Source organism: Gambusia affinis, linkage group LG04, assembly GCF_019740435.1.
Source record: "Gambusia affinis linkage group LG04, SWU_Gaff_1.0, whole genome shotgun sequence".
NCBI lineage: Eukaryota > Metazoa > Chordata > Actinopteri > Cyprinodontiformes > Poeciliidae > Gambusia > Gambusia affinis.
In genome coordinates this window covers 8,947,405-9,524,120 of record NC_057871.1, presented here as the reverse complement: position 1 = coordinate 9,524,120, position 576,716 = coordinate 8,947,405, and the positions used below count along the sequence as shown (strand labels likewise).

The 576,716-nt window shown below is 38.4% G+C and overlaps 20 protein-coding genes and 4 long non-coding RNA genes across 62 annotated transcripts; 14 read left to right on the top strand and 10 right to left on the bottom strand.

The window, feature by feature from the left end:
• The first annotated feature begins 134,010 nt into the window (after positions 1-134,010).
• pcdh7a (protocadherin 7a) lies at positions 134,011-189,875 on the top strand. Its single transcript, XM_044114704.1, has 6 exons — positions 134,011-134,325; positions 134,483-136,381; positions 138,076-139,252; positions 147,235-148,017; positions 180,406-180,607; positions 185,158-189,875. Exons 2-6 carry the CDS (start codon positions 134,985-134,987, stop codon positions 185,694-185,696), a joined length of 4,098 nt encoding a protein of 1,365 aa, XP_043970639.1. The 5' UTR covers positions 134,011-134,325; positions 134,483-134,984; the 3' UTR covers positions 185,697-189,875.
• An 8,888-nt stretch (positions 189,876-198,763) lies between these two features.
• crmp1 (collapsin response mediator protein 1) lies at positions 198,764-213,915 on the bottom strand. Of its 2 annotated transcripts, none has more exons than XM_044115100.1 (14): positions 213,524-213,915; positions 210,470-210,558; positions 209,743-209,927; positions 209,497-209,661; positions 208,659-208,720; positions 208,443-208,523; positions 207,654-207,722; positions 207,458-207,578; positions 206,588-206,744; positions 204,750-204,891; positions 204,479-204,649; positions 203,601-203,780; positions 203,028-203,193; positions 198,764-201,841 (listed from the first exon to the last, which is right to left on the bottom strand). In XM_044115100.1, the coding sequence occupies exons 1-14, from the start codon at positions 213,872-213,874 to the stop codon at positions 201,750-201,752; spliced, it is 2,031 nt and encodes a 676-aa protein (XP_043971035.1). In that variant the 5' UTR covers positions 213,875-213,915; the 3' UTR covers positions 198,764-201,749. The 2 variants fall into 2 exon arrangements, with proteins under 2 accessions (XP_043971035.1, XP_043971037.1); XM_044115102.1 differs by lacking the exon at positions 213,524-213,915 and adding an exon at positions 211,572-211,809.
• A 1,630-nt stretch (positions 213,916-215,545) lies between these two features.
• On the top strand, positions 215,546-223,807 carry wfs1a (Wolfram syndrome 1a (wolframin)). Of its 2 annotated transcripts, none has more exons than XM_044113311.1 (11): positions 215,546-215,680; positions 216,236-216,736; positions 218,080-218,159; positions 219,037-219,355; positions 219,536-219,613; positions 219,697-219,836; positions 219,923-220,042; positions 220,161-220,406; positions 220,497-220,775; positions 221,463-221,626; positions 221,737-223,807. In XM_044113311.1, the coding sequence occupies exons 2-11, from the start codon at positions 216,241-216,243 to the stop codon at positions 222,926-222,928; spliced, it is 3,114 nt and encodes a 1,037-aa protein (XP_043969246.1). In that variant the 5' UTR covers positions 215,546-215,680; positions 216,236-216,240; the 3' UTR covers positions 222,929-223,807. The 2 variants fall into 2 exon arrangements, with proteins under 2 accessions (XP_043969246.1, XP_043969245.1); XM_044113310.1 differs by having other exon boundaries at positions 219,533-219,613.
• Positions 223,808-224,233: 426 nt separating this feature from the next.
• ppp2r2ca (protein phosphatase 2, regulatory subunit B, gamma a) lies at positions 224,234-233,581 on the bottom strand. Of its 3 annotated transcripts, none has more exons than XM_044113313.1 (10): positions 233,336-233,581; positions 232,563-232,756; positions 230,968-231,065; positions 230,673-230,856; positions 230,193-230,305; positions 229,873-230,050; positions 228,345-228,509; positions 228,035-228,204; positions 227,815-227,906; positions 224,234-227,571 (listed from the first exon to the last, which is right to left on the bottom strand). In XM_044113313.1, the coding sequence occupies exons 2-10, from the start codon at positions 232,624-232,626 to the stop codon at positions 227,274-227,276; spliced, it is 1,362 nt and encodes a 453-aa protein (XP_043969248.1). In that variant the 5' UTR covers positions 232,627-232,756; positions 233,336-233,581; the 3' UTR covers positions 224,234-227,273. The 3 variants fall into 3 exon arrangements, with proteins under 3 accessions (XP_043969248.1, XP_043969249.1, XP_043969247.1); XM_044113314.1 differs by having other exon boundaries at positions 233,332-233,547; XM_044113312.1 differs by having other exon boundaries at positions 232,563-232,854; positions 233,336-233,547.
• Positions 233,582-234,691: 1,110 nt separating this feature from the next.
• Positions 234,692-246,115, top strand: pde5aa (phosphodiesterase 5A, cGMP-specific, a). Of its 2 annotated transcripts, XM_044113308.1 has the most exons (21): positions 234,692-234,957; positions 235,982-236,160; positions 236,260-236,576; positions 238,438-238,521; positions 238,615-238,692; positions 238,816-238,905; positions 238,987-239,142; positions 239,256-239,323; positions 239,421-239,569; positions 240,029-240,204; positions 241,172-241,222; positions 241,441-241,587; positions 241,696-241,824; positions 242,388-242,482; positions 243,958-244,045; positions 244,153-244,253; positions 244,349-244,426; positions 244,523-244,586; positions 244,672-244,746; positions 245,046-245,129; positions 245,778-246,115. In XM_044113308.1, the coding sequence occupies exons 1-21, from the start codon at positions 234,704-234,706 to the stop codon at positions 245,970-245,972; spliced, it is 2,658 nt and encodes an 885-aa protein (XP_043969243.1). In that variant the 5' UTR covers positions 234,692-234,703; the 3' UTR covers positions 245,973-246,115. The 2 variants fall into 2 exon arrangements, with proteins under 2 accessions (XP_043969243.1, XP_043969242.1); XM_044113307.1 differs by having other exon boundaries at positions 235,982-236,576.
• Positions 243,237-247,388, bottom strand: LOC122829077. The gene is made up of 3 exons (XR_006370322.1): positions 247,308-247,388; positions 245,744-245,820; positions 243,237-243,403 (listed from the first exon to the last, which is right to left on the bottom strand). It is a non-coding gene; the product is annotated as an uncharacterized LOC122829077 (long non-coding RNA).
• Positions 247,090-252,072, top strand: LOC122829076 (histone PARylation factor 1). Its single transcript, XM_044113309.1, has 8 exons — positions 247,090-247,448; positions 248,907-249,090; positions 249,801-249,987; positions 250,104-250,202; positions 250,312-250,465; positions 251,218-251,305; positions 251,392-251,564; positions 251,754-252,072. The coding sequence occupies exons 1-8, from the start codon at positions 247,410-247,412 to the stop codon at positions 251,886-251,888; spliced, it is 1,059 nt and encodes a 352-aa protein (XP_043969244.1). The 5' UTR covers positions 247,090-247,409; the 3' UTR covers positions 251,889-252,072.
• A 1,495-nt stretch (positions 252,073-253,567) lies between these two features.
• On the top strand, positions 253,568-325,222 carry ank2a (ankyrin 2a, neuronal). Of its 15 annotated transcripts, XM_044112924.1 has the most exons (51): positions 253,568-254,013; positions 270,609-270,710; positions 275,320-275,418; positions 277,218-277,316; positions 277,400-277,498; positions 277,625-277,810; positions 278,353-278,376; positions 278,872-278,880; positions 279,243-279,341; positions 280,049-280,147; positions 280,306-280,404; positions 280,497-280,694; positions 280,797-280,895; positions 281,003-281,101; positions 281,190-281,288; positions 281,989-282,186; positions 282,289-282,387; positions 282,601-282,699; positions 282,786-282,983; positions 283,089-283,187; positions 283,665-283,763; positions 283,909-284,007; positions 284,134-284,232; positions 284,327-284,399; positions 284,554-284,604; positions 285,302-285,428; positions 285,526-285,604; positions 285,692-285,795; positions 287,812-287,847; positions 289,518-289,742; positions 291,047-291,145; positions 291,615-291,769; positions 291,862-292,073; positions 292,454-292,661; positions 292,974-293,070; positions 293,172-293,400; positions 293,591-293,716; positions 293,807-293,929; positions 294,046-294,078; positions 294,159-294,180; positions 306,120-306,197; positions 307,231-307,362; positions 307,837-307,977; positions 308,062-308,272; positions 308,996-309,068; positions 319,448-321,007; positions 321,462-321,551; positions 321,924-322,007; positions 322,162-322,317; positions 322,733-322,888; positions 323,492-325,222. In XM_044112924.1, exons 1-51 carry the CDS (start codon positions 253,876-253,878, stop codon positions 323,504-323,506), a joined length of 7,233 nt encoding a protein of 2,410 aa, XP_043968859.1. In that variant the 5' UTR covers positions 253,568-253,875; the 3' UTR covers positions 323,507-325,222. The 15 variants fall into 15 exon arrangements, 13 of the variants coding, with proteins under 13 accessions (XP_043968859.1, XP_043968867.1, XP_043968860.1 ...); XM_044112932.1 differs by lacking the exon at positions 277,218-277,316; XM_044112925.1 differs by lacking the exon at positions 278,872-278,880.
• Positions 325,223-328,240: 3,018 nt separating this feature from the next.
• camk2d2 (calcium/calmodulin-dependent protein kinase (CaM kinase) II delta 2) lies at positions 328,241-379,528 on the bottom strand. Of its 12 annotated transcripts, none has more exons than XM_044112936.1 (22): positions 379,054-379,514; positions 373,101-373,195; positions 355,003-355,062; positions 354,852-354,906; positions 353,102-353,167; positions 352,446-352,518; positions 349,936-350,038; positions 348,846-348,929; positions 348,516-348,610; positions 341,097-341,219; positions 340,921-341,004; positions 340,633-340,675; positions 338,600-338,640; positions 335,931-335,990; positions 334,710-334,754; positions 334,082-334,130; positions 333,616-333,714; positions 333,117-333,137; positions 332,635-332,710; positions 332,441-332,535; positions 330,692-330,920; positions 328,241-329,769 (listed from the first exon to the last, which is right to left on the bottom strand). In XM_044112936.1, the coding sequence occupies exons 1-22, from the start codon at positions 379,113-379,115 to the stop codon at positions 329,766-329,768; spliced, it is 1,662 nt and encodes a 553-aa protein (XP_043968871.1). In that variant the 5' UTR covers positions 379,116-379,514; the 3' UTR covers positions 328,241-329,765. The 12 variants fall into 12 exon arrangements, with proteins under 12 accessions (XP_043968871.1, XP_043968873.1, XP_043968875.1 ...); XM_044112938.1 differs by having other exon boundaries at positions 338,600-338,637; XM_044112940.1 differs by lacking the exon at positions 335,931-335,990.
• A 3,899-nt stretch (positions 379,529-383,427) lies between these two features.
• Positions 383,428-384,357, bottom strand: LOC122829445 (C-X-C motif chemokine 10-like). The gene is made up of 4 exons (XM_044114002.1): positions 384,014-384,357; positions 383,777-383,900; positions 383,587-383,673; positions 383,428-383,470 (listed from the first exon to the last, which is right to left on the bottom strand). Exons 1-4 carry the CDS (start codon positions 384,078-384,080, stop codon positions 383,458-383,460), a joined length of 291 nt encoding a protein of 96 aa, XP_043969937.1. The 5' UTR covers positions 384,081-384,357; the 3' UTR covers positions 383,428-383,457.
• Positions 384,358-389,883: 5,526 nt separating this feature from the next.
• Positions 389,884-391,876, top strand: LOC122829434 (C-X-C motif chemokine 2-like). Its single transcript, XM_044113981.1, has 4 exons — positions 389,884-390,441; positions 390,534-390,666; positions 390,800-390,886; positions 391,624-391,876. The coding sequence occupies exons 1-4, from the start codon at positions 390,387-390,389 to the stop codon at positions 391,655-391,657; spliced, it is 309 nt and encodes a 102-aa protein (XP_043969916.1). The 5' UTR covers positions 389,884-390,386; the 3' UTR covers positions 391,658-391,876.
• Positions 391,877-393,979: 2,103 nt separating this feature from the next.
• Positions 393,980-404,912, top strand: fbxo10 (F-box protein 10). The gene is made up of 11 exons (XM_044115373.1): positions 393,980-394,310; positions 394,599-395,197; positions 395,734-396,540; positions 397,993-398,142; positions 398,333-398,469; positions 400,473-400,543; positions 400,627-400,779; positions 400,878-401,228; positions 401,949-402,259; positions 402,341-402,528; positions 403,812-404,912. The coding sequence occupies exons 2-11, from the start codon at positions 394,613-394,615 to the stop codon at positions 403,990-403,992; spliced, it is 2,934 nt and encodes a 977-aa protein (XP_043971308.1). The 5' UTR covers positions 393,980-394,310; positions 394,599-394,612; the 3' UTR covers positions 403,993-404,912.
• polr1e (RNA polymerase I subunit E) lies at positions 404,218-409,615 on the bottom strand. The gene is made up of 12 exons (XM_044115374.1): positions 409,531-409,615; positions 409,189-409,292; positions 408,988-409,064; positions 408,435-408,520; positions 408,271-408,323; positions 408,034-408,178; positions 407,805-407,915; positions 407,597-407,693; positions 407,378-407,508; positions 406,420-406,501; positions 406,115-406,246; positions 404,218-405,108 (listed from the first exon to the last, which is right to left on the bottom strand). Exons 1-12 carry the CDS (start codon positions 409,592-409,594, stop codon positions 404,943-404,945), a joined length of 1,248 nt encoding a protein of 415 aa, XP_043971309.1. The 5' UTR covers positions 409,595-409,615; the 3' UTR covers positions 404,218-404,942.
• A 3,362-nt stretch (positions 409,616-412,977) lies between these two features.
• On the bottom strand, positions 412,978-415,293 carry LOC122830203 (SUN domain-containing protein 3-like). The gene is made up of 8 exons (XM_044115372.1): positions 415,203-415,293; positions 414,883-415,040; positions 414,710-414,777; positions 414,492-414,627; positions 414,299-414,408; positions 414,002-414,175; positions 413,821-413,910; positions 412,978-413,146 (listed from the first exon to the last, which is right to left on the bottom strand). Exons 1-8 carry the CDS (start codon positions 415,289-415,291, stop codon positions 413,021-413,023), a joined length of 951 nt encoding a protein of 316 aa, XP_043971307.1. The 5' UTR covers positions 415,292-415,293; the 3' UTR covers positions 412,978-413,020.
• Positions 415,294-416,269: 976 nt separating this feature from the next.
• On the top strand, positions 416,270-420,438 carry LOC122830201 (zinc finger and BTB domain-containing protein 5). Of its 3 annotated transcripts, none has more exons than XM_044115369.1 (4): positions 416,270-416,357; positions 417,667-417,880; positions 417,950-418,759; positions 419,163-420,438. In XM_044115369.1, exons 2-4 carry the CDS (start codon positions 417,671-417,673, stop codon positions 420,324-420,326), a joined length of 2,184 nt encoding a protein of 727 aa, XP_043971304.1. In that variant the 5' UTR covers positions 416,270-416,357; positions 417,667-417,670; the 3' UTR covers positions 420,327-420,438. The 3 variants fall into 3 exon arrangements, with proteins under 3 accessions (XP_043971304.1, XP_043971302.1, XP_043971303.1); XM_044115367.1 differs by having other exon boundaries at positions 416,334-416,819; XM_044115368.1 differs by having other exon boundaries at positions 416,343-416,562.
• Positions 420,439-423,084: 2,646 nt separating this feature from the next.
• Positions 423,085-428,498, bottom strand: grhprb (glyoxylate reductase/hydroxypyruvate reductase b). The gene is made up of 9 exons (XM_044115370.1): positions 428,170-428,498; positions 427,752-427,885; positions 427,201-427,273; positions 426,974-427,090; positions 426,788-426,876; positions 426,603-426,707; positions 425,623-425,758; positions 425,331-425,461; positions 423,085-425,244 (listed from the first exon to the last, which is right to left on the bottom strand). The coding sequence occupies exons 1-9, from the start codon at positions 428,340-428,342 to the stop codon at positions 425,123-425,125; spliced, it is 1,080 nt and encodes a 359-aa protein (XP_043971305.1). The 5' UTR covers positions 428,343-428,498; the 3' UTR covers positions 423,085-425,122.
• A 1,379-nt stretch (positions 428,499-429,877) lies between these two features.
• uba6 (ubiquitin like modifier activating enzyme 6) lies at positions 429,878-440,689 on the top strand. The gene is made up of 32 exons (XM_044115365.1): positions 429,878-430,007; positions 430,451-430,544; positions 430,706-430,800; positions 430,918-430,946; positions 431,068-431,162; positions 432,065-432,176; positions 432,702-432,782; positions 432,874-432,996; positions 433,097-433,220; positions 433,448-433,551; positions 433,645-433,707; positions 434,318-434,394; positions 434,538-434,604; positions 434,697-434,840; positions 434,944-435,090; positions 435,174-435,254; positions 435,356-435,433; positions 435,523-435,704; positions 436,139-436,244; positions 436,322-436,411; positions 436,492-436,572; positions 436,649-436,777; positions 436,880-436,931; positions 437,022-437,085; positions 437,171-437,240; positions 437,327-437,398; positions 437,478-437,601; positions 437,702-437,895; positions 438,201-438,328; positions 438,500-438,587; positions 438,982-439,076; positions 439,153-440,689. The coding sequence occupies exons 2-32, from the start codon at positions 430,504-430,506 to the stop codon at positions 439,292-439,294; spliced, it is 3,078 nt and encodes a 1,025-aa protein (XP_043971300.1). The 5' UTR covers positions 429,878-430,007; positions 430,451-430,503; the 3' UTR covers positions 439,295-440,689.
• Positions 440,690-441,100: 411 nt separating this feature from the next.
• polq (polymerase (DNA directed), theta) lies at positions 441,101-459,076 on the bottom strand. Of its 5 annotated transcripts, XM_044115362.1 has the most exons (36): positions 458,825-459,076; positions 458,627-458,714; positions 458,072-458,538; positions 457,749-457,984; positions 456,458-456,634; positions 456,242-456,372; positions 455,995-456,151; positions 455,615-455,726; positions 455,519-455,547; positions 455,346-455,449; positions 454,850-454,991; positions 454,498-454,644; positions 454,211-454,423; positions 453,972-454,114; positions 453,141-453,330; positions 452,783-452,925; positions 452,439-452,632; positions 452,173-452,297; positions 451,003-451,246; positions 449,288-450,665; positions 447,491-448,847; positions 447,276-447,407; positions 446,989-447,191; positions 445,611-445,818; positions 445,334-445,527; positions 445,095-445,223; positions 444,377-444,551; positions 444,128-444,251; positions 443,036-443,130; positions 442,853-442,935; positions 442,673-442,774; positions 442,476-442,587; positions 441,744-441,868; positions 441,514-441,649; positions 441,309-441,415; positions 441,101-441,235 (listed from the first exon to the last, which is right to left on the bottom strand). In XM_044115362.1, the coding sequence occupies exons 1-36, from the start codon at positions 458,887-458,889 to the stop codon at positions 441,122-441,124; spliced, it is 7,881 nt and encodes a 2,626-aa protein (XP_043971297.1). In that variant the 5' UTR covers positions 458,890-459,076; the 3' UTR covers positions 441,101-441,121. The 5 variants fall into 5 exon arrangements, with proteins under 5 accessions (XP_043971297.1, XP_043971299.1, XP_043971294.1 ...); XM_044115364.1 differs by having other exon boundaries at positions 455,346-455,547; positions 458,627-458,735; XM_044115359.1 differs by having other exon boundaries at positions 455,346-455,547.
• Positions 459,077-459,929: 853 nt separating this feature from the next.
• On the top strand, positions 459,930-472,125 carry ptpn9b (protein tyrosine phosphatase non-receptor type 9b). Its single transcript, XM_044115366.1, has 13 exons — positions 459,930-460,071; positions 462,762-462,905; positions 464,062-464,151; positions 464,378-464,502; positions 465,782-465,887; positions 465,974-466,084; positions 466,164-467,041; positions 467,160-467,256; positions 468,418-468,487; positions 469,449-469,527; positions 469,634-469,784; positions 469,952-470,159; positions 470,508-472,125. The coding sequence occupies exons 1-13, from the start codon at positions 460,039-460,041 to the stop codon at positions 470,729-470,731; spliced, it is 2,316 nt and encodes a 771-aa protein (XP_043971301.1). The 5' UTR covers positions 459,930-460,038; the 3' UTR covers positions 470,732-472,125.
• Positions 472,126-475,265: 3,140 nt separating this feature from the next.
• Positions 475,266-484,364, top strand: melk (maternal embryonic leucine zipper kinase). Of its 3 annotated transcripts, none has more exons than XM_044115356.1 (18): positions 475,266-475,390; positions 475,691-475,803; positions 475,880-475,965; positions 476,667-476,783; positions 476,880-477,023; positions 477,100-477,168; positions 477,352-477,444; positions 477,670-477,768; positions 478,244-478,312; positions 478,817-478,915; positions 479,075-479,161; positions 479,314-479,439; positions 479,580-479,735; positions 480,781-481,048; positions 482,840-482,933; positions 483,025-483,181; positions 483,293-483,396; positions 483,482-484,364. In XM_044115356.1, exons 2-18 carry the CDS (start codon positions 475,725-475,727, stop codon positions 483,657-483,659), a joined length of 2,025 nt encoding a protein of 674 aa, XP_043971291.1. In that variant the 5' UTR covers positions 475,266-475,390; positions 475,691-475,724; the 3' UTR covers positions 483,660-484,364. The 3 variants fall into 3 exon arrangements, with proteins under 3 accessions (XP_043971291.1, XP_043971293.1, XP_043971292.1); XM_044115358.1 differs by lacking the exon at positions 475,266-475,390 and adding an exon at positions 475,420-475,444; XM_044115357.1 differs by lacking the exon at positions 475,266-475,390 and adding an exon at positions 475,507-475,605.
• Positions 484,365-484,702: 338 nt separating this feature from the next.
• On the top strand, positions 484,703-487,856 carry LOC122829485. Its single transcript, XR_006370372.1, has 4 exons — positions 484,703-485,135; positions 485,255-485,326; positions 485,420-485,466; positions 486,473-487,856. It is a non-coding gene; the product is annotated as an uncharacterized LOC122829485 (long non-coding RNA).
• Positions 487,857-506,280: 18,424 nt separating this feature from the next.
• Positions 506,281-508,140, bottom strand: LOC122830126 (SUN domain-containing protein 3-like). Its single transcript, XM_044115231.1, has 3 exons — positions 508,068-508,140; positions 507,887-507,976; positions 506,281-506,399 (listed from the first exon to the last, which is right to left on the bottom strand). The coding sequence occupies exons 1-3, from the start codon at positions 508,119-508,121 to the stop codon at positions 506,289-506,291; spliced, it is 255 nt and encodes an 84-aa protein (XP_043971166.1). The 5' UTR covers positions 508,122-508,140; the 3' UTR covers positions 506,281-506,288.
• Positions 508,141-511,863: 3,723 nt separating this feature from the next.
• LOC122829797 lies at positions 511,864-514,719 on the top strand. The gene is made up of 5 exons (XR_006370428.1): positions 511,864-511,939; positions 513,142-513,200; positions 513,283-513,373; positions 513,528-513,701; positions 514,621-514,719. It is a non-coding gene; the product is annotated as an uncharacterized LOC122829797 (long non-coding RNA).
• A 19,481-nt stretch (positions 514,720-534,200) lies between these two features.
• Positions 534,201-537,035, top strand: LOC122829538. Its single transcript, XR_006370390.1, has 5 exons — positions 534,201-534,253; positions 535,453-535,511; positions 535,594-535,684; positions 535,839-536,012; positions 536,932-537,035. It is a non-coding gene; the product is annotated as an uncharacterized LOC122829538 (long non-coding RNA).
• The last annotated feature ends 39,681 nt before the right edge of the window (positions 537,036-576,716 follow it).

Sequence of the window (576,716 nt, the reverse complement as noted above, 5' to 3'; positions counted from 1 at the left end):
GGGATTTCTGGTAGTTTTCTAGAGTGTGAAAAAAACATTGCTTTTGTCTTATCCACATTCAAAACCAACTTTGTAAGTGTGTTTCAACTACATTGAAAACAGACTGCAAATACTGTATTGCCTGTGATAGTGATGAAGAAAATCAGTAAAATACTAAATCATCTGCATAACAATTATAGAAAGCATTAGACAAATTGTCACACAAGTTATTAAATAAATAGAAAATAAAAGTGGACCAAGAACTGAACCCTGTGGTACACCATTTAAAATAGTAAGAATAGAAAAAGCAAAGCCAGCCAATTGAACTCTATGGGTTCTGTTTGACAAATGATCAGCTACCCACATGGTAGCTTGATGTGAGAGCCCAATCTTGTGTAGAATTTCAATTAAAAGAGTGTGATTTACTGTGTCAAATGCCTTTGATGGATCAATAAATAAAGAAGCAACACAATGTTTTTGTTATCAAGAGCCTGGTTAAGATCATTAAAAACGTTTATAGTGGCAGTAACAGTACTATGTTTTTTCTTAAAACCAGATAGCTTTTTAACAGAACTTAACAAAAGGGCTTTTCATGATGTTTTAAGAGTCTGTGCTATGTTAGATCATCTCTACCACAAAGTCCACAATACTGGTAACATCTGAACTTTATTTTTATGTGAAAACGGTTTGAGATTTATGAAACATTAATTTTAAATGGGGATACATATGGCATTTGGCATTTAAATTAAACAAGTATGAAAATCATAAATCCCTCACTGGTCTCCTAAGCAGTTTCATGTTTTTGTGAACTTTATACTCCTGTTCTAGCAGCTGTTCACTTTTACAAAAAAAAAAAAAAAAAAAAAAATTGTGTGTGGTTTTGGGTTTGATGGGACAATCAACCCCATTTCCCTGCAGTCTGACTGTGACTGACATTTGCCACACTCTTCTTCCTGGGTATTACTCTAAGACAGTGGGAGGGTTAAATGCACTGTGTTCAGTATGGAAGTAAATATGTGCCATCAGAATTTGAATTAAAAATGCCTCTGAAATTTGAATGCTGTATATTAGTGCTTACTTTTTCAGTATTAACATAAATTCAGAATATATTTTTAACCTAAAAAAAATTCGGTGTCATTATTTGTACATGAAAAAAAAAATTCAGTGTCATTTTTTGTACATGGTTGCAATTTTCATTTATTAAAAAATTCACATTCCTATTTCAAAGTCATCAAATTTTCAACATACATATTTTTCACAGTTTAAATTTTCAGTGTTAAAAAATTCAGCATATAAAAAATTCAACTTTTCAAAATTCAAATGCAATATTTTCAGTGTCCTCCAATTCAACTTGCTCAAATTCACCGTCTCAAATTCAGCGTCTAAAGATTCGCTGTAAAAATGGCCAAGTTCCACAGGAATGGACGCTGTCGCTACCTTCCTTCCTTCCAGTCTCATTTGCATCATAGATTTTTTTGTTCTTCAAATATTAGGTCTTAGGATTTTTCATAAATTTATTGCAAGTAATTTAATTACTTTGTAAAAAAATGAATTTGATAAAAAACTAATCATTTACTTGCTAAACAGTACAACTCGACCTATACCAAAAGATTAAAATTGGCACCAAAATAAGGAAATATGTGCTTTTGACTGGCTTCATTAATATTTCTTGTAAGTAAATTTGTTTATTTGAATTTAAATCACATCAAATTTGCAAGGAAAAGGTCTTTGTGAGATAAAGCGCACAGTTGAGAATGTAGGTTAAGCCCACGAGTAAGTTGTCAAATTCTTTCAGCTAATACAAAACATATTTGTTTCTGACTCTTGTTTGTTGTCATGTACTTGACTTGAATATTGAAGTTTGAAAAAACAAGACATAGGGATAGTTTAAAAATTTACTAGTTTCAGAAAAAGGGGTCTCTGCAGTGCACAAAGGAACTGAACAAAACAACAGCCTTACATTTCTTCCTCACGTTGATTATGCGTTTGGTCACATTCTGCTGTTGGATAGTGTCTCATTCTTCTATCAGCACTTGTTGCAAGTCAGCCAGTGTGGTTCTGTTGGTTACTCTGACACAAATAGCACACGCAAATCTTACCCACAAGTGTTCAATGGAGTTAAGGTCAGGACTTCAGGCAGGTTGTTATATCTTTTCCACTACATGTGGCACAATTTAAGGCTAAATAAACATACTCTCCAACAGTATAAGGTTTATTGCCAAGAAAAGAGTTTGCAAAAAAAGAAATATTGGACCAAACTAAATATTCTTACTTTTTTGTGCTAAACATGGGATTGCTGTTATTTATTTGTCAAAATTTACAGGTATTATCATTACAATAAAACTTAAGCCCAACATACATAACTCTCTTCCGACTTGTTAAATCAGTCTGCAAGTTGATTTTATTTTTACCTTTCCAAGATTTCTTTCACATAAATCTCACAACAGTAGAATTATATTTTAGCAATATTGTCTCTACTATCTGTGTGCTGGTTGCACAAAGTCCCAAGAGATCGTTTTTATTGCTACAGTTTTATTGTCTTCAACATTTTGCCTAATATTCAACAAGGATAAGAAACTATCGATTGTTGCTTCAGAGGCACAGATGGAAAAACTGACCTCCTTAGGGATACTTTGGGATTAGGTTTTCATTTCGAGGTTCATACTTGTTTTATTGTGTAATTTGAACAACATCACCAACATTTCTTCTTAGCAGTTTAAAGTGCTGTAACACTCTCTTGACCTGTTTACTCCAAAATACAATAAATCATCTTAAAATTTCTTTGGCATAGAAGCAAATAGTCTTTATACCAGTCACCATTATTTTTTATATTCTTTTAAATAACAGAAGAGAGAAAACCAGAAGCTCAAAGCACAGTTCATACTGTATTAAGATTCAAAGAGATAAACTGGAAAAGATGCTGAAATAGATAGGGGAGGAGAGGATTCAAATTATGTCACCTAAAAATTTATGTTAATTAGTCAGGCATGATGGCTCTTAAATATTCTATTATTTTATTTTTCTAATGTTATTCATTATTTCATGACTCCAGCTCTACTAGACATTAATCAAGAGCTTTTAAACTTACAGACATTCAATACTTCCACTTGACAAAATATTTCAATCAGATTTTTCAGAGATATTTAATTTGGTTCTACAATACTTTAGACATTTGTGCAGTGATTGTTGTGCTTTCTTTTTGTTCTTCTTTTTGTAGCTTTCCTCTGGCATCTCTAATTGAAATTCCTGTCTTTTGACCTCATGCATTTGTGACACTTTGATTAAAATGTACGCTTATTTGTTCAATTGTTTTTCTTGCCTCTTGTATTTGTTAGTTGCTAATTTGGTTTATGAATTTCTCTATTTTACATCTAGGACACAACTATCACTACAGCTCTGCTGTATCGAAAGGAGTCATTTAAGGTTGTTGGGACATATGATGATCATTCCTCCTAAGTGCCTCTCTTTGGAGGTTTTCTGGGCACATCCAATTGGAGGAAACCCAAAACTCACCAGAGGCACTGAACATATCGTCTAGCCTGGGAATGCTCCAGGATCCCCCTGAAAGAGCTGGATAGTATTGAGAGAGGGATGTTTTAGTTTCCTGACAGGCCTTTTCACATCCATAACCAAATCCTCAGTAAGTGGAAAACAATGACTGTGCAGTTTTTTTCTTTTCTTTTTCTTTTGATATCAACATTTAATGAATATTACAAAGTCAAATGTTTAGTCTTGTATTTTCTATTCTGAGGATAAGAATATTATTATTGTTTTCACAAATTATTTATTTTTGTACTTCAAATAACATCTGTTTAATTTGGTTAACTTCTGTCTGAATGTATGTTCTGTATTCTTAGTATTGTTTTCTCACAGAATAATTTTGTCAAATTTGCTGTGTAAATTTGCTAATTTTTAAAAGTCCATCTCAAGGTATGTTTTAACATAATGTTTGGATAATGTCTCTGCTGAACATAACATATTCATTATGTTTAAATTCTTTTCAAGTCCTAGCTGTTCTGACATTCTTTCTATTTTTTTCCCTTAATCTCCCTCGTTCACCTTTGTATCTCAGCAGGGCAACTTAATTAGTCCAAATCTTAAATCTTTCACTCACATTTTGCTCAAAGCTCATCATCTCTCTTTGCCTCCCTTTGTGGGGATCCCTGGCCTGTCTCTAGCCTCCTCCAGTGCAGACCAAAATTACAACCCATCCTGGATAAGGTCATGTTTTTGTCACTGTGACGGCAATGCCTGGTTTGGACTAATTATGTTGGAAGCAATCCTTGTCTCCACATTGGGGCTGAAGGTGCCAAAATTCATGGGGTTATGAACAAATTGGTTCCGGTGGGAGATGGAGGACAGGAAGTGGGCTTTGATGAATGTACCAATGAGATACAGCTGCTTGTGAAATAGATTTGAATTTGCTGTCTATGTGAGTTTGCCTTTTTATCTGACTGGTATACTGAATTAGATATTCTTGTTTGAGTACATGTCATTTAAAATAAATGGAATAATGTGTTAAGGGCATTGTATTTCTCTGTTATGAATGTGGTTATGATTTCCCAGAGATTTATCCATCTCTGATTCAAAATTGCAGGTGAAGGGATAAATTTGAATCGAGTGTGTTAAGATGAAAGAGTGCTCTGGCTGGCAAAGCTTCAGTCACAGCATTCATGCAGGAGGATCTTAAATGTTTTCTGTGTCGTTTTCTTTTGTTTTTCATTTTTACGTTAGAGGACTGCATCTTCAAAGAAGCCTTGGATCCAAAGTAAACATTCTGTCTGCGTTTTCCATTTTACTCAAGTGGTCACTGTTAAGCCTTCTATATTAACGTCTGTAGAAAGAATATCAAAATGATCAGTTCAACAGGAATGGACGCTGTCTCGGATCTCATCAACATAGGGCCCTTTTCCATGTCCTGAAAAAAAGACACCACATCCCAAAACATCTGCCCAAATACAAATAGAATGCTTTCCAACAGCTAGACCAAAAGCAGCCACTGCATCAACTTTTCCCCTGTTTATACAACGGGCAAAAGTGGTATATTTGCCAGTGCATGCCTTTCACAAGACCAGCTCAAGTAAGGTGTTAAGTCTGGGCAGAGGAAGTTAGTTGAGGAGAAAGACACAAAGTCGTCTTCTATCACTTGAACCCTTCCAGGATTAAAGGATTGATGTCCCAACAACATCTTGAGAAACCACCCATGCAACCATTCAACGCTCCTAAGAATGGTTATAAATGGCATAATAAAGAAGCATTGTTGTGATGATGTGCTGAAGGAGAAGTGTTGGAAAGAGTGCGATCTTCTTAAAGAGACAGATGCCCAACTTCAAGGTGTCAGATTTGTGCGAATGTCACATAGTTAATTGATTGTGCTATAAAATGACACTATGTGCCTGGAAAATACACACAACATTTTGATGTTTTTTATAGCTTCTTTTTTACATAGAAATGTCAGTCACTAGAAGAGGCGTTGTGTTAAACATGAGTCATTTTCAAAGAATAGGAATAAACATCATCTGATTATGATGCATAAAGTCAGTTTCTGACCAATTATGATTCATATCAGTCTGATATCTGCACTTCACTATATTAATAAGCCAAAAGTCAAGTAGACCAGGTGAAAGTATTGCACTACTCTTTTGTTAGTAAGGCAAAGCCATCTCTGAGTGGCTGGTGGCTAGATTTTAATTGCTAGTAATTAGCGAAGATGGTATCTGCAGAATAAAACTTTTATTGGTGACCTTACCTTGAGATAGTATCTTTTTCAACAAGCCCTCCAATCTCAACATCTTGATAGATTCCCTTAAGGGAATAAATTGTTTTTAAAAGTGACGTTCTGTGCTGAGATGCTGTCAATGTCTTACCTGCAAAATCCAAGCAATAAAGAATACTTTTCCATGGAATTTCAACCTTTTGTCGAATCAGAGACAAAGACCTAAATGTGTTCTGTCAAGTTAAAATCACTCCATTCTAGAAATTGTAATGTTTGTGCAAATCTAATTTATTCGACATTTAAACTGTCTCTAGTTTAGGTTAGGCAGTTGCAGTATCTACAAGAAAATCTATACACGCCTTATGTGGCTTAATAGGAATCCCATAACAAAAGCCTTCCATGCAAAACGCATGTTCTAAAAGGAATTGAGAAGTTTCAGCCCAGCGATAACATCTTTCAAAAATGTTAACTGTCCTTGAAAAATTTTTGAGGGGATTTTACAGCATAAAACATAGGATTGCTGGCTGGAGAAAGTCCAGTCCTTGTACAAAATACATGCTGTTTACTGAGGTATGGATTCAAGTTTTCACAGATACAACACGCTATCTTGGGCTGTGGTTTCCACTAAATATACTTTGCATTAATCAGTGGTATGTGCTTTGTTATTGTTATATATGCAGATGTAGTTTGCTGCTGTGGTTTATCAGCTTCTTATTTTTTCTCTCTTTCCACAGCTGTGCAGGCAGAGTCCAAATGTTTTTTTCTTGTAATCTCTCCACCCATCCTTCCCTCTTCTATTCCAATTTATCTTTCAACTGTTGAAAGAGAAATTCAACTGTTGAATCTCATTCTCTTGTTAGGCTTGTTAGTAAGATATACTTCTCTTTGATATTCAGACAGTTCTGACTGCGTCACTGCAAGACAAGACATTTCACAAAATAGGCTATATATACATATGCTTTCACAAATAATAGCCATGTAATAATGATACAATTTCCTCTCCATGGCTGCCTCAACCCAAGGAGCAACTTCATGGTATTCCAACATTTCACTTTCAAGTTTGTCTTAATCTGTTAAACTAAGTTTCAATGAATTGAATGGAGTTTGTTGTATGTATAATTTATACAGTTATGTTCATGAAACCTTTGTGAAAACTACATAAGCAATTTTCACCAGCACAAGGTTGCATGTTCTTTCAGCATGATAATTTTTAGTAACTAAAAACAGAGAACTGATTTGTTTTGTTATTGACTGTGTCTTACAGTTGTATACAGACAGAGAACAACATAGCACTCTCCATTATATTGGAACAACCGTTAAGAAAGGTTTCATTAAAGAGAGTCTAGGAAAACTATAAACCCATCATTCGTTCACCCCTCCCACTCCCCCCTTCAAAGAAAAAGAGATAATCTACAAAACACCCACTGAGGCTCAAATGAGATTCTGACTTCAATAGATTTTTTTTTGTTACTTCAGTGTGAGAGCATTAGAAAATTATTTTTGTATTATAGCTATTTTGATTCCACCTGAGGTAAGCTTTATTTAGTGCAGAAAAAAAAACAAAACTGCCTTTTGTGATCCATAGACTGTCAATATTAAGAGTAAACAAAACATTTCAGTCCAAGTTTAATCAATACTTGGACTTAAATGATCAATACTTTTCCAATACATCTACACATCAATAGCTATCAAGTTGATTTTGTCTAATCTTTTATTTTTCAACCACATTTTTACATTGTATAGAAGTCAAATGAACTACTAAATAAACCAAACCATCATTGACCCTCCAATATCAGTGGGTGAAATATTTCAATTGCAATAAAGCAAGTGTTTGCATCCAATATTAAGTATATTTTAGTGTCATTCATCCAGGCTCTGGATGTTGATAACATATTTGACCATTTTGATGGACTCTAATTGTTTTTTCGTTTCCCAGCCTGATTATAGTTTCAGTGACTGCTAAAGTTCTCAGGGAGTGGTTACAATGGTAAAGAACCAAAAATGTCAGAAAAATGTGGACTAATACAGCCTTTAACAATAATATTACTTTCTGTTCAGTATTTTTATACCTGATAAATTACTTTGCAAAGTTTTCTGTCTATTTCAGATTTGGAAGTTTATCACACTTGCACTGTCTGTATTCTTTGATAAATCAGAAACCAGGGTTTACTTTCACCTTGAAAACCTACTTATTGTCTTCTGTGTTTCTCTTACACAGATACAAGGAGCCAAGGCAAGGCAGTAAAGGAGACCTTGAAATATTGTTTTGGTCATTAAGCATAGGCATGTGCAGCTCTATGTACTGTGTGTGTTTTTTGGTTAAAGCAAGACAAACATTTTTATATCAGACCTCATAACATTTCCAAAGCCATTGTAACCACAGTAAGAAATCAAAGCAACACACCGATTAGCCAGTACATTAATGGAGCAGAGTAAATGGTGGAAATGTGCTCTTTGCTGAGATTTTCTATTTCTATCAACAAATTCAACAGTTTTTGGGCTCTGCAGTTGTATGCTGGGGCACTTTTGTCAGAGGTCCAACTAACCGCTGGTGGGAGTTACAAAAACTAACTCTACAACTTTCCAATTTTGAAATTAGAAAGGATTTAAAAGGGATAAATGATCCCATAGGGACCTTCACAATGACTGACAATGATTTAACATTGTAGGAGACAGAAATGTTTGTACTGTACGAAGAACTGCTATCTTAATAAGCAGTTAATTGCTAATGCTCCAAACACCCTATAGGTTTTTATCTGATGAAAAGGTTTAAGAGAATTAAAAGTTTTTTTTTCTGCATTTGGCTTCCCTCCCTGCACTTCCTGCCTCTACTCTAGCAGTGACCTATTCGCACTGACTTTCCAAGGCTTATGGGTAAGCAAATTCAGCAGATCTTAACACCTTCTCCGCATTGCACCTGATTGAGGACGTAGGAAAAAAATTCCCCTCACATGCACTTTTGCGTTCCTCGTGCACCTCGTCTAATCCGCCCTTCCCCCTCCTCTGCTTTCATCTATGCATCCTTCCCCTTAACTCTTTTCTGTCTTTCTTCCCTTCCTTTTCTTTCTCCTTCCCTCTCAGGAGGCTGCAGCAAGATTCATTTAGAGCAATCAGCGCGAGACATGAATACAGAGCAGACCTGTGTCACACACGTGTTCAAATGAAGACTCACACAAACATGCGCCAATACAGAATGTCTGTTCAACCTCTAAAAGCAATGATGAGCCAGCTGAGAGAGAGTTTGACACACAGATGCACACGGTCACAGGCATCCGCAAAGTAATGGACATTATCTTTAACCTTTGAAAGTGACGATGAGAAGGCTGCGCACAGAGAGCCTTATGACTCTCTGTGCTGCTAGGGCAAACTAATTTTTAATTTATTCTTTATACGTTTGTGCCATGTGTACAAACCTGCCTTTGCTCAGACAGCAAAAATGTGTGTGGTGCTGACAAATAGCCTCCTTCCCTTAAACTTCTGCCCTTAGAGCCTCTGAAAATACCATATAGAATGTATTTGTTTGTCTTGCCTCTATTGACCTTAGTAGTCATCGTACATTTAATTAACTTGTATATTTGCAAATATAATCAATGGGTCAAAGTGAGGCTGTAGGAAGATGTTTGAAAGGCTCAGAGCTTTAAAGGTCAAGGCTTTGATTGCTTTGCAGTGCTTTTGAGTCCAGAATATAGATTTCCTTTCTGGTAGGTGTCCCCACAGTTTATGAAGTAATGGGTTTTATGAGCATGTGTTTTAAGACAGTAAATTAATTCCTGATCCCAACTTGAGCTAAGTCTTAAAGTCAAGGTCAGTTTGGATGGCATTGGTAACAATGCGAGTCTGGGGATATTCAGTAAAGGACATTTCTCTGCTTGGTCAGTCCAGCTCTTTGCTTCAGGCCAAAGGTGCTTCAAAACTGTAATTCCTGCGTCTGAATAATACATATGTCTGATAGAATTTTAACTACATACATAAATACAGCAGAGAGAAGATGTTTTAGCCCCAACGAAAATTTCACCGAAAGTATGAAAGTATTTATCAAGTCCTGTAAACAGAGCAAAAAAAAAGTGTAGCCTGTGTAAGGGGTGCTAATGGAACCTCTCTGCCCAAGACACGATAATGTCATTACTCAGCTGTGCTGTGATCCTAGCTCCTCATGCAGGGAACCAATGTCTTTATTCAATATATAAACAAATCAGTGCAAGACTTTGTGGAATAGTACCATAGTACCAGTAAATGTGTGTAAAAATAGTAAAGATGTATTGTTATGTACCTACAGACACAAATGTTCATATTTTGACATACTAAAGCATCCAACCCAAAGCAGATGGCTTCCTAATTAGTTGAAGGCTAAATTTTAAGAATAATCATTTCTTTCATTTTCACAAAAAACATAACAGACAGATATACAATCACTGTCAAACTTCTTAACCATCACCGTTGGTTTTATCTTCACCAATAAAATTATGTTTTTATAGTCTGACTTCTGTGCAATTCATAAACTTTTAAATAAACAGCTCATTGATCATGTTTATGATTTCTTTGTCATATTAACTTGCAAATGGGCATCTGTTGTTCTGTCACACAGTGGTTTAATGAGGCACTTTGCCGTGAATCTCCCTGCAGGTGTTACAATGACCAAGACAAGGGACGTACAGCATGCTGTCACATTTTGTCATCATTGACTGCATTTATGACTCATGAGCATTAGTTATCTGGATTTGTGTGTGGGAGAAGATGATAAACTCACAAAATCACACACACACACATGCTGAAACAAGGAGCAGTCGTCGACACAGTACTTCATGTTCTATCAGAGATCAATATTTCATTTGCGCTCCTCCTCTGCTTAGATGCTGACTGGCATCCCTTCCTGAGGGGACAGCTCATGGACATGCACACACACACTTATTCAGCCAGCAGACACACACCCACACGCATGCAAGCACACACACACACACACACAGTGAAGCACTCTGAGCCGTTGTTTGCCTTGACTGACGTTTCAGCCGTGCTGTGCTGACATCTCGTTGACACTCTATCCCTTTCAGACGCACATCACTGTTTACCAACTACTCTGAGCAAAATGCTGCATGTTTCAGGGTGTACGCGCCTTTGTACAAGTGTGTTCTCGATGCTTCCGGTCTGTCATCATTACACACAAACCTTGTATTACTTTTAGATCACTGTTTACACATTTAATCAAAGCCAAGGAGTGTGTGTTCCCCTTTCCTTTGTGTTTGCAAGCATGCAAGTACACAACTCTGTAAAAAAAAAAAAAAAAAAAAAAAAAAAAAAAAAAAAACTCTTCCTTCTTTCTTTGCGGATGGTTGTGCTCAGACTAGATCAGGGGAGCCTTGGTGTCATTGTAACCAAGTGAATAAGCACAGTGTTCAAACGCCCCTGTGATAGGGGCAGGAAATAGAGAATTGGCAACTCAGAGAGGGTCCGACACAGGTAGAGGTGACAGTGAGAGAACGTGGGCTTCAGGAGGAGGGGCTGATGGTAGGAGGGATAGACTGAGGAGGAAGAAAGAAGACCAAAAGTATTCAAAGATGTGAGACAACAAAAGAAAGTTTTTTTTCTATACTATTTCACTACGGTACCTTGCAAAACTCTTCCTAACCCTTAAATGTTTTGTCCAACTATTTAATTCTTCAGCCATAAGGCTTAGAATAGAAATTCCTTTTAACTTCCTATATTTTCTTAGGCTTTTATCAAATAAACAGTACATAGAGTGCCATTGTAAAGGTGAAGGGAAAAAAAGAGTGCTGTGAAAAGCTATTTGCCCTTTATTAAATGTATTCTGCTATTTTTCACAGTTGTGTTTCAGATTACCAAAGTAATTGGAAAATCCAGGATAATCTGAGTGAATACAATAGCTGGGTTTCAAATGTCAAGAATGATCAAAGAGTGAAACACTTGTCACACTACTGCCTGGATACCAGAGCAATTGAGTCAACAAAACACTTCAATCAATCAAGTTTATTTGTATGGCACATTTCAGCAATATGGTAGTTTACAGTGCTTTACATTGTGAAAACATACGACGGTGCTGGTAACATTTCTTTAACATTTATGTTAAAACATCAACATTCAGTCCCAATGTTGCAATCCAATATGAAGACAATCCAAGCATTAGCTTTTCCACAAAATATCCTAGTGTTTATTATTTATTTATTAAAACATTTAATACAATTGGCTCTGGCCTTACAATACACCCAAAAATAGTGCTTTCTTTAAAGCTCTTTTCAGCTTTTGCACTCAAAAAACACTTTCTTTTAAATTACAGATGATTAAAATGTAATTACTTTATTATCTGCATGTGGCTTTATATTTATTTTTTGCGCACATTTTATGTGCCATCCAAAGGTCATAGATGATGTGTGAGACCTCTGCTGCCGCCGTGACTGTGCCATCACCCTACAGCTATGACAAATGGCACTGTGTTACCAACGCCTCTTTGCATAGACAAGTACACACATTTTCCACCTACACACCCTGTGATGTTATTGTCATTCGTCCCTCGAGCGGAGCTGTGACTTCTATCAAGCCTGCTATTGTCAGCCTTTCTTCAGGATGGAAAAAAGATGCTCTTTTTCTAATGCATGACCCATCTACAGTATACAGACACTTGACTGTACCCGTTCATATCAACAATCCTCGGAAATGGATTTGCTATGCATCACGTCCCGTATTATATATATTTATCTAATGACGAACGATATCATTGTATGAGTGAATCTAAGTGTCGCTGTCAGCACACTGGGAAATGAGACACTCATTTCCTAGTCCACACACACACAATGTAGAGATGTTCTAGTCATTGCAGTCCATGCAGCGCAGATTCATAAGCTTTGCTTTCATGCATACAGAAAACGTAGCCTTCCTATCTATCAGCTCTCTACCCTCTGTATAAATATCAGCTTATTTGTAGTTGAAGTAAAGCTTCTTTGACACAAGTGTGAGTGCTGTTGTGCTTTCACATGAAGTAGCTTGACTTATTTAATGTCCTTGGTTTATTTTTTGCTTGGGTTGGAGTAGTTAAATGTTTTCTGTCTGAACTGCTTCTGTATGCTGGTTTTGATGAACCTTTGAAATGTATTTAGAGTAGGATATTTTTCAGAAAAAAAATAATATCCATAGTTTAAAGCATAAGCATTTTTGTAGATTACTTACGCAGTTTATGAGTTCAGCTGTCTTCCTAATTGGCTACCAAGTTTATTTTTGTTTGATCTTTGCGATATATATATATATATATATATACATATACATACATATTTTAAAGGGGGTTACTATGTAATTTTAAAGAACATAGCGCCAATAAAATGCTGTACATATCAAAAACAGATTAAAAGAGATTTAACTTTGCATCACAGCCATATGACTAATTGAAATTTCTCAAAAATTCATGTGTTAAAGCAACGCTGTGGATCTGTTTGATGAGGAAACATTATAACATGATGTAATGCTTAAAAAGGTTGAATTTGCATAATGTCCCATCTTTGAAATAAGTTACAAAAAATCTTGTGTTACTTTATTTCACAATAGCAACCTGAATGATTACTTTATTCAACCCCTTTGCCATTGAGAAGACACTTATTCTTCTATAACATTTCATAGGTTTGAGTACACAGACATTTCTTTTTGTTTATCTATAATCCAGAGAGAGATCCCAGAAATCTGGAAGATCAAGGTCCATCCAAATTCCTGAGTACTCTCTTCAGTTCTTTTCTCTTCAATCAGGTTTTTCATTGGATTCAGGTGTTTTAATGATTTAATTTACTAGATCTTTTGGAGTTAGTGAGAGATCATTTCTAGTGTTAAGGCAGAGGCCAAAGGTTTTTTGTTTCAAAGGTATGTGTGTCTGAAACTTAGTGTTTAAGATCCACATTTCCACATAATCCTCCTTTGTTTTACACCAAAGAAGTCTCCAGTGTGTGTTGTGAAGCAGTTCAGTCTTAAGCTGCTGGCACATTTTCAATCTTGCTATTTATGCTGGTACTTTAAAAATCCCCTATTATCCGTCCATCCATTATCTTCTACTTATCCGAGATCAGATTGCGGGGACACCTCGGCTGCAAACTGCTCCAGTGACAGTTGTAGATCACTATCAGATGAAGCCAATAGGACCATATCATCTGCTAAAAAGCAGAGACATGATCCTGAGGCCACCAAAAGGGATCCCCTCAACATGTTGGTTGAGGGAAGATATTCTTTCAATACAAGTTGTGCATTGGTAAGCAAGCACACAATTTGGTGTCTCCTGCTCTGGAGTGGCTATACGGCTTGATCAGGGACTTGTTCCCCGTTAGAGGTTGGTGTTGACAACAGCTGCATTCAGAATCTCCTCCTCCCCTCAGTTCTTAAAAACAAATGCCACAGTTAGCATCATCTTTACATTACTAAGCAGACCAGCAAAGGATTTGCATTCAGCCTCCCCAATGTTACCCTCACAAGTGTCTGGCCATAAGAGTCAGTTTTGCCTTTTCCCTAAAAAGTTAAAGGTCTTATTACTTCACAGAGTTTCCTTTTGAAACTCTTCCTCCTTCTGCTTCTGGAACCAGGTTATATGTTGAATCAATAGTCATCATACCAGCTTTAAGTTATTTTCAGTTCTTCATGGCTGGAGGTCTTTTTCACCCATATCACAATTCTTAGCTTCTTGGTTTCTAGGCCAGGGATTTATTCAGACGTTTTTGGTGACTGAATTCTCAGCTTTGACCATAAAGTGTGGTCTTTTCCCAGACAGTAAACAACCATTTAGCTCATCAACATGGTGTTATAGTTACATTATACTTACTTTCCTTCTTTGAGAGTATTCCCTATGGTTGCTATTATGAAATAAAATCTTTTGTACAAAAACAAAATCTGCAGACTTTTATTCAAGCAAAATGTAAATACTTTTTGTCTTTTACACTAACTTGCTACCTATTGACATTTTGACTCCCATTTGTAAATCATGTGTTATGTTTTTTGTTGTATTTTATTTTTTTAAGTAGATGGCACAGTTAGTGACGTTTTCTTCTAGCGATTTAGAGTGTCATAGGTTTGATCAACTTTATAATATATCTGGATGACTATTATACTTAATTGTAATCCACTTGGTCATAATCATCCATTTTTTGTGTCACTGGTAATTTTACCTTCATCAAGATTATTTTATTTGTGATCAATGCCATGAAGGCATCTATTGTTTTAAAGGTGCAGCATGGTTCTATTTTCTAACTATATTTGTGGATTTGGCTTTTTTCAGCTACTACAAATTTGTAGTGTTTGTTTCTTAGCATTGTCAAAATTAATTTTATTACCTATTGAAAAGAATCTGGTCTAATAACCAGATTATTGCAGCTATTAAGAGATACTAAACATTTTATATATCTGAATGTTGCACTACAGTGATAAAGGTTTTTTAATTTCCTGTTGCAATTTTTTTTTTCTACATTTCTAAGGTCTTTGCTTCATGTTGATATATTGGCAAAAGGGATATAATGTCAATTGATTGATAACATTCATTAGAGAGCATATATCAATGTTTTTCAGTTGTGTTAAGCCATTCTTACCCATGATAAATGTATTCACTTATACACCCAAACTCATAAATATGTGAAAAACAATAAATATGAAAAAGAACACGTGAGAACAATGTTTCTTTAGCAACAAAAGTTGCTAAAGAAAATTTAGGTTGCATCTGAAAACACCCCCCAAAAAAACAAATATAGGCCCATCAGAGACCAATATTATCTTAAATTTGAGTTCTTAACCTAAATTTATGATTTCTAAAGTTTTGACATCGACACACTAAGTAAAAACAGCCATCCTGTGCCCCGTGTCATGGTGCTTATAGTGGGAGTTATTCTCCTCTGCCAAACATTTCTTTGTGCCTTAGCGCCTTCTCATACAATATTCTGCCATGTTGAAAAAGTAATCCAAATACTGAGCACTGAGTAAATTTCACTTACTGACTTTACTGATTACTTGATTTCAAAAGTAGCCAAGTTATAGTATGAGTATAGTATTACTGAAGATAACATAGTTACTTATTTGTGGTCAAAAATGGCACAATGTGCCTGAACAATACATTATACCCTCTCTTCAACAAGACAGCCTGTTCTGTGATCACCATACAGTATGAGGCTTATAGACTGTTTGTCTTTATACTGACTTTCTGTATCAGTGGGCATCACCAAAAGGCTCTTTTTGCTTCAAAAAAGTGTGGATTAAAATGACATCTCTGCTATACAAAAAACAAGACGGGTTGTGATTGTTTAACGTTGAATACATTCAGGAGTGTCAATTTCCTGACTTTTCCATGGCAGAAAAATATTAATATGTGAACAGTCCCCAGCCCTTTTTATACACTCTCATATTACAGACATTTATAACATTAATAATTAATATAATTCACTTTGTCTGTGTTCATATACATCAATTGTTATCTTACTATTGTCAAAATATTTTGTATTTGCTCCAGGTATCCAATGTATTTTTATGAGTTTATGGGTGTACAGTAGTGTTTAATTACTTCAGTCTGCACTTCTTTATATTATTTTATTTCCTTGGAGAGCACTGCAAAGGCAAGTAAAACATCTATTTTTAGTGCAGTCTGAAAGCTGTATGGTAGTGTGGCTGTATTTAATAAAAGTTATTCGAACTCCACACCAGTCTCCAGAGCTGTCCTGGTTTAACTGGCCATGTCTGTTCCAATGTAATGTGAAGTGGCATGTAGAAGATGTGTAATTCTTTTTCCCCACTCTGTCCTGGTGACATGGCAACAAGGAAGGAGAAAGAAGAGGGGCAGATCACAGTACATGAGAAGTGAATAAGATACGCTCAAAAATACATCAACTGCATTGAGCATTCTTATTAATCTTCATTATTTATCCTTTCTATATGAAAGCACGGAGCATAGACTTCATTTATTTGTTAAAAAAAGTTAGAATATATCTCTTTTTCCTCTCTTCTGATCTATTACACAACTTTTCCAATAAAGCAATACAGCAAGAATTTAAGAATTTGGCATACATTTATATTCCATCGACTTTACTCTGATACTCCTAAATAAAAGTCAATGCAGCCACTTGCTTTCAGAAGCCAACAAATTACTAAATAAAGGCCTCCAGTGTTTATTTGAGTCTTAATTTAAGTACAGCTGATCAGGCCCCACAGAAACCTCCAAGCCATGGTTGTTCAGCTAAACAGAGTCCGGGCATAGAAAAAAATATTCAGAGAATCAACTAAGAGATCCATGGTTTCTCTGGAGGAGCTGCTGAAGGCTGCAGCTCAGCTCAGAAAATAATCTAATCAACATAGAAAAGTATCACGAAGAAAACTATATAGGAAGCACAGCAAACATGTGAAATAAGTCACTGAGGCCAAATGTAAAATAAGATGGAATCATTCAAACCTACATAAACTCTGTGTGTAGCTGAAAAGTAACACTGCAATGATCTCAAAAAAAAACACTTTCAGATGGTGATAGTGGCATTGTGCTAGGACTTTCTTCAGCAATCACAGGGGAGCTGGTCATAGTTAATGGGAAAAATAACACAGGTTTTGTTCCCTAACTGCCCTGTATTTAACTGTCCTGAAAAATGACTTGAGAGTGCAGCACAATGATTCTAAACATACATAACATACAAACATACATAAATCATTGTCATGCGTTAGTTCACTCAGTGAAAGTGTAGAAATGAATACAATTTAGAATCTGTGGCAAAACTTGATACTTGGTGATCTTAGATGATCTCCATCCAATTTGAATAACTTTTAGCTGTGTGAGTGGATCACCTTTGAGCAGGATAATCCCAAACATACAGCCACAACTATAATGCAATGGTTTAGATCAAGCCATACTGATGTGTTGAAATGCCCCAGCATAAGAGCCATAAATAAATCATTTTTGTCAGTACTTGAAACTTGCAGTTATCAGATGATTTTTTTTTTTCAATTTGAACTCTTTGCAAAAAAATTGGTTGCTATTATTGTCTGTATAAGTGTGTGAATAATTTTGTAAGGCCTTTTTGAAAGAAAAGTGGCAGTTTCACACAGTTTTTTTTTTTTTAAATGACCAAAAGCAAAATTTAGTTGAAAATATGTGAAAATAAAAAATATCTTTCTACCAAATTAAATACAATTAAATGCATGTATAAATCTTGTAAATAATAACACAAAATGTTGTATCTCTTACATGTTTACAGTGCCAATATTACCTGAACAGAGCAGCTTTGCACTGCCTACCTACAGCTGTGCAGCCTGGTCCAATGCAGCTGTGTAGCATAAAAAATCCATGAGTAAGGTTGGGCATACAGATGCCTCTGTACCTGCTGAGCCCCTTAACGGGGGGAGGGGCGTGTACATGTATGACTCTGTTGTAGATGAGATGAGACAGACTGAGGGAGGAAGAGCGAGTGTTGGATGAAGGGGAAAGTACACCTGTCAACCTGAACCCCTGCAGAGCAGCATGGCAGTTTGTTTGGATGTGTGCACCACTCCTGTGTCCATGCTTGTGACTGTGTGTGCAAAAATGTAGTCGTGTATGTCATTAAGGTTGTACTCAGGTATCACAGCTACAGTATGGGGGGGGGAAAGAATCAACAAAGCAGCGTAGAAAGATGCTGGGACAGGTGGCAAGAGCAAGCAGTGCATCTGTCACACTAATGCTTTTGATGCATGTGTTGGTGTTTACGCGGTGAAATGTCAGGTGAAGATCATGGTAAAGAGAAATCGAGGACAGCAGAAGGATGAATGAGGAGAGGGAAGGAGGAGCAAGAAAAGAAAGCTGGCAGAGCAAGGAGGTGTACAGGAAGGGTAGAGAGAGTGGCAGGGGGAGTGCAGCAAGCCAGAAAGCTTCTTTGCAGGAAATGGAAGGAAAAAGGAGAGAGTCAGGACTCAAGAGGAAGGAGTGCAGGAGGGAAGGTTAGAGGGGAGAGCAGCAGGTACAGTGTGCATCTGTCACCTTCTGCTCCTTTGGGCCAAGAACGCCCAAGAAGAAACGCGGTGGAGGAAAAAAGAGAAAATGGAAGGAGGAAAGTCTTTAACCTGCCCTTTTTTATTTATTTTGAGGCTCTCCCTGAGAAATAAGTATTTTTAATAAAGATCAGTAATGCTTAGTAAGTTGGCATGTTGGTAGATTGCAATTTATTTCATGTGGTGCAGCAGAGATGTATTTGTAGTCTGTGTATTTGACTGCACAAAATGTTTATTTTATTCTGTTTAAAATTAATAAACAATTCATTAAATACATATATGAATACATAAACAGGCTTTTGAAGTAAATAATAACTTGAAGAGAGAAGGCGACACTACAGCAGAGAAGAGATGGCACCAGTAGCATTGGAAACTACATTGGAACTATGTCCCTAACTCTACTGAGGTTAACATCGTCCCAGAAACATATGAATACAGCTCCTGTGTGTCAGCTGATCTCCAAGTGTGTGTGAGTGTAATGAAGCATTAAGAATGCTCGAGGAGTCGAGGAGTGTCTTCTTTTTGCAACGTCCACTGAGATTGTGTGTGAAACTGAAATAACCCAGAAAGACAGAACAACCAACTGTACTGACATGAGAATATTTAGGGAGTGACTTGGTTCATTTCAATCTCTGTCAAGTTGCACACTGCAGTTTTTTAAAAATATTCATTACAATAAAAGCTTTAATAAATGCAAAGAAAGCATTTAATAATTGATTCATGTTTGCCATAGTAGCGATACATCTGAATGAAGAACTGGAGTTTAAGATCCTTGATCTAAACCATTCTGTCCTTGTCCAGTTGTATGTTTGAAGTTGTTTTTCTGTTACCCTAAACAGGTTTAGGTGATTTTGCAGCTGGACCATACAATTTCTATTTTTGTATGACGGATTGAAAAGCATTCTGTGAGATGTTCAAAGTATGGAATATTGTTTTACAACCTGTTATTGAGGTCTCATCAGGATTGATAAATTGTTCCTGAGGACAATGACCAAGAGGAAGATAGATTTCCCAAGTTCCACTTGCTTATAAATCACACCATTCTGGCACTTGAAAATGTCTTTCACTCACTGGCTTTAATGACTACAACACATTGTATAGGCCCCATGATGTCAGCACCTCACTTCTAGCTGATTATCCTGAATTACAGCCTACCAGCTATAGCATGTTTCCTTAAAACATTAAGGCAATGCTACACTTGCTCCAACAGATGGTCTCTTTTTTTTAAGCGTCATGTTACTTTTTATTTGATCTGTGTCGCATAATGCCTTTGCACTCGACAGGAAGTATTAATACAAAAATAATTAGCGTTGATTCAACATATTTCCACTCATTTACTGTAGAAATGTTCCCCCCTCAGCATTTTAATTGGGATGTGTGTTTCATAAAGTGAAACCCCATTGAAGTCTGTCGTTATGTAATCTTACTGAGGGGGAGATGCCCATACCATCTGTGTTCAAACCTGCAGAATCTGATGCCATGATAGTTTTAGAGAATTATTTGTTTTGGATATGTACAGTATGTGGGAATTATAAGATGATGTAGGGATGCAAATTTCAGTAAAGAAGCTAAAGTGAAAGTAAGGAAAAGTGATCTGACTGATGTACATCCACAACGCTCTAGCAGCATCATTAGCGCACTGATGGGTGCATTCCCATGTGGATTTATTTTGAGCAGAGAAAAACAGGAAAAGCATAAATTAAACATATATATAGAACTGTCTATGTCATCATCAACATTTCATCATACCTTTGCAGTTTCGCACAATTCTTTGTTGACTTCACAGAACATTGTGGAATAATTTCTTGGAGCAATATTTTTATGTAATGGGGGATTCCACATGATGCAAGGAAGTGCAATGTATTAGTTTCAGTCTCAGTGGAAAATAGATGAACCAATCAATATGCCAATTTGTTAGTTGATGACCAAGGCACAGTCTTATCCTGCAGTTTTAATAGCCACCCTAGTCAAGAGTTTTGAGTGATGCTGAAAACCACCATACAGCTGTGATGTAAGTTAACCAATTTACTGAATCTGGGAAATACATTTACCAAGGCATATTTGGCATCTGTACATCACACTGACATGAGTATTGATTTGGATATGGGATATGGAGGTCAGCACTAATTTCTAACACTCTTACTGCCCAGTCTTTGCACCACCTGCTTTGCAGTGCAAGGTTGTCCACCAAAATGCTTACAACCACACAATACCCACTGACACAGGCCTGAAAAAAAGACAAAGAAAATCTATCTCATGGTTAACTGGAAGTGTAATTGTGCACATGAGAGAAAATGAAATTTTTCACAGGATGAATATGATTCATTGACGGTTTTAGGTAGCTTGTGACAAACGTTTTGTAATGAGAGTCCATGTCAAAATTCAAGTAAGAGGTACTTAGTGATCCACTGTGAATCACTAAATGGGCCGAGTTAGTTTGTGTGTCACTGCTTGTATGTGAATGCAGGCATTGCTGCATAATAAGCTAAAAATGTGATTGTGCATAAAAAAAAAAAAAGTTTTCAAATAATTTGCCTGGAAACCTGTGTTTGCATGCAAGTCACAGTTGCACGTAATTGTTCAAGCCCTAGTATAAGTGAAGTCTAATAGCAAAATCAGCAAATTAGCACCCGTTTGCAATAAATAAAAAGAATTATAATTGAAATGACTCACTATTTGTTAATAGATGAATGTTTCGAGTAGTTTCTACACAGTAAAAGTGCCACTTCTATTGACTACAACAAGGGCTGAAAATATCCAATTCACAAGGTGTCCTGCAACTTTTAGATGTGTCACTGATCCAACACAACTCATCAAATAGCTGAATTACCTCCTCACTGTGCAATCAGGTTCTCTAGACTCCCTCTAATAACCTGCTTACTTAATTTAGATGTGATGAAGCAGAGACATCTAAAAGTTACAGGACATTAACCCTTGAGGCCTGGAATTGAGGTTCCCAGACTTAGACCCACCATTTTGCTGCTGCAATCTGCTACGAACATAATTATTTGTCTGATATGATGGGCAAAGGCCTCCGATCTACCAATATTCTTGGAATTACAAGCTGCAACCACCTAGACACATCCCATCAGATACTTTCAAAGAAGCTGAAGTCAGGCGACTATGATATCCAGGACATCTTTTGAAACTGAGCCGTGCTAAACTTTGAGAAATACTTGAGATCATTATTATATTAGAAAGATAAATAATGCCCTAGTGTCAGTTTTCTCACAAAGGGATGCCATTTTCTCCCAAGATTTTCTGCTTTCTGATTAAATCCAATTTACCTTCATATGATGTAGGGGCCCTGTGCCAGATGACGCTAAGCAGCCCCAGAGCTTCATGCTTTGCTCTTGCTCCTTCAATCACACCACTGACACATAACTCAATTAGTCTGCAGTAAATAAGTTGCAAATAAATTTTTATTTTTTTTGGAAGTGGGTTTAATACAGTTAGTATTGAGTATATATTGATTATAATACTACTTAGTAATGGTGACATCCGTTAATGATTGATTTATATGCTTAAAAAAATACTGAAGGGAGGATATATAGATTTTTAATCTGTTTGCAAATAGAAAGGTCTGCAATGTGGCATGCAGTTGAATTCTACCACATTTACTCCGATACCCTAAAATAAGTGCAGCCAGTTCCCTTTAGGGATCATCTGTTTTGTAAACAGTGTCTAGTTGTGAGCTGAAGAATCTCTGCATAGTTACTGTGGGGCTACAGACTGGGATGTGCTGTGCCAGTTGCATGGAAAGGACATCAATGCCATGACTGAGTGTGAATGTGACTGACCATAGAAACTTCAGAGTGGATCCCAGAGCAGTGAGAAGCTTCCCCAGTGACAAACATTGGATTCCAAGTGACCTAAACAAGAAAAAAAGAGCTTTCAGGGAAGGAGATAGAAAATATTTAGGAGTACATAGAAGCAACGTAAAGGTTGGAGACAATAAGGAGCCATATAGTAAGGAGCTGAAGAACAAGCTACAATAGAACAATGATAAAAAGTTGCTAAACATTATGCTTTTATGGTATTTTGCATCCCTACTCCAGAACACCGGGAATAAAAGAAAACAGTGTGGCAGTTGTTTTAACACTTGGTGATACTTGTCATGCAAGTTTGAGAACCAGTGCTTTGCATAATCTGTTTGATAAATGGTTTCTCTAAATTACAGTTCCAGTAGACACGGGCACTAAATGTAGACTCTGTACTGTATAAAAGTCTATTCATTTCTTGCAGGTATAGGGAATTAACTTTTGCCTAATAAAATGTAGCCACTGAATTCATAAATTTGTATAGATTTGTTCAATTTGTATAGACTTTTACTTTTACCCAGAATCCCAAAGGCTTGGTGCAGCCCGGTTGTTATAACTGTAAATAAACTCCCCCTTTCTGGAGCATAACTGTCACTGTAACATGATCAATTGATTTGGTGTCAACATCAGGAAAGGCAACTTACTTCAGCTCCAAATTAAGGATTCAAATGCAAGTGTTTTAAAAGTCTAGCTAAGCATGCAGCTTTTCTGAAGTCTTTAATTATCTAAGAACAAACAATTAATATCAAGTTTTCTTACAAGTTACATAAGGGGAACTTGCAAGAAAAGTTGCAAGTTGCCTTTGCAAATGCCCTTTTTTGTTCTTGCTTTATAGGGAAAACTAAAGTTTTGCTTCAGTATATGTCTCTTCCTATACATTTGCAAGTACTTTATCATTGTTTCCTGCTGTCTGCTACTACATATTACTGCAGCAACCCATTTTTCTTCTCCACTGTGTTCAGAAAAGATTAAAAAAATATTTTTTTTCCCATGTCATACCAGTGATCTCTAGCACTGACTGCTGATATGAGGGCAAGTTGTTCCTCAAAATGATGTTAGAATTTTTGCTAATTTGCTGATTGTATAATGCAACAGTTTAACTTTGGATTTATCTGATATTCCAAGAAAGTTTTTAGAGATTTATAATGAAAATATTTTTCAGTAAACATTGAAACAGTGAGAAAACTCCTGCTGAGCAGCCAAGGTAATGTGTAGCTAACTACCTACTGCCTGCAGCGATCACCTCTCTCCTGCTGTTTTCTGTCCTTGTCTCCAGCAACATAAATGTATGTGTGTGTGTTTGCGTGTGTGCTTGGGCGCGTGCGTGTGTGCGTGGGTGTGTGTGTGTGTGTGAGTGTGTGCTCGCATATCCACAGTTCATGAATCAGCATCACCTATTCCACTGCTACAAGGGAGGAGGCAAAAAAAGAAGGCAGAGAAGTAGGGAAAGTAGTATAACAGGCCGGGGTTAAAATCTGCTGAATCTTAAAATGGGATAAAAAGTGATAACCAGCCCTTACACATTTTTGTTGTGTGCCTGTGAGGAAAGAAACTGGGTATTAAAGAGATTTGATAATCACAATGAGTAATTCAGGACCTTTCCACTGTTTAAACATTGAGTCCCAACTGTTCTGGGAAGTCATTTTCAAATCCTGCAATCACTTTTTGGATTTATTAGACTTGAGCTGAAGCTAAAATCCAACCATACCAATCAGGGCAGTAATAATTGCTCAGTCTAATGTAATAATGCACAAAGCCATTATCATCAGGCCCATAACAACATGACTAAAGTCATTTTAATAGATATTGTAACATTTTTTTTTAAATAATGACTTTATGTGAACAGCAAGTATAATAATAATTTTCTGTTTTCAAATGCATAATTAAGGATCACCTTTTCACTTTCTGTTGAGTTTCATTATTTTATTTTCACTGCAGAGAAAAAAAAAATAGATTCAACAAGTCTACATGAAATCCCCACATCCCCAGTGTTTGGACCAACAGTATCCATTCACTTCCCATCAAATGAATTTCTATCACAAGTCATTACAGAGTTGCTCCTAACATAGAGACATGCATGACAGCAAAATTCCCATTGGTTGCTTGGTACTTGGCTTTCAGCACTTATGTAACCCCCTTTTTGCACTTTTTATCAATGCTGCATTGGAGTTTTAACCTGTAGTGCTTGCAGTCCTTAACCATGAAAAGAAATGTTCTAAAAATACACTACAGCATGACGGGTGGGCAAAGATAGTAGAAAAAGAAGACAAGTGGACAGATGAAGACAGAGTGGTGGGCAGGTCGTGTTTGGTGATTGATGAGATTGGGGGGTTGGACTTCTGACTGGGTGCGATTCCACTGATTTATATTTAAGGGAGTTCTCCATCAGTCTCAGAGGGGAAAGAAAGAAGGAGACAGAGAAATGAGGTGAAAGTGAGGACATTAGATCACCCTGGCTGAACCCATCTGTCAATCAGACCGGCTGTTCTTTAGTGACCAGGCTTGAATGCTGTATTTTTGTCTGCTTCTGACTTTTGCGTTTCCTTATATATGTTTGTTTGAGACAGATTAGCTTCTCAGTTATTATGCTAGCATTGTATGATAAGATCACCTAATGTTAAAATCCTCTGAGTATTCATTGTGTTGCAGGGCCAGAAGGACACATCCATCTCATGGGAAAAGGCAATGCATGATTTGACTCAACGTGATGAGAAATATGGTATTCACCCTAAAATCTAGATTAAAAAAAATTATAAAATGATCCAACTGCTTTTATTTAAAATAAAGAATTAACTATTCAATGTGGCAATATTATTTTTACAATGATAATGAATTAATTTATAGCACTTATCTTGCAGACATCAATACATATTCTTAAGAATGAAAGAAAATAAATGTATAAATTATTACAGCAAATTTTGTTGTATTGTGCTTATTGTGCAGAATATTAAACCTTTTATTTTTTACATGTTCAAGCTGTTTGCTCAGCTAATAGTCACTTGCTTAGATTGCAGACAGTATAGGTTTGAGACAGTTAGTGTATCATCAGATATGGAAAAAATTTCCTTATTCCCAAATTTGTGGTCCTTCTGTACATCAAAAACATTTGGGAGCCTTTTTTTCAGCCAACTGGAGTATTGGGTCACAATATGCTCCTTGCAGCCAGAATCTCAAATAAAACCAATAAAAAAAAAATAAAACCTCAAAGGTTTTGTATGTTTTCTATTTTAATGACTATTTTATGACTATTTTTAAATGAAAGTCTTAAACTAAATGCACTCTTTATTTTTTTTAAAAAAAGTCTTCTCTGTTTTGGCCTTGTACATGTTGAATCCCCTCTTACTGCTTGAATATGATCCATCCGCACAAATTGCAAATATTTAGGACTACCAGGCTTAAGATTTTTTTTCAGGTGTGTCCTTTTTATGTATTTTATTGTCAGTCAAAGCAGTTTGAAATAAACTAGATCAAATACAGTTCAGATTCATTAAGAAGCAGTGAAATTCATTGGTATTAGCACAAACATAATGCTTTGAAGTAAGTGCAAACTGCAGCATCTTTACTCACTTGATACATTTTTGAAGTTCTCACAAATTGTTATACGCGTTTCTATCTCCATTTTCCACTCTTTATTGTTTTTGTAACTGAGTTGTCAAGTTTTTTTTTTCTCAACATAATAGGGCAAACCAACAACTACAGCATTCCTACATCAAATTAAGTGTGTAAAACATGAGTAAAGGGTGTCAAGCGTAAAGTGCATTTTTTATCATTGCACAAACTGATGGATTTTGTAAAAACAAAATGCACTTTGATGAGAAATGTTGGAAGATTTTATTTTATGTTCTTTATTTCCCTATTTTTTATTGGGGGTTTTTCAGTATGTGGGTGTATTGCTATTAGTGCATGCACAGGCCATGTGGACTTAACAAAATGTTGATCTGTGTGTAAATCTAGGTACAGTAAATTAAGAAATTAATCTGAAATGGAGCTTTTTATAGACAGTTGTAGAGCAGCAGAGCACATACACGCATACGCGCACACAGGTGCCTCGAAAGTCTCTTGTGGCCATAAAGCATGTAAACTAAAGCCTTCAAGCAATTAAAGCATTTCAGCAATATCTCCATATCAAATCATAAGATTTAAGATTATAGCTGTGACCAATGAGGATAAAACGATTTGAACCTCTATATCTGTCACATATTTACACACTCATGTTTCTCTAACTGGGCATTAAAATCATAAATCTCCATAGCCAATCGCTAAGCTTTCAGGTAAATACAAATTAATGAATTCACAGAGACTAGGACAGACTCGAGGATTAGCTCATGTTTGAATCGATAATTCATTCATAGTCAAAACAGTTAAAATAACTGTGTGAATTAAATTCAGTAGGCAAAGGGAAATTGTAAACCTGAAGACAAAATGAATATCCACACAGCATTCCTTTCACCAAAGCAATAGATGCAATTAGTTAACAGCTACTGTCATCAATATTAATTATTGTTATTTGAGAAGTTCCAAATTCCCAGTCTCTTTAGGCATTTTGCTTGGAATAATTTAGCACACATTTTGATCTCATTATGGTGCCTTTGTTTGCCATTTTTTGACATCAAATCTAAGCTATATTTGTTTTTCCAACAATAATGTTTACTGAACAGTTCATGTGCTATCAGTCATATTTTCTGCAGAGAAAAATACATATAAATACAAATAATATAGATCAATACACATTCTAGACTGACATCAAACAACAAGAGACAGACAAAAGCATAGGCACATGAAGTGTTGCTCATGGGACCCAGTCTGTGATTCCAACCAGGGTAATAGCAAACCCTGTGAGGGGAGTTGCCCCAGGCGTAACTTAACATGTATGATGAGATCTGACAGAATTTATGCATGCTATTTACAAAAAGAACAACAACAACAACTTGAAAAGGAGGGCTTGCAACTCAAAGCCTGCACATACAAACCATGCATTTGTGAGGGTAAAGTACATATATCCAGATGTAATGCATTTAAGAGTGCCTGTGTGAATGCATTGTTTTTGTCTAGTAAGACTATAAGTGCTTCCTCTGCTGTATGGACAATGCAGGTCAATTAATAATGTAGCACTTTTAGAGGTTAAGTAAGCGTGTGTGTCTGTAAGAGGATGGAGACAGAGGGACACAAAGAGAATGAGAAAATGAGAAATTGCGTGTGCATGTGTGCGTGTTAGTGGTGCAAACAGGTAGGACATGTTAAGGGATGAGAAGAGGGCATCTTTGTAATCCTAAGATATTTGTCCAGTCATACATTTTCAAGATACTAGCTGAAAATTTAATTTCCATGTTTCTCACAACTTATTCTCCCCTAATACATACATTTTGCAGAACCAACATTTTCTGCTGTGGTTGCATCTCAAGTCCACATTTGAAGAATTGTGTTAGGAAGACTTACGATTTGTTTTGACTTTCAGTTATCAAAGTGGACATACAATAACAATAGACTGTTTGATGCATGAATACACAGAAAACAGGGTTTGTTTCCTATTTATTTCTATTTTAACATCTTAAGACCAGCAGGATTCCAAAAGTCAGAAAAGGTACAAGCTGTCAAAATGCCTTTTTTCTTTTATTTATACCTACATTTTTCGTAGAACTATGCTTGTTCAATTGGAAGTATATATTTTATTTTTAGAACAAGCGAAAAATATTAGTTTTAAAAACATTTAGGTTAAGCAGTGCAGGCCGTAAACTCCAAAATCTGTCAGTTATCTAATTGTTGCATAGCAAAAAATTGCATGCCCTATGTAGCTTTGAAAGAAAAAAAAAGACCAGCTGAATGTGTGGAAGACAGATGATGTCATATGTGTAACGCTAAAAGGGCATCAAGGCATAACAAAAGTAAAAATCGAAAAGTTGTTACTTTTTTACCACACATCTTTGTGGTCATAATGTGAAGATTTATATGACAATGTATCATGTGATGAGAGGGAAGTTATCAGAATTGTCTGAGTTGCAGCAGGTTTAAAACCTCACAAACCAGCAACCGATGCAGGCATTTAAAAGCGCTCTGCGGTAAAACCAGTCTGCCTAGAATTCACCACGTAGTGGATAACTACTTGAGAGAAAAACTTTAATTTGAAATACAAAAATTAATTTAATTTAAAAAAATCTATTCTTTATTGAGAATGTCTGAAATAATTCTCAATGTGCCATTTTTTAATCAAACATTAATAAAAACAAATTGTTTTTATTCCATTATCTCATTTATAATCAGCAACAAACATCTTTACTGAAAAAAATACAATTCAATTTAATTCTGCCAGATGTATAAGTAATTTTAAATTTAACTTTTCATTTGAGATGTTTTGATCCAATCCCAGGTATCAGCTTATGAACTCAATTTCAGCATTTTGAAAAATCATTAACACTCATCACTTACAATCTTTTATCACTCTGTGCTTTCTGTCAGTCGCAAAGTGAAAGAGCCTTCAGCATCTAGACGTTGATTTTTAAGAATTTTGTTTTATTGTTAAGTGTAATTAAAATCTGTGCTAATAAAAATAAAAGAGCCAGATTTATAATTGTGTCTATTCGTTTCTTTTAGAGACATTTGTGACAAACATGTTTACAGGAACTCCCCTAACTGTTCTTTTCATCACCAGAATTATAAAAAAAAAACTGATGCATTGTCAATGTGATGAGAATTTTTGTACAAAAACAAAGTTGGAAAGTTTGCCAAAAAGAAATTCATGTTACTTTTAGAACTCTCTTTGTACAAAAAGCAAGTAAATGAGTGGGTGTATTGATGAAAGAGAAGGGACAGCACAAAGTATAGAGATGTGTTCTCAGCCTCACAGTGATTGAGAAAAAAAATGTTGATTAAAAAAAATAAATTACCATTATCAATAGGTTTGTGAATTTGCCAAAGTACTGCCAGCATTTCTCCCCCTTTTAAATCTGTAGATGAACATATGTTATTAGACTGGACTGTGCTTAGGCTGATGAGGTTTGGTTGAGCTGGAAATGAAACAGTCATGGGTATAGACTGGATGGATTAGATTAAAGAGGCCATGAGAGAGACAAAAAACAAAGCAGAGGTGGGGGTGTAGTGTTTCTTTGAGGAGGTGCAAGAAAGGATGGGGGAAGTGGTCATGGAGTAAAACAGAGGAAAGAAGCATGGAAGTAGAAAAAAGTCTTCTGGGAGATAAGAATGAAGCAATGGAGGAGCTACATCAACACTTGGCTGCATCGCTACAGATGAAATGTGAGTGGTGGCCCCAGAAAAAGCATGAACTGGGTGCGCGTGTGTGTGTGAGCACATAAAGTAGATACCTGAATTTTAGAGGAGGCGTGTGAATCGAGGTGCAAAAGCAGAATGATGAGGATGAATGTGAGTGTGTGCACGCATGACAAGGGGTGGTGATGCAGAGTGAGAATAACAAGGTGTGTCCTTCTCTGCAGACAATGGGGTCAAGGGTGGGTGGGGATGGTCCACAAGGAGAGGTGGGGGTAGGGGACTGAGACTGGGGTGCAACGGTTCTAAGCGGCTTTACGAGACAGCTAGATTTCACGGTGAAAAAAAAGGCAGTAGAAAAGAGCCGGGGATGATAATAGAAGGAGAAGAAGGGACAGGGATATCTAGAGGTAGGGGGTTATGAAGCAGCGAAAGATAGAGGAGCAGGGTGCAGAAGATTTGGGTGTGTGAGACAAACAAGGATCGAGTCAGAAAAGTGTCACAAAGTGAATTGCTGCAGTGGAGCTCGTCACCCACAAAGACACCCCATGTAGTGTCAGCTACCGATCCAGAACCGCTACATCTGTGTCTGTAAATAAAAAGTTTATCTGTGTAAGTGCACATTTTTATACCAACTTAAAGTGTCTGTATGTGTGTTTCCCTTTATAGCTGTTGTTTATGGTGCCATGCAAAAGAAAAAAAAATGTGCCCTTGGAAATTTTAATATTTTATCATATTAGAAACACAAACTACTTTATAATGTACTCTCTGCTAGTACTGCGTTGCACCTACTTCTGCCTTCAAAGCTGCTTTATTTCTTTGTGGTAGAAATTAAGCAAAGTGCTTAGAAACATTCAGAAACTCGTAGATTTTGGCTTTTCCGAGCCATTAAACGTATCGACCTGATGCCATCATACATTACTGCACACTGGTCAGCTGCACATGCACAATGTATATCTTCTGTTCACCCAAAGCTTTTGTGAATTTAGTGGCGGTTGTGGAGGCTTGGGTTACAGTGAACATATTGCCATGTAATTTAAGAATGCATAATTTTACATTTTCATGTTGTTTACGTTTACATACAAATCCAGTTAATAGTCTAGAGCAAGACTAAAATTTAAATATTCCCAGATGCTCTACTTCCCATCTCACTGAGTTTTAACTGTTTTGAAAAGTATTGGCAAATATATTCTCTAAATGTGCAAATGTGGTACAGACAAACATTTCTTGGAATTTTAATTTTGAGAAATGTTGAAAACCTTGATCATGCACAAGATTCTGAACTGAAAATATACAACACACTGCCAAAGTGTGAGTTAGGAAGTATGAGCAAGAGAAAAAGAAGCATTGGATAGAAATGGTCAAAGAGAGACGGAAAATAGGCGACAAAAAGATTGAGAAAAACTCAGATTATACAAAGGAGAGATGAGGTCAAAAGGAGGAGGGAAACAGTGAAATATGGACATGGGAGTAGGCGGGTGGGAGGGTGGAAAGTGACTGAAGCAAGTCATGATGGAGACAAAGAGTTATAAAGGGTGAAAGTAGTGCATAGAAAGAGAGGGAGCAGCAATGAGTTCGAAAATGTAAAGTGAAAGGAGGAAATGGAGAGCGTGTGAGGAGGAAAAGGGATAGGAGAGTTGGATTAACGAAATAAATGCAGAGGAGGACTCTGGAGGAAAAAGGAGGCGATAGGAGTGGAGATGAGGCAGGAGGAGAAAGAGGGCACAGATAGAAAGAGGCGGCTGGGAGGGGAAGAGAGCGGGCAGAGGAAGAGATTAATAGTTTTGTAGATCTGCTCCTGTGTTGCCACCTCAAGAGTAATGCATTCTCTCCACAATCCTTTTTTCCATCCTCGTAGATTCTCTTTTAAAAAGGGCTTTCCGTAACAGACGCCGTCACACACTCTTGCATCGGCATGTGCACGTGTGTGTGACAACACATTTGCACAGATGTACACACAATGAATATCTGCTGTGATTCATGTAAGCTGTCTCCATTCCAGTGAGCATTTGCCAGCTCACTAATAGGAGAAATTCTTTAATACTGCGCCACTATGGATTTCAAAGCCACTTACTGGAGTCCACATGTCTGTGAGCACATTCAAAGGCCCAGGGCTTCAATCTGCTGCCATAAATATTCCACAATACAGAGCAGGTTGCTTTGTCCACAGGGAGTATTTCTGAGACTGTGTTCAAATGCCCGTCTGCAAACAGGTAGAGATGTGTGCATGCTTGCATGGTGAGAACTGCGTGGTCATGCATGCAAAACACTAAGTAGTCCCTACAGCAAGAGTTTCTAGAGAGGAACTTTGATCTTGGTGCTTATGATTAATTACCTCAGCGGCGTATCTGTCAGGGCCACTGAGGCTCCCAGGCCATTTAGCTCAATATTCACCATGTACAACATCAGCGTGTTCAAAGCTTATAGTGGAACCTATTGTCTGGGGCTTCCCTCCTCATGTGAAAAAAAAGTGCAGATATGAAATGCTCCAGCTTATAAAGATTATCAATGAAGCTTTCCTTATTTGCCCTGCCAAGATAATCCCTTAATCATGATTTGATATGTTGGGGACAAATTCTGAACGACTTTGAAAAGCTCTGATCTGCCGATATAGAATTTAGCTAGCAACAACTTGTCTTATGCTGTAAGGTTTTATATTTCATTAAATATTAGGGTGTGTCTCACCCTTCTGTGTAGATGGAAAATTGACTTGTCTATACAACCTAATATTTAATAAAATTAAACAACACCAATGCCAAAAACAGCCCATAGACTAAGACCTTTTTTCTTTGCTTTACTGACAATCTAAAAATTCTGCTAAAACTAATGATTCAGTCAAATCCCCCAGAATATAGGTGTGCAAAAACTGATGTAATGACTGGTTAAAAGTGTCATGTCAGAAGACATAAAAATAAATATATGTGTCTAACTAAATATTTGTGAGAAAAAATTGGATTGGCTATTTTGTTTTATTGTTTAATCATTCATTGTGAATATAAAACAGCCATGGTGCTTAGATATAATTTGGAGGGTGATTTAAGCCATGTTGTATCATCAAGTGATTTGAGAGCGAGTGACAGAAAAGGACACGGTCAATCTTAAGCTAAAATCCTTCATAAAATTATGCAAATGATAAATTTAAACATTTATGGGCAGTATTACTTAGTTCATCTCTGCTTTTTTTTTCTTCTTTAGCTCTGTCTGAAAGTATCAGTCTGCAGCAGCGGTGTTCCTGAGGCGGAAGTGGAGCTCTGTCGTCATTAATATTTAGCTCTCGAATTGCTAATGATCTCCCTGAATCATATCATCACACCACAACCTCCAATTAACCTCTCCACAACGTAATCATATCCCCACCCTTCTCTTATGTCCCCTCAACACACCGTCTCTCTTTCTCCCCAGCATATCTCATTCTTTAATTCTTCATCTCTCTCTGGTACTCTGCCTTCCCCTGCTTCACCTCGAACTCTCGTTGGCACATTTTGCCTCCCAAAGAGTGTGTGTTTTTCCCTTTTGTGTTTTTGTCATTTCCACGTGCGCATGAGCACCCTGGATCTGTGCTGTCCTAAGCTCAAAGGAAAGACGGCTTCTGGCTTTTGGAGTTCACATGGTCTCTGGAGAGATCAAACACCAATCCTCTATTTGTCCTTGGCACATTTTTAATAAAACTAATCTGAAATTGGTGAATGTATCTCATCACCTGCCTGTCACTCCTTTACTTTGAATTCTCTCCACAAAACTGCTAAGAAGCAAAAGGAGAACTCTCAATAGGGAAGGTGGTTCAATGAAGACGTTTTTTTTTTTTTTTTGTAGTTATGAGATCCGTGGTATGTCCTCATAAAGGTTAGTGCAGATAGCTTGTCTAGTGTGCATAGATATGAATGCACTTACATTTGCTATATCAGTCACAGTGAGTCATTCTTGTGTTTTGCAAGAAACAGCTGGGTTATTACCAGTAAAAGGCCATGAGATGACATTAACATTTTTATAAAGCCAGACCCTCTTTCACATTCTTAATATTTCCACTTGACATGGTCCTATCTTTTCAGAAGAAAACTTCCCATACCATATCCTTATGCAGACTATAGCACAGTTACAAAAGTCACCTTGAGAGTCGTGACGCTGTGGGGCTTTTCTTCTGGCGTAATCTGCAGGACAGAATTACTGCAGATCTCTGTTGTTTGGTAAAAGTAAAGAAAAACCTTGAACCCCCATTACTGTATCTGTAGTACAGGCTCTTATCTGGAAGATTTATGTAACCTCTCAAGCCAACAAGGAGCAACTCTTGCTGTTGGAAAAACAAATAAATAAAGGAAATATAAAAAGTGTTTCTTTCTGCTAATGAATAGCTACTTTTATTTTCATATATTGCATTGACCAAACACTAAATATGAATTAATTTGGAACAGTGCATTATGAGCTTTTTATTTTTGAAAAACAAAATAAAAAATACTGTTCTCATGGGGAGCTTTGTTCAGTAAAATTAGATTTATACAGTAATGGTTCATGACTTGAAAATTATACTGACCATCAATCGCACTGACTATTTAAGAAAATCTGAGAAAATATAACTTGCATAATAATTTGGAACACGGTATAATGTGAAAGAACAGACCTTGCTTTCACCCCAGGTAGCTCGTCAGTTAAATAAACTAACAAAATCCGTTTATTTAATTCTTTGGTAAGCAACAAAGAATTTACCAGTTATATGTAGTAACTTTGGCAGATTTGCTACAGGTTTTGGGAGGAGATAAAGCCTTACTAACATTTACACAGAGCCTACTTATCAAAGCAGGTGTCACACCAAATAAATCTGAAATCGCAGCTCTGGTGACTCATGTGTCTTCAGAATGATTCACGGTAAAATAAACAATTTTAAGAAAAGCAAGATAAAAACAATTTGGAGTTTTAAATTATAGCCTGATATGTTCAGGATGACTTATTTTATGTTTATTGTCTCTTTCATAATTTCAAGCTTGTAAGCAGCAACAGGCCATTTGATCCCTGGGAAAAGTGCAACACACCCTCTATTGAATTGAGTTGAAGGGTAAATAGAACAGCATAAGTAGCTACTGCCACTTGTTCCTGGCTCAGTGTTGTCCAATTCAGGTCTTAAAATGTTTTCCACTGCACTTCTCTTTTAAAACCTTCTGGATAAAGAAAATTAGTCTAAAATGGTGAGTTTAAAATGTATTGTTGCAAATTCTAAACTTGGAATGACATCAAAACCATCTTAACCACATTCTATTTCCCATTTCAAAAATATAGTGCGCTGTACTGATTAACTCTAACCATGCTATGCTTACCTAACATATTTGTAAGTATTACTCTTTAGTTGCAATATGTATTCCTTTTACTGCTTATTAAAATACAGAATAGTGATTAATACCAACAAACCTTAAAAACAGATGTAATTACCGTAAATATAATTTTGAATGTAAAGTGTCCACATTTTGAGAAATTTTAATTTTCACTGTTGAACTGAGAACAGCAGTTGCTGCTTAAGTCATTTTTATAACCTCTGTCAAAAGAACAAGTTGTTTTCATTCAGCATTTCTGCAAACTATGAATATGAATTCTGTTAAGCTTTTTAAACATGCACTGGCTCTTGTGCCATGCATACGCATATCTCAGTTTCTTTTATCTTCATCTCCTTCTTTTGTAGCAGTGATTTTGATGAATTGAGTCATCTTAAGTGTTTCCTCTGTGTGTGTATCCCAAGAGGACATCATTCCCCCTGTTTTTTCTTGCTGCTTCCCTTTTTTCTGCTCCCCCGTCTTCTTATCCTGTACCTTGCTGCAGTTGTTCACTGTCTTCCAGTAATATTTTCAGCCTCCATTCCTTCATTTTATTCTGAACTTATAATCATAATTATGCTCTCTGGCTCCTTCACTTCTTCATTTTGCAGTAAACAAATAATTTACAAAATAGAGGCTGAGAAGGGTATGAATAGTAGTAAGGTCTGAACACGACTGAAGATCAAATAATAACCATCACAGTCTGTAAAAACGCCTTTCAAGCATGTACCAAAAAAAGCTAATTGTGCCCAAGGTGGCCCACATTCACACACCCAGTCACTAGAACATTCGCCCTTGCCTCTGGTGATCTGCATCATAACAATAACAGCAACACTTTGAGTCATAGAGGCCAAGTGGTAATCGACACCCATGGTCTCTCAAAACTCATACTGATGTTTGGTCAAGAGCCCTTGGCTTCCCGTTTTAATCAACTGTTAACCATTTATCCTCATTTTTTGTACAGCAGACTGACTATAGCTGGGTGTCATCTCCTTTGTGCCAGCCTCTCATGCATTTTCTGGCACCACATTATTCAATTTATGCAGCCTCATAAGGCCTCCTGTTGCCCTCACGGTTGCAATTTAAAGCTATTTTATTGCCTTCTGCTGCTGAATCTGAACCTTGAAAATATTTAATGTGCATTCTAACTGCTTTAAATAAATCAGGCAGTAATAACCCTTATTCCTATCCCTCAAATGGAACATTAAACTTGACCTCTTCTCTCCGACTCTTCTCATGTAGTTGCTGCTGCAGAGTAAATTAGTAAAGGAGTGAGTTTAACAAATTTTCATTAATTTAAAGGCATGACAAGATGACATTATACATTTTCCAGGTACATAGGGCCATTTTGTAGCACAATAAAGTATCTATATTATCTTTAGCAGTATGTATCAAATATGACTTAAAAGAAATTTGTAATTCGACACTTTGAGATTAGGCCTGTGCCTCCTTAGAAAGCTTCTTCTTTTTCCAACACTCCACCTTAATTTTAAAGAATCAAGACCTGTGGAATGGTGAGTTGATTAGGGATTAAACTTTCAGCATAGGGAGAAATTTGGGGGAGGAGCTTAGAACTTCATAAAATAATACCCTTTAGTGTGGCTACTCTTATATTTTCACCACAAAAGGTGAAAATATAAGGCACCATATAAAGCCTAATGCCTTATATGGTGCATTAGGCCTTGCTTAATGCCTATTCTGCTGTACTTGGCATGGCACCAGCTGTTCTGCAGGAAAGATACTGTAGCATTTTGTACTCTTCTTACATGCAGCAGGATATGGTTGCAATGGAAAAAAAAAACAACAAATCAATAAGTTTGTTCAAGCTGCTTGAGAATCTCATGTTATATCCAAGTCCAAAAAGACAAATTTACACAAAGAAGATCCAGAGTTTGTTTCCATCTATCTCAGAGTATGAGCTGTTTACACCGTAGGACTCTGACAGACTTGACAGAAGCCCATGGTTCTGACTGAATAATGAATGAATGAAACAAATAACAGGAATATTCTTAGTAAAACTGATTGAAACAAGGGTGGATTTTCATTTTAAGAAAGTCAAAATTTTATGTAAATTATGTGACAAAGATTTTTATTTTTTCCCCCGACAAGCCTAGAGGATCAATCCCATCAAAAGACTATCATTACACTGTCAGAAAATGTGTATTTGAAAGGTTTTGGAAAACTGGCAGTTGTGAAGGAATGAAAATTTACACATCAAGGTAACTACATTTAAAAAGTGCATTTTTGGGGGTATTGGAGGGGAGAAATCAGTCACACCCCGTGGCCCTTTTGTAACATCTTTTTTTATTTCCTTGCCTTTATCTTTAAGAGAAGAGGACGTCAGCTTGGAACACATTTGCTGAACAACACTTGGCTGCAGATGCTTTTGATTTGCCAATCAAGATGGTGACTTTTGAACAACTGCCACTGTTTGGCAAATTCAGACAGTCTTAGGCATGTCAATGTTCAAAGCCGAGGACCTTCTTCATCTCATCAACCGCAATGCCCACCCTTTTAGAAATGGCTTAAAGCTGCTTAGTTATTTACCTCAGTCCACACCACAAAAGGTGATCATACACGCCATGGGCATCAGAGCAGATGAAACACACTTCTATTCATAGATACATAATGCAGTCCAACCAGATCTCATTCACAGACAAACACAAAACACATGCCACAACACAGCTGAAGGTGTTGGCAGGTGACACTGTTTAACACCGTCTCATCTGCTCTTTGCCTCACCAGCACTGTCACCAGAGAAAGCTGAAGGAAAGAAGGAGGAAGAGCTGAAGGAAAAGAGGACAATAAGTAGTGCCTCATGCAGTCACACCAGCGCTGAGAGGGGAAAGTGTCGGTGTTACTGGCAGGTGGCTACAAAAACACCAGAGTAGGAGTGAAAGGTAAAAAAAAAAAAAAAAAAAAAAAAAAAAATGGGCACTAACTAACTAAAGTGAGAAGAAATGCGAGAAAAAAAGTGAAGAGAAAGCCTTGGATCAAGTGACATACAAAGTCAAAAAGTGGAAGAAGAACTTGTGGTGCCGCTTGCATAGGGAAGTGTTGATGACTGTGAAATGCCTGCAACTGTTCAAAAGAAGTGGCTTCATCATTAGAGCTGTTTTAAATAAGCTATTACAGAACATGAGGAAGATGCACAAGGTAAAAAAAAAAAAAAAAAAAAAAAAAAAAAAAATCAAGAGTCCTCCTTTTTCATTCCCCCAACTACAATACAGTTTGACTGTTTGCAAAGTGTATTTTAGAGAATCTTTTTCAGGTGGAGAATCTTTTAGTCTGTTTCACTTCTGAATATATTGAATTTATGCTTATCAAATTCTCTGGTGGCTGTAATGTCAAAAAGGAAAAAAATATTCTTGAAATGCTTTTTTCTGTGCCTCTGCTTAACATATTCACAGACAATTCTGTGTATCATTTTTTTTCTTAACATAGAAACAAGTCAGTGAATGCAAATGCACAAAACCACTGATGAGTCAGAAAAGCTTCTTTACAAGTCACACCATTATTTTTTTAAGTTCTAAAGTTATGACCCTCAAAGTAGAAAGACAGAAAAGGAGATCAACAATGAAAAAAAGAGAAACAGTTTAAGAAAAGGTAAATCAACTTTCCTGGTGAGAACATGACCAATAGGATTTGTAGTCAGGGAAATTCAATTTTGTATTTGTTGCAAAGAATATTTTTAGAACGATGAAGCTTATGCAAAAAATTTTGACCACCACATAATAATGGATTTTTACTAAATTAATTAATTCACTCAGACTAAATCAGTGGATTTTAGCTGGATTTGAGCAGCTCGCATGAGTGTTTTGTCTTGATTAATGATGTAATGCTTGCCTGCATTGTTTCACAATTTTAAAAAAATGAAAACTGCCATTAACGGACAATACCAGCAGCACTATTAAGCTTTACATGCACCTTCCGGACAGCCTGCCTGAAGTTCTGAGAGCAGCTAGTAGCAAATCTGTTTGGCTCTACACCATTTCCTCCAACAAAGATGAGCTCTAGAAAATAAAAACATGGTGAGACTTACTTTATATTTTGTATCGAGTTACATTTCATCTAATGTATTTTATTTACTTTACTGTTCATTTCATTTTTGTACAGTCTGCTTTTTTTTATTTTATCTTTACATGTCTTACATGATTTTGTGATTTTCAGAATTTGGATGTTTTTTTTTTTATTATTGTTGGTACTTCCTAATATATGGCGGCAATTGTTTTGTCAGGTCTACATTGATGAAAATAGAAGGTCTTCACAATTATGGTTATGTTATTTACTGAGTTTTTTTATTTAATAGTCTGTTTATTGACTGTGAATATAAAAGCACTGTGTTCTGTGTTATAAAAAAAATTATCATTGGTTGATCATACGACGTACAGTGTTTCAATGTTTTCTTTACTCATAGAAACACAGCAAAATCTTGAAGGAAAAGAAAACGCTCCTAAACTTATCTTGACAAAAAGTTTGTATCTAATCAATCTTATACATCATATAACAAAATTAATCACTGCAGGTTGGAAGTCAAGCAGAAATATAATACACAGATCTTGCAATAATGCAATAAACATTTCAAGGACAAAATCAGAGCTATAAACACATCCACACTGTATTCTTGACATAACATAATCACTTATTGACAAATGTACTTTAGTGCTATGATATATGAACTCTGATATCTGCACAGTTTGGACAATAAATTCAGGAACCACTTAGTCAGAGACAAATTCACAAACAGTGATTTGTGGTTAATCCTCTTGTGTGCATCTTTTTTTCTTACCCAAAGCTGGCAGGGCTAGTTCACAACTGAAATGTCAGTCTGTAAGTCAGTCCACTTTTACCCAGACCGAGTTATCGCAAAAGCAATCCAGTGGAGGCACAGACATTACCTTTTGCCTGACAGCTGGATTCTATGAGATAACAATCATGAGAAAATGAATTGTCAAGTTTTGAGCTAGGTGCTGTGTCTTAGACAGAGAGGTGTTTTGGGTCCACACAACAGCCAGTAACAGATAGGTGACAAGACGGACAGTTCCCACAGACATTCACACACTGGAGGCTAGTATAAAGGTTGAATAAGAAGTGAAAAGCATTGTTCATTAAAATAGAGCAAAAAATAAAAATCTTAATAGATCTGTGCAATACCTTAGTCTAATATTAGAAGCATGCCATGGAGAGGGCTGATCCAACCTTCCCTTCTCAGATTTTCTGATCCAAGTCAGTTTAGAACCTCAGATTCAGAACCAAACATGGAGAAGCAGCATTCAGCATATGTTGATTAACATATCTGATGCAATTTTGATGATAATGATTCTTGATGTTTTTGAAGATTGCATTTGACAAAATGTAATGTTTGTTGCTTCTTCCATAATTGGTTGATGTGTTGTGTTTTCAATATTGTAAAGCAATTTGAACTGCTATGTTGCTGAAATATGCAATACAAATAAACTGCATTTGAACAGAAAGGGGCATATTTTACATAATTTACAAACATGGACTCTTGTGGAGTTCTGGACATCTACAAAAATGCTCAGAGCAAGAATATTTTTCAGATGAAAGGCAGTGTAGCTGATTGACTGTTTGATTCAATTCTCACCTGTACATCAACACATTTGTACAGTAAATCTTTAATTTCTCACTCACTAGTCATTTTTTTATGCTTTAAACCTGAAGTAATTCAACTAACAAAACCAACTCCCACATATTCAGCAAAGTGCCTCCAGTATGTCCTTGGGCAAACAAGTCCATTCTGTTTTGATTGCTTGTTATGGGTAAACCCATCCATCCATCTAGCACCTCTTTTAAATTCCCTTGCTTCAAGGCCAGGCAAGTGCATGGCGGTTTAAGAGAGAAGCAGCTGAATATCTCTGTGAATGGATAGCTGACATCCAGGCTCTGCGACACACACACACACAGTAATCTGTCCTCATGGACTGACACTTGGAGCTGACATTTCAAACTGTCAGAGAACTCTGCCAAACTGTCCATTGTACTTGGACATGACTGTTTATTCCATTTAGGTGTGTGCAAGTGCAGAATATTGCGTACGTGTTTGGTTGGAGTGTGTTGAATGTACATAATGCTCGTTTTGGATTGACGGTGGCAAATTTTTATCACATTTCATTTTAATGTTGATGCTTATTTTTTTCACGTTTTTCCATTTGTATAAATCGCCACACATACACGCAATTTTACCACATATTGTACATGTCAAAGCACACATGCAAAAACTCATGCTATGGACACATCTTCACCATTTCTCCTCCAAACACACATTAACCAAATTAAATAAAGTTGCCATTTTGAAGCCAGCTAGTTGCTGAGAAATACAATCCTATTCCATTTAGCCTTGATAGGATGAGGCCTCAATAAATAGTTATTTCCTACTTGGCTTTAATTAACTACTGCTAATGTCAGCTGTCAGAGAAGACAATTAGCAAGAAGACACATTTAGCAAACTAACCCTTTCCTGGTGTCTCTTTCAGTGTTTCCCTCTGTGGCTCTGTCATGGTGCTCCATGTGGTGTCTGTTTCAAAGCCAAACATCCCATCCTTCCCTATTATCCCCATTTCACTCTTTGCCTGTGTCTTTCTCTAAGCCAGTACTTCTCAATTCCAGTCATCAGGCCCCCCTGCTCTGCATGTTTTAGATGTGCCTCTATTCCAGGGCAGCTGATTCAAATGATTGCATGACCTCCTCTGCAACCATCAAGTACTGCAGAAGCCTGTTAATCACCCACAGATTCAACCCAGGTGTGTGGCAGAAGGGAAACACCTAAATCATGCAGGGCAGGGGAACGTGAGGACCGGAATTGAGAAACACTGCTCTAAGCTAATGTTGATGCTCCTGAGAGTGTTTACCTTGTTTTATTCTTCCTTATTTCTTTCTCTCATGGAAGCACCCTCCAAGAACATTTCGGATTAAAGGACTAATGTCTCAGCCAGATCTAGAGAAACTCATCCATGCGTTTATCTTCAGTCGTATTGATTATTGTAACGGCGTCTTCACAGGCCTGTCCAACATATCAATCAAACAGCTACAGCTGATCCAGAATGCTGCTGCTCGTGTTCTCACTAAAACCAGGAAGATAGAGCACATAACACCAGTTTTAAAGTCTCTCCACTGGCTCCCTGTAGCTCAAAGAATAGACTTTAAAATACTGTTAGTTTATAAATCACTGAATGGTTTAGCACCACAATACATTAAAGATCTGCTGCTGTTGTATCAACCTTCCAGAACTCTCAGGTCTTCTGGTTCTGGTCTGTTCTGCATCCCCAGAACCAGAACCAAACGAGGAGAAGCGGCATTTAGCATCTATGCACCAAAAATCTGGAACAAACTTCCAGAAAACTGTAAAACAGCTGAAACACTGACTTCCTTTAAATCTCAACTAAAAACCCACTTGTTTAGAGTTGTATTCGAAACGTAATCAATTGCAAATTTATTGACGGAATCTGACTATGTTGTGTTTTTATTGTTGATTCTATGTTGCATTGTATTTTTGTGTTTGATTTGATGTAAAGCACTTTGAAATGCCTTGCTGCTGAAATGTGCTATACAAATAAAGTTTGATTGATTGATTGATCCCCTGTTTACTTTGCCCATTTTCTGTTAATCTGTTACAAGTTTTATTTTCTAAAAGCTTTTCATCCATCTGCATTTTGAACTGGAATCCTATCTGTACTGCAGCTTTTTAGTAGTTTCTCTGCTTCTTTTTCTATGTTCACATGTAGCCCACCAAAACTTGTGCTACTACTTCTGTGTGAGCATGCAAATTCTGTTTTGTGGTTACGTGTGCATGACCGTCATTGCTGTGTTTACTTTAAGAGCTCTGTTGCAGTTACGACTGGAGCTGCACTTTCTGTCTCAATCTGAAAGCTCTGAAGCATGTTATTCCCCCAGTGCAGAAAGTTAGAGCCAAAGAGGGAGCAAGGAGAGGAAAGAAAGAGAGAGAAAAGGCGGGAGGGGGAGGGCGTGCGTGTGTGTGTGTGTGCAAGGCCAGGAGATGGAGACAGTAAGAGTGGAGAGAGAAGGACACTGCAAGGACAGTGCAGTGGAAAGAGTGGGGAGTAGGAGGAGAGAAATGCACTCAGGGATACGAAAAACGGAAGAAACACACTAGTACCCATGTACACACACATCAAAATCTGTGTACAGATTTCCGGGTGCCCTAGACTGAATATCAACTCGATTGAATAGTAGCGTGATCCCAGGTATTTTGATGGACAAACAGTTTCTATCACAAACCTTTCCTGGAACATCTTCGGCCCTCAATTTTATAGGCACTTAACACAGAATTTTTCTCTCACACGAATTCACAGAAAATAAAAGAAGAACATTGTTGACATTGTGTACTGTTCCAACAACCAGAGGGTTGATCAGGTCAGCTGTACCAGGCACAAGGTGAAGAGAGGTCTGCAACTGAAGGCCCTTCAACTATCAAATTAGGGTCAAAATATTTGTTATGCCAACTGATCAGAATCATTTTGTCTGCTTTTCTAATTAACAGTCTTCTTTCCATACCTTTTCCAAATTACATATAATATTGTTTTACAACCTCACCCTGTGTTAAATTTCTCCACAACTTTATTTCTGACCTGTCTACGCTTTCCTTTGATCTTCATGATGCTCTTTGTTCACTAATGTTCTAACTAATCTCTGACACGTTCACAAAGGAATGACAATTAATTTCTGTGAAAGTGCACTGGAGGACCAGCAACAAAAGTTTCCTTCAGCAAAAGGACATCAGATAAACACAACTGTGCGCTCAGGCCTAGAAAAGCACTTACAAAGTTATGCCACATCTTATAACTTAAGATGATGTGCCCACATGCACCCCGACATGAGTACCCGCACACACAGTCATGCACACACACACTGACATGAGAAAGTCCAATTATCAGCTGGCATTCCTCTCTCAGGGTAATTTAATACATTGGGTGAGAGCTTCTCATTTATGTTTGGTAATTACACTCTCTCTGCTTTACACTTTCTTTAATAAGCTCTAACTTTGCTGCATAAACCATTAGATTGCATTCATGAGCATACACTTTCAGATGCAAAGACCCACCAACGCGCAGAGATAAACATTTAAAAGAAATTTTGCTTAGCTTTTTTTTCTTTTATGCATTAAGGCAAAACTGTTGGGTGAATGCAAACATGCTCACACATGCATGCAAAATCTCGCTTATCTTTTGAGCATTGCTGCCCCTCAAAATGCTGACCTCCTCTCATTTTCCCTCACATTATTTTTCATTACAATATTGTGCTTGTTTTGGTGCTTCGCTGCCTCCCTCCTCCCCCTTCAATTCATTTCTGTGTGTTTGGCGTTGTGAAAATGTCTGTGATTACTATTCATTATATTGTTTCATGACTCTACATCGTTTAAATGTACATGTGTGTGTGTGTGTGTGTGTGTGTGCGTGTGTTTGTGACTGCGTGAGGGAATGATACGCCTGCATGCATGTGGAAGCTGTTTAATTCAGAAGGCCTAAGTAGATGCAGACAATACTGTGCATGTGTGAGGGTTTCTGTAAGTGCATGTGCACACTTTGGTGCTCTTGCATATTTCTTCAACTTGAGTCGTGACTTTCCATCAGTGACAGAGAGGCAGAGTGTGTGCTGAGACTGTCGATGGAGCATCTGAGAGACGAAATTATAGCTGTGTCATCTGCTTCACTTCCCATTTCAGAAACCTACTGCATAATCGTCCAACTCTCTCCAGTTTCTGACGGAAAAATATACACAATATTGGTCTTGAGTGACTTGGTTTCCAAAAAATAATGAAGCAAAAAAAAATAGCAAGTAATGACACAGCAAATTGCAGGCACTTAATATAGTAGCATTCGATGACCTCAGTGGGCTCTTCAAAGTGCACCATATGAATAAATTAGATTGGTTTTTGGGAGGAATTTCAGTTACTACGGTAGAGTCAGATACATTTGTAAAAACAAATGTAGCAACTAACAATATCTCCATCGCACCAAACTTTTGTCAACAAAAATGATTAGCTGGTATTTTTTATACTTAACATTTTGAGTAGATTAAGATTACCATGTCAATCAAATGAATACCATGGATATTTCCAGAGATTTTGTCCCATCAGAGGTTTTGAGGGACAGTCTGAATGTGGCGCCACTACTGCCAACTCCTCAGAAAAGAAAGCAAATACAGGCCCTGGTTGGCTGGGAAATACATAATACCACCCCTTAGACAAAAAGAGGTAAATCATCATAAATTATCACACACTTCTACTGTGCATACACACACAGACACACGTGTGCTTATCAAAACACACCACACTTCACACACCCACAATCAAGTACACATCCAGATGGCCAAATGTCATACCATATCTTCTGTTTTTATTTAATTGTTAATGTAGTTACAGCATATTTTCTCATTTTTATTTTGAGTTTCATTGTTAGTTATTTTAGTACATTTTTGATTGTACTAAACTATGTATTGGATGTTATATGTTTTTTATTTTATTTTATTTTATTGACATCATTAGACTTTTGTTATTATTGTGTTGTAGAATGTTTTAAGAAGGTGTATGGATGTCAAAGGAGTCTTTTGCAGCTTGCCAGATGTTTTTTTTTTTTTTTTTTTCAGTAACTTTTTGCTGCTCAGTTTAAATAGTGTTGCTGTGTGTTTCCATGTAAAATATTTAGGATCATCCTTTTTGGTTATGAGAAAAGCTCCTACTGCTATTCACCGTCTCTGACAGGGATATCCAAAAAATGCAAGTCATTGGGGGATTTACCTTTGAGATCAAAATATATCACATGCACTTAAGTATGTTTATAACGTATATCTCCTGTCCTTACTTTTCCTTCAAGGTTTACACTGGGTAAGTCGATCTGTATGGGTGAGTCAGAGTTCACCAGTCGTCATTTACAATCTTCTATTTGGACAGGTTTGGACACTAATCAGTCATGGTGCCAAATTTCTACTGCAGGGTTCCCAGCATAGGTGCCCTTGTAAGAATCAAATAGGTTGTATTTAATTAAAAGGAACTGGAGATATATATAACACAAACAACCTCAAAGTTCATGAAGTACATTGGCTTTATGGGTCAGGCAATGTACTTTTGACTGGTCCACAAAGGACCATAAAAGTCCATAAGGAGAGCAAAAAAATGGCTACTTTTGTAGAAAAAAACCAACCCTTTTAAATTCTAAGCTGTTATTAATTGATGTAAATGAGACTTTAATCATTTTAGAACTTGGCACATACAAAGCATGACCAGATCTAAACTCTAGAATTTAAAGAGACATATTTTATACCTTTGTTGTATGTGCAAGAGTCTTGCTTTATGTATCTTAACTTCTGCTGGAAGTGGAGACAATGTGAGAGAGTCAGAAAGACTTTGCTTTGTTTGTTTGGTGTTTAAAAAGGCTCATAATCAGACAGGCTCAAAGTGTAATTGACTATAAGTAATGGAGTGAAAAATTGCACAAATTAAAAGAAGATATAGGCCCATGTGGAAAAATGCAATTTCAAGCCCTAATAGATTCTTTGTATTACGGTTTAGTGTTCAATCATTAGCATTTATTATTTCAGACAATACAGAGTTTTCTACATTTCAAAGTCATCTAGTTTTCTTAGCTCTTTATATTGAAAAGTTAAGGCAAGAAGTCTTATGGAACATAATAAAGTTCCTATTAGCCAACATTGCTGGTGATACATAAATAAAGTGTGCCAGAGTTCTAAACATGTACTGTGATCTGAATGTCACAGCCTAATCTTTTATGGCTCATAAAAAAATAATGTCCTTGAGGAAGGATATTTTTTCAGCAAAATCTGTTGCATGTTTAACACCTTTGAAGTTGATTCATGCTTTAAGGTGGAATTCTATGATATACATCATCATAATGTAGAACATGTATTATATGAACACTTAGCTGAATATTTCATACTTGGAAAGCATCTTTTCAATTCAGAGAATTCAGAGATTATGAAAAAAAGGGAAACTTTATAAACCAGTAGAAAACATTATTGTAGCTATCAAAGTAACACCAATAATATTTTTTGTTATATTATATTATATTAGAGACACTGCTTGCTCGGCTGACTCGATGCAAACATTAAGAAGCATGTCTATAAATCAGCCTTCACTGTCGTCCTGCAGCAATCCCGCCTACAGTCAGAGCAGAGAGAAACCCGTTCCACTTTGTGTCCACATTGCAAATGAATCTCAAATGTGGATAGCTAAAAAAAAAAAAGAAAAAAAAAAGCTATTGATCAATGTTCCCAATGTTCACAGTTCCAACTCTTGACTCCACTAAGGGGGCATGTGTCTGAGTATGATAGTTTTATACTCAAATGTAGGGCTGTGATATAGACTTCAACCAAGATGAAGCAGTTGTAGCCAATAGGAGAATTCAACTGTAGTAGCCAGCCTTCAACACAAAGAGGGCAGCAATAAGACAGTTTTAGGCCAAATATTTCAGATTTAAAGTTTATATGAAAATGTCACAATTTGCACAGTAACAAAAGGCTCAATTGATACAATTTATCGGCGAAAAATAGTTGATTTGGGGATTAGTCACTTTTTAAAGTAATATTTGTCACGTTCATGGCTACTTTTTTGACACACATGCAAAGTATTCCTCAGAGAACATTGTTGTTTATTATTTTCTGCTTCAGCAAGGTCAGCACATCTGAGGGGAGGAGAGAGATAAATGTTGGTGGTGGACAGGCAGGTGAAAGGGCAGGAGAAGTTGAGAAGAGGTGCCGTCGCAGAAGGGCGGCAATCCTATTGGCTTCAGGCTGAGAGTGGTTTGTGATCCAGAAGAGAATGCATTTGTGCAAAAGTTTATTTACAGGTGGTATGTTAGAGAGTGGGTGAGCAGGAACTACAAAAAAAATGGAGATTATTTGATGAACAAGTGCTCATGGACGCAAGAGACTGATTAAGTAGGTTGTCCTCTAGGAAGACAAGAGACACGAAAGACTACTTGAAGGTAAAAGTTTAAATGTTTAGCTTGGGTTGTACTAGTTAGGTTTAAAGGCAAATAGTTGTTGTCAAGCAGCTCCTTATAAACCCAGGAGGCAGGAGAACCTTTTAGTATTATTGTTTTTAGTCTTGCTTGGACGATCAACAACCCTCCAATCACTAGGTGGCAGCTGTTCTCAACTAATCCACAAGATGCCTGTTCAAATCAGTAGAAAAAGTAACCTACACAGGCACACTGACGTACAGAGCTGAAAGAGGAGGAGAGATGTTGAAGTTTTTGATACCGAAAAGAAAAACAGCAGAGGCGCTAGAGGCAGACTAAATAAGAAACCGTAGCCAGTAGAGGAAGACCAGGAAATACGACAAAGCCTACGCAGCCCTTTGGCTTTTTTGTGAATTGTAATATGTTTTCATCCATTTGATAAGATAGGATCCAGGCTAAATTCTTCCAAATGCTGCACTTTTTTAATTAGTCATTTTTGAAATGGAATAGGATAATGAAGATGACAAGTAACCAATGCTTACTGTTTATAAAAGTTTGGAATGTTACTTTAAGTCTAAAATTACACACCCAAGTGTATCATTTATGCTTTTTCTCTTTTGAGAATCACAAAAACTGAATAGTTGTTATATAATGTTGTAAACTGAGTTAATAGAGTTGGAAATCTGTCTGCATTCTACATACAGGCAATTGTACGCAGAGTGCTGGTGCCAGTTTGTAGAGACAAATAAATATCAGATTCTCAATAGTATTTCAATTTGAAGAAAATTGAAATACTAGAAAAATGTTTTCTAGAGAGGACACACCTTAAAATAATTGAAAAACTTTGCTGTGACTGATCAAAAACTATCCCATCACACATGCATTTTTCTCCATCCTTGGTTTTAACAGCTTGCATTGTCCTTCTGTTACAACTAATAATAGAGTTTAAAAACTGGAGGGAACTGACAGTCTATTTTGGATTCTTTAGAAGTTGCCAGCATTCTTACTCACAGTGGCCACTTTTGGCACTCTGTGACGCAGTAAAGCAGGGAATCACCTCAATGGGTTTTAATGGCAACAATATTTTATCTCCTGCCACAGTGACTTTGGCTTTACGCCTTTTGCCACTTACTTTCTCACTGCTTCAGTTTCTCTCAACTGTTATCACTCTTTTCATCTTTCATATTTAAAATAGAGGTTTTGTGTATCTATCTCATATATTCTTTTTGCAGAAACACACAAAACCCATTTCAGCTTGTTTAGCTTTTGAATGTTTATTAGTCTTTAATATCTATATCAGTACCACCGGTGGCTAATTAGAAGTTATAGTATAATATTTATGATGACACCATGACAGACTCATACAGGCATATACAATGCAGGGTCCCCTTTGCACTCATCCATGCTCTCATGTGTTCTGTGTCTAAACGTGTACTCCTGTGGGAAAAGGTGGCTAATTCTGTCTAATAGCATGGCCACCCTTCATCTTCCCATTGGGATCTTGGTATTCAATTACCATCAGTTTATACCTCTCCCTGCTACATATTGCCAAGAGCACTGACAGACTAATGGAGCGTCTTATTACAGTCGTTCTAGCTGGAATAGCATACACTTTTTTAACTGAATACGAAAAACTGCAGAATTTGTTATTTAGAAATTTTAAGCAGCACTTTTTATTGCTGCTCATTTTTTGTAGCGAAATAATCATTTGAACTAATTGGGACAAAATCTTAGGCTGTAAAAGGGGAAGGCTTTTAGGTAAAAAGAGCCTTGTTCATTTTATAGTAGTTAATTTGAGGACTGTTCAGCTGAAAAATAGATTGAGACAAGTAGCACATAGAGCTGGAGCTTATTAGTTGCAACATTGGGCTTTGCTTTTTTATTTCTTCAGTCAGACTTTAGGTTCCATTCCCTATCGCTCGTTCTCACTTTCTCTCTCTTGGGAATCTTGTCTTGATGAATATCAAACACAGAGACAGACGCACATGCACACTGCAACCCTCAAACAAGCAAACTCTTTTTTTTTCTTGACTCTTCTCAGTTGACTGTATGAGAAGTTCAAGTGGACTTTCAAGTGTCTCTGAGGACATGTAAGGGTCCACAGCAGATCAGTGTTAAGTGTTTATATTTTACATGGGGGAAAACACTTTAAAAACGGTTTGGTTGTCAATGTGCTTTTCTTCACAAAGAAATAAAGAGCAAACTTTGATAATTCAGAAGATGAAACAGGCTTCATACCAACTCACTGTTCTGTCGATGCATTTTTGCTTCTTAAAGAGATAGTTTCAGATTTTGGATATAGCATGTTTATTTAGAATAAATCTAGATTAGTTGGGACCACAGACGTAAGTCTCTATTGCTAGACTGTGGGGATTAAAAACCAAAGAAGCTTTCTATCATCTATAACGATGTTAACTCAAAAAAAATGTTTGCACAAACAGTTGTGATGTTTTTTTCATTTAACTTGATTTAAAACCACCACCATTCATTTGCATTATACTAAATGAAGATGCTGTTATTATTATCTACTACAGGTAAGAAGCAAAATGTTTCATACCTTTTTAGCAAAATATCTTTCTATTTTTTGTTTTTGTTTGTTTGATTTTTTTTTGGATTTGTACATTCTATTCCAGATCAAATGACACCTCTTATAACTGTAACATCTAGTCCATAATGTATTGTTTACAAATAAGGACCTTTTGTTCCTTGATCTTTATGCAATAACAACAAATATTAAAATCTTATAAGGCAGATTTAATTTGGTTTTAAAAAGACAAGCAGCTGCAGAAACATGCAAATAACTCAAAATTGCTGTATTTTCTGGACTATACTCTACACGTTATACTCCTCCAAAGTTTAAACTGCACAGAGCAGATTGCATTTCATGGGTAAGCTTAGATCCTTTAAGGATTGCAGCTATATGCTTCTATATGTCTGTTGTTGAGAGTGTTATTTCTTCTGCTGTCATCTGTTGGGACAGCAGCATCAGAGCCAGGGACCTAAAAAGGCTCAACAACTTGACAGAGAAGGCTGGTTCTGTGGAATCCCTGAAGACGATTATGTGAAGACAGATTCTTCATAAAATCAAGACAATTATGGAAAACCCTGACCATCCTCTTCATGAGAAAAAAGAGCGTCTTCAGTCAGAGGGCTTTTCAAATTCAAAGCTGCTTTAATGCAGACTGGTACACGAGATTTTTCCTGTCCATCACCCTCACTTTCTACAATAACTCTGAAGAATTTGAATTAATATGAGTTATAACAACATCTAATTTGTTTTAAATTAAACAACAAATTTGGGCTCAATAAAGTGTTTGAATATGAAAATCAAAGTTCTAAATAGGGTTTTCTGAAATACCACACTTTACAACAGTTTACCAACACAAGGTGATCAAACTTCATAACAAAATAATGGGGAAGCAACAACAGATAAAGAAACTGTTTGCCGTCCTGCTCTGCTGTCCTTGTTTGGGCAGTATCAAATGAGTAAATGCACTTGGGGACAGCATAAATACTGCAAATCTAATCAGGCACACAATCTAAAGCACATTTTAACTCTCCTGGCAACAAAAGCTATTCAACCTTTACTTCCGAGATTAGAAAGGTTTTAGCTCAGAGTTCATTCAGAGTGTATTCCACTGCAGGGCACCCAGGTGCTCCGTTCTACTTCCTGTAGTGTCGTAATTACTAACACCAAGACAATTAAGTGCATGCAGTGAGGTGTGTTTGAGCCCATGAGTGTTTTTCAGCTTCATACTATGGTTTGGTTTTTTTTCTGCCATTTTCTTTCATCTTTGCATGGATGTTTTTACAGATAACAAATCAATGAGTTAGCCTGTGATGGAAGAAAAATCTAATTTCTTTTTTGAATGACAGGTAGTTTAATGACAAGTGGCTTGGATGTTAATTTTTCATCCAAGAAATGCATGGATTTTCATAAAATGCTTCAAAAATAACCATATTTTAAAAGTGGAATAATATTATTCAAAATATTTGTAAAAACGACTAAAACTTCCTAAAAAGACAATTTTAAGATCAGAATCACACACTCTATAGACAAGGACTTAAAAATAGTTTCTAGTGAAATGATTGCATTTTCCCACCATCCCCTTGAAGGCCTTTATAATTAAATGGATGCATGATGTACTTAATATAATATTTAATACGGAAAAATTAACATACAACTAGGAGATTAATTGATTTTTAAAAGCAACTGTGTGGACACGTTTGAATTTATCATTTACTTTCTTTAATCTTCACCAGCCTCATACATGGCCTCAGTTATTTATAGTCTTCTCTATTAATATCTGGATAAACACTGCTCAGTAAATTGCAGAGAGTTTATCTTACTGTACAAGTTTTACCAATCTCCCTATTTGTTTCATTTATTTTGGCTCTAATTCTTGTGTAAACCAGTTGACTCTTGGGAAATAAGACCAGTTAGAACCCCTAATTAAACCACAAGAAGTCTGAAATGTTTCCTTATGGTGGACTTTATTTATTGGACTCGGATTCACATTTTCTTCTAGCAGACTGTAGAGAATTAAATAGTAGAATGTAAAAAAGAACACCTCAAATTGTCGCTTGTCAAAGTATGTCCAACATGTTCCTTCAGCAGATCCAAATTTACCCACGGTCAGTCAGAAACAACCCATCTGTTTCTTTTTGTTCTAAAAAAATAGGCTATAAAATTACCAAACATGTGAAAAGCCAGAGGGAAGGAAATGGCCACTACCCACTAATATACATGGACTCTAATACTCTAATGGAACTTCATTATCTTGATATCACGCTATCACAAACGTAGGTGCATTGTCCATAAACGGATTCATACAGGTGTTTTGCCTTGAGGCCCTTCAGCAATTAGCTTAGCTTTTGATTCTCTTTTTCCTTCTGTTTAAGTTTTTTTCACCAATCAGGTTTTTTTTCTACTTTTAAATCCCTTTCACCTTCGTATGAAATTTGCGAGCATCAAGATTTGATGGTGATGGTGGTAAGAGTTCATCCTGCAATCAGTGGGTTGCCAGTTCAATTCCCGCTCTGTCCACCTCCTAATGCCCTCTGTAGATCCGCAACTGTTATTAGCTGTTTTCAGCCTTTTACCACTTTCATAAACAGACATTTGACTTTCAAGCTCTCTGAACACAGCAAGAATGAAACTGATCCCAAAGTCATGCAAAAAGACAATAGACACTATATTGTGTGAGACAAACTTCACCTTGATCACAGACGATATAGGACTGTTAAATAATACTAGATCCCCAGTTATTTGCATAAAATTAAGACATAAAATAAGTTATCTGCTCACAACCTTTTAATTGTACCCCAATTAAATATACAGGACCACCCCGTTTAGAAATAATGAAGTGCCCGCTATAAAAGAGATTTAACTCAATTTTAAATTAAGATTTATCTAAAATCAGTAATAGTGAAATTGTTCAGAGTCAATATTTCTTTAAATGGGTGGTTTATCTCTGTCCCTGCAGTTGAGAGTGTGTGCATGCTCAGGCACTTGAGTGGTGAGTGTGTAGATGAGGGCAGCGTGAAGGAAATGGAAGCGGGCAGCATAAAAGGAAATAACAGAGGTCAATCCTTTCGATGGTAAGTACACCTGCGGTGGTGTGCCAAGATAATAAAGTGTTTAAACTCCATTCTCTGGATATCCACTGAAACTCTACTGACCAAACCTCAAGAGTCCTCACTAGTTTCTCTCATGCAGTTTCCAGCCATCATAATAAGTAACATAATGCTGTACTGCAGGTAGGGAGACTGCTTACTGAAAGGAAAGCAGGTCATTAAAATGTGTCCCCCTCGACGAAAACCTCAGTATGGGAGAATTGTATTAACAAAGTGTTCCTTATTAGGAGAATGACTCTGCAGCTGAAGCAGTGTTGCACACGCTGGGCCATGGCTTGGAATTTAAAGTCAAGTCTTGAGCCATGGCATGACACAACAAATAAGTGCCGTTACCTCAGCCGCTTGCTGCTTTGAACCTTTTCTAAACCCACGCGTATATCTAAGTGCATTTAAAATGGGGAGGAAACGTATAGAATAAAGTTTTGAGTGCAATTGCAATAGATTTTAAATCTTAGCTATTCTACTATGCAAGTTATGCTCTTTGTAAAATTATCCAAAAAAGCACTTTTAAGAAGAGTCAGGTTTTTTTTTGTTTTTGTTTTTTACCTGACTAACACTCTTCTACAGAGTGAGATGGGAAGATAATCCACTTTATGCTCATTTTCATACCTGCAGTGTTTGCTAATTCATAGAGCTGTGTGTGCATGTGTTTTATGTAGGATTGTGGCCGTGTTTCAGGACTAAAAACGAGCAGCGCTTTGAGGAATGTCTCTAAAGGGGAGTTGAGCAAGTGGGCAGATGCAAACACCCCAGATAATTCAACTTTCTATGGCAGGGAAGGTGTCATAACAAATTAGCGTCAACGGAGGGAAATACTCCTGGACTCGAATTCAATTCAATCCCAAACCTGTAAAGGAATATGTAAATGTACCAAAAACAACAACAAAAAGAAACCCCCTACAATGTCACACTGAGCTATACATTTGCAAAAATATGCAGTGCCTTGTTCTGTCTGTCTGTCTGTCTGTCTGTCTTAGGCAGGACATTTTTTGAACACATAAGATATTGCACTCGCAAGCTGCGGATTTGCACCCATTTAGTAGGAATTGTACTGATCTCTAACCTTTGCAAATTTTACACTGTTCTTTAAACATTGGAAATAATAATTTTATACATACAACAAATTATGTCTGCTGGTGTTATGGTTACAGTTTCTGAAGATGATAGTAATGATTCAGATGAGAATAACTGTGACAGCTCTTATGAACTTTCAGACCAGTTTGGTGGGGGGTTTATGCACTTCTGATTTCAGTGTCTCTTTTAAATAAAGCTTTATGAGGAGAAATTAAAGTACTTGCATTTATTAGCAGAAAATGTATGCTCTCGACTTATGGCAATAAAACACCCCCATAACTTCCTACACTTTGAATCGTAATCTGATTAGTATTGTAGTGCTCAGAAGAATTCAAATTGTGATCTCATACCAGTCAAGTGGATTTATTTAATTATTTGATAAGTACAAATATAAACAATTAACATGTAATATACATTAGCATTTTAAGCCATAGCTAATTCGCAATACTTGACACTTGAAGGGCCTTTTAAAGTTATACTGATTTATTTATTGTAACTATTACTATCATTAGAAATAATTAGGGAAATAAACAGAATCCAAAATGACGTTTGGACAGTTGCTCAATAGTAAACAACTTAGAATAGATTATCTTGACATTATATTTTAATTAAGTGCTTTTGCTTTTAGACCACCAGTAGAGTGTAATTTCTCCCATTTTTTGCTTTTGTCATCTGGGATACGTGTGACTGATTGATAGGAGCAGGGTGGAGCTGCATGCTCATTTATGGTACAGCTCACTGTGCTTGTTACATTCAAATAAACATCTGCATCTTACTTTTTTTTTCCTCAACAAACTGCCTACTTCTCAATTTAGACTATAATAAGTAAATTAACACAACTTCATTGAGCATTCTCTTTTGGCTTTCTCTATGTGTGTATTGTAGGTTTATTAAATGAGCCACAGAGGTCTGACCTGAATATCACACAAGTAATTTTGGCTTGACCCAGCCCGACGTTTGGGTCTGGATGGGGCTATAGATACAAACTCTAGCGAAAAGTCAATTTTTTAACAGGTAATTTGATGAAGCATCTAAAGATTAAACATGTTCTTGTCATGTTCATAAACAGAACATGACAAGAATTCACGATTTGTTAAAACAGTCAGAGGGACTGTAGGCTTAAAAAGAAGAAGAGCCACCCTGTTTTAAATAAAACACATTTGTTTTCAAAATTTATTGTGTAAAGTCTAAGTACCAACTTGTTAAATACTCAGTATCGGTAACTACGTAAAATGGTATTGGGACACCCGTATTATGTACTGCTGTAACTGCTAATATGAATCCATGTTCTTTGACTTCATAGTTTGATGCTTCTCTGTGGTGGTCCTTCCTGTAAACCTTGAATAAAGTACTTTGACGTTTGAGGTGAAAAGGTGACAACATGTGAAAGAAGAATGAATACCTTTGCAACACAAAGTACTTGCATCGATTTTCAGACTTTTTTTGTTAATGCACTGACTAAATTTTGAGCTTCCCACTCCGAGCACAGACTGTTCCTACAACTTTGTTTATGCCTTTTTTTCCTCTTTTTAATTAAATGTCTAAATCCTAAGGTAATAAAATAGCTTTCCAATAAAAGAAACAAAAAGTTTCAAGGTAAATCTGTTAATTGGTTTGGAGAACACCACAGTCAGTGTAACACTCTTCAGATAATCGGAAAACTGTCAGTCCTCCCCTCCCCAAGTTTACCAGACAAGATGTAATGCCTTCTTCTAATTTTGTCGTGGCTGCACAGTTTGGCTTCTGAATGCATTAAGCACAAATGTGGTGAAGTCCTAAATCATTGGCATATCATGTTTTCTAATGACAGCGAGCTCTGTCCTCCCTCCCATCTCCATTAATGGGTCAGGCGTGTTCGGATAAAACGTGACAAGCGTTTACAATGCTAGAATGATAAATCTCCACAAAGGTGGAGAAACGCTACAATGCTGCACATCCAGTACAACTGATTAAGCCTGCACTCTGTCAGCATCTTTTAGTACACATTCAACAGAAATGCACACATGGAACAGTGAGTAATACTAGTGTGAAACAAAAATATCAACAGGAAGCAACATACCGGTAATCTAATTTAGACACATCCTTGTATCAGGCACAGTGTGTCTGCCCACATTTTTTATCTTCCACTTAAGTCAAATTGTGAAAAAACTCATTTGTTGTTAGAACATAAAAAGAACTATCCAGGAACTCAAAAAGATTGACTATTAACTAACAGATTTTTTTTGTTTCACTGTGGCCATGTTGTGGCAAATGGCATAACGCTTGCTGGAAAGTAACAAATGAAATTAGCTGTTTTCCAGTAGGTGAAAAGTATTGTACTCATTTGTGAATCTACCAATTTGCATATGGGATATTTTGAGGATTTGTAATGACTTTGCATAAAACCAGAAAAATGATCATAATCAGTGCTGCTGCCAAATGTTGACGCTCTTGGGCTAGAACAATCCTGCCACTTCTAACTCTAATTTGCACATATGAATGGAAAAAACCCTCAACTGTCATTGATTTTTGTTCTACGTTAAACTTTTTCACTACACCTATCCAATTTACAACATTCTTGAAAATGAATATTCATGAACAAAAATAAGTACAATACATAATACTTCATTATGTGATGCTCGTGAGCTAAGACAGTCATCCCAAGCTATGCAGCTGCTTCATATGTGATCTTCAGAAAATATTAAGCATATCTGGTCTATTTAATCTGCGACACATCCTGCTGCTTTCTGCACATCATTCACTGCTGCTGCTGTTGTCTGCCTGCTGCCAGGCAGCTGCAACTTTCTGCTTGGCTCCTTTCAGCCTCTTCATGACACCTACACTCCATTAGGGCACGGAGGGGAGCAATCCCTCCTCTATTTCTGACTTGGAGAAGATGTGATTATAAACAGAAATGTGCATATCGCTCATCATATAAAATGGTAAGCTTGTGAACACCAAATGCAAACTTATACTATAATATTACATCTAAAGCATTCGTTGACAGAACGTTTTTGTGTCCAATTACAAAAACAAATGTGTGGATAGCAAGGTTAGATACTTTTTTCAACTTTAATTGCTTAAGCAGGTATTAAGGATTTGAGAAATGATAAAATGCATGAACATTTTCTATTTATGGATAGGTCAAAGGTTAATACTGGCATTTAAGAAAATTGCAAACATGGAGTTATGTCCTTAACATAGAGTTAAGCACCAAAAGTAATACTGACTGTTAAAACTGACAGTATCAGTTGATTTTTTATTTAGCGCTAGCGATTATTCAACTTTGCCTGTCCATTGCCATTTTGTGCTATTTCATGCCAGACTGTGGAGTCTGAGCTTTCTCCTATTTACTTGGGTTCCCTCCAGTTGAATTTCTATTGGGCCAATCAGCAAACTGAAGGAGAAATTGTGATTAATGACATCAGTTTTCTGAGCTGTTTAAAATTGTAGTGTGCATGTACTTTTAGCAGTGGCATCAGACAAAGTGAACAAAGCCACTCAGTCTATGTTGGCCACACTTTAACAGCCGCCTTGTTCAGCTATCTTTGTAATGGAGAATACCCATTTACAGTGCAGACAATGTCCGGTAAGAGTCAAAGCGTTGGCGAATTACATATGTCACAGACAAACATTAACAACTGGGTAAAATTTTAAACATCAACACACCTCCTACAGTTCACACTTCCAGGAAGCAATTGTTTCTCAACAGCCAAAAGTCCAGAATCTCTGTACACTGCTAAGTGTAGCACAAAAGGCTGGTTTCTACCAGGGTACATTTAACATTTAACAGCAAAAAAAGAAACTTTATGCATTAGCTCTTATAGTTGACACAGACAGAAAAAAACATTAGAGCAAAAGATGTTATTTGATAACTCAAAGCAAGACTGGTGAAACATTTTGAAAATGTTCTAAGGGCTAACTTAAAATTAAAATAAGCGGTACAGAGAAGAATAAGAATGATAAAACACAGGTATTGAGCTGTTAAAAAGAACTAACAGAGAAAAGAACAGGACAAAAATAATTGACAAGAACAGAGCAAATGTTTTGGTTAAAAAGACAGCATTAATTTAAAAGCTAGATATCTAACTAAGTGGAAAATAAATTAAATAAGTTGTATTTTATCTGCTAATGTATTCAGGAAAGTTTAATGTATTTTTATGACACATCTTAATAGTATTGTGACATGTTTTATTTATTTAAAGAGGATGATGGTTCACTGTACATTTTTAGCAGCAATAAACAGAGTAGGTAATCACCCGCTGCAGTGAAGACAAACGGCTGAAAAGAAAAAATCCCAAGCAATATAATAACTGTGCTTTGTGACTGACAGGTGACTGGCACCGGCAGTGCGGAAAAAAAAGCAATAACTACTATCCCATCAAACGCTCTGCAGCTTGAAGACAGTTTGTCGCGGTTCAAAGTATTTCATCTTAAAGGAAGGAAACAACTGTGGTTTGAAAACCTAAGTAACCAGTGAGACTTTAACTGACCACAAAAAATGTGAGTTAAATGAGCTTTTTATTAGATAAGGTTAACTCTACCTTTACAGTCCTTTACAAAGCTATTCATCTTGCAAATTATGTTAATTTACATATACAAATGTTGATTTTATTGATATTTTTTGTGGTAGGCTAACCCAAAGTAGTGCTAAGAGGATGAAAATGTGAATTGTTTTCCGAATTAAAACCAAACGTGTGCGACCAATTGCCTTCACAAGGACCTTATTAAAAATTGAAATAAAATTTTCTGGAAAATCTGGAAAAAAATTAACACTGCATTTTACAGTAGGAGGAAAGCATGAAAGAAAACCGGACACACGTCCTGTTTGACTAGGACCTTTCTGCAGGATAGTAATGCTAAAGAATCAGAGAGAGCTACAATTGTTTGTATATATATATATATATATATATATATATATATATATATATATATATATATATATATATATATATATATATATATATATATATATATATATATACATATATATATATATATATATATGATCACTATTACATTAAACAATTGTTTGAACACATCCATTTGTTTAAAATGGTCGTGTTTAATGTTGTAAACTGTGAAAAAAGTTCAAGATGCATATTTACATGTACTGTCTTATTCAACAAATTTACTTGAGCCAGTAAATGAAACATGTAAAATACACACTGATTGATGTTTCAATCTGAAATAAGACTCATCAGAATAGCATATGACTGCATAGTATGGCCATTCAAACATAAATGATACAAAGCAGATGTTAGCTGGAAAGCAATAATATTCCTGCTCTAAACAGAATCCAATTCTGTTTAGTGCCGTATACAATCATGGACCAGATCTGTAAGCCTGACTAATCATTCAACCACCTGTCTGTGTGACAGTGCAATTAAAGTGAATGACTGAAACTCCCCTTGAAGTGCATTTATTACCGTGAAGATAAAGGAGCAGTTTATCAGTGTATAATTATGCGAGATGAGAAGCACAAAAAAGCAACTTTAAAATACAACAATTGAGCCAACACTGTTGCTATGAAACACTCACGTCCCGATACGAATTTATTTGTACAAAATCTGTTACTAATTGGACAGATACAGACACAAAGAGTGCCATCACTGCACACTCCACAGGAGACAATGAGGCTGTTAAATCGCACGAGAAAGGATCCCACTGATGAAGCAGTGAAGAGTCTGTGGTGGCACACTCCCGTTAAGTAGCTGACACCAAAACACACGCACAAAACTGCATACTCGCATGCACACACACTCTTGCATTTGCTCTTCTCCCCACACTCGTAACCCTCATCTGACACTCAGACGGAGCCAACTGACAGCAAAGGAACGATGCTCTGACAAATCAAACCTGATTTACAATGCAACATGGGCTTTGTGTGTGAGGGCGTGCCTTTTACCACATGGGTCTATGTGTCAATCTTGGGTGGGCAGAGACAAGCAGAGGGAGTAGGGGGCCAGACTTGTACATTTTTAAGTGTCACATGTCATGTCATTTATCTGTCCACTGCCCCCTCCTTGGACACGCACACACATGCCCTCGCCGACACACGCATACTTACTCAGCATTAACTTTCATCCCTCACACACAGTCATTCCATCCTCCAGAATAATCAATCTGCTCAGTCTGTCTAATTTTGAATTGTTATTTCAGTTCTTTTCATTTGTAGATTGCTTGACTGACATGTTTTCAATGCTATTTTTTCACTTGCTTGGCTGAGAGAAACGTCGTTTTTTGAGTATTTATGTACAGTTTAAATAATAATATGAAGACTGTTTAAAAAGCAACTTCCGTTTCAGCTTGTTTGAGGCGGTTTTTTGCTTGTACAACCTGTTTCAAGTTACCCTAAATCTGGGCTTTGACAGCCCTAAACTTTCAATATTTTAATTCTCTGCCACTTATTGGTGGATTTATTAGGATGTGTTGGGTCATATTTCTGTTGGAAATATGACCCAACACATTGGTTAGTTAGTTTGTTTTTTAATTTTTTTGACAGTTGGTGTCATGATCTTTTTTCCCCCACATGCCATCAGACTCTTTAACTAAGCTGCACCAAATGCAGCTTCACCTCATAGATTAGTAACACATGAACACATAATTATATATCACTTATATTACTTTATTGTTTATTTGTTTGCTAATTTATTTATTTTCAGTTGTGGTGGATTTCTTGATTTGGGATCTGAGACCTAATTTCATACCATGAGCTACGTAGGTGGTATGACAATAAAAAAATCCTTGAATCCTTGAATAAACAATAAAATTTATTGACGATTCCAATAACTCCTGCAAGTCGGCCAGGTCCTGCTGCTCCAAAATTATTTCTTCCTTTCACATCTCCCATCAGGGTTAAACTTATCCAGTCAGTTTCTGATTTTAGAGACATGTTCTTTTATATCAGCAGAAGAAAAAGGTTGCTTCTATTATCGCGATGACCTTTTAGGGTCATCACAACTACTGCAGCAGTGGGTTGTTGAGACCTGCGAGGCCTTCTCTACTGGCCTAAATGTTAGTTCCATTAGAATTTATTAATTTAAAAGTCTACTGTCTTTTTTCATAAAGTTTTTCTTGGTTGTGCTGCTTCCCATATTGTGTGGATTATTGGGGTTTTGTTCAATCAGATTCCAGTCTCTGTGCATCCAGAGGCAGCCTAGGCTGTCCAGGGCCTTCAGAATCAGTAGAACAGGTCTATGTTTAGAATGCAAACTGTTCTGGGATTGTTCTTTTAACCAATTAGGTTTTAAATTTGCCTCAGAGAGCCTGCTGGAAGGCCCATAATAATAGAAGTTTTATGCCCTTTGTAAGATGGTCAAAGCAAATCTGTCACGCCAAAGTTTTGCCAGCAAAACATGTCATTAATATGTTTAGATTTATTTTCATCTGACATACAATGGCTGATGGAAAAGGAGAAATTAATTTGGTCTCGGGAATAATCAAAACATCTATTTTCAGGACAAACATTTTTCAAGGAACTGGATATTGTAAAGAAGCAGAGCGGTCTTAGACTGTGTTTTCTGCCATTTTCAAACCCATAACTATGAGGATGGGTGGTAAGAGTGGTACCACTGACTTACCACGTCTTAAGACCAGTCCAAATTAAATCGCTGTGAATGCTGGCAATTTGTAAGTAATCAACTCTATGCAGAAAGACCTACAGCCACGTCCTTCTTGATGCAAGGCTACAGTGTTTTTTTTCCAGATATCAGTCTGGCTTTACAGATCCATGGGGAGGTTCAAACAGAGTAAAGTGTATAGCGCTGTCTCATAGAACAAAAGCTGATGTAATGTGTAATACCTTACAATTTGAAGTCTATTTTAAAGCATTATACCACTGAATAAAGATCCGTTCGATGTCCAGGCTCACAACACTACCTCTGAAATTATGTTAGTAAAACACAGCAGTGCAATGGTTCCTGCTGTGTTTTTGCCCTAAGTCTGTCATCACTAGATCAATGCTTGTACCTTAACCTTACATAAATCAAAACACCCATTGTCCTGACTCCTTTCAGAAAATACAGTGATGGTGAGACAATTTTCCTAATCATCGATTGCAAAAACAGAGCATAAAAACTAGTGCGACTTTGCAAGCAATTCATGTAAACATTTTAAGGCTACAAATGAGCTTTCAAACTATTCTAACCAATGATCATCTTTTTCACCAAAAATGAAACAGCACAAAAAAAGAGAAATGAAATAGTTTGCATTTGTTTAGTGTTTTATCAAGTCCAAAGTCTCTAAACCACAATTCAATACAATCAGTTATTTATCCATTCATACACACATTTGCATTAAGCTGCATTCTAACCACAGCTGCCCTACGGATGAATGTGGAAGCTGCCAGACAATCAGTGGCACTGGGCCCTCTGACCATGATCAGCAGACAAGGCAGGTAAAGTTTTTTGCCCAAGAACACAATGACACAACTGAGACAAATTAAAACTAGCAACCTGCCTGTTACAGGTCAAACCCCAAAGCCACTTTCAGCCCATTAAAGGAAAAGTATTATTTTTCTACATTCTTCCCTCTTTTCTGTCAAATGAGTCAAAAACAATATATTTTTAAACCAAGCCAGCAGTCATACAGGAAATGAGTCTCGCATCAGCATTTATTTTACTATAACCAGCTGGCTGCAAGTTTATACCCGCCCTGCAGTTTATAGCAGAACTGTCCCACTTGGTTTGGCTAAGGGTGCAATTGCTCCAAGGCCTGCACATGGAAACCTTTACTTCACGCCAAATGCAAAGTATGCTATGACATTTATACGTGTATTTTCACTAAGGTAGAGCGGTGTGAAAGTAAGATTTACTGAGGTCATTTCCTTAGAACAAATATTTGTTCTCCCTAGACGCTGCTGATTGCCCTGTCGGCCCCTCCATCATGTTTCATTGCCATGTTACCACTGTGGCTCAGAGGGTACTAAATAAACATTTGCTTTAAAGCAGGTCTTTTAGATTTGGCCAATTTGTGTTTTCTTTTTCTTTCAGCATGTATTCAATGTCTCTGTCTGGTTCTCCACCCAGCCCATTCCAGTAATTCAAAACAGATGGCTACCCTCCATAAATCTGCTGGTGGCCTCTTCTAGTATAAAAGGTGGTCTTCTTTTTAGTGTTATCCACTGCCAACTGTATGCTAAAATGGAAGTTGAATGAAAATAAAATTTTGTTTTCTTTCTTGGCTAGACTCCATTTTCTAAATCATAATTTGCATTATTATTACCTTTGTGTTTTGTACAGGATGTAATCACAACAGTTTTAGACTGAATATATAGCTTGAAAATGCTATGATTATAACTAATCATAAGGACGTCATACAGTTAGAATATCAAAAGCTGCTGCTGTGTACTGAGTCAGATGTCTTTCTAACCAAATAAAGCTGGAGTAGTTTTCGGTGAACTGAAGTCACTGTACTAAAGTAGCTCTTTTGACTAGGTGCTCCATTGTTGGAGCAGGGCATCATGGGTACTGTGTGGCATCTCTGGCTGAAGCGAAACATGAGGCACTGTTAAGAAAAATAAAATAAATGCATCTTCTGTAAAATAATTTCCCAGTGAGTTAAGTGGGACAGTTATTAGGCTTAACATGTAACATTGGTGAAATTTACATCACCACTATATAGTGGAAGTTTTAGTGTTTTACATTATTGTGGAGGAATTCTAGCTCACTTTTGTTTTTGCAGAATTGTTTTATTGTACTATGTACTGTTGTCATGGTACAGCATTTCAATTGGGTCTAGGTCCAGACTTTGACTACACCAGTTCAGGACCCTTTTTTGTTTATACTACCAGCTTTAAAGGTGTGTTTTAAACTACTGTCCTACTGCATCATCTAACTGGCTTAACCTTAAAACTACAGTATGTAACTCTTACAAAAAATGTGTTTTACATATTTGTTTAGACTGTCACCATATTGTGACAGTGCAATATGAGACAGATAATCAGCTCCTCCACCTCCTTCCTGAATTAATATTGCCCTCTGAAGAAATGCACCATTCCAAATTAAAAGCAACCAACCAACCTTGTGATTAACAGCGCTAACACTCTCTTTCTGTTTCTGATTGGCTGTTTTTTGATGGAGCTGTGTATTTGTTCAGAATGCAGCAGGTTCATAAGAAGGCGGCAGAGGAGCTAGTTGTTTTTTTTTGTTTGTTTGTTTTGTTTTTTGGGAAAAAAAAGCAAAACAGGATGCCTACTTATGAAGAACATAATAAACATAGTAATTAATTTCTTGTCCACATTACAACAGGAAAACAATCTTGAGCTCTTTACTGTTTGCACAAATAATGGAGCTGTCCATCATATTTGTCAATAATTGACAATGTGGCAAAGTAAGGATGCAACCATCCATCTTTAGTAGGATGTTCATCTGAACAATAAACTGGAGTGGACTCAAAACTCTGATGTTCTTTGCTGGGAGGATCAGAGCAAACTCTATCTGCTGAGAAGGCTGAGGTATTTTGGTATAGAAAGAACACTCCTAAAGACCTTAACTTATCTATGGTGTTGCCTGTTGGAGTAGTAGCTTATCTACAGCTAAGAGGAAGTGGTTGGGTAAGCTCACCAGGAACGTCAGCTCTGTGCTAAGGTGCTAGGTGGTGAGAGACAGAAAGATTCTGGCTTAAGTAACTTTACTGAAGGACAATGTTTCCCACCACATGCATGAAGCTGTTGCCAACCTGGAGAACTCCAGTGACAGACTGCTGCACAAAAAGGGGTTTTTAAGAGATCCCTCCTTCCAGCAGCTGTTGGACTCTTTAACCATGAGCGCTCACAACAAGCTGAATAGGTTTTTATGTTCCTGTTGGTATTTGCTCATGTCTGTTGTTTGCAGTTTTATTTTCATAAATTGTAAATAGTCTGGAATTTTTTAATGTACAAATTATATATATCCTGTTCAGTTGTAAATTCCCATGCTATTTTTGATAGCTGCACAGTACTTTATGTTGTAATTTTTGTTCTATATTTTCATGCTTTTATTTTTGTGTGAACCAACAAGCGTCATTGTCCTATCACATTGCTGCGGCTACACCTGAACCTCCCCACTGTGAGACAATTAAAGGTATTTCTATTAGATTTTTTTATTCCAAGTCTTTGGTCCTTCTGTGTTGCAGGATAGTTTTTAGGTACTCCATTGCTTCTTTTTCCATCTTTCTACTAAAGGTTACAAATAAAAGTGAGACACATAACCATATGTCTCGGCATCAATCTGCATTGCCAATAAAAGCTGTTAAACCGGCAATTGTTTCAACACAGTGTCATCATCAACACAGAAGGCTATGCTCATATTAAGTCAATTTTGTGGTTTAGATTTACATAGGACTTTTATCAAATAATATTAATTTGATGTGGCCAAGTTGATTCTCTCAAAATAGATGAAAAGCAGAACAATGTAAGTGGGAGAGCAGCAAAGCACTAGGTCTGGCAATATTAAAATTTCACAATATTTGATGTCAAAATGTAACCAGACTTGTCCCATCTCTCTGGTCACTTTCCACATACTGTCAAAATGTGACTTATTATAAAACAATCTTGTAAAGCAAAACTCTTAGGTCCTTCCCTGCCACATCTTGCTTAGCCTCTATAGGGCACTTAAGTTTGAATTACCTTTCAATCTAGATATAAATGTAAGTGCAATGGAAAAAATTGGGCTGTAGTGTCCCACTAAAAAATAAATGACTACCTAAACTTAGTACTGTTTGCGAGAAACAATAAAACTTTAGTATTTTACAAGCTGTTTGTGTAAAATACTGAACAAGTACAGAAAACAGTGCAAGATTGCTAAAACTTGAGTTTTCTTATTCTACGATAGATTTATATTCTTCAAAGCACTTCTTACGACTTGTGAAAGCTGCACTCTGTGAAAAGCATTGTTAAAATCTCAAATTGTTCCTACCAACCCAATGTCATGTATCATGTCTGCCCAGGGCAAATAACAGTTAATGTAGCATTTTAAATGATTTACATGCTGAGTGGGTCAACTGTCACAAAGGTCAGCTGTCAAATATTCTGAAATTTGACATCTGTTTCTCATACGTTTGATCCTAATTTGGGTTTTTGGAATATTATTAGGGTGTGGGTCATAAATGTGGTTTGCGATGCACTCTGTGATTCAAGATTCAGGACTCTGTTTATGTGTCTGTATTTGATATAAGCACTATGATGTGAGCATTTGTGGTATGATGGGTATGCGCGTGTGTGTAGACGTGCAGGTGCTTGTGTATGTGTGTGTAAAGTGGCCTCAGGGCTTCAGTGAGGGGTACTGCCAAGGGAATTTTCATAAAAGCAAAAATCCTCAGCCAAAAGGGAAACAAGCACTACCTCAGCCTCTCATCTTTGCCTTCTGTGCCAAAGACACACAAACACAAACATGCTCCACTCAGGCTAATGCATTCAACAAATGTATAATCATAAATTTTATTGAAACTTTCTCTACCATCCACGCTTTACAAAAACTGAAGACTAATGCATTGCTAGTATTGTTCTGGCAGGCATTAGACACAGAAAAGCAAAGTGGGTATTTGTAAATTCACCACAGCAGATCCGCACATATTTACTTTTTCATTTTAACATATTTGAACAAAAAATATTTGATTTTCTTTCACCCGTTTCAAATAGAAATTTAAAGTGGATTTTTATTTGGCTATTACCAACAGGCTCTCATTGTCTGATAATGGTGAGAAGAGACAGACGCATTTAAGGTGGAATGCAATTATGCCCCACCGAAAACTGAACAATAGAATTACAGTTTTGATATACTTATTATAAGTTGGGCATGTGTGCATATCCTTAGCCCCATGACCCTTTGGAAATGCTTTGACTGTTTCCTGTTTACAAATTCTTAACCACTGTGGCTGAGTGCAGTGGGTCCCCTCTCTTACTAAGAGACCTTTTTTTTTTTCTGCAGGGTAAATTTTTCTTCCCCAGAATATGAATATAGACCTCTTCTTCTGATGCTCTTTTTACTTTAGAAAATGGATCATCTCGCCATGGAAATCATAACCAAAAGCTTTTTCTTTGTTCAGCTGAGACTTTAAAAGGAACAAGCAACCATTTTGGTGCCTTTTTTTAAAGCATGGAAGCCCTTCTTGGCTAGTATCCATGGAGACCAGCCTTGTGAAAATATCTTCTTGTAAATATTTCCTGAAATGGAATGTGGTTGGCCTTACACCTTTTTAAAAACCAAATAAAAAAATCCAATAAGGGATTTATATCATCCATAATCAATAAAAACTATAAATGAAAAACAGTCATTAAAACCAGGGGTATTATGCAAAATCAACATTTTTGAGCCTTATATAACATTTTAATGTCATTCCTTCATCAAACATATATCCGAAGTGTTACTCATTTATGCATGTTTGAGCATTTGTTGAATCTCTTGTGGCAGTCGTTCAGGAGTGCCTTAATGCCTGCTCATACAATGTGTTTTTACTCAAATCTCTACTTTGGTAGCCAAAGTACTTCCAAAGTAGAAAGAGAACTCCTTCCCCACAAAAGCTCCAGCAGACTAGTTTTAGCAGCAGGCGGCAGGCATGAAGAAGCTTTGTTGTGGTGAAGTGCTAAAGGTGGGGTGACAGAAAAGGTAGGAGGAGGAGGATGTAAAATGCATATCATCACCTTTAAAGTTGCAAGACCTTTAAAATGGCATGTTGAAAGATAAAACAATTCAATTTACTTAGTTTTACTAAAGCACACACTGTATCATGCATGTATCCATTATCAAGCCATTCATGAGTGGTTGCTTTTTATCTGGTTAAAGTGGATTAAAAGTGGCTATCATCATTATGAAATGGTATTTTTGAGTGGCCGGCAGCTGTAAACAGTGATTTTTAGGACAAAACACAGCAAGTGGTGAAGTGAGTCACCAACATTTTAATCAAGTTTTACACAGAGTGAGCGCTCAGCACATATCTACTCCTGTTATTGATAGATCACACGCCTTTACTCATCCCTGCAAACATAATTGTAAAGGCTGAAGGTTCCCTCTTTTGCAATCAAACCTGAAAGCTCATGCAAAATTGTGTCACTATAATTAATTCTCTGTACACCTTGATGGAGGGCGTTCCGTCCAATGAGATCATCAGGATCTCCTGAGACAAAGGAATTGTCTTGCCATGATACTTTAAATTCTACCTGATAAAATCAAGAGTTTAGCCTTTAATTTATATCGATTGGGGTTTTGTTGAATAGTCATGTGCTATAAAAATAACACTGGAGATTAGTTTTTTTTCTAACAAACATATGACAATAAATGGAGCTGTATTGGTAATTAGGTGAGTTCACATGGGAAGGACAAAGGGAATTTCATTTACAATTTAGTTTTTAACTTTTAAATATTTGAGTTCTAAGCCATATGACAAAACTTTAAATTAGGTATTTTAGAGGTGGAATTTGAAGAACGGTTACTGTAGAATAAATACGCATTAACTCACGTCAGAGAAAGTAAGAGAACTGTCTCCTATTCACACAGTTAATTCTGTATCATTTTATTTTATAGGAGTAAAATCAGGTTGTTCAAAGTGATGTAATCTACTAATTATTGGGCTGCCAAGAGTACATATGCAAACTGTCAATCAGTAGCAATTTTTAACTTCTAGCTTCTGGCAAAGATGCAGATTTCTGTCCACATAATTACTTATTTAAAGTAAGCTATGTTGAAATATGTATTAGCAACTAACTCAGGAGAAGAATAAAATATATCAAACTGTATATAATATAGTGTTGAGATCAAACCCCAAAAATGGCTGCAAAGGACTACTGCTCAGGTCAGAGTTTTAATTAAGATGAGAGCCTGCAAAAGCACATCGTTAAAATGCACAAAGTCCGTCCCTTGACAATACTTCTGTCTGCTCTTAGAAATTCATTGCATTCAGAAGTAAGGCCTTCAACTTGTGTTGCACGAAAAGAACTAATTTCATTATTTAGGTACCATCTTTCACAAGAACTGTGCAGAAGATCTGGAGGTCATTGCTCCTCAGCTTCAGGTTTAATAATATAAATATTGTGAAATTTAAATAAATATAACAATTACAATTGCATAATGCCATTTTGTAATCTTCAAAATCCACTGTATCTACAATGCAACATAACTTAAAAGCATATTCAATTTTAAAAGGTATGAAAATAGGTATGAATATACTATAAATGTGGTTTAAAAACCTATGAGAAGTTGCAGAATAAACTTATCTGTTATAAAAGATAATCTAGAAAGCAGAAAAAACAATACACATGCAAATAAGACAAAGGACTGATGCATTTGTATTTTCCCATTAAAACAAGTAAACCATCTTGTTATAAACAGATGCAAAACTCATTAAAAACAGACAAGTTTCATATTTTGTCATAACAAGAAAATGCTCCTGATATACTGAGATTTTAACAAATATGTAAAAAAATAAATAAATAGATTTAAAAAAAAATGTTACAGCTTTAACTAATAAACAACACTAAGATAAACCATGAAACCATGACCTGTCATCTTTAAAGCAAATCTGTGCTGCTATAAACATGGATAACTCTCGTAATAGTTCTTATTGAAAGTTTTCTATTTTCAAATCAGTACAAGTGTCAAGGTGACAACCTCAAACTGTGGAGAAGATAAATCACATCTGAGCAAAAACTTCGACCTGTGATTTATCAACACATGAATTCTCTGACAGGCTGAATTGCAGCACTAAAGAGTTTTAGATGCGCTTGATAAAAACTGGGATGGAAATTGAAACCTAGGCGGACTGACAGTAAGTTAGTCATTACAGATTCTCTGGGCTTATGTAATTATTTTTTTCACATACCATTTAGTCTCACAGTTAATAAGAAAAACTAGAGAACCAAAGCAAAAATCCATTTTAGATTTCTAAAAGTGAAGGCCATAAACTAATCTACAACCTTTGCACTCAATGACGTGCAGACACTAAAATACACAGAGAAATCAATATTACTGACTAGAGCACTGGGAAATTATGCGAACACACCTGTTTTTTGGGGGATGGGAGGCAGAGGAGGGAATATGTTTGACAATCAATTCTAACTTTGCAAGTTTTTATAGTTTTGTAAAAACTAGATTCAAACTTTTAACGATGCAGAACAAAAACACAAGTAAGGTTTATTTAAAACTGTGTGTGTAATCTATCAGGTAAGTGGGCTTTTCAACCATCTCAATTTTGCAATTCCAAGCTGCAAAAATGGAGGTTCATATCCAAGCTGAATGCATTTGTTTATTGGATTTAAACATATCAGGTGATGTATATTGATGTAATGAGGGAGCATGTGGCCCAAGCAAATCGGCACCCTACATTAAAGTGTGTATAATTGTCAGGAAGCTTCTTTTCCTTATTCAAAATGGATCAGATTATTTTATTATGGCCTGGAGAGGTGCGGGATCAAGTACAGGTACAGGTACAGGTACAACCCCGAATTTAGACTGTCAAATGTAAAGATCAATGAAGTCAAATCTAGCATTTATATTAAAACATTTCTAATGTTGGAGTGTTAGTGAATGCAGCACCAAAAGGCAAAGGTACTGCACCCTTTGCTTAGGGTCTTTGGCTCATGGTGAGGCTCATCAATGTTGAGAGAACAGCATTAAATAATCGTGTATATCATTGAATCATCCTGGATAACATGTATACAATGCAAGCACAGTGAAACTGCATTTTGAGAGTAAACTTCACAGGTATTTTTATAATTTAAGCTAAAAATTCTTTGCAGTGACTTGAGACAACCTAACAAGACAAAAAAAAAAAAAAAAAAAAAAAAAAAAAAATTTTTGCCTTGCCTGGATTTGTGTTCTATTTCTGCAGGTTTTTAGTATTTTTCTACTCTAATTCTCTCTTTTGATTATAGATGTGTGTCACTCAGCCTGGGTGGAAGAGCATTTTAGGAAAAACACTTTTCACATACAGAATGTGAAGTCACATTTGCACTAAAATCCAGTAACTCTAAAGTGTGCGCTAAGTAAAAGGCTTTTATGCAAAGCGCTGTTTCATAAAATGTACCCGTAATTTCTTCACCAAACTGAAGAGAAAGATTGTCTTCCCAGGGACTGCCTATAGAGATAGAGGAATGAAATAAAAAAACTAAAAGGTTTTAAAATCTTAAGGGTTTATTTTGTCAAATGAAGGTTCGATTAATGGCAGGACCAAGTATTGTCAAATAGAGGAGGTGACAGGATCAGCATCATAAACATAAATAGTTATGCAGTGCATGTACATGTGAGAATGTAAGGCTGACACAGAGAGAAGGTGAATGTTTCTTAATGAACGACATGGTAGAAACTCTGTTTTGTAAAGTGAAGATATTTTCAAAATTTTTCCCAATTCAGTTGCATCATTTAGTGTATGGTGCATAAAAAGTTAGATTTTGAATATAATTGCGTCTTGGTCTGTATAATTGGCTGAAAGATAGCCAGAAGTAGCAGTGCATAGTTATGATGCAAACCGTATATCTATTCTTTCAAATTTGTTCAATTGAAAAAGATTTAACTGAATTAAATTATTTTTGCTGAATTTGTCATATGTTATTTGATAACATTGTTTAATTGAAATGGATGAATTGCAAAGTCTTTAATTAATTGACATATTTTTTCCACCACTAATTTATTTGTTAATTTGATTATTATTTAAATTTTCATGGATGAAAAGGAAACAAGAAAAATAGGAGATTGGGTTGGATAATATTTCTGCAAACAAAATGTTTCCTAATAATTGTGCTCACATAGATATTCTCCAAATACAATCAGAATGTCACATTTTCATTCTTAAATATTAGAATCAGGGTTTACTAAGAGAGTACTGTGATTGTTTAATTATAAAACTGATACTCAAAACTAGAGCTCAAATTTCAGTTATGGAATCCAAAAACGTAGTTATACATATAAAGAAAACAACCATTGAATTTAGAGGCAACTGTTTAGGAAAACAAGTATTTCATACTAAATTTACAAGATGAACGTCAGAATTGGCTATTCAGCTGGGACTTTTAGGGGTCGTCAAACATATGAATTTCTAAAGTGTCTGACCAGCACCCGACTTGAATTTTCTTTAACACCACCCACATGGACTCTTTATTAGCTACAATTAAACACAGCAGGATTTTTACCTCAATTTAAATGGACAGACAAGAATGATTATAACCTGGATATAGCAAGGTAATCTGAAAATAATCTCTCTCTTCCAATAAAAGAACGACTGAAGCAATCAATATGTTTCTGCAAAGGAGTCAATTTACTCTAATAGATACTGATCCCTAAATACTTTTCCTGGATATGAATACATTATCTTCACTTGAAAATAGTCTATGGGTTAGGTGAATGAAACCACTGTGGAAAATCACAAAGTTGGTGCAGTCCAGGGTATTACAACTTGGAAGGGTGGTACTAGACTACGGGTCGCGCCAATTAGTCAGCTAGTTGATTCAATTACGTTTTAAGTGGCTAAGCAACATCACAGGACAAAACTGATGAAAGTTGTGGAACTAGGTGAGTTCGTCCGATATTGTTAATTGCATAAATTTATAAAGTAATTTACCAAGGGGGTGCTGCAAACATGCCATAGTGGTTAGAGCGGATACTCTGTATACAGAGGCTGTAGACGGTGGCAGCACAGAGTTAAACTCCAGTCCTCGGTTCTTAAAAGCATGTTTTCCTCCCTTCTCTCTGCCCTCTTCCTGTCAAATCACTGAGAAATGAAGACCAGTAGTGCTGGAAATGTTATTTGAAAAACAAAGACTACTGGCATAATGTGTGGCAGTTGGGCTCCAACTGATCTGCATCACTCTGCATGTTGAAGCTTCACATCTGAAAGCTCAATGCTCTCATGAAAAAAAAAAAACCTGACATTTGGAGACAAGCTCAAGCTTCATTCTGAGGATCTGACAAAGTTTATTCTCGCCACAAAGTCAGAGACCCGCTGCCTGGGAGTCAGCAGCGCCTCCTGCTGCGCATTAGGACAGAGAAGCAGCGGGAGTTGCACTGCAATTAACTCTAATCAAACAGGATCCGTTCATAATAATTTTTGGTTATAATGTTCCAACATGCACAATTGTGGTCATCAGTACCAGCCAGTATTCTGAGAAAATAAAGTCAGACTCGACTTGGTCAAGGTATCTGACCACAGTGACAGAAGATCACCTCTCCGCTCAGCTGCTGCTGAAGAAGCTCAGGACAATTTTCTGTTTTTTATTGTTTTAATTCTTCACAATAGACTTTGGTCTAAATGGTATTTTGTCAATTTTTGCTGTGATCATAACTAATTAAGCATGAGTGAAATGTCAGGCTGGGTCAGACTTATAGTGGAGGATTTGGTTTGGTTTGAATTGGACAATATCAACATAAATTAACATTGTCCAAAAGAAAGCATTCAATTGTTGACATATTGATTGATGTGCTTCATTTCTAATCTTGCAGATACATTGCTATTTAAAAAAAAAACTGATTGAAAGCCTCTGAGCTGTACAGTGTGATAAATATGCCACATTTGTGATGAAAAAACAAAACAAAAAACAATCCACCCCAGCCCGGTCTGCCACTGGTTTCTCCCCCAATCCTCTCTCTGTCCCTTTGTGTCACCGGCCTGGACAGATCCACACCATCCAGCAGATGCAGACCAAAATACAATGTAAAAAAACAAAACATCTAAATACCACAAAATAAAAAGCCATGTTCCAACTACTACACGCCATGCCATTCTTTTGAATTAATTTGAACAATAGTTTTCTGATCACCTGGGGGTCACTGAGAGCAGAAGGCAGCTAAAGATGAAAAGGAGGGTGGTGACATCATGGCAAAAGAAACTAACCCCATATCCACAATGCAAAAAATGCAAACTCTGTATTCTTGATGCCAGAATACAAATGCTTGTTAGAACTGGAGCACATCACAAGCAACAAACAAACATAAAATACAAGACAAAACTTAATATCTTCCAAAATCCCTTCATTTCTTCACATTTAGAACTATATAACAATGTTTTCCGATTTGGTAGCAATCATGAAATGATAGTAAAAAGTGAAACAGTAGTTTTAGAAGAGCGCATACTCTACCGGAGAAGAACTAATTCATTTAGAAAAGGAAAAATTGAATTCTGGAGCAACCAGAAAAGGTAAATACTCCTATGAGTGGAGAATAAACATGTTCCAAACAGAGTAAGAGTTTACTATTCATGGAGAAACAACAAATGTCTAAACTGCTCTTATATGATCTGACTTCATTCAGGTACAAGGATTATTTATTTAGCTCTAGGTTCATGTGGTCAATAAAACTATGCCTGTCTACAACTTGATTTTACTAAATGACCATTTTTCCCCAACCATGGAATTTGTCCATGGCCTGATGGTATGAGCATATTTCAAACTAATCATGCCAAGATTTATTGGACTCAGATTGTGAAAGCATGACTGAGGGAGCATAAGACATGTTTTTCACATATGGAGTGGCCATCATCATGAAATTTAGATCTCAACACTGTACAGAATTTGTGGGACGTGTTGAAGAGTTTGTCCAGGTTTTCAACTCTTTTAGTCCTTCCTTTATATAAACTTAGTAAAAATGAAATCAAATGAGATTTTTCTGTGACCAAATAGTTTTGGTCAGCTGTGCCAAGTCCAGTTGAAAATTTAAATCGACATAAATTGAGGTTTGTGATCAGATGAAATCATAAATTATTCTATAATTGTTCTGGTTGATGGCTGTGTTGACCGTGAACCTCAGAAAGCACAGTGGACCGACACTGACCATGGATGCTTCACACTGGACTTTATGCAACAGGGATTATGTGCCTCTCCACTTCAAAGAGGTCCTTGAAGTGGAGAGCAACAGTCCAGTTTTTTTTTTTTTTCCCTTATTCTGCTGTAAGTTGTCTCTGGCGTTGTTTCTGGTTTAAAATATTATTTGTCTGTGTGTAATGGCTCTTGGTGCACAGACTCCAATATTAGCCTTATATACCTCAGATGAATTCTTTAGTGGATTTTATTTGACAGTCCTCTTAAGGCAGCAGTTACCTCTGTTGTTGGTGGAATTTTTCCTACCACATCATTTTCCTTCAATTCAACTTTCTAAGAGTATTCTTGGATACCACACACACACAGACACACACAAAACAGTCAGCTACTTTAGCAATGACCTTTTGTGGCTTACCCTTCTTGTGTAGGATCATAATCACATCTGGTAAGTCAGCAGTCTTCTCCATGATTGTGTGGTCAGCTGACCCAGACTGAGAGACTATTTAGAGGCTCAGGAAATCATTCCAGGTGTTTTGAGTTATTCAGCTAATAGGGTGTGACACCATGACTTTCCAGTATTTGACCGGTTTAACAATATTCTAATTTTGGAAGTACAGAATTTTGGGTTTTCCTGATCTGTAAGCTATAATGACCAAAATAAAAGCTTTAAGTATTTCTATCTATGTGTTATGAATCTACATAATATATGACCTTCAGTTTGTGAAATGAGTGACATGAAATATCAAACCCTTTCATGTTTTTCAGATCTTTGGGCTGTACCTGTAAAATTTAAAAAAGAAAATGGGGGAAAAAATTTAGTTTCTATGTAGCTGGTCATCAGTCACAGTCAATCAAGCTGAAAATTGATAAATTCCTTCCATCAGTCAATTATTTATTTAAACTTATGCATAACTGCTGTAATGTTGTGCCATCTTTTGCTGTTTGGAATTTTAATATAAATCTTGGCATAATTCAAGAAATTGTACTTGCCTAGGAAAAATGTATTTACACAATACCATAAATACTAAAAAATCCAGATAAGTATAATCAACTTTGTTCATAATCCTCTGAAATATATATATTTTTTCATTGGCCAAGACTGAGGCCATCACTATGATATGTTGGCAAATGCACTGATTCATCAAGAAGAATGAACAAAATCAGTCACTGTCTCAAATACTTAGCTTCACTGGGTTCAGTTAATGCAAAATGTTTGTTCAAATGGGAGAAAAACTAATTTAAGGTAAGTCAGAACTCCGTACATGATAATTAAGAGTCAGCACCATTGCTTACTAATTACTTGCGTGAATGGAAAATGGGAAACAAATGCAGACAACACAGACTGCAAATTGTGTTGACACAGAACAGAGAGACAAGTACTTGGTAGCTTTTGTCATGATTGTTAGAATATTCATCAGCATCCTCTGTACAGAAAAATAGCCCCTGTCCATGTTACTCATCCAGCCAAAGAGTTCAATATAACTTGTTTTTGGAACAAGGGAATTTGTTCACTCGCTTTTGTAAATACGTTTATTGTCGCTGTAGGATGTTAGATGTATTTGTGTATTTTCTTTCATACTACGGTAACCTAAAGAATTGAATTCAATTGGAAGTGCCGGGTTATTTTATATACCCTGTTGAAGTGTGATTTTGAGTTATACATCAGTATGTGTGTTTGGTCAGGTTGACAGATCACCCCATATTTATATCTTTGTAGATCCCATGAACCCTGAACAAAGATTGCTGGTAGCAGATAGCATCAATTTCTTTAGCCTGACATTTGATGTCTTCGCATGTGTATCTCTGCTTGTATCGGTTCCAGTTTGTGATCACGTCTTTGTGCGTACGTTTATATACGCACGTGGGTGTGCAAGGATGTCCGTGAATCTTGTGCCGTCATGCCTGCTTGCCTGACCAGACACGTTCTGCTCAGAATACATATTCAGCACTTTTTGCTCTCTTTTTGCTTCACTTTCCATCCTCCCCATTTTAGTGTAGTATTAGACAGGACATGCTTTGCTGCTGGCAGTTCTATCAAATTTCAACATCCAAAGGCATGTGAATTTTGGAAACCATTGTGTGTGTGTGAGAGAGAGACAGTGTATATATTAAAGAGAGAAAGAGAGAGCAAGGGCAGATACAATGGAGTGCTCTCTTTAAGGGGAGTAAAGTTTTAACCCTGCCTCTGCGCTATTGCTGTATCTATCTCTCAGTCTCTCTTTCTTGTTCTCTCTGAGACCATGTATTTGTCTGTGTCTCAGACCTAGCTGCAGCAAAAAACTGATGTTCTTCTTCGGGCTACATAAGGAGCAGTGGGTCTTCACAATGTAAGTGTTTGTTGGAAATTGGGCCTTACAAAGTGATAAATGCTAAAATACACACACAAATGCAGAGAATGCTTAAAATCAGCCCCAGACACACATATGTAAGAGCCCAGAGGCTCCATCTATTAAAAGATACATCCATCATCAGCTATAATTTTAAAATGGTAGGAATGAAAAAGATGCTGACATGGTTACATGAGGTTTTTCAAAAACCTTCATGGTGGGACTCGAAGCCCTCCAAAAACATGTAAAAGTACTAAATAAATGCAATCAAAAGCACTCTAAACAATGAGCTCTACAAAGTCATACATACATGTATAAAGATATAAGAGTGGTATATAAAATCATATTCAAGAAATTAACATTTTTACTTTAAAGTCCATTTATGTCAGTAACTCAATTCACTCAGTGAATCAAAAAGTACAGATCATTTACACACAAACTGATATTTTCAATACTTTATTTCTAACGTTCTAATAATTATGAGGAATATCCACTTACAGCTAATGGAAACATGACATTTAAGATTAGAAAATTAGAATAATAAAACTTAACACTGCAATGTAGCCTTATTGAAAAGTGTGATAAAAGAACCTTTTAAAAGACTGGGTCAAATCCTACTATACTTCACAAAAGACCTGGAATACTTCTACGTGGGAAAATGATTAAATTAAGTGTCAATCATTAATTTGTCTTACAACCCCTGGTTGTCTAAAAACCAGAAAATTGTGGGTTTAAACCATCCATTAAAGTTGGGCAAAACACTGGATCCTTAGTTGCTCAACAATCTGCATACAGATGTGTGTGTGTGTGTGCTGTGTGCTCTTTTGTGGGAAGAGGTAAATGAGACTTTTAACAGCACTTTGAGTGACCACTATGACCTGATATTGGTATAATATGTTAATATTTATAAGAGCAAACTTATAAAATTGGGAATTAAATGCCAGTCTTCCCACTCGACAGTTGTAAAACTGGGACTTTACTTTTATTGCTGGCGCTGCTTGCAACCTTCATTTTGCAAATGCCCAACATAAAGTCTTAAATTACAAGGGAGTGTAGCCTCACCACGCTGACCGGCTCATACGTTAAAAACTGACCCAATAATATTAGTTTATCTTATGCAACAGTTTGAAGATGCAACATTTGATAAACAGTCAGTTACCTCACCATACAGACCGTTTAAAAATGAAAATGATGCTTTAGGCTAGATCTACTTTCTACTTCCTAACCAAGAGGGAACAGTTAATCTTTTCAGGTTAATTCATTAGTTATGATTAATATGGCTTAGATAAGCAGCTATGCAGCAAAGAAATAGGCAAATTAAGTTCCCTCAAAAGAACTGGGCTAAAAAAATATAGAGATTACATGTATGTGTATCTGTGTGCTAATGTTTACTCATAATCAGAGCAGTGTGTCGTAGGATTACATGGGAGCTTTTAAGATTTCTTACAGGCTCCCTTGGGGGATGTACCATGATATATAGCTGATCTTACATTTATGCTCTCTGAGTTGGTTTTCTTGATTTTCTCATTGGGTTCTCTGCAGAACTTGAATCCCTTTGGAGCATAAACTGTTCAAACAGAGTTAATGTTTTGCAGCACAAGGGAAAGGATAGAGCAACACAGGGTCATGACTTATTTACGGTGTTTAGTTTGAATCAGCCCAGGTTAGGATTTCTAAAACATCCATCCATCCATCCATCCATCATAACATATTACATTAATAAATTAACCAAAAGGATAAACCTAATGAAGAATTAACTTAAATTATACTTTTTTTTCACATGAAAAAATATGTTAGTTTAATTTGAAGTACTGTACTTTAGTTTCAGGAGTGCTAGGGTCTTATTTCTATGTGTCTTTTAATTTATTGTTTTTTGACAGGGACAAATACAAGAAACATAGGTCAAGACAAGCTGATGCCTGCATTAGTTTTTCATAGCCATGGCTAATTTGCAACAGCCATTCCTAGAAGGACCTTTCACAGCTATTTTGAGTGAATTGTTAAGAGGAAATATAAAAAGAAGCTATTTAAAACTACTTAATCAGAACAATTTCAATTAGTACATTTCTAGTTCATTTCACTTTTAGATGTCAAGTATATTTTAAGTGTAATTTGTTTTATTAGAATGCATTATTATTAATTATTATTATGTTTTATTGCTACTATATTGCTCAAGAACAAACATTGTACTGGCCTTATCAAGAATTTAAAAATATTACAAATGTAGAATACACTCCCTTGCCAAAAACAGAATCAACTCTAGACACTGCTTTGCCAGTGGTGCTCTCATAAAGATTTATAAGTTGCTCCAGGTAGACTTTACTCAGCTTCTTTATGAAGCACAGTCACTCCTCTGACAACCTCTCTTCAGTTTTAGCCCTGGAAGCAGTGCTGAGCGCAGCATCATCAGCATACAGGACTTTTCATGAGGACACACTGAAGGTTCATTACAGGGACCTAATTTTCAGCTTATCCACTTTTTTCAAGAAAAGACTGTTTAAGTCAGACATGAACATCAAATTTTACTCTTGGCAGAAACATTCCGAAACACATTAAGAAATATAAAAAATTATTGACTCCTGAGGGTATTTGCCTCTTTGATTTAACAGTGTTTAAGCATCGTATTTTGCTTTAAACAGTAGTTTGACCTAACTTAGCAATTAAAGCTGGAGTCAGGATGAGCACAGAATGCATTGTGAAACACAGTAATACAGATCTACCATAAGCCGTATTGATCCATATCCAAAGACGGACAGCTCAGAGCGATATGTCGTGTTCCAGCTCTGCAGGCTGTAAATAGAATTTCCCAAGAGAACTTAAATGTAGTTAAGCCAGAAAAACTGTTTTTGTCAGCTTTAGGTTGTTGCTGATGATAAAATAGATGTCTCTGTAGTATGAGCCTGTGTTGTACAGCAATGCTTTCCCGTGAGTTTGTTTAATGGGGTAAGTTAAACAAGGTTATGATATTTATCACAGTACAAAGAAGCTGGAGTGGCTCCAGGAAATAAAATTATAGTCCCATATATGTGCAGCCATAAAAGTAGCACTTAAAGCAACATTTTTGATGATTTAGAAACAATCAGCATGAAAAAGAAGAAATGGTGGGTGCTGGATAAGATGCTAAAATTCCAAGGCAGTCAAGTGCGAATCATAGATAGATGCTGTGGCATGACCTTAAATAGGCCTGGTCACATTCATCCTTGAACATCTCCAATATGACAGAATTCAAAACAATTTTGCAGTTCCCCACACCAACAACCTATAATTAAGCAGCCCTACTTTGGTTCTGGTCTAATGTTTCCGGGTGCCTGATATTGCATAAGTGGGATGTGACTCATAACCCTATAATACTTAAGATTTTGTTATTAGTATAATTTGGAAATGACTTCAAACACTGGACTTTCCCTAGAACGGTTTTATTATTATTATTTACTTCACAGCATGATGAGCAGGATCTGAAGTCATTTTTCTAAAAGGAAGTGCCCAGATTGTACTGCTACTCCTCTGTGTGGCACTATCTCCCTAACACTTTGGCTCTAATTCTCATTACTTCAACCATAACCTTTTACTTTCTGATCAGACCTCCCTTCTCTACAGTATTCTTCTGCACACACTTTCAGTATCTCTGGCCGCTACTTATCGATTTTACATTTGTTTGCTAAAGAGTGTGCTTGAAGAAAAAGAAAAAAGAAACCTCCTTCACCCCTCTTTAACCCCCCCCCCCCCCCACACACACACACACACACACACACACATCTTCGAAGGATTTATTTATCCCATTAGGGCTCTTTAAAACCCCCCGGCAGGGAAGGGGGGATGCTCTGTGTGCACGCACAAAAGCAGGTGAAAGTGAGAAAGCAGAGAAATCATGACAGTAGACTGCCATAATCTCTCTCCCTCCCTCCCTCTCTCTATCTGTCTTAGAGTTGCTGAGTGGGAATTCTATAATGAGAGAATGGTGACGTTGACAGGGAGAAAAAGAGAAATCTAAGCAGAGTGGCTTGGATGGTGCTGGTGTGAGTCTGTGTGTGTGTGTTGTATGCGGGGCGAGGGGGTGAACAGGGGGGTGCGTACATGTGGAGAGATATGAGGGAAGGGGGCTGGGAAACTAGAAAAGAAGGGAAGAGGAGGAGCGGAGTCAGGAAATCAGGATGTTGAGAGGAAATTCTCGGTCAAGGTCCTTCCTAATGAACAAATTATCATGCATTGGTCTCTGTCTACATCCTTCCCCCCAAGCCCTCCCTTCTCTTGTTCCTTGCCATCTTCTCTTGTCACTTTTCTTCCCATCCATTCTTTCTTTCTTTCTTTCCTTCCTCACCTGTCTCTCTCTGCTTCACTGACTTTGACCTTGGTTCCCACCTCTCTCAAATCCCTTGCTTGTTGCCTCCCTCCCCGTTTCACTCTAACCTTGTTTATTTTCCACTGCATTCCTGTTTTCTTTATCTCGCTTGCTTCTCCTCCTTTGCTATGTTTGCACCCCACTCACTCCCACCCCCAGCCCTTCTTCTAGGCCTTAGGCAGTAGTCTGCTGCTCTAAAACCTTTCTATCAGCACATCCCTGCAATAGTCGACTCTGACAGTCACTTTCGCTTCTGAGCCGCTTGATTTGCCGTGCACAGAAAAACTTACTTACGCCCTATTGTGTCTCGAGCTAACATAGTGTTACCATCTGCAAGTGTTTGTGACTGCGTGGGAGTATCTTTTGTATCACTGATGATAACATTAGATCTTCATGCATGAATTGATTTTTGGATGTGAACATCCGCAGACACAACTGTTTTTGTCAGAGTCTGGCAGTTCAGTCTGCCCCAATTTCTTCCCTCCACCACTTTCTGCTCACTTTTCAATTTGGTTATTAGCCCACACGCGTCATAAAGGTCACACACTGCAGCAGCATTTGACTGCAGCTCTCTAAAATAATAGCACTGCTATTTACTGTTCTTGAGCTCGGCCTGACGTCCGCGTGTGTGGCCCAGGGGCTACATCAACTTCATAGCTTTGCTCCAGATGTACCCCTGCATTGGGTCAGTGGGCAGAGACATGGCCTGGTACATGTTTTAAACTTGTTCAGCTCCCCTAGGTACATAGTGTTTTAAGGAAACAAGGAGAGAATGTCTCAAGCACAAGAAAAAAAGAGAGGGAAGGAAGAAAACAAAGACAGAGAGCAAAATCACTCTCGGGGCAGGAAAGTTAATTTTTGACATTAAGCTGAGAAAAAAGAAATAGGTTTGGCTCTTTTGTATATTAATCAGTTTAAATACTGACTGTGGAGAATTGCACTGATGTTTTTGTTGATGTTAGCAGATGGCCAAGGCTGAGTTGTGACCCTTATCATTCCAATGCTTTCCTCTTTTCTTCCTTTTTGTCTTGTAAACAATGAAAAGGTCTTTCAAATTATTGTTTACCTACTTCCTTCTTGTGTATTAGGTGCAACAGGAAACAGAAGAAAGAGGAGTGATGTACTATTTGTTGTAGGCAACCCTCACCTTAGAAAAGAATACCCAATAATTAGATTGAATTAATTTGTTTTCCTTTGTGTGCATCTATTGCATAAAAGTAAATGCTCTGGAGGAGGCTCTGAGATGGCTGAGTGCTGCTATCAAACAAGAAAAACAGAAGAGAGCTGAAAAGAAAATGTCACATTTCTTGTGAAAAGAAAATCTTTGTTTTGGTGTAACAGCTTACTACTTTGAGAAAAGCAATGGAAATGAAAACAACAAATAAAAAAAGAATGTAATGCAAGGCAGATATTGACTAAATTAGAGATGGCAGGGGGAAAAAAATGCTGCATTTTCCTCTCTGATCAGTGTAAAGAGTCATCTCACAAACACATCATGATACGTTGTGTGAGATTCTTGATCATTGGCAGCTAATAAATCATTTTGACTGAATGAAAAAGTTTTAAAATTCACACCCCTTATTGTAAGGGAGGTAATACTCTTTTCAACTATGCTTATTTTCAATCTAACACTTCTCTCTCATGAAATTTCAACTAGATTGATCACTTAGTATTTTATTAAAACAAGTTTATCTCCCCCTAAGGCTGCATTTGATGCAATTTGCTCTTAGAAATTATTAAGTCTGGATTAAAAATGTGCAAGACGTAATAAAGTGTAATTTCTGACTAACAGACCATTGCACTAAAGAATTTAATACCACTTCACTGAATGTCAGTTATGCACATTTTTAATTAGATTACAGTTTCATTGATGGTAACTAGTAGTACATTTTCTCATTTTTGCTATGTTATGACCACATAAAATTGAGATGTCACAGAAAGTAGTTTGTTATGATCAGTGTAAAATGATGAAACACACCATCTTTGCTGTAGCCTTTCAGGTATCTATTAGAGCTGAGTTAGATTCCAATTTCACTTTCACTAAAGTTAGCAATGTCTTATATTTATTTATTTATTTTTATTGGCTCACTATGGTAACTTCTCCCTAAGACAGTTATACGCCAATCACTATGGCTATTTAAAGTTGTTATTTGTTTTTTTAATGATCTATGCAATGAGTCAAGATAAGCAGACATTTTTGAGGGCTTGCAGAAACTTGCACATACTTTAAGGAAAACAAGAAAAATATTAGGTTGCTTTGAGCTTAGCTTGTCTAGTCATCTTCTACTTGAATGTGAGTAATATTTTCACCTAGTCTGCTGTCACATTTTTGTGAAATTACTCACACAGTCCACAGACAGGGGAAAGTACCATTGGCTTCTGACAACAACTAGCTCACAGGCAGAATGCTCACAGGGCCATCTCGCATTATGCTTTGTAAGATGTTTGTTGTGCTTCCTGCTGTTACAAGCTTCTACACTTGTTTGTGAGTCTAACAAAACAGAATTTAAAAACAACAGAAAAATCTCAAGGGACCAACAATGCTCCATAAGTACAGGACATGTTTTTAATCCCTCGTTAAGTACATCATGGATGACCAAACAAGAAGCTTCATGTCATGTTTAAGCAACAAATATTAGTGCCAGGTTAGTATTTACCACACATTCCATAAGATTGATGCTTTAAAACTTCCTATTTGCCCTGCTGTTTTTGACATCTAATAAAAAAAATATATATACATCTTAATTGGGATTTGTATATATATATATATATATATATATATATATTTAAGAACCATGAAATGATGCATTTAAACACAACCTGCATCAAAGTGAAATTAATTTTGCATAGTATAACTCACTTTAACAATTACTTCATTAGTTTCTCGAAGTGAGATAAATGGATGGCCAATGAAAATTTGTCATTCTCATTTCTACTGCCAAAACTCTTAAAGTTCTCTGACCTTGTTTTTTCAAGTTTTGAAAGGTTTTAAAGGGTTTGCTGAAAGCTTACACATGCTTTCAATGTACTTACAGTATATAAATATACTGCACAATTATGCACAGTAGTCATGTTTTAAGAATCAGCATAACCTAGTTGCAAGTTGAGCTTCAAAATGTAAAACATTAAAAGAGGAGGAACAAGCAATACAAACGGATTTAGCAATTGATTTGAAACATTTAAACTCTAACAAGTTTTTCATTAATCAATGGCCCCAAAACCTAAAACACAACTAAAAGTGTAATAAAAGGATTTGGTGAGATCTAAGCAGACTCACTGCAAAGGCAGCGGTAATTTCTGTAGTATTTTCTTCTTGACTTTATCTCCCATAACACTCTGAATGATTTAATATTTTTCAAGAACGAAAGAAGCCTTTTTATAGAACTCAACAATCCTGCCATTTTTAAAAAACAAAAAGGCTTTTCAGCTGATAAACAACCTGTTTAAATGTAATTTTTAGTAGTTTGTTTAAGCTCTTTTTCAGTATGTTGCTTGCTTGCATTTTTAAGCCACATTTGACCTGCTTCTAATCCACTAACACTAAATATATTTATAAATATGTTTGTCTTCCTTGTCACAATTTTTATCTGCTATGTATTAAAAGGTTTTAGAGTTTTGGAGTCAAACCAAACAAAAAAAAATCAATTTCTGGAAAAATATCAAAAACTATATAAAAGTGAAACATTTTGAGCTGCAAATATATGCATTTGTAAATGTTTGCCTCAACATTACAGGTACATTGTGTCACAGCAGGAGTGCAACTATTTAAATTCCCTTTCCTGCCAACAGTGTCTGCCACATTTACTGGCACCTAAGGTAAAGATGTTTCAACAGCTTAAAAATAAGTTCATCATATTTCAGCAGTATAACTTCACAGTGAAAATATAAAATACTCAGTGGGAAAAATAAATTGGGTAGAGTTGGTGATCGGGTGACAGTAAGCTGTTGCAATGAATGATTAATTCATTTAAGACTTTCTACAGATCTTATCCACGTGTCCTAACAAATGTGGAGGTAAGCATCCACTTTAAAATGTACCTCCAATGCGATGAATTCTGGCAAAAGATTTGCTTTGATGAAGAGTAACACATTCTAATCATTTTCTTGTTAAAAGCAGGTGTTTTACCTCAGTTTCAGGGTGTACTAGTGAGGTCCCTGCTCCAGCATGTGTTGCTGCTATGTATGTTTTCTTAAGTGCATTTTTCCCCCGAGGCCTACAAAAAGGATGACTGAAAAAACTGAGCCCATTTCCCCTTCCAGCCTGAGAGGAAAGGTAAATAAATCAAGGTAAGTGCACCGCATGTATGAGCAAGGGAGATCATCTGGGTCAGTGTTTGCATTTTCGACATCTTGATGTTGGCGTGCTGTACATACTGTCAGTGTCAGAGCATGTGAAGTTGCACGGTAACCTGTCTGCATGCATAAAAAAAGTGTGTGTCTGTACCTTCTGTTACTTGGCTCGGATAACGGTGGTTAATTGCTCCTTATCTGGTGGCTTGTCAATTCTCATCATTGTGACTAAGGGAGGAGGGGGCTGCAGAAGTGATTTATACTGCCTACATTAACTATCCTCCTCAACCTCCCTTTAATGTTCATTATGAATGATTTATGCTGCCTTGTCATGCGTTTGTATTTGTATGCATGTCACTATAGAAAAAGATTAGGGTTTCCCTGCTGGCAGAGTGACTCACCAGTGAACAGACATGTAATTGCGGGGGACCATATACCTGCTAACCTTTCATTGTCCTTGGTTTATACTTCAACAGACAGTCTTTTATTTCAAACCTTTGGTAAGTGAGTGTAACAGTAAAACCTTTGGGACTTGCTGGAAACAGGAATGATGTTATGTTAGCTAAAAAAAAGGATAAAAAATAACAAACTATGAAAGTGAAGACTGAGGTGAAAGTTTGTGACAAATGAAAAAACTGAAAGAATGTATAAAACTCCAATGAGTCTACTGTGCATTTGCACCAAAGGGCCCCATTGCTAACTCAATTCGTTCAGTATCCTTACAATGTATATCGAATGGATACACACACCAAAACCTAAATTAAATTATATGTAAAGGGGCTGGATTATGATTTTTTTTTTTTTTTTTTTTTAGCTTTGGGTCATGTTATAATGCATTTTGCTCACAGAAAACAGATGTGAAGTATTGCTTTGGTTCTAATGCATTTTTGAGAAATCCTTTAATCTCCTGTGGCAGCCATTCAGCTGTGCAAAACACCTGGAAAAACTGAGCGTCACCTTTGATGACAAAGCTCCTCCTTGTAGTTTCCATGTTTCTGAAATTCAATCATACAGAGCACCCCCTCCCCATGACTCCCTCACTCAGCTCCTTCAAACTCACCAGCAGCAATTAGCAAACACTGGTGGACCTGCGCATCTTCTGAGTTCATTATAATTATTATGCAAGCTACTTCTCAGTGCAACACTGATAAAAATATTGTCAAGCGGTTAATAGAGGATTGATATTGCATAGATGCAGACCAGTGGGGGGTTCCCACGCTGTCCCTCTATCCAAAAGTACCAAGCACAGCAAGCACATCAAGTTTTAGAACTGGACCAAAAAAGTGGTCCAGTTTTAAAACCATTTTAAAGGTTTTAAAACCAAAAAAAAATAACGAAAGAGGACTTGGCCTTACCTAATGGAAATTTTCCTTTTTAAAAAATAGGGTAGATGCACAGGTTCATGTACATTTCCTACCTGGGGAAAGATGTGTCACCGGGATGGGCTGTGCAGGGTTCTCAAACTGTTCAGGCCAAGCAACCTATCAGAGGAACAGAATCTTCCAGGCCTTCTTACCCTAACAAGACAAAGTAAAACGTATGTGTACCGTATAATTTAGTTGAGATAAGAATAAAAAATGTCATATTTCACAAAAGGAAAATAATTTTCCTCACCTCATGCACACTTTATTTATATATGCATGTCTTTTAGAAGTAAACATAATTTAGATATGAATTTAGCTAAAGCAATAAAACAAAGTAGATCACTTCATTACTGTTTCTTTTTTTTAAGAGAAAATTTTTTAATAAATTTATGCATAATAATCCTCCCAAAATTATAAAAATGCTTAATGGCTGCAGTTACTTTCAGTTGGATAATGTGCTCAAAGATAAAACTGATCAGCAATATTTTGAGAAGTAGTTTTAGGTGCTGTCTTCGCCTCCAAATTCCCCAGATTTTTAATCTTTGGAATGTGTTGAACAAGCAAATCCAATTTATGGAGGCTCACATAACAGCTTTTAGTATTTAAAGTATTTGTTTCCTCAATCTTGGAAACAAATAGCACAATTTCATAGGTCTAGTCTTTGATAGGTCATAGATGTTCAGACTGTAAAAGTAATGTCATTGTAGGCAAGTGGTCATAATGTAATGCCTTATTGATGTACTGAGTGTGTACATTTAGCATTTTTGTGTGCAAGCACTGCATGTCCTGGTCCATTGTTTTCTTTGAACAAGCTTTTCATCCTTGGCTCAGCAATAGTTGTAATTGGTCTCTGATGGGAATGACCCACTGGGTACTGACTGAGGGAAACAAGCTTTGGATGGCTTCCTTAAATATTTCAGCCCAGCCAAACGTGAGGTCTCGCTGCTCTCGCCTTGGGCTGAGCCAGAACCACCACTTAGCTGGCTGCCCCACGCTCCCTGAGAGGGGGATAAAGAGGCAGCGCTTGATAGACATAAAAGACTGTGTCCACACAAGATCTGAGGAGTAAGAATGACAGCATCAGTGACACATATCTACAGAACGGAGCATATTCATGAGACGCTATTAAACTTCTGTACTCGAGAAAGTGGTAACCATGACTGAACGGCATCTTCATTTCGCAGCAAATTGAGTTGCCTGTTTGATGCATTGAACTCCTACCTCATTATGACATCGTCTGTCTGCACCTTATTAAGTGGACATCTTATTCCACACACGAGGCCAGCAGCTCTCTCCAATACACCAAATATTTGTCTTGGTTCAATGCTTTACCAGCGGCCCTTCTCCCCCTACAGCTCATTCATGCTTTCTCTCTACTGCACCTCATTTTCTAGTTTTAACTCGCTCCTGTCTTGCTGTCACTCTCCCTCTTCCTGTCATACAAACTCTCTCTTCTCCCCATCACTTTTTTCTCTTCATTCTCTTTCTCTCTCCTTCCCATTCATGCGACTGATCTGAGACGGGCTGAAAAAAAAAATGAGATAATTCCCTGGTTCTTTGTGGAGAGAGAGGGAGTAAAAATAGAGAAGGTTACCTTTCATGTTCAATTTTAAAGCCAAGTTTGAGATTTCCCTGGGATGATTAAATAGGAAACATTCCTGACAAGGTCACACAGACTTACATACTCAGACAAAGAGATACACAACATGCATGGAGACACACAGAGCTTGGTCACAGCACCTTTGGGAAGAACTGCTATCTCTTCCTCCCACAATGGACATGAAAAGTTTACACACCCTTGTAAAAATGGTGTGTTTTTCTGACAACCATGATGAACCTTTTCCATACTTGTTTAACCTTTTATGTGACATCATGTGCTGTGGAAAATTCATTTGCCCTCAAACAGATTTCCTCAAGTACATGCCAACTAATTATTTAAATAATCAAACTAAAAATAACTTGAATAAATACAAAATTCTGATTTGATATGAGCATTTAATTTATTAATGGAATAAGCTACAGAAGCCAATCTGTCTCAACTTGAAAAAGTATTTCTCTTTCAAACCTAATAAGTTATTGTACAATATTTGTTTATACTCTTCTGCGTATTTGTTTTTTATTGAGTCACAAAGGTGGGTTTGCAAGCTTGTTTAGAGCCATACACCAACACTTTTGTCTGTTTTAAGGCAGTAACTTTAACTAGGCCACAATAGAGACACTTTTTTATCCATCCATTTTGAAACTACATTCTTAAGTGCTCAACACAAACTATTGGCCAAACATTCTCAGAATCTTCTGCTTTCAACAAGTTATCTAGGTCCTGAGACAGCAAGACACCCCAGATTATCACACTACCTCCAACAAGTTAGACTCAGTAGGATGGTTTTTCTCAAAATTCTATTAGTTTTGTGGCAGAAGAAACTTATACGTCTTCAAAGAAGTGTTATTTTGGGAAGATTTACTCATATTCTAAAATCTCCATTTGTGAGGAGGTTTGTAGATGTCCTGTGCTTTGCAGGAGTCCCAAACCATTGGAAATTGTTTTTAAACCTTCCAAGACGATTCTGACTTTGCTTCAGATCTGCTCTTCATTTTCTTTAGATTGTGGAATCACACAAACTTTCTGTCAGAATAAATCCAGGACTGGCCAAAACTTACCAATATTTTTAAATGTTTCTGATTAAATAGAACTTGGCAAAAAGTGTAGTTCCATCTCAGGAATGTAACAATATTGCATAACCCTGAAACTTTCATATTTTACTTGTGATATTTTGTTCTTCTGGTGCTGTGTTGTTTTTATGCCTAGTCTACCTTCTGAGTAGTGAGTGGCCAAAATTTCAAATTCACTTTAATCAGGCCATAACATTCTCCTGTATGGAGTTGAAAGATTATAAGAAGGCTTAATTGTTGTAACTCAAAGTTCAGATGTATGGATAATAACAGCTCTGCTTTTTTCACTTTTATGATTATTTTATATATTTTGTATACTTTCATAGGAGCTTCTTTGAATTATAAGTAATTATTTAGTTTTTTTCTTTCTTTTGGTTGTGTTTTCTTGTGGGCGGAGTTCACGGCTATAATAGAGGGCTGTACACCAGAGGAAGTCAGTCTGAGTTTATACTCCAAAAAGGTCACACTGAAGGTGATGGGCTTATGAGATGTTGTGAAGGCACCACTGTTTGTCTGTTTCTTCTTCTTATTATTATTATTATTATTATTATTATTACACCTGAAATGAGCTGAGCTCTGGAATTGGCCTATCATTATTTGACCAACCCAAAACAGAACCCCTCCACACCCCTATTTTTGATTATTTTTTTTTCTCCTAACTAATACATTTATAAAAATATACAATTTTGATCCTCTCTGAATACTGAGGCTTTGGCTAAGAATGCAAATAAGCAACTGTCAAGAAAACTCTTGCTATGATATTTGAACTTTATTATCAGTAATTATATTTTCTGAAATTGATGGGAAATGTGTACACAGCAAAACTAGGTGCTGGAATTACCTATTAGGTTGTTAATCAAAGTAAAGGTGAATGCAGCATTTTTAGTTTTTCCTTCTAATTTTTTTTTTTTTTTTTCAGTTGTTGACATTAAGTGTAGCATATATTTTTTAGTTATTGAGATGTGTCATACACCTTTAGCATTTAAAAATGAGCATTAATCCTTTTATTTCTGTGGGATGAATTTCATTGCAACAAATAAGTGGAGAAAGTTAAAAAAAGGGACTTGTTGGAAAGCCATAGGATTTCCAGGACAGTTTGTTTGTGTTTACTCTGCTTTCTGCCGGAGAGGCTAAAAAAGCCAAGGCAGCAAAATTGATTGACTTGTTTTTTATTACTCTGGCATGTATCAGTTTTCATTAAATGTGAGAACACAAACTTCAATTATTTATATCTTCTGAGCATGTGCGCCTTTATCTGCTGTTCTTTGCTCCTGCATGCTTCTGTAACATTTATTTTAATGTTTGCGTGTGTATTTACAGCCTTATTAAGGTTTAACTTTTAGCTTTAAGCAGCACTGTTTCCCTGGAGACCAATTATCTGACAGGGTTAAGGAAACTCTCTTGTGCCAGAGAATGGAGAATGTGCATTTCTGACAACACTGCAGCATGTTTCCTTAGGCATTCGGGGTGTGTTTACGTGTGTCCTGTGCATGCGTGCCTACATGCATGTGTATTATTCATCATCAGAAAGCCCGTTGGCTTAGATATTAAGAGCAAGCATAGCTTTTCCAGAGTGTGTCTCTGATCATGTTTATTGCACCAAAAACCTTAACAGAAATGGATAACTGTGTGTTATCCATTTCAGGGGTGTGTGTGTGCATGTGTTAGGATGTGTATTCCATGGGTGGGTTTTAGATGCAGCAAATTGCTGTCAGTCATGGCATTAAGGTATTCTGGATGTGTCCCAGCCACTTGGTAACTGTAGCAGAGACTGACAGAGGTGTTGTGGGACAAAGTGGAGTTGGTGTTTTTGAATGAGTTATCCCGAATTCAGACTGCGTCCGTCTCCAGAGGCATGGATGAATGCCCCGATTCTCTCTTTACCTCCCTCCATGACTTTCCAGCCTCCTCCTCTCCCTCCCTTTCAAACTTTCTCACCCTCCTCTTCCCCAAAATCCTTATATTGTGTCTGTTTTTTTTAATCTCTCTCTCTTCCTTCCGCCCACTTCTTTAGCTTTCTCTTTCTCCTGTCTTCTCTACCCCTTCCTCTTTCTTTTCATCCTTGTTCTCTGCCCTTGCACACAACTCTCCATTTTCCAGTTCTCCTCTCCACTCTTTAAAGTTGGGGGCTGCAACAATGTGCTGCACTCCAGTTCTGTTTCCATAGTGAGCGGAGGTCCTCTTTTCCTCTTTGCTATCCAAGCACCCACAAGTGACAGTTTTCTTTAACAATGTTGCCCTGATCTTTTTAGGTTCTTCATTTCTTCATCATAGTTTCTTTCACAACTTTCTGATTAGATACACTAATAATTCAGTTTAGTTCAAAAGTAACAACATATCCAGCATTTATTATCATGACAAAAGAGCTAGGGTTTTAGCAACATCTTGAAGAAAACTATGCATCGATTTGTTCTTCTCACATGTAAAGGCTTTACAAATCACAGAATTTCAACTGTTATTAATGTTTTTATGTTGCATGGAGAACGTCTAATCTGCCAAAACACATGAATGCGTTATCCCTCTTCCTAATTTAAGATGTGAGTAGTTTTGTCTTTTTCAGAGTATTTATTGCAGAAAATAATAAATTGCTACATATTGCTGTCTTGAGTTAGGGATGCATTAGTCATTATTATCTTAAATAATAATAAGGAATACAATTTACTTGACTAGAAATATAAATATGCATTTCTATTTAAATGCAAAAAATAGGTTTACACCAGTTATACGTTTTTAAATGCTGAACCAAAGTTGTCTTTTTAATGATGTTAACTTAACAGTCAGATAATAAGATGGCTGAAAGGGAAGTTTATATCAAATAGCTTAGCTTAAGAGATGCTACAGCAAACACTTCCACAAAAGGTTAATAAGAACAATAAGAACATTTAAGATTTGAACACTATGTTTCACCTTTGTGAACTAAATAGAAGATTGTTACCAAGATGTTTAGAATGAGTAATGAAATAGATCTGCAGCAAAAATATCTCCAAGCAACGGATGTCGTCTTCTCTACCCTCTGGTCAAATTACTCTTCTTAGTTTTCATTTCAAGATAAAGGACTCAAATACAGGCACTTCAGAATCCAATGACTTGGTAGCACTTCATAAATGTTTGCCTTTTTTCTTTTTTTTTTTTTTTTTTTTTTTCCTAAGAAGTTAGATTTAGCGTTGTTCTGGGACCTCCCTGTGTTTGCATACTTTGGAAAAGCCAGAGGCAGAAAATGCACACCTCCCTTTCCTTAGATGTGCATACATGAAAAACCTAAGGCAAGAAAAGCAACAGCAAAGTAACCAGCATGAACAGAACAGAGCAATCCTCAGTGACAGACATGACAATGATTAAGTCATACATGGTATGAAAAGAAGGCACTGTGGCGCACGTCGTTTGTGATGTTCCTCACTGAAGAGATAGCTAGGTTATGCAGGCTGTTTGAAATTTGCCAAGATCATTCTTGGAGAGGTATTTGGAGAGCAATCAGTTGATGGGGAGCGATACAGAGCTAAGCTAAATAAACCAGTGGATGTTCTGGGATACTAAACTGGACTTGACTTTGTGGCTTCCCTTACCTAGTTGTTTATTCAGAACACAGTACTAAGAACTGTGAGATTTGATTTCAGAAGTGTGGAGGAATTCCAGTTACAGAGAAAAGTCAAATTGTCAAAGAAAATGAGTATTGAAGCTGACTGAATGCTTGACACAGATGAGTTAGATGGATACAAATGTTTGGGACACCATGAGAGGAAGTCAGATGGTCATAGCCAGACCAAATGGATACTCATAAAATTTTAGGACTGTCAGAGAAAAACTTTAAAATTGACAAAAAAAATCTTAACTTGACAAGAAGGACAATGTCAGTGTGCAGTGGTAATCAGTTCATTCAGCGGCAGGTTAAAGTAATTCAGCTGATGGGCCATTTCAGGATCAGGACAAGGCCAGATACGAGATTCAAATGGCTGTTCAAAGAGCTAATACTACACAAGTAGTTCAGTGGAAGTCTCTAAGGGAACTGGAAGGTCTGTGGAGGTGTAGCAGATTGGATATGTAGGACAAGGCTAAGTCATGACAAGCTTTTAAAGCAATTAAAATTGCTTTAAAATGAATCCTGAAACATGCAGCCAGTGCAGTGAAGCTAAAATAGGGAAATATGGTCAAACTTTCATGTGCTGATTAGATGGCATCTAACATTCTGTACCCTCTGAATCTGAGAGGTACAGGAAAGGCATTTCCATGGCTTCAAAACCAAAAAAAGAAACTTTTGACCAACGTACAAGAGACCGATGTATCAACAAAATCACTGCTTTTGGAATAAAGCCATATCAGAAATAATGTGGCTTGTTTAACATTGTCTTAGGAACTCCATAGCAACTGTCATGACAGTTAATTATGGATACCTAGCAAGATGACTGTCAGCTAAGGTACTGGAAGTGTGATATAACGTGAAAATTATGTATCACAACAAAGAGACAGGAAAGGAAGAGGTTAAGTCCAGAACTATAAAACATGATGTGCAGATTAAGGCAACCTGACCACCCTAGTACAGAACAGGAGGACCCCCAAGATTCTGGACAGTAGTTTGCCTAATGTGTCAGTAGGTGACAAGGTCCTAGGCTATAGGATTATAAAAATTATATAAAGGCACTTGAGAAAAGATAAAAAAGACAAGCAAGAGGACAGACATAAGAACAAAAAGATTTAAACAGCACCATGTTTGTGCAAGTCATGGTTTTGGCTGAAAGAGATGAGTGATGCAAAACAACTAACTTAAATAGAGTCTCCAGGTATTCCAGAAAAACAATAAACCAACAGCATTCTGGAATTAGCAGATTCTTCTTTGCATTTTTTTTTTATGTAGACAGAGAGATCAGATAGCTGTGTAACATGATACTTGCCTTTGTTTTGTTTTAGCAAAGAGTGAGTTGAATCAGTATTTGCATGAGTCCAGCTTTACTTTGCTCGTTGGTTTCTGTATTTAAGTGTCTAATTGTTTTCTAATCTTTTTTTGATGCAAACATGGTACAGTCTGAAACTAGACAGATGAAAGCTTTTGGTGACCAAGAGTTGAAATATACGCTAAAGTGGTGTGAGATACTAAGGTGTTATTTCAATGACGATAAAAGAAACCCTCAACAATTAACAGAAAGAGACACAACAGGGCAGTTTATACAACTTCTTAAAATGTCTAAAAGCAAAAATGTCAGAGTTGTTTCTTTCAAATGTTTAACTGGTGACCTTGCAAAATAGCAATGTCACAAGACGATACACAATGGTAATTACTAATACCAGCAGCAGGCTATGCACTTTGGTCCTAATGAAAGAGAAATTTGTTTTTGTGAAACTGTCATATGCTTAGGAAAAAGCTTCATATAAAGTTTTTGCACCCTTACAGATTTCTATTGTATTTAGTTTTTTAAGCACATCCAAATGTTTTAGCTCATGATGTTGATTTTTAGGGAATAAGTCACTTTTGACATTGAAAATTGAGTCCTGAAAGGAGGTCACTTGTAAAGGCAGTTTTCAAATGATCATTTTATTGATACAGGTAAAAAAGCTAAATCAGTCACAATCAGTCATTTATGATGATTGATCATAAATCATCAATACAGAAAATATCAAGTGAAACTAAATTAGTTCATTAAGATTATATTTATATGTTTCATAGATATTTCTTTTTCTGTTTTTGTCATTAGCAGCCATTTTAAGGATATTTCATCACTAAAAATTCACTCTAGCAGTTAGTGCTGTTGATGCAGAAATTTACTTAAATTTAATTATTTATTCATAAAATAATCTTATTTAATATTTTTGTAAGAAATAACATAAAATAGGGAGACATTTTTTCAATCAGGTTAGGCTAAGGCTTGATGAAGAATCTGTCTAGAAAACTGCGGTAGATTTGCTCTAGACTCTGTTCGAACTGCCAGGTAGTCTTTTGCTGTTTAATGAGATGGAGAAAATGATTTTTAAAAGGACCACCAGCATACTAATCAGAGGGAGGGAATCCAGCTAACAAGACTATAATGACTCATGGGAAAAATCTATCTTGTTAGCATTGTCATGAAAGGCCTTCATTTTTTTTTCTTTAGTCTAACAATTTAAGACCTTAGCTGTTGATAATTGTCTTGCACTTGACGGCACTTTACTGAATCAGATTCAGTCATATTATAAATAAATAAAAATTGTAATTGATTTTTTTTAAAATAAGGTAAATTAATGAAATCATTTGGAGTACAACATAGTGCAAGATAACAACAAAAAACACAATAAAAACAATAGATGATTTTTTTGGAATTTCTATTGTTTCCATTGTCATTTCACACTGCTACATTTAAACCAAATTTTTCCTTTGCTTTGAAACTCTACAGAACCCAACCAAATGCTTAAGCATAACAATGCATATCAAGTACAGCCATTTTATTCTGCCAATTGTACAAGGTGAGAAGCTAAAACACTACTTCAGCATTTTAGTGTGTAGATGCACAAGCTCAGAACAGAAACCTCATTGATAATTTATGCCTCCATATGAGTAGATGACTCAGTGAGGTTTGTTGTGTGTCAGTGCTTGTCTTAGTGCTTTTTTTTAGCCTTATTATTCAGAAAGTAGGGACTCATGGACGGTGTCTTGCATAAGTATTCATACCCTTTGAGATAATTCATATTTTGTCGCACTACAACCTCAAACTAACACAAAATACTACTACTGTTACCTCCTTTCAAGTCTTCAAAAGACTTGAAAAAGTTTTCAAAGTATCTCATTCTTTAATTAGCTGTATCCATCTTTTGTTAGCCACCCTGCCTGTGCTGAAGAAAGGCATAAGCAGAACATGATCTTGCCACCACCATGTTTTATTGTATGGATGATGGGTGATGTCCATCCATCCATCCATTTTCTGTTCACCCTTGTCCCTAATGGGGTCTGGAGGGTTGCTGGTGCCGATCTCCAGCTACGTTCCAGGCGAGAGGCGGGGTTCACCCTGGACAGGTCGCCAGTCTGTCGCAGGGCAACACAGAGACATACAGGACACACAACCACTAACACACACACTCACACCTAGGGAGAATTTAGAGAGACCAATTAACCTGACAGTCATGTTTTTGGACTGTGGGAGGAAGCCGGAGAACCCGGAGAGAACCCACGCATGCACAGGGAGAACATGGAAACTCCATGCAGAAAGACCCCGGACCGGGAATCGAACCCAGGATCTTCTTGCTGCAACTGCGCCACTGTGCAGCCCTGATGGGTGATGTGCCACTAGTAAAACATGGCATTTTGAATGTAGGTTAGAAAATGACATTTTGGTCTCATCTGACAAGAGCACCTATTTCCACTTCCAATAATTTGAAAGTGGAAGGTTTCTTAGACAACAGAACTCCCTCGTTGAAGTTTTTCAAAGGCTCTCTCGACTCTAGAGGCTTTTATTTGACAGTTGTCAGACACAAAAGAGGGTTGTGAGAGAGGGGGAAGACATGCAGCTGGGACTCAAACCTGTGATGGCCACATCAAGCACTAAGGCATGTGTCACCCTTTACCCTTCCACCTTCACCATGCCCAACTCATCACAATTTTATAAGAAAATTCCACTGTTATAAAGATAAAATTAATTAATGTTGTCTACATATAATTTGGTCATAAGGGAGTTAACCCTCCATGATGTTCTTCTTTAATAATTCCTCATTCTATTTAGGCGTATTAGCTGACAAAATTAGAATCATGTAAATTAAACACGTGTCCTTTCAGTTATTTAGCCACAGGATAGAACAGAAGAGATCAAAGCTGCAGCTATTCAGCACATCTCTGCTTCGTCTCCAGGCATTAAAACTAAACAACAAAATAATGGACAGCATTAAAGGCCCCAGTAAACTCTGCACTTTTAGGATTTGTTGTTGGGTCCTCCCAGAACTGAATTGTCTCTCCGCTGAACACGCATGCATACACAGAGACACTCAGACACTGAGCATGTGTCCTGGGGACAGATGCTATTTGACTGAGAAATATCAAACATCCCTCCCCCCACACACAAAAACCACTGTAAATCCTTCTGTTACCCATGAATATTGGGATGCAAAATGATGTCATGACAAGGTAGGTTGTTCCCACATTCCTTACTTAAAAACACAGCACCGTTCAGTTCAAAACTTTTTTTAAAAAGAATGAGCTTCCCTCATGAATGTGTTTATAGACTGTTATATGACATAAACCTGGTTTAGTTATATCGCTGAATCGCCTGCTGTATTTGTTGGCCTTGATAATGCAAATCTTTCAGATATTTACACAACTGCTGGATCTATACTGAGAATAAAGTACACACAACTGGACTCTAGTTTAGATTTTACTTAGAGGCATAAAAGTGAAGTAAATTTTATACAAATGTATACCAGATTTTCATGTTTTTAATTGTGAAAGATTTTAATACAATTTTATTTTTGTTCTTAATTCACAATCATTACTTACTTTATGTAGATCTATCAGGCTTCACCTGGGACCAATCTTTTGTAGATATATGTTTTATATTTTGAAATGTTTGAAGTTTTGGGTGAAATTTTGCTTTTGATAGCCACTCAAAACACTTCTCAGCAAGGCCATGATGAAAATGAAATCTCACAAGATCATTATGAGCTAAACCGATGCCTGAAGTCCCAGAAATGCAAACTACACAAGCAAAAGCACTTAAAATTATGATCTGAGACGTTTATCTGAAATGCGAAGCGTAGGCATTTTCAAGGAGGTTTAAGAGGACCTATTATGCAAAATTAGTTTTTGTACTTCCATTTGGGTCTCTCTTCTCTCTCCAAGCACGCAGACATTTTCTGACAAAAAGTTAAAGGGGCAGTATTATGTAAAATCAACTTAAAAACAAAAAAACAAAACAGCTTTATAAAGTTATTTCCTTATCAAAAACATACCTGGATCGCTGCCTTGATTGTTTTATGCATATTTGACATGTTTGATGAATCCCTTAAACTCTGTTAGCAACTATTCAGCTGTCCAAAATGCCTGGGCTGACTGAGCGCCGCCTTCGAGGCACAGTTCCTCCACAGAGATGCAGTTCGAAAGCATTCACCTGACCCCCACTCAGTTCCTTCACAGCTGAACTCATTACACGAGCTATTTCTTTGCACAATGCTGGTAAGCCCCTCACGTAGCAACCCAGGCATGGCTGGTCAGATGGTTTTACCACTGTATGCACTGTACAATGGCTGATGGAAAAGACAAGCGTTTTGCTGTTGACTGACTTACTACAAAGGGCATTGTCGTGTCTTTTTCTTAGACAATGATAGTGATACAATGAATTGTTTTTTAGGGGTTATTTGTGGATATTTTGTCAACTAGAGTTACATTTAGGAAATGTTCACATATGTCACAGAAGAAGTCCTGCATTGCCATGTATTGAGATGCTGTGTCATCTGAAGTAAATATTTCAACTGTTCTTTGAAAGTATTTACGCAATGATGCATTTTAACACACATTTTCCAATGCTGTTACTGAAGTAACCATGGTCACTGTGACTGTTAAATATTTGGCAAAACACTGACATGAAGTGATATTTGTTGATGTCTTGCATATTCCTCTTGACAGGTATTTCAGGCAAACTGAGAATCCTGGCGATTGTCTTCGATACTGTTTAGCGACATGAGGATTGTGGGCAGAATAGTCTTGCTTTCAACAAGTAAGCTGTTATGTTCGCTCTTGCGAAAATGCCTTTCTTTGCTGCCAAGAGCCTGGATTAAAGTCTCTTCCACAATTATGTAGTTCTTGGATAAGCAGACACAAATCACCTCTGACACTGCCTCACTTTTGTTTCTTCAGGCAAAGTAAGATAGACATAATGAAAGAAGGCCAGTCAACATTTTGTGTTTGTTCTTGCAATGTTTATCGGCTTGACAATGTGCACATTAGCTTGGAATTGTGCACACATTTCCTTTTTTTACGTAGAGGCTGCACAGGGAGAAAAAGCTTGAGACTGGAACTCCTTTGATGTATAAATAGTGGAAAAAGCTATTGATTATCAATAGAGTACTTACATGTCCAGAGGGTCTCCAAAACAACAAGGGCCTCAGTAAAATTGTGCTTCACATGCAGAGATAAACAAGCACACACTGTGAAAAAAGAGTTTTTAATTATTAAAGGAATCATATAGATGCAATATTGATGATTAGATGAAAAAAAATCATTAAGATTCAGTAAGAACAAAGTACTGCATTTTTAGAATACTCTACCTACAAAACTAAATCTAGATCTTAATTTTTCAGGCATAAATTTAACATGTAATTTCAGTGATGTTGGCTCATATTGACATGATAATATTCGACAGTGACTGCAGATCTCTTGCCTGCCCATTCTTGGCGCAAATCTGTTCTAGCATTTTCATTGGATTTAGTTCTAGTGAGTCTGATGGACTTTGTGGAATGCAATGACTATTTCAGATTATTTAAGCTTTGCATTGTGGTTCTGTCATGGTTACAGGTTTAATGTTGAACCGAAGATTCAGGCAAAGTCAGAAGCAGTAATATGATTTAGACACTTGAATGGAGATTAAAATAAACACAGGTGGGCACAGAGGTACACAGGACAAGGAACTGGCTGGGTACCACAAGTAAAGAACCAGGAGGTAACATGAAGCAATGAGAGTAAATGAGATGATGCAGCTGTGAGTGACAGAGAATGAGGAGCTTACTGTTAGGATCTGTGTTTTTTCTGTATTTATTTTGAGTTTCTGAGTCTCTGTGTTGTCCTGTCTCCCCTTGATTGTTCCCAGGTGTGTCTTGCTTCCTTGATTACCCTCAGTTTATTTAACCCCACCTGTACTCTTTGTTCCTTGTCTCATTTGGTGTCTTGTCTGTCGTTGTGTTTCCTCCATTGTCCTTTCTATTCACCAGTTGCTACCGGCATTGAGCCCTGGCTTCCGCTCAGCCGTACCGCCTGGGTGTAGGACTGTTTGTAGTTGGAGTTTTTGGATTTCTTCATTAAAACCATCATCATTTCCACTTTTACCTAGGTCTCAAGCTTCTGCCTCACCACCAACTCACCCGCATTTCATGACACTTACTGGGGAGCTTGATTACTTGACAAGTTACTGGTGGGTGATTGGAAACAGGGTGCAGTTGGGAGAGGAAACCAGGGAGAAAGGGCAAGGGAAGGAGACTGATGACCTGAGAAGAATGTAAACCTTAGCTAATCTGAAAAATTGATCTAAAAAAATAACTGAGTATAAAGAACTAGAGTTTAATTTAAATAAAGAAATCAAAACACAAACACTGAAAAAGCTGGAAACGGTCCAAACACAACATAAGTTCATTATCTGCAAGGTGAAGATGGTGCCACTGTCTATGGCTTGCCGTCTCTCCCTGACATCTATCTCTTTATTTGTCTTGATTTTGATATTTTTCATCACCGACATTAAGTCATTATTGGCATATTAACATCAGTCATTGATGGATTTTCTTGTATCCGTCATCAAGCTTGCCTTTACTAATCAAAATGAATGTAGGAACAAGTGACACATTCATTTTCATTACAAATAACATGTTCACTCATTTATGTTGATATGACAGATTTTACCGTCTTCCCACATTATATTCAAATTACTTTGGTACTGTTTTCTTCAAAATACATATGTGTAAAACTTTTTTTTTAGTTCAGACTCACTGGACTAGGTAAATATATTCAGAAATAAATGTTGATGAATTTGTTCAGATGATGGCAGTGGCAAGTGGTCTGGTCTTATACTGGTGTTGCTGATCTGCTTTGAAGTTGGCCGTATAATGGATTAGATGGCAGGGTTACTGCCATATAGTTGGGTGATTGGCTCTTGTCTGAAAAAGCAACTGCCAAGCGCAGTAAAAAAGATGGCGAGTAAGTGTAGGCTATATTGGTCCTCTAGAAAGTTGAAAAGATAGGGTGGAAGAAAATGCTTAACCTGCTCTAATGAGGCTAGTTTGAATAAAAAGATTTTAAAATGCACACTTCCCCTACAACAAATATTAGAATGTTCAACTTTTGTCCATGCTTTTGTAGCATGGACAACTCACCCAAAGAACCTATTTTTCTTCGTTATCGACATTGTTACCAGGCTCTAGACCTTATGGCGAAAGCTCACATACACACATAGTCGTAAAAGGAAAAAAGCAAACACTTAAACACTGGCAGAAACTCATGATACATTACCGCCACTCCACCTATACACTCAAGACACACATTTGTCCACAAACAATAGTGTACAATTACTCAGCAACAACTATCCAAACTGATCTTACACACTTTTGTGCTCTCCCACACACCGAGTCAATGCTCTGCCACCCACACTTGGGCAGCTTTGGCCAGGAGATTCTGTCATAACTCAAAGGCTGACCTTTCATAAGCCACTGCTCCAGACTGATGAATAGCCCTATAGCACTGTGTCTATGTGCTGTTGTGTAAATGTGTGCCATGCTGTAGTGTAAATGCCGGTGTGTGTATGCGTGTGTGTGTGTATATGAGAGAGGAGTGCTGGCAGACCTGTAATGACTGTATGGTGCTGTCATAAGACTAAGAAAGGTGGAGATGGAGCAATCAGCACCATGCTGAAGACTGGGCCTAAGAAACCACTTTAACTCAATGTGAATGATACAAAAAGGAGGAGAAAGTAGAGGGCTGCTGAAGATACTGAACAGGAGAGATTGACAGAGGTCAGCAAGGTGAACGAATGCCAACAGTGTCAGCAGCGAGGATGAATTGGCACAAGGAAGCAAGGGGCTAAGTGAGAGATTGTGAATTATGTAGAGTGTGTCATTACATATATGCTAATCTCTGTGAGTGTTGATGCAAAATTATGGACATGCCCATATGCGTGTGTGTGTGTGTGCGTGGAGATATGTTTGTGTGTATATCTTGGCAGCAGCAGAGGGGCAGATGCTGCTTGCGCTCTAGGCCTACTGCTTTACGGCCTTCAGCGGAAATGTTGCTGTGCCAACCTTTGCTCTCATCCGCAGCCAATCACACGCCTGGGACTGCGATGGAGCAGATTTAATGCATGCACACGGACACACAAGTGTACATATAGCACATCAACAATAACACTCACACGCACGCAAGGTTTCTTTTTTTCCCCTTTTTTTTTGCATGCACTGATGTTTAACCCATAATGAGAGACGAGAGTATTAAATGGGAGGTATGTGCATCACAGCCAGTTATCTTCATTAAGGAGCAGAGAACAGTGTGCACCTATAATCAGCAGGAGGGCTTTGGAATACTCTCTGTCTCACACACCCTTAAAAACACTCTGCCTCTTGAACGTCTGCCTAAAGAGATATTTAGTGCTACTTTATGTCAGCCACAGCAAAACTATTCTGACTTTAAAGACTTTGTGGTTTGAGTTGCGGCAGAACTTTACATATTAAATTGATCAACACTGTCTGTATGGCACCTTCCTCAGACAGCTGCCTAAAAGCCTGTCTTCTCTTGTTTCTCATGAAAGTTAAGTGAATCCTATGTCTTAATAGATTGAAATGTGGATTGGATCTGGTTGTTACCAGCAAAGTTGTTAAAAAAATTGGCTGTTAAATCAGATTTTCTGCGTTTTCCTTTAGATAAAAAGGTCTGAAAAAAAATATATACATACCTCTTCAACTATTTTTTTTACATCTTGTCATTTTACAAAGCCAAACTTTTATATTTTGTAGAAAAAAAACCCTACAAGTTTTTCATATTTGTGGTTGCAAATAAAATCTGTTCAAGTAAAACAAAGTTAGAAGTAAACAAAATAACACACCACATTATGGGTGGGATCCTCGTGTGTTTTATTCAAGCTTCTCTTGGTAAGTCCACAATCAACGTTGTCTACTCATGTACATAGTGTATGGATATGTTAAGGTTTGAGAATGAAACTGGGTGAGTGTGGCACCAGTATAGAGCAGTTTGCTGCATTTGTATATTATGTTTCAATGGACATATACAGTACAGACCAAAAGTTTGGACACACCTTGTAATTTAATTCAATTAGAAAGTGTGTCCAAACTTTTGATCTGTACTGTATTTGTACATAATATATTTTTCCATTTGTACAATTTCTTGAGGTACAAACTTAATATTGATTTAAGTCTACAAAATGCTTAAGCTCACAGAAAGTGAGCTCACATAAAATGTGATGATAAAAAATAAGAAACCAAGACAGGAAACTATTAGGGATTCAGTGATCAGTTGTATTTATCAACAGCAATACCCCAATCATTTAATTTCCTAATATGATGAACTGCCCTTGGTTAGAATGACTATGAAAGATGTGGGATAGTCTTTTGACAGAACCATTTGCTGTGCAATCCACAAATATAGCTTGTATAGCAGAGTTCAAGAAGAAAGCTATTGTTAAGATAAATCCACAAGAAATCTAAACTAAGGTTTGCAAAGTGCATGAGAGAGGCTATGCAAACATGTGGAAGAAGGTGCTCAGATGAATACAAAAATAAAGTTCTTTGCCTATATGCAAACACGCTATGTGATAGGAAGCTTATATTGCAAATCACCATGAATGTATAAGCCCCAAACCAAAACATAGCAGCATCTTACTTTGGATGCTTTTACATTCAAACTAGGGGGGATGTTCACCTTCCAATAGGACAATGCCTCTAAAGCAGGGTTCTCCATCCTGGTGCCCACATCCCATAAAGAGTACACATGAGTAGCCCAAGGATCTGTTTCAAAATTCAAAATTAGAAAAATCAATTATATAATTAAAAGTAAACTCTATATGTATTTTTTTTTATAGCCCTTCGTATTACTTAGCAACCATGAAGTAAATCTCAGTCCCAAAAGGATTGGTGACTCTAGCCCTAAGCATACAGCCAGGTGTAAAATAAAATGGTTTATATGACGCCATAGTCATGAGCCTCTTTATGGTGGTATTTAAAAAAAAACAAAACTCAAATAATAGTTTCTGGTTGTAATGAGACAACGTGTGAAAAACATTTGCAAGCCCGTCTTTCTATAATATCCATGACTTTGATTCACTTTGTTTTGAACTGTAAATAAAAAACATTAATTTTTTTAGACAACAACACTCTTATTTTCTGTTTTCTTTTAAGAAAACTCTGTTTTGCAAGAACCAAATGATTTCTGAAAACAGCTTATTTAAAGAAGGAACAGCTATAAAACCAAACCAAATTCTAAGGATGGAGCAAAAAAAAAGGGTTTTGTAAAAGCACAGAGGGACTGATCAAGAGGGCATGGAGGGGGGGGAGGCAGAATGCAGCTCAAGAGAAAAACAAAATCCAGTGAAGCAGAGGGGGGGGATGAATACATAGAGCAACAGAGGGGCTGCGGAATCAGACAGGCTGCAGATGAAAAACTCTGGAAACGAAGAAAGAGAGTGAAACAGAAGGAGAGGTTGAAGGTTGAGAGGTAGACAGAGAGATCACAACCAGGCTGAGACTGGCCGACAGCTGTGAGAGCAGAATTTGATACTGCGGCACAAACACACAAATACAGACACGCACGGCTCGCCTGCACATATGCCGACGCAAGCACACGGCACTGGCTCGCGGGGGCCACACACACCCACACACATGCTCGCACTATCCAAAAGAGCCACATTACACATGAAATATTAATGATGAAGAGCAATCAGCAAAAATGGAGATGGGGTGAAGGGAAAAGAAGAGGGAAGAGAGGGGAAGTAAAAAAAAGAGACAGATGAGAGCTATATAAAAGCTTGCATGCATGTGTGCGTGTGGGCGTGTGTGTGTGTGTCTTTATTGCCAGTCCTGCTGTGACATGAAAATCAGCAAAACGATACATGTTTTGAATCATCACTTTTTCACCACCAGCATGACTGGCCGTTCAGAAAATAACTTTTTTTCTGCTCTTGTTGGTGCTTCTGTTTCTACAAAGCAAGGTCATCTTGAGTGGCTGAAATGCCATCATGCTGATCCAAGCTGGGAACAACAAATATGCAAAAATTATGTATACAGGTGTATATGTGTGTGCCTGCCTGTTTATCTGAACTGAATGCAGTGTGTGAAATGCAAAGCTTAATTCAGCTTCTCAAGCCTGGGTAGCTTCTGAGGGTCTCAATAAATCATTAATGAATAATTTTCACAGGTGAGAGCACGTTTGCCAGAAAGACCCGATAACAAATTTTGGTGGGAACACACTGGCTGCTTTTTCTTTACTGCTAATAAGCTACAGTAGCTTTCATAGGTGTTCGCCGTCTTGAACTATTTTAAATTTTTTTTTTTACAACCACAAACTTTACTTTGTAGAACCACATTTTGCTTTCATAATAGTCGGATAGAGACTTTTATCACAAAATATTACTTGGCAACAATGTTTTGCTTTGTAACCATTAACATTTATGAAACATAATTAATTATTACCAAAATTATTGATAAAAGTAGTCACGCAAGTCAGGGCACCACCTGATCATTTGGGACCATGAGCCAAACAACGTTCAGTCTCTGAATACCAGCTTTATGTGGTGGTAATAACAGCAAACACTGCACACATACACAGAATGAGCACAAAGAGCTATCCAAAGCACAAGAATTTAACAACATGAGTTTAAAACTTACGCATGGGCTCACTAGAATTGCAGCGCTTCCTCACCAAATTATTGAAAACCTTGTGAGTGGTATTTCAGTGTTCCTTCCTTGTCCTTGATTGTCTCCTTATGCTAATTATTTCTGCCTTTCCTAGCCCATGACGGATTACTACTGCCATTTCCATGTTTCTCAGCCCTGGTCCTCATGGCACACTGCCTTTAATGTTTTAGGTGTTCCTCTATTTCAGTACACATGATGTCAAATGATGGCTGATTAGCAAGTTGTTACTGAACTACAGTAATCTGAATCAGGTGTGGTAGAGAAGGAACACATCTAAAACAAGCAGTGCAGTGTGCTTTGTTGGGAAACTCTGGACTTCCAACCCATGCCTCAAGCCTCCTTCTTCTCATTGTGAGTGACCAGTGCCTGCCTTTGGACTGGGTGGGTTTAGGATTGTTGGATTCTTTCTCAATCTCACATGACTTCATCATCATCAAGATTAGTGACATTCAAGTCACTAATCTGTTTCCTCTTTCTACAGAACTATGAGTGTTGACCTATGCTGTTAATCTTGTTCCAGAAAGTATTTCAATAAATTAATTCTTCAAAAGCTTCCCCCTGAATTTCTGGATCCCTCCAATGGTTCTTCACATTTGCTCTTTGCTGAAAGATGTAGAGTTCTTTGAGTACAGATTCCAGTAAGTCCAACAGTGTTATGTTAACACTTAACTGTTAACATCAGATTGTCATTTTGGTCAATTTAAAAACCTTTTCAAGGCTTTGTTTTGTCCACATTGCCCTCCCCCTAATCAATCATAAAATCTGGTGAAAGAGGATTATGGTGTGTTGCTTATTATCAGGACTTTGGCTCTGGTCCTTAGTACTGTTGGAACTGAATGCTTTTCAGCACATTAAGACAGTTTTTGCCAAGTACTGTAAGTGATTCCTTATGGGGAACATTTTTTTCAGAATTGCTTCTTCCTCCTCCAACATGAGTACAGGATGTACCAGTTCCTGGTCACCAATAAAATAGATGCGAAATATTTAATAAAATGATAGACTGAGTTTTGTTGAATAGGACTATGTAGACTAAAAAAGATCCAATGCATATGAGTCATTAAAAGAAAAGCCCACATGAAGATAAAATTGAAAAACAAGATTGTTTTTCCTACAATATCAATTAAAACATCACATTTTTGAAAATTTCTGCCTGCACAGCCTATTAGTGTCCATTTATGTCTACCTCTCAGCTAGTAAGACAGATTTGCACAACTTTGGAATGGTAGTCAAATTGCCCAAAATCATTCCAAGGGCCACAACAGGCTCCTGCCCCACATTTCGGACGCTTCTGCTTTTTCACAAAGCAGAAGTTTCCGAAGATTATTATCACAAATAATCCCAACAAAAATGCTAAAACCACAAAAAGTTTGTGGTTTCAGCATAAATGTAATAAAGGCAAAAGGGTCTAAATAATTTAGAATATGTGTATAAGAGTTGAATGTGTGTGTTCTGTACGTGTAGCATGTGTGAATCTTAATTTGTAATGATAAAGCACAAACAGTCAGATGTGTTTGTACTTTTAAGCACCTCTCTGCCCCTTAAAAGCTTTAGGTAATAACACCATCCATCAACCCAGTTTGTGTACATTCAAGAACCAGGAAATTGTGAGTACTGGATCAACAGGTCAGAAAGAGGGAGGGGGACACAAGGGCGAAGGTGTGGGCTGGTATCACTTAACCATAAGAGTTTATTTTGTGGTGACAAAAAAAAGCCAAAAAAAAACAAAAACATTCCAGTTCAGACTCACACAACCACACACACAGAGAGACCCAAACGCCCAGTACATGTGCATCTGCTGGGAACATGCATTAGTGCACAGCAGTAACACCCTTCCTAATGAAGGAAGGAAACATTAGGGTGCGGCACTGTCTAGGCAGGTGTATGGAGCAATAAACAACACGACCATGTTTACCTGACATTCATTAAATGCCTTAATCTGTACCCTTTAAGCACTGAGACTTTTGTTTCCAACTTCATCAGGCAAGATGATCTTTTTCAAGGACTTTGCCTTTCTTTCTACAGATTGTAAAGCTTATTCTTGCTGTTGCATCATCAGCGTCTGTGTCATATGTCACCCCAGCTCTCTTTTCTTTGTGCCAAGTTCGAACTGGAAGCACGATCAGACACTTAAGTGCGAAACGGAACTAAAATCTGACACTAAATCCTCTCCTCGTCAGAGCAGCTGTCCTTTACGCTGATTGACAAGTGCAAAGTTTTTTTTATATATATATATCAAGTAATGTCAAAGTGAAAAAAAAAAAATCAAAAGCATGCTCAACCGATTTAAGGCCAAGTTGGCAGTGCTGCAAGAAAATAAGAGCAAGAATTTCCATCACAATCTACATTCTTTGGCAGCGCTGCTATTCACTCTATTAGCCGCTTTTAGAATCTCAGTGATTTATGTACTCTGCGTAATAAATCCACCCCTTTATGCAGAATCATTGATATCCCTGGTAAAGGTGTGTCATAACCTTAAAGTAAATGTATTATCTCACCACAGAGGCCCCAGGACAGCCACAAGACATTGGAATTGCAAGTAAGAAAGATGAAGTTTTCTCATTAAATATCAACATTTCCATTAAGTAGCCTATCTCTGAAGACTGTCAAAATGTTGCTTGTACTAAAATTTCAGCCACATGGATCTAGATCAAAGTCTCCCCATTTCATTATTTATTTCACCTTAAAAAGCTCATTGAGATTAAAAACCTCTTTTTCAAGGGAGTCCTGGCTAAGAGACACCAACAAATAAAACACACACAAAACTACACAATTAAAAGAAAATGTCAATCCTGAAAACACAGGTACACGTCACTTAATCAACCTCTTATTTTTTTTTTTAGTTTGGATGTAAAAAGCACTAAACAAGATTAATTCAGTCAATCTAAAAGTTTCCTTTAGTAAGTTGCAAGAAAAGGGAACGAAAAACCTTCTTATCCAATTCAGTCCAAGAATTGAAACAGGAAATTGTGTGAGCAAAAAGTACGAGTCAAAATTTCTCAATGTAATTGCAATACAAATATAGGCCGGCAGGAGTCCATGCAGTTTCCTCAGGGACCACTGCCCTGCATATTTTAGATGTGTTTCTGTTCCAGAACACCTCCTTCCAAAGATTGCTTGACCTCCTCTGCAAGCCATCAAGTGCTGCAGAAGGCTGTTAATCACCCATTTGTTCAAGTCAGATGTGTGGCAGAAGGCAAACACCTAAAACATGCTGGGCAGTGGTCCTGTGGAATAGAACTGAGAAACACTTCTCTTGGTCATCTAATCCTTGTGTTACGGCCCCTGGCCTCTTGAGGCTGTGCAGGCTCTTTTCTTTGTTACACAGGTTCAGCTGTGAGAGCACATCTTCTGATTGGCTGCCTGGAAGCAGCTGGAGCTACACCTCTTTGGACCAGCAGAGGATTACAAGCCAATCAGATGTTGGTGAGCCTCACCTGCTCACTATAAAAGTCCTGGAACTCATTCCTCTTGCAGGGCAGCTTGTAGAAAGAAGTTTTGTTCAGATGTCCCCCTCCTTTTGTATTTTGTTACCGCTTTGGGCAGTTTAGGAACTTTTTGTTCCAAAATCTAAAGCATCTAAAGCAGTTTGACTTTGTTTGCTTTTTCAAGCTAGAATCTTGTTCAAGGGAGGTTTGGTGCTCCTTTTGTGTCTTTTCATTCGGGTTATTTGAGTTTACTTTGGCCTGACTTTTTTGGACACTCTGTAATTTCATTTACACGTAATATTCTTCAGTTTGTTAGTTCTCCTTGTTTTTGTTTTTTCTTCTTCTCTCCTGTATTATTTGGGTTGAATTTTATTGTGTCTTGGTTCTGTGAAATCTCCTTTTTTTGTAATAAATCATCTTTATATATAGTCCCATTTTCTCTGGACATTTTAATGTTACCGCCCCTGAATCCCTAGACCTTGGGGGCGTAACACCTTGATTCTTCCTTACCCTGCCCCTTTTATTTATTTTATTTTATTTTTATTTTTTTGGCAAAATTCTCACCCTGTAGTTAAAGTCCAAGTTTAGCAAATCTTACGCAATTTTTGTTAAGGTCGGACAGAAAAGACTTTCAAAAGACTTCGTGTGTACAATTTGAAAAATTACTACTTTTTTTTTTCCTATTGTGTAATTGTAATTAACAATGTAGATAATTAGGGAGTTTTACAAATCTTTATCAGGGGTGCCATATTAATCACATCTGTACATTTTCTACTTTGTGCTTCACAGCAGCTGGAAATTAAACAACGGTGGAGTTACAAATTAGGTGTCCAATAATTGTGTGAAATCGATTGCAGCATGTCATAATTGCACTTAAGCATAACCAGATTCTTGCCTCCTCGGAAGACTGCAGCAGCACTAAACCGTAATTTTCTGTTGCAAAGTTTCTCTGCACCCCAAGATTTAGACCCTGCTGAATCTTTAATGAGTTTGTTACGTCCAACAGGCTCGTTTGGTGTGGTAACATTAAAGGAGACCACACAAGGATTTTCTGATTAAATGAAAATTGAATTGATTAAATTATACTAAAGAAATAAAACCTGAAAAGGGAATACCTGAAATGAGAAACCAAAATAGATTAATGCAAAACAAACCTAAAAAAACCCAACCATAAGATACAAACCAGACCAAATGGGTTTCTGACGAGGAAAAGGGAAAAAACCTCCTCTCTGCTGCATGTATGGCAGCTCTTAAAGCAGCAGAGTACCAATCAGGGCAAAACACAACACCTGCAGATGGCCTGCTCCCAGAACCCTGCAAGGAAAAATAGCAGAGACCCACTGCAGCCATAACACCTCCCCCCCCTTTAAACAGAGGATCCCAACAAGGACCTCTGTAGCCATTTTTTTTCGTTAGTCTAGTCCAGTGTTTCTCAATTCAGGTCCTCAGGCCCCCCTGCCCTGCATGTTTTAGGTGTTCCCCTTCTGCCACACACCTGGATTGAATCTGTGGGTGATTAACAGGCTTCTGCAGTACTTGAGGACTGCAGAAGAGGACATGCAATCATTTGAGTCAGCTGTTCTGAAATAGAGACGCATCTAAAACCTGCAAAGCAGGTTTTAGATGTGTCTCTGTGCACTCCAACACAATCAAAGCAATCTTCCATCCGAGTAAGTGGATAGGAGTCAGGTTTTGTAATGCTGTTCAATTTCTTGTAATCAGTACAGAATCAATAAGTACTGTCAGGTTCTTTTAACCAACAAACATGGTGAAGCCCAACTGGAACAAGATGGTGTAGCCAGGCCATTGTCCAGCAAGTACTAAATTTCTGACTCCAAAAATTAACTTTTCTCGGGAGGAACATGATAAAAATGCTGACAGATGGGCTGTGTATCTTCCACATCAACGTCATGCTCAATTAAACTAGTACATGTTGGAATGTCACTGAACAAAGCATGGAAATCCAAAATGGACTGCTTCAACTGCTCACTTATTTCTGCAGACAAATTACTCAATGTTTGAAAGTTGGACAACATTTCAGAGTTCTTAAGTCTTGGCTAGAACACAGACACATCAGGAGTCTGCACATCCTCATGTAATCCTGCTGTACAGCGCAAGTCTACTTTCACAGAAGAGGCAACTGCCTTCATATCTTTTTCTTCCAGAGTACAACCAAAATAAGGCTTCAGTAAGTTTACATGACACGACTGAGTTGGTAGTTTACGGTCTGGGGTAGAAGCCATGTAGTCTTGTGCCGACACCTGTTTTAACACAGAATATGGACTGTAAAACTTTGCCTGAAATGGTAAACCCTGAATGGGAAGTAAGGCAAGCACCTTATCTACTGGATGAAACATTCTTCTTTCAGCCTTCTGGTCAAACCATTGTTTCATTTTTCTCTGAGCCTTTATTCTGGTTTCAGTAGCATGAAGCTTTCCAAGGAGATCCTTCATCTTCACCAGGTGCTGCTCCTCTGCTTTCTCTACAGCGGACTGCAGGGACTCTTCCAGTTGCTTCTTTTCCTCAGACAGAGACGACGGCTGTGCCTGCATCTCCTGGGTCAAAGCTGAGGCCTTGACTTCGTGTTTGGCTGCAGCCTCTTCTAAAGCCATTTCATGCTCCACCTTGAGCCTTTCCAGAGCACTTTTGGTTTCTGCAAGCTCTTCTATCTTAGCATCTGCACCATTGCTCAAAGATGCCTTCAGGTCTCCAATGGCAGACTCCATCTTTGAATGCCACAGTTCAACGGTATGAACAATTTCCTTCTCTGCTTGGCTTAAACACATCTGTAGATGTTCTTTGTCACTGGACAGCATTACAGATGTCGCCTGAAGCTGGGCGACCACCTCACTGTAAATTTTTTCCTGCGCTTCCAGCTTTTCTCAGTACGTCTCGACCTCTTCTTGGTGTTTAGCTTCTTCAGCTGAAAGCTAATCCATAAGAGAGTTTTCTTCCAGCATAGGGAACAGGGTGCCGCTCGGGTCCTCGGAGTTCGGCTGCATCTCAAGACGTAGCTTCAGGCCAGTCAATTCTCTGTTGCGCAATATAAGGTCTCACTCAAGTTCCATGATACGGTATCTTTCCAGCATTGTAGCAACCTCCAGGTCTCCTTTGGTAACACAAGCCTCATCTACTCAAAACTGAAGTAAGCAAATGCAAAACAAACCTAACAAAACCCAACCATAAGATACAAACAAAACCAAATGGGGTTCTGAGGAGGGAGAGGGAAAAAGCCTCCTCTCTGCTGTATGCATGGCAGCTGTTAAAGCAGCAGAGTACCAATCAGGGCAAAACACAACACCTGCAGAAGGCCTGCCCCCAGATCCCTGCAAGGAAAAAGGGCAGAGACCCATTGCAGCCGTAAAAAGTTCTTCACCAGATCTTCTCTAGTTTACTTTAATGGTCACTCTGCAGCCATCCAGAATGCTTTGACTCAACAACATTCCTACAAGATCCTGAACAATGCAAATCGCTCTGTGACACCCTTAAAACAGACAACCTGCTCTGACAAATAAAGACGAGGTGTAAAGAGGAATAAAAATGTGCTTCGGTCCTACATTTTATTTGTGGACAGTCTGTAAGTTTCTGACAGCTAACGCTTCAGCAGTGGATTTCCAGTGGGGGTAAAGTCTGTGCTGTCGCTGGCAGCTTGCTTGTTATTCTGACGAAGCATGAAGCAAAAAGGAGGAAAAGCTTCCTGATCTTCATTAAGAATGACTCAGCTGCTTTTTCCGTCTGTCAGCATTTTCAAAGTTGATGACGTTCCAGGGGCACTGCTGGGGGAATAATTCAGCACAGGGATTGAATGCTTAGGACTAAGGCTGCTGTTGCTTGAATTAAACTATTAAAGGGAAACAGAAAATATGTGGTATCTTGAGTTTGCAAACCCCAGAATATGGAGGGCATAAAGACATTCAGGAAAGTCAGAAAATAAGCATTTGTCGGAATTGCTTTAGTATTTTAAACTAATGATGTTGAGTCAAAAGCTGCTTCTCAACATTTCAAAAACAATATCTATGCAAGGTGAGCCACAACAATTAAGATCACAAAGCTTAGAGATAATAAAGCGATGTTCCTTCATAGACTGTACAAACCTTTCAAGGCTAAACTCAAAGTTCCTTGATGGTTTGTGAAAACATTAATTAAAACTATATTTTTAGAGTAGACTGCAGGTGCACGCCAGGCTATAATCTATTATGCAGCTGGGATTTAGTGTAGAGAAAAAAAAATGTGCAGTTTTGAAATATTTAGATTTAATTTTGTTTAAAACTTTCAGACAGGAGTGACAAAAGTCAGCAAATGTTTTGTAATTATATGACTGAAAAGCTGGAATAAAAAGCATACCAACATTTGATAGGAAAAGAGCAGGAAGCAAAAATCAGATTCTCTCAAATGAAAAGAATCTGAAGCAGTATTATTTTATTTACTTTTTTAGCAGGAGAAAAGCTCAAAAAAGAAACCCATTTAGAAATCCTTTGACACACACCTTTCATGAATGGAAATTTGTAGTGTGGCAATATATTTGGCTTGTAATGAGGCAAAGGATTAACAATATTTGTGGTAGAAAGAAGAATCATGGGGCGTGCTGTGGTGTCATAGGGTATAGTGCGACCCACGTTTTGAAGCCTTGAGTCCTCGATGCAGCCGTCATGGGTTAGATTCCTGGAAATTAAGCTTGAGGAGAGTTTTATAACATGGAGGTTTAAGATAAGATTCATGCACAACTGAGGGATACAGATTCCTTCACGACCAGAGAGATCACCAGGGTGATGTGTACCACAGATTAATACATGAGTGTGACAAGGTGTGAGAAAGTCAGACTTATTGTTGTTGACAAAACATTTAAATTGCACATTATTACGCACAAGTGTCACCATGCTGAGGATGCATTGATGTGTAGAATTGGCAATCTTGCAAATGAGAGAGTAAGGAAGGAAATACAAACTATTCAGGCCGGAAGCATTTTACACCCTCAGTTCCTGGCTGCTAAGCCCCAGAATGCAGAGGGGGCTGCCTTTAAGTCTGCTCACACCCATACATGTTCAGCTGTGCAGGGTGAACTCAACCTCCTAAAATGCAGGTGGTTGTGTGTTCTTTTTATTTATAACTTTGTTACTTTGTCTACTAAATGCATTTGTTTAACAAGAACACAATTTTATTTATTTTAGTTCAGATGAAACCTGAATTTTTTTTCTCTAATAAAATCTATTTTACAGGTAAGCCAAAAATTGTTCCTACTACTGGCTAATGTAGGTTCTGAATATTTTTATTCAATCACAAAGTTTGTTTCAGATAAGAATCATTTGAAACATGGTTTAACATGCCAAAGATCCACATGGAGCTCTACTGCCACAGGAGTATAATAAAGCTGAATAGATAATGGCATGAAGTAATATGCTGTATGGTGTTCACCTACAGTTATACTTTCAGGGTTTGATCCAACTTTACGATATGCGGTTTTAAAGATAATGGAGTTTTATTCAGAGACCATAAGTGATAAATCTTCTTTTATTGTAAGTAGTCTAATAGCTTTCGACATTCTGGAATAATTCTGAAGTAAAAAAAATCTGTTTTCTCAACAAATCAATAGCAATTTCTGTCCATTCATTTTCTAATTCATTACACTCTTTTAAAATTAGAACATATGCATTCATTTGACTATACACTTTACAAAAATAACCCTGAAACTTTTCTAAGGAGATATGACATCTCAATTATGTCCCATTTTAAGTTCCAAGAAGCAGTTCTTCTGAGCTTACTTTGAAAGTAGTTAATCTCTTGAGTATTCTTCGCTTGTTTTTGCTTCCTTTTACTGCCTTGCTGTAACTTCTACTCTTTACACTTCACCTTTGTTCCATCACATGTCATAACTTTCATCATATCTCCGGTTTCTGTTTGCCGTTGGCCAGAACTTCAACTTTACCTCCTGTTATCAACTTGTTTCGTTCATCTGTATTTCATGCCCAGTTTCTGCTTCTCACAATTCTTTGAATTTTTCTCCCAGTTATCCGAGGTTCTTTTTCCTCCACCAAGGTATGTTTAATTGCACCTACTGGATTCTTTGCCAATGCTCCTCTTGAGTCAGCATTTAGGTTCTCACCAAACTCAATTAGTGAAGGAGAAATTTGTGTGTGCATTTGCATGTGAATCTCACTGCTAGCACGTCAGGCGCGAGTGATGAAGGGAGACTGCTTGAGGAAATATCAATATAGCTGCACTTTATATGTTATATAAAATATTGCAATGAGTGTGTGTGTCTCTGCACACACCTGTGCTTTCAAATGTCTGACAGAGGGAAGAGCAATTACCTCTTTTTTGATTCATGAGAGTACTAAATGGTATTTTTTGCAATATGACTGTCACTAATCCATTAAGTTGCATCACAATTCCAATATAGCTGCTTTGCAAAGAAGAAGAAATATGTTTTGGAATTATTTAATGACCAGGCCTTATGGAATTAAAGACAAATTAATCAAAATCCAAGTGATATATGCTTATTGTGATTTTAGGACTATGGAGCAATTGTTTTACCATTTGATGTTTAAATTGCTCTGTCCCTGAGCAATGAAAACAAATACAATTTTACTTTATAATAGGTTAACTTATTTTTTCTGTCTAAATAAATATGGAAATATTACAAATAAGGAAGATAATAAAAGAGTTGAATTGTCTTTTGTAGATCCTTTGTATAAAGAAACTGTCACAAAAGGGTGAATTGCACAACCCAAAATTGAAGGAGGGGGGTGGAGGGGTCAGGCAGATAAAATTAAATGGTTTACTAGAAATTAAAGTCCATGGGTGAATCCAAAACAATACAGCATAAGGGAAACATACTGGTAGTATAATAGGAGGATTTGACAAAGCTTGACTAAGAGATATTTATGCTGGAGAGTTGATTGCTGAACAAGGAGCATGTTGGGTCTATTTTGGCTCCCAACCTGCAAGGAATCAATAAAAAACACAAGTTACTTTTCTGCAGAAGAGGGAAGAGAAGCCAGTCACGGAGAACTGAAGTCAAACACTGTCTGGGATCAACTTCGCTGGCTCTCAGTCCTCAACTACCTTTTATTGAAACAAAGTATAACCTAACCATATGAACATTGTTGCTCTAAACAGCTGCAACGTGGCCTAATTGATTACACAGCATTTAAATACAAGCTCTTTTCTTTAAATCTGAGCGTGATTATTGACGTGGCATTGTTTCCTGAGTCTCTCTGCGGATATTATCTCAGCGAGTCAGAAGCTTCTGGTCACCACTCTCCCCATGTCCTGGAACAGTTAATGTACCATGAAAGAAAAGGAACCTAGTAAAAACACACAAAAGAATAATAATATGAAAACATAACCTTTCAGATAAACTCATTTTCCCAATAGAGCAGGTGGTTGATTAGAAACTGGGTGGAGCTGCAAGGGAAGGCAAATAATTGAAGTTTAACTGAGTACTTGATTCATTTTAGGGAAACATTTCAATTGCAAAACGTGAATATTGTAGAGTTAATGAGACAATGGAGCCTATTGATTGTTTTCTGTATGTCTTGTCTGACTAGAGAACCCCACAAAAAAACCCTGAATAAAGATACATTATAGAGATCAACTAAAATAGTGAGTAGTATGCTGAACATAAATAATAAAATAACCAAAATACAAACACAGTTGAAAATCACTTTCTGTCAGGACTGTGTTGATTGGAGTTTTTCTGTGTGTTTATTTTGGATTTCTGTATCTTGAGTCTCCGTGTTGTCCTCTCTACCCCTTGATTGTTCCCAGGTGTGTCTCGTTCTGTGATTACCCTCTGTGTATTTAATGCTACCTGTGTTTCTGTGTTTTTGGTGGGTCCTGGTAGTATGTGTACTATCTTTCTGTCTAGCTGTCCATTTGCTGACCTGTTGCCACCAGTGTTGAGCCTTTGTCTTCAGCTCAGCTCACCTGTGCTGCCAGGAGTTTTGAATTGTGTTTTTGGATTACTTCACCATTAAATCATCTTCATTCGTTTCAACCTGGGTCTGCTGCGTCTGCCTCACACCGCACTTTGACACTTTCTAATTTGCCCTGAGGTATAGATGTGTGCATACATTATAGATATGTGGCTGTCTGTCCTGTGCGTCTCTGTCAGACTTTCTTATAATGGACTGGCAACCTGCCACGGTCTACCCCACTATTTGCCCAATAGAGAAAAGCACCACTACCTCCCAATAACTGAGCAAAGAGAGTTGAATAATATGTGACCTTATTTGTTGTAATGGACCAGTGAGAAAATAAGAGAAGAAATATTAATGATTAACAGTGAATGCAAACACAGATTATTTTGTCCTGCATTTTACATTTTCAATATCTACAGCCCACTGAGTAGATTTCCTGGGCATGAGGTGTTATTTCAGATTATGTAACATTTAAACATCCTCACCTATTATTGTGCTGGCAAGCGTTTAGTAGCCACTCAGAACACAATAGACCCTCTCCAAAGCTGAGGTCTGGTCGTTGTTTGAAGGGATTCTAACTGAAATGATCTGGATGTATCTCAGCAACCCCTGTATTAAGAGCTGGTCTGCTTTTTTTAACTGCAAATCAAGGGAGCCTTAGTGCTGCCTTCATTATCTAAGCTTAGCATGGGAATGTTGGACCACGCTCTCATGAAAGTTAAGGAGATGAGTAAATCCTCATTGTGTTTGCAACACTCATAGTAACTCTTGGTTATTTCTATTCCACAATGCAGAATGCAATTTGTGTCTATCAGTTTAGGTGCACAGCTTGGGATGACATTACTAATGTTTTTCACATTGTTAGGGCTGCATTTGGTATTTTGATGAACACCACTGCCTCAGGTTAACATCAACTTGGTTGTGTTTGGGTATTTTAGTTTATCTTTGTAAAATACATACAAGAAGAGGTGTAATGTGCGGACTACTTGAAAATGATCTTACTCATTCAATTTACACATGCAGTAAAAACCTAAGAACTGAAAAACAGCCTGCTTATATTTTGCCACAACTATGTAATAAATTTTGTGTTCATTGAATATTTTCAGCACATTTGGCAATGATTTGATTTGGAAAGATGTCGACAGAAAAATATGATTCATCACAGATACTTGATAGTTCTTTCTAACTGTGCCTACTTCAAGACAAATAAGTCTCTAGGTCCAATGCTATTCACATTTTAGGGATTTGAAAGATCAAAAAAAGCAGCTGAACATCCTCAAAAAGGATTTGTACACAGTCAAGTGAAGGTGGGTGCGTAGCAGTAGGCTGGACAGTAATTTTATATATAATTTTTTATTCTGACTCCCTGATTTGTTGCTGTCCTGCGGCCTTGCAGTTGGATGCTGTTCTGTTCGTTGGCCGTGTCTATCAGCTCAGTTCATGGATAGTTCTCCTGTGTGGAGAACTATCCACCCTCATCCTGAAACAGTCGTTTGACTCTCCTCCAAGTTCTCTGGGTGATCTTTCTGACAGACAGTCCTCTTGGCAGACCTCCAGAGCTGGACAGCTTGTTTGCCTTACCACCGAATCTTTCTACAATAGCTGTCCATTGTCCACTGTTTTCTTTGTGCTGACCTACCTACCTCAGGCTGCACGTTGTCTCAAATGCAATAGTTACCCAGTCGCTTAGGATTGCTGACTCTACCACTGACGAAGTTTCTTGCTTGACCTTTGCTTATTCTGACTGCTGCTTTTTTAACACATTGTTTTAACATAAAATGTAATAATTTATTACCTTATTAATGTGTCTCATGTATACTTAATATCCTGAAAAACTATTCTTTTCTTAAGAAAACACATTTTTGCAAGTTTAAAACTTGTTCTGAATGAGAATGAGAGCAATTCTCTACAGGATCTCAGGTGGCAAAATGAATGAAAACGAATAGTTGCAACCCGATTACTCCCTTTGAAGTTGATATGATGACTTTACAGAGTAATGAAACACTCAGTTTTGACAAAGCAATTTGCAAAATGATAACGCTGCTAATTTAAATGCCAGCGGTATCTATAAGATCTCAAAGACTCAATAAGTAATTAAGCTCCCACCTTCATAGCCCTTAATAATTAATGCCAATAATACCTAATATCCAGTCACACTGGTTTTATTGAGTTTCTATAAGTCCAGTCTGTTATTAAATGTTAAATAAATAGTTATTGAACAAAGTGGAACAACTGCCTAACCTTGGGTAACTGACACTGATTTTTACAATCAACTATGCTGTGATGAAGCATCTGCCTCAGTACAGATTTTTTCTGGTTTTTGTTCAAAGTTAAATGTTAAATGTGTTTCCAAAAATAGTATCAGATTTAACCTGAGAAGAAAAAATTGTGCTGTTTTAAAACAGTGTTTTAAAGTATTAATTGTTTAAACTATCCAAATCAGCCTGGGCCATTGTGAAAAAGTAAATGCTTAGAAATAAGAAATCACTCAACAGATCCTGGTTGACCACACAAATTAGCCCAAAATTCTTGCAGAGGAAGTTCAAGAGGGAATGAAAAAATTTATTTGATATGAGTTTAGAAATGGATGCAATTCCATTTCTATAGCCAAGATATTGCCAAATCAGTTCATCAAATCACAATGAGATCCATTATCTACAGTTGGAGAACATAAGCAACGGCAATGATTTCTAGGAGTAACCAAGCAACAACTCCCAGAGAATATCAACGGCTAAACCAGACGGTCACAAAAAAATCCAGAATAAGATATACAGCACTGCTGGCCTCACAGTTAAAGTTATTGTTTTTGATTTACCACAGAGAATAAGATTGTGCATTATGTGGCTTGGCAAGAGAAGAGAGGACAGTTTTAGAGGGGGTTATGATACATCTAGTATGAAACTAATACAGAATTTTAGAAATAGAAAAATATAGTTACCGTGGTGTGATAACCTGTTGCTGCTTTCTGTGTGTACGTGCGTGGATGGGTAACCCTGGATGTATGTGAGCGAGTTTTTTGTGGCAAGAAAGTTAAAAGGCCTGCAACCCAAGAGTAACAAAAGGCAGGCAGTCTTGGCTCTGGAAGGCCCCAGGCAGACAGGCACAAGACACCACCCAATGTACTCTGTACAGAAGTTAAAAAGCACAGGATGAGACACGGGGTGCTAAGCCCTCCAACCAAGCCACACAGGTATCTCCTGCACTGCAGGTCAAACTCAGGACCCAGCCTCCCAGCACCCCTGGATCCCCACAAAACCGTGGCAGCAATGTCGCCCAGCAGCAAGCAGGACGGACCTTCCCATTTTCCCCTCAGGGATCACAACGCTGGGCAGGTAACGTTATACAAGTTGCGCCCCATCGAAGAGGGCTGCACCTGCTGTCGTTTTTCCAGGCCATCAACGTACCTCCAGTCATCATACAAGAGCAAAAGAATTTTCACAGAGAGCCCTCCAAAGCCCAGCTCTTTCGTCCCATTGTGTTTTCATGTGTATTTATGAAAACATGAAGTTTAGATGTGTGTGTATAAGGTGTACTAAACATGGTGTTGTGCCTAGACTGTGAGAGACTCCACTGCCTACTGACAGTAGCATCCCCATCTTAAACCCCTCAATAAGACCCAGTACAGGACTGGACACCAGAGCAGGCAGGGGCAGAGCTTGCCTTGTTCTCCATCCATGCCTGCAAGTGTCCATCATCCAACACCCCTGAAGTGTGTGGTGTTGAATATGACAGGGAGGAGGGGCTGGGTGCCAAGGCCCCAGTACAAGTCTGTTTGGGGGAGAACTCCCCAGTAGGAAAAAATAAGAAGGTTAAAAGAGAGGTCCAAATTCTGTCCCAGGGAGACTCTGTTGCATGATGGTAAATAGGCTGTTTATGCCTTAAGCCATCTGATATGGCTGACTTTCACCAGTTCTGCGAAGAACAGTGAATCAGCAATACTCATTAGTGATATAAATGGCTTCATGTTAGTTTTTCCAAATGCTTGTTGGCAAATATGGCTGCCAAGAGTAGCGTAGCCAGTTTTTAGAATTTGGGGGATATTATGTTGTCACATAGGGCCAAGACTGTCTGAAAATCAGAAACATAAAGTGTGATTAGAATAAAGCGAAAACAGAATAAATTCATAGGGAGGAAAAAGCCTTATCCATACCACTATAAACACCAATTCTTTAGTAAAATCCAAGGAAATTCAATGAGGGGATGTTGGCGCATGGTAAAGACAATTCCTGAATGTATTATAAAAGGGTTATTGATAGCAAGTTTATCATTTGTTTTAGGGCTGAAACGATTCCTCGAGTAATTCGAGTGCCTCGTTTATTAAAATTCCTCGAGGAAAATTTATCTGCCTCGAAGCTTTGTTAAGTTATGTTTTATTATTTAAGGCACTGTGTCCTAGCCAGGTTGTTACTTGCTTTGCGCACCACCTCAGTTGTGTTGGCAGCAATTTTCAGGTTCGGCCTGGGAGGATTTTATCAATTCATGAAAATGTCTGAGTTTTTGTCATTTTTCGGGGGACCAATAAGCATCCTGAAAATGATGGGAGCGATGCTTGGAGTATGGCAACCTTTCTCCTCCGGGAGCTGCTGGTTCAGAGCCAACGGCGGGGACGAGCATGGCAAGATTATTTATACAGGTGAGCAGATAGACTGAACACTACGGGCAGCTGTGCTTTAGATGTGTAACTTTATGGACGAACCGGAAAATAAATTTTGTAACATTCCGGTCGCCACTAATGGATGGCGCTACATACTTGGTAGATGTGTTTCTGTGGGTGACAAACGAAGGTGCCAAATCCCGTCGCTATTATTGCTTAACACAAAGCTGTAAATATTTGAGCAAGGTGAGAGTTCATCTATTAAACTCATAAAAAAAATTATTTACTCCAGCTTTTGGTTTATGTATTTGTCTTCAATAAGTGTATCTGTGAAGCTGCCTCTTTATTATTAAATTGAGTATAATTTCAGATTTTTGTACAAATTTTCTTCAGGTTTCATTAGAAACCAGAAGAAAGTGAGCTATTAGTGTTACAAGTTTTTTTTCTGAACTACATAAAAGTTATCATTACGGATGATCAAATGTGAAAAATTAGACTGATGTTGATATGCAATAGTGATACTGCTGTTATGTTAGATTTACCAATGTTTTGTTTTTTTATCTGATTAATCATAAGAATAATCGATAGATTACTCGATTACTAAAATACCCGTTTACAACAGCCCTAATTTGTTTCATACTTCTTTTTAAGGTAGAAACAATATCAAGCATCTAATGGAACTGTGCTGAGTTTTTCACCAATAAAATAAATGACGTCTATCAAAGGGATCCGTTGGTTTCAATATTTGGGGTGCAATTTTAACTTTTGTTCTGTCAAATGCATCAGTATCCTTTGTACTTTTAAAAGCAAGTGAATATCGCAATGCAAAGAATGGTGTAGGAGCTCGGGCTCTGTAGATGAAAATTTACTAAATAAGTACTTACAGATTTTCTGGATATTGCGAAGAACCTGATTTGATTTTTAGTACTTGGACGTTCTTTAACAGGATAACTAAGAGGTAAAAATTCAGCTCACATTGTGGTCTTGATTTTGTATGATAAAAATATGAAGAGCAGTTTTGGTGGCCAGACTATTAAACCAGTTACTCAAACATGTGGGTCTCTACAGCTCAGAGTCTCTTGCTGCTTACAGAGGCGAGTTACTTTGGCAACCGGTCGAAGAAGTGCACAGGGAAATGTCAAGAAAGGTGAAGGCGCTCACTAAGTGTTAGCACTACAGCTGGTGTCATCAAACTCCACATAGGAGGCAATTTAGCTTTAGCAAGGTGGCTGTGAAACCCAACACAAAACTCACAGTGGAACTGAAGCTCAAACACACTACTAATACTGATTATAGTGGCAGCTTCTACTAACTTCAGTCCCAATTCCTAAACCTTGTTATCTGGGCCTGTTAAAAGCTTTCTTTTGTTATAACAAAGCAGACAAGACACAAGCCTGTACTTCTCAACACATTGCTTCAAATACTTGTTCTTTTACTGCCCAAGCCAATTCAGGGCTTGCCATTGGCTTTGAAGTGATTAATCGGGGTCGCAGTGTCATTAAAACACAACAGTAGAATGTCAAATTCTATTACAGACTTTATAAAAAGGACGAAATTGCAAGACTGGTTCCACTACATAAACAGTGTAAGTCAGAATTTTACACTCACTTACCAGCATGAACAATATTAATTGTGGGTTTTCAGTTAGGAACAGATTAGCCCAAAATTATTTATACCTCTGGCACATTATATTTAAAATTATTTTTCTTTCAACTAAAAAGTTGCTTCTGTCAGGATGTGAGTCAAGAATCTTTCAAAGATAATTAAAAATGAAACACAAGGATTCGTTTTCAATAAATTTAGTTGGTGCTTATTTGCATTTATTTAAAAATGGCATGTCAAAATTTGTTTATACCCTTTTCAATATTCAATGAAAATGATTTACTGGCATTGCAGCAATAAATACCTTCTAAGTTACTAACTGATTTTTCGCATGGTTCCATTAATATTTTGAAAATGTATGTAGAGCTCTGTGTCTTTTATGGTTGGAAGGTCTCTTTGCCATTACCTTAAATTGTAGCTCCTTCCATAGAGGCTCTGTTCAAACTCTAAAACCCCATTAGAGACTCAGCTTGAATATTGAAACATTTACCCTGGTTCACCCTTGTTTCATCATCATTCAGGTAGATGCCAGCAGATTGTTTTTTAAAAAAATATCTCTGTTCATTTTTCCATTCATCTGCCCTTCAATTATATGACGTTTGCCAGTACCACATGCAGAAAAACTGCTTCACAACATGATGTTCCCACCTCCAAACATCAGTGAGTATGAAGTTTGTGGGGGATGTGTAGTAAATTTCCAATGCAAAATGTTGGCTCAATGAAAAGAGTGTTTAATATCTGCTTAAAGGTTATTTTCAAAAGGTTCTTTTAGTATATAAAAAAAAGCCTAATCAGAATACATGTTTTCATTTATTAGTTATGACTGTAGATATTAGTATCTTCTGAGAATCTGGGAGTGCTTGATAAATCAAATTAATTTTATTATCGATCATTGTTTTCCACAATGCTTTAAGAGGATTCCCTCAACAATAAAATAAAGTGTATGTTCAAAACAACCAGTATTTGTTATCTCTGTGTTATGCAGTACTTCTGTTGTTGCAATTCATACATTATTGTGAAAAAATGGCATGCCCATATGTTTAGCTTTTCATTTGGTTGGAAGCACACAGTCTGTAGAATTACAGTTCCAAAAGCAGCAAAGGCCAGTTTTGATTTTTTTCTGTGACCAAAAGGCTAAACAGTGATGCCGGGCAAACCTCCGAACACCAAATGTCATTAGTAAAGCCAATAACACTCACATCAAATAACATACCCTCCAGGTAATGCCCATAACCACCACAGAGATGATTTGATCATCTATCAGTCCATCCATTGTTTAAATCCGTTCGTTCGTTCAGGGTCACTGGTGGGCTGGGACATGTCTCCTGCAGTCACTGGACAAAAGATAGACTTTTGACAGGTTGCTAGTCTATGACAGGGCAACCAGAGACAGACAGGACAATCAGGCCCCTTAACCCCCTCTCAGAGGAAGAGGTGATTTAGAGAGAACAATTAACCTAATGTGCATGGGTTTGGACTATGGGCGGTAGTAAAAGTACCATGCATGAATAACCCCCAGGCCAGGATTTGAGGTCAACACTGTTTTGCTGCTAGGAAAAAGTGCAAACAACTGCACCACCATGCTGGATTTACCACCCAGATATCGCCTATTTACAATCCTTTTTGTCCAGCCATTGTCCCTTGGAAATTAGTTTCTTCTCTTGACAATTTCCTTTGCAGTGTGGTGTTTCATCTTTGTTCAGAGTTAGCTGGATCATTCTTTGACTGCAATACTTTCACTTCTACCTTGAAAATAGTATTTGGGTTTTTTTTTGGCCATATTACTTCTGAATCATGTCTTGACTTAATCTGTCCAAATTAATCCTTCTGAGTAAGTCTGACTTTGCAAGAAGCAATTTATGTTTATGTGGCTCATCTGGCAGTGCATCCCCTGCAAAGAGGTTAAAAACTCCTCTACAGCAATGCCAGCTACTTTCTGCAACCCTCTATCTTGCTATATTTGTTCAATGTTTGCCACAATGTTCTCATGTTCATTTTCTCTTATTAAAGAGCTGTGTTTTATTTTCTTTGGCAAAAGCCCAATGTGTTTTTATGCATATGGTTTATTGTTCAACTGTACATAGTGAACCAGCATCTTTTTATATACCCAAAGCAATTATTCCATTAGTATTTTTTTCTCTTTTTTCCATTTGATCAAAAAACACATTCTTCACCTGGTCTGTGTTCAAAAGAGTATTCTTGAACTTTCTATTTCAGCTGTGGTTGGCAGGAAAAAAGGTCACCACCACCCAACACATCAAAGCCTGGTAAGCAATAAAAAAAATGTGCAAAGCTTCTGTTACACACAAACCTCATTTCCCCCAATTCAGGGAAGCTACACCTGTGTGGTGTTCCGATTTACTTCTTCATACAATTTCCTATAACATAGGAGATAATGCTTGTAACACGTAAACTTCTAAGTAAAGAATCTATTAAATGATTCTTCTGAGTTAAAGTGGAACTAATCCTACATCAACTTTTTTGCTAATAAACTCTCTAAATAAGTTATTTAGGGTTCTATCTTTATGTTTCTGTGTGAATTCTGACATGTACATCATAGCGCTGCGTTGGACTATAATACTGTCTCACTCAGACACACGCCCTAAGTCAGGAGTTAAAATAACTGGCGTGGACGTGGCAAACATTGATCAATAGCGCTGCTCAGCTTGGCAAATGTGTGATTTATTTCCATTGTGGACACTGAATAAAATAGGTCTCCTGCTTTGACAACTGGCACTGGTGTAATGTGGGATGGACGACTGTATCAGGCTGAGTGCAGTGCTTAGGAAGCGGGTGAGGTTCAGGGCAGCACTCACTGCTTGCTCAAAACAGAGAAGGTTTGCAGTGGGGCTGCTGGGCAGTATTGTCAAAAAATATCCAAAATCAACTTTGTCACTAGGTTGTTTTTTTGTTTGTTTTGTTTTTAACAAAAATCTCTAGAAGTGTCTTAAAAGTTGATAAATATAGGTAGAGAGTGGACAATTTTGCAACAGTGGTTCTTCCATCCTGATCACTGCCCATCTGCTCTCATTCCTACATTTGTCTGAACGTCTGTCCCACCAAAGTGGGCTCTGGTGGAATTTTTCACATTTTGTCTGTGGTGAGGTTATGCTTTCACTACAGGGTGGGATACTCTTTAAAGAAATTTGTTCAAACATGAAAGAATAGTGAAAAAAATCTAAAAATGTCAGAAGTAAAGGATCGTGCTATAACATTATTTGCTCTGTTCATCCAATCAAAACATTTTGGCCTTCCTTTTTGGAAGGTGGATAGCAAACAAACCTTAGTGTGAGGCAACCAAAAACCTGATTAATCGTTGCCAACCAAAATGGATCAATCAAGAATCTGCCTAGCAGTGAACTGTACCTATATTGTACCTAACTTTCAAAATGAATCAACTGTTGTACTGTTATAGCACTTATAGAGCCATTTTACCAGATAAAGGTCCCCTAAAAGCTGATATCTGTTCCTTATCTAGATCTTTGTTGTTCTTTTTTGTTGACTAAAAAACATTTTTGTTTGTAAGGATGGCAGCAATTCATCCTGTGACTGGTGGGGTTACTGTTTTGAACCCTGATTCAATTTGCTGACCACCAGGTGGTACGAAGACCTGGTGGTGGCGATTGAAGCACTCTGTCCCAAGGCAGCCATGGCTACAATATAGCTTACCACCATGTGAGTGTGAATGGGTGAATGGCTGGTTGTAGTGTACAGTGCTTTGGAGTTCTTGGACTTGATAAAGCACTATACAAGTGCAGGGCATTTACCATTCAAATTGTTTGGAGCGTATTTGCTCCCTTTTCCTCATTAAATAAATGAAAAACTAACAACATGCTAATTTAGCATTCCGTATATCTTGAGCCACCAGCAGATTACCCTGCAGGGTAGTCAGTGTCGTCTGCCAGCTTACTACCCAGATTAACCCCACTCTGTTTATTCTGTCTGCACCAGCTGCCTCACTACTAATCTATCACCATTCTGATACTGCAGTTGCAGTCACTGTTTGCCTTTTCTCATGGCTTACCATGTATTTTCATGCCATTCATTTCTCTTGAGCCATGTAAACTATATCTAAAGATTCAACCTCACATGGATTGGGTTCTCTTATGTTCTATGTAAAGCATGCCATTTCTCTGACTTTGCCTTTTCAAAATAGAAATCTGCACGTTGGTGGATTTTTGCAGTACCTCTTGAGTAACTACACAGTCCATGGACAGATTACATGGTAGAATTTGATATTTGTGTGAGGAGGCTTTGACAGTCTAAGAGATACTTTGTTTTATTAATATTGTATTTGGGTTTGATGTGACCAACACAGCTTGGTGCATAATTAATAAATGAAGGAAAAGCTATACATAATTTTCTAATTTGTCAAAAACAAAATCCTAAATGAGTGTAGTCAATTTGTATGCTACCCCATTTGCTTTGAACTAAATGAGATCAAGAGCAACCATTTGTTTCTATATAACTTTGGTCAAAAATATTAGATATTATTCCATAATCTCCTCGCAATATTGTGAGGTTTTTTTTATCCATTAATGCTGATAGAACACATTTCTCCTGCTGATTTGTTTAACTTGATTTGTTCAAATTTTTTTATAATGTCACTCAATGTAGCAGAGGATTTGCGGTGTTACGTTAAAATAAATCAGTTCGCTTGATCCAGTCTGACTGAGCTGGGGATATTTTTGCAAGAAAGAATAGAGAAAAACCTCCAGTCTCTGGATGTGCCCAGGCTGAAACATACAACAGCTCCAATTTTGACAGATCTTGTTGTACAGATAATTACATTTACAAAGCATAGAGACTGCTTATTTATGCAATCCTTTTCAGATTTTGTTGTTTTGTAAAATAAATAAATAAAACCCATGTGTCATGTGTTTTTCATTTTACAATTATGCAGTACTTTGTTTCAGTATACCAAATATAATCCCCATAAAACAAAATGCAGTCTGTGGTTGTAGCAGGACAAAGTATGAATAAAATTAGATATATAAATATTTTTGCACTGCTTTGTATTTATAATTTTCTGAATACAACAGTGCTTAAGATTACTGCTCAGGCATTCAAATGTGTCACAAATGCTCTGCAATCAGTCTTGTCTTTCTCGACGCGCAGAAGACTCTGAGACCATAAAATTGACCCAACCCAAACAGATGGCAGTTAAATTTTGTCTTTGCTCTGTCCAATTTGTTTTCAAAAGGGAAATGAATAAAATTCATTTTGAAAGAATAGTACACATTTGCTTAAAGATGGTTTATATAAGGGCTGCACAGTGGCGCAGTTGGTAGAGCTGTTGCCTTGCAGCAAGAAGGTCCTGGGTTCGATTCCCGGCCCGGGGTCTTTATGCATGGAGTTTGCATGTTCTCCCTGTGCATGCGTGGGTTCTCTCCGGGTTCTCCGGCTTCCTCCCACAGTCCAAACACATGACTGTCAGGTTAATTGGTCTCTCCAAATTCTCCCTCAGTGTTAGTGTGTGTGTGTGTGAATGGTTGTGTGTCCTGTATGTCTCTGTGCTGTCCTGCGACAGACTGGCGACCTGTCCAGGGTGAACCCGCCTCTCGCCCGGAACATAGCTGGAGATTGGCACCGGCAACCCTCCCGACCCCATTAGGGACAAGGGTGAACAGAAAATGGATGGATGGTTTGTATAATAATTGGGGATGATCATGATTTCTTGTGGTATCATTACTGTAATATTCTCAAAACTATTACAGTAATAATTTGTTGGTCGCTTTTTACTAATCTGTTTTTCTACAGGACAGCTATGTTTGTTCAGCATTTTTTCAAGTTTCTTTGTTTGCCTGTGCACATCCTACCACATAAAAAGTTTGTGATCGGCTATTGTGGTGGTACAAATAGAAGATTATGCCTGTAGGCTGAATAGGAGGTCAGCACAGGCTGTCTATCTCCAAAGAACATCCTGTCTTTAACTAGAGCTCTCACGAGCATGCCGTGCACGCACAAACACAGCACACTTCATTTTTAATTCAATATGCAAATTGAAACTGCAGTTCATTTGCTGATGAAAGGGGATTCATGCTCAATTATATCTTAATGGGTTGGATATAACAGCTTGCTCAGGCCAACAGATTTTCATTAGATGATTTTTTTTATTAGGTCAAATGTGTCTTAAATAACTTGAATTTACTAAAGTAAAAGTGAAATGATCTAACCTAAACCAAACGGCTGCCTTCCTACCTCGTTTCATCACTACGTCCATGTATCAGCTATGTTGTAAGCTGGAAATTTCACAATTGTTGCATAATTTTATGTTGCCCATAAATTCTGTAAGTGCAATATTAAAATGTGCACCATTACCTTTTTTGAGTCATATTTGTTACCAAAAAAATAACTATTTGAGGTAGATAATCTGATTTCACAAAAAGAGATGTTTTCAAGTGATGAGTTCATTGATTATGGGAAAAAAGCTACCCAAACCTGTGAAACTTAAATGCCCGAAACCTAATGGTTAGGATTGGCATGGCAACAGTTATGTGTGTGTTTGTGAGATTATTAACAATGACAATTTAAAATTATTGTGGAGGAATTTTTATCCCCTTTTTGCACAGTTTTTTTTTAATAAGTCAAAATGGTTTTCTTGGTGGTTTTTTTTTTTTTTTCAAGCATGAATGTCTGGTTTTTAATGATGCAACAGCTTCTCCATCAGACTTTAAGCCAAAACTGGAACATTAAAATCTCTTGTTTTTATTTGAGCTTTTTGGAAATGGACTTTCTGTTGTGCTTTGGATCATTGTCCTGCTGCTTAAGCCCTGGTCAAATTTAGGAAAAATGGCTGGACATTGTTGTTCAGGATTTTCAGGCTGTCAAAGTGATGTTTTTTTTTCCAAATTGCTGTGTGAGTTTCCCCATATTTTCCCCAAAATCTTAGTACACATAAAATGCCAATTACATACACTGACGTTTGGTGTTGTACCATAACAAAAAGATCAAGTGGTATGACTATTTTTTCAAGTCACAAAAATACATTAATTCAGACAAATCTAGATAACTTAAGTTTTCAGCAACACCATAATGACGGTGATACTATATGTAGTTGGACAAGGCTTCCTTAAATAATCACTTTATTCCTAAAATTTATTCCACTAATCTAAAATGTATAAATGCTTCTCATTGCTTAGAATGATAAACACAACCTTTAAAAATGAAGTGTTTAAATGTTCTAATGTCAAAAGTAATTAAAATGGCATGGATTTTGTGAAAAATAGCACAGAAAAATCGTGAGTTAAAAACACGATCTTTTAAATGTAGAGCATGCTAACCTTTTGGGTATTTAAAGAAAATGGGAGAGGGAAACAAGAATGTGCTACATCCTTTAGTCCTTGTTTATTCTCCGCCAGCCACTAACTGCTCACTGATGACTGGGCGCACATTACACTCTCCGTCAATACCATTATGTTGGAGGGGAACCCCCTGCTTTCAAGCTGGGCAGCTTGGTTGGCTCTTCTCACTATATGGCCTGAACAGCTTGAAAATTAGATATGCAGGAGGGTACGTGTGGGGGAGGGGGGCTTAGCAGCACCAGCGTGAAACACAGGTAGTGTTCAATAGCAGCAGACCAATGCTGCATTGCGCTCCTCCTGAGCAGGTCGGTCCGCCGAGGGACAACATCCACTCAGCAGTGTGTAGGAGGAGGTGGTGGATACTGCTGCTCACAAAGAAACAACAGAACAGAACGGTGTCTGAATACAAATCATTGCTGCTACAAAAACACATTGAAATTGTAGAAGGGTAATCTGAACTTCATAAAAGACCACAAAAATCAATCTTTTTGGTAATTTTTGTCACCCTTGAGCTGCTTTATTGTTCATACATATATTGTGTAAACAGTCCTTCATATACATCTTCCTGTTAACATAACCTGGGTATCAACAGGAAGATGAATACAAGCACAATAAAAAGTTGAATGGAAGAAAAAAGGGTGCTAGAAAAAGGTACATGAGCAAAGGGTGTTGATGTCAGTCTTGAAATGGTTGGGAAGCAAAGTTCATTCAAGAAAAAAAAAATCTAACAAGTTGTGGATTCCAGCAAGAGTCTGGGCTTCAAGATCTCTGACTTCATCAGACTCCATACTCCAGTGGAACATTCCTCACTGTTGCATATTTTTTCGATTTGTCTTAGAAATGTAATCCTTTGCAGACAGATCTCAGTCAACCTTTTTTTATTATTATTATTATTATTAATCTATTTGTGAGTCTCTATAGAAACAGTGCGCTTACATTTATTTTGCCCTTCGTGTGAATAAGATTCTATTTTGACATGTTTTTTTATTCTTTAAGTTTGTAGCAGCAGAACTAGTGTATGGCTATTGAAGCTAAGCAAAAAAAACCAAAAACAAATGTGTTTTATTTCTATGTACATAGAAATGACACAAGAAAAGCTTTTTCTTCATCTGAAACATTTCAACAATACAAAAAAGGGATGCCAGAAGAGATTCACAAAGGAGCAAGAGCACCCAACTGTGTTTCCCTTGATCTCCATGCTTCTGATCAGGAAAAGAAGAAAAAAAAATTTCAGCTTTATAAACAATATAGCCTACAGAACACGGTGGTGCATTTAAACACACCAATAGAGTATATTGTGGTCATGTGCTGCATTTGAGATCTTTTAATCTACCGTACTTCATGTTGCAAGAAGGTTCTGTTTAAGTGATATTTTTGATTGTATGCATCTAGTACTAATCAAACCTGGGAATACTGAATGATGTTCAACTCCAAAAGTCATTATGTCATAATTTAAGAGGGTAGGTCATGGAAGGAATGAACACTTTGTTAATTTGCATAACTTTTATTTATACAATTTAACAGAGGAGACAAGCTACATTTTTCAGTCTCTTGTAAAAACATTATTAATGTAATTATTATTATTATTATTTAAATTCTGTTAATTCTACGTATATAAATCACTGACTGTTACTCTCCTAAAAACTTTATTCTAGCTTTTGATTCGGCACCCACAAGAGTTTCAGTGAGACCCATTTGGCGAGCCCCTCATAAACCTTCTAGAAGCGTCCCTGTTTATAAGAAGGACCGGAGCTTTTCTGCACTTGCCCCGGCGAAAAAGAGCTGCACCAGCAGAAATCCTGCCTGAATCCTGCATGCACTGACTCGTCTTAGAGCCAGATCACTCCTTTTCTCCTCCGTCGCTCTTTGTCCCCCTGTATGAATATGTGAATAAAGATATTTCCCCACCAGGAGCTGTCAACGGCCGGGACAGCAAGCCATTTAATCTTCCTATGACAGGAGAGAGGGGCTGAAGTCTGTCCCCGGTAACCGACACACAGACACACACACACGCACGCACACACACGAATCCACAGAGAGAGAGGGAGAGAGCGAGCGACCCAACACCGCCTCTGCTGCCTCTCCTGTTACAGCTCGGCGATCGAGTTACGATGAAAATGTTGCAGTAGCGCAGAAGAGAGAGAGAGAGAGTGTGTGTAAGAGAGAGAGAGAGAAAGAGAGAGAGACTGCAGCATCACCGGAGACCGGAGGCAGCAGCAGTCCCGAGCAGTGCAGGTGAGAGGGAGGGGGGAAAAGACTTGGAGGAGGAGGAGTGAGCGAGTGAGAGAATGCGGGACTCTTGGAAGAAATACGCATCTGCTCTCGGTCCACCACCGCTGTATGTTTGCTACCATCTAGCCATCCATCCCTAGGACGGAATACTCTAATCTATGCCGAGTAACGGGGCAATCCCACCAAAATAGGGGGACACAACAGTTTTTTTTCTTTTATTTTGGTGGGGAGAAGCGATTTGAAGAAACTCGCTCTCGTCCTCTTCTAACTTGCGTAAAGGAATCTGAGTGCTTGGCACGTTGCTCCACTGCGGGAAACGCGGAGGGTTCAGAAGGTAAGAAAAAAGACTCAGCAGAAGCATCTTTTTTCGCAAGCAAAGCTTTGTGATAATTTTTGAGCGTCTGTTTTTACCCCGAAATGATTGGTGTTTCTTTTATATATATATATATAAAAAAAATTATTTCTTCTTTTTTCTCGCTTCTTTTGTGTAGTGGTGCTGCATTGCAGTTTCTATCTGAAAAGCCTCTGTCCCGAGTGTGACTGGAATCAAAAGAACTTCCAAATGGGCATTATAAATTGATAAGAGCCTCTTCAGGATAGCTCCTATGGCTTAAAGAAGAAAGTAAAGAGTGAAGTGGATTTAATCACAGGTTGATTTATAGAAAGCATGATGGACTTTTTTCTTTTTTTTCACATCCTCATGGCTTAAAGAAGCAAGTAAGAATGCAGAAATATTTTTATAGAAGTTGAAAACCCACTACTGAGCGTAGGAGGAGAGAATAAAAAAGAAAAGAAAGAAAGGATCTGCTGAAGTGAACTACACTGAAGCTTTTTCCCGGACCCCAGGCGGCAGTCCGCAGAGAGCGATAGAAAAGGTAAGAAAGGATAAATCAGACACCCACGCTGTGAAGCTGCACCAGACCACAAAACACCAATAAACTAAGAGAGGAGCCCACAGCTGGGGAGTGAGGAGGAAGGAAGCAAAAAGGAGCCATGCCGAGCCTTGGTGCAGTGCACTCTGTGGTGTTGCTGCTGCAGCTGCTGACTCAGCTACCGGCTGCCGACTCAGCTCTCCGGTACCGGGTGGCGGAGGAGGGCCCGCCGGATGTGAGGATAGGTAGCGTGGCCGCCGATCTGGGTCTAACGGCTGGCACAGGCAGCGGAGACGTCACCTTTGCCCTGGAGAGTGGCTCAGAGTACTTCAAGATCGACAACGTGACAGGTGAGCTGACCACAGGCCCAAGGCGCATAGACCGAGAGAAGCTCCCACAGTGCCAGATGATCTTCGATGAGAATGAGTGTTTCTTGGACTTTGAGGTGTCAGTCATAGGACCATTGCAGAGCTGGGTAGACCTCTTCGAAGGGCGAGTTGTCATCACAGACATCAATGACAACACGCCTTCCTTCCCCTCACCTGTCCTGCAGCTCTCAGTTGAGGAGAACCGCCCCATTGGGACTCTGTACCTGCTTCCCACAGCCACAGACAGGGATTTTGGGCGGAATGGCATTGACCGCTATGAACTTATCCAAGATAATGGAGCTGGGTCAAGTTCAACGAGGCGCACAGCAGGAGGAAACCCCATTACTAGAGTGGATGGACTAGACCGCAGGGGCAGAAGTGGTGATAGTGGAGGAGGAGCGAGGAGCAGTGTGTTTGAGCTGCAAGTAGCAGACATACCAGATGGTGAGAAGCAGCCTCAGCTCATTGTGAAGGGCACATTGGATCGAGAGCAGAAGGACTCATATGAACTTGTCCTCAAAGTTCGAGATGGAGGGAACCCACCACGTTCCTCCCAAGCTCTGCTCCGGGTTTCTATAACTGATGTGAATGATAACAGTCCACAATTTGAGAGGTCCACGTATGAAGCTGAGATGACTGAAAATGCTCCTCCAGGCACACCTGTTCTCCAGGTCAGAGCCTCTGACCGGGACATTGGAGTAAATGGGCAGGTGGAGTATGTCTTTGGAGCTGCTACGGAAAATGTCAGGCGACTCCTGCGGCTGGATGAGGCAACCGGTTGGTTGAGTGTTCTTCACAGGATTGACAGGGAAGAGGTGGCCCAGCTGAAGTTCACAGTGATGGCTAGGGACCGGGGTCAGCCTCCACGGACCGATCGCACCACGGTAGTTTTGGCCGTTCGGGATGAAAATGACAATGTTCCAGTTGTGGAGATCAGAAAGATCGGACGGATCCTTGTACGGGATGGGGCTGCATTGGTGCCAGAGAATGTTCTGGTGGACACGCCTGTCGCACTAGTTCAGGTGTCAGATCGAGACCAGGGAGAGAATGGGGCGGTGACCTGCACTGTGGTAGGAGATGTCCCATTCACTCTGAAACCAGCAGGCGAGACACTGCTCCCACCCCCACCTGCAGATGAAGCCTTTGACAGGTAAACTAAACTAAAGGTAACCCTTCAAATTAACACTCTGGACCAATCAAGCATAACATTATGTTCACAACACACACCCTGACCAAACAAATTGTGATGCTCTTTATATTGTGATTCCTTTGTTGCAGTACCTACATTGCTTTATTTAGCTATTTGAGCCACAGTAACTTGTGTGCTTGATTGGCCAATATTCATTTATGAGCCTTTTGCTGGTTCACAACATTGTACAATGCAGAGCAAGTTGCTGATGCAGTTGTCTATCGATCACAATTTTGCTCTAGTCAAGCTTGCAAAAATTCTTACAATTGTTCATTTTTCCAGCTTCTAATACATCTACTTTGAGAACACATAGCTCACCCCTGGTATAATCTATCCAAACCACTTACAGGTGCCACAATAATTCTTTAACTTTTGCCAGACGCTATGGCTGATCTGTGTATTTAGAATAGTTGCAAACAGCTTTATAAAACCCACACGGGGTTTCATTAATTTCTTCACCACATTTAATTAATAAGTTCGCAACTGATATTTAATCTTCTAGGAAGATGCTCAGATATCTCAAAGTACATGTGTCTGAAAATCTATACCTTTTGAAATATATGAAGCTTCAAAAAAGTTCAAAATGATTGGTTTAAAATTAAGGATGTAGAAACTTAAATAAAAAAAATAAGAGATTACACTTATTGTAATTGTACAAGTACCATTTAGTACCATATTGGATTTGCCAGCAAATGCTTTAAACAAGGTATTATAATATTTTTACACCCTTGCATCCTGCTATCTGTTTTTTTAAAGAGAGATGCCTCAAGAACTGTATGGGAATTACAGTCATGTCACTCTTCCGCTAATGCTACAGAGTGGTTAAGTTGTCATCCAGTCCGTAAACTTTGGTTAGAAATATCTATGGAGGTGAAGGATTTACATTTTTTAATGTCACTTTTGCTTCACAGACTCCAAATGTCAACACTCAGTCATTTGTGAGAAAGTTGCCTAAAGGCGTGAGGGTGAGAAGTCATGGCCCCTTTTGGGTTATTAACTGCCTCAAACACTTAAAGACCTGTACAATGAGACTTGTGATTTTCAATCCTGAGGTTTTTCTTCACTGAAGAAAATCACTAAAGCTTAAATCATGTGAGTGTTCTATCAAAATCAATAGGGTAATTTGATTAAAATGTCACAGTCACAGATTTTTTCTTTATTTTTATTTTTTACTAAAAATGTCTCAGGAGATTGCAGCAATCATTCAGTCTTTGAAATGATTGTATGCTAAAGAAAAACAAATTATTAAATAATTTGCTCAAATCAATATTTTTTGATTAATTGAAATAATTAACTGTAGTTTCTTAATTTATTAATATTTGTAGACAATTAGCAAGCAAAAACTCCATTCAAAACATTATTACCAAATTCAAGCAGTTAGAAATCTACTTTATAACAAGCATATCAGAAGGTGTTTTTTTTAAATTAGTTGGACATGTTTGAATACATTATGACCCAGAATTTAAAGAAATCAAACTCACTATTTTATGATGTATCATACCCTGTAAGAAAACACTAAACATCAAAAGAACAACCAAATAATCAAAGGCATAGCAATGACCTTGTTTAACCACATTAAGGAACAAAACGGATATTGTTTCCATTTAAAGCAGCTTCTGTACTGATGATATCTTGTCTTTCATCTGTCTCCACAGAAACAAGAAAAAATATTTCTTACATACTTCAGCCTTGCTGGACTATGAGGCCACTAAAGAGTACAGTGTAACCATTGTGGCAGTAGATTCTGGCAGCCCCAGTCTATCCAGTAACAGTTCCTTGATGGTGCGGGTGGTAGACATAAATGATCATGCTCCAATCTTTTCCCAGAGCAATGTGGAGGTCCACTTTGCCGAGAACAATGGACCTGGTGAAAGGGTGGTCACTGTAGTAGCCACAGATGCAGACAGTGGCAAAAATGCTGAAATTGCATATTCTTTGGATCCTACATCTAACGGACCTTTTTACATAGATGTAGATAATGGAGATATCCGAGCTACAGGGATTCTTGACCGTGAGCAAAGAGAGAGGTATGAGTTGCGAGTAATTGCAAAGGACAAAGGAACGCCCTCTCTGCAAGGCTCTGCAACCGTTGTTGTACAAGTGACTGATCGTAATGACAACGCACCAAAGTTTGTTCAAGAAATCTTCACGTTCTACGTAAAGGAGAACCTGCTCGCCAACAGTCCAGTCGGCATGGTTACAGTGACCGATGCAGACGAAGGTGAGAATGCAGAGCTCAGCCTTTTTGTAGAGGTAGACGGGGCAGATGGAAAGACGACGGGGGACAAGGTGGAGGGAGAAGATAGCAAGAATGAGCGAGAAGAGTTATTCTCCATTGAAAACAACACCGGAACAATCTTTTCTGCTGCATCCTTTGATCGTGAAAAGCTTTCCACATACACCTTCCGTGTTCGGGCTGTGGATGGAGGGGAACCCCGGAAAACTGCCACTGCCACAGTCTCGCTTTTTGTGACAGATGAAAATGACAATGCGCCTTCAATTACGTCTCCCGCCAATGAGTCCTACACCCTCCTACCTCCTGCCAGCAGTGCTCGCACCATTGTCAGGACTGTAACGGCCATAGACTCAGACACTGGACCAAATGCTGACCTTCGCTATGCATTAGTGGGGGGAAATCCATTCAGACTATTTGAGATTGGCCACACCAATGGAGTTATCACTCTAGCAGAGCCTCTGGAGCGGCGCCACAGAGGTCTTCATCGCCTGGTTGTACGAGTCAACGACAGTGGCATCCCTTCACTTTGTGCCACCGCACTAGTTCACGTCTTCATCAATGAGAGCTTGGCGAATGCCACCCTAGTGGATGCACAGGTAATTTTTATGCTTTAATATATGTTATTGCAAACAGATTTCTAAATACTTACGCATACATACAAGCTTTGAACAACTTGTAATATTCAAGAATGACTAGAGGTTTCTCTGTCATATCTATTTGCATACTGCTGAAGGGTGGTGATGATGGTTCCTGTGCAAATTATTTATTTGGTAACGTTATTTACATGGTAACATTACATCTTGTAGCCTTCACAGTGTTGTGGTTTTCAACAAAATCTGGACACATAATTTTGTATATTTGTTCAAGATTGAAAACACTGTTTCTTCTGGCAATCTGCTTTGTAGTTTAGACTGTTCCTGGAGCTTGTTCTTTGTCCGGTATGTATTATTGTAATGGCTGTGTGGTTCAAATAACTGTTATGACTGAAGTGGTTCTGTTTTATGGTACATTGAGCTCAAAGCTGAGCGCTTTAGGTGTGGTTGTGTGTATATGCATGCGTCAGAGCAAGAGAGAGTGTGAGAGAGCATTAGGGTTAAGTCTTTAGGAGAAGCAAGAGGGAGGAAAATGAGTCTGTCCCAGTTTTGGACTTGTAATAGAGCATGCTAAAGTATCTTTCAACATTTAAATAGAAGTTCAAGCTAAATAAGTTTCTCTTCACTATATTCCTTCTTATTGATTAGGTTTTGAGGTCAGTAACGTGTTAGATTCAGTTCTGAGCACAGCAGGGTCAGTATTTGTTTAGCGAAACAATTTTTTGCTAAAATGGAAAAGGGATCTCTAAAAGTATTTGCCATCATTACTGCATGAGTCTGTGTGGTCTCCTTGAGCAGAAGACTTTAACATAAAATTAGAACTGAATTGAAACAGCCACCCCATCTGCAGAGGTAATTGACAAGACTCAGAGACATTACTGAGATACTAGAAATAACTAGAACATTATGTGTTCCAATTCAGCCTATGCCTTGCTGGTTTAAATCTTTCCTTCTCCTCCGCTCTCGCATTAATTGAATCTGCCTCCAATTATGGTTTAAAAATGTTCAATTAAGCTATAAATGCTGGCAGGTTATAATTACTAAAGCTTAATCTCTGGTGTGAAAAACAGGTAATTTGTATTGACTTATAATTAAATTGTCTCAATGGCCTTGTAGTTCCTTTGTTTGTTCTGAAGCAAAACACTTGTGGTTTTGAGTCGCACTTAAGACTCGGTTTTTAACACATTTTGCTAATATTTCCTGCAAGTATACAAGGTCTTCATTTGTCATGTCTGTGCATGCAAAGACCTGACTTTAACTCTGTAGTAGCTTGGAGACGTTTATGAGGAAGGTGCAATTCAATGTAATTTGTGGAGGGGGGAGAGTTTATGTGGCCACCGCAAATAGAACATAAATGAAGAGGAAGTAAAATCACACCTATTTTTATTTTTTTAATTATTACTAAGAGTCTAAAAAGGGTGGCACACCTTTGCATTTAGCCTCTTTAATCTAAAAACCGGAGATATAATTAAGTGCTACCAACTTCCCACAGAAGTCGACCTGTCTGTGTATTAATCTCAGTATAAATCCAGCTGTTCCAGGAAGGGCTTTGAGGTTTGTAGAGAGCACGACCACAAAACACAGCAGACTGGGATAAAGTTGTGAAGGTTTAATGCAGGGTTTGGTTATTAAGCAGCATTCCAATCTTTGATTATTTTTGTAGAGTACCATTCAATCTGTCAGTTTAATATAGAAAAGGTGTTGCACAGGTACAATCCTTCCAGAATATGGCTTTTCACTGCAACTGCAGGAGAGCATTTTTTCTGAGAGATAGCCAAGTAGCCTTTGGTTACTGAAGGATTTGTGCGAGAGTAGTTATTAGTTCTGCACTTAACAAATCTGATATTAATAGAAGAGTGGCAACAATAACACAGTTGCTGAAAGAAAGGCATCAAAGTCCCATAGGTAGTTTGCCTCAAGAAAAAGACACTAGACGAAGCTCCCATTAGTTTTAGAAATCCGGTCAGAGTCATTTTATTTAAAGAGGCAGTATTATGTAAAATCCTCTTGTCGAGCTTCACATTATGTTACAACACATATGTCAGAGTCAAGGCCCGCGGGCCACATCCGGCCCGCGAGAAGATTTTCTACGGCCCCTGGGATGATATTAGAACCGGCCCGCAGCAAGCCGGCACCCCGTCTGAAAAAATGCGAGATGCACCCCTCCCCCGTTCGATCCTCACAACGCGCCCCCCACCCCCCCGTTCGATCCTCACAACGCGCGCACCCCCGGTCCGCTGCACTAGACCAAATGCGTCATTTAAAAAAATCTCAATGAACATTCGATCAGTCCGGCCCTCGGCTTGTAGCTAAATTTTTTATTTGGCCCTCCGTCCATTTGACTTTGACACCCCTGTGTTACAATATTATTCCTATCAAAAACAATACCTAGTGTAGATTTTTTTCATGCGTATTTGAGAAATCCTTTGATCTTCTGTGGCACCCATTAAGCTGCGCGAAACACTTAGTGGAAGCGAGGACCACCTTTGACAAAGCTCCTCCTGAGAGCTGCAAGTTTCCAATCTTCCAAGCCTCTGCCTCACAGTGCACCATGCCCCTGCATCTTCTTCACTTAGTTCCTTTAGACTATCCAGCAACAACTTGCAAATACCTCGTGGATCTGCACATCTGCTGAGTTCATTCTGAGCTTCTTCTTCTTGGTAAAAACATTGTTAAAGTGTTAATAGAGGAACAATGCTGTGATGACTTACTGAAGGCAGAGAGTCCGATAGAGCAGGAGTTTCTTTAAAGACTATTTTAAGACGTTGAATTACAAAGTCAAATTTCTTGTAAGTAATATTATATATATACAGTATTTTTTATATAAAATTAAAGGTAACATAGTTACTTGATTGTGGTATAACATAGGACTATGTGCCTGAAAATACATTATACTTCCCCTTTAAGAGCTCACAAGAAATAGAGGGTTATTTCCCTTTGTCTGGCCCACACAAATGACCATTAGAGTACAGTTCAAAAACATTTTTGAGTTAATTAAAATGTTTGTAGCATAGAATGTGACCACATGTTTGAAGTTGCTGGTTGCCTTATTTTATGCCCTGAGGTTCTCCTAAAGGCAGCGAAGATTACAATCTCCAGGAACTCACTCATTCAGTAAAAATCTGTTTGCTTCTTACACCCTGCAGAGTTTGTCAACTGACACAAAGCAAAACAGATAAAACTGCTTTCTGGGATTTATGAGAAACTATGATCCTTATTTTGAGTGAGACTACGTTTCACTTAAGAGTCTTTCAGATTTTTTCAAAGAAAGAGAAGCGAGTTAGTACAGATAGCAGTTGTAACATTTCATCACAGGTTATTGGGAAGAGCACCTCATGCGTGTGACACTGAAAAGTAGAAAAAAGAAAAATCAAGGATGTGAGGATTAGAAGAGAATACTGAGTAAGAGGTAGAATTATCTGCAGCGTGCCTAAATGGCTGCAGCTATTAAATCAAACAATAGGGTGTAATATGGCTAAGCTGGTCTGAAAGCCGCCATTGACTACAACATGCACAGTTGAGTTTGATTGTAGGGAGGAACTTTGTGGCGTAATTGAGTAGAAGTCATTTAAGACAGAATACCTCCATCTCATAATGAAGTCAAACTGGGTGGTGGACGGATGCCAGATGCAATTAGGGAATGAAAACGACTGCTACCGCTGCACCACGGCAGCAGAAAATTACTCTGCTCTTTTCTATCTGACCGTACTGGGCAAACCACATGTTTGGTAATTATCTGTAATATTATGCTGCTGGCTTTGAGCTTGAGGAAGTGGAAATTGACATTCTGGACCTTGTGTGTCATTGTTGTCATTTGAATACCTTTGAGGAACTCTACATATCAGAGCCGGGCTGCATGGATAAGGTGATTGGTGCTTTTCTATTTGTATTAAGGGATCCTGTGCAATTTGGAAAATCTGAAATTTAATTTACAAGTTTACATATCTGGATACGCAGGGTAGACAAAACAGAGTGGGGAACTTATCTCTATCTCCACTTTTTGTTTCCTGCTTCATTTTCTAAATCCACTTATCAGATTTTACACTCCATCCATCCATCCATCCATCCCTTAAAACCATGCCCTCTTTGAGGAAATATGAGGTATATTCATTGTGAACATTTGTATTTATCCTTCATACAAATAATGGCAAAAATGAACTAGGAGCTCTGGAATTTGGAGTCTTCGAACATATAGAATTTTGACAGAAATGTGTAGAAAATTGTTGTATTTGTTCTTGGATTAGAGTCTCTGTCTTAAGCTTTTTTCTATGTGTTTGATTAACTCCTCCTATGCTACTTTCATACAACAAAGAGCAGTTGTTTGAAAGAGAGAGCAGTACTGCATCAGTCATATTTCCAGAATCTGTGGTAACATATCAAAAACCTAGTCCTTGGAGAGTGGAGCAGAGAGACAGTCATGCTAAGTCCAGCGACAAGAAAGCACACACAGCAGAATTAAAGAATCCACTGGGATTTCAGAGTGCATCAGAAGCCCTGGAAACATATGGTTCCAAGACTTTACCTATAGACATATAGAAATTGTCTGAACTTGGCAGTTGATGTTGGACTACATTTTTTGCACACTGTCGCACATGCAAGAGTTTACTCACACGTACCCTCCAATACTGTTTATGCTTTATGTGTGTATGCACACTCAACTTGTTCTGAACTGTCACATAGTGTGTGTGCGGAAAAAAGCGACGCATACCCAGCAGAATGAGAATGGATAGGAATACTGCAGGCACCAAGAGGAGCAGAGGGGTTGTGATGGGAGGAGCAGAGCTTGGCAGAGAAGCACCTCTGCAGTGGAAGCAGAACAATGGACTAAAACAAACACAACTCACTAACAATTTAACTTTACTCAGAGATGGATGGGGTTGAAACAATGAACGTAACACAGTGTCACTCTTAGCTCGAGGGGGAACAAGGGGAAGAGAGGGCAATAATGTAGCTCCTCTATGTTTGTCTCAGATAATCTAATAAGCCAGTTCCACCGCGCAGTAATATAAGCAAATTCTCTGCTGTATTACTAATACTGCAGCTTGTGCAGAAGTTATTTTACTTGGCCACTTCAAAGCACGAAGTCTCAGTCACTCTTCTGTACATTCCTGAAAGCCTTATTACCACCAGTCTTATTTGCAGTAGGGATTAGAGTCTGTCATTCCTCACCTATCAGGGCCAAAGACTTTGTCGTTTGAGCTCCCAGACAAGGTGCAATGAGTCGTCTCGCTAACGGACAGCTTACACTTGGTGTAAATTTATATAGACCATGCACAGGCATCACTGTCTGAGTTAGTGTTTGGGTATACATAATGACTCCTACGAACAAAGTTTTCACGTTATCTTCTGAAATAAAACTCTACAGCCTTGATTTCTCCTGTGGAGAAGCACACAATAATGTTTAATTAGTGTGTTTGTATTTCAGCATAAACAACATTGTTTTAATGATCCTTTTACAAATGTACAAGCTTGTCTTTGTGTGCATATTTTTTTTATTTTTGACTTAAGAACCTTTTCATTGGCCTATCTTCTTAAAACCGTCGTGTTCAAAGCGCTGTTATAATCGAGTTTACCATCAGTTTTAGGGTCAAGGTTAAAGTCTGAATTAAGACTTATCTTTTAAGCCAAAATATATGGTTTATTATTTTCTGCAGGAGAGGGGTTTGGTTAAGTTCTAGATTCAAAAATAGTGTTGTTCGATTGAATGAACATCAATATTAAAGTCTGTGTTTTTGTGTTTGCATCTGCATAATGATTTCCACAACGTTCTTAATATTCCGAATATTTGTTTTATCAAGAACTCACAATACTATGTAATGGGTGCATTTTTGTTTTAGTATAACCCACAAACTCTGGAGCAATTAAAATTCCTTTTGACTACATATTTTTGAATTGACTTTTAGCACACATTGACCCAAATGGTTTTTTTGTATTTTTATGTCCTTTTACTTTACTAGCAGTCTTTGTTATTTTAGCAGCCTTTTACATTCTTTTCTCTGTCTGTCTCTGTGGTTTTTTTGTTTTGTCTTTTATGCCTTTTAAGTTGGTTTTTCTTTTAAAGCATTTTACATAGCTTGTAGAGTTGGAAAAAAAACGATATTCACTTTGAATTTCCTCTAATGAACCCAAGGACCATTCGGTCTTTTCTGGTACTGACTCAAATGTAGTTTTAGGGTTGTGGGTTATTTGTTAATACTGGTGTGGGATCTGAGTTGAGGCTTGGAAAATGAGCAGTTACTTTACTTGACAATGTATTAGCCTCCTTTCATCTTTCTTCTGTTTTTCCCTTTTTTGTTACTTTTAAAGCAGGGGTGCCCAAGTCCAGTCTGGCAGCCCACAGAAGCCCCTATCCTGCAACTCACAGGTGCATTCTTTGTCCAACACAGTGAAATCAAATGAATAGCTTGTTACCAGGCCTCTTCAGAACTGAATGACATGGTGATGAGAAAATCAAGCCATTTGATTCTGATGTGTTGGAGCAGAGATGCATCTAATTGTTGGAAGATAGAAGGTCTTTAGGCGTGCACTTGGGCACCCCTGCTTTAAAATGTCAAAACATCAGAGTAAGTTTGATCTCAAAAAGATAATGGTAGCAAAAACAAAAGCATTTTTCAAATTATTTAAATTTGTTAAGAGAAAAACGCTATATAAACCAATTTGGTCATCTGTCAAAAAGTAAAAGACCCATAAATATTATAACTAATCGTGTCACCAATGGTGATATCAACTCCCATAAAGCAATTGTGAAAACTTTCAATGAGTTGCTTACTTTTCTTGTGCAGAAACATTGCCCCACTCTTCTTTGTAGAATTGTTTGTGCTTTGGCTACATTGAAGATTTTAGAATCATGAATGACTTGTTTAAGATTATCACAATTTTATTTATTTGTGTAGTAATTTACCGTAATTACGGTAATATTTTTATGATTATTTTTATTTTACCTTTTCATTGATTGACATGCTTGTGTATTGAACCAGGTTAGTTTTGGATAACTTTATTTTTTTTCCTATGAGAAATTAAAGAAATGTTTAAAAATTAATTTTTGTGTTTACCCAGCTTGTGTTTATCTGATTTAAAGAAAAAAACAGGAGAAAAACCTCTTCACAGTAGAATATATTCTGATAATGGTTAATAAGTTAGACAAGTCAAACACATTTAAGTTACTGAAATGAATGGAATCACTACAATGTCCCAATCAGAAATGTGAGTGCCTGCGTCTGTGTGTGTGTATGCTAACTCAAACAAAAACAGTGAATATGTTCTTGTTATAGATATTGAAATGGATTTACAACAAAAAAGCTGTTTGCTTCAAAAGCAAACTGAAGACCCTGAGAAGGCCCTCCAAAAAAAGAGCTTAAAAATCATTATAGAGCATTACATGTTTTAAACATCCTCTTTTTACTCCATCCATTGAATTCTCGATGCAAAAATTGTGAAAACAAATCCTTAACCAATCCACGCCTACACTATCACTTACAAAAGGGATATTGTTTATTGATGAGACAGTAGATGTGTTTGAGCCTCAGGATGAAGTCGTAGTCTGCCTCTTGCCTTCATTTTCACATTTATTAACTGATTTTGCTTATTTAGCTTCTCTGGCTGCTCCTGACCGCAAGATCTAAAGTTTCCTCTGATTTTTTTTCAAATATGATTTAATGCAGTCTAATCCAATACATTCCTCATACTTGCTGTTAATGTGATATGATAAATTTGCAGAATTACGAGAGCAACCTGAAATGCTGCAATTCGAAGGCAAGAGCAATTACATATTTAGTGACACTGTTTCTGGGAATAACTGAGAAGCTCCCACACTAAACAGAATGATAAGTTTAATTACGATGAAGATGCTGTTTGATGTATCTCTGTGGCTCACACCAACTGTGCCATCTCTTCAGAATGATATTCAGGGATTTTCCTTTTCTTATGCTTTTATTAATATGCAATTTGTTTAATCTTGTTTATCTTATTTTTCTTTCCGTTCCAAGGTTGCCCGTAGCATGATGGCCCCACTGTCTTTAGACATTGCCGGGGACCCAGACAGTGAACGTGCGTTGGGAAAACAGCGCCTCAGCGTTGCCATTGGCGTCCTAGCGGGAGCAGCAGCCGTTATCTTGGTGATTCTTCTTGTGGTCACAGCCAGGCAGTGTGGCGCGCAGGGCAAGAATGGCTACGAGGCCGGAAAGAAGGAGCCAGAGGAAGACTTCTTCAGTCCGACAGGGGCTCAACCACAAGTCAGCCGAGGCAGTGGATCCGACCGTGGTCGCAAACCGCGGCGAGATAAACGTGGCGGAGGCGGTGGAGGCACAGCTGGAGGTGGAGGGAAATCGGACAGATCTCTATACAGTGGCATCGTCACAGTCAACGGCCTGCGTCGTCATGTCAACGATGATGATGAGGAGGAACTGAGCAGTGCTAGTGAGCGCCTAGCAGCCCGCTACTGTGCTGTGGATGGTGACCCTGGCAGCCCACGAATGGGCGGTGGGAGAAGACACCAGTCAAGCCCCGATCTGGCTAGGCACTACAAATCCAGCTCACCTCTCCCTGCAGTGAATCTCCAGCCTCACTCGCCCCCAGCAGAGGGAAAGAAGCACCAGGCGGTCCAGGAGCTGCCTCCCTCCAATACCTTTGTGGGCAGCGGTGGGTGTGTGGGAAGTGCCGGCTCCAGTAGCAGCAGTACTGGAGGAAGTGGCAACGCAGATGCCATGTCCCTGGGATCGGACCAGTGTTCTGATTACAGCTGCCAGGCTGCAAACAAGTACAGCAAACAGGTAGGACTTCTGGAGTGGGTTGATGTGGATGCAGTGCCCTGAAAAATTTCTTTTACAGTTGAGTACATTACAACCACATATTATAAGGTTTATCAATGAAATGTATTCTATACATTAACACAAAGTAGTGCATAATTGTGAACTGGAACAATTCTTCTCTATATTTTCTTACATATAAAGTTATAAAAAGTGTGGTATACTTTTATATTCAGCTTAAAGGTGTGATCCAGAGCTTTTAACCCCAGCTATGTACATATGTGTTGCATTCTGGGGATGATTTCTAGTATTAGTTTTCCATGACACAGTATTTTGGATGTAAGCCAAAAATTACAGCTCTTAGACTTCTGCTCTAAATATTGCTTTCTTTTACCAGCCTATTATTTTAGATGAACAGCCATGTCTTGGTCTGGCCCTGCTAATGAAAAGCATCCCCATGGCATGATCCTGCCACCACCGTGTTTTATTCTGTGTTTTGTTTTTTTTGTTAAAGATTAATTTAAATTCATGCTGCTTGGTCATGGAAAATGTAATACCATACCTCCAGAACAGAATATGATGTAACTAATAATTGAAAACAATATTTTTTAATATTATAATTTTAGGATAATTAATCCGTTAATATGATTATTTTGGTGCAAAATCAAAATTCAACAATAAATTGGATTTATCTCACAATGAAAAGACTGTCTTTGTGCCATATTTTTTGTTTTTGAATCATAGATTGAACAGATATCTGTTCTGTAAGAGGTTCTAGTGACGTGCTCTGGGGTGATGGTGGCAACATTGTTAGGAGTTTGTCCTATAACTGGGACACTTACCATTTATCCTACTGTGCTGCTGAAAAATTGCTCTACAACTTAATTCCTGACACTTCTGCTGTGTTGTTTGGAAGTCATGAGACTGTTCAATAAAACCTTCCAGCAAACATCCGAGGCCTTTACAGAACAGCTGTATTTCAACTGAAATTAAGTCACACACACAGCTGGGCACTAGATTTCATTTGATAGAGGTATTAGATGAACAGATAATTGAAGGAAAGTACTCAAACATTGTTTTTGTTAGAAGTTTTTATCATTTTACAATTATGTACTACTCTGTGTTGTTCCATCAAAAGATGACCAAAATCTGTTGAAGTTTGGTAGTTGCACAAAAAGTGAAAAAGTTCAGGGGGCATAAATTATTTTTCAAGGTAAAGTCCATCTCTCCTAAAAATCTCAGCAGGCTCTCTTTCTGACTCTTTACCCACTCTGCAGCTTCCATCATGGCTTCATCTTCTCTCACTCCCACGTCTGCTGACACTCGTCCTGCACACCCCATCACTAATGTCTAAAAACCATTTTATCTCCACAAAATAGCTGTCAGAAAGAATGTGTGCCCGCATGTGTTGGTGTCACCATCCTAGGCTTTTGAGCGACACTCTGCTGTCAGAGTTTGTGTGTGTTCTGTGTCAAACATTAGCCCCATTTTTTTTGTAAGATCCACTGCAGGGCACATGAGTCAATGTAGCCCAGGGATATGTGAATGTGGACTTCTGCATCCGTGCACAGTTCTGTGCATTCATGTGTTAGACTGTTAAAATGGACCCATGGTGAGCTAAGTTAGCGCAAAGACATTCAAAGGAGGAGGAAAGCACCTTATCCCAACAGAGTAATTGGCCATTCTGTGATTCTGTGTCCCTTTTCAAGCTGATGTTTTTTTTAAGTTAGCATATGCATTTGTTCCATAAAGAATATCAGTTGCACAGATAATGGATGCAGTGACTTTGGTGGAAGCCACAGGAGACTGCAGTTAAAAGCTGACAAATAAACGGTGCACAGAGATGGTCAGTCAGCCCACACGCAATAACACACAGACACAGGAACCATCTATCACTGAAGACATACCGACACAGCGGGGGTTTGTCTTGTCCATGGGGAGTCTTCACAAGAGTGATATTTGAGCGACAGCTAACCCTACTTAAAGGGGCGGCGTCTCATTTCCTTGACAGACAGCTCTACGTTTATCCAGCTTGTGCTTTGGCGGGCATGTGGGGGGGGGGGGTGCTGATGTGGTCATTAAAAGGGAAGGAGAAGAGCTTCTTAGGCTAATCAATTCATACAGGGGGTACTCTGATCCTGCTCAAACATACCGCGCACACATGCGGGGCTGGCCGCTTGTGCACGCACATATGCATACGCACACAAAACTCCGGAGGTTAATCCATTACGGAGTCAATCCTCTTAATCTGCCATTCCCTGGGAAAGAAACTGCTTACTGGGGGAGTTTTGGCACTCATGCTCTACGTGCTCTCAAAACATGCCTGCACACATAGAGAGGCACGCAGACACAAACTGACAGTGTAATGAATTATTGATCACATGGGGTAATTAACTACCCTCGGTGAAGTGAGGGTGCCCCCCGTTTCTCCGCTTCTACCACTCGAATCATCACAATCCAGGGGTTTCAGCCACAGCTCAATGCTTGTGTGTTAAGGAGCTTGTGCACTGAAGCGTGACCTTGCTCACCTACATTTCAGAATTGGTTAATTCGTACACTTTAGAGACACTTCCAGGTTTCTGGGTTCCTATCTCAGAGCTTGAGGGATTGCTTATTTTAAAAACTCATATGCATTTATATATAAATGAGTGTGGGTAACAGAAAGACCCAGGGAGTAAAAGGTGGCATAGATATGTGCCAAACGAAAGAATTGGGATGCCAACAGATTTGGAGGGGGTGAGAGGAGTGTGGATCAGGGAAAACAAGAGTTAGAGGAAGTTTCAAAGCTACTTTACTGGGTCGTTGGAAGCATTAAAATGTCTTCATCTGAAGTCAGCACATCAGGAGATGAACTAGGTTACTTGAAATGGTAACAGAAAAAGAAGAAAAAAGGGAAAAAGTCAAGTCATGAAAACACAGCGTCATGGAAAAAATGCAAGATTGCATCAGAGAGGCAATGAGATGACAAGATATCTTGCTTAATGACATTGGTTATGTTTTCAAATCTTAGCTGTTCACTGAACAGAGAGCAAAAGAGAGCAGGAGGGACCAGGGAGATTCATATCAATGGGAATAAATAAATCTGAAAATGAACAAGGGAAGTGGGTGGAATGGTAGACTGAGCAGACCAAGACTCCTACAGTTTAATATATGTGGTTCATTCAATGTCAACTCAACCACTTCACACCTTCAGCTCTTATAATTTTGATATTTTTATTTTAGTGAAAACACACATGATACCTCTCCATATATATGTATATATATATATATATATATATATATATATATATATATATATATATATATATATATATATATATATATATATATATATAACTTTGTGTTATGTTATGCAAATCAGTTCACATTTAATTAAAGTATCCTTTATTTGAAATCGTTAACCTAAAAAAAAAAAAAACTGAGGCAACAGAACAGAAGTTTTATTAGTATCAACTCTGGTGATTTCTAGCACTGGCAAGTTAACGATAATGCCCTACTTAATAAAATAATAATCTTTTGTGTTACACATTTTTATTTTCTTTTTTCTATTTCTTCAAAGTACTGCTCCAAACATCACTATTGTAACTTAATGCTACAAGCACAAATTTAAAAATGTAACCACATATCTAAAAAAAAAGTGGGATATGCATTTGTATTTAGCCCTCTTTCAATAAAATTTACTACAACCAATTGTTTTCAGAAGTCACATAAATACTAAAAACATGTTTCAGAAGCTTAATACTACACATCACTACACCCTAAAACACCCAGGGCAATATCATGTTGTGGCAATGCTTTTCTTCATAAGCTAAAGACATTGAAAGGAGGGGGGATGGGAACTAGCAATGGTGGGATGATAAATGGAGCTAAATTAACAAGAAGCCTTGAAGAAAACCTGTTAGAAGTTTCAACAGCCTGGGCCTGACGTTCACTTCCCAATTCAACAACTCGCCTAAGTACACAGCCAGATTAAGAATGAATGTTTTAGATCAAAAGTTTGCGAGGAACATTTCAGTCTTTAGATTACAAAAGCCCGTTGAGACATACTAAAACGACTTTACATTTGGTGGTTGAAAACTGAAGAACAGGGATCAGGCTCAAGGATTATAAAACTTTTACAAGGCACTATAAGGTGGTTTTTGAAGTATACTTACGTGGAAATGTGCTTTACATTAACCTGAAACCTGCAGACTAAGGATAAATGTTCCTACATAAGCAAAAATGTTATGTATGCAGCTTTTCTAGGAAGGTCCAAACTCCTAAATTGGCTCAATAATTTAAAAAACCTGTAAGTCAGAGCCAACATTTTCTAAAAGTACCTCATACCTGATAATTAATTCCCCCATTGCTGCCATGTAGATAGTTTTTCACCTTAAAAAAGATTCAAATTTTTTTGTAAATTTACATCAAAACTACATCTATTACCAGCTTTTAATCTAAAAAGATTCCAGTCATTAACAGAATAGGGTGCAGGCTGGTTGCTCTAATGTTGAAAGCGTACAGAGGAAGGTTAGAGCACTTGCATCCAAGTGGGGAGAGGACGAGAAACAGCATAAGATAGAGAAAGAGGAAGTGAGAGAGGTCTGTATTTGGGCAGGAGCCAGACAGTGAGAGTGGACTGCTGAGATGTGGGTCATCAGGATACCCGTTGGCATCAGGGCACGTTAATGATCATGGCAGTCACATGGCACTGCAGTCAATATAGGGAAAAATGGCCTGCTTCTCCGTTCAGTGTATTATTGCACATACGTAATGCACTCAACTTCAATATTCTCCTTATGGCTCCCCCATCAGTCAACTACAGCAAAAGCTGTTGAATATTTAAGTAATGATTTGTGTTCTAGTTGAGATTATAGTATTCATACTGAGCTCTTTGTCCTTTCCATGACTTTCAATGTCTCTTTGACCCTGACCTTTCGATCCTCTCTGTCAGTCTCCCGCTTTCTTTACTATATGTTTGATCATATATCCAGACCCCCAAGCCACTCCTCACATTGCGTCTTCCCTGCGCCACATTGACCTCTGAATGTATCAACTCAGCGATTTCACTAGTGCCACTTCTTTTACTGAAGTGTGCACTTTCCCTCCCTCTCCCTCTCTGGACTCAGCGGGCGTGTGAGGGGGTGGGTTAGATCGCGGTGCCACGAAGGCTGAATCGAACTAGACACACACCCACTTCCACACACACACTCAAACTAATTGAGTCCAAGTCTAATCAATGCCCCCTTTCTCCCTAACAAGTCCAAGACTGCAGTGAAAACAGGTGAGTTGACAGAGCATGTTTTTTGGTGCATCGCAAGCTTCTGCAGCATTTCGTGAAGGTCGGCGTTGGACACAGTTTGCTTGGGGTATGAGATTTGCGGTGAATAGGACTCATCCGGACAGACGTGTTGGACTAATTGGACTGTATGGGGGCAACGTGGCTGCAGAGATTAGGTCTACTGGATTATAAAATTGAAAAGCAGCTTTTCATTTCCACAAAATCCCCTCAGGATTAAATATGATGAGCGTCTGTCACCGGCTGACACTCAGCCCATTGATGCACTCATGCATCCAGACAAACAACTCTTTAGATAATGCGTGCCCTGCGTTTGGCTCACAGGAGTTGAGGCCATTGTTACCTTGAAACAAAGTTGACAGTGGCCGATTGTGCCGTTACCGACCCGTAACTCCGGTCATGATGATACCAGCTCTCCAAGTTCAGGCCGCGCAGTGCGCCATATGCTTAAGGGGTAAGTGTGTGGAGAGGTGAAGAGGTGCGGGGTAAACGGGAGGTGAGAAGGACGAGGTAACCAAAGTGGGGATCAGCCGCTGAGCCAGACTGAAAACTGATCCAGTGACCCTGCGACGGGGAGGGGACACGGGCACAGTGAACCAGTGGACATCAGAGAGGGAACCTGAGCCACAGAAAATGAAGTCAGAAGGACTTTGAGACATGACTATGTGAGCTGAAGAAAGGCTCAGACAATACAGAGAGAAAGAGACAGATGTGTGTTTCTGTTAGACGCCCGGCGCTGGAGGTGGAACACATGCTTACCCTGTAAACATTGATTTTCCACTTGAGCAGGATCATATGGATTTGGATGCACGGCATCAGAAGGTGCTTTCTTTTCTTCTGAAAAGAAAGCCTTAGAAGGAAAGAGTAAAGACTGTTTTTGCTTTTTTCAGATCTGCATCTTCATTCCAAATTAGTCTGAAAACACTGGATTCCAAAAACTGAGGACTAAATTTGTAATTTTGTTCCTTCAGCAATGCCATATGGACCTGCAACAGAAGCATTAAACATTGATTAGATTCCTTCAACACAAGTCTAGCTACATTTTAATTTGTTTCCTTACACTTCGCTTGTGCATTGTTCAGATGCAGCATTTAACCATGTATACTGTTTAGTTTGTGCAATTCAGATCTGGAAGGTAATAAATTCTGGGCCTTACTGTGCCCTGTTGTCTCTGCCACTGTGTTCCTGTGGGTTTTGAGGTGGAGGCACCATGAATCTGGCTTCCTCCAGCACATCTTTAGAATGCCTCATTAAGCTCAGTCCTTGGAGCTTAGTGGCAGGGTCAATACATTGGACTCTTTCTTCTTTAAGTTTCCAAAGCGGTTTTTATGGCCAGGAGCTACGGATAGGGTTATGATTTGACTATAATGTTTTGGGGGACTTTTTTGCAAAATTGATATAGGAATAAAATATATATTTTTAAAAATCATCATACTTTTTGGCATTAAACCTATAATTTTATGCAGTCAGAACACCACAAACCACAGTTGCAAAATGACAAGACATACCCATTAATTTAAAACTACCACAGCAGTGACATTAAAGGGACAGTACTGATTATTAGCATTAATAGTTCATGGAAATGTAACTTTCCATGAATGGTGAGAAATGTCTTCAATTACACAATGATGATGTTCGAAAGGTGTTGAAAAAGAGAAAATAGGTTAGAGGAGAAAATTTCCTAATTTCCTTTCCCACCAAAATTCTGAATAGCGGGAATTAGATTGGAAGTTCCTTTTCTGTTTCTTTCGTTTACGTGAGTTACTGGAAGACTGTTCATCTGATAATGTTACCATGTTAACAAGTCCTCCCTTCAGCTTTTGTTTCAACTTCTCGGTGAAATGGTAAGAATGTGGGAATGTCATTCCCACACATGTACGCACTCCCAGGCAAGCTGACGCAGACGCTGTCAGCCCTGTGATTCTAACACACTCAGACTGAAACGCGTTCTTGTGAGTCTGTAATAGCGCGTGATTATAATTACTCACCCTCCCAGATCTTTATGCGTATACATATTTCACTGAAGGCGAACGAAGGCTGATAAGAATATGATGGCACATGAGCTGATAGGAAAGTTTTCCGTCTCTTACATCACTTTCTCTTCTTCCCTCTGGATCGAGTCATGTTCACAAGCCCGAGTGCACTCCTTCTCCTGGAATCACTCACATCCGTGGAGGCTTTTACAAACACACCCTTTTTAACTCAGGCAGACGCAGTCTTGGGTGCATACAAAGGCCTACATAGCCAGCCCCTCACTGAGATGCTTCCTTTTATTTGCTTCTTGAAAACTCTGCTCCGTATTGTACAGTTCTGCATACGACTTATCTGCCTTCAAGCATTACCTTAATAGCTGTCTGAGGGTTGAGCAATTTCACCCGATATTGCAAAACAAAAGTGCTCTTCCTCAGACAAGGCACATATTTCAGACAGCTTAGAAGCCCTGTGACTGGTTTCACCCACCGACACAAAAGACCCTTTTGTGGTTTTGAGTTATTCTGAAGTAAATTGACTGGAATGAAATTGAAACTGAGTTTAGATCAACCTTGCTAAATTGAATTATTCACAGTATATTAAATCCAGCTGTATTAAATTATGTTAAAATTTGCTTTAGTTAGCTGTCTACCTGTAAATTTTGATCAGCTGTTTATAGATTTCATTTTTTTAGAGACTTGGTTATTAAACCTCAAAACATTTTTTTTTACTGTTACCTTAACTGGACAGCAAGTTGTGGTATTGGGAGTATAACTGGTAAATACGATGTTAAGCCCTCTTCATTCTTGTAGACAACAAATCAAAAATTGGATCTACAGATTTCAAAATCCAGGAACCAGATTTTCATGTTTTTGTTTCTAGTTCTATGTTCGACAAGCTTTTTTTTTTTTTCTCTCCAAAGAGTTAGTGGCTCATATTTTTGCAACAGTAGGCAGACACAAAGGACGGCAAGGAGAGGGGGGAAGACATGTGGCAACGGTCGTCGGGACCGGGAGTCGAACCCACAACGTCCCCGTCAAGGAGTAAGGCCTCCAAATGTGGGGTGTGCCAAACTCCTGCGCCACCACAGCACACCCTGTGTTTGACAACTTTCAAGAGAAAATCCTGAAGGATTCAAGCAAGGTTTCCTAGCAAAATGGTGACGACCAGCATAATTATTTCTCCACAAAACTAAAGAAAGTGGACAATGTATAAAGGTTACTACATATCTAAAATATTATTTAGATAAAGACAAAAGATAAAGCTTTTCAAAAAGCTACTTTTTCCATAGTTTTCAGAGAAAGATGTTCATGGATAGTAATGTAAAACTTAGAAACCAATAAAGATTAGTTTGATTTGTTTGTGTAGGAGAAAAATTTCTTTTTTCAATTAAAAAAAACTTAGTAGTGAAAAGTTGTAGGTATTCTAACATACACTATCCATTTTATCAAACTTTAGCAATTTCAATAAATCTTTATATTAGTCAGCTAAAACACTCTGCTAACAAAAATAAACAGTGTGCAATCTCACTGCAAATTGTAGTACTTTTTTGCATTAAGTTCAACTGAATAATATTCATATTTCTATGTGAATTTGACCGTTATCAAAATTCTACACTTATCAAAAATGACTTAAGAAAAATTTTACTTCAGATCATAGCCATATCTGATGCCTTGAAATTAGCTTCTGTCACTTTAAGAAGCACCTACTCTTTCTGGCACTCCCCCCCCTTTAGCACTTCATCACAACAATGCTTCTTTATGTTGCCATTTCCAACCATTTTTAGGAACATTGGACTGAGAAGTAGTTTGTATAATAAGCTTAGCAGATCTGCAGTTTCACCAGGTGTTTTTCTAATTGCTGCTGCTAGTCTGGCATATGGTGAAGATAAATAGGCGGTATATTTTATGAGTAAGCAGTTAGGCACCTTTGAATGTCTGTTACAGGAGATTCAATCATGAAATAATCAAAGCAACATTCCAGGCACCTCCCCACTCCCACCCTACTTCTTCCAAGATGGTGAGGCAACAGAACTTCTGTCTTCTTCATCTTCTTCATAAAAGGGTGTTAGCTCATCCAGTTGGATAGGGAACCCAGAGAAATTTGGTGGTCAAAAACAAACACACGGCCTTGCATTAATGCCAGGTGTACTTTGCATCTATTCATGTCAGTCTTATAAACATGCGAAAACAAAAAAGCAGTAAAAAGGCAGTAGTGGTGTAATAGTTTTATAGTTTGTATTTCTTTTGTGATAGGACTCTCCCTCACTGTTTTATTTGCTGGGCAGTTGACTTTAGGGTCTGTGTCCCCAGTGGAACATCGTACGTTTTCAGGATTCTTTGGATCATGTTCAAGTGCACTTACCTTTCAACAGCTGTTAGAGTAATATTCTAACATATTACCGTTTTCTTTAGTTTGGACACCCAATGTTTAAACTTTACAGCTACACAATGAGCTGCAATTATCTTGAGAACTCTTTCTTGTCTACAGTTTGATTTTTAGTCTGTTGTCGCTCTGTACTGGAGTTTTTAGCACTGTTTATTTGAAGGGTTTTATCCAAGCCAAGGCCTTGGGGCATACCGTTTGGATGTTCTTACTGTGCATGCATGAGTTTGTAGGTACTTTGGCTTTCTCCTACAGTCCAAAATCAGGCATGTTATTGTCCCTGCATGTTGCCTTTATTCTCAGTGCATGGTTGTTTGTCCTGCATGTCTCTCTGCGTTGCCCTGAGGTAATCTATCCAGGGTGCACCCTGCTGGTGAACATCCTCAGAACCCTTCCACCACTCCATATCCATTCATTTTTACTTTCTGCATGTGTTATCTTGTATTCCAGGTGTGTTTATAAAATGCAGCAATTAACAATTTTTTTTTTTCAGTTTTAACTTTCTTAGTTTTGTTTCGAGATGGAATAACTTCATTGCTGAATTTGAGGAATCAGTTATAAAACATCACTGTGTTAGATCAGTTTTCCATGTTTGCAAGCCTGTCATTGGCTTTAACAATTATTGAGACAGGTGTTTGTCTGCCACTCAGAAAGGTGGAACCACAAAGCAAATCATATCTAATTACAGCCTACATGATAGAACACAGGCATTATCTGTGGGCAATATTCAAAATGTTTCTGGGTGGCATAAGTAGCGGAAGACAAAATTTGGCCTTATAAGATGTATCAGTTATTTTAGATTGTTCTTTGAAAGAGAGTGACTTGTCTTGATGTGAATTTAAGATGCTGCTTACAAAAATCATCCGTTCACAAGAAGCTACATGGAGCAATTAAAAAAGAAGTGAAATAAAACCTTCAAAGGAAATAATTATTAATTAGTATTATCGTAATGTCTGTCTGTTATTGAGGTCAGTGGTGTGCAAATCACCCAGTAAAAAGCATCACTTTACAACCCTGTGTTCCCATTGTCTGAAGGCCACTTCCCCCCGGCACACCCACACACTCACGCATACACGCCGACACATGCACACACATAATAATGTCCTCCTCCTCCGTCTGTCTTCCTGCTGATTGATCTCACTGTTCCTGTTAAGTGGTTTCATCTCCTTTCATCACACTCCATCTGGATCTATCTTTTCAAATCGTGCTTTTAATGCTTCCCAACTTTTTTTTTTTGCACCACACTTAATAGTTTCTTTAAACTTTCCAAATGGCTCATAACACCCCCTTCCATTCTCCCACCCTTATCTCCCTCTGTTTTCAGATGGCTTTAATCTTTGTTTCTTTTTTTTTTTTTTTCCCCTTCTTGGTAGTAATTAAGCATGCAACCGAAGAACAACCGGAAGGTGTGACTATCTGCTCCACACAGTATGGTTTATGCATTTTTGCTTGTGGCAAATCGGGGCAGATTTCTCGCCGGGTATCTGCTCATTATATCTTGTGTGAATGCAAAACAGTGGTCCCGGTAGTGCTGCAGTCCAAAGCCAATGTTTTTGCCGGAGGCTAAATGTAACCATCTGTTTTGGAATTGTTGATAAAGGACAGATAAATCAGAAGATCAAGATTAAGATAGAGGAGAGAAAAAGAAGCAGGGAAAGAGGGTAAAAATGTGTGGAGAAAAGAGTAAAGAAATTCCTGGTTGGCAGCCACAGCTTAGAGTCGGGGGGCGAGGGGGAGAGTTGGGGGGACAGCTGGGAGATTTAGGTAGGTAGATGAAGAGGTGACCAGGATGACAGGGAATGCTTCAGTGAGTATTGAGTGAAGATGTGAAGCTACAAAATGAGAATGCATTCTTAGGTGTTGCCCGAGGGTGGCAAGCCGATGGAGGGGAGTACATGGAAGGAGGAGATGAAATGAAAAAGACAGAATTGAGGTATGTACGTCTGGGGTTAGAAGAAGAAGGAGCTTCTCTTCAAGAGTTAAACCAGCTCACCCTCTTCAGGCTATCCTGGTACGTGTGTGTGCATTTGTGCGTGCATGCGTATATGTGTGTCTGAGTGAGAGAGAGAAAGAGAGACAGAGAGAGAGAGAGAAAAATAAGAGCTTTCTACCTGCCCAGTTAAAGAAGTTACATAAATCTGAGTGGGCAGGCCACCGCCTGCAGCATTGCTCCAGATTACACCACTGACCCAAGCCTCTTCCAATATATGTGTAAGTGTTTACATGTGGATATGAGTATTTGCTCAATCTTTGTTGGGTCCCAATTGCCCAGTGATATCAGAAATAGACCTGATAAGAGATGCCCACCTAAATGTGAACAGACGTTCAAATATGAACAAGCATGCAGAGCGAGAGATGTATCAGAGATGAGATCAAGCCGACCCCCTCCAGCAGAGGCATTAAAATAGTTGAACTATCTGACCCTCACACATACTATGTGTCTGTGTAATCACATGTTTTATTCTCATGGCCATCACACGCGCACCACCTGCATGTATAGTGCTGTGGAAACTATTCACACCACTGACGTTTACTCACATTTTCTTGACATTACCACCACAAACTGTGTATTTTATTGGGGTTTTATGGTGAACCACACAAAGCAGTTGTGACACATGGGGTTTTCAAATTTTACAAATGAGAGTTTGAAAAGTCTGGTTTGCATTTGTATTTAGAGTTCATTCCTTGAAAAGTCAACATTTTGGTGACTTTATTCTCAGTATAAATGTGGCTGATGGCCTTTGAGGCTTTGTTTGAGAACATTGTAACTCTGCAGGAGCCCTGATGAGAGAATATGTTGACAGGATGACTATTAGTTGAGCATTCTTTGTTGCACAAAAAAAGCCATAAAGAGTTAGTTTTAAAGTTTGCCACAAGCTATGTAGGGTAAACTGGAAACAAGTGGAAACAACTTTTTGGCTGACATACAAAATTCTATATGTGGATAAAACTAAAACAGCTCATCATGCTGAGCATAACATCCCCATAGTTAAACATAGTGGTGCCAGTAACCTTTATGTTAAAGAGATAGGGAAGAGTTCATGTAAAGATGGCTTGACAATTCTGGAAGAAAAACTGTTGAGTGAATGTTACACATAAATCTTACTGGACAAAATTAACACATGAAAATTAACACATGACGTGTGTGTGGGTGTGTGCGTGTGTGTGTGTGTGTAGCCCAGTTACACACAGGTATGACTGGGCTACCTTTGAAGTAGCCCAGTCATAGTCTAGATCTGAATCAAATTGACAATCTTTTGCAAAAACTGAGACATGTTTTTCACAGATTCACTCCATCCAGTCTTCCCTATGACCTCAAGAACAAAGAAAACTGACCTCAAGAACAAAAACGGTATTTTCCGAAGAACGTGTAGAAAATTGTGTCTCAAAATTTGCAAAATTCATGAATACATTCTGCATCCCCCAAGACTCTCAGGTGTAATCACAGCCAAAAGTGTTTCTGCAAAGCATTGCCTCAATCTGACGTTTTCTTTTCTAAAAACTATCAAAAACCATGTGTAATTCCACTTCAAGGTCAGGCATTACCTTGTGCCAGTAAACCCCAGTAAAGATGTGGCTGTAATGTGAAATGATGTGAAAGTATGGCAGTTGTTTAAGTGCTTTTATAAGGCACTGTAAGCCAGGAGAATTTTCATATTTTTACTCATTCATATAGATGCTCACAAAGCCAAACAAACTTTGCTGTAATGATTCAAGCTACACTTGAAATCAATGGCTTGTTCCTAATATATCACAGTAATTGCACTGCATTACCATAAAGCTGGTTCTTAATATCCCAACAGTGCAGCGGCACAAATCAGACATACATTATTTAAGAGTCTCTCTCCTCTTTTTGAACAATAGAGTAGTATTATGAGAATGGCTACCAACAACACTCAAGGAAGAAAGGAAAACAAAAAACTCTTTTGTTGAACATCACCCACACTCTTAAACTTGAAAATAAGCACACAGCCCCCCAAAAACAAAAACAAAAAAACTGTAATCAAAGTAATGCAAATCTGCCTGCCAATTAAGGCCCCAAACGCCTTTCCATGAGGATGAAACGGCAACCTCTAATTGGCTGGATAAGTGAATGCTTACATCTGAGCCGAGAACCTGAGACGGCTTGGAAAAATATGCGCATCTCATGTGCCTTGCATGGGTCCGTGCACATAAACACACAGCTGTAGCGAGTGTAGTGTTGAGATCACAGACAATTCATGCACGGTCAAGGGGAGTCACACAAAGTATCGCCGGTAAGATGAGACGCAACGGCTGAGTGTGTCGACATAGATATGGCGTATTGTCTGGTGGTGGTGCACACTCACACACACACAACACATGCTCATTGACCGGTCAGTCCCTTTTAAAAGTATGAATAAAGCTTTGGTCGCAGTGTCGTGTTAACATGAAAGCTTTCACGGTTGTTAAAAAGAGCAGGCTTTGATTAGAATGTGATGTGTGAAAGTGTTTCTTAATGCCGGCCCGTGCTGACAGCGGCGCTTTTAAATCCAGCAGAGACGATGCAGGGAGCCTTCCGTCAAAAATATGTTGAATCGACGGTTTCACCTCAACAAACTCCCCCTGGGTTCTTTTACTTTTCTTTTTTTTTTTTTCCTGAATTTGTTAAAAGACAGGAGTCAAGCGTGTTCACCAAACGCGTCCACATTTAAGCAGATCTGAACCACAGTGGGGTTTCAAAGATGATCAAACACTGAATTTGAAATTGTTGACTAAAATACTAACTGAATGTAAAAAACCCACTGGTTTTATTTTCATTTGAGTTATCAGACACTGTTGCAAAAAGAAGGGTATTTGTAACTTTTGCTAAAGCAGTGCTGCTAAAAAACAGATTGATTATTGTGAGCAGCTCAATAAGTAATTTGTTTCCCACATGAGGATTTATTTAGAATATAATTAAATACATTTAAGGGCCTACATTTATGTAGGCCTGAAAGTTTACTCTTGTCTGTGCAAAGTTTCAAAGTTTGTCACAAATGACCGATATTAAGGCAGAATATTTTCCTAAAACTTTAGATTATATGTTTTTATTCATATTTTTGGCACACACCAAAAATTCTTTGAAGTCAGATAACATTAAGGTTGACTTCAGTTGTCATTTCAGGTAGAAGCAGCAGCAGCTTCACAACCAAGTCCACACATCTATGAGGCCAGCCTATTAAGGAAGCTCATTTCAGCTGCTTGTATTTTGTTCTTTGGTCATGAACTTTATTTGATAACCAAATGTGAGGATTAGAATGTAGATAGGTAATCTACATTCTGCTCTGTCAGTTCCTCCGTCACTATGACAGAGCAGCCCTGAGCCACTAATCCACTAATTCCTTTCTTGCTCCGTCTTGCTATTACTCATGAACAAGATACCAAGGTATGTGAACCTTTTAGTTGTGAAACACTTACCTCTGACCTGGACTTTTTAAAAATATAATTTTAACATTCATTTCTTTAAGCTGTTGTTTTTTGTTGTAGTTACACCACAGAGCAAAGTTACTTGAAGAGCTACAGAGTTGTGAAAAAGTATTCTCCTTTCATTAATTTCTCCAGATTTTGCTTCCTGGTAAATCTTAAGTGTTTCTGGTCACCATGCAATCGGAGAATGATGACCAGAGTCAAAACAAAATGGAATTTTCAAATTAGAGATTCATTGAAATATCTTTTTTCTTTTTGTCAATTTTACCTTTAATGCAGACAAATATCTTTGAGACACAAGGTCTCATTTTCAAGAGTGAGCAAAGTAACCTGACCCTATGTCAAAAAATAATCATTATAGAGAATGAACGAATATTTAGAATCAAATGTTTATGTTCTTGTTCCAATAACAAGAAATAGTCTGATATCTCAAAAAGACCAGATAATATTTTGATGTAAAGAAATTCAAAACAGAAACAGAGAACGTTTTTGACATCCATCTGTCTGGAAATAACTTCAAAGTGATTTCTAAGGTTTTGTGACTCCAGATAACATTAAAAGCTGTCATTTAGAGATAAGGAAATTATGGAACATTGGTGAACAACATTAAAGCATGAAAGCCTCACTTGCTTCTGTAAAGGTTAATATTCAAGCAATGCTTCTGCTTGTTTTTCCTTTGTGTGACTTGCTCCCTTCACCACATGACCACACAAAGAACAACTCAATAATAACTTTTCACAGGTTTTGGCTAAAGTAGCTACCCTCTCATTTTTATTCTTCACCCTGCTGTTTAATAACTTCATTGAATACTATTGCTATTGTAAATAGTCTTGTATAAGGCTTTACCATATGATCAACAACCATCTCATACAACTTCAGTCAAATGGACTGACAGTTAATTGACATTTCACCAGAACATTATACAGTGAATCTTCCATCAAAACATTCTGGATATGTATTTGCCAGACATTCCCTTGAAATAGCAACTGCTCAGCTCTAAGAGACTCAACTGAAAATGACTTCGCAGTAGCCCTTTTCTAACCTTGATACTTAAAAATAATTTTCAAAGTGGATTGCAAAAAGGATCCAATGTACACATATATTCTTGAAGTGTTGTGCAAGGTTATCGATGGAAAAGATTTGGATTCTGCCCCCGCTTTCCTCATTAACTCTGCTCCTTCCGCTCAATGGCCCAACTTTGCACTCTGTCTCTAGTGTATGAAGCACATACACACACTCAATGCACTCACATATATTCACACACTCACAAGCAAGAAGCCTGTTTGCATACCAAAAGCATACTTCATAGCTTGGAGAAAATGAAAGCCATATTAATTATACTGTCCACATTTGTGCGCGCACATTCACAGAGCAGACTTACAGAAAAAGACAGAGCAAAGGAGAGGTTATTTTATGTTTTTCCTCTGCGTCAAAGAAGACAGAGTGTGAATGATTGAGTCTCTCTGCGTCAGGGAAAGAGGGAATGAGAAATAGCGCAGAGGGAGAGAAAGAGTGCACTGTCTTCCTGCTTTAATGTGTGCATGTGCGTGCCCCTGCGTTGGTGTGTGTGTTTGCGTGCATGTTGTCTACCCAGCATAACGCCCCCTCTGTGTCCCCGAGCCACTCTCTGTCACTCACACACACTGAGCCTATTGTCAAGACATTGGGCGAGGTGCCCCAAGACATTTCGGTGGCACTGTGTCTGTCACAGGGGCGATAGGGCTGAGATAGGTTCACACAAATGCACATACATGCTTTCGTCACTCAGCAGGACATTCCACGATCAAATGCTCTTGATGCATCAATGTGAACAGTCAGCCCCTGAATCAATTAAAGGTCACTATGATGTTATATGGAATCAGAAAGAATAGCACATTCACCATGCCATTTATTATTTAAGCACATAAAAATTAAGTACATTCATAAAGTAATAGATTTTATGTGCTACATTTGAAAAGCAGTTTTCAACGAAGGTTCTGAAGGACCTATCTTTTGCAATTTTTTGATGTCTAAAAATTGTACCTGAATCAAATGGTTTAATTACCTCCTCAGTATGCAGTGAAGTTCTTTAGATTCCTGCTAATGACCTGACTATTTGACTCATGTGTGTCGAAGCAGAGACACATCTATAAGTTGCAGGATACTGGGAGTCAAGGATTCAGATTGAAGACTCTGGTGCATGGCTAAAACAATAACACAAAAGCAAAACAAAATTTTACCCCTTAGCTGTCATGAGGACTGGCTTCCTCGTGGACCCACTGACTTGCATGTAAGTGATTTGTGGGTGACACTTAAGGGGTTTTAGTAGTGTAACAACTAATCTAATCCAAAGGTGTGCATGTAGCATGAACAAGAGGCCTTATTAAATGTCCGTCATCCTAATTTATGCTGATCAGTCCATCTTTTTCGTGAACAGAAATACCTCATGACAGATTAATTTGTCAAGAAGCATTTCTTGTATGCTACTAGCTGACTGTCAGCAACAAAAGGGGATATGCAGCAGTTTCTCTGCTGGAAAATTGTGTTGATTTTGAAGCTTAATTTTTAAAACCTCTGTATACGTTGATAGCAAGGGTACCACACCCAATTTGTTTAATAACAGCAACAAAGACAAAATCACAAATGCAGAAACTACTGTAGGTGTTGTAGTTTTAGCACTCAAATTTTATTTATTTTATTATTTTTTTTATTTTTTAATCTTGTTACACACTGCTTAGTTGGAGCAATACATCACCTCAATTGTGTTTGCTAGGAATTAATTTCTTAAGAGGTGTTGTTTCTCTGTAGCAACTTTAGAACTTGAATAGTTTCTGCTAGCTCCTTGTTCAGACTGCAGTTAAATTTGATTTTATTTCTTCTCGGAACAGACTCTGTCAGAACTTATTTACAAGTGATCAGACCAAATGTGTGTTTAGACCTCACAACGCTACCGGCTCAGGTTGGAAGCAGCCAGGACTCCATAGCTGTAATGCAGCTTTCCAATGTTCGGCTCCTTCCAGATTTGCTTGTACAGGAACTGCTCCCGCCAAAGTGGCAGTAGCCAATTTATTTCGACGTCTGTCCATTGGCTATTGTTCTTTGTGGCTTTTCCTCAAACTGTAACAGTCTGCTGGCAATAGGATTGATTCGTTCTCAGCTCTGTCTGGCACAGTTGCACACAGAGCAGGAAATTGAACTGAGTGGCCAGATACAGCTCTAAATCTCTATTTTCTCAATGAAGTTTAAATATGTGTTTAAGAAAGACAATTTGACTTTCTGCGTTTAGGCATTTATACTGGAATGTAAGTAAATGGATGTGAACCGAATCTCTTAACAGTTGTTTCAAGCCGGCCCACGTTGACATGGATACGTTGCAAAAGAGACTTTTTGTTGTGTTTGTGTGTTTTGTTCAAACTCTAACATTTTGGTGTGATTCTTAAAAACCTTTTCAAGAGTGGAGATTTTTTTTAAACTCTTTTTTGACAGGATATTCAAAGATTATTACAATTGATAACTTTGAACATGGGCAGTGTAATTTTTTGTGATACAAATCATAACAATGTGGAGTTGCATTTCATACTTTTCTTTGCCTGAGTCAGTTGTGATCACATTTCAAATTTAAACTTAAAACGACTGAAAGGAGAAATTATGCAAAGAACACACAATTTATAATGGTTTTGAGGTGTTCAACCTGCAAAGTATTTAACCAAGTTCACATTTTAACCTCCAACATTTTTACAGGTGTCCCAACTTAGAAAAGTAGCAATTTGTTGTCATAGAAGTTAATTGAATTGATGTCAATCTCTCAATTTACATAATTTGGCAATGTCTACATGGAATGATTGCTAAATATAGCAACAAGGTCAATAAGCTGTTGTTAATATGAAAATTACCACTACCGTCTAGCTTGGTATAGGTATTACAACATTGTTTTCATTGGATTCTCAAAGAGCATGCAGAAGTTTTAAAAAAAGTTTCTCTTCTATAGTACTGGAACTAAGTTCAGTCTGGTCAACTTTAAAACTTATGCAACGTAATTTTGTTCATGTCTTTCTACACACTAGAGTCCATTATTCAGCCCAGATTGTGTGATTACACTGACTGCTCATACTGATAGTGGCAGTAATACTACCATTCAAAGAGTGGCACCAAACAAATAGCTCTAGCAAATAAAGAAAACTGTATCTTAGCACAAGTCGAAGAAGAAAAAACAATAAGTACTTTTCTTAAAAAGATATGCAGAGAAAAATGACCTCTGCTCTATTCCTTTTTTAGCTAGTCTGCTTCTGAATAAACAACTTATATGTCATCTGATAAACAAATAAATTGTACAAAAACAGACAGCTGTGTGTTCTCAGGCAAGCTCCTGATCTTTTTTTCATGGACACGAAGACGTTCTGCATGTTGAAGCCTTTAGGCTACGGGGAATATTGATCCTAAGCTTATTGCTGTAGTGCAAAAGAATTTACAAATATGCTGTATTTCCATGTTTTGGTCAAGTCAAAATGCAGATTTAATGCCGCCTTTTCCTGCAGTGTAACATGTGTGTACTTGTGTGTGACTGTGTTGGTGTTTTTGTTTGTTGTGGCCATTGTGGAGTTCATGTTTGTTTGTGTCTGACAGCACATTAAGCAAAGCTATCTTTAACCTTGCAAAAAGGAGTGACACTGATTCTAAACTGACAGGATGGATTTCAGTTTGACACAACAGAGCGCCATGGCAGCCCCTGTCAGCTTAGCCCATACGCCCATTTTTACGAAAGACAGGACGCCACAAAGCGGTGCGAGAATCTTTCCAAAACAGAGAAAGTCAAGAAAAAGGAGAGCTGAAAAGAATATGATAAAGAGGATAGTTTGGAAAAGGGCTTCAGTGGAGACTGAAGCAATATGGTGGAGAAAGAGGTCAAATGCTGAAAAAGAAAAGCCATGAGGGATGGTGGGTACATAGAGAGGGAGGGGACTGAGACCTTGCTCTTGTATCCAGATGTCTCCAAAGTCCCTTATTGACTCTGTCTATTGTTCACTGCAGCAATCCTAGTCACTCTCAACAGGGAGTTTGTTTTGCCGTTTGTGCCTGCTCATCTGTCGTCCCTGCGTCTGAGAGATCACGTATCTATAGTCACGTCGTCTCTTTTACTTTCCCATATTCTCACCCCCACAGAGAACTTATTGTCTGCTCCTCATCTGGTCACCCTAATGCACAATAGAAGTGGGTGGTGAAAAGACTATTGCTCACATTGCTCTAATGGTCCAAACAAACACACACACACATTTACACACAGAATGGTTCATAAATTCTGTCTAAATAGCACACATGCATATGCATGGTGTTCTCACTCACGCATGCACACAGAAGGCCAGTTGTACGCCACCATCATGTTTGCATCTTTCTTCACAATGACTCCTGTCAGTCATATTAAAGGAGATGACTGTTTTAAGGACAAGCAGTGGAAAGTGATGAGTATCACCATTACTCACACAAGCAGGCACGCCAACAAAGAAGCTAACCAGAATCACGAGTATTTGTCCGGAAAAGCCTAGCTCTATATCTCACTCTATTAGCTTTTGTTTTTTTGTTGTTTTTTTTTCCTCTAGCGCACAGGCAGCCAGAGCTACACAAAGGGGGATAAACATTCAAAGGTGCCGATACCATGAATAGAGACAGTGATTTCCAGCGTGTATCTGCAGGCTGGAGAGCCCAGATGGAGACAGGGAGAAGGGAGAGAGCGCATGGTGCCAGAGTGGACAGCTTGATGGTAACAAAGCCGATGCAGTAGATCCACACTCCCTCTATCTGTCTCCGTAGAAAAAAAATACCCATGACACCTGCAAGCAAACAAACAAAAACAAAGAACAAAAACAAAACTGAAACTCTTTAGGGCATCATAATGGACATTAGCTGCAAAATTTTAATAAGTGAGAGTTGTAGTCTAAGGGACAGGTGCGCCAGAAGGCAGTTGGGAGTACACTCCCATCGTTGGCCACAGGGTGGCCTGCAGAAGACTGCAGCAGTCTGAGGAGGAGCGCGAGGAGAGAGAGGGTCCGCATAGTGTCGATCAGATGACCTCGCTGCTGCAGTTAATGTTCTCTGGCGCTCAGACACAAGGCTGAAGCTCTGCCGTATACTGCAGGGCTGCTGTTCTACAAGCTGCCGTGACGGAGGGGATGGTGATTGTTTGGGTGTGTGCGAGTGTGTTTACAATGGAGCAGAGAGATTAGCAAGGTGGAAAAGTAAAAGAGGGAAAGCGAGAGCATGACACCAAGTAGGTGTGTGTTACCAAAGCAATTCTCCATTTCTGTTAGCAACTCTTTTTCCTTGCATCTCTCTTTGTCTACTTCATCCTCTTTTTCTCTTTGTCCCGTTCTGTTGCCCTCATCACAATCCCCCTCTCCTGCTGCCGCACTTGCCCCCCTTTTCCAGTACCTCATGCCCCTTTCCCTCCCTCTTTTCCTCCCTCTCTTCTTTCTCTCTCTGCAGTGCAGCACAGTGATTATCATTCCTCTCACAGAGTCAGGCCTGATAGTCAGATACTGCTGAGCGCCCTTCTACATCACCTGCTTCTGGAGGGAGAGACTGAGACAGAGGAAAGGATGGAACGGGTGGTGAAGGGAGGAGAAGACTACTAAGATAGAAGAAAAGAAAGCAGGGAGTGGGGAAATAAGAAGAAAGTGTGCAAAAGGTGAAGCAGTTGCAGAGATTTGTGGCAAGAGGGAAAGTATTGTGGGGGGCAGAAGTATGCGAGAGAAGTAGTGATCGTACTGCAGAGGTGGTCCCACTGCAACATACTGCTGCATAGTTATAAATGTGTGCAAGTGTGTATATGCACACCTGCACGTGTGAGAAGAAGGAAGCAGGTGTGCCTAAATCTGTGCGTTTATGGTATTTGCATGGAGAATGTTTGCGTGTGTTGTGGTAATAAGGCGCTTTCAGCATCTGGGAGTTAGACTCGCGGAGGAAACGCTCCTCATATTGCTTCATCCTTCCCAGAGCGTGGTTCCAACCTGCTGCGAAACAATTTTCCGCATTCTGAAAATACCACAAAAGACCACTGTTAAACACAGCTTTTTGTCTCTTACTTTATAAAAGCAGAATGTGGTCTTATTTTACTTTGTTGCCGTGTCTCTATTTTATTTGTTTTCATTCAGAGCTTAATAGGTAAATGTTTTCCTCTTTTCCTCTTTTTTTGCCTGCAGTTTTAAAACCTTCACGGTCCAAATTACTCCTCCATCACTGAAAAAGCTGAAGTTGAAAGTGACATTTTTAAAGCCTAAAACTTGTGTGGTTTTATTCTGATTTAAAACTTTTCCTTGGTCTGGTCATGTCAAAATGCACATGTCTTCTTCTTGTTAGGACTTCATTTCGATTCATTCACTGACTTGTTGCTCTTTTTCAGTCAATTCCCATATATTTATTTTTAATGCACATTTATTTTTTTAGGATTACGTTGTAACCAGTGGCAGTAAAGAATAAATAAACTGGATGAAGTCGTGTCCCTCTGACAAGGTGCTTGTATTATTGTACCCAAAGATCCAAGAAAAACACTTTTTAAAAGACCTTCGGAAAAGCTTAAAGAACAATTAAAGAAGGCCATTTTAAAATGATACAACAAAATTGAGCTCTTTGAGAATAAAAGATAAAGAAATTAGGTTAATTTAAAACCTTTGGCATTTGGATATATTTTTTAGGGACAGTATGATGTTTTCTCTTTTTTTCTCTTAACTGAAGTCACTGCTGAACCTTGAGGCACTTTAGGGACTTTAGATTTTCCCTTCCAGCCATACTTGAATTACTTTTTGCAGACAGGGACAATTTGTGTTGAGGAGACAATATCTTTGAGTTGGTCTTGCCTCTATTTTGTATACTTGTATACTATTCAGCCTAGTTAGTTCATGGTTTATCCGGGGCATTATTCTTTTTGATATAATATGTAGAAACTGCATTTTAACACCAGTGAATTCAACCCAGCCTTAAGACTACTACATATTAAAAAAAAAAGCCTATCACAAACATTTCTTCAAGATACTAGGTCATCAACAGCAAGATATTTTTATTTTTGATTCCACAGCTTTTTTCCTCCTGCTGCCTTTGATCCACAGCTTAACAGTTGACAAGGAAAATGTTTTAAAAGACTTTCTCACTCTTATCAGTAAATGCTGCAGAACAGCTGAGAAGTCTGACCTGTCCACTCAATCAGTGACTGAAAGTTTATTTCAGTCTTATTAATCTTCTTACTTGTCTTGCTGGTATGATGAAAAAAACCACATCAACAAAGAGAAGTGTTGATAATTGTTGAACTGTATTTCGATAGATGGGAATGAAACACCCTAGATAATCAGAAAAATTTCTCACCATTACACTTCACACTTAAAGCGCTGGTGTGAAAATCCCTAAGCAGACAAACAAGACACCTGGAATGGCTACAAAAATTTAGGTGGAGAATTAAATTGCAAGAAAGAGCAGTGAGAAATGGTATAAAAAATGAAAGTGAAGTCAAGTAAAAGGAAGTGTGAATTATACTGTGTATTATGTATTGTATGTACAGCATATAGCAATGTTCACTTCAATTCAGCTTTGTTCTATGGCACCAACTCATATCATCTCATGATACGATACAAGATGGGCAAGATCCGGTTAGTTCCAAATTCAATTCAAAATAATCCAACTCAGTCTAACATGATCCAATCGTATAGTAAGATTCAGACTAAATTACATATTACACTTCAACCCTAATCATAACAGCACACAGTCAAATTTAGTTTATTGTCCAGAACCAATTAGGGGAAAAAATAACCCTAACCCTAACAAAAGTCCAGTTGAATATATCGAGCCATTGACATTTTAATAAATCCCTCATCAAAAGCAAGAATGTGGCAACTGTGGAAAGGAATGGCTCTCTTTTAACAGAAAAAGACCTGCAGCACAGCCAGGCTCGGTGAGAGCAACCATCTGTGCAACTGACGGGGGTTGAAAGGACATAGGAAGGCAACAGAGCAAAAATTAGTACAGCAGTTGTTTATGGAAAGCAAAAAATTTGCTGCATAGAATATAAAGGAAAATATATTATCAGAATAATTCTGTTTGTCCAGGAATGAAACAAATTTAAATCAAGAATTACTGAATGATGAATACTTTTGATGGGAAAGAGTAGCAAAGAGAGTACACACAGCTCGTGGTAGCAATAACTCCATCAGTGGATTTGTCCAAAGAGACAGAGGTAAAAATATAACTAATGAGTCAGAAGATACTGCAGTCAATGCCAGTGGTAGCTCTGTTTTTAACTTCCTCCAGCAAAGAGACTCAGCAAAGCACACTGAAGAATCGTGTTATTGGGAGCATTAAAAGGTCTTTATACAGAAAGCATTTATTGTACCTCTTTCAAAATGACATCATACCTTCATAAGCGTGTCAATTAAACATGTCATTCTGTAAATATATTTAGATTCACGTGGACTTTATCTGCTCCACCTGACTTACTTTTTAGAACTCACAATATGGGAGTTCAGTTTCTGTACTCATATTTGCCATCAGCGTTAACGGAACATGATCTCTGAGCGGAGGCTAAACAAGAGAGTGGAAGTAAAGGTCATTTAAGCTGATCAACATTCCAGGTATGAACTCTGGACTGTGTCCATGTGGTGTCAACACAAACAGATTAGTTTTCATTGTTTGCTGTGGGAGCAAAGGGCTGTATCACCTTACATATTTTCGGAAAGCTAAAGCTGCAAAGTGTTTATGACTGACACTTTATCAGCAATGCTATTATTTAGGGGTATAAATGAGTGTGAATGTGTGTTATTAAGACAGAGTGTTGGGCTCTTGCACTAATTTGTGTCTGAAAATATCTGGTTGTTGGGAATCACATTATAAACACATTTTCACTCATTTCATTAGGTTTTCTGCAAAGTGGAAATTTGGTTTTTGGTTTTTTTTGGTTTTTTTTGCTTTTTTTTCACATTAAATTTGACTGGTGGTGTTATTGGATCCTTCTGTCCACTAGAACTGATGAAACTGTCACAGAATTCCTTCAGTCTGGCATTTTCATTATTTAATGAGGGTCACAAAATCCAATTTCTAGCTTACAGCAAAATCATATTTTAAAAGTAATGCTGATGCTTGGCATCAACATTATGATGTCCTCTCAAGCCCAAACCATTAGGGACAATTGACAAAGAAATCATGAAGCTAAGCTGCTCATTCAACATGAGGAAAATCTGAGATGTCTGCAGGGAGAGATTACCAAAAGGATCTCAGATATCTGCTTGATTTGTTTGGCTCATTGAATTGTGAGATTCAACATACACACACAAAACAATGCAGTGATAAAATACCTTTATTAATTCTGAATTTTTTGTGTTTTTTGGACAAAAACAAATGCAAACATGCTGCTACTGGTTGACTAAAGAAAGACTGATATTAGAGATTGACAGATCAGACATTTCCGTATCTTGTGATTTAGTAAGACCTTAATCTCCTAGGACTGATTTTAAACAATTCTTGAATCATTTTAAAACTGTATTCAGCAACATACTGAATCTTTTTTTTTCTAAATTACCTACCATGAAAGTCAGTAATTAATGTGACACAGCAGAGGCTTTAACCGAAGGGGTGTGTAAGAGAGCAGAGCATTTTACCGTTCTAAAGCAAGTCAGAATTATTTGGGGTTGACAACCTAAATAATTGATGTTTCATAAATCAGCTTATTTATCTCATGTATAGACCTGTATAACACTTTAAGCACTTCCGTATGTGGCAACATAAGAAACAGCGTAACAGCTTCTTAAATATGGAAAAAGCCCTGCATCTGGTTGTCCATTATGTTCACATCGAATAGGAAGTTACTGTTTCATATGACACCAACATCATATTGTATCCCAGCTCTAAGCTGCATCCTGGATAACACTAACTAGCTTAACAAAATATAAACAAGGTTATTTGTCCTAGAAGCAAAATTTTGAAGCAAATTCTGCATGACCTCCCTTGACCTCTGACATTGTGCTTTGGAGATCAGCCATAATATGAGCCTAAATTAACCTGACCAGTCAAAATTCTATGAGATTCATTGCAAAACCCTAAAATGTATTAGTTTATATGCTCTTGGAATTTGGAATTTGGACTAAAAAGAGTGTCTGGGTACGGTAAAGGTCAGAGTCCTTAGTTAGATATGAATTATACATCATATTCTCAGTATTTTTCTGCTTGTGCTAGAGGTAAGTTAATGACTTGTAACTTTAGTTTTGTTTCTATTCTGACCTGCAACCTGACCTCAGTTGGCATTGTTACAAGCAAGAAACATGCGAAGAATGAAATTTTTTTTAACTTAGTTTATTTGGTAGGGACAGACATACAGCGACATAGACAAACTGGAAGAAAACAGCAGTCCCATGTTTATGTCACAGTGCAATAGCAAAAGCTAATTTGCAGCACTTGTCCCTAGATGGGCTTTAAAAAAAATACCTCTAAAAGTAATAATCAAACAGACAGTAAAACATAAAACATCAAAACATCAAAAGTGGGCACAGTTGTGTTTGAGAGTTACAGCGTACTATATATTTCTAACTAACTATTAACGAATAAGATCAGTCACTATGGAGCAACTCTGTTCTGATATTTAGATGATGTGAGGCAGGAAAATGAGCCAAGATCCAAAGGGGGGAAACGTGGCTCTTGTCCTACAACCATGTTTGTAGTTCTGGTTTATGCATAAGCCGCATCCTGTCAATTCATTATGCAGACCAGAATGAAGCAGGGCACAGTCAAACAAACAGGCACTCAAGTCCAAATACACTAACATATGCACAAAAACCAATATGCACAGATCCCCCCCACACACAAATGCATTCAATATGCAGACACATGTAAGGAGAAGAGCGGGAGACTGTTAATTAACTAGAGCTCGTTAATTCTCTTTGAACCGACAGCGTGGAGGTTTACACACTAATTACCTTGATGGCAGAGCCAACCTGTGCATGCACACGCATATGCCGGTCTTCACACTACAAACACAAGCGCTCTCGCATTCTGACATAACACATCTTGCAGGCTTTTAGACTTTCACACTCATACATGGCCATAAAACACAAACATAAAGGTGTGAAGTCTCACTCATACACATGAACACACGCACACACTCATGTGTACTGCTGAAAGAGAAAAAAAAACTCTTGCCCTGAAATTAATTCTATATTAAGAACTGGTTTTTTTCTCCTCTTTTTGTTTCAGAGCAAGATTCAGATGGTTGGGTTTATTCTTAGCTCAGATCGTGCGTCTTTTTGATTCACACTGATTTAGCAGAATTACCTTCAAACTAGCTCCCATAGTGGAATGGTCCGCTAAAATGTTTGCACAATACTTGCACACATAATCATTTTTACATATTCATCATGTCAGAGAACTGAGGCTGTCATGTCAGCACCAAACTGTAATTGACCGTGTCAAATCAAGAGGAAGTATTTTTATGTCCGTCATCAAAGTCAATTAATATTCCATCAGTGATAGATTTATAGCCCATACTGGACCTCAGCCAGTTTATACATATGTTCTTGTGTGTTTATGTGCGTGCGTGATTTCTCATAGCTACAATATTTATGGACTAAGATTTGGCAGATATATGAAACTTTTAGCTTCCAGCCTTTATTGCACATTTTTAGTCAAGAAAAGGAAGCACACATTAAAATAGTTAAAATCCTTTGTAAGTGTAGCTGCAACTACGAATCCAATTTAAGAATTACAATAAAAGAAAGAAAACATCTGAAGAACATTGTTAAAAAAATGTTCCAGTCTTTTCTGTTGACATTCCTCATTATTACTCACATTGAGCTCTTACTATAAGAAAGATCAATATTACAACTTGTATTTTCACATTGACTTTTCTATTTGAAAACCAAAATACTCCTTAATTGTTATATTTCCTAAATATTTCACACTTTTCCAAATGCATTGTGTTCCAGGTGGTAAAAACTCAAAAGGATAAAACTATAGATTGCTGCTCTGCATTCAGCCATCCTGTTGTCTACATTGTCTTGCTCTCCCGCTATTGCAACCTGAATGACTCACAGACATCCATCTAAAAATGCAAAAAAAGAAAAAAAAACAGTTACTAAAAGTTTTAACTGGAGTTTTCACTTCATTTAAAATGCCTTACAAATGCTGAAAATAGCCAACTTAAAGTTTCCCCTGTCTAGAAACGTCCACAACAGAAATTATTTATGTAACCACAACTTGATAATGCTTGGTATGTTGAGGTTTGAGTTCTGCCCTTCACTCCATGACAAAAGCTGAGAAATGAATATCCTAAAGATATTATCCTAGAAGACAGAGTTCTAAAGAAACTCTAAAAACATTTAAACAGAAAAACATATGAATTGTATTAATGGAGTCAAATATGTGTTGACAAGTTAGCAGCAATGAGAACAAGCTAAAAGGACCAGGGCAGAAGGTCTACAGTGTGCAGCTGCTCAAATGTAATTAAACTAAAAGTAGCCAAAATATGGCATTTGGCAAAAGAAGAGAAGGTTGTCAAAGAGTTCAAGACTTTGAGATTGGAAGGAGAGCGGGAGAGAAAAAAAGAGGGGAAATGGGGTTTCTGACGGTGGAGGAGTTATGGGTCAATAAACCCTGCGGTGGGGGAAGCGGAGAGGGACCTATAACGAGGTCAAGGACTTATCATCGATCTGCACATCATAAAGCTGACTGGCAAGGAGAGAAAGGAGTGGAAGACGGGTAGAGGAAGTGAGCCAAAGGAACAGGGAACATGTGGATAGTTGTGAAAAACAGAAGTTCAGCTTTAGGGGGAAAAGTCATGGGGAGAATAAATTGAAAATAACATTATTATGATGAAGGAAGGAGAGGGGGCAGCTACGGCCAGTATGGAGGAAATTGAATTAGATGGATTTGTGGCAGAAGAGCTGAAATTTGCAACTGAGAGCAACCACATCCAGACTGCCAATACCAGTAACTCACCCTCGGTCGATCGAGGCCCGCCTTGTGTTGCAGGTTGGATCTCGCTGCAGATTTTTCTCCCATGCAACATCACAGACTAGTTATCAGCATTGAAGTTTCAGAACTTCATAGTTACTGTTACCGCTCAAGCTTAACGTATTACACAACTCTATAACTGCGAAAAAGTAAATATTTAAAACAATTTTTAAAAATCTGTAATGAACATCACTACTTGATGGATCCCAACAATAATCATAAGGATTGTCACAATATTTCACACCTCAACATCTCAGACGCCATTTATTTTCCCTTATGATTTTGAAAGTTAAGCCCGTTTGATGTTGCTTTTCAGTTGCTGTGACAATGTCACTTCCTCTGGTGTAGTAAGTGAAACCTGTGACCATGAGCCACGGATATAAGAGATTTTCACTCTGTTTCTATGTTTGCAACTCTTGTTCTACAGAAAGGAAGGAAGTGGTTCTTGAATTTCCCTGTTTTGTTGACGGAGTCAGAAAGATCCGTTTGCATTGAATAGGAAAGCATCACATTTACCATTTTATTGCAGTTTAATGCTTGTCTATTTGAACTTTCAATGCAAACAGAAAAGTATTTAAAGAATGGACTATGAAGTACTTTATATTGATGACAAATTATTTAAAAACACTGTGGGGAAAACCAAATTTGTTTGAGAAAAATTTTGCTTTAATCTTTTTCTAAATATTTGTCAGTAGCCCTTTCTTCCTTTTTAGCTCATATCTTGCAAATACATTTTTTCTGTACTTGATGCAATGCTAATTGGTAGATTAACAACTGTTACACCATAATCACTGAACGTTGGCAAACTTTGCAAACAGCTGCTGCTAACGTTGAATATTTTAGTTGCATCATAACAAGTTTTACTAAAATATAGCAGAACTATATTTTAGTTTTAGTTTTTAGTTTTGCAAAAACAACAGCTGACCCTGTTGTTCCTGAGCCTTTATGCATCTTTGTGGACCAGAATCAGTAACTTTGATAGTGAAAATTCAGTTTGCTACACAAAAGTATATTTCTTGCTGTGGATGATTCAGAAAGAAAAATTCCATATGCCCTTGCTCTTTTTTATACAGATAAAATAAATGTGTGTTTTGCAAAATGTGAAATGCTAATTTATTTTTATATTGAAGGCAGTGTCAAGTATATTTTATTTTGAATGGAGTACATTTTTATATCCAATTAGAGTTTTTTTAATTACCTTTACACGAGTCCCCATGGTTGGTGACAGCAGAGCATATTTGAAGAATTTCTATTGGGTGCTTTGAAAATCCAATGCCAAAGTCCTATTTTAATCATTTAATAATATGTGAGAAACACAAAAAAATGGGTTAATCATCTTTGATTATGCACATTACTCTTATTTAGAAATATAATTTTAAGTCCATACAAAGCTATGTTATGCAATGCTCTCACACCAAGAAAATGGTTTTGACAACCTTTTAAGTCAAGCAATAGTGAAAATATTTGTATTGACATTTCTTGTGTAAGAAATCCAACTGATTATGATGAGATCTCAGATTCACTTTCACTCAGAATCAAATTCTTTCATACACTTTCCATTTCATTGAGTCACATTCTTTTATGCATTTTCTATTTATTTACCAGAGGCTCTCCTCTGAAGAGATTCCACTACACTTGATGAAAGCTGGCGCACTAAAGTAAAAGTTTTATTCTTTGAAAGTCAAGATGAATCCATTGAGATGTTTTTTTCACAAGACTTTAATATTTTGCTCTCTATTACTGTTGTTGGAGTCACTTTTATCATCTAAATATTGTTAGCAAGTCACAGACGATAATAGTTCAGCATTAATCCCTTCTTTCTGACTTAATTCTGCTGTGTACCATCTTGTCTTTTTTTAGTATAAGCATTTCAAATGTTTAATTTTATTCTGTGCTTGTGGGAGAAAAAAAAAATTGGCACAGGTTTAGCTTTTTATACGAGCCGTCCATCAGCTTCCCAGCAGATTATCCAGAGGTGACATTCAAGGCTAAAGTTATTCCACAGTAATCTTTTTCTTGTCTCTGTAGCCTTCACTGCCTCACCATACACTGCATGTTTCAAAGCAGATCTAGATTTAAAAGCTTGTAATTTTGTAAGCAGATAAGTGAGTCTGAGAGGAGATAGGATGGGTGTCATATAGAGATGGGCTTCCTGGTGCAGAGCGATCCCTTCAGGCCAGACCGAGTCATTTAGCTCTATGATATTTTCTCAGCGTGAACTTACAGTCTTATTTTCCATCCAACCTCAAAGCCGCTGTGCTAACAAGACAGGGTTGATTTGTGTTTGAGCATCACAGTGGTTGTGCTGCTCACTTTGTGTGGATGATATACTGAAAATATTTACTGAAACCACCTCGGCTGTATACTGCCTAGTTTGTAGATGCAAACATCTAGATGTAGATGTTTCACAAATGTCAAAACACTCTTCATAATAAAAATAAAAAATATATATATATGAGACAAATCATCAAAAAAATCCAAATTAAAGCACAAAGTAAAAACAATGGAAATAAAACTATTGTATTTTTTAATGTTTTTTGTAAATGATTCAAAACAAAAAAATTATTGTGCTTTATATAGCAGCAAATGTACCCCATATAGTCTGGAACCATATCTTTTAAGATATCTCTCATATCAAAATTTCCAGATTCTCCTAATAGATCTGTGGAGTTTCTCCAGGTACTTTGGGTTTTGGAGATACTTTTTTAATCATAAAATCTTCACTGCCTGAGGAAATCAAATGTCACACAGACCTGTAAACTGCAGAGTTGCAGTATACGAAGAACTTAACTCTAAAGTGTCAATAACTTAAGACACGCATGATGTAACAATGGGGGAAAGTTAGAATCCACTCCCTCACCCATAATATGATTAAGCATTTACAGATTGATCTATAGATCTTTGAACACCTGAGTTTCAGAAACACAAACAAGGCTTTTTATTAACATCAGCACATTTTCCTGCATTCGCTGACCTAAGGGAGCTTAAATAGCATCAAAACGCTCATCGTTTATCTGTCTTCACTTATTCAGTAGAGCACAAATAAGTGTTTTTGAGAGTGGACTCCATATTACACAGCTGTCACAATTAGACACCAATCCAGATCAGATGTAAGAATCTTCTGGGCAGGCCAGTGGTTTGTAAACACCAGACATGTCCAGCAGCATTAATCCAAACTGGGATTAAAAGGCATCAGAAAACTTTGATAGACCCCTGTGATTGGTTGACGACTATTACACTGCATTGTAGCTGCTAAACCCATAATCAAGGAGAACATGATCAGATAATCTCAATATGTCTTTGCAGACCCTGCCCAACAGTCTAATCCTCAGATTTAGAATCTCAGATTAGGAATCCTAGATGATTAATCCCATATTGTGTTTGTACGTTGCCTGCAGGGGACCCTTCGCCGGGTGACCTTCTCGGTCGTGAGCCAACCTCAGGACGGTGGTTGCTATGACAGTGGCCTGGAAGACTCAGAGACACCAAGCAGCAAGAGTTCATCAGGACCACGCCTGGGAGCTCTGCCACTTCCTGAAGAAGGCTACGAGCGCACAACGCCGGAGGGCAGCGTGGGGGAGGAGGAGCATGTAGAGAACGGTATACTGGCATTCCGAACATAATTAACCATTCTGCCAAAGTAATTCATTGAGCTTAAGACGCTGCCAAACACATTCACTGAAATATTTCCCCTCTCAAGGCTATGTACTTTATGCCAAAAAAGGCTTAGAGATATTTTGATTACACACTCTCTTTCTATCACACACACAGAAACAACCCAGAGAAAGACTTTCATTGGAACCTTGACTTGCTGTCAAGGTCCCAGGAGTCTTTATTCTTTCTCTCTTGATGGAAATGTGTTTTACACTATAAAGCAGTTGTCCTTTGTGTGTCTGCAAGCACCGCACATCAGGATTTCTGTGTGAGCAAGGCCTCTGTGTATTATGTGAGGAGATTTTTTAGAAAAGCTAATGTGCGGCAGTGTCTTGAGTCTCATCCGTGGCCTTAAGCCTCTCTGTCAATGACAAAAAATTCCCTTTGTTCCTTTTTCCACTGCAAGTCTTAAAAAAGCTAGAGCTGTGGCAGCACAGCAAGGTCACCATGCCAGTGGAAGCTGACTAATTGTTGGAGGGAAGGGGGTCAGTGTTATTCCACTAAAATCATGTTTTTTGTGTGTTCTATAATCAAAATTTGAATTTCTTTTGGACTGTTTTTTTTTTCATGGTCAGAAGAAGACAGGAGTCATAAGGCAGAATAGTTGAATACTTAAAATGCCTTTCAGAAGAACTTTTTACAATTTGTCAATCTACAACCTCAAACTTCAATTTTTTTCTAGAGATTGGGGATTTTAGGAAAGTTCAACACAAAATATATTTTTTACACTAATGAAAACCTGAAAAATGTCCATGCATTGAATTCAGCCCCTCACCACCCATTCACCCTCCCTCTGCCCTGAGTAAACACTCCTTTTACCTAAACTGGCATTTTCCTTCAAATACGGCAGCAAATCTTTTAGGGGTAACTCTCTACTAGGACATTCAGAAGCTAAATGTTTTCCCCATTCTTTGAATAGCTCAAGGTCAGTCAGATTGCATGTAGTCTGCAAAACATCAATTTTGAAGCTTTGCTAAAAATTATTAAGTCAAGACCTTGGCTGGATCATTCTAACTCATGAATGTGCTTTGATCAGAGTCATTCGATTGTGGCTCTGGCTTTGTGTTAATGGTTGCTGTGGCGATGGAAGGTGAACCCAGTCTCAAACCTTTTGTAGCCTCTGATATTTTTAATTTTCCCAGGACTGTCTTGTATTTAATTCCCATCTGTCTGACTGGCTTGTTTGTCCCTGCTTAAAATAACATGATGTTGCCACCACTATGTTTGGTGGAAGGGACTACAGGCTGATGTCCAGTGTTTCCAGAAATAGAGCTTTAATAAACCACAAAGTTTTGTTTTGGTTTTCACCAGATGATCTTTTCCTACATATTAGTTCTGCTCACTGCACAGGTTCTGTTCAATCCTAAGCAATGTTCTGTTCTTTCAGCAATATCAAGCAGTGTAAATGTTTTGTTAGGTAACAGAATAAAGGGGACTTAATATAATGCTGACAAGACTTTTCAGATTTTAAATATAAAACCCCTGAAAACCGTAAAAAAAAAAATTATAACCCACTCCACAATTATGCACATGTTTGTGCCAATACATTGTCAGATGAAATGTTTACTTTGAAGTTCAAAGGGAGTGAATACTTTTGCAAGACACCATGTGCATTTGTTGAAAATTGTTAGTTATATTTAATGCGGGTGTCTCAGTCATAGTGCAAAAACTTAATTTAAATATTGCATCAAACTAAACATGTTTCTTGGCTGTCCTGGAAAAGCCTTGGGAATCTCATAGAGGAGCAGGCCCAGGTGCCTCAGGCTGCTCAGGCTGCAGCCCCTACAACCTCACCCCAGATAAGCAGTAATGGATCGTTGAAAGGTTAAATTAATTTAATTGTTTTTAAATGTTTTCCTTGCAGTCTCAATAAAGAAGAAATCCCAAGCTATGCAAATCCAATTTATAGTTTCAAAACACATCACAATATGTGTGCATCATTAAAGCTGCTGCCTGGGGAAAAACCAAACACAGAATTTGATGGCATTTATATCCATTTCTATACTGATGAGTCCTACACATTTTCAGCCAATCCATATAAAACAGCTACTACTTCAACACAAAATGACAGCCAGTGTCCGTATTGTGTGGTTCAATTTAGTAAACCATTGCTAAAATCACCCATAAATGTTTTGTTTAACTGCTTCTTTCTGACAGGGATAACCATACGCTAAGATTAACCAGCACTTCTCTTTTACTGTGAAATGAAGTGTTGTCCAGCACTTTCTTACCACTGGAGCCCTTTTTAGCTGCAACATTTAACATTTCTGCTGTTTTACCCAATAAAGTGGCTCACAAAAATGAAGAACCAGTTTGCTGCAAGAAGACAAGAGATTGCGTTATTGCATTACGTAATGATAAATATATAGGAGCGCTCCAAATATAGGTGCAGCTGAATCTACACTGTTAAAGTTGCAATGACTGCACTCTCTCTAGTGAGCGCAGCAGCTCAATAGCATATAGAGGATGGGAGGAAGATAGGAGACCTTTTGTTGCTTACATAATGATGAACCATCCAAATATGACGGAGAATATATAGCAATACAACCACAGTGCCACATAATTAACAGGTGAATTCACACTGCAGTCTTGAAAACCTATGTAATAATCAGAATTTATTGGTTTAAAAAATAATTTTTCTGTAATATTTTCATTTTAATTAATAATAGCCCTGTTAATGTAAAAAAACACCTTTGCTGGAGCATCTTTTTATTGTCACTAAAACCCTATACTTTAATTCCCAAACGTTCTGCCATTTCTGCCTTATTTAGCTAGAGTGGCTGGCTAAAAGGATGCCCACTATCTCATGATTAGTTTCAAGTGTGTTTTATTTAATTATGCAACAAATAAACAACAAAAAACCCTTCAAAATCAACAATCAGCTGTGAATGCCAAATGAGGAGGTTTTGTGTCCATGTTACTCAGTTTCTTTATACAAAATGAGTCTCAAAAGTACATACTCTTTAAAAATTCCTGGTGTAAAAGATGAAACATTTTTCCACCTTCAATGTGACTCACACTGTGGAACCAACTTGCTTCTTAGGGAAAAAAATGTCAAATAAAATACTTGCAAGAACCTGGTTGCAGCGATTCTCCAAATCAGTGGGATTGTGAGGACCTCTATTGTCCACAGACCTCTTAAGGTGCCTTCACAGTTTTCTCATATTTTGAAGTCATTTTTTGTTGATTTGGATGTTTGCTTTCACTTGGTGTGATGATGAAAAATAAAATCCCTCTTCATCTTCTGCTTTCTAGCACAACTGAAGGTTTGGGGTAAAACCTGTCTCATATTTGGAACTGCTCATGATTTTATCCACCTTAATAAAAACCTTCAGAAAAGTAAGCCCAGATCATGATGCTGTCCCCACTTTACTTCAGAGTCAGTATGGTGTTTTTCCACCAAAAATGCCTTTTAAAATTGTAGGCCAAACATTGCAATACATTTTTCTTGAGACGCTAGCACAGTCGCAATTTTAGAATACTATAGTTACACCCAGATATTTAATTTGGCAGAAATGTTTTCTGGGCCTTCTTCCATATAAATCAAGAATAAAGTCAAAGTTGGGTCAGTTGCATAAAACTAAGAATTAGTTTAAGGCAGTGGTCCCCAAGTCCAGTCCTCCAGGGCTACCATCCTGCAACTTTTAGATGCATATTTGTTGAAACACACCTGGCTCAAATAAATTGCTCATTACCAGCCTATTGCAGAGCTGATTGGATGCTGGAGAGGGAATTCAGATGCATAGATGCATCTAAAAGTAGTAGGACAGTAGCCCTTGAGGACTGGACTTGGGGACCCCTGGTTCAAGGGTTTATACCTTTTTTAAAATTTTCTATCTTTTGCCCTAATACTCAGTAGGATTATACTGGATGTCACATTAAAAGGTGAAATGATCTGTCATGAGCTAATTTTTTTACACCACAGAAGCTTCACATTTTGACACGGGTGTGAAGGACTACTGCAAAAATGTCTGGTTTAAAAATCCACAGCCTTTCATTCCTTTGAGAAAATCCGCGTCCAGTCACCGGTGTCCTCGTTGATCTTTTGTACAGGATGTGGGTTCACACGGGATTTGAAATATGTAACCTTCACATTACACGTATAGAAGTGTAGATTTTACCATTCAGAAAGCAGATAATTACATTCCCCTAAGGCTCTGATGGTTGCTTTGTCTGACCTCACCTTTCACCTTTCATGTAGTGCTGATCGCAGCTGCTTTCTCCCTTTTTTAACATTCCTCAGAAGTCAGCAATTTGCATTCTGCTTAGACAGCATATTTTCTTCCTTTCAGGCTCCCCTCCCTAATAGCTTCAGTCTAATCTTTTTCTTTGTTTTTATCAGTTGTTTTCTTTTATCTGTTTTTCAGTTGTAAACTCATTTTCTGCAGCAGTTTCTATTTGGTTGTCAACTTGTTTTGTTAATTTGGGTTAGCAAGGTGAAATATTTAATGTTTTGGGGTTTTTTTTACCCATTGTTATCCACTTCCTTTTTCCAGATGCTAGACAGCTTCCAGACGTAGCACTAACTGGAAAGTGCACCAGGGAGTGTGATGAGTTCGGCCACTCTGACACATGCTGGATGCCTGTCCGCCCTTCGCCACGGCAAAGGCAGCGACACGGTAGCGACCCTCCACGCCTCTCTACCTTTGCTCCAGGTGACGATAACAACAATCTCCGTGGCAACGACCGTGAAAGCGACAGCGAGAGTGCCGGCAGCGCAGGGAGCTCAGAGCCTGGCGTTCTGGTCGGAGGAGAAGGTCAAAGGTTACCCCTAGCCAACGGGGACCCCCTCGGCACCCTGGGCCGCGGAGACCGCAACAGAAACATGGGCGACCACAACCGGAATCTTCTTAACCGCAAAATGACTTCCGCATCCTACGACACGTTCAGCGGTGCGGGTCTTGGGAGGCGCCAGCCTGAGGAGGAGGCAGGCGAGGGCCAAAACCCACCTGAGGTCATACCACTGGCACGGACTGGAGGGGACTACAAGACAACCTCATGCCTCACGTTGTCACGCCGGGAAGTCTATCTGTAACAGCCTGTAGGGGGTGCAATCCTCATGAAACTCTTACATTTGTGTGTTAAAAAAAAATAAAAGAGGTTCCAAGCTGCACTGACAAGTCATCGGTGTGGTTGGTCTTTTCAACCTTTGAAGATGTGAAAAATGACAAATGGATGCTTTCAAAAAGCTAAAATCAAACTGTAATTTCAAGACTCGTACTAACAATTATCAGCACTTAAACTTAAGCAAGTGATTGATCAGGTCTCGAACTGGGAACTCTTTCCAAAAACACTTTTTTATAACTGCTGAAAGCTACCTAACAGGCAATGACTGTGTGTGTCTAAGCGGAGGAAAACAATCTTTTCTTGTGCTTTTTTTTTTCTTTTTTCTTTTTTTTTTTACTGAATCCAATGCATGCCTGACCCTTCGACCGTATATGTATTTATGTGAAGAAGCCTACGTGAACTCTGATCCTCTAAAAGTCTGGTGCATCTACACAAACTAAGACTTCATCAGGCCAGAAATGGACTCATCTGGTCTGACCCAGCTAAAAGACAACTGAAGTTTCCTCCTGTGGAAAAAAAAAAATAGACAAGAAGAAAATGTGTTTTCGCAATGACTTGATCTAATTCAGTAATCAAACTTTCCTATGCTTTACAGTGCCTTGCAAAATTGCTCATACTCCTTGATCTTTACTCCATTCTGTTACAACTCCATTGTTATATGTGTTTTATTGGATTTTCTTCTTTTTTTTTTTTTTGATGATGATGATGATAATTCATTATAAAGTAGCAGGTAAATGTAAAGTAGATGGATTGATGTACGATTTCAAAAATATAAATCTGATCAGACGTTTTGGTCTGCTTTAAAACACCCCATCTTCCTGAACACACCATTATGGAAGCATCATGCTCTGGGATGCATTTCTTCAGCAGAAACAGAGAAACTGGCTATAGCTGATAAAGATGGATTGAGCTGATAGAGTGAAATCCAGGAAGGAAACCTGTTATAGGTTGTAAGACACTTGATTTTGATGCTGAGGTTCACTTTCAAGTATAAAACCACAAATCTAAGCAGACAGTCAGAGTTACAATGGAATAGTTCTGACCAAACCATATTCCTATGCAGCCTGGGAAAAAAAACTGGAGTTTTATTATTGCTGCCACATCTGAGTAAAATGATAATTCATTTCAGCTAATTGAAGTTTCTCCAGATGAAAAAGAATGAATTCGCCCTTTGCCGTACTTCTAAGTAAGAACTGAGGCCAGTCATTGTCTAGACATAAATCCAATAGAGAATCTGCAAAATCGGCTTTTCACATCAATACCAGAACACTCTGCTAAGAGTGAATAACACACAAGTGACGTTTGAAGTCAATTGTTTGCACTAGATTTTATTTAGGGGCATTAGAAAAATGGATTCTACAAATGTGACACTTTTAGATTTTTATATGTAAAACTTTTTGAAAACAACATATTCTTCTGATTCACACCTATTCATTACTTTTGGTTGGTCTATAACATAACATTAAAAGAACCTATTGAGGTTTGAGGTTGTAACGTGATAAAATGTGGAAAGGTCCAGTGAGTATGAATAGGTTTGTAATGCACTGTAACTAAATGTATCATAACAGAGGTGTGGGGTATTAACCAGCCCCCTGAGATTCTTATAGTGTGAACAGAAAATCAGAGCAAGACAGGACTTTTTTTATACAGCAATCAAATGTAACTACTCACAGTACATGGTTCTCATTGCGTGTTTCTAGTGCCAGAGTATTCTGCCACGTGTGAAGACGTATGCTTATGATTTTCCCTTCACTCCCACTCTGTATGTATATACTGTATGTGTGCATTTGATGAAGCAGCAGTGTTCTCTTTCTGCTGCTCTCCGTAGTTTCAGAGTAGACATAGGTGCCAACTTCATTTTGCATCTACACATACACACACATATTTATATATGAATATATATATACACATGCAAGCATGCAGTTGCAAACACATAGTGTACACACATTAGCATGTACTCTCGAGCTCATGCAGAGCATTTGTAGAGCTCACATAGAGTGAAAAGTTTTAAGGTAAAGTCTATAATAACCTGCATTCACTTCCATGCAGTAAAATCATGTAAGAGACACAAACATACACAAATCAAGTTCATTCGAAAGAAACAAACTGAGATTTTATGAAACGCTCAGTTCATGTGTGTTTGTGCTTTCCTCTACGTCTTTTTCTTTTTTTTGTGCTTTGCCACATCAAACTAGCTGTAGCGTTTTGCCTGCTCCTCTCCAGCCAGTATTTAAACATGAAACATATTTAAATAATTACCCATCTCTCTCTTTCTCTGACTGATGCGCAAGCCAAGATTAAAGAGAATTGCAATGGCATCTACTCTTAAAGTAACGATAGAAACCGTTGGAGTATTCCGCATAGTGTAAGTAGAACTCGTGTAAAAGAACCACTTCTCTGTAATTCCTGTAAGGTATATTAAGGAAAGCAAAAGAAAACTGCATGACAGAAAATGTATTTTTTTCTCTTTCTTTTTTTTCTTTTAAGAAAAAGCTTGTGCTTATTATTTTTTGGCAGCACGACTGTTTGGATACATCTGTACTAAATGACTGTGCTTATAAAGGGGGTAGTGGAAATAATGATGGCGGACGGAGGAACTGAGCTGCAGTTGGGTAAATTTGTTTGGGCCTTTTTTCTCAGAGTTTTCAGAGTTGCGAGGAAGGGTGTGCCAGAGGGTGGAATAAGCATGTTGTGCGGCAGAAGAGCGAAGTTCTGACCTGAACACGCCCATGCTGCTGTGCCGATAACAGACTCCTTCATGTCCTGGCCAACCTGTCATCTACTGCGGCAGCCTCTCCGACACACTCTGCTGCGTAGTATAGAGGAGTGGGTGTGGATCGAGGCCAACGCTTCTTAATTCCCATCATCGGAGCGTGTGTGTGTGTGTGTGTGTGTGGCTCCATGGCGTGATAGGGATAATAGGGTTAGGTCGTCCCTGTGGTCTTAATGAGTTTCCTTTCTCCTCTCCTCTTCTCTCCTCTCCTCCCTCGATCTACACTGATCTCATTAATGTCTGAATGGGCGAATGTAACTCTGGTGGAAACTGCCAGTAAGTCTGTCTCCTATGTTTTTTTATCTGGTTGTTTTGGATCAGACTAGACAAAGAGACAAGATAAAAAAATGAACAGCAGCAAACTCAGGTGTGCAAAGACATCTTACCTTTTTAAGGGGGATTTTAGATGTTCTACTTAAACTCCTTGTAAAATTGTACATACTTCAGACTCTACTACTCTGTGCACAATCTGGAGTTTTGAGCCCAATGACGTAACTATTTAGTCCCCAGCCTTCATTACCTCCAACGCCCCTCCACCTCCAGTATTGCTGATTTAATGAGCTCTGTTCTTGATGGACTGTGCTAAAGAAGAACCAAAAAAAATTGTGAAAGCTTTGGAGACTCTGTTTGTAGAGACTTTACGTTGCAAAGTGGACTCCTGGAACGAGGTGTACGAGGGTCCCCACTGCAAAGTAAAACACTCGGGATACCTTTTAAGACAAAAAAAAAAACAACAACAACAAAAAAAAAAACAGGAGTTGTCTAAGAAGTGCTTTTGTCTTCAGACTACTGTTTTATGGCAGTTACATGATGATCCTTTTCAAACTCCATCCGATCTGAATTTCACAGAACTTGCTGTATATGGAACTGTGTGGGTGTGTCCATTTTCTTTTTATACTGCACGTTTAAACCTGAATATGTTTTAGACTACTGGAAAACAAAGAGGAAAAACAGAGTGGACTCAGATCTGTCATCCTCAAGCAAAGACTTTTATAAAAACTCTTTTATCTTGTCTTCTCCTGCTGTTTTATCCTCGCCTTGTACATAGAAAACCTACACTGTAGAAAGACTGAAAGTCTGGAAACCCCTAAGAGAAGATGGCATGCTTAAGGTTCAAATCTGCACTCAAGAAAAAGAAAAAAAATCAAATGAAAAACTGTTTTGGTTTTCTTTTGTATTGTTTTCTCATCTTAGGGGACTGTATCATTTTTCGCTTTTTTGACTGCTCCCTTCCTGTAAGTACATAATGAACTAATTGCATTTGCTATGATGATTAAGAAGAAGAGGAGGAGGAGGAGGAGCAAATTAATGGTTTGGTAATGAAGATGAATCATGTACAAGTTTGACTTTCGCATTAAAAATTTCAAACACTCATTTGGCTTACAGCTCTCTTACTCTTTTTTTCTCTCTTTTATTTCTTAGATGCTGTCAGTCAATCAGTTTTGAATTTTAATGACTACAATGAGAGAGTTGCTTCAAGACAAATCAGGTCTTGAGTCATTGACTTAGACTGGAATCTCAAATAAGATGAAAAAAAAAAGTCAGGCATATCTGCCTTTTGTTACAGTGATGTTGGAAGGCCGTGCCTAAAGGAAACAGGGCTTCAATATCACCTTATTATTCATCTCACATTATAGCGTACACAATTTGATCAACAGAAAAGGTACACTACAATAGATCTTTTAGACATATTGGAAAATTTCATCTTATATGAGCTACACATCCAATGCGGGTGTAACCCAATAACATTACTAAATCTTAGTATGCAAGCTCTTCCCTCACTTTGGTGTGCAGGATTCTAGAAACTGAAGGTAGAACTCATTGGATGCCCTGTTATTTTTTTTTTGTATTTATTCAACAAACAATTATCTAATCTTTTAGGGGCATTGGAAATTCCTTTTCAGATGATCGGTTGATCTTTATGTCCTTTCTGCCTAATTTTATTTACGTTTATTTAAAATCATTTGTGTTTTTGCTCTCTCACAGATTCTAAGTGAGTTGAGATTGTTAATTTGAACTTTCAAGGTTCAAAAGATATAAATGTTAGCTCAATATCTAAATTAGTTAAACTGGGCTTATTTAGAGGCCTGTCGACAATAAGCCAAAGGTATTCCAACATGGTTAGTTGATGAATATGTACATATCAACGAGCATTGGAGCTAAACATGCAACACATTTGCTGAGTGGTGGTTTGAAGTGAATAAGCAGCATAAGTCTAGCAGAGGTTAAAAATGATGGGGAAAAAACAATACACCCTCCAATGGCAAAGCCACACAATTCCAGCCTTCATCCCAAGACAACAGGCAGTATTCAAAACAGGAGTAAATCAAAAGCAAAACATATATCATCAGAGACTTGACACAACTTGATTTTCCAGGTAATCAGCTTAATTGTCTTGCTTGAAGCCATATAGCATGTGTTTCTCAAAACAATATACAGTCACAAGATAGGAAGCAGCAGCTTTAGATGTGCACTCCAGGAACTCATCTAGAACTCAGCATCTGGGGCTCAAGTTTCATATACAAACTTTACTTGGAGTAATCAACTGTGACAGTAAGCCGGTATTTGTAGATGATGTGAGTAAATGATTAATGTTTTCTCCTCTGAGTTATATATAATGGACTCTGTAAATGTGGATGTTTTTGGGTAAAGTCATGCACAGTATGTTGGGATTCTCTTTGATGTTTTTCAAAAGCATAATGAATTTAAGGCTGATTCTAAATTCCTTAAGTTTCTGTATTTTCTGTGCTACCTTTGAGCAAACATTTAAGTTGAGTCAAGGCATGGCTTTGACAGAGACCTGCATCTTTTCCTCTCAACTGGTCAGTTTAATATACAAACCAGAGATAATCAAGAGGCTGGTGATTACAATATGTGTCTTTAACTGAATCTTTTAATAAATGACTTTCACTTCTAATAAAGAACTAACAGAAATACAGAGCTGGTTCTTCATGATACAAAAACTGCCTGATAATTAATTCAGACATTGTACATTAACAGGTGTGCACTCTTAACTATTAGTTTTCTTTTAACGTATATGTATTTTTTCTTTTAATAGGGTACATGTTTATTAATTATTTATCAATAAATTATTAAATCATTTTCTCTTGCGCATAGCAGATTGTTTATACATATGGAATTGAAATTTCTGAAAAATATAGGGATTTTAAAAGAGTCTTTGTTAAATCAGGTTTTGAACTTACAACCTAAAGTATGTCCATGTTCTATGACTAGACAGCAAGCATCTGATGTGAAAATACAAAGTTGTGTCATCAGAGTCTCGAGGCTTGGCTTGGACTTGAAGAAAAGCACTTGTGAACATTGCTGCCTCAAGAAATATGATATTTACTTCAACCATCAGATGCAAGTGGGTCCATCAGTGTGGTTGTGTACTTCAATCTAAACACAAATTCATGTTACATGTGGCCAATTTGCATCTGCAGATGAAGGTCATTTGAAGTAACTAAGACTCGAGTCAGTTTTAGTCATCTTTTTCAGGGTTGTCAAGAGGCCAAGTAAAATTTCTGATTAGTAAAGAACTGATGCATTCCACAGCCCGACTCTTTATTTTAATGTAGATCTGTGATGTAATTCTGCAGCACACTGACATATCTGGGATAGAGTACTGAGATGTGGCGCTGTTCATCATTTTTAATCTTTGAAAGGTGAATATTCCTAAACTTGATGCTGCTCTGTGAAAGGTTTTCAAATGTAGAAGCAATTTGGACTTAAGACTTATCTTACAAAACGATTCACAGGTGTTAACAGCTGCAAAGATTACTGTGAAGGACTCTGAAATGTCAAAAAAATGGAAGAAAAAAAAAAGCCCGCAAGGTGTATTCTGTTTTTGCAAATATGCAATACTGACCCCATGTGGTCATAGCTGATATATTGGCATTATTATATTCCTCATTTTTGTACCACCCTCCAATAGTGGACAGGAATACTGCTATTACAATGAGACAAGTAAATTAGCTAAAATGATTTCTTTATCTGCAAGAAGAAAATTGCATCGCTGTTCGTGCCACATTCTTGTGTTGATACAATTCATTGCAAGTGTAAACACTGTGGAGTCATGTTACTGTTCAGGATGGAGACTGATTTTGTGTCCAGGTTTTGGTGTGAAATGTGCGAATCAACTCCAGAACTAAAGAGCTTGTGAAAAAGCTGGTAGCAGAGTGTCCTTATTCACAGTGAGAAATGAAAATAAAAAATGTGATGTGTTTTTTATATGCCGCATGTAAATTACTTTAACTGGATTTATATGCTAATTGTCAAGCTTTAAATTTGGCAAGAAGATTCATATTTGTTCTTCAGAATCGTAAGAAATCCATGTCTTGGCTTATTTCTTAGATTTGGAGTTCTTTGAAAATACTTCCTGTTTAATGTAAATGTTGTCAAGTTTAAGTAAATTGTGATTTTCTCTTGGCTGACCATTAAAGGTTTTTCAGGAAATGACCTTAAGTCAGAATAACTTCACAAGAATGACCAGCTCTTCTGCTGTCTTTGACATTTTATTTTATTTATTTATTTTTCTATTTTACAACACATGTTTATTGGTTATTTCTGCATTTTAATACAAACAAACAAGCAAAAAAGAAAGAGGCAGAACAAAATGCCATACAGTAACATCAACATTGACATTAACATTACCCCGGCTCAGAAAAAAAAGAAAATATAAAGAAAAAAAGGAATAAAATATATTATGTAAAGCTAAGTGAAAAAAATAACAGAAATATCCAGACCAGTAGACAGTATAAACGGATCCCTAATATTATGAAACATATGTTCTCTATTGTGTAATTTACTAGTTAGAAAGTCCAGCGACACATATTCAAGGACAGTCCATTGCCATTGTGTTTTGGATGGAACCTTATCTCTTATCCAGTTCAGAAGGACACATTTCCTGGCACAGAATGTATGCATCCTGTACAGGTGTTTTTCACAGTTCTTCTGAAGGCTGTTGTTTGTCACTCCCAGTAACAAATACATTGGATTACACTCAGTGCTAATGAAAAACTTTTGCCCAACTCTTCCATCATACTGAACCAGAATTGTTGAATTTTCCTACAGGACCAAAGATTGTGAGTTAGATTTTTTGACATTTGACATTTTAAAGAAATGGGCCTCATTGCCACACACACACACACACATATATACATTAAAACTACATTTAATATGGAGAAACAGTAGACTTTCTTTGATATTCCCACAGATGACAGAACCAATCAGCCTATATCTGAGTCTGAGTCCAACCACCCTCCAAATGACCTGTTGCAATCTATCGGTCAAGATCCCTGTCTCAGGTCCATAGGTAAGGGTTGGAATGTAGACAGACAGGTACATTGAGAGCTTTGCATTTGCACCATAAAGACATAAGGATTCCTTAGCACTGAGAAAAAAAAGATGTCAGCTATTTTTAACCATGGGTTAAATTGAAGAGGTGTTCTCAGCAAATGGGCATTTTATTGATTTTATAAACCTAACGTGATGTTACCAAGGCTCCTGGTAAAATATATCCTGGGCGTTAATCTACACATACATTGTCCAGCATATCAAATGGTCTCTTAAACTGTCGGAAGCAGCTCTCAACATGTTTAGCAGGCTTTTTTTATGTGAGTGACAAAAGCCTCAAGTGGATTGCCTTTGAAAAAAGAAAACCTTGGCCTGATGGCATAGAAATAAAACGATGTTATCTTGTGTTGCATTGAAATTTCCTCCTCTAATTCTTTTTGTGTTATCTGAATAGAGAAAAAAAAACTGCAGTTCTGTGGTCAGTTAACATCTGTAGTGGCAATTTTGAAAGACCAAAGGAATGAATTGGAGGCACTGCAGCCAAGCATAAAGCCTGCTGAATAAAAGATTCTGTCAGTGCTGTGTTCCTCTGTTCAGGAAAGACTCGTAGCAGAGCTGTAAGCACTCTCTCTCACAAACAAGCCATGACAGATGATGTGAGAGTTGATCCTCCATGTGTTTCTCCACAGCTCTTCATTTATGTCTTTTCATCTTTTCCTGGTTGAATCAGTTAGGGCTCATCAGAGCTGTGCCATCACCACGCATGATGCAGTAGCAGAAAATAAAACCTACACAACATGAATTTGCATAAATGTACATCCAGTCGATGTTTTTGAACGATTGCTTAATTGCTTATTTTTAAAAATCTAATAGTCTTCAGTAAAGCTCATAAACATTTCCATTGAATACTGAATTTCCACTCTCTAGTACAATAACAGCTTATTCTATTCTATTCTATTCTACGTTATCTCATTAACTCTTACCAGCTCCTTTGTCCAAGAGGACGCCTTTAATCATTCATTCAACAGCATATTTTTTTTATCACTTTTCCACAAAAGCCAAATTGATTGTGGTTTTGAACAAAAAAAATATGATTTCTTGAAATTTTTTACTATTCTTAATGAACTTAGCATTTTCCTGCACCATATGCTATATGGTGCCAATGTATGAAAATTAGCCTGACCTTATTGGATTGGCTTGATTTATTTATTTATTTACTATTTTATTTATGCACTAGGTCACTGAAACATTTTCATAGCCCTTAGGTGTCCTTCATGTCAGAGTTAACTCTCAGGAACAGAAACCAGGATTTGTTGCTGTCCATTTGTTTGCTGAGATAAATTGTCATTTTAAGCTCACTAACTCAGTGGACGTGCCTGCATTGAACCTGAATGGATTCTGATTTCATTGAATTTGACACTAAGGATCTGGAGTAAATGGGAAGGCATTAGACTGAAGAGGATTTAATTTGACTAATAATTGTGTTTGAATTGGATCTGTTTACTTTCTCTGCACAATCCTTCAGGATGACTTTGTGTTGAATTAATTTAAACAGAAAGTTAATGAAAACAGAGCAATTAATAAAACATTCATTTGAAAAAAGAAATTTGTTTTCTTCTGCCGGAGTAGTTGTTCCAGTAAACAGTATAAAGTTGATCCAAATGGGACTTTTGTTTTCTGACAAAGCTCAATGGGGACACCAACTGGATGAGATAGGGTGTTCCAACTTAGAAGATCTGTAAAGTCTTTTATGTTTGCATTTTTTTGATTGGAAATATTCTTTGTCTTGTGCCAAAGAAGTTCAAAGTAATTGTAAAACTAAGTGAATTATAACAACAGTTCAAGCTCTTTCAGATATATAACATAAAAATCTGTAAATGTAATTAAAAAAAAACGCAGACAAAAAGCCAATCTGCACCATCATTAGACACAAATCTATTGAGAGACACTAAATATGTGTTCTGACTGAGCAACAGACAGAAATATAGTTTCAATCATAGTTTTTGGATGGTTAATACTCACAGTTTGCTAAATTCAGAAGAGAAATAATTTTATTTCTAGCATATAACTACAAGCTGCTCAGATGTGCACAGATGCCCAAGTTGATGACATGACTGGGAAGAAAACAGCACAACAAACTCTATGATTTACCGGTAGGCAGTCATCCACTTGTTCTTTCTTTTTTGTTTTTTTTTAAAGCAGCATTTTCTCTTTGTTTCAAAGGGTAAAAAGGCATTCTATTATTCACAAGTCATTCTCTCCCTCTTCTCATTATTCCTCTACACAATGTTGTTTCACGTTCTGCTGCATAAGACGCCGCACATAATTTCACCTCAAAAGCTCCATGTTGTTTATTTTTTTATTTGCTCTCGGAGAAGATGGCAGGATGCAGATCTCTGCTGCTGCCTGTGGAGGTGGTGATGATATAGTTAGTTCATCTGCACCAGAAACCAGGAAAGAGCTTTTCCCATACAGTACAAAGGGAAAGTTAGGGAGAAATACACACCTAGTAATTACATCTTGTAATCATATGATAGTCTCAATAGAAAAAAATTACAAACCCGAGCATGCTTACCATATCTACAAATATGTTTTATATCTCAAGTCCATTGCACTAAAAGATATAAATATTCTTTGCTCACATAATCACCACCGACATTTTCTGTTAGAAATGCATATGTCCCTGTCAAGTCTTTGAATTTAAACAGATCAAATAAATTGCTACACTGTTTGCAGATATTCATGTGATTCCTTACATTTTTCAACATACAGTGAATGGCAAAAGTTTTCATAAACCTTAAACTTTCTCACATTTTGTAATGTGTTGATGAATGTAAAGTAATGCATAGTAAGTAAGCAAAATAATTACTTCCAAGTAGGGTGAATGATTTAACAATTCTGTTTCATTCTTTAGTTCCTTATTACCAGCATCTGAATGTTTAGGTTTAATTTGTTGTGTAAGAAATGGGTAGGGAATATTTTAATAAAATATGAACTGATTTGCATAAGATGACACAGAAAGTTTAAATATAAGGAGAAATAAGTTAATTTTCACAGAAAACAGATCAAATTAAAAAGCTTAATGTGAAAATGGCTGAGTCGACGTTGAATGAACTACATTCATTAAACACTAGGAGTGATCGGTCTACTATTCCACCCGCTTTTCTTGTTCATTTTCTGATTTATTCATTCCATTGATATCAATCGCTCTCCTCTCTCTCTTTCTGTCTCTCTCTTCATTGAGCAGTTTAGACTTGAAAACAGAACCAATGCCACTGAGTGGGTTGTCATATAATCTTGTTGTCTCTCTGATGACATCTTGCATTTCATTCATGATGCTGTGTTTTAAAGACTTGCCTTCTTTCAGACCTTTCTTTTTCATTTTTAATGTCACATAAAATCTTAATAAAAATACATTAACATTTGTGGTTATAGTGTGACACCATGTAGAAATTTAAAATGCTCATGAATACTTTTATAATACTCAAATTTACCAAAATAATCCTTTTTAGAAACGTAAAGCCTAAAAGCTGTCTGAATATCTGTGAGTGGTGACATTATCACCACTCACACTCCTCAGTTAAAACAGTTAAAAGAGTAAATTGTGCACACACAAAAAAAAAATAAAATTGTAATTACACTTTTATTAAAGGGACTTATATCCACGATAGTGTTAGAGGTGATTTTATAAGCAGTAGTTCTTTCAATTTTTACTTTTTTCTACTGAGTAAAAGCAGAAGTTGGAATTTCCTAAGTTTTTCAGAGGATTACGCCACTGCAATAAAAGATGAATTTCTCTGACATTTCTGTCCCATGGTAGCCAATAAATATGAAGTGCAGTCTGTGCCAAGGCCGTGCATCTTCCCCGAACCTCCAAAGCCTTGTAGGACTGAAAGACAATTTGGCAGTAATGCTTCAAGTCTGATGTTGATGTCCATACAATAACCTCATAGATGGATGCAGAGCGCAGACTAACCATGTGAGAGTTCTGGTAAAAGATGGATTACACTGGCATTGGAGTTGGGGGTGGGAGGATACAATAAAAAAATTAAAGAAACAAAACCTGATCATGAACTAGAATTGCTTTTACTATTAAAATGGTTTTCATATTTTGTTATTTCAGAGTACATCCTGTTTTCCCAATAGCCTTATTATAGCACAGATAAAGCAGAAACATGTTTAAGAGTTTTTTTTATTATTATTCTGTCTCTCCATTGCATCGCATTGCTGAACTATGGAGCTCATAAACAGGATTTGTCAACTGGAACCTGATTTAATTATTTAAGTAACCAGGAGACATACTTATGTAGTTGAGACAATTTCATCTGAATGTTCAAGAGGATACAAAAACCTTTTATAGTGATGGAAGTTGTTGAAGAGTCCAGCAGGCCTCTCATGGGGAAATAAGTTGAAACCTCCAACATATTTCTTAGATCTGGCAGCTCAGCCAACCTGAACAGGAGGATATAAGAGGCTTTGGCAAGCCAATAATGGCCATCATAAATGAGGTCCAGAGGTACTCTGCTGAGATGCCCATCAGGCCTTTATGGTACAGTGGCCAGACAGAAACCATTTTGCACTAAAAGGCACAAGAAAATCTTTCAGTCTAGCGCTCTCTTTTACAGCTTTAATTCAGCAAGCGCTAAAACAAAGAAAATAACAAATGAAAATGTGTTTTTGCCCCTAATAGAATAGAATAAGCCCTGTTTTATCAAAAAACATGTTTTGTTCTTCTGTTGTCTTAAACATGAACTAATCTGGAATTATGTTGAAAAGTTATATTTTCAAAACTATGGCTGACAGCAAAATAAAACCTCACAATTCAGTTTCTCAGAAAATTAGGCTACATAAGAAAATAGAACAAGCATTTATAAATATTACATTCTGACTTGCTGCTCCTACAAAATCAAGAGGAATACTGCAGTTGTCAATGTGAAGCAGGAGGATAAGCCACAGAGGTGGTTAGGACAATTTATTTGCAATTACTGCCACATGAAAATAGTTTAATACAGTGAACCCTCGTTTTTCGCAGGGGTTGGGTTCCAAAAAGAACCCGTGATAAGCAAAATCTGTGAAGTAGTTACCTTTTTTTTTTACAATTGTTATACAGCATAATTAAATACTCTACATTGAAACCACAGGAAAATAACCTGTTTTCAGGCCCAATACTTTTTTAACAAGTGGAATGTTTTCTTACAAATAACTACAGTAAAATAATCATTTTAATCATCAATATGAAGTACACTAGGACAAATTGTGACTCACGTATTTCACTGTGCCTCTGACTGTGACACTCTGTAGTGTCTTTTTCTTCTGAAGCCTGTGGTGCAGGTGTGCTTTTTCAAGAGAAGAACATACTTATCAGTAGTTGGTGTTGCTCTTTTTTTCTTCTGGGCAAAAATATTTGCCAAAATTTGCCAAGCTGTATTATGTATATTTAAATACCGTAATATTATTGGCACATTACGGTATATGGAGAAGAAGTACGGAGACTGTTTAGCCAATCAGGATGCAGAACACAATGCACTGTGAAAATAAAACTGCACAAAAAAATCAGCGAAACAGCAAGGCCGTGAAAGATTAACCACGTTACAGCCAGGGTTCACTGAAATCAAAAGTTGAGAGGAAGAAAAAATTTGAAAACGGTGAAAAGGCAACATGAATCATGGATCATGTTGATCCATGAAGGATTGTAAAACAAATTCCAGTCTGGAGTTGCTGGAGTCACTGCATACAACTAGTGATTTATTCTTAACCCGGTCCGCTAGGAAGAAAAATAACCTTACTGTTGTTCAGTTTACCAAAGTCTTCTTTTATGATAAAAGTAAAATTTGCTTTTCACTTAGAAAATCAAGAAGAGGCCTAGAACACAATAGGTAGAATTAATGCAGTGAAGTTTGCAAGAGATAAGAAAAGCCAGAATATCTACTATTCTGAACTGGAAATGTATGTTCCTCTACTTACATGGAATATAAAATTAATGCACTGAGCACAAACCTGTGATCTCTTAAAATGCCAAGTGGGTTGCTTGTCCTGAAAAAAACCTCCATATCTGAAGACAAGATGTCAGGAAAGTGTTCTCTCTCCAAGGTATTGTATTCTTGTCAACATGTGTGTATTTGATCAATTAACATAAACAAGGAATGTTTAAGTTAGAGTCGCCATATTACATCAGTTTTTGTTTTTTGTTGATGATACCATTTTTTTGGAATTGTTCACAAACTATTTCAGTCATTTCATTAAATACCATTTGGTAATATTTGTTCAATCTTAGCTGTTATTTACTGTGACAACAATCTATAATTAGCTTCACAGAGAAAAGGGGATCCATTTAAAGTATTGATGTTTTGCTGCCGTTAATGTTCACATACACATATTCATGCATCATTACCTGTGTATATTCTTGTATTTCTTTGTGACCATTTGTGGATGAGCTAAAGTCTGTCTCTGTTAGGATATTCTTGTAATAAGGCTTCTAATATAAAAGGATTATATCGAATGGTTTTAAAATAGCTGTGTGCTGATGTTTCCCAGCCAGTCTGCTGGAGCTTAAATGATTCTGGCAAGCAGAGTCTGAGAAACTTCCAAAGGAAAGGTGTGCCAAACATGTAGAGGAATTTCAGGAAGACGTTATACCACCTGCTGCCAGACGGAAAAAAAAAAAAATGAAGAATCGGATCTCTTACGCAAAGGCAAATGTGCATGTGAGAACATTTGAATAGCCCAAGGATATTGTGTTATTATATTATTATACACTTGTTTTGGGTTGCCATAATGGAATTTAAATGTTTTTATTTTATTTTATTTAATATTGCTCATAAGAATTTTTTCCCCAACTGAAAAAATGCTCTTAATTTTTTTTTTTTCACAACTGGTTTTGACAACAGTGCAGTCTTTATTTATAATAAGTGGTACCAACAGACACATTGGAGAACAACAAGAAAAATGGAGCAGTTCTGAAACACTGAATGTAACAAAACAAAGAAAACACCTAGAATTAATCAAAAGAAGTATAAACAGATCACAAAAATTGATTGAAAGAGCAAGAAAGGTTTCTGAAGCCCTTTTTACAGCTTTGAGCTCAGGGTTTATAACAATGATCCATTCCTGGCAACAGTGATTGGCAGGAAACTCACAAACAACATCAAGTATTTGCTGAGGAAGCTTGTTATGTTGGTACACAAGTCTGAAGCCGAACTCTACAGTTGCTTTCATTTAGCTACTGAGCTACTTTTACATTTTATTGGCGAACATTAACACATTTGCATAACGTATTTGGTGGAGGACGCTCACTTTGTTTTTATTGCAGTTGCAAGAACTTCCAAGTGAAGCCTATGTTTTGGATCTGGAAACAGCAACAGTGAATGTGGTTACATCATTAAAGCATCTACATTTTCCAGTATACAAATATATTTGTGCAGTTGAATACAAATGTGCTTCTAGTGCAGTTTCGTGTGTAATGTGTTGCCACAATTAACAAGTAGTGCAACATTTAAAGATTTGTCCATGCAACAACATATGTAAAGCTGATTTTTTTATTTTTTTTATGTTTTTTAGTTTAACTAAAATAAATTATCTAAATGTGTTCAAACTAAGAGCAGATAAAATACAAAATAAGTTAGGTCTTCTGCAGTCCACCTTGTGGTGGAAAAGTAGCACCATGTCAGAGCAGATTTGCTAATTAAGTTGTGGACAGTAAAGAAGTATAAAGAGAAAGTCATGCTTAAAAGGAAAAACAAAACAATATCATGACTAGTGTTACTAGTGTTATGATATTTAAAATGAAAAAGGATTTTAAATAGGGTATCTCATTGTGAATCATACACTCTTACATTTAGTGCAAAGCTGTAAAAGCAACAATTATGGAGTGGACAACAAAGTAATGTTTCGTGGCAGTCATACTTTCAAAAGGTGAAATCCCAAACCAGCAGTGGCTTATGTAGAGCCAAGCCTTTAGCCAAGGCTGGTGATATTCGAGCGACCACCAGGGGGTGCTACTATGCGGTGGCCAGACCTACGAGGGATGTTGTCGTCAATCTGAGCACCTATGGAAAAAACAGACAAATTAAAATATTTATATTAGCTACAAAAATCAAAAACTTAACAGTTTAGACAAGTTTTTTATTAAGTGGACTTCTGTCCAATAATTATCAATAACCTATCCATTAGCCCACAGTTTAAGTATGCAATCACAGTGAGTTGTGAGGAAAGTTAGCATTAAATAAATGTAGCTCTATAGATAGACTAAGACATCTCAAATTGCATTGCTGTTGGACAAATAAAAAACAACTTATAGGTCTGTTTTATTATATTTTGTTCTTTCATTTGAAAACCAACCCTATCAATCACCTTTCATGTCCGAATGTGGTTTCTCTAATGAATACACATCCACAACTTTCAATAACAGCATGTGACTTTGACCAGACATACATCTTTTTACATTTAGAGAAAAAACATGTTTTTTTGTTTACCAAAACATTCAACCTTTGAAGATACAAGTGTTTTTTCTGACAGTGACAAAATGTTTGTTTTGTTGTGCTGTTGTCTTTACCAGGACTCCAATACCAAGAAGATGCTGAATCTCAGTAAGGTTGCACTGTTTAAGAAAATATACATATTTTTCTACTATAATTAAAGAATTAACACTTATTATCCACTTACACAAGTGGATAATAAGTGTTACAAGAAACAGTTGATTTTGTCAGTCTACTCTTATTCAAACAATTGTCTGCTTCAGTTACTCTGACAAAGGGAATATCAATCTGCCTCATCAGCTGGGGCTCATCTGTCCACTTCGCTGGTGCTGAAATAATTTGGATTTTGCTTCAGAATTTTATTTGCGCAACAGCATCGAGTATTACCCTTTTTAATGCAACTTGTGTAATATTAAGTTCCTATTTTGTATAGAAACTGGCCAAAACAATTTGAAAAATTGGAAAAATAAAACTAATAGTCTGCATTATTTCTGTCGTTTCACTGAGAAAACATCTATAAATGGAGATAGTTAACATATTTTATCTCCCAAACATAAACATTTGAGTTGTTTTAAATAATTAAAATCAACTAAATCAGGGGTTCCATTTAATTAGCTGTTCGCTGCTTACAACTTCACTTACAAACCCACTGCAACATGACATCATTATACTGCAGGCAAAGGAACTAGAATTACTCATAATAACTTATAAAAAAAATGTTTCTATATAAAAGATATAGAATTGTTATTTATTGGACCTGAAAGGCTGAAGTTGGATTGGTGAAGGTTGCGTATCGGTGGTGGCTGGTGAGAAGTGGGTGAAGTCTTGGCAGACGGCGCGGGGGTGATGTATTTGGGTGTAGGAGCAACATCGTACACAGGGCCATCATATATCCCTCGGGTGACACCCTGTTTGCTCTTTACCTATTGGAGAAATATCCTCAAAAATTAGGAAATCTAGAAAAGGAAAAACTGTTAATTACTCAAAATCACTCTACAAGATACTGTTAATCTATACACTGTAGTGGAATATTTCTTTGCATTTATTTTATGTATTAATCTAAAGATCACTGAGTAAATCAAGGCATATTCTGACTACCATAAATATGCTAGTCTAAAATAATGCAAGAAGTTACTACTTCAAATTGCACAAACCAATTTCAGCAGATTTCATCATCTTAATGTTAGCATCTCTTAGTTCTTGTCTCATCCCTGCATAGCAAAGTACACTACTAAAACATTTTGAATGGAGATGTAATGCTGTGCTTACAGTGCTTAAGATACAACCAATGTATAATGGATGCTATTCATTTTAAAACTCTATATTTTACCTGATTCCTACACTTGACCCGCTGGTAAGCATAGTCAGGGAAGGGTTTGCGTGGCAGAAACCGGCCAGTGCCCTGCTGAGCCTGTAGTTTGCCCCCTTCGTAAACTATCCGACCTTGACTCATCACCAGGGCTGGGCCACCACGGCACTCCAGACCCTCAAAAATGTTGTATTCTGCAGCCTGTATTGGAAAGAAAAGGAATGTCTTCTGTCTTGCTTTACTTCATGCATTTTGACAAAGGGGTGACAGCAATGGGGGGAGGGGATATTGTGTTAATGCAGGGAACATTGAGGGGTGAATGGGGGATTATTCACCCTCATTCAGCCCTCAGGCTGGCTTCAGGATAAGAGGTCTTTTTAAGATCCAACATGCAGTCTGAATACATTAGAAACAGCATTTTGTTGCTCCACTCAAAGAAGATTTGCATGTTTAAAGGGGTTCTGGTGAAATATTTTAGGCAGCTTATCAAAAGTACATTTTCCACAGAATACGCATGCTTCATAGTTGTAGTGTATTGTTTTCTTCAGGCTTTTATATAGTTTTTGATTAAATATTTATTGCACCCCAATTTAAGTAGGAATAAACTGGACTTCCCTAGCTAAAGCTGTCACAACCACATTTTCTGATAACTTACTGTTCAGATGGTTTACATTTCTACTTCCCTTTTTTAAATAATGAAAAGGTACAGACATCTTTAATCAATTCAATTTGTTTTCCTTGAATGTATTTTAAAGCATCAGTGATGCATCAACTAAAAACATTTTCAACCCCACAAAAACATCTAAACTCTGCCTCTTACAACTGGATCAAACTTTGTTCAGTTAGAGACATGTAGGTATGTATTTTTTACATCTTCTGTTATTTATTCATATTCTTACTGATTGCTGCAGTTTGGCTGTGATGGTTTTCACATTGTCAGGGTCCCATATGACAATATCCGCATCAGAGCCTGCAGCTATGCGTCCCTTCCGTGGGTACAGATTGAAGATTTTTGCTGCATTGGTTGACGTGACTGCAACAAACTGGTTTTCATCCATTTTTCCCATGGCCTTAGTATGAAAATAGGTGAATTTAAAGAAGGTTACACACAAAATAAAAACCTTAGAGTTGTGAAGAATATACTGAAACACAAAGGGTGTTATTGCTCACCACAGCCTTATCCCAGACAAAACCCATTCTCTCCTCGACTCCATTGGTCCCCTCTGGGATCAGGGTGAAATCTTCTTTGCCAATTGCTTTCTGGGAAGTGCTGTACGCACAGTGAGCGCTCCCCACCACCTGAAGGTCCCCACTGTAACAGGGAGGCAAAGAGATCAATGGACAAAATCAGAAATGTAGTGTTCCTTCTGAAAGTATTAACAGCCCTAAACATTTAATTTAGCCACATTAGAGTCACAATCTTCAATATATTTTTGCTGGTAGTTTTGTGAACGACTAGGTGTCGATACATCCTATGTTTACTTTTCATTTTGTTGATGAATTGAATAGTAAAGAGATTAAAACTTAGGATATACTTTAGCTCTGCTTTAAATCACTCCACAACTGTTCACCAATGTTCAATACCTGAATTTATCCTGAGATTAAATATCCAGAACTGTAAGTAGAGAGGAAGCTGGTCGTAGTAGATTTTATTTAGGTGTGTTAGAGTAAAGAGGGCTGAATACAAATCAATGCCACATTTTGAGATTTGTATTTGTAAACATTTTTAAAACCATGAGTCACTTTCCAAGGATTTCTACAACTACACACCACTTTGTTTTGATATGTGGCATTAATTTCCAACAAAGTACATATTTGTCTGTATTTGTGATGGGACAAAATGAGAAAAACCTTAAGCAATTTGAATACTTTTGTTGTGCACTGAATGCACAAATTCAAGCTGATTCATCACATAAATTGAGAAATTTTTTTGCATGTTGGCCACCAGGTGTCCTCATAGAGCCTGTGATTTAAGTGAATGTCAGGAAGAGGTTTGCAACATAAAATCAGCCAGCTGAACAAGTCTGAATGATGCAATGTAGGTGCAGTGCCAACAACAAGAGTATCATTTAATGCATAAATACATATTATATCGGAACCAGCAGAACATAAACACTTACTTAATCTATTTTTTTGCACAAGATAGCAAACCCAGAGCACTTTGTTTAAAGTAAAGCTCTGATGACAGGCATATTACTTAACCCTAAATTACAGTGATTATTGTTTGATCAGCATACTAATGCCAAGAGAGTGCTTATTACAGCAATAATAGTCCTCATTGAGAAATGGCAAAAAGTATTCTCGTCTCTGATGAAGAAGATAAGAATATACTCTTTTCCCACTATCAGAGTGACAGCATGGAACTGCCTCGAGAAGCTGGAGATACACATGAAGGGCATAAGAGCAGTGTGGAAGAAAGCAGAAGAGGGAAAACAGGAGGAGGAAGGAGGCACTTGGTATCCAAGGCAACAGATGATGAGAGCTTCTAGGGCCTGTGCTATTTATGGTATTGGGGACAGACAAAAGTGTGCAGCTGGAAGTTGCTGGTGGGTGTGTGGATGTCTGGGGTGAGAGCAGAAGTGGATTTGGTCTCATGGACTTTTCCCCTTCCTATAGTGGGACTCTAACTTTATATAATATTATATTTAGTATTGTATTTCAGTTTGACCTATTTCTAAGCAAAATTAATGTTTAGAAGCAAGTCTTACTAACCTTGGTCATCCCTGCCCTTTGCCTCATCACATGTTTTCACCTTTCCGACATCTGTTTCTGTTTTTCACTGGCATTAAATATAACATTCATTATATTTAATGCATATTAAGTATAGTATTATATTTTCATATTAATTTGATAATATGCAAATAATAATGCCAGAATAATTTGATATCCCTTTTCCTGTCACCATGTTAGTGCATAGTTGGCATTGTGGTAAAGTCTTACATTAAAAAAAGAAAATGAAGCAGACCATTACTAACCAGACAAACTAAATAGAAGTGATTCCCTCTTACCAGGCCAGTAGTGTGTGAAGGTGGTCTGGAGTCGTGGGATCAGGACTCAGCGGGGGAGATGTCACATAAGCAGCTGCCTTGGCCCAATTCTTGCTCCAATAATGAGAGCCATCGGTTGCCAAGCTTGCTGTGATCGGCTCTCCAAAAACTACAGAACCTTTAAGGAATGATAAAAGCAGACACTTTTGAGAGCAACGAGTGGTATACTTTAAGACTACAGTGCCCTTATAAAGTGTATACATCTTTTGAACTTTTATCATTAAATTTCAGCAAAACACAGTTCCTTTTTTATTTCACTGAAAATGTATGTGACAGAGCAGCACAAAAAAGTGTGTAATTGTGAAGTGGATGGAAAATTACTAACAGAAATCTTTAAATAAAAATAGAGTACTTCCTCGGTTGCCTGGTCTTTGGCTAGGCCATTGTAACACATGCATTTATCTGAATTAGGAATGTCCAGTTCGAGTCTACAGGTGTGTTGGAACAAGAGTTGGAGAAATCTGATCTAAACCATTCAATTTAAACGCATTCCATGGCATGATGCTGTCATTAACATTTTTTCCATTTAGGGAGGATGTGTTCAGGAAGATATGCAGTATACTTTTCCAAAACGCATATCCTTCTAGATCTTTATTTTCATAATGCTGTCTGTTCACTAATGTCCTTTAAAGCCTTACTTAAAACATCCTGATTCCATCAAAGAACAAAAATGAACAGAAATTAAATTACACACCAGTGTTAGTCTATCACATCGAATTCTCATAGAATGTATAGACTTTTGTGGTTGTAATGAAAGAGGATGTGACAATTATTACTACCTGACTGCAATAACCTGAAAATAAGAATAAATGAAATAAAAGAAAAGTGTACCTTTCCTCCGGGCTTGAGTGATGGTGTCGGCTGCACTCTTGCTCATCACTTTGGTGATGTAGACGGGACAGTTCACTCGGTTTCCAAGAGTAATGGCACGAAATACTGCTTCAGCTTCCAGCTTTATGAAAAAAGAAATACTTTAGAGTTTTTTAGTGAGAGACTGTTCACTGAACTAATACTAGTAAAAAATTACCTCTTCAGGTCGACTCAGAGGATGGCCTTCAGGGCCAGTAATTCCCATTTCCAAGATTTTCTTTTGTTCCTTTAAGCACAAAATGTTTAATTATTCACATTCTCTCCTGCCACTCACAACATTGTACAGTGAGTACTAAGTTCTTTTTAATCAATTAATCAATCAAGTTTATTTGTACAGTACATTTCAGCAGAAAGGCAGTTCAAGGTGCTTTACATAACAAAAACACAAAACTGCAAAGTCATAATAAAACACCATGCAATCAACTATTGAACAAACATTAGATTTTGATGGCTGTCGTTACCAAAAAGTACCAATGACAGTTTTAATTGTATTACATAAGAAAGGCATTGAAGTTTGAGACAAAATCTTCGCTTCTGACAACACTATCTTCAAATAGTTTTTTCTCCACCTGCCACTTGTTTCATATAACATCTCAGTGACTTAGTTGACAAGCATGCAAATAATATTCATAATTGCTCTTTTATTCATTCAAAATACTGGTTTGTCCTGTTATAAATCACACTGCTAGCTACAACTCACTGCTGCATGCAGCATCAAAACCATCATCATTACTATCTTAATCACCATTGCATCATCATCATCATCATTAGTATATTAAAAGTCAGCACTAATGCTAGCCAAAGATAAAACCTGCCAGCCTCTGCAGCTGTAGTAACAGAAATAATCCTCTGATTCTCCTTTTGATAGATGGTGAGTTACATAACATGAATATTTCTCAGCTGTGAGGGGAAAGTGAGGCTGCAATCTAGAATCTGCAGTAGCTACCTGTGCAATCAGGTCTCCGTTTTCAGCATGAACCAACACCACAGCGCCCAGCTGCTTTAGGAAGGAGAAAGCCTCATACAACTGAAGATAGAGAAAAACAATATAAGGAGGTTATAACGTATTATAAACTCAGAGACCTACAAAATAAGAACATTTTATACATTACTGAACTTGTGAGTATTTAATTTGGGTTATGTCATTAATTAGAAATCCTACCTGACCATCTGTCAACTGGTACAAATCTTTATAAGCCATGTACAACTGGAAGGAGTTGATGCCTGTCAAGAAAGGAGATTGTTTGATAGTGACCAGGTGGGAACAACAACAATTATGACATACAGATAGATCACTAAATCATAATATCATCAAAAAGATAACTTAGTTCAGTAATTCACTTCAAAAAGTAAAATCCTTCCCTGCTGCTAACATACAAAAAGTGATATATATTGAGGGTTTATTCCTGATTATGGTTTACAAACAAATGAATAGTCAAAGTTTGTCAATATATTTGAATATTATGTATTGCTATTAAAACAAACTGGGCTTCTTTAACGCCTAAGGAGAGACACAAGCCTTAGGTAATGTTCCATAAATACAAATATGGCTAAAAAATACATAACAGATAACATTATTATTACTGCAATGATCAGCACGTCACATTATTTCAGCATTTTTTGTTATTTAACAAAAGTAATTTACTAACATATGGGCTTAATAATACAGCACAACTTCACTAAAAGTTGTTGTGTTGTGAATGCATTTACCATTTACAACACATTACTTTGGATGATTTGCTTTACAACTGTACGCAAAGTAAAACTTTGTCTTTGCAGAGTAAAAAAGGACTACGAGAAAAGCTGCACAGTGCCACTAAAGCAGCATTGTAATTAAAACCTTCAGATCTCAACTCTGTCTTGACTGTAAGAGGATTGAGCATTTGGCTGAATTGTTTCTAAATTGATCCCTGGTGTTAACGAGAAATCTCTCCTAACCAAGAATTATGTGAAGAATTGCAGTGACAGATCATAAAAAAGTAACAAAATCAGCTGAATACCTTTGTCCTGCACCAGCAGTTCCAGCTCATCCTTAACAGTCTCGTTCCACTGGGGGATGTCAACATGCAGAGAGTAGTCACAGCAAGCCTTTTTATCTGCAGCCTCCTGCCAGTGCTCAAACGCCTCCAGCAGACTGTCACCGGGCTGAGGGGTCACGTGATCCACTGAAAAGGAGGGAAATATTAATGGTTATGATGGGAATTAACCTCCTTGTGATATTCTGAGCTGAAAATGTCAACACTCACTGATCATGGTGGTGCCGCCAGCAAGTGCAGCTTTGGTGCCCTGAAGGAAATCATCAACAGGCTGCGTGCCAAGGTAGGACTTCATCAGGCATGTGTTAACGTCTATTCCCCCGGGTATTATCATACGACCATTGGCTTCTATCACCTTGACGCCACCTGGAACAGCCAGGTTCTCCCCCACCTGCCTGAAAAAAATGTATGAAGGGGAAAAAAAAGAATGAGGGCAAGGAAAGAGAAAAGCAGACATATGAAGACAGTACCGGTACATAAAAGTAATGAGCTTTAACGAGCCCATCACGGAAGCATATGAGCATTGAAAGTACGCATACTTCTTGATTTGTATTCAGGTTATAGTTAGGAAAAGGAAATACAGTGACACATGATGGAGGCGGCATCACGTTGTAGAGTTGCAGGGGCATGAAAGCTGGTCAGAATTGGTGGGTAATCTCACAGAGCACTCTTCAATCTACCTCTACACATTGGTAAGGCAGAACTGCAAATCTACCTATATGAATCTCCACCCAGCATGACAGGGAGACCATTAATCAGAAAAGCACAAAAAGGTCTCTGTGCATGCACTACAGAGATTCAAAGCTCTTGAGGGGAATATGAAGTTAAGCTGGTGATTATATTGTTATAACAAGAGGCGTAAATATTCTTAGACTCTCCATTAGTCTACACAGAAAATAAGCAGTGACAACTGAAGAAATTGTTCCTTCATACATACTTAATGATCCCATCCTCAACGTAAACATCGGCGTAGAAAGACTGGTCATCATTAACGACCCTACCCCCTTTGATCAGTAACTTTTCACCCTGCAGGAAGAGCAGATCAGAGAGACAGGGAGGAGGAGAGACAAAAGGTTCAAACAAGTGTTGAGATTTAGATATACTGTGTTGTGCAATCATTTATGTAACCTACAACTATGTATATAGGAAAATTGATGCAGTGCAACAAGACCAACAAAAGCATGCCCTAAATGAGATCTATACATGGATAAAATGCTTGGTTTGAACCATTTGAAGTCTGATGTAATAGTTGTAGAATTATTAAGCCTTTTATTGAATGCTCCGTAAAAAGAAAAAGAAAATAACTTTTCTTCTCCAAATATCACATGTGCTTCTATCTTTTTTGGATAACAACTGGTGCAATATTTATGTATGACTATGCATTTACCATTTATTCCCAAACCAAAAAATATATGTTCCATATGCATCTAAAACACAACACAATTTACAGGCTAAAACAGGCTTTACCATGGTGGAGCTAGAACCTTAGCTCTTTAAGAAAGAACTCATTATCAAGGTTTAAAATTTAAAATATGCAAGAGAAGCTTTTTTCTGGTCCTGTTCCACAATGGAGGGTGCCTGGCAACAGAGTATGAAAAGATGATGGGTCTCCATGGTAACCAGTGATTACCCATGGTTCCACAGGACGATACCCTCCATGAATGTCATCCTTTATCTTTTTTAAAGGAACAATAAATCCTCTCGCTAAATAATAACAGCCCATGTTTTTGATCAAATGTGTGACATATACAGTTACAGGACGATGCCTCACACCAGAGCTGCTTTACTTTATTCCATGGTTTCGGCTCTCGATCTCTCCCGTCACGTCAGCTGCTTTAATCCCACAAGCTACAGGATTATGCAACACTATCCAAGCTAGAGAGAGACTATGAAGTGTACTTTATTAGACAGAGGGGGGAACTGTCAGTTATCTTCAATTCCCAATGAAGCAACTACACAAAAAGCCCTGGTGTTCTTTGCCATTCACTAAGAGTTTAATCCCCTCTCTGCCTTGCAGCGGGGATTTGTAGGTCTCTTACCGTCTGATGGGGGATGCAGTTATTCCCCTGATAGCTGCTCTCAGACATGCTCCCTCCGTTTCCTCTGACCCCCTCAGGCGGCCCAACTCAGAAGCGGATCGGACTGAGTCCAGAAGCCCCGTATATGTCCTGGATGGATGCGTCTCCTTTGACTTTCTTTCACTATGACTTAGTTTAGGCTTAATTGCTTCGGTGGACGCAGAGACAGAGAGCCATGAAGCCACCGCCGTACGGCTGCGTCGGCTTGCGTTACGCACGTGAGTGACAGATCGAGTGACGAGATCGAGCGTGGTTTTGCGCGTGCGGGCAACGGAGCTACACGCAACAACTCACCTGACAGCAGAGCCTGACCAAGACTGAAAGAGGCTCTGGGCAGCGTTTCATTTTGGTGGCTCAAAATACTTCACCACACTCTCTCAATTTTCTTATAGTTATACTTGAGTTCTTTACATTCTGCATTTTACTGTCACCTAGTGAGCCAATGATAGATTATTGATTCCAAGACAAAATGTATTTTGCATGGCAAACCATTTGATAAACAGATGAATATCAACTGACTTACTTGTTTTTCCTCAAATCAATGGGGTATTTAGAGAACGTTTGGGTCTGGTAATACTCATTACAACTGCTAACACTGGTTTAATGAGTTTATTATAAATACTGCAGTGAAGTTATGATACTTTACTTCTTTCCAAAATGTAAGGTCTATTTAGCCATTAAATATTTAATTCATAATCCGTGCACAACATTGTAATAGCCTATTTGAAAACGTAAAAACCAAATTCAAGTATGAAAACCAAATGTGCTTACAATTTGTTTTGTAGTAGTTAAGGTTTTAAGCATCCATATTTTAAAAAAAAGCTTTGCACACTAATTTATTTATAAACAGTTAGGATAAATCCCAATGTGGAATTATAGTAAGACACACCCTTCACGTTGCAGTTACTAGCTAGGAAGTGTTTACTTTCAGAACTTTCTCTAAATGATAGCTAGAGAAAATCTGCAAATTTCCAGACTGTTCCCACTTAAAATTACAGAAGACTTACGGGTTGTTTTATTAGTGGTCTATTGAGTCACTGAATCCAGTATTGCATTAATAGCTGCTACTGTTTGCAAATAAATATGGAAAGCAATATATAACTATGTTATATAAAATGCTACATAATTCAGATTGTGCTGTTGCCACTTGCTGGGATGTAATTTAGAAAATGTAATCAAAAAAGTAGGTGAGCAAAGTGTCCGCCTTTATTTGTAGCGAAGGTTTTGAAGTTGGGTCAAAAAATATTTATACAACACTATATTTTTTCAGTTATTTTGTTAAGGGATTCAAAAAATATGTTTTAGGTTTTCCCTTGCTCTCCTCTACATGCATATTTTGAATTCCAGGTACAGATTCTGTTAAATTAACTTCAAATTGAGACCCTATCAGAATAACTTTCAAGATATGAAGATTTTTCTTATATGTATAACTTGCATGGTTTCTAACATGTCCTTTGACAACTTAATTTCACTGTCTTTTCTCGGGGCATTGACAAATTTCACGCATACCTCGAGTTACCCAGCCTGGCGACACGGAAACAGTACCGTGGGGGGTAATGTACCAGGTCGCTGTCCATTTCAGCACCACATATGTAGCACCTCTATCTGCAGCTTGCATCTTTCTAGGAGGGAGGAGGATTCTTAAAGCCACGCAGGCGTACACTAAAATAAACTGCAATGCAGAAAATAGTTTATTATTTATGCAGATTGAACCATAACCTCAAATATTAGGAGGATATACCTTTTTGAATAAAAGTGATTGAAATTTCTTCTTGCTTGAAAAAAAATGGCTTTTCTAAATAGGGTAAGGAGCCGATGGGTAACCAGGCACTTTAAGAGGCATTAAATGCTTCCGACCTATTTAATGTTGGTCAATTGTATTTGGTGAAAAGCAACAAAAATGATCGCCATACCTTTTCATTAGGGCTTTCCTTCTCAGATGTAAATCGTACTTCCACGCCGCTCCGAGCATCATCTGCTTCCCCGCTTGGGCTGCTCCTCGATCCCTCTGGAGCCTCCCTGGGTGTCTTCCCCACAGGGTCACCGGTCTCCAAGACCCTCTCCCGGCTCCCGCTTCTCGGGGTGCGGCTCCCCTTCCTGCCCACCGCGTAGTTATCGAAGTCAATGGTCTTGCTGTCGAACGCCCCTTCCACGGAACTGAACATCCCGAAGGATTTGCGCTGGTTCGGCCCGGTGGTGATCGGACCCGCGAAGTAGACCGGCAGCTCATCCTCCCGGTTCCACTGTCTCCTGCAGTCAGACATGATGGTGGCTTCTTCTGTCTGAAGCGACGGAGACGATTCTGCTTTTTTTTTTTCTTTTTTTTTTTTTTTTTTTTTTTACGTCTATAAGCGGGTCACGGTCCCGCCTCTTCAGGCAGGCGCACTCATTCAGTGCTGTGATGTGTGAAATTGTTAACTAGAATATTTTATTTTTATTTTTCCCACACACACCAGTGATAATGAAGCTCTCCAGTTTAAAAACAACTATTGGTTTCAGTACGTGAATTAACCAAATAGAGAAGATAAATAAAAGCACTAGAGGGCTCCTGTTCTCTTGGGTTGCGGATTAAAGAAGCATGTGTTTAACCCACATCTGCGGGCAAAATGGGGGATGCAAGTGATCCATGTGCTTTCTGGATGAGTACGCACTGTGCAGTTAGATTGCTTTAAGTGAGCATAGAGCAGGTCAAGTTCATTCAAGAGGATATTCCGCAGTGAATTAAAAATAGCTCTACTTCTTTGTTGACTCCAAATGATGTCATCTGTAATACCCTAAAACCCATAAGAATTTAGGATTGATAAATAATACCCTCCCTTCAAAAACAAATGTTTTAGTCTTTTAAATGTTACAAATACACTCCTCGGCCATTTTATTAGGTACGCCTTGCTAGTACTAGGTTGATAACCACACAGGTTCAGCAAATTTATTGGAAGCAGTCCTAGGATGCAAATCTCCAGTTCCACCACATTCCACAGCTTCTCTATTGGGATGATGGTTTGAACCTTGTGATATATTATCTTGTTGAATGCCATCAGAAAATGTGTACACTGTGGCTATAAAGGGACACCAACATGTCAAGAGAGTAGTTCCCACATCATGAGAACAATGCTACCAGCCTGAAGTATTGATTCAAGGCAAGATGAATCCATGACTTCAGGTTGTTTACTTTAAACTCCAACTCCAACCCTACCATCAGAGTAAATGATCTGTCAAGAAGAGATAGATCGGGCTTTACTACTTGAGAAAGACTAGATCCGTCACTGTTTTCACCAAGATGCTGCATACTATAAGTGTGGTTTCTGGTAGCTGTTATTTGAGCTACCAGATAAAATTTTGAAAATAATTTTTCCCCTGAAGTTACAGCGTTTTTTTTCCTCTACATGACTGCTTAGATAAATGTTATCTTTTGTCCTTTCCAAATTTGGGAAGGGTGAGTATGTATGTGGGTAAAGAGCTGTAAAAATTGTTGGGTTTTAATCTTCCAATATGCTTTAGATTGTTTAGCAACATTTATTCATGTGTCAGAATCAAATCTCCCCCCAACTTGTCAAGGATCAGTTTTTACCCACTGGTGCTTTGTGGGGCGGAGCTGCACTTGATTAAATTCACAGTTTGACCTTAAACCCTAAAATCTCCTTAAATAGTAACTGTTGCCAAGCTTTAAAGCACACAACTCTATCTGAATGTGGTGACAAAAAAATTACAAGGATTAATAGTTGCGGGTATATTTCTGGTTTGTCTCTTCAAAATGGTGGAAATTTTGTACAAATGTGGAGCTCAGACATTAAAATAATTCATGAGATTCCCCAAACTGCTTAGGACTTTCACAAATAGGTTCACATAACTTATTAATTATTTAATAAGTTGCAATTTTCTTCGCTGTTCATTGGACCTTCTAATATTGGAGAGCCTATTTTAGGAGTGGGCGGGTCATAAAGTTGTGGTGTTGTTTATAGACTAGTCTGACAGCAGCCTGTGAGTGTCTTCTTACTGGGATCCTTCTTGGACAGACGGAACATGGACTCAAACATATGAATCCAGGAGGGCAAATCATAAACATTTAGTTGGTAAGTACTGTTTTTAAAATAAAATTGTGAGAGCAGCGTTGGGGCAGAAATTGGTGGTTTACAGGCACTTTTATTGATTTGTGAAGTAGTGTATCTAATCTACTACAGACCTGTTCAACAAATTACAATATTATTGACAAGTTATTATTAATACTGAATTCACTAAGTGAGACATATTATACAGCTTAACTGCACACAGATTTCAGGCCTTTGTTTCCATTAATTATGACAAATGACATTTGATATTAGAATATTACACCAGATCACTAAATTCAATGAAATGTTAAAAATGTAGTCAAAAAATCCTTGTTTGGGTAATATTTCTTACCAAAACAAAAAATTCAGTAATTAAAAACAGAAGGTATTAGAGCTAAAAGGAAAATTTTATTCTCAAAAAATTATGTCAAAGACTCCACCTATTCCATATTTTAGCTGTTTCATGATTTTGTTTTTTTAAAACTAAAAACATTATTTCATTATCTCATAAAACCTTTTCACTCTCTGAATCTTCATGTATCTTCCTTACATGCTTTTGAATGTTCCTGAATCTTTTAGGAAAAATGGAGAAGGATTCTGAGTCTCCATCCTCGTCTGTCAGCACCACGGGTTTGTGCCCTGTCCTGAAGGGACCCTCACCACCTCCTAAACAGATTCCTTCTTCCCCTGCATCCAATAAACCTGCTTCACCTTCTCAGCCTGTCAAATCAACATCTCCATCAAGTCCCAGAAAATTATCTGATTTCTCTCCATCATCCACACAAGCTATTCATTTGGATAAATCAAAGCCAGTGTCTTTTGCTGAATCTGTGTCCTCAGAACATTTGTCTGATGAGATAACTAAAAAACCTCAACCACATTCTATCTCCAAAACAACAAGCATATCATCTTCTGCAAAGTTTGAATCTACCTGTCCTGGATCATCTTGCTCTGGCTCCAGCACTTCCCCCTCTGGAGCTACTTCCACAAAACGCAGCTTTGCCTCTGTGGCTAAGCAGGTGATAATGCAGGAGAGACTCAGGAAAGCAGAGGAAGAGGATGCAAATGATGAAGAAGATGGTGAGAATCCACTCAAATTAAGTTAGTGACGTGTTACCAAAGACAGATCATTATTAAGTTTATATAACAGAGAGGTGGATAAAAAAATCATAAAGAATCCATTCTACCAAGTTTACCGTAGTTATTCATTTAGATAAATGGGAAACTATTTGGGCTTTACAATTTTATTTTTTTTAAAAATCTCACACAAAAACTATTAATCTAAGTCAAAGTCATATTTGTTAATCTTTATACATTAGAATACAATAGAATATTAGAATATTAGAATAATAGAATTTGAATTGACCATGCCTCACCATTTGTCCAAAATTTGCACACACCGATATCAACATCAATGCCTATAGAGTGCCATTCATTTGATCAAATATAAGTCAAAACATTTCCCAGGGATGCATGAAGAACAAAAAATCTAACCATATTATGGTAAACTATGCAACTAGTAAAGATGATTATTACAAAGATGGAATTAAGTATGCACAAAATTCACAATTATAAAAAGACAAAATAAATATAGATTAAAACCAAAATTACATCTAATTTAAAATTACTTCAAAAATAGTGGTAAAATTAAGCAACATCGATGTAAAAGGACAGATTTCTTTGCTTTGCTTATGTAACCTCACTAATTGTGAGGTTAATGTTGTACCGTCTCCACCAGTCTCTGGGTGATAAGAAGTGACGTCTTTTTAGTCCAACACAGAAACACCTAATAGCAATTTACTTTGGTCAGTTTATCTAACACCCATGTGGGAGGAGGCTGGAGTACCTGTAGAGAACCATGCATGCTGAGAGAACACATGAACTGCACAAGAAGGCTCTGACCATAATTCTAATCTAGGACCAATTTCTTATTTAAAATAAGGTAATTCTTATAATGTGTTATAGTTGGAGACTTCTGGAGGTAAAACCTAAAATGTAGACCTGTGATACAGCTCATGGGCTTTATACATATGAATCTCTGGCATCTTAAGAAAAGACACCTTTGTGATGAAGCACATTCCAGAGACAGGACCGGTTCATTTAATAAACAAGTACTGATGTAATATTTTAGCTGTCTGGTCATCAAGTTGCTCGGGCTCTTAACTTTAATCACATTATAGATTCTCAGGCCAAACATGTTTAAAGTTTCACGGATTCACATCTACTCCACCTTTCAGGTTTTTTGATCTTGAGTTACAGGATGCAGATCTGACACAATTTGATTGTCACTTAAATGTGAGTCCAGAATAATCCATGCTTAGTAACACTGATACAAGGTCATACTAGCTATCAGCTAACTCATGAAGAAAGAGTTTCATAGAATTTACTTCAATGTCTAATAAACCTGTTTGTTGCCAATTAAGATGAAGAACTAGAAGAAGACCTGAGTGTGGCGCAGATGGAGGAGAAGGCCAACACTGGTGATGCCAGAGCTCAGACCCAGGTCTGCATACACACACACGCGTGCGCCTGTACACACACTGACTGACACTTTGCATTGTTGTCAGTCTCGCTGGATGACTCAGTTGTGGGGTGTTTCTATTTCTGCCACCCGCAAGATGATCTCTGGATTCCAGTTCACAACATAACTCTTTCCCTGCTGATAAATCATGAAAAAAAAACTTGTTTGCAGAATCTTCTAAATTTTTGCAAAGTGTCAAATGCTTAAATTGTGAGTCACAAAGAAAACTGAAAGGCTGCGGATTGCTTGCATTTTTCTGTGGGTAATTATCTTTCAGACACGTCTTTGCAGACATATTACAATAGGATAATAATTCTGTCAAAGTCTCATGTATTAAAGAGTTTGTCATACCCTGTAAAACACGTGAATCATTGTTTATTGATACTTAGGTAAATGTGGTCTGGTTTCGGTCATTTATCTACAAGACTTGGTAACACCATGTGAAATGATTTTTTTTTAAATCTGTTTCAGAACTCAGTGAAAGGCAGAGGACAGATTTGATGACAACTGTGTGAGAAGAAACTTATGTAAAGATGGTTAAGATTAGAAAACAGACACTTGATATGTCCTGGAGTGCTCAGCTGCCCCTGTTACTTAGCCGAGACAGAAAGACACACAGCAATGGGACTGCAGGATTCTGGGTTTTGAAGTCATTTCTTTATGAGGCTCTGACATTGGCAACATTGGAACAAAACAATTAACCATCAAAGTTCTCCCTTTACAGAACCTTTCACACACATTGTTAAGTATGCACATGAATAAACTTGTTTGTACGTGTTAACAATTGAAATCCTGTGGCGAAGCAAGAAACTGTAAACCCTCTTTAACAAAAGTAACCCTCTCCCCCTTTGCCTTCCAGTTGGGTCAGCACTTCTTGATGCTTGCTGAAGACAAAGAACCAGATCTCAACAACCGCCTGGCAGTTAACTGGCTAATCAAAGCAGCTAAACAGGGAAGAATGTCCGCAGCGAGACTTCTTCAGCGCTGTTGGATCCAGAAAAAAGGAGTAACTCCAGAAAATGAGGAAGACATGCGCAAGTTGTCAAAAGAGGGCAAGTTTGAACTGGCAGTACGCAAAGCAGCCATGATGATGTACTGGAGGCTCAACCCAGACAGGAAGAAAAAAGTGGCTGTCTCTGAGCTGCTCCAGAATGTCAGCCAGGTCAACGCAGTGCCAGGTAGGTGACAGAAACAATTGCAGAATATATAACAATGCAATATCACTTGTGTCTGCTGTACTGTACTCTTCTCCAAGTAATGTTTCATACTATTAGAAATTTTAGTTATTTCAATGTACATTTGAAATAACTAATGAAGTACATTCGTTCATTGGATTTGTGGGTATTTCTCACCAGCAGGGGGCACAGCAAGCAGAATCCCTGTTCCTACTTCGGGCCAGACCCAGAAAGTATTAGAGAGCATAGTCAGCACTGATGGTAAGTTTACAAATAAAACATAATCAAGAAGCTACAGAGTAGTATGTGTTCTTTTGTATAATTGCATATTATGGACTTCACAGCCAAACAGCTGGTGGACCTGGATGACTTTGTTGAAATGACGAAACAGTATGCACAAGGCATTGTCCCTACTGTCCCTCAAAATGGAGACCAGGCCTCATCAAAAATTGAAAGTACTGACCCCCTGGATAGAAAAGGGAAGGTAAAGCTGCCTTTTTCCTAACAAGCGCTTTTATATGTAGTATTTGTGTTATGATGACAGTGTGTTTGTGTGATTATGTGTCAAAGGCCATATCAGGGGTAGTTCCTAAAGAACATAAGAAGGTCCAGAAACATTCTTGGAGTTTTGGTTACAGTGGGATGCTGCCGGATGCCAAGCAAACAAATGCCATGAAGTCACACCTGATGGTAAAAAGACTGGGAGAATGTGTAGAGACTTTGTTTCTTTTAATGAATTTTACTTTCAAACTCTTCTTGGTTTGTACATGACACTTTCCCTCTTCTTTTTTCTCCCTGTCCACCTCAGATGCTACAATACCCACTTCATGCTGTTATTGAGATGAAGGAGCACCTCTTTGACTGGGCATCAAGAGCAGGCGTCCAGTGGTTGAGCACGCTCATCCCTACGCAGCATGTCAACGCCCTCATTTTCTTCTTTATCATCAGCAACCTGACTGTTGATCTGTTTGCTTTTGTTATACCCCTGCTTGTCTTTTACCTCTCCTTCATTGCCATGATTATCTGCACTCTAAGGATCTTCCAGAGTAGCAAGGTTAAACTAAGACTTTCCTCTTTCATGATGGTGTATGGAGTTCAAATCAGTTAAATCAAATAAATGGACAAACATACTTCTTCTTTCCAGACATGGGAGAACTTCAAAGCCTTGACATCCCTGCTGACTCGTTTTGAACCAGGTCTTGATGTGGAGCAGGCAGAGACCAACTTTGGTTGGAACAACCTGGAGCAATACCTTTACTTTATCTTTTCCGTATTTTTTGTGATTTTCTCCTTCCCTGTCGCTGACAAGAAATGGATCCCTTGTTCTGAGCTCTCCACCGTGGCAATTTTCTTCACAGTTCTCGGCTATTACAGCCTCAGCCCAGCTGCTGCAGCATATGCACGTCGTGCAATCTTCATAGAGGTATCTGATAGAAGGACTTAAATCACACTTTTTAGATTAATTGGAAGCGTATTTAATGTATATGAGGTGGCCTTCAAAGCAGGCATTTAGATTGAACATTTTGCTTAATTTCGGTTTTAAGTTAGATCGTGCTGTTTTTTAGAAGTTGAGAACTTATTCAGTTGATTGGCCACAAGATTAAAAATACTGCTGTACTCTTTCCATTCAGCCTTAAACCTATTCACATTTGGTCGTAATAGAACCATAAGCCATGTGTTCTAGTTGTGTTTTATGTGATACATGTATCGTTTTAAAGGCTCTAAGAGATTATTAGTGAATAATAAGTACCATAAAGACCAATTGAAAAGTCAGACAGGGCAGGGATCAATGGGCACTTCTCACAAAGTTCTATTCAGTCCATAATCAGAGCATTTAAAGTATAGAAAACAACTATGAACCTTTACATTGGTTCCTAGACTGAAAGGCATAGGAAAGAAGCAATGTAAGGGTAGATCGTAACCCAAGAGGAGCTGCAGAAATCCACAGTTTAAGTAGAATAATCTGTTGATATTTAGAACGTTAGAAAGGCCCAGTCCACGTCCACACCTAAATAAAGCAGAGAATCTAAGGCAAATGTTTCAAATTGAATATTGTGCTTTTATTTTCATAACAATGTATTACTAAAATATGATTGGGTGTTCATCTTAGGTAGCCTCAAATCTGTGTTGCCTGACACAATTACTGCCAAAGGACATGACAGGACTTCGTTTTCTTGGTCACACATTTACCACAGTGCCACTTGGGGAATCTGTAGTACTGAAACTCAGCATCCCCTGCCTTCTGTATATCTACCTTTTCTACCTTTTTTTCAGGTGAGTGGAGTTTGACCTGATAGACAAACCAATTATGTGTACTTAAAATTGCCCTGCGTGGTTTTCCATTACTAATTATTTGCATATTTCTTTCTTTCTTCTCACTGTAGCATGGCAAGAACCCGTGGATTTCGGGGTACCTATTGTTTCCTGATCCCATATCTTGTTTGCTTCATGTGGTGTGAGTTTTCAGTGGTCCTCCTACAAAATTCCTCTCCTGTTGGATTAATCCGCACCTGCGTGGCATACTTCCTTTTCCTGTTTGCACTCCCTGCTCTGGCGATTGGCCTTGCCATCATGCTCTTCATCCAGCTGTTTAAATGGTTCATAGAGCTAGAGTTGACAAAGATGATTGTGACCCTGGTGATATGTGCAATTCCCGTCACTCTGCGGCTCTGGACACGGTTCAGTATGTCTATTTTGGATGTTCTGCGCTCATTTACGCACTGGGGTCCGGTCAAATTCATCTTACTCTGCATTTCCATGGTGATCCTGTTGTTCTCGGTATATGTATACCATGCAGAGGGACAGAAGGTGTACAACTCCACTCTGACATGGAACCAGTACATCCAGGCTTGTGGGCCCCCAGCCTGGGAAAGCAAAGGCATGGCTCAGACTCAGATCTTCTGCAGCCACCTGCAAGGGCACAGAGTCACCTGGACTGGACGCTTTAGACACGTCCGGATTGCTGAGACAGAGAACGGTGCACAATCTGTCATTAATATGCTGCCATTGTTTATTGGGGACTGGATGCGCTGCTTGTATGGTGAGACATATCCCAAGTGTGATCCAAACAATACATCACTGGCAAACTCAATGTCAGCAGATATAGCAAACAGTTCTTTGTCAAGTCCAGTTTCTCTGGCCACACTGCTTAAAATTCAAGAAGAAGAGGAGTTGTGTCAAATTAAGGCTTTGGCCAAGCACACCTGCCACATCAAGCGTTTTGACAGTTATCGATTTGAAGTGACGGTGGGAATTATCCAAGATGAAAGCTCAAGAGCAGAGGATGCAGCCAGAGATATAATCCTTATGGCCAGCAATGAATTTAGACAAATTCTGCTCAATCTGAAACCAGGTAACATAGTAGAATTCAGTACTAAGCTGGAAGGGCGTTTAGGAGCAAAGGCTTCGGCCTTTGAGCTCAAAGCTATCCATTGCCTCGACTGTGCTTCTTCATGGCTGGCTGGAGGCAGGCAGGTGAAGATTGAGAGAGACTTCAGGCGTACAACAGTTAGAGCCTTCAAGTTTGCATTTGACTTTTTCTTTTCACCGTTCCTGTCAGCAGAAATCCGTACCTGAGATTAAACAGACAATAAGAAACCTGAATCTTTTCTTGCGAAAGGATTTTGAAATATAATTGAAAGTTGGTTTGTGATTAAGGCATAAGATGCTTTTGGAAAGAGTAACATTTTACAACTTAAGTCAAACCTTTATCATTTTTCCTAACAAGTTTGCATGCAAACTTGTTATGCGAGCAATCTTTTCATAAGCATTATTGCTGTAGCTAAGCTAATTAAAGCTGCTAGTTAAATCCTTCCTCCTTCTACAGAGAAACATTTGCAACCACTGGGACTTATGACAGCTGTTTACATTTATTAAGTAAATATAATTATTTAATGTACACTATATAAACATTTCAACCTTATCATTACCAAAGTGTAAAAAAAAAATAGTCAATTCATAATTACATTTAAAATCTTATACTTGTGATTAAAATGATAATATTTCAATTGGTTTTGATAACCCTCCAAATTTATTTTTTATTGTGTGGTGTAGTTGAGACCTATGGAGAGCCAGAGATGGTGGGTGGACATATGTTTACATTAAAACATTACCTTAGTTGAAGTCAAACTTGTTAGAGTAATGTTGATGATCCTGGGTCTTTATAAAGCAATATCTTTATAAACCATGGAGCAATGGTGGCGACCGAAGTAGGAGTTCACCTTGCAAATAGTTAGTAGGTTTCCGGTTTGAGACACTGCCCTTCTATCTTTCTTGTTGTGTCCTTAGGCAAGACACTTTACCCACCTTACCTGCTGCTGGTGGTCAGAAGGCCAGATGGTGCTGATATAGCAGCCTTGCCCCAGGGTGACTGTGGTTACAATCCAGTAGCTAGTCATCATCATCAGCATGTGAATGTGTGTGTGAATGGGAATGACTGATTAGATTGTAAAGAGCCTTTGACTTTCACAATAAAAAGTTAAATAAATCTGATGTCATTTCATTTAATTATTTACTATATCTGGAATCTGGAATGATGCTTAAGAACTTGTATTCAAATATTGAGGTGGTTATCTAGATAACAGGTGACAGACATATCTGAAGCTATAGTTTTAGTCTTGTGTTGATTAAAGAATATCCATAATGGAGTCACATGTGTACACCTGTATTTAAACTGCTGATTTTTTTTGTTGTTGAAATACCATTAAAAATAGTCCAAATGTTTACTTTCATAACAATGAACAATTTATTTAATCTTCTGGGCCAAGATTTAATTCTAATTGGCTCAACATTTACTAACAGCAAAGAGCCAAATTTGGAGTCTTGTTCTGTCTTAAAATAAAAATATGACTCATTTAAGATAAACAACCAGACAAAAATAGACATGTTTTCAGATAGTTTTATTAATGCACATTCCTTTCATCCATGAATAAGGTTTTTGTACATTTACATCTTTTTTTAGTATGATAGATATACACATAAAAAGCACTGAGTAATGGTAACATGCTGCTGCTGCTGATGGTGCTGCTGTGACCCTAAACTTAATGTCTCTCCCAGCTGAATGGCGGTGGGTATGACAGATTTACAAGTCACTCAATGACAACTTAAGCCATTTTGTGTGTGGTTTCTCACAATTGTGTTGAGCTGCTAGAAAAACAATAAATAAGCAAAACATTTAATGCACATTTGTGTCCTTAGAAACAGAAACACTAAATGTACTGACAGATGTGAGAAACTGTTGCCCAGTCAAAGCTCAGGTTTCGAAAAGATCCAAAATTGTTTACCATTTCTGCAATAATTTTGTTTCTCCTCCAAATATGGTCAACATGCTGACCGCTCAATAGTCCTATCAGGACCAAGGTCACTTGAGAACAATGTACTGCACCCTAGGAAATAAAACCATTCCACATCTAAACGCTGTGCACCAATAGCTTTTATTTGTCGCAACCCAGAGCAGCACGCGGCACTGTGAGGTATCAGCTATGACAACAATAATTCCTGTGATACACTATGATAAATTTACACTATAATAAGATTTTGGACAGTAAAGATCTTTCGATGATGCATACAATGAGCTATTGCACTGATGATGACCTCTGACCCTCGAGCACACTACAAATAAGAACAAAACTGTTCTCAGCTTGGATATAGCTGAGTCAGGTTTTTTTTTTCTTTTATAAACAATGTGCAAGTTTTCCATGATTGTGAAATCCCTTTTTAAATGTGCTTCTATGAACAAGGCTCATTTTGATTTTCACACATTATAACCGTTACATTTCTGTCTTATTCACAGTAGTTTGCCAAAGTAGTCATAATCCTTGAACTTTTTCATCAATTTGTCATCTTACATCCTCACACTTCTATGCATGTGAAGAAACAACACAACATAGTGCATGATTCTAAAATGAAAGGGATAAGATGCATGGTTTTCAAAAATATATACAATTAAAAATAATTAAAAGTCAGCTGTCCATTTATATCAAAACCATTTCCTTTTTTACTCTTAAGTGAAACAAAGTGCAGTCAAATGACTTCAGAACTTTTACAATCAATAATTACACTCCCTCTGTATGCAACGCAATCTCAGAAAAAATCCAATTGCTCTGTAAATTCAACAGAGTGTTGTTAGAGAGAATAAACAGCATCAGAAAGACCAAGAAAGAACTAGGAAACATACCAAAGATATCAGTGGTAAAGAAGTTTAAAGTAAGGTAATCCAAGCATTGGACATCCTATTGAGATATGAGGAGTATTATCTAAAACAAGATACAAGATATCTGACCAAGCCATAAGAAGTTCTGTTTGCACTTTGGCACAAACAATGTAGGGGACAAAACAAATGTGAAAAAATGGGGTTTTGTCACAAAAGGCTTACTTTTGAGACCAAAAGTAAGCCTTTTGGCCTTCGTGCAAAATGTTGGACACAAAAACAGGCAAGAGTTAAATACAGGGCAATCCTGTAAGAAAACTTAACAGGCTGTAAAAGACTTCAGGCTGAGGTGGAGGCCCACCTTACAGCAATAAAATTACCCTAAAAAACCAAACAGGGCCATCTGAGAATGGTTTAGTTGACAATAAATTTCTGCTAAAACAGATCTGTCAAAGAATTAAGTCCATTTGAATATCTGTGAGAGGACTTAAAAATCAAAGATCACAACCACTCTTTTCACTACCTGACTAAGTTGAAGCATAGAAAAATTGGCAAAAATGTAAGTTTGTTGATGTGCAAGGCTGGTATAGATATACTTACAGCTATAATTGAAGCAAAAATGCTTCTTCAAAGCATGGATTCAAAAGGGCTAAATTATTTTAAAACCATGTATCCCATGCCTTTCATTTTATAGACATGCATTGCTTTGTGATAACTTTTCACAAAACATTTGATTTAGCAGTTGTGACATGACAAAATATAAAAATGTTAAAGTACCTGAACAATTTTGCAGGGCACTATTTGTTTATTTATCTGGGCATAAGTAGGAAACACAACAAAATACTAAGAGTTGCATTATACTTGATTCACCAAGCCCTCTCCTCCATTCAAAACTTTGAATGTATTGCTACACACTAATAACCATGTTATAGATATTATAACCTTTCTGCATGAGATGCTCATTTACAGTGTATACAACAAAATCTGTTTGAAGCAAAGAGGTACTGTCTTTAAGAAATCAACACAAATATATACAGCTAACTGTAAAAAGTGTATATGTTACCTGTCTATGAAAAATTATTATGTTTTATAGCTGGAGTACCGCTGAACTATTGTTGGTGATACTATCTCAATGTGAACATTGAGATAGTATCAATTATCTCAATGTTGTTATCTCAATCATAATATGAATGTGTATAATCTCCAAGAGCACAGCTCTGAAGAAGAGTGTCAATAGCTGTTGTTACTCAGCAGAGATAATAAAGATATTGCAAAGAAAAATTCACTTACACCATTCCTAACATTCCACATTTAAAAAAAAAAAACATTGACTGCAATGTCTCGTAAAGTCATCCAGTTATATCAGGAGCATCACACATTTCTTTACCGAAGTGCTTTCCTTTCTTTCCGTGAAAAGAGTACATTAGTGAGTGGTGCAACACTGTGTGATTAACAGCACTGAGTCATTGCAGATGGAGAGGTGTCCCTGCACCTTCTTCACTGCTACTGCAGAAGGAAATTACACAAACATCTTGGAAAAGTGGGAGCAGAGTGCAGCAAAAAAAATGAAGTCCCAATTGCCACTAGAGACATGAGCACATGTCAGGGCTGAAAAAAACTATTAGATACCATTCCTCAGTTATTAACTTCTTTTAGATCAATAATCAGTCTGCTATTTACTCATTAAGAATAAATCCCAATTTTCAGAGGCTGCATCTCTCACATGCACTCCTTAAACACTGAAATTGTTTCAAGTTTGCGTTTGCATTCCTGTTACTCCGTCTGCGCGTCAGGATTGACACGATCCTGAAAGATGTATAGGTTGTTGGTGGCTGCAATAGCAATTATATTCTCCTCAGGGTGCCAGGCCATGTGCAGGATTTTCTTGGTAAAGTCCAGGCTGTCAACGCCTACGTCCCCACGGCGTCGCTTCCCGCCTGTATACACCCGGCGTGTCCGCAGCACAGCCCGAGGCTTGCTGTTCTCCCTCCAAGCCTCCAGGGTTACGCCCCGGCCTGTCTCCCGATCGAACATCCGGAAAAAGCTGTTGTATGCCCCCGTCATGATCACACTGGGTTATAGGAGAGCAGTGAGAAAGATTTGTCAAGGGCCAGAGAAGAGGAGGCAAGGAAACCAAACAGGGTGAGAAGATTGATCTGATGTCTCCAAAGACTGTCTTCAACATTGATTGAGATGTCAGATAACGTCAGAGCCAGGCGATTAGTAGAATCACAGTGATTAGCACTGACACATTCATCTAATTTGCTTTTAAATGTAATTATTCTGCAAACTGTCTCCACCAGTCAACACTTACCTGTCTGAGCTGTTCCAGACACATTCAAATTTATCAAAGATGCAATCATTCTCATAGAGGGAACACAGTTTACTCCTCAGGTATTCGTGGACCTGGGAATGATAAAGAGTCAGTCAGCCACCGCATTCAGAAATCAGCATACACAGAGCTATAAAACAGCATCATTCCTACATAATACGCCAGATGGTGGCCAACTGAAATCAAAGTAGTATTATCTTACTTGGTAGGTTTCAACTGGGCCTTTGTCCATATTCAGGTCCCACACCTTAGCAGTCAAATAATCTCTTGTTAGTAGGTAGCGCCCACTGTGGCTGAACTTAACATCCGACACAGACGAAATAATCTCTGAGAAGAATGAACGGCTTCCGAGATCTTCAGGCTCCTCAAAAACTTCAGAAACACAGTGCAGAGGTGTACACAGCTAATCAGTTACACATATACAGATTTTTTGGATTTTCTGCTTGGAATTCTTTATCCCCTCTTCCATTGTTTACTGCAATACATTTTTTTTATTTACAAAACATGCTCACGTTTGGTATGTCTGTCACAGAGAGCCGAGGCCCTCATATCACAGAGGCGCAGGGTCCCCTTGCTGCTGCTGTACACAAACAGATGGCAGTGGTGAGGGTGGAACTCCGCTGCTGTTATCACCTCTGTTAGGTCCTCCATGTTGGCAGGTTTGATGTCTACAATGTCTGAGAAGAAGTTCCGTCAAAAAAAATAAAAGCAACAAAAATAACAATAATGTTGTGCTATGACACGCATGTCATTTCTTTTTGCTCCAGACTTTTTTTATTGTATAATCGTTAACCGTAAACAACAACCAGATAACACATCCCATTCAACTCTAACATGGCTGCACAATCTGTTCCTCAGCAGAAAGTGTACTGCTGAGTGAATAATTCAAACTAGTCTTCCATAGATGTGTCTGAGATTTTCTAGGTCAGCTTCCATTTGAATGGGAAAACACCAAAGGCAGTTTGTATAACATGCTGCAACCTACAATGAAATCACAGTGTGTGTGGCACTCTTATCAAAACAAACACCACATCGTATTATTATTTTTAACATATAAATACAACTCTATGATGGGTTATTCTGATAAATGTGGCTATATTTATAATATAATGCGGTTATATTCTATACTAGAATAGAACAGAAACATAATTTATTGTTCCACTGTGGGAGAATTCAGGTGTCTGAGTAGCAGTGAATTACAAATGAAAATGTAGATTACAGAATTATTAAATTATAGCATAAATTACGGTATGAATGATTAAGTCTTTTCAAAATAAGCATTATGGCACATTCAGTAACAAAATTTGCTGTACATGTTGCCACACTTGTGGTTTTTCAAAATGTGACTAACAAGATTTAGTGCACACAGCTTGGTGCTTGTCCTTTGTGCTTTTATTTGGAGCTCAGAACAGTTCGTAGTGCTTAGTTTGCAGACCTCAATCATCTAGAGAGATCCTACCAGTTCAGACGTTCAGAAAAATACAAAAGTACTGCTAACCCTTGCAAAACTTTGAAAAATGAACTATTTATGCAAATAACAATCATGTTAAATTTAATTTTTATCATTATTTATAGTTTTTAATAATGTTTAATATAAATGCATATTAATTTAAGTGGAAATGTTACATTAATTAGGTTGATTAATACCCTCCTGTTGTCTTAAGAGACAGAGTCCTGACCCCAGGTGCACTTTTACAAGGATTTTTTTTTGTGTGTCGTTTCGTAAACTGACAGTCTGACAGGACACCCCCTCATCACTGTCCAACTGTAACTTTGGCTGTGGTTTTCCAGAGCTTCGCACGGGAGGGTTAAACAAAATTAATTTGTTACTGTGGTTTAAACACATCTGTTGCACTGATTTTGCTTGTCCAAATGGAAAAGAGATACACTGGTGAATTCTGAAGATTAATTTGAAATATTTATCTCTTTTTCAGTGAGAGATAAAGTGTCAAACAAAGATCAGAGATAATTTCCAAATTATACAATCATTTTGTAGTAATTTGGGTAAATCATAAAACAAATCAGAAGTGTAAAGGATACTGAAACTACGATCAGTGATGTCCAGATGCCACATATTGATGCGGAGGTCATCAGCAGACAAGTAGGTCTCCCCATCGCTGTTGACGGAGATGGAGTTGATGTGGTATGTGTGTCCATTTGCAAACACCCGCCTGGGCCGAACTTCTACCATCAGATCTGTTGGTCTCAGCACCGGCACCTTAAACAGAAAGTTAAAGACTCAAGATAGAAAAAATGTATGCAGATGACAGCAAACTGTTTTTGCACTGAATGTGAAGCTAATACAAAGCTACACATAACAGTAGGTTAGCGTGTGTGTAGATGTGTGTGTGCTTCGGTACCCTCAAAGAGGTAATGGTGGAAACATCCTTGATTCGTCCCTCCTCATCTTTCAGATTGTATCCTTCTGGTCTCTTGTCTCTCTCACTGACCTTCCACAGTTTGACGGTTTTATCTGCAAAAGGAACATAGCACATTCTGAGCAGTGATATAGGGTTTGTTTAAACAAAGCTGGCAAACCTACAGTGTCATAAAAAGTATTCACACAGAAGATTAATTTTAAATGTTTATCTCTTCTTCAGAGAGAGATAAAGTGTCAAACAAAGATCTTAGATAATTTCCTAAGTAACCAGTAGCAGTTCAGCCATGAAGATTTTATTTCAGTCACTACAGAACATTAAAATAGTTATGCCTTGTGGGAACAAAAGCTGTGAAGTTTGAGACCAATGCTGTGGTCTTTTCCCGTGACATTTTAAAAGCTTTCTGCGGAAAATCAAACACAATCAATCAGACTTCCTGTCAGAGTTTGATCTGTTTCTTACCATTGGTGGAAAGCAGGAAATGTGCGGCATTCTGCTGTGGCAACCATCGGATCTTGTTGATCTTCTCCTCTATCTCCAGACTCTTCAGGTAATCAAAGTCAGGTTCGTGACTCTGAAACGTGCTGTAGACGTTGTACTCTCCCGAGTCCCCCACCTCGCCTGCTTCCTCTGTCACGCCCTTGGACTAAAAGGAGCAGAAAAACACTTCAGAAACCATTTTTTCACCATTTGTATTGATGCATTATGAAGAGAGTCCTGCACGCAGAGAGTTAACATTACAATAAGGTGACCTAACCTCGGTTTCTCTTTGAAAGATGACCACTCGGCCACCTTTATCCCCTGTTGCCAGCAGGTCCCCTGTTTGGTTGAATTCCACTGTAGAGATGACATCGGCTGGAAAGGACACAAGGAAAATGGCACCAGCGACTCAGGATGGTGTTATGATAAACACATAATGACTAAGAAGGATACAAAGACAATTAAGTAATAAAGCGCAGACGTGCTAGGCATGGCAACACACACAGGTATGAGATTTTTATGGTGTAATACTCTCAACTAAAAATACCAGGCTATCATAAACATTACCATTTTTAAATAAAAATGTATGAAATTACTTAATAGTTGTAATCACTTCTTTTTCAACATAGTAACTTTTGCAACCAAGAGATATTTCCAAACATTATAATTTGACTATATTGTGAAGGAAAATTAGATGATGTTTCTTTCATTCAACTGACTCACTTTTGTGATTCAGCCAGCCAAATAAAACTCTAGTCATTTTACCGTATTCTCTGTCATCCCACTACCAGGAAATTAAATCATATGAAAGGTAAATACACATGATAATGTCAAAATGTATAATATAGTTTAAGTAAGTAGCACTCAATTAGCTTCCGTTCCATTAATCACTTGGTAATTTGTGAATTGAAATATTTTTAGCCGAGTTTGCTCCATCTCCATACAGCTAGAAAAGGTTTGCTCAGTCTTGCACTTCTCGACAGGAAATACAGGGAGCTACATTAGAAAATTTGAGGTATGTTGAAACTGTAGCTTTTTTAAGATATTTAGATGTTTTGATACTATTCCATGTCTAGTCCCAAAGGTCTGTGTTATTTGCACATGGAAAAATGTCCCAAAACAAGAATTTTGCTTTCCTTTAAAGAAGGACAGAACAGCAACAAGCCAAAAGTGGGAGAACAACAATAGTTACTCAATGCTCTGTAGTTTATACAGAATTCGGACATTCTATGACTTTTGTTGGCATTTAATTAAAAGAACTTTAAACCACAGGAAAAAAGGCATATAATTTAAGCAACTTTTCCTAAACATACTACTAAAAACTATAAAATACACTCACGCTGATAGCCCATGCCTGGTTTTTACACAGTGATTTCAAACAATCAATTAGATTTTTGTTGCAGGCAAGAGACGATACACTTTATCCATCTTACATGGAGCAACATGTGAGGACCAGAGAATAACATTTATCTGTGAAGCATTTTCTGGCGGTATCTCTTAAAAACCTAACTTATCTTATAAAAACTGTAAGATAGATTATTTTATGAATTTTGGCATTAATTTTCTCAAACTATTTTATACCTTAATACTGAGCCCTGAATAGTAGCTGCAATACAAATGAAAAGGAAAAAGAAAGTAGGTTTCAAAGGTAAAGACACATGAAAATAACGTGATCACTATGAATTCTCCAAGTCATAAAAGAATAATCGAATTTTTGCTAAAGATTACATCATAAATATCCACATGTAAATTGAGAATAAGTTTCAAAAGTAATATTTGAAATCTAACCACAAAGTGGTGCCACCATGTTCTCCCAGACAGTCCTATTAACATGATCAATCTGTAATCCTCACAGAAAGAGCACTGACCCACCTTCTGTGACGTAGTCTCTCAAGAAGGTGTGGTTGATTTTGGGGCTCTCAGCGTCCTCGCCCATCTGAAGAAGAGGGAGGGTGGTCCACCAGTTCGCCCGTCCTGAGGGGAAGGGTCCAATCTGTAATCTCTCTTCCCACCCAGACTCCGCCCATGCTGCTGGGGCCTACTGAAGCATCCTGAACCAAGGCATCCTGGGAAACCGGACAGCAAGACGGAGAAGAAGGGTGAGGAGGAGAAAAGAGGATGGAGAAAATGGGGGTTTAAGAGGAGGACAAAGTAAATGGAGAGCCTGAAGAGAAAGATGTTTTTGGAAAGAAAGGAAGAAGAAGAGTCCACATGTCAAAAAGTGTCAGAAATTTACTTCCCACATTAGATAAGTATAAATGTGTTGCCAAGGCCTAACTGGTGCTGGAGTAAACCCATGCACTGAGCAGAGGAGCCATGATAACAAACAGCTCGAGCACAGACACAGAATACGAGTCGTTGTGCTGGTTTCAGTATGCATGCAAAAATTAGCTCAGGATGAAGACTGGGCAAATATAAATGCATTCATCCACTCATTCACCCAGAAGCTATGTCAGGAGTAGGAAATAATCTCAGGGTGTGGTATCCCTTCCTCTCATATCCGAACACACACACACGCACACCCACACACTTTACAGCCAGATAGTCCTTGACGGAGATCAGAGGAGAATGCAATGTCTTGCCTGTGCTGCAGGAAGAGCGGTGGAGGATGGGGGGACAAGGGGATCAGGCCCCAGCTCACCTACCAGTCTGCCCGCTGCTACTGTTCCTGCTGGGGAGTGTGTGTACACGGCCTTCTGCTGCAGTGTGCTCCTGTCGAGGGAAGGGGAAAAGGAATAGATGGAGTAATGATGGTGGTATGAGGGGGAGAAGCAGATGAGGAGAAGAGAGAGAAAAGACGGAGGGATGGCAAGGTGGATGGAGGAGCGCTTGCTGCCGATGCTGTGGATGTGATCCTGTGCAGCATCCACCGATGTCATGGCAGCCTCCTCTTGGAGCAGCCTATCACAGCACAGCTGTCACCGGTGGATCCGCCCACTGCAGGTGGTGGGGAGCGCAGTTGGCCAGCAGGGGGAGCCATTCACTGGTGAGTGCTTTATATGTCCAGGTCCCTCTTGAAAATGAGATCTAGATCTCAATGGGGTTTACCTGGTTAAATAAAGGAAATAAATACTATGTAGTGTGTTGAATAAGATGAGGATTATTATGATAAGAGTTTGCTTTTATTTTCCATCATAGATTTAATTTACACAGTTGATGCATTCTGATTTTAAAGAGAATAAAAATTTACATTTGTTGGTTGGTTTTTAGGTCCCAAATGAGCAAATGCAGCTGAATGCTGAAAAAGATTAAAAGAGAGAAAGTTTGAAAAATGTATGTTAACCCTCCTGGGTCTGAAGACGCTTTTGTATTCAATTTAGTTTATTTTGCACACCATAGTCCTGATATATTTAGATGTATAATGCTTTCATTATCAGAGCTGGTTTCTGACAAGGCATCTCTTAATGTTTAATGAAACATTGTACAGGGAACCTCCATTTAGAAAAAAAAAAATCTGTTATATTTATACATTGATTTTTTTTTCTTCACGTAATATGGCAAATGTGTTATACTAGTGCAAACTAGTACCTACTTTCAGTATTTAAACTGTGCCAATAGAATTGGTCATAAAGCCAGTTATGAGTTGAGTAGGAAGATTATTGAATTGTTTGTCAATAGAGCTCTTCTTAGGCTATTATATATTTGTTCAATGTGATAATTTTTTCAGACTTAAGTCATACTTAAGGGAATGGTTATTTAGCATTCCGTTTATTAGCTTTCAAATTAGCTAGCAGAAGATTCGAAGCCTGTTCAGCGATTTCTGGCCAAAATAGAATTAGAATTCCTATTGAAGCAAAGCCATCAGCTCTAAATCCATTGATGATTTCTGTGCCGAGGTTTAAATTGGCTCCAAGTATCTAAGCCTATGGGGCCAGACCAGTTAAATTAAGGTCAGGGGATTACCTTCAGACATCACCCTGCTTCCTGACACGTCATTAATCTTATCACTTAACCGGTGTTTCCCATTTGTTTGTCTTTCATTAAGTGGGAGAAACCCTGAAGCGAAGGAGTCCATGGAGCCTGAGAGCGGGACTCCCGGTGCTTCTCTGCCGGCTTCGGAAGTTGTTGGTCCAGAAAGTTCTTTCAGCAGGAGAGAAGTGATACAGTCTATTTCCGTTCAAGGCGCAGGGTGGCTCTCTTCCCCCCTGTGGAGCCCCCGCTCCAAAGCGAGAAAAGCGAAATTAGAAGGTGAAATGTCAAGCGACGGAGCGTGGCTGGATGACCACTCGGATTTTACCAGCGCATACTTTTCACGCAGAGCATCAGTGTAAGTTTTTGCTACTTCTAACGGCTGATTGTAATTAACTTTTAAAATATGAAAAAAAAGGTCCCTTAACATTCACACGCGTATACAAAAATATGGATTTTACTTTATTGTTGAAAGCTGAACGTTTTCTCAAAAGAAAAGGGTGCAAAATCTGATATTCTTAAAAACATTGTTTTTCTCTCTGCCGGTGTCTGTTTTGGCTCAGCTGGTCTATGTAGAGCTCTTTCTGCTGCTCCAAACGGACGCACATTGACACCCATTCCGCTACTAATGACTATAGAAAAAGTTTTGTATTTTATCAGAAACAAAAAAAACCTGGGCATTTCTCCGTTGTACTTTCAAACTTGGTAAGGGCTTCCTTGGTAATATTAACACATTATAATACTGCGTTGGAAAGATTCAATGAGAAATTTAGCATAGTTGGAAATGTGAATAAAAAAAGGAAATAATTATGACTACAACTGTGAAAAAATTTAATTGCAAGTCAGCCATTATCCCTCCTGGAATGCAGACTTTAGGGGACCCTTGATTTAGTCTGTTTTGTTTTTTCAACCTTGAACATTTTTTTTTCTCGGTACAAATAGAACAAAATGAAACTATGTCCTTTAACCAATGCCAACAGAGAAAAATAGAAAAGGAAAGCTTTCGTGCGTTTATTTTGTGTTTATAACTGAAAACACCAGACAAATGCCATGTTCTGTTGTAATAATATTTTTGAAATGTCTGTTCAGACTGTAATATTTGGAAAACCCTACTTATTATAAAAAGTAGGGTTCCCCCTACTTTTATAGGGGAACCCCTACCTTGTTAGGGTTAATCAATTGATGATCAATTAATCAAATTAGTCTTGATTAATTGATTGATTATCTTTTTCTTAAACTATGCTCAGCACAAGAGGCTCCAACTTTCTTTTTATTTGCCAGTTTGATGTCCATCACCTGTGCAGCTCCTGAATCAGCCACTGTTTACTAGCAGCTGTGCTTCAGTTGTTTATCATTACTTGGCTTCCTGTGTTTGATTTCAGGATCAATGATCCTCAGGCAGATATGACACCAAGGTTTCTGAAGAGCATGGGAAACCTGGACATCATCTCCCACAAGGACAGATGTGACTGCCAAGATTCTCATGACCTCCATGACCCACTAATGAAGGCTCTTCACCGCAGAACGTCTGTTCCCGTTACTCCAATCCTTAGTGCTCCTGGTAAGACGGATTGCTCCTTACGGCCTTCAGTTTCTCCCTGTCCTCCCATTTGTCTTTGCTCCAACAAGTTGCCCTTTGCTCCTTATGTTCGGCCTTCAGTGGATCCAAACAGTGTACCCTGTGGCCTCGGAGAAGGTTGCCCATGGATGAGAGGGCTCCTGGGAGGAGGGCTGAGATGGATGGGATCTGTGGCAGAGCTCTGCCAGGGAGCTCTCAACCATGCCGGGGAGCTGCTGGCTGCTGAGGGTTGTGCCCTTTCCCTTGTGAGAAAGATCTACAGTGGAGAAAGTGATTTAGAGGAAGTGATATCCTTGACAGCAAATGGGTGCAGCCAGGCACATCAGAAAATACTGCAGGGTGTCATGGAGCTGGTTTTGGCTACAGTATCACCAATAAACCTAAGAGATGCTCAGAAGGTATTTTATTTTACATAGTACCTTGAAAAGGTTTCTGTACCTCCAAACGTTGTCAGATTTGGTCATGTTACACTATAAAAACATAGCAGTTTACCATAAGGAAAACATGTGGTTTTTCAGATAAGACCAAAAACTTTACTTTTTCAATTACTGTGTGGTGGAAAACTGACTCTGACTGTAACCCTTAACACAGTACCACCTCTAAATATCAAAAATAGGATAATGGGATAAAGAATACTTTATTGATCCAATGAATGTTAATGATTTAGTCAAAGTTTGGATTTTTAATTAACTTAATTGTTCATAGACTGAGTTTAAACTTTTTTCTGTGTAACAATGGTAAAAACATACTATATACATTTTGATATATATATAAGCATTTCATTTCCTTACACTCTCTAATTATACACCACTTTGGGTTGATCTATCACACAAAATTTTATTGAAGTTTGTGTTGTTATGTTTTCCATGTGACATAAAGTGGAATATTCAAGTTTGGAGTGAAAGACTTAAATCTGAATTCACCCTATTTAACCTCATGTGTTCTCTAGTTTAGTGTCATGTTTGACAACATGGTTGTCTCATGGCTAGTGGGAAGCAAGTCACAAAGTCCCAGATGGAGTAGCTGCTTTTAATCCTTTCAGAATTAGTCTACTGATAAAGTGGTTTGCTAAGCTGAAGTAATTAGCAATTATGCTGTGCTTTCAGTGTGGCACCTTTTGGCTTTAACCAGGTTTATTCACCCAAACATTCACTTAAAGCTGTTCCCAGTAAATATGTGAACAAAACAGATGCTGCACTTTCATTTTCTGTAATGTTGGCATACATTTCAAGTTCAGTATAATAATTACACATGAAGAGGGTTTAGGAACCAAACTGAGTCTTCCTTTTTCCCCAAAAACCTGCAATGGTGGAGTAAAATGCATGATTTACTTGATGACATTTGCACAGGCACTGACCTGCACCATGAGGAAAGGTGGCAGAGGCCACTAAAAGGCTTACAGCTGATGCCCTCTCCAGCCCTCGTCTTTATGGCCAGTGTCATTAGGGATGAGAGTTATTTCCTGGTACAGTGAGAACACAGGTAATCCTTGGTCGGGACGATATGGAAAGGTATTCTAGCAATTCCAGCTATTCCAGTTATTGATCAGTCACAAGCATTCAAATTGTTGAAGTCTTTTCACATTTTGTTATTTTGCAACTACAAACTTCAGTGTTTATATGATTGATGGTTTTCATATATTTTGTTTTAGATAAAACAGGGAAAGCAGAGTGTGCATTTGTATTAATTCCTTTTGACTCAATATTTGTTTGTGCTTATTTTTACCAAAGTATCTCAATCTCAGCCAGATGGCTTAGAGTATATGTAAAAAATCGATTTTTAAGCTTTGCCAATTGTTTTCAATTATATTTAGGTTTGTACTTTGACACTGTTCTATTCTATTGGAAGAATATGGTTTAATAAACCATATTTAGGTTTACTTCAAGGTTTGCCCAGTAATTACCACTCCCTGTCCACTATGTACAGCTTCTCTGTATAGAGCTGTAAAGAGAAGTTGTACAACTCCCAAAAGCACAATTCTTTGTGTTTGTGTCCCAGATAAAATTCAAGTCAAATCCATCAAGGCATCTGGTTGTTAAGGGTTCAAAGTGAACAAATTCCTTTGCAAGGCTCAATGTGGCTGCATACTATCAAAACGTTTCTGCATGGAGGTTGGTTAATAAGTAATATATGCTGTTGCCAAATTGCACAAACATCTAACAGTTTTTTGGTACCTGTCTTACATGCGTATGTTTTTAAAATAAGTGAGGCCCTCGGAAATAATATTGTAAGACCTGTTTTATTTGTTTGCTTCTGCAGGATCCCAAGTTCAAAGTAGACAGCAAACAGTGCCTAAAGATTAGGACAGTTTTGAGTGTTCCTATCAAGAACCACAGGCGAGAGGTAACATTCATCACAGTTCTATTTGTGTATTGATTTTGCACCTGATGTTTTATCAATACTACATAACAATGAGATATGTGATTTGTTTTTTAGGTGTTGGGTGTGGTGGTAATGATCAACAAAAGAAAAGGCTGTGATTCCCATCCTGCTTTTACCTCCATGGATGAAAAGGTGAGAAATGAAACCAGTGGATGAGAGTCTTTGTTAGAATATATATCAATAGCTCCAGATTCTGGGAGCTACTGACCAAATTTTTGTTCAGTAACAGTAAATTTATTAAATGTTATTAATCAGGTGCTATCCAATCATATGGATGTGTTGGGGATGGTCCTGGAAAACATCCAGCTGTATGAGAGTTCAAGACAAGAGGCTAAGCGCAGCCAGGTAGCAACATGACGTCTTTTGTGTGTCCACATCATAAATCCCTCAATGTGCATGCATACTTTATATCTGTGTGTCTGTAAGGCTCTGATAGAAATGGCACAGGTGTTATCAAGGGAACATCATTCTTTTGAGGTTCTGCTGAGCAAGATGGCTGCCACAATCATGCCTTTCACGCATGCTCAATACTGCACTATCTTCATCCCCAGTGACCAAACCTCAGTCACAGAGGATGATCAGGTTGATCTTCTAATTAACATCATAGTTTGCATTTTATTAGTTGTATCACATTTCAGGTTTGTATTACATCATACAACATTGTATTTTCTGCTGCTTTTTGGATTTTACTGTAGATCATATTCTCATGTGTGATACACTTGGAGTGTGAAGAGCTTGGATCAACTTGCCAGATCTACAGAAGGTATGTCCTACAGAAAATGAGACCTTTTGACAATTTAATGTCTTTCATTTTTAGATTTTTGGGGAAAAAAAAAATCTTATATGTATATTATTTTTAGGGAGCATAACATCAGTGATATAGATCTGTCACATGCTTGTGAAACAATGAGGACTACAGAAACTGTTAATATGGCAAAGAGCTCTATTGAATCAGAGAGGAGTACCATCTGCTGCCCTGTGAGAAATGAAAGGTCAGAAAACGTTATTGGTAAGTTTCTTGATTGTATGTATTTATCACTTACTTTTATCAAAAATGATTGTTGAGTGATTATCAAACTTTAAAGTATAGTTTGATCAAAAAATGAACAGAAAACAGACATAAAAATATATGTCTGTTTTAAAAAAAAAAATTTTTTTTAGAAGTCACTAATCTGAAGTCCAAAAGAAGAGTTCCAGGTTCTGGGAGCTACTGAACAGAAGGCTTTCCATTTTGATAACATGGAGTTTCATGGCTTCTTTTACACCTTTACAGATTTATTCCCAAAAAAATGATATTCACTGAAATATTGAGGTTTTTTAACAATTCAAATTAAAAATTAGACTCATATTTGATGTGGATTCATCACAAAGAGAGTGACATATAATTGGAGCAGCATGATTTTTTTGCTAAAGACTGAACACTATTAAACATTCTGAGTTGCTCAATGTCTGTTTTTCTCTCATTTAGCTGTATGCCAGCTCATGAACAAACGGACCAGAGACTCAGATGAACTGGAACCCTTTAATCGATATGATGAGCGACTCCTGGAGGATCTGGCTGTGTACTGTGGTCTGGCCCTGCAGTATGCTCAAGCTGTCCAGATGACTGAAGTGAGAAGGGCCAGCATAGAGGTTACAGAAGAGGTAGGAGACTGTTGTATGTTGTCCTCTTAGTCACAGTTTTCAGGTTGCTCCTAATGACATCATTCTATTTATAAAACAAATATAATCCTAAAAGTTGTTTTTCAGGTCTGGTTTATATCAGTCTGGAACATTAAGCCTGGAAACTGATTTTAATATTTTTCAAGTCTAATGGGTCTGTGAAAAGAAATTACAGTATGTAATTTCCTTGTTTCTGTCTCTACTTATTTTTGCCCTTCTTTTCCTCTTTCCTACCTCGTATTATTATCTGCCCTTCCTGTATTGTGTCCTATCTCCCTTCTTTTCAGGAAAGATACACAGAAATATGTTCTTTCCTCCTTCTTACATCCTTCTCTCTTTCCTTCCTACTTATTGTTCTGCTTTCTATGTGTCTATGTACCCTTCACTGCTTTCCTTTTTCATACCAATCTTCCTTTTGACCTTCCCTCCATCATTAGATCTTTACATCTTGCCTTCCTTCTTTGCTTCCATCTTACCTTATTTAATTTCTTGTTTCTACATTACTTCCTTGTTCTTCCTTGTTTTATTCCTTTTTATTTTCCTGATGTTCTTCATTGTTTTCTCCCTTGTTTCCTTTCTTCTTTCATCTTTTGTTTCTCTGTATAGTTTTCTTCATTAAGTCTGAGATATGCAAGAAGATTGTTTTGTGTCTGGTCAGTGATTTCTGTGTATGTTTGGCTATAATGTCACAAATGACCTATGCCTTAATAGAATGTTCTGACAGCTTTTAAAGGAATCCCTAACCCTTTAACCCTGGAGAGCACAGTAAATGTGCTCAGATTATTCCATAAATTTGCCATACAAAGGTGTAGTTTTTGGCATTGTTGCCTCTCTTCATGATGTGAAATATGAGAATGTTTATTAATTGTGGTTCTGAGTATTAGAAAAATATGTTTCTTACTTTGTTTATAAATTTTTAAATGCACTTATGTGGATGTTAATCTTGCAGATTCTTGCCTACCACCTCACTGCAACAGAAGAGGACATTAAGGCACTGCAGGTAATTTCTTTTTTTTTTTTTTTGCTCTATCCTTTCTTTCTTTCAAAGTAGAATCTACATCTTGACTGATGTGATACTTACAACAAAAAAAAATAAATAAATAATACACCTGACAAAAACACTTCCCTTTGGCTATTAAACAATGTTTTTTGATTACAAAAATAATATGCACATTTGTTTGTTTGTGTGTGGTGATGATGATGGTGTTGGTTTTGCAGGAGACCACAATCTCATCAGCAGAATCACTGAATATTTTGGACTTCCATTTCACTGATTTTGGCCTACCAGAAGATGCCACCACTCAGGCCACAGTTCGAATGTTTCTGGACCTGAATTTAGTGCAGGACTTCAACATTGATTACAAGGTGTCTGATCTGCTTTGTTTCTATTAAAGCAAGCTTAATTTGTAAATCAGATTTCCTTCTCTCTAAACCATAATACCAATATGTCCATTATCTTTCTTTCCTGCATAGAGCCTTTGTCAATGGGTCCTCACAGTGAGACGTGGCTACAGGAGCCACGTTCCTTATCACAACTGGAGCCATGCACTGAGCACTGCTCAAAGTATGTTTGCTATGTTAATGGCAACAGATCAGCTACAGGTGAGTGAATGTATGAGTCACAGACTAATAAATATGGAGGGTATTTTTATATGTACAATAGTGCGTGTACAAGTGAAGTATTCCTTTGAATGACAGTATCAACTTTTGACTAATTGTAAACTTTGACTGTCAGAGTTTACCGTCAGGTAAACATAAATCTGGGTGAATAACTGATGCGGCTTTGTCTGATTTTTTTTTTCTTCTTCTTTATTTCTATTGTTTGAAGAGCATCTAAATATTCAAATGTATTTTTGGGTCATTTCTTCAATAAACAAAGATTTAATGCAGTTATTATTGAGTTACAATAATAAGAAGCAGATTTAGACAGCTGGAAATGGCAGGGAGTTTCTGGGGAGGGGACCGTGTATATAAAATAAAAAAAAACAACAGCATATATGTTTTTGCTCATCTCATTTGATCAAAATGTATACAAACTATACACAGAGATTGGCTCAAACATAAAAAAGAAAGTATTTTCTTATACATGCGACAAGAAAAATGAAGCTGATTATACTCATTTATTTTGATCTTCAAACCTTCCTTTTAATGTCTTTGTGTCTCAGAAAAATTTTTCTCGGCTGGAGATCTTAGCATTGATGATAGCCACCCTCAACCATGACATTGACCACAGAGGAGTTAGCAACTCCTACATAGAAAGGTGAACTTTTTTTCATTCAACTCATAATTTATTTTTCAAATAAGCATTTATATGTCATAAAGACTAGTACTTCTTGAACACTTTCACATTTTGTTACATTATTTCTACAAAATTTCATGTATTTTACTGGAATTTGATGTGATGATGAGCAACACAAATTACAGCAAAATTGTGGAAGAGAAATGATTGCTGGTTTCCCTATCACAAAGATCTACATACATCTATATATTCTAAATCATAAATGCAAATCTGAAAATCATTTGCATTGATCACCATGTTCCCTGATAGCCATAAATAAGATATTGTACAGTCAATGAAGTTTGCTTGGTGAGAAACATCATGGAGACCAAGGAACATAACGGACAACTCAGAGAAAAAGTTGTTAGAAGCTTAGAAACATTTTCCAAAGTTTAACCTTCTATAGATGACTGTTCAGTCCATCATCTAAAGCCAAGACATGGAAGATAGTCTGCAAATGGAAGACATACAAAACAACTGTCAACATGCTCTGGTCTGGCTGTGAAGGCCAGAGTTTATGTAGTTTGGTACATGTTAACCTTGTATCACACTCCATGATTCTAAAGTAAATCAAAGAAAAACTCCAAAATATTTTCATGAAACCTAGTACAGTACACTAATGCTTGCTATTAATGATATGGAAGTGTATGAAATCCAAAGAATGTAGACGAAGATCAATATTTGCGGAATTACGTTCTCTCTTATTGGACACCAGATTAAACAAAAATCAGCATGCCACAAAAAGAACTGCATAACAACATTGAAGAAAACGCCACCATAGAAGTGGTGGTGTCATGATATGGGAATGCTCTGCTGCAGCAGGACTTGATCAGCTCAACATAATGGAATTCATCATGAATTCTGCCACATATCAGATGGTGCCAAAGATAAATGTGAGAAGATCTGTAGAAAAATTAAAGGTGTGACTGATTCTGGTCATACAACATGACAATTACAGAAAACATACCTGAACATGGAAATTTATGGTCTAAGATTAACTCCAGGTCTTGATTTAATTGAAATGTTGGGAGATGTAAAACAGACTGTACATGCAAGAAATCTCTCAAGCATCTCAGCTGAAAATGAAGAATAGAATAAGCTGACCTCAGACCACTGTCAAACACTTGTTGACACCTATAAGAAGCCTCTCATTGAAGTTTGTTTAATTAAAGTGGTAAAACTAGCAATTAGGGAGATGGGCGTCCTAGTTTTTTTCTCAGCCTCAGCTAAGAAATGCATTTTTGAGAAAACTTCTTGGACCCTGCAAAAGATTTAAGACTGGTCCAGAGGATCACCTTCCATCAATACTGAATTGCCAAAACCATGTGTACCCTTTCTCTCCACTTCACCATTATGCACTACTTTGTGTTGGCTCAAAATTGACAAAATGTGAAAACATTTAAAGAATCTGGATACTTTTGCAAAGCAGTTTACGCTGTGTTCTTTCTGTCTTGTAGGTCTCAGCAGCCTTTAGCTCAGTTGTACGGTCACTCCTCTTTAGAGAACCACCACTACAACCTGTGCATCTTCATTCTGAATAACACCGTAAGAGCTGATCTCCTTGTCTTTTTATTATTATTTCTTCAACCTTTTCTGTTGTCTCTTTTTAAATTATGTCTTCCTCTCTTACTCTATCTATAATTTTCTTTTAGGGGAGCCAGATCCTCAGCAACTTATCAGATGAGGACCACAGAGCTGTACTGCACATGATCAAAAGGGCAATCCTTGCTACTAATCTTAACATCTACATGCAGTATGTTTGGAAAAAAATAGTCAAAGTAGGAAGATCCGGCTTTGCATAAGAATAATTCTAACCCCTCATAAATTCCTTTACTGTGCTATTTGTAGAAGAAGAGGAGAATTTTTTTCCCTTGCTGAGAAAAGCCGGGTGAACTGGAGGAGTGAGAAACAAAGAGATTTGCTGAGGTGAGAGTGAAGATGATACTTTTGAGAGTAATTTATAACTATGTGTATAGTAAGAGAGTGAAGAGTTGTTTTTTATGTTATTAATTTATCTGACAGATCAATGCTGATGACAGCTAGTGACCTATCTGCTATCACAAAGCCTTGGCCCGAGCAAAAAAGGGTAGGCCTCAGAAAATTCTGATTGCATGAACAAACAGTCTTTTTGATTTATTACTTGCATTTACCTTCATTTCTTCTCCTTTGAGATTGCTAACCTTGTTGCCATGGAGTTCTTTGCACAAGGGGACAAAGAGAGAGAGGAGTTTAAAACCAAACCTATCGTAAGTTGCACTTCGTCAGGAGTTTCTAGTACAGTAATACTGTAATACAGATATTGCTAACAAAGCTTGGCCATTTTTTTTGCCTTGTTTTGTGATACAGTCTGTTAAACAGTTATTTATGAGATAGTATAGTAAACTGACAACATGGTGACTGCACTTTGGGCAAAACTGAATTAAAAGGATTTTTATTGTATTTTGATTTTGTTTTTCTAATAGAATATGAATGTATTTTTAAATTACATCTATATTCTAAATGAATACATCCATATTAGAAGCTGGTTTAACTTCTTCCTCATCAGGACGTAATGGACAGAGAAAACAGTACCCGTCTGCCATACATGCAGGTTGAATACATCGATGAGATCTGCCTCCCTCTGTACAAGGTCTGACATTGCAATTGATGTTTTAGGTACTGTGCTTTGCTCAAGTATGGCCCAAACTAAACATCTTTTTAGTTTGGGTCATATTGTAACTATAAATTTCAATTGATTTTATTAGAAGTTGATGTAGTAGATCAAAACAAAGTAGCAAGTTTAATGAAATTGTAGCTCTGGATGTGTGTTTTTTAGTTGGATGGAAGGGAAACCTCTGGCCTGGTCTGAAGTTTTTTGCAACCTTTGACATTTTTCCCCCAAGAATATGCTGTATCTAGCGCCATCCTTACTGAATCTAGCTCCATCAGCCTTCATGCCTCTATGTGCAAAAGCATCCCCACAACGTGCTCCTGCAACAGTAATGTCTTAAAGTGGGGACTGAATGTTTAGGGGACGTGTAGCATTAGCTTCCCTTTACAAAATGCTTTGCATGCCAGGCACAAAGTTTGAGCTAATTGGTTGATAAAACATTGTTGGTCTGTCACAGAAAATTCTGATAAAGATTATGGTTGCATTATGACAAAATGTAGAATAGTTCAATAAGTATGAAAACTTTTGTGAGGAACTACATGTAAGTAACATATAGACTCTTGTTACTTCACTCTAATTGAATCTTTACTTACCCATCCATCCTCTCTCTCTCTGTGTTCAACTCAGGCTGTGTCAAAATTATTTGACAGCTGCTCTCCATTGGTGAATGCTTGTAAGAAGAACAGAAAAAACTGGTTGCATCTTGCTGAAGGCACACGGGAAGAAAATCTTGAAGACAACTGCAGTTTATACTTTGAAACTGAAATAAGTGAAGAGGAAGAAAGAGGAGCAGAACATTTGGCAAAAGAACAAAACACATGATATTTTGAAGCCTTTTTGGACACATCAGAACTGAAAATTAATCTGGAATCCATTGTCAGTAGGCTTATTCCTCTACATACAACTGAATTTTGAGCAACAGGAATCTATAAACTTACTTTTGTTTGCACTAGACTTGACTTTTTTAGTCAGTTGGGATTATAAAACCCATCTATATGCCTAATGTTACAATGAGGAGAATGTTGGGTTTTTTTTTTTTGTTTTTTTTTTTAAAACACTTTAAAATTATGAAAGCTCAGATGACTATTAAACTGACTAAATTAATTCACAACATTTGAAGTAACGCGGGGGATGTTTCTGGATGTATTTTAAGGCACAGCCTGGCAAATTGTGAGTTCTTGTGTGAAATTATGTAGAAATAAGAAGATATCATGAACAGAATTGAAGACTTGTTCACACATTGGTACAATTTCCAATGGCTCAAGGTGTCACATTATTGTGGCAACCACTTTATGCAAGGACAAACACCATATGAATTTGCAGCCACCATACTATTTTGGAGTGAAACAGATTATTTGTCCCAGACACAAATGTGTTTTGGTGTGAAATGATCAAATCAATCCCAGAATAAAAGCAGAAGACATGGTAGAGATGCAAACTGAAGTTGGTGAGAGAGTGTCATTAATCAGTTCACAAAGAGCTATCTACAAACATAGCAAACTCTTCAAAACATAAGGATGTTGAGAAAAAGCTACAAATGTTTTGTCTCCTATTTTAGAAAGTGAGGTTTATTGTAGAGATTCATTTCAAGCCTTTATTTCTGGTCAGTTTTATTATTAGAATTTGAGTGTTGCATAATATCAATTTTAAAAAAGCCTTTTTAATATATATATGTTAGGTATTGGTGAATCATAGGGAAGACTGCTAACTTTACACAGAAGACAGTCATTGACACCCTCCACAATGAGGGTAAATTGTGAAAGGTCTTTGCTAAAGAAGTGTTTTTTTCAAACAATGTTGTACCCAAGCGTATTGACAAAAAATTGAACAGAAGTAAAAGTGTGATAGAAGACAATGCACTAGCAATGGGGATAGTTGCAGCGTTGAGAGGATTATCAAACAAAATCTATTTAACAATTTGGAGGAGCTTCGCAAAGACGGCACTGAGGCTGGAGTCAGTCCATCAAGCTACTACCCAAACAAACACCGGACAGAAAAATATTGGACTTTTTAGAAATATCCTTTATTATTTTATTTTATTTTTGTTGATGTACTAAAATATATATAATTATAAAATATTCATGAAATCGCTCACTGCTGCTGCGGCATTATTACAATCCATCCAAGTGCAATATATTTTGAGAAAAAAGTACCTACCCGAGCCAATCTGTTGGGGGCGCTGCATTTACTTAACTTAGATTGCTGCTCCTTCGGTAAACCTGGTGAAGAAGACGACGATAGAGAGACAAGAGGAAGAAAATGACAGGGCGCGCAAAAAGAAAAGCCAAACCAAATCAGGTAATTTTAGCCTCCTTTAAGCACATTTGACTGCTATCTTAACTATCCATGTAGAAGATGGACTTACGAAGTTAAGACGCGTATTGGTTATGAATACAAAAATACTGAAACTGCATCTATTAAACGCAAATGGCAGAAGTGTATGATGCGCTGAGTGAGCATCAGCAGTGGGGACCCAACATGGCAGCAGCTACACTGCTCAGTGCTGCTGGAGCACTGGTCACGTCATTTTAATGGTGGGGGGATGTTGCCATGATTTATGTTATTTATCAAAGACTACTAATGGTCTGTTACGAGCTAAGACTTAAATAATTTTATTAATACGTGTTCATAGGCTTCCCTCTTTCTAAGAAGTTCACATATCTGGTATATCAGAGTTTACTACTCTGAGCGCAAAGAGGCTACAGAGTTTTACCTGTAGTGTCTGGTATTTGGTTAGATTATTGTGTGAAAGACGAAACAAAGTGGCAAGTAATAAAGTGGAAGGAAATAATGAGTGGTTTTACAAATAGAACACGTTTGTGTTGATACTTATTAAAATCCGGTGCGTCCCGCTGTCTTTAAACATCACTTAACTAGTAAACAGAGTCCACCTGTATGTAATTCAGGCTGAATGTTAGAATGGCCTTTGACGGCTGGAGGTAGAGAAATGATGCAGACCAACCAGGTGTTTACTCATAACACTGTACAGATGACAGGATATGCAAAAGAACCTGTGTTCAGTAGGTAATCACGGAAGCTGAAAATGATCTGGACCACCAGCCTTCTATAGTCTGCTAAACTCTAAACCAGGGGTGTCAAAGTCAAATGGACGGAGGGCCAAATAAAAAATTTAGCTACAAGCCTGCGTGCGCGTTGTGAGGATCGAACGGGGGGGGGGTGCGTGCGTGCGCGTTGTGAGGATCGAACGGGGGGGGCGTGCGTTGTGAGGATCGAACGGGGGGGGTGGGGGGGGGTGCGTGCATCTCGCATTTTTTCAGACGGGGTGCCGGCTTGCTGCGGTCTGCGGGCCGGTTCTAATAATAAATCAAGATCATCCCAGGGGCCGTAGAAAATCTTCTCGCGGGCCGGATGTGGCCCGCGGGCCTTGACTCTGACATATGTGCTCTAAACATTCAGAAATGACAAAAACAATATCCAAACAATCTAATTTATAAATATTTTTCTAATATTGGAAAAATACCAATATTAAGAAAAAATTATTTCAGATTCTTCAAATGCACACCTCCATTTTCTTTGTTTTGTAAAAGGAGAGAGTCATCAAACCTTTTTCATCAACTTTACACTTTTGTCCTACTGTGAGTTAATCTGATGCCTGAAACCCTCCAAAGTTCATTGAATGTTGTGGTTGAATTGTGAAAAAGTTTTCTAAAGTTCTGGATGCCATATGGCAACAAAACACATCCAACTAATTTAACTGAACGCATGTCATTGTGGATTTCTCTGCTTCTTCATTAGGAGTCACGCTCAGCCAATGGACAGGTGAAGAAAGCCCTAACTGATAAATCTAAAGCTATGCTTTCATCAAGAGTCGACGCAGAGCAACGTGATGAGTTGGCTCAGCTGTATGGTTTTCACATGCCAGAGGATCTGTACCACTTCTGGGACTTCTGCAAGGAGCTCAGTCCTGACAACCCCTGTGGTATATACAGTGATTAAATGCAATAGTTTATACTTGTGCTAAACCATTATTTTGCTTCTCCGTTGTCTCTGGATGTTTTCAGAGACTCTGTCTTTCTCCACAGGTTTTGTGGAATTAGGAGTACTGCTGTACTACCATAGCTATCATTATTTTATGATGACTTAGACGACTCAAGGCCCATAGCTTTTTACGTGGTCATCTTGATACTAGACTAAACATTAAGTGTGCTTAAATATCATGTTATTAATCAAATCAACGCAGTTTTTATCTAATGCCAAATTACATCAATCATTTCCTCCAGTTTCTTGAGAATTATTGTTGAAATTCACACAAAATCAACAAATTGCCACAACTGGCCCTTTAAGAGCATTCATGTTATTAATTTGGCCCCAAACCAAAATGGGTTTGACACCCCTGACTATGTAGAAGCAAAATGATTTTAAAGATCCCTGTTCAGGTCATATTTTTAATGCATGAACTAGATCTGTTCTTTACTCCTTGCAATCAGCTGAAAGGCTCAACAAACAATTGAAAGCATAACACAGATCTGAAAAGAGGCTCATTCCTGAGCATATTTATTTTGGGGTGGGGAGGAAATCAGTATGCTGTTTTATGCATGTCTAAATTAAAAAAATCAGAACTAGAAATTATCTTAGCTTCTCTGTTTGTTTGTGATCTTATGCTGATTGTCTCAATATGCTTTCAATTAGGTGCCGTGAAAGACACGCTGGGTCTGCAGCTGGTCGGCCCTTTCGACATCCTGGCAGGAGCTAACAGAAACACCAAGAATCCTCAACCCAACTTTCATCTGCATTGGAGGTATTTTTATGACCCGCCAGAGTTTCAGACAGTTCTCAAAGGGAGTGAGGATACCCAGCATCACATGGGATACTACAGGTATACAGTTGCATTAATAAAGTCTCGTAGCTTTGTAGAAATTAATATGTTGGCTAAAGTGAGACCTATGAGCAGAATAAGTTGTAATTTTAATTGTTCAACTGTCAAAACATCAGAGATAGCCCAGACTCTCTGCCTTCGTTTGTTGGGGAAAATCATGCCAAGAAGGGCTGCAACATAACACAGATGGGAGATAACGTCTTTGCAGCTGTTTAGTAAGTAAACCACACTGTTCTCCATATAATCAGCTGAGAAAAAGCTGTGATTTCATACTGTTTGTTTTTCATATCTATTTCTGTCTTACATCTTACATCTCTTCTCTAGCCTGTATTTGCTGAGGAAGAAGAAAGAGAGAAATAGTAAAAGAGCAGGAGACGAGGCTTTGGAAAGCCTGGAGTCGAAGCTGAGAGACAAGGCTGAGACGTTAGGCTTTTCTTTAGAGCAGAAGACCAAAGTCATGAAACAGCGGGACAGAAAGGTGATTCTCAAACCAGGTTCTTTCATAGTCTAAAAAGTATGGAAGACTATTTTTTTCCAAACTTTTGTCCTTATATTGTCTAGATACTGCATCCATCAACCTTTTTTTACACTATCTATCCATTCTTTCAGATCTCATTCATTCCTTCCCTTTTCATGCCTTCTTTTTCCTTTGCCTTGTTACTCCAAACTTTCCAAACCTTACCTGTGCTTTTTTTTTACTTATTCACTCATTCGTGGTTGTCATTTTCCTTCATTCATCTGTTTTCTTTCCTTCCTATTTTTTACTTTGTTTCAATTTCTTCTTTCTTATTTTGCCCCTTTCCTTCTTGCTTCTTGTCCTTGCTTTGTTTATCTTCAGCTTTGTGTTCTTTCTTTGTTTCCTCCTGTGTTGTTGACCACAACTTCCTGTTTTTTCTCTTTCCTTTTTTGTTGTACCTTTTCTATTTGTTTTTTGTCTCTCCTTGCTTTTTACCTAAGGATATTAAAATGCTGTCATAGAAATAACAGAGGAAAAGATATAAATATCAGTTAAAATTCTAACAATGCTATTAATTTTTGGTTCTGCAAGCATAAACTGGTTTCATTGTCACATTAAATCAGAATTCTTATAAAGGAAATAAATATCACAACGATAAATAATATGATAATAATTATTCCCAATCATTAAAAGCCATATGTGTACAACCTATATGGAGCTGGTTTTAAAATAGAGCTCAGATGTTGATCTCCTTCTTCTCTGTAACACTGCAGGTCGTTACCAAGACCTTCCATGGTGCTGGTATTGTTGTGCCTGTGGACAAGAATGATGTAGGATACAGAGAACTGCCAGAAACAGACGGTGACCTTTTTTTCTAAAATTCTTCCTTTGATATTTTCTTTTTATGTGAACTTTTAAATGTATTTCTTTACATATCTTTCTACTAGCTGGTCTCAAGAAGATCTGTAAAGCCATTGCAGAAGCTCGGAATGATGAGGAACGTGTCAAAGCCTTTGGACCGATCCAGGAGATGATGACATTTGTTCAGTTTGCTAATGACGAATGCGACTATGGAATGGGCTACGAACTTGGAATTGACCTCTTTTGTTATGGATCACATGTGAGTTGAGTAACAGCAACCCCATTACAACCTTGGAGTAATAATTTACTTACAGTTTTGATAATTGTTAACCTCATGCAGCAATAAAGTATTGTATTATGTCTCTGACATAAGATAGTAGCTTGAATTTCACTAAGCCATTACACCTGGAGTGCAAACAGTTGTTAATCTTCATCTTTCATCCTCCAGTACTTTCATAAGGTGGTCAAGCAACTTCTACCAATGGCCTACAGCTTGCTGAAAAGGAATTTGTTTGGGGAAATTTTGGAGAGCCATCTCAGCAGTCGCAGCCATGACAACTTGGACCAACTCTCTGCACACTAAAATAAGACTCAGCAGTCCATTAGAAGTTCTCATTCTGGTTCTTATAAGCTTTCCTGCCATGTATATTTGATTACTGGTGTTTGTCATGGTTATTGCTTTTTAGTGATTCTGTTGCTGCTGTCGTTTATGGAATCATTTCAGTGATATATTGTTAAATGTGTAATAAAGCCTTTTTATATTTTTAGATGTTTGTTGTCTCTTGGTATCTTATGTTCGCTTGGTGAATACTTCATCTAATCGGGTAGGAAAATTTTATTTTAATACATTGTAATGGAAACGGAGGGCAGTGTTGTGAGTGGCCACATCTAAAATGAGCGTCATGATATCTGCCATCAGAATTACTGACTGCAGATGTAGTGTCCCACAGTCTGAACAGATCTGCCTGCTCTTTATAGCAGTCAGTATTATGTTAATGGGTTTACTGTTTGCTTTGGTGCACAATGTCAAAATTTTTAAATTTACTTCAAACAATTATAAACTAACCATAAAATAAATGTTTGGCTGATTTTACTGTATTGATTTTGAATTCAAGTAAGTTTATTCCCGATCTGCATGAAAATGTACCTTTTCCCACCAAAAGTGGCAGTTTAGTTTTCATACATTTATTAGACTAGAAAAAAAATCACTTTGTGGAGTGCAATCAATCACTGGTACCTCAATACATTTTTATGCTCTATTGTAAAATTTTCAGTTAAAAAAGAACCAAATATTTCCAACTGGGGAAAAAAAAGGCTTCCTAATGTAGCCCAACTGCACAATCCACCATGATTGCCCAAAACTATTGATGGCTGCCGTACAGAAAAGGTCTTAGTAAAAACTAGACTGCAAGTTCATTGTGTTTTGATGGAAAATGTCTGAAAACAAGCTTATTACAAAGGATAATGTTTATAATTGTGCCGTCTTCAGTTTAATATTGTTTCAAAAACTTTATAAATTGAACAACCTGAAATGACCCATAAGTTATGACATTCTTACTAAATTCTAGGTTACTTAAAAACTTAAAGATAAAGTTACAACCATTTTCAACATTTTTTCCTTTCTCATCAGATGTATCCATTAAGAACACACTAAAAGATGAAATAAAAATCACACTTTATTAGATTTTATTTACCAACTCCACTTTAAAAATTTTCTAACAGCAACATTGTATAATTATCGTTTTAAATGACGTCATACCTCCTTGAAGGCACGTTTTGTTCTATGCTTTCAAGATCTTTGTATTGATCTAGTCAACCTTCATTAAATATGTAGCTTGGTGAAGAATCCCAGGCTCAGTTAGAAGTTGAAAAATACTAGGATTGCATAGGCTAAGCAACTCCAACTCCAATTACAGTTTGAAAAGTGAACTCGTAAACATTTTGTAATTATACAATTACAAACTTCACTGCACAGTAAGCGGCAGTCTAACACCTGAACAGAGAAAATAGAAAAACACGCTTAAACAAGGATGCCATCTTGCTAAATTTAAGCAGCTGTTAATTATTTTATTATAAATCCAATTGTTTTACGATATGCAAAGCTCTAATTTGTGTAAAAACCTTAGTTTCAAACAAATAGGCCAAATAAAAGAAAGTCAACTACTACATAAAAATTCTAGGTTCCTTGTCAATCGAAGGGCGTTAACGAAATGTCCGATTGTCTTGGAAGGTAACACGGATCCTGCGGAGTTTCGGGAAAGCGCATCAGAAGGAAGCGCGTTCACGTGCGCACACAAGTACATGCGCAGGCTCCAGCTGCACACCCGGAGCATCCCTGCGCAGAGAGAGCGCTCTCCTTGCTCTCACAGTCTAGAGCAATCGGTTCATTTGTTTTTTATTTTTTTGTTTTTCACATTTTGTCATCACAGACTTTCACTGACGACGCAGAATGATGCGGGACCCCGTCGTGCTCTGTGCATGCTGAGGCCCGCACACATCCACCTTGCACCGGCATAAAGACCCTCACTGACCGCACCGAGATTTTTCACTGGCAGTCAGCCCAAGACGGAATGTCAAGCAGCCCTGAAGGAAGTCGCTCCGGGGGCGGCGGCTGCGGCTCCGACCGAGACTCCAAACGGGCCTCCTCGAGCAACACGTCCCCGGAGGGTGGACCTCCACCGCCGCTGCACCAGAACCGCATACGGCAGGTGGGTGTCTGTCCGTGGTCTGCTCTCCGCACTGACCGGCCCAGTCAGCCGTGTAAACATCTCTGTCGATGCTCTGCGCTTAGGCAGGGCTCTCCAAGGCGTTGCCGTGTGAGAAAACACCCTGATCATCCTCGAACTCACTTTGCTACATGTAATTAGCTGCTAATAAAACGGCGGATTTGTTTTGGAGAAAACGTAATTTCTTTTCACTAAAGACTTAAATTCAGCTGCTTTAGTGCTGCTTAAGCAAATTAAAATGGGCTGTAGTTTAGAGCCGTGGAAATAAACACCTGCACATCTGCAAAAGTCTTTTTTTTTTTTTTTTAAATTACGGTAGTTTAACAGGGTTCAGAACGCGGTTTACTGTATAGCTACATGTAGTTATCTCACACTTGTCTCTTATCCGGACAGTCAGAATTTGTGTTATTTACTTTTCTGTCTTCATAAAGCATATTGTAGGCTAATCCTGTCTGGGGACTGAACTGGAATAATTTTATACAATTTTTGTTTACATGTTGCCCTCTGTCCTTGTTGGGATGCACAGTCTGTTTCGGCATGATACATTATTTGTGTGTTTGTCCAATGGTGGTTCTTGTTCGCTGCCAGAAGGGGCACCTTCTACGCCCCAGCCAGAATCCAAGGTGGTCCTAATGCAAAAAATAAAAACTCTAAAATTGTTGATTGTTTTCGCAAATAGAATAAAAGTTTCATAAAACTCAAATTACATTTTTCATGCTATCTGTGCAGTGTAAAAAAGTAATATTTCAGATTTAGTGCCATAGTAAACTGATGTAAACCCAGTTGCTGTATAAGAAGTGTAATAGTGCTTTACAGAAGCACCAAATCAGAAGCTGCAAATCTGATAACTTTCATCAGAACAGATTCATCATTCAAGGTGTACAGTCATATTTTCTTTCGACGCTTACATTGTACAGAACACTGGTGGGGAACACTACTCCGCACCAGCAAGACATGCAAATAAACAATTGATAACTTGTTTGGGTTTGGGACACAACTGAAAGATAACATTTACACCAGAAAAAAAATACCTTCATAAAAAGTCCTCAGCTGAACCCAAGGCTTTCTTCCCTCGTCAATGAACCATATTGCCCAAATCAAAACTACTGTATGGATAAACGTGTTGGATCATGAGCTGAACAGCTTTGCTTTTGCTGAACGTTTAATGATCATTGTCAAGACCCATGTTATAGGTTAGCAAGTAATAGATCCATACATTCATTTATAATAAAGGTCAGATTTCAGTCAAAACAGAACTTAAATGGAGGTCTTTCCATTAGGTATCAATTATGATGGCACAAAAGGAGGCAAAGTGTGCAAAGAAAACCTGACCCATACTATTCACCAAAACCACCAGTCAGAAACATTGACCAAAGAATGATTCATCAGTTTTTCCTTGGCCTTTACACCTGATTGTGATACTAACATCTGAATGTTGCAGCTGAAACCAAGTGTAATCTGTCTAGTCAACATTTTTCCAATCTGTTATTATCCAGTTTAAATGAGCCCTTGCTCAGCTTGAACTTCAGCAAATTGTCTTCACCTCCTTCAGACACTTGATCTGCTGCCATGAGATTGGCTGAGTTGCTGTATCAATCATTTAAACAGGCATACCTAATAAAGTGGCTGGTAAGTGCATGTTGTTTGCACATTTGTAAGTCCAGTAAAAAATTAATTCTCCCCAAGGGTTAGGGTACAGAAAGATTCTTTTGGACCGTGACTAGTTCTCATCCACTCTTGATTGTGTAAACTGCATGTTTGGCTGGTGAATGTGAGCCAGGAGATGGTGAAGGTTTGCTTCCTCCCTCAGTGCACTCTCTGAAGCTAATATGATTTCAGTAATGGACTCCAGTGCTACACTCACAGACACACTTTTGGCTCTCCTTACAGGGTGGGGTTCTTAAGACACATAGATGGATTGCAATATCAGAAAAGAAAAAGCATAGTCATCTCTACCTTGACAAGTTCTGGTGAACACCTGGGAAGCGGCAACTGGGGCATTTAGTTTTTGTTTCTTTCGTAGTAAAAGAAACTAACTCAACATATAAAATCCTTTATCCAAAGTTGCTTTTTTATGTTAATGTCAAGTGGAAGAGCATCTCTGGAGGTTGAATACATTAAAGGAGTCAGACAAAGTAAAAATATCAAAACAGTTAAACATCTCGGTTTGCAACTTGGAATGGTGATGTTTGGAATAAAGTAAGTCGTAAGCTGAGTCTGCCATGTAACCATGTAACATATAGGAACATGTAGTGAAATATTTAGATAACTTTGTAGGAATCTAAGGTTATTCAAAAGCACTAAGATCACATTTGTGTCATTTTTCTCTCTATCTTTTGTATAGACAAATTTGTTCTCCCTCTATTAACTTTGATATTACCTGGTTTGCCTGCAGATTTTATTTGGGACAGAAGAATCTTGAGGAATTTGATTCTTTTCAGGTGAAAATCCAATTTTGGCAGCTGATTATATGTTTTTTTAGCACATGAAAACTGGGCTTTATATGTGGGCAGATTATATGCATTAAAAGAACTATATCCACTATATACACCCCTTTTACATATGGTCATGTGACAATGACCGTATGTATATGTCGTATGTGTTGAACTAACAGAAAATAGCATATTGCAATGTGGAAGGAAATCTGTCAAAAATATAAATAACATTACACAACTGCACATCTGCCTCGGCATAACGGACCACCTAAACTGTCTGATCTGGTAACTCTGGAGGAGCAGCAGAGATTCACAGCTTGTATGGGAGAGTCTACCAATAGAATACTTATTAGTTGTATGCTTCCCATTTGTAGTTTCTCACTAACTATGTAGGTGACGCAGGGGTGGGCTATCCTGGTGCTCGAGGGCCAGTGTCCTGCAACTCTTGGATGTCTCCTTAGTCCAACACACTTCAATGAAATAGCTGAATCACCTCCTAAGAGCAGTCAGGTTCTACACAGTCCTGCTAATGACCTCATTATTCAACTCAGGTGTGTTGAATTAGTTCCATCTAAACGTTACAGGACACCGGCCCTTTAGGCCTAGAGTTGCTCACCCCTGTGCTGGAGACTTTAAACTTGGATGGAAGTTAGAGACTTTAAACTTGGATGAAAATTTGCCTTCCATCCTGACATTTACCCTAAATACACAGCCAGAGAAACAAAATTCAAAAATGTAATTCTCCAGAAATTCAAACCTGGTGGAGACATGCCCTCATAAACCTCCACATGTAATTACTGCAAATAGTATTGTTTCAGGGGGTGCTACAATCAACTGTATCCTGCCCTTCCAATACAAAGGATCAGTGCAATTCTTTTGTATTGGTCATTGACATAAAATTACAAAATAATAGGTTCATATTTTATGGTTATAAAAAGACAAAATGCGAAAAACTTTCAAGAGTGTGAATATATTTGCAAACCACTGCACCTGGGCAAGCTGCAGATGAGAGGAGGTTCACCAAAACCGTACTTTCTGTGGTTCTCTCTGTACAGTTTATCCACCCTCAGCATAAAGAGGTGTTCATTTTGACTCAATGACCTCCATTGTTGCAATTCATTGGTGACCACGCGAGAGATGTTCACATTTTCTTCAGAAAATTGTTCAGCAACACCTTTAAATTCACCTTGTCATGTCTTGAATTTGAAATGAGTATTTTTAAGAAGAAACAACAGTTAAAATATTCTTTAGCTTTAGCATTTTGGTTTTGAGTTATTTAGGTGAGACATGATTAGATATGTTTTTACAGTGCAAGCCAGCATGTGAAGTTTCTCTAACAGAAAAAGGAAGGATACTAAAATAGAGATTTCATTAAAGCGTAATCTTGACAGGAGGTCTGCTGCAGCTATAACAGCTCTAGCATAGGTGAGACAAAAAGAGAAAACGACAAAAGAACACGTGACCCGATGATCTTACTCGTAGGTCTAAAAATACTGCCTGTCTCCAGTGTGGCATTGGAGAAAAATAGCCTCTTTCTATCTGAATGTATGCACATCTCTGAATGGTTCTGCATTACTGGGGCTTCTTCAGTTTTTTTCAGTTATTCTGATGAAAAGCTATTTTATCTACTCTGCCCTATCTAAACAAATGTGTTATGATTCATCACTTCCTCTCACTGTGTGAATGTGACAACATGCTCATTGAGAACTAACTACCCCCGTGGTCGCAGCTCATCTTGCACTACATTCCCTCTACTATTTCTGGCCACTGTACCATTCATCTTTTCTCCACCAGAGCTGTAGATGTTCTCTCACTGCCCAAACACATGACACTTTACCCCAGATTTCTCCTTGTCGTCTTGACCATCATTCCTACCCATCTCCTGTTTCCCTGCAATGTATCCGCCCCAACATAGAGGTCCCGGCGCGCCAGTGGGTTGGCTTACGCTGCAACCTTTGACATTTTCATTCCCCTCTTTTTTCTGCCTCCCTGTCTGTAAAATGTTCTATTTTTCTGTATCTGCGTGCTTATCTGTCTGCCCGTCTTTTTCCACTGGGAGTGGTAGGATGGGGCTGTGCAGGAAGGGAGTACTAATGGAGTCATGGCCTTCATTACATTACTTATGGACAACTACATCAATACACCCCCACATTGGACTGCATCTGTCTTCCTGTATAGTGCCTAATAGAAATGTTGGGCTGTAGGCTGCATCTTCAGGTGCAGTTTGAAAGAGCTCATCTTTAACCGTCGTCCAGCATCATACATTGTATTAATCTGCAGCTCTCAGAGCTGCAGATTAATGCAGCTCTTAGAGCACTTTCCTGGTCATAAATGCTTACATAGACACCTTCAATGAACCGCATTCACCCAACCCTTCTCCACCCCCCACCTCTGCATCTGCAGATGTTTACCAAATGCATCATAAATGCTTCCTGTAAAATCTTGCTATGGTGCAGCAATGTCTGCATTCAGACATGATCCGTGTGTCCATTTAGTTTCGGTTTTAATTTCTACATATATTCTACATCTTAAAAGTAGTCCTCCTTTTAATCAGTTATAGTCATGTACATTTCTTGAAAGCAGAAAACTCCCAGAGATTCACTAGTCTTGAGTTTTTACATCTGGTTTTGGTCCATATTGACATATCACATGTTTGCTGCACATTCATTATGTGGAACTCCATCAGATCCCAAAGGTGTTCTGTTGGTTTCAGGTCTTGTTGCTATGGAAGCCTCTGGTGTACAGTGAAGTTGACATGGACAACAAATCAGTTTGTGTAGCTGCCTTCTGACTATGTCAGGGTAGACTGTGGTCAGAAAGGAGTGAACTTAGAGTTGCACAATATTTGGAAAATTCTTGATATCTGATAATGTTGGTCAATTTTAACAATATTACTTGGCATAAATAAGCAAATACTTTACTCTAAGTCTTTCTATGCTCATTGCAAACAACCATGTGACCTCACTCCTACCCTGTCCCCATTCTGAAACAGTTGCAGCTTCATCAAGTAATTTTCACCACAGTTTTGCTCCTAAATGCAGTTGCTGCTATATGTTTGGTGGATTCACTGTGTTAATAAGCAATTAAAAAGGTGGATGTAATTACGTGATTGTTGAGTGCATGCCAAAAAATAGTGTTCTGCTGTATCGTTATTAGTTTACCAAAGTTGTTCCTGCTATTATCATGTGCCTTTAGTTATTATACTGCTGCAGACAAAGCTAAAACAAAGCACTAATATATTCTGTAAATAACCATATTTGGTTCTGAAAGCATGCCCTCATGCAACAGTCACATGGTGTTTTCTGGAGTTTCATATGTGTGTTTACATGCAATGTTATACATGAGGTGTGTATTGGTGATAAGATTAAAAAAAGAGCACTAGAATTTGTGCCCCAATTCCAGATGTACATACAGTCCATCAGCAGATCTATGTTTGGATACAAACAGTGTCCCGACTCTTCCTTTTGGTCACTGTGGTACTGCTTATCTGGCTGATCTGTCCTACTTTTAAATCGACAGTCTCTTCCTGGTTCACTTTAAGGATAGACAGAGCATCTTTTGAAGAGTCATGATTCAGTGCTGGGTGCCTCGGGAAAGATGTGATTCTTAAAAAATCAGCTTTTATCTGAGCACCACAGTCTCATACTGAAAAGCAAGAAAGACCTTTTGGGTTAGGGTTAGATGGTACCATTGCCAGCAACCCATCAGTTAATACTCAATTTTGTCAATAACGGCACTTAAGCAGTAGTGAGAGTAGATTGTTTATGCTTTTACCAATCAGGCAAAACTGTTTAGAAACTCTTGTCAGAAACAGGGTCATAATTTAGGGTGCATTAATGCTGACCTCATATAAAATGAAATATCTATGTGATTTCAAATGACTGTTAGCTTTCTTAAGTAGTTAGCTTAGCACACACTGAGATTACACGGTAACTATTTGTGTTCACATCTGGGTACCACCTTTTATATCTTTGCAAATTTTTTAGCTGTATTTTTTCTAAATTACAGTGAATGAGAAAGATGCAGCTAAATTATAACACTTAAAAAGCTGATTTTCTTCTTGATATCCAGTCCAGCCCTGTTTGGTATACACGTAAAAATGTGTTTTTTATACTTGAACATAATCAGTATGTCAATGAGAAGAATGACATTCTCAATGTAACGTACGCTTTTAAAAAGTGACACCAAAACAAAACAGGGCTCACAGTCGTCTACACACTCTGGTATGTGGAAGCATGGCTCTGGAATGGAGAAAACATAGTGAACCAAATCAAAACTTTATTTCAGCGTACGCACTATATAAACAACAAGATATTTAGCTAGCTAAATTTCTGACCTGAAAAAATGTTTGTGTAACATTATATGTATTGGAAAAAAATCAGACAAATCCAGCTTTTTGTAGCATTTAACCAGTACAAAATGCTGCACCCCATTTGGGATGCAACAACTCAATGGCTGCTGCATGATCAACTGTCACGATGAGTCCCTCTGACCAGAGAGAGGATTTAGTGACAGTTGCACTGCTAGTGCATTCAAGTATATCTGGATTGTTTAAATATTGTAAATAATATTTATTCTCAAATGCCTGTACAGTCTGATAAAACAAATCCAAAACAACATTAAACATTTTGAAATGAGTTCATTGTTGTATCATCCATCCATCCATCCATCCATCCATCCATCCATCCATCCATCCATCCATCCATCCATCCATCCATCCATCCATCCATCCATCCATCCATCCATCCATCCATCCATCCATCCATCCATCCATCCATCCATCCATCCATGAAATTAGCTTTGACTTTATCTGTACCCTCTGTCCTGCAGGGGACAGCTGTTGTTGCATGGGGGCAGTAAGAGGCATTTAGAGGTTAATTATTCATCAGGCCCTGATGACGCTGCTTCCAGTTAGAGAGAAGTAGAAAGGGGAGAGTGAGTACTGGGCGTGGCTGGTGATCAATGTATTTCTCAGAAGCTTGAGCCCAAAAACCTTCCATGTAAAAATCTCTCTTTAGCTCCTTTCCATGTTTTCCTTCTCTGCATTTTTTTTGACATCAGTTTTAAATTTGTGAAGGTAATGTCTTTTTCTAAGAAAATCTCTTTGTCTGTTTTTTTAAGAGCTTGAGGCATAAATGCAGATGAACACATGGCAGCTGAACATCAACCTGCCTTTTTCAGATGAAAATGACGTAACCGAGGACCTTGGCTGTTGGAGAATGGTTTTTGCAGTGTATCTGCTTTAGATTATTTTTATTCCCAAGCTCTTGCTGTATATTTATAGATGGATAGATGGGTTCCATTATATATGATGCACTAGCATCTGCTAATTAAAAAAAAATACACATCCTTTTCCCTTTCTGAGACAGTTATATTCAATGCATCTCCTTGTTTTATTTATTTTTTTCTCATCGGTCTGAATGTGCTCTGCATTAAATTTCAGGTCACACGCTTTGTTCTTCATAATACATTCAACTTGGAGTGAAATCATTTTTGCTTCAATACCCTCTGTGATATGATGCTTTACAGGAGCAGCCATAAAAGCGAAACAGATGCACCCCACAACATAATTTGTTGTGCTGTCTGTTGAAAATGTATGTTTAAAAATAACTTGGCCACACATTTGACCAAAAACTCAGATTTTTATACAGAGTACTAGATCTTATTTTACACTAGACAGTTATGTATTGTGTAGTGAAGTGTGTTTTCACTCAGCTACAAAAACACAACTTGATGATGAGTGAATCTTTACTGCAGAATTTCACAAGGATTGCACTGATTGTTTTTGCGCATATTCTACTGTCCCAAAATGAGTAGATGCCAAAATAAAAACACATAATCTCAAAGGAATTGTGATCAGTTGCTTTAATCCTTATGTGATGTCATCAGTGGGATGTGTGTAAAAGCTTGTTATTGAGAGAATAAATTAGATCTTTTTTAAATAATAACTTAAAATAAAATGGCAAAAAAGTGAAACTCATCATTCACTAGTTGTAAAACTATAACTAGTGAGCTTTTTTAGTTTACCAAAAATTCCTGGCTGCAGCTTTAAAGCTGCAGAGGGTAACTTTTACAAAAACATGTTTTTTACTTTTTTGTTGGAACTGTTACTAATCAAGCTTCTCTGGTTTTACTGTTATCTGTAAAAACACACTGCTCAGTTAGAAACAATAATGCTCATGTACATGCTGTTCATCCACCATTAGCAGAGCTGCAGAAAACCAGCAATCTTGATTTTGTATTTGCTTTGCAGAGGAGAGTGAGGAGTGGTTTTATGAAAGAGACTGACAATGCCAAGACCAGACTCCAGACTCCAACTGATTGTTTCTGACTGGGAGCGGTTTATTTCTGCAGATGGGAGTCGGATCAGAAAGGAGGCAGAGGAACTCTGGTTTTTAAGAAATTATCTGTTTCATATTATACTATCAATACAGTTTTAACATGTCAATTAACAGTGACAGTTTTAACAAATATGTGGAAAACATGTTTTTGTAGAAAGTTACCTACTGCTGCTTCAAAACAATTGCTGCATAATAGACTTACGACGGACTACAAGAATTAAATCAGTTCTTTTATATACGACCTGTCTTTTTTTCTTCTTGCACCGGTTTCTAGCATATTGAACCGTGATGTCATTATTTTATGCAATGTTTGGCTTTCATGAGAATGGATTTTTCTGAAGGCCTCTTTCTCATCTAATTACGAGGAATGGCAAGCTAACATCATCTGTTCCCAGTAGACATCCTGCACTTCAAAGAGTATAAAATAGGAGTTGCCATGAATTTGAGCCTGAGTGGGAAATAATTCATGACTTCATGTTGCTAAGCATTTGCATTTTAAGATGCCGTTGAGAGTATTTATTGTTATGTATATTACTAGCAATTAGTTAATGTAGCTGTTTTCTTGTGTGTCTACCTATCTGGTTGTTTATGGTTGCTGCAGTGAACAACAAACGGAGCTGGTTTTGTTGCTGTTAACTACATCAGATTTTTTTTATCTGGTTATTTGACTTTAGACATTGCAATTTTTCAGTTACAATGATAAAAAGGGTCTTGAATTTCTCCTCCTGTGGTTCACTTTCTCTGGGCATATTTTGTTACACTGTCAAGATTACATATCCCCATCTCAACTAAACCCCTCCCCAACCATCCTACCTCTCACTGTCCTTACTGGCTTTGTTTGGGTGTGGTCTGGTCTGGATTCTTGATTGCCTGCTCTTTGTACTTGCTATTGAATTTGACTTTGCGTGATTTTGTTTAGTGAGGAGCCAGAAGGGGAAAGAGAAGACATGTGTGATCCGGTTTATAGCTCTGACCTTTCTAAAGCAGTAAAAATGCTAGAAGATGACTTGACGTTACTCTATCCATAACTCACTCTGTATTTTGTCCATTTGGTCTTCCAGCAGCAATTAGTTTTGAAGCTACCAAATTTATTCACTGAGGACATAACATCAGAAGCTTCTGAAAGATTGATCAAAAGTCATAAAAAACACTGAAGCCTTGTCGAAAGCTTTCCTAGAAGAGTTGCACCTGCAAACAGTTGTCTAGCATTATATTGAACTTTGAATATATAGATTAGGATGTCACTTCGGTTTGTGTGTAAAGGCAGTTACCAGTCATGACACTTACTTAATTGGTTTTTCAGTGTGATTACATTTTACATTAGCGGTTATACCAGGATTGACTTCAGCATAGATCTTCTTTCTCCTTTTCTTGTAAATTTTCCTCTTTTGATTCTTTTCCTTTAACACTTAACTCTAAAAAGGAGCCTGGGTGCCTTTCTAGAAAAGCTGAGGTGTATGCAATGAGTATTAATATTTTCTGTGGGTCAGAATAACTATCTTTTCTCTGGACCTTTTGCCACTGGAGAGGTTTCATATTCCCCAAAGTGAGTGAAAAAAATCAAAAGAAAAACAAACAAACAAAACATTGTGATGTCACTTTCTTAAAGGAAAAAGACTGTGGTCTGTTTTTATGTTTTACCAACATAAGTAACAGCAGATCTTACTCAGTTTAAACAATTAGATTTAGAAATAAAAAACACAACAATATTTTTAAGGAAGGAACAGTTTGCACATGACTTGAAGTTAAGGTCAAATAAAAATATTTAATCATTAAATAACTTTTTTAATAAAGAAAGATAATCAGTGCATCCATCCATTGCATGTGGCTCAGCACTGTTAGCAAGGAAAATCTCTCGTCAGCACTGCAGCTCCATTTGCAGACAGACAAATAAACAGCTGCCTTCAAAACATTCTGAACACTCTGAAAACAAAGGCAAACAAAATCTTGTAGTAGCACATAGACTTGTACCTTTTATTACTCATTTATGGCTGGTTGGGAATCATTTTCTTCGCACTGTTTTTGTGGAATTCTTTAGATTATGATAAATTAGTTTTTATAACTGAGAGACAAACATAAACAGCAGCAAAGTTTATGCACAATCGATCAAACTGTGCAGAGACTTATTTAACTGCTACCAAAGCTCATGAAATAATGTTAAGAGACAACAACCAAAATTTTAAACCTGTAACTTAATATTTAAGATATATAAATCTATATAAAAAGAACATATTAGTTTCTTCCTTCCTTTTGGTAAATAACCTGAATCTGCAGGTGTGATAAAGCCCTTGGTTGCATAGATTTACAGTTTGAAACACTTGTAAAATACAGGCTTGGTTGAACATGCTGGTTCTTGCGTTTCCCATGAAACGCAAGAACCTATCAGTCGAGTCTAATGGACCAAATAAAAGCCTCTGGATCTATAAACTGAACAGCAGAGCATTAACTTACTTCCCTAAACCAAGAGAAACAGAAGCGCATCTTAGCTTTCACTTAGAATCTCCTGTCAGTGTAATCTGACTCCTAAATGGACAAAAACACATGCACATAAAACACACACACCCTATTTGTATTATATAATATAGTTTGTAATCGAAGGGAATTATCAGTTTGTATTTAGTTATATAGCCAAATCATTGAAGGTTTTGCATTGAACATGAAGCAAAAGCTTATATTGATCTATGTGTAATCCGCTAAAACACAGCTTTAGTGGTTAATTTAGACATAGTTTTTCTGACCAATGAAACCTTCTAGAAGAAGAGTTACAACAGTTTTTTAAGTCAGTTTAACAGAACAGTTCGAAACAGGATTCCACTGTACCATATTTTAATATGTTTTATAGTTTTACACTTGACAGCTTGATTACATTTTAAATCAACATATTGCATTAACCCCTCTCACCAGCAGAGGGTGCTACAGGAAAAGTGTGCATCAAGAAGTTAAACATGATTACAGTGCCACTCCTTATGAGCGCACTAGAATAAGATATTTCTAGCAGTGGTGCTACACTGAGGTATGATTCAGCATGTCTGTCTCATGTGTTGATTGCCAGGTGAAAAAATTTTTGCTGCTGCTGTAATTACTGTTCAAGTTGATGATAGAAAATGTGAACAAAAATAGATGTGTGAGAAGGTGTCCCTGTCCTTTGTGCTGTAATTTTAGACTTCTACCATCAGCTGCATTAATGGAGAGAAACCTTTGAAGCAAGCTGCTTCAAAGGTACATACAGTTCATACACATGCATGAACTGTAATACTGTGTTTTATTAACTGCTAATATGAAATGTGCCAGGAGCTAATATGGAAGGCTGTGTCTTGGTGTAGTTGGAACTGCAGCAGTGAGCTGGCTGTTCTCATGCACATCTCCGTTGACTGTAGGTCACATATTCACTAACATTCGCATTAAATGCTCAAATGTTCATGCTTGATGTTCTCACACACACACACACCAACACACACACGCACACACACCGGAGTGGATTTACAGCTAAAGCTGTTCATACAGACTGAGATTTTCATGCACATCTGGTCAGGATCATTTCTCTGTGTGTGTATGCGTGTCTGTGTCAGAGTGTGTGTTGTGGTATAAGGACGGGTCTTTCTTTCATCATTCATCAGCCCTCACAGTTGCTGTCCTCTTGGTTGTTCTCTTTTGAATAGTTCATTTTCATTTGGTTGTTTCACTCTTTGGTTCTCCTTCAGCTGGAGAATAATTTTTTTTTTGTTTAGCAAAGTCTCATTTTGGATCTTGTGTAAAGACAACTGAGAAAGGAAAAAAAGAGCAAGAATGTACATGTAATCTTTTAAATTAAAAGTAAAGTTTTTTGTTAGTTTTTTTTGGCAATAATTTAATTCGGAGTTAATTTTTTTTCTAATCAGAGTGAGGCTTTTTATGGAGGAAAGCCCTATTTTAATTGTAGGTTAATAATTGGGAATTTTAATAACACCTACAAAGAGAGACTTTAGAAACATAACATTTCTTGTGGCAAAATCCTTTTTACTTGGGACGACAAAAAGTCATAAGGGAGAAGTCATGGCACATGCTGCTGCTCATCTGAAGAAAGCTCGTGAGCTTGAGCAACATCCAGAATATAGAGCGTTACAAAAAGCCAGGGAAAGGCGGAGAAGGAGGCGGGAAAAGGCTAAACGTCAGGTAAAATCTTTGCAGTTGAATGTCTTTTTCATTGTTGAGTTCATGTTCAGATTGGCTGCTCTTTAGCTTGGTCTTGTTCTACAGGTCAGTACATACAGTTCATGAGCTCTGGGTGTTTGACCATAGGCTAATTCCTGTTTATCCAGAGTATTGTAGCTAGACTGGCCAATATGGGATTTCAATGGTGTGATAAACTTTAATATAAATACCATGGTTTATGTGGTACAATTTTAACAGAAATATTTAAAACTAAATTCTGTAATGTAATAAGATTTGTCCCATTTAAGACATAGGTAAAAATCATTCTTTTGTTTATGTAATATATAAAACACAAATCATGTCTAGCATGCAGCTCACTGGTCTTTTGCAGCCTTCATAATGCTTTTGTTTGTGTTGAAGAGTCAGGGGTAATATTGGACTCTGTACAAAGTGCTTTGTCTTGTACTTTCTTTGAAGTACAAGACAAAGAAAGCTGCAACACAGTCTGTGTCTGTGTACATGATGGAAATTAAATCATCCTCTGGTCTCCATCTGATCTGAGATCTATGTTGATCAGTTGAATTTTATGAATATATCCTCCCTTACTGTATCACTGTTCAATAGCACAGTCAAAAAGCAACACTTAGACACACTATTTGGGGAAATATTACAAATACATTCTTTAATGTCAACAAACAAAATATTGCATATCTTTCGGGGCTGAGATATCAAAACTCACACAAGACGGTGGGAATATTGTGTAATGGCAAAGAAAGAAAAGTACCAAGAAAATGTTGATTATTCTTTGCAATAATATTCAACATATCATTGCAATTTTTACCACAAGTGTTACCACTCAATATTTTCTTGATATTGTGCAGCCTAAATGCTGAGGATTTTGCCCAACAACTTTGCTTGGATTTAAGTAGCAAATTAATTTAAATTGGTGAGGTCTTTGTGTTGTTGTAACCTATCGAGTTCTTTACTGTATTTAGTGCTGTGAAGGTGTTTACTATGTGTGAGGTGTGCAAATTGTTTTCCTGTCTAGTTATTCCAAAGTCTGAAAACTTTGCTATGTAACATCTATTGAGACATGCAATTTGCACATGTACCGGCACAGTTGAAGGCCCCTTTAGTGCAAACTTGTACATTGAAGACTAAATAATCCAAATTAAATACAATTAACCTTCTTTTAGTGACAAGCTCATGTCTGCCTACACAATTCTTGTGTGTAGGGAACACCACAGACCTTGCAGTCCACATTCTGATTCAAACCCCAGCTGTCACACCATCCCCCAACCCATCCAAACCCTCCCATCCCCAGAAGCTAACAGCAAGGGGCTGGAGACGTGGTAGAATTGATGATCTAAAATGATAAAAATAGCAAAAGCAAGAGTGACTGTGACGGTTAAACGTTTACGTGAGGAGTTGTTAACCTGCAAAGAGAGAAACGTAGAGGAAGACCAGGCAAGACGAGCCTTGGATGCATGCAAGACGCATAATAGACAGAACTAAGTTGAGGAATATATTTACAATATGGAAAAGATTGAATGATGTCATTACTAAGAAGAAAGGATGATTTTGACTGATCACAGCGTTTGGACCAACAATCTAAGTTGTTTCTGGCAGACTCATGCTGGGAAGCAAAACAAAAATGATTCTACCAAAGGATGTAAAGTGAGCAATTTCAGAACTAGACTTCCATGGACTGTTTCAGCAGCATGCTGTGTTGACGTTAGTGAGGGGGATTAATCTGTATGTGAAAAATTTGATCATAATGGGTAATTCAGCATCATGTAAAGCCTGTGGATCAGATAAAACTTTAAAAAGTGATGGGAGTGAAAGTGACTCAAACCAACAATCTGAATACTACAAATATGCTGACTCTCTACCTGAAGAGGTTGATTTCCAGGTAAGAGAGACAAATTTAGGCTTCTGCTGGTGTAGATAATGTTTTTTTCTAATCTGTACTGACAAAAGTTCTGCCTACTTTTACCTGACTGCTGCTGGTGTATTTATCTGTGTGTTATGACCTCGGTGGTTAGAGGTTTGACTTCTGAACTTACACAAGGACCTGGCCTCATCTCCCTTGTGCTCTGGGCATACATCTTCCTTCTTAGCATCCAGCAGAGCCTAAGTGGCACCACCATCCCATAACAACTGAAACAAGTTGTAGTTTGCAAGTAGCAATGTTTGAGACACAAGAAAGCATATGGAGGGAGGTGCTCTGTTCAGATTTGTTTAAAATCAAATGTTTTGGCCTGGTGGACATTACCTAAATTCTCTATTCCCAGCATAAAATATTTTAGTTAGTGCTATAGAGATGCTTTTCCTTGAGAGTAAGGCAGATGTTCCAGCAGGACGATGATGGTAAATGTACAACCACATATACAATGAAATGATGTAGACATAAAACATAGCTAAAAGTTTCAATGGTCCAGATAAAGTCTGAACCAAATCCTAGTTGAGAATCTGAGGTAATATGGAAAAATTATTATTGACAGACGTTCTCCCTCCAGCTTGATCTATTTTGTGCAGAAGAATCTAAAAAATTTATAATCTGATGTGAAACGCTTGACAAAACGTAGCCCAAGAGATTTGCAACAGCAGTTATAGCAAAAGGTGTTCCTGAAGTATTGACTCAGTGTCTCAATAGAAATGCTTTATTTCAGAATTCTAAATTTTGCATATTTGCAAAATGTAGAAAACCATCTTCCCTTTTGCTCCCACTTCACAAATGCAACTGTATATTGTTGTAATTTCGCACAAAATCTCAATGTAATACATTGAAGTTTGTGGTTGTTGCCTGGCAGAATATGAATATGAAAAAGCTCAGAAAGTAAGACTTTTTCAAATTGCTGCAAGTAAAAATTTTTATATGTCCAGGTTGTGTAAGTTCACACTTCTTGTGTAAGTTGTGTAAGTTCACACTTCAAGATAATAGGAAGTTAAGCGAATACTCCAAGTCTTCAAGAGTCTTGAACTTTAATGTGAGAAGAAAATATGTGTGTGTTTGGGGATGATGGGGTTGTGTGTGTTGGTGTCTGTGTGTTGCTCATTAGAGCAGATGTCTCATGGTTAAATTTAGAATGGCCTACTCAGACTTATCTTATGGATCTCTAACTTCTCCAAAACCACACAACCTCCTCATTTAAAGCAATGGTATAATGTAGGCATATGTAAATGAAAATGGAAGAAAAACAGAAATGTCGCATCAAATCAATACAAGTGTATATAAAACTGTTATTGCAAAAGAACTGCCTGGATCTGTTATCTCCTAGGAATAACATTTAAAGTGCCAACCAATCATATGTCAGTGTTAGCAGCATATTTAGTCAGTTGTATGAACTTTCAATATCTTTGAGGACTACTACTGATATTATGATAATGGATGAGATGCTAAAACTCACAGGAGGGATTTTAATGTTGTATGAAAATAAGGAAGAACATGTGGGTTAACCTTGAAATTTATTGCATTTGGCAACAATAATGGAGACACATTTTCCTAATATTATGCAGCCCTTAATAAAAATCCATTTCATTCTTTATTGTATCTCCCTGCAAGTGTTTTTTTTTCTTTTACACCATAAAATAACATATAAAAGCAAAAGTAAAGATAGTTGTTTGCTCGTTGATGTTAATTAAAACAACTCTGTATTTGTCTCTACAGTCTGACAGTAACACAAGTTTTCTCCGGGCGGCCCGAGCCGGAAACACTGACAAAGTCCTTGAATTCCTCAAAAATGGAGTAGACATCTGCACCTGCAACCAGGTAAGAAAACTTTAAACAACTGTTTCACAACAATATATTGTGTTGCTTTGTTTGCGGTGCATAATTTTACTTTTTCTTAATGTAGCCATAACTAAAACCTGTTGATGCATATTGCTCTCATAGCATGTGAGAAATACTTTGTCACCACCTATTGGTCAGAGATATATTAAATTATGCCTCATTTTGCTAATTTTCATACTAAATAATTACATTCCTATTATACTATATTCAGTGAAAAAATCTGTTCATTTATCTTTAATTTATCAACAAAACCAAAAGCATCTTTTGAAAATAACCTTTAAGAAGGTGTTATTGTTCTGATGTATTATTCTAATCATAAATCCTATGTTTTCATTGGTGAATATTTTATATGGTATGCTTAAAGCAGGCTAAGATTATAAAGCAATATCTCAAGTGTTGAACATCTCATAGAGCACTGCTCAATCTTACAAATACTGACACAACATGGTGGAACTACACATCTACCAATCAGAGAAAAAGTGAAAAGGCTCATGGTAGCTCTGAAAGAACTGCGGAGATCAGGTGGGATAATACATCAACAGGGCAACTATTACTTATGCACAAGTCATGTAGAGGACACCGCAGATATATGTACAGATAAGAACAAACTTTTTGTCCTACATATCAAATACTATGTGCAATAGAAAACAGATATTGCACATGATCCAGAACTCACCATTTGAAAATAAAACAGAGGTGGACTGCTCCAATGTAAAACAAAAATATACAGTTTTTGACAGCTACTGCACATTCATAAAACTTGGAAAGCTGACTTTTTTGCTGCTGCTTCATAATTTCATCAGAGAAGCTACCTTTGTTAATACACACCCAAACAAACTGTGCCATTGTTCCCAAACACATATCTAAAATTGCATCCCTCAACACACCCATTCCCCCCACCAATCCGAGCAGTAAGGTTCTGACAGCTGCTCTCACCCCTACTGCCCATCCTTATTCGGATTCCACTGAGGAGGGGGAGCGATCCAAAGGGGTCAAATAGCTCCGAATACAGCTCTGTCAACCCCTCTGTCATTGTGATTTGCAGCAGTCACAAGGCATCTCACAGAGGGATGTCGCCTGATCTTACGTGAGCATGTGTGTTGTGCATGGGAGTTACTGCCTTATGTTCCACCTTCATGTTGCTTTTGGCCTTTTATAATTATATTGTGAATTAACTCCAATTATTTATAAATTGGATTGTAATTGGCTGGTAGCAAGAAAGTACAGATGCCCATCCATCGTTTGTTGCCATGGGCAGCATGGGGTTACTTTGCACATTAGGAGGGATGGTCGACTACACACAAACACAAGACCCTGCAACACGAGAGTCATGCCTTTAAAATTATTCCCTTGTGTCTGATGACCAAGTGTTAGATGTTGTCAGGTGACTAAAAGTATGACTTCCACATCTATCATCTTTTTTGATATGTTTTATGTTTGTTAATCTATGTATTTATTTACTTTAAAAGGACAACTTTTGTATCACATTACCATTAAATTTTAAATCAATACTTAACATTGGATTAGGGCTTTAACCCTGATTCTTAAAGTGGCTTTAATAAGTCACCATAGAAAAAGACAGCAAATATTTGTATTGTCTGACATAAAATTACATAACTTTTCATATTTTAAGTCATATAGGATTCAAAACATTATTTGTATTTGCTAAATATCTTTGAATTTATTTAAACTGAAAAGCTTACCTACATTGTTTTAAATAAAACATTTTAGAAATTTGTTTTAAACATTTGTTGCACCTTCTCACGGTAGTGAGCTTGAATCTTTGCCCACTCCTCCTGACAGAACTGGTGTAACTGAGTCACCAGTTACCAGATGGATGTCTGCTTTGCTGACATCCATCTTTACAGTTTTGTCTATTTGTGTTGAAAATAGAAATTAGTAGAGTAATCCTAACTGATGTAAATAATTAATCTTACTGAGAAAAAAAACTTACATATAAATGTAGTGCATGGTAATATCTGGTTTCAGCCACGGCTATGTATTAATATGATATTAAATACCACTGTGGTGCGTCATATTTTTAATTAAATTGAATTCTTTTTGTTTGCTTAGTTGTTTTTTTGTATTTTATCTGATAAAATTATTTTGTCTAATGTTAAAGACAGTTATGAATTCCCAATCATGTAGTTTAAAAAAATTATTTTACTCATTCTGTACAATTGCTAGATGCTCATAGAAGCAGGAACCTCAGCAATAGTTCATTAGCAACCGAAGTATCCGGTCCTAGAAAGCAGCATCCCTACATGAACCTACAGTCTTGTGCCAAACGTAGGGGACTTTCCAACTTAGTAAAAGAGAAGAGATTTATTCCTAGCCTGCTGAAGCTACAGTCACCCTAGGATGCCTCTTACACTGATTGGATGAATGAGGCAAACAAATGCAACCATTTTTTTTGAGAGAGGTAAATTCATTCTCCTTTTTTTAAACAAATTTAACATTGCTAGAATATTTGTGGGCAACCGAATCTATATGAATCAGCTTTATTTGCTTGAGCTCTTTTGTTCTACATTCTCACTGTCAAATTGAACAGACTTTCCCTCTAATCCACTCCAGCGTTAATCCCCTGTGAGTGATATTGCTCTTTAATCTGTATTTCCTCTTTTTACCGCCATAATTTTATCCCCATGTGACACTCGAGTGCCTAAAGCAACCCCAATTAACTGGGACCACTTAAGTGTGATCATAACAAAGGTCAGCGGTCAGAAGACAGATAAATATTAATCTGTACTGGACGGAGTTCGTCCAAACTGGTGATGCTGACTGTCCATTAGCTAAATGAAGCTTTCACTTACAGCTCAATGCAGTGAGGAAAGGGGGCTTTAGATCAGTCTGCGTGACAGAGGGTGCACATATGTGTGTTTGCTGGTGGACTTGCACTTTTCTCCTTGAATACATAATGGCTTAAATGTGATTGAAAGACTATAATGAGGTTGCAGTCTTTTATTTATTTTTTTTAGCTGAGTCATGGTCCGCCATTTTACTACTGACACACAATGATTAAACCTCTTTTGTCATCTCCAATATTACCAAAGTGTATCTGAACTCACAAGTGTTCACTCTCAAAAGATATGAACTGGATAAACAAAGACAATGTAACATAAGGAAATCTTATGTGTGGACAACTGCATTTATGTTTTGCTTTACGAAGAGTACAGCTCGAGCTTTAAAGGTTTTTTTTACTTATTAAGGAAACCTTTTCCTCTAATGAATGCCCCACTTTTTCTGTTGAAATGTTGGTATAATTTTAGTCACTGCTAAAAATTGCTACATTCTATGTTTGTGTGTGCCCCACATGCTCCCTGTGACTGTGCAGAAACTTGACTCTCCTGTTGGCTGTTTGGCATTTGGCAACTTGGGTAGCTAGAGTGAGACGCGTGTCTATTTTTTTTATTTGCCAGTGTATATTTGTAAACACCAAAGTTGTGTAAGACATACGCCCTTAGCAACATAACAGTTCCTCCTCTACATCAGATCCACCAAAGACTGACTAGGAAGCACCTCCTCCTTCTGTGATCTATCCGACATAACCTGCAGTGGTGAGGAGAGTGGATGCAGAAAAACTTAAAGAAAAATGAAACTCCATCGCATTTAAATCCTTGTTGGAGTTCCAAATAATACAGAAGATCAAAAGGACAATCTGGTAAAAAAGGAATATTGAACCTGAGAAGACTGATGATTTAATGAAGCACGGAATCTGAAGTGTGAACTGCTACTTTGCCATTCTGTCTCAGATTGAAAGGAACACCAAAGATAATGGAGGAAAAGCAGGATGAGGTGCATTCTTCTCTTGGTTTACAAGTCTCAAAGAAGATATGTGTTTATGTGTGACTCTTGTGCAGAGTCGGTAGATTAGCTTTAAATTCTTTTATGAAATATCCAATTATTGTATGTCTGTTTGTTATAGAAAGTAGATCTTTACCTTGACTAAGAGATTTAATCTAGTCATAACTTTCCAGAGAGTTAATCCTTAATGGCTTAGAATGTTTTTAGACAATTGAATGTCTTGGTTCTGTAGAGGATGAAAATAGAACAAATTCTTCTGCGGGTTTTATGTTGTCATTTATATATTTTGCATGTCTAAAATTGACTTAGAGGACTGTTAATAGTCACATAACATAATGGAATTTATTACTGCCCTGTAGAGTACAAGTTAGTTTGCCTTATTTTGCAGAAATGTTGAGTCAACGAATAGCAGCATCCTTTGCTAAAATGAAACTCTAATAATCCAGTCCAAAATTTAATATCTGCAGCTGCATTCTGCAATTTCAGTATTGGTAAATCAAACCTTAGCAAAAAATAAAAATCCAATATCATTCCCAAAATTCTGATCAAGATATCTGTGGATGAAACATTAAGAAATTTTACAATGATTTCCAATCCTGATTTCTATATCAGAAATATGATATAAAAAGTTTAAAAAACAAAATTGAAAACATGTTTTGATCCTTCCTACTCTCAGCGGCTATTGCAAAGGAGACGTCACACTGCATATAGCATGTTTTTACTGTAACACAATGTTTCTGTATTTATAACAACATGAATGTTTTGTTTGGTTTTTTTACTGCAGAATGGTCTGAATGCATTACACCTGGCAGCTAAGGAAGGACACAAAGATTTAGTAGAAGAACTGCTGCAAAGAGGAGCCTCTGTTGACTCATCTACCAAGGTACGCTCACAAGCTAAGATCTTATGTTATTCAGTGTTGATTCGACAGATATATAGCACATGTTGACTGCTAATTAGTAATCACATATGTGAAATTTAAAAATGGAATGCGTGAAGGGAATATCCTTTCCTTTCTGCACTTACTTCAAGTCCTCAACTTCAAAAAGATCAAGTGAGTCTTTACTTGGATTGTAGTTCATATTTCACATTCAGTGAAACAGTGTAAGTGGGATAACCTTAGCTGTTTACTATGCTGCTTGGCAATCTGTTCACTATGAGCCACTGAGTAGCCAACGTGAAATCTGTCACTATGCTGCTTGTGTCTTTGAACTGGCATGTATATCTGTGTGGAGTTATTCACATGTTCTTGTATGTAAATGAATAAATAAGGGTTGATTACTGAAAAGGATACATTTAGGAATCATGTTTTCCATGTCCAAAGAATCTGACTTTTAACTTTTTAATATATAATTCATTTTTCTCTGTCTTTGATATTTACGTTTGTAGAGCTGTAGCCTTTATAAGTATTAACTCTCTCAGTCTGTTGTTTAGTTCCCCCAATTTACTACTCAATGACATCAACTATGACTGGGTGTTGCCTTGTGAAGTTATATATAGGGCTGGTCTGTTTATAATATTATTTGCTTTAATTTAAGTAGAAATATAACAATCAGCATAGTTATCTGTGAAATAAGAAAAAATACCAATAAAATCTGAATATTTAATCTTTATAGTGTTATATGATAATGTTCATTTCATATAAATTATAGTTTTAAAAAAAATAACAATACTAATTGTTTTTTCATAGAAATTGTATTAACCAAGACAATCAGGATTATTCTGAAATTATGATTATTTCAAATGATTAATCACTGAGTTTGGAAAGATATCCATATATGGTTTCTGGTTAACAGAGAATTGCCTTCTGTTTACCAGCAAGGACTACAATTGTAAAAGCTAAATAATAATAATTACTTCTCCTCACAAAAGAGCATCAGTTCTTGCACATCATAAGTTTAAAAAAATAAAATAAAATTATGACATCTGTGTCTTTCAATTCAAGTGTTCCCACAGTGATGAACTGACTACTTTTGTATTCCACATTTTGTGATTTCCTGATCCTTTTGTGTTTCGGTTGTTTCATACCCAATTTATTTGAGGTATACAGTCTACGGTGAGAGATTATAATATTTCCAATGTTGACGCTGCTGCAGCTCTTTTGCCTTTTTTTGTCGTGCTGTGCTCACTTTTCAGAATCCAATAGCCCTAAGCACATGGGTTCAGTCTATGAAAGAGGTGGAAGTGCTTAAACCTACAAAATATCTACTTAGCTCACTCACCAATAACATTGAAGTACAACCTTTTTTTAGAACAAGAGATACTTTGTGTCTGCTGGAAGTGTTATGTAGGTTTTTATTTTTGTAAATATGTATATGAATAAATAAAGCTACACTGGTCTATAAACACGTTTTTGTTTTTTTCATGTTATGCACATTCCAGAAACTTTTGGCTGATTCTACCATGTGTACAATGTATTTTGATTTGTTCATAAGGCCCCTGTAAAATTGTGTTACATATTTATTCTTTTCAGGTATTCCCTCAAAAATATTTAATTCCTGTTAATTGGTTATGGAAACAATACAAAAAACATACAAAAAGTTTGGGTAAATAAGACTTCTATTTTTAAGAATCCTGAATCATTATATCAACAAAATAATATGCGATGCTGCCCAAATTCTTAGGCAGATTTTTTATAATTTAATTACTGAAAGAAATTGAGATCACCTATTGTGATTGCAGAAAGGAAACACTGCCCTCCATATCGCCTCATTGGCGGGGCAAAAAGAAGTAGTAAGGTTGCTGGTGAACAGAGGGGCAGATATCAATGCTCAGTCACAGGTGAGAGTTACTAGAGGTTAAATATTACTAATGAACAAGTGGGCGATGTCAACGCTAATGTCTACTTATATCTGTCTGAGCAGAATGGCTTCACTCCTCTCTACATGGCAGCCCAGGAAAATCATTTGGAGGTGGTGCGGTACTTGCTGGAAAATGAAGGAAACCAAAGCATTGCAACAGAAGTGTGTATATGCTGGAAATTTATTTTTGTTTTCAGCTATTCACATCAAATATTTAGTTGTAGTTAATTCAGCTTTTTTCTAAATTAGTTTCACCAATATTTTTTCCACTTTTTATTGCTTTTGCAGGATGGCTTTACCCCTCTTGCGATCGCCCTCCAGCAGGGTCACAACTCGGTGGTCTCGCTTCTTTTGGAGCATGACACCAAGGGTAAGGTCCGCCTACCTGCCCTGCACATAGCGGCCCGCAAAGATGACACCAAGTCTGCTGCCCTCCTGCTTCAGAATGACCACAACGCTGATGTGCAATCGAAGGTATGTTGTAGAAAACAGGTAGATTTTGGTCATGGAATGGTAAGATGAGTATATTTACAAAACGAACTAACAGAAGCAGTCAGGGTGGAGTGAGCAGTTCTTTACAACAGGACTTTTCAAAGAGTGGGATGTAGCCACCTGGAGGAGTGTCCAACATGAGAAAAAAAAACAAACAAATAAATAAATAACTCTGAACATTTAGCCAATTTCACTAAGCCTATGGCTGATAGATTTTTAGGGCCTAAATGCTATGGTGAGTAAGGACAGAGTCTGGGCCAGGCAAAATAAAAACAGTATGACTAAGATTATTTGAAGTTGTAAGTTTGTTCTCTATGGGGGGTGGGAAGGGTGGCTCTTCCACTCTTTAAAAGCCCCTGATATACAAAAACATATGCCGGTTTAATTCTTAAGACCCCTTGTCCTCCTCTATGCCTTCTTGTCTTTGAGTGTCTTGAGCTTGTGTTTTATATTACAGTCTGAAGTCCGTTCCCTAACATTCCTACACCCTATTCCTCCTTTCTTTTTTGATGCCTCCTAACCAGATGATGGTCAATAGAACCACAGAGGTATACAGACTCGCCACCTCTTCATTTGATTTTGTTTTTGTCACCTATGGCCATCTCTTTCAGCTCTCTTATCCTGAAACGTCCCCCAAATTTAATGGAGCTTTTGTGACTTTCAGAATTCCTGCACGTCACATTTATGTACCAATAATATGGATGCATGAAGGTCACACACTGCATGGCTAATAGAGAAACACTTGGTGTTTTACTTGATCCAAGAGAATGTTTGTTGATGAAACTTTACAGGGGCTTACATCACATTTTATTTTTTACCTTTAAAGAGGTTGAAAATTTTTAAATGCCATTCTTTATTTTATAAATTTTTAATTGAACACGTAGCGGTAGCTGTATTTTTTCATTGTTCATGCTTGTTTTTATCAGGAAAAAACTTATGGCATGTGTACTTTTAGCATGTTATTATTGATTTTATTCTCTGAAATACTTGGTTTATCTTTAAGTTAACTGTGTTTCTTAATTAAATTGCACCATGTCTATCAGAACGGGAAGGTAAGGAGCCAAACATACTTTTAGTGTGTTTTGTAGATATGTTGGAGCTTTTTAATAGGATTCATTTGTCTGTCCCTGCGGAAATGCAAAGTTACTTTTTGTTGATTTTTTAGAAGTTCAGAAATAACAGTTGTAATTGTTGAATCTTTTTAGCTTGCATGTTTTATGTCCAAGGGCTTAGCATGCAGAAAGCATTGCATGAGGTATTTTGGCATATGCTCCTTTATTGCGCTTCTTTGTATTTTGACAGCATGCATATTTGTCATTACATGCTTCAGCTGTGAGGGTTCTTTTCTTTACCTACTTATGATAACTACACTCATTCCGTTCTTCTCTGCGTTCTACCTGTCTGTTGTGAACAGAGTGGTTTCACTCCCCTGCACATCGCCGCTCACTACGGTAATGTGAACGTCTCCACTTTGCTGCTGAACAGAGGAGCTGCCGTTGACTTCACAGCGCGGGTACAGTCTCAGCTTCTTTTCCTGAGCATCCTGTCTGTTAAGCTCTAGAACAGCATGTTTAAAGCAAACCATTAACTTTTTTAGAAACCAATGAGTGTATTTCAGACAGGAAATGGGTTGAGAAAGAGAGGATGTAGGGGAGATGCACCAAAGGTTCTGCGGTCAGAAATCAAGCCTTCAATAGCTGCAATGAGGACTAATAGTCCATATGGACGACCCACTAAATTGCTTCACCAAGCGCCACACCATTTTAGATGGATTGTTTTTATTCCTATTTGAACTTTTATCATGAGTAGACCCTAAATGACCAGTGGTCCAAGCTGCAGAGATATATGTTGATTTAGATTCATCTCATGCAAAATGCCATATTGGAAGTACTTGTTGACATCTAGTAGTCAGAATGTGAATATGCAAGCACACCTAAATTATTATTAAAATTTATGTGTTGTATGTGATATATTTTACACAGCAATGTTTTACTCAATTTAGCTTTTACTTGAAAGCAAAAACAAATATTTATGTTTATTATGTAGTTGAAAGTAAATTAAGACAGCAATGGGTTAAACGATAATTTTCTTAAACTGTGGCATACATCGGTGTCTATGTCCTGCTTCTTGTAGAATGCATTTAAAAGAATGAGTTCTATTTTTGACAGTCTTATTATTTTTGGTAAAATCTTATTTCTGTTTCCTCCTTTTTCTTGTTAGAATGAGATAACGCCTCTTCATGTGGCCTCCAAGAGAGGAAACACCAACATGGTGGCTTTGCTGTTGGATCGAGGGGCTCAAATAGATGCTAAAACAAGGGTAAGAAGTTTATGAATTTTTTTCGACAACAGATTTTATTGAATAAAGCCTTATATTTTTGATACTAGCTTATAGAGATCATTGTTTCCACAACATGCTTCTCAAATTTTCATTTGCTGATTCATTATTCATGTGGGTTTTATGTGATTGTCCAACAGGATGGTCTGACGCCTCTACACTGTGCTGCCAGGAGTGGACACGACACGGCCCTGGAGCTTCTGCTGGAAAGAGAAGCACCCATTTTAGCTAGAACCAAGGTAAAATACTGCTGTTCCTTTACTGTGTCCGTATATGTATTTTCTTTGCCTTCTTCTTAGTTACTTTTTGCATATACTCTTGCACCATACAGAATGGACTGTCCCCACTGCACATGTCAGCTCAGGGAGACCACATAGAGTGTGTGAAACTGTTGCTGCAACACAAAGCGCCTGTTGACGACGTTACACTGGATTACCTCACGGCGCTGCATGTTGCTGCTCACTGTGGCCACTACAGAGTCACCAAGCTCCTCCTAGACAAGAAGGCTAATCCAAACGCCAGAGCGCTGGTGAGACATCAAATCAATATGGAGGAGCTGTCTTAGATTTTATGCAAGCAAGAACTGCAGAGGAATAACAAATCTATTGTCTATTAATTCTCTTTCTGCCAGAATGGATTTACTCCTCTCCATATTGCTTGCAAGAAAAATCGAGTGAAAGTGATGGAGCTCCTTATTAAATATGGTGCTTCCATCCAGGCCATTACTGAGGTAAGTTTCTGCACAATTATTTGAAAAAAAAAGTGCTTGTTGACAACTCTGCACTTTCACCTGATGCCAGTCTTTGCTCTTTTACCTCTCTGTCTTTCACATCCCAGTCTGGATTGACACCCATCCATGTAGCAGCTTTCATGGGTCACCTCAACATTGTTCTGCTCCTGCTGCAGAACGGAGCCTCTCCTGATGTCCGCAACATTGTGAGTTGTAGTTTTTACAAGTTAGTGGTCGGTTTTTCCTTCCTCTTAGTGTTTTAATGTTACTAAATGTTGTGATTTTGCTCGACAGCGTGGTGAGACAGCGCTCCACATGGCAGCACGGGCAGGTCAGATGGAAGTGGTTCGCTGCTTGTTGAGAAATGGAGCCCTGGTGGATGCCATGGCCAGGGTGAGCCATCTCCCAATTTCATCACTTTACTTTGCTGTAAAAGTGTTATAGTGTTTCAAACTCTTTTCTTGACATACTCCATATTTTTGATATTTTAAAGACAAGCCCTATTTTGTTTTATTTGTTTGTATGTGACAGACATGCACAATGTAGAATTTCATTGTGGAGAGAATAAAAACTAAAACAGTGTTTTAATTTTTTTACTAATAGAAATCTAAACAAAACTGAGTGAGCATTTGCATTTTCCCACTGAAGAAAAACATCCCCATAATATGATGCTGCCATGCATGGTATGGTAGTGATGATGTGCAGCTTTAGTTTGTGGTCACAGATGGCATTTTACATGTATCTGACCAGAGTACCTCCCTCCATACGTTGCAGTGTCCCTGCATGGCTTTTAGCAAACTGTTAATGGGACTTTCTATGGCTTTTTTTCTGTTACATCTTTTTTCTTGCTGCTTTTCTCAAAACACTAGATTAATAGAAAAGCAGATGGCCTCTTGGTTGTTTAATTAATTGATTAGCAAGCATTGAATATTTATTGCAATTTACAATTACACACTATTTAGTACTGGTTTATTACATATAATCCCAACAAAATACAATATCATTACGACCTTTAAATGTGAAAGAATGTTTTGCTTCTAATATTCTGACTTTGCTGAAACACATTTCTTTCTCTTTCTCCATCTACCAACAGGAGGACCAAACACCTCTCCACATTGCCTCTCGTTTGGGTGAAACCGATATTGTCCAACTGCTCCTGCAGCACATGGCCCACCCGGACGCTGCCACCACCAACGGCTACACCCCTCTCCACATTTCAGCCAGGGAGGGTCAGGTAGAGACAGCGGCTGTGCTGCTGGAGGCTGGAGCCTCGCACTCGCTAGCCACCAAGGTGGGTGGAAGGTGGAGGGTGATGTCTGCCTACTGAGACGGTACTGAGGATGACGAAAAAACAATCTGGAAATAAGGATTTTCTCCAATTCAATTTCCACAGAAAGGATTCACTCCCTTACATGTAGCAGCCAAATATGGAAGCCTTGATGTAACTAACCTTCTCCTTCAGCGGAAAGCACTTCCAGATGATGCTGGGAAGGTGAGCTTTAAATTTATAGCTGCAATTCAGTAATTAGTTTGCATCTCTAAAATACAGTGGATTATTTTGCAAAGTATTACTCATTATGAATAAAGCTAAATAAATTTAGTTGTATTATCTACATTTAAAAAATTTAGATAATAAAGATAATAAAACTGCATTGGTAAGTTAAGCTGTTTTAAACATAATTTACTAGAATGCCTTTTTTCACAGAACGGCCTGACTCCATTACATGTAGCAGCTCATTATGACAACCAGGAGGTGGCTCTGCTGCTGCTGGATAAAGGGGCATCACCGCATGCCACTGCAAAGGTTAGTAAAAGTCACATGGTTTTCAAATGTAAATATTCTGCAGCAGTTTATTTCATCATGAATTGTCGATCTTCCATCTTGTCTAGAACGGCTACACTCCACTTCACATTGCAGCTAAAAAGAACCAGACCAACATTGCTTTAGCATTGCTGCAGTACGGAGCAGAGACCAATGTTCTGACAAAGCAGGGAGTCAGTCCCCTGCACCTGGCAGCCCAGGAAGGACATGCTGAGATGGTCAGCCTGCTGCTTCGCAAAGGAGCTCACGTCAATACAGCAACCAAGGTCCCATGCATAATAAGCTGATCGTGTTTGTTTTATTTACTGTTTGACTCATCCATTTTGATTACTGTTACTCACTGTGAGAATCTTGTGCTTTATATGTTGCAGAGCGGACTCACTGCTTTGCATCTCACAGCCCAGGAGGACAGAGTGAATGCAGCGGAGGTTCTGGCCAAACATGATGCGAACCTGGACCAGCAAACTAAAGTACGGACACACTCTTTGATGCACTCAAACACACAGTAGCAAACAAACTAGGGGATGTGATCATATAGAGTTACACATAAGCTTATGTGTTGTCCACACGTTCTTTATGTGTATTTCCACTGCCTTGATTTAAATGTAGCTGATGTTCTTAATTAAACTCAATTTCCTTAATGGAAAAAGTAATTGAACCTTAAACCTAACAATTGTAACAGATAAAGTAGAAGACTTTTAAGGCTTAGTGGTGTTTATAAGGTCAAACCACAATATTTCAATTGCATCCTTGTGTAACAAGACACACAACTTCCAAAATGTTCCACTTTGGTCTCTGTTGGTCCACAGAATAGCTTCCCAGAATTTTGAGATATAGGTATCAACATTTTTAAGAGTTTCTACTTTTTACTTGGTTTAGTACCCAAGCAGAATAATCAGCTATGTCTGGAAATCATTTTGTCCTGTTCGTTCTCCTTCCCATTGCAGCTTGGATACACTCCTCTGATAGTGGCATGTCATTACGGAAATGTCAAAATGGTTAACTTCCTGCTACAGCAAGGTGCCAGCGTCAATGCCAAAACCAAGGTAGAAATTGTTTGGGGTTTTTACATATGAAGAATAAAAACTTAGCTTAAAACAAAATACACTGACTTTATATTCATTTTTGCTTCATTGTGACAGTAAAGCCTTTGAATGTAATTGTCCTTTGTGTTTTTGTTGTGGTTTACAGAATGGTTACACACCACTTCACCAGGCAGCCCAACAAGGGAACACACACATAATTAATGTTTTGCTGCAACATGGGGCCAAACCCAACACAACCACAGTAGTAAGACTGAAATTTATGCCTTTCATTGAATATTTGGTATTACACTGATAATCCCACATACTACTGCTTACTGATAATATCAATCATGATTCTGTTTTTTAATATTCCTGTTCCTTGCTCTGGCAGAATGGGAACACTGCTCTGTCCATTGCCAAACGCCTGGGTTACATCTCTGTGGTTGACACACTGAAAGTTGTTACAGAAGAGATCATTACCACCACAACTGTGAGTTTGTGCTATCATTACACATCTGAAGCAAATCTTTAGTAATCTAAAATTTGTTTGATGTACCATACCTTCTTTGTGTGTGCCATGGCAGACGGTGACGGAGAAACATAAACTCAACGTTCCAGAGACCATGACAGAGATTCTAGATGTATCAGATGAGGAAGGTTAGTTACATCAAAAGTCCATGTAACGATTGAAACCTAAAAATGAATTTAATTAACCAAGGCTACAGAGAAGATACAATCTGTGTTAATTTGGGCAGAGAGGGAGGAATTATGTATTTATCAAGACATGCATTTAGAAATATATGTCCCATAGTTTTGAAGGTGGAAGATGAAGCATTTTCTGAGATGACAGTGGCACTGGAAGGTACTATATGCTCTGTCAGCATGGTGTGCAGTGTTACATCAATTTTTTGAAGATAAACAAACTGGATTTTAGATTGCTAGGCCCTGTAATACCTGGGTGTGTTTGGTTTTTAAGTTCTTTAAATATTCACTTTTTGTCTGTGTTTATGACCATAATTCCACAGTACTAACTGCGTGTGAATTTACTATTGAATTCCATTTAACTATGAAGTTGATAACAACAGATTATGGATTGTTTTCTTGTAAATTGGAGCATGAACTAATTTATACCAGTTATATCTTTCCATGAGGTTTGTGTGATTTGAAATCAAATTTGTGGTGACCACTAAACATTTTGGAATGCTCATAACTTAGAAGAAATGTTTGGCATTTGAAGAATAAGGACTTAAAACTGTGGGGGCATGCTGATGAAACTGGTTTGAGCTTTGCAAGAAAAGCTTTATTTTAACAGCAAATAATTTACCCTTTGTAGCATCCATTAGGTTTTTTTGCACTACAGCAACATCAAATTTGTCATCATTACCAGTTTAAACTGTCATTGAATAAACAGTCAATAAAAACAACAGTGTTAAATATTGATAAAAGTAATAGTCCCAATCATATTTTTGTTGCTTTAGATCCTGAAAGATTGCGCATTAGAGTTCATGAATATTTCAATGGTTAGTAATAGGATAACTAGTAATTCACATTTTTTCCAGGTGAGGACACAATGACGGGGGATGGTGGGGAGTACCTGAGAGCAGAGGACATATGGAAACTGCAGGACGACTCTCTGCCTGACCATTATCTGGACAGCTTCAGCTATATGAGCCACAACTTCGACAGGTGATAAAAACTGTACATGCAGAATGAGAAGAAATGCATGGGATGCTATGTCACCTACATTTCCCAACTATAGTCAAAAGTTTTGGCTTTCCAACAGATCCCAGCACACTCCTATTCACCAAAGCTTTCATCAGAGGGAGGACGTTCTCTTCGAAGACATATTGACGAGCCACCAGGTGGGGGAACATGGAGGAACATCCTGCAAGCCTCTATTAGACTGTCTTTTTAAAAATCCAGTTGATCAGCAGATGTTTGTGTTTTAGGTATCAACATTGTCTAGAGAGAACAACAAGGACACTTTCCGTATGAGCTGGGGTGCTGAACATCTCGATAATGTGATGCTGTCTTCCAGTCTGCTGCACTCAGGGTATAGGAACACATTACTTCACATCTAGAGATTCCCATAACTTACTGAATTTATGAAACTTTATATTGTTTTGATGTAGTTTTACAAAATTCCTGTTCATTTTGTCAAAGTGATTGTAGCATTTTATCAGCCAAGCCATACACTAAAATTTATATTTTAGCTTACTTTGCATCATGCTAACATTAGATCAATACACTTAAATACATAAAGGTATTTGTTAACTACAAAAAACAAGCTTCAAATACCAGCACCATAAGAACATTTGACCTAAAATGACCTAATGAAATAGTTCTAATTTTTAATTTAAATGCTCCCAAAGCAATACATGTCTCTACATTTAACCCATGCATTATCTAACAACATTACAACCTTTAAGTAATAGAGAGGATACTACTTTCTATTAAAACATTCATTTAGCAGTTATATGTCCAGAGAGAAAACATTTAGATCTAATATAACATTAGGGTTCTGGTGTTGTATCTAGTTACAAATGTTTGCTTTATTTTTGTACGTACAGCAACATGGGCAAAGGCCCGTCCAAAAGCAGCGTCTCAAACTGTGAACATTACAAAGCTATGTTCCCTACCAACCGGTCAGGTCACCCAGTGCTCTGATGATACTGTAGGGAATCACAGCTTTACAATTAATGTGCATGCAGTTTTAAAAGCATTTCTGCTGTTGACCGATGAATATCAAACTGGGTCTCAAGTTTTGACCCAATCTTTGGTGAAAACACCCCAACTTCTGTCCTAACAACATGTCCCCAGCAATTGGATTATGAAATAGCCAAGCAGTTTAGATTTTTGGTGTGCTCTCTTTTTTTCTTCATGTACTAGTACATCTCAAAAAATGTTGATATTGCAATATTTCCTATCAGTCACCTCAGAAAGCAAAAGAATCATTTTATAAAGATTTATTACACAGAGTAAAATATTTCAAGCTTTTGTATTTTGCAATTGTACTAATTGCAAGTTATGGCTTACATGTAAAGAAAATTCAGTGTCTTGCAAACTCAGAATATTGCATTAGACCAATCAAAAACAGATGTTTTAAGCACAAATGTTAGGCTTATGAAAAGTGTGCACATCTCAGACAAAACTTGGTTGGGTCTCCTCTTGCAGTGTAGCACAGAGGCAATTGGATTTTGACACTGGAGGTGTGATGGAAGCCCAGATTGCTTTAATAACTTTCTGCAGATCATCTGCCTCGTTGGGTCTGATGTCTCATCTTCCTCTTAAAAGTTCATGTAAGTCAGGGGAGTTTGAAGGTCAATTAAGAACAGGAACACCATGGCTGCCTAGCTTTTCCTGGTATACGACTGCATTGACTGTGGACTTCAGAAAACACAGTGTACCAACACCAGCAGATGAAATGGCACCCCAAACTATCACTTACTGTGGAGAATTCACACTGGACTTCAAACGACATGGACTGTGTGCCGCTCCACTGTTTCACCAGACCCTACAACTTTGATTTTCAATTGAAATGCAGAATTTATTTTGAAAACTAGGCTCTGGACCTTTCCGCTGACTGTGTTCTGCATATGTCACAATCAGTAGAGTATGTCAATTATATTTGACACAGTCTACCAGAGTGAGAAACCGTTTAGAGGCTCAGGAAACCTTTGCAGGTATATTGAGCTAATTTTCTGATTAGGGTGGGACTTCATGTGTTTCTATAATTTTTTTTCATGTTATTCTAATTTTCTTAGACAGTAAATATTGGGTTTTCATTATCTGTAAGTCATAATCATCAAAATTACAAGAAACGAATGCTTGGACTGTTTTATTCTATGTGTGATGATTTTATATACAGGCTTCACTTTCTGAGATGACTGGCAAGAAATATTGCACTTTTTGATGTGTACTAGTATGCTTGTGTGTATTATTGTGTCTGGTTGGGTTTATTTCCACTTTTACTCATTCTTTATTCTCTTTTTCTCTTGTTACTCTTTTCCATTGTCCTCTTGTGATTCTGTTTGGGTGTCTGTGTGTCACTGCTGTGTTCTGCTTCTAGCCGTTCCTCTCCATGCCTAGACCATGACAACAGCAGGTGATACTCTTGATTTTGTGCTTGTATCTGATTACTTCCGTCCAGTTTTAATTACACTCTCACTCCCTTCCTATTTTTGCATGGTTTATCAATGCATGGGTTTATATGACCTGGATTTAGGTTTAAAAAAAAAAAATTATAACTGTGGGTTTTTTTTATTGAGTTTTTTAATCTCTTAATCTCTGGATATATGGTTGAAAAATACTATTTATATTTGTTGTACCTATAAAAAATTATTTCTGCCTTAAGGTTTTTTACAAAGTTCTCATACATGAGCAGTTATCAGTCATTTTCAAGTATAAAAATATTCAGAATTTAAAAATGTCGTGCAAGAGTTTTCCAGTTTTTGAAGTTAGAAATATACAACTTTAACATTTTACATAGACTGCATAAAAAATATGCATGTCCTGTCTTTCGTCAGTGATTTTTGTGTCTTTTTCTTCAAGGGCAGAAGTGTTTCATACACTTAAACTGCTATACCTTCAAATTTGGAATAGCCCAGAAGGTTTCTGATAGGCTAACTCACAGAATATTACTTAATCCAAAGACCACCAGGATTTTAAGACACCTGTTCTTCCTCAAGTGACATCATGAAACTATTTAGGAAGGGTATTTTAAGATGCTGTGTTAACTGGTAAAACAATTTTATTACCCACAGTGAAACAAGTCTTCTATCGACAGAGGCTGAAGAGTTACTTGAAGTAAAAGCTATTTTGCCAAAAGCAACATCAAACAGTTTTGACATACATTCCAGGGACAGATCTTAATTCTTGAAGACTTGTCTTGTGCTCTCATGAATCTAATATTAAAGTTTTTGGCCCTAATCACCATACATACATTTAGAAGACAAAAAATGGACAAAAACCTTAATCATACATAACCATTTAGTTATGTCTTGTTTCCTTTGAGCTGCATGACATGGGTCGGTGTGGTCAGGTCCACTATTTTATGTTCAGGTTTATTCAGGAGAGCATTTCCACCACCGGTTGGTCTCTCACTGGGCAGGTAGGGCCAAACTCAAACACATGACGTTGTGACTTGGTGCAATGAAAAACATGACACACTGGCATGTCTCATGTTTGTCACAAACAAGGATGCTTTTCTATCCCCCAATCAATGGACTGTGTTGTGTGATACACCTATCCATTCTGTTCCATTTAGTGGAAATTGGACATAGATGACAACAAAACCAATGCTACAGAATGGCCATTAGAAAGTCTTGATAAATCAGTAAATTCAGAGCTGAAAAGGTGTGTGTAAGCAAGGCAGCCTACAAACTTGGCAGGGCAGTTTTGTCGGCATAAAACTTTCCCCCAAACTACTGAAAGAACCTTGTTTGAGGATTTCAGAAATGTCTCAGAAAGTCCACACAGTTTGAAAGAGAATTATGCCAAATACAAAAGAAAATATTTGTAACTTCTGATTTTTACCTAAAACAGGACACATGTAGTCTCCTGTAATTTAAGATGGTAGGACAAATAAGGTCATGTGACTTTTATTCAGTAGATATGTGAATTTGAGCTGAAAATCTTTGTTTTTCCATTTGCTGTAAATGTCTCTATTTCTCCTCCATTCAATTTGTTTGCATGGAGATTTACCAACACACTAAACAACTGATGGAAATCTTATATATAAATCAGTTTGCTCTTTCCTGGGCCCTCTATCTCTAGCTTCCTGGTTAGCTTCATGGTAGATGCCAGAGGCGGAGCTATGCGTGGTTGTCGTCATAATGGCCTACGGATCATTGTGCCACCAAGGAAGTGTTCGGCACCCACCCGCGTAACATGCAGACTGGTTAAGAGACATCGCTTGGCTTCCATGCCCCCCATGGTGGAGGGCGAGGGGCTTGCTGGTCGCATCATAGAGGTCGGACCAACTGGAGCTCAGTTCCTGGGGTAGGTGAATGTTGAAGTATGTAACGACCACAAACACTCAGATTTGACCTTTCACAAAACTTTTGCTCCTTTTGTTGAATACCTCCAAAGTATAGTTGACAGACCTACCGCATTGCTCTCCACCTCAACAAGGTGGAGAGCAATGCTCCTGGGTTTTTCATTGGTTTTTTGCTTAATTTTTTTGTGAAGTTGGAGAAACTGTGCTGTTTTTCGTCCTCTTGTTGGTTGGAAGGATATAGCTAGTATTTTACTAATTAACCTCCTGTCGTGTCTTTAAAATGTTGTTTTTTGTTTTATGTTTTTTTTGGCAATGTTATGCTCAAAAAGGTGAAAAGCAGGTTTGTAATTTAATTCAGTTGAATTCTTTGAATGGGAAGTCACTCCAGGCATCCCATTCAGCTGCTCTTACTTCCAGAACAGCTGAGTTTTGACTCAGAAGAAGACAAAGAAACAGAACCAGATAGATGCTTTTGCCTGGCCCAAGCCTGATATACTAGATCTGGGTTGTGAAAAATATTTTTATGTTTGCTTTGTCACTTATGTATATTACTGCATAACTTCTCTACAAAGTCTTATGTGTTTTCCTCTAAATCCATTAAATGCCATGGAGCAATCAGTGACTTTCTTAAAGCACTTCAAATGATTCCAGATTCATAACGAGCAACGTATGGAGTTTCCATAGCCAGTAACAGCAGATTCAAATTATAACTCAAAATTATCCTGAGAAATTGTTTCTTTAACACCAGAGACCTATTAAACCTTTGACGAAAGTGGAATACTTATGAAGCTAAGATACACTGTTTGTGTAAATGTTGTCAACATTATGCTGTGGTATTTAGTGATTATTACTTCAATTTTTACTCATTTTAAGATCTGTTGTTTAAGAGCCCATCTAGAGACAAATGCTGCTAATTATCTCTTGCTAATGCACAATGAGGCAAGCATGTTATGTTCAGTTTGTTTGTCGTTATGTGTATGTCCTTATCAGATAAGAGATTATTTATAATTATTTTCCTGGGCATATGAATCATTATTGTGGTAAACATCAAGAAACCTTTCACTTATTTGATGGAATTTTTTTCCTTGGATAGGTTCTTTAATTCATCCTTCAGAACTGATTTTTAAAGATCATGAACCTGAATTAGACTCATAACTTATGCAAATCGTTGCAAATTAATCCACTACATGTACATACGTGTGTGTTTGTTAGAATTTGTGTATTTGGTTGCATGAGTATTCTCAGTGGTGTGGTGTGTTCAAACTTTTCTTCTTCACTCCTTCCTCTGTGCTGCGTTTGGAATCAGTAAGCTCCATCTTCCCACTGCTCCTCCCCCTCTGAATGAGGGCGAGAGCCTGGTCAGTCGCATCCTGCAGCTGGGTCCTCCAGGAACAAAGTTCCTCGGGTAGGATCATGGGACGAGGGGCATCCTGCCACCTTGGAATCCTGGTCACATAAGCACTCATTCTTTCCCGCTATGATTACTTTAAGATCATCCTTTTTTATTTACAAAGTGTTCAAGTTTTTACTGTTTCTTGATTTTCATTATTTTTTTTTTTTTCTCAAAAAAGTTTTTTTGTTGCAAGAGGATCCTGGGTTGCTCAGTTATTTCCATGTCTTTCTTGGTTACATTTGCTTATCTCACATGGAGTTGACGCGGCCCTTAATCTTTTTTTATTATTATTTCTTATGGTCATTTTAGCATGAAATCAAAATTCCTCAAACCTACATTATGAATTCCTTTTTTTTATGTGATTGTTCATAAGATGGCTTATTTAACATTAATTGTATCCACATCCAAAAAGCCCTGTCAGACCTCTATATTTTCTAATTATAATTTTTCTCTTTTGTTTCACCTCCTGATTCCACACCAGGCCTGTGATTGTGGAGATTCCCCATTTTGCCGCTCTTCGGGGCACTGAGAGGGAACTTGTGATCTTGCGTAGTGAAACCGGAGACAACTGGAAAGAACACCACTGTGACTTCACTGAGGAAGAGCTGAACCAGATCCTTAATGGCATGGATGAAAGTAAGAAACAATGACAATAATCCACATATCCTTTAATGAATGGGTAAAGAAAGTAAATACTAAGGAGCATCATTTGTCTCCACCATTCATAGAGCTTGATTCTCCTGAAGAGCTTGAAAAGAAGAGAATTTGCCGAATCATCACCAGAGACTTCCCTCAGTATTTTGCGGTGGTATCGAGAATAAAGCAGGACAGCCATCTGATTGGTCCAGAGGGTGGCGTGCTCAGTAGTACCCTTGTGCCCCAGGTTCAGGCTGTCTTCCCTGAAGGTGCCCTCACTAAGAAGATCAGAGTCGGGCTACAGGTGCATTTATTTAAAGAGCAATTGTCTGGTCACTATATGATTTATAGCTACTTTGTGTTATCCTCAAGGAAGTATAGGGTAGTATTTTTTAGCTTACTTTATAGCACTATGAAATTCAGAATATACAGGCAAAAATACCTATCAAATGTAGTTAAAGATTGAAGACAAATTAACTTTTCAGATCCTATAAAATGCTAAATTTCTTTATGATGATGCTTGTCTATGGTGATCACAATATTTACCTGCTTATATGCACACATTTGCATAATGCCTCCATATGCTTTGTTACCATCGGTTTCTACAGTTTACACTGTGGAGCAGTAGTAAACCATTTCATGTTTACAGAACACTATTGACACATTTTGCGTCTCTATTTCTAGGCTCAGCCTATTGATGTGGAGTTGGTGAAAAAGAGTCTTGGCAACAAAGCCACTTTTAGCCCAATTGTTACATTAGAACCCAGACGGAGAAAATTTCACAAACCGATCACCATGACGATTCCAATCCCCGAGAGCTCCAACACCGATGGGCCAAATGCCATGTTCAGTGGGGAGACCCCCACTTTACGTTTGCTCTGCAGTATAACAGGTAACATGGCAAATAATCGGAGCTGTTATAGTAAAGTTCTTGAAATTATAACAAGATATATTGCACACTTATTTAACCTGTCACAATGTCACAAGACATCCTGGAAGATGTTTTATACCTGTTCTAAAACATCAGTTTTGTATTTTGTCAACCACAATCTAAGCTAAAATCACAGCTTAAATTGTTTTTATTGATGTATGAACTGTTGTCTTTGCTTTAATTCATTAAAGCAAATTCTTTTTATATATCCATTCTATTATTAGTAGCATCAAATATGATGTAAAACCTCATGTAACTTGTTGTATGTTTTAGGTGGAACCACACCTGCCCAGTGGGAAGATATCACTGGCTCCACACCACTCACCTTTGTTAACCAGTGTGTTTCCTTCACCACCAATGTTTCAGCAAGGTAAATTGGTGTCTCTTTTGAGAAGTTGTTGTGTAAGCTCGGTATGCTTCCTTATTTAGTCTTCTGGTTACTAAATGCTGGTTACTGACTGAAATTTACAGGTTCTGGCTTATAGACTGCAGACAGACACAGGAGTCTGTTAATTTTGGGACACAGCTGTATAGAGAAATCATCTGTGTACCCTACATGGCTAAGTTTGTCATCTTTGCCAAAACGCTGGACCCCATTGAGGCACGATTGCGGTGCTTCTGCATGACAGATGACAAGATGGACAAAACCTTGGAACAGCAAGAGAACTTCACCGAAGTAGCTCGCAGCCGAGATGTTGAGGTGCGGTTAATGAATACATAAAATGAGGGAAATGTTTGAGAAAAGAAATTATAGAAGCCAATTTTTATGGACAATTAAATACAACAAAGATTTTTTTTCCTAATTTTGTACTAAAAGGTGATCATGCAATTGAATAGAGCAAAGATGTTTTTATATCATTTTCACATATTATCATATTATCTACATACAGGTGCTGGAGGGAAAACCCATATATGCAGACTGCTTCGGAAACCTTGTACCTCTTACCAAGAGTGGACAGCACCATGTATTCAGTTTCTTTGCTTTTAAAGAGAACAGACTGGCACTCTTTATTAAAGTATGATCATACAACAAGCAAACATTTCTGAAATGCCTGTTTGGATCGCTATGAATGAGCTCTAAATTCAATTATGTCTTCATTGATCAGATTCGTGACACTGCCCAGGAGCCCTGTGGACGATTGTCCTTCACTAAAGAACCACGCACATACCGAAGTCTTCATCACAATGCCATCTGCAACCTTAACATCACTCTTCCAACATACTCAAAAGTGAGTGTAAATATCTAAAGTGAAACAATTATTTTTGGTCTCTATTCTATGAATACATAACTAGAAACTTTGCATTCTTATAGAGACTTAAATGTTGTTTTTTTTACTCTCCTTAGGAGTCTGACTCAGATCAAGATGGGGAAGATGAGGTAAATTAAATGTTTTGTGTGCTTTTTAAAATTAAAAATTACAGAGCTATAACATTGACTGTTTAATCCTTTCTTTTCAGAGTGAGAAGAGTGAGAAGAAATGTAAGTTTTTATTCAGTGATATTTATTCCAAATTGGAAAAATGTACACATTAAATTTTTAGACAAAAACATAAATATTAGATACATGCCTTTAATTGAGACCAAATTTTGTTCAGTTATTTGGTGTAAAGAAATCTATTAAACATTAAATCTAAGATTAGTCCATTAATTGACATTTCATTAACTGTTGATAGCTAAATGTGATAGAATAGTGTGAGAACCGTGCTTCTTGTGTGGCTCCACTAACACAGTGTGTAGTAACATGTTTTTTGATGGCAGCTATGCTATGGCTGTGTTCCTTCACTGCAGACTTTACTAATTCTCTCCATCTTTTAACATTTTTCATTTTTCACTGGTTAGATTTTTCTATCAGCCAATCATTGATTAAGGTCAAAACAATACTTTTTCATTTGGCTTAAAATGATTTTGATTTATTTAATGTAAGAGCACACTTATTTTGTGCTAACAAAATATAAAAAGTATTCATTTTGACCTCTTTTTGTTTGTTTGCATCCATTTATCTGTTTTATTAGCAGCATGTCAAAAATATGTATTTGCCCTACCCAGAAATACAACCCAAAAATGAAAAAAGCTTTAAAATAAACTCAGAAAATAAGATTAAACCAATATAACAATATATAAAAAAATAATGTTACATTTACTTTAAAGGATTTTACTGCACACTTAATTAACCTGTCACAATGTCACAAGACATCCTGGAAGATACTTGAATGGCCTTTAGTAACTGAATTACATTGAAATTCCCAGGTTGGACTTGCAAAACGCAGTGGCAATACTCAAATCTAAGGATATTAGTAAAGTGGAGTTCTTTGTCCGTAAGCAGTGGGCTAAGATTCCCACTTCCAGAAGCTAGTGTCTGACTTTGCATTACGTTTGCAGCAGACCATGATGAACAAATGGTACTCTAATAAATATGCTTTTTATAAAGGAATTGAATAATTTTGAAACTATGGCAGTCTTTCAAAGTTGCTAATAATGAAACTTTCTTTATTAGCTATGCTGAGCTGTTTAAATTATTATTTGACCTTTTTATTGTAAACAGCTGCTAGGTTGTATAGTTTGGCTAAAAAATAAATAACTGACCATTTTAATTTGTAAAAACACTTTTATGTTTCAATTTTCTCTAATTTTGGGTTGCATTTAATAAACAATACCATCTTGTTTGTTCTCTAATTCCAACAATGTACAAAAACTGTATTCCAGCTAACATCACACATTTTATCTAATCTTCCTTGCACTAAATGCTAGCTGCAAGTGAACATTTCCCCACTTTCATTTGTTTTATTTTACATTGCAATCATTTCTTTGTATGGATCATAAAGTCACAAAATCGTAACCTTTTTCAAATTACCTATTGTATAATATGAATCTGCAGTTTTTCTAAATAAAAATATAATTATACTTTTTTCAATAGGTATGAATCTGTGATACTACTTTTGTCTTGAGCTGAGATGGATATTTTAAAACAGCAAATTACCAATGACTTAAGATTGCTTGGTGTATACAGCACATCCTTTTTCAGTTGCACTGTAATGCTCTTCAATTCATACCTAATAATGTAATGTTGTAGTCATACATGACTATTTCAAAAGTAGGCTTAACGATGTTGGTTATTCTGTTGTGTCTGTTCATTTCACATGTAGGTTTCTTTGTTACATTCTGTGCTTTTTGTTTTGTTCATGTTAGATTCCAAAACGTGTAGAAAATTGTCATTGTTCTTGTCCACATTTTTTCTGCCTTATTTTTTTTCTCCTGTTGGCTTTTGCTTATGCTGTTGCTCCTCTTTTTTATTTCAAACCTTTCGGGACTACTACCCGGTTGGGCCTTTTTTCCAAGATTTTCTTATCTTCTGCCCTGTCAGACTTCTTCTTTCACTGTGAACTGAAGATGGATATTTAATGGCATTGTCTTGATGACGATTTTCTAATGTCTCTCTTTCCCAATTGATTTGTCCCATATGTTATCTTCCCTTTTTGGTTATGAAACTTTTTGTCTTTGAAGATGATGAATCTGAGTCTACTGAGACATTCTCGCTGAGAACTAATCAACCGCTTGATCCTGCAACTCTTGCAAGTCCAGATATTCTATCAGACATATCAGATGTCAGAATATCTGCAGTATTTCCAATAGATGTCTATGAGGAGAGAGCTAGAGCTGTAGTGTTGGTTGAAAAAGAGTCATTTGCTGCAGTGGAACACTTTAAAGATAGATCTGAAAAGAATGGAGAGATTCAAAAAGAGAACCTTATTTATAGCACTATGTCAGTGAAAGAAAGAACAGCCATGGTCTCAAAAGTCAACACAGATATGGAAGAAAACTTTGAACCTTCTGTGAGACATAGTTCACAAGAAGACCTTGTCCAAGACACATCTGGTCAAGGTACTACATTGCAAACAGCACTACATAGCAAACAGCGTCCCCCAAATATCAAAAAACCTATAAGAAAAAAGCTTAGAGAACGAGAGCTGTCCAGGTGCAGCAGCTCTGAGGGGGAGCTGGAAAGGGTGAGCTCTGAAGAATCTTTGGATAGTGAATTTATTCTTGAAGAAAACTTTTCAGCTAGCTCAGTTGTTCAGCCCCCTGTTTCTCCTTTAATTATTGAGACACCTATAGGGTCCATAAAAGACAAGGTTAAAGCTTTACAAACCAAAGTTGAACAGCAGGACATGCAAAAAGCTAAGCAAGGTGTAGCATGTGCAGAAAAATCTTCCATCATTCCAATGAAACAAGACAATGTCATGCCAGAACTTCCACAAGTTCCCAAATCCCCTAAATCTCCTCGATCTCAGACAGAAAGATTAGAGGAGATTATGTCAGTGAAGGATCTAATGAAAGCCTTTCAGACTGGACAGGACCCATCAAAATGTAAATCTGGGCTTTTTGAGCATAAGGCACCACTTTCTTCTCATAGTGAAACATCGAAATACAAGCTTACAGATACTGAAGAGACACTTGGAACAGAGCAGAGTCCAACCTATGAGATTCCTGTCATTTTCAGTCAACATGAGGATGTGAATAAAATGGAAAAGATGGACATGAGAGATGAACAAGTTAGTTCAATCACAAAAACTACTGAGAAAACCCTGTTGATATCAGAAAGACCTTCAAATGGTAAAACAGTAAAGTTTGCTGATACCGTTCAATATGACTTTGGAAATGATAGCCCACTGGTAGAGTGCAGAAACAGAGAGCTGCAAGAGAAAGAGACACTGTCTGTGAAGGATCGGATGAAAATATTCCAAACAGAACAGGATTTTCCACAAAATACTACAGGACTTTCACAACACAAAGGCATAGCTTCTTCTAGCACACATTTTGTGTCTGAATCTGAATCCCAGGACCATGCTCAGAGTCTCATGGTTCTTAGTCCACAAGGTGACCCCATCATACATGACAGCACAGAAGATCAGACAGCAAATTTTGTGCGACGTGAAGCTGAGGAAGTAGTAGTTTCAGGCGGTTCTCTTTTTGGAAAAACAGTTCCACATCCTGATTCTGTTAAAAGTGAGACAGTACGTATCTGTTCCCCAGGTGAGGGGCAAGGTAAGCCCACTGTGTCTGTGAAAGAACTAATGAAAACATTCCAGGACCCTTCAGTTGAACATGGACGCATTAAAACCAATGATGTTGCAGCTCCTCAAACACAAAAGGATATTCCAACCCTTACTTCAGTTCACCAAACAGTAAACAAAGAGAACAAGTCTAAAAATGAATCTCAACAAAGTTCTGATGTGACCTATTTTAGAAATACTGATGAAAATATGGAGAGGATTGATTCCAATGATAAAAATATTAGCCTTAAGAAAGAAGCCTCAGATTTGTCAGAGAAAAGCCCAGGGAAAATGCAGTTAGATGGATCCTTTTTAAGCACTTTTGGTGATTTATCTGAGGAAACTCAAATCAGCCCAGATCGCAGAACCTCTGAGGACTTCAGTGCTGACATAAAGGCTGAACTGGAAGAAAATTCCGAATATCAACTATTTAGGCAGACTCAAACAGTTTCAGATGTCAAATATCAACAGTTGGTCCTTGAAGGGGACGAATCACCTGGCGACTTTGACAGTCCTTGTTTTGTGGGAGACATCAGCTCAGGCCTTGCTGGGAGATCCAAGTATGAAAACTTGACTGAATCTTCAGAGAAGAGTGTTGATTCCTCTTGTTCTAGCTCAGGAGAAATGCAAACTTCTGACACACACCAAAGAAGAGATGAAAAGACTTTTAGTCGTTCAATAAGTGAAACCAAAGAAGAAAAGAATATTTTGGGGGCAGATGAGGCCGATATATTGGCAGACTACGAAAGCAAAATGCTTTATAGACAAATTGACATGGAAGAAAAAGAAGCCATCATCAGGGAACCAGGACTTCCAGATATCCAGACAGAGAAGAAAACATCTTACCAGGCATCTGCAGCAGAAAAGGACATGCAAGGGACGCTGTTGTTAATGGGAAAGGATTTCCATCAGTGCCCACAGATTAAGTCTTTTGAAACACATAAAATTGATCAGGAGTGTCAAGAAACAGATGTACATAAAGAAATAGATGAAGACACTTTAGCATCAATAGCTAATGGAAACAAAAAAACATTGATGGGTGAAAGAGCACAGGTTTTAGAAAATGACAATATAATTATGGGGGCAGGTGACAAAAGAAAAAGTGAACTGGAAAAAGACAGAACATCTGAAACATTAAAAGATTTATCAACCAACTTTTCAGTCAGTGATGGTAAATTTTTCCCATACAAGGACAAGAAAACATGTCAAATAAAAGAAGACCAAGATGGTGAAAGTAGTGCATCTGAAAGCACAACACAGGCAAAAGGCCATTCAACATTGATACGGGAATACAAAAGAGAAGGAGCAAGGTTACAGCAATCTGACACCACAAAGAATGTGTCAGGTATGTTTTCACATCTCAGTTCTGATGTTCATGAATACATTAAAGAGCCAGTGGAAAGAAAAAGCCATCTGGAAGATGTTCTTCATGAGAACGTCAAAGAAGTAAAACTGTCTAGAGATCATTCAGAAGAACAAATTGAGAAAAAGAAAAACTCTGAGACTGCTGTAATTTCACCCAAAGAAGAAAGAATGATTTCAGTTTTGGAGACTCCTTGCCAACAAATTCATACTGAAAGAACGATATATCCAGAACATTCTGTATCAGAGAAGAATATGACAGGCATGCTATCACATCTCAGCAGTGACCTAGAAGATTATCTCAAAGAAAAGCCAGTGATGAGACAAAGTCATTCTGAGGAAGATCTAATAAATGATCAATGCAAAGAAAAAAAGCTGGTAAGAGATTTTTCAAACGACAAGCTATGCAGAGAGGAAAACTTGGAGACTCATGTAGTTCAAGTCAAAGAGCAGATAGTTTTTGAGACTCAGTTTGAAGAAGTTTGTGATAAAAGAAAAGGAAGCCCAGAAAAGCCAGTAATTGAGAAAGATATGTCAGGGATGTTGTCACATCTGAGTAGTGACCTGGATGAATATGTCAGAGAAATACCAGTGACAAGACAAAGTCTACCTGAGGAAGATTTGGATCTGGTAAGTGAGAGCTGCAAAGAAATAAAACTTGCAAGAGATGATTTAGAGGACAAGACTGAGGAAAACGTAAATGTTCAGACTGACCAGGTTGTAGTCAATGAAGAGACAAAAACATCTGACCTGGAGGCCAAAATTGAACAAGTTTATATGGAGAGAAGAGGAAGCCCAATAAAGCCAGCAATAGAGAAAGAAATGTCAGGCATGTTGTCACATCTCAGTAGTGACATGAATGAATATATAATCCAAAAACCATTGACAAGTCAAAGTCATCTTGAGGAAGATCTGATAAATGAGACATGCAAAGAAATAAAACTTGCAAGAGGTGATTCAGAAGACAAGACTGAGAAAATAGAGAACCTTGAGACTGAACCAGATGTAATCAAAGAACAAACACAAACGTCTGTATTTGAGAATGAATTTAAACAGGTTTATGTTGAAAGAAAAGGAAGCCCACAAAATCCGACAATCATAAAAAATATGACAGGCATGTTGTCACATCTCAGTAGTGACCTGGATGAACATTTCAAACAAATACCAGTGACAAGACAAAGTCATCCAGAGGAAGATCTGGTCAGTGAGAGCTGCAAAGAAATAAAACTTTCAAGAGATGATTCAAAGGACAGGACTCAGAAAATGGAAAATGCTCAGTTTGACACAGCTGTAGTCAAAGAACAAACAAAAACATCTGTTTCAGAGGCCCAATTTGAAAAGATTTATTTGGAGAACAAAGAAAGTCCACAAAAGCAAATAATCATGAAAGACATGTCAGGCATGTTGTCCCATCTTAGTAGTGACCTGGATGAACATGTCAAACAAATTCCATTGACAAGACAAAGTCTACCTGAAGAATATCTGGTCAGTGAGAGTTTCAAAGAAATAAAACTTGCAAGAGATTATTCAGAGGACAATTCTGAGAAAATGGAAAATGCTCAGACAGACCCAGCTGTAGTCAATGAACAAACAAAACCATCTGTTTCGGATGCCCAATTTGAACAGGTTTATTTTGAGAGATATGGAAGATCACAGAAGTCAGTTATTGAAAGAGATATGTCAGGCATGTTGTCACATCTCAGTAGTGACCTGGATGAACATTTCAAACAAATACCAGTGACAAGACAAAGTCATCCAGAGGAAGATCTGGTAAATGAGAGCTGCAATGAAACGAAACTGGCAAAAGATAATTCAGAAGACAAGCCTGGGGAAGAGGAAAATGTTAAGGTTGACCCAGCTGTAATCAAAGAACAAACAAAACCATCTGTTTCAGAGGCCCAATTTGAACAACTTTATGTCAAGAAAAAAGAAAGTCCACAAAAACCAGTAATCATGAAAGACATGTCAAGCATGTTGTCCCATCTCAGTAGTGACTTAGATGAATATGTTAAACAAATACCAGTGTCTCTACAAAATCTCCCTGAAGAAGGTGTGGTCAATGAGAGTTGCACAGAAATAAAACTCTCAAGAGATGATTCAGAAGACAAGATTGAGAAAATGGAAAATGGTCAGATTGGCCCAGCCATAGTCAAAGAACAAACAAAACCATCTGCTTCAGAACCCCAGTTTGAACAAGTTTATATGGAGAGAAAAGGAAGATCACAAAAGCCAGTAATTGAGAAAGATATATCAGGCATGTTGTCACATCTCAGCTGTGACCTGGATGAATATTTCAAACAAATACCAGTGACAAGACCAAGTCATCCAGAGGAAGATCTGGTAAATGAGAGCTGCAAAGAAACAAAAGTGGCAAAGCATGACTCAGAAAACAAGCCTGGGGAAGAGGAAATTGTCCAGGCTGACCCAAATGTAGTCAAAGAACAAACAGAAACATCTGTTTCAGAGGCCCAATTTGAACAAGTTTATATGGAGAGAAAAGGAAGATCACAAAAACCAGTAATTGAGAAAGATATGTCAGGCATGTTATCACATCTCAGTTGTGACCTGGATGAATATTTCAAACAAATACCAGTGACAAGACAAAGTCTACCAGAGGAAGATCTGGTAAATGAGAGCTGCAAAGAAACAAAACTTGCAAAAGATGATTCAGAGGACAAGCCTGGGGAAGAGGAAAATGTTAAGGTTGACCCAGCTGTAATCAAAAAACAAATAAAACCATCTGTTTCAGAGGCCCAATTTGAACAAGTTTATATGGAGAGAAAAGGTATCTCACAAAAGCCACTAATTGAGAAAGATATGTCAGGCATGTTGTCACATCTCAGTTGTGACCTGGATGAACATTTCAAGCAAATACCAGTGACAAGACAAAGTCATCCAGAGGAAGATCTAGTAAGTGAGAGCTGCAAAGAAACAAAACTGGTAAAAGATGATTCAGAAGACAAGCCTAGGGAAGAGGAAAATGTTCAGGCTGACCCAGCTGTAGTGCAAGAACTAACACAATCTTCTGTTTCAGAGGTCCAATTTGAACAAGTTTCTATGGAGAGAAAAGGAAGCCAGAAGAAGCCAGTAATTGTGAAAGATATGTCAGGCATGTTGTCCCATCTCAGTTGTGACCTGGACGAACATTTCAAGCAAATACCAGTGACAAGACAAAGTCATCCAGAGGAAGATCTAGTAAGTGAGAGCTGCAAAGAAACAAAACTGGTAAAAGATGATTCAGAAGACAAGCCTGGGGAAGAGGAAAAGGTTCAGGCTGACCCAGCTGTAGTGCAAGAACTAACACAATCTTCTGTTTCAGAGGCCCAATTTGAACAAGTTTCTATGGAGAGAAAAGGAAGCCAGAAGAAGCCAGTAATTGAGAAAGATATGTCAGGCATGTTGTCCCATCTCATTTGTAACCTGGATGAATATTTCAAACATAAACCAGTGATAAGTCAAAGTCAACTTGAGGAAGACCTGGTAAGCGAAAGCTGTAAGGAAGTAAAACTTGCGAGAGATGTTTCAGAAGACAAGGTTTCAGTTGACCAAAACTTGCAGACTCATGTAGTTGGTGACAAAGAACACACACAAGCCTCAGTTTTGGAAACTCATTTTGACCAGGTTGATGTAGTGAGAAAAGGAACCCCAAAAAAGCCAGTGACTGAAAAAGACATGTCAGCAATGTTGTCACATCTGAGAACTGATATAGATGAATATGTCTCAAAAGGTCCAGTGATAAAAAGTATTTCTGATGAGGACCTGGTCAGTGAGAGCTGCAAAGAAATTAAATTGGCAAGGGATAATTTAGAAGAACAGATTAGGGAAAGGAAAAACATTCAGCTGGCTGCATTTGGAGTCAAACAAAAACAACAATCATCAGATTTAGAGAGTGAATTTGAACAGGTTTGCATTGAGAGAAAAGGAAGCCCACAAAAGCAAGTAACTGAGAAAGATATGTCAAGCATCTTGTCCGTTCTCAGTAGTGACCTGGATGAAAATGACAAACAAATGCCATTGACAAGACAAAGTAATTCTGAGGAAGATCTGGTCAGTGAGAGCTGCAAAGAAATAAAGCTGCCCAGGGATAATTTAGAAGATAATTTAAGTTTTGCTGCTTCCTCACATCTCAACATACAGGGGTCTTTTCAGCTTTCAAGTACTCATAGCACACTAAAACGACCATCTGATTTAGACACCCTTCAGACTCAGGGGTTTGATGACTCAGATCAGGAACCATGCCATCAAGATTCATTAGAGGCCAGTCCTCTTATGGAAGACAGATCATCAAAGAAGTCTCCTGATTCCATTGAGCCAAGCCCCACTAAAGAATCTCCATGTCAAGACTCTCTTGAAGGAAGTCCTACTCAACCAAAGGAGCAACAATTTCAAATGCCAGTACAGACAGCTGTATATGAAGATTACGCTTCCCAGCTCAAAGCATGTTTTGCTTCTGATAAAGCCATTCATACAGATGAATCTGGCAACACCACACAAGAAAGCATAACCGCAATCCCACAAGTGGATGGTAAAGTGAGGATTGATCAGTCTCCTAAGTCTACACATGAAGTAACTGGGTTTAGTGTGTGGTCAAACGAGGGTGTTCACACACTCATTAGGCAAGACTCTCTTGGTAGTAATGACAGTGAGAATGACACCACCAATAAACAACACACTCCAGAAGAGGAGATGTTTAAAATAGCTGTAAAGATCAAAACATTTGATGAAATGGAACATGAATCCAAAATGAAGAAAGACAAATTGGTAAATGCCCCTTCTCTATCTGATGAAAGTGCAGTGGATCTCAAATATGACCCAGCTACAAAGGCTTCCTTAACAGATGTGCTACACCAAAGCTCTGAAAAACAAGTAGCAGAAAGCTCTAATCAGCCAGTTGAAGATTCACTGTGTGTAATCACAAGTCAGAAAGAGGAACCTGAGAGAAGTGTCTCTATGCTCCAAGTAGCAGAAATACACAAAGACATGACAGAAGGTGTGAGTTCTCAAGAAGCAAAAGCACATTTTCCTTGCACTGTGAGAAATGAACATACCTTAGCCAGTGGGTTTGCAAATGAATCGGTATTGACACATGATTCGGAGTTTAACAATAAACCCCAGGACTATGGAACTATTGAAGTAGAAGATGTCACATTATGTTGTAGTTATGATAATGTGACCTTAAAGGAACATACTGAGGGTGAGCAACAAGTGCCTCTTGACGCTTTGGAGGACACAAAAAAACCTGAAAAAATATTTGTCCAGACACCAGGTGGGGAGAAAAGCCCCAGTCCATTTCAGTTTCAGGAAGGAAAGCTTTTTGAAATGACTCGGGGTGGAGCTATTGATATGACAAGAAGAACTTTTGATGAGGAAGAGGAATCATATTTATTCTTTCATGTCGGAGAACATCCAGTTGAAGAGGCTGTTTTGGAAACAACTGTTTCAGACACAACCCTTCAAAGGAGCCCAAAATCCCAGGTAACTCCAGATGTCTGTGGTGTAAATTCCAGTCCTGAATCCAAAAGTACCACAAAACCCTCTCTTGAAAAGTCAAAGCTTGAGAAATCACTTCAAAATGTTGATCTGTGCAGCTTTACGGACACCAAGCTTGCTTCTCCAAATGCTTCTAAGACTTTTACAGATATTTCAACAGAGGCTGAAAGTCTCAAAAACCTTGGGCTGGTCTATCTGGACAGCACAATAGCTGACCTTCAGCTAGATACATCTGCTGAATCTGAAAAGAATTCTTTAGATTCCTCATCATCTGATGATGATGAGCTTGATGAAGATGAAGACCAATGCTCAGTCATAGAAATGAGATATCATCAACACTCACCCCGACCCCTGGATTTCAAAGAAACCCCCAAAGATAGAAAGGACATATCAGTGAGAGAACCACAGCTTTCAGAGCTTGTTCAAGTTCGAGAAGCAGGAGAAATCCTAACTTTTAGTCGTAGAACTAGATCTGAGGATAACACAACTAAGGCCTTTGGTAAAGAAGGTAGGAGTTATTCTGAGAGTAGTCAACCCTCTAATATATTAACTATTCATTCTTCCAAACCTACTACCATTATCCAAGAGAAAGCTTTGGCTGATTGGATTTCTTCAAGTTCTCCTCCAATAAATGAAACATCTGTGAGGTCTTCTTTAGAGACCGATGAAATGAGCAGCACTAGTCACATGAGTTCAGATTCTGTTATATTTACATATGACATCCCAGCCTCCCAAAGTTCAGATTCTGATAGCAGTCAGTTGCCGGTTGTACATCCATCCTGCGGAACAGAGGATGTGTTTGAGTCCAGGCCTGCCTGGGATGACACAGTGGAAACTCAGATGCAGAGAATCGGTGATGATCAGACTCCAGAATTTACCTCAGGTATGGTTTGAGATGAATTAGGCTTTTGGTCTATCTTCTCTCTTCAGCAGCGAGATCCTTTTTTCTCTTTCAGAGAAGATTCTCTCCATTACCCATTTACTGTTATTTTTTAACATTGGGATTTGTTTCCTCCCATTTTATATTGTTGCCATATTTTGTTTATGTGCACGTGGGTAGTAGTGTATTACATTTGATAAGTTATTGCTGTGTCTGAGGACAAAGCAATTCTAAGACTGAAATTAGACATTTTTGATACAAGTTTATTGCAATGTTGTGATTATGTACTAACCACTTTTACTAATGTTAATCAACTCAGTGAATCATTTGCATATATTGATTGACACATTAACAACACTGCTTACACTAATGACTGAAAAGCATGTTTTGTTTATGTGATTAGGTAGTAACTGTGCATAAGCAAACCAAGTTTTGTGTTATCATCCATATAGACATCACATGTCCTCATTGACTTTACAGCCTATAGCATAGGTTCCTCAGGAAATCACATTTCGTATTTATCCAGAATGACATTTTATGTAATGTGTTCATGCTGCATATTCTGTTAAAAACAGTTGGTGTCTTCAATAGCTGGACATCCCCATTTATGTTTTTGGCTATGATTGAATCTTGTAGCTGACTGGCAGGATGACACTGACCGGAAAGAAGAAACATTAGCAATTATTGCAGATCTTCTTGGCTTCAGCTGGACTGGTAAGCCATTCATTTTCTTCAGCTATTTACTGCTTCAAAGAAGTGTTGTCAATGCATTGATAGCAAACACAATAGTTTCTTTTTATAAAGAATGGATTCAGTCAGTTCAAATTGACTGCCGTCTGTTGGCCTCCAAATTGAGGCACCGTGCCGTTTGGCAGCTGTACTGCTTTAATTCTTCATAGACATTCACAAAACACCAGAGTTTTTGGTTCATATTCAATCAAAGCAAGTTGTTATCACAGATTTATTAACTATACAATTACTGTGATATTCTTGTTCCATCACATCACAAAGAAAACTCTATTGGATTGACAGCTAGTGATTGTGGGTCTATTGGATTACTGTAAACTCACTGCCATGTTTAAGAAACTGGGTTGGGAAGATTATAGCTTTGTTAAATTGTATATTATCCTACTGGGAGTAGCCATGTTGTAGATGAGTACATGATGTTTATAAGGAATGGAAAGGGTTTGCAACAACATACTGCATACTGTCCATTTGCACCAAGGGACCCAAAGTTGGTCAAAAAAATCTTTGCACCATTACATCACTACCAACAGCTGGAGCCTTTGTTTTGTGTCCTTTTGTCCATGTTTCAGCTTTTCTTTCTATTGTCTTGAACCAGTGTGCTCTTTCTTCTTTAACATTTGATATCAATAAAGCAAAAACAACTGTTTCTACAATGCACAGATAAAATGTCTGGCAACAACAACCATACCAGCTTTAAAGCCCGTTAATTCCCCTTTCATACACATTCTGATCCTCAGTTTGAACTTTCCTAAACAGCCTTCGACCTGTGTAGAGACTGAAATCCATTAGGTTGCTTCCATCTAATCTGTTGATTCATTATTAGTGTCAACATACAATAGTCAGTGAGTGAAAATGTTTCTTTTCATACAGTGTATTTCAATGTCTACTTTTAAAACAATGTCATGTCTATGTCCACATTACCAAACCAAAACTCATTGTATTTACAACAGGTATGTTTTTTCAACCTTTTTGTCTGTTCCTTTGTTTTTAATAACATTAGAGCTAGCAAGGGAACTGGAATTCAGTGAGGATGATGTTCAGCAAGTCAGAACAGAGAATCCTAATTCCTTGCAAGAGCAGAGCCATGCCTTGTTGCAACGATGGGTTGAACGGGAAGGCAAACATGCTACAGGTATTTGCCTTTAAAAATTGTATTATATGTTTTAATTTGAATATTTCTAGTTGTTGTTTTTTTACAAACTTTAAGCACTGCACATTTAAGACACCAGAAGCCAGATTTGTTAATTGGATGGATCTTGTTGCTTTACTGGTCAAAAAGTTATTTTTTCTTTAGTTATTTTTTAAGTCAATCTTGCCATGTGATGGCATAATTAACAATGTTCTTTCTAATGTGAAAGAACATGTAATGTTTCTTTGTCAGTGAGAATACTGTAAATAAAATTGCTAAACGTCAATGTGCACCATGCAACAAAAGCACTGCAAAGGCTTATTGGAGATGGTCAATCATTATTATTTCCTGGCACCTTGTGAACACATACAGGAATGTTGTTTCTGTTGTATTCCTGCTGGGAGATTGTCAAAAAGGATTTCTTAATTCATTATCCACAATTTTTTATATTTAAACAAAATTTCTGTTTTTCTGCAGAGGATAGCCTGATAAAAAGGCTAACGAAGATCAATCGCATGGACATCGTCCATCTTATTGAAACCCAGATGAACAAGTCAGTTCAAGAGCAAACATCAAGGACATATGCAGAGATAGAAAAGACACTTGACCACAGTGAAGGTAACAAAACCTTTAAGTCATTTCAAACACCAAGCTCTACATGTGTGTTAACATGTATTCTAATCCAGGGTCTATTTTTTCCAGTCTCAGTAGCTCTATCTTCAGTTCAAGAGGATACAGACAGCCCAAGAATTGTCAGGAGGGTAGAGTCAGACCGCAGGCCACCCCCAGCTGTATCTGAAGAAGATCTCTCTGTTGCCTCCTTATTGGATATTCCTTCATGGGCAGAACCTGCAGGACAAACTCACTCAGAAAGCATGCACGGAGACCTATTGGAGGAGCCCGAAATCCCACAGTAAATCAATAATTAGAATTATTGACTCAGCAAAATTGGTTGAAATTTAAATATGAACTGTTTCTACAGACCTATAGTATATCATTTAAGAAATCCAATCAGACCCAAATATACAATTATTCATAGAAATTCAGTGGAGTGACCACATTGATGGGAGTACTATAAAACATATTTTTGTTCAGGTACTGATGCAGAATGATCTTATTGCTATGATCGTATGATCATAGCATATTAGTTCACTAAGCCTAGGTGGGTAGTATACTATATATAAGTACTACTCAAAAAATTTGAATTTTTTTGAGTAGTACAAACATTTTTCTACTTTTGTACAAAACATTTTCTGTTGATAGTGTTGACTAGGAAACATTTGCTTTGGACTTGTGTGTCACAGAATTGTGGATTCTGGAAAATAAATCAGCCTAATAGTGACAATGGATAATTTCTAAGCTCTGTTAGAACATGCTCAACTAACTAACTGTTAGCATCTTAAAACTTTAGAACCCTTAAGTTTGCAAGACAAACCAAAGTGTTGTCTTGCAAACATTAAATTAAATGTAAAGTTTTCCAACTTAAAGTAATATTGTATTGTTATGATAAGCCTATTGTGGTCCATCCCCTCTCAAGATCTGAATTTTTCATTACATTCCTAGTTCTTTTCTTTTAATGACTTTTGAATCTTGCAATCAAAACCATGTTGTTTAGCCTCTTCTTTTCTCCCAACAGTGAACTGAACCCTAATCTGTGGACCTCAGAGGATGTGATTACACAAGAATCCACTAGTCACTCAGATGAGCAAGTAAGTACACAAGTTGGTACAAAAGAAGCAACACTGAAGAGCCAAGCATCTCAGGTGAAACATCAGCAAGTTTCAAGTTGTAATGAAGGTGATTGGCTCAGATCTGGCCAAACCGGCCTCTCACTCAAAGGTGACTGTTGTCAAACCTCACTGTTGATCCAGTGTGTTTGTAAGGATATGGAAAGCAAGTCACCAGAAGTTATGAAGGTACCATTTTCCATATCTATCAGAGACTTCAGTTTGAGCCTGTCTGAGTCAGACAAAGCCGAAAGTGACTTTACTGAGCTTTCTGATGAGTTCAACTGCACTCCCCTGCTTGGTAATACAGAAGTGGCTAGAACTAGCCTAAGAAGACTCTATGAACCAGTGTCACAAACCATGGTAACACAGTCAACTCTGGCTCAAGATGACACAGATGTAGCACAAAAAAGTAGGGCATCTCAGAAGGAACCTGATGATGTACTATGTAGTAATTACAAGATTCCACACGTTTCAAGTTTGGATTTGGAAGCTAAAGCTGTCAAGTCACGCAAGAACAAAAATCCAAAAGACCAAGTACAAATGGATGATATACCCTTCATTGATGAAGATGACCTTAAGTCAAGTGAATCTGTCTTCAGTTCAGTGAAGTACAGCATGGTGAAATCTGACAAAAAGCTGGAAATTCAAACTATTATACCATACAATCATCGAAAGAGTAATTGCACTCATTTGACATGTGACTCAACTGATAAATATACTAATTTATGTCCTTTTCCAGAATATAAAGATACTGACATTAAGTCTAAAACATCCCACACTCCTGAGCTGAATATTACTCCTTCAGGTTTTTTCTCACACATTGAATCTGAAAATGATAGAATAACTGAGACTTCACAATCTGTTGTTTTAGATTTCTGCCCTTTGACTCCTAATTATTTTGTGTCAGAGGAACAGCATGACTCATTTTCACCAATTAATGAAGCAGACCTTTTCAAAGCTGATATGTGGATGACAAACACAAGTGTATCCAGGCTGTCATCTCCTGAATCTGTCATGTCAGTTAGTGATTACAGAGCACTGTCACCTGATTCTCCAATAGGTACTAAATGGTTTTTACCTGCAGACTTTTCCTCCACATGGGAAGGTTGTCGAGAACTTTCTGCAATGTCTGACAGATGTAGCTCAACAGATATTAATCAGATTTATAACGAGAACACATTGCACACACAAACATCTGAAGATAAACAAAGGATTTGTCCAGATGAGTTCACAGTGCCTGTGATTTCAACTTCCTATTTTTCAGAGTCTTTTGAGTCATGGAAATCCTGTTGGCCACTGTCCTCAAACTCTCAAGCAGCTGAGCTTTGTGAAGCCGTTTCAGATGTTTCACATAAGAGGGTAGAAAGAAAAGCTCTGTCACCTGTGTCTTTAGAAATTGAAAGTGATGATACTTTAGTACAGTTTAAATTACTTGATAGAAAAGCATTTTTACCAGAATTATTAACCTCTAATCAAGGAGAACAGACAGATTGTAGACCATTTTCACCAGAATCTCAATCCTCTCAGTGCAGCTTCTCATTTCTTGATATCATGTTCTCAGAACCAACTCGCTCCCAACTGAGGAGCCAATACTGTGATTACTTCTTACATTATTCAGGAGAGAGCCATGCATCCCCACCGACGATAAAAGGTTTTCATGCTATTATGCCCATTGAGGAGGAGTATCCTGATATATTCTTGACAAAACACTTAGAGAATTCAGATATTCAAGCTCCAACAAACTGGACCATGTCAAATGACAATCTTCCATCAAATTTTCCATGTGTACAATACAATGTTCAGAGATGTGTAAATACAAAATCCTCTAGAACTGCTCCTATGCCATATCTTAATGATTGGACTGGAGATCAGATAGAAGAGGAAAAACAAAGAGCACCTGAGGTTCATGACAACATAAGTCAAAAAGCGTTTTGTGAAAGTGAAAAGTTAAAAGCCTCATATTTAAGAAGTGAAAAAATAAAATACCAAACACAAAAGAATAGAAAAGAGTCTAACCTGTGTTTCTCAAATTCTGTTATTGAGCCACAGTCCTCTAAAACTTTATTAGTACTAGGTCAAGAAGAAAATGATGTGGCAAATATATGGCAAACAGAAAGTATGGATGCAGATTTGGAGGGTGACTCTGCAGAAAAGAAAGCTAAAAAGAAAGACACAATAGCAGAAAAAAATAATAATTCTATTGAAGAAGCAGCAATGCAAAAACAAATAAAAGTCTTTGAGCTGGTAACAAAACCAAAATATGTCTTACATTTTCAGAATACACCCGAAACACTATCCAACAAAAGATTATCCTTACTTGAGGAAAATGAGGCTGAAGAAAGTGTCACCAATTTTAATCATACAAAGACGATTGAAGAAATTGAGAACAAACTGCTTTCAACACTTTCTTGTTCTCCAGATTTAGTTTCCAAATACTCGAGTAAATTGGTAACTATCCCTCAACAAAATACAAATGCCACGCTTTTGACACATGGACAGTCCAAAATTTCAGGTGAAACAGTACTTTCTTCTCCACTGCTCTCTACACTGAGACCTCTGACATATGCAGAGGTTGTTCGAGGTATTTCCTTTAAATCACAATCAGAACCTTTGTTGGATCTTGGGGAGTTGGATTCAGAAGATGTTTCACCTAGTTTCCAAGCAGAGGAGCTATCCAGCCCTCTAATTGAGGATGATTTGGTATCTGAGTTAAGCAGACATTCTCCTGAATCAATGGGGTCTTGCAGTGACTTTAGGCTGGTGTCTTCAGATTCGCCAATTCCTGATTTCACATGTTCTAATGTTGAATGCAGTGGGCAGTTTACAGGACGCAGGTCATTTATGCCATTATCTACCTTATCAGATTGGGAAGGCACTGATTTGTTTCTGGAAAGTCTTTTTGAGGACAACAGACGAGAATCAATTCATTCATTTGGGTCAGACGTTGAACTGCATAAGTTATTCAGCAGAAATTTGTCCCCAGACTCTTTGTCTTCTGATTTGGATTTGTTGCAGCTAAATGACTGGTCGGAAGATTTCAGAGCCTGCTCACCAGAACCTGTAGCAGCTGGTGAAGCTCAGACTTACTCTCGTGTTTTTACATTCCTTCGGTCCAATGATCAGCACTGTAACTATTACCTACAATACCCAGAAAATAAGCCAGTGTCACCTCTTTCTGTACTGTCTGACGTGGAAGACTCTGACATTTGCCTTTATGACATGTTTGGTGACAACCGAACAGATTCACCAGACTCACTTCCTACACAGTCTAAACAGTCAGATATAGTTGTTTCTCCACGGATCTCTCCATTGAGACCTCTGACATATGCAGAGGTTGTTCGAGGTATTTCCTTTAAATCACAATCAAAACCATTTTCAAATATTGGGGTGTTGGAATCAGAAGATGTTTCATTTACTTTCCAAGCAGAGGAGCTATCCAGCCCTCTAATTGAGGACGATTTGGTATCTGAGTTAAGCAGACATTCTCCTGAATCAATGGGGTCTTGCAGTGACTTTAGGCTGGTGTCTTCAGATTCGCCAATTCCTGATTTCACAATTTCTAATGTTGAATGCAGTGTGCAGTTTACAGGACGCAGGTCATTTACGACATTATCTACATCATCAGATTGGGAGGGCACTGATTTGTTTCTGGAAAGTCTTTTTGAGGACAACAGACGAGAATCAACTCATTCATTTGGGTCAGACGTTGAACTGGATAGGTTATTCAGCAGAAATTTGTCCCCAGACTCTTTGTCTTCTAATTTGGATTTTACACAGTTAAATGCCTGGTTAGAAGATTTCAGAGCATCCTCACCAGAATCTGTAGCAGCTGGTGAAACTCAGACTTGGGCTCATGTGCTTACATTTTGTCACTCAGATGATCAGCACTGTAACTATTACCTACAATACCCAGGAAATAGGCCACTGTCACCACTTTCTGTACCGTCCGACGTGGAAGACTCTGACTTTTGTCTTTATGACATGTTTGGTGACAACCGAACAGATTCACCAGATTCACTTCCTACACTGTCTAAACAATCAGGTGTAGTTGCTTTTCCATTCATCTCTACACTGAGACCTCTGACATATGCAGAGATTGTTCGAGGTATTTCCTTTAAATCACAATCAGAACCTTTGTCGGATCTTGGGGAGTTGGATTCAGAAGATGTTTCATTTACTTTCCAAGCAGAGGAGCTATCCAGCCCTCTAATTGAGGATGATTTGGTATCTGAGTTAAGCAGACATTCTCCTGAATCAATGGGGTCTTGCAGTGACTTTAGGCTTGTGTCTTCAGATTCGCCAATTCCTGATTTCACAATTTCTAATGTTGAATGCAGTGTGCAGTTTACAGGACGCAGGTCATTTACGCCATTATCTACATTATCAGATTGGGAAGGCACTGATTTGTTTCTGGAAAGTCTTTTTGAGGACAACAGACGAGAATCAACTCATTCATTTGGGTCAGACTTTGAACTGGATCAGTTATTCAGCAGAAATTTGTCCCCAGACTCTTTGTCTTCTGATTTGGATTTGTTGCAGCTAAATGACTGGTTGGAAGATTTCAGAGCCTGCTCACCAGAACCTGTAGCAGCTGGTGAAGCTCAGACTTACTCTCGTGTTTTTACATTCCTTCGGTCCAATGGTCAGCACTGTAACTATTACCTACAATACCCAGAAAATAAGCCAGTGTCACCTCTTTCTGTACTGTCTGACGTGGAAGACTCTGACATTTGCCTTTATGACATGTTTGGTGACAACCGAACAGATTCACCAGACTCACTTCCTACACAGTCTAAACAGTCAGATATAGTTGTTTCTCCACGGATCTCTCCATTGAGACCTCTGACATATGCAGAGGTTGTTCGAGGTATTTCCTTTAAATCACAATCAAAACCTTTTTCAAATATTGGGGTGTTGGATTCAGAAGATGTTTCATTTACTTTCCAAGCAGAGGAGCTATCCAGCCCTCTCATTGAGGATGATTTATTATCTGAGTTAAGCAGACATTCTCCTGAATCAATGGGGTCTTGCAGTGACTTTAGGCTGGTGTCTTCAGATTCGCCAATTCCTGATTTCACATGTTCTAATGTTGAATGCAGTGGGCAGTTTACAGGACGCAGGTCATTTACGCCATTATCTACATCATCAGATTGGGAGGGCACTGATTTGTTTCTGGAAAGTCTTTTTGAGGACAACAGACGAGAATCAACTCATTCATTTGGGTCAGAGTTTGAACTGGATCAGTTATTCAGCAGAAATTTGTCCCCAGACTCTTTGTCTTCTGATTTGGATTTGTTGCAGCTAAATGACTGGTTGGAAGATTTCAGAGCCTGCTCACCAGAACCTGTAGCAGCTGGTGAAGCTCAGACTTACTCTCGTGTTTTTACATTCCTTCGGTCCAATGGTCAGCACTGTAACTATTACCTACAATACCCAGAAAATAAGCCAGTGTCACCTCTTTCTGTACTGTCTGACGTGGAAGACTCTGACATTTGCCTTTATGACATGTTTGGTGACAACCGAACAGATTCACCAGACTCACTTCCTACACAGTCTAAACAATCAGTTGTAGTTGCTTTTCCATTCATCTCTACACTGAGACCTCTGACATATGCAGAGATTGTTCGAGGTATTTCCTTTAAATCACAATCAGAACCTTTGTCGGATCTTGGGGAGTTGGATTCAGAAGATGTTTCATTTACTTTCCAAGCAGAGGAGCTATCCAGCCCTCTAATTGAGGATGATTTGGTATCTGAGTTAAGCAGACATTCTCCTGAATCAATGGGGTCTTGCAGTGACTTTAGGCTGGTGTCTTCAGATTCGCCAATTCCTGATTTCACATGTTCTAATGTTGAATGCAGTGGGCAGTTTACAGGATGCAGGTCATTTACGACATTATCTACATTATCAGATTGGGAGGGCACTGATTTGTTTCTGGAAAGTCTTTTTGAGGACAACAGACGAGAATCAACTCATTCATTTGGGTCAGACTTTGAACTGGATAAGGTATTCAGCAGAAATTTGTCCCCAGACTCTTTGTGTTCTGATTTGGATTTTACACAGTTAAATGCCTGGTTAGAAGATTTCAGAGCATCCTCACCAGAATCTGTAGCAGCTGGTGAAACTCAGACTTGGTCTCAAGTGCTTACATTTTGTCACTCAGATCATCAGCACTGTAACTATTACCTACAGTACCCAGGAAATAGGCCACTGTCACCTCTTTCTGTACTGTCCGACGTGGAAGACTCTGACTTTTGTCTTTATGACATGTTTACTGACAATCGAACAGATTCACCAGATTCACTTCCTACACAGTCTAAACAATCAGATGTAGTTGTTTCTCCACAGATCTCTATACTGAGACCTCTGACATATGCAGAGGTTGTTCGAGGTATTTCCTTTAAATCACAATCAGAATCTTTGTCGAATCTTGGGGAGTTTGAGTCAGAAGATGTTTCATATACTTTTCAAGGAGAGGGGCTATCAGCAGAGGGACTCAGATACCAAATTGAGGACAATTTGGTATCTGAGTTAAGCAGACATTCTCCTGAATCAATGGGGTCTTGCAGTGACTTTAGGGTAATTTCTTCAGATTCACCAATTCCTGATTTCAGATGTTCTGATGTTGAATGCAGTGGGCAGTTAACAGGATGCAGGTCGTTCTCACTAGAATCTCCATTATCAGATTGGGAAGGCACTGATTTGTGTCTGGAAAGTCTTTTTGAGGACAACAGACGAGGGTCCCCTCAGTCAGATGTTGAACTAGATAGCATTTGTAAAAGCAGGACTGATTCATGTTCCCCATCACTGACATATTCAGCTGTTTCTTTGACTTTTTCTTCACTGGTTAATTCTACTAAACCTCAGGCATTTCCTTTGGATTTTCATGACAACCAAATTGAGAAGCCAGCACACTCCTTTCCTGACCAACATCCATTCGTTGACAATGCCGCCTCCACCTCAACTTTTCAACTCTACGATAAGTACTTTTCTTTCCAACAATCCCATTTAAAAAGCAACATTCTACTTATTTCAAAGTTACATGATCCTTTCTATAAGGGACCATGCTCTCACTGTACCTTCATGCCTCCCAGTTCTCTGTAGTTTTTCATTGTTTAGCTAAATGAATATAGTCATTTTCATCTTCTAAACAACTACATTGCTTCCAATAAATTGGTGCAAGTTTTTAATATATGTTTTTCTTGCCGTTTTCTTTGTGCCACCAAATTTAGTGTGTACAGTTACCAACCTGTATGGAGAGGTATGCTGTTCCAAGCACATATATCAATATGAATAGACCGTCATTTGAGCAGTCTGCATTAAGTCTCACACAAGCTCTTTCAATAGTATTTTGTCATGCTCTCAACTTTGACCACTTCTTTTTTACCTGTTCTCGGCTAACTGGCATGGTCCTGTGTCTGCTTTTTTGCATCTCTTTCTTTGCTCACTTTTCATAGTTTCTGTGAAAATCCAGAGTTCACTGGAATTAAGAGCAATCAATCACAAAAGCAAGTCAAAATACTGCTACAAATTGAAGAAAATATAATAAAATAAACACTTGAATTTTGTAATCTAGAAATATTTAGTATAGTACTTTAGACTTTTTTTATAGTATTGAACAATTTTTAGATTTTACTGTAGATTTTTGGAAATTTTCAGACTTGATGAAAAACATCTACTTGTATTATCAGATGCGTTTTTCTCTAAAAGTTAACAGTAAAATTATAAAATATTTATCGTAGGTATTATTTATTTGTGTTTCTTAATAAAAATACAAACAGTTTTCAGGAGCTAGAAAAAATACACTCCTTAATAAGAAAAATATTTTTACATATTACATAATTGCTAAAAAAAAACAAAACCTTGAAAATATGGCCTAATTCCCCATATTTGTATGCTTAGCTAAATATTCCCAGCGTGCCAAATTCAAGTGTTTCTTTTACTTTGGCTATTTGGTATTTTGATTTTTTGATTGTTTTTGGTATTTTTCATTCAAGCAAATAGAGCATTTTCAAGGAATAATCGGATTTGATGTAAAGGACAACACTGGTGATGTGATTTGTATACTTACACCTGACGTTGTGAAAGCATTCTCTGGGTCTAACGTGAGCAAAGGGCATGCAAACTAGAGTTGTCAGAGGTTATTGTGTGCCACAACACGTTTGAATGAGCTTGAATGGAGACACCTCAAATTACTGTTCATTTACATAGATATATACTCTCAGATCAGCCTCACCGTGTGCTTGGATTGGTGACTACATGCTCATGTTGGTGGCACAAAAAGTAGCTCTATTTTGGTATGTTTAATCTTTCATCCTATAATTTTTAAGTCCCCAAATAAGATCACCAAAAGTTACTATGTCCATTTTTGAAACTTAAGAAACAAATCCTTCCCTAAATTTGATACATGCAGTCTGATGTTCATTTGGACTCCACTAGAGCTCTCAGAGCATTGCACAGTTTATAAAAATTTGTGTCATTTGAATGTGTTACCCAAAATGCAGCCACTCCCAAGTATATGTGGCTCATCACTCCAACACCTGAATAGTATGCCAGCATCTCCTCTGATAGCCGATCGATGATGAAGACCATGGCTGAATTATGAATATAATCTCATGTTACTGTTATGTTTGTTGCCACCATCGTTTTCAATGATTTCTCGTGTGAACAATCTTATTCAATTGCTAAATAGTGGGAAATAGCAATACAGTGAGACAAAAATCCATTAAATTGGAAGTGAGACTAATATGAAGACTTATGTGAAAATAAACATGTGAAACATTTACATATTTACTATTTTTTAATGTGTGGCAATTAATTATTCAACATTAACCTCATAATAACATAAATCCAAAAAATTGTAGGAATTCTGTGATGGAAAGTGTCAAGTGATCATTATAATTTCTTGCGAGTTATACTAATAGTTACTACTACTTTTTGGTGGCAGCGACCACCAAGCCATGTAGTGGCCATCAATAGCAACATGCTGCAGGGGTGGGCTGTTCTAACGGTAATAATCAGTCTACTTTTCAATGTGCTGTAAGAACTCTTATCTTGACACAAGTTATTTCACTGACATCACTTGTTAGTGGTTGCTGTAGTTTCAAGTTGAATCACATGCCATCTGTAAAAGCAAGAGAGTTTCCTCATGCTGGCTTTGATGTACACTGTCAAGCAAAAAAAAGACTGAGTGAAAAACCGTCCTTGTGTGGAGAGTGCCTGAATCTAGAGTGCTTATTAGGACAACCTCTCCCTCAAGATTTCTCCTCAAAGGAAATCCATGTTCAAAGGCAACAAAAAGATCCCTTGGTGTTGGTAAGAAAGCACAAGCACTTGTTTGTTCATGAGTGCAGTGTTGGTTTCAATTTTTTTAAATTAGTGGCACTATAAAAAGTCATATTGTTGATGCTTCTTGGGCATTTAACAAGTAAAGGCTTTATTGTCTTAGTGTCGCATGTTTGCTTTTCAACCATCAAGACGATTCTTCAATGTAGCAAAACTAATCTAAATCCCTATGACTCCATAATAATTGAGATGAGCTTCAGTTCTTTCATTCTATTCTTTAACTGCAAAAAGAGTTTTAAGTGGCAAAAGGTGAAAGCATGTGTTGAATGACATTAGCTCCTGACTGAAATGGGTATGTTTACATTACATTTAAACTATAGATCCACACAGTATTATCTAGGCATACCTCTCCACTGACACAAATGATAACTGCCTTGCTTTTTCTATCCGATCTCAAAAAGCATCTTTTGTCAATACAGAAAAATACTAAATTTGCTTGTTAATTATTCTGATTTCGCATAATGCAATTTGGGTAAAATATGTTTGTGTGTTAGTGAAGGGGTATAAAGCTCTGCTGAAAAGGAGCTTTTTTTTCTATCTTTCAGATAAGTATAAGAACTGCAACAGAATATCTTGATGTTATGAAACTGTTTTTTTATTGTACATGTTTTGCTTCTTGGAAACAACTTCATATAAAAGTTATGTAAACTCAACGGCCCCGTCACTGCTAGTCATTCTAATTATAGTATAAATTTATTTGTGCCCTTCTGTAATGTGGAAAGCCATGGTATTATGCAACCATTTATAGAGTCTGCTTAAACTACTGTGTGACCATCTATCACACTGGAACAGATCTCTCCAATCTGAGAGAAAAATGCTGTAAAAAAAATCTCTCCTGCTCAAAGGTACAATCTTAATACTCATGCATGTTGGGCTACAAATACATTTTTAACATAGGCTTAACTCTTGCGCTTACAACTACAAAAAGCATTGTGGCTTGAGTGTTGATTCCCAAAGGCACTTCAAAATGTATTTATGCATTTTTCCCCATTCCATTGTATTATTTCTTTCAGGTATCATCTTCAACTTTCAAGACAAATATTGCTCAAGCCCCAAAACACAATGTTGATATGGGACAAATTCAGGGCATGCAAACAGAAACACTTTTGTTGACACATGATTCAAACACAGCAATGATAACATCCCACAATGAACCTGTGTTGGACATAGTGAACACTGAATGTGACATTACATCAACCAGCCAAAGTAGCTTTCCACAGGGAAAATATAATGAGTCAGACTCTGAGACTCTAGAATCACAAGAAAACTTAGATTCTGTACTTACCATCAAGTCCTTAAACTCTAGCCCAACATCACAGAAAAGTGGATCTCCTCAGTTTGATCAGATGTTTTCTGATTTGAAGGAAATTAAACTCAAGTTAGCACCAGAAAAACATGATTCACATGCATCAGAGTCCTCTGACAGCAGCCCCGATGAGAAAGAAGCTTACATATATACAGAACTTTCACCTGAAGAGGAATACCCTACTGAAAAAGTAGATGAAGTCAGTGTGTTTCCTGTTCCACAACTTACAGAAGGTATTGTAAATGTAGGACAATGTCTTGATACAAAACATGCGCCTGAGTCAGACTCTGACATTCATCAAGAATCGAATTCATCAACTGAAGCTCCATCAATCCCTGAAGTTCATCAAAGATTTGGTGAGGAAATTCAAGAGCAAAGCTTTGGACACTTTCAGTACTGCCAAAGTATTCAGAGTCTTACTGACACATTTGCTTCATCGAGAGACATACTTGAGAAAAATCAGAATAACTTTAACAGGAAAAACCTTATGACAAACACCTATTCAAATTGCGAAGGACAATGCCTACCTACACAATCTTTAGAGCCAAGGGGCACAACAGAAGAAACCTCTGCTGAGGGTAACCAAGATCAATGTTTATGGGAGGGAACCTCCACTAAAACCATATCTACCTACCCTGTGTCTGATTTTACTCCTGACATAGCTACATCTTCGAGACATTTCAGCTTTGATGAGCTGATACCTTACCCCTCTTCCAGGAGTGTAGAAAAACTTTCTGATGAGAATGGGTATGAATATTTTGCCCCTGAATCTCCTATATTCAAACTCAAAACTGAAACCTCCTCATCAGGTTCTGATGAGGAGTACACCAACCAACTAGAAGCTGCAGACATCTCCTCTGCTTCAGGGACCCATACCAGGACCCCTCTCAGAATTGCTGATGGATCACAGTGCAGAAAAGACAGTCCAAACCTGGAATACTCTGACATGGAGTCTTTTTTTGACTGCAAACAAGTAGTGTCGGATTTGTCAGAGAATGAACTTGATGCACCTGAGACAATTGGTAGTGCAGGTCCAGCTCAGTCTCAGGTCGACACAGAGACACAAGAAAAGGCAAAGCAAAAAATTATCCCGTCTTCTGGAAGTGAAGATTATGAAGATGCTCTTTTGGTTCATGAGTCGTACAATCAGGAACTTGAAGAGAGCAGAGAATCACTACATCACTCAGAGACATCAGATGAAGAATTCACTCTATGCAAAACTTCTCTACCTTCTGGAACTTACTATACTGATAAGTCTCTGCAAAGGGTAAGACGAGTGTAAAAAAGATCATCCAAGTTTTTTTTTTGTTGTTTTTTTTGCCAGAGCCAAGTAATAATGTTCATTAGATTTGCCTCATGAAGAAATTACTGCTAACCCTCTGGCTGGAAAATTTTAATCTACATTTTGTTATGTATCACATTTATTTTATTTCCAATTTAACAAACCCTAACTCAGCATGTGTCACTGCAGCTTTACTTAGCAATATCACCTGGTGATGATTTGTTCTTTCAAAATTTCAAGCATGACATTTTTCCAAATGTTTTTTTTGTTTGTTTGTTGTTTTTTTTCCGAGTGCTACGTTATATCTTCCAGTGTAACATCCAACACATTGGAAAGTGCATTATTCGACTCCGCTCCCAGCTTGCTTTGCTACAAACAAAATCTTTATATAGGGGGACTCAACAAATTGATTCTGAACAGATTTGTATTGCTTGGTCAGGAGATCTCTGCAGAATTTGGATCAATATCAGAAAGTTCAGATGAGGAGTTTCTGACTACCAGAATAATACGAAGGAGAATTTTCATCAAGGTATCCGATTAGGCATGGCTGATGATGCGCTGATTTAGCATGGAAACCTTGACTTTACGTTTTTTTTCTACCAAATAAAATGAATGAACATGTGTGTTTCAGGACTTTAACTTCCACTTTGTTTGCACAGATGGGTGAAGGTCTTGGAGGGGTTTTATCCTGCTGTGAGCACGTCTTTGCCGATTTCTTTTGACAGAATAACCCTTGTTGTTTTGTTGCTGTTTCCCTAATTTCCCAAACTTTTCTTATGAATCTGAAATGCAAGTACTATGTTTCTGCCCCATGTGTTGCCGAGTGCAGTGATAAACATAAAAGCTCATTTTGAACCAAAACCGTCCTTTCTGATTGACAATTGTTTTGTTTCTCAAACAGGTTGATGAAGGAGCTCACCTCCCTACTCAGTCCGTGACTGAAGAAAAGTACAGAGATGAAAATGGGCATTTAGTTGTCAAAAGGGTAAAGCTGTTTTTCATTTGCACTAATTTCTGTTGCTTTCTTTTATTTAACCTTTTAATCCTCTACAGGGTTTTGTACAGCTGTATCTATGTGTAGTGTTGATTAGATGTCATCCTGTTGTCTTTTTTGATATGCAAACAATTTTCTCACTCAGGTTACACGAAAAGTAGTCCGCAAGTGCGCTTCTGTGAATGGTGAAGAGATACCGTCAGAAGGAGCTTCTCAGGACTCTTTGACTGTAGCAGACGAAGATGGTTATTCCAGGATGGGAAAGCGGACAGTACTGAAAAGTGTTGGAGACCACACAGAGGTGCATGTACTCTCAATATCTGTAAAGTACACTAAAAAAGTATTTTTCCCCTTTTACATTTCTTGTTTATTTGATTTGTTTTCACATTTAAATATTTCTGAACTTAAACAAACTTTGCCCCATGAGAGAGGGTAGTTACTTATTCAAATGAGGAACAGTTTATTTTAATAAATTAAATTAGAATTTTAAAATGCTGGTTGTGTTTACTAAGGTTATCTTTGTCCTGTATGGAAATTTGTTTGATGATCTGAAACATTTAAGTGTGACAACAACAAAAAAACAATAGAATAAATATGTAAGGGGTCAAATAATTTTTCTCAGCACAGTATGCAATAATTATATTAATATGACATTTGCATTGATAGTATTTTGCAAAGGATTGTAAATATACTAATAACATTTTATGCTGACTTAGGTCACATTTTTAAAAAGTGAAGGCTTCCTGTCATCCAGGCAAGAAAAAGTTGATTCAGAAAAGAAAACTGTGGTTGAGGCGGAAAAAACAACAACTTCCCAGGGAGATCCGTCTTTGGCCTCAAAGCTCCCATCAGCCCAAAATTATTCCAAACAGGTTTGTAAAAAACTTCTTTATGTCCCAGAAATTAGATCTTGCCAACTATATTGACAAACATGAAAAAATGACAAATTCTTAAGCTCAACTTGAAAAAACAATCAGAAAACATTGACTTCCCTCCTGTAGTAGAGAGAGATTGTCCTATGTTCATTTGAAGCGATTTACTATTTTAAGTGATTTGGCATTTGCAGAACTTTGTTCTCAAGTTTTGGCCTCAACTATATCATATCATAACATCTTAACAACAGCATGTAAGACTATTTTGAGTTAATCTACTCTCAGCAGTTATTAATTATTGGTAGTAGGAGCAGATAGAGGCAAGGTCACACCATGAGTGTGACACCAGTGTTACACTCATGGTGTAACTGATATATCTGATATTGGTATATCAAGCAGTTGCAGATATATCCAAATTCACATTGTTTTTGTACAGAAGAAGGATTAGAAACTGAAAGGCATTAGACAGAAACATTTTTACATTTCTCTGGTTCTTTAAATTTTATCTTTAAACACCTCACTGATGCTGAAAATATCAAAATTTGAGTCCCATAATAACTAAATGTAGCACTGACATTTAGTATCTTCTTATTCTGTCTTAAGGGCCCACATGTGTAAAGATTCAACCCACAAACAGTGGTGGAAGGATCAGGGCAGCACGAAGACGTCCTCATCTCGCAATTGGAGGACCCAGGAAAAGATCAGTTGCCTGTGATCAATAGTAGCAACTCCACCAGGTTTTTCACTGCTGCCATGAAAATGAGGACAACAATAAAGACAAAACAGAGGTGGAAGAGCAACTGAATGACTAACTCTCTCCCCAGATCCCCAGCTCTGTCCACGCTAAAGTCCCTGCTAATCCTATGCATTAGCCACATGCAATCCCAGTGTGCACCTCAGAGATACCACAGTCTTCCCATTTTAGTCCAGGAAGTTTAATTTTTGTTTTCCAATTTTTTTTATTTTTTTTTTTATTTTTATTTTTTTGACAATATCAAACCATGATTTTTAAAATTATTTTCTGAAGTTGCTTTGCCTTTTTATGACCAAAGAAAGCCTTCTGTTGTTTTCTTATTGAATTATTCTGAATGTCCAGGTTGTTGTAGTTTTGCTTTGAATATGTGGAAGAGCAACAAGAAAACAGATGATAAAAACAGGCGAACACAGTCCAAGGTAAAGAACAACTTACCTTAAAATAATTTCAGCTACTGATGTCTTCATAGGGGTTCAGAATTAAACAAAAAAATATATAATATACATCACTCTGGCTGTAACATGCTTCTTTCACCAACAGTTTGAGTCCTTTTCATTTTTTTTTCTTGACTCAGGTGGTCAGGATGTCACAAACAGAAAAACGGACTGTGCTGACACAAAATGTAACTGCTGCTGTCGTGTTTCGTGTAGACTATGTGTACTCTTGTCTTTAGTAGCCAGAAACATATATTATCTATTATATGAAAATAGCTGACATCTGTAGCCTAGGAATTAATAATCACTCACATGAAGTAAAACTGGCATGGCTAATCAACACGTGTCAGTGAGATCCCGGCTTTGACTGCTTTGCCGCTCTGTGGACTGTCTTTCAGACTTATTTTTATTTCCTCAGTGTGTCTTTTTATGTGTTATTACATTTGCTCCTTGGCTTTCTGATCGTGACTCATGAGCTATGGATGATGAACGTGTGCTGATCAAGCTGCAGCAGTGGTGACTGGTTTCACTAGAGTTTTGCAAGCATCACCACTTCAAAAGCTATTTAAATTTCAGGTATCCATCAGCAAAAGAAAAACATTTACACGTCTGTGGAGCATAACCAGGTATTTGCTGAACTATTTAATGTAAAAGCTTTATTAGCTCTTTTATTTCATTGAGAAAAGATTTAATTGAGTGGATGAGTGTGTGCTTGTTTATTTTACGTAAATTGCTTTTGCACTCCTGAATGTCAGGTGGGAACCCCTCCACGCTTTTTGTGCACAGGCCATAAGGGAACAGTAAATGGGCAGTTTCATTGCGGAGGGTTGCGGGGTGTGGAGGATGATGAAATGACACAAGATGGCTGAACGGTGTCACTGTGCTTACCTGGGACATGTATATCACTCTCACTGTTTACGTTGTGATTTAAAGAAAACATGCAAAATAGTGGAAGTTCACTGTGACAGGTTTGCTTTTAGTTTACTGAAACAGCATTGTTTTTTGATGACAGTTATGTGCATATACAGCTCATAATTATATAATTATCTACAAGGGCATGAATTATTGTATTAAATTTCAAATGGACTAAAAGTAAATGGCTGCAGTGTATCTATGACTGGTAGAAAATAAAAACCTACAAACATACGGTGTTGGAACTTGATCATACATTTTTGCACAATCTCTCTAATTTGCCCAGAGTCCTGATACAATCTTCACTTCACTTCGCCCCACAGCTTTTCTATAGACTTGAGTAGGAGGACGGCTCTGTGAAGAAAAAGTGTGAAATGTTGCTGCACGATTTGACGGGGAAAAGAATAGAGCTATCTGCTGTACAAACATAATAATTTTAAAAAAATGATAGAAGATTGCCCTGAAAGAAATCTTAACTGAAAATAATGTATTATAGTACCTCGAGAAACTGAAACCGATTTGCAAAATAAACATCATCAAGGCAAATTCAAGCAATATACTGTACATTTTACATAGTCAAAATTGGTTGAAAATTACATATTAAATGGCACAAATGATAATGGTAAAGTATGGATTATAGATGTTTTAGTTATAGAAGGTAACTACTTTACCTCTGTGATTTCTTTCCCCCCCTCAAAGTACATGTGCATAAAATAAATGGATAGAATTTTTTTAAAAATCATAGATTGTTCTATCTGCAATAGAAATTAATGTATTTTTAAGTTTTTTACACATTTATTTGGAAATTGCCAACAAAGTTGTTTGCATCTTACAGAAAGGTACAGATGCCTTTTTTAGTATCTATACTACATCATATTATATTATAGACATATTTTAAGACTAATAATTGCAAAGTGATTTTTCATCTAGAATGGGTTCTGTGGGATTTTTGAAGGACTAAATGTAGAATAAAAGTTACACTGCCCTCTGGTGGCCATTAAACGAGTTTCAGCATCAGGTTCATAAAGTCTAGATATGGCTTTAAGGTTTGGCAATTGAATAAAATTTGATTGGCCACCTGTTTGGGGTGTTCCACACCTTTGAATCTCTACAGATAGACCCCACTTCACAGACAGAAAATACTGAAGTTCACCATAAATTTATGACAAATTTTTCTATGGCAGGTGCATTTTAAAAGTAGAATCTGCAAAAATTGTAAAGGAATGAGAAACTAGAACACAAGAAAAATGTTGCCATAGCACATAAGTTGTTCCATGTTCACAGCATGTTGCAGTTCGAGCATTTGTCAACAATGTGAGGCTTTTATTTCATGAGAAAGGATTTGCATCAAAAGACCCAGAAAAGTGTGTTTTTTAATGAGTTAGAGCCAAATTTGACAAGAAAAGGTGAGTGAACTGCACTGCATTTCTGGCTAAGAACGCGGCCATGAATAAGGAGTAGAATCAAAACATATTTCAAGAGCTACTCCTTCTAACATCCCAGACTCAGTTTGAAAATTAAATTTTTGCAGGTTGACTGAATAACAAAGTTTATCAAGAATTCTAGGTCTATAGCACATCCTCAGATCTTAACTATGTTTAAAATCTGTGGTAAATTATAAAAAGGGAGAAAAGGAGAAGCTAACAAACTTATTAACTAGAATAAGAAAAGAACAGGTAGCCATCAGTTAGGATTTAGCCCAAAAGTTAAGAGTTTCAGAGAGAAATGTAGAACAGATGTAAATACATTTGTGACTATGCAATAAATGTCTTAATAACTATAATTTTATAAAATGTTAAGATGCAACTCAGAAATATTTACAATTAATGACATTAAAGACCAATCTTTTATTACAAAAGAGCCAACTGGCAGTTTGGGAAAAAAAATTTATTATCATGACAATATTTCAAACTAAAGCCGGTTTTCTCATAATAATGGTTACATTACCGTACCAATCTGGAGTTTACAGACACTTATCTGAAAGCAAGCTCAACTATGTAAACATTTAGATCTCCCAAATCAAATAATTTTACCTGTTCTATTTTAAAGGGGGAATGATTATACAGAGTACACCTTCAATAGATTTTAAAAAGTCAGGTGCACCAGTTCCAATTTGTTGTCTCTCTGATTCACAAAGAGGCAAAAATTACAGATACAGGCTCAAGTAAGTTAATATTTGGGTAAATAGCCCCATGACCACATGATTTTTTGTAATTAGGCTTTAACATAATTCTGGCTGTGCAACATTTTCTGGTAAAACTTTAAATAAATGGCTTTTATGGGATGGGCCTGCATAATAAGCCTAGACCACTAGAGTTCAATAGAGTTGAGGTCAGGGCTTTGGGGAAGATTCTCTAATTGGAGCACCCAATTTTTGATTCAAAATGAATATGAGTTGAATTTTGAAGACACCATGATGCTACCACCATGCATGACAGTAAAGCGTTATTCAGTTTTAAAACCCACAATCCTCTTGCAACCAAATAGTTCTATTATTTTCTTCCCCGATCATAACACTTTTCTCCTGCTGAAAATTTGCATGTTTATTTTGAAGAAAGGAATTCTTTCTTAGCTCTCACAAATCTATGGTGATATTAACATCACTTAATCATGAACACCAGCATGGTTTACGATGGGCATAATCCTTGGTGATTCCTGGGTTGTTGCTGAACATCCTAACCAGCTTCCAGAAGCTTGTTGTTGACTACAAAAACCACCTGTATAAGACAAAGCTTATTAACTAACCAAGTATTAACAAAGGTGCATGTATATATAATTGAGCCTGCATCTATTGATTTGACACTTTGTTAATTAGAGAAAAGCCACAAATTAAATACTGGCAACAAAATTCTTCTTTACAAAATTCACTGTTGTTTGAGACAATAACACCTTTAAAACGGAAGAGCTTAAATAATTTAATTTGGAAGATCAGAAAGGTTTAAATGCAACATTAAAAGGCCCAAATCAATGACATCTATGCCAATGAGGAGTGTAAATCAACTTTTGACGGGCAATGTTGCTTGATTACCATATATCGAGATAAATAAAGAATATCAAGGTAAACTCAGTTTTAACAGATACACAGCTGTTCTCATTCTCAACACCTGTATATTGAAAATTCAAGGGAATACAAAGATCTAAATCAAAGAACGCACGCATTTTCCACACTAAGGTCATACACAACAGCAGCTCTACAGCAGAAAAGCCAATCAACCAGCCACACAGACATGAGTTAAAACCCATTTATCATCACACTTTTTAACTGATATATTTATTTCTTAAACATGTTAAGCCATCCATTGCCATGCTGGCAACAGGTACACACCATGGAAGGAGTAGTGCAATGCACTGACATCATACTTTTTGTCAAATGAAACACTCATCTTTTCCTTTTCGAAAAAGAAAAGAAACCAGTTGGAAATAACAAACAATGTGGGCAACAAAGACACTGTCATTGTTCTGCCATGGTGACACAGATAGCCAGCAGAAGCACTGCTCAACATAGAAGACATCCCAGCTTCCAAGGCCATCCAACTATTCACCCCACATTTTCCCTTCAGTGTCATCTGGTTGTCACTTGATGTGACTGAAGTTAGATGCCAGGGTCTTTTCTTTGTCTTTATCATATGAATCCTCTCTCTGCAGCTGGCAAAGCAACACGCAGGTATGACAGTAGAATGACAACAGAACGCCGACACACAGGCACACAATACAAGTACAAACTGTGAAAAATTGTCTTGTGTTCCTTTCTGTTAATTTTTTCATACAAAATGTAAGGGGTGCTTCGGCAGCCAACATTTTATTTCCCTCCTGTTCGACATGAGGTTTAGATAAGATGTTTTTTTTTTAATTATTATTATTATTATTATTATTATTATTATTTTACAACACTTTCGTGACACTGGAGGACATTAGAAACAGTTTGGGACAGGACTGATGCACAACAATAACAAATGCGAACAAGTCAGTGACTGACAAATTAAACAGCAGATATTTTTAGTTTCATATCTTACTCATGGTAACACTCCCCTCCCCCACCATGCACTACACAATAAATCTTGGATTTTCATATGTTACATATATGCTACATTCTCTTATTTCTTATTTCACTGATATAAAGGCAAACATATCTCAATGCAAAGTGTAAGCTACTCTGCTTTTCTTTACATTTAAATTAGCACTATAGATTGAAATCTGACAATTTAAACAGTATGACAGCTCATAGCAAACAGAAACGTAGCTCATAAACTTGATTTTACAGAAATTCTCAAGTCTTCTGGTAGCAAGAATAGCAGATTCAGTGTTTGTTTCTGTTTGTTTTCTTTTCATCAACAACCACGTTGTATATACATCACCAGAACTAAAGCAAGCTCAATTTTTGAACATTCTGATCTCCCAAATGGTCGTCGAGTTGCACACACAGAAATACACGTAAAAATACAGAACTAATTTTCAGGAGAGGTTACAATAGAGGAATTTTTAAACATCTCGTTTTATATTTAAAATGCATACCAAAAACGTTTAAAAAACAAACCAAAAAGGAAAAACAAAATGTTCTCAATATGTTTGTTTCATTATGTCCAAATACAGTGTGCTGCCACCCAGTGGTGGGTTTGGATATTGTCTGTTCAGAAAATACCATAACAGTAAAATGTAATAATGCTTGTATCTTGTGCGACGTCACGTCCTTATGGAAGGGTCAAAGGTCTAAAGAGCTGTCAGGAGGGTTGGCTAGTTGACTGCTCCACTAGATTATTTTTCACACACTGATATTCCATTAACTGTAAGAAAAGACAAAAAATATATTTTCTTTTTTTTACAATGACATGGTTATATAAATATGTTACCATTTCTATACTTCTGTCAAGTCATGTCATGTTTTTTGAGTGCTTCATGCAACATTGCTAAAAGTCACAACTTTAATGAATTTAGTGTTTTACAATTAGTGCTGTCACTGACAGTGGAAGTGATCATGTTGGCCTTTTGTGTCCTTCAATACAAAATCAAAGGTTTCTTGGAGACAAACTGGAAGACCAAAATGAGATTTTGAAGATATGATAACCTTTAGCAAAACTAATAGTTGCATGGTGTCGTTATATTTTTAGAAATTTTTAAAAACAAAATACAATATCTAACTTTAGAATAGCAACAATTATTCTGACTGCTGATTAATATAACATCCATATTAATATTGTTACATTTATTCATAACATGTCTGATTACATCCAAACATCAATAAAACAACCCCGACTAAATTTATTATGCAACTAGAATTGCATTCGAATGCCTCTTTCCAATTTGTGAGGAAAATGTGCTTAGCCTACTTTTAGCCAGCAGAGTTCAGTGTACAGCAACACGAGGCAAAGCGGCGACTCTGCACCACTCTATGCTCCAAACTGGTTATCCTGACTTAAAGTCCTACGTGCCCTTGGAATGTGACAGATAATTTTAGCGGCTCAGCTAAATTTTTATTCATTATGATTTAAGTGCAAATATGCCAGTCAATGAAAAAGTTTACTACAGAACCTTAACACATTTCTAAAATGAAATATTTGCTAAAATATACACTGTTTATACATACATCCACCCTTTATAGGATGAATTAGGATTATCATTTGTTGCACGAATTCTATTCTTTGAATTGGTATGTGTGTCTTTAGCTAAAGTAAGAGTCTTGTTTATTGATTTCTTATGGCCTCTTACTGAGAGGGGATGCTGGGTGAGCCTGAGCGATGGAAGTGAATGTTCTGCCACTTTCCGTCACGACGTTGCCACACACGGGTCTCCTCGGACTGCATGGTACGCGGCATGCCACTCCCGTCCATGTACTGGGTCAGCCGGATATAAGCAATGCATGCAGCGTTTTCCCCAATGAGATGCACGTGTGGGTTCAGGAGGATAGTGTGCACCGGCTTATTTCCTTTAGACAGCGCTGTGAATGAGAGATTACAAAAAAAACACAGTGAGTAAGTAATGTGGAAATCCACTTTTTCTCCGTCACTTACAGGTAATCCATTATAATGATCTAAAACCAATTTGAATTACACCAAAAGCAATACACTGTTTCTTCATTGTAGTACAAGCTAATAGTGTGTGAGAAGCCCAAGTCTCCATATGTTGATGTTGGAGGGCGGACAAACAGGGGCTTGCCAAGTGATTGAGGTTTCTGGGACATATCTGGTTTATCTGAACTATTTTTACCCGGGCTGAGAACATTCTGCCATTTACGGCAGTCATTATTCATGAGTGAGTTTTTGCTCCAAGGTTAGTTCATGCCCTTGCAGAGTGGGAGCAAACACAAATAGCAAAATGATCAGACTAAATATTGATATTGAACACTCGACTGAAGCCATACAAACATCCTGAATTCATACTTTGTCAGTTGCATCCTCTCCTACACATTTTGTAGTGGAACACCTTAACTAATAAGTTAAAGTAAAATGGAAAGATGTATTATAAGTGTTAGTTGCTTGGCTATTTTCAGGTAATCTGCTTGCTTTTGCAAAAACTATCAGTAGCTCCTTCATGCTGCTCCAGTTTGAGCAGCAAAACTGGGCAATCGAGGAACCTATTTACAGCTAACCTGAATTACTTTCTTTAAAAGCGTGAAGCAGGACACTGGGAGGGAATTTTTAGCACAGTTGGCACTTCAAATGAATTCTCCCTAAGCATTATGCACTTATTTTTTTATTATGTTAACTTAATTAAAATGCAGCAAAAATCTGATTGTATGCTTATAGAGGCTAAAGGTTTGGGAGCAAGATAAAAGAAATTCAAACAGAACAACCTCACGTTTTAGTTTCCTTAAAAACATCATGAGTTCTAAGAACATTGGGATGTATTTACTGCACGATCCCATTGCTTTCACTGATGTGTACCATTTTACACAGTTTACATTAGGTATACACTTAAGTACCAGAAAGTAAAAAGAAAATCCAATTTTTCTTTAGTTTTTGTTTGCAGACTTCTTGTCATCTTTTGGTACTTATTGTTTCTTTCTATATCTGTTATGTTTACAAGACTAATTCAAACCAGTGCTTTGAGTATGTAACTTTTTTTCAGTTCCCTGGCTTTAGTTTCATCCCAATAAAAACAAAGAAAGCTTTCCACATTCGGATTTGTTACGAGAACTTGTGCAATAGCTTACATCTCACTAAAGTAAGCCATCACAATAATTTATCTTTTTTGTTTGAAAATCCAATAAAAACTATTAGTAGCATAAGTCCAATAATTTGATGGAAACAAAACTGCCTTCTAATATTTCTCCTTTGTTCATGTTAGATGCAGAAACTTGGTGTTCTGTACTGTAATGGAGGTCATTGGTGACAAAGAAAAGCATTGCAACTTTTACAAATTACATTTAATTTGTAGTACAAGCCACCAATTTGTGTTCTGTAGAAAAATGTTAATAATTACAGCTAATGTTTTTTTTCTTAATTGCCTTGAACACACCATTCTCAAAGTAGAAGCGATGGAAGTCATGTCCTTCCACCAGATTACCCAGGGCCTCAGGCTCAAAGGACGTCAAACCAGGATCACAAATCTTCCTGTTGTGTATAAAAAGGGAGTCCGTCATCAGAAAATGGAGGAGGCAGCTGATTACGAAAGGTCAAATATTACGGTGCATATGCAAAATGTGAACTTACGCATAGGCTTCAAAGTCTCCATTATTTATAGACTCAATCAGCTGTTCAGTAACTTTTATAATTTCCTGTTTACGAGCTACAACAAGAAAAAAGAATAGAATGTTTAAAAAAAAGATGAACAAGTAATTTTTTTAAAGCAAGTAATCTCTTAATGCAGATAGACAATTTGGCGTCAAATAGCATTAAATGAGTTCTAGTCTACACGTTTGCAAGATTCCAAAACAGGTATTAGAAATGGAAGGCGCTCAAAAAAAAACTAAAATGTTTCAGTATTTATCTTATTTAGAATAATTTATGTTTTATATCTGAAGAGAGAAGAGAAGAAAGCCTCCCATGACTAATAGTGACATCAGGCAGGAAAAAAATGCAGGATGACGGGATTTCTTTCACCCAACAAAGCTCAAAATAGACATACAAACCAATGCTCAGATGCAATGTAATTACTACAAAACTAGCTGTAACTAAGTAATATTAACAATTACCTTTATTGTTATTGGTGCAGGCTGGGGGATATTGAAAAAAATACTTAAATTGTGCAACAAAAGAGACATGTTACAACAAAAAGTGCATGTAGGTTAGTCCTCAAGCTTCATTTCCGTCACACATGAACAACAATACTGGATGTATGAGTGCATAATTAAGTGAGCAATGTACACGAAACTAAAGTTAAATGAAGGCAAAACATGAAGTACAAGGCACAATTTTAAGAGTTTTAAATTAAGAGCAAAAAAATAGAATAAAGAATTTATTTCATTAAACTGGATTCAAGGAGGAAATATTTAGGAGCAAGAAGAGGATCTTATTTAAAGTGATGGGGTATGAGAAGTACTTATGTATTTATTTATGCAAAACTACAGACTATGAAACTTGAAATGATCTGGATGTCACGATGACAGGATCTGAGACACTTCAAACAGAGAGGTCATGATCCTACAAAGAGAAATGAAACAGGGCATCTCCCCTTTTGCAGAGGGGACTTACTCTGAACTGAGGAGGTGGGAGTCTGTCCCGAGTCAGACATCTGTGAGGAGCGACTCTTTGAACTCAAGACCCCGCTCACTAAGCTGCCCAAACGGAGGGCTGACAAGATTGCATGAGTGAGGAGAGTGCGATTTTGTGTCCAGTGTTTGTGTGTTTGAGTAGTGGGTGTGATGAAGACAAACATGTTTGATCAGGAAAGGAATTTACAGAGGAGATAAAATGACAAGAAAGAAGAAAAAAAGGTGGGGGGGAGGGGGGGTTAAATAATACTAAAAACATAAATGTTAAAAAGAGATGCATCCAATTTTAAAAGAACAACATTTCCTGTTTCCAAATACCCAATTGCATTTGTTACCTTTCCGCTAACTGTGTGGCAACACAATTAGAAACCCCAACTGAGGATTGATCAGACTGAAATGATGGGCACCGACTGTTAGAACTGGTGTGTGGTGAGAGTCTTTCCTACCTTTTACATCTTCATCCTCAATGGTGGTGTTGGCACTTTCAATGGATTCCTGAAAAAAATTTAAAAAAAAGGTATCTGTTCTAACTGAATAGGTCAGAATGCCTTTGGTAAAGGAGAAAGCAGTTAACAGAGAGAGAGAAAAAAACTGCTGGTTGTTTTTTTAACCCAAATGTTGGGTTCATTCTGTTCAAGACTTCCTCTGTAAGTAAGCAGCGCTGAATACAATTAAAGCCTGTCACCTTCGCTTTACTAAGTAAATGTGGCTGATTGAAATTTTTTATTGTTATTCTAGTGTCAAATTAAGACACTTAAATTCACTGCTGTAGTAATTTGGAACCCAATGGAGACTAATCTAGTTTTTGTTCGCAAAATACAATCACTTTAGATATAATATAGTAAATATAGCTCACAAAAATCTTGCTATTTAATTATTACTCTGAGATAAGTCACTTATGTGTTGCATCCCTTTACCATCTGTGTTGCCCCACATAATATTTGTGGACATATCAGGTGGACTGAACCACTCCATCCAATGAAAGTCCTTCTTTTCTAAGCTGTTTGGTTGTAATGCCTCAGTCACCCTGAAATTTAAAACTGTAGCCTGTTTTTGTACATTTTATTGTTATACCTTATTTCCATCTACAGGGTTGTGGATCACAGTTGTCTGTGGCTCCTAAGGAGAACAAGAAAATAAAGAGCATGAGCAAACAGGTAACAATAAATGGCACAGAAATTGACCATGAAATGTTTTGTGTGTATTTTCTTTTGGGTATAATTTTGAAATTTAAAACTATAGCCTGTGTTAAAAATCACTGTCTGTCTGCCTGCCCTGCCGATGACATCAATGTCTTTTTTGTGTCTGGCAGGGTCCTGTGGGAGTAATCAGATGTCTGAGCTTCTGTAAAATAGATCCTGATGACCCCCTTTAGTCCCTCTAATCACTCACCCAGATACATCAGCAGCTTTTACTGTATTTGTGTGAGTGTGCTCTGTGTGTGTGCTTGATAATGAAGACGGACTGGAGGATAGAGAGAAAAAAAAGACCAATGTCATGTGCCTCATGTACATGCGTAATCAAACCGTCAATAAATGAGGGAAGAGAAAATCTTTCACATCATGCAAAGCGCTGGTCACATGGCCAGACAGAAAGCTTATAAGCAGGCGCTACGCAAAAGCCACTAAATAGACGGCCAAGGAGCAAATATCATCATACTCCTCACAGCCATGCACAGGCAAACTATGTCAGCAACAAATCCTCAGAAATGCAGATCTGGATTCTAGTTTTATATGCACAACTGGTAGGAGTAAAGAGACATGGACGTTAGCTGGAGAACAGTATGAGGGAAGAATGCGGGGACAAGGAGAAGAGGGATAGGCTGGAGACTTGAGGTAAAGGTCGCCCTAATTAGAAATTTAGGATGGTATGTCTAAAGGATTATTGCTAAAACCCATCTCAGTTTTAGACCAACTAAGGTCTATACACAACATGCATGCTCTGCCAATCAATATAAGTGAAAAATACGTCAATGTGAAAAGTCTTCACCTTTCATTGCTTGTTGTGTCAGAGATTCTGGACATACTGTGCACTCAAATTATTTAACATACTTTATAATTCAGGAAAAACTGGCTACTTGGCATGACTGCTGTTTCATCTTGTATTTACTACCCTTGAATTTGTCTATATTTTTGCACACCCCATTAAGAATTTTAATCTAGTCAAGCTGTGTAGAGATCAAGCAACATAGATTGTGAACCTGTACCTCCTCCAATTTGGAAAATGAGCTTTACACCTTTTAGTAAAAGAAAAAAAAAAGGTGTGGATGTTGATGAGACTGATGTGTGTATATACCAGTGCAGAGGCAGGGCCAGTGTCTTTAGGACTGGTCACTGTGTTGGCTTTGTTGTTGACCTGCAGGGGGTAGTGTAGAGGGGACATGACACATGTACGCACTTTTTGAACTAGCACACCATATTTTTCAGCCATTTCGAAGAGATAAACCCAGCTCCTCTACCCCAAAACATGTCACACCTTACTATTACGTTAATCACACAGACTATACCTTAATAAAATGACTTCATCATGTTTTCACCATGTTAGGCAGTCAGATACAAGGTTGCATTCTTATGTTTTGAAATCTCTGACAACCACTGGCATGGATAAGGATTTGCTTTGACTAAACCTGCAGCCCTGCAAAACGACAATAATGAAGATTCTATGAGTTTAATGTGCTGCACTCAGTGAACTTGTTGCCACCAGTGGATGTGTAAAATCTGGAAACATAACTTTCTATTTCCCTTATAGTGATTAGAAATTATCATTAAGCACAGTAGTTAGTAAATCCCAAAGGTTTTTTCTGCTTTAAAATGAACACTGTAATCTGGGTTGGACATGATTGTAAGGTACAAGTTCAGATTTTCAAGGAAAATAAAGCACAGCACCTAATAGAGTATTGGGATGCAAAGTAAGGGGGGGAAATAAAATTAAACATCAGATGTTAACAGTAAAAAAAATAAGTCAGCTTAAGTGACTGCTATGGAAGTATTACTAAAACAAATTGTGTTGCAATCTAAGAACTTTCTTTATAAATCTGGGATTGTGGAAGGCCAAAAAGGAAGTTGATTTATTTTTACTGTATTGTATTTAGTATTTATTAATTTATTTGAAACAAAAAAAGCAACAAGTAGGACAAAACAGAAAACTTGCATATATAACTGAGAAAAAAAATAATAAGTTTACCAAAACTTATCTCACCCATGCTTCATTAAAGAGAATTTTAAATTTCGCAATCACATTAACAATGAACTAAAATGTTTTATTGAAGTCTGTCACTGAAAAACATACTTTCTTTTGGGGTTTTTTTCTAAGTACTGCACAAGTTTAAATTCAAATATATATATATTTCCCCCCTCTTCAAGCTGCCCAGTTAAACAAAAACATCAATACAATGTTACACACATTAAATTTGGATCTTTAGTCCACTCCAGATATTCCTATAAAGACTCGAAGAAAGGTTTTAGATTGGAGTTAAGGATGTGTGAGGAAAAGGAAACACATTTTAAGTGGTAAACTTTAGTGATTCTTCAATGTCATCACTCCACAGACACAACCACTTGAAAACTAATAGTCAATGAAAAGGAAAAGGACAATGGATGACAACTACAGGGTGATAATAATGACTCAATTCTCTTTAAGCCCTTAGCTATTTCATGTAAAAACTAAAATAAAAAAACATGAGTACGTGCAGAATTTCCTCATAAATGTCTGGGTGTTGAGGAAATCTATTTTTGTCTTTCCTTCAGAATACAGCATACTGACTTGTGGTAGATTCAATGCTGTAGAAGCTTTTGACCAACGTACAGTTAAAATGACACCTGAAGTGTTCACTTTCATGTCTAAAAATTGATCTGTCAGGAAATATTTTGGAGGATATTCAATACTGATATTTAATATTTTCTAAAATATGGAAACATCACATCAAAGGAATAAAAACATAGTATATGAGTAATATTATTTTATTTTATGAATAAAATTGAAAAGAAATGTAACAAAAAACTAAATTTCAAGCATGTTTTGCTGGGAAAAATGAACTTGAGTAATTGATCCTAATTGATCTGAGAACCGTTAAACTAGTCAGCAAAAATCAAGCGTTCATCACTAATGTTTTCCCAAAGAAGGATGGATTTCCAATGAAGTACTAAAAGTCAGATTTATTTGGAAGTAGAAACAGTTCCAAATAACCTCAAGCTGCCTTTCTAGTTTAAGGCAACATATTCCCACTCCTGACTCGTCATATATTGACAAGTTGGGACGCTTTCTACCCAGGTCGTCAAGTATTGACGCAAATGGTACTCCCTTCGCGTCAATACTTTACGACTTGGGCAGGTTCCTTCAGCGTCACATGTTGACAATTTGGGATTTGCACATTTCCTGGGGACGCCAGCTGATAATCTTCCAATAAGAATACATCTCACTATATATAAACTTGAGGTTAATCAAGTTAAGATTGGGTCATCTCAGAATGCCAAACATTTGAAGTAGCTCCAGCAGCCAACCAGCCCAGCCTATGCCATTTTCAGATTAATTCAGCTCAGACTGTAAATTGTTAAACATTTAAACTGTGCACAGACTTTTCATCTGCCAACTTTCACCCTGAGATGTTCAATAACTAAGTATGCAAGAACACAGTAAAACCACTGTAAATTTTGCAACCTTAAACCCACAGACAGCAACAGAGGCCCTATTCTTTATATTATAAGAACTACCAAACACATGCAACATAATAAATTTAGAAAACATACATAGGAGAAAATAAATAGACAGTTAAGTGGACTAAAATTAAATACTGTATGTGCTCTAGAACCAGTCTTAAAAACAAGCATTTTTCATAGCTTATACTGACTGTCCCATAGATTTGTAATCAAGTGCATAATTAAAACTATAAGGGCCAGGCACAATTCAACATTCCATTCAAAACAATGCAAAGGGAAAGAAAAGGGCCGCCGGCCTCTTTAACTCACCTTAACGCCGTCTGTTTTTTTGTTGAGCAAACTTTTGGCTGCTGCATGTGCCAAGAAAGAAAGAAAAGTTCAGAATGAGGATTCATAAACATAGTCCTGTGCCTGAGCCTCACTAACATGCAGCAGGCATATTTAACCATCAGCGCTTATCTTTAATTTACATGTGCAAGAACTATAAAGTTATACTACAAATGGTTCAAATGCCATTATCACTTATGCAAGGCAGTTATTCTACTAGAGTTCCATTCATAAGTAAGGGACTGAAGGGAAGGTTGTAGCTGAGTGATTATAGTTCAGATGAAAAGATGACTTAACATCAGTAAAAGACTTAAATTCTTAAAGTGACATACACATGCACCAGAACCCCAAACGTTTAACTCTATGCACCAAGACATTGGCTGGAAAACTGAATTAGACAAATCAGCTTGATAGGCCCTGGCTGGTGACTGGGTTGTAGTAAAGCAAGAAAAATTAAAAAAAATCTATAATTTTCCATTTAGATACCACATAATATAATAGGGTAATCAGATTGCAGTGACCAATTTTATCGGTTCATTGGACTAAATCCAACGAACCGGGTCAGAACCAGTTCAAACCCTTTAAAAAGGAAACCCTGGCATTGCTGTTGCTATGGATGTAGAAATATCATAAAGAAAAACTAGTAGAAGCAAAACAGTATGCTATGGAGAACTAAACTTTTGAGAGTACCGGTCATTTAACTGCTTTGCAATTTTAAGTGCATTCTTTTGCACTTAACTTTTGTAACAAAGTAAAGCAGCTGCTTGCAGCTGGACTTCTATCAAATTAACATAGACCCAAACAGAGCTTAAGCAGTTAGCATACTTTAGCAACATTCAACAAAGTTATGTTTTATTCTTTTCAGCTCCTCAACTTCTCTCTGTTAAGGAACATGCCAATTTTAGCAATGTTGTTAGCTATTTGGGGATATCCGAGTTATGGTAAGGGTCCACATTTTCAAGAGAAAGTAGGGACTTATGACTTTGGCTAGTTATGCTAATGGTGCTAATCGTTCAAATATTGCTAGTCGCTATCAAGTAAAATTGTCAACTCCATAATCAAATTTTGTTTGTTGTAAATTATTACTAAAACATTATAAACCAGTACACACTCACTGCAGGAACACTAAAAAATAATTTATTGAAAAATATTAATTATGGCCCTCTAAGAGGAATCATTCTTATCAGGATTTCAGATATTTACAAAACTAAAGATTATAAACTGGCCCCAAGTCTCTGACAGGCGCACTTCTATTCAGTACCATCTCTCTGCTTTAAATATACTTTTGTTTATACTGTGTTTTTAACTATTAGTAGCATTTTAAAATTTATGCCGTATGCTGTTCTTTGTGAAGTACCTCTTTTTAAATGGTCATGGTGCAATACTGCTTTTCTTAAAAGAATAAATGCAACAACAAAAAAATAAATAAAATAAAGAAATTGTCTCCTTGCATGCTTCACAGGCTGTTAGGACAGAAGGAGAGCCTTAAGATAAAAAAAAATTGGTTGGATCCATCCCCACACATTTCCTCATCATCCCAAACATCTTACCTCAAATGGATACCACAATCCAAACACAGAAACGGAAATAAAAATTGAAAAAGGGAGGAAAATTGTGAATATTAAGAGAGACACAAATGTGTTGATGCAATTTACTGTAAAAAGTGGAAAGTGAAAGTGGGTCAACAAAACCCAGAATATTAGTGACACGTCAAAAGAAATACATGCAAGAGAGAATATGAAAAAGCAGAAGAAGAGTGACTGAGCAACAGCTGGAGAGATAAAGTGAGATGAATCTGTTTACCACTGGCCAAAACTCATCCCAGCTCCATACAGAAACATTTTAAATTCCATCTCCAGCATGCATTGAAGTAAATCAATCAAATGGAGTTTTTATAGAAAAATTCCCATCATGAGTATAAAAGGCCAACTTTCTCTAACAACCATCCAATATGTTTAATGTCCAAGATACATTTCAGAAGCCAGTCATGGGGCACTAGGCTGTGAAAAACATACCTGAGAAGTTTCTTGTGACCAGCAAAGTGGTCAGTATTGCTCCCTGCAGTTACAGAAGAGGACAGAAGGAGGAAATGGCAATGGTCAAAAAGAAGATAGGAAGGAAGATTGATTAGGAGGTTTCAGCAAGAAGAGAAATGCTTAGTAGCAGTGCAGCATTAGGGATTTGGAGACATGTCATCATTTTGAGGTTACTGTGAGATATCTTGGGAGAGACTGGGGAGGAATGGGCAGATGAATTACCCAGCATAAATAGAAACATCACCAATTGTTTGACTGCAGTATCACCTTGAGTTTCCTCCTTGCATTAAATTTCTTCAGGCACTCCACAGTCTCCTGCCTGTGCATCATGGAGGCTACAGTGGACCGTTGCTGCAAGGAGGAGAGTTAGAAAAGGGTGCACACAATAACGCAACTGAATCAAGATCTGTATAATTATTCATCTATGTTTTATTGAAACATACGCAGATCCAGGGGTGTTTGAGGGCCTCTGCAGCGGTGATGCGCTTACTGGGGTTGATAGTTAGCATCTTGTTAATGAGATCTTTGGCCTCGGGAGTTACAGTGTCCCACTCTGGGGATGGAAACTGTTAATAAAAACACAAGAGCGTTCAAAGCTCTAGTATCCAACACAAAAAGTAATATATTTTTGACACTTTTGAAAAAAATAGAAAGATCTAGATGAAATGGAGAACTTGTTTCTTTGACTAAGTTGCTGTTTGTGAAGATCTGGTTGCATACGCAAAATCTTTGCACAATGATCTGTTTATATTCAAAAACCACAATATATGCAACAAAAGCAAACTATCAAAGTTGTCTCAGCCAACTCTCAAGGCCTGATAAATTTTAAAGTTTTGATCTGAATAAGATTCAGATTGTAATTCTTTTTTCTAAAGAATTACAACAACTAAAATCAACAACTCAGTGAGAGTTGGGATTTCTAAGACTCCCTGAGTGTTGAAAATACCAAAATCCATCCATTTCAGTTCCTGAGTAAACAACGGGTCATTACTGGGCCATTGCACTTCTATTGCTTTAAAGCATCTATCAGAAATGACAGTAAATTCCACCAACTGTCATTCCTGTGAGTGGGAAAGATTTGTAATCGCAGTTCATGAGAAGTACCAGTCATCCAGCTGTTTAGTACAATCAATTCCTGTTCCTAAATTCTGACTGGTAAACTAACCCAGTAAAAAAGAAAAACAGAACTTGTAGGAGATCATCAAAAGGAGAAATACGTTTCCATTGTTGCGTATGTCAAAGAGTAATGTTCCTGTGTGACATTGATCTTATGTTTTTATGTGAGGAACTTGAAGTGTATATACATAGGGACAATGAACACTAAATATCTTTCTGTAAATGCAACAGTGTTAGTAAAAAGATTCATTTTCATCTGTTAAAGCTGAAGCATCTGGAGAGAACCCTATAAGCTCAGCATGAAAATTAAGAAAAGCCCTGGTTCTATTTGAACCCAGAACCTCCTTGCAGAAAGGCAGTAGGGCAAACAACTGAACTAGCTTGCAGCCTGGCTCAAGATTTAGCAAGTAAAACTAAAAGCTTATGTGGAGCTGTGCCCACATGATCAGTCCTGCAATTCAGTTCACCTTGGATAATGTTACCTTTCGGAAAGCTTGGAAAGAAAGGCAAAGTGTGGGAGGTGTCATGGTGTGATCAAGTCTCTGAACCCACATGTGCAGAACACACTCCGGAGACAGATCAGGTTAAGGAGATTTATTAAACACAATGTGCAAATATGTACAGGTGATGACAGGAGGTCTCTCTCTCAGAAACGCTGGATCTCTGGAATCTAGGAGAATGGGAATAGAGTGATTACAGGGGTTGTGGAAGTCTTCAGTCCCTTTTCACGGCTATGGTCTTACTTATGGGTTGAACTGGGGAAAGGCTCGACTGTGGATCCGGGGCTGGTGGATCTGAGAGGCCGGGGTTCGATTGGAGGGCGGACAGGTGAGTGAAGGAGCTGGGGTCCAGGATGGAATAACTTTCCAAAAACTCAGGTCAGGCTGCTAAGGCGTCACGGAGGAGAAACCTGAGAAGAGGCGACACAGAATTAGTTACTTTCACAAAACAGGTGGTCAGAGGATGGCTAATAACCACAGATACCATTACTGGCTAACACTCTGGCACTGGAGTGTCGGCAGCTCCGTCCAGATATACTCCTCCAAATGAGTCAAATCTGCGTCAGGTGTGCAGCCACAATCCACGCCCTCCAGAGAACCCCTGGATGCCCCCTGGTGGAGAAAATGGAGAAAGAAACCCCAACCAGCCTTCCCCAGATCCCAACAGTTCCCCCCCCTCAACGACCGCCACTTGGCGGTCCACCAGAACCAGACGGGAGAGATGACCAGTAGGTAGAGATGAGGGAAGGGTCCACAATAAATGACCCAGGAACCCATTGGCGATCCTCAGGGCCATACCCCTCCCAATCCACCAAATATTGCCAGCCTCTCCCCCGTTTACGGGAGTCGACAATGCGGCGGACAGAATAAACGGGGCCCCCCTCAAATTCACGGGCGGGAGGAGGGGGTTCCGGAGGTGGGCACAAGGGACTAGTGAAAACGGGCTTGATCTGGGACACATGAAAGGTGGGGTGAACTCTGAGGGAAGGGGGTAGCTGCAGACGAACAGCAGATGGACTGATGACCGACCCAATCTTGTAAGGGCCAATGAAACGGGGGGAGAGCTTTTTTGACATGGACTTCAAAGGGATGTCCTTGGTAGACAGCCAAACCTGTTGGCCAGCAGTATAAACAGGGGCAGGTCTCCTCTTGCGATCAGCAAATCTACGGTTCTGTTCCAGAGTGCGATTGAGAGCGGAAACTGTGTTCCGCCAGATAGCCCTGCATCGACGGATGTGGTGCCTCACCGAGGTAACTGCAATGTCTGTCTCTTCCAAGGGAAACAATGGGGGTTGGTAGCCTAAAGTGATTTCGAATGGGGATAAACCGGTGGCAGAGGAAACGAGGGAGTTGTGTGCATACTCTACCCAGGTAAGATACTGGCTCCAGTCAGTAGAATTAGTACAGGTGAGACATCTGAGCATAGCCTCCAGCTCCTGGTTCATACGTTCCGTCTGGCCGTTAGTCTGTGGATGGTAACCAGAAGACAAACATGCTTTAGCACCTAGCGCCGTACAGAAATGTCTCCATACCTGTGCTGAGAATTGGGGGCCACGGTCAGACAGTATCTCCTGTGGGATGCCATGGAGCCGAAACACATGCTTGACTAGGAGCTGAGCTGTCTGAAAAGCTGATGGAAGTTTCTTTAAGGGAATCAGATGACAGGCCTTTGAAAACCGGTCAATAACTGTGAGGATTGTGGTCATACCACCAGATACGGGGAGCCCAGTAACGAAATCCAACGCAATGTGGGACCATGGTCTCGTAGGCGTGGGAAGAGGTTGGAGCTGACCAGACGGAAGCTGATGGGATGGTTTATTTCGAGCACAGACCGCACAGGCCAACACATACTCTTTAATGTCTTTATGACTGGACGGCCACCAAAAACGACGGGAAATGAGTGAAATAGTTCTACTCACTCCAGGGTGGGCAGAGAATTTAGTAGAGTGCATCCAACTGATGAGTCTGGATCTGACAGAAGTGGGCACAAAAATCTTATTGGGAGGCCCGGTGCCAGGATCAGGTTCAGATAACTGAGCTTGTTTGATTAGATCCTCCATCTCCCAAGTGACTGACGCAATGGAGCAACTGGGGGGCAAAATGGAGACCGGAGAGCTATCAGAGTCATCAGGGGAATAAAGCCGGGACAATGCATCAGGTTTGATATTCCTAGAACCAGGGCGATATGAAATGGAAAGGTTAAACCGAGAGAAAAATAATGACCAACGTGACTGTCGGGGTTTGAGTCTTTTAGCAGTCTTCAGATAAGAGAGATTTTTATGGTCAGTCCAAACCAGGACAGGGTGTTGTGCGCCCTCCAGCCAATGTCTCCATTCCTCCAGAGCCATTTTAATGGCGAGGAGTTCCCGATCTCCCACATCATAGTTCCTCTCAGCCGGAGACAGTCTGCGGGAATAGAATGCACATGGATGAGTCTTATGATCTGAATCTGAGAATTGTGAAAGGATTGCTCCTACACCAGAGTCTGAGGCATCTACCTCCAGAACGAACTGTTTGGTTGGGTCAGGTTGAATGAGAATGGGTGCATTAGAAAACAGGGATTTTAACTTTAAGAATGCAGCATCTGCTTCGGGAGTCCAGGAAAAGGTGGTTTTCACTGAGGTCAGGGCAGTTAATGGCAGAGCAGTTTGACTGTAGTTTCTTATGAAACGTCGGTAAAAGTTAGCAAAACCAAGAAATCTCTGAAGCTGTTTTCTAGTTTCAGGAATTGGCCATTCCAAAACAGCTTTAATCTTATCCTCCGAAGGTCTCACCTGTCCAGCCTCAAGAACATGCCCAAGGAAGGTAACAGAAGACTGGTGAAACTCACATTTCTCAGCCTTGACAAACAATCTGTTCTCCAGCAGACGTTGAAGAACAAGCCGGACGTGTCTTTGATGTTCTGGAAGACTCTTGGAATAAATCAAAATGTCGTCAAGGTAGACAAAAATGAAAATGTTCAGATAATCCCTCAGGACGTCATTAATCAAAGCTTGAAAACAGGCCGGTGCATTACATAATCCAAAAGGCATGACGAGGTACTCGAAATGACCTAGCGGGGTTTTGAACGCCGTCTTCCACTCATCTCCTTCCCTTATGCGAAGGAGATGGTACGCATTTCTTAAATCCAGCTTGGAAAAGATGGTGGCTCCTTGGACAGGTTCGAAAGCAGATGATAGGAGGGGTAAGGGATACTTATTCTTTATCGTTATCTGGTTTAAACCACGATAATCAATGCAGGGTCTGAGGGTACCGTCCTTCTTTTCAACAAAGAAAAATCCTGCGCCTACCGGAGAGGAAGAGGTGCGAATAATTCCTGCATCAAGGGATTCTTTAATGTACTTCTCCATCGTTTCTCTTTCGGTTTTAGAGATGTTATATAGGCGGCTATTAGGCAGGGGGGCTCCAGGTAAAAGATCTATAGCACAATCGTATGGTCGATGTGGAGGAAGTGAAAGTGCTTTTACCTTACTGAATACAGCGGCTAAATCATGGTACTCCACCGGAACGGCTGAGAGATCCGGGGGATCCGCTTCATGAAGATTTGCCGGTGGTTGACCTGGCGGAACGGCTGAACGGAGACAGGAGGCGTGACAGTTAATGGACCAGGAAATGATGTGTCGCTCAGACCAATCGATGTGGGGATTATGATGTTCTAGCCAATCAAATCCTAGAATTATTGCTGAGCTGGCTGCTGGAAACACAAAAAATGAAATTATTTCATGATGGTTACCAGAGGTAAGTAGATTTAATGGAACAGTTTGATGAGTTATCGGATGTAGAGCCTTGCCGTCCAAAGCCGAGACTTTCAGCGGGTTCTTTAATGGAACGGTTTCGATCGCCATTTGTTGAACAAAACTGGAGTCGATTAAATTTCGCTCACAACCAGAATCGACCAAGGCTGACAAGGTTATGGACTGATCTTGAATGAAAAGAGTGACGGGTAGAAGTAAGCGAGGAGAATTTTCTTTAATTTGATGGTCCGCCAGCCTCCTCATGTCTACTGGCGGACCCTGGCTTTTGCGGGACATGCGGAAATGAAGTGACCAGCTGCACCACAGTAAAGACAGAGTTTGGCTCTGATTCGTCTCTGTCTTTCTTCAGGAGTGAGACGAGTATTCCCAATCTGCATGGGTTCGGGTTCGGCTATCGCTGGAGAAACTGAGGCTGAAAAGTGACTGGGCTCGCCCTCCACGGACCAACTGACAGGTGGATCTCTCTTAATCTTATTCTTAGCTCGGGTGCGGGTTCTGTTATCTAAACGGATAGCCAAACTAATTAAATCCTCCAGAGTTTTAGGTTCATCCAATGTAGCGAGTAAATCCTTGATCTTGTCATTTAGGGCGTTATAAAATGCACTTTTAAGGGCTGGAGGATTCCATCCAGATGCAGCTGCTTTTATACGGAACTCAATGGCAAAGTCAGCCACAGATTGATGACCCTGCCTCATTTCCAGCAGTTCTCGAGCGTCTAAACTTCTGTCTGGATCTAGGTTAAATGCTTGCTTGAACTCTTTCAAAAACTCGTCAAACGTGCAGCCATAATTTGTAGAGGAAGAAAATCGGGATTCTGCCCAATCTAAAGCCTTGCCTGATAAATGGGAAATGATAAATGAGATCTTGGCACCGTCATGGGGAAACCAGTGCGGTGAGTGATTAAATAGTATCATGCATTGGAACAGGAACCCTCTGCATTTACTCACGTCACCGGAGAACCTTTCAGGATTAGGTGGCCGACATTCGGAAAACGTGGGACGGAGTAAACCTTCGGCACTGGAACTGGGCACTGGCGCTGGACTTGGTTCTGGATTCTGCTGGCGGGAAGGCTGTAAAAAATTTGCTATTTCTTCCAGACGGGTGTTGGTCTCGACCTGACGTCTATTTAGTTCCTGCAAAGCTGCGTCGTGATTTTGAATTAGAGAGTTCTGTTCTTGCAAAGCTCTCCGAAGTGCGTCTGCTGGGGTTTGTTGTTGGCCAGAGTGTTCTGTCATGGTGTGATCAAGTCTGGAGACAGATCAGGTTAAGGAGATTTATTAAACACAATGTGCAAATATGTACAGGTGATGACAGGAGGTCTCTCTCTCAGAAACGCTGGATCTCTGGAATCTAGGAGAATGGGAATAGAGTGATTACAGGGGTTGTGGAAGTCTTCAGTCCCTTTTCACGGCTATGGTCTTACTTATGGGTTGAACTGGGGAAAGGCTCGACTGTGGATCCGGGGCTGGTGGATCTGAGAGGCCGGGGTTCGATTGGAGGGCGGACAGGTGAGTGAAGGAGCTGGGGTCCAGGATGGAATAACTTTCCAAAAACTCAGGTCAGGCTGCTAAGGCGTCACGGAGGAGAAACCTGAGAAGAGGCGACACAGAATTAGTTACTTTCACAAAACAGGTGGTCAGAGGATGGCTAATAACCACAGATACCATTACTGGCTAACACTCTGGCACTGGAGTGTCGGCAGCTCCGTCCAGATATACTCCTCCAAATGAGTCAAATCTGCGTCAGGTGTGCAGCCACAATCCACGCCCTCCAGAGAACCCCTGGATGCCCCCTGGTGGAGAAAATGGAGAAAGAAACCCCAACCAGCCTTCCCCAGATCCCAACAGGAGGGAGCTTGACGATAACCTCTGAGACACTATGATATTTTTAACCTCTCTCCCTGACTAAAGTAACATAGATTTTACTTGGTGGATATTTTATCAGAAGACATTTTGATCTTACAAAAACACTGGATTTTTCCACAGTAGAGCATTATTCTCAGAATATTTTTAGTAGGAATTGCAATGTAGTTTTAATGTGCTGCCTTTCTGTAATATTTTCAGGCTTTATTACTTGCTAACAAAAACATAAATAGGTGAATGGGAGTTGTCTGATGGAGAATCTGGCAATGTGTGATATAGGACATGTGACTGCCACGAACATAAATATGGTAAACAATTTACAAATCAAACACATATGTTTTTGGGGTTTTTTTTTATTACATTATGCATGATAAATAGACATTTTTTTAAAGATATTTTGTTATTGCAAGACATAGTGTTTATTTGCTTTGAGGTTCTGAATATTGCAGCAAAGTAATTTTAATTTTACCTGTGTGAATCTCTCAAATACTATGTTTTAACTTGAAAAAATCTTTTTTGAATCTCGGTTGTGTATGATGAGAACATCAGTATGTCCAAAAAAATGTCTACAGATAATTGGTGTTTATGTTGTATTTTCATGTAAGGTACATATATTTGTGGACACTCACATCATAGGCCCCTGCCTTGATTTGTTGGTAGAGGCGATGTTGATCTTCATCCCAAAAAGGAGGGTAGCCCACAAGCAGGATGTACAAAATCACACCTAAAAGGAGATCAGCTATAAATAAATAAGTAAATAAAGGCAATAAGATAGCTATAGCCATAGCAGCCAGTATTGATTCAAAAAAATGTACAAACACAATTTACACTGCGACAAAATCTAGAAAAAATATGAAGTTGTAGAGTTGCACCACAACAGAAAGCCGCTGACAATGATTTAGCTATTTCATCAACTGTATTCTACATGTAAAAAGTGAAAACATCTGAAACTTGTTTACCACAGGCCCACATATCAACTGGTTTCCCATAAGGGTCTTTCCTCAGGACCTCTGGGGATAAATACCCAGGGGTGCCGGCAAAACCTGCAGAGGTTAAAAGTAGAGAGGGGGAGATGTAGAAGGAATGATATATTAAGTATATTTCTTATTTACTTTGGAAACCATCATGACGATGATTTGTTTATTCACATTGTGTTGAAAGGAACTGTGATAAAACACATCTGCTGTGGAAAGCTTACTTTGGCTGATGTGTTGTTTTAGTTGAATACTGGACTGAATATGCAGTAGGGTTCATTTGGGGAAGTGGGTGTGGATTCCTAGGAAACTAAGGTTGGCTGTGTTCTCACAGGGACAACTGGCTCTAATTTTAGAATTCCTCAGAACCCATTTTAAGGATAGCTAGTACTATGACAGAGTGAGTGAATAAGAAATACATATTTCAGAAAATGCTTTTGTTTTGATTAACTTTTGCAAAGAGAATAATTTCATAGCAATTAAATCAGATTGGAGGCAAGTTCTTTTTTGTACTAGAATAGAATGACAGGGAAGCATTAATCACTCAGCTTACTTCAGTTTGATAAAACTGATTTTATCAAAGCTACAGTTACTAACTATTAGCAATTATTAGCTCATATTTTAAATTGGCAAATTTCACTGGCTAATAAACCAAAAACCCCTTTTCACAGTAGAATATCCATATCTTTGTCAGAGCTGTGGTTTGTGGATTATATGCAGCATCACTTTTGCTCCTGATCACAGGAGATAAACAATGTTTGTGAAACCAGTCTCTGACTTTGAGTTTTGTTCAAGTTTTGAGTCTTTGGAGCATAAGTCTAGGACAAATCACAAGATTTGTTTTTGTGACTTGTGAAACTAATTCGAAACCAAGTCCTTGTCTCATGTCCACACCTGTATCTTTATATGACACTGAGTTATGTTTCCCATGGACTTAAACCCTTTTCCTGATTCAGAGTCTGGCTTGTTAGTAGCTTGGGGAGTTTTGTGAGCTATTAATGTAAAAAAAATGATTGACAATATATTTGAATCATTCATCAACTAAAAGTGGAGAAACATATGAATGGATACTCACCAAACCATGCCTGTTGGTCCCCCTGTACCTCGATAGCCAGCCCAAAGTCAGCCAACTTGACTGCCGCCCCCTTCAGCTTACTGGCCAACAGAAGGTTCTCAGGCTGGGGGGGGCGGAGTCAAACAGGTTAGAGGTGAGAGGTCAGACGCTCAGGGATTATGCTGCCCACAGACACAGATCTAAAATCAGATTAGCCAAACCAACACCTAATCAAAGCTATTAGGTCTTAGTGACACTAAACTGCTCTTAAATCAGTGTCTGAGGCAACTCCCTTTCTGTCACACAGATGACAGAGACACAAAACGTGCACAGGACTGACTCTCAAGGTGACCACAGACATTTTGTGTGCTGGGACTATGGACTTGTCTCCTGAGCCTCATGGATTGAGAAAGAGAGGCTTGGTGAAGAACGAGTGTTCTTTCTATAATGCCATAAATAAATATACTGATAAAATCCATGAGTGGGAGCAAAGCCCACAGCAAGGAAAGATAGATACAGGGGAAGGAGTGGGGTAACAAGAGGCGTAAAAACATGACTCAGCCACATATATATAACTACAAACACGTTGGAGACTGGCACAGTTTAGTAAAATCAAAGATTTTTATGAGCCCACAGCACCCACACACACACACACGCATGCACGCCTTTTCCTCAAAAACACACCCTTGCACACATACGGTGGAGCAGAAAGGTCTTTGCTAACCTAAGGCCAGTGAGACTGTGTGCTCTAATGAATAATACATTTGTTAACATTTACAGACTCCAAACACAGACAGCCTGCAAAGCTGGCGGTTTATGGAAGACATACAGCTCACCGAGCACAGACACTCACATCAACACATAGATTTACATGACAGTGAAAGAAATCTTGATATTAAGAGGCACATATAAGCTTCACCATTTCAGCAAAGGACATTTTTCCCCAACAAATTCAGCAAATTTAAAATCTTACAAGAGTTAATAACTTTAGAGTTTTCTTTCCCCCTGGATCTAATTGTCATCACATCCTACTTCTAATTATGCTGATCCCTGATTACTTCTGTTCCCATCAATACCGTGCAACACAATTGCAGATAATCATTTTTTAAAAATCCAACGACAATGCTCAAGACAATATCAGTTTTCAGCAAGAAGACAATTCTTGACCTTGGCATTAACAGAAAAAGGTATGACCATTGTTTTCTTTAAGGAACAAGAGGAAAAAACGGTAGCAAATGAAAATGCGTAAACTTTCAAATGTAAGCTTGATTGACCCTGACTGGTGATTGGACCATCTGAAACTTACAAATACAATCACTTTTCAATGAGTGAATCTGACATGTTTAGGCACTACAGGGTCCTTCTTACAACAACAGATTTTCTGGAAGACAATGCTGACAAGTGAAGAAGACTCAAAGCTCTTCAGGGTAACAGATATAAGAAATAAATGTGTAATAAGATCCTGTGGCATAGACCACTTGTTTGAGACTCTTATTTTGAAGTGCAAAAGAATTTTCTGGAGTTGTTACCCTGTTGGATTGACAGGCTTGGCTACCAAAGATGTCTTTAGCTGAACAACACTTGGTTACAAAATTTTGAGGAAGCCCCCAACATATGTGGAGGTATTTTAGGTACTCAGAACAAAAAAGATAGACTATGACAATCACTATCATCTTTACTAATCTTGTGCAAAACTCACAACCATATGCTTCAAGGTTTGCTGTCTCAGCTAAACAAAATAGCTTATTTAAAGTTTTTCAATTAGTCTGGATTTCCTTTTATCATCTGAAGTCCAAAATAGAAAATAACTAGAGTGATTAAAACTGAACCAGATTAATCAAATATATATTTTACAGCCACTGTTCTTTGATAATACCTCTGTTCCCAGCATGTGCTATGATATGTTAATAATGATTTGCTTAGGGGATGAATGATATTAGGAAACCTTGCAATGTGTGATTTTAAAGGTGAATGGTGCAGTAACATGACTTGCGATGAGTGAACAAATATTAAAAAGTGTCACTGACTTTCTGCCTTGGGTTCATAGCAAGCAGAGAACAAATGATGAGTAGTCCAGCATCCAGCTTCTAAAAAAGTAATTATTTCCACATCGGCAACAAGGTTTTGCTGGACAAGTGACTTCTGGCCAACATCTCCTGTTTTGGCACGGAAACAACCTGGATGCAATTTCTCAATGACTTGGTCACCTCACCACTTCATTGCCATTAAAAAAACTTTAATTGTCAAATATACTACAAAAAACATATTGTGCAACCCCTAATCTACTCAGCAAGGAAGGCTAGGGAAAAAAGTATTCTGAATGCTGCTTTTAAAAGGTTATGCCTTATAGGTCTTAAAGAGAAACAGCAATTGGCTAAAACAACAGCAGCGAGATTAAAGTCTTAGAAAAACCAACAGATTGGAAATAGATCCCAAAATGATGCATGGTTAGAAAAAATACAGGAGTTTCTAAATCTTGTCCTCTGCTTCATATTGTCTGAGTTTGCAGCAATGCCTTTGGTCATACAAACCTTCAAATCCCTGTGAACAATCCCATTAACATGGCAGTGATGGACACTCTCCAGGATCTGCTGTATGCAGTGGCTGAGGAAAGAGAGATGAAAAGAATTGTGAATGGAAGGATAAACCACAGAGAAAGATGGAATTAGGGAATTACAGGAGGAGGGAAAGTAATGAAAACAGGAGAGTGAAAAGATAATTTCATAAAACTCTGCTTTGTCCTCATACAGGACAAATGACAAGAAGACCTTGCACACCACATTCAGTCTATGATACCGCATTATAAGGCCAAAGCCTTATGGCCTGTACGGCAAGAAAGCTAAGACAAAACACATGCACACTCTTTCTGTGCATTTCTCTGGGGAGGCCATCTTCCAGCACAAAGCTGGCACTATAAGTTAGGTTGGTCATGATGAATACTGCAGGCTTTGTGTCATTAATCATTTGTATAAATAACTCAAAGATACCTCAGAGAGAGAGAAGGCAGCTGTACCAGACCTCTGAGACGGCCATATGTGAACACACAAACACGGCCTCATACACACAATATTCCCAACTGTAGCAGACAAAGATGCATTATGATTGCTATGCTCAGCAGAGTGTGTCTGTTGGAAAGCATGTGTGTGTGTGCGTGTGGGTGTGTGTGTTGGGGGGATGTGGGTGCTACCTGGCATCAGCTTCACTGTAGTACTCCCTGGCTACGATGTCCTCAAACAGCTCTCCACCTGTCACCCTGCAGGGACACAATGACAACATGAGTTTGTCGTGATCTCGTCCTTCTCGTTATAAACTGACGGAGAGCGTTTACTTGTCCCTTATTTGTGCTTATTTGGCATGAATAGTACTTATAGCTAAAGTTAAACACGAGCAGGCAGCACAGTTTCTCAGAAGTACTAAGAGGAGAATAAAAGTACCCCAATTGATTAAAGTCTCATATGTATAAAGTAAATGTATTGGCTTTTTGCTAAAGTTACCAGCAGCAGTTCATTGTTGCTGTGTGAGATCGAAACAACCCCCAAAGAAAGCCCAGATGATGCAGCCTGATTCATTATGTTTCAAGTATTTATTTAAGCTAACATTTTCTGCTTCGATATTCAGGTTAGCTTCTTTTTCTGTTTATTAATAACATAGTATTACAACTTGACATCTGGAGATAAAATAGATAAATGAAAAGGAGGATCTCTCTGCAATTTCTCAACTTAACGTAAACAAACCTTTGAGCTTTTATCCTCTGAATATCCTGCACTCTCAAATACCCATTAGGATGTTGGATACAAATACTTATCCAAGTTATACAGTTGTCTACAAAAATCTGCAAAGAAGTTAGAAATACTTTTTTGTTGTCACTTTAATCCTTACACCAAAATATCATGATAACTTTTTAAGTCCATATCACTCATCTCTACATGCACCTTGTAGCTCTAGTCTCTGGTTTTTCTAAATGAAAAAACAATACTGCAAATTAGAGCGAAAATTAGAGTTACAATAAAAAACAATCATAGCAAATAATTTTCAAGAAGTATTATCAAACAAAATGGTCATACCTAATATTCAACTTATTCTGCCTCTCACCAGCCTGTCATAAATGCATCTGTGGAATCCAGTATTGCCCTCCAGTTAGACTGTTCTGGAATAAAATTACTGATAAACTCTCCTTTATATATGACCGCCACATTCCATTCTTTCCATTGTGCTCTGTTAGATAATTCCCTCATTTTCCCCGGCAACAGCATCAAATGTCACAAGTAAAATTGCTCGTGACAGAAATAAATAAATAAAAACATCTTGTGAAAAGCTTATCATAATTAGCATAAGCTTTCTTCAATGAACACTTAGGTAGAATTAAGGTTGTTCTTTGCAACCTCTGTGTGTTTTGTAAAAGAGCTCCAAAAGGTGTGTTTAAAGAGAAAATAACACTGGACAACACAATAGGAACAAATCCACAGAGTCATGCACTGAGTTTACTTGTTTCAGATGCAGTTTGGTATTAGTGTAAATGTATGTTTACTTCTAAAGCATGTTTTTTTCAAAACACTTTTCAAATGCCCTCCCTACAAGAATGTCTGATTTTTGGTTAAAATATACAGGAAATACCCCAGGATGGAAAAAGTTTCCAAAACCTTAATGTGGTTATCAAAGAGCAAACCATATCAAAATAAATATCAAAGTAAAAAAGAAAAACTTAACATCTGTAATTATTGCAGATCCAAGTCTGACGAGTTTATTCTATGTTGTATGAAAACCATTGGATCATTTGGCAGAAACCAATTCATTTAGTCTCAAGGTGTTTATAAATAACAAAATCCCTAACAGCATCTCTGAAGTATTGTTTAATCTCATTCAAGCAACGAAAGGTGCAAAATGGGACTGTGCTGGTGGGTGTGTGAACAGATAGGCAGGAGGAGTTTGTTACTCACAGATCAAACACCAGATAGTGGAAACCCTCTTCTGATATGCTGTCATGGAGTCTTACTGTGGAGGAGATTTCACAAAAACATAGTCAACTCACGTAGGAAATCAAACAGTGAAAGGCAAACCGGGTGTGTCCCGGTGAATTTTAGCACTCACCGATATTCGGGTGCTTTAGTAAACGACAAATCCTTGCCTCTCTCTCCAGCTTTTGATGATCTAAAAGAAAAGCAGAGCAGACACAAACAAACAGACATTAACAGTATTTCTCATGCTCCATGATGACTGGCTGCAAAAATTATCCAACATGAAGCTGGCTCCAGCTCATGTTTGCCTCAGTGGAGGACAGAGGACAGTGTTAATGTCACTGTCAGCGTGTTTATGTTGAGTCCGTCTGCGCGTGTTGGCTTTGCATCAGGCTGCTCTTTTGCTTACCAGAACTGAGAGGCTTGACAGAAATAATGTGACCTGATATGTGCTTGGTTACATGCCACACACAGCAACATAACAGCACAGTAAGGGGCACAGTAAGCTCAAAATGACTTCTGGAGTGTAAGTTGACAAATAGCTGAGAAAAAAAGTGAAATATACCCAAAATGGCAGGTAATGTAAGCATGTCAAGGTTGTTTTAAACAAATGACATGGAAAGACATTTCTGGACAGTTCTATTTTGATCAGTATTTTCAGATTCATTTATTGTTCTGGTAATTTATGTAGAGTGAGTGATGATTCAGTTTTAATTTAATCTTAACAGTTTTATTTCCATTAGCTGCAAGCAGAAATGCATTATATTTACAGAAATAAAAGCTTGTAAACATTACTCTGTGTGCAATGAATCTATATAATGTGTGAATAACTGAGTGAATAGAGTTTCTGAAATAAATTAACTTTTCAAATTTATTGAATGCAACTGTACTGTGACGCCGTTTGAAAATCAGTATTCATAGTCGCTGGTTGCTAATTTTCTGAACCGTCAATCAGATGATTGCAGAGACAGAGCATCATCTTGATATTTCGCACACTTAAAGGGGTCAATTTGTCTCTAATTGGCTTTCAGAGTTGTCTTCCACATTCCTGCTGCGTTGAACTGAGGTCTCCTAAGTTTTCTGTTCTTGGCTGATGTTGGTGTGGTTTTCTGCTGCTTCATCTCAGTTGACTGCTAAAGTTAAAACCGTACATTCAGAAATTGTACTCAGCATAACGGGTGGCTATTTGAGTTAGCTTTTTCATTTCTATAATTGAATACAACTCTGGTCATTCTCTTTTGATCTCCCTTATTAACAAGACATTTTTATCCACACTGACACGAACAGCCATGCAATAATATGCAATAACTTCCCTTTCTTCCCTCATACTCGTGTAATTTGAACTTCAACAAGTCGTCTCTAGAAGTGAAAGTATATTGACTTCCTGCTATCTGTAAGACCTGACCAGATGTGCTTACTAAAGCGTTTGATGAACATATACTCTATATGTGTCAGTACATCATCCAAAACTTTACACTGGAGCTGTGAAGTAGGGTAATTAAAGACTGGAGACAACAAGGTTGAAGATGAAGAGAAAAAAAAACAGGAATATCACAGATAAGAAAATAAAAATATAATGGAAGGTTTTTCAATTATTTATCTAAGTATTAAAGATTAGAATAGGATAGAAATTCTGTGCAACCTAGTAAAATTATTAGTGCCCCAGAAATGTGCATTTGGGTATCCATGCAATATTCTGTCCATCCTTTTCAGCCTTTATGCCAACCCACAAACCATTTTCACACAGCACCACTAGTTTTGTGTACTGCACATTTCTCTTTAATTTCCAACAAGAGTATTTAGTGAAAATTATTTTCCAAAATAAGATAGTCCTAAACAGTAAACATTATATCTTGTTCGTAGCACGTGTCAAAGAAAACTTTTGAAAAGTTAACACATTATGCCATGCCAAGAGGAAAACACTAAAAAGTACAGAGGTGACTGTGTGGCTGCTTGGATGCAGCACTGCCCCAAACAAGATATGGCAACCCAAGCACATCTCTCTGCAGGGTGATTACACTGATTTCATCTGACTTTATGAACATAGAGCGACATACAAATGTGTCTGTCAGAGAATACCCCAGTCTACTGACTGGACTGTGAGTCAGAACAGCAGTTGTCATAATGAGTAACATGCTACGGTTTTAGAAGTGACCCATTTCAACTTTCCCCCAGGAAACAAAAACCAAGGAAAGAAAAATATAGCAGCAGGTGAACACATCCATACTCCCAACATGTAAGACAAGTAGGAAGCATTTTGTTTCTGTTGTTTTGTCAACACATTCAAATCTCAACCAGAAGAGGAGATAGTGGTTTGTTTTTACATTCCTTACCATGAGTGAACAATTGTGTTGTGACACACAGAAAAAGCACCAAATCACAAAAACATTATTTTAGAAATATTTTTTTCATCTCTATTTAAAAGCATATAAACCACAAAACAATGTTAACCCAATCAACCTAAAAACTGTTGCTTCAGACCACAGTGGACACATAAAATAGGGGTTAAAACGGACACATTACCAATTTTGCTTTCTTGATGTTGGCTCTACAAGTTTAATGTTCAACACTAAACACTGCAGCATAACACTGCACTAGGCATCCTGGTAGAACATTAAAGCTTGTAAATAGATCCTGAAGTGGAGGTCTCTCTTGACTGCTTAATTTGATACGACTCCAAATTAGTGGGTTTTGAAAACTGAAGCGAACAACTGCTAACACCCAAGAGACAACAAGGTCAAAGCAGACTTCTGCCTCTAATCTTGAAGACATCAGTCATTCGTCCCATTTTATGAACCTTTAAACAAACATCACATTGTAAATATTACTCTGACAAACAGTTTCCATGTTCTGCTTTCCAATGCACATTTCAAACAGGGAGATTGTTGGTGACGCACTGCCTCCTACCTCCATTTACTGTGTTAACAACCAGTGGCTTCAGTGCTAATGCTGACCAAATGCTAACATGATGAGGCTTAATAGGTTCATAAAATAGAGTTTCCATAAACCACAAGGACATTCTTGAATTTTGAGTTTTTTGCATGAAGGTAAAAAAAAAAGTCGACCGTTTTCTAGTCTCCTTTCGGACTAGCTAGTACCTTTATGTTCCAGGACAAACTAATTTGGACTTATACCTAATAGGCTTAAAACAAATTCTAACTGCTTTCACTGCTTTTAACACAATCTGACTTAAATATCCTAAACTACATAATGCCTTAGAAAAATCATCTTGTGAAAAGAAGCATAATATATCTATTCTGTAAAGGCTTGCTCTCACTCCTGCACATAGAGCCTAATACAGCTACTTTGTTGTGCTGCAGATTTTCCATATTGCCTGTGAGGACATGTCCATTTAAATAATATTTCACTGTACTGCCAAATGTAGACAAAAACAGACGAGCACAGAGCCGCAGACAGAGCCTGAAACAAGGACAGCTCAGTTGACGCTGTTTTATTAACATGACCCTCAGAGCAAGGTCACTAATTGCTCTCTCAGTCTCACTATGTTACTGAAAAATACTTATTTAGCATCTCTCCTATTCTATCTTTCTCAACCTTATTTTTGCCTGTAAATTTCCAAAAGTCACCTGGATTGACCCTAACTTCAGGTTTTCTTACATGAGTGAGTTATTTTCTCTGTTACGTGAAGATCTGTACCTTTGGTTATTTTTATGTGCTGTAATGATTTTAAGCTGCCTTTGGTTGTAAGAATATAAAACAAATTACCTATATTTTTATCAAAAGCTGTTATCTGTTGGTCTGAGGCGCTTTGTGGAAAACACATTCCCCACATTGAGGATTTATCAGACATTTCGGGGGGGATTTTTCTCTAACTTGGAGAGTTAACACACATGGCATTTGCTGCTGTGCTCACCAACAAACTGCACACTGCAAATGCCTGTCACATGAAAGCCACACTCCTCCTCAGCATTTTCCAACCTTTACTTTCACTCTGCTTTCCCTTCTCTCTCACCCACTCTTTCCTTTCTCCACAGGTAGTACACCTCCTAGCTGGCTGGACATCTGTTGTCTAGCAACTCCTGCACCAATCAGAGCGCCAGGCCTCTCGTTCTCCTCTGCAGTGGAACCAGCCTTGCATGCAAATGGCAGACATCCCGAGAGTTTTTGTGCAACTATAAAACTCTAAAGAACATTGGGCAGAAAAATAGTTCTATAGGTGTCATCATCATGCAAGCTTTTAGTTTGAATTCATCTGTTTTTGAAATGAGATAAAGAACTCAAACTGTCACAAATAATGCAAAAAAATGTTCAGCTCAATTCTGAAGGCTATGTGAGATAGAAGTGCTAGTCTGTCCATCCAGTCTGTTGTTAAAGTTGTTTATCTATGCAACTTGCCTTTTCACTGAGAATGCCCTTATTCAAAAAACAGCAAAGAAGTATTGGGTAACTTGGATTAGAGTGTATGAATGCATGTGAAGATTTTTGGTTGACCCAACATTTTCTTTTATATTTTACTCTAGTAAATCCCCTTTAATATAAACATTGCTACTGTAAGCAAGTCTGAAATCTGCTTGACACTGAAACCGCCTAAACTTGATAATGTGTTGCAAGTCAATGACAGAAAAGCTTTAAAATATTTAGGTGTCAGTGCAAATGTGCAAGCTTGATCCTCAATGCGGCGGAAGCTTTGAGAGGCACTTTGCTTACGTTTGTTAAAATTGACTGCTGGCTTTATAATTGCAGTGCCTTGCAAAAGTATAAAACTTTTGTTTTACTTTTTATTTTTTATGGGGTTTTTTTATGTTGTCACTGCAAACTTTAACCCTTTAACTGTCACCCCAAATACTGTCACATGCAGGTCAATGGGTCACTGGGGACACCGGCGTCCTCCTGGCAGTTCTGTCCTGGATTAAAAAATTTTTATGTGAAACCCAAGAAGTCTATGGTAACTCTGAAGAGTGACAAAGATCCAAAGCTCAGATGGAAAATTCAATTGACATAAGACATTTCAGCCATGTTCTTATGTAGTCACCCTTTGTGGAGTCAATAATAAAACAGTCATTGATAGAAAGTTGTAATAAATCCTGTGTCAGTTTTCCACAATCCATGTGGGGAAACAGCAAGCATTTGAAAGTAAGTACTTTGGCCAGATGAGACTAAAACTAAGCTTTTTGGACTGCATGCAAAAGCTGTGAAAACCTGACATCATAAAAAAACTGAACACAACATACCCACTGTGTTAGATGGTAGTGGCCATATCATGTAAGATTGATGAAGCTAAATTTATAGTAATCCTGTAAGAAAACCTTACTTGTGACTGAGTTTGAGGTAAAAATAAAGGGTCAACATTTATTTTTCTAGATAGCTGGAAGATATGAACCTTACAAGACCTACAGTTGTAAATGCACCAATCAGGGGTTCTAAAATACTTTTTACAAAGTACACACTACTAGAGGATAGGACTGAATACAGATGCAGGTCCTATTTTTTTCAGATGTTTTATTTGCTAAACATTTTGGAAACCTTGCACTGTCATGTGTTCTTCCATCACATAAAATCCCAATAAAATGCATTGAAGTATGAGGCTGTAATATGAAAAGATGTGAACAATTCAAGGGTTATGAATACTTTTCAATGCACTACATAAGGTCCAGATGTTAATCTAATCCATTCAGCTGCAATCACTTGGTAAGACTTTGAAACTTCAGTCTATTTAAGCCTAACTCAATTTCTGCGTATTCATATTTTTAGTTTGCAGTGGGAATGGCTACTTAACACTTTTCTCTTCAATATCAAATTTAAAAATCCGCTATGATGTACAACACTCGAGTACTATAACAAAGAAAATATTTTTGGAGAGTTTTGTGTCACACTCACTGCAATCCTCTGAAGAAACTCGTATCATCTTGTTCTCAGGAATACATTTTTGTGTTTTGCTTTTTCTTAAGGTCATGAAACTGAGACGCTCATAGTGAATTATTTACTAAGAGAATTGAAAAGGAGTCATTTGAGTCTTTGTAAACTTTGCATACTTCCTCCCTGACACCACAGATATTTGAGGACTCCAAAAGCAAAACTTTAAAGACTGTTCAACATTATGAAGTGGGCTCATTTCTATTAACTCATTTAATCAGTAATGATGATGAGGAGGCGAAGGCCACAATGCTTATGGCAGCCAGAAAAAGAAAAATAGTAAAAATTTTAAAGAGGGAAGTAAAGGAAGTGATCATGGAAAAAATATTAAAAAGTAAAAGGAGTTTCCCCTGATGAATTGTCACTCTTAGTTCCCACGCAGCGATCAATGATTTTCACTCAAACTATACTTTATTAATTATTGCAAAAATGAGAACAGCAAGTTCATGTCATGACATGTGCAGTGTCCATTCAGTCTGACCCGTTCTGTCTAGACAGAGTCATTACCTTCTATACCTGGGTTATCAGGTTTCTCACAGGTAGTCTGGGAACCAACACTTCTAACTCAGCATTAGGCCATTAATAAAGATCTTTAAAACCTTGAAAATGGAGGAGCTTTCCATTCTTATTTAAATTCTTCCTAAGTTACAGGGTAGAAATACACCAAGCCTCATGAATGTAATTGTTGCTGCAAAAGGAGGTTAATATTTTTCCAAAGATTATACAAAGTACCAAAAAAAATAATTCTCTAAACTTTCACTAACATAAAGTAACCTTTTCGTCTCTCTATAATTGGCATAGTGAAAGTGTTCAAAATGAATAATTTTCCTCTGTATACAGTGGGATAATTTCTTTGAACCTGCAGCTTTTCCCTTTGTTTATTCTGAAAGAGCAGAGGAGTTTGAAGTATTAGACCAAGCAAATTTGTTTATTATCTTACTTTCTTTGGATATTTAAAAAGATATCCATAAAAATCTCCAAATAAAGTCTTTGGAGTTCACTAACTAACTCCAAAGTGTTGCAATGACACTGTTTCAAAACTGACTGCCCCCCTCAAAACAATCATTGCACCATCATATCCATCATGAGACAATTTGAGAATTTCCCATGCAGACCCAACCAGCTGGCCTCTTCCTCTTTTAGTTTCCTGAAGGCTCACATGTGCAACTGTTGTGCAGGAATGTATTATACTGAAGAGTTTGACTTCACAACCTTTATATCCAATAATGCCAAATTAGGGAACAGAAAGAGAGAGTTTAAGGATAAAACGTGAATGGAAAAATAAAGAAATAAAAAAAGCAAAGCAGGTCAGTGACACATCATTTAGAATATGAATAAAATAGAGGTTTCATAACAGGTAAGTGTAGCAGATACTGTTATACCAGTATGAGTATGGGCACACTGGTCAGCAATGATAGAAGGGGAAGACAATTAAAGCAACCACTCATTACAGCTATGAATGCTGAATCTCATAGAGGAAATGTATGGAAAAATATTAATGCGGGAGCAACCCGGGGCAGAGGGGTAAAATACGGTTGTTTCCCAGTCAAAACGGGAGACTTGACAGGTATGGATTTCTTGAAAAGTACAGTGAGCTCCTCATCTGTCCATAAGGTGAGGAAACTAAACTAGAGATCACAAAAGCAGTCCCATTTTACTTTGGATGCATGTTTAACACAACCACTGAAGTCACAAGCTAATCTTCTGCCATTTATAGGCATAGCTGCAAACAGCGCAACAAATAATTCAACTTTTATGTCACTTGATTGACTTTCTGTTATCCTAATTTAAAAAAAACAGCCAGTTTTCAGAGAAACACCACCAGGACTATGATGGATACCAAACAGGTCCAGGTTAAATTCCAAGATTTGACAGTTTTTGATACTTTGGATTGCTGATCTATATGAGTTTACTTTGTATGATTTCTTGGTGTGACATGTCAAACAGGCTGTAGACACTCTCTGGGTTGGCCTCAGTCAAAGTATACTTTTAAACAATAAATCATATCCTTAGTCTTAACTGTTACACTAAGGCAAATCCCAGCCACGTGTAGCACAGCAGGTTAACAGAAATGCTGTCCTCTAAATTAATTAAGAGTTTTAATTAAAAAGATTAAGTAAGGCAAATGTAACATCCTTATTGGGCAGCAGCGGCACAATCTTCCTCCACACAGTTATATTCTTCAGCTTACAGAACACAGGGGCCTAATAAAACCATTCAAAAAGCAGAGACACCGTCACCCTCGGCTGGTTACCAACAGAGGAAGAGTTATGAAACCAATAACTCCCAAGCTTCTCCCCGAAGGAGAAACAAAGGCAGCTGGTGTCAAAGATAAAACTGCTCCAAGAGTATGCCTGTGAGTACATCATGGGAATGTTTTGTTATCGTGTTCAAGTTTAAAGCAGACACAGTCAAATATGTGAAATAATTTTAATCTGAAGAGGATAGTTTGAAGACATCCCGACAGAATGACCAAGAAAAACAAGCAGGTACACAAACACTTCTGTAATTAAATACAGAGATTTGCATGCATAAATCAGGCCATACTGTGCCTTGTTAATATTTATGAGCCCAACATTAAGCTAACTTTTGTAGGCTGCAGGTGAGGAGCATCTGCAGCACAGAGGTAATAATACAAGCATCAGAGTATTACAGGTTCACTTTGAGAATATTGTCTTTTAATGTTACAGAAAGGATAAAAAATATTAAACAAGGTAAAACTGAAAGAATAAATGCTGAAGCTCCTGTATATAGATGCCCTACTTTAGTCAAGGTTCAAGTCAAACTATAATGATAATTAAAATAAACCATTTGTCCAAAGTGTAATTTCAAAGAAAAAAACATTATTATTATAATTGTAATTATTTCAAAAATATTCTCACAGTGCCAGAGATTTTTATGTTATCTTAACAGAACTTCGTAGTTTAGCACATGTAACACATGCGTGTTGATATTTAAAATTTCTTCATAAGTTCAGACAAGATGCGCTATTCTCAATGTATACATTTTTTCATGTTGGTTCATATTAGTTTCAAGCTTATTTCTGGTCAGAGTGAAAATTCTATAAAAGCGCACTTTTCATTGTCCCATGATTTCCTTTTTTAGAGATGATACAAGATGTGAAGTTTTCATATTGCAGCTTGCTTTTCCAAAAGTTAATAGATAATTTGTTTATATTTCCACTGTACCCAAAAAGCTACTTCAGATTTTACCTGCTGCAGATAAAATTTTCCATCATCTGCAAAAAAAAAAACAGAAATAAGCGTTTCACATTTTTACAAAATAGAAGCAATTATGGACAAATCAGTAGATCTTGTGGCAGAATCATTATTATTTACAGGCAGATATCCATATCTACAATCCAACTAACAATGCAGAAATTCATGAAGAAACATCTGGTTACAGATGTAATTATCTGTCAAAAATATTTTGAACATCTGTTTAAAAACATCCAGCTATATGTCCTTTATCCTGTATCAGAAAATTAACACTAAGTTACAAGGTTTGCATCCATCACTTTGACAGCGAGATGAATGTCCCACAAAAACAGAAAACACTGATTTTACCCATTTCTTGAAATGCACATCTCAATAATTACGACTACATAGGTGCTGTAAGTGAGCAAAACTGTGTTCGCATAGGAGGCGGTACTGAAAATAATCTCTCACCTTCTGAATGTAAATGTAATACATCTGAGAGGTGTAATATCTCTAACTCCAATTTGTGGTTGTGTGTCATTAGAGAAAAATAATATTAAAAAAATAAATAATGCCTAATGATTTTTATGTAAAAACTGGCACATGCAGAGGGGGGGAATGGGGGCTTGAGCCCCTGCCCCTTTTATCCTTGATGCGCTAGTGCCCTTTTTGAGTTTTTTGGTTTTTTTCAATTTTCTATTTTTTTGTATGTCAGAAGGCCTGCTTGTGTCCCTCAGCAATTATATTTAGCTGAATATAATAATTTAGCAAAATAAACTAGTCTGGCTGCCCTCAGTCTAATAATGACTCAGTTTCTCTGCCTCCATGTTTTTCAGTTACCGGGTCCAAAAGGTGACGAGGAGGGGGGCGGATCTGCGCCTCTAACTATGAAATTATGGGCAAGAAGATTTTTTTTTTATACACTGGTTTGTGAATAAAAACGTAGGTCTGATGTTGACGTTATAAAAATTGTTTCTATTTATATTTTTGCAATTGTCCTTGCAATAGCGGAAAAAAAACCCGCCTCGCCCCTAAACACAGAAATGATTCGGCTGCAGAGAAAACTTCTGACTTTAACTTAATCAGGCTGCTAAATGCCGGATTCGCTACAGGCAGCCTGAGTCGCTCCCACTGACAGATATAAGAATGTCTGTCTTTATATCAGACATCCTGATATAAGACACGGTACTGCGATTGTCACGCAATGCAGCTCAAAGCCCCGGTATCACCCGGTACCAAAATTTACCCTTTAAATGAACATCACATTAGAATAATTATTTTATTAATAGCACTGTAAGAACATTACACAGTGGCAGAACAACAGAATAGTTTATTTTTTGTTGAGGTCTTTTACAAAATCCACATACAGCAGCACTTAAAGAACAGATTAATTGCCATGGGGCCAGACAAGGAGAAAACCTAGAGGGAGGACAAACAACATACAAAGAGACATTGGGAGCACATGCTGTATAATTAAGAAAGCTGTTTTTGAAGTCTATTAGGCTTATTTATCATGCTCTAGGTTCTTTCCTTACAGAGTGAGTCACCGAAAGGCAATTTTAAATCCAACAGCTGCAATTTTCATTTCCAGCTTATACAAGACTCTGTTTTACTAAAGATGAAATTATCCTTTGAAGTCAGGCTTAATTTTCCGGTTGCGTCTGTCCTCTAAAATCTACCAGAATGGGAACTCAATATTAATCTTTCATTAAGACTTTAGATTTAGGTTTGTAATTTATGTTGGTTAACAACCATAGATTTGGTATCTCTACCACTGAAGCCACAAGATAATCCACAGCAACTGCAACAAATAACGCAAAAATGAATCTGTAACAAGACAGTTCAATCGACTGATTTTTCGCTATCTTACTCAATATCAAAAACGATTTTAAAGCAATACCACCAGGTCTAAGGTGGATACCAAATTGCTTATGCATTAGATTTACAGGTGTACCAGAAACAAGCAAATAGTTTCCAATTTGAGACAGCTGTATGTAAAAATTAAAAAAAATTACTAATTGCATTAAAATTGTTACATTCTGTGTAATTAATAAATCAAAATTAACATGTTGAAATACAGTCCCTAAATAAAAGCAATTAGATGATATGCTATAAATTTTACACATTAATGTCATGGTACAGTGAGACCATGATTTACGCAAAAGTATACAGTGAGAATCTCATAGCAGCCAATGCCTGGTGTTATTATTTTATCATTTGTATGTACTTCAATGTCTCAAGCTAGCAACAGGAAATGTCTAAAAAGTAAATATCCATATCCACATTTCAAACATGAATTCTTCTGTCCAAAAAAGTACATCTCATCTCAATAAAATTTTTGGCCTTTTGCATAGCAATAAATTAAGAAGCAATTGAAGTGATAAACTGTCAACAAATTGCACGCAAAATACATTGGATACAATTTGCTGGTAACTGACATATTGTATATTTTTACAGATTTACAGATTGTGCAGAGGCACATTTGCCAATGAAAGGCTTTTACTGAAACCAAAAACCGTGGTGTCGTTCAAAAGATGGAATACTTTCAAAGCCGTGTGCACTCACATGTGTGTGTCAGATAGAGACAGACAGCATGAGAGCACGACCAGCATTTATTTTTAGCCTTCAAGTACCCAGTGAGTCATGTGATTCCCCTTCCCTCCTGTTTCTCCAATCTCCATCTCGTTCATATCGTCATGTCTCTGCAATCTCTCATTTTACCTCTCAACAAAGCAAGGTGAGTCAGACCAACAGTGACTTAATACAAATTTAAAAAATAAAAATGAGGAGAAAAATAAAAAATCTCTTGCTAACAAAAGTCTATTCTGACTGAGGGTTAGTTTGAAAAGAAAGATGACCGTGAAAAGGAGGAACGTTTAAGACAAATTAAAAAATTATTTTGTTTGAATAAAATTCAGGGATTTTTCAAACAAACAAGGCTTTGCCCCATTTCTGTTATACAATAACTATAAAAATGAAATGAACAAGCTTTGTCTTTTATATATTCTAGACACTTAAGAACAGATGAGGGTTTACAGGCATGCACAAGCGACAGCATGGCAGCACACACCCACACATGCACAGCACACCATCAGCAAATATAAAGTGACAAGAGATGGCAAGCAGAGAAGCAGTGACAGGACACCAACACAAGCATGAAGGAAGAGTACAAATCAACTGCTGTGGGAGAGCGTCTCAATGCATGAACACAAAAACTCAAGTACTGACTTGCCATCCTTTCTCTTATTATCTCCCTTTTTTGCTGCTTCCTATCATTTTCTTCCCCTCTTGCCATATTCTCTTGCCCCCTCTTGTTCTCTGACTCATCTACTGCTCCTAATGAAATGCTGAGCAATCGGGATTGTAGATTGCAAGCGAGTGATCGGCCCCAGCAGGACCACCGCATATGCGTGCCCACACGACAGGAAATGCACACAGAGCTTTGATCTGCCCACATTCCAGCCATCAGTCCTATCTTAAACCTCTGTCAATTCCAGATACTGACACACACCGCCTGCAAATGCATATGGGTTGGTGATGGGGGGGGTTGGGGCAATGGCTTATGATCCTGCCAAAGAGACTGGAATCAGAGTTGCAATTCTGAAGCTTATCATGTAAAGCGGCTAAGACTGTATCTGACGCCAGCATGTCCTGTATGTAAACCTTAAAATATACACACACAATCAGACAGTGTGTGTTTTTAGAGACAGACCCACATGCACAAGGAGTGAGATTATTCTTCACAGTATTTTTGGAAAATCTGTCTATGCAAGTGGTGAGACACCGATCCGTCTGGTGAGGTGTCTGTTACCGACTGAGCAAGCGAGGGTCAACACGGATAGAACAGAGAAATAGCGAGAGGAGTCTTCACACAAAAAACAGGACAGCAGAGCAGTAAGAGAGAAGACAGAATGGAAGAGATGAAAAATGCAACACAAAGAATACAAAAAGGTACAAAGAAAGTTTCTGCTGCTATGGTCAAAAAATTTATCATAGCACTCTTTTAAGTATTGGAGAGTTTAAACAATTATCATAAACTGCATCAAACAAAAAAAAAGTATAGTCTTTAAGATGGCGTCTGTTTACTGGGGCATGGCGATGGTGCCCCATATACGGCGGCCTTTGACTTCGACGCAGCCATCACAGGTTCCAGTCCCGGCCTGTTGACCTTTGCCACATGTCTTCCCCCTCTCGCAACAGCAGCTTTCCTGTCTCACCACTATCAAATAAAGGCCACTAGAAAAGGAAACAACCTTAAAAATAAAAAATAAAGAAGATAATGTGTTTATAGAATATTAACAGAGCACAACCAGAACCTAATGCAATAATAGTTCAAACTATTGATTTCCATCTGTTTTCCAAATTGCAAAAATCCTGAAATAACGGTGGCCTCACATACCACTCGTTAAGCCACATGCACTGTCTGTCCTACCAAACTTTAAAGCCTACCTTTATTATTATTATCAATATTTTCTGACTTTTGATAAGTAATTGAAGTTGCTTTATTACTCAGCACTATACTGGGTTCCATTTGTTAAATCAGCAAAAGGATAAGTGGTCTGTACCTTTTGGTATAAACAACATGGAAGCATAAATTAAGACTACTGCTGGTGGTCTAACACTATGAGGCCATTCCTTTGGGATTACAGTGTACCCATCTTCATGTCCTTCCAGCACAATAATGCACAATGCAATACAGCTCAAACCATCTCTAATGACAACAGTGAGTTCTCTGTACCCCAGAGGTCTCTACCGTCACCAGCTCTGAATCTACTAGAGCACCTTTGGGATGTACTGGAACAGGAGATTTTCTGTGCAGCTGACAACATACCTTAACTGGGTGATGCTATAACTTAAAATGATTTAAAGGACTCAAGAAGTGTTTGGGGCACATCTATGCAATGAAGGCAGTACTGACAGCAAAAAAACCAGCCCAACCCAGTATTAGGATGGCATGCCAATCAAAGTGAGAATTCAGTAAACATAAATATTTGAATTATTCCAGTTATTTATTTTTGAAAATGATCTTTAAAATCCCTATGCTTTTGACTGAACAAGTATAAGCACGTTTCCATAGTTAGCAATAAAATGCAAAGCAAGAGTTGTGAAAATGTACCTTACGGCTTATTATGTACAGCCATTTAAAAAGTTAACAACTTTAAAATCACGCTGCTGCACTGACAAAACCACAAGTCTAACATTCATCACAAAAAATAACAAGAGGATGACAAAAATACAAATCTTAAAAGAAAGAATGAAAAACATGTAATACCCAAATTAGAAAATCAGCAAAATTCCAGCACAAAACCAATATTTACCTTTTGTCATTTTTTTCAGCAGAACTACACTTCTGGATGTACAGCAATGGTTTTGACACTTTTACATTGTAAATCCACCAAGTTTAGAATGAAATTTATTGTCTCGTTAATTTCAATTCATATATTCCTTAGACTGCTCTCTATTGGTAGCAACATGCAATAATTAAAGATTTAAAAAAATTAGAAGGAACGCCGCTGCAAAACAAATCAAAATCCTGTTGAAGCCTCAAGTTGTTGCGGTTTACCTAAAGAGTGCGCTCCATGTTTGAACATTAATGGCAAAGAGCACAAATGAAACAACTCCTTATAGTTTTTGTATTTTCTTGCACTGTTTGTTTTTGCTTTTTTGGTCTCCCCTAGAGCATGTTTTCTCAATTCCGGTCTTCAGAGACCACTTCTTTTCATGTTTTATGTGATTTTCTTCTGCCACACACCTGACTTGATTTACAAGCTTCTGCAGAACTTGATGGTATGCAGAGGGGGTCATGCAATCATTTGAATCAAGTGTTCTGAAACAGAGACACATCTAGGGCTCTGCATCTAAAACATGCAGGGCCCTAGTCTGCCCTGAAGCTGTCCAGTGGAAATATTGTAAGAAGGTGTTAACATTTCTACACATAACTATCTAATACATCAACAGAATGCAGAAAAGTTATAGGTTGTAAACAAAACTTTCAGAGCATGCAGTGCCACTGGCATGTCAAGGCAGCTTGGGGAATTAGATGCCAGTGAGCCATCAAGAGACAAATTAATCAATCATTCATCAGAATGCTAATGTGTTTTACAGATAACATTTTTAGGTATACAAGCTCTACCTGCTAACAATAAATAAAAAATTTAAAGACATTCAAAGATCCTGGTCCAAATTTATTTGTAAGGGCCCTTCAGGCACCAGAACATTGCAATGCATTTTCCTAAGAAAATAAAATCCTTTTTATGTGGAGAGAACTGATTATAGCTTTATGGGGAGGCGTATTACGCAACATCGATTTTTTTTTTTTTTTTTTTTGCACTTTATGCCAAGTAATACTGTTATTTCCTCCTCAAACACATACCTGGAGAGCTGCTTCGACTCATTAATACATCTTGGAGAAAGCCTTGAATCTCTCATGGCAGCTATTCAATGTGTATTTACCCAACCCTCCTCCTTGGAGCTTCAGTCTCCAACTGAGCCCCCGCCTTCAGAGCATCCCTCCTCTGCTTCTCCACCAGACTAGTGGCAGAAGCAATTAGCAAACACCTGGAGGAACTGTGCATCTGTTAAGCTTATCATTCAAACTACATTGCTCCTAAGAACAGATGTAAAATGTGTCAATGGTTGGAATGGAGTAGCATTGCTAGGATGACCTGGTGAAGTGGGAGAGTCAGAAAAGGAGGTAATAAAAGAGATGTGGGGGACCAGTTGCAGGGGACTTTATATCAAGAAACCCCCACCCCTTCCATTAAAATATGATTCTATTCTCTTTCCAACAAAAAGGTTTTTTTTGGGGGGGGGAGTTATTAAAAAGCACAGTGTTTCATTGTCAATGTTAAGCTGAACATTCATACATACTGTATGTTGGTAACTATTCTGGCTGAGAGTGAAATGTGTCTAGAAAGGGATTAGTTTTTAACAGGCACTTAGGGCAGCTTTGGGCCCTAAGGTTCTGTGTTGAAGAACGTAAGCTCAGTAGAACATAGCAGCCATAGTGTGACGCACATCGGATTTATGAATGTTGTTTTGTATTTTCAGAAAAAGGAAAGTAAAGAAAATTTACAAACACTGCATGTCTTGACATCACTATTGTTTAAGTGTGCAGCAGAGACAGGCCAATTTCAAGACATCGGAAAGAGATAAGATGTGAAGCAAAAAATTCTTTAGAATTGCTTTTGATATACACAGCATTTTAATAACTGAAGGTAACAGTTACGGTTACTGTTATACTATAATGAAGTAACATTAACACCTCATCTTAATGATAACTCCAGCATGAGTTTTAATAACAATTTAATATTTCCCATTATCGTGACATAAAATCTCAGGCTGACTGTCATAATACTGTGTAATATAACCATGAGGCACAATTGCCTTGAGCTTTGATGTTGAGATAAACTATTATCCCTAGGAAGTCATTTGTTTAGCAGCCAACAGAATTAATGGAAATTATCATTGAGGCTGACACTATCATGGACAAAAAAACATTTGTATCTTTTTATTACATTTTATTTGTACCTGTTCTTAGGATGTCATTGTCTCATTATTGAGAAAATTAAATCTTAAACTTGTTTTTCTTGTCACACGTTTCACTATCTCGTCAGGTCAATAAGATTCTCAATCATTGATAGTTCTAATTGAGACTTCAAACTTCATTACATTAGAAAACAATAATTCAAACTTTTTTATAGTCTAATACATATCTAAGCACAAATTCATGAGCTCATGGGTGACATAAATGTATTCCTGCTTCAGATTATTCTGTGTTGTAATGAACAATGAAACTGGGTGTAACACTCATCTTTGGACTGAAATTGCTATCTAGTCGAAAAGAAAATTGGATTTTTCTAGATTGTGAGTGAAAATAGAACACAGATAAAGATATAAACCACAAATGATTCAACATCCTCAATGTTGCATTCTTCAAAAATGTGTAGAAATCCTGGGGTTAAGAGTAAAATAGAAATCTCTGGTTATTAACCGATATTATTATCATCATTCCAAGTCGATGGCTTTCAGCTTCATCTTTCTTTTCTGGCCTCTCTGCTCTCTGTCACTCTCAATGACAACACCCGGTAGTTCACACAAAATCCTCATTTAAATGGGAACATCTGCATTCCTTTTGCATGTGCCATTTTTGTTGACTGCGTGCAACGCACTCACATGCTGCGCGTCCAATTTGTTGTTTGCTCATGCAATTTAGTGTTCTGCACTCGGAATCGTTCGAGATCAGGCCCAAAGCGTGGTCAAATACTTTGACCACACTTTGACTACAAAGTGGTCAGCTTCTTCCATCATTCAACCTTAGGAAAAAGCTAGGAAGAAAAGAGTCTTAGTTGTCTGAGTGCTCTGGTACCAGTCCCTGTTTTGCACAAAAAACCAAGTGTTGGCAAAAGTGGACTCTGACAGAAGAAAGGAAACCTTAGAGGCACAACAATCCACCGGTTAGTATTCACAAATAGGTTGGGTCATGGCTGTGCTTGTGCGTGCACATGTTTGAGAGTGTGTCTTTATGAGCTTGAGTATGAATATGGGTGCGTGTGTGGGCGTGTGTGTGCGTGTGTGTGTGTGTGTGTGTGTCCCAAGCTTGAGGCAACCAGGCCAGCGGCTACAATTACAATGACGGATGTGAAAGAACTGGGTCGGCTTCGCAAGAGATCTGCCCCTGGGACGACAAGACCAGCTAGAGCCCTGAATCAATACAGAACACATACACACATCCAAGGCTGTGTGTGACTAAATTTTGCATAGAAACTAAAGGACAAATAGGAATAACACAAATAGGAAGGAAACCAGTGCACCAAAAGTGTAAAGGAGCAAATAGAGGATGACATATTACTGTTCATTGCTGTTCATTGTTTCCTTCTGCAAACCAGGAAAAAAAACTACCATCATTCAAACTCAAGGTAGATGTTTTCCTCACTGCCTACATGTTTGATTGTCTGTCTGTCTGTCTGTCTGTCAGTGACATTAACAATACCTGTGCACACACTCATGTGGCGCCACTCTAACCTCAAGCCCACTCTGAGAGGCAGCATCATTCAGAGTCTATTAACACTTCACTGAGTGACAAGCAGAGAGTGTTTCTGGTATTCATGCAAAGTGTGTCCTTATTTATTTTACTTACATAAATGTTTGTTTTCCTTACCTCTGGCAGAAAGCTTCTTGGTGTTGATGATTTTAGCAGCATACTCCTGTCCAGATGAAATCTTCACGCACCTCCTGACCACAGAGAATGCTCCCCTTTAATTAAACACAAACAAAATAAAATACGTCAGCGATGAGTCTTCGATGAAAAAAAAAAAACTGCCCACTTGCCAATCTGACTCTCTAGGCTGAATGAAGTTTCTGTTACAGATTTTTTCAATAAGTGTTTGATGGCAGAATCAAACAGTTACGGGAAAGAATGTCAAAGGAGTTCAAAGAAGAATTTGTTGCAACCGACCCAAGCAGAGAGCTAGTTGTGAATTAGACGACCAAAAATAAACTATTCCAGTTAGCTTTTCTTTGAACCTTTGGAAAGAGGGAAAATGTTACAATTGGGGTCTAAAAGTTACATTTTGAAGAACAGAAACAATGAAAACATGCAAAAAAAAAGAAAAGAAAATTAAACAATATAAAAATATACAGCGAGAGAAAACAGCTGGTGAATGAAACTGGTGTGGTATGGATGCATCTCAGCCTCAAAAGCCTTACAACTCCCCAGTAGTTCTCAAACTAAAAAGAACAGGTTTCTTCCAGTCAGTGAACACATTATACCCAAGCAGAAATACTGTACAAATAGCAACATCTTTCAGGAAGCAACTGAGCAACCTAGCAACTGAGGTTGGAAAATTAAAAATCATATTTTTACAGCATAGCAAGGTGTTTCATGATTCTACCAGAAAAAGTACAGAAGGCCTAAAAAGCTACTAGTTTTCTGTGGAGACATGTCTGCCATGTCTGCTGTTCATTCAGGCTGCTACTTTTCAACTATTTTGGAGTTAGACTTTCTAGATAAAAGAAGAGCTGAATGCATTACAAAGCCTTTAAAGTTTGCCATAAAACATTCTGGATTTGGAAACACTGGCAGAGTTAAGCTAAGGATCTTTATTTTTTTAAGGGAACATTAAAGGGACTAATGCTAACAGCAGTAATTACTCATTTAAAAGTGTACCTAAGAAAGCTTATAATGACAGATCCTTTGTCATTTTCTCTTAGTTTAAAAAAGTAGGGAAAACCTTTTTTACACTGACTAAATAAATCTTTTATGACTGCTTATGGCAGAAAAGCCAGTAGCAATATTTTGAAAGCAGTTACGTATACACCGTGTTCCAAATTATTATGCATATTGGATGGAAGTGTCAAAAATATATTTTTTTTTTTTTGCTGTGCTATTAAATTTATAGATGGCATTGTGTGTCAGGGCTCTTTGAATCACTATAATTAATTTCAGAGAGCTGGGTTGATTAGTTTGTCTGGTGAGTTCAATTAAAGAAAATCTACTTGAAAAGGATGTTCCACAATATTAAGCAGGCCACAGGCTTCAAGCAATATGGGAAAGAGAAAGAATCTCTCTGCTGACAAAAATCATCAGATAGTGTAGTGCCGCATGACAAGGTATGAAAACATTAGCTATTTAACAAAAACTGAAGCGTTATCGTACTGTGAAGAGATTTGTGGCTGATTCAGAACAAGGATGGGTTTGTACAGATAAAGGCATAATGAGGAAGGGTTCTGTTAGACAAATTAATCGTATTAAGAGAGCAGCTGTTAAAATACCCTTACAAATCAGCAAACAGTCATTTGAAGCTGCTGGTGCCTCTGGAACCTCAAGGTGGAGGATCCTCCAGAGGCTTGAGGTGCATGAACCTATTATTCAGCCAACCTAACCAGAGCTCACAAGCAGAAACATTCGCAGTGATTACATGACATCCATGAAGATTAATTTTCAAACAGACTTGTTCACTGATAACTGCTGTGCAACCCTGGATGGTCCAGATGGACGCAGTAGTGGATTGGTGCTGGATGGCCACAATGTTCCAACACGGCTGTGACGTCAGCAAGGAGGTGGTGGAGTCATGCTTTGGGCCAAAATCATTGGGAGAGAATCATTGGTTGGCCTCTTCAGAGTCCCTGAAGGTGTGAAAATGACCTCAGCAAAGTATTTGGACTTTCTGACTGATCACTTTCTTTCAAGGTTCAAAAAGAAGAGCTGTACCTTCCATAGCAAAATCATCTTTATGCATGACAATGCACCATCTCCTGCTGCAAGGAATACCACTGTGTCATTGGCTGCTATAGGCATGAAAGGGGAGAAACTCATGGTGTGGTCACCATCCTCTTCTGACCTCAACCATATTGAGAAACTTTGGAGTTTCCTCAAGCAGAAGATCTGAGGGTGGGATGCAGTTCATATCAAACAGCAGCTCTGGGAAGGTTTTCTGACATCCTGCAAAGAAATTCAAGCAGAAACTTTCCACAAACTCACAAGTTCAATGGATGCAAGAATTGTGCTGTGATATCAAAGAAGGGGTTCTATGTTAACATGTAATTCAGTCTGTTAAGATATTTTTGATTTAAATAGGTTTTGATTTTGGTACATGTGACCACTTAATGTTCTTTATACAGTTCTTTATAATCCTTAAATGTTTAGAAAATCTGCTGTGCATAATAATTTGGAACAGTGTATTTTGAGTTTTTTATTTCTGAAAAAAATACTGTTCCCATGTGGAGCTTTGTTCAGTAAAATTTGATTTCTACTGTAATAGTTCATGACTTGAAAATTATACTGACCATCATTTGCAATGACCATTTAAGAAAATCTGAGAAAATATCACTTGCATAATAATTTGGAAGACGGTGTAATCAAATTGGCTAAAAGTGTTATCAGCATGGCAAAGTTTTGCACAACTGGAGGTTGAAACACTCATCAGTACATTTTACTGACTTAAATATTATGCCAGACAAGAGAAACAATTATATGATGAAGCAGTTAGTCATCGATTTTCAAAGTTAGAAGGAAACAACCTTTACAAAGTTAAGGGACAACAGCTACAGACAGGCTGAGGTAATAAACCTTATAGCCTGTCTGAGGTTTGTAACCTGAGGTTTGTTCACTTCATTATTCTTCCATTACACTGTTGAAATCAGTAAATAGAAGTGTTGTCATGCTGTTGCTTAACTTGTCTGCAATTAGAATAAAGCAACTGCAGCAATTACTAACCAGATATTAATCTACATAAAGTTGGATCTTCAGCTAACAGTAGGCATTTTGGGGATTGCCTTTGACATTAGTCAGCACAGTAACAGATGAAAAGTGATATGTTTGTCTATCAAGTGCAGAGGAGAGTGCTGTATTTCATCTCCCAAAAAACCTTCTGTACACTTTTTTTAAAATAAATCTCTGTATTGTTTCAGTCCTTTTTTGTTTTGGTGTCAAGGTCATTAATGAAGATCAAAAAACTAGGTCAGCTATATTTGAGGAATAGAAAGAGCACAGAGCTGCATCTGATGCAGCCTTGGAAAGATTCATCCATCTTAAGACTGCTAGGTTCTGCAGTCATGGAGACACCATTAGCAACCAATATTCCTCATGACCGGAAATCAATCCTGACCTATGATTTATTCATTTTCTGGAATCTGATAACTGAGTTTATTACAGACATTATTTTATTTAGTGAAAGGTGTGTAACAAACTAAATCAATAATTGTTTGTGCAATGACTTGTTGATAAAAGGTGATTTTAACCATTGTTTTATCTAACATAAATGAAAATTTTACCACAAAACAACCTCTTTTTTAGCACTTATTAAAGAAAAAACCGCAGCGTAACCAGTTGCATGAGATTTCAAGTGAACAGATTGTTATAGGTGGATCGATAAATGGTCTGTGCTTGTATAGCACTTTATCAAGTTCAAAGGAGCCCAAAGTGCTTCTTTCACAGTCGCAAGTCTGACAGATCCTCTGATCAGCGTCAGCAGGCAAGACAGATGATGAGTCTAACTCAAGGGGCAGACAGAGAGGGACTTGAACAAGCAACCCACTGATTGTGGAGGTGAACATCTACTACTGTCTCCACCATATGAATCAGAAACTACAAATATACTGTCAAATGCAGCAACTTGAAAATCGATTAATGCACACCAAGCAATACTGATTGCTTGGTGATAAATGTTAAATTTATCCCACAAAATATTAGATTTTGTGGGATAAAAAAGTATAGAATTAATTTTATTGACTTTTATTGAATTGGACTCAGTGTTGGCAAATACCTAATATTAACTTACTAGTATTCTCAACTCTTGATCTGGACATCCTGAGTGCATAACTATCATATTATTATAAGACTTGAAAATATTGATTTCCTTCAAGGTTTTAGTATGTTTTCAGCAGTACATCAATTTTATTTAGACAACAATGGCTCTTTGGATTGTAAATGTTGCTGACCCTTTTTACAAGGGGAAAATTTCCTGCAACATTGAAGAAATTAGGATGATGAGCTGCAGACAGTTTTGAGAGATCAGTTCCTCAAACAGTGAAACAGAGACTGCATTATTTTGTGTCCCTCTATTTTGGCTGGGAGGCAACTAGCTGCAGACACGTAGGACTCAAGACTGCAGGTCAAGAAGCACATGACAACAATACATAGAGGCCCACACCTTTCAAGGAGTAAGCAAGACTTTTAAAAGTGTGTACAACACATACCTGCTGTGCACAAAAGAATCAGGCAAAATTTTGTGACTACTAGCCAAATAATGTGCTGTGTCTCATTTTGCTCCTAAAACAGCCTGGTAGAATCCTGAAGTTGTGTTGTGGTAAATGGCACCAAGATGTTCTTTAAGTTGGGGGAGATGTGAAGTGTGGCCTTCCAGAATCCAGACTTGTTTGTCCCACACATCCCATACATGCTTTAGATTTGATTGGGAGCTGGAGAATTTGAAGGCCACATGAAAACCTAAAAGTTGTTGTTCCTTAAACCAATCCTGGACCATTTTTGCTTCTTGTCTAGAGTATTATGCTGGTGATAAAGGTGATACTCATGATGGCCCTGGTTCCCTGAAAGGATGACTTGCTTTTCCATTGCTCCTTTGGTAGGTCAAGTCAAAGTTGAATCCAAGGGCAGGGCCCAAGGATTTCCAGCCAAACCATCGACTTCCCCTCCACTGGCCTGTTCTCTTCTCCATGCCCCCCTGATAACATTTGATAGATACTGACCTGTGGAGTCCTAGAACACCTTACAAGAGATGCAGTTTTGAAGACATATGAACCAACTCATCTAGCTTTCACAATATGGTGCTTGCCAAACTCACTCAAATCCTCAAGTAGGCCTTTTTTCTTCTTCTAACAACGTTAAGTACAAAGTGTTTGCTTGCTACTTAGTATATTATACTAACTATCTGGTGTAATTGGCGGGTAATCACTGCTATGCACCTCACCTTTTAAAAGTCATGATGTTTTGTCTGATCAGTGTATGCTGGTATGTGCGGATGGTGGCCTGTAGCTCTGTCAGAGAAAAGGTGAGAGTTCCCCTGCCGGCCTCTGATAATTGGCCGCGGATCTATCTTGGCTAGGGAGTGTGTCATCCTCAACTACATGAGAGCTGTCGCATTCAGTGTGTGTATTTCTGTCACGCAGGAGGGGTGATGGAGGTAGAGAAGGAGGAGTGAGTTACCATATCTCCTTGCACACACACGCGCGCGCGCACACACGCCGAAGGACTTGTCATCCTGGTTAAGCTTTTTAGCAAAGGAGTCCCGCAAAAATCCAACTGCAGCATCAGCGGCTATCCAAGAGGAAGGAAAATGACGCCACCCGGCCGAACCACATGAGCACAGAGCGCAAGCAGGGCTTCGGATGCTGGGATTAAAGCAAATAGAAAGCAATTACACTGGCCTGCGTGACGCACGCGCGCACACACACGAGGGCGCATTTAGCCTCTGCATCTGCATATTGGATGAACTGTCAGCGGCGCGCACACGCACGCTCACGCTCAGCACACAGACTCTCCAGCGTAGAAATCCGCGCGTCCCTAAAGCAGAGCGGCCTATTGCGTAACAAGCTGACATCTCGCTGAGGGAGAGAATGACAGATGATAAAAACAAAGGAACATGCGTGCTTACTTCCCCAGCTCCTCGAACAGCTGATATTCGTCGGTGAATCGCGTGCAGATCGTTAAGGCCATCCTGAAGCAGGTGCCACGGAGGAGTGTAGAGGGGGGGTGTAGGTGTACAGAGAGGCGGATACGGTGCACTCACAGGCTCCACAGAGTCGTCAATACCGCTCGGTTTTGTACTGAACGTGCAAACCAAACAGAGGGATTCATGCACAGCGAAAGCGCATCAGCAGGATCTATGTCTACAGGAATCTGCGGCAAGAACGCTGCCAGCGTGCGCGCTTCAAAGGTTCTATTCCCCCGGTGTTTGGTTATTTTCTTCACATCCAGCGGCTGGTCACAGCTCGTGGACGCAGCATTTTGTGTGCATTTCGGTGTCTTCCGAGCGTGTTCGTCCTGCTGCTGAGTGTTGTCTTTATGCACACATCAGACGCCGCACTACCGCACCTACCTCCAACTGTGCGCTCGGTCCCGCCCCTTTGCCTGCATCCTCTCTCAGGCCAATGGCAACGAGCAGTCTGACAAAAATAACACACGAGGAATATGGAGGGAGTCATTTTATTTACAGCTAAATAAAATGACTCAAATCATAAATAATCAAAGCTACAAATCAGAAATAATAAAAGGCATTTATTGCTGCTTTTAAAAATCAATTATTCAGAAAAGCTTTTGCCAGATTATTGCAACTAATTATGAAATAAGCGTATGCAAAATGGATTTGGAGTGTCTGCATTTATCACCCAAGCCCGGCTGTATGTTTATTATAATCCTTTAGAGGACGGACATCTGCCACTCTTTGCTCTTTTGTAGTTTAAAACACGTTTTCTTCCAGGATTGCTTGTTATTTAGCTCCATCCATCTCATCAACACTGATGCTTCCACAACCCTGCTGTAGAAAAGCATTTTCACAGATTCTCTTCAGGATGGATTTCATCAGTTGAGTTCATCTTGTTTAATCTTACGATGAGGCAAAAAAAAAAAAAAATGTGTTTATACAGTGTGTAACTATTCAGTTTCAACTATGTGAGACTGACTGATTTAATAAGCCAATAGTATATTTTACATAGCACTAAGTTCAGTACAGGGTTTTGCATGATGAAGTATCCCTGCTTCACCACACCTAACTTAAATTGCTAATTTTTATTTAATTGTTGAGTTTGCCTATCATTTCATCATTTTAATCAGCTGTGTTCATTTTCTTTTCAGACAATAACTTTGCAGCTCTGAAAAACCCTGGGAAAATCGATTTTGATTAATGGCACACTATTACTAATATTTATAGAATAGCAGCAAAACCCGGTGAAATCTAAATGTTTAATTCAGTAGTTATATGATCTGTTCATCTTTTTGGATGACCAACTTTGATATGCTATCTGACACTAGTTATATTTGCACAAGCACGTTTTTGAACCCTTTTTGTAATCACAACTTCTGGTCTGTTTGTGTTTGCATCTACAAGTTAATGTCGCAGACTAACTTTAAAAGAGCAACCGAAATGCATAATTAAAATAGTCAACCTCTCAGTATTGTTTTTGTGCCATTGAACCAAAAAATAAGACACAAAGCTAAAATCTGAAACCTTGAAATCACAAAAACATTTAGGCATCTGTGAGAGGTTTTGTACATTTTGTAGTCCTGTTTTTAAGGATATCTCTCTGTAGGGAACCCATAAAAAATTGCCTGAAGGAGTACATTTTTTTAGGACTACCTCAAATGTTTCTGTTATAAGCAGGTTGTTTTTGAGACAAAAATGAGCACAACACCATACAGATGTCATAAGTTAGTTTGCCCAGCTTTGGAGAACTACATTACATTACTACTATACATCAGCTAAAGCTAAACTTCACCATAAAAGAAAATCAATAATGCTCTGTCAACACAACTATACCTCAATTTCTGCTGGAGTTTGAAAATAGCTTAAAAAATAGCAAAAGAACATAGATTTCATCAAATAAAATTAAAAAACGATACATTTTGAACAATTCTTATTGCTGGACTAGGAAACAAAACCACAAATAAGTTTAAAATTTATAATGTTATTTCATAGAGTAAAGAACAGAAAATATTTAAGGAAAATAAAATACAAAAACTTACAAAACCACAAGTACCAGAGAAAAATACAAAATAATAAATCCATAGCTATCCAGAAGGAGCGAACAGGGAAGGGAGGGGGGCAACAAAAGGAACCTGCAAGGATTGGCTGAAAAAGAGAAGCTTATGTACTAGGAGGTTGATTACTGAAACAAAGGACCGGGCTGATTGGTGAACTGAACGCAGGTGTGAGGGGAGAGAGGAGAAAGGCAGACTGAGGAGAAAGCGAGAGAGAGAAGCACAGGGGACTAGAAAATAAATCTAGCACTAAAGTATAATAGACACAAGATATAATTAAACTAGAGCAACTAAGAATAAATAGAAGTAAACATGACTAAAACCACTAAGAAGAACTGAGCTGAAGTGAAGCTGAAACAAGACTAATCTAATAAAAATAATGAATAACACAGAATAACGATGAAACTAAAATAACTAGGAAAGGACTAAACTGAATTAAAACAAAAACATAGTTGATTAAATAAAAGAGGAACTAAGAAACACAGAAACAAACAAAACCCAACTAAACAGCCTGAGATCATGATATTTTGATTAGATTTGTCATTTATGGTGCTCTATGTATCCTTTATTCTTATTTTTTTATATTGCTAGGATGATTATTACAAAGTTTATTTCTGTTTACCCATTCTAGCTATTTTTCCACAGTCGCTCTAGTTAGAACATGTCGTCTCTCTCACCAGTATAACTGGTGGACATTCCCATGAAGGTTTTTGTTGTATTTATTATTAAATAGATGAAAAATGTGCCTATTGGGAGTTGAACCCAAGGATGAACTTGACTTGTGGAGGTCCACAGTTCTCTTCCTTATGTCATGCCTGGTGGATTTATTTTTATTTTTCCTTGCTGTCAGACAAAAATGCATTCTGTTTGTTGTATGCCCTTAAAACATTCACAGTTGGGCCTTCATTTAATTCAAATTAGTTATACATGAACTTATAAGAAAAGCCATGTAAATTTCTGAATTTCAGAGAAAAATATATATTTAGGCGATTTCATCCATTTAGCAAATTAGTTTGTTAAACCCAACTGTCCTAAAACAGAAAAAGTTTAGTCTGGATTAATTTCAAATGTTGAGAATAAAGCAGTTATGCATCTTTTGTATAGTCTTTGCAAATATCTGGTTTCAATTGTCCACCATGGATGAATATGTGGGAAACCACATAGTTCATGAACTTTTTAAATCTTACTTTGACATGATCCTCTGAATTACTTTCTTCACCCATAGAGCCTCAGGGTCCAGCCAAACTTCTTGGCAGTTCAAAGTTCATGAACTGTGACGTACAGTTCATGAACTGTGATTTTGTTCTACTTCTCCAAATATGGGAATCTTGGTGGAGTATGCAGTTGGAGATTTTAAATGAAAATCTGTCAGCGTGTTTTAGAAAACCAAAAACAAAGGGTTAGCAGTGTGGCTTTTGACAGGATAATAACCCCAAAGTTTTAGCCAACTCAAAAAAAAAAAAAAAAAAAAAACAATTGTTTGTCAGCCAGAACAACTGAAAAGAATATGTTTATGCTCGTTCTTGGTGGTGAGTTGGAGTGAAAAGAGCATCAGGACTCTGGAGAATTGAGACTCCCGGTTCTCTGTTTCTGTTCTCCAACTTTGAAATGCAAAATGAGAAAACTAAGTGCTGGCAAAACAGGGTTGCACAGTACATATTAACAGATTGGTCACCAATATGTAGTATATACAATTCAGCATAAAATAAATACACGTACTGCTAGAAACAGTTTTTCTTTTTTTTTTTTTTTTTACTTTACATAAGAGTATTTACTTATCCTCTCTAGGGATAGCTATGATATCTTGGATATTTTCAACATGTAGGAAAATACAAAGAGAAATAACTTCTATTCTTACTAAACGTTAGAATTTGTTTTGGATGCAAGATTCTGACAAGCCCACAACTAAGACAGAATGCAATAACTCATGCATACTGCAGGTGGCACACATGTTAGATATTTGCCACACAGCTTCACACTGAAGGATATTCGAAAGAAAAACATGGAAAGTATTTCAATTTAAGTTATTTATTTAAAATTTGAAATAACATTTACATATTATAAATACATAGATAAATAAATAGAAATAAAAACAATAGTGCAATTTTCCAAACTGTTTCTGTATATGTATAGCATGAAGCATACAAAGAGGGGGTGGTAAGTTAATAAACAGTGTGTTTGATGCAAACAATTTGAGGACAAAGATGCTCTCAGCATCAGGCAAATCAAAGTTTAGTGATCCATTGTCAGACCAAGCCAAGCCTTTTGATTCTTTGAAGTCGTTGTCTTTATTCATTTCTCCTCATCGTTTCTTGCTGCAGAGAAGAAGAATCAGAGAAAAAAAATTATAAATATTTTGTGGTTTGAACTCTAGGCTTCAAAATTGTACATCTGTATATTATATTTCGGAAAGGTTCAAGCTAAATCTTACTTTGACATGATCCTCCGAATTACTTTCTTCACCCATAGAGCCTCAGGGTCCAGGCAAACTTCTTGGCCGTCCTTTTTTAGAGTGGCACTGCAACACAAAGTGAAAACAATGAGTTTTCATATACCAATGCAATTACAACAATAAGATCTTCATCAACATCATCAGAATGAGGCAGGAAATTGGATCTTACATGATCTCAGTCTTCTCGCAGTGAGAGTTGGCAGGAATCAGCTCCACTTTCTCTATGTGGCGTCCTATGGGACTGCTCTCAGTCTGGATGCAGCGGCAGTGCAGCTCCACTCCTAAGCTCATTCCTGTGTGGAGATTAAAAATTTATATGGTCACAAAGTCCAGATAAATCCCAGTCCACATAAGCAAAACTGCCAAAGGAGTTATAGTTTTATAAACCAAACAAACTGAGTCTTACCTTCACTGATGGTGAGGTAGGTCAAGAAGACTAAGACAGAGAGGGTAATAATTTTGTTTATCTTCATTTTTGCTTCAAAAAAGTCTATAACTAACTTGTGAGAAGAGATAAGAACTTTCTAATAAATATTTCTTGACAGCAAAAAGATTTCTTCTATTCTTCAACAGACTTCTTTCTCTCGGTTCCTCTTTTCCTCGGCTCCTCCAGGTTTTGCTGCTTTCTCCAGCTGCTGTTTGAATCTGGCGGAGAGAAGTCCCAGCTTTTATTCTCAATCGTGGAAGTGACTCACTTCCCCATGTCAGTGTGTTGTGCAAGACAGGAATCACGGAGTGGGAATTTACGCGGCTTCACTTCACTGTCGCTCATTCAGACCTGTCATAAGGAAAAGCACAGACTTTAATAACCGAGCAATGCATAACTGCTTTTTTTCACATGTTTATTGTTTTAAACTTTAAGCAAATTGTACCTGTGGACTGACAAATTGTGTGTATTAGAGTACAAATTATAATTGTTTGGTAGATGATAGGTAATAAAAAGAATTATACTTATAGCATGTGGATTAATGGGGGTGAATGATAACTATCTGAATATCTGCTGGCCTGCTGGCATATCTATTCCTTCTACTATCATATCACATACTGTAAATCTTCAGACTGTATAAACACGTCTTCTACCAAGCACCTGCATTACCTGTATACCAAAGAGAATATGGAGAGGGAAATCATTTTGGTCGTTATAAACCGTTGACATTTTTGTGTCCTTACAAGCATGAATTTGCAAGAAGATTAACAGACTTATCATCAGTGAATTCATCAAACTTTGAATTCCTTGTGCTTGACAGTTCTAAAACACCACCAGGCTGTAAGCCAGAAATTTTCATGTGAACAAAGCCTGAGACTAATTCAACATGCTCCGACCTGTCTGTCCCGACGTCACTGCATCTACTTACTAAACAGTCTTGAGTAACTTGGGGTCAAGGGATCATGTCTTGTGGTTTTGACACAATAATTTATCATTTATTACTGTACTCTGAGTTATTTCTAAGGTATAATATGCTTATGTTTGTGACTTCAGTGCCTTTCCACTATATTCCGTCCACAGCTTTTTCTTATTTTGCTACATTGCAACCACAATCCTCGGTCCACTTCACGGTGCCATAAACCTACAAAAACTAAGGGAAAACTGGGAAGAGTGCATTTTAAAAATACATATTAAAATTGTTGCCCTATATTCAGCTCTCTTTGATCTAATGTCCCTTAATAAAATTCAATGTGACCATCTGCTTTGAAAAACAACAAGTTGTGGAGAAGTTCAAAGTGTGGTTTATTCTTATAAATCAATATACAACACAGAGGCCTGTTCAATGAATCCAAAAATGAAAATGGCATGGTCCCTTACTTATCTATGCTTTAACCAAATTAAGAATCTGCAACAAAACTTTAACATTGCTTTTTAAAGACCCTCTCCAATCTTTCTGAACTTGAGCTATCTTACAAAGAAAAACCTCAGTCTCAAAAAAGACATATAGGTATAATCATAATAAAGGGTTGTCTTCTGCATTGTACTGTGTAAGGGACTGCCACTCTTTTCAGATTTTATTAGTAAAAGATGAAAACCACAATCATGTCCTACTCTGCGTAGTATTGGTTCGTTATATAAAATATAGATAGACTACAAATAATACTTGTAGAGTGATAAACTGTGAAAAAGGCAACTTTTTTACAGAGTGAATATTCACACTCAATTGTGATTGTTTGCATTTTAATTTCAAACTATTTTTACTAATTTTAACATGTGTTGTTTATATTTAAATTTCTTGTAAATGGGAATTAAATATATCTGAAACAGAAAGGAAAATTAATTTTCATCCCACATCTTTCTTTGGTCAGCTTTGACTTTATTACACGAAAATGAAAAAGGGATATGGTTAAAACATATGGTGAAAAGTGAAAGTAATATGGTTAAAGGTGAAAAATGTGATAGACACTGGAAAGTTATTTGATTTTCAACATTTTGTCCGTTGCAGTCGACACTACATCACGTTCATCAGATGAGATAAAAGCGGCATGTGACCAGCATGAGACGGAATGAAACACATGTACATTTTCACTGCTTTCTTTAAAATCAGCTCCATTTTTGGTAAATTTTCCAAAATCAGGTTATTATTAAAGTGTATGTGTAAAATTTTTCAGGGTGATAGCAAGTTTCTTTAGCACAAAACATTTTTTTAAATTATACTAACAATATTTGTTGTTGCGTCATCATTCAAGATTTACACACACACACATGCACACCCACACACACACACGCAAACACATGCCAAATGGGGAAAATAGATTTGACGTCCACATGTGATCACACAGGAAGTAAGAAAAAATTTATCTTCAAGCGCTGTTTGCAAAAAGGGGATATTCCTAAATTAGTCCTCAACAAAACCCCTTAATAGGTCAATAACTTATTGTACTGCTAATGGAAGTGATAAAGATGTGTTGGAAGAAATACTTTGAAAAAAATACACAATAAGAATAATTTTTTTCACTTTGCATCCAGTATTATGAAACAAGTTTTTCATATTTTTATAATTAGACCTTCTGGGAGACATCAATGATGCTTCATTCCTCTTGAAACTAATATGTAAATACAGCTTCATATTTGAATGACTCTTTTGCCAAGTCCCTTTAAATCATGAACTCTGACCTTAACTGAGGAAAGTGAGAGCTTTTTGTGGCTTCCTGGAGGAGTTGATGATGCATTTATGGAGTAATTCTGGTAGAGCTTTCATGGTAGACATTTTCTGTACTCTCACTGTAATTGTGAATAATATTGTGGTTCATGGCAGTCACTGTGCTTTAGAAATTTCATTGTGAGTCAGTGACTTTTTCTCGTCTGTTCTTGTACAAGTAAGTGATTTCTTAATTTTTCTAGTATAGCAGGAATCAAATGTGGATGTGGTAAGTGGGATTCAACACAGCTTTCCAAAAGCATGTTTAATCAAAGTTATTTTAGCAAGGGGTGAATGATTTAATTGAACAACTAAATCTGTTGGGTAGAAACAGATTATACAGGAAGTATTTATGTTGAAACCAAAACTTTGTAAAAAGCCTAGAAACTTTACATCTTTAGAAAACAGAGAACAAAAACACCAGTCTCTTCCAAAATAACATTTATTACAAACTAAGTTACAACAGAACAGAGACAACTTTCACTATATTTTTTAAACTTGCCAATATTTCATCCATGTATTTAGTTTATTTAACTAAATCAAGATAGCCCTCTGTAAAAATCTTTCCCAGGCCTCTTCCAGAGAAAAACTTTTTTTCTGACACAGGATCCCAGAGGACTATGGTTTGCAGATTTGCTTTCATTTTCAACTTAGTCAAGGAGCTTCTTTGTATGCTTGTTTAGCAAGATTTGAAGATAGAACCTTATACTAAAACGTATTCATGTTGTATTTTTTATTCTTCTTCTGCTTAATATAGACTTGGCACACCTAATCTAAAATGCACATTTATTCTTACTAAAGCTGTGAGATTTATTTACTTATTTATTATGTTATAAAAATTGATACATGCAGAAGAAATCTGACTGGTGCCAGACATTTTTGTAATCAGACTAACATTATAGAAAGACAACAAATGCTGCAAAGTCTTCCTTGACATGGCAAAAAAAATAGTATTAGTAACATAGCCAAAATATCAATGCATCTTGACTTTTTACACATTTTGACAATGATATATCATAAACTATAATTTATCTCATAAGGGCTTAACGAGTGCGAAACGAGTAAATATGAATTTATGCATAGTTTTACACTTTCTATTAGAATATTGTGAAAAGTACAGTATGTTTTGGTAAACAGCTGAGAAGCAGTAAAGAGAACAGGTCAGCACAGCGTCTTGCTCTGCTCTGAAGGCACACAGAGTCAAGCTGCAGACACATCTTATCCCTCCCCCTACAGGAAAACATTAATTTCTCTCACAGATGTGGATGTACCATCTATTCTTCTAGTCTGCATTGTGCTGATACAAGCTTTTCCAGAAAGGATTTCCTTACCCTCAGATCTTCTACAGAACACAGGTCACTAAAGGGACAGACGTCCAAGATAAAGAGTGCACATAATCTCACATTCATCATCCTGTTTTCCTATTATTCTTTTCCTTAGAATCCGTTTCCTGGTCATACAAAGGTGTGGACACTTTTCCATAAGCATGTAACATAAAATCATAAAACTTCACTATCAATCAATGATTCAAGTATCTTTGCAAGCACATTTCAGCAACAAGACAGTTCTACGTACTTTACTCCATAAAAACACAAATAAAAAGTCATAAAAACATTATATAGTCTCCAACTGAGAAACCAGTAACAATCAATATGTTGATCAATGTTCCAGTGATTATAGGTAGAAGGCAACTCTAAAAAGGCAGGAGTTTAGTCTTGATTTAAAGGAACTTAATGTTTCAGCAGTTTTGCAGTTTTTCTGGAAGTTTGTTACAGATTAGCGGTGCAGAGAAGCTGAATGCTGCATTTCTGTGTTTGGTTCTGTGTTTGGGGATTCAGAACAGGGCAGAACCAGAAGACCTGAGAGGTCTGGAAGGTTGAAACAACCACAGCAGATCAATGATTTATTAACTAAAAACAGAATTTTATGGTCAATTTGTCCTTCAAATTCTCACAACAGGTCTGAATTTGCATTAAGAAGCCTTTACATTCATTCACCTGAATAAAATTTGGTGCAACTAGTTCAGCCAAATCAAAAGTGCACTACTTCATCACATTGACTCCCATTGCCCTGGCCTTGGTGTTTTCTTAGAGAATATTTATTTAAAAACAAAATGCATCATGAAGACCAGGGCACACACAGGTCAGGGATGTGGAGAAGTTAAAAGCAGCATTAGATCAAGAAAACGAGATCTGCACCTTTGACCATGTCACATATAAATGCTCAATCCAACGTCCCACTGGGGCGAAATATAAAATTATGTCACTCTTTTCAGCTTTTTTCTACAAAAATGTTACAAACCACTTATTATTGTTCTTCCACTCAACACTATTGCACTACTTTGTTTTGGTCTATCACTTCAAATACCAGTACAACACAAAGAAGTTTGTATTAATTTGATAAAATGTTAAAAGGTTTGCAAGAAAATGCGTGAGTATAGTGGATATACCTCATACACTTACATGTCTCTATCTTATTAGGCAGACTGGGGTTTTTACGCCATACCCTTGCCTTGTCACATAAATTTGCAAATGAATGCAAAGCCTAATATAAAATGTGCACAAATAAGAGCTGGGAAAATCAGGAATGAATCATCAGCTTATCATCACGTCTTGTTTTCTCTCCCTTTATTTCCATGTGTGTGCAATGTTGTAAGTATGTTTGTTCTTCACGTTTCAGTTTATTGCAGGATGTTTACAATAGCTTCAATTCAGCTGTAGCACAGGAGTGACTGGGGTTAATATAAATCCTTTAAGCGCGAGGAAGTGATACTCGACTGAAAGCAGAAGAGCATGTGGGAATTCCTGGAAATCTGGAGGAATTTATGAAATAACCCACGGCAGACTAAGAGCAAAAAAGGAGATAAAACATGGAGTTTACTGACCCGTGTTCCTCAAATGGACAAATCAAGGATTCAGGTCAAATTTCTGTGGGTGGGAGACCAAGCAGCATGCATACCATGTGCTTGAATGTTAATTGTCAAGTCTGGACAAGCATGCTGTCTTATTGTGACATAGCACTGTTAAGATAAAGAGACAACATGTGCAAAATTTAGATAGATGTCTGCACAATAGCTTTGGTTCATGTGTAGTTTAACCAAAGCAACATTTATATGATCATAAATATCCAGCACCTCCTGAATCCAAACAATCTAGGATGTTGCAATACAGCTGCAGGGGAACAGTTGTTTCAGAGCTGATCTGTTCCAGATAGTTTACCACTAAGTACTCATACATGCAACAGTACTGTTTAAATTGGGAAATTTAAACCAAGTTTAAATTTGGTTTAAATTTAAACCAAACTGTAAATGAATAATTTACAGCAGGAACATTTAAAAGTGTTCCTGCTGTGCTAAACTTTGCTGTCAAAATCTCAAAACCAAACACAGACTGTCTGCCACACAGCTTGAGCTCATTTCCAAGGAACCAAACAATACTGAAAACGTATTCCCGACAACTCTTGTTTGAAACACCCCTCTTCTCTTAAAGGAGCAGAGGAGGCACTTATAAAAATTAATCAAGTGTCTGCAGAGCAGTCTTGCAACACACTTCCACACTACTGCAGGAAAGGGAACAGGCAGTTTGGCGTTTGAACAGGCAAGCCACATTAAGGATTAGATTTGGAACTTTTAAATTCACTCTCAAGGCAAATATGTCTCTGAGCACTGTTGTTGTGGCCATCCTGGTTTTCCTGACCATACATGAAGGTAAGTTCATCTGTCAAATACATGTTAGTATTCATCTACGTTTTTCTTGTGTGAAGATATTGACTTGCTGACTTTAACTTCTAAAACCTCAGGTTGTGCTGTGGGAGATCAAGTGATGAATTTGCGCTGTCGTTGCATTACCAAGGAAAGAAAACCCATTGGCCGTCGCATAGTGGCATTGGAGGTGCATCCTGTGCGCTCCCACTGTGCAGAAACTGAAATCATGTGAGTCGTTCAGGGAAAGTTGTTCTGCACCCTTGCTGAAGCAATTGGCAGTATTTTTATGTCTTTTTGTAGGAAAAAGTCCTCTCAAGGTACTTTAGTTTTTGATGTCTTGGATCTGTCTTTGATTGCACAGAGCAACTCTTAAGAATGAAAAGCGAAAGGTTTGCCTGGATCCAAATGCTCCATGGGTCCAAAAGGTGCTAGCGATCAGGCGTGCAAGGTAAATGAGCTCTCTCTGAAGAGAAACAATAGTCCTCTGAAGTGTTTATACCACTGGTTTTTGATTTAAAAAGAGTAGACCATGACAAATCAATTCAAATAAATCTTCCATCTTGAATGTGATATTTATTGCATAGTTTAATTGGAAAACAATTTCAGTAACTCGATTCGATGAGTTAAATACATCATATTTAATTAAATATATGCATCATGATTTCATACCTATAGGATTTATGATGACTTTCCATTTACAGACAATGAAAATATGACAAATATTTGAAATGATTTATCATGAGCCCATAATGTTTTTTTCTTCTTTTTTAACATCACAGAAACATGGGCTTTAACAGGAACGAGTAAAGTTTTGAGATACATACTTTGAGAACCAAGTTGTTGTTTTAAGGCAATCATTAAACAAGAGTGAGTGGAGAATACTGCCATATGAGAAACATGCTACAATAGAACAGTTATATGACACCTTAATCTTAGCTGCATGGCAGCGCCAGTTTTTTATGAGTTACCTATTCATGCTTAGTCACAACATGTATGTCAACAGAGAAAATGTAGTTTGTAACTTTAACATTTCCGGTACGTTGCAATCACTGCCAGATGAGTAAAGCTTGAGCCACATTCCTACATAATTATCACTACGGTACAAATTATTTGTAATGTGTGTGTCACGTGGATAGTTTTTCAGGTAACAATACTTATAAAATATAATAATTCCTTTCTTTATAGGCAGAGAGTCCAAGAACAAGCCTCCAAAGCATAGATTTTCATCATGGAAGCTTTGGATGTGAACAGGAACAAAGTTTGCTGTTTGCAAGAACGGACAGGCAAGAGAATGGATACCGGGAGAAGAAAATCTTTTCCAAGAAAGTTTTACATGTTATTAACAGTGTCTTGTAACTTTAGAAAGCTATTTTTGTAAATAATTAAAATCATAATTCTAATATGAGTCATGTATAAAGAATGAATTTCAAAAATCAAACTTGTTCATGTCTAAAATTATTTTCCTCTTCACAAGCAAACTGGCAGATTCCTGACCCGGAGTTTGCATGTTCTCCCTGTGCATGCATGGGTTCTTTCTGGGTTCTCCAGCTTCTTCCCACAGACCAAAAACATGCCTGTCAGGTTAATTGGTCTCTCTAAATTCTCCCTAGGTGTGAGTTTGTGTGTGTGCATGATTGTTTGTCTCGTCTGTCTCTGTGTTGCCCGGCAACAGACTGGTGACCTGTCCAGGGTGTACCCGCCTCCCACCCAAAACGTTCGCTGGAGTTAGGCACCAGCAGCCCTCCCGAATTCACTAGGGAGAATGGTGTGCAGAAAATGGATGGATAGAAACACCTTTGTTTTGATCAAACAACGCCATATGATGGCAAAACGTGGGCACTACAAGCAATTTGGAGAATTTTAAGCAAAACGCTCTCTGCTTCACAGTTTTTCAGTGATCCTAAGGACAAAACCAGATGTATCTGCTAATGCTGATGTAGGTTTCTCTGCTCTAGGGGGGAAAATATAAGCAAACTGCATGTTTTCAGTCCAAAATGTGGTATGCTTCTGCAAAAACTAATGGTTTAGCTTTGAAATAGAAACTAATACATTTTATTAAAAAGGAAATAAAGTATACATTTCTTATTTCATTTACTTTCATAGGACTGGTTGGCGTTATAAAATCAATCCACCCATTGTGTTCCATTTATCCCCGACTGATACATTGGGTCACCTCTCCGCAGCTATCTACTCCTGAGGTATCCCATGGAGTTTCCAAGTCAAAGAATACACCAAACATTATACTGAAGCAAAAAAAAATCCTGTTTTTATGTGAATTTTGATCAACAACATTTATATTATACTAACCTTCCATTGACCTAAATAGGTGATAAAATATTGTGACAAAACATTTCCTAAAAGTGAAATGTAGCCAACGCTTACAATGTAATCAACCGCCAGTGCAACAGTAGAGAAAAAAATAGTCTACCACTCATTCAGAAAATCACCCCTATATATTCAGTAAAATTATAAATCCATCTGACCTACTGTTTAGCAAATATAGGTAATTTTAACAGTTTTCGTGACACTTCCGGTTAAATAAGAGAAAAAAGAAACATGCAACTGATCCTTTCAGTGCAGTTCAGCTCAAGTTTACTGCAAATAAATGACTGCAGATTAAGAGTAAATAAGTCTTTATTATTCCCATGTGCAGAAGAAGGGCACGTGGAATGAAGAAGTCAAACAAGAGTTCATGAGCAGAAGAAACAAAGGGCAACACTGTCCCCTACTGGTCACACCAAATATAACCGAGTTCGTCATTTTCTCTCTCCCCTCACCTGGAATTTACCATTTCCATAAGTAATTCCCACAATTCCTTCAAATAAATAATATTTTCTAAAAAGAAAACCATAGACACAAAATGTGATCAAATTTTTTGAGAGTCACATCTGATTAACCAACAATATGTGTATATCTATTGTCTGTGTTCATGTTCATGTATGTTTATTTCTGTTGTTGTTGTTGTTGTGCTGCCCCGGAAGATTATATAATTTCTTAAATTTACATCAAAGAATCAAAGCAATTCAGGTATGTTTTTGATGAGGGAAAATCATTACAACATGATGTAAAGATCAAAAAGTCTATTTTAAATAATACCCTATAATTTCTCTGCTGCAGTGATTTTTTTATATATATATTTTTTTGTCTTGCAATTATTCGTAACATAAAATTGAAATCAAACCATTTTGTATGAAACTCATACATTTTTAAGGCTTGTTTTGATATATTTTGTAGTTTAAAACAAAATTTAATAATCTTGCTTGCTTTTGATTTTTTTTTGCGTGTTGGTGAAAAAAAACATTGTCTTTCTAAATCGACCTTATGTGCGTCGTGCATAGTTGTTTTTCGTGTGTCTCTGTTGCTGTTTTGAGGATGTAGTCTGACGTTTGTTCAATGATTGATGGAGACAGGAACCAGTTCCCCCTGCAAACTCCCAATAATAAACTGACAACTGATGGATCAAAACATCCTTACATGACAGACAGATGGACTGGCAACGGCCAACATTCATAAAAGAACTGTCTCTGACTGCAGCTTCCTTGCCTTGAAATTGCGCGTGCGCTCGTGTGCGTGTGTGGAGTGGATGAGGAAGAAGGGAAGGGGAGGTCGTAAAGGTAAACGCCCACTTTAAGAAGGCGGAAGATGGAGATTTGTGTTCGCCTGCTGCCGTAAACTGGAAACCTATTTGGTCTGAGCTCCATATTTCGGTGGCACATCTGCAGTCATGATAGGCTGCAGTGAACTACTGCAGCGGCGGCGGCTGTGAGGAGACTCTCCCCCCGGCATGCAGACATGGAGCGCTCGGTAAACAGCTGTTGGAAACGTCGAGCCGACATGTGTTGATCCGTCGAACTATGGCGAACTGTTGAAAGGTAAGGTTTTAAATTTTTCATCATTTGTAGCTAACTGCAGTTGCGCAATAACTAGCGGTATGTTTGCATGCTAGCTACTCATCATTATTTTTATTTTATTGATAGAACTATTAAACTTTAAAGAAAACAGGATCTGGATGTTTGTTCTCAAGCAAGCATAAAGGATACAGAGTTTGCACTATTGTTTCCTCTCTAAAATAACACAGTGATGGTATAACCTTACTAATCAAGTATGTTTGTTTTTATTGTTTAAATAGGTGCTTTAATTGCATGTGCCCCTGTCTCCAGGTGTCTCTGCTGCCATGGAGGTGGGTAGTCTCCCCGTGGAGCTGTGGAGGGTTATCTTGGCTTACCTCCCCCTCCCTGACTTGGGCCGCTGTTGCCAGGTGTGCCGTGCCTGGAGGGAGCTCATCTTCTCACTTGATAACACCCGCTGGAGGCAGCTATGCCTGGGCTGTCCCGAGTGCCGGCATCCCAACTGGCCCAGTCAGCCCCACCTGGAGCCCCCGTCCTGGAGGGAGGCCCTGAAACAGCACGCTCTCGCCACCCGAACCTGGACCAGAAACGGACAGGAGCTCCAGTCTTCCGCCTGCCTGCTCTTTTTCCGCAGACGAAAGGATCGCAGGATTTGGCATGTGGGCCCTGGGTGTGAGTTTGAGACCCTTCGAGGGGCTCTTGGTGTGGTGGGGCCCTACGACCGTGTGGTCCTCCATCCAGGGGTGTATGAAGAGCAGGCGGAAGTGGCCCTGAAAGTGCCTGTGGAGCTGGTCGGTGTGGGGCGACTGGGTGAAGTGGCCCTCCTGGTTTGCATTGAGCAGCAGTGCCCGACTGCCAGGCTGTGTAACCTGGTGTTTATGCCACCCTGGTTCTCCACTGTTGTCTACAAGGTGTTGTCACACAGCTTGTCACACTGCGTCTTAAAAAAGTATTCACACCACTTAAAATTTTTCACAGTTTGTAACTTTTCAGCCACAAACCTTTCTGTTTCTTTGGGAATCCATCTGATAGAGTAACATAAAGTTGTGCATGATTGTAGAACTTTGGTGAAAGGAAAAGGATACATGGCTTTATATTGTTTTCTTTACAAAAATAATTGTTCAATTCATAGATATTAACTTCTTTTAGATGCGTATATCTGCTATTAAATAAAATTCAGTTCAATCAGTTGCCTTCAGAAGTCACCAAATAGTAAATAATCCAAGACTTGAGAATTGGGAGGGAACACAATTGATTGCATCACTTTCTCTTTTCTTTAGACTTTTATCTGTAAATAAAATAGAAAATAATTTATTAGCCTTTCACCACAAAATTGTAGTGTGAATTATTTTTGCAAGTATTTGAGACACTAATAATCTTCACAATTATACTTTAATCTGTCTTGCTGAGTGTGTCTGACTCTACCCAATTTGTCCTTGTCCTCTAGACATCATGGGGTCATGTTCAACTCGATAACTGCAATTTTGAGGGAGCCCAGCTGCAAATCCGTGGTCCTGGGACGTGCCAGGCTCGATTTTGCTCCTTCTCCCAGGGTAGCTCTGCCCACTTGCTGGGTGTTGTCCTAAGTTTGTTGGACAGCTGTGATTTCTCTGGAAGTGACACGGCTTCTGTGACTGTGGAGGGTCCTCCGGCATCAGAAAGGAACTGGGCTTGCAAACACTTGGCTGCTCTGGCTAGGTCATTCCCGTCTCAGTACAGCAGCACTCCCAGAGGTCATGAAGGCAGCTCCAACAACAAGCCTGAACCTCCTGGTGGTAATGTAAAAAAGGAGAACATAAGCATGGAGGACTGGAAGAGACGGACTGGTGGAGATGCAGTGTGTCGGGGCACAGTTATTGAAGATCCCTGGAGTGACGGTGAGCACAGCGATGGGGAGGAGAACCAGGAAGGAACTGACAACACCAAGAAGCTCTTTACGCTGGATTACAAAATCCTTTATGACCACCATGGGCTATCCCATTTACTGAAGCCTCGGGCGGATGGCTCTCTGCCTCTTGCCTCCTCACCCGACCCTCCATCTGTGACCCCTGAACCTCTCACCCTGCAGCAGGAGCTAGACAGGGACCCTGAGGCTCAGATGCTGGCATCATCGATCCTCGGCTGCATCGTGAGGCGCTGCGTGTTTAGGGACGGGAAGGGCGGTGTACATCTGTCAAACTATGGACAAGCTCGACTGGAGGAAAACTTATTCCGCAGCCTCAACTACGCCGTCCGGTGCATCCAGCATTCCACAGTAAATAAAATCTTTTTCTTTCCTCTAATAGATCTGTAAAATGCAGTGTCTCTCAAAAAAACCTACACATTCCTGTTACAACGCCAGGGTCTTTCTGATGTAAAGAAATTATAAAAATAACATAAAATGTTTATTCTGTGCAATCCAACTGAAAAATCTCATTTGTTTTAGGTGGGGTTGTAGAAAAGGTGCAATAACCTTTAATAATTTTTGCACAATTAAAGCTGGAAACTGATTATTGAGTGCCAGCCAACATTGTAGGCACAGTAGTCTGGTTGCATAACTGTTCAAGCCCTTAATTTAATACTTTCTGATTCAATTTCCTCATTTACTCTTATGAAGTTTGCATCATGTATATTGATTCTGTTTAATCTAAGTTAAAGTTCAGCTGCCCTAGTTTGTTCTCGTGACTTTACATTTGCCTGCTTTAGCTAAAGTTATATTTTGCAGGCAAGTTACAAAGTAACAATGGGAACCTGTACAAAAATATTTGTCACAATAGCAATCTTCAACCTGAAAAAATTTGGAGCAACAGCAACATTAGAAATGTGGATACTTTTAAAACAAATGTTTATAAAGACAATAACCATCTGTATTCTTTGTGTAAATGAACCCAGGAGTCGTGATAAATGAAGCATTTTTCTCCTAATCACATCCGGCCTGCCAGATTGGAGCCATATGGGGATGTTTTTGTGAGAGGCGTTATTAGAGTCTAAAGGAACAAAACCTTTAAGTATTTGGGCAACATTTTCAAAAATGTTTTTCATAAAAAAACTTACTGGGCATCAACATCCAATTCCCAATGTGAAGCACAATGGTGGCATGATCATGCTCTGGAATTACTGTTATACAAGGAAAACCTTGTTCTATCGCTAAAGTTATGACCAGTTCCAAATACTAGTATTTTTTGACCCAAAACCTTGAACTGTCTGCTAAAAAGCATCTCCTTGAGTTTATGCACTTGTATGCATCAAATCTGCATAAAAGTGACTTCCATGATGGGAAAATTTAAGCTTTGGTCTGACCAGAAGAGGGCAAGAAGAAGAGATTTCCTCACAAACTTCTAGATCTGGGGAACTTTTTCATGTCAAAGTGGGCAAATGTTGCCAAATGAAGATGCAGAGTGCTGATGATGAGAAAATTAAATCACAAGTTGCTTCAGCAAGGTGTTAGGTAAAGGATGTCACACTGTTTTTTGAAACGGTCTAATTGTACCAACGTTTTGAAATTAAAATTTTGATGTCATGATCTAAGTTTTTTACATCATAAAACCAAAGCATTTTACCAAAGGTGTGTACACTTTTGAGAGCCACTATATTTCTTTACACATTTAGATTTCACAAGTTATTTCCAGGAACATATCAAGTTAAGGCGCTTGTATCATTAGTAATTTAGGTTAGTTTCCTTCTCAGGCTGTTACTTGAGCTGCCGCTTTGCGCTCTCTTTCCTTAGATTGTGATGCTAAGAAACGAGGTGTGCGAGTGCCGTGCTTCCGGTGTGTTTCTGCGCCTTTCTGCTCAGGGCCTCATCGCAGAAAACAACATCCACTCGAACGGGGAGGCTGGGCTAGACATCCGAAAGGGAGCTAACCCCATCATTCTGGTAATTCTGATACCACCTTCTATTAAAGTTAAACTTTTTATTGACAGAAACATTTGCCAATTGAAAAAGAGTCTCCCTGGTGTCACCTCCTTTATTTATTAGTACTGAATCTCCACTAAATTAAATTGAGATTGCTGGCAAAAACTGAGCTTCTGAATTTCAGACTGAAGTTCTGTCTTTTCTTCCACAGTGCAATAAGATACACAGCGGTTTACGTTCTGGTGTTGTTGTTCTTGGCAATGGGAAAGGTTCAGTTCGGAGCAACCTGATCTATAATAACAAAGAAGCCGGTGTGTACATTCTTTTCAGCGGGAATCCAGTGGTGAGGTATGTCAGACTCTATAAACATCCATCTTACCCAGAATTGTTTGGATCTTATTCCCAATGTTTGGACATGGTTGTGTAATTACTAGCCTTCTCTTGCATAATGATTCCTTCACTCTGGATTTTGTTCCCAAGTGTTTTCATTCATCTTCAGTCATGAAAAAAGATTTATGCTTCCACTTTTTTAGGCATGTAATTTTCAAAAAGTTATTAACACTATTGGATTATTTGACTACACACGTGGACTTGAAATTCCATTTTAATTCCATTTTAACTTTAAGAAGATGTTTTGCAGCTATAACTGCTTCAACTCATATTGGAAGGAGTCTGTTTATGGAAATGTTCAACATTCTTTCATGAGAGCATTTGTGAGGTTTGACACTGATGTTGGACAAGAAGGCCTGGCTCACAATCTCTTCTCAGATTCTCTGTTAGATAAAGGTCACCCCTGTTCATAGCCCTGACTATCCAATGGGAAAGACGTTGCTTTGTTAAGGGCTTCCCTTTATGTGGTGAAGCCCATGACACAAACAGCTGCTCAGATTTGTGAAAACCGGCTGTTTTCTCCACATAGAGAGCTCTGCATTGCACCAACCCTCAAATGCACGCCATTTTCCCTCATGATACGAGCTGAGACTGTTCTTGCGCTCTGAATTGTCAATGACGTTCTGGGGAAGCCCATTGACTGCCAAACTCACCCTCTCACAGGCCAGGCTCATAGAGCCAGGCACTCTGGATAAGGATGAAATATTTCTCTGCATGCCTGTGTTAGGAGATCTCTGGGGAGAGGGTGCCCTCATGGCTCACCCTGCAGTGACTAGAAAATCTAACAAGTGCTTCCCCAGCCTGTGGGGAGCTAACAGGATGCATGAATGTTTCCTCTCTCGCACCCTGGCGAGGGTAGGAATAATAAGTTCCAGCGGTGGAAAAGCATACAGTTCTCCTGTATGCTTTTCCACTCGTGGCCACTCGTGTGCTAAAGCATCCAGTGAAGCGCCCTCCTTGGTCAGGGAGAAAAACCTCGGGCATTGAGTGTTCTCCTCTGATTTAAAGAGGTCTACTTCCGCCTGACCGTACCGCTGCCATATTTGGGCTACCACCCCGCTGTGGAGTTTCCACTCCTTGTAGCGGGGATTGCCTCTGGACAGCAGGTTTGCACACCTGTTCATCACCTCTGGCACATGAGTGGCTCTCAGTGACAGAAGGTGTGAACTGGTGCAGACTATCAGTCTGTGTGCCAGCATGTGTAAATGATGTGAGCACAGGCCTCCCTGCCTGTTGATGTATGCAACCACTGTTGTATTGTCTGTTCTGACCAAAACATGGTGCCCTCTGATAAAAGGCAGAAAATGTCTGAAAGCCATTGTAACAGCCAGGATTTCCAGACAGTTTATGTGAGCTGTCCCATGTTTGCGAGCTCCACACACTGTCTGTCGTCATGCCCTCGTCATGCTCCCAGCCAATTAACGAGTGTTAGGATGGTTCCCATGGCAACGCCGGTGTTGTGAAATGCGATGCGTTTCCACGCACTTAGAGCATGTGTCCCAGAAACGACCACTTTCCGGTGGGTATGGCGTGTTGGGCTCAAATTGAGCGATGCTACCCACCGCTGAAACGGTCGCTTGTACAAGCGGCTGAATGTGATGACTGACAGTGCTGACGCCATCAGACCAAGCAGCCTGTGGCATAGCCTGAATTTCACGAGTGCACCTCTGTGAAAAACTGCCAAGCAAGCATGGAAGGCTTTCAATCATTCTGCTGAGAGGTGAGCTCTGAACTCATCTGAATTCAGGGACTTACCGATGAAGGTGATTCCTTGCACTGGGGTTAGGATGCTGTTCTCCCAGTTTATTGTGAAACCCACACTTATTGTTGCTAAAGTTTCTGCAAGACATTAAATCATGGGATCTACTTACTTTCTACCTTTACAGTAGCTTGATAATCAAGTCTACTTTAAAATTTGTAAAGCTGCAGCATAAGAGACTGTTTGTTCTGTCTGCTTGTAGTGGAAATTGCATCTTCCAAGGCCAGGCAGCAGGAATTGCTATAAACGAGAATGGCAGAGGGCTGATAACAGGTCTGTGTGGGTGGCTTTGCACCATTTCTTTACTCACATCAGCAAAACTGGACTCTCACAGATATTATGTCATTCCTTTCCAGAAAATGTGATAAGAGAGAACCAGTGGGGAGGAGTTGACATCCGCAGAGGAGGTGACCCAATACTGAAGAACAACTACATCTGTTTTGGCTACTCCGACGGCGTGGTGGTGGGAGAGAGAGGGCGTGGACTTATTGAGGGAAATCATGTATATTGTACGTCCTTTCTTGCCTGAAAATGGTTGCATTATATGGAGAGCATATCATTTTAGACCAGTTTGCTTTCAAACACTTTCCTCCTTTGATTTGTTTAGGTAATAAAGGTTGTGGCGTGTGGGTTATGTCCTCCAGCCTCCCCCAGCTTTTGGGGAACTACATCATTCATAACTGCATGTACGGACTGGCGGTGTTCTGCAGGAAGGATCCGGACAACATTGAAGCCAGGGAGGGGAACTGGCCTGGTCAGGAAGGGATGGGTGGAGATGTGGGCAATGCGGAAAGGAGAGGAGTTGAAGGAGAGGCCAGGGAAGGGCAGGAGAACTTCAATGAAGAGGGGGAACTGTTCGCTTGGGAGAGTGATCTGGACAGCGAGGATGAGCGGCACTCTGCTCGGCGCTCTATCAGTGTGGCGCTAATGGAGGGCAACTGTGTGAGCTACAATGGAGGTACTAAGCTATGTCACATAAACATGTATACAGTGCATGGCTAAAGTAGAAATGACATCTAAACTTTTCTACGTTTTGGCAGGTGACAAACACAACCGTGAACATATTTTATTGGGATTTCATGTAATGGCCAACACAAGATTGTGCAGAACTATGAATTTGAGCTATTTTTCATTGTCTGATTTGATTGAGGTTGTCTGTGAAGACAAATTTTGAAGTCTTTCACAAACTCTCAATTTGGTATACGACTGGACTTTGTCAGGGTCATTCTAACAAATCTGTGTTGATCTAAACTATTCTGGCTGTATATGTGGAGTCTAGGTCCAGTTGGACTCCTGCAGTGTGAGGCAGGTTTTTTTTTTTTACAAGATTGGCCCCTATTTAGTTCCAGCCTACTAATAACTGACAACCTTCACTGTCTCTGTTACAGAAAAGCATCTACACAATATGAAGATGCCACCACTGTGTTTCAAAATAGGGATGGTGTGTTTAGGTTTATGCATAATGTAGTTTTATGCCATAGTATTTTGCATGTAGGCCAAGCCTAATCAGAAGGTTAGGTTCTTAGTTATGCACAACTATGCATTGGTCAATCACATAAAAACTAATTAACTTTGTTGTAACGTGATAAAATGTTGAAAACAACTTCAGGTTCGGAATGCTTTCTTGCAGCACAGTAAAGTCAGCCTTCATAATTCTCCTGTTTCTGCCTTTCTGTAGCGGTTGGCCTGTATGTGAAGAGCAGCGAGGCCCTGAATGTTTTTGCAAACCTTATGAACAGAAACTGCGGCCCGGGCGTTGCTGTGCTGCAGAGCACCCAGCTGACCCGGCTCGTCACTAACTGCATTGTCGAAAATGACCGGGGTGGCGTAACAGTGGAGAAGGACTGCAGAGTGGAGCTCCGCGGTAACGGCATCTATGAAAACAGTGGCCACGGTGTCAGGTTTAGTGGCAGCGGTCAGATAGTGGAGAATGATGTGGTCAGTAACTGTGGATACGGCATCCAGGTTTCTGCAAGCACCGATATTAAGGTGAGTTGATCTGTTGAGACTTATTTCAGAAACACTTTGTCTTTGTGCATATAATGTGAGTTTTATGATTCTCGTCTCCAGGTGGTTCGTAATCGTGTCCAACCAGCACAGGGTTGTGGTATTGCACTGCTGGGCCCAGTAAAAGGTGTTGTCCATGACAACATCCTGTTTCAGGGTCATCCAGAAAACAAGAAACCACTCCTACACACAGATCCTGGAAATGAAACCTGCGTGTTGCGTAACAACAGTATTCTAAGGTTTAATAGCAGGTAACCAAGCAACTGAGTGAAAAGCAACTGTCTTGTTATTTTCTTCCCATGTAAAAATAAGCAGCTCCTGCTGGTCTTTCATAACAGTGATATTTCAGTTGTACAATTTTCTAGAAATTGAACACTGTAGTATGAGTTTTCTGGTAATTTATACCCACAACTCTTCCTTTGTTCCTGAGAGATGGTATGTGGTAGCTGGCTTAAAAATGTCAGGATATTACTGTAAAGCTAAAGAGACAAAGGAAAAATGCAACTTTCAGGTGAAATTTAGTCAGTGTAATAATGTTCCCAATTCAAACAAAGGACTTGAGTTCTTTTAAATATAAGTAATTTCTTGAAAGGCTGTTCATGGCATAACCTCTAAAAGAAAAACTCTCCTCTTTATTAACTGTTGATGCATTAATAACTATGTGTGGGTTTGAACAGCAGTTTTAAAAAAAAAAAAAAAAAGCTTGTAAAATGCTAAAATCTAAAGGCTTTGACCCAAATTATTTGGCAGTCAGAAGTGCCTCGCTAAATATTATACAAGTATATCTATAATATTTTTTTATTATTATTTTAATGGTCAACTTTTTGGGTTTAGGTAATAAATTAAAAGATGTAAACCAATATTCACATTTGAACTTTATTGAAAAGATAATCCCAAACAAAAATCACACCAATCAAATATTATGTTTATACTGTGGGAATGCTTTTATTGACCAGGAAAATCTAAGCTGTCTGAGTTCATCATTGAGCCAACTGCTGGGCAATCCTGAAGCAAAACTTTAATTTGAGGAAGCAAATATTCTGAGATTGGGGCAGATCTTTGCCATCCAGCAAGATGACATGCAACCAGTAATGCAATCGAATTGTTAGAGCACTTTAGCTCTCCGTTCAGCCTGAGCTTGGGCTATTTTATAAAAACAGTAAGGACAAAAACATTAGTCTCTTGTAGAGACACCCCTTCAAATACTTCCAGCAGTATGGTGACTTCAACAAAGTATTGACTGAAAGGGTCTGAATGAAAATGCATGGCACACTTTTGAATATTGAACCCATGAATCATTTTCCTTCCACTTCACAAGTATTTACTACATTATGTTCTGTCACATAACTCCAAATAAAACAATGACATTTATGGTTGTACTTTAGAAAAATGTGAATTTAAATCATTCGCTCAACGACTACAGCTAAAATAGAGATGTTTTCCCAAATAGCAAATGTCTAAAAACAAGAACTAACATCACCTTCATAAATTCCCTGTAATTTATGATTCTTATTTCTCTCTTTATACTTTTCAGTGGTGCATCTTCCCCACCATGGGTTCTAGAAAACCCACCCCCTCGCCCTCTGGCCAGCTCCCCTACAGGGCTCTCATCCTCCCAGTATCCTTCGCGGCTTGGGATTTCTATGACGACCAGAGTTGGCACTGCCGTAGAAAGCGGATGTCACAGCGGCAGCATGTTCTGCTCCATCCTGTGAATTAACGGCCAAGCATGCAAAAACTGAAGTGTGTTGCTATGAGGTCCCAAACTGGTCACTTTTTACCTGCTGATAATCCAAAAGACGTACTGGCTTTTTCTTCCAGGATTCATGAGATCACCTTTGGCTCTGTATGTAAATGTGATGGGGTTTTTTTTATAAATTAGGGGAAATTTTACAATAAAATGCCTGCACACAAGAATTGAACAAAAACTCATCCAAATATCAACTGCATGTTTCACTGAAGCTTTATTTTAATGGTTTTTACACCACAGACATTTTATCATCATTCTGCTTTTAATAGTTTCTGTTAAGGATGTGCTCTTCAATAGATCCCAGCAGCAGGGGAAGGCTTTAGAAATAACTCATCTGGTACAAATCTGTGCCTTTTTTGATATTTAAAAAAAAAATCTACAATTGTAGCAGGGGGGTTTGGAAAGATGATCGTATGAAGTGAATATGCAACAACAAGCCAAAATTAAGCTTCTGCCTCTTGCACAGTGTGTTGTTTTAAGGTGAGTTTCTGGCTTCAATGCCAACACTCATTTTCTTGCAACCAAACAGAAATATGGCTATGGAAATATGTGCAATATGGCTACGTTCACACTGCAGTCTGAAGTGACCCAATTCCGATTTTTTTTTTTTTTTTTTTCCCCCCTTAATGTGACCTATGTCTGGGTCACATTAAGGAAAAAAACTTGAGTTGGGTCACTTCAAGCAGCAATGTGAATATAGCCTAAGTGAACTCTACAAATGTGCCTATAGAGTAAAGCTGGATGTTAGGTAATCTAGAGGTTGTTTACAGCTTGTTAGTTTTTACATCCTCAACAGTAATCGTAAAAAATAAGGTTTCAAAGTGTCCTCTTTTCTCTTTTGTCTACAAAACATAATAAACGGCTCTTCTTTGTGATGTTTCCATTTCCTGCAGTCCTTTCATCTTTTCTTATATTTTAATGCATCTTCTTCCGTTTCCGTTGCTCGACAAACTTCTCATACTTGACTAGTGGTAGGACAACAGTGGCCTGCCGGTGGTCGTCACTCAGTGCAGCTTCGTCCCTTTTGGCTCTTGCTGGTTTAATCAAAGACAGTCCCATTGACTTTGCAATCTCGATCACCCTGTACATAATATGTGGGTCAGAGATTTTATTTAGGAAAAAGAAACATCTTATACTAATACTGTCATAGTTTAAATAACACTTTTTAAAATTTTATGATTATGTTGACTTAAATAAACAGTGTTGTTAAATGTATTGCCCCCTTAATGATTTCTTCTAGTCTTGCTGTTTTGTCAGAGTTAAATGACTCAGACCATCAGACAAAGACAACCAGAGTAAATAGAAAGTGCAGATTGTTTACTAAGGGAAAAACTATCAAAAACAAATTTGCCTTTTGTTAGAAAGTAATTGCCCCCTAATAATTGACTGTTTCACCCCTGGCCACAAAAACTGAAACATTTGTGAAAGCTGCTAATGAGTCAATTATATATCTGAGGAGGAATCACTTGTTTTATTTCTGCCACACTTCTGTTTGTGAGCATAGAAGGTCATGCAACAGGATCTCACAATCTGATATGATGCCATATTTTGACTGGAAAACATCGCAGATGTTTGACTGTCTGTATGATGTTATTTTTTCACATTTTACTTCAGATTTAATGGATGCACTTTTCAATAGGCTCCACTTTTGTCTAATGAGCTTTAAGATCTTGGGGATTATCAAAGTGCTTTTAGGCAAATGTGAGGTAGGCTTTGGTGTTCTTGGTATCAGTGGTTTTAGTCATGGAGCTCTCCCATAGCTTACATATATGCCTATTTCCTTTTTCGTTGGTGAATCACAATCAACAAAAAAGATATTCTGGATCTTCTGTGATCTCCTCAATGAGTTCAATATTCTGTTGGAACAATCTTTGTTTATACATGGCTTTCTAACCCCTTTCAATTACTTTAAATCCATATGGGATAGCTTATTTTCCCTTAGTAAATTAAATCATTTGAAAATGCACTCTAGTGCTGATAACAAAATCTGTTCCATCTGAAACATGAGTGTGGCAAAAAAAAAAAAAAAAAAAGCCAAATCTGGGTGCAAATACTTTTTTCCAGCACTGAAAATAAAATCAACTCACTTGGCTTTGGTGATTCCCAGATCACGATGCAGTAATGAGAGGTCAACAGTCATGTGACCCATGTGCAACAACAGAGCCAAGCTGTACGCTGCTAATTTGGCACGCATTGATGTTGAAACTATCTTCTGCACCCTAAACACAGGAGGGGAAAAAATAAAGATAAAAGATGTGATTAGGTTATTTGTTTAAAACAACAAATTTTAAAGTCAATCTGAAGTTGTTTTTTTTTACAGGACGAACTTTCTGGTCAAAGAATTGGTGCAAAACGACGACAAGTCAAGCTAACCGTCACTTCATCATCATACCTCCCATTGTCGAAACTCTCTACAGTGAAAGTTCTGAACAGCTTGTTCTGAATGATGCGAGGGCAGCCTTCATCATGTCCAACTGTACACATAAAGAACAGAGAGCAAAGAATGTTCTAACTTTTCCCTCTGATGATTCAGCACACACAGGTAAAATGTTCTGGGTAGTTTTTGTGACTCAACTTCGGGAGGAAAAGAACATGTTTTATTTTTCAGAGTTTGAACATTCAGTCAGAATCAGGTAGGAGGATTAGACAATCCTGCTGCTGAGTCACAGTAACATTTCAGCTGAGTTTTTTTAAAGAGTACTCCAGTGATTTTGTGCTAAATTGCCAAAACATCTTCACACCAGCTTAAGATCTTGAGTGGTTTGCTAAATGTTTACTTCAACAACGTCCTATTTTTCTGTTTCCCCTTCAACTTTGTTGAAAATGTTCCAGGCTCAGCCACAGAAAAACATCCTGGAAAATAATGCCGCCATTACCATATTTTTACCTTAAATGTGAATTTTACATTTCCTTTGCCAGAAAAATATTTCTGAAAGGAGTGACAAGAAATATTAAATGTTTTCACGCTATATTAATTTTTTTAAATGTACCTTGTCAGTTGCTCCAGCTACCAAATATCAGATAAGTGGCTGAAAGGTAATTTTCTTTTATTGACTTATTTACTTAATACCCATTCCTATAATGATTTTACACTTTGTTAATAAATGGACAGTTTAAATTGTCATTTTCATCTAAAATATTTGTCATTTTTATTAGCTTCATTGGAAACCAATGAAGTGCCCACATTTGTTGACATTTTGTAAATAGATATAGATATATATTTTTAAACATCCATCTCTCTTGACAGGTCTGTGCAATCCCTACCTACCTTTATAAATGCCTGCTTCACAAAGATCAGAGAAACCTTCCATTGTACAGTGCAAAAGAAGAGTAAAAGCAGACATACTCACACTTGCGTTGGACGTTCTTCTGATTTGCCAGTTTGAAGAGCAGAGAGAGGTAAAAGGCGCAGCGTGCTATTCTCTCTCTGGCTTCACCTTCAGGTGGCAGGCTCTCTAAATGCTTCACAACACTCAGTGACCTTCAATCAAGGAGTAAAAGTAAAATTCATCATGCAGAGAAACACTGCTAAAGAAATGTCAGGCATTGTGAGCAACTTGTTGCCCTACCCTCCTTCATCTCTCATCTTCTGCAGCTCCTCCTTGGTGAGTGCTGCCATCTTGGATCCAGGCTGCTCCAAAGCAGCGAGCTCGACTGGACTCAAGACTGAGGAGATCGATTAAGGATGGAGAAAACCTCCACTGTAACTCCAAACATAAAGCTATGGTTACATTCCTAAGGATTTACACACAATGATAGGAAGCAAATAAAAGATACGCTCATCAAATGGGTATACGTCTTCTCGTTTGCCTGCGTTTGGATTGCAAGGAGGCAGGTGGGACCCCAGGGTCTCTTGGGACTCTGTCTCAACCACTTCCTGTTGGAGGGCTGAGGAAAAAAAAGAAAAAAGTTTCCAGTAACATAGCCACAATGAGAAATGAGGGTCAAAGCTTTTTTTTCCCCTTTTACTGATTTTTTTAAGACAGAGGAGCTGTTAGAACCTCACCTTCCAGACCTTTCTTTTCAATAACAGAGGTGGCAGCTTTATCCACTGCAGCCTGCAGGGCATTGCTACCCACCTGGTTTAGCTTGCGGGAAGCCAGGGCTCGTTTCTGCTTGTTGGTGCCAAATGCCTCAATCAACATATCAACCTGAAGACAAAAGGAATCAGATTTAAACATGATTTCTGCCTATTAAGTCATTATGGTTTAATTAAGTGGGAGAAGAAAATAAATCTGTGTACTTTGTCTCTGTAGGATTGAGAAGTATCCTGAGATTTGGTAGTTGATGTCTCCCCTGGTGTAGATGCCACAATAATTAAGCTTTTTGAACAGTTCTCAATGATTTTCAAAGGAAATGAGAGGCACTGATGTTACAATCAGTACCAATGTGTGTTGTTGTTTTTACCCGGGATAACAGGCTGCATGTTGAACAGCACAGCGTTATGCACCTCCATTTGCATGGTCTGTTTGTTCAGCACTCCAACATAATATCTGGGAAAACACCAAACATCATGTTTAAAGTTCCTAACCCAACTTTACAACAAAATCACTCAGAACTATGAATCATAGACAGTTTTCTAACCACAAATGTGGTTGATGGAAAAAGATTAAGAGTTTTCAAAAATCCTTAAAAATTAAAATCTGGAATATGTCGAATGATTCTGTATTAAAACCGCCAAATCAAATTCTTTGTAGCCCCATTTACTCTTGTTTGCTCTTCCACCATATTAATGTCAGGTTACCATTTTGATTGGTATACCTTCTATGATGTCATCAACAAAAATAGATCCAAAGTTTGTTTCTAAGTGGAAATCTATTCTACTTTTCCCAGCTCATGATTATTCTGTGTACATTTGTTAGTGGAGAAAATACACCACAGGATAGCATCTTTAAAAGTGACATCTGCAGCAGAAAAACCTCCAACACATTTCTTTTAGAACAAACATAATTGTTCTTACTTGCAGAGGGTGTTGCATTTCAGAGCTCCCGCTCCAAAATTCTGACCAACATAACTCAGTCTGTTTGATTCAGCAACCTCAGCAGAAGAAAAACATGATACGCATAAAAATCCAAACAGCATAACCTGTTTGGTTATGCTGTTATAACCAAACAGGGTATACAGAAATAAGAAACGCATCATGCACCAACATCTTCCTCACCAGTATCCGCCTGCTCTTCTTCCTCGGGTTGTTCTCATCTCTGTTCTTGTACATGCTGAAATCGAGGCTCTCTGCATTGGTGACGCAGCCATTGGAAAAGCGGACTGTGTGAGAGAAACATTCAGAGACTAGTTGTTAACCTCTGATGCAACACATTTGAGGAGAATAATGCATTTATTCATGGGTTTGAAGTCAAACTGCAGCGAGCGAGCTGCAGTTTGCCCACGTGTGCGCGCACTATTCCCTAAAAACGGTCTTTAAATCTCACACAACACTAAGCGACGATGTCGTAGTTAAAATTCAGGTTCAACGATTTTATATGTAATAATGATATGTATTCACCAATAGCTGCTTTGTCGGATTCAGTCTCTTCCCCACAGCACACTAAAGAGCAGGAGGCAGCCATGACAGTTGTTGTGGGGTTTCTTTTTTTTTTTTTTTTTTTTTTTTTATATAAGGCGGTGTTAAATGTGTTATACTGCCATCTAGAGGCGAGGATGTGTTACTATCCGGTCACCGCACTTGAGAATTAATATGTGTTTTTCTTTTTAAATCGTTATTACACTGTCAAAGAGCAGCTAAGCTATTCAGTCCGTAAAAATTTGCCAAACTCCAATAAAAAAAGCAGAGTGGAAAACACCCTGACTGTACAGAGCCGACCTAAGGCATAATTAAATAAAGCAACTGCTTAGGGTCCTCGGATCTTCAGGGGCACATAAATGCTTCAATTTAACACATATCTAGATTTTTAACATTTTATTTTCTTGAGAATGAGAATGACAATTCGAATAAATTTTATTTAATTGTTTCAGCACAGCTAAATTAAAATATTAAATTTATTTTAATATTCCTAGTTTGACTGTTGTGTTACCAAAACCACAATCTCATGCTTTGTTATCTTTGTGTTTCAGTTCAGTTACTTCACAAATATTTCTCAGTGAATAATAACCAATTATCAGTGAATGCTTTTAAGTTCAGCCAATTAAATTTGGCTTATGGAGATCATAGCTAGCTGGCTAATTTCCGTCTCTAGTTACACTCCTGATAATGATGGGGATGTTCTTAACACAAAGAGGGGTTCGTAAATCACAACCTTGGGCCAGTCCTGTGAATGTAGATTTAGTTCTCAATTTACTGATGTATCATGAATTCACAACAAAATCAGTTATGTGTTACTTGTAACAAACTCAAAGGTTTTCATCAAATCTTCACTTCCTCTGTCCTGGATCTGCGTAAATAAACAGCCATCTCCATGAAGAACCTAATCCATTTGGGGAAAAGTCACAAAGTTTTGAATCGCTCTTAGTCTGACCCCTACCCTAAGACCATTTTGCCGTTGGAGTCCCAACTGGGAGTGGAATTCCATGGCAACTAAGGAATCAGGATCATTGGGGTACTCAAACCCCTCTACCACGTTAAGGTGGCGATTCACCAGAGGGGAGCGAGTCCCATCAAATGTAATTTGATGAGACCCCCCATCCTGAGCAAGCACACGGCGCCAGTGGAGAGGAAATCTCCCTTTAAAAAGGAAGAAACCTCCAGCAGAACCAGAATCAGGATGGGCAGCCATCTGCCTTGGCTGGCCGAAAAACAAGATGACAGGAAAGAGACACAAACACACAGCTGGATCCAAATGGGCTGAGAAAACACAAACCACAAAGTTATTTGCAGTATTAATGCACATGTACATCATAATAAAGGGGAAAATCCACAAATTACAGAGAAATCCTGCAAACTTTACACAAAAAGGAATGGAGGTTAAAATTACAATTTAATCCTAGTTACAATAAAATGCATTGACCTAATAAATTCAGTTTATTACGTCAATAGGGAATATTGTAATAATACAAGTTAAACCACCATATTTTCCTAAATGTGAAGGTGAATCAAACTGAACATTTGTTCAAGCAATAATTATATTATAATTGTTAATAATTATTTTTGCAATTTTGTACAGCATATTAAGTTGTTTATCCATTATCTAACACACATATTTTCGTGGGGTTGCTGGTGACAGTCTCTAGCAGTCAACAGGTAGGAGGGATATACTTCAACACAGAGACAAACACACACACTCATGTGTGTGATGTGGGAATTTAAAAAGAATCAATGAGAATTTAGAGGACTGTGGGAGGAAGCCGGAGCACCCGGAGAGAACCCACACAGAAACCCTGAACCTGGATTTCAACTCAGAATCATATTGCTGCAAAACCACAGTGCCATCAACTGTGGCACAACACAGCCATACTCTGAGTTTCTCTTTTTATATATTGTTAATACTTTTATCTTTATCTGAACCTACCAAAACTACTACTTAATGTCCTGCCACTTTGATGTTTTTACAGCTGAATTTCCCCACTGAAATAATTTTCTATTCTAGTTTATTCTATTTATAAACCTGTATCTCATAATTATGAGTTATCTCATGATAATGATAAGATTAGGCGCTTTATATCATTATTATTATGAGTTAATGAGTTAATATCTCATTACATACATTTGTAATGAGATTTTCATACTAAACAGCTAAATAGCTTTCCCACTGACGTTAATTATTTCCTAAAACTTCCTTTTGTTTTTTAAAAACCAGAGCACCTGGAGAAAAATGCAAATCTAAAACAACCCAAAGATAGAAAGACTAAAATTCAATTACAAATATTCAATTTGACCACAGTTACAAGGCAATGCAGCTAAATGCAGTTCAGAATTATAAAATGCACAAATAAAATATAAGTTTTCCCTGTTACCAAATGAAACAACTATTTTATATCCTAGTGTTAAAAATTCTCTTCTAAATGCTTCTAATTATTCACCTGTAAACATCCATACATTTTCTTACACCCTCATCCCATTGGGGTCAGGAGGGGCGCTGGTGCTTATCTCCAGTGGTAAACAGGCGATGTCTCCAAGTATACCCTGGACAGGTCGCCAGTCCTTCACAGGGCAACACAAAGACAAGCAGGACAAACGATAATACACAAACCTAGGGAGAATTTAGAGAGACCAATCTACCTAACAATCATGTTTTTGGAGTGTGGGAGGAAGCCGGAGCACCCGGAGAGAACCCACGCATACACAGGGAGAACATGCAAACTCCATGTAGAAAGACCCCGGGCCGGGAATCGAACTACAAGGCAACAGAGCTATCCACTGTTCCACTATGCAGCCCTACTCTTAATTTTCTATCCATCCTTTTTCTGTACACCCTTGTCCCTAATAGGGTTAGGAAGGGTGCTGGTGCCCATCTCCAGTGAACATGTAGGGCGAGAGGCGGGGTTCACCTTGGACAGGTCGCCTGTCTGTCGCAGGGCAACACAGAGACAAACAGGACAGACAATCATTCATACACACACACACACACACACACACACACACACTCACACCTAGGGAGAATTTAGAGAGACCAATTAACCTAACAGTCAAGTTTTTGGAGTGTGGGAGGAAGCCGGAGAACCCGGAGAGAACCCACGCATGCACAGGGAGAACATGCAAACTCCATGTAGAAAGACTCCAGGCCGGGAATCGAACTACAAGGCAACAGTGCTACCAACTGTGCCACTATGCAGCCCTATTTTTAATTTTCCTTTTAATATATTTTTAGTGCTTTTATTTTTGTCTGAATCTACACAAACTGCATGCCTCGATGTCCTGCTAAAATCATTTAAATATTAAATTCTATTTATTTAATTAAATGTGTTTATGCTGTTTAAATTGCATCAGATTTTTACTATATGAATTATATATAGTAAATATAGTTTAATCAAGTTAATTTGAAATTTCATTCTGATGTTTTCAGTCTGATTCCACTGCACCTGTCTATACTTACTACCCTTTATTTGTTATCTTCTTGGGCGATCTTTCCATGAACTCTGAAATTATACAGACAGGTATACTGCCGATGGCCCCAGTTGCTGCTGATCTGTAACTTTATGGACCTAAAAGCCGCTCCTCTGTGGCTCTGTAATGACAAAATGATATATTAGCTGAATATCAAATCAGTAAACCTAAATAGGAAGTTTAATTACATTCACTCATTGTTTTGATATTGCAAAGCCAGCAAGATTTCTAATAATGCTTGAATATTTTCCGTTTTGTCATTTAACAACCACAAATTTCAACGTATTTGATATTTTATGTGACACACCAACAGAACATAACACGTAATTGTGAAGCTGACGGTGATGATGTGAGGGTGGTTTTCATTAGCAGATGGACAGAGCTATAAATACAGATCAGTCCTTGAAGGTATGCAGAAGACTTAAAAACTGGGTGGACAGTATGACAACAACCCTACACAGCCAGCAATACAATAGGAAGGTATAAATTCAGCACCACATATGACAGGTATAGTCAAAGTCCAGACATACATCCAAAACAGAATCTGGGAAGACTGAAAAAATTCAATTTTAGATGCTGCATCCAAATTGACTGAGCTTTTGTTTTCATGTATAATTTTCTATCTGATTCACAAAGATGAGCTACTTTCTGTTGGCATGTTTCTGTTATCAAGTCCTAATAGGATACAATAATGTTTGTATTTTAAACATTAAAACACTGAAAGGTTCAATGGCTATAAATATCTTGCAAACTGATTAAGCAAAGTAGTTAAGAAAGTACTTGAGATAAATGTACCTGTAGCGCAAAGGTCTGAAGCGGATTTTGGTCATTTTCATACAGAAAGGTTCCCAGGTGAGTCCATTCCTGTTCGGGCTCCCTCATTCCCTGTAAACCAAAATTAGACAAATATTCTTAGAAATATGTCTGAAAGTTAGACTGTGTGTTTCTGTTTAATATTCAGATACTTGTGGCTTACATAAACAGAAAACTCCTTGGGAGCACTCCAGATGTTACCAGTCGGGGACAACATTTTAGGAATGTGTCCCAAGGTGACTTGACTGATAACAACTTTGTGGGACAGGGCGATGACTAAATGTCCCTCAGAACCTTCAAAGGCCCAGCACTCTCCTGGGTGTAGGCGAGTCCTCCCCTGAAGAAAAAGAGTTCAAAGTTTGTTAAAAAAATAAACAAAAGTCTTCTAACTATTGCATCATATAGAAATACCATTCTGCTTCATTTTCATGTTACATTATGATTGCAGTTCAGTTCATACCTGAATGACAATGCTTGGGTGGATCGATGGCTGTTGAATTCCAAACCCACTGCATCTTCGTATTTGGCCAGGATGTATGGCCGATGGCATCCAGTGTATAACCTTTGCTCCTGTTTTCAAACACACACAGAAAGTGAATTAAAACAATCTAAGCTTAAAACATTCAGTTAGATTTATGATGGTAATGACTTACCTTGTGATTTCAGTGCAAAGTTGGGCAACAAATCTACCGATGGAAGAAGGTAGTCCATCTTATTCTGCAGGCCAACCAGCACATCCTTCATTTCCTGTTTTTGTTTTCCCTCATTTTCAGATCCTGGGACAGAAACCTAAACACAATTGAAGTTAGCAGTTTGGTCATATCACTAAAGAGGACATTCAAATATGGGTTATTATTAATAAAAAGCTTACTGTGTTTATGGTGGGGGGTGAAGAAACCGGAGGTTCCATCGTCAGAGGAGCAAGAATTCTGGCAAATCCTAAAAGAGAAGGGGGAAAGTGACAGGGTCAGTAACACTGCTTCCAGACAAAAGACTTTCTACAAAATATTGGTGGTTGGCTGTTTGTAGAAGAAAATCATTTACCATAAATCAAGGCGAAAAATAAGATGCTGAAAAAACAATGTTTCAGCTTGTATTTCACCATGTCCCCATTGCTGCTACTGCTCCTGCAGTAGCTGATGTCCATTTCTGAAACGGAGTTGTTTCCCTTGCGGCCATAACGGCGGCGGTATGTCCACTTCCTGTTCAGCCAAGGTAGAACAAATACAAATATGTAAACAGATGCATGGATTAGAAGACTTTTGAGTTAAATATGCAAAGTTTATTTTGCAAAAGTTTTCACTCAAAGAGTAGGAATACTTTCGCCACGTTTTCCATTGAATGTATTTGATGACTGATCTCACCTGACTCTGGTCTCTTTATAACACACATTCGGTGTTCCATCAGGGTTGTAATATCCAGATGATTGCAAACGAACACTTCGTCTTGACATCTCTAAACTGAAGCAGAGACATGGAAAGTTGGTCAGTGACTCTAAAACAACACATGTCAAATATGTAACATAACTGCATAGTTTTTGGTCTGTTTCAACACCTGCAAATCATTTGTGAAATATAAACTGATTTATTTAATATTTAAAGCCATTCCAGTCATAGTATTATTTCTGGCGATAAATAGCAGTCACTGATCTTTACATTTTCATATGAACTAACTTTAAACACAGAACTTTAAATCAACTGCTAGAGCCAATTTTTTCAGATTTGCTCTTTTTCACCATTGTCAAATATGCAAAAAAAAAATATTTTTCATCTTTTCATAAAACAAGAAATATACTATTTCATCTTAAACTAAAAAAACGTATTTCTAACTGGCTATCTTTCTTAACTTATCACTAGCAATTCTTCCAAATAATTGTAGTATATCTTTTCAAAAGTGTAGTTAGTTATTCCTACTTGATAAATATAAAAAAAAAATACTTACGCTGACTGTATGTTAAATATAATCACTGAATTTAGTGAAAATAAGTAAGTCTCTCTTCAATATTTTTTGTGTCACTTCTCTGAGATCTGCAACAACAAATGAGAGAATTCTGACAAAAAAATCCTCCTTTGTTGACAAAATTCTAGAATCTCATGATGTTTTGTTACCATGGAATCCGGTGTCATCAAAAGCACATTAAGTAATGGCATTTATGTGTTAATTTAGCACAGTTTTAAGCAGATAAATTTATTCAAACCTCTCTTAGTTGATGTGTTTCACTATAGGCTATGCAAAAGTGAGTGACAAGTGTTTATTTTTTATGAACACTATTTTTACGTCAATAAACTAAATTTATGATGTTCAAACTAAAATAAAATAAAAACCTTCTGATTCAATTGGGAAATTAGAAAATGGTCAATAAATTCAAACTTAATTCATTATCGTTTGAATTTATTGTGTTATTATTCCACCTTGGGAAAAATGCATGACATCAGCGACACTTTGTGGTAAAACTGTGAAGGTGCAGCACTACGCCGTGGTGAGGTCGCAGCCTCGGAAGTGAAGCACAGCTCCATCTTGTGAGTCTGGCTGGTAAAACCGTCTGAGTAACGAGGAAATTGTTAGAAATCATTGTACACACATCCTTCCGCCAATAGAGCGGATGGCTATTAGGATGAAGATCATGGCCTCCGGCGAGTGAAACAATATGTCCCCCTCGGTTTGAAACCAACGGTCAACGTGACACCGCTCAGCCAAGCCAGCCGGATGCAGAGTAAAAATCCGGTAGGAAGTGGACCACCGCAAGGAAAGCGTGTTGTTGCACGCAGCAGTGAAAATGCTTGCTGGCGGTAGATATATTTGAGGGGACATTTTGTTGGGGAAAGGTCTCGGCACAGAGTAACGGGTCTTCCCGGAGAACAGAATGCTTCTGTGGCTAGCAAGGCACTTGATTGGTTTGCTGTTAGCTAAATTTAGCATCTCCAACTCCTGAACCGGACTATTTTCTTCCCATTGAAACCTCATTTTTAAAGACAAAACCGGTAATGTATTTCTCAGAATCCCCTTTTTGTCTTTTAAAATTAAGAATATTCGTTTACATCGCTTTAATGAAGTTATTTAAGTGGTAATGCACTTGCTAACTGCTCTGTAGCCCATCTGTTATCGGTGTTATCAGTCGGCTAGTAAACTACATCAGCTTTGCTCTAATTTTCTGATTTTTGTATTATTTTACCCATTAAAGCATACATGTATATTGTCGCTTAAATGTTTAAGGTTGATACAGAAGAACATATCTATTAGTCATTAATGTCAGATTTTTCGATACCATTCTGGCTTTCATGCATGCAAACCCTTACTGAAATATGTATTTACATCTCTATAATTAAGTGTTAATGCATTTGCTAACTGTTCTGTAGCTGATTATTGTATTATTTTACACATTAACCCATAGATGTATATTGTCGCTTATTAAATGAAAGTTTTGAATGTTTAAGGTTGATATAGAAGAACATTAGTCGTTCATATCTCAAACTCCAGATTTGTAGTGCTTAGATAGGTATTTTAAGACAGACCCACTAAAAGCAGGGCAAAATTGTTAATTGGAAGTGCAATGGCAGTATTTCTTTTAACAATTAAAAGTCTGTGAAATGTGCTTTTGTATTACTTTTCAACCCTTCTGGGTCGTTTTTTTTGTTTGTTTGTTTTTTCTTTGATACAATTAGGGCTGCTTGCAATATATATGTATTTTTGTATTCTACCAGCGCTGTACGTCAATAAACTAAATTAAATTTTACAAATTCATGACAAGTGCATCTTCTTCCACATGTTTTGTGGTATTCCCCGTTTGACTCAATACCAACTACTGCTGGTTTACCTTCAAATCTGCAGGGCAATGGATTTTCCCGGCCACTTTGAGCAGATCTTCCAGCAGCTCAACTATCAGCGCATTCATGGCCAGCTGTGTGATTGTGTCATTGTGGTGGGCAGCCGACACTTTAAGGCTCATCGCTCGGTGCTGGCGGCCTGCAGCACCCACTTCAGAGCACTCTTCACGGTTGCGGAGGGAGACGCCAGCATGAACATGATCCAGCTGGACAGCGAGGTTTGAACTAAATCTGTGACAGTGTAGCAGATTATTATTGCATCATAATGAAACCGCGTTTGATTGCAGGTGGTGACAGCAGAAGCATTCGCTGCTCTGGTGGACATGATGTACACATCGACACTAATGCTGGGAGAGAGCAATGTCATGGATATTCTTCTTGCTGCTTCGCACTTGCACCTGAACAATGTGGTGAAGGCCTGCAAACACTACCTGACCACACGGACGCTGCCCCTGTCCCCCTCGTCAGACAGGCCCTCCCATCACCACCCTCAACAGGAGCAGCAGAGACACCGGCAGCAGCAGCAGGTGGGGGATTTGGGGGCTAACGCTAATCTCACAGCTTCATCTGCGAATTCCAAGCTGCAGCGCTCCTTCCTGCTGCAGCAGCTTGGACTCAGCCTGGTGAGCTCTGCTCTGGGAGGCATGGAGGAAGATGGCGTGGGCAGCAGAGTGGTTGATCAGAGAGCCTCCTTCCCTACACGGCGCTTCCACAAACGCAAACCTCCTCTAGGGATGGGGCTTTCAGAGGAAAGACCCAGACAGAGGCAGCGGCCCTCGGCCCCCAACCGGGGTCTGTTGGTAGAGAGTGGGGTTAACGCAGAGAGAGAGGACGGAGTGCTTCTGTCACCTGACTCCCACAAGATGGGGGTTGAATCCAAGTTAGACGATGCGATCACAGGGATAGTGTCAACGCCTCAGGATGACCCCCAGATGCCAAGTCAGTCAGACAGCGGGCACTGTGAGGAAGAGAGGATGCAGGGAAGAGTGGGCAAGGAGGAGGACATCAGTGATCATGACCATCAGGATGATGAAAGAGTTGGGATGAAGATAAAATCAGGAACAGGGGATGAAGAGGCTGAAGAAGATGAGCAGAAGGTAAAGAGATGATATCAAGCAATAATAAGTTATGGTGTATTCTGTGTGATTATTCTTGTTTCATTTTGTTTAGATACACTAGTCATCAGCATGAATTCCATTTAATTTAAGCTATGGACATAACTTGGTGTTCTGACAGGACATTAATCTAAACACACAAAAATAGCTCTTATTGGGTAAAGTAGAATAATGTTAACTTGCTAGAAACCTCATCTCTGCTCAAAATCTGTAAACTGTGCTTTTAAGCACGGTCTCTGTCTGGACAAAATCCGGCCCTCCATGGGGGGATGTATATGATTAAGGTTGTATGTATAATGTACATTTTTAACTTGTAAGTCCTTACAACTTACAGTTGTAAGTCATTTTTTAAGTTGTAAGGTTACATATTTTTTTCATTATCCAGGTGGTTGTCAAGCGTGAGCCGCTAAGTTCGCCTGAGCCAGCAGATGAAAACAGTGACGTGACATCACAGGCAGAATGCAGCGACCCAACTGAGCCTGGATGCCGGGAGGAAGAGGAAAAGGTGGAGCTGAGCCCAGAGAGCAGCGACCGCAGCTTTACCTCTGACCCCCAGGCCAGTTCCGAGCCTCTCCTGCAGTCCAGCTCGCAGCTGCTGCTCAAGAGCAGCATGGCTGGAGGAGCCGGCGTCTCTGCAGGTTACGGCTCCAGCACCGCTCTGAAAAACAAACCCGGTTTTAGCATCCCTAGCTTCCTTGGACCAAAGGATTTCAGGAGTGGCAGGTCGGGGTTGGTGGCTGGAGAAGATGGCCTTCCCAACACAACGACTGGAGGTGCACATCATTTCCTTCTGAGACAGGAAACTGCCACACCTTCAGGCTCTGCCTCATCCTCTGCTCTGCAGTCTGGAACATCGGGCGCTGAGAGCAGAAACAGTTTTGGAGATAACCTGCAGCCGGACTCTCTGTTCCTCCGACCACTGCATGACAGTTTAGGAAACAGTAGAGCCAGTGGAGGGGGAGCCGGCGGGAGTCGGGGAGGTGTAGACCCCTTTGCCTTGGACTTCCAGCGGTCCAGTCTGGGCTTTCACTCACTGGGCCGACTCTCAACTGGAGCAGGAGGAGCAACAGCAAACAGTCTGGGTTATCCAAGTTACAGGCGCATCGCTCCAAAAATGACTCCAGGGATGGACGGAGAAGAAGCTGTAGCAGGGATTCTTCAGGATGCCTCTTCCTCCTCCTCCAGCCTGGCTGGTCCTCTGCTTCTTAATGAAAGCGGCGGGTATGAGATGAACAGCGGACGGCCCACCTCCCTTCCACCACACCTCACACGGGCGTCAGCCGACGTCCTGTCGAAATGCAAGAAGGCGCTGTCGGAGCACAACGTCCTGGTGGTGGAAGGGGCTCGGAAATATGCTTGCAAGATCTGCTGCAAAACTTTTCTCACCCTGACTGACTGCAAGAAACACATCCGAGTCCACACAGGAGAGAAGCCCTACGCGTGTCTGAAATGTGGGAAACGTTTCAGCCAATCCTCGCACTTGTACAAGCATTCCAAGACCACATGTCTGCGCTGGCAGAACAGTAACATGTCCAGTGCGCTGCTGTAGAACGACTTCAGGGGGGAGAAACAAGGTGTTGAAATCAGCAACGGGCTCAGTTTTAACTCTTATAGTCTCACTTATGTTTTTGTCAGAATTGTTGGATCATCTGCCTTTTTTTTTTTAATAAATCAGTCCTGATCTCTGATCAAAGATAAGGATCATTTTGTTATCATACATATTGTTTCTGCTCTTCTAGCTCTCAACTTGTGTTTAAGGCTTTATTCTTAAAAATATCTATAAATAGGTTTGATCCCTGGCAGATTACTGTGCATACTCTCCTGTATAAATATCAGGAGAGTATGATAAAAATGTCTTTTTCGTAGGTTTAGATATCAGAACTTAAAACGCCTTAAAACTATTTAGTTTAAAAAAAATACTGATCCGCTTTGATGTTTCCTAGATGTTAAGGAGGACTTTGAATTACAGCCTTCACCTCTGATCAACTCTTCCCATACTCTAAGTCCATACTTACTGAGTCTTGTTGCATTCACAGCAGTCTGTACGCTTCCATAGAGCATTTTGCAAAAACTTTATACCTCCTGAACCTTTTGCATCTTGTAAATCTACAGCCACTCTCCTTATTTTATTGGGATTTTGTGTGGTAGAAACAAAGAAGTCATATTTGTGAAAGAGAAGTTAAATAACTTTTTAACATGTTTTAGTAATGAAAGTCTTTGTTGCGTGCATTAATATATGTTAAGCATTTTTTAGAGTTTTGTTTTGTCCCTTTTTCTGTATAGTGATATTTATGAAGTGCAGTAGTAATTGTTGTACAGTCAAAAGCTTGACCTGTCTGAACTGTTGAGTGCTACAGCTCATATACAATCAGCATGGACCTCCAGTTCTCTTTGTTTCCATTTGCAGAAGATGGATTGAACAAAGCTCTAAGATATCCAAAGCCTCGGTTATTGTTTTATGACCAAACTGCTTTAGACTTCACCACAGATTTCTCCCTGACCGGTCTTCTATAGCTGGTCATGATTTTATTTCTTCACTAATGTTCTCTAACAAAACCTCTGAAGCCTTCACAGAACAGCTGCTTTTATCTGGACATTAAATTACACCCAGATGAACTCTATTTAATAATAAGATTCAAAAGGCAAATTGGCTGCATTGCATTTATTTAGGAGTATCAAAATGAAGTGTACTGAATACAGTTGCACCCAACACTTCAAAGTTTATCACCACTTGGTGTTAATTTGTCACATAAATCCCAATAAATATGTTGAAGTTTGTGGCTCTAAGGTTTAAATGTTGGGATCTTCAAGGGGTATGAATACTTTTTGAAGGCGCTGTACACTTTGGAGAAAGTACATGTGCTCTGTGTGCCAGATATTTATGTGAACATGAAGGTGGGATATATGAAACAGATGAATTTACGTGTTGAATGTTTCAACAACAGAAGAAAATTATATAGTCAACAACTAATATGAGTGGATTTTAGTGGCTTGATTATCTTTTGATAATCGCTAATAGATTATGTAGTCATTATCCATTTCTAAAACTGAGTTAATACCCAACTTTGCTTTTATATTTAAAGATTCTTTTGCTTTTATTAGGATTTGCAGTTCAGTGCCAATCATTGATTGGTTTGAGAAATGAAAAACGTTCCATTTCTCTGTCAAATCTCAGCAGTTTGTGTTGGACAGATTTACTTTAGAGTAAAGTTACGCTGTAAAACAAGTACTAACTAATATAAATTATTAATGGTGCCATTTTTATGAGTTTCTCTGGAAGCCCCACTGTAAATAGATTCTTTTAGTGTAAAAATTTCCAGTTTATTTATATTGTTGTTTATGACTAATGTACAAAAGTTGAGCTGAGATCCCAAAAAAACATCACTACATGATGCTGTGATGTAATTCTGTTTTTACTGATTTAAATGTCTTTTTTGATGGATCGGAGTTTAACGCGTCTTTTAATAGATACTTTGAAAAAGAAGTACACTTCTCACTCAACTGATTATCAGTTTGTTTGCTTCCACCTCAGAGTTGGCTCAAATCATTTACATGATATCTCTGTTACCTTTACTAGAAGTCATTTTTAAAACACTCATCTCTTTTTTCAGTTCTTGAAATGTAATCAAAGCGCTTAGACAAATCAATAAAATCTTTGTTATGTATAACTAATATGTTTTCTGGAGTGCTAAGATATGTATAATTTATTGATCCAACTTGTCCAAATGTATTGTGAGGCAGTTAGGGGTTGGTATGAGGTTCTCATGGTATAAATATTTCCAGTAGAAAAACAGGTTCAAGGTTTCAACTCCACCCAGCTCATTACTGTACAGCTGTAGCTGTAAAACATTGTTACCTTAATCAGAGTGATGTAGATTTCATGCATTCTCTATTTTGTTTTTTTTAGGTTTTTATGTAATAACTGGGGCTGCACAGTGGCGCAGTTGGTAGAGCTGTTGCCTTGCAGCAAGAAGGTCCTGGGTTCGATTCCCGGCCAGGGGTCTTTCTGCATGGAGTTTGCATGTTCTCCCTGTGCATGCGTGGGTTCTCTCCGGGTTCTCCGGCTTCCTCCCACAGTCCAAAAACATGACTGTCAGGTTAATTGGTCTCTCTAAATTCTCCCTAGGTGTGAGTGTGTGTGTGCATGGTTGTTTGTCTTGTATGTCTTTGTGTTGCCCTGCGACAGACTGGCGACCTGTCCAGGGTGAACCCCGCCTCTCGCCCGGGACGCAGCTGGAGATAGGCACCAGCAACCCTCCCGACCCCATTAGGGAAGAAGGGTGTAAAGAAAATGGATGGATGGATGGATGTAATAACTGGAGTTATTTAGATTGTTTAATAACAGCTGGTTATGTTTTCTGCGTTGGCCAGGACAAAGTGTTGCTATCTCTTTTCAGCCAGCTGATCAGCAGTACTCAGCAGCAGCCAGAGAAAACTCTGCTCACTTCAACACTTTCTTTCTGAGTTTGCATCATAGAAACTATAAAAAGGATTTGTGGATACATTGCCACTGTTTAAAGCCTCAGTTTACCTCATTAACAGGAAACTGCTCCATCACTACGTTTATGCTAGGCATCTTACCCAAATGTTCAGCATTACGTTGTTTTTTGGGGCCTGGGGATTTTCCAGCAGGCAGGCAATTATACAGGTTGTCAACTCATCCACAAAAGTTAAATTAGTGAAGTACTATTTCACAGTTAATATTTTTGAGACAAGTATATTTCTTCATTAGATTTCTTTTAAAATACATTTACATCCAACTTGCTTAGATCTAATATTTTATATTTTCTGTTATTTACATTAACAATTTAAAAGAAACAAACTTCCTGAGAAAAACTCTGACTATCATAGATTGATTTATATCAGTTTGGCTTCTTCTGTTGGTTTTAAATAAGAGTAATGTCATTGGACTAGACTGTTTATTGTACAGTTCTGTTTTAGTGAATTAAAAAAACAAAAACGAACATGTCTGTCTGTCTGTCTGTCTATATTCTTAATCACTGGATATATTGTGATATTGGTCATTGACTTTAAGTTGGTCGGCATCTTATCATAAAGTTGTTACACTGTCAGCTTGTATAGTTAAACATTTTTATTTAATTTCATGAGACATATTGGCACCTTGTTACAGAAGATAAACCTTGTTTTAAAAAATGAAATTAACACAAATTGTCAGATTAAATGTTCCTGAGATATAATCCAGTGGTGACGTTGCTGTTTGGTGTGTGAGTTTTAAGTGGCAAGTGATGGTTAAATGTATGATGTAACTCAGTCACATTCTTGGGAAAAAAATGTGTTCTTGTAAGAAATAAAGAGGTGATGAAGTGAAGATCTTCTAAACTACTTTCACTAGTTATTAATCCTACTGGTGTGGGGTTTTTTGTCCTAGCAGTTGAATTAATGGTTTATAAGCTTTCAAAATAAAGCACTTACCGTATTTCCTCTAGTTTTAATATTGCAAATTTAAATAGTAAATGCCTTACGCTCTCCAGCTTTAAAAGCTGAGTAATTGTTTGTTTTCCTAAATGTGAAAGCAATTATTTTTAAATGATTTTAAATGCTGTGGTTAAAATCATTGTCTCTGGTGTGAGAAAGTTGTAAAATATGTTGATTTGTTGTACAGACTGAATAAAACAATGGAGCTCTGTTGGGCCTTTCTTTGTGAAATTCTTATTTAATATTCTACAGTTAAACTCAACAGATGTGAACTAATTCCAGAAATTCTGAGCAAACCTGAAAAAGTCTCATTTGGATTCAAAAAATAAACAATGAATTTCTGAAACAGACTTTTTATATTTATTTGTTTAAACATCCACTTTCTTAATCACATCACAGTATTTGTATTTGTCTAATTTTAGCAATTATTTGTATTTTGTAGATACTGAAAGATAAATCCACACTCATTTCACTGCTTTTCTGGCATTTATACCCTCTAATATCAAGATTTTAAACCTGCTTGTTTTTTTTTTAGCTTTGCACAAAACTGGAAATTTATGTTTACAATTCTTTGCAAGGCGTTTTGTTACACGATCTCTTTGGCTCCAGACGTATTGATTCACAACCCTAAGTGGGGTCCCGATCCCCACTTTGGGAGAGCTAAAGGAGAACGGATCCAAGTTGATGTAAATAAACAAAGATCCAGTGCATTTATGCGGACAATTGCGTAGTCGAATGGGAAGCCATACTCTGGGTTGTGTTGTTTCATGATTTATGACATTTGAGTTAAATATTTCTTACACAAAAGAGAAGAATACAATAAAACAAACTGAGTTTAAAACAGAGGAAATATTTCAATGGAAAAATTGAAGTTCTCCAAAACTGAGATCCTGTGGAGCAAGTCTGTCCTCACAGCTTCAGCTCTTTGATCATTGGCTGCCTCCGCAGGCCAAGCAGCAGGTTGTTCGCTGCCAGGGCAGACATGGCGTTACGGGTGCTGTAGGACGCACTTGCAATGTGTGGAAGAATCACTGCAGAAGAAAGTTAAGACATATGATTGACAGTAAGTAATGAGAGCAATGAGAGTAATCAAAGTTGACTGCTTTGACAAACTCACCGCAGTTTTTGAGAGTAAAGAGTGGGTGGCTGGTGGGCAGGGGCTCAGGGACAGTGACGTCTAATCCAGCTCCAGCTATCTGCCCAGTGGACAGAGCTTCATACAAGTCCTCTTGATTTACAACCCCTCCTCTAATGTAGCAAAAATGCAGTATTTACTGACAGAAACAACATGGACAATTGATTCAATTATAAAAAGCTTTCGAACGCCATTGTATACATTATATTTAGGGATTGTTGTGTACTGCCTGTTCTGAGGTCACTCGGTGTGTTAATGATTAACATTGGGGTACCTGCTGGTGTTGATGAAGATGGAGGTATTTTTCATTTTTGAGAAAAGGTTCTTGTTGCAGATCTCTTTGGTCTCCGGTGTTAGAGCACAGCATACCAACAGGAAATCTGACTGCTTTGCCAGCTCATCCAGTGTGACTTGAAGAATAAATAGCATGAAAATCACAATACTGTATATCATACAATTGTCTCATGTAGATGCAAATTAATACAATCCCATCTATGTATTTCTATTAGTATGTTTAGATAGAGAAAACTTATGGGAAAGTGGGACTACAAAGGGTGGACACACAACCACCAGATGAAAATGTATTGCCTTGAACAAGTTTTCTATTGCTTTTATACATCTATACTCAATGAAGAGTTGTCATCTAGGCTTGCTACTAAGCTTTGGGAGAGAATTCTACATGTTTTGTGTCGCATCGGAAACACAGATTTTCTGCATGTTGATTTTCTTGAACATAATTATCTGGGACTGGATCTCTCCTGGCCTGTTTGTTGTTTGCATTTGGCCTGCAGGTTCTGGTTGTGCAATTTACAGGAAGGTCACATAGTTTTACCTCCACTTAGGGAATTAGCGATGTTGGAGAGTGAAAAAAGGCAAAACAGATGATTCTAATGAAACTGAAAAGCTGCAACTTTTGCATTTAAGCAGAAGCCAGTGCTTCTTTTACACAGGCGTTATTCATAAGCTTATGTGGCAACACTCTAGGCACGGCTCCAAATGAATTCAATTTGAAATGCATTGCACAGAACCAGACCTCTACCTTCACAGCACTCTAAATTCAATCATATTCAAAGTACAGGGAAAATATGAACTGTGAGCTTAATTTACTATTCTTTGTAATGCTTAGCTTCCTCTCTTTTTTTTTCTTTTCTTTGTAAAACTCCACTCCAAAGGCTTGAGGTATTATCAAGAATATACTTTGAAAAAATCCCTAAAGTGAAAAGAGGCCACAAGTGCCAATGAACCACATATTACCATATTCAGCATTGATGGCCTTGGCCAACTCAGGTCTCGGACCCACATCTGCGTAGATGAACTTATTCACTTTGAAAGGCGCCAGCCGCTCTGCAATAGCCACGCCTGAACAGCAAACAGAAAAAAACATCAACATGATGAGTATGGTGATAGTGAGACGATCTTATGTAAATTCATTGTGTTACCTATTCTTCCAAGACCAAGAATTCCCACAGTGCTGTTGGCCAGCTCGTATCCACACAGCCACAGAGTTCTCCATGTGCCCCAGCCGCCGCTGACACAAGTTGCAGTTGAAGATGGTTGTTTAAATTTGACTGAAATGAATTTGGGAATATTTTCTAAAAAGATGCGTGCTGTGTGGATGAGCTTACGTCTTAGCTTCATGAGTTGCCTCTATGAGTCTCCTGGATGTTGCAAGCAGCAGAGCTACCGTTAACTCTGCAACTGCATCTGTCAGGACCTCAGGGGTGTAACCTACACGGATTCCTCTGTTGAGGGACACAACCACATGAGCATGTTTCAGTAAAATAAATCCCATTAAATGTATACATATAAGGACCTAACAATTAAATGTATTATAGAAAAAAAAACAGATCACCTTTTCTTCAGCTCCTCCAAAGATAGATGATCAAACCCCACTGACATAGTACTAATGACCTTCAGGTTTGAACCTACAGGAAAAACACCATTGACACATAACCACCATGCTTTTGTTTATGGATTCTGTAGTGCCTGTAGTGATTCAGCCCAAGATCAGAGATAAAGATGCAAGGAACTTCGAGTTAAATTGTTTTATAAAGCAGTGCTGTTATAAAACAATCCATCCAACCATCCATCCATCCATTTTCTGTTCACCCTTGCCCCTAATGGGGTCGGGAAGGTTGCTGGTGATTATCTCCAGCTGCGTTCCGGGCGAGAGGCGGGGTACACCCTGGACAGGTCGCCAGTCTGTCGCAGTGTTATAAAACAATATCTAACAATTTGAGCAACTTGTGTAGCACTGTTCAATTTTTCAACACAAAATAGAAAGAGGAGTGCACAGCTCCAAACCAACCAAAATATGGTTCTCAATCTCTGATGACAGGGCAATCAAGTTTGTGACATGGAAATTTGGGAAAAAGTTTGATGGATTTGAATGTTTTTGCATACCTGCAGCATCCAACAATTCTGCATCGATCTTTTCAGTCAGCACGCAGAGGAGACCATCCACACCTTTCACTTTCTGAAGCAGCTCTTTCCTCGGCACAGGGACGTCATCTGAGTCCCACAGTTCAAACTGCACCCTGTGTGAAGAGAACGCAAAGCAGAGCAGCTATTCGACAACTACTGAGGTTCTCAGAGTGGTGCCTCAAACACCAACCTGAGATTTTACTGATAATCTCCTATTTAGATGTACCGGTAAATAAGATGCAACTGAGGTATATTAGTTATGAAATACATTGAAACACATTTATTCAGAAATGCTGTTTGGAAATATATTATTTTAGGTATCATATCTTTATCTTATTAGTCTTAAGGTGACCAATAGAAGTCCTTCATTCTGTTACAGAACTCCTTCCTGACTTACTGTCCAGAATCCTGGAGGATCTTCAGGCCTTCAGGTGGGATCTGCCTAGTAACATAAACCCGTGGAAGGGTTGACATGTCCCTCAGTACTTTAGTTGTTGCACCACTGGTGAAACTCAAAGGAGCAACAGCAATCCTCTGTAGCCGACGTAGTGCCATGCGGCTGCTCAACATTGCCAGTAGCTTGCAGATCTCTGTAAGGCAAGGAGTTTCTTTTGGAGTTGAGTCTTATTGCAGGGAGGCGTTAATTTCTGGCTGCAGTTTAGGAGGAGGTTTCCATGTGTGTTTGACCAATGTGATCAAAGGGAGGATGCCTCAGAGGTTTTGAGGTGAAGGGTAATTTTCTTTTTCCAGACCAAAAGAACACAATATTTGTCCAGATTTCAGTGGAAATGAAATCTATTTGCACTGCAATGGGAATGGAAATCAAAACAGACACAAAAAGATCCGACAATTACACATGTTCAAGCAATTATTTGGGTTTGTTTTTTGTTTTTTCCAAAAAAAACTCTCCACCAATTTGAAGTTAGTCAGATGTAAATGTTTCACTTGGCTGTTGACCTTTGTTTCTTTACACAGGAGAGCACCCAAACACATTCTGTTCTTCTGTCCAGCTCACCCTGGATCAGTTATGTCCTCCAAGTCTCCCAAGAGCGGTCTGGAAAACATATGGTTTGTTTAGAAAATAGAAACAAACCTATTGAAATAAAAAGAAAACCTGTTATTATAGTGCATTAAGAAAAATAGAAACAATCAAGATGAGGGGACAAAATCCACATTAAAAATTGATATTGATAAAACTTGTAACAAAGGTGTATCATTATAAAAAAAAACATCCGCCTGTTCATTTTATTTGAGTTTTATTTGAGTTCAGAACATAACATATTCTGAGCTCAAACATAGCATGTTCTACAGACATGCTTACATGCTAATTACATAGCATGTAATTACTATGCAAGTAGTATAAACATAAATGGGATACATGGGAAAAGCTTTCATATCAGGGGTAATGTGTTGCTATTAAACTGTTGTATTTTATAGTGATTTTATAAGAAAGACCAAGGCAAAATTTTACATATTTGGGTAGTAAATAAAAAATATTTGAAATAAAGTTTTATTGAAATAATTTCATTTTTTGTGATTAAATACTTCATTAAGGACATAGTTAATTAAAATTTTATGGTAAATATAGTTACTTTGGTATTAATATAAGCATTTCACTTTGCTGTGATACAAGCTGCGCACCATGAATTAGTTTGATCTGTCAGCCACTATCAGCTGTATGTCAGTGTTACACAGATGAGGAAACTGGCCTATTAATGTGCAGTTTAGCCAACACAGAGATCAGCCATAGAGACAGTTCACGATGCACTGTTGCAAACAGGGAATGATTTAATCAGGGGCGTCAACTGCAACTTTTAGATGTGCCTCTGCTGCACCACACCTGAATAGAATAATTAGGTCATTTGCCAGGCTCTGGAGAACTTATCTACACAAGGAGGTGGATACTGGCCCTTGATTGGAGTTTCACACCTGTGATTTAAATAATATTTTAGCAATTCTATTTCAGTATACAATATATGTTTGCGTTATTTAAGCTCTATTTAAATCATGAATTATGGACATGTTTATACAAAAAACAATGATGTTTTATTAAATTTGCGTGTTAATCGTTTTGAGAAACATCAAAACTTTCTCCTCCTCCAAAAACAGTCAGAAATAATCTACTAGGAAATCATTGGATTTCTGAGTCACGTGATCAGCGTAACCCGGAAGCACTTCTCGTTTTTAACCAGTCACAGCAATTCATTCGAAGCTACCTATCGCGCATACTGTCAGGTACAAGCTTATGCTTTTAAATTCTTATCATAACAATTTTAGTAACATATTTGACACACTGCATGACGGAGGTTTTGTTTTCTTAAACAGTCGAATAATTTGGACAGTTTTGTGTTGCCTGGTATTTCTGTTCCCACTTTTAACGAGTTTATGACAAGTCCTGTTCACCGGTACCTCACCGGGAGTGACACTCAGTGCTAATGGAGGAGCTAACGTTGAGTTTCAACCAGCAGTTATCTGTGTATTTTAATAAAGTACCGGTTTACTTTGTTTTAATGCTTCACGATTAAAGGGCCCTGGAGCCGAACACGTTGTTCTGACTCGAGGCTCAGAGCCGCGGCTACTGACAACCAGTTAGCCACGTAGCTAACCTGCAGTTGGGCGTTGGTTTAAAAACAGAACTGCAAAATGCCACAAATGTCACGTTGTGTCTTCCCGTTTAGGAAGAGTCGAGATTTTTGAAACGAACAAATCGCTACCCCCTTCCCCTCTGAGCATGGCTGCAGACCTGATGGAAATTGACGACTCACTGTACAGGCAAGTGCAGTATGGTGATTCTCTCATTAATTAACCCGAAATCACAGATAACATGGCGTGGCAGTCGGGTCAGGATATGACAGCTCACTTCACCACACAGCAGTCCGTGATCCTCACCTTTTCTCACACTTTCTCCTTCTTCACGATCTCTTCCTGTTCAGCCGGCAGCGGTATGTGCTCGGAGACAGTGCTATGCACCAGATGGCCCAGTCCTCAGTCTTTCTCAGTGGAATGGGAGCACTGGGAGTAGAGATAGGTGGGCAGGCAAACATTTATTTATTTATTTATTTTTTTGTTAATCCTTCCTGATACTATTTTAATACGAACATAACCATCACTAACTGCATTTGATTTTACTTTTGTGTTTCCTCAGCAAAGAACATAGTTCTGGCTGGTGTGAAGGTAGGTAGGATATTGAAATTGTACTGTCTACTGCTTAACAAAACTGTACCATTATTGAGCACCAGAGTCAGATCTGAACCTTCCTAAGTCTCAGATTTTTGTGCATGTGTGTTTTGTTCAGTCTGTTACTCTTCACGACACCAAGAATTGTGAAACATGGGATCTGGGTTGCAACTTCTTTATCCACAATGAGGATGTTCTGAGCCATAGAAGCAGGTAATGTGGACAGTAGTGATATGCAGTTCCAGTCACAAGTTTATATCCACTCATTACCTTGAATTTAATATTATATTTTGTTTCTTTAAATATACATTAAAGCTGTTCATTTTTGGATTTAAGTTTATACATCAACAACTTAAATTAAAATTAAAGAGAACACTGATATTTGACCACTAATCATATTAGAAAAGGCAGCAATTCATGAGTTTTCAGAAGGTTTCAGTGCAGGGATACTCCAGATGCCTAATGTTAGCATCTAGTGTTTTGTATCCATGTCCTATTGTGAAACCCAGTTATGACCATTTTTTCAATTATTCAATTAATAATGACTGGAACATCATAAGTTTTAATGGGTTTTTTTTTCATCCTGTCATCATTTTTCCATTTCAATGTATTATTTTGTTTTTTAGTTGTTTTATCTTCTTTGTATGATTTAAAACACTTTGAATACCCCTGTTGCTGAAATGTGCTATACAAACAAAATCGACCTGCGTTGGCTTTGATTCAAAAAGTTTAATTTGGACTAGAAAGCGTCAGCATTTAAAAATATCTTCTTGGTTAATGTTTTGACTTGGTGCATCATTTCAAGAGAATTGTTTGACGTATTTCAAGTAAATGTTTAAAATACCACGTTATAGAAAATATGTTAAGTCAGTATTATGAGCCTTTTAAATACATAAATAAAATTTAGTTTTGTTGTTTGGAACTTAGTAGGAAGGCTTTTACTACCCACAGAAAGTCCTAACCATAAAAGCAAACCAAAATATTTGTTTCAGTGGTTGCCATGATTTTTTTATTCAGAAGCATGACTGATTGGCCAAGTAACTGGAAAAAGATCATAATATGAGGCAAGAGTCTAATATTACACGTGTTAACTAAAATTAATTCTTCTGTTTCAGGGTGGAGGCAGTGTGTCCTCGGGTTGCTGACTTAAACCCATATGTCCAAGTTGACATGTCCTCATTGCCCGTGGATGACAACACCGATCTAAGTTTTCTCAGAAAGTATCAGGTAAGTTAGTATTTAAGAATCTTGTCTCTAAAAACATAACCATTTGAATATGTTTCAGAAATCTAGTCTCAGAAAATAGCTGTTAAACACTTCTGCCTGAGATGAAGGAGGTGATTTGTAAATGCATGTGTGTGAACACTCATCCCACCTCCAGTAGTTGAGATTTTTCCTTACTTTTTATGTTTTCTGGTTAAATTCACAATAGTTTCTTATGGAAGAAAGAAAAACAAATAAATTGCTGTACACTTTGTATTTGTAAGGTAACAAAATGTTTGAATAGTTTTGAAAGGAACTGTCAAATTTAAGTCAAATCTGACAGTACAAGATATTACCATAAAGGTTTAATCAAAGTATGTGGGAAATTATCTATTTCGACTCGTAATTAGTTAGTACTGTCAGTTTCCTTGTCCTTCAGTTTAAAAATTCCAGGTCTTGACTCATTTAAATTAAATCAATATTGTCGTCATCTGCCTGCTGCAGACAGGTTCCTACGTTCAGTTCCTTACTGTTCTCTGTCCACTGCAGTGTGTGATTTTGACAGAGGCCAATTTGAACCTACAGAAGAGAATAAATACATTCTGCCACTCACAGCAACCTCCCATCAGAGTAAGTTTTAACCCAATCCTTATAACTTTGTTTGCTTTATATGTATTCTGCTGCATTTTAACTAAACCCTGTTGCCTTCTGTTTTCACCAGTTCATCAGCTGTGACACTTACGGCATCGGTGCACGCATTTTTTGTGACTTTGGGGAAACGTTCGAGGTGTCTGATCCCACAGGAGAAGAGCCCAAAGAAATTTTCATCCAAAGTATCACTCAGGTAGCATTCATGCTGTTATATTCTGTTCACACAAGAGGAAGTCTGGCTGATTCTGAACTTTATCCAGGAAAAAAAATAAATAAATCTCATTGTAACTCAGAACAATCCTGGGATTGTAACCTGTATGGACAACCGCCCCCATGGCTTACAGACAGGCCACAGTGTTATCTTCAGAGAGGTCCATGGGATGGTAGCGCTCAACGGGACTGTACGGCAGGTCACAGGTATCGTCTTTCCTGAGTGGAACAGTTTTGGTGTTGAAATATTTAAAATAGGAAACAAAAAAAAACTGAACACACTTGTAGTTTGAGTGTTGGCGTTGCTGTAGCTATGTCTACTGTGTGATGTTGTATAACAGTAAACTAATCAAAGCTTTGTCTTTTTTGTGTTATTTATTTTTTATTTGCTTGTTGTTTTTATTTTTGTTTTTTTTGGTTGTGTGTGGTATCAGTACTTTCCCCTCACAGCTTTGAAATAGGAGATACATCACAACTTCAGCCCTATGCACATGGAGGTTTCTTTGTAATGGTGAAAACCCCCAAGACATATTCTTTTGTGAGTAAATATTGTACTCTCTAAATATTAATTTTGCACAAAAAATGCGAACGGTAATTAAAAAACAACCTATTTATTCTATCCCTTTTATAGGAAACATTAGAGCGACAGCTTTGTGATCCTCAGGTTCTGATTCCAGACTTCAGTAAACCAGAGGTAAGAATGGAAAGGAAGCTGGGAAGCGTATATCTCATATTGACTGAATTTAATGCCATTTAAAGATAGTGTGCACTTCTGTGTTAAATTAAATCATGTTCAGTTAAACAGTAACTAAGGTGATGCAGACCTGGATGAGCTGGAAATGAATATGACTGTGATTCATATGCTGATGAGTCAGTCTCTGTCCAGTTGGTTTACAAAAATGTTGGAAAGTATAGACTTGGATTTATCTGGATAAGTACAGCAGAATAAATCAGAATATTAAAAAATATGAAATTTGTTGCTAAAATCGTGAAAGAAAAGTGATGCATATATGAACTCTAGGGTTATGCTTCTATGATATGTAGCCAATGTGCCAAATGAACTTATGCAATTTAGATTAGATGGAAAAAGAAATGCCATACATCCTCATCCATCTTGATGCACTGGTTAAACAGGTCTTGTCCAATAATCTTAGTTCACATTTTTAAAAACCTCACTGACAATCGACGGAAACAATGTCCACTCGTCCATTGAACATCCTTTCCTCAACCTGCAAAATAAGCTAAATCAAGCTAAGTTGAGCCTGGTGTTTGTGCTTTAATTCATTCTTGTTTTCTACCATCAGGCTCCGCTACAAATCCATGCTGCCATGCTGGCTCTGGATAACTTCCAGGTCAAGCACTGTAGACTTCCTAACATTGGGTAAACAAACTTTCTCTGTTTTATTTCTACCTCCACTGTGATTTCCTGCTTTACATTCTGTAATTCAGGTTTGTGATAAAAAAAATGAATGCAAAAAATGCACAAAGAGAGATAATAAATTGTTATGCTTTTATCATCATCAGGTGCTTACAGGATGCCGAGGTTTTACTAAACCTGACTGAGGAAGTGAATACGACACTTTTGAACAAAGTGAGCATTTAGTTCTCTATTTAAATTCTCAATAATACGTTCTGATTCATTATCAGCTATCTTTCTTCTTGTTTCGACCTCCTTCATCGTAGGTTCCTGTAAATGCTGAGGTGGTGCGCTGTTTGTCTCGGACGGCCAGGGGAACCCTTCCTCCGTTAGCTGCAGCTGTGGGAGGAATAGCGAGTCAGGAAGTTCTCAAGGCCATTACAGGGAAATTTGCTCCACTGCAACAATGGGTAGGAGATTATTTCAGAGGCTGAAAGGATCTTACTGACAACTCGCCCTGAAGGTATGCTCAAATTCTTTGTTAATTTGACCCCTTCCTCTCCATGTGTTCAGTTTTACCTTGATGCCATCGAGCTGGTCAGGCCTCTTCAGTCTCTTGCTGTTGAGGAGTTTTTCCCTCGAGGTGACCGCTATGATGGATTACGAGCCTGCATTGGTGAATCATTGTGTCTTGAACTACACAAGCTCAGGGTTTTTATGGTAGGCACTGGAGTTCATCAGTATTATTGCATTAATTGCAGGATGCTTGTGCCAAATAAACCTTAATTGTTTCTCTTTCTAAGGTTGGCTGTGGTGCCATAGGCTGTGAAATGCTGAAAAACTTTGCTCTCCTTGGCGTCGGATTGGCAAAAAGCTCTGGAGAGGTGGGTGTCTTCACATCACCACTCTTCTTTCTGAATGTATTTCCTTCATCTGCTTATGTAATACAGCTTTGGTGAATATATATTTTTGTGTGTCATCCCAGGTTTGCGTCACAGACCCAGACCTCATAGAAAAGTCTAACCTGAACAGGCAGTTCCTCTTCAGACCCCATCACATACAGGTTAACGGATGTCACCTTTATAGTTTCTGCATGAACCAATATCAGAAGCTAAATTAATTTAACTCCTTGCCCCGCCTTTGCTGTTTCAGAAGCCAAAAAGTACCACAGCAGCAGACGCCACTCTTGACATCAACCCAGAGCTGCAGGTGGATGCTCACCTAAACAAGGTGTGTCCAGCTTCTGAAAACATCTACAGCGACTCCTTCTACTCCTCCATGAACGTAGTGGTTACTGCGCTGGACAACGTGGAGGCCAGGAGATACGTGGACAGGTTGGTTTGAATTAGAATTGATTTTAAAGGATCATCATCCAAATGGTTTGTATATAGCAGCTAATATCCACCATACTTTTGTCCGCTTATGTCTTGAATATTACTAGACACACACCGCTAAGACAGTTTCAAGGTTTTTGGGGGATATTATGTAATGACTTTTAAGTCATATTTGATATATACAGTATGTTTATATGTCAAATCTAAAACAGGCTGATTCCTTTCTCCAGCCAGTGTCTCTCTGTACGTTTACTGATGAGCGAATGAAGCCTCTCTGTCTTTGAACTTGATCGTATTCATCCAAGTTGGATTTCTTTTCATCTGAGCTCTTGCAGCTCATTAATGCTAGACCTTGAAAAACTGTTTAAATAAAAACTTTAGAGTTGAAATTATTCCATTTTAAATGTAATATTTTTTCCATGTTCCATTTCCAGCCGCTGTGTGTCCAATCAGAGACCTCTCTTGGACTCAGGCACCATGGGAACTAAAGGACACACGGAGATCATTGTTCCAAGCTTAACAGAGTCATACAATAGCCATGTGAGTATTATTTCCTGGTCATGTTTGTTTTGTACTTTTGTGTTTTTATGTTCTGAACCACTTGTTTTTCCTCTCAGAGGGACCCCCCTGAGGAGGAGATCCCGTTCTGCACCCTCAAGTCTTTCCCTTCGGTTATAGAGCACACCATCCAGTGGGCCAGAGACAAGGTCTCACCTCACTGAATCTGATCGTTATTTTGCTACTGAGACTATTGTCTAATGCTTTTTGTTGTGATTTTCTGGTCTAGTTTGAGAGCTCCTTTTTCCATAAACCCTCCATTTACGACTCATTCTGGCAGACACACCCTTCACCTGATGTTGTGCTGCAGGTGAGATTTAATGCTGCACCTGTTGTTTTCGTGGTCGTTTAGCATCACTGTAAATCTCTGTTCTGTGTGTGTGTAGAGGATGCAGGCGGGGGAAAGTCTGGAGGGATCCTTTCAGGTCATTAAGCTGCTGAGCAGACGTCCTGGTCAGTGGCAGCAGTGTATCCACATTGCCCGTCTCAAGTTTGAAAAGTATTTCAAAAGAAAGGTATCTGGTCTCGACTTACAGATGCATATGAATATTTATAAAGAGATTAAAATGGAGAGACATTCCAACCCTAATGTTGTTTCTGTGCTGCTTACTATCCAGGCCCTACAGCTCTTGCACTCATTTCCCCTGGAAACGAGATTAAAAGATGGAAGTGAGTTTATGTGGCGTTTCTCTCTTTGTTAAAACCTAATTATTAAATGCATCTACAGAATAACACATCTCACACGTTGTGCTTTAATAGGTTTGTTTTGGCAGTCCCCAAAAAGACCCCCCACACCTATTGATTTTGACTTGAAAGACCCATTGTGAGTAGACTTTTGTGTGTTTTCTTGATATTTTTCATTCCTGTCATCAAAGCCTCACTCTTTTTTTTTTTTTCTTCTCCATCAGGCACTTTACCTTCATCGTCAGCACGGCCCGTCTCTATGCTGAGGTTTATAATATCTCCTACTCAGAAAATGTAAGTCACATACATTTGTGCTTGTATTGTCAAACAAATTTAATTTAAATTTAATCGCTGACTGACTGGACTTTTTTGGTCACCAGGATCTTTCTGAGGACACTGTGACCAGGATTCTTTCTGATATCAAAATTCCTGAGTACAGACCCTCAGAGAAAGTAGGTTATGCTTCTCAGTTAGCTTCTCCATTTCTGTCTGTTAAAAAAAAACAATAATTTATCTTTGCTCTGTTGTTAGTGTATAGAGACGGATGAGACTGCTAGGAAGCCCAACGCGACAAAGATGCCTCTAAGCAGCGAAGAGGAGAGGGAAGCCATCACACAGCTTGAGCAGGCCATCGTCACAAACAAGGTCACACCAGGTGTGCAGACAAACTTCATTTAATTGATGTGCAAAAAAGAAAGATGCTTCCTTGGATGTTATTTTGATCACATCTGGGTTTTTTGGGGGGTTTTTTGCAGAAGGATTACAGATGAGGCCCCTTCAGTTTGAGAAAGACGACGACAACAACGGTCACATAGACTTTGTAACGTCGGCCTCCTCCATCCGAGCCCGGATGTACTCCATCGAGCCGGCAGACAGACTGAAGACAAAACGCATCGCTGGGAAGATCATCCCCGCCATCGCTACAGCAACCGCTGCCGTGGCAGGACTGGTGAGAACTGCCATCGAATATTTATAAGAATAGACTTGATTACACATTATTCGACTTCCATGCGATAAACCAAGTTGTGCAAAACTGTGAAGTAAGCTGAAATGTATTCAAAGTAAAACTGAAGAGTATATGTGTTTAAAGCTACTGAAGCAATTTAATTATTTGAGAAAACTTGAATTTGAGTTGAGTTCTTGTTTGCTCTGATAAACACTTAACCTTCATGCCTTGGATCTGAATTGAGTAGTTTTCATAAATTAAAATTTGGCTGAATGCTAAAATATAGTTCTATTTTTTTAATAATATAGGTGGCACTGGAGTTGATCAAGGTCGTCGGTGGATACGGATTTGAATCTTTCAAGAACTGCTTCTTTAACTTGGCCATTCCAGTTGTGGTGCTCACGGAGCCCGCCCCAGTTAAACGGACTCCCATCAGGTAGAAACATCAGGAGATTTCCTCCATCATGCACACATTATCACCATGGTGATAAACTCTGAAATCACAACATAAGCATTTTTGCTAATATAGCATGTTACCCTTAAATGAATTTCACTTCTTCCTTCAAACCAGCTTTTGCTAAGGTACTGAATGTGACATCTTTTCCAGGAACAACATCTACTTTTCTATTTGGGACTGTTGGACTATCTTCGGCCATGAGGATTTCACTCTCTCTGACTTTATGAATGCAGTGAGGGTGAGACATCGTTTTGCATAATTCAGCTCTATTTCAGTTTTTGCAACTTTACTTTTTAAGCCCAACAAATATTTGCAAACTCGACATGCAGCCATTGTCCTTCTCCTGACTGATACAAAGTTTAAGATTTTGACCCATCCTGATTTTTTTTTTTTTTTTCCTTATTCAAAGGAATACTGGACAGAAAAGAAAGTAATATCTGTTAAGTGATGTGTTTATAAACTAAATCTGGAGGCATTTCTTAGTTTTCATGCATTATTGAATGGAGAAGATGGAAAATCAATATAGGAAAAATTGTTTGAGATCTCTGGCTGGCTGGCTGATTTAGTGTTTCCATACTTTGCAGTTACTCATTTTCAAACATATTAAATTTGACGATTTCATGTTTTTGCAGGAAAAGTACGGGATTGAACCGAGCATGGTTGTCCATGGTGTAAAGATGCTCTACGTTCCTGTGATGCCTGGACATTCAAAGAGACTCAAGCTGACGTAAAAACTTCACTCCTAAAATGTTTCTATTTTAAAATATTCTTTCTTCAAAGCTTTTATCCTCCGTCTCCCGCAGGATGCAGAAGCTTATCAAGCCATCGGCGGCCCGTCGCTATGTCGACCTCACCGTATCATTCGCTCCAGAATCAGACGGAGACGAGGACCTCCCTGGTCCTCCTGTCAGGTACCACTTCAGCCCGGAGAGCAAGGCACCCTGACGGCTCCAGAGACGTCGCCCTCAAGAACCTATGGTGTCCTTATTTCTCTTACTTCAAGCACTCTGTTATACTCCACCTCCCTTCCTCTGCTCCATCAAAAACAGAAGCCTGGTGGGGACAAGAGTTTTCCCTTCAGGTTTTGATTTGACTACAGCAAAACTCCCGGCCCCAGCACAACCCCACTACCGCCTCCCCTCCCATCTCCAGAGCTCCATGCAGCAAGAAAGACAGACAGGCATTCTTGCTGCACAAATAGCCAGGAAGTTAAAGCTGCTTAAGTAGCACTTGTTATTGTACCTCTTTGTACATATATTCTGGTTTTTACTCTGAAATGCACAGCTCTGCCTGTGTGGATGCCTTAAATATTTTTTTTTTTCTTCTGATAGCCAATTTCTTCATTTGCCTGGCTCGGTTAATTCTTCCCTTTGGCACTCATCACTTCACTTTACTCTTTAGAAATCAACTGTTGGCCTCTCTTGTGTTCATAGAAACAGATCAAGCTGTTGTATAGTTAAAGGGGTCCAATAGGCCAGTGACAAAATGACCAAAGATGCTGATTATAAATGTGTCTCCAGATGATTGTTCATAAAAACAATGGGTGATATCACAACAGTGTTTAAGAAAAATGACCATCATCTACCCCCCCAGGCCACCATGTGCTTTGTCACTGGAAGATAATTTTACCACACTGCACTTCAATCAAATGATGCAACTGATGTGAGGAGCCAGTAACGCTCAAATGTAGCTGCTGGTCATGCCAATTTCATTGTTTTCTTTTCTAATGACAGCACTGACAGTGTCCTCCATGTTGGAAAGTAAAGTCCTTTGGGTAAAGATGAGCAGATGTTTTCATACTTTGTTTTAAACACATTTTTCTGGAATATATCGTTCCTCTTTATCATTGTTCATAGATGTTTTCATGAGACATGTATTTATTTACTTGTTACTAATTTTTTGTGTCAAACTGAGCCTCATGTTGATGAGCTCTGTTGAGTCATGGTGCACTGGTTAATTGTTGGTGATGAGCTGAAACCATTGGTGTATTTACTCCTGTTTTGTTCCAGTTGGAGGCTGCATCAAAAGACTTTGAAATTATCTATACTGGCTTATATTTGAAGGCATATCTTAGTGGTTCTGAATGGAGTTCCAACTTGATTAAAAACTTGGGAGGATGAAGTCAAAGGTTGTCTGCTTTTTAATGAAAATACTGACCTGAAAACAGTTCGGAGATTGGCTGCGTTCTTATTCATCCATTTAACGTTTTTTGTTTTAAACAAGAAATGTCTATTGGACTTTATAAGTATAAGACGAATCTGTTTTGTTGAGAAATAAATGATGTATGTTGTGAAAGCCAGCTCAACCTATGGTCCAATAAAATGTGACTTCAGGATAAAATCAAGAATAAACCTGGTGAGTCTTTATGATCATCCAACTCAAATAGCAAACATTTCCAGTTCATTACATCAGACATCCTCCTTATTAGTGTCAAAGATGTACCAATCAAGCCCTTTCCTGGTCAAATACCAGTTTTAGTGATTCTTTTGATTTTTAAATCCAATTTAGTGTAAATAAGTGTAGGCTGAAAATGAGAAATATTTTTGTGTATATACAGCCAAATGATTGGTGCATCTCTGTCAGCTTATAAAGCATGTACAAAATTAATGTAGATTTCATGTACAAAATTAATGTAGATTTCATGTACAAAATCAGATTAGTCAGATGTCGCATCTCATCGTCGATATGTTTAAAAAATCTTTTGTGCAGATGAAAGTATATACAAAAGTTATAAAGCAGCATTACAGTTAATTTCATCATTTAGGATTCAGTTTATATATCGAGGTCCTGCAGGTTTCCCCAACTGGGTCCAACTTTGACTTTGGCTTTGAGCTTCACATACAGCTTCACTGCTGACTCCATCTCCCTTTTGACTATCTGTGCAACCTGGTGAGAAAATGTCAGAAAATAAAGCATCATTCTGCTCTCCATGTCACAACACAAACAGTGCTTCTAGTACCTGTATGAGATCCTGTTCTGTGGTTTCGTAGATGAGCTCATCATGCAGCTGGAGGATAAAATAGGCTCCCCTGAGCCGAGACGTCCCAATCCTGCGGCGACCGTGAGCTGGAGGGGGAATTACAAATTGAGGTTGATGATGTTAAAGGTCACAGTCTGAAAGTGTAAATACAAAAAAGCGAGAGGAGGAACTGTGTGAAGCTTACCTGAGTGTGTGTGTTGGTGAGACAATGGGGCTGCAGGATACGTTTTTCGTAACCGTTTCTGGATGTTGATGGTAGCCAGTTTGACGATGTCAGCTGCCGAACCCTGCACCGTCGTGTTCACCGCCTGGCGCTCTGCCTGAATGAATGGCAGAAGAGTCGAGAGGCAAAGAAACAGAAGTAAGCTTTTTGTGTCATTTTACCACTAAACCTTAATTGTCAGGTTTGCTCACATGAGCTTTGACGTGTGGATTTGTGCTGGAGATCCCAGCTAAATATCTCCGGCGGCCCATCAGCGTCTGAACATAGCCGTCCTTTAAGCACTTCTTTACAGTCTGTTTAAGAAAAGTGTTGATCCCTGAAAGACGAGACAGAATGCTGGTAAGAGGAATTTGAATTTATTTTCATTCAACCAGGAAGTCTTTTGATATGAAAAGAGGCAGGCATTTATCGAAAGAAACAAATTATAGGCAGACTCAGTCTTGAAAATGTTTTATGTTTGACATCTAACAATCAAACTCCTCTTATAATCAGTGACCAACAGGTTTCCACTGTCATTTTGATTATTTATCTTTGTTGGTGAGCTCTTAAGTCTCCTCATCATCACCTTAATCATAAACTTTCTCCTCAGATTATCATCTATCAGATTTAAGGTTTTTTTTAAGGTCAAACAAGAAAAATACAATTTTACCTCAATATGTCTGAGTCGAGGTGAAACTTTCAGGTAAAAACACAACAAACTCATCATGCTGTGAGGCTGGTTAACTACTGAAGGTACTGGTGGATTTTACATGTATGGAATAATGAGGATTACAACCAATCTTATTAAACTTCTCAATACAAAACCTATATGGGGCATAGTTGAATCCTGCAACAATACAATATCAGAAAAACTTCAGCGTACAGTCAACGTATCCTGTTTATTTCTGCTATGCAGCTCAGTAGTGTTGCAGATGTCTCCATACCTTTGTATCTTGCTTTGAAACTCTCGATGTAACAGGCAGCGTCGTCCTCCTCTACTCCCATTTGCTCCCCAAGTGACTTTGCTCCCATTCCGTAGATGATGCCGTAGCAAATCTTTTAGCAAAGAAGAATGTACGATCATCAGAGGTCATAAAATAAATCATCACATCCCCAAATCTGCTGTTCTCCGTATCCCAACCTGTTTTGCCTGTTGTCTGAGGCTGTCCTGCACAGACTCTGGGTCAACATTTTTCCACTCGGCAGCAATGCAACGAAACACATCAGCTCCTCCATTCAGCACCTTGGGAGCACACAGTGTGTCAGTAAGTCATTTCTGTTAACAATGTTATCTATTATGTTGTCTTGTTACACTACTGACCTGCAGGAGGCGCTGATCCTTCGAGAGGTGAGCCAGCACTCTCAGTTCCAGTTGAGAGTAATCAGCTGCCAGTATCATTCCTCCTTCAGTTTTATACATGAAAACATGAATAGTTAGGTTTGAAACAAAGCCACTGGGAAAATCTCTACATATGCCATAAGAATACAGCATGCTGATTTCAACCTGAGAAGGGAATAAATGCATGTCTCATGCTGACAGAGAAGGCCGGGCCTTGTTCTGCAGCTGCAGGAAAAGGAGCAGCAGAGTTTCTCCTCTTTCTGTGAAAACAGAAACAGATCAGTCATCTTCCTTCCTTCTGTCAATGTCAAATAAAACCCATTAAATCTGGTTTAATCCGTTTTCTTAGGCAGCAGATGGAACTCCCAGGAAGTTCTTGTTCATAATTGTGAACATAAAAAACATGACAATGTCGTTTTAATTAATGGAGACAGACTCCTATCTAAAGAGAGAAAGTTTTGCATGATTTAAAATTATGTGAAAGGTTAAAATAACAAAAACACAGGAAGAGAACTAATGGGTATAACAGGCACATTATGCCTTTTCCCCCTAGATTACTACTTACAAAACAGAATAAATCCTGGATACAAACGTTTAAGGCTTTTACCTTTAGCTTGGTGCTAACTAGCCGCCACAGAGACAGTTTCTCTCCCCAGGCTCTTAACAGAGCGCCAGAATTAATGCCATGCATATTAGCAACAATTCAGTCTTGTAAACCTCATTTATAAAAACACTGTATGCATATATATTTGCAAGAAAGAAAAAAAAAACTTTCACTTTTTATTTTCTATTTTTTAATATTTTAAATATCTTCACTGAGAGCAAAGTGAAGCTGAAGTCAATTTTCTTGCTTCATAAATAAGACTGATAGTGTTTCTAAATTGCTTTCATAAGCAACTGCAGCACTTGGGTCAAAAGTGGGTGTCTCAAAGTGATATAGGTCTGGGCTTTGACTAGGCCATTATGCATTGATGAAATCAATCTTTTGTAGCTCCGACTCTGCTGCATTTTAACTGATTCTCTCCCCAGATTTTCACCACAGTGCAGAGCCCTTTGTTCCCCACTTTGCTACACATAACCTGTGGCAAAATGAAAATGAGATGTCGTGACTTTTCCTCAACAAGAGACCTTTACGTAACAGCTGTATACAGCTGTATACGTATATAGCTGTATATGTACAGCAAACCTGTGGCAGCAAACCAGCTGCCACAGGTTTGCCACACACAAGCCAGGAAATTCGACCAAGAGTTTACCTACCCTAGTTTGTTGGGCATCTGGAAGCCACCCTGAGAAGGAGGGCTTTCTCCGACCTCTGTAGGCATGCAAATCTCAAAATCTTTGGGGACGTTCTGGATGTTTGGCTCAGTGAAGCTCACTCTGCCTGAACATAGGAATCTGGTTAAATCCATTGGTTAGATTTACCTCAAATGAGAATGATTCATAATAACCAGATTGAACAGCCTGGTTTCAGTGAATCCTTGTAAACACAGACACTCTGTGTTGCACCTGTTGCCGTGTGTGTTTGTGCGATGGGATATATCCTGTCCATATCCAAGGTAGGATGATACTGCTTCTCCCTCTGCAGGGGAAACACCACTTTAGTCAAGGCGTTGGTGATTCTCCGCCACTCCAGGACCACAGCTGGCAAAGGGTGCAGGGGGCGAAGTTTTTCTAAAACATCCTGAAGAAGGAAGTCTATATTTTAGAACAAAGACTTCTTTGCTTCAAGTAAAATTTAGTGAATTTGATTTAATGAGGTTGCCTAACATGATTCAGGCAGTCAAACAAGATATTTTATACATCTTAAGAGAAACAAAATACGCAGGTTTCTAGTCTATATAAAAGATCATTCTTTTTTCTCACTGTCTCAAGTTGAATCAGACCAAACTTCTCTTGTTTTAGATCAGTTAAAATCACAAAATGAATGGACTTGAACTTCAGTAAACTATACAAACTACTAAGTTTGTGTGAGCAAACTCAAAACATCTGACCCAATTCACAGTACAAAAGCTACCAAATACTTTAGAAACCTATGTAAACTTAATAAATAGTAATAATAAATAATATTGAGTCTGATTCAACATTGCTATAATCTGTCTCTTTAGATTAATACTTCTACATAAGACAATTAAAACAGTAAACCTTAATTTACTTTTAGTTTAGTTTAGTTTAGTTTAAAAGACAAAAAGGATTACTAAATAGTTTCGTAGCTAATTGGCTGCACCTTGGTGGTGCTGAACTGCTTCCCAAGTCGCACTCTGCTGCCGCCTCTCCTGGTGTAACCCAGAGTCTTCTTATTTCTTGGTCCATTTATATCTCCGTTTGGAGGCAGATGAAGCTCCAAAAACAACACCTATCGTGACAAGGTAAGAAAATACGTCATTAAATCCTCTGGGGGTTTTTTTCTTTCTTGATCTATTTGCATTTTACTCAGTCAGCTGGGGAAGATGAGAAGAGTTGGACCTGTGCTATATCGTCAACACTTGTGAGGGAGAAGGTGTGTCCAGCCAAGCTGTAAGCCTCAGCTTCCAGCGCCGACAGTTTGGCCTGCATCACATGTTTTTGTCTCTCACACTCCTCCACGCTGAAGCCAACTCCGTTCAGTTCTAACAGAGCCAGACAAACCTGGGAAGGCATCTCTATCCTCCTAAACACATCTGACAGAGTCATAAAGGATTACTGAAAACCGTCACTGAACACCTCATTTTCACCACTGGCTTTATAGACGCAGCATTTCTACCCAGTGTGCCATCTTGCTCTAGCAGACCGGAGAGATGGTTCATCACAGCATGTATGAGGACACTCTTGGTTGCAGCCCTGACTCGAGGACAGTGGGAAAGTGCGTTCCCGAGACCATCCAGCAGGGGTAATTCTTCGGGACAATAGACAGTCACCATGTTGGGAAGAGTTCTTTCCTCACTGCCAGGATCCAGCAGCCAGCAGGCAACCTGGGATGGACAGATGCATGATTATTTACATTCCTTACAATTTCCCTCTCAGTTTGATCCCAATTTTTAAATACTAATAATAATTCCAAAGATGAAAAAAAATGATAAAGTCCAGAAGAAGACTAGGACATCACAGTGGGAAAGTTATTGGTTAATGAAAACACTCTTAGGCCTCCTAGCAAGGTCTATTCAGGGATCCTGGAGAGGAGGGTCTGTCAGATAGTCGAACATCAGATTCAGGGAGAGCAGAGTGGGATTTGTCCTGGTCGTGGAACACTGGACCAGCCCTACACCCTCAGCAGGGTGCTGGAGGATGCATGGGAGTTCGCTCTACCAATCTACTACATGTGTTTTGTGGACTTGGAGAAAGCGTTCAACCATGTCCCTTGGGAAACCCTGTGGGGGGTTCTCTGGGAGTATGAGGTACTGGGCCCTTTGATAAAGGCTGTTAGTCCCTGTATGACCGGTGTCAGAGTCTGGTCCACATTGCCAGCAGTAAGTCGGGCAAGAGTAAGAGTTGGACTCTGCCAAGGTTGCCCTTTGTTACCAATTCTGTTCATTGCTTTTATGGATGGAATTAATGGACACAGCCAAGGTGTTTAGGAGATCTGTTTTGGTGGCCTTAGGACGGCATCTCTGCTTTTTGTAGATAATGTCGTCCTGTTAGGTTCATCAGGTTGCAATCTACAACTTTCACTGGATGCTTAACAGCCGAGTGTGAAGGGCCCGAGATGAGGATCAGTTTAGTTTAGTTTCTATTCGTTAAATAAAAACAGTATCTCCATATTTCAAGAATCTAATGTTCTCCTAATGTCAAATTCTTGTCAAAATTAGTTTCTCATGCTTTCATGCAAAATCTCTGGGGTTTCTTCCCCCCAGATTTCCTCTCCTCATTTCAGCTTTCAGGCACTTGCTAAATATACTCTTAAAAGTTTTCAGTAGTAACCCAAATCATAACACTTCCATCATGAAGACCAAGGGCAAGATTGTTGTTTGGGTTTAACCAAGTATTGACACAGGCAGGCTCAATACAAATGCATGACACACTTCTGAGAGTCTCATTTGTATAAACATGTGACATTTTCTTTTCACTTTACAATTGCTCCCTATATAGTGCATCACAAACAATTCTAATAAAAACAGCTGTTTCTAACTTTTTACTTCTCCCACCTTTGGATCCTCACAATTTCCCTCCAGGCTGATGCCACAGCTCTGTACCAGCCTCTTGTACACCTTGATGATGTTATACACGACAGCCACACGGCCCTTGAGACGGGTCAACTGTCCGCTCAGACAGACCTTCACCTGTTCCAGCCTTTCCCTTACCGGCAGAGCATCATCGAGTGGAGGAGGAGCCAGACTGGAGCTCAGACCTGATGGGGATCAGACAGCTTCAGCTACGGACACATATTTATAAAGTGGTAACACTGAGTCAGTGTGCCTGTTTTTATCAATACCTTTTCTCTGCTCCTGCTGTAGAGAAATATAGTATGCATCTCGGGCTCCCCAGCAGACAGAAAGTCCAGTCAAAGTAAGGCCTTCTGTGTCTCTTACTGGAAAACCATCAAGTGTTAGATGAGCTTCTGATGCTGCACAAAAAATAAAATGCAAAAAAAATCATCAATCAAAAAACTATGAGAAGATCAAACATTTTCTTGAACTTTTTCCTCACCTTTCTTATGTTTCCCTCCCATTTCATCCTCAGGGTGCTGCCCGCACTCTGTCTTCTCGCAAGCCAAAGCAATAGAGAACCGCGCTTTTGTTTTCCACTCTTTAATGAAAGTATCAAAAAGCCGTCTGTCGCTCGCCACGTCTATGATGGAAAAGCTCCCAGAGTTGCTGCAACAGATGGAGGCCTCCTGGGACAGCTGGAGAGAGAAACCCTCGGGGCTCAAAGAGGACTCGGTGTCAGATGGAGGTTTGGGCTGGGGGGACGGTGGAGAGGCGACACTTTCTGGGGGGAGGCAGAGTCTTTCCTGCGGTCTGCTGTCAAAAAACGAAACAGCTGCCTTCTTCAAGTGACTGTTCGCAGCGTGGGATGTGGCGCGTTTTTCTTGAAGACGGTTTGAAGGCGTCGACTGTTTGAGAGGCTGAGCGACGACAGGTGTGTGGACAGAGGAGGTGGTTAGTTTCAGTCTTGGTGTGACAGGGGGCGTGGCCTGCGTTGGGGGAATAAGGTCACCGGCAGAGCCTGGTCTTTCTGTGACCTGTACCGTTTGAGCAGCGTCAAGATGTTGGGATTTTTTCCTCTTTCTGTCCAGATGTGTCTCTGGACGGGGTAACTCTGAAGCATCTGCTGTGGTTGAAGCAGCAGCACCTGGCTGGTCAGACATACTAGGCCAGCGGTCAAAGATGTCCTGTAACCCAGGGCTGCAATAAAAAGCATTTTCAAGTGAATTTTGGAAATGCAGCTGTTTGACAACTAAATTTTCCCCATTATTTTCTTTTTCTTTATTGGTTTTCTCTTCAACCTGCTGTGCAGTTTTGCCCTCATCTAAACCTTTATCAGTAAATTGTTGATCATTTTGATTGCAAGGCTGATCATTGCCTTGTTTCTCCTCGTCAGACTCATTTTGGGATTTTAAAATCAGATCTTCATCTTCGTTTGGTCGCTGCAGCTCTTGGTTTTCTTCAGTTCTCTCTGCGTGTCTCAGTAAACTCTGCCTCTCCAGAAAGTGTTCACCCACCAAGAGCGAGTCCCCCCACTCGGACAGATTGAAGAAGGACTCGCCCCACTGGACCGCCTCCTGCTCCTCCGCCTCCTGATTGGCGAGACACTCACTGCGTCGCCTCTGCTGGGCTGATGGAGCGGGACGTGGGCTAGGAGATTCTTCTTCACCTGCTGGCTCAAGTAACTGGTTTGGTTGCAGAGCATCCAGGAGAAGACTGTCGTACATGCTGTCAAACAGGAAGCTGCTGCTTCTGTTTGGACTCTCTGCTGCAGCCTCGTTATTGTTAGGGGGCAGATAGTCGCGTGTGTTTTCGTCTTTATCTTGGTCGTTTCTTCTTCCAGCTGGACTGGGAGATATCTGAAAGATACCAATGTCATTGATTTAATGATGCTCAAAATGCATCCAGGCGTTTTTATCACACAGAGCCTTGCAAAAGTATTCGCACCGCTTCATATTTTCCGCATTGTTTCATTACTGTCCACAAACTTTAATGTATTTCTTGGGGTTAAATTATATTTGAATTGGTTTTGTAAAAACATATATTTGTAAGTAATTGAATTAGATGGGCGTATCATATCACATCAGATTGGTCACTGACTTGTGATTTGAATCAAGCTCATATAATGACAGACTTTTTGATTTCAGAAAACATTGCATCGTCATCCAAACAAACCAAAATGATAATGTATCATAATAAAGCTGCTGATTTAGACTTCTAGTACATAAAAAACATTTTTTAAAAGGTTTAAGAGGTGTGAATACTTCTGGAGGTCATTGGAAATGATGCCGTTACTTACTTTGTGGTCTGTGTTAAGGATGAGCTCCAGCTGGCTCTCTGTCACAGAAATATTGAATCTGGGAGACACTGTCTGAAGGCCTTCAGCTTCATTTCTTCTGTCATGTTCAGCTCCCTCTACTGAATCCTCCTGTTGTACCCTCAGCGGTTCTACTCCCTCATCTGTTTCTGCAGCTAGGCCACTGAACTCATGTTGAACTATGATTCTTTCTGTCTGAGTGTCCAAGTCAAAGCTTTTGCTGAAACTTTCTTCTGCCACACCATCCTGCCCCATTTCCTCAGTCCTGCTGCCTGTGTACAGCTCAGGAGATGAAAACGAATCTACCCCTCCGGCTTCGGTTCGTCTTCGTTTGGCCTCAGGAGTGAACAGGGGAGCGGAGGCAGGAGAAGATGTTGACAAATCTGCATGCGAAGGTGTAGAAATATCCTCTGACTTTTCTTGAGAGGTTACAGGCCTTCTGTCTTGGGCTTTTGAGTGTAATCTGTCAGCAGGCTGCAACTGATCCTGCAGAGCCCGATCAGGTTGTATTGACTGGAGGATTTTGCTTAATGCGATCGAGTGTTTAAGTCTCCCTGGCTGCAGAGGGGATGAAGAAAAGTCTGCTTTTGCTGTGCTTTGTCGTGGCTCTAAGCGAGAAATCGGGGGTCTGAACCGTGGGGCCGGGGTTGGAGAGGATAGGGGCTGAGCATGAGGGGGCAGCTGAGGGAGAGGGCTGGAAATAATGTCAGCCAGCTCTTGTGTTAGGCTCCTTTCAGGATTGAAATGGGGAATATTTGCTTCTCCAATTTGTTTGTTTTCTTTACTCATCTCTTCTTCTTGTATTTTGTTTTTTTCCAACATTTCCCCTTTGTTTTCCTGTTTTTTCTCTGCATGTTCAGCATCATTTTGGCCTGATGTCTTTGGTTTTGCTTTCATTCTTTCTAGTAGAACTTCACAGAATTCAGATTTTGTCACATCTTGCTTCGTTGTTTTTCCTTCTAACACATCTTTCCCATTGTCGATTTCTGCATCTCGCCTAACCTCCTCTCCATGATTCTCACTGACTTTCCTCTTGTCCCTGCGCTTTCTCGCTTGATGCTCTTTAGTCCAATCTGTTGGTGATTGGTGCGGGCTGATGTAAGAGGCAGACGAAGCATCTGAATCCCCACTGGTGTAATCGTCAGAGCTACTTTCAGAGGACGACTGTGGAGGAAGTACTGATGGATCCCAGTGAACTCCAAGCTGAGCCAGGTCCTCTCGAAGGAGGAGCCTCGCTTCAGAGACGATCTCAGCAGCTGCTTCCTGCTCTGTCAGAGCCCGTCCACCGGTGACCCACACACAGCGCAGGTTCCGCCTCTCCGCCGCCTCCATCTCGCTCTCATCCACCGCTCGCTTAGAACTGATAAATTAAAGCTTTCTATTAATGATTGTTAGATTAAACATAAATTTGTTTATTTTTTTTATTATGTGCTTAAATTTACTTTATGACTCTGGGATTAATAATGTTTTCTGAATCTTTGATTGTGCTTGTTGATGAAGCTGTAATTAATTTCAAGTATTGGGATGGATCAAGCAAAACTGGTCTGTTCTCAGAAAAGAAATTCTAATTCACAGATGGACAATGTGAACTTTGTGTATACAATGTGAACCAATTAAATCTCAACATTTGTCCTTCTTGGAAAAATACCATCATTCTAAGATTTTTTTAGAAAATACATAATCCAGTTCCTGTCTACCTCTTGAATGGGATGGCATTCCTTAACGCTTTCTCCACGTCGGGAACTGTGGCCCGGGCTACTTCAGCTACAGTGCAGAGCCCCTGGGCGTAGAGCGCTCTGGCTCGCGTTGCGTTCAGAAGGGAAATCCGAACCAGATCGACGAGCTCTCTCTGGACTCCAAAGCTCAGCCTGGTCTGGTACTGAGACAACAGCAGCTCCATGTTATGCCAGCCCAGACGCTTGCAGAACACCGTCACCATTCCTGAAAGACGACAGCAGCAGGTCTGAGAGTATCACACTGAGATAAATGTCAAGAATCCTGACAGCAAAATTGTTCAGTTTTTCAGTGTTCAGGCAGTTTTGACATAGCAAGAAACCACAAATGGTCAATACATTAGAATAGTCCAGAGTCAGATTACGAAATACCTTTTGAAAATAGTCTTTACTATGAAACAAAGTGTTTATTTTTGCTGTTCTGATTATTCTAATCTTCAGCATCATAGTTTTCATTAACTGTAAGCAGAAAGTCATTATAATGACCATGAATTCACACAATGAACTGGTGGGTTTGTTTCTCATCAAGGGACTGGGTTTATTCCCAAACCTGCCCAAGAATACTACAGTGAACAACAAATCATTCTACAGTGATGATCTATACTTTTTTATGTTTTCATTATGTAAAGGGTTCTGAATTGTCTTGTTGCTGAAATGTGCTGAAATGTCGCCTTGGTTTATTAAGCACTGCAAATATTTAATCTTTGTAATGTTGGGCCTATAAGTAAGGATCTCCTCAGCCCATTATGAAACCGTGGGCAGTTCTCATAAATCAGAAGTAAGAGCAGAAACCAACAACCTTTGAGCAACTTAAAGCAGAAATTCAACAAGATTGATGCTGAAGTCAAAAAACCTGTCAAACAAAACACCTCTATAAGAACACTGAACATTTAGATATACTGTTTCACGTGCACCTGATATATCTGCAAATGAAAGTAATTAAAAGATCACAAAACAACATTTAATTGGCTTCCCAAAACATTTGGCTGTAGCTGGAGGTAGCACATGTGGAAAAGTGTTTCTGATCCATGTTGCTCCTCTCTAAACTAAACCCTTGTGTAGAGTTTAAAGTGATATATTTACATAGTGATCACGAGGTTTACAAAAGGCACATGACAATACTCAAGTATGCACCTGCATATGTGGAAGCAGATTGCTGGAGAGACTGCAGCTGTCCTCGATTGCAGTTGTACTTAGAAGCAACAGTTCCCAGAGGCACTTCGCTGACCAGATCCTGGAGAACAAGAGTTGTGAAAAACCTGAGAAAAGAACAGAAAGTTAGGTTCAGCAGAATTTTTATAAGTTATCACCCATTAACCTGGCTGCAGTTTATTTTATCATAAATATTCTTACATTTACCTTTCTTCTCTACAAAAACAGCTTTTAAATCAGCGCTTTACCGTTTATGAATGGCCATCTGTCTGAGCTGCTTTTCAGTCTTGGCAACAAGTTTGCCACTGACAGATCGTGCAAGAAAGCCTTCCTGGACACCAACCAGCTCCGCCACTCTCTTCATCGAGGAAGGCATCTGCTCCCACAGGCAGAAAAACTGATACCAATCTATTGTAGTCCACTCTGCATACAGTGGGGTAATCTGAAAATTTAGAAACAGGACTTTGATGACTTTACAAAGAACTGCTTTTTGTTGCCTTACAAGAAATAAAAACAAGTCTAAAACAAGTCTAAAATTTTACCACAATTAGCAGAATGTGATTTATTTGCTGCTAGATTACTTCATGCATACCAGATACAGAATGTGCAAATCATTTTCAAGTACGAATCCCTTCATTGCCCGTTGGAGATCTGCAAATATTCCCAAGGCCTCTGGAGGAGAGAGGGATGAAGAAAGAGTGGCAGCCCCCAGTTGGGTTGGACAATACTGCTCATCTGGAGGTGAAAAACCAGAACAGAAAATAAATAGAAAATATAAGAAAACTCAAAACAATAAGGCTAAATAAAATATGCGAATATATTTCATACTTTCAACTCAAATTTGAGTTTTCCTAGAGTAAATTAAAAATTACTAGAAGCTTTCTAAACATTTTGTGATAAATCTAAAGGATAAATCTAAATTTAATAACATTGGTAAACCTTAGCATTACCTTGCCCATCCTGTTGAATACTAATAAATTCATTTCCCATCAGCCATTCAACGCAAGACTCAATAGCTCCTTTGCTGGTCTGCTTGTTAGATTCGGTCTTGTTGTCACTTTTCATGCTGGCAGCTAAAAGGGAGCATGAGGCGTACAGCCTCACATCCTGTGGAGAGCTGGCCACACCTCCAACAATAATCTGAAAGAAGGTGGTTTCATAAAATTAAGCAAAGAAATTTAAATATTTTTTCAGACATTACAAGCATAAGTTTTAGTGTATTTTTTAAATTATGTAATAGATGATTTACAAAGCAGAGCATTATTGTGAAGTGTAAATAAACACCACATTTTTAGTACTAAAAATCTGAAAGTTACGGTGTGTAGAAAAGCTTGAAACTGAGGTGGAGATTCAACAACACTAAACATACAACCAGAACTATAATTTGGTTATCAAAGAATATTCATTTGTGAGAGTGGTCTAGTCAAAGTCCAGACCTAAATTTTACTGAACCTACAGCAAGAGTCAAGAATGGATGTTCTGCAACCAATTTGGCTCAGCTTAACCAATTTTGTTAAAATAATGGGACAAAATTTCCCACAGGGCAGAGCTGGTAGAGACATATCTTTCTCACTGCTTCCCTTTCACTTTACAATAACCATAACTTTGTATTGATAGATCAAAATTCAAATTAAATGCACTGAAGGTTGTGGTTATAGCGTAACAAAAATAAGAGAAATGCAATGTAACATCAATTAATTTCACAAGTTTGCTGTGTTGTTACACAAAAGGGAGAAAATGCTTGAGTCATCCATTGTTTTCTTTATTAATATTAATCCCACCTCCAGGATCGCTCTCAGCATGCTGGTGGTTACACCCTCGCCTTCCCGTCTCACCAGGCAGCTGCTGATTGGCTGAAGAACTCCCGTAAGGAGACTAATACCCTTTTGACGCTCGTTCTGCTTACACACAAGCACACTTTCACCTAGAGGAAAAGAATAAAAACATTACTATAAAAGATACTTCAAATCTCCACAGTGTCAAATTACTAGGCACAGTGAACTTCTCCCTGTTGCCCTACCTGTGGTGTCCACTCCTTTTCTCCCTGCTCGTCCAGCCATCTGTTTGTATGTAAGCGGGTCCAGCAAGCGTCCGTTAAAAGTTGGAGTTCGAATGATGACCCTGCGAGCCGGAAGATTGACTCCCGATGAAAGGGTGGAGGTGGCAGCCAGAACTCTGATCAATCCCTGACGGAAAGCTCCCTCCAGCACATCCCGCTCATCAAACGTCAACCCTGCACAGTGAAACGTTCTCAATCACAAACTAGACAGGTTACATTTTAGCGTTGATGAAGGACTGAGTGTTCACCGGCATGGTGGAAGGCCACCCCCCATGGAACAGTGCACTGTAGGATGGGATCAAGACCAGCTGGAGTTCGCCTCAGCTGAGCTATAACATCATCTAAGCCCTCTGTATCTAGACACACAGGCTGAGGCACACCTTCTCCCTGAAGATCTGGAAGAAATAAAACACCACTCAGAAATATTGACACTTGTCATTTAAGTAGAATACCAATCTCAAATAATAAAAGAGAAAAAACGGGTTAAACATCCACACTACAACTTAAACACTCCTTCATTATCTAAGCTTGTTTTATCTAAAAAACAAACAAACACAGTAACTGGTAATATAGAGTGATAGTTGTTGTATTTTTAAATACCTGCATGTCTGAGGTTAAAGAATGCTCTGGCGATGGTATCAGCCAGCTTTTCACACCAGTTCTTCGAGGGACAGAACAGCAGCACAGAGTGGCCTTCGTTCACAGTTTCATAACACAAGCTCACAATATGATCGTCGTCGCCCTTTAACAGAGTCATACGTGCACAGGCATGTAATGGCTAGTCAAAAACAACCAAGTAATGCTATTACTAAAACAATTGGTATGTATCGTGACATATAGATCATTTGAATTTTGATTTGACATTTTTATTTTAACTGTAATAGTTAAAGAATGAAATGCCTGCAGAAGAGTCGTATCATATGATAATTGTGATTAGTTACAAAGATGTAATGTGACTAGGTGCAAAAGTTGCTAGTCATTCAGTAGAGGCTAACTTTGCATCAAGGAAGAGGGTCAAAGGAACATCGCTCTGAAAAAGACTGAATGAAAAATGACTCAAAACATTCTATTGTGTCGTCCACCCCACCCATGTTACCTTAATATTAAGAGCAGGGGCAAACTGTCGAACCACGGAAAGGCTCTTGTCGTATATGTTGCATCCCACTTTGAGATGTTCTTGCAGGGGTACGGGCCTGTAATCTGTTTGGTACAAATCTGCACTCAACCAGCTAGCCAGCAGAGAGAGATTTGGCAAAGTGGCACTCATACCGATGATCTGTACGCCCTCTGAAAGAGACCTGTAGGACTGGTTAGCATTAAAGTTTTATAAAGAAATGCTAAAAAGATAAAGTGGGAGACACATACCCTGATGTGTTCTGCTTCTGTGCGATGTAGCGGATTTTGGTTAAGAGCAGTTCCAGTAGGTATCCCCTTCCAGAATCTCCAACCATGTGTAACTCATCAACCACCACCATGCCTTGCAAAATAAAAATCATTCAATATGTCATTTTTATGATGCAGTGATGATGAATACATACAATAAAACCTGCAAAAAGAAAACGTTGTACTTTATTTCAGCATGTAACTGTTTTATTAAATATATGAGTTCTTATGTCTTTATACACTGTAAAGCAGAAAATGTGTGCTTAATTCAGCATGTGTAAAGTAATCTAAGTAAGATGGGTCAAACCCTGCAGTTTTCTTGACTTTTAACCATTCAAAATGATCTGTGACAGGTATATTACCTAGTAGACCCATGCTATTTTCTTCAATCAGTCTGTTAATTAAAGAATTGGCTTTTTCTATGGTGCAAACAGCCACATCCAAGGTAGCGAACCCTCCTGCAGCTGAAGTACTCCCCATGTAGCCCTCCACACGAATCCCAGCCTCTTCAAACACGCTCTGCAGAGTAACAGAAACAAAAGCAGAGTTAGCTCTGAAAACATACTGAATATAAAAATAATATGCACACATTTTTCCCCTCTCCATCACCTGAAGGTAGTGCATCTTTTCTTTGGCCACAGACACAAATGGCAAAATGAAAAGCGCTTTTCTTTTGGTCTCCAGCACGCGCTTCAGGATCAGCAACTCCGACACCAAAGTTTTGCCAGCACTAGTGGGGGCTTAAATTAAAAACACATTGTAAGGTAAAATGAGGAAAGTGCCCTGTGCTGGGGTTATACTGCAGATAAATATTGCTGCCCTCACCAGAGTACACAAGGTTCCCTCCACGCAAAACCTGTCCAACAGTGAGGCACTGAGCCTGCCATTCAAACATCTGAATGACTCCGTGTTTCTGGTAGCGCTCTAGAACAGGCTTTGGTAAGCCCCAGCTGGATAACAGCAGCTTTTCAGCCTGCTGCTCAGGAGCACACAAGGCCACGCCTGTGATGGAGATCAAAATTGTCACGGCATGATACTTTTCAAAGAGGTTTTAAAGATTTTATCTGTAAAGTAGTCCTCTTCTCTAAAAGCTCCTGATTTACAGAGTTCTCCACTCTTTTGGTTCAGTAAATAAAGTTTCAGAGGTAATTTGGTCCGTCTGTCAACAGAATCTGCTTTAAGACTGTCTTAATGTTGCCTTTTTGGGCAACATGTGGCAACATAAAGTGCCTTGAATTCATATACTTTATACTTTTTCACTTATTGTCATAGTACAACTACAGTAAATTGAAAGTATTTATTGTGATACCAAAAGAAGTGATAAAAAAGTATTTGACCATTGACATTTGATCATTTTTGTCAATAGATTGGCAGTGATAAAACATCACTGTCATCAAAGTTAAAAAAAAAAAAAATCGCAAATACTGCTCTAAAAAGAACAAAAGAAAACCCAGTAAAACATCTGACAAAAAAACTTTGCAGTTGTTTACTAGGCTACTTCAGGACACAAAATTCCTTACATAGTTCAATTTTATTACTACACAGCACTCATTAACTGCAATTATTAATATTTTTAAAGATATTCATAATTACTACTGTTCTCATAGAAACAGTGCAGAGAAATTAAAATGAGAAAACGAACAATAATTTCAGTCTTGGGCTCAATTAGAATTAAGACTGGACTTTGACTGGGCCATTCTTACACACATATGTGCTTTAACCGAGTATCTCGGGCTGTATGCTTATGCTTGTTATTCTAACAGAAAGTGAATCCAATCCATTTTCATGCAGCCTCTAATAGGTTTTCCTATATTATTCTCCTGTATTTGTGCTCTAAATACAGGCCAATGGCATCTAACTGTGTTCAGATCTAATCTGGTCAGCTTCTCGTTCTCTGCCTGACAGAAATATACGCATATGAAGTGTGCAGATGTAATGTGACATAATGTGGAAAAATTTAAGTGAATACTTTTTCAAGGCACTGTGTTATAGCACAGTATCTCATTCATTTTCTGCATTTTAATGATTAATATAGCCTTGTTCAATGCAAAAAAAAAAGATCAAAACAAATGAATGAGAACAAGAATTAAGTAAAACATAGAATTCAACACTGCACCTGGTGGAGGAAGTGTGTCGCTGAGCATGCTGAGCTCCAGGCCGCTGGGCACTGTGAGTACAGATGCAGACTGATTCTGTAATGACTGCTGAAGTTTGGCCCTTTGCCTGGCTGCTGCGAGGCGGGTAGGACTGAATAAAATGTATTTTGTAGATACATCCAGAGGTGGACTGATGTTCTCACTCGAGTTAGCGTTCTTATCACTGGGAGGAGAGTTTCTTCTTCTGAGTTTCTGCCTATATTTAAACAAAGAGAGCAGGAAATGTCAGTGAGACGTCTAAAATAAATGTAAAGAAGAATGGTATACCTCAGCTAAGACTTACTTGCCGGAGCCGTCTGCTTTTCGACTGTTACTTGTTTCTATACAAGGCAGAGTGCAGACAGAGGCAGAGAGACGATCTGAATGGTTATTCTGCTGGTCTCTCTGAGGATGGTCTACTTCACCAGAGTCCTCACTGAAAAGAAGCTTCTGAGCCAGGTCTTTGCAGTCAGCGCTCCATCCTGGTCTGTTAGAATCCCCTCTAGATCTACAGCCTCTCTGCTGAGGATCACCCGCCCCATTTGTGTAAGGAATAGTTTCCCGGTCCTTCATCATTCCAGAGTTTCTCTCCATTTTGCTGAGTGCGTTCGATGTAGTGGGTTGTGGAGGAAGAAATGGATCTGAAATTTGTTTTTCCTTAACACCCCTTTTAACTTCATCCTTAGAAAGATCAACAGCATCCATAACTTGTAGCATTTCTTCATCAAGAGCTAAAGTGGAATCGCCCAATGGAAGATAAACTGCTCCACCCTGGTAAAAAGAAACATTATGTCTTCCTCATCTAGTTTACCATAAACACATAAAGGAATGGGAGAGAAAATAAGGTCATGTCACTTACCATGAGGCTATATTTAGGTCTATTTGTTTTCCCTGATGTTGTCTGCAACAGCATTTCTCCGTCCGGTGGCTCATTGTTGCCTAGGATGCTGTGTTCACAATAAGTTCATCTTAACAGACATAATCAGATATTAAACTATTGGCTGTTTTCAGGTATCAATAACAATCAGGACTCAAGATTTCAGCGATCTGCACGTACCTCGTCTTCTTCTTGATCTGGTGCTGTCCCAGGTAACTTTTCTTTTTCAGAGCACCCGAGGTCATTCTGAAGTTTATCTAACTTCAAAATAACTGATCTGACAAGAAGCTCTGCAGCTCTTTACATTGAATTATAAACTGTGACTCATGTTGTTGAAAGAGACAACAACAAGTCTTGTTTGTTTTGGTTGCTAAGTATAAACGCTCCGCTAGGCAGAGCTAAACAAACAAACAATCAAAAATACCGCCGGAGTCCCACCCCTGTGTTCTACTAAAACTGTCCGACTGAATCTTGGCTTCTCTTTGCAAAGGTTCCGTATACAGTCCTGCTTTTTATGAATATTAACAATGACGCATATGTGCTAATATAATAAATACGGATAATGTATAAAAAAAATTACAAACTCAACCGGGGTATTAAAAGAGATTAATACTTTACAATTGATATTTTATTATATTAAATTATATCATATCATATATCATATTATATCATATTATATTATGCTAATGCAGGGTAGGACCAAAGAGCAGAGAGAGAAGGAGGAAGTTTTAATCATTCACTATCTCTAAGCCTGGCTTTCTAAACTTAAAGCCAGTCAGAGCAGCAAAAGCAAATGAGGTGGATTAGCAGTACTTGCTAATAACTGATGGTGTTATCTAGGACATGTTACTGTGGAATACCATCTCTGCTGACAGAATATTGAGCTGTTAGCATATTGTGATTATCATGAGACTGTAATACACCAACAGTCTTCTGTCATCTTCTGATTTGTTGCAAGACCGACTGCTACAGCAGACCCTTCCCACCCACAGTCATCATTGCTACGGAGTACTCATTGAATGCACTACAACATTTGACTTCAATTTGTAAGAAATGTGAGGAATTTTTTTGGTTTTAAAAACATCATTTTTCGCAATGACCTATAAGAGGGTATGTTCTGACATTCTGATTCTGGGAACTATTTGAACTACTTATACAGTGTTATTTCTATGAAGCAACACTGTCGACTTGTTTCATAGAAGTCAATACAAGATATTAATTGTATCTCGCTGTTTTTCATAACTTCTAATCGACTCAATGCTCTGTTGGAAAATGGTCAGACTGGAGCGGCTGCCAGTAATCCACACAGTCCAGGCGGAGCCTTGTTCGTCTAACTCTGGGCGTGAACGAGCGGCCAGTGGGCGCGCCCGCTGCGACGTTGGTCAGGCTTCAAGATGGCGGAAGCCTTGACAACTCAGGAGCAGCTGGTAAGGGTTTCTTCGCAATTTTTTTCCTTCGTTCCCTTCTAATTTTTGTTGTGTGTACATGTCATCGTCCGTTTCATCTACGGCTGACCTCATTTAAGAATATATCTTATAAAATAATTGGTTCAAGGAATAATAGCGAGGTAAACAGCCGTGGGCCGTTCGTTCGCTCGCTCGCTCTTCTACACTACTGACTCCTGTGTGACTGACAGGAGTTAGCATGTGTGTTAGCCCGATGGCGTTTTGTAGTAACGGGGAGAAATTAGCCGGCACTGTGTCAGTATGCTTAATAACCCTAAATTAGCGTGGCCCAATTACACATGTTCGAGATGCGTATACTAACGTAACAGTTAGGCTTGTACCATTATCTCTGAACTGGTGTAGGGGTGTTTTTTGTTGGTTAACGTTAGAGATCCATCTACCACATGTAACCTAGCCTTTAGCTAATGCTAACAGCTATTGTTGACTTGCCTGGAATCACCTCAACAGCTGCTTTGGTGGAGTTTAAACATTTACGTAGGCTAAATTCTACAATTTGTAATAATATATTAGTGTTAGCTTTACTTTAATTCTACACAGTCAGGCTAGAAATAGACCCACATCCACCTTAACAAGCGGCGGTTTGTGTGTCGGATGTACTATCATGAATTCGCCGAAATGATACTGGGGTTCCTAGAGTTGTTGTTGCTGTCGCTTTCTATTAAAGTTCTTGGTTTTGACATTGACGCCGCATATCAGAAGTCTCGTTGCGTTTGAGACAACAGTGTTGTTTTTGTGATTGCTTGCTTTGCTCGTCATCTATTATTACTTGATGCTCACTCTCCCGAAGCTTCCCAGATTTGCAGATAACGTTTTTATGAGTAGCATCATCTCTCATTACCTGTGGCATGAATTCGCTTAATGATAGCTGAGTTATTTCTGGAGTGCATATGACTTGTTGGCCTCTTTGATCATCCTGGAGAGCATTTTAATACAGATGTTCACAGTAGGAAGTTAAACGGGTTAGCTCTTTTTCAACTCTGATGATGGTTATTCTTTCAGAAAGCTGAAGAATATCGCAGCTTGTGCTAGTGGGCACAAGCAGCGAGGCCCCTAAGCTGGCTTTATGTGTGGCTGTATTCAAACAGTATTTTAAACTGTGTCAACTAGAATAGATCCTCAAAATGTTATACATCCGAAAATCAATATGGCACAGGGAGATTTTCCTACAAAACAATATTTAGAGCAGGTCCTCACTCACTCTAAAGACATGGTTTAGTAATTACATCAGTCTATATTTTCAGGGAATATATTTACCTTTTTCTCCAACTAATGAAATAATAAATACAATATTTAGCTTTAAATAGTTTGCTCTTGAATGGCCTTAATTTTTCAGAAAGTTGAGCATAAATATATTTCTAGTGTTTTTTCATTGACAGCCTGTGGGTAATGTAAGTTTAAGTGACTTCAATAATAATAATAATTTACATGCTTGCTGGTTTTGGTTGTCTTTTTTAAAAATTTGTTCACAAATAAAAATTGGATGAGGGAAATTAACACTGACATCAAAATAACCTGAGACTATGTTTGAAATTATACTTACACACACATATTATGCAAACGTTATATAGTCTTTTTATCCTTTCCGAATCCAGAGGCCACAAAATGCAAATTCGAACAGTTTGTTTTAGAATGAATAGACATTTATAATTGCATTTTAAATATGGGTGCATTGATAAATCTGCCCCGATTTCCTTAATTTTGGGACATTGGTGAGCAGCTGATACTTGCATGTGAAGCCAATCTTATCTACTTGGCAAAGGTCTAAAAGTCAACCACTGTCCTCTTTTGAATAATCAGTAGGCAGGATGGGAGCTTGACTCCACAATTAAATTTGCACCATTAAATGTGTACACAATTTTTTTTATGTGTTTTTAGGTAAAGCATTGTGATTTTGACAAATTAAATGTTGTCTTAAATTCACTTGAATTAAATAACAAAGTCTGCAAAAACAAATGTTTTTAAAGCACTGCATAGTTCTCTATATTGTATTTTATTTTATCTTGTTGTATTACTGCATAGATGAAAATTGTACATTATGATCATCTGCTACTTGTTGTCAGGGCTAAATCTGAGAATCTGAGCCATTTGGTGGTCTGCCAATACTGTTTTTCTTTTTTTGCTTTGAGTAATCCAACAAGTTTACCAAATGTTGAATATCTGTTACTGTGTCAGCTTTGGTTTTTTGCAGTATAATCTTCTAGAGTAACCATCTTCCCATCCTGAATGTAGAATTAAACTTGACAAGACAAGAAGATCTGGAATATGAGATGATTTTGACTTTTGCTATTTAAGCCAGAATGTACCATCAATATCCAATGGTTTTATGAAAGCATTCTTTATTTGTTTTGCATGTGGAAAAAACTGTGCTCAGCGCAACTCTTTCTGCCTTCACATCTGAAGAATCAATACATCCTACTCTATAAATGGCAAACTGAGTGTTATCATTCATACAAGCTGCTATCTGTATCATACACGTTACTTTAGCTCGAGATGTAGAAGGCTGATCTGTTTGCCACCCATTATTTTTCTCTGTGTGCTTCCTCCAGCTTTGCTTCAATTGATATCTGTAATTTATTCCCAAACCTAATGGATAATGTATCATCTATTGATGATGTCTTCCATCAGATAGTTGATCTCTTGTTGTTTGTCAGGCTGTGGAGGAGTTCCTGAGAGAAGTGAGGAGCAGGGAGCTCCCCCACAGCGCTGGGCTCGTCTCCCAGCCTACAGCTGTTAAGTTTCTTATGGCCCGCAAGTTTGACGTCTCCAGGGCCATCGATCTATTCCAAGCATATAAGGTATGCTTTGTTTCATTCCCTGTTTTTTACTTAATTATACTTTCTTATAAAGTTTTTTAAAACATAGTAAGCTATGTTTTAAAAATACTTCCATTCAAGGTGTGCCATTTTCTCAACAACAAATCCTAGTCTTTCTAAGTGTTCAGCAAAAATATTTCTAAAACATTCCACTGACAAATAAATGTTTGTCAGTGGAACAGATTGAATGTTATGGTGAAAAACTGATGTGTACTGCTATTAGACCAGAACTTTTTGGTCATTAAAGATTGTAGGAAGTTTGTTTTTGATTATATACTGAGAAACTATTGATCTGTGGCGGTAGTCCATTATGGAAGGACTGGCCTGTGCTCCAATAAACTATAGTTTGTCATTTTAGACATTGATTGGCCTTGCACTCATGAACTCCACTAAACAATCTAGTTTTAATCAGGTCAGACTACATTGATGTGAGGCTCTCTGCAGATGAATCTAAATATTTATTTTCCTCCTATTCACCAACATTCTCCATTCTCTAAATCTGTGGTTCTCCCCCAAATCGGTCCATGAATCATTTGGTGACTGTAGTTAGCCCTTTTCTTTCTACTTCCATTAGTTTCTGCACACTTTCTTAAACCTCCACTGTGGGATGTTAGTCAATCTTTTCTGTGTAACCCTAACTACATGCAGATGCTGTCTTTTAAATACCAAAGTGCTATGTCATTCAGTCCATAGATGTCCAGTTTCAGAGCTGATATAAATCCCTCTGATGTGTAGAGTGACATTTGCACAACAATCTAGTTTTTCTACATCTATGTTCCTTCTTTTTTTTTACCGAAAGCAGTCAAAATGTTTGCAACCATAGAAAAATCCTTTCCTATGAAAAAGAAAACGTGCGACTGCTGCCCTGTTAGTTTGAGTCTGATATGTGGCAGCAGACCTATTAATAGCGTTGTAGTGTTTGTGCTGTGAATAGCGTTTGCTTGCCTTTAAATATTTACTATCTTCCTTTTGAATCCCTCATGTCTTCCCCTAATTTTCAGGAGTACGTCTTTTTTCATGTTTTAATCTTCTGTCATTCAACACATCTTTACCTGCTTTTCTAGAGCTTTAAAAAATTGCTGTAAAAAAATACAAGGATGAAAATGATTCTCCTCTGTCTATCCTTTGTTTTGATTAGAATACCCGGATCAAAGAGGGTATCATCAATATAAACCCAGACGAGGAGCCCCTCCGCTCTGAGCTGCTGAGTGGCAAATTTACAGTCCTGGTTAGTATTAATGCAGTTGTTGGCGCATAGTACAAAGGAACAACATGTGTTTTGCAGTTACACACCAGTCTAAAGGAGAAGAACAAGCTTTTAGAGGACTTTTATTATGACGTTCTCTGCAGGCCTGACTGATTAACATGTGTAGAGCAATAGCATCATTTTATTTAATGTGCATTGTTTTTGTTTGGATTTTTCTTTTTTTTTTTTATGACCTGGATCACACCAGCCTGGCCGAGATGCTAATGGTGCTGCCCTAGCACTCTTCACTGCTCGCCTCCATCGGCCAGACATCACCACCCACAAAGCTGTTCTGCAGGCCATCATCTATCAGCTGGATAAAGCCATAGAGAGGTGAGGCATCAATATTCAGTTCTGTGATCAAACTTGGTTGTTGTTGTTGAGCTGCTCTTTCAGTTTTTTTGTCAGCTACTTATTTATAAAGTATTAAAATTTTCTGTTTATAATGTTAAATATTTTTAACATACTAAAAGTATCTAAATGCATCAGAAAAACTAAATGCAGCCATTTTCTGACATTTTTGCAAACTTGTCTTAGCAAAATAGCTCAACTTCAGTCAGACTTGAGGCTGTGTGTGAATATCAATTTTCCAAGTCAAGCTTCAGATTTTGAATTGGTTTTATGGGTTTCTGTTGTATATTTGTAACACAAGCATATGCTTTGATGTAAACCTACAAAGCTCTGGCTGTGTGTTGAGGGTCATTGTCCTGCTGGAAGATGAACCTCTACTGTCAAGTCTTTTGTGGCCTCTAATGGGCTTTTTGCTGCCATCCCTTTGTGAACAGAATTTCACTGCTAATTCATCACATTGAAGTTTAACATTAAATTGTTCTGTTGGATACTCTTACCAACCAGTGCCAGTAAGAAGCTGTTTCCAATCTTCTTTCTGCATCTTTCACTTTTTCAAACATGATCTCATGAAGCATGTTGATGCAGTGGTAAAGGAGGTAGAAGCAACAATCGGTCATTAAATATTATAAAATGAAAGTGTAGATGCGAATCAGAATATGCTAAAACAGTAATTTAAATAATTTTTTTGTTTTTTTTGTTGTGTGTTTTTTTTTTTTTTTTGCTTTTTTTTAGCCATTATTCTGTCAAATTTAAAGTTAAACTACTTCAGTCCTATGCTCTTCTTGTGTGATCTTTGTATATGACAAGATTAAATAACATGCATCTCTGTTTGACTGACTAAGTGACGTCTATATGCAGTTTGTTACAGGTACAGGTCTAAAAGTTATTCCTTTAATATAGTGACCACCTGCTCCACTGCTACACTATATCCTGCCAAATAGTTTTATATAGGAGTGTCAGGAGCTGGATATAAATGCATTCCATATCTTTTTACTTCTACTGGAGTTATGTGGTACTTTATGTTGGTCCATTTTACAAAATGACAAAATAAATTGAAGTTTGTGTACAGTGAGGAAAGATGAAAAGAGAAAAAAAATCATTGCGTGTGAATACTTTTGCAAGGTGCTATGAACACATGTACTTCATTTGAAGCTAAACAACAAAAGCTTAACAGAATTACATAATTTTTTTCAGTCATGTCTAGGTGATCTTTTCGATCTTGCTCTTTTTTTATGTGGCCATCTTATTCATTTGTCTGCAGTTTGGAAACTCAAAGAGACGGACTCATATTTATTTATGACATGACAAACTCAAGTTATGGAAATTTTGACTACGAACTCTGTGTCAAGATTCTGAATTTGCTCAAGGTAAATATACATATTTATTTATACATTTGTGTGTTTTCTGTAATGAAGAGCCCTTTTTATTTTGTGCGTCTCCTTCCATTCCTCAGGGGGCATTTCCTGCCCGATTAAAATGCGTCTTCATTGTGTCCTCTCCACTTTGGTTCCGAGCGCCGTTCGCAGTTCTTCGACTTTTTGTCAGAGAAAAGCTGAGGGAAAGGGTGGGTACATAAAATTTCCTGGGTGCACATTTATTAAGTCAGGTAATAGACTTTTGTAAAGTATTTTTCTTCCTCCCAGGTATCTACAGTGAGAGCTCACGAGTTAGTCAGTCATATTCCAGTCTCCTCCCTCCCTGAGCATCTTGGTGGAACATCCCAGTACAGCCACGTGGCCTGGATCCAGTCCTGTGTTAACATGCAGTCCAACACCGCTCTGGGTGACACACAAGAACACGACACACATGACTGCGTGGGAAGCCTGTTGCGCTCCTACAGCTTGGACAATAGCAACGCAAGCATCGGTACTGTGCCTTCCCACACCCTCCAGGGTACTGAGCGAGCCGTGGCTAATGCCAACTGCTACGATGACAACAATGCTAACCCTCAGAACCACATTGTTGGTGTGGAGGGCAGGACTCAAGGCCCAGGCCAGTACCAACAGGGCTCCAACTCCAGTGCAGACAAGTCGCAGGGGAACCACCAGCACTGGAACGGTACGGCCTTGAGCGGAGCCAACACAGGCGTTGGTCCCAACTCAAACGTGAACGGCCAAGCCCCTACCCAGTCAGACACTCCCCCCAACACACCGCTGTCACAGAAAACCAGTGACGGCCCAGCAGCTGGCATCACAACAAACCCTGCCAGCCGGTTTCAGAACGAAGCTGTGAAGGAGGAGGATGAGGACGAAGAACAGGAAGGGGTTCCTCCGCTGCCTCAGAAAGCTCTGCCCCGCCCACCCAACCAGGCTGCATCGCAGTCCCCACCCCTGTCTTCGTCATGGGGTCCGGATGACGATGAGAATCGTTACACGGAGGTATCGGTTCACATGCCGGACCAGGGAGGAATGACGGTCCATCAGCTGGTGGAGTATGTCAAGAGGAAAAAGAAGAAAGGGATTTACCAGGAGTATGAGGACATTCGCAAGGAGCCTCCAGCCGGCACCTTCGACTATTCTAAGTAAGTCTCAGTCTGTTTCACTGTGTTTCCATCTCTGCTGGTTTAGGAAAACTATCCAGACAGGAAGATTCACACCAGTCCATATTACCTCAGACTGAACTCCTAACTGTCTTTACAGGAAAATGTCAAATCAGATTAAAAACCGGTACAGTGATGTTCTGTGCCTGGACCAATCACGGGTCAGACTCTGTCAACTCTGTGATGATGAAGATGAGGTAATAATTGTATTAGTTTTTGTTATCTCTGGCCTAATTGTTTCTTTTATTTTCAGATGAATATGCACGTGAATTAAGACTCACTTGGCAAAATCTGCAGATATTTAAAATTCTGTTTTCTGTTGCTGTTCAACACATTTTGCCACATTACCACCACAAACTTTAGTGAATTATTTATTTAGTTGTTTTTTTAATAATAATATGATGCTCTGAAAAGCATATATTGCCTGAAATTATATTTATGTTTTTGGGTATCTCTTCCAGTTTTGCTCTTTTATAGACTGACATTCTTGCCCATTTACCATTGCAAAATATTCTAAGTTCAGTCAAAATGGATGGAGCGTTTGTAGAGATCAGGTTTTGCCATAGGTTTTGGTTTTGCTTTCGCCTTGAGATTGATCAGATTAGTCTGATGCATAGACATGCTTTATTCCAAACGCTGTTTATTCTAAAAGCTGTTTTAGATTCTCCTGCAGAAATCACTTTTGGCGAGGAAATAAAAATGAAGAATTAGGCCATTATTTTAGGAAGGTGCTGATGATTTCTTTATTATTTCCATTGCCATTAGTGAACCACTGATGGCAATACTGTTAACGGCTTCTCCCATCTCTGCTGTGGACTTCTGCAGTTCCTCCAGAGTTACTTCTGTCCTCTTGTCTGATTAATTCTTTCCTTTCTTGTCATATGATGTTTGTTTGTAGTCGTTGAATTTCTTAAAAAATTGTTTACTGTTCAAACCTTGCCAAGAATTAAGCTAAATACAAATATGAATCTCTTCAAGTTATTTTTATTTGATAACAATATATAGTTTTTCTTCTGCTTCACAAGTACAATCTACTTTGTGGTGTCTGGTCACATAAAATCCCAATGAAATGCATTGAAGCCGGATTTTGTAACTTGACAAAATATGTGAAAAGTAGAAGGGATATTAAATAGTTTTGTACTACACTGTAACTACCTTAATCTTTTCATCAGAATCCACTATAGCTGTTTGTCACGTCATCTATGAATCCATTTTTGTACTTTGTATAATAAAATATTTATAAAATGTTCATAAATAATAATAATATTAAACATAAATAATATTTTGCTGTTCTCCTGCCAGAGGATGTTGGGTTTTTACCTGAATCTGCCTTTTGTTTTGTTTTTGTTGTTTTTCAGACATCAGATTACATAAATGCCAGTTTCATGGATGGGTACAAGAGAAGCAATGCCTACATCGCTACCCAAGGTTCAAAACTCTTTTTGTTTTTCTTTATGCAAGCTTTGTCAAACTGTAGACCAACACATTGGTCCTGAGATCTATGTGATACAAGTCTATTTAGATTACTTTTTTAATACTTACCACTGCTGGAAACTAACACTCAATGTTTTCAGTATCAAATGAACAGTAGAGATAAACAGTACAGAAGAACAATTTGCCCCATCATGTCTTGGTTCTGAATTTACTTGGCTCATGTTTTGCTCAGGTAAACAAACTGATTTGTTTGTTTTTTTACTGCATTTGATATTACTCACTTAGATAAATGTGAAATAATTTGTTGGTTAAAGTGGTGAGGAGAGGGAACTTTAAAACGTGGCTCTGCTAGTTTTAGTGTGTTTTAAAAGCTGCCACGTGATGAGTTAGGGTTAGGATAACGTGTGGTGAACACACAATGCCTGCCTTTTGTGTGATTCTTGTGAACTGCAAATGGAGTTGCACGTCTTGCCGTTTATGTCTCACGTATCTGAATACAAGCTGCTCTGTTGTTTTCCTCTTGCTAGTTTAGGGTTATCAAATCTTTCCAGAAATGTGAGCAGTTCCTGTTTGTAGCAAAGTGAGATGAGAAATGCTGTTGGCCTTTCAATATCGGTCACAAACATTGTTTCAAATGGTGTTTATTAATTCTGAGAAATTTAGACATCTGTTTGTCACATAAAGACATATTCAGTGATTTGTGGAGTTAACCCATCTGTCCTGTGATATTCTACATAAACTAAGCACAACAGAGGATAAAACATTTACTTGTATTTTTTGTGTGAGTTCTGTTTTATATATAAAAAAATAATTTATTTTAAAAATTTTTTAATCCATTTTAAGAGCCACTGTGTAAAGGTTAAAGAGCAACTTAAGGCTTTGGAGCTGCAGGTTTCAGGGCTCATTCCTCAGCAACATAAAGATTTTTTTATTACTATGACTTTCTGTCCTTCAGGTCCGTTGCCAAAAACATTTGTTGACTTTTGGCGAATGTTATGGGAGCAGATGGTACTTATCATTGTCATGACCACCAGGTGAGATTTTACAATGTCTTGTCTTGATTTTTCATTAAAACATTTTGGCAACATGCATTGAAACTCTGAATTGATGGTTAAATATTAAGTAACATGGTTTTCTTAGGGTTGTAGAGCGTGGACGGGTCAAATGTGGTCAGTACTGGCCGCTGGAGGAGGGTAGAACTGAACAGCATGGATACTTTATGGTTAAAAACACACACATCCAGGTGTTTCAGGATTTCAAGCTCTCCTATCTTGAACTATACAACACACAGGTAGGCTCATACACAGGCTTGTATAAATTTAAACCCGTTTAAAATTTATAAAAGATTTAAAAAATGTAACATCGATTACAATTATTTTTTGTATGCGCAACCAGTTTGTAAGATTTATTTATTTAAAAAAAATTTTTTTTTTTTTTTTTTTTTACTTGTGTTTGTAGTCTGGAGAGAAACGTGAAGTTTGTCACTACCTCTATGTCAGCTGGCCAGACTTTGGGGTGCCCAAAAGTGCTTCAGCTATGTTGGACTTTCGTGAGCATGTTCTTGAAAGAAGGAAGGCAGCAGTGCAAAGCTTGGGGTCCAGCTGGAGGGGCCCTCCAGGGGGCCCTCCAGTAGTTGTGCATTGCAGTGCTGGCATCGGTCGCACAGGTAAACATAACTATTGTCAAGTCATCTGACCCAATAACACCTGTAGTTACAGTAAATTGAATTTGATGTCATGATAAATTTCACTTGACTGGCTTAATTGACGCAGCTAAGCTGTGATGCAGCTTAATTTTAACACTGCATTATTTTCATTCAAGTCTGCATACTTTATGTTTTTAAAATGTTCAGCTTAAGTAAAAAATACATTTACCCAGTATATGATTTTATTTTTTTATATCTATTATACATTTTCATGTTAGTATTTGCCTCTGTGTTCTGTTGAGTGTTGCTCAGTTATCTATCTCTTCTTCCTTCCTTCCTTCCTCCATTCTTTCCTTCCTTCCTTTTAAGGCACATTCTGTACACTCGACATCTGCCTGTCACAGCTGGAGGACGTAGGCACAGTAAACGTTCAACAGACGGTGCGGAGGATGCGCACGCAGAGGGCTTTCAGCATCCAGACCTGGGACCAGTACTATTTTTGCTACACTGCCGTCATAGAGTACGCCCAGCGACATGGGAGACTGAGCCCAGTGCAGTGGTCCGACTCAGAATTAGAAACAGACAGCGAGTGAGACACTCTTGCACGGATGGTTAGTTGAACATAAACAGAAGTTATAGGAATAAATATGAGAGGAGCAGCATTTCTTAGTAAAGGATGGAGGAGATCCTTTGACCATAAAAGAGAGAGAGACGATAGTGGACTCCAACCGTTGCTCTTCCCTCACACAAGATGCAGCTGAAGAGCCGGAGCAGAAAAGGCAGTGCATTAGAAACTATGCACTGCAGCAGCGATAAGCAAGCTGGCCTGCCAATATCCGAGCCCCTTTTTTTATAAAGCAAACTACAGAGGGGAGGGGCTTGGCCTGCCCTTACACGCCACGTTGACAAAAGCGATGTACGACTTGTAGCATTTTTATATTGACTTGCACATGAGGAATGATGAACTTGAACCTTTATCCCTTCAAGCCCTCCGAATCCAAGTATCAGTTCCTTTTTATAGTTCTTGTTCCTTTTCAAACAAGTCTGGTTACAGATGAAATGCGAGATGTGTGAAAAGGTGAAACTTGAAAACATTTCTTGTTTTTTATTTGTTTTTTGCTCATTTAGGAAGAAATGGTTTTTGGTGAGACATTTTGTGACTGACTATTTGCGAGCCATTTTTGTTCATTTCCATTTTATTCAACTATTTCATATCCATTTTTATTTGATGACATAAGATTTATATGCGCTTCATATTTGTGCATATTTAGACTAACTTTTTAAAGCCAAAGTCTTCACCCTGGATGCTTGGATGTACTCCTTCCTGTGATCTTATAGCAGGGGTCCCCAAAGTTGGTCCTCGAGGGCCGGCATCCTGCATGTTTTAGTTCTCTGCCTGGTTTAACGCACCTGGATCAAATGATGGCACATTAGAGGCCTAAGAAGAAAAGGTTGTTGCCACCAGGGAGAGAACTAAAACATGCAGGTTACCGGCTCTCGAGGACCGACTTTGGGGACCCCTGTCTTATAGACTGAAACCCACATATATTCCTCTAACATACATGTATATTTTATTGCGCATAATAACATCCTCTGAAATACAAGCTTACAATGCCTAGCAGAGTATAATTGACTTAACCTTGAGAGAGAAGTTCTATGTAGCAAACCAGACTGAGAAGAACTAGAGGTCTGGTCTTTAAATGTATCTTTTTTTGGCAAATTTCTGAGTCAGGTTCTAACATCATATTGCTGATATATGCTGTACATGCATTAAGCCTGGACGTTCTTGAGTAATTTGGCCTTAATCTGATTCACTGCCTCAAACAGAGCCTTGGAGAGGTATTTATACCCCTTGAACTGTTTCACATTTTTCTTGTATCACAACTGCAGACATCCTTGTATTTTAGTGGGATTTTTATGTTATAGACCAAGATAAAGTATTTTATAATGTGAAGTTAGGACATGGCTTATAAAAAGTTTGTGCAAATGAAAATCTGTGGTGTGAATTTTTATTTCATTTAAAAAATTAAAAAATTTCTTGCTACTTGTCCACGCAGGACAGATTTGTGAATTGCTAATGGTTGTTTGTCAGCAGGTTCTCTCACCTAACCTGCGGCTCTAAGGGCGTTTAAAACAGTGTATCATTTTTCTTCCATCTCACAATTATAAACTACTGTGTTGATCAATCACATAAAATTTTATTAAATCCAATGTGGGTTGCTGTTGTGGTACAAGATGTGATATAGTTCAGTGAGATTGAGTTCTTCAGCAAAGCACTGCACTTGTCAAAACAAAATCACCTTTTGAACTTATAATTCTCCTCTTTTTTTATTTAATCTTCCTCTCTTGACACAATAGTTGTTTGATTCTAGAGGTGTTTGTGCCTCGGATAACGGTGCCTTCATGTTTTCCTTAGTGTCATATCTTGCTAGTGTGTTGTAACGCCCAAACTAGTGCACTTGCTTACTGCACATTATGTGTGTCACAAAGGATGTCCAGTTTAGAGCACACTACTTAAAAAAAACAAAGTAGTGTAGTATTTAGTAGTAAACTCTGGTTTGAGACATGGCTATAGTTTCATCTTTTGACCTCAGGGGGTAACTCTAGTTTTCTTCTTTTTTTTTTTTTTTTTTTTTTTTTTTTGTGTCAAGGATCAGTTTCTGGGTTTGTATCTGATAAATTATCATTTAAGAAAAACATCCTTTTTTGTATTTTTTTAACTGTATTTTATCCTACTGTATTTGTCTTTATACTTCTTCAATATCAAAGTCCGTGAATGTTGGTACGATGCTACAAAGAAAACAGACCAGTTATTACATATAATAAGCTGAACAAATCTCAAGAGGAGTGAAATGTATATTTTTTTTGTTGTAGACGGATACATTTTGTTAAAAATTGTAGCTTGTCATATTTTCAGAACTAACATGTAAAAGTCGTGTTTGTCCAATTTTGTCAGCTTTTCTTTGGGGTGGGGGACTGTAACTCTTGTTTTTTTGGGGGGTTTTCTTGAGGTTTTATTACAGAACCCTTTAGTAAGGGTTATCTCATACCCTAAGCCAAGGACAAAGCCAAAAAAAGCTAACACAAGGAATAATTAGCAAAAAAAAAAAAAAAAAACTATCTTAAACATGACCACCTGTCATTTCTGTTGTATGTATAAAAGGAGTTAATCAGCATGGAAAGAGCCTTGAATGTTTTTTGGGGTAATGGTGTCAGAAGATAGTCAAATGTACACAGATATTTTCTTGTGAATGTGGACCCTGCAACCCTTAATGCCAAAGGCCCAGGCTCACCTTATTTTTATTTTATTATTTTTAACATTCTCAATAGCCTTCTTGCATGGACACTACCAGTACAGCCTTTCATTCATAGAGCAATTCCCCCAGTGTTCCCCAGAGCACATGGAGAACATTGCTAACTTTTATGTAAAGCCATCTTTATATGAGAAAGTGTATGGGGGAGTGCTGGTCCCTGTGCTTTTAATTTTAATTTTATATGGAAAAAATGGAGCGCAATTTGGACTGGTCTTTGTTTTTCACATTTCAGTGCTTTAAGTTAATGTGATTGAATTATGGCCTTTTACATGCTGTCAACCCATTAAAGCAATGATCTTACTATCTTGAATGAATGCAGACCTGGTGTTATATCCACTTGACCAAATAGATGTGAACATTTAAAGCATATTTTCACTTCACTGCTGACTTTTAAGTTGTTTACAGATAATTATGGCAGTAGCTTAAATTTTTGAACCTTCAGTTTGGGCAAATATTTATTTTACAACTAACATTAAACTCGTACTTAATGAAACAGAATATCATTGATATAGTTCAGTAAAATAAAGGCAGTTCACAAAGTGAAACGGTAATATATCTCTGAATTTTCCTTAAAACCCAACATTTGTTACATTCTTGGAAAAATACTGTATTAAGATCAATAAGCATAACTTTGAAAGCAAAAATGTTATGGCCTGCACACAATCATTGGGAACATTGATGACTTGGTGACAGCATAGACAATGAATTCCTTAACAAGGATGATCAGCCACAAAAGGTTATTGCTCAAGATGTTGGCTGTTCAATTTGCAAAACGTGTGCAAAGCTCCTTGAAGTTCAATTTCTACAGCCAGTGATAATTTGTAGACTATGATTATCTCCTGGTGTTGATCTGCTGTATTTTATTAAATTTAAAGTCAGAGCAGCCATCTAACGTGATGTTTCATTGCACTTCGCTGTTGACCAGCTTTATAGACGTGGTAATTTAATTATCCAATTGGACATGATGTCTTCCCACATTGCCAAAACTAGATCAGCAACAGCAACCATGGTATCACTTTTGTAAGCAAACCGGCCGTGCCAAACCAAAACTCCACAGAGAATCCATGGAGACACAGGATGAGAGACACCAGAACCAACAGTGCAGATGAAATTAAGTAGTAGTCGCAGTAGTTAATGCAAAAGTAACTCCAACTAAGAATGGAGTGCAAATACTGCATTTTACACAGTCATGCTTTTCAGAAGTTTGTCTGTACATTGAAGTTCTTCTTTTTCTAACAACCTAATTATATATTTACATTTTCAGAGAACTGAAATTTGGGGTTTCATTAGCTGTAAGCCACAATCATCAGAAATAAAAAGGAAATAAAAGTATGAAAATTATTCTATGTATTTTTAATATAAACTTCACTTTTTGAATGAAGTGATTAAAATAGATGTTTTTGATGATATTATGCTCCCTTTATTGTTTAATGCACTACACAACTAACTTGAATTTATGTACAGGTATCCCTGATCTGTTTTGCACTATGTTGTTGAAGCTGTAAAATGTACGTTAACGCGACAATGTTCACAAATTTGATAACAATTCTGTTCTGTTGATAGTTACTTTATAATATGCAAGTTTTATATAAAATCAAATCAAATTTGCATACATTTGTAATAGGAAGTAAAACATTTTAGATCCTTCTTAGTTTTCTTCAACCCGTAGAGAAAGCCTGAAAAGCATGTCTCCGTTTATCAGTGCTTTTTTAAAACATTTTTCTCTTTGGAAAGCACTACAAAGTTCAAAGGCAAAATTATTTCTAAAAAAATTTTATAAGGGGTTTTGATGGAAGAATTTTAGTTGAATCAAGCTTTTTGTGGGTCGTTTTCTAATGTAGTACCACATTTTACCACAAGGAGGCGAACAAACCGGAAACAGGAAATGTCGTCAATTGACGGGCGAAATTCAAACTCCTATAACCAAACATCCTTGAGGTAAGTGTTTCTTCATTCAACTTTACGGTTTACGTCTTTTTCTAACAAAATAAGGTAATTTTAAAACATAGAGAGGAGTTATAGAGAGGAGTTAATCGTCTGTATTGAATGACATTGTAGCACTGTAACTTTACTTAATTTCAACAATAGATTTCTGGTTGCGCAAACGCAAGCTAGCAGCCAGAAAACGTTAGCTGCATGGCACTGAAAAGAAGGTTAAAACCAAAATAAAAGTGTTTTGAAGGTTTGTGTTATACGTTGATGTCGATAGTGAGGTGATAAGTGAATCTGTTTCCGCAGTGAGGATTATCTTTAGGTCGCTGGAACAAGGAGGATGCCTGTGGAGAGGACGGAACACCGCGGAGCCGCAGAGCTCCACAAATATTATGAGGTCTATGAGACTATCGGCTCAGGTGCTGTGTTGAAGTGTTTTATGTTTGTATCGATTCGTCCCGAATTTGGGGGTTCTAAACCTTGTTTATTTTGCAGGCGGCTTTGCTAAAGTTAAACTGGGCCGACACCTGCTGACAGGAGAAAAGGTTGCCATCAAGATCATGAATAAAAAAGATCTCGGGGTGAGACACAAATAGACCTTTTCGTTAAAACTTTCCAGACATGAATTTGGATTTGGTACGAAAATGTTCACTTAAAAAAAACAGCATAATTATTTTTACAACACTAGTGAGACTTCATAATGCTGTTCTCCCTCCTGAATGATGAGAAAATGAGAGCCAATAGTAATAAAGATGGTGATTATTATCGGGTTCACTTTTGGCACAGCGTTAAATGTGACTTAGACGAAACACAGTTTGACTTCGTGGTGTTCCTGCTTTGTTTGAAGGATACACACAACTTTTCTTTGACACGCCTGTGTTAAATTAGTCAGGTCACGTGATGCACAATAAACCAATAGGAAAACAACAATAAACAAATGAGAGCATTAAAACATTCATCATGTCAACAGTGATAAATAAAAACAATAAGAAAATGCAGAACTGGAGTCCAGATAAATAAATGATGCATGAAAAAGAGGAAGAATGTTTTTGGTGCCAAGATCTGTTTAACTGTTAATCAGACCAGTCTCTCTTCCAGCCGAAAAAACTAGGCTGTGGTAACAATAATATATATTTTTGATGGTTCATGATAAGTTTATTCTCAAGGAATGTATTTTAATGGACTTTCAAACAGTCAAAACTAAATTAAATATTATTGGTTGTTCTGTAAAGAAATACAAATTCATGCATCCAAAAAGCCTAATGATCATCGTTCCGCTCAGGATGACTTGCCGCGTGTAAAGGTGGAGATAGAAGCCATGAAGAACCTCAGTCATCAACATGTCTGCAGACTCTACCATGTCATAGAAACTTCAACACAGATCTTCATGGTGCTTGAGGTAACTCCCCTCAGACTTTACACTCACTGTAAATGGTAGAGATTATGACATGAGTTTTTTTAATGTAATTATCTCTTTTGTTGGGTCTTGGGTCAGTACTGCCCTGGTGGGGAGCTGTTTGATTACATCATAGCCAAGGACCGACTGTCAGAGCAAGAGACCAGGGTGTTCTTCAGACAGATTGTCTCAGCAATGGCCTACGTCCACAGCCAAGGATATGCTCATAGGGACCTTAAACCGGTACTAACTGCAGTCACGTACCTGAATGTGAAGTAATGCAACTAAAGCTAAATCAAGTTGTTTCTCTTCCCTGTAGGAAAATTTGCTGATTGATGAGGACCGTAACTTGAAGCTCATAGACTTTGGCCTATGCGCCAAACCAAAGGTACATATGCTGCTGCATCCTCTGAATCATTCTTTGTGTTGAAGGCAATTAGAAATTAATTTGAATTATTATTAATCATTCTATGGCATCTTGTTTTTCCTAATTTGCAACAATAGCCACTATGTTTTTGTTTTTTTTCTTATTTACATATCTTGTTTTTTTGTTGTTGTTTTTTTCTTTCAGGGGGGTTTAGGTTATGAGCTAATGACTTGTTGTGGGAGCCCTGCATATGCTGCTCCGGAGCTCATTCAGGGAAAAGCATATATTGGTTCAGAGGTAAGACATTTGCAAAGCTCTAACTTTAAAATGTTGGACTTTGGTTTTTGTTAAGATCCATTTGACCCAGCTCGACTTGCCCTATGTAAGAATGATTTCACAGTTCTGCTCTTTGATGTTTGTCCTGATCATATTTTCTGGTGCATAACTCATAGCAGCTGAGCTGTGAAATCCTGTCTGTTACACTTGGTGCTGACATGCTGCTGTGTGATGTCTAATGTCCAGGCTGATGTATGGAGTATGGGAGTGCTGCTGTTTGCTCTACTCTGTGGATATCTTCCCTTTGATGATGACAACTGCATGATCCTTTACAGAAAGATTATGGTATGTGATGTACAATTTCTGTTGACTACAAAGCAGTTCCAGTCTAATTTACTACATGACTAGCATTGCAGTTAAAACCACCTGACCTGAACAAGACGAGACCAAGTCTATAGAGAGGTTAGAGTGAGATAAATAAACTATTAGATAATTGCTGCAGTCTTAACAAGATAGGGAAGTACAGTTGTTGCACTTTTGTTCTTTCTTTCCGTGTTGTTGAAAGAACAGCGAAAGATAGATGTATTTCACTGGAAATTGTTTTTCCCATTTGTTTTTTATCCTCATTTTCACACCATTTGTACGTAGATACATCAAGGAGCACTTTTTACATTTTCACAATAAAGCACTTGGTTGCATTTGAATAGATGGTGATTATTTATTTGCTATTTAACCTTATTATTCTCAACATTTTAGTTATAACCATTAGGTTAATTTTAATTAACTTTTAACCCTGGGCTTTTTCTTCTTCTTTTTCCAGAGGGGTAAATATGACAACCCACAGTGGCTCTCACCAGGCAGCATCCTCCTTCTCAACCAAATGATGCAGGTGTGTATTTAGTATGGCTGCTTCATACTTGTTTTTATTTTTAATTTTCTGTTTTCTCTTCTAGTGTTAACTCATGTCTGTCATATACAGAACTGGATTCCTTGAACCTTTTCACAGTTTGTCACATTTAAACACAAATCTCAGGATATTCTGAGATTTATGAAGCCAATAAATGCATAATAATGATGAAAAGGAAATAAATGTGATTTTGAAACATATGCCTAGAAAAAACAATCAGCAACACACATTTTGTTTTGTTTTACTGGTCTAATGCATGAATAAAATGGTTAAATTATGTCTTCAGCGTGTAGTCAAGTTCTTCAGAGTTACCAATGACCTAATTATGAAACAGAAACATCTAAAAGCTGAAGGACGCCAGCCCTCGAGGACTTACTAAATGATTGTAAAATCGAAACACGCATGTTCACATAAAACATCATGCTGCCTTTAGACCAGGGTGTTTTTTTGCCTTACTGAGGTGTTGTTTCTGCTCATGCCCTCTAGGTGGACCCCAAGCGTCGCCTGACAGTCAGACAGCTTCTGGATCACCAATGGGTGATGAAGGACTACAACAGCCCTGTAGAGTGGCTCAGCAGGCAGCCGGTACAAGCAGCCAGAAAGCAGAGAATCTCTGTTCTGAACTCGTCACTCGGACTTTCATGAAGCTGACTTTAAATAAGGACACTTAATTTGGTCCAGAACGAGCAGTCTCTCACACAACCACCGATCCACTCAGATTTTAATTATTTTTTTTTTTTGTAGGTTGCCCACATAGATGAGGACTGTATCACTGAGATGGCGGTAAACATGAAGCGATCACGAGAAAGCACCGCAGCACTGGTGAAGGAGGTGTGTGTGTGTGTTTGTTACTAATATTTGTGCCTCCCAGCTTGTTGCTGTTTGTTTGCTTCATGATTGCGTTGGTGGCTCATATAATTTGTGAGAGCAGACTCTCGCAGCTTCCTTCAGATGTGTATCTTAATAGATTTGACCTCCCACAGTGGAAGTACGATCAGGTCACAGCCACCTACCTGCTGCTGCTGTCCAAGAAGCAGAAGGGGAAGCCTGTTCGCCTTCGCCCTGAGGCGCGCCTCTGTGAGGACTCTCCTCTGCACCAAGGACTGCAGGTAACATGCAGGACCCGACCAGCTATGATATTTTCAGAACATCACAAAGTTGGATATTTAGTTTAGAAAAAAAACTAATTTTATTTACTTAATTGTTCAAAATTAAAATGTGATCTATGGATTTTTTTCCCTTCTTTCAGAAAAGAGAAGCTCTTCACTTCAGTGAAGACGAAGACGCTGTCATTATCGGGTCTTTGGACTTTTACTCAGAATATATTGATGATTCTCCCTGGGTGTCAGATCGGCACCACAAAACGCCGGCAGGCAGAGGTCGGCAAGATGAAAACAAAGTTATGGTATGAGATATGCTTAGTTTTCTTTACATGTGCAGTGATGCACAATAAAAAACCTGATGATGAAAAGGTGGCAAAAGAGCCTTTCCGATTGCCCTTCAGTAATGATCATGTAACCACAAACCCCACTCCGTTGATAAGTTTGTCACTCACATCTTCCAAGGTCAGATCCTGAAACTCACAGCCTTTACCTGAGCAAAATGAGTAGGAGGAATTTTCATTGTATTTTGGAAAATGGAAAATGGACTGAACTTATATACAGTAGCGCTTTTCCAGTCATTTTGACCACTCAAAGCGCTTTACCCTGGAGTCACATTCACCCATTTGCACTCACAAACACACACACATTTATACGCAGATCTGTAGGCAATTTGAGGTTAAGTGCCTTGCCCAGAGGCACATTGACATGTGGCGGGAGGAAGCTGGAATCAAGACGACTACACTACCATAGAGCCACAGTCGCTCATGAAGTTTGTCCAAATGCATTCAGTCCTTTAAATGCAAGAAAATATATATTTTATGTATAATTCAGACAATGACACACCTGGCAGTTACCTCGGTAACCATTTTTGTTATTGCTACTATAAACTTTTTATTAAGTAGTTTAAAAAGCACAAAAATGTCAAAATTTCAGAAAGCATGGCATCAACACACACAATAAAGATGTTGGCCCATAAAATACAGCAATAAAGCAGCGAATTGCTCGCTGGCTAATCCATGTGCCGTTATTGGCCAGTGCTGCTTCTATTGCATAAAAGTGATTGGACAGTGTACACAAAGACTGTATGTCAGTACAGGAGCCTTTTTCAAACATAATCGCCTTTTTAAAGTGCGTTTTTATTATTCATTTATTTTTTCAAAGCTAAAACAGAAAAAATCTCCAGTGGAAATAATTCTTCTTGGTACTAAAACCATGTAAAAGTGGTCTATAGTGTCAAAATGTGGAAAAGGCACCTTTGTGTCTCCATGAGACAACACCACATGTTCACATATTGACTCCTTAACATGAACATGCTATCATAAAAACATTCTGTTTGTGATTCTGAAGAAACTCACATCACCATTAGCGGAAAAGAGAGACGCGTTCACCCTGACCCCAGGGAGCGCGGTGACGCCACAACACCGCGAGAGGAAGGAGAGGGACCAGGAGAACAAGGAGAACATTGCTGAAGAGAAAGGAGTCGATGTATTTGCTCTGCCTCACCCTCGGACCCCTGCGTCCAGTAAGAAGAACCGACCCAACAAGAACGTGCTGAACACACCCAATCAGAACACAAACTGCAATGGCACCAAAGCCAGTGTGGCCACACCTAAAGGCAAGTGGAGTTTTATTGTTTGTAAACCAGCGAAAGTAATTGAGTACAGACAATGCAGAACCTAAGAAAATGTATTTGTACAGTAATTGTTTGTTCAGCCTAACAAGGGGTTGAAGTAAACTCCACATTAGATTAAATGTACATTAATGAACTGCCCTCTCCACATCCCCCTCTTTCATTTATCCTATTCCCTCGGCCTCTCGCTGCTCTCATAATCGCAAGTGCCACAACCACATGCTACACATTTGCAAGTAAATTGTCTTCTGGTAATAAAATCATTTATTGGCCCTGTTTTTTTTTTGTTTTTTTTCTTATTCAAAAGCCACTCATATTTCAATAATTTAGCTGTCATTACGGCCACTGAAAAACGGACCCACACATCCACTTATCACTGTCAACTCAAAGGTGAGGTTATTATCAGGAAGCTAATTATTTGTCACTTATCTGTAAATGAGGGGCACTAATATGAATGGAGAATCCTAATTATTTGTCACAGTGTCTTCTCTGCTCAGACCTCCAGCCTCATTAGTTCTTCAGAAATTCAGCCGGCTAACTTGCTGTATTTTGACCCAGTTGATGTTAAATCCTCTGTGCTGCCTCTTGTTTTGCTGGCAGAGTATGGACATGCCGCTGGTGACATCCTTGTCCACACACACACTCGGTGGTCTGTGTATGTCTGTCCCCAGGCGTGTGCTGTGACAGGTGTAGCCGTCTCCTCCCTTTGCTTACTGTCCCACATGGGCTGTAGTGACATGTGTTCTCTTGCCACTAAAGCCCAGTGCTCCATGTTTCTCATTTTTAAGCTTTGTTTTCAAATTCAAAGTCAGAGACACATTGGTTTTTACCATAAGCGTAAAAGTTTTTCTCCTGAACATTTTCACATGTAATGCAATACTTAAGTGTCATTATTTCACAGTGTTTGATCATTTTATCTACAGTTTTATTAAAGTTTGTACTGGGTGAAAGAGTAAAAACAATTTGACTCACAACTTCATTTTATTATCTGGCATAAATTATTAATTTGGAGTTGTGCAAAGAAGAAAGTTGTTTTTAAAATCCTGTTTATTTCCTCTTAAATGGTGCCATAGTGGTAAGAAAAATGCAACAACCTTCAGTTACAACTTTGAACAACTGACTTTTTGTTGAAACTTTTGCTGTTTTAACTAGAATTTTAGTCGTTTTTCATATGATCAGTCATCAACATGAAAAAACAAAACATGGCACTTAGTTTATTCTTTCAAGAACAGCTGAGAATGCTTTTCTAAGACCATGCTTTATTGTTCTGAGAAAACTGCTTACCGGTAGTCTTTTGGAAAATTCACATTGCATGGCAAAAATTGGTAAACAATTCCCCAAAGCAACAAAGAAGGATGATTCCCTTAGTGGCTAATGCCACTCTGCAGGAGGTCCTGTAATTTACTAACCTGGTACAATTGTTTCTATTAGCCAACCTCCCTGTTTATTATAAAAACTTAAAATATTGAAGAACTATTTTGTCTAATAATTAAAGAAAATATTTTTGTTCCAAATTTGATTTTTCAAAATGAAACCATTTCCTTTTCAGTAAGGTCATCATTTTCCCAATCATTGTTCATTCAGCTTTAAGATTTCTTCCTGGGTTCATTACAGATGGGTTTGGCTTCTAGTTTACAGGCATACAGAATAGTCTGAAATTAGTTTGGGGTTTTTCCCCCCACACTTCAGTTTATAAAATAACTGACCATGCTGGTGGATAGCTTGCCTTTGAATTTTATTTACCTGTCTTGCCCTATTTTCTTTGGCTGTCAATAGGTTGTGAGATTGGATCCAAGGAGCAGAACAAGAACAGGGTTGCTGAGAATGATTCTGCAAACCTGGAAGTATTGGCGTTCAGTCCAGAGCGAAGGTGAGTTCATCACACAGTAACTGTAGCTTAAAAATCCCCGACTCACACAGGTGGAGGGTCAGTGTTAAGTGATTCCATGGTTGCTGCCCAGGTCCAGGTCTTTGGACATGGCTGCTTCAGGAGACAGTGGGAAGAAAAAGCGAGGAGGGAAGGTGTTTGGCTCCTTGGAAAGGGGCCTAGACAAGGTTATCACAATGCTCACGCCAAGCAAAAGACGAGCTCTGCGAGACACGCCAAGGAAGATTAAGGTATGCAAAACAATAACAGTACAGGTATACAGAAGTAGCAGAGCTCTGTAGAAATTTGCATCAACATTCAGATGGGAAATTTAAATTTCCATAACTTTTATTTTCTTCAAGGCTCAATATAACGTCACCCTAACCAGTCAGACCAATCCCGATCAGGTGTTAAACCAGATCCTCTCCATCCTGCCAGAGAAAAATGTCGACTTCACGCAGAAGGGGTAAGAAGATGCATTTTCTGTTGCTGCTCCTCTTTAAACTGATTCTTCTGTTTTCACACTGATGTTTTCTCTGCTTGTTTTTTAGATATGTCCTGAAGTGTCAGACCTGGAATGATTCTGGAAAGGTAGCCATGGCGTTTGAGCTGGAAGTGTGCCTACTGCAGAGGCCGGAGGTCGTTGGCGTGCGGCGGCAGAGGCTGAAGGGAGACGCGTGGGTTTACAAACATCTGGTGGAGGACATCCTGTCAACATCCAGCATCTAAGCAGCGTTTTAGCTGTACTGCTGTCTGTTAGTGACACAAAATACCCTTTTTCTTTGTCTGTTGAAAAATTTGAAATAATTGATCAGTGTTGGATATTTTAATTCAATGATGTGCGCATTAATATCTGTAGGTCAGCCATGTAAGGATTGTGTAATACATTAGTTTATGTAGAACATCTTAATCCATGCTTTCTCTAATAATTAAGATTAAAGTTATTTCTTTTAATTGTCTTAATGTATGAAATACAGCAGAACTTTGGTTTCCATACCTCTCAGCTGCTTTTGAACATATTTATTTTTCCACCCTTGACGGAGCAACACTTCAGTAAACGAGCATTATTAATTTACCATCATTAATTTACATGTGTTTGCAGTTGTCTCTCTCTGTTCCACAGTGTTATAAATGTCTTGTTTTATTTCCGTGTTTGTCTTTCATTTTCTCTGTCATTTTTATTGTTAATGAAGCTAAATAAATACACTTCCTTTACTGAGATAAATGACTGAGATCATTAGTCTGTCCACGGGTTTTTCTATTTGTTGTTTAGAAGTCAGGGGAGCAGTGGTTTCTGTACGGTGGTATTCTGCTCGTTCATTTTTTGTGTAACAAGTAATATCTCTGATGTCCTCCATTTTTGTTCAAGTCCCCCCAACTTAGCTTCTCAACCCTTTCTGCTTTTAGTTATTCTAATAAATATTTTTAACACTTTGCTGTGCTACATCAGTAAATCATTGGTGGGTGTGGTTGCTGGAGGACAGTAAGTGGGTCAGATGTTTGGGGGTAAAACAGAAGGAGCTGTGAATGTATTTTCTGCTGGAGCATCGCTTTTTAATCAATACCTAACAAATACAAACTTATTTATTCATGATGATACAGAAAATAAGGTGTTCAAAAAATATTTGGTTTTGTTTAAAGCATCAGTTTTATTTTTCAAAATAAGAATTTTATGACTATTTTTATGTATTAGACTTTAAAAAGTTTAATTGACTCCAAAGAAACTGATTCTGGTTCAATACAGTGGAAATGTAAACCTCCCTCCCCGGTTTTTGAAGGGAAAGTGCCATGCAGTCATGACAGTGATGCAGGTGATCAGTATTCATTTGTGGCAGGTTCTCCTTGAAGTATCAGCAGGGGGCAGAAGGGTAATTGTGAGTTGAGATGCTAATGAGAGAAAAATTAACCTTAATGAGAGACTGGTGGGTGTGAGGTGAAGGTTTCCTACAATTCTGGCCTGATTTTGAGTTTTAGTTTATGCAGTGTTGAGCTTTTTTTCTTGGAAATCTTGTAAGAGGATGGAATGAAATGAGTCCTATTCTAGTACCGCCCCTTCAACAGGTGGTGCTCACAATCCCAAACTCTTGAGTGCAGAACAAAAGAGCCTGTGTCCCTCAGAAAGAGGATTATTTGAATAAACGCAGACTATAGACCAGCGTTGTGGGAGTCAGCTTAGAAGTATCCACATTTTTGCAGCAGTGTTGGGTGAATAGTTTATATAAATTTCATCTCATTTTAAACTGAAGTCCATGATGCTGTCAGGTGTTAAAGCTGGAGGAAATTAATTCAGCTTTGTGTTTGACTTTTTGTTTGCTCTTTTACAGGTTTGCACCTCTGAGGACTCGTATGCAAAATGAGGCTTTTTCTGGGAGTTTCTCTCGTTATTCTCTTCCTGTGTATGTTTATAAATATATTTGTTCAGAGGCAAGACAATTTGTTAGCTATTTCTACTTCCTGACGGCGGTTCTTCACATTGCTGATTTTTGCAGGGCTACAGTCGGCTCAGAAGTCCAGCAACAGCAGAAATGTTTGTGAGGTAGGTTAAAGTTTCTCTTTAAAGACTTGAGATAAATAAAGGATGAGATTATGGAAACTCAAGACTTTATCTCACAAAATTAATCTATTATTTTAATTCCCCTGTAATTTCCTGGTGGTGTTTGGCACTTAAATGAAGGGTAGTTGCATATTTATGTTTGATGTTGAATGAATTAAATGTTACATTATGATTTTCATATTAGTCTGCAGAGGTGTATTGCAGACTAATGGAAAATGGGGTTACTAGGAAAATTAAAAATTTTTTTTGGTGGAACAAGTTACACAAAAACAGTTTTTAAATAGTCAAAACGAGCATTGGTAGGATTTTATTCTGTCTAAGCACTAAATCCAAATTTCAGTGACTACTATAGTCTAAAAATTGGTTTCTTCTTTGGGGCTTAAAAATTTAGGTGTGATCTCAGCCAATCAAGAGCTTCATCACTTGCATCTGTTCTTGTAATTGAACGTCCTCAGAGACCCGACTGTAGATGGACTGCATGTTTGAAATGTAGCTCAATAATTTTCAACAAAGCTCAGAAGAGATCAATGCCTTGTGCAATCATGGAAAAAGGTGGCAAAGGCCTTGAATGTTACGTGAGATCCAATCTCAATATACTTGTGATCCAGAAGTCACAAGTATGGGAGGAAAAAGAGACAGTAGCTACACCAACTGGTGGCAGAATAAGGTAGTTATGAACCACAGATGTTGGTCATTTGCTGCTCTTATCTCGTCCCTCTAGCTTTTTTCTCCACTCTCTTTTTGTTTAATAAACTCTTATACCACACAACTTGCATTCACATTCAGGTATATCCTGTCTGGAATTGAAAACGGGTATCTGAAGAGCAAAGAAATATTTTGGAAGACCTTAAAAAAAGTATCTGTCTTGGAATCAGACTAAAACTTTCAGGCTGTACTCTAAAAGAATTGCAGACACAATCCTACTTTTCCTCTATACATGAATATTAATTTCTTATCACGTCTGCTTGTTGCACTTTTTATCTTGCAGGCAGCATCTATGAGCGAAGCGGTGGTGTCTTTCCTGTTATCGCCTCTGTCTCTGTATTCGTGGATGGCCTCTACGCTGCTCAGATTCGTCGTCTCCCTACCGGCTCTCGTGTCCAGCGCTCTTCATCACTCCCTGCTGCTGCTCCTGGCTGGACCTTGGTGTGTTGCCACAATCTGCACCTCCTTTCTGCTTACATGCCTCCATGTTGGCCTGTACCTACTTCACATGGCACTGGTTGTAGGCGCAATGGCCTTTTTAACTCTAAATCAGCACAAAAAGCCTGACAGCGGTAATATTGATGAGTCAAAGGAAAATGACATGAAGGCGTGGATCCAACAGAAGAGACTTGAAGGCCGTCTGAGAAGAAGTGGCTGCAGAATTGTTCAGCAGGGCTGATTTCTGTGATGAAAATCATGCTATAGTGGATTTATTTGAGTGAAAAACACCACTTCAGTTGCTTTGAACCTCGCTTCACCTTCATTTACTTAATGAATGGGAAACCGGTAAATTTTTAAGATGTTTTCTGTGGTTAAATTGGCTTTGAGACATTTCATAAAGAAGGAAAAAATAAAAATTAAAGGAAACTAGAATGAGTCCTTGTGATCTAAATGAGGGTGAAAATATATATACCAGTTGCTACTGTAACAAACGCCCACCCTTTGTCCACTTATCTATCCCCCTCATTTTCGCTCTCGTCATCCTTAAATGTGGCCTCCCAATTATCTGCGGATTGTTGTGCGGTTTGCCCGCTGCCTCTCTCCCCCCCGAGATGTTATCATTAGGCATGTCTGTCAAATGGAGATGAGAGGATAAAGGAAGAAGAGGGAGGAAAACGACTACATCTTGAGCATTCACTGTGTCAGTGCTTTTTAATGTTTGCGTGTTTACATGGTGGAGTCCAGCAATGCAGGACGTGCAAACCAGAGTCCTGAAAAACACTAATAAAGGGAGTTAACAGGGAGGGAAACTACATGTGGTGGAGGCCCTGAACCGAGGCACTGGGTGCCTGCCCAACCGCTAAACAGCAGACCAACTGGGGCTCTCAGGGCAGCAATGAAGGGAAGTTCAACTATTTAATGCAAGCTGTTGGAATTACTGGTAAACATGTAGGCACTGAAAGCAAAAGGAAGTTTGTGGTTTGAGGTCTGAGCGCCTGAGTGAGACGGAAAGACAGGGGCGAAATGAGGCTGGATCATAGAGATTTATTACATGGCCGTGGCGTCCTAATTAGCATAAAGACTGGCCTGGCCTGCTCAAGCAGAGAATTAAAAACCCTAATTGTGCTGTCAGCCTCCCTCTGTCTTTGCCACTGCTGGCTCTACTTCATTCCACTCAGATTTGTTTCCTTCCACTCTAGCCGCCGTCTCCTCTTCTGCCTCTCGGTGCATCCATGCCGTTTAATTGTTGGTGATAAACGGGGTGTTTGTAATTGTCTCACAGATGAGAAATTGAGAACGCAGATTGTCTGGAAGAACAAGAGAATGAGTGGTCCTTTCTTCTGGAAGAGGATGTAGGGGAGAGTATTCATCAAATGTTTGTGTGAGATGCATCGGGGTGTTCTGTTTTAACACCGGCTGTGCAAGAGTTGGACTGTTTTCCAAAACCCCATGACATGTAGATTGAAAAGTTGATGTTTTAAACTTCTAAGATCCTTTATTGCATACACCTAAAACCAGATATTTCATACTTGTATTTTATGTACAGTCTACTTTTAAATGGACCAGAAGTAACTTGACAGTTGATCCAAAAGCTATTTCAGGAAAAGGTGTGACCAGTTCCTTTATTTCAAATTCAGTCTTGATTCAAAATGTGCTGTTGAAACAAATTTGGTCAAAGGTGCTCAACATGAAAAACATATATGGCTTTAGGCTGTGAAAACAGAAGAAATAATGGGAGAAAATGTAAGAATCATGGTGGAGCAATCTGTTTGAAATGTTCTGAGAAAAAAAATGCACTTGTGAACTCAACAGTGCAGAAACAAAAATTCCTGGTTGTTGATGAGTGATGTATAACCACAGGACCATGGGGAAGACAAACCATGTCCCAACATCCAGTCAAGAGAATAAATGTTTGACCCAAGCCAGAAAGTTTAAAAACAATTAAAGCTTAAAGCTGCACTTTTCCAAAAATGTTTTTTTTTTTTTTTTTCATATTTGTTAAAGCTGTTGTGATGGTATTTGAGACAACACATAATCTGTGAGAAGATGGAGCTCCTCCTTGAGCTACTACTGCTGTCTGAAGAAATGTACTTCTCTCAGTTGAAAGCAGGTAATCGGATCCAGAAGAAGTATCTTAGCGCTGCCAATCAATGTGCAAACTGTTTATCTGCAGTCATCAGTGGGTACTCTACAAATATTTCAAAAATTGTTCTGATTTATTTTACATTACCACGGAGGCGCCACAAACGTTATTCAACCAAAGTCCAAAAGGTAGATGTTTCAGGGTCTGGTTAGTGAGAGCTTGAAATGTCCTCTGACCAGTTTTCACACTTCGCAAAGGTTCGTGTTCCCGTAAAGGAAAATTCCTTAAAATTTCCACTGTACGAAGCCTTCCAGGGGACATGGGGATTTTTTTTTGTTTTGCGCTGCCCCTGGAAGGCTCCGTATTACGGTACAATTTTTTTTTTTGTTACGGTGCACAGTGCTTCGTGTTCTCATGGCAGTGATGTGACTTTGACACCCTCTTCAAGAATGTGTTTGAATCTCATGGTAAATGGTCAATCACCCATTCACGCACTGATGGTTATGAGCTACTATGACATTGTAACTATAGTACACAATATGTACTGTACACATGTGTATTTTCTTTTTGTGACATAATTATAGCTATTGCTTATTTTATTTAAAATTGTTTGTTTTACATATTTTTTTTTAATTAACATTATGTTGTGACAGTATAAGACAATCTGTGAAATAAATTGTGCGCCGTTTGTGTGAACTGTTCATTACAAACCCTAAAAAATGTCAGTAATTTAATGTGTCAGTTATGTTTATCAGTTTGTCAGTTATGTTTCAGTTATGTTTGTCAGTTTGTCAGTTATGTTTGCCAGTCTGTCAGTTTGTTTATCTGTTTCCATGACGACGACATAGCCAGCTTTGGAGGGGACATGACCGTTAGACTAGGCTAAGTACTCTGAATCCAATTGCCAGTCTTTTTTTGATGAATTTCAGGAATATGTTGAAAAAATTAATCTTGATTAAAACCTTATGGAAGATTACTTAAAAATCGAAGAGCTTGGCGTAGCAATACAACAAATGGCAAAGTGAATTTTATGCAGAAAAACTATTATTTGAGGCCCTCCTGGAATGCATTTTAAACAATAATCTCTATAGCACCATGAAACAAGCTGATTACTCTGATCCCCAAAGCCAACAAAGATCCTTTATCACTAGACAGTTGGAGTCCTGTCACTCTTTTATGTACAAATTACAAAATTTTAGCACTTGTTTATGCCAATTGCTTAAACAGTGGATTAGGAACGACTATTAATGAATGCCAATCAGCCTTTTAAAGGGAAGAAAATTCTATCATCCTACTAGAAAGAGTTTTTATATCTTTCTAGTTTTGTTGACAGTGATAGTTTTATTTTATTCCTGGATTTCTTTAAGGTTTTTGACTCACTGGCACACTGCTTTATTATAAAAACTTTAAAATATTTTGGCTTTGGGGAGAAATTTTGTAATATAATCTGATTATTTTGCGACAGACTGGCGACCTGTCCAGGGTGAACCCCGCCTCTCGCCCGGAACGTTAGCTGGGGATAGGCACCAGCAACCCTCCTGACCCCATTAGGGACAAAGGGTGAATAGAAAATGGATGGATGGATGAATCAGATTATTTTATACCGATATAAGTTTCTCAGTTTCTCTGGGAATGAGTCTGACCGCTAGTTTCTCTATGTCAAGAGTCATCAGGCAGGGCTGCCCAATTTCACCTAAATTAATTATATTAACTCAAATGCTTACGTCACTAATTATGAAAAATTCTAATTTGCATCTTATTAAAATTTGTGATAAGGTTTTCAAGATAAGTCAATTTGCTGACAATACAACAATTTTTCTAAGCGATAAAACTGGTAGACATTGCGCTAAAATCTATTTTAATGTTTTCCAGAGCATCTGGTCTGTTTCTCAATATTGATAAAAGTGAACTTCTACCGATCCATTCCAGCTTGGAGGGATCTGTTACCTCCATTACAGTTAAGCTCAAAGTTAAATACCTAGGAAATCATCGTGGCGATGCATGGCTGGTGTATGAGTTTCTGAGTGTTACGAACGAAGGTGCCTTAAATATTCCATAAGTGATCCCCAGTTCTGACGTTTGTCCCCTGTCCTACCGGTCCCCGGACTTACATTCGTTGTCCGCTGGTCAGCGGTGCCATATTAATTTTTGAGGTGGGGTGGCCATGGGTTGTTTTGTCACCTCTGTTACGTACTTTGAATGTCAGGTGTGCGCACTTCTTCAATTGATATGATGGCACCAGTCAATCAATTCTGTGGGTTTGTCACAATTTGTTCTAAAGTAAACAGTAAACATCCCCTGCCTAGAGGACAACATTTTTGAGTCTACTGTGCACTGCGGTCTGGCTAGATTTGATGATTGTTTGCTAATTTAATGCGCTGTGGTCATAGAGATTTGATGAAAAATAATCAAAAATTTTTTTTTTAAGTTGTCAGTGGGCAGAAGGCAGCTTTACACAGAGCATTTAGATGCCGGAATAGACTTTATTCCATTTTCAAAATTGGAGTCTGGAAACATGTAAAAGACGGATAAATGCCTGAAGTCGACCTAAGAACAGCTGAATACAGAGATTAACTGTATTAAGACACCGTGTTTGTGTGAAGGTTTTGTCATCATTACATCATTGGTGTAAACACAACAGTGGGATTTACTGTTTTACCCATCAGCCCAGTTGGATGAGCTGATGGGTCATCCAAGTGGATGACCCATCAGCTCTTCAGTTTGCCAAACCGCACACACATAAAGCTTATAAGCTGGCGACCCGTCGGAACCGCGCACACTGTAAAAAGCTCTGGCAGGATCCAAACGACAGCTCTTAGAACTATGGGAGGATTCGAACTCCGCTCATTCGTTTTTAGTTTACAGAAAAAGCGCCAAGCCACCAAATTTACAAAAGTAAACTGACCACACTTAGGCTTCGACGTGCGCACCTCATACAGACTCGTTACGTACAAGGTGCTTTGACCCAATAGATCTATTTTTCTACTAAATGTTAATAGTAAAGAGGGATAGATAAAGAAAAAAAATATTCCTTTCTGTTTTACTTAAAGGAAAATCTCAAGGTACACACAGTGCGTACAGCTATGGGCTCCCCTGTGTCCAGCTACTTATTACAAGTCCAAAATAAGCACGATACAACTATGCCAAGTATAGATAGATATAACAAAAATCACAACTGGTCAAATATTTGGAACATAAAAAATAAATGTCAAATATTCTCCAGCAATACCAATTTAGAGCAGCAGGACAACCTAATGGTCCCAAAGTATCATCACATTACAGTGTAGCAGCGCTATCTGGATGCTCTGGGTCTAAGACCAAAACGCTGCGCAAATTATATTTGCTGCATTTTCTACAAATAGTGCGGGAAAGAGATGTCTGAGTGGGACAGATAACCAGCCAGACAGTTGCCAATATTTTTGCATTAAAAACAAAATGAAAAATCATTGGATATTTAATATATTAATCTTCTACTCTATGTATCTGTTTACATATTTTCTTTTGTTCTACCATGACTGAGCAGGAAGTGGAGACGCTGTCGAACTAAACACATAACAAGAAAGACCTCTTCAGCAAATAACACCAGCTGCAGCAGCAGCAATGGGAACCAAGTCATTTATTTTATCATCACAGAGCCAAAATAGAGCAGCCTATAGTTTTGTAAGGCTACAAATTACCAGCAACTGGGGACATGCGGAGTACACCTGCCTTTACAATTTCAGAGTCCATGGAGAGATTGCAACATGAAGAGGAGGAGGAAGACGATGGATATAAAGTAAACTTACCTCTGTCTATACGAGTGTAACGGAGGTAAAAATTAAAAGCAGAAGAAAAAATTAGGGTACAAAACAGGGGTTTAAAATTTCAAAGTTGTAAGCATCCATTTCATTAATTCATATTTTGCATAGCTGGACTACATGTGCCTGCATTTTATTAAAACTACAACTAAATTGTAGTTATGTGGGCATGCGGCTCAGGTGGTCGCTGGGGCAGAAACTCAGGCATGGAGGAGTTTGAAGATTTCATGGAAAACAACTTCCCTATGGCTTCAAGGTGATTCTGGTCCACACCTGGCATTTCAGTAGGAGGAAGTGGTACAGCACCAACACTTCTTATAGTAGGGATGCTGTGCTGCTGACCTCAGCTGGGGACAGTGTACTAAACCATAACTGATTTAATGAGCCATTCGCAGTTTTACTGTACCACCTGTGTGTACCTAGACTTGCATGGCTTAATCTTTGGGACAAGTATATGCTACTGGCAGGATCAACCAGGTAGAACCCCAGGCGAGCGTGCGAGAGTGCATGCCTGCGTCGCCGCTGCGGATCGTAAGTCGGGCTTGCTTCTGGTGAGAGCTGGCCTCCACAAAGGTTGACCTGATTCTGTTTATAATTTTTATAGACAGAATCCCCTGGTCCTTCTGTGGAGTTGAGAGTGTCCGTTTTGGTGTCCTTAGGATTGTGTCTCTGCTTTTTGCAGATGATATGGTCCTATTGTCTTCATCAGAGCGTGACCTACTGCTTTCACTGGAGCAGTTCGCAGCCGAGTATGAAGTAACTAGGATGAGGTCACTGTATGATCGCTGTCTTAGCTTGGTCTTCATTGCTGGCAGTAAGTCGGGCTTGCTTCTGGTGAGAGCTGGCCTCCACAAAGGTTGACCTGATTCTGTTTATAACTTTTATAGACAGAATCCCCTGGTCCTTCTGTGGAGTTGAGAGTGTCCGTTTTGGTGGCCTTAGGATTGTGTCTCTGCTTTTTGCAGATGATGTGGTCCTATTGTCTTCATCAGGGCGTGACCTACAGCTTTTGCTGAAGCAGTTCGCAGCCGAGTATGAAGCAGCTAGGATGATGATCAGTGACCTGTAGGTGACCGGTGTCAGTGAAGTTTAAGTTTTGTGGGATTTTGTTCATAACTGAGGGAAATTTGGAGCAGGTGATCGATAGGCAGATTGGTGCAGTGTCTGCAGTAAAGAAAGCACTGTACCGGTCTGTCATCTTGAAGATAGAGCTGAGTCAAAAGGTAAACCTCTAGATTTACTGGTTGATCTGTGTTCCTACTCTCAGCTGTATTCATGAGGTTTGGGTCAAGCGGCCAAAATGAGTTTTCTCTGCAGGTTCTCTGGGCTGTGCCTTATATTTAGGGCAAGAAGGTCAGTCATCTGGGAGGGACTCAGAGTAGAGCTGTTACTTCTCCATGTCTAGAGGAGCCAATTGAGGAGGTGTGGGCATTTGGTCAGGCTTCTTACAAGCCTCCCCAGTGAACTGTTCTGAACATATCTCACCGGGAGGAGTCCCGGAGGAAGACTCAGGACACGTTGGAGAGACTGTATTGCTTGGCTGGTCTGGGAATACATTGGGGTTCCCTGGATGAGCTAGCCCAAGTGGCTGGGGAGAGAGAAGTCTGCACCTCCTTACTTAGGCTGCTACCCCTGCGAGCAAACCCAGATAAGCAAAAGAAATGGATTGATGGATGGATGGATACAACTAAATTGAACATTCGTAACAGAATGTTAATATTTTCATATAATTTATAATTTATTATTATTATTATTATTATTATTATTATTATTATTATTATTATTATTATTATTATTATTATTATTATTATATTATTTTATTAATTTTGTTGGGAAGATTACTTCAAAGACCTCATCAACCCACCCTAGTGCATGTCTTCCTTTGAAGAAGCAGAGTCTGTGACTTTGGTCAGGCTTTCCAATCTCTGGTGCTTAGATCTCTTAGGTGGTTAAAAAGCTCCCAGAGGTGCGTGAGATTCGCCTGGAGTTCTCTCCTTTGGATAGTTGTAGTCCGGGTTGAGATCTTCAACCTGGTCGTGGAATACTGGACCACCTCTACACCCACAGCAGGTTCCTGGAGGGTTCATGGGAGTTCACTCAGCCAGACTACATCTGCTTTGCGGACTTGGAAAAGGCGTTCGATTGTGTCCCTCTGGGTACCCTGTGGGATGTACTGCAGGCCCTCCCAGTGGGTGTCTGAACTTGGTCTGCATTGCCGGCAGTAAGTCGGGCTTGTTTCTGGTAAGAGCTGGCCTCCACATAGGTTGACCTGATTCTGTTTATAACTTTTATGGACAGAACCCCCTGGTCCTTCCGTGGAGTTGAGAGTGTCCGTTTTGGTGGCCTTAGGATTGTCTCTCTGCTTTTTGCAGATGATATGGTCCTATTGTCTTCATCAGGGCATGACCTACTGCCTTCACTGGAGCGGTTTGCAGCCGAGTATGAAGCAGCTAGGATGAGGAACCTGTTAGTTCACTGTATGACCTATAGCCTTCCCTGGAGTGATTTGCCGAAATGAGTTTTCTCCAGGTTTTCTGGTTTGTCCCTTAGATATAGGGAGAGAAGATCGGTTATCTGGGAGGGACTCAGAGTAGAGCTGTTACTTCTCCACATCTAGTGGAGCCAGTTGAGGTAGTGTGGGATTCCTGTAAGCTTCCCCAGTGAACTGTACTGGGCACGTCTCACCGAGAGGAGCCCCAGAGGAAGACTCAGGACACGCTGGAGGGACCATGTTACTCGACTGGCCCAGGAACGCTTTGGGGTTCCCCTGAGGCGGTAGCCCAAGTGGCTGGGGAGAGGGAAGTCCGCACCTCCCTACTTACTCTATGTATCTGTATACATTTTGTTTTTTTGTTCTACCATGACTGAGCAGGAAGTGGAGACGCTGTCGAACTAAACACGTAACAAGAAAGACCTCTTCAGCAAATAACACCAGCTGCAGCAGCAGCAATGGGAACCAAGTCATTTATTTTATCATCACAGAGCCAAAATAGAGCAGCCTATAGTTTTGTAAGGCTACAAATTACCAGCAACTGGGGACATGCGGAGCCTTTACAATTTCAGAGTCCATGGAGAGACTGCAACATGAAGAGGAGGAGGAAGACGATGGATATAAAGTAAACTTACCTCTGTCTATACGAGTGTAACGGAGGTAAAAATTAAAAGCAGAAGAAAAAATTAGGGTACAAAACAGGGGTTTAAAATTTCAAAGTTGTAAGCATCCATTTCATTCATTCATATTTTGCATAGCTGGACTACATGTGCCTGCATTTTATTAAAACTACAACTAAATTGTAGTTATGTGGGCATGCGGCTCAGGTGGTCACTGGGGCAGAAACTCAGGCATGGAGGAGTTTGAAGATTTCATGGAAAACAACTTCCCTATGGCTTCAAGGTGATTCTGGTCCACACCTGGCATTTCAGTAGGAGGAAGTGGTACAGCACCAACACTTCTTATAGTAGGGATGCTGTGCTGCTGACCTCAGCTGGGGACAGTGTACTAAACCATAACTGATTTAATGAGCCATTCGCAGTTTTACTGTACCACCCGTGTGTACCTAGACTTGCATGGCTTAATCTTTGGGACAAGTATATGCTACTGGCAGGATCAACCAGGTAGAACCCCAGGCGAGCGTGCGAGAGTGCATGCCTGCGTCGCCGCTGCGGATCGTAAGTCGGGCTTGCTTCTGGTGAGAGCTGGCCTCCACAAAGGTTGACCTGATTCTGTTTATAATTTTTATGGACAGAATCCCCTGGTCCTTCTGTGGAGTTGAGGGTGTCCCTTTTGGTGGCCATAGGATTGTGTCTCTGCTTTTTGCAGATGATATGGTCCTATTGTCTTCATCAGGGCGTGACCTACAGCTTTCGCTGAAGCAGTTCGCAGCCGTATGTGAAGCAGCTAGGATGATGATCAGTGACCTGTAGGTGACCGGTGTCAGTGAAGTTTAAGTTTTGTGGGATTTTGTTCATAACTGAGGGAAATTTGGAGCAGGTGATCGATAGGCAGATTGGTGCAGTGTCTGCAGTAAAGAAAGCACTGTACCGGTCTGTCATCGTGAAGATAGAGCTGAGTCAAAAGGTAAAGCTCTAGATTTACTGGTTGATCTGTGTTCCTACTCTCAGCTGTATTCATGAGGTTTGGGTCAAGCGGCCAAAATGAGTTTTCTCTGCAGGTTCTCTGGGCTGTGCCTTATATTTAGGGCAAGAAGGTCAGTCATCTGGGAGGGACTCAGAGTAGAGCTGTTACTTCTCCATGTCTAGAGGAGCCATGGAGGAGGTGTGGGCATTTGGTCAGGCTTCTTACAAGCCTCCCCAGTGAACTGTTCTGAACATATCTCACCGGGAGGAGTCCCGGAGGAAGACTCAGGACACGTTGGAGAGACTGTATTGCTTGGCTGGTCTGGGAATACATTGGGGTTCCCTGGATGAGCTAGCCCAAGTGGCTGGGGAGAGAGAAGTCTGCACCTCCTTACTTAGGCTGCTACCCCTGCGAGCAAACCCAGATAAGCAAAAGAAATGGATTGATGGATGGATGGATACAACTAAATTGAACATTCGTAACAGAATGTTAATATTTTCATATAATTTATAATTTTTTTTTATTATTATTATTATTATTATTATTATTATTATTATTATTATTATTATTATTATTATTATTATTATTATTATTATCATTATTATTATTATATTATTTTATTAATTTTGTTGGGAAGATTACTTCAAAGACCTCATCAACCCACCCTAGTGCATGTCTTCCTTTGAAGAAGCAGAGTCTGTGACTTTGGTCAGGCTTTCCAATCTCTGGTGCTTAGATCACTTAGGTGGTTAAAAAGCTCCCAGAGGTGCGTGAGATTCGCCTGGAGTTCTCTCCTTTGGATAGTTGTAGTCCGGGTTGAGATCTTCAACCTGGTCGTGGAATACTGGACCACCTCTACACCCACAGCAGGTTCCTGGAGGGTTCATGGGAGTTCACTCAGTCAGACTACATCTGCTTTGCGGACTTGGAAAAGGCGTTCGATTGTGTCCCTCTGGGTACCCTGTGGGATGTACTGCAGGCCCTCCCAGTGGGTGTCTGAACTTGGTCTGCATTGCCGGCAGTAAGTCGGGCTTGTTTCTGGTGAGAGCTGGCCTCCACATAGGTTGACCTGATTCTGTTTTTAACTTTTATGGACAGAACCCCCTGGTCCTTCCGTGGAGTTGAGAGTGTCCGTTTTGGTGCCCTTAGGATTGTCTCTCTGCTTTTTGCAGATGATATGGTCCTATTGTCTTCATCAGGGCATGACCTACTGCCTTCACTGGAGCGGTTTGCAGCCGAGTATGAAGCAGCTAGGATGAGGAACCTGTTAGTTCACTGTATGACCTATAGCCTTCCCTGGAGTGATTTGCCGAAATGAGTTTTCTCCAGGTTTTCTGGTCTGTCCCTTAGATATAGGGAGAGAAGGTCGGTTATCTGGGAGGGACTCAGAGTAGAGCTGTTACTTCTCCACATGTAGTGGAGCCAGTTGAGGTAGTGTGGGATTCCTGTAAGCTTCCCCAGTGAACTGTACTGGGCACGTCTCACCGAGAGGAGCCCCAGAGGAAGACTCAGGACACGCTGGAGGGACCATGTTACTCGACTGGCCCAGGAACGCTTTGGGGTTCCCCTGAGGCGGTAGCCCAAGTGGCTGGGGAGAGGGAAGTCCGCACCTACCTACTTACTCTATGTATCTGTATACATTTTGTTTTTTTTGTTCTACCATGACTGAGCAGGAAGTGGAGACGCTGTCGAACTAAACACGTAACAAGAAAGACCTCTTCAGCAAATAACACCAGCTGCAGCAGCAGCAATGGGAACCAAGTCATTTATTTTATCATCACAGAGCCAAAATAGGGCTGCCAGAAAAGAGTAACCACTGACATAGCGCCTGTAGTAGCCAGCAAACCCTAGAAATTGCAGTACCTCCCTGCGGTTTGTTGGCCTGGTCCAGTCTTTGACTATATGAATCTTCTCTGGGTCAGTCTGGATTCCCTCAGCAGATACCAGGTGGCCTAGGTACTGCACTTCTTTTCTCATCAACTGGCATTTAGAGGGCTTAAGTCTTAGACCGGGTTCCCGGAGCTGATTGAACACCAACTGCAGTCTGTTTGTTTGTCATCATTAAATCTTCATTTCATCATTTCTACCTGGGTCTCAAGACTCTGCCTCACCACATCACCACCGCGATTCATGACAGTTGCAGCTTCAGCTTCCCGCACTAACTCAGATTGTCATACACTCAGCAAACTACCAGAACGAAACCGTTGGGTAACCGGGCTGCTGGCGTTGTTGCCTAGGTGATCTTGAAGCACCACTATCCGGGGCACGGCACCAAAGATGTAACCCTGTCCGTATGAGATGACACCTCGCTGTTCCTTAGACTCTGCATTGTGTTTTCTTTAATGGTTGTCGGAAGGAAACTTGAGGTAGGAATCAGACACACACGGCGGTTGAGATCGTGGTTCAGACCGTTTATTCAGACCACCCGACAGTGCAGCGGCTTCGCCTTCAGAATTCACAGCAAATACTGTGTGTCAACATAAGTCTCATTAACGCAGTTATTTTTTTTGGTTTACAGATACAGCATATATTAAAAAAAGAAGAAAAAGACAAAACAATACAAAACTAACTACTTGTACATTAAAAGTAACATTTGGCTACATTGAAGAGCTGGCGGTCAGTTTTGCTTACCTTCAGAATTCACAGCAAATACTGACCGTTGTACTGCCAGCACACCGTAACAGACACCAAGTACGACGTTCTTCAACAGACACACTTTACCAGCTTCCACAACTGAAAGAATAAATCTAACATTTTGGTGGTCATATTTAAGCCACTGCCCTATATATGTTTTAAGTCACCTGTGGAATAAAATAGTTATTCTCAGTATGTTTACTTTTATTAGAAGTTTATTTAATGTTAATCTTACAGTGTTTAATCAGTTTATTATATTTTACTCAGACTTACAGAGTCATTGTTTCTCTTCTAGCCTTCACAAGTTTGCTTCAGTGTGTGAGAAGCTTAGCAACAGGCGATAAGTAAATAACTGTCATACCACCGGAGTTACAGACCAGACCCAACGGCTGAGTGATTATTATTCGGCACAGAATATTCTGCCTGAAACTGGTTTTTAACTAAAGGTTGCATTTTTCTCACTATGTGTATAAATCTGATAAGCTTTTTTATAATATCAGCGATGACATCCTGTCTGTGTGCGAAGGGCATTAAACAGTATATATAGAGAAGTGATTCCTTTTTCTAGTTAGATCTCTCTTCTGAGTTCTCCATCTGTACAGATGTAATAAAGCTGTGTTTTGTTCTCTCTTTTTAACAAGGTTTGGACTTTGTTTTTTTCTTGCACTTGACACACCCTGGTACTTTGTCTGAAAATTTGCTCCCGTTTGCTGGTGAACAACCAATGTTTTTGTATGTCCTACAATTTTCAATAAAAAATAAATAAATATATAGAAATCATGCAACCTAGCACAGAAATAATGTTTAGTTTTTAAAATTAAACATTATTGAGTCAGATTATATTTGTTTTTATTTCCAACTTTAATAAATTTACATTTAAATAATAATAAAAAAGAACGGGCGTGACGTCACATCGTGGGACTTCCGGTGACAGCAGACACTGTCCCGGTAACATATGAATGACGTCACATCCGGTGGGCGGAACTTCCTGTAGACAGCATACGAATTTTTTTTTCTTTCTTTTTTTCCTTTATTGATAATAAAGGGGTTTACTATTAAACCCCTATTTACAAAATACCAAAGTTAACACAAATAAGTAACAAAACAGACAAGACAATATTTCCAGAATGTTATATAGCAAGTACAAACAAAACGAAATATAAATATATAAATAAAAAGTTAACTCAGAAAGATGTTAAAGTGGGCCCACATATCCATTGTCCATCCATCCATTATCTGAACACCCTTCTTCCCTAATGGGGTCGGGAGGGTTGCTGGTGCCTATCTCCAGCTGCGTCCCGGGCGAGAGGCGGGGTTCACCCTGGACAGGTCGCCAGTCTGTCGCAGGGCAACACAAAGACATACAAGACAAACAACACACTCACACACACACTCACACCTAGGGAGAATTTAGAGAAACCAATTAACCTGACAGTCATGTTTTTGGACTGTGGGAGGAAGCCGGAGAACCCGGAGAGAACCCACGCATGCACAGGGAGAACATGCAAACTCCATGCAGAAAGATCCCCGGCCTTCTTGCTGCAAGGCAACAGCTCTACCAACTGCGCCACTGTGCAGCCCCATATCCATTGTCTTGATGGCTTTTTTATTTTTTGAATGCTCTAATATATTGTTTGAATTCCTCTTGAAAGGCTGAAAAGCGAGGTTTGTGATTTGAGAATTTAGATTTATGTATATGATATTTTGCGACAAATAAAATTAGATTGATGATATATATGGGATAAGAGAAGAATCCAAACGTTGGGAAATAAACATACAAATATCTTGCCAGAAAATACATGAGAAATAGCATGACAAAAATAAATGACAGAAATCTTCTTCGTAGAGTTGGCAGAATGTACAGTTCATGTCAATGTCTTTTTTTGTATCGTTGAAGGAAAAACCTGCAGGGATAAAAACAATGGATCATCCTGAAAGACACTTCGTTGATCTTATTAATAATTAAATATTTAGATGGAAGACACCAGATTTTTTTTTCCAGTTCAGCTTGGGGGCATGTTAGTCCAATAAGAGATAACATTTAGAATAGAGAAGATGTCCTTCTGGAATAAGGCACGTACATCAAGGTTGTTCTTTCGCTTTATAGTGGAAAAACAGATTTGACCAACATTAGTGCCAGCAGGGACTAGACTTGGGGGAGTCAGAACAAAAGTTACAGAAGATTTAAAAAACATAAAACTAGACGGGATGGCATCAAAACAAGCACACATTCCTTAGGTGGTCTGGGGAGACCAAACTTTTCTAAAAGTTCAGATTAAGACATTAAGACACCATCAGGACTAAAAAGCAGCTGAATTAAGATGATTCCATGTTCAAACCAATTTGCCAAGAATAAAGATTTATGTTTGTACAGAATGTCTCCATTGTTCCAAATATGATATTGATGGGGCAAAAATTTTGCTTGTAAATTAGAGACCAAGAAAGAAGCATTTGTTTGTGGAAATTAGATAGTTTTATGGGGAGTTTTTCAATGTTGTACTTGCAAAGGAGAATGAAATTAAGGCCACCAAGTTTTAAGAATAAATAGTTATGTATAAAATTCCAGATTGAGGATGAATTTTTAAGAAACTGTTTAATCCAATTTATTCTGAATGTATTGTTTAAGGTTTAAAAAATCAACAAAATTGAGGCCACCAGGTTCAAATGAGTTCATTAAGACTGATTTCCTAATAAAATGAATCATATTTTTCCATACAAATCTGTAAAGCATTTTATCAACGATGTCAGTTGTTTGTTTATTTACAGAAAGAGACAAAGCTGGATAAGTTAAAGGGGAGATACCTTCTGCTTTCGCTAACAAAATTCTTCCTTGAATTTAGTTTCTTTTGTACATTTTCTATAATAAGGTTAAAGTTCAGAGCACTTCTAGAGTTTTGATCTTTGTTTATCTTTATGCCGAGACAGGTGACAGAGTCTTTTACAGGAATATTATAAATAGAGGGTGTTTTACAAATTTTAAGGGCTAAAAGTTCACATTTACTAATGTTAAGTTAGAGTCCAGAGGCTGTATAAAATTTCTCAATTGTATCAATTGCTAAAGAAACCTGAGAAGCATCTTTTAAAAATAAAGTGCTATCGTCGGCCAGTTGACTAATTATAATCTTTTTATCAGCAATAGTGATACCTTTCAAATGGTTGAGTTTAATAAAATCTTAAAGTAATTGAGAGCAAATGAAAAAGAAGTATGGGGACACTGGGCAACCTTGCCTGACTCCTCACTACAGATCAAATCTGGGAGAGGTACCAGTATGAATCTTGATTGAACAATTAGCATTTTTATACATGGTTTTGATTGCTGCACAAGTGTAAGGGCCAAAACCAAATCTCTCTAATGTTTGAAAAATAAAATTATGTTAAATGGTGTAAAAAGCTTTACAAAAATCTAAAAATAACATAAGGCTGCCATCATGGCACAAATCTGCAGTCATTTAGATCCAAAACCAGCCTGAAGTTGTTAGCTATATGTTTTTGTGTCATGAAATCATTTTGAGTTTCATCAATTATATGATGAAATTATATGTACTATATACATATATATAGTACATATAATTAATATGTATGTATACATATTTATACATTTTAAACATAAATTTAGGACTAATAGTGTCAAATACTTTATAGAAATCAACAAAAAGTATAAACTAAAAAAACCACACCAAATATTCCTACTGCCATGAAACCAGGTTGTTCCTCATAAATAATATTATTTGGCTCTGCTTTCAATCTTTTAGCAAAGATGAGTATAAAAATCTTAACATCGTTGTTTAATAGACTAACGGGTCTATATTTTCCATATTAAGTATGTCTCTTTTTTGATTTTGGAATTAATTTAATCAAGCCTTGGTGAATAGTAAGGAGAACCTCTTCCTTTATTATTGCTTCCTCAAACATTAGTTTTATAAATGGGGCAAAAGAATCAGTGAAATACGTCTTGAATTCGCTTGTTAAACCATCATTCCCAAGAAATTTATTTTGCTTCATACCACAAATAGCTTCTTTGATTTCTTTTAGGCTAATTTCTTGATCACAAAATGTCTTAAAGGAATGGTCAAACCCATGGGGATCCTCATTTTGGTCCTTAAGAAATAAAGTCAAGCTTGAATTATTTTCTGCTGAAAACTCCTTATTTATTTGGAAGGACAGAGTTTGAATCGTTCTTGGTTGACCCCATCCCTGAAGCCATCTTTGACATTACAGACCATTAGCTCTCTAATGTCTAGATAAAATAAAAATAATAATAGACAGCCATCAGGATCACTGGAGTACTCAAACCCCTCCACCACGTTAAGGTGATTTATTCTCCGAGGGGTCTCGGCATAACCCCATCAAACTGATCATAAACCAATTTGATGACATCCCCCATCCTGAGCAAGCACATGGCGACAGGGGAGAGGAAACCTCAGTTTGATCTGAGAGAAACCTCCAGCAGAACCAGACTCAGGACGGGCAGCCGTCTGCCTCGACTGGCCGAAGAAAAAGATGATAGAAAAGAGACACAAACACAATGCTGGGACCTGTGGAAACACAAAACACAAAGTTAGCAACAACATTGATACATGATACCTGTGTAAGTGACAAGATACAAAATTAAACAGAAACTCAACTGTGCATGACAAGGATGTAGAGCAGCAAACCGTGGAGGCAAGGAGGCGAGAGAGAGGGATGGCGAAGCTCCAGAACCACAGCACTGTAACCTGTAGATAGAGAATGGAAAAAACACAAACACAGGACAACAAACAACAAACATAATCCAGGCAATATCCTGGATTGTTGTAAGAGGTACAATAAATGTACCTCTTACAACCATTGTTCTCTAAAGCTAACCCTTGTTTTGGTGGAAAACTAGATCACTTGGAGAAAACTTTGAATCCAAAACATTCCAATTATATGAAAATATTAACATTCTGTTACGAATGTTCAATTTAGTTGTATCCATCCATCCATCAATCCATTTTCTTTTGCCTATCCGGGTTTGTTACTTGGGGTAGCAGCCTAAGTAAGGAGGTGCAGACTTCTCTCTCCCCAGCCACTTGGGCTAGCTCATCCAGGGAACCCCAATGTATTCCCAGGCCAGCCAAGCAATACAGTCTCTCCAACGTGTCCTGAGTCTTCCTCCGGGACTCCTCCCGGTGAGATATGCTCAGAACAGTTCACTGGGGAGGCTTGTAGGAAGCCTGACCAAATGCCCACACCTCCTCAATTGGCTCCTCTAGACATGGAGAAGTACAGCTCTACTCTGAGTCCCTCCCGGATGACCGACCTTCTTGCCCAAAGTATAAGGCACAGCCCAGAGAACCTGCAGAGAAAACTCATTTCGGCCGCTTGACCCAAACCTCATGAATACAGCTGAGAGTAGGAACACAGATCAACCAGTAAATCTAGAGCTTTACCTTTTGACTCAGCTCTATCTTCACGATGACAGACCGGTACAGTGCCTTCTTTACAGCAGACACTGCACCAATCTGCCTATCGATCACCTGCTCCAAATTTCCCTCAGTTTTGAACAAAATCCCACAAAACTTAAACTTCTCTGACACCGGTCACCTACAGGTCACTGATCATCATCCTAGCTGCTTCACATTCGGCTGCAAACTGCTTCAGCGAAAGCTGTAGGTCACGCCCTGATGAAGACAATAGGACCACATCATCTGCAAAAAGCAGAGACACAATCCTATGGCCACCAAAAGGGACACCCTCAACTCCACAGAAGGACCAGGATTCTGTCCATAAAAGTTATAAACAGAATCAGGTCAACCTTTGCGGAGGCCAGCTCTCACCAGAAGCAAGCCCGACTTACTGCCAACAATGAAGAACAAGCTCAGACACAGGTCATACAGTGATCTAACAGGTCACTGATCCTCATCCTAGCTGCTTCACACATGGCTGCGAACTGCTCCAGTGAAGGCCGTAGGTCACGCCCTGATGAAGACAATAGGACCACATCATCTGCAAAAAGCAGAGACACAATCCTAAGGCCACCAAAACGGACACTCTCAACTCCACAGAAGGACCAGGGGATTCTGTCCATAAAAGTTATAGACAGAATCAGGTCAACCTTTGTGGAGGCCAGCTCTCACCAGAAGCAAGCCCGACTTACTGCCGGCAATGAAGACCACGCACAGACAGCGATCATACAGTGATCTAACAGGTGACCGATCCTCATCCTAGTTACTTCATACTCGGCTGCGAACTGCTCCAGTGAAGGCCGTAGATCATCCTGATGAAGACAATAGAACCACATCATCTGCGAAAAGCAGAGACACAATCCTAAGGCCACCAAAACGGACTCTCTCAACTCCACAGAAGGACCAGGGGATTCTGTCTATAAATGTTATAAACAGAATCAGGTCAACCTTTGTGGAGGCCAGCTCTCACCAGAAGCAAGCCCGACTTACTGCCGGCATTGCAGACCAAGCTCTGACACCCACCGGGAGGGCCTAGCGTACCTCCCACAGGGTTCCCAGTGGGACACAGTCGGCCGCCTCTTCCAAGTCCACAAAGCAGATGTAGACTGGCTGAGCGAACTTCCATGCACCCTCCAAGAGCCTGCTGTGGGTGTAGAGCTGGTCCAGTATTCCATGACCAGGATGAAGATCTCAATCCGAAGTTCCCTCCTCCTGAGATGCCAGAATCGTCTTGAAGCCATAGGGAAGTTGTTCTCCATGAAATCTTCAAACTCCTCCATGCCAGAGTTTCTGCCCCAGCGACCACCTAAGCCGCATGCCTACATAACTACAATTTAGTTGCAGTTATAATAAAATGCAGGCACAAGTAGTCCAGATAGGCAAAATATGCATAAATGAAATGGATGTTTACACGTTTGAAATGTCAAAGCCCTGTTTTGTACCCTAATGTTTTCTTCTGCTCCTAATTTTTACCCATTAACAAATGTTTGTTAATGGATTGTTTTCTACCCACAAAGGTGTTTGTGGGTAGAAACAAACACGTGATCAAGAAATTAGCTTAAGAGAAATCAAAGAAGCTTTAGAAAAACTAAAATTCAGAAATCTTACCTGAGTCCATACTTACCTTAAATCCATTCTGATTAAGCGATCTCTCCATGGATTCGGACGTTGTAGAGGCAGGTGTACTCTGGATGGCCCCAGTTATTGTTTATCTGAAGCTTTATAGAGCTGAAGGCCACTTTTTCGTGGCTCTGCAATGATAAAATTATGTATTAGTTTAATATAATACAGTAGAACTTAAAGGGAGTTTATTAGAGGCAAAATATTTTGAGATTGCAAAGCCTTGCAAGAGCACCACCAACATTGCTTCAATGTTTTCCCATTTTGTCATACAACCACAAATGTTCATGTTTTAATTGGTATTTTATGTAATAGACCAACACAAAGAAGCACATAATTGTGAAGTGGAAGGTGATGAGAGTGGTTGGTCTTAATTAGTAGATGGAAATAGCTATGAATACAGATCGGTCCTGAAGAAAACCTGCAGAAGACTTAAAGTGAAACTCACCCTCAAATCAATTTTATTTTGCTGACAAACTGTCTAAATATGTTATTTGGCATTCTATCTAAATAGATAGAATGTTCAGTGCAAAAGGACATTTTTGTGCAAATCTTTCAGCTAGGCATTAATTTTACTAAAATCATCTCACTACTGGTGCCATGGTCATCGGTCAATCGGTTCTTAGGGAATTTAATTTTTTCTGTTGGTTGCAGCAGTTGGTCTTGGTACAATTTTCTCATTAAGGTAACCAAAACACAGCGCCAACTAAAACTGGTGGCACTCAGAAACTGTTGCGAGCGTTGCCATGGGAATTGGTAAGCATTAATCGATAGCATTATTCAGTTTTATAAATGTGTGATTTGTTTGTAATGTAAACACAGAATGGGATGGGTCTCCTCTGCTGTGAGTGTTGGTGAGGGGAGAATCTTATGGCAGCTAATGGAATTAGCCATTAGCCTAATGCTAATTAGCATTAGCATTAGCAGCTAATGGCTATTGCTAATTAGCATTAGCCATAAGCGGCTAATGCCATCCAAGCAGACAAGCTGCATCTGAGCAAGAGAGAGTTATCGCCATTAAAGTCTCCAACAACAGACAAAAAGACTCTCTAGATTTACCACTAATTGTTTTGAAAAAACATCTCTAGACCAGCCTGAAGAATCTATAAATATAGTGACAAAGTGGATACGTTTTCCACAGCGCTTCTTTCATCAGATTACAGTCCCACTCCCTCCCTCCACTCAGCACTCATCCCCACACTCAAAGTGTCTCTTGGCCCCGCCCACTTTGATGCTATTTTTCAACATTTTCCATGGGTGAAAGGGTATGTTACACTTTAAAAACTGGATCACAGGTTCACCTTCCACCCTAAACACAGAGCCAACAATATAATGGGAAGGTTTAGATCAAGCACCTCATAATCAAAGTCCAAACCTAAATACAAAACGGAATCTAGCAAAGTTTTAAAAATGACATTTTAGATGCTCCATTTTCAAACTGGCTGAGCGTGAGCTTTTTTTTTCTTCATGTATAATTTTCTTTTGTGTTCACAAATATGAGCTTCTTTCTGTTAACATATTTTTCCTATGAAGTCCCAATAAAATTCGATGATGTTTATAGTTTTAACATGAAAACAATTAAGGAAAGTAGCTTAAAAAAGCAACTGGATAAACATACCGGTAGCTCAAAGGTCTGAAGAGGATCTCCATCCTCCTCGTAGATAAAGGTTCCCAGGTGAGTCCATTCCTGTTCAGGCTCCCTCATTCCCTGCAAAATAAAATTAAACAAATATTCTTAGAAATATGTCTGACAGTTAGACTGTGTGTTTCTGTTTAATATTCAGATACTTGTGGCTTACATAAACAGAAAACTCCTTGGGAGCACTCCAGATGTTACCAGTCGGGGACAACATTTTAGGAATGTGTCCCAAGGTGACGTGACTGATTACGACTCTGTGGGACAGGGCGATGACTAAATGTCCCTCAGAACCTTCAAATCCCCAGCACTCTCCTGGGTGTAGGCGAGTCCTCCCCTGAAGAGAAAGAGTTCAAAGTTTGTTAAAATAATAAACAGAAGTCTTCTAAATATTACATCATATAGAAATGCCATTCTGCTTCATATTCATGTTACATTATGATTGCAGTTCAGTTCATACCTGAATAACAATATCTGGGTGGATTGATGGCCGTTCTGGGGCAAACCCAAACCCACTGCATCTCTGTATTTGGCCAGGATGTACGGCCGATGGCATCCATTGTAAAACCTTTGCGCCTGGTTTCAAACACACACAGAAAGTGAATTAAAACCATCTAGGCTTAAAACATTCAGTCAGATTTATGATAGTAATGACTTACCTTGTGATTTCAGCGCAAAGTTCGGTAATAAATCTGCCGATGGAAGAAGGTAGTCCATCTTATTCTGCAGGTCAACCAGAATATCCTTCACTTCCTGTTTCTGTCTTTCCTGATCTTCAATTCCTGGGACAGAAAACTAAACACAATTGCAGTTAGATGTTTGGTCATATCACTAAAGAGGACATTAATATATGGGTGTTGATTAACAGAAAGCTTACTGTGTTTATGGTGGGGCGTGAAGAAACCAGAGGCTCCATCATCAAAGGAGCAAGAATGCTGGTAAATCCTGACAAATGAGGAGAAATGAGATTAGTGACACTGCTTTCACACTAAAAACTTTCTACAAAACTTAGAAATATTGGTGCTTGGCTGTTTGTAGAAGAAAGTCATTTACCATAAAACAGGGCCAGAAATATGATGCTGAGGAAACAATGTTTCAGCGTGTGCATCAATAGGTCCCTATTGATGCAGCTGCTGCTGCTGCAGTTGATGTTGTTTCCTAAAGAGGTCTCTTCTTTTGCTCTGTGGTAATACCGACGGTATGTCCACTTCCTGTTCAGCCAAGGTAGAAAAAATACAAATATGTAAACGGATAAATAGATCCTAAGATTATGGGGTTAAATATGCAAAGACTTTTTTGCAAAAGTATTAATTTCCCTTGAACTTTTTCACATCTTGTTTTTAATTACCCAGGAAGTCACCATTGAGAATAAGAATCTATTATTCAAGGGAGATGTGGGTCATTATTCAACGTTATCACATTACGAACACAAACTTTGCAAAGTTTTTTGAACAGCCATTTGGCATAAGTTAGTTTGACTTTATATTCATACTAAGGTCCTTCAGGTCCTTTTACCTGTAATTTACTGCTGTAAAGTGCATATAAAAAATACTCACTTCCCCTGTATGCTTTATCATTTTAAAACTTTTTCATCAAAATATAAAAATAATGGCAACAAACAAAAAATATTTTCCCCAAAATAAGTGGTTGCATAAATATTCACACATTTTAAAAGTGACCAACTTAATTCAACAAAGGTCCAGCCAACATTGAAGGGGTTTTTTTGTAATTTTTTTTTTGTCATACAAGCCAAATTTTGTTGTACAGTTTATTTTAAAAGTAACAAAACAGTAAAACACTCAAGGGGATAAATACTTTTTATAGACACTGAACACTTGAGTTTCTCTACTGTTTCTATTTCTAACTGATTCCTAGTTAAGTGACATCAGAAGGCATTGTGATGTATGTATGGAACATACATCACAATCACAATTTAGAGGCCGTAGAATTCGAAGGCTGAAAAATATACTGCTACAGAAACTAGTCAAAAAAATAAAAATGTCTTTTTTTAATTTCTAAATAGTACACATAAGTTTGTGTTTTTTACATGAAAAAAAGTCAAAAGTTCAAAGGGGAAGAAATATTTTTGGCATGTCTTGAATTTAATATTTCTTTTGATTTGGATTACCTGATCCTGGTCTCTTTATAAGAGATTGTTGGTTTTCCATCAGCTCCATAGTATCCATTTAACACGAGTCGAACACTTCTTCTCACGATTTCTAATCCAAAACAGAGGCATGGAAAGTTGGTCAGTGACTTTGTCACAAAGCATATCAAATACAAGACAAAATCACATAACTTTTTATCAGTTTCAGTGTCCTAAAACCATTCATGAAATTTTAAACTGTCATTTATTTTAACTTTATTCCCATGCAAGTCAAACCATTATTTCTGAAAATTATCACAGTCATTGATCTTCAAATAAAATAACTTTAAACAGCTTTTAAATTTTTCCAGATTTGTTTCTTGTCACCATTATCAAACGTGCAAAGAAAAAAAAAATTATATACATATATATTTCCTATCTTTGCATACGACTGAAAACAAACAGTTCCGTCTTAAATTTAAATTGAACTTTAAACAACTTTTATACAACATAACAACAAACAACTTTTTAAAATTATACAAACTTATTTTCATTTATTTAATGTTTAGAGCCAAACCAGTCACGGTGTTATTTCTGACAATTGTCAGAGTCAGTGATCTTCACATTTTCACATGAAATCACTTTGAACAAAAACGTTTAAGTCAACAATTGGGGCCAATTTTTCCAGATTTCTTTCTTCTCATTATTATCAAACATGCAAAAAAACAACAGTCCTGATATCTTCAATCTTTACATAAAACAAGAAACAAAACTATTCCATCTTAAACTGAAAAAACTTTTTTCTAGCCAACAATCTTCAGTAACAAATCACAAATAATTCTGTCAAACCAATTTTTATATCCTTCCAAAATTGTGATTTAGTTATTCTTGATAAATATTCAAAGAAAAACTTACGTTTCATCCTTGTATTTTTACTGTATTTCAGTTGAAATGAAGTAAAACTCTCTTGAACTCTTGAACGTCTCTCTTCTCCGAAGTCCGCAAGCACAAATGAGAAAATTCAGTAAAACATTTCTCCTTTAATGACAAAATTCCAAGACGCTTGTGATGTAAGTTTCAAACATTCACAAGTTCCATAGGTGTGATGTCAGCTTCAGCAAACACAATGGAATTTTAGTGTTGATTTAACATAATGCAGCTTTAAATACATAAAATGACTAAAATCCTGTTTAGTTAATAAGTTTATTAATTTGTATGTGCAAACATATGTGGCAACTAGTAAATATTTAAATTACAGTAGTACTTTATATTTAGTGCAGTTCAAGTAGTACCCTGAACTTCTAATTATTAAAACGTAGGTCCAAAGATACTGTAACAGTTAATTTGTACTTCAACAATGGGCCTCTAAATAAAAACTACTGAACGTGATAAGTATAACACAATAAAGACCTGTTATTAAAATGTACTTCAAAGTGAAGTACAGTTGCTATGGGACAAATAATCTGCGAAAAGATCAATCTCCTCAATCTCTTCCCTAAACTGCTATAGCTGGCTAAAGTAATGCACCGTTCTGACCAAAAACAATCAATCAGAACTATGAGGAGGGTCTTAGTGCTGTCAATCAATATCATTCACTCACTGCTAAATGCCCTCTCCTAAATGTCTCCATATTCGTAACTGACTTCATGGACAGTAATGGTGTTTTGTTAAATTAGAGATTTTACCAACAAATTTAATCTGAACTGTACTTGTAATGGATATCTATAAGTATGCAAAGCTATTCCTGTAGATCTTATTCATCTTATCCAAAACACCTTAAAATATTCAAATGTTACTTCACGCATTGCATCATGGGAACAAGAACATTCACGAAGCGCGAAATCTAGTTGTCCAGACATTCAAAGGTCTATCTGCTCCGACTCTGGAATGTACATCGTCGACGTGGCTTGGATTTAGAAGTTGGAGAAATCACTTTTGGCACCTCTTGGGTAACGTAAAATAAACCAATAAACCATTTTAAAAACATAAATATGGTTTATAGCAGTATTAGTAGTTAATAGTTACTTAACGACTTTTTGAAAATTGGCGCTCACCTAGTATGTTCTTGTAAATTACGGTATTATTTTGATGTAGCATTCGTTTTTATTAAAAAACGTCTTTACTTATGATTTGTAAGTGCTGTGCTTATTTGTGTAATATAAAAGTAAGACGACGTTATTTGCTAGACAACGGTGACCGCTTTCCTTTTTTTTTCCACTCCAAGTGCAGCGCCCATTTATGCGTTTATCTCGAGGAACTTGCTAGCTGGATTTATTCCACCATCTAAATAAGACTAAATTTCACGTAGCTTCCAAAAATATTTGTATGTATAAAAGTCATCAGCGGCTGTGAGTTTACTTGATCTGGCTTTCGGCAGTATAATATGTGATGCGTCTTTTTTATTTTAATCTAATTGCTGATGAAGGGCGCATAAAGTTAGCAGTTCATGACGTCACGCTGCTAGTTTCAATTATGCTGATTCGTGAATGTCAGGCTGTAATTTTCTAAATTGTTAAACACGGTTTGATGTCCCGGATGTTAGATGCAGGTGGGTTTTTTTAAACTTCGACAGGCTAGTTTTCATACCCAGACTCAGGCTCTGCTCTCCTCGTTCTGTTTGTTTTTTACTTGAACAGGGCTGCATCTTTTTCAGCCAGTGGTAAATATGTGGTGAGGTCAGACAGAATTGTGCACAGAAATATGGTGATTTATAAACTGTTACAGTAGATAAGAAGCTTCTTTGCCATTTACAAACTGATGACAAACAGATATAGGGACAATTAAGTTACATTTTTGTGAATTAAAACAAGCGAATGAAACTGACATGTATAAAGCATTTTGTTTGGCACTTAATTTGAAGTTTTCACAGATATGCCTTTTTGCATCCTCATGCTTTTTTTGTTACCTGTAGCCCAGTTTATAAACTGTCATAATTTACCACAACAAAGCCGAGTTTTCATTATGTATGTGTGTAATATTTGCACCCACTTTATGTGGGTTACACAGGCACCTGCACATTCCTTTGCATAATCAGATTTAATGACCTCAGTCGTAACATTTCTAAGTTTTGTAGAAAGTTTTAAGTCTGAAAACAGTGTCACTAATCTTGTCATCTTCTTCTCATTTCTCCTTATTTGTCTGGATTTACCAGCATCCTTGCTCCTCTGATGATGGAACCTCTGGTTTCTTCACCCCCCCACCATAAACACAGTAAGCTTTTTATTAATAATAACCCATATTTGAATGTCCTCTTTAGTGATATGACCAAACTGCTAACTTCAATTGTGTTTAGGTTTCGGTCCCAGGATGGGAAGATGAAGGAAGACAAAAACAGGAAGTGAAGGATGTGCATCCTGCAGAACGAGATGAACTGAAATCAAAAGGTAAATCATTACCGTCATCCACCCAGTCATTGGCATTCAGGTATGAACTGAACTGAAAATGAAGCAGAATGGTATTTCTATATGATGTAATATTTAGAAGACTTTTGTTTATTATTTTAACATCCCACTCAAACTTTGAACTCTTTTTCTTCAGGGCAGGACTCACCTACACCCAGGAGAGTGCTGGGCCTTTGAAGGTTCTCAGGGACATTTAGTCATCTCCCGGTTCCACAGAGGTGCTATCAGTCACGTCACCTTGGGACACATTCCTAAAATGTTGTCCCCGACTGGTAACACCTGGAGTGCTCCCAAGGAGTTTTCTGTTTATGTAAGCCACAAGTATCTGAATATTAAACAGAAAGATGTTTAGATATGTTTTTTGGTTAAGTTACTTGCTGCAGCTTTAAGCAAATGTTCGGTGTGAGAGTTCACTGCTGGGTGGAGGTTGAGTGGCGCTTCATCTGTGAAATATTATTACCAGTAGCATGTAGCGGCTTTCCAAGAGAGAGATCAGAACCAGCGTCTTACTCCTCCAGCTCAAAGACTTGAATTATTTTTCGGTTTATTTGTTTAGCTTTCTGACAGTCATGCTAATCCGGGTGAGTTTTGGTAGTTGAGCGCTGCTTTACCTGTTATCTGGCCGTTCCGGATGTCGTTTTGTTCCTGCATTAAGCCTCCATGTAGCCGAACTCCATCAAGTGCTTGTTTTATAAATGCCATATTACCTTGGTTGTGCTGATGCATTTTGACGTGCTTCTCTCCCGAGGTAATTTTCTGCCGCGACACGCAAAGTGTTAAAGTTCCACACAACAGGATTTGTCGCTGCGCAGTGTGAAGAAAAGAAGAGATCAGTTGCACACGCAGGCTGAGAAGTGAGATAAATGTGATTGTTAACAAGAGACAGTAATCGGCGATCACTGACCATACACTTTACCACGGAAATCTGCCATTATGATCAGTGGCCGATTCATCGGCACACCTCTAATATTAAGTGTTTCAGATGTTTGTCTATGTGCCGTTTGATACGTGTATCAAAATGAAATATTCTTTTCTGAGGATGTCCATACTTCTGAAGATATTGTCTTCTAAACTTTGCGACAGGGTTTTCTTCCAACACAGACTTCCCCTTCCTCTGAAGGGGGGTTTGTACATTTATATTAAGAAAAATATTTGTGTGTCTGTGTAAAATATATGCTTCCGTATGTGCTGTGTATTTTTTGTTATTTATTTTTTATTGTTTTATGCAGGTGGCTCTTCACAGAGGAGAGCCCACAGCTCCAGGTTTGGATGCAGCTTCCCAGAATCTCCCAGTGATTTGTTTCCTCCTCCTGACATCGTTTTCTTCACTCTCATCTTGTATATACATAAATTATAGAAATCATTTTTAATAATTACCTAAACATAATGTAAAAAAGTTATTGTCTGTTATTGTAATAAATATTTTTTATGAACATATTTTATTCATGTTTGTTTTGTCAGACATGAGTTCACAAGCTGATAACAGAAAATAAGTTTGGTAAGTGTCTAGTAAGTATTTTAAATAAATCATCTAGTTATAAAGCACCAACTGACTAGATACAGGTAAATAAAGACTTCTTAATAACATAATGTGGGGCTTTCATATTCATGTTTAAAAGTTTTCACAGTGGACTGTGAAATCTGGACCATCAAAGTATTATTCCCAAAACAACTTCTTGTATGTTTATTTTCTCACAAAAAGTAAATATTGTACTTGCAAAATCTGACATACTTCAATGAAAACAAAATTTATTTGGAATTTGATTAAATATTCTGTTGAGATGACAGTACATGGTTTACTCTGAGTTACCCTCTTTCAGCATGGGTGAAGCCAACAGCCTCAAGCTCACCAAACAAAAGGAACGCTGCCTTCAACTCTAAAAATGCCAAGAGAAAAGGCCAAATAGAAGATATACACAGATGTATAGTTTTACCTTCCCATAGGGGCCTTCATGAGTAACGGTCATCTTACACATACCTCCTGGTTATGTTTAATAGGTCTATCAAACAGTTCTGGAATGGTCTGTAGTGCCTGTTCACAGTTGAGTCAAATAAACATGCAAGGTCTGGATGAAGCAAACTGAACTCTTCTGCCCTCTTATCTTCCTCTGAATGAAAAGGATCACTGACAAATATAGAGTGTCTAGTCCACAGATGTTAAACTCCAGTCCTCAAGGTGTGGTGTCCTGCAGTTTTTAGATGTGCCACAGATACAAAATACTGGAATGAAATGGCTTAATTACCTCCTCCTTGTGTAGATCAGTTCTAGAGAGCCTTAATGACCTAATTATTCTATCCAGGTGTGGTGCAGCAGAGGCAAATCTAAAAGGTGCAGGACTCTGGAGTTCGACACCCCTGGTCTAGTCAATGTCCTGTTTCCTGCTTGTACAAATCAGCAGCCACACAGGATTCAGGTAGTAGGTCTCCTGGGATTCTTACCATGCAACCACATTGTGCCAGATTGTTGGGGACGCCTTTCCCGATAATAATAATGATAAAAAAAAACAGTCAAAAACTTATTCCAGGTACTAAAAATCTTTGCATAGATGAAGAGCAATAACACATTTGTGATATTTCAGTGAACATACTTTTTATGGAAAAAAAACCTTTAAATGTCAAAGTGAATCTGCTGGGTATGCAGCTATTAACCCACTGAAGTTCATAATGAACCTTCCTAATATATTATGACCAGGGTGTAAATATAGAAAATCTATGCACTATTTACTGGACTGTAATTCTAAATTTACAAGTAATTACCGTATATTTTGTCTTTAATTTACACAACTATTCCAGTTATTTGTAACTGTGTATGTCTGGATATTTGTTATGACAACAGATCCAATATATGTGTCATTCCTTAGACACTGGAAGTAAAGAATGCGTGCAAACCGTGAAGTTTAACAAAAAATCTTTATCTGTAAAAATATAGTGAAAATGCAAATACAAAAATGACGATACATCAGTTTTCAATTCTTCTTTTTCCTTTTCCAAAACATCAGCTTACACGGAAAACACACCTTAAGCGGTCAAAAACTGCATTGCTCCGTGTCTAGGTAATCCGTCAATATCTAATACGATATATAGCTTGACAGGAAGCATACCTTTCAAAATAAAACTAAATTTCACACTAAAAATAGTCTGAACAAATATCAGTCTTCTTACTCAATATTCTAAAATAATAAAAAAAAAAACATCCTAAAAATAACTTAAATATTTCCTATTTATGGCTCTAATATTCCGGCCCCTAATCGTATAGGCAGGATGCATAACAATTACACTTCAAAAAGAGCCATATAGTTATTAACCTAACAAAAAATCCAGGTTTTGCCTTTGAGTTAACTAGCAGTCTTTTCTTAACTCATTCTGCTTCCTGTAATAAACAATAAACAGAGTTTATTTATAGGTCTATCTAACAAACTAGACTTGGTTTGAACTTGAACCCGTCGCACAATTCCTCTGGAGTCCGGGAAGGTCTTTTGGATTCTTCCAGTCAACCAAGCGTTTCTTGGAGCGGAACTGTCAACAATGAGTACAAGATCTCCAGCGACAAAATTCCTCCTTTGCGCCCGCCATTTCTGTTGCTCTTGTAGTAATGGAAGATATTCCTTTGTCCATCTTGACCAAAACAAGTTGGCCATGTATTGTGTCTGTCTCCATCTTCGACGCGAGTATGTATCATTACTGTCAAACAAGCCTGGAGGAAGGATCGGCTGTTTCTTCAACAACAGAAGACGATTTGGGGTCAAAACCTCCAGGTCATGTGGATCAACTGATGTAGCAGTCAAAGGACGATCATTTATGATTGCTTCCACTTCACATAATAGTGTGTGAAGACCATCATCATCTAATGTTTGTTGCCTCAAAACAGAGTTCAACACCTTCCTGACAGTACGAATCTGCCTTTCCCATATTCCACCTTGATGAGAGGCAGTTGGTGTATTAAAGGTCCACGCGATACCTTTTGGCATCAGCTCTTCTCTTATTTTAGAATGATCAAGCTCAGCTATGGCTTCTCTAAGCTCCTTTTCTGCACCAATAAAATTAGTGCCATTATCTGAGTGCAGGGTAGAAACTTGACCTCTTCTACATATAAATCTTCTGATGGCATTTATGCATGATGAGGTATCCAGAGAGTGAGCAACCTCTATGTGGACTGCTCTCAGTGCAAAGCATGTAAACAGTACACCATAGCGCTTCACCATGCTGCGTCCCCTTTTTACACCAAAAGGTCCAAAATAGTCCACTCCCACATGTGTGAACGGACGCTTGTCTGGGAGTACACGCTCCTCCAACAAGTCTGCCATTTTCTGGACTGCAGGCTTCGCATGTATTTTTCTGCATGTAAAGCATTTTGATATTACCGTACGGGCTGCTCTGTTCAGTCCTGGTATCCAATACTGCTGTCTGACCTTTGCAATCAGCTGGTTCCTTCCGCAGTGACCATTTTGTCGGTGAACCTGTTGCAGAATTAGCCTAGCAATGTGATGTTCCTTGTGCAACACAGTTGGGCATCTTGCTTCCTCTGGCATGGCTGATTTGTTCAATCGACCTCCTACTTTAAAGATGCCATCGTGCAGAAAAGGATCTAATTTGGAAAGCTGATTTGACCTCCTTACATGGGAATCCTTACCTAAGAGCGAAGACAACTCTTCAGGATACATCTCTCTCTTTGACTGTGATGTACTAGCACCACTTTTGCTTCTTCCAAGTCCTGCACAGACAAAGGTTTTTCTTTCACTGACTTTCTCAGTCCCATCATTTCTTCATGCACTTTCTGGGACTGCTTTAATGATTTTGTCTCTTTCAGGACAGCAACCTCTTTACATTTTTTCTCAACAAGATAGTGAAGCAGGTCTTTCATGCGTAGCATCCATGCAACAGCTTTTTTCAGTTTGTGCCAGTCAGAGTAGTATTCCATCAGTTTTTTGTTCAACTTTCCGTCAGGCCACCATAGAAAATGCAAGAAATCAGAGTCCTTTGACGGCACTCTGACTTGGTAAAACATTGCCTCTATATCGGCCATCAGTGCAATCTTCTCCTCTCTAAACCTTGTTAATACTCCAATCAAAGTATTTGTGAGGTCTGAGCCTTGGAGTAACTGGTTGTTCAGTGAAACTCCCTGATATGTCGCAGTCAAAAACAACTCTGATTTTCTTCTTTTTTGGATGATACACCCCATGATGTGGGATGTACCACACCTCTCCGTTGTTGCACTGACTGTCTGCAGGCACCTTTTCAGCATAACCCTTTGCTATCATGTCAGACATGAAAGCTTTATAGTCAGCATGAAACTCAGGGTTCTTTATGAGCAGAATCTGTGTATCCACACATCTCCTGGCTTACAGCTCTAGTGGTCTGAGTTTCAGACGTGGTGTTTTTTTCTTTTTTAGGTGATGTCTTTTCATCTCTTTGTACATGTAGGATGCTTGGATGTTTTCGCAAACATAACTGACATGTCAGTCTTCTTGAACAGTTTTTACTCATATGACCTTGAACAAGGCATCCAAAACACAAACCTTTGGACTTCAAATATTCAATTTTTTCTTTGTGTGCTTGCTCCTGGAATTTTTCACAATTGTCAAAACTGTGATTCTTGTCTCAGTACAAACAGTTATTTTGAGATGCTTTGCCATTATCAGTCTTTGTGATTTGGTTTGGCTGTGAAAATTTCTGTTTTTCTGTGTCAACACTTGTAGCAAAACTGCTACTTCTCGGTGTATTTTCCTTTGCTTTCCTCACAAAACAACCTTTTTCTTTTTGGTTTGTAGGTAGACTGATTTCCTGGAGATCACCAAACAATGGATCTGAGATTATCTTTGTTTGTCTGTCAATGTAAATCTACCAGATCTGTGAACTTCACTCTTCTTCCTCTGGCCTCCTGCATTTCAAATGCCACATTACGCCATCGCTCCCTCATCTTATATGGCAATTTGGACAGAATGACTCTCATGTTTGTTGGGTTGTCCGTTTCTTCCATGTAATCAACATTTTGCATCGTATTTTGGCTACCAATCAGGAAGAGAGAATAAGCGTTTAAGCCCTTAACATCATCCGTCTTTATTTGTGGCCATTTTAAAGCCTTTTTGATGTAAGCCATGGCTATTTTTAAATTATCGCTATATTGTTTATGAAGCAGTTGTCTAGCTTCTCTGTAGCCTTTCTCTGGGGTCATGTGTTCACAGCTTCTCACCAGATCTTGTGGCTCTCCACGTGTATACTGCTCCAGAAAGAAGAGTTTATCTTTCTCATTTTCTGTCTTATTGTCAATAGCATTGTCAAATGCTCTGAGAAAAGATCTACATGTGAGTGGATCACCTGAGAACACAGGAATGTCTCTCTTGGGCAGCAGTGACAGGCTTTGCTGCTTGACCAACATTTCAGTGATCAGGTTCTGATGATGCATCACTTCATAAATCTTGTCACCTGTACATGTGGGATCCTGAGGACCTGTAGGTGGGGCTTTATCCGAGTGATCCTGATGACACAAATATGCCTGAAATGAATGCTTTGTGATACTAGCAGACACATCAGAAATCACATGATATTCCTTCTCTTCATTTGCTGTCATTGGAGCATGGACTTCATGTGCAGGTTGGGATCTTGGAAGACTTGACCGAGGTCCTTCCAGTCTGTATTTCACATAATCATTCATGGCATCTCGGGAATCTTCATGGTTCTGGAAGACCTTGAGCTTAGCGGTAGAGGCTGCTATTGCAGTTTCGATCTCTAGCTCCTCCAACTCAGCCTTTAGCTTTGCTTCCTGTAGTTGTATTTCCTTTTTAGAGATTCAGCTTGTGCTAGAAGGGCTGCTCTTTTAGCCTCCTCTTTCATGCGAGCCAATGAACTAGTGTTTGACACAACAGAAGAACCTTCAGTGCTGGATCTCAATCTGCTCTTACTTCTTTGACGATAAAGATCAGCTATCACAGAAACACTGTCATATGGAGTAACCTCCTCTTCTTCTTGAACATGTATTTTACGTTATTGAATCCAACTTTCTGTTTCGTGCAAAAACTGCTGAATAGTAGCTGCCTTTGGCTCATACCAGTCACACTGATCTGTGTTAGCTTCATCTTGAGCTAACATCTGTGCAACGTTGTTGTTTAGCAACATGAACTCTTCATGCAGCTTGTAAAAACCTTGAAGTGTTTCTGATTCCACTTTATCAACAGGCTCTTCATTATTTTTCATGCTGTCTATTTCCTTCATTTTAGCCGTAATTTGAGCCATTTTTGCCCTTCTTTGTCCGATAAGCCTGTGGAATTTATCCTCGAGTGCCTGTTGTGTGTATTTTGGCTCCCTCTTGTGGTCACCCGCCTGCATTGCGTCGGATGCGGCAACAAACGATGGTTTCTCCTCCATGTTTTAGTCTCAACAATGTCCAATAATATTTATGTATATATGGTCCATAAACGTAAAAAATCTTCTCCAACTCTAATGTCTTCTTGCAAACGACTTATGCAGTGTAAATGAGAGCTCCCTCAGTTAGCATAGTTAGCTTCGCCATTAGCATGTTAGCAGGTCAGCTACTCACAGCAATCCAAATCTTGAGAATGGCTCTTAACTTCGTGTCTTGTCAAAGCTTCCTCCGTTTCGTTTCTTTCTTTCTGGAACGTACCTTTATCCTCTTGGAGAAAGTTTTTGACTAATGTCATGACAACTGATCCAATATATGGGTCATTTCTTAGACACTGGAAGTAAAGGACGCGTGCAAACTGTGAAGTTTAACAAAAAAATCTTTATCTGTAAAAAAAAATATAGCGAAAAATGCAAATACAAAAATGACGATACGTGAGTTTTCAATTCTTCTTTTTCCTTTTCTAAAACATCAGCTTACACGGAAAACACAGTTTACACGAAAAACAGTCAAAAACAGTATTGCTCCGTGTCTAGGTAATCCGTCAATATCTAATACACTATATAGCTTGACAGGAAGCAAACCTTTCAAAATAAAACTAAATTTCACACTAAAAATTGTCTGAACAAATATCAGTCTTCTTACTAAATATACTAAAATAGAAAACAAACCATTATAAAAATAACTTAAATATTTCCTATTTATGGCTCTAACATTATATATATGTATGTTAAAGTAACATGTCTATTTTAAATAATTCCTTTTGTGTATGTAACGTCCACATTAGTAACTCTGTGTTATTTATCTACATTTATGTGCTACAAACTATAACATCTGATTACTTAAACCCAGGGAACAGAAGAAGAACGTGGCTGACATGATGGTGAACGATGAGGAGAACCGTCAGAACAACAACTGGATCTCCTTTAAGAGGAAGCATCTACCTGCACTGAGATGGCAGAGCTCTATGAAGAGTTGAGGCAGACAGAAGAAGAAAAATAAATGCTGTTGTGCCCTCAATGAACAAAGTCTCTTTTTGTGATACTCACTCCACACATTATTGTAGATATTGTAGTTTATATGGCATCAAGGTCCTAATAAAGTCCTCCCAAAATGTCAGGAGCTTTAGACAGAGTGAAAATAACATTATATTATATAAATGTCATTGACACATTATTAATACATTATTCAGCAAGCCAAACATTTTGACATTATTATTAGGGTTGCTATTGGCAAGAAACCGAAATACAAGTCATGTTTGTTTGTTTCTACTTAGTACGACATCATACTATCCACTCACTGTCCAACTGTCTTCCTGGAGAATCATCAATGTAAGAAAGTGAGAAAATGTGTCCAAACCTTAAATAAGCCTTGAGTTTAAACTTTTAAGCTCCCGATAAATTCTCAGTGACCAAAATGTGAAAACATGGAAGGTTTGATTAAAACTAGAACCAGTCAGATCAGAAGGAACAGAGCTCTATTTCTTCTCAGTATAATTTGAATATCAGATGAATCATAATTAAACGCATTGAGAAGTTAAAAATAACAGATTGTCAATGCACTTCAACTCTGTAAGAACATCAGCCACATTTTTTAAATTAGAAATGTTTCATCAGCCCATTGGGCTCATGTAATCCCTGCTCCAGAAAGGTGAAGGTCTCTGGACATCCTGAAGGTAAACATCGACTATTATAAATTAAATTCTACACCCTGACTAACATTAGCCCATGTATATTCGGCACTATTACAATTTTTATAGTAGTTTAATATAAAAATCATCGAGAGCTCACCTGCACCGTCTGAGCCACCTGCTTTCCTCCTGCTGCGAGGTGGAGATCAGCTGTCATCCTCACCACATCGCAGCATTCCTCCCACCGCGCATTTTCTCGAAGTCTCAGAAAAATCACAATCAGGCTATAAAAAATTAGCTAAGCTATCTCTCTTCTTCTTTTGTATCAGAAAAACAACTCGCATTAGGTCGTATAGTAATGAAGCACAGCACATGGCGCCTGGATGCAGGGCGCTATACTCCCCCACCGCTAGGAGGCGGCACCCTGCTACAGAGCCGAGTCGGTTGGTGGAAAAGCGGTCACTCCGAAATAGAGCGAGCCGAGCCGAGCCGATCCGAGACGAGCCGCAGAAGTAGAGCCGGTGGAAAAGGGACATAACATTAGCTGTGTCCTTACAAATGTGACATTTTGAATGTCAACGTTGTATTACAAGTGTCATGATTTCCCAATGACACTTTATGATAACAGTCATAATTATTCACAAAGACTTACTCATGTTCATGACAGGTGTTATGTCATGGTTATTACGGTGTCATGACATCTTATTCACAGCCCGTCAAAATAAAGTGTTAGCCAGTTTTGTTTGCGTCGAAAGACCTGCCTACCGGAAGTACTATAGCAAGCCGTTTTAACATAATTTCGCTTTTACCACCCTTATATTCAAGATATCTCTAATATAAGATATAAGATATCTCTAATTACATTCTGACAAGTCGAAATAACGTCAGATTTACCATTGAGTTGTAAGGACACTTCAATTCAAGAAATCTAGAATGAATTACTGACTATCTGAAATACACATTTCAGATATCTACAATGAAATTATGAATAGTTATGAAGTAAATTCGAGATATCTCAATTTTAGTTTTGACTAGTGAAAATTAAACTAGATATCTTAAAAGGAAATAATAATTAGACAAAACTAAATTAAAGATATCTTAAATTGGCATTGTGACTAATCAGAATGACATTACTGATACCTTGAATATGTATTCTGTAAAGTCTAAACGTCCCTGACTTGTGTAGCACTTTGAAAGTTTAATAAAACAAAGAAAAATAGAGAAAATGAAAAAGGATTTTTAAAAATGCATCACTTTCATGTTGAAAATGGATTGACAATAGCAATTTTAGCTTTTCAAAGCTGATTTTAAGTGCATTCAGTTTGTCGGAAATGATTAAACAGGACATTTTTTTGTGGATATCAGAAGCAGTCTTATATTTTATGTTTTGCTATCTCTGCATTTCCAACATTGCCGAGCTCTTTCTACGTTGTGGCATTTACTGACAATTTTGTGCAGGAAACATAAAAGTCTGCAGGCAACTGTTTAGACAGCACAAAGGGGCTTACACATCATTCTTATTTCAGATATCTAAAATTGTAATTTTGGGCTGCAAAGTGGCGCAGTTGGCAGAACTGTTGCCTTGCAGCAAGAAGGTCCTGGGTTCGATTCCCGGCCCGGGGACTTTCTGCATGGAGTTTGCATATTCTCCCTGTGCATGCGTGGGTTCTCTCCGGGCACTCTGGCTTCCTCCCACAGTCCAAAAACATGACTGTCAGGTTAATTGGTCTCTCTAAATTCTCCCTAGGTGTGAGTGTGTGTGTGAAAGGTTGTGTGTCCTGTATGTCTCTGTGTTGCACTGCAACAGACTGGCGACCTGTCCAGGTGAACCCGCCTCTCGCCCGGAATGTAGCTGGAGATGGGCACCAGCAACCCTCCCGACCCCGTTAGGGACGAAGGGTGAACAGAAAATGGATGGATGGATGGATGAAAATTGTAATTTTGACTAGTGATAAATACATTCAAGATATCTTAAATCATAATTACACATATGTGTCCTGTTTAAAGAGAGATCCAGTGACGTTATTAGAGATATCTTGAAAGAAATCTTGACTGTCAAAATGTAATTGAAACTATCTTGTATTATTTATTATTCTTACTAGTCAGAATGTAAATGCAGATATCTTAAATTACCATCCGGGATTGTAAAAATGTAGTTTTGTCTAGTCAAAATGCATTTTTAGACATCTAGAATGTAAATACGGAAAGTCAGCCGAAACCGAATTTATGTTAAAATGGCTTTCCAAAGGGCCGGGCCGTCTGCTGTCTACAGGAAGTTCCGCCCACCGGATGTGACATCACAGGTCCCGTGAAGAACTTGTACATTACGTCCCAGGAAGTCCCACGTACCGGATGTGACGTCACAAGTCGCTAACGGAATAGCTTTTATTGTCACCAAAAGTCCCGCCAACCGGATGTGACGTCACAGGTCCCGTGAAGAACTTATGCATCCCTTCCCAAGAAGTCCCACCTACCGGATGTGACGTCACACATATGCTAACGGAATAGCTTTTGTTGTCTCCAGAAGTCCCGCCTACCTGATGTGACGTCATATGGCTTTTTATTATTATTTTAATGCAAATTTGTTAAACCTGGAAATGAAAACAGAAATAAACAATAATCTGCCTCAATAATGTTTCATTTTAAAAACTAAAAATTTTTTCTATGCTGGGTCGCATGATTTTTTTGCTTTATGTTTTTTTTGATTGAAAATTGTGGGATATACAAAAACACTGGTTGTTAACCAGCAAACAGCAGATTTTCAGACAAACAAAGCACCAGGGGTGACTTAAAACATACATAGAGGTTACCGAGTAGAAGGGTCATGAATTTCAAACTTGTCAAAAATATTCTTATAAACAGATTTCTTGTTGGGGATTTTGGATTCCACGACTGATAACAGGTATGTGTTATATTTCTGGGAGATTATCATTTTTGAAGGAAATAAGACAGACTTGCAAAAATTCATTTTCAAACTTGATGAAAATTCTTGGATACAAGAAACTACTTTATGTTTTTCATTTTCATTGGAAAGAAACATTGCTGTGTCATGAGCCAGTTGTGATCATTTAAATTATCTTCCCTATGGTCTGATTTACTGGTATTGACATTTTTAGATATGACCTAACATGTATCAGTGAAATACGTCTTGAATTCGCTTGTTAAACCATCATTCCCAAGAAATGTATTTTGCTTCATACCACAAATAGCTTCTTTGATTTCTTTTAGGCTAATTTCTTGATCACAAAATGTCTTAAAGGAATGGTCAAACCCATGGGGATCCTCATTTTGGTCCTTAAGAAATAAAGTCAAGCTTGAATTATTTTCTGCTGAAAACTCCTTATTTATTTGGAAGGACAGAGTTTGAATCGTTCTTGGTTGACCCCATCCCTGAAGCCATCTTTGACATTACAGACCATTAGCTCTCTAATGTCTAGATAAAATAAAAATAATAATAGACAGCCATCAGGATCACTGGAGTACTCAAACCCCTCCACCACGTTAAGGTGACGATTCTCCGGAGGGGTCCTCGGCGAACCCCATCAAACTGATCATAAACCAATTTGATGACATCCCCCATCCTGAGCAAGCACATGGCGACAGGGGAGAGGAAACCTCAGTTTGATCTGAGAGAAACCTCCAGCAGAACCAGACTCAGGACGGGCAGCCGTCTGCCTCGACTGGTCAAGAAAAGATGATAGAAAAGAGACACAAACACAATGCTGGGACCTGTGGAAACACAAAACACAAAGTTAGCAACAACATTGATACATGATACCTGTGTAAGTGACAAGATACAAAATTAAACAGAAACTCAACTGTGCATGACAAGGATGTAGAGCAGCAAACCGTGGAGGCAAGGAGGCGTAGAGAGAGGGATGGCGAAGCTCCAGAACCACAGCACTGTAACCTGTAGATAGAGAATGGAAAAAACACAAACACAGGACAACAAACAACAAACATAATCCAGGCAATATCCTGGATTGTTGTAAGAGGTACAATAAATGTACCTCTTACAACCATTGTTCTCTAAAGCTAACCCTTGTTTTGGTGGAAAACTAGATCACTTGGAGAAAACTTTGAATCCAAAACATTCCAATTATATGAAAATATTAACATTCTGTTACGAATGTTCAATTTAGTTGTATCCATCCATCCATCAATCCATTTTCTTTTGCCTATCCGGGTTTGTTCGCAGGGGTAGCAGCCTAAGTAAGGAGGTGCAGACTTCTCTCTCCCCAGCCACTTGGGCTAGCTCATCCAGGGAACCCCAATGTATTCCCAGGCCAGCCAAGCAATACAGTCTCTCCAACGTGTCCTGAGTCTTCCTCCGGGACTCCTCCCGGTGAGATATGCTCAGAACAGTTCACTGGGGAGGCTTGTAGGAAGCCTGACCAAATGCCCACACCTCCTCAATTGGCTCCTCTAGACATGGAGAAGTACAGCTCTACTCTGAGTCCCTCCCGGATGACCGACCTTCTTGCCCAAAGTATAAGGCACAGCCCAGAGAACCTGCAGAGAAAACTCATTTCGGCCGCTTGACCCAAACCTCATGAATACAGCTGAGAGTAGGAACACAGATCAACCAGTAAATCTAGAGCTTTACCTTTTGACTCAGCTCTATCTTCACGATGACAGACCGGTACAGTGCCTTCTTTACAGCAGACACTGCACCAATCTGCCTATCGATCACCTGCTCCAAATTTCCCTCAGTTTTGAACAAAATCCCACAAAACTTAAACTTCTCTGACACCGGTCACCTACAGGTCACTGATCATCATCCTAGCTGCTTCACATTCGCTGCAAACTGCTTCAGCGAAAGCTGTAGGTCACGCCCTGATGAAGACAATAGGACCACATCATCTGCAAAAAGCAGAGACACAATCCTATGGCCACCAAAAGGGACACCCTCAACTCCACAGAAGGACCAGGGGATTCTGTCCATAAAAGTTATAAACAGAATCAGGTCAACCTTTGCGGAGGCCAGCTCTCACCAGAAGCAAGCCCGACTTACTGCCAACAATGAAGAACAAGCTCAGACACAGGTCATACAGTGATCTAACAGGTCACTGATCCTCATCCTAGCTGCTTCACACATGGCTGCGAACTGCTCCAGTGAAGGCCGTAGGTCACGCCCTGATGAAGACAATAGGACCACATCATCTGCAAAAAGCAGAGACACAATCCTAAGGCCACCAAAACGGACACTCTCAACTCCACAGAAGGACCAGGGGATTCTGTCCATAAAAGTTATAGACAGAATCAGGTCAACCTTTGTGGAGGCCAGCTCTCACCAGAAGCAAGCCCGACTTACTGCCGGCAATGAAGACCACGCACAGACAGCGATCATACAGTGATCTAACAGGTGACCGATCCTCATCCTAGTTACTTCATACTCGGCTGCGAACTGCTCCAGTGAAGGCCGTAGATCATCCTGATGAAGACAATAGAACCACATCATCTGCGAAAAGCAGAGACACAATCCTAAGGCCACCAAAACGGACTCTCTCAACTCCACAGAAGGACCAGGGGATTCTGTCTATAAATGTTATAAACAGAATCAGGTCAACCTTTGTGGAGGCCAGCTCTCACCAGAAGCAAGCCCGACTTACTGCCGGCAATGCAGACCAAGCTCTGACACCCACCGGGAGGGCCTAGCGTACCTCCCACAGGGTTCCCAGTGGGACACAGTCGGCCGCCTCTTCCAAGTCCACAAAGCAGATGTAGACTGGCTGAGTGAACTTCCATGCACCCTCCAAGAGCCTGCTGTGGGTGTAGAGCTGGTCCAGTATTCCATGACCAGGATGAAGATCTCAATCCAAAGTTCCCTCCTCCTGAGATGCCAGAATCGTCTTGAAGCCATAGGGAAGTTGTTCTCCATGAAATCTTCAAACTCCTCCATGCCAGAGTTTCTGCCCCAGCGACCACCTAAGCCGCATGCCTACATAACTACAATTTAGTTGCAGTTATAATAAAATGCAGGCACAAGTAGTCCAGATAGGCAAAATATGCATAAATGAAATGGATGTTTACACGTTTGAAATGTCAAAGCCCTGTTTTGTACCCTAATGTTTTCTTCTGCTCCTAATTTTTACCCATTAACAAATGTTTGTTAATGGATTGTTTTCTACCCACAAAGGTGTTTGTGGGTAGAAACAAACGTGATCAAGAAATTAGCTTAAGAGAAATCAAAGAAGCTTTAGAAAAACTAAAATTCAGAAATCTTACCTGAGTCCATACTTACCTTAAATCCATTCTGATTAAGCGATCTCTCCATGGATTCGGACGTTGTAGAGGCAGGTGTACTCTGGATGGCCCCAGTTATTGTTTATCTGAAGCTTTATAGAGCTGAAGGCCACTTTTTCGTGGCTCTGCAATGATAAAATTATGTATTAGTTTAATATAATACAGTAGAACTTAAAGGGAGTTTATTAGAGGCAAAATATTTTGAGATTGCAAAGCCTTGCAAGAGCACCACCAACATTGCTTCAATGTTTTCCCATTTTGTCATACAACCACAAATGTTCATGTTTTAATTGGTATTTTATGTAATAGACCAACACAAAGAAGCACATAATTGTGAAGTGGAAGGTGATGAGAGTGGTTGGTCTTAATTAGTAGATGGAAATAGCTATGAATACAGATCGGTCCTGAAGAAAACCTGCAGAAGACTTAAAGTGAAACTCACCCTCAAATCAATTTTATTTTGCTGACAAACTGTCTAAATATATTTGGCATTCTATCTAAATAGATAGAATGTTCAGTGCAAAAGGACATTTTTGTGCAAATCTTTCAGCTAGGCATTAATTTTACTAAAATCATCTCACTACTGGTGCCATGGTCATCGGTCAATCGGTTCTTAGGGAATTTAATTTTTTCTGTTGGTTGCAGCAGTTGGTCTTGGTACAATTTTCTCATTAAGGTAACCAAAACACAGCGCCAACTAAAACTGGTGGCACTCAGAAACTGTTGCGAGCGTTGCCATGGGAATTGGTAAGCATTAATCGATAGCATTATTCAGTTTTATAAATGTGTGATTTGTTTGTAATGTAAACACAGAATGGGATGGGTCTCCTCTGCTGTGAGTGTTGGTGAGGGGAGAATCTTATGGCAGCTAATGGAATTAGCCATTAGCCTAATGCTAATTAGCATTAGCATTAGCAGCTAATGGCTATTACTAATTAGCATTAGCCATAAGCTATCAGACAAGCTGCATCTGAGCAAGAGAGAGTTATCGCCATTAAAGTCTCCAACAACAGACAAAAAGACTCTCTAGATTTACCACTAATTGTTTTGAAAAAACATCTCTAGACCAGCCTGAAGAATCTATAAATATAGTGACAAAGTGGATACGTTTTCCACAGCGCTTCTTTCATCAGATTACAGTCCCACTCCCTCCCTCCACTCAGCACTCATCCCCACACTCAAAGTGTCTCTTGGCCCCGCCCACTTTGATGCTATTTTTCAACATTTTCCATGGGTGAAAGGGTATGTTACACTTTAAAAACTGGATCACAGGTTCACCTTCCACCCTAAACACAGAGCCAACAATATAATGGGAAGGTTTAGATCAAGCACCTCATAATCAAAGTCCAAACCTAAATACAAAACGGAATCTAGCAAAGTTTTAAAAATGACATTTTAGATGCTCCATTTTCAAACTGGCTGAGCGTGAGCTTTTTTTTTCTTCATGTATAATTTTCTTTTGTGTTCACAAATATGAGCTTCTTTCTGTTAACATATTTTTCCTATGAAGTCCCAATAAAATTCGATGATGTTTATAGTTTTAACATGAAAACAATTAAGGAAAGTAGCTTAAAAAAGCAACTGGATAAACATACCGGTAGCTCAAAGGTCTGAAGAGGATCTCCATCCTCCTAGATAAAGGTTCCCAGGTGAGTCCATTCCTGTTCAGGCTCCCTCATTCCCTGCAAAATAAAATTAAACAAATATTCTTAGAAATATGTCTGACAGTTAGACTGTGTGTTTCTGTTTAATATTCAGATACTTGTGGCTTACATAAACAGAAAACTCCTTGGGAGCACTCCAGATGTTACCAGTCGGGGACAACATTTTAGGAATGTGTCCCAAGGTGACGTGACTGATTACGACTCTGTGGGACAGGGCGATGACTAAATGTCCCTCAGAACCTTCAAATCCCCAGCACTCTCCTGGGTGTAGGCGAGTCCTCCCCTGAAGAGAAAGAGTTCAAAGTTTGTTAAAATAATAAACAGAAGTCTTCTAAATATTACATCATATAGAAATGCCATTCTGCTTCATATTCATGTTACATTATGATTGCAGTTCAGTTCATACCTGAATAACAATATCTGGGTGGATTGATGGCCGTTCTGGGGCAAACCCAAACCCACTGCATCTCTGTATTTGGCCAGGATGTACGGCCGATGGCATCCATTGTAAAACCTTTGCGCCTGGTTTCAAACACACACAGAAAGTGAATTAAAACCATCTAGGCTTAAAACATTCAGTCAGATTTATGATAGTAATGACTTACCTTGTGATTTCAGCGCAAAGTTCGGTAATAAATCTGCCGATGGAAGAAGGTAGTCCATCTTATTCTGCAGGTCAACCAGAATATCCTTCACTTCCTGTTTCTGTCTTTCCTGATCTTCAATTCCTGGGACAGAAAACTAAACACAATTGCAGTTAGATGTTTGGTCATATCACTAAAGAGGACATTAATATATGGGTGTTGATTAACAGAAAGCTTACTGTGTTTATGGTGGGGCGTGAAGAAACCAGAGGCTCCATCATCAAAGGAGCAAGAATGCTGGTAAATCCTGACAAATGAGGAGAAATGAGATTAGTGACACTGCTTTCACACTAAAAACTTTCTACAAAACTTAGAAATATTGGTGCTTGGCTGTTTGTAGAAGAAAGTCATTTACCATAAAACAGGGCCAGAAATATGATGCTGAGGAAACAATGTTTCAGCGTGTGCATCAATAGGTCCCTATTGATGCAGCTGCTGCTGCTGCAGTTGATGTTGTTTCCTAAAGAGGTCTCTTCTTTTGCTCTGTGGTAATACCGACGGTATGTCCACTTCCTGTTCAGCCAAGGTAGAAAAAATACAAATATGTAAACGGATAAATAGATCCTAAGATTATGGGGTTAAATATGCAAAGACTTTTTGCAAAAGTATTAATTTCCCTTGAACTTTTTCACATCTTGTTTTTAATTACCCAGGAAGTCACCATTGAGAATAAGAATCTATTATTCAAGGGAGATGTGGGTCATTATTCAACGTTATCACATTACGAACACAAACTTTGCAAAGTTTTTGAACAGCCATTTGGCATAAGTTAGTTTGACTTTATATTCATACTAAGGTCCTTCAGGTCCTTTTACCTGTAATTTACTGCTGTAAAGTGCATATAAAAATACTCACTTCCCTGTATGCTTTATCATTTTAAAACTTTTCATCAAAATATAAAAATAATGGCAACAAACAAAAAATATTTTCCCCAAAATAAGTGGTTGCATAAATATTCACACATTTTAAAAGTGACCAACTTAATTCAACAAAGGTCCAGCCAACATTGAAGGGGTTTTTTTGTAATTTTTTTTTTGTCATACAAGCCAAATTTTGTTGTACAGTTTATTTTAAAAAGTAACAAAACAGTAAAACACTCAAGGGATAAATACTTTTATAGACACTGAACACTTGAGTTTCTCTACTGTTTCTATTTCTAACTGATTCCTAGTTAAGTGACATCAGAAGGCATTGTGATGTATGTATGGAACATACATCACAATCACAATTTAGAGGCCGTAGAATTCGAAGGCTGAAAAATATACTGCTACAGAAACTAGTCAAAAAAATAAAAATGTCTTTTTTTAATTTCTAAATAGTACACATAAGTTTGTGTTTTTTACATGAAAAAAAGTCAAAAGTTCAAAGGGGAAGAAATATTTTTGGCATGTCTTGAATTTAATATTTCTTTTGATTTGGATTACCTGATCCTGGTCTCTTTATAAGAGATTGTTGGTTTTCCATCAGCTCCATAGTATCCATTTAACACGTGAACACTTCTTCTCACGATTTCTAATCCAAAACAGAGGCATGGAAAGTTGGTCAGTGACTTTGTCACAAAGCATATCAAATACAAGACAAAATAACTTTTTATCAGTTTCAGTGTCCTAAAACCATTCATGAAATTTTAAACTGTCATTTATTTTAACTTTATTCCCATGCAAGTCAAACCATTATTTCTGAAAATTATCACAGTCATTGATCTTCAAATAAAATAACTTTAAACAGCTTTTAAATTTTTCCAGATTTGTTTCTTGTCACCATTATCAAACGTGCAAAGAAAAAAAAAATTATATACATATATATTTCCTATCTTTGCATACGACTGAAAACAAACAGTTCCGTCTTAAATTTAAATTGAACTTTAAACAACTTTTATACAACATAACAACAAACAACTTTTTAAAATTATACAAACTTATTTTCATTTATTTAATGTTTAGAGCCAAACCAGTCACGGTGTTATTTCTGACAATTGTCAGAGTCAGTGATCTTCACATTTTCACATGAAATCACTTTGAACAAAAACGTTTAAGTCAACAATTGGGGCCAATTTTTCCAGATTTCTTTCTTCTCATTATTATCAAACATGCAAAAAAACAACAGTCCTGATATCTTCAATCTTTACATAAAACAAGAAACAAAACTATTCCATCTTAAACTGAAAAAACTTTTTTCTAGCCAACAATCTTCAGTAACAAATCACAAATAATTCTGTCAAACCAATTTTTATATCCTTCCAAAATTGTGATTTAGTTATTCTTGATAAATATTCAAAGAAAAACTTACGTTTCATCCTTGTATTTTTACTGTATTTCAGTTGAAATGAAGTAAAACTCTCTTGAACTCTTGAACGTCTCTTCTCCGAAGTCCGCAAGCACAAATGAGAAAATTCAGTAAAACATTTCTCCTTTAATGACAAAATTCCAAGACGCTTGTGATGTAAGTTTCAAACATTCACAAGTTCCATAGGTGTGATGTCAGCTTCAGCAAACACAATGGAATTTTAGTGTTGATTTAACATAATGCAGCTTTAAATACATAAAATGACTAAAATCCTGTTTAGTTAATAAGTTTATTAATTTGTATGTGCAAACATATGTGGCAACTAGTAAATATTTAAATTACAGTAGTACTTTATATTTAGTGCAGTTCAAGTAGTACCCTGAACTTCTAATTATTAAAACGTAGGTCCAAAGATACTGTAACAGTTAATTTGTACTTCAACAATGGGCCTCTAAATAAAAACTACTGAACGTGATAAGTATAACACAATAAAGACCTGTTATTAAAATGTACTTCAAAGTGAAGTACAGTTGCTATGGGACAAATAATCTGCGAAAAGATCAATCTCCTCAATCTCTTCCCTAAACTGCTATAGCTGGCTAAAGTAATGCACCGTTCTGACCAAAAACAATCAATCAGAACTATGAGGAGGGTCTTAGTGCTGTCAATCAATATCATTCACTCACTGCTAAATGCCCTCTCCTAAATGTCTCCATATTCGTAACTGACTTCATGGACAGTAATGGTGTTTTGTTAAATTAGAGATTTTACCAACAAATTTAATCTGAACTGTACTTGTAATGGATATCTATAAGTATGCAAAGCTATTCCTGTAGATCTTATTCATCTTATCCAAAACACCTTAAAATATTCAAATGTTACTTCACGCATTGCATCATGGGAACAAGAACATTCACGAAGCGCGAAATCTAGTTGTCCAGACATTCAAAGGTCTATCTGCTCCGACTCTGGAATGTACAACGTCGACGTGGCTTGGATTTAGAAGTTGGAGAAATCACTTTTGGCACCTCTTGGGTAACGTAAAATAAACCAATAAACCATTTTAAAAACATAAATATGGTTTATAGCAGTATTAGTAGTTAATAGTTACTTAACGACTTTTTGAAAATTGGCGCTCACCTAGTATGTTCTTGTAAATTACGGTATTATTTTGATGTAGCATTCGTTTTTATTAAAAAACGTCTTTACTTATGATTTGTAAGTGCTGTGCTTATTTGTGTAATATAAAAGTAAGACGACGTTATTTGCTAGACAACGGTGACCGCTTTCCTTTTTTTTTCCACTCCAAGTGCAGCGCCCATTTATGCGTTTATCTCGAGGAACTTGCTAGCTGGATTTATTCCACCATCTAAATAAGACTAAATTTCACGTAGCTTCCAAAAATATTTGTATGTATAAAAGTCATCAGCGGCTGTGAGTTTACTTGATCTGGCTTTCGGCAGTATAATATGTGATGCGTCTTTTTTATTTTAATCTAATTGCTGATGAAGGGCGCATAAAGTTAGCAGTTCATGACGTCACGCTGCTAGTTTCAATTATGCTGATTCGTGAATGTCAGGCTGTAATTTTCTAAATTGTTAAACACGGTTTGATGTCCCGGATGTTAGATGCAGGTGGGTTTTTTTAAACTTCGACAGGCTAGTTTTCATACCCAGACTCAGGCTCTGCTCTCCTCGTTCTGTTTGTTTTTTACTTGAACAGGGCTGCATCTTTTTCAGCCAGTGGTAAATATGTGGTGAGGTCAGACAGAATTGTGCACAGAAATATGGTGATTTATAAACTGTTACAGTAGATAAGAAGCTTCTTTGCCATTTACAAACTGATGACAAACAGATATAGGGACAATTAAGTTACATTTTGTGAATTAAAACAAGCGAATGAAACTGACATGTATAAAGCATTTTGTTTGGCACTTAATTTGAAGTTTTCACAGATATGCCTTTTTGCATCCTCATGCTTTTTTTGTTACCTGTAGCCCAGTTTATAAACTGTCATAATTTACCACAACAAAGCCGAGTTTTCATTATGTATGTGTAATATTTGCACCCACTTTATGTGGGTTACACAGGCACCTGCACATTCCTTTGCATAATCAGATTTAATGACCTCAGTCGTAACATTTCTAAGTTTTGTAGAAAGTTTTAAGTCTGAAAACAGTGTCACTAATCTTGTCATCTTCTTCTCATTTCTCCTTATTTGTCTGGATTTACCAGCATCCTTGCTCCTCTGATGATGGAACCTCTGGTTTCTTCACCCCCCCACCATAAACACAGTAAGCTTTTTATTAATAATAACCCATATTTGAATGTCCTCTTTAGTGATATGACCAAACTGCTAACTTCAATTGTGTTTAGGTTTCGGTCCCAGGATGGGAAGATGAAGGAAGACAAAAACAGGAAGTGAAGGATGTGCATCCTGCAGAACGAGATGAACTGAAATCAAAAGGTAAATCATTACCGTCATCCACCCAGTCATTGGCATTCAGGTATGAACTGAACTGAAAATGAAGCAGAATGGTATTTCTATATGATGTAATATTTAGAAGACTTTTGTTTATTATTTTAACATCCCACTCAAACTTTGAACTCTTTTTCTTCAGGGCAGGACTCACCTACACCCAGGAGAGTGCTGGGCCTTTGAAGGTTCTCAGGGACATTTAGTCATCTCCCGGTTCCACAGAGGTGCTATCAGTCACGTCACCTTGGGACACATTCCTAAAATGTTGTCCCCGACTGGTAACACCTGGAGTGCTCCCAAGGAGTTTTCTGTTTATGTAAGCCACAAGTATCTGAATATTAAACAGAAAGATGTTTAGATATGTTTTTTGGTTAAGTTACTTGCTGCAGCTTTAAGCAAATGTTCGGTGTGAGAGTTCACTGCTGGGTGGAGGTTGAGTGGCGCTTCATCTGTGAAATATTATTACCAGTAGCATGTAGCGGCTGTCCAAGAGAGAGATCAGAACCAGCGTCTTACTCCTCCAGCTCAAAGACTTGAATTATTTTTCGGTTTATTTGTTTAGCTTTCTGACAGTCATGCTAATCCGGGTGAGTTTTGGTAGTTGAGCGCTGCTTTACCTGTTATCTGGCCGTTCCGGATGTCGTTTTGTTCCTGCATTAAGCCTCCATGTAGCCGAACTCCATCAAGTGCTTGTTTTATAAATGCCATATTACCTTGGTTGTGCTGATGCATTTTGACGTGCTTCTCTCCCGAGGTAATTTTCTGCCGCGACACGCAAAGTGTTAAAGTTCCACACAACAGGATTTGTCGCTGCGCAGTGTGAAGAAAAGAAGAGATCAGTTGCACACGCAGGCTGAGAAGTGAGATAAATGTGATTGTTAACAAGAGACAGTAATCGGCGATCACTGACCATACACTTTACCACGGAAATCTGCCATTATGATCAGTGGCCGATTCATCGGCACACCTCTAATATTAAGTGTTTCAGATGTTTGTCTATGTGCCGTTTGATACGTGTATCAAAATGAAATATTCTTTTCTGAGGATGTCCATACTTCTGAAGATATTGTCTTCTAAACTTTGCGACAGGGTTTTCTTCCAACACAGACTTCCCCTTCCTCTGAAGGGGGGTTTGTACATTTATATTAAGAAAAATATTTGTGTGTCTGTGTAAAATATATGCTTCCGTATGTGCTGTGTATTTTTTGTTATTTATTTTTTATTGTTTTATGCAGGTGGCTCTTCACAGAGGAGAGCCCACAGCTCCAGGTTTGGATGCAGCTTCCCAGAATCTCCCAGTGATTTGTTTCCTCCTCCTGACATCGTTTTCTTCACTCTCATCTTGTATATACATAAATTATAGAAATCATTTTTAATAATTACCTAAACATAATGTAAAAATGTTATTGTCTGTTATTGTAATAAATATTTTTTATGAACATATTTTATTCATGTTTGTTTTGTCAGACATGAGTTCACAAGCTGATAACAGAAAATAAGTTTGGTAAGTGTCTAGTAAGTATTTTAAATAAATCATCTAGTTATAAAGCACCAACTGACTAGATACAGGTAAATAAAGACTTCTTAATAACATAATGTGGGGCTTTCATATTCATGTTTAAAAGTTTTCACAGTGGACTGTGAAATCTGGACCATCAAAGTATTATTCCCAAAACAACTTCTTGTATGTTTATTTTCTCACAAAAAGTAAATATTGTACTTGCAAAATCTGACATACTTCAATGAAAACAAAATTTATTTGGAATTTGATTAAATATTCTGTTGAGATGACAGTACATGGTTTACTCTGAGTTACCCTCTTTCAGCATGGGTGAAGCCAACAGCCTCAAGCTCACCAAACAAAAGGAACGCTGCCTTCAACTCTAAAAATGCCAAGAGAAAAGGCCAAATAGAAGATATACACAGATGTATAGTTTTACCTTCCCATAGGGGCCTTCATGAGTAACGGTCATCTTACACATACCTCCTGGTTATGTTTAATAGGTCTATCAAACAGTTCTGGAATGGTCTGTAGTGCCTGTTCACAGTTGAGTCAAATAAACATGCAAGGTCTGGATGAAGCAAACTGAACTCTTCTGCCGCCCTCTTATCTTCCTCTGAATGAAAAGGATCACTGACAAATATAGAGTGTCTAGTCCACAGATGTTAAACTCCAGTCCTCAAGGTGTGGTGTCCTGCAGTTTTTAGATGTGCCACAGATACAAAATACTGGAATGAAATGGCTTAATTACCTCCTCCTTGTGTAGATCAGTTCTAGAGAGCCTTAATGACCTAATTATTCTATCCAGGTGTGGTGCAGCAGAGGCAAATCTAAAAGGTGCAGGACTCTGGAGTTCGACACCCCTGGTCTAGTCAATGTCCTGTTTCCTGCTTGTACAAATCAGCAGCCACACAGGATTCAGGTAGTAGGTCTCCTGGGATTCTTACCATGCAACCACATTGTGCCAGATTGTTGGGGACGCCTTTCCCGATAATAATAATAATGATAAAAAAAACAGTCAAAAACTTATTCCAGGTACTAAAAATCTTTGCATAGATGAAGAGCAATAACACATTTGTGATATTTCAGTGAACATACTTTTTATGGAAAAAAAACCTTTAAATGTCAAAGTGAATCTGCTGGGTATGCAGCTATTAACCCACTGAAGTTCATAATGAACCTTCCTAATATATTATGACCAGGGTGTAAATATAGAAAATCTATGCACTATTTACTGGACTGTAATTCTAAATTTACAAGTAATTACCGTATATTTTGTCTTTAATTTACACAACTATTCCAGTTATTTGTAACTGTGTATGTCTGGATATTTGTTATGACAACAGATCCAATATATGTGTCATTCCTTAGACACTGGAAGTAAAGAACGCGTACAAACCGTGAAGTTTAACAAAAAATCTTTATCTGTAAAAATATAGTGAAAAATGCAAATACAAAAATGACGATACATCAGTTTTCAATTCTTCTTTTTCCTTTTCCAAAACATCAGCTTACACGGAAAACACACCTTAAGCGGTCAAAAACTGCATTGCTCAGTGTCTAGGTAATCCGTCAATATCTAATACGATATATAGCTTGACAGGAAGCATACCTTTCAAAATAAAACTAAATTTCACACTAAAAATAGTCTGAACAAATATCAGTCTTCTTACTCAATATTCTAAAATAATAAAAAAAAAACATCCTAAAAATAACTTAAATATTTCCTATTTATGGCTCTAATATTCCGGCCCCTAATCGTATAGGCAGGATGCATAACAATTACACTTCAAAAAGAGCCATATAGTTATTAACCTAACAAAAAATCCAGGTTTTGCCTTTGAGTTAACTAGCAGTCTTTTCTTAACTCATTCTGCTTCCTGTAATAAACAATAAACAGAGTTTATTTATAGGTCTATCTAACAAACTAGACTTGGTTTGAACTTGAACCCGTCGCACAATTCCTCTGGAGTCCGGGAAGGTCTTTTGGATTCTTCCAGTCAACCGAGCGTTTCTTGGAGCGGAACTGTCAACAATGAGTACAAGATCTCCAGCGACAAAATTCCTCCTTTGCGCCCGCCATTTCTGTTGCTCTTGTAGTAATGGAAGATATTCCTTTGTCCATCTTGACCAAAACAAGTTGGCCATGTATTGTGTCTGTCTCCATCTTCGACGCGAGTATGTATCATTACTGTCAAACAAGCCTGGAGGAAGGATCGGCTGTTTCTTCAACAACAGAAGACGATTTGGGGTCAAAACCTCCAGGTCATGTGGATCAACTGATGTAGCAGTCAAAGGACGATCATTTATGATTGCTTCCACTTCACATAATAGTGTGTGAAGACCATCATCATCTAATGTTTGTTGCCTCAAAACAGAGTTCAACACCTTCCTGACAGTACGAATCTGCCTTTCCCATATTCCACCTTGATGAGAGGCAGTTGGTGTATTAAAGGTCCATGCGATACCTTTTGGCATCAGCTCTTCTCTTATTTTAGAATGATCAAGCTCAGCTATGGCTTCTCTAAGCTCCTTTTCTGCACCAATAATATTTGTGCCATTATCTGAGTGCAGGGTAGAAACTTGACCTCTTCTACATATAAATCTTCTGATGGCATTTATGCATGATGAGGTATCCAGAGAGTGAGCAACCTCTATGTGGACTGCTCTCAGTGCAAAGCATGTAAACAGTACACCATAGCGCTTCACCATGCTGCGTCCCCTTTTTACACCAAAAGGTCCAAAATAGTCCACTCCCACATGTGTGAACGGAGGCTTGTCTGGGAGTACACGCTCCTCCAACAAGTCTGCCATTTTCTGGACTGCAGGCTTCGCATGTATTTTTCTGCATGTAAAGCATTTTGATATTACCGTACGGGCTGCTCTGTTCAGTCCTGGTATCCAGTACTGCTGTCTTTGCAATCAGCTGGTTCCTTCCGCAGTGACCATTTTGTCGGTGAACCTGTTGCAGAATTAGCCTACCAATGTGATGTTCCTTGTGCAACACAGTTGGGCATCTTGCTTCCTCTGGCATGGCTGATTTGTTCAATCGACCTCCTACTTTAAAGATGCCATCGTGCAGAAAAGGATCTAATTTGGAAAGCTGATTTGACCTCCTTACATGGGAATCCTTACCTAAGAGCGAAGACAACTCTTCAGGATACATCTCTCTCTTTGACTGTGATGTACTAGCACCACTTTTGCTTCTTCCAAGTCCTGCACAGACAAAGGTTTTTCTTTCACTGACTTTCTCAGTCCCATCATTTCTTCATGCACTTTCTGGGACTGCTTTAATGATTTTGTCTCTTTCAGGACAGCAACCTCTTTACATTTTTTCTCAACAAGATAGTGAAGCAGGTCTTTCATGCGTAGCATCCATGCAACAGCTTTTTTCAGTTTGTGCCAGTCAGAGTAGTATTCCATCAGTTTTTTGTTCAACTTTCCGTCAGGCCACCATAGAAAATGCAAGAAATCAGAGTCCTTTGACGGCACTCTGACTTGGTAAAACATTGCCTCTATATCGGCCATCAGTGCAATCTTCTCCTCTCTAAACCTTGTCAATACTCCAATCAAAGTATTTGTGAGGTCTGAGCCTTGGAGTAACTGGTTGTTCAGTGAAACTCCCTGATATGTCGCAGTGCAGTCAAAAACAACTCTGATTTTCTTCTTTTTTGGATGATACACCCCATGATGTGGGATGTACCACACCTCTCCGTTGTTGCACTGACTGTCTGCAGGCACCTTTTCAGCATAACCCTTTGCTATCATATCAGACATGAAAGCTTTATAGTCAGCATGAAACTCAGGGTTCTTTATGAGCAGAATCTGTGTATCCACACATCTCCTGGCTTACAGCTCTAGTGGTCTGAGTTTCAGACGTGGTGTTTTTTTCTTTTTTAGGTGATGTCTTTTCATCTCTTTGTACATGTAGGATGCTTGGATGTTTTCGCAAACATAACTGACATGTCAGTCTTCTTGAACAGTTTTTACTCATATGACCTTGAACAAGGCATCCAAAACACAAACCTTTGGACTTCAAATATTCAATTTTTTCTTTGTGTGCTTGCTCCTGGAATTTTTCACAATTGTCAAAACTGTGATTCTTGTCTCAGTACAAACAGTTATTTTGAGATGCTTTGCCATTATCAGTCTTTGTGATTTGGTTTGGCTGTGAAAATTTCTGTTTTTCTGTGTCAACACTTGTAGCAAAACTGCTACTTCTTGGTGTATTTTCCTTTGCTTTCCTCATAAAACAACCTTTTTCTTTTTGGTTTGTAGGTAGACTGATTTCCTGGAGATCACCAAACAATAGATCTGAGATTATCTTTGTTTGTCTGTCAATGTAAATCTACCAGATCTGTGAACTTCACTCTTCTTCCTCTGGCCTCCTGCATTTCAAATGCCACATTACGCCATCGCTCCCTCATCTTATATGGCAATTTGGACAGAATGACTCTCATGTTTGTTGGGTTGTCCGTTTCTTCCATGTAATCAACATTTTGCATCGTATTTTGGCTACCAATCAGGAAGAGAGAATAAGCGTTTAAGCCCTTAACATCATCCGTCTTTATTTGTGGCCATTTTAAAGCCTTTTTGATGTAAGCCATGGCTATTTTTAAATTATCGCCATATTGTTTATGAAGCAGTTGTCTAGCTTCTATGTAGCCTTTCTCTGGGGTCATGTGTTCACAGCTTCTCACCAGATCTTGTGGCTCTCCACGTGTATACTGCTCCAGAAGGAAGAGTTTATCTTTCTCATTTTCTGTCTTATTGTCAATAGCATTGTCAAATGCTCTGAGAAAAGATCTACATGTGAGTGGATCACCTGAGAACACAGGAATGTCTCTCTTGGGCAGCAGTGACAGGCTTTGCTGCTTGACCAACATTTCAGTGATCAGGTTCTGATGATGCATCACTTCATAAATCTTGTCACCTGTACATGTGGGATCCTGAGGACCTGTAGGTGGGGCTTTATCCGAGTGATCCTGATGACACAAATATGCCTGAAATGAATGCTTTGTGATACTAGCAGACACATCAGAAATCACATGATATTCCTTCTCTTCATTTGCTGTCATTGGAGCATGGACTTCATGTGCAGGTTGGGATCTTGGAAGACTTGACCGAGGTCCTTCCAGTCTGTATTTCACATAATCATTCATGGCATCTCGGGAATCTTCATGGTTCTGGAAGACCTTGAGCTTAGCGGTAGAGGCTGCTATTGCAGTTTCAATCTCTAGCTCCTCCAACTCAGCCTTTAGTTTTGCTTCCTGTAGTTGTATTTCCTTTTTAGAGATTCAGCTTGTGCTAGAAGGGCTGCTCTTTTAGCCTCCTCTTTCATGCGAGCCAATGAACTAGTGTTTGACACAACAGAAGAACCTTCAGTGCTGGATCTCAATCTGCTCTTACTTCTTTGACGATAAAGATCAGCTATCACAGAAACACTGTCATATGGAGTAACCTCCTCTTCTTCTTGAACATGTATTTTACGTTATTGAATCCAACTTTCTGTTTCGTGCAAAAACTGCTGAATAGTAGCTGCCTTTGGCTCATACCAGTCACACTGATCTGTGTTAGCTTCATCTTGAGCTAACATCTGTGCAACGTTGTTGTTTAGCAACATGAACTCTTCATGCAGCTTGTAAAAACCTTGAAGTGTTTCTGATTCCACTTTATCAATAGGCTCTTCATTATTTTTCATGCTGTCTATTTCCTTCATTTTAGCCGTAATTTGAGCCATTTTTGCCCTTCTTTGTCCGATAAGCCTGTGGAATTTATCCTCGAGTGCCTGTTGTGTGTATTTTGGCTCCCTCTTGTGGTCACCCGCCTGCATTGCGTCGGATGCGGCAACAAACGATGGTTTCTCCTCCATGTTTTAGTCTCAACAATGTCCAATAATATTTATGTATATATGGTCCATAAACGTAAAAAATCTTCTCCAACTCTAATGTCTTCTTGCAAACGACTTATGCAGTGTAAATGAGAGCTCCCTCAGTTAGCATAGTTAGCTTCGCCATTAGCATGTTAGCAGGTCAGCTACTCACAGCAATCCAAATCTTGAGAATGGCTCTTAACCTCTTGTCTTGTCAAAGCTTCCTCCGTTTCGTTTCTTTCTTTCTGGAACGTACCTTTATCCTCTTGGAGAAAGTTTTTGACTAATGTCATGACAACAGATCCAATATATGGGTCATTTCTTAGACACTGGAAGTAAAGGACGCGTGCAAACCGTGAAGTTTAACAAAAAAATCTTTATCTGTAAAAAAAATATAGCGAAAAATGCAAATACAAAAATGACGATACGTGAGTTTTCAATTCTTCTTTTTCCTTTTCTAAAACATCAGCTTACACGGAAAACACAGTTTACACGAAAAACACAGTCAAAAACAGTATTGCTCCGTGTCTAGGTAATCCGTCAATATCTAATACACTATATAGCTTGACAGGAAGCAAACCTTTCAAAATAAAACTAAATTTCACACTAAAAATTGTCTGAACAAATATCAGTCTTCTTACTAAATATACTAAAATAGAAAACAAACCATTATAAAAATAACTTAAATATTTCCTATTTATGGCTCTAACATTATATATATGTATGTTAAAGTAACATGTCTATTTTAAATAATTCCTTTTGTGTATGTAACGTCCACATTAGTAACTCTGTGTTATTTATCTACATTTATGTGCTACAAACTATAACATCTGATTACTTAAACCCAGGGAACAGAAGAAGAACGTGGCTGACATGATGGTGAACGATGAGGAGAACCGTCAGAACAACAACTGGATCTCCTTTAAGAGGAAGCAGCTACCTGCACTGAGATGGCAGAGCTCTATGAAGAGTTGAGGCAGACAGAAGAAGAAAAATAAATGCTGTTGTGCCCTCAATGAACAAAGTCTCTTTTTTTTATACTCACTCCACACATTATTGTAGATATTGTAGTTTATATGGCATCAAGGTCCTAATAAAGTCCTCCCAAAATGTCAGGAGCTTTAGACAGAGTGAAAATAACATTATATTATATAAATGTCATTGACACATTATTAATACATTATTCAGCAAGCCAAACATTTTGACATTATTATTAGGGTTGCTATTGGCAAGAAACCGAAATACAAGTCATGTTTGTTTGTTTCTACTTAGTACGACATCATACTATCCACTCACTGTCCAACTGTCTTCCTGGAGAATCATCAATGTAAGAAAGTGAGAAAATGTGTCCAAACCTTAAATAAGCCTTGAGTTTAAACTTTTAAGCTCCCGATAAATTCTCAGTGACCAAAATGTGAAAACATGGAAGGTTTGATTAAAACTAGAACCAGTCAGATCAGAAGGAACAGAGCTCTATTTCTTCTCAGTATAATTTGAATATCAGATGAATCATAATTAAACGCATTGAGAAGTTAAAAATAACAGATTGTCAATGCACTTCAACTCTGTAAGAACATCAGCCACATTTTTTAAATTAGAAATGTTTCATCAGCCCATTGGGCTCATGTAATCCCTGCTCCAGAAAGGTGAAGGTCTCTGGACATCCTGAAGGTAAACATCGACTATTATAAATTAAATTCTACACCCTGACTAACATTAGCCCATGTATATTCGGCACTATTACAAGTTTTATAGTAGTTTAATATAAAAATCATCGAGAGCTCACCTGCACCGTCTGAGCCACCTGCTTTCCTCCTGCTGCGAGGTGGAGATCAGCTGTCTTCCTCACCACATCGCAGCATTCCTCCACCGCGCATTTTCTCGAAGTCTCAGAAAAATCACAATCAGGCTATAAAAAATTAGCTAAGCTATCTCTCTTCTTCTTTTGTATCAGAAAAACAACTCGCATTAGGTCGTATAGTAATGAAGCACAGCACATGGCGCCTGGATGCAGGGCGCTATACTCCCCCACCGCTAGGAGGCGGCACCCTGCTACAGAGCCGAGTCGGTTGGTGGAAAAGCGGTCACTCCGAAATAGAGCGAGCCGAGCCGAGCCGATCCGAGACGAGCCGCAGAAGTAGAGCCGGTGTGTCCTTACAAATGTGACATTTTGAATGTCAACGTTGTATTACAAGTGTCATGATTTCCCAATGACACTTTATGATAACAGTCATAATTATTCACAAAGACTTACTCATGTTCATGACAGGTGTTATGTCATGTTTATTACGGTGTCATGACATCTTATTCACATCCCGTCAAAATAAAGTGTTAGCCAGTTTTGTTTGCGTCGAAAGACCTGCCTACCGGAAGTACAATAGCAAGCCGTTTTAACATAATTTCGGTTTTACCACCCTTACATTCAAGATATCTCTAATATAAGATATAAGATATCTGTAATTACATTCTGACAAGTCGAAATAACGTCAGATTTACCATTGAGTTGTAAGGACACTTCAATTCAAGAAATCTAGAATGAATTACTGACTATCTGAAATACACATTTCAGATATCTACAATGAAATTATGAATAGTTATAAAGTAAATTCGAGATATCTCAATTTTAGTTTTGACTAGTGAAAATTAAACTAGATATCTTAAAAGGAAATAATAATTAGACAAAACTAAATTAAAGATATCTTAAATTGGCATTGTGACTAATCAGAATGACATTACTGATACCTTGAATATGTATTCTGTAAAGTCTAAACGTCCCTGACTTGTGTAGCACTTTGAAAGTTTAATAAAACAAAGAAAAATAGAGAAAATGAAAAAGGATTTTTAAAAATGCATCACTTTCATGTTGAAAATGGATTGACAATAGCAATTTTAGCTTTTCAAAGCTGATTTTAAGTGCATTCAGTTTGTCGGAAATGATTAAACAGGACATTTTTTTGTGGATATCAGAAGCAGTCTTATATTTTATGTTTTGCTATCTCTGCATTTCCAACATTGCCGAGCTCTTTCTACGTTGTGGCATTTACTGACAATTTTGTGCAGGAAACATAAAAGTCTGCAGGCAACTGTTTAGACAGCACAAAGGGGCTTCCACATCATTCTTATTTCAGATATCTAAAATTGTAATTTTGGGCTGCAAAGTGGCGCAGTTGGCAGAACTGTTGCCTTGCAGCAAGAAGGTCCTGGGTTCGATTCCCGGCCCGGGGACTTTCTGCATGGAGTTTGCATATTCTCCCTGTGCATGCGTGGGTTCTCTCCGGGCACTCTGGCTTCCTCCCACAGTCCAAAAACATGACTGTCAGGTTAATTGGTCTCTCTAAATTCTCCCTAGGTGTGAGTGTGTGTGTGAATGGTTGTGTGTCCTGTATGTCTCTGTGTTGCATTGCGACAGACTGGCGACCTGTCCAGGGTGAACCCCGCCTCTCGCCCGGAATGTAGCTGGAGATGGGCACCAGCAACCCTCCCGACCCCGTTAGGGACGAAGGGTGAACAGAAAATGGATGGATGGATGGATGAAAATTGTAATTTTGACTAGTGATAAATACGTTCAAGATATCTTAAATCATAATTACACATATGTGTCCTGTTTAAAGAGAGATCCAGTGACGTTATTAGAGATATCTTGAAAGAAATCTTGACTGTCAAAATGTAATTGAAACTATCTTGTATTATTTATTATTCTTACTAGTCAGAATGTAAATGCAGATATCTTAAATTACCATCCGGGATTGTAAAAATGTAGTTTTGTCTAGTCAAAATGCATTTTTAGACATCTAGAATGTAAATACGGAAAGTCAGACAAAACCGAATTTATGTTAAAATGGCTTTCCAAAGGGCCGTCTGCTGTCTACAGGAAGTTCCGCCCACCGGATGTGACATCACAGGTCCCGTGAAGAACTTGTGCATTACGTCCCAGGAAGTCCCACGTACCGGATGTGACGTCACAAGTCGCTAACGGAATAGCTTTTATTGTCACCAAAAGTCCCGCCAACCGGATGTGACGTCACAGGTCCCGTGAAGAACTTATGCATCCCTTCCCAAGAAGTCCCACCTACCGGATGTGACGATACATATGCTAACGGAATAGCTTTTGTTGTCTCCAGAAGTCCCGCCTACCTGATGTGACGTCATATGGCTTTTTATTATTATTTTAATGCAAATTTGTTAAACCTGGAAATGAAAACAGAAATAAACAATAATCTGCCTCAATAATGTTTCATTTTAAAAACTAAAAATTTTTTCTATGCTGGGTCGCATTATTTTTTTGCTTTGTTTTTTTTGATTGAAAATTGTGGGATATACAAAAACACTGGTTGTTAACCAGCAAACAGCAGATTTTCAGACAAACAAAGCACCAGGGGTGACTTAAAACATACATAGAGGTTACCGAGTAGAAGGGTCATGAATTTCAAACTTGTCAAAAATATTCTTATAAACAGATTTCTTGTTGGGGATTTTGGATTCCACGACTGATAACAGGTATGTGTTATATTTCTGGGAGATTATCATTTTTGAAGGAAATAAGACAGACTTGCAAAAATTCATTTTCAAACTTGATGAAAATTCTTGGATACAAGAAACTACTTTATGTTTTTCATTTTCATTGGAAAGAAACATTGCTGTGTCATGAGCCAGTTGTGATCATTTAAATTATCTTCCCTATGGTCTGATTTACTGGTATTGACATTTTTAGATATGACCTAACATGTATCAGTGAAATACGTCTTGAATTCGCTTGTTAAACCATCATTCCCAAGAAATGTATTTTGCTTCATACCACAAATAGCTTCTTTGATTTCTTTTAGGCTAATTTCTTGATCACAAAATGTCTTAAAGGAATGGTCAAACCCATGGGGATCCTCATTTTGGTCCTTAAGAAATAAATTCAAGCTTGAATTATTTTCTGCTGAAAACTCCTTATTTATTTGGAAGGACAGAGTTTGAATCGTTCTTGGTTGACCCCATACCTGAAGCCATCTTTGACATTACAGACCATTAGCTCTCTAATGTCTAGATAAAATAAAAATAATAATAGACAGCCATCAGGATCACTGGAGTACTCAAACCCCTCCACCACGTTAAGGTGACGATTCTCCGGAGGGGTCCTCGGCAAACCCCATCAAACTGATCATAAACCAATTTGATGACATCCCCCATCCTGAGCAAGCACATGGCGACAGGGGAGAGGAAACCTCCGTTTGATCTGAGAGAAACCTCCAGCAGAACCAGACTCAGGACGGGCAGCCGTCTGCCTCGACTGGCCGAAGAAAAAGATGATAGAAAAGAGACACAAACACAATGCTGGGACCTGTGGAAACACAAAACACAAAGTTAGCAACAACATTGATACATGATACCTGTGTAAGTGACAAGATACAAAATTAAACAGAAACTCAACTGTGCATGACAAGGATGTAGAGCAGCAAACCGTGGAGGCAAGGAGGCGTAGAGAGAGGGATGGCGAAGCTCCAGAACCACAGCATTATAACCTGTAGATAGAGAATGGAAAAAACACAAACACAGGACAACAAACAACAAACATAATCCAGGCAATATCCTGGATTGTTGTAAGAGGTACAATGAATGTACCTCTTACAACCAGTGTTCTCTAAAGCTAACCCTTGTTTTTGTGGGAAACTAGATCACCTGGAGAAAACATTGAATCCAAAACATTCCAATTATATGAAAATATTAACATTCTATAACGAATGTTCAATTTAGTTGTATCCATCCATCCATCAATCCATTTTCCTTTGCCTATCCGGGTTTGTTCGCAGGGGTAGCAGCCTAAGTAAGGAGGTGCAGACTTCTCTCTCCCCAGCCACTTGGGCTAGCTCATCCAGGGAACCCCAATGTATTCCCAGACCAGCCAAGCAATACAGTCTCTCCAACGTGTCCTGAGTCTTCCTCCGGGACTCCTCCCGGTGAGATATGCTCAGAACAGTTCACTGGGGAGGCTTGTAGGAAGCCTGACCAAATGCCCACACCTCCTCAATTGGCTCCTCTAGACATGGAGAAGTACAGCTCTACTCTGAGTCCCTCCCGGATGACTGACCTTCTTGCCCTAAATATAAGGCACAGCCCAGAGAACCTGCAGAGAAAACTCATTTCGGGAGCTTGACCCAAACCTCATGAATACAGCTGAGAGTAGGAACACAGATCAACCAGTAAATCTAGAGCTTTACCTTTTGACTCAGCTCTATCTTCACGATGACAGACCGGTACAGTGCCTTCTTTACAGCAGACACTGCACCAATCTGCCTATCGATCACCTGCTCCAAATTTCCCTCAGTTTTGAACAAAATCCCACAAAACTTAAACTTCTCTGACACCGGTCACCTACAGGTCACTGATCATCATCCTAGCTGCTTCACATTCGGCTGCAAACTGCTTCAGCGAAAGCTGTAGGTCACGCCCTGATGAAGACAATAGGACCACATCATCTGCAAAAAGCAGAGACACTATCCTATGGCCACCAAAAGGGACACCCTCAACTCCACAGAAGAACCAGGGGATTCTGTCCATAAAAGTTATAAACAGAATCAGGTCAACCTTTGTGGAGGCCAGCTCTCACCAGAAGCAAGCCCGACTTACTGCCAACAATGAAGAACAAGCTCAGACACAGGTCATACAGTGATCTAACAGGTCACTGATCCTCATCCTAGCTGCTTCACACATGGCTGCGAACTGTTCCAGTGAAGGCCGTAGGTCACGCCCTGATGAAGACAATAGGACCACATCATCTGCAAAAAGCAGAGACACAATCCTAAGGCCACCAAAACGGACACTCTCAACTCCACAGAAGGACCAGGGGATTCTGTCCATAAAAGTTATAGACAGAATCAGGTCAACCTTTGTGGAGGCCAGCTCTCACCAAAAGCAAGCCCGACTTACTGCCAACAATGAAGAACAAGCTCAGACACAGGTCATACAGTGATCTAACAGGTCACTGATCCTCATCCTAGCTGCTTCACACATGGCTGCGAACTGTTCCAGTGAAGGCCGTAGGTCACGCCCTGATGAAGACAATAGGACCACATCATCTGCAAAAAGCAGAGACACAATCCTAAGGCCACCAAAACGGACACTCTCAACTCCACAGAAGGACCAGGAGATTCTGTCCATAAAAGTTATAGACAGAATCAGGTCAACCTTTGTGGAGGCCAGCTCTCACCAAAAGCAAGCCCGACTTACTGCCGGCAATGAAGACCACGCACAGACAGCGATCATACAGTGATCTAACAGGTGACCGATCCTCATCCTAGTTACTTCATACTCGGCTGCGAACTGCTCCAGTGAAGGCCGTAGGTCATCCTGATGAAGACAATAGGACTACATCATCTGCGAAAAGCAGAGACACAATCCTAAGGCCACCAAAACGGACTCTCTCAACTCCACAGAAGGACCAGGGGATTCTGTCTATAAAAGTTATAAACAGAATCAGGTCAACCTTTGTGGAGGCCAGCTCTCACCAGAAGCAAGCCCGACTTACTGCCGGCAATGCAGACCAAGCTCTGACACCCACCGGGAGGGCCTAGCGTACCTCCCACAGGGTTCCCAGTGGGACACAGTCGGCCGCCTCTTCCAAGTCCACAAAGCAGATGTAGACTGGCTGAGTGAACTTCCATGCACCCTCCAAGAGCCTGCTGTGGGTGTAGAGCTGGTCCAGTATTCCATGACCAGGATGAAAATCTCAATCCGAAGTTCCCTCCTCCTGAGATGCCAGAATCGTCTTGAAGCCATAGGGAAGTTGTTCTCCATGAAATCTTCAAACTCCTCCATGCCAGAGTTTCTGCCCCAGCGACCACCTAAGCCGCATGCCTACATAACTACAATTTAGTTGCAGTTATAATAAAATGCAGGCACAAGTAGTCCAGATAGGCAAAATATGCATAAATGAAATGGATGTTTACACGTTTGAAATGTCAAAACCCTGTTTTGTACCCTAATGTTTTCTTCTGCTCCTAATTTTTACCCATTAACAAATGTTTGTTAATGGATTGTTTTCTACCCACAAAGGTGTTTGTGGGTAGAAACAAACACGTGATCAAGAAATTAGCTTAAGAGAAATCAAAGAAGCTTTAGAAAAACTAAAATTCAGAAATCTTACCTGAGTCCATACTTACCTTAAATCCATTCTGATTATGCGATCTCTCCATGGATTCGGACGTTGTAGAGGCAGGTGTACTCTGGATGGCCCCAGTTATTGTTTATCTGAAGCTTTATAGAGCTGAAGGCCACTTTTTCGTGGCTCTGCAATGATAAAATTATGTATTAGTTTAATATAATACAGTAGAACTTAAAGGGAGTTTATTAGAGGCAAAATATTTTGAGATTGCAAAGCCTTGCAAGAGCACCACCAACATTGCTTCAATGTTTTCCCATTTTGTCATACAACCACAAATGTTCATGTTTTAATTGGTATTTTATGTAATAGACCAACACAAAGAAGCACATAATTGTGAAGTGGAAGGTGATGAGAGTGGTTGGTCTTAATTAGTAGATGGAAATAGCTATGAATACAGATCGGTCCTGGAAGAAAACCTGCAGAAGACTTAAAGTGAAACTCACCCTCAAATCAATTTTATTTTGCTGACAAACTGTCTAAATATGTTATTTGGCATTCTATCTAAATAGATAGAATGTTCAGTGCAAAAGGACATTTTTGTGCAAATCTTTCAGCTAGGCATTAATTTTACTAAAATCATCTCACTACTGGTGCCATGGTCATCGGTCAATTGGTTCTTAGGAAATTTAATTTTTTCTGTTGGTTGCAGCAGTTGGTCTTGGTACAATTTTCTCATTAAGGTAACCAAAACACAGCGCCAACTAAAACTGGTGGCACTCAGAAACTGTTGCGAGCGTTGCCATGGGAATTGGTAAGCATTAATCGATAGCATTATTCAGTTTTATAAAGGTGTGATTTGTTTGTAATGTAAACACAGAATGGGATGGGTCTCCTCTGCTGTGAGTGTTGGTGAGGGGAGAATCTTATGGCAGCTAATGGAATTAGCCATTAGCCTAATGCTAATTAGCATTAGCAGCTAATGGCTAATGCTAATTAGCATTAGCCATAAGCGGCTAATGCCATCCGAGCAGACAAGCTGCATCTGAGCAAGAGAGAGTTATCGCCATTAAAGTCTCCAACAACAGACAAAAAGACTCTCTAGATTTACCACTAATTGTTTTGAAAAAACATCTCTAGACCAGCCTGAAGAATCTATAAATATAGTGACAAAGTGGATACGTTTTCCACAGTGCTTCTTTCATCAGATTACAGTCCCACTCCCTCCCTCCACTCAGCACTCATCCCCACACTCAAAGTGTCTCTTGGCCCCGCCCACTTTTATGCTATTTTTCAACATTTTCCATGGGTGAAAGGGTATGTTACACTTTAAAAACTGGATCACAGGTTCACCTTCCACCCTAAACACAGAGCCAACAATATAATGGGAAGGTTTAGATCAAGCACCTCATAATCAAAGTCCAAACCTAAATACAAAACGGAATCTAGCAAAGTTTTAAAAATGACATTTTAGATGCTCCATATTCAAACTGGCTGAGCGTGAGCTTTTTTTTTTCTTCATGTATAATTTTCTTTTGTGTTCACAAATATGAGCTTCTTTCTGTTCAGGCTCCCTCATTCCCTGCAAAATAAAATTAAACAAATATTCTTAGAAATATGTCTGACAGTTAGACTGTGTGTTTCTGTTTAATATTCAGATACTTGTGGCTTACATAAACAGAAAACTCCTTGGGAGCACTCCAGATGTTACCAGTCGGGGACAACATTTTAGGAATGTGTCCCAAGGTGACGTGACTGATTACGACTCTGTGGGACAGGGCGATGACTAAATGTCCCTGGGAACCTTCAAATCCCCAGCACTCTCCTGGGTGTAGGCGAGTCCTCCCCTGAAGAGAAAGAGTTCAAAGTTTGTTAAAATAATAAACAGAAGTCTTCTAAATATTACATCATATAGAAATGCCATTCTGCTTCATATTCATGTTACATTATGATTGCAGTTCAGTTCATACCTGAATAACAATATCTGGGTGGATTGATGGCTGTTCTGGGGCAAACCCAAACCCACTGCATCTCTGTATTTGGCCAGGATGTACGGCCGATGGCATCCATTGTAAAAGCTTTGCGCCTGTTTTCAAACACACACAGAAAGTGAATTAAAACCATCTAGGCTTAAAACATTCAGTCAGATTTATGATAGTAATGACTTACCTTGTGATTTCAGCGCAAAGTTCGGTAATAAATCTGCCGATGGAAGAAGGTAGTCCATCTTATTCTGCAGGTCAACCAGAATATCCTTCACTTCCTGTTTCTGTCTTTCCTGATCTTCAATTCCTGGGACAGAAAACTAAACACAATTGCAGTTAGATGTTTGGTCATATCACTAAAGAGGACATTAATATATGGGTGTTGATTAACAGAAAGCTTACTGTGTTTATGGTGGGGCGTGAAGAAACCAGAGGCTCCATCATCAAAGGAGCAAGAATGCTGGTAAATCCTGACAAATGAGGAGAAATGAGATTAGTGACACTGCTTTCACACTAAAAACTTTCTACAAAACTTAGAAATATTGGTGCTTGGCTGTTTGTAGAAGAAAGTCATTTACCATAAAACAGGGCCAGAAATATGATGCTGAGGAAACAATGTTTCAGCGTGTGCATCAATAGGTCCCTATTGATGCAGCTGCTGCTGCAGTTGATGTTGTTTCCTAAAGAGGTCTCTTCTTTTGCTCTGTGGTAATACCGACGGTATGTCCACTTCCTGTTCAGCCAAGGTAGAAAAAATACAAATATGTAAACGGATAAATAGATCCTAAGATTATGGGGTTAAATATGCAAAGACTTTTTTGCAAAAGTATTCATTTCCCTTGAACTTTTTCACATCTTGTTTTTAATTACCCAGGAAGTCACCATTGAGAATAAGAATCTGTTATTCAAGGGAGATGTGGGTCATTATTCAACGTTATCACATTACGAACACAAACTTTGCAAAATTTTTTGAACAGCCATTTGGCATAAGTTAGTTTGACTTTATATTCTTACTAAGGTCCTTCAGGTCCTTTTACCTGTAATTTACTGCTGTAAAGTGCATATAAAAAATACTCACTTCCCCTGTATGCTTTATCATTTTAAAACTTTTTCATCAAAATATAAAAATAATGGCAACAAACAAAAAATATTTTACCCCAAATAAGAGGCTGCATAAATATTCACACATTTTAAAAGTGACCAACTTAATTCAACAAAGGTCCAGCCAACATTGAAGGGGTTTTTTTTGTAATTTTTTTTTTGTCATACAAGCCAAATTTTGTTGTACAATTCATTTTAAAAGTAACAAAACAGTAAAACACTCAAGGGGATAAATACTTTTTATAGACACTGAACACTTGAGTTTCTCTACTGTTTCTTTTCCTAACCGATTCCTAGTTAAGTGACATCAGAAGGCATTGTGATGTATGTATGGAACATACATCACAATCACAATTTAGAGGCCGTAGAATTCGAAGGCTGAAAAATATACTGCTACAGAAACTAGTCAAAAAAATAAAAATGTCTTTTTTTTTAAATTTCTAAATAGTACACATAAGTTTGTGTTTTTTACATGAAAAAAAGTCAAAAGTTCAAAGGGGAAGAAATATTTTTGGCATGTCTTGAATTTAATACTTCTGTTAATTCAACTTACCTGATCCTGGTCTCTTTATAAGAGATTGTTGGTTTTCCATCAGCTCCATAGTATCCATTTAACATGAGTCGAACACTTCTTCTCACAATTTCTAAACCAAAACAGAGGCATGGAAAGTTGGTCAGTGACTTTGTCACAAAGCATATCAAATACAAGACAAAATCGCATAACTTTTTATCAGTTTCAGTGTCCTAAAACCATTCATGAAATTTAAAACTGTCATTTATTTTAACTTTATTCCCATGCAAGTCAAACCATTATTTCTGAAAATTATCACAGTCATTGATCTTCAAATAAAATAACTTTAAACAGCTTTTAAATTTTTCCAGATTTGATTCTTGTCACCATTATCAAACGTGCGAAGAAAGAAAAAATTATATCCATATATATTTCCTATCTTTGAATACGACTGAAAACAAACAGTTCCGTCTTAAATTTAAATTGAACTTTAAACAACTTTTAAATCTACAGTTGGAGAAAAATTTTCAAGATTTGAACCATCTAACTCTGTTTTTCAATTTAAAATTATACAAACTTATTTTCATTTATTTAATGTTTAGAGCCAAACCAGTCACTGTGTTATTTCTGACAATTGTCAGAGTCAGTGATCTTCACATTTTCACATGAAATCACTTTGAACAAAAACGCTTTAAGTCAACAATTGGAGCCAAATTTTCCAGATTTCTTCCTTCTCATCATTATAAAACATGCAAAAAAACTAAAAAACAACAGTCCTGATATTTTCAATCTTTACATAAAACAAGAAGCAAAACTATTTCATCTTAAACTGAAAAAACTTTTTTCTAACCAACAATCTTCATTAACAAATCACAAATAATTCTGTCAAACCAATTTTTATATCCTTCCAAAATTGTAATGTAGTTATTCTTGATAAATATTCAAAGAAAAACTTACGTTTCATCCTTGTATTTTTACTGTATTTCAGTTGAAATTAAGTAAAACTCTCTTGAACGTCTCTCTTCTCCGAAGTCCGCAAGCACAAATGAGAAAATTCAGTAAAACATTTCTCCTTTAATGACAAAATTCCAAGACGCTTGTGATGTAAGTTTCAAACATTCACAAGTTCCATAGGTGTGATGTCAGCTTCAGCAAACACAATGGAATTTCAGTGTTGATTTAACATAATGCAGCTTTAAATACATAAAATGACTAAAATCCTGTTTAGTTAATGAGTTTATTAATTTGTATGTGCAAACATATGTGGCAACTAGTAAATATTTAAATTACAGTAGTACTTTATATTTAGTGCAGTTCAAGTAGTACCCTGAACTTCTAATTATTAAAATGTAGGTCCAAAGATACTGTAACAGTTAATTTGTACTTCAACAATGGGCCTCTAAATAAAAACTACTGAACGTGATAAGTATAACACAATAAAGACCTGTCATTAAAATGTACTTCAAAGTGAAGTACAGTTGCTATGGGACAAATAATCTGCGAAAAGATCAATCTCCTCAATCTCTTCCCTGAACTGCTATGGCTGGCTAAAATAATGTGCCGTTCTGACCAAAAACAATCAATCAGAACTATGAGGAGGGTCTTAGTGCTGTCAATCAACATCATTCACTCACTGCTAAATGCCCTCTCCTAAATGTCTCCATATTCGTAACTGACTTCATGGACAATAATGGTGTTTTGTTAAATCAGAGATTTTACCAACAAATTTAATCTGAACTGTACTTGTAATGGATATCTATAAGTATGCAAAGCTATTCCTGTTTTGGATAAGGTCATCTTATCCACAACACCTTAAGATATTCAAATGTTACTTCATCTTTACCCAAATTGAAAATTGGTGAATATAGTGTGACTGATAGAAAGTGCAATAATGTTATATTTGACACTGCCTTTACATATAAATTGTTTAAGGATTGCAATAACGGTACATCGGCAACAATGAATTTGTCTATAATTGAGAAGGCATTTTCCAAGTAAGTAAAACGGCCGGTTTCACCTAAGGTTAAGGTGAGTCACTTCAAAATCTCTCACAATAGTTACCCAGTGGCAGAACTTTTGCACAAAAGTTCTGCCACAACCTTGAATGTCCAGGAAAATCCCTTAATCATGTCTTTTTTTTCCCTGTCCCTTTTCTTTTAAACTAAGAAGAGACATTAAAAATTGGTTGTTCCTTAAAATTGAAGACATCCCAAAGATAACCATCAACCACAAATTATACTATGTTGAAGACCTTGATAGTGTTGGGTTCTGTGTTTTCCTGTGTTTATTTTGAAGTTTCCTGTGGGTCTGAGTCTCCGTGTTGTCCTGTCTTCCCTTGATTAGTTCCCAGGTGTGTCTCGTTCCCTGATTACCCTCTTGTGTATTTAGCGTCACCTGTGTGTGTCTGTCTTCGTCGGGTCCTACGTCTTCGCACGTCTTGTAACGTCAGTGTACGTCTGGTAGTGATGGTGAGATGAAGCCTCATGAGGCATTGTACCACTTGAGCCAAATGGTTCGAGAAAGGGTTCATTTCTTGAGGCTTCATGTGCACACGAAACCACCTACTGGCCAGGTGTACAATCACAGCCCGCTGTATCTTAACACATGTGATGCATTGAATTTTTGTCTATTATTGGGAATGACTTCACAAAAGGTGTACATATGTGTACAATAAAATATTGGTTGAACAATAAAATATTGTTTGAATGTATTCTCTGTGTAATTATTCCCAAAATAGTAGTGTCATGTGATATGGCATGTTCTGTAATAATGTTTTTCTGTGACTCTAGAAAAATGGCATGAGCTTAATCAGGCAGAGGACAGTGAAAGTGCTTGTGGAACTAGGGAGGGGGTAGTGAATAGGCTAATGCTTGTGTAACTTGGATGATTTCATTCATTTTTATTAAGAAACAACAATTTCTCCACAGTTTTAGGTTTCAAACGATTTCTCTTTTTTGACACTACTTCTCCAGCCTTTGAAAAGACACGCTCACATGGCACAGATAATGCCGGGGTGCATAAATAAATAAGTGCAAGTTTGTACAGATTGGTGTACAGTGACCGATGATTAGAGTATAGTATATAGTATAGTAATGAAATACCTTGGCTGGGTGAAGCTCCAGTTTCCTCCCTATTTTCATGCAAGGCACGGTAGTGTCTTAGCATGGATGAGGTGTTATTATTGTACCCCAACTCCTTGGTGCACAATAAACACCTCACCTTTACAGAAAATAAGAAACAGTGAAAAATACAGTTCCTCATAAGCAAACCTAATGCATCTGCAAATGTTCAGTTCACCTTACCTCTCGCTGGCTCCATCCTACTCCTATCCTGTCTTCGCGCTCCTAAATCTCCTATCTATCTATCTCTCTCCTAAACTCTCCAAACACCAAACTAACTGTCTCAAACTAAATAAACATTATCCAAACTATCAAAACTCTGTCCACTCTCTCAACTGACCGTAACTCGCCTACAACAACCCACATTTTGAATGGAGCCTGTGGGGTTTATAAAGCTGTCAAACCGCGCGACAAAATCTGAGCCATTTCCCGAAGCAGTCACGTGGTACAGCCGGGCAGCGAGGACTCGGACGTCATCGTTTTCGGCTCCTCCCCTAAATGAAGCAAGCCTCGATACGCGCTTTACGGAAACGCCCCCTCCATTACTCGACACACGCCTCGAAGCCTCGGCTCATCACATAACATCACTAACGTCTGGTAAACGTCTCAGTTAGAGTTGACTGTTAAGTCCTCGTTGGAATGTCTCAGTTTAGAGTCGACTGTTAAGTCCTCGCTTTTCCCTGTCGCTACCTGTAGTGAGCATTAACCTTCCGCTCTTCAGTGCTGCCAGGTCTGAGAACTGTTTCCTGTTTATTTGATTATCTACATTAAAAACTCCTCATTTCACCTCATCTGGGTCCGCTGCGTTTACCTCACCGCTTCCACACCACACCTCATGACAGATAGTCAAATATCTGATGTGGTAAATATTGTCTTCTTGCTTGTTTAATATAATACACACTGCTATAAATGGAGAGGTTTTACTCCTTGTTTTGATTTTTTTTCTTAACCAATTTAAACTGTATTACACCTCATTGAAACATTTGAAATCTGTTTATGCCAAAACTGCCAGTATCTCTACTTTACTTTTGTTTAAAATCTAGCTCTATTTTTATCATTTGCCTTAATGTTACATCTCTGTCAGTAAAAATTCGAAGGAATTTTCCATTATTATTTTAACGGACATTTCTACTGTATTTTCAATTTCCCGCATTGCATCATGGGAACAAGAACTTTTAGGAAGCGCGAAATCTAGTTGTCCAGACATTAAAAGGTCTATCTGCTCCGACTCTGTAATGTACATCGTCGACTTGGCTTGGATTTTGAAGTTGGAGTAATCACTTTTGGCACCTCTTGGGTAACGTAAAATAAACCAATAAACCATTTAAAAAAATAAATATCGTTTATAGCAGTATTAATAGTTAATAGTTAGTTAACGACTTTTTGAAAATTGGCGCCCACCTAGTATATTTTTGTAAACTACGGTATTATTTTGATGTAGCATTCGTTTTACTAAAAAACGTCTTTACTTATGATTTGTAAGTGCTGTGCTTGCTTGTGCAATATAAAAGTAAGACGACGTTATTTGCTAGATAACGGTGACCGCTTTCCTTTTTTTTCCCCCCCACTCCAAATGCAGCGCCCATTTATGCGTTTATCTCGAGGAACTTGCTAGCTGGATTTATTCCACCATCTAAATAAGAATAAATCTCACGTAGCTTTTTGGAAAATATTTATTTTTCAAAATGCCTCAGGTTGGTTCTGAAGTCTTGAAGGCTGACGGGAGGGTGGTGGAGTCCGGTCCGGGATCCGTAGGTCGGAGGATCTTCCGAGGTTGCAGATGGGGGAGTCGTTGGAAGGCGGACAGGGGAGTACGAGCGTCACGAGGAGGGAAATCCACGGGCCAGAACAGGGTTCTCACAAGCCGAATACTCTGCGTCACGAAAGTGCACCTGAAAGCAGGAAAACAAGGAAGGATTACTAGAGTTGGATTCTCGGATCAAGCTCAGAGAAATCACTCTGGGGGCTCTGGGTACCATTACTGGTATAACACGCAGGCGCCGGAGAACCCGCCGCCTGCTCCTCTTATGCTGGCGATGATTGTGCCAATTACGCACCGGTGCGCAGGAACCACCCTCCAACAGACCGCAACCTCATGGCTCCTCCTGGTGGAAAAAACTGCTCCCCACAAAACTAGACCTCCAACATTTAATAAACACCGGAGTGCCACAAGGCTATGTGATGAGTTCTTTCCTGTACTCCCTCTTTCCTGTACTCCCTCTTCACCTATGACCTATGGCACAATCATCGCCAGCTACATGTGTGTTTGATTTGATGTAAAGCACTTTGAAATGCCTTGCTGCTGAAATGTGCTATACAAATAAAGTTTGATTGATTGACTGCAGACCTGTCCACGGCTCTAACGCCATCATCAAGTTTGCAGACGACAACACGGTGATTGGCCCCATTGGAGATAATGATGAGGCCGCTTACAGGGAGGAGGTAGACCATCTGGCTGAGTGGTGCGACAAAAACAACATGCAGCTGAACACCGAGAAGACCAAGGAGCTTATCGTGGACTTCAGGAGGAACGCTGCCCTGCATCCTCCGATCCACATTAAGGGGACAGTGCCTCTTCATGAGGACCCTGAGGAAGAACCACCTGTCCTCAGAGATCCTCATGAACTTCTACCGCTGCACCATTGAGAGCATCCTCACCAACTGTATTACAGCTTGGCAGAGGAATTGCTCTGTCTCCGACTGGAAGGCGCTGCAGAGGGTGGTGAAAACTGCTCAGTACATCGTCGGGGCACCGCTCCCTGCCATCAAGGACATCTACAGGAAGCGGTGTTTGGAAAGGGCTGGGAAAATCACAAAGCACTTCACTCACCCAGCACACACACTCTTTTGCCTCCTGCCCTCTGGGAGGCGTTAAAGAAGCCTACATACCAGAACCACCAGGCACCGGAACATCTTCTTTAGCTCTATTGTATTAAACTAATACATACTTTTATCATTACAGAGCCACGAAAAAGTGGCCTTTAGCTCCATAAAGCTCCATAAAGCTCCAGATAAACAACAACTGGGGCCATCCAGAGTACACCTGCCTCTACAACGTCCGAATCCATGGAGAGATCGCTTAACCCTCTGGAGTCTATGGACGCGTATACGCGTCCTTTTTACATGTCTGATTTGGGGTGACGTAGAAGCAAGACTCCGGCTCCCCAAGTCTCACTTTCAACTTGAGTTTGAAGTCCACATTATAAACTACACACCAGTTTTTAAATTATGTTAATAGGCGAAGTAAAACCGAAGTTATGCTAAATAAATTTAACGCATTTTTTTTCAATCATCGAAATTGTAAAACCCGCTCCGTTTCACTCAAAGACAGTGAAACGGTGCGCTCTCGCAACACAAAAAATAAAACATAACTGGAGATCCGATCTCGCATATTCAACTGATAAGAGTTTACAACATTTTATTGCTAAGAACCGTAGAACAGTGACACAAGTAACGGCGCGAAAAAAAAGACAATGAGCAGTAACGCGGGAACGGAGAAGAGGCGAAAAAAAGAGGCACATCGACAGGTAGTTTTGATGTCAGACCGATAAGTAAAATCTACTTTGTAATTTGTAAGAAATTGTCTTTGGTTTTGTCTGTAAAGAATGATGAGAAGAATGAATGTGGAGCAGGCAGCGAAGCTCTTTTATGAGCTAGAAGACGAGGGAAACTCGCAGCCTGAGTCTGAAGCAGACAGCGAGGATTCTGATGACGACGTAGCGGTTCAGTCATCCGTTTTAGAAACTGAGAGTGATGAAGATGGGTATCAGGAAGAAGTTGAGGCAGACACAAACGTAGCTATACGGAGATCCAAACTGGAAAGTAGGCGGCGCTGCGCAACTGCGCGGTCTCGATCACCAAGGGGTGATGCTAAGATACCTGCGCGGTCTCGATCACCAAGGGGTGATGCTAAGATACCGAGAAGTAGGCAGCGCTGCGCAACTGCGCGGTCTAGTTCTCAGCGGCTTGAAGCTGAGTCACTCCTCTGCTGTGATACCTGGAAGACAGAGGAGGATGCTGACAGTGTGCCAGAAGTAAAAAGGTTCCAGCCACGGCGAACACCGGGAGTCCAAATAAACAATTTGTCTTCCCATAGTCCAAAAGACCTGTTTTTATTATATTTTGCCACTGACACAGTGAAAAAAATTTGTCACAACACAAACAAAAATGCAGCAAAAAATAAATTATTAGGAAAAAAGTACAAATGGAATGAGATTGAAGTAGAAGATCTATACAAATTTTTTGGTCTCCTGATCTATATGTCTTTAGTTTCACTGCCTAGTCTTCAGGACTATTGGAAGCAAAACAATATTTTGTCTGTGCCCCTTCCACACAAAGTGATGTCCAGAGACAGGTTCAGATCAATATTTTGGAACATTCACCTTAGTGATCCAGAGGAAGATGAACAGAATGATAAAAAAAGGGAACTCCTGAACATGACAAGCTGTTTAGAATCAGGCCTCTGTACGACATCCTCTGTGCCTGCCAGGCTTATTTCCACCCCAGAAGAGAGCTGGCTGTGGATGAGAGGATGGTGGGAACTAAAGCAAAACTGGCATCACTCAGTACATGAAGGACAAACCGACAAAGTGGGGAGTGAAAATGTTTGTTTTGGCAGAATCAACCAGTGGTTACACCATTATATTCAGGATTTACACTGGCAAAACTCAAACTCAAAGTGAGCATGGCCTGTCTTATGATGTTGTCATGAATCTTGTTCAGACATCCTTCCTTGGCACAGGATACCATATTTACATGGACAATTTTTATTCCAGTCCAAAACTTTTCATGGACTTATCAAGAATGAAGTTTGGAGCGTGTGGAACATACAGGGAGAACAGAAAGGGATGTCCCAGAGGGAGAGGAAATGCTCTGACCAAGAAAAGCAAAAGAGGGTCTGTAAGGTGGATCAGAGAAGGATCCCTCGTTTTTGTGAAATGGATAGACACACGTGAGGTCTCTGTGTGCTCCACTATCCATCCTGCTTTTTCTGGAGAGACGGTGAGCAGAAGGGTAAAGGCCGCAGATGGGAGCTGGGCTGTGAGAAAGATTCCCTGTCCAACACCAATTGTGGCCTAACAACTGGGGCCATCCAGAGTACACCTGCCTCTACAACGTCCGAATCCATGGAGAGATCGCTTAATCAGGATGGATTTAAGGTAAGTATGGACTCGGGTAAGACTTCTGACTTTAAGTTTTTCTAAAGCTTCTTTGATTTCTTTTAGGCTAATTTCTTGATCACGTGTTTGTTTCTACCCACAAACAACACGGTGATCGGCCCCATCGGAGATAATGATGAGGCCGCTTACAGGGAGGAGGTAGACCATCTGGCTGAGTGGTGCGACAAAAACAACATGCAGCTGAACACCGAGAAGACCAAGGAGCTTATCGTGGACTTCAGGAGGAACGCTGCCCTGCATCCTCCGATCCACATTAAGGGGACAGTGCCTCTTCATGAGGACCCTGAGGAAGAACCACCTGTCCTCAGAGATCCTCATGAACTTCTACCGCTGCACCATTGAGAGCATCCTCACCAACTGTATTACAGCTTGGCAGAGGAATTGCTCTGTCTCCGACTGGAAGGCGCTGCAGAGGGTGGTGAAAACTGCTCAGTATATCGTCGGGGCACCGCTCCCTGCCATCAAGGACATCTACAGGAAGCGGTGTTTGGAAAGGGCTGGGAAAATCACAAAGCACTTCACTCACCCAGCACACACACTCTTTTGCCTCCTGCCCTCTGGGAGGCGTTAAAGAAGCCTACGTACCAGAACCACCAGGCACCGGAACACCTTCTTTAGCTCTATTGTATTAAACTAATACATACTTTTATCATTACAGAGCCACGAAAAAGTGGCCTTTAGCTCCATAAAGCTCCATAAAGCTCCAGATAAACAACAACTGGGGCCATCCAGAGTACACCTGCCTCTACAACGTCCGAATCCATGGAGAGATCGCTTAACCCTCTGGAGTCTATGGGCGTGATACGTCCTTTTTACATGTCTGATTTGGGGTGACGTAGAAGCAAGACTCCGGCTCCCCAAGTCTCACTTTCAACTTGAGTTTGAAGTCCACATTATAAACTACACACCAGTTTTTAAATTATGTTAATAGGCGAAGTAAAACCGAAGTTATGCTAAATAAATTTAACGCATTTTTTTTCAATCATCGAAATTGTAAAACCCGTTTCACTCAAAGACAGTGAAAGCAGTGCGCCTCATAACACAAAAAATAAAACATAACTGGAGATCCGATCTCGCATATTCAACTGATAAGAGTTTACAACATTATATTGCTAAGAACCGTAGAACAGTGACACAAAATGGCGAAAAAAAGACAATGAGCAGTAACGCGGGAACGGAGAAGAGGCGAAAAAAAGAGGCACATCGACAGGTAGTTTTGATGTCAGACCGATAAGTAAAATCTACTTTGTAATTTGTAAGAAATTGTCTTTGGTTTTGTCTGTAAAGAATGATGAGAAGAATGAATGTGGAGCAGGCAGCGAAGCTCTTTTATGAGCTAGAAGACGAGGGAAACTCGCAGCCTGAGTCTGAAGCAGACAGCGAGGATTCTGATGACGACGTAGCGGTTCAGTCATCCGTTTTAGAAACTGAGAGTGATGAAGATGGGTATCAGGAAGAAGTTGAGGCAGACACAAACGTAGCTATACGGAGATCCAAACTGGAAAGTAGGCGGCGCTGCGCAACTGCGCGGTCTCGATCACCAAGGGGTGATGCTAAGATACCTGCGCGGTCTCGATCACCAAGGGGTGATGCTAAGATACCGAGAAGTAGGCAGCGCTGCGCAACTGCGCGGTCTAGTTCTCAGCGGCTCGAAGCTGAGTCACTCCTCTGCTGTGATACCTGGAAGACAGAGGAGGATGCTGACAGTGTGCCAGGAGTAAAAAGGTTCCAGCCACGGCGAACACCGGGAGTCCAAATAAACAATTTGTCTTCCCATAGTCCAAAAGACCTGTTTTTATTATATTTTGCCACTGACACAGTGAAAAAAATTTGTCACAACACAAACAAAAATGCAGCAAAAAATAAATTATTAGGAAAAAAGTACAAATGGAATGAGATTGAAGTAGAAGATCTATACAAATCTTTTGGTCTCCTGATCTATATGTCTTTAGTTTCACTGCCTAGTCTTCAGGACTATTGGAAGCAAAACAATATTTTGTCTGTGCCCCTTCCACACAAAGTGATGTCCAGAGACAGGTTCAGATCAATATTTTGGAACATTCACCTTAGTGATCCAGAGGAAGATGAACAGAATGATAAAAAAAGGGAACTCCTGAACATGACAAGCTGTTTAGAATCAGGCCTCTGTACGACGACATCCTCTGTGCCTGCCAGGCTTATTTCCACCCCAGAAGAGAGCTGGCTGTGGATGAGAGGATGGTGGGAACTAAAGCAAAAACTGGCATCACTCAGTACATGAAGGACAAACCGACAAAGTGGGGAGTGAAAATGTTTGTTTTGGCAGAATCAACCAGTGGTTACACCATTATATTCAGGATTTACACTGGCAAAACTCAAACTCAAAGTGAGCATGGCCTGTCTTATGATGTTGTCATGAATCTTGTTCAGACATCCTTCCTTGGCACAGGATACCATATTTACATGGACAATTTTTATTCCAGTCCAAAACTTTTCATGGACTTATCAAGAATGAAGTTTGGAGCGTGTGGAACATACAGGGAGAACAGAAAGGGATGTCCCAGAGGGAGAGGAAATGCTCTGACCAAGAAAAGCAAAAGAGGGTCTGTAAGGTGGATCAGAGAAGGATCCCTTGTTTTTGTGAAATGGATAGACACACGTGAGGTCTCTGTGTGCTCCACTATCCATCCTGCTTTTTCTGGAGAGACGGTGAGCAGAAGGGTAAAGGCCGCAGATGGGAGCTGGGCTGTGAGAAAGATTCCCTGTCCAACACCAATTGTGGCCTAACAACTGGGGCCATCCAGAGTACACCTGCCTCTACAACGTCCGAATCCATGGAGAGATCGCTTAATCAGGATGGATTTAAGGTAAGTATGGACTCGGGTAAGACTTCTGACTTTAAGTTTTTCTAAAGCTTCTTTGATTTCTTTTAGGCTAATTTCTTGATCACGTGTTTGTTTCTACCCACAAACAACTTCCTGGGTAGAAAACAATCCATTAACAAACAATCATTTGTTAATGGGTAAAAATTAGAAGCAGACAAAAAAAATAGGGTACAAAACAGGGGGTTAAAATTTCAAAGGTGTAAACATCCATTTCGTTGGTTATGTAGGTATGCAGCTCATCTGGTCGCTGAGGCAGAAACTTGGGCATGGAGGAGTTTGAAGATTTTGTGGGGAACAAATTCCCTATGGCTCAAAGACGATTCTTGTCCACCACCTGCCACTTCAAGAGGAGGAAGTGGTACAGCACCAACACTGCTTACAATGGGGATGCTGTGCTGCTGACCTCAGCTTGGGACAGTGTGGGTCAGAGGGCAGAATACTTTGAAGGTCTCATCAATCCCCCTAATGCATGTCTTCTGTTAAAGAAAGAAATAGTACGTTAGCTTAATTTGGAAAAAGCTTGGGTCTCTCTATTTCTTCCTATTTCCCGGGTTCTTCCAGCAAGCAGCGTGTGCCAATCAGGAACGACGAGGCGTGATGACGTCACAGAGTTACAGCGTTTAATCCAATAAGAAACCACAATGAAGTAACAACACAAACTGCAAAGCAGCCAAGATACAGACTCATTACCTGAGACAGACAAAGAATAAAAACAAAGACAGAGACAGAGAAAGAAAAAGCAAAGACATGTCTTTGGAGAAGGCTGATGCCAAAACGGCAGAAAATAACAGCAATCTAATCTATTATTACTGTGCACGAACTTTTATAGTGGAGGTGTTTCCTAACTTTTTAATGTATTCAATTAAGGCGTACCCCTGGTTCGACCAACCAGGAGCTCCCCTGGACACTCAGAGGAACTTAGACCTTCCCTTAATTCACGCCAGAGATCAAAGGCCATTTGCTCTCTGGAAGAACAATGGAGCAAGCAGCTGCATCCTGGTCTTGTGGGCTCTAAGGCCATTTGGGCAAATAAAAGCATACAACAAGACTTCACAGATACCTGTGAAATTCGGAGTGTCTCCTTCACAAAGTTAAGCTCCGTAATTTAATGTAAGACCTAATTCTGGTCTACTGCATTCAGCATTTTCCAAAGATTTAAGTCCTTGCTTTATCACATAAAATCAACAGCACAAAATGAGGTAAAATCCCTTTTCTAACCCATAAAACATAACATTCAAACAATTTTCTAATACTAAACACATTTTCAATTAAACGCTTTCCATTTGATTCAGATATTATCATAGACAGTACAATTTTCAAATACATTCAGCATTCACCATTCTAAACTTAGATAATACACTTTGGTTACAAACTTGCTATTAATACTTAGAAAAATGTTAATGATCTCAACATTCTATGTTGCATTTTAGTTTAAACCCTGCCAGATGTGGTTATAAAACCTTTTGATGTTCTGTGAACCCAATCGGCTTCTGCCCTGCACTAGATGCTAATTTTGTGGCTTCCTGAGCCCTGATAACAATCCTAAAAGATCTCCTTTGATCTGCATCTAGTTCCTGACCTTTGACATTTACTCTGGTGGATAATTTCCTGTAAATTCTTCACAGAATATCTGTTTAAAACTAAGAAATTTATACAACATAGAATGTTCAAGATACCTTTTACACATGACATAAAATTAACTGTTTAAAGCATTAGAAATAATCATTTTTCTTAACACTTCAAAGTCTGAGGACTTTGGTCCGCCTCTCCAATCTGTGGTGCTTAGGTCACTAAATTGGTTAAAAAGCTACCAGAGGTGCATAAAATTCGCCTCGATTTCCTTAAGGCTCTGGATATTGTGGGGTTGTATTGGTAGACATGACTGCAATATTGCATGGACAACAGGGGCAGTTTTCCTGGATTGGCAGTCCAGGATGGTGGTTCCCCTGTTCAAAAAGACTGCAGAGTGTATTCCAAATACAGTCGGATCACACTCTTATGCCTCCCTGGTATGGTCTATCCAGTGGTTCTGGAGAGGATGGTTCTTAGGATAGTTGAACTTCGGATTCAGGTCTTCATCCTGGTCATGGAATACTGGACCGGCTCTACACCCACAGCAGGCTCTTTGAGGGGAAGTTCACCTCCAACTGCATTGCCGGCAGCAAGTCGGCAAGATCCCCAACACCATTCCAAGGGTTGTGCTTTGTTCCCATTAAAAGAAAACACACCAGACTAACTTCTGGTTCAAAGGTAAAAGCAGGCTGTCGTCCAATCAGCGATTTCTTAGGTCCTCTTCTGTTTCGTTAATGCTGTAGTGTTTATGTAATTTGTAATAGTCCTTTGTTAATGTTGTAGTGTTTATGTAATTTGTAATTGTCCTTCGTTAACATTGTAGTGTTTTTGTAATTTGAAATATTGCTTCGTTAATGTTGTAGTGCTTTCAATTTGCTGAAGTGGTTTGCACCTCAGGGCCACTGTAGAATAGTGTTGGAGGTTATGTTCAAAGGGTAACTTGGATCTTTGTTACATTACACAGAGTGATAGGTGCACCAGTAGGGAGGCTCACTGTGCCATTTGTGTTTTGTTAACCACTCATTTCAGGTAATTATGTTACATTAAATGTCAGTAATTTATGTTGTCAGTTATGTTTGTCAGTTGTTTGCCAGTCTGTCAGTTTGTGTGTTAGTTGTTTCTATGACGACATAATGCTTTTAAAACAAAATTAGACAAATATCTTTATAAATATCTCTGAAAATTAGACTGTGTGTTTCTGTTTAATATTTAGATACTTGTGGCTTACATAGACAGAAAACTCCTTGGGAGCACTACAGGTGTTACCAGTCGGGGACAACATTTTAGGAACGTGACCCAAGGTGACGTGACTGATAACTCCAGCACGCCCCTGGAATTGTGCTTTGTTAATGTTGTAGTGTTTTTGTAATTTATAATAGCCCTTCGTTAATGTTGTAGTGTTTATGTAATTTGTAATAGTCATTCGTTAATGTTGTAGTGTTTATGTAATTTATAATAGTCCTTCGTTAACATAGTAGTGTTTTTGTAATTTGAAATTTTGCTTTGTCAATGTTGTAGTGTTTTTTTTAATTTATAATAGTCCTTTGTTAACATTATAGTGTTTTGTCATTTGGAATTGTCCTTCATTAACATTGTAGTGTTTTGGTAATATGAAATATTGCTTTGTTAATGTTGTAGTGTTTTTGTAATTTATAATAGCCCTTCGTTAATGTTGTAGTGTTTATGTAATTTGTAATAGTCCTTTGTTAATGTTGTAGTGTTTATGTAATTTGTAATAGTTCTTCGTTAATGTAGTGTTTTTGTAATTTGGAATTGTCCTTCGTTAACATTGTAGTGTTTCTGTAATTTGAAATATTGCTTCGTTAATGTTGTAGTGCTTTCAATTTGCTGAAGTGGTTTGCACCTCAGGGCCACTGTAGAATAGTGTTGGAGGTTCCAAGGGTAACTTGGATCTTTGTTACATTACACTCATTTCAAGTAATTATGTTACATTAAATGTCAGTAATTTATGTTGTCAGTTATGTCTTTCAGTTGTTTGCCAGTCTGTCGGTTTGTGTGTTAGTTGTTTCTATGACGACATAATGCTTTTAAAACAAAATTAGACAAATATCTCTCTGAAAGTTAGACTGTGTGTTTCTGTTTAATATTTAGATCAGGGGTCCCCAAACTTTTTCCTGTGAGGGCCACATAACTTTTCCCTTCACTGATGGGGGACCGGGGTCAGTTTGTAACAGAAAAAGTGTGACAATTGCAAGAGTGTCTAAACGTAAAAATGTATTGTTTTCCAGAAAGCAGAACCAAATAACACTCTCTGGGTTCTTCACAGAACAGAATCAGGAAATAAATAACAACATTATAACCAAATAACATTCTCTGGGTTCTTCACATAAAAAAAGTCCATTGAACATAAACTTTTATGTTGTGCCATGCACAATCTTAATAGGTCCAATTTCAGCTTAGTTGTCAGAGCAGAATTTCTTACTTAAATGGCTGATATGAGCAGGCTCTAGTTCTTGTGTTCCTTCCTTATAATCTTTTTGTAGGTTCCAATGGCTTGTTTGCAGCTCTCTCTCTCATCAACGTCCCTGTAAAACCGACAAAGTAAGCAGGCTGAGAAACTGAATTAAGTGATACAGCACCTACACAGCACAACCAGTATGGTTGTGGAGATGGATTCTATCCCAGTAGATTTTATTCTGATTATATTTTTATACTCAGAATGACTCATTCAAATCAGAAAAATGATCTTACCTTTGTACTTTCATCAGTGTGAACTGTGGGCCTGCATTTGGCTGGTGAGAAGTTGAATGTCAGGTTCCATTCTAGTCACTGCCAGTCTCAAACACTGATGAAGATGTTCATCTGTCAATCTTGATCTCATTGAAGTTTTCAGCAGTTTCATACGTGAAAAGGTTTGCTCACAGATATGCGTGCTGCCAAAAAGTGTGGACATCTTCATTGCATGCTTTCTGATGTTAGGGTACGTGTCATTTGGGAGGGCGACATAGAAGTCAATGAGAGACTGTTGGACTTGAAGGCGTCTTTCAGAACATCACAGTTCTGTAACTCGGCCAACTCAAACTGATAACATGGCTGGGCTTCATCAATGTTGACAACAAAGTTGTTTTGTGAATGAAGAAATGCGTGAATTTCAGGTAGCAGCTCGTAAAAACGCCTCAAGACTCTGCCCCGGCTCAACCATCGGACCTCTGTGTAGTACAGCACATCTCCGTGCGCAGATTCCAGTTCAGACAGGAATTCTTGGAACTGCCTGTGTTTAAGTCCCTTTGCTCTGATAACTCCTTGGGAACACTCCAGGTGTTACCAGTCGGGGACAACATTTTAGGAACGTGATAAAGTTTACGCATGACACCACAAGATTCATGACAGAATGCCACGTCAACACTTTGCAGCACAGTGCTTGCTGGTGAATTAGGCAGTGGACTTGTAGTGGGGTGGTGAGACCTCGTTCTTCAATCTCCCGGTTCATGCATCCTATTAGACCCCGAGACACGCCCACCATACTAGGAGCCCCGTCAGTTGTGATGCTGGCCGGCTTTGACCAGACCAGGTCCAACTCTTCCATGGTTTGGTACACTTTGCCAAAAATATCCTCCCCCGTCGTAGTCCCTTTGAGACTTTGGAGGGCTGCCAGCTCCTCGCACATCTCAAAGTTTGGAGTAACTCCACGAATAAAGATGAGCAGCTGCGCGGTGTCCTGCACGTCCGTGCTCTCATCCAGTGCTAATAAAAAAAATTAAAATTCTTTCGTCTTTTGCTGCAGCTGGGCATATACATTACCCCCGATTTCTTCAATGCGTCTGGTGATTGAACTCGCTGATAGACTCACAGCATTAAAAACGTCTTTCTTCTCGGGACACACCTTCTCCGCGACAGCTTTCATACATTTCTTGACAAACTCTCCATCAGTGAAAGGTTTACCGCTGCTTGCTATCAGTTGAGTAACCTGAAAGCTGGCCCAAGCAGATGACTGGTTCAGCTGAGCTTGCCGTACAAATGTATCCTGCTGAGCTAACAGTCCACTTTTTAGCTTTGAGAGTTTGTCTGCTCGCATTTGGCCTTGCAAGCTATTATATTTTTCTTTATGACGGGATTCATAGTGTCTCCGCAGATTGTATTCTTTGAATACCGCCACCGCCTCTTGACAGATGAGACAGACAGCCTTTTCTTTACATTGAACAAAAAAATAATCGTTTGTCCACTGCAGGTTAAATCCCCTGCATTCTGAGTCAATTTTTCTCTTACCTAATCTTTTCGCCATTATTCCGTTCTGTCTTTGAGAGGGGCGGGTTTAAGATTTTTTGCTGGGGGTTGCCAGATAGGGGCACAAACCCCCAGAAGAGTGGAACAGAATGTCACGTTATATGTGTGAAGTCAAATCAGAAAAACTCCTTGGGAGCACTCCAGGTGTTACCAGTCGGGGACAACATTTTAGGTACGTGACCCAAGGTGACGTGACTGATGACAACTCTGTGGGACAGGGTGATGTCTAAATGTCCCTGGGAATCTTCAAAGGCCCAGTAGCATCCCGGTTGAATAAGATGGTCTCTCAAACTGATGGTTCACAGTCATTTATTGAACAGCCTTTTATGTGAACACACCGTAAGAGCTTGTTCCCTCATCAACCAAGCACCAACTAACTGATTGTCACCTTGAACTACACCTTAACTATCTCTTTTTCATTCCGACTCGTTCATGTGCACCCTTCTATGCCCAATGGCCGCGCTACTTCTACAGTTTTGCGTTAGTCACCTTACCGTTCTGAGCCCTTTCAAAATAAAAGCATCGACTATCATGTCAACAAATACTAATTTACATGAGGAAACACAAAATATTAGAAAAGTCATTTACAGGCCCAGCACTCTCCTGGATGTAGGTGAGTCCTTCTCTGAAGAGAAAAAGAGTTAAAAGTTTGAGTGGGATGTTGAAATAATAAACAAAAGTCTTCTAAATATTAAATCATATAGAAATATCATTCTGCTTCATATTCATATTACATTATGATTGCAGTTCAGTTCAGTTAGTTTTGGTCCAAAGTGGGCGACGGGCCCTTGCATCCTCAACTTCACTCTCCTCTTCCTCACTTGATGCCTCATCCTCTGACCTCCCGACCTCAAAATCACCGTCAATCTGTCCCTCTTGGTCCTCCTCATCTGACAAATCTATGTCTGAGTCTCCATCAGTAATCCTGTTTAGGATTTTCTCTGCCTCAGTCAGTGAGCTGACTTCTATTAAAACGGGTTAAAAAATAAAAAGCAAATCCTGATGTCCTCTATGGAGGACACACATAAACAGGTTATGTTTTATGCCAACAAATAATTAAACTGCTCTGAAAATTCACCTAACTATTCCTTAGATGTTCATTTACTAGAAGCAATCTGAATATTAAACTCACAAAGCTCATAATTAGAAAATAATATACTTACCTTTCTTCTTTCGATAAAATGTGCTCACAGGGATGGCAGCCATTTTGAAGAATCAGGAAGAAAATTCTAGAAAAGCCCCACCACCACACGTCATATCATTGGAGAGCCCAGGATGTCCTCTCTAAGGACCAACAGGATTTAACACAGTGGCATGTATGGTTTCAGAATTAGGAACAAAAAACCTATGTGCTCCACAGAGGACAAAAATGTATTGCTGGGTCTCAGGAGGATAACGACTCTGTGGGACAGGGCGATTTCTAAATGTCCCTGGGAACCTTCAAAGGCCCAGCACTCTCCTGGATGTAGGCGAGTCCTCCCCTGAAGAGAAAAAGAGTTCAAAGTTTGAGTGGGATGTAGAAATAATAAACAAAAGTCTTCTAAATACTACACCATATAGAAATACCATTCTGCTTCATATTCATGTTACATTATGATCGTAGTTCAGTTCATACCTGAATGACAATGTCTGGGTGGATCGATGGCTGTTGTATTCCAAACCCGTTGCATCCTCTCCAGTGCTGGGATGAACTTGTTGAGCTGCGCTATTTCAATATTCATATAAGTCAAGGTCACCTGCTCAAGGAGGGGTAATGCCACCTCCTCCTGGATGAGGTCCAGGAGGCTGTTGAGTTCCTCATCCGAGGCAGGAGCTGCTGTCTCCTCAGGTCGGCTGGAGGAAGAAGAGGAGTGAGAGGGGGAGGGCCATCTGCGGTGCAGAGGTGGTGGCCTCCAATGAGCTGGACGACCTCTGCCTACCTTGAGGAAGTGGGATGACGTCCTTCGCAGGCGGTGGGGGGGCCCTCGTTGTCTGGTTGTCCTCCTCTGGCCCAGATGGCGTCCAGCCGTTATGTAGAGGGTCGGTCATGGTCGCTGGGCAGCAGAAGATGTAGCAGGGGGCGCCAGAGGTAAGTGTGGTGAAGAGAGGTGGGCAGGTTCCCCCAGAGCCGCTTCTGTGCCCACAGCCTGAACCTGCTGCTCTTAGTGGTTTGCAGGTGGGGTCGGAGGGGGGATGTATGGAGTATAAGGAGACAGGCAGGGGGGAGGGGTTTGGAGAGGCAGACTCCTCCTTCGGTGTAATGAGGAACACCTGTACCTCATCAACAGTGTCCATATTGAACCTCTGTCTGGCCCATTTGACAGCAATCTCAAGCAGAGCCAGGAGGTTCCCCCCGAATTCCCCGAGCAGCTTTTCTTGTCTGCTTCATATTCATGTTACATTATGATCGTAGTACAGTTCTTACCTGAATGACAATGTTTGGGAGGATTGCAAACCCAAACCCGTTGCATCTTCGTATTTGGCCAGGATGTCCGGCAGATGGCACCTACTGTAAAACCTTTGCTCCTGTTTATGTCATGGTTTTGGAAATCTGTTTAACTCCTTATAGTGACCCCGCAGGATCATGATGGTACTCCACACCCAGTACCGTGCGTTACCGTCAATTAAGTCCAGCGTCTTCGGGCTGGGGTTAGCTGGCCTGATTGCGGTGGCTAAGCTAGCTGTCAGTCGCTGGATCGCAGGCGGGTCCTGGTCGTTACGTGACACATTTTTTAGGTGGTGCGTGGCTTTAAGCAGCCGGTGGAGGGCTCTCACCTTGACGGAGAAAATCGGGTCCTCTGGCTGCTGGTGGTTGTTGCGCTCCTGCGCTCAGGGCGCATACCGCTGCTGTTGCCGCTGGCCGTATTCCTGGTGCGGTGCCGCGTTCCGGTGCCAGATGCGGGAGCGAGGGTGCAGCTGTTGGTGCTGCTGGAAGTGGGCTGGAGGGGGACGGTAGCCTCTGTTGTAGTTGGAGGGGCATGGGTGGTCATCCCGGATCACCGAGGTGTAGCTGCGCCTCTGGTACCGTTGCTGGGGACCTCGGTAGGGTGGGGCATCACGGCGCTGCTGACGTGGATTTCTGCCGAGTGGTGAGCCCTGACGTGGCTTGCGGTTGAAGGGAGCGCTCCGGTGCGCAGATCGCTGTCGGTCCCTCGGTTGTCCTGTGTTCCTCCTACCTCGTCTGCGTCGGACCGTGGTCCAGCCCCCTTCCTCTTCTGGATCAAAATTTCACTCCATTAAAAATATATATATTTTCTTTTTGAAAAATCTGAATTAAAAGAAAATCACTGAAAAAGAAAAATCTAGTAAAATTAATTAAATAAAAACTGACTGTAAAGAAATTAAAAACGAGAGTTCTTTTTCTCGCTGTGTGACACTTTAATACAAGACAGGAAACAAAGCAACGTGGATTCCAGTGGTGAGTGTGTCAGGCACACGTTCACTGCTGTGAATGTCAGTCGCAATCAATGACTGATAACGACTCTGTCATTCCCCACATGAGCATTGAAGTCCCCCAGCAGAACAAGGGAGTCCCCAGGTGGTACCAATTTTAAACCAATTTTACCATGTTTCATGAAAAAAAGTCAAAAGTTCAAAGGGGAAGAAATATTTTTGCCATGTCTTCAATTTAATGCTTCTTTTGATTCGGCTTACCTGATCCTGGTCTCTTTATAGGAGATCGTTGGTTTTCCGTCCGCTCCATAATATCCATTTAACACGAGTCGAACACTTCTTCTCACGATTTCTAATCCAAAACAGAGGCATGGAAAGTTGGTCAGTGACTTTGTCACAAAGCATATCAAATACAAGACAAAATCGCATAACTTTTTATCAGTTTCAGTGTCCTAAAACCATTCATGAAATTTAAAACTGTCATTTATTTTAACTTTATTCCCATGCAAGTCAAACCATTATTTCTGAAAATTATCAGTCATTGATCTTCAAATAAAATAACTTTAAACAGCTTTTAAATTTTTCCACATTTGATTCTTGTCACCATTATCAAATGTCCAAAGAAAAAATAAATGATATACATATATATTTCCTATCTTTGAATACGACTGAAAACAAACTGTTCCGTCTTAAATTTAAATTGAACTTTAAACAACTTTTAAATCTACAGTTGGAGAAAAATTTTCAAGATTTGAACCATCTAACTCTGTTTTTCAATTTAAAATTATACAAACTTATTTTCATTTATTAAATGGTTAGGGCCAAACCAGTCACGGTGTTATTTCTGACAATTGTCAGAGTCAGTGATCTTCACATTTTCACATGAAATCACTTTGAAGAAAAATTTTTTAAGTCAACAATTGGGGCCAATTTTTCCAGATTTCTTCCTTCTCATCATTATCAAACATGAAAAAAAAACTAAAAAACAACAGTCCTGATATCTTCAATCTTTACATAAAATAGGAAGCTAAACTATAACATCTTAAACTGAAAAAACCTTTTTCTAGCCAACAATCTTCATTAACAAATCACAAATAATTCTGTCAAACCAATTTTTATATCCTTCCAAAATTGTGATTTAGTTATTTTTGATAAATATTCAAAGAAAAACTTATGTTTCATCCTTGTATTTTTACTGTATTTCAGTTGAAATGAAGTAAAACTCTCTTGAACTCTTGAACGTCTCTCTTCTCCGAAGTCCGCAAGCACAAATGAGAAAATTCAGTAAAACATTTCTCCTTTAATGACAAAATTCCAAGACGCTTGTAATGTAAGTTTCAAACATTCACAAGTTCCATAGGTGTGACGTCAGCTTCAGCAAACACAATGGAATTTCAGTGTTGATTTAACATAATGCAGCTTTAAATACATAAAATGACTAAAATCCTGTTAGTTAATAAGTTTATTAATTTGTATGTGCAAATATATGTGGCAACTAGTAAATATTTAAATTACAGTAGCACTTTATATTTAGTGCAGTTCAAGTAGTACCCTGAACTTCTAATTATTAAAATGTAGGTCCAAAGATACTGTAACAGTTAATTCGTACTTCAAC

Coding starts and splice junctions, on each gene's coding strand:
- pcdh7a (XM_044114704.1), top strand. CDS start 134,985: ATGCCGAGCCTTGGTGCAGTGCACTCTGTGGTGTTGCTGCTGCAGCTG. Junction 136,382..138,075: donor GCAGATGAAGCCTTTGACAG/GTAAACTAAACT, acceptor CTGTCTCCACAG/AAACAAGAAAAAATATTTCT. Junction 148,018..180,405: donor CAAACAAGTACAGCAAACAG/GTAGGACTTCTG, acceptor CGTTGCCTGCAG/GGGACCCTTCGCCGGGTGAC.
- crmp1 (XM_044115100.1), bottom strand. CDS start 213,874: ATGTCTGACTGCAGGAGACAGTGGAACCGGGAGGATGAGCTGCCGGTC. Junction 209,928..210,469: donor GTTGAGGATGGGATCATTAA/GTATGTATGAAG, acceptor CATTTTTTTCAG/GCAGGTGGGGGAGAACCTGG. Junction 207,723..208,442: donor ACGGAGACCTGATTGCACAG/GTAGCTACTGCA, acceptor TTGTGCTTAAAG/GAACAAAAGAAAATCTTGGA.
- wfs1a (XM_044113310.1), top strand. CDS start 216,241: ATGGAGAAGGATTCTGAGTCTCCATCCTCGTCTGTCAGCACCACGGGT. Junction 216,737..218,079: donor TGCAAATGATGAAGAAGATG/GTGAGAATCCAC, acceptor TTGCCAATTAAG/ATGAAGAACTAGAAGAAGAC. Junction 219,356..219,532: donor CCAGGTCAACGCAGTGCCAG/GTAGGTGACAGA, acceptor ATTTCTCACCAG/CAGGGGGCACAGCAAGCAGA.
- ppp2r2ca (XM_044113313.1), bottom strand. CDS start 232,626: ATGGGCGAGGACGCTGAGAGCCCCAAAATCAACCACACCTTCTTGAGA. Junction 230,051..230,192: donor CCACCATTACCTCTTTGAGG/GTACCGAAGCAC, acceptor TTTCTGTTTAAG/GTGCCGGTGCTGAGACCAAC. Junction 228,205..228,344: donor CTGTGACAGACATACCAAAC/GTGAGCATGTTT, acceptor GTGTTTCTGAAG/TTTTTGAGGAGCCTGAAGAT.
- pde5aa (XM_044113307.1), top strand. CDS start 234,704: ATGGAGCCTGAGAGCGGGACTCCCGGTGCTTCTCTGCCGGCTTCGGAA. Junction 241,223..241,440: donor AGGACATTAAGGCACTGCAG/GTAATTTCTTTT, acceptor TTGGTTTTGCAG/GAGACCACAATCTCATCAGC. Junction 244,046..244,152: donor TCTTCATTCTGAATAACACC/GTAAGAGCTGAT, acceptor ATTTTCTTTTAG/GGGAGCCAGATCCTCAGCAA.
- LOC122829076 (XM_044113309.1), top strand. CDS start 247,410: ATGACAGGGCGCGCAAAAAGAAAAGCCAAACCAAATCAG. Junction 250,203..250,311: donor AACGTCTTTGCAGCTGTTTA/GTAAGTAAACCA, acceptor TCTCTTCTCTAG/CCTGTATTTGCTGAGGAAGA. Junction 250,466..251,217: donor TGAAACAGCGGGACAGAAAG/GTGATTCTCAAA, acceptor GTAACACTGCAG/GTCGTTACCAAGACCTTCCA.
- ank2a (XM_044112921.1), top strand. CDS start 296,180: ATGAAACTTTTTGTCTTTGAAGATGATGAATCTGAGTCTACTGAGACA. Junction 307,363..307,836: donor GGAAGGCAAACATGCTACAG/GTATTTGCCTTT, acceptor GTTTTTCTGCAG/AGGATAGCCTGATAAAAAGG. Junction 321,008..321,461: donor CTGATAAGTCTCTGCAAAGG/GTAAGACGAGTG, acceptor TTGCTTGGTCAG/GAGATCTCTGCAGAATTTGG.
- camk2d2 (XM_044112937.1), bottom strand. CDS start 379,115: ATGGCCTTAACGATCTGCACGCGATTCACCGACGAATATCAGCTGTTC. Junction 334,755..335,930: donor CTGGCCCTGCCTCTGCACTG/GTATATACACAC, acceptor TGTTCTCCTTAG/GAGCCACAGACAACTGTGAT. Junction 332,536..332,634: donor GGAGACTTTGAAGCCTATGC/GTAAGTTCACAT, acceptor TATACACAACAG/GAAGATTTGTGATCCTGGTT.
- LOC122829445 (XM_044114002.1), bottom strand. CDS start 384,080: ATGAAGATAAACAAAATTATTACCCTCTCTGTCTTAGTCTTCTTGACC. Junction 383,901..384,013: donor CTACCTCACCATCAGTGAAG/GTAAGACTCAGT, acceptor ATCTCCACACAG/GAATGAGCTTAGGAGTGGAG. Junction 383,674..383,776: donor TGCGAGAAGACTGAGATCAT/GTAAGATCCAAT, acceptor TTTGTGTTGCAG/TGCCACTCTAAAAAAGGACG.
- LOC122829434 (XM_044113981.1), top strand. CDS start 390,387: ATGTCTCTGAGCACTGTTGTTGTGGCCATCCTGGTTTTCCTGACCATA. Junction 390,442..390,533: donor TTTCCTGACCATACATGAAG/GTAAGTTCATCT, acceptor CTAAAACCTCAG/GTTGTGCTGTGGGAGATCAA. Junction 390,667..390,799: donor TGTGCAGAAACTGAAATCAT/GTGAGTCGTTCA, acceptor TTGATTGCACAG/AGCAACTCTTAAGAATGAAA.
- fbxo10 (XM_044115373.1), top strand. CDS start 394,613: ATGGAGGTGGGTAGTCTCCCCGTGGAGCTGTGGAGGGTTATCTTGGCT. Junction 400,780..400,877: donor TGAGGGAAATCATGTATATT/GTACGTCCTTTC, acceptor TGATTTGTTTAG/GTAATAAAGGTTGTGGCGTG. Junction 401,229..401,948: donor CTGTGTGAGCTACAATGGAG/GTACTAAGCTAT, acceptor GCCTTTCTGTAG/CGGTTGGCCTGTATGTGAAG.
- polr1e (XM_044115374.1), bottom strand. CDS start 409,594: ATGGCTGCCTCCTGCTCTTTAGTGTGCTGTGGGGAAGAGACTGAATCC. Junction 408,324..408,434: donor CATGCAGCCTGTTATCCCGG/GTAAAAACAACA, acceptor CATCTACACCAG/GGGAGACATCAACTACCAAA. Junction 407,509..407,596: donor AAGATGAGAGATGAAGGAGG/GTAGGGCAACAA, acceptor CCTTGATTGAAG/GTCACTGAGTGTTGTGAAGC.
- LOC122830203 (XM_044115372.1), bottom strand. CDS start 415,291: ATGTCAAGACGAAGTGTTCGTTTGCAATCATCTGGATATTACAACCCT. Junction 414,628..414,709: donor CACCCCCCACCATAAACACA/GTAAGCTTTTTA, acceptor AATTGTGTTTAG/GTTTCTGTCCCAGGATCTGA. Junction 413,911..414,001: donor CCAAGGAGTTTTCTGTTTAT/GTAAGCCACAAG, acceptor TTTGGTTTACAG/GGAATGAGGGAGCCCGAACA.
- LOC122830201 (XM_044115369.1), top strand. CDS start 417,671: ATGGATTTTCCCGGCCACTTTGAGCAGATCTTCCAGCAGCTCAACTAT. Junction 417,881..417,949: donor TGATCCAGCTGGACAGCGAG/GTTTGAACTAAA, acceptor GTTTGATTGCAG/GTGGTGACAGCAGAAGCATT. Junction 418,760..419,162: donor CTGAAGAAGATGAGCAGAAG/GTAAAGAGATGA, acceptor TTCATTATCCAG/GTGGTTGTCAAGCGTGAGCC.
- grhprb (XM_044115370.1), bottom strand. CDS start 428,342: ATGTTGAGCAGCCGCATGGCACTACGTCGGCTACAGAGGATTGCTGTT. Junction 427,274..427,751: donor AGAATTGTTGGATGCTGCAG/GTATGCAAAAAC, acceptor TTTTTCCTGTAG/GTTCAAACCTGAAGGTCATT. Junction 426,877..426,973: donor GCAACTCATGAAGCTAAGAC/GTAAGCTCATCC, acceptor AACTTGTGTCAG/CGGCGGCTGGGGCACATGGA.
- uba6 (XM_044115365.1), top strand. CDS start 430,504: ATGGCTGCAGACCTGATGGAAATTGACGACTCACTGTACAG. Junction 432,783..432,873: donor CACAGCAACCTCCCATCAGA/GTAAGTTTTAAC, acceptor TGTTTTCACCAG/TTCATCAGCTGTGACACTTA. Junction 434,841..434,943: donor TTGCTCCACTGCAACAATGG/GTAGGAGATTAT, acceptor CCATGTGTTCAG/TTTTACCTTGATGCCATCGA.
- polq (XM_044115359.1), bottom strand. CDS start 458,889: ATGACCTCGGGTGCTCTGAAAAAGAAAAGTTACCTGGGACAGCACCAG. Junction 452,298..452,438: donor CAGATGGCCATTCATAAACG/GTAAAGCGCTGA, acceptor TTCTTTTCTCAG/GTTTTTCACAACTCTTGTTC. Junction 448,848..449,287: donor TCCTTAACACAGACCACAAA/GTAAGTAACGGC, acceptor GGTATCTTTCAG/ATATCTCCCAGTCCAGCTGG.
- ptpn9b (XM_044115366.1), top strand. CDS start 460,039: ATGGCGGAAGCCTTGACAACTCAGGAGCAGCTG. Junction 464,152..464,377: donor GTGGCAAATTTACAGTCCTG/GTTAGTATTAAT, acceptor GGATCACACCAG/CCTGGCCGAGATGCTAATGG. Junction 464,503..465,781: donor CTGGATAAAGCCATAGAGAG/GTGAGGCATCAA, acceptor ATTTGTCTGCAG/TTTGGAAACTCAAAGAGACG.
- melk (XM_044115356.1), top strand. CDS start 475,725: ATGCCTGTGGAGAGGACGGAACACCGCGGAGCCGCAGAGCTCCACAAA. Junction 477,769..478,243: donor TCCTTTACAGAAAGATTATG/GTATGTGATGTA, acceptor TTCTTTTTCCAG/AGGGGTAAATATGACAACCC. Junction 479,162..479,313: donor CCGCAGCACTGGTGAAGGAG/GTGTGTGTGTGT, acceptor GACCTCCCACAG/TGGAAGTACGATCAGGTCAC.
- LOC122830126 (XM_044115231.1), bottom strand. CDS start 508,121: ATGTTGTCCCCGACTGGTAACATCTGGAGTGCTCCCAAGGAGTTTTCT. Junction 507,977..508,067: donor CCAAGGAGTTTTCTGTTTAT/GTAAGCCACAAG, acceptor TTTATTTTGCAG/GGAATGAGGGAGCCTGAACA. Junction 506,400..507,886: donor TTCAGACCTTTGAGCTACCG/GTATGTTTATCC, acceptor TTATCATTGCAG/AGCCACGAAAAAGTGGCCTT.